Genomic DNA, 449931 nt, shown 5'->3' on the forward strand with positions numbered 1-449931 from the left:
CTTCTATCTGCATAATAAAAATTCAGGTACAATTTCAAAACTACACTTCAAATTCTTAAGATACATTTTGGTGAGATATATTAAGAACCTTTAAAAAGTGTATGACCTTTGATCCAATAATTGCCCTCTAGAAATCTATCCAAAGAAAACAGAAATTCAATCAAAGATTTTTATATAAAAGATGTTCACTGCAGTGTCATTTATAAGGACAAACATTGGAAAATCTAATCTAAATCAACCTTAATAAAATCCTTTAATGAATTGATGTATCAATTTATGGTTATTTTAAAATATAGTCATTTAAAATTTATGGGAGATTGGTTCAAGATGGCGGAGTAGAAGGATGTGTGCTCACTCCCTCTTGCAAGAGCACTGGAATCACAACTAACTGCTGAATAGTCATCGACAGGAAGACACTGGAACTCACCAAAAAAGATACCCCACATCCAAAGACAGAGGAGAAGCTGCAATGAGACAGTAGGAGGGGTGCAATTACAATAAAATCAAATCCCATAACCGCTGGGTGGGTGACTCACAAACTGGAGAACAATTATACCATATAGGTCCACCCACTGGAGTGAAGGTTCTGAGCCCCAAGTCAGGCTTCCCAACCTGGGGGTCCGGCAATGGAAGGAGGAATTCCCAGAGAATCAGACTTTGAAGGCTAGCGGGATTTGATTGCAGGACTTCGACAGGACTGGGGGAAATAGAGATTCCACTCTTGGAGGGCACACACAAAGTAGTGTGCACATCAGGACCCTGGGGGAAGGAGCAGGGACCTGCATAGGAGACTGAACCAGACCTACCTGCTAGTGTTGGAGGGTCTCCTGCAGAGGTGGGGAGTGGCTGTGGCTCACCACGGGGACAAGGACACTGAGAGCAGAAGTTCTGGGACATACTACTTGGTGTGAGCCCTTCCGGAATCCGCCATTAGCCCCACCAAGGAGCCTGTGGGCTCTGGTGCTGGGTCACCTCAGGCCAAACAACCAACAGGGAGGGAACTCAGCCCCACCCATCAGCAGACAAGCAGATTAAAGTTTTACTGAGCTCTGCCCATCAGAGGAACACCCAGTTCTACCCACCACCAGTCCCTCCCATCAGGAAGCTTGCACAAGCCTCTTAGATAGCCTCATCCACCAGAGGGCAGACAGCAGAAGCAAGAAGACTTACAATACTGCAGCCTGTGGAACGAAAACCACATTCACAGAAAGACAGACAAAATGAAAAGGCAGAGGACTATGTACCAGATGAAGGAACAAGATAAAACCCCAAAAAAACAACTAAATGAAGTGGAGATAGGCAACTTTCCAGAACACGAATTCAGAATAATGATGGTGAAGGTAATCCAGGACCTCAGAAAAAGAATGGAGGCAAAGATCGAGAAGATGCAAGAAATGTTTAACAAAGACCTAGAAGAATTAAAGAAAAAACAGCTAGAAGAATTAAAGAACAAACAAACAGAGATGCACAATAAAATAGCTGAAATGGAAAATACACTAGAAGGAATCAATAGCAGAATAACTGAGGCAGAAGAACGGATAAGTGACCTGGAAGACAGAATGGTGGAATTCACTGCTGCAGAACAGAATAAAGAAAAAAAGAATGAAGAGAAATGAAGACAGCCCAAGAGACCTCTGAGACAACATTAAATGCAGCAACATTTGCATTATAGGGGTTCCAGAAGGAGAAGAGAGGGAGAAAAGACCTGAGAAAATATTTGAAGGGATTATAGTTGAAAACTTCCCTAAATTGGGAACGGAAATGGCCACCCAAGTCCAGGAAACACAGAGAGTCCCAGGCAGGATAAACCCAAGGAGAAACACTCTGAGACTCATAGTAATCAAACTGACAAAAATTAAAGACAAAGAAAAATTATTAAAAGCAATAAGAGAAAAGCGACAAATAACATACAAGGGAACTGCCATAAGGTTAACAGCTGATTTCTCAGCAGAAACTCTACAAGCCAGCAGGGAGTGGCATGATATATTTAAAGTGATGAAAGGGAAGAACCTACAACCAAGATTACTCTACCCAGCAAGGATCTCATTCAGATTTGACAGAGAAATCAAAAGCTTTACAGACAAGCAAACGCTAAGAGAATTCAGCACCACCAAACCAGCTCTACAGCAAATGCTAAGGGAACTTCTCTAAGTGGGAAACACAAGAGAAGAAAAGGACCTACAAAAACAAACCCAAAACAATTAAGAAAATGGTCATAGGAACATACATATTGATAATTACTTTAAACATGAATGAATTAAATGCTCCAACCAAAAGACACAGGCTTGCTGAATGGATACAAAAACAAGACCCATATATATGCTGTCTACAAGAGACCCACTTCAGAGCTAGGGACACATACAGACTGAAAGTGAGGGGATGGAAAAAGATATTCCATGCAAATGGAAATCAAAAGAAAGCTGGAGTAGCAATACTCATATCAAATAAAACGGACTTTAAAATAAAGAATATTGCAAGAGACAAGGAAGGACACTACATAATGATCAAGGGATCAATCCTAGAAGAAGATATAACAATTATAAATATATATGCACCCAACATAGGAGCACCACAATACAGAAGGCAAATGCTAACAGCTATAAAACAGGAAATTAACAGTAACACAATAACAGTGGGGGACTTTAACACCTCACTTGCACCAATGGACAGATCAGCCAGACAGAAAATTAATAAGGAAACAGAAGCTTTAAATGACACAATAGACCAGATAGATTTAATTGATATTTACAGGACGTTCCATCCAAAAACAGCAGATTACAGTTTCTTCTCAAGTGTACATGGAAGATTCTCCAGGATAGATCACATCTTGGGTCACAAATCAAGACTTGGTAAATTTAAGAAAATTGAAATCATAACAAGCATCTTTTCCGACCACAACGCTATGAGATTAGAAATACATTACAGGGGGAAAAAAAGTAAAAAACACAAACACATGGAAGCTACACAATACATTATTAAATAAGCAAGAAATCAAAGAGGAAATCAAAAAATACCTAGAGACAAATGACAATGAAAACACGATGACCCAAAACCTATCAGATGCAGCAAAATCAGTTCTAAGAGGGAAGTTTATAGCAACACAATCCTACCTCAAGAAACAAGAAAAATCTCAAATAAACTATCTAACCTTACACTTAAAGGGACTAGAGAAAGAAGAAACAAAACCCAAAGTCAGTAGAAGGAAAGAAATCATAAAGACCAGAGCAGAAATAAATGAAAAAGAAAACAATAGTAAAGATCAATAAAACTAAAAGCTGGTTCTTTGAGAAGATAAACAAAATTGATAAACCTTTAGCTAGACTCATCAAGAAAAAGAGGGAGTGGACTCAAATCAATAAAATTAGAAATGAAAAAGGAGAAGTTACAGCAGACACCGCAGAAATACAAAGCATCATAAGAGACTACTACAAGCAACTCTATGCCAATAAAATGGACAACCTGGAAGAAATGGACAAATCCTTCCAGGTACAACCTTCCAAGACTGAACCAGGAAGAAATAGAAAATATGAACAGACCAATCACAAGTAATGAACTTGAAACTGTGATTAAAAATCTTCCAGCAAACAAAAGTCCAGGACCAGATGGCTTCACAGGTGAATTCTATCAAACATTTAGAGAAGAACTAACACCTATCCTTCTCAAACTCTTCCAAAAAATTACAGAGGAAGGAACACTCCCAGACTCATTCTATGAGGCCACCATCACCCTGATACCAAAACCAGACAGAGATACTACAAAAAAAGAAAATTACGGACCAATATCACTGATGAATATAGATGCAAAAATCCTCAACAAAATACTAGCAAACGGAATCCAACAACACATTAAAAAGATCATACACCATGATCAAGTGGGATTTATCCCAGGGATGCACGTATTCTTCAATATACGTAAATCAATCAATGTGATACACCATATTAACAAATTGAAGAATAAAAACCATATGATCATCTCAATAGATGCAGAAAAAGCTTTTGACAAAATTCAACACCCATTTATGATAAAAACCCTCCAGACAGTGGGCACAGAGGGAACCTACCTCAACATAATAAAGCCCATATATGACACATCTGCAGCAAACATCATTCTCAATGGTGAAAACCTGAAAGCATTTCCTCTAAGATAAGGAACAAGACAAGGATATCCACTCTCACCGCTCTTATTCAACATAGTTTTGGAAGTCCTAGCCACGGCAATCAGAGAAGAAAAAGAAATAAAAGGAATACAAATTGGAAAAGAAGAAGTAAAACTGTCACTGTTTGCAGATGACATGATACTATACATAGAGAATCCTGAAGATGCTACCAGAAAACTACTAGAGCTAATCAATGAATTTGGTAAAGTAAATGCACAGAAATCTCTTGCATTCCTATACACTAATGATGAAAAATCTGAAAGAGAAATTATGGAAACACTCCCATTTACCATTGCAACAAAAAGAATAAAATACCTAGGAATAAACCTACCTAGGGAGACAAAAGCCCTGTATGCAGAAAACTATAAGACACTGATGAAAGAAATTAAAGATGATACAAACAGATGGAGAGATATACCATGTTCTTGGATTGGAAGAATCAATATTGTGAAAATGACTATACTACCCAAAGCAATCTACAGATTCAACGCAATCCCTATCAAATTACCAGTGGCATTTTTTACAGAACTAGAACAAAAAAATCTTAAAATTTGTATGGAGACACAAAAGACCCCGAATAGCTAAAGCAGTCTTGAGGGAAAAAAACGGAGCTGGAGGCATCAGACTCCCTGACTTCAGACTATACTACAAAGCTACAGTAATGAAGACAATATGGTACTGGCACAAAAACAGAAATATAGATCAATGGAACAAGATAGAAAGCCCAGAGATAAACCCACGCACCTATGGTCAACTAATCTATGACAAAGGAGGCAAGGATATACAATGGAGACAAGACAGTCTCTTCAATAAGTGGTGCTGGGAAAACTGGACAGCCACATGTAAAAGAATGAAATTAAAACACTCCCTAACACCATACACAAAAATAAACTCAAAATGGATTAAAGATCTAAATGTAAGACTGGACACTATAAAACTCTTAGAGGAAAACATAGGCAGAACACTCTTTCACATAAATCACAGCAAGATCTTTTTTGACCCACCTCCTAGAGTAATGGAAATAAAAACAAAAATAAACAAATGGGACCTAATGAAACTTAAAAACTTTTGCACAGCAAAGGAAACTATAAACAAGAAGAAAAGACAACCCTCAGAATGGGAGAAAATATTTGCAAATGAATCAATGGACAAAGGGTTAATCTCCAAAATATATAAACAGCTCATTAAGCTCAATATTAAAAAAACAAACAACCCAATTAAGAAATGGGCAGAAGACCTAAATAGACATTTCTGCAAAGAAGACATACAGATGGCCAAGAGGCACATGCAAAGCTGCTCAACATTACTAATTATTAGAGAAATGCAAATCAAAACTACAATGAGGTATCACCTCACACCAGTTAGAATGGGCATCATCAGAAAATCTACAAACAACAAATGCTGGAGAGGGTGTGGAGAAAAGGGACCCCTCTTGTACTGTTGGTGGGAATGTAAATTGATACAGCCACTTTGGAGAACAGTATGGAGGTTCCTTAAAAAACTAAAAATAGAATTACCATATAATCCAGCAATCCCACTACTGGGCATATATCCAGAGAAAACCATAATTCAAAAAGACACATGCACCCCAATGTTCATTGCAGCACTATTTACAATAACCAGGTCATGGAAGCAACCTAAAATGCCCATCGACAGACGAATGGATAAAGAGTTGTGGTACATATATACAATGGAATATTACTCAGCTATAAAAAGGAACGAAATTGGGTCATTTGTTGAGACATGGATGGACCTAGAGACTGTCATACAGAGTAAAGTAAGTCAGAAAGAGAAAAACAAATATCATATATTAATGCATATATGTGGAATCTAGAAAAATGTACAGATGAACTGGTTTGCAAGGCAGAAATAGAGACAGAGATGTAGAGAACAAACATATGGACACCAAGGGGGAAAGTGTGGGTGGGGTGGGGTGGTGGTGGGATGAACTGGGAGATTGGGGTTGACATATATACACTAATATGTATAAAATAGATAACTAATAAGAACCTGCTGTATAAAAATAATAAAATTTTAAAAATAGAATAAAATTTATGGAAATTTTAGGGACTTCCCTGGTGGTGCAGTGGTTAAGAATCTGCCTGCTAAGGCAGGGGACACGGGTTCGAGCCCTGGTCCGGGAAGATCCCACATGCTGCAGAGCAACTAAGCTTGTGTCCCACAACTACTGAGCCTGCGCTCTAGAGCCCACATGCCACAACTACTGAGCCCGCGTGCCACAACTACTGAAGCCCACACGCCTAGAGCCTGTGCTCTGCAACAAGAGAAGCCACTGCAAAGAGAAGCCCGCACACCGCAACGAAGAGTAGCCCCCACTCGCTGCAACTAGAGAAAGCCTGCACACGGCAACGAAGACCCAATGCAGCCAAAAATAAATAAATAAATATGTAAAAAAATAAAATAAAATTTATGGAAATTTTAAAATGTGCTTCATTTTCATTTGATCATATAGAGTATCATCCCATCTTAGTAAAAATACATGTGTATGCATAGAAAAAAGACTAGAAGCAATTACATAAAAATGTTAACTGTGGTTATTGCTGAATAGTAGGATTATGAGCCATTTAAATTTTCTTTACACCTTTAATTTTTTTCATATTCTCTATAATATACATTATTTTTTTATTGTCAGGAAAATAAATGCTATTTTAAAAAATTCTTAGAGGGCTTAGTAAGTGCTTGACTTCTCAATTCATAACTAGTAGAATGAAATATTAGTGCTTATGCATGGGAAATAGCCCAGAAATAACCCTAAACAATGACTACTTTAGAAATCAATCAGTTTCACTCTGCCTCCTCCTTTCTTTCGTTCTTATCGTGAACTAGTTGTTTAAAATGTTTCCTATAGTTGAAAGCCTATTTCTACCAAATCAGAATAGTATAAAATGAATTAAGTCTAAAAGCTTACAGCTACATAAACCTAAAGTGTTAACATAATAAAAAGAGGTTAATAACAGAAGCCCCAAAACAAATGTTGTACATAATGACATATTTTCTTCTTTCCAAAAAAGCCAAAGAGCCATAGGCCCTGTGCCAAATACTTCAGAAGTGCCATAACTGGAGGTTTTTTCTACTAAAACAGTGATATATATATATATATATATATATATGTTTAAACATATCTAGGAAAAGGTCTGGAAAGCTACACCTTGATATCAAGATATCAAGTCTCTGGGTTGGTAGAATTATAAACGTTTTCAGACATTTTTGCACGTCAGTATCTTCAGATTGTTCTAGAATGTACAAACATAGCCTTTTGTAAAAAGAAAAAGGTGTTTTAATGTCATTTTGGAAAAAAAAAAAAGATACCACCGGGAGATGTCAGAATTAGTCTCTCTGAGACCTCCCTAACTTAAAATTAGGAACAAATTACCAATTACAGTATGGAGGGTTTTTTGTTTGCTTTTTGTTTTTGTTTTTTTAATTATTATTTTTTTTTACAGTAGGTCCTTTTTGGTTATCTATTTTAAATATAGCAGTGTGTACATGTCAATCCCAAACTCCCAATTTATCCCTCCCCCTCCCCTTTTCCCCCTGGTAACCATAAGTTCATTCTCTAAGTCTGTGAGTCTGTTTGCTTTGTAAATAAGTTCGTTTGCATCTTTTTTTTTTAGATTCCACTTATAAGCGATATCATATGATATTTGTCTTTCTCTGTGTGACTTATTTCACTTAGTGTGATAATCTCCATGTTGCTGCAAATGGCATTATTTCATTCTTTTTAATGGCTGAGTAATATTCCACTGTATATATGTACCACATCTTCTTTATCCATTCATCTGTCATTGGACATTTAGGTTGCTTCACAGTATGGAGTTTTCACAGGCTAAATAATATAGCTTTATATTTGGTATTTTCCTAATACTTGGGAGAAAAAAAAAAATAAGTCTTTTGAACTTATCTGTGAAGCAATTTAGGAAATTCTCTTGGAAAGTTCAGTTGTGCAACAGCTATTTAAATAGATTACACATCTTTCTTTGGCAGTTGTATCAATGGAGTTGTACATTGATAAAAATTTAAAACAAAACAGGTAGAAAATTAAACAAACAAAGCATCATGTGAAAACAGACACGTTTCCTAAAAGAACTGCAACAAGTTAATAATTGGTCATTAAATAAAGCATCTAGGACATTTTTGCATGTCAGAGGTTTTTGAGATGGACAATTATCAGTGGTTTGGTAACATGGCCCATTTTACAAAGTATATTAGCACAGTTTTTTACATGAAGTAGATGTTCAGAATCTTCTTATAAAAATTTATTTTGACTAAAACGTGTGCAATAGAAAATGATTCCAAGTTTATTTTACAAATTAATTTTTATTATTTACTATACAAAATACATGGTGCTAAGTTTTTTCCCTAAATTTGAGCATCTGGAGGAAAGACTTCAATTAATTTGAGTACACGTCTAAGCGAATGAAACAAAACCATCTGATTGAGGCACTCTGATACACTAAAAAGCACTTTGAACACTGCAGTGTACTCCCAACATTGCAGGTAACTAGCTTGTAACCTTGGGGTTCATTGTCTTCTACTGTTAAATAAAGTAATTAAACAGGATCATCTCTCGCCAAGATTTCTTCTGGGTTTAAAAGTCTAAGATCTGAAAACAAACATAGGAAGATTCTAAAAGGTAGAGAGAAGGTCGACCAACTGTGGACCTCGGGATCTAAGGCACAACACAGGGATGAGTCCTCTGGGTCATCTTTCTGCCTCATATATCCTAGACTCAGAGCTGAAGAAGCTGGCAACCAGCACAAATAAAGGAAAGCCCCAATAAAAGCCTACTCGCTTTAGCCAAAAGACCTGGAAAAGAGCAGCCTAACAGGGCAGAAGAACTTCAGGCAATAAGTGCTATACTCTAGCCAAGCATGACAAAAGAAAGCTGTGGCCCCAACCCCACCCAGACCAGAAGAAGCCAAGTGGCGATCTCAGACTTCCACTTTTGCCAGGCTGTAATGAAGTGCCCCAACCCTCTCCCCAGCTCTCCCTACCGCAAGTGTGGTGTCAGAGGAAGCCTAGTGGAGAGTCAGGACTTTGATGGCAACCTAGTAGTAATGAGGCCAGACACCATTCACCCTATGCCTGTGGTGTCAGTGGAGTCCACATGGGGAGAAGTATTAAATCCCTCTTACCCCTCCCTAGTAGGGAGGTATCAGTGGAGGTATAGTGAGAAGCTGGAACTCCTATCTCCACCTATAAGTAATGAAAATCAGCCACAGCTCAGGTGCCAACAGAGGCTGAGAAGAAGCTGAGAGAGTCCACTACCCATCTGGATTTTACCCCAACTGGCAATAATGAGGTAACCACTCCCAACCCCCGCTTCCTTCTGCTGCTGGAGCAGTGTCAGAGGAAAGCAGCTAAAACAGAAGGTTTAAATGAGACACATATGGTCTCCTTTGAAGCACAAAAGTTTTTAATTTTGATGAAGTCCAGTTTATCTATCTTTTCTTTTGTTGCTCATGCTTTTGGTGTCATATCTAAGAATCTTTTGTCAAATTCAAGGTCATGAAGATTTGACCCTATGTTTTCCTATAAGAGTTTTATAGTTTTAGCTCTTACATTTAGGTCTTTGATCCATTTTGAGCTAATTTTTTATATGGCGTAACATAAGGGTCAAACTTCATTCTTTTGCCTTTGGCTATCTACTTGTCCCAGCATTTGTTGGGAAAAAAAAAGATTGAATGGTCTTGGCAGTCTTGTCAAAAATCATTTGACCACAGATATATGAGTTTATTTCTGGGCTGTCAGTTCTACTCTATTGATCTATGTATCTGTCCTGGTGCCATTACCACACTGTCTTGATTAAGGTTGCTTTGTAGTAAGTTTTGAAATCAGGAAATGTGAGCCCTCCTACTTATTGTTTTACTTTTTCAAGATCAATTTGGTTATTCTGGATCCCTTGAAATTCCATATGAATTTTAGAATCAGATTGTAAATTTCTACAAAGAAGTCAGTGGGGATTCTGATAGGGATTAAGTTGAATCTGTAGGTCTGTTTCAAGAATATTGCATCTTAACAATGTTAAGTCTTCTGATCCAAGAACATGGATTTTTCCATTTCCTTAGATCTTTAAGTTCTTTCAACAATGTTTTATGATTTTCTGGGAAATTTTACCCTCCTTTGTTAAATTTATTCCTAAGCATTTTATTCTTTTTGATGCTATCATTAATGAAATTGTTTTCTTAACTTCATTTTTGGATTGTTCATTGCAATTGTATAAAACTACAATTAATTTTTGTAAATTAATCTTGTTGTCCTGTAACCTTGTGAAAATATTTCTAGTTCTAAAAGTTTTTTAGTGGATTCCTTAGGATTTTCTACATAAAAGATCATGTCATCGGTGAATAGATATAGTTTTACTTCTTCCTTTCCAATGGATTTCTTTTCTTTTTTATGTCTTATTACCTTGGCCAGAATCTCTAATACAGTGTTGAATAGAAATGGTAAGAGTGGACATCCTTGTCTTATTCTTGATCACAAGGGAAAAGCATCCAGTCTTTCACCATTAAGTATGATGTTAACTGTGGGTGTGTTGTAGGTATCTTTTATTGAGGAAGTTCTCTTCTGTTCCTAGTTTGTAGAGTATTTTTATCATGAAAGGGTGTTGGATTCTGTCAAATGCTTTTTCTGTGTCTTTTGAGATTGCCTTACTCTGCTTGGGCTGCCATAACAAAATACTGTAGATTGAGTGGTGTTAACAACAGAAATTTATTTTATCATAGTTTTAGAAGCTGGAAGTCTGAGATCAGGGGGCCAGCATGGGTAAGTTCTAGTGAGAGCTCTCTTCCTGGCTTGCAGACAGCCACTTTCTCATTGTATCCTTACATGGGGGAGAGAGAGAGACCAAATTCTCTGGTATCTCATCTTATAAGGGCACTAATCCCATCATGAGGGCACTTCCCTTATGACCTCATCTAAACCAAATTACCTCCAAAATGACCCATCTCCAGATACCACACATTGGGTATTAGGCCTTCAACATATGAATTTGGGTGGTACTCAATCCAATCCATAGAAGAGATCATCATGTAATTTTTGTTTTCTATTCTATTGAAATGATGTATTACATTAATTGATTTTCAGATGTTGAACCAACATTGCATTCAAAAATAAGTCAATGTTATCCACTATATAAACAGGCTAAAGAAGAAAAATTACATGATCATATCAATTAATGAAGGAGAGCATTTGACAAAATTCAACACTTTTATTATAAAAGCTGTCAGAAAACTAGCAACAGAGGGGAAATTTCTCAACTTGAGAAAGAGCATCTACCAGAAAAACACCATTAACATTATACCTAGGATTTCCCTGGCGGTCCAGTGGTTAAGATTCCATGCTTCCAATGCAGGGGGCATGGGTTCAGTCCCTGGTTGGGGGCCACATGCCACGTGGCATGGCCAAAAAAAAAAAAAATTATACCTAATAATGAAAAATTGAACGTTTTCCCCCTAGAATCCCAAACAAAGCAAGGTTGTTCAATACTATCACTCATTCAGCACAGTGCTAGAAGTCCTAGCCAATGCAATAAAGCAAAAAAAGAAAATAAAAAGCATACAGATCAGAAAGGAAGAAATAAAATTCTCCCTATTTGCAGATAACATGATTGTCTACATAGAAAATCCCAAGGAATCTACAAAAACAAAAACCCTCCTAGAACTAATAAGTGAGTTCAGCAAGTTCACAGGATATAAGATAAACACAAGAATCAGTTGCATTTCTATATGCTGGCAATGAATATGTAACCACCAAAATTTTAAATTCAATACTACTCATATTTGCTCCCCTAAAAATAAAATAAGGTGTAAGTCTAACAAAACATGTAGAGGATTTGTATGCTGAAAAGTATAAAACACTGATAAAAGAAATCAGGAATATCTAAATAAATGGAGAAATATACTGTGTTTATAGACTGGAATACTCAACAAAGTAAAAATGTCAGTTCTTTCCCAGATGGATATACAAGTTTAGTCCAAGTCCTATCAAAATCCCAGCAAGGTTTTTTTGTAAATAAAAAAGATTATTCCAAAATTTATATGAAAATGCAAAGGATCTAGAATTGCTAAAACAATTTTGAAAAAGAAAAATAAAATGGGAGGAACCGGTCTATTTCAAGACTTCATTATATAGCTATAACAGTCAATATCATGTGTCTATTTATACCTAGATCAATAGAACAGAATAGAGAACCCAGAAATAGACACACAAATATGTTCAACTGAATTTTGACAAAGGTGCAAAAGCAATTCAACTTAAAACAGCCTTTCCAACAAAGGCCGGAATAATTGTACATCCATAGGAAAAATAATAAATCTTTCCCTAAGTCTCACATATTATGAAAAATTAACTCAGAATGGATCTTGGACTTAAGTGTAATACATAAAACAATAAAGCTTTTAGAAAAAAATAGGAGAAAATGTTTGGGATCTAAGGTGAGGCATAGAGTTCTAAAGCCATTCCACGAAAGGAAAAATTGATAAATTGGATTTCATATGTTGAAAACTTTTTCTCTGCAAAAAACCCTGTGAAGATGGAAAGACAAGTTACAGACTGGGAGAAAATATTTGAAAACCACATATTCAGGATTAGTTTCTAAAATATTTAAAGAACTCTCAAACTCAACAACAAAAAATAAACACTCCAATTAGAATATGGGTAGAAGATATCAAGAAACCTTCTATCTAAGAGGATATAAAGATGGCAAATAATCACATGCTGGCAAGGGTGCAGAGAAACTGGATCACTCATTACATGATAGTGCAAATGTAAAATGGTACAGTCACTATGGAAAATAGTTTGTCAGTTTCTTAAAAAAACTAAACATGTAACCACCATAGGACACAGCAATAGCACTCCTGGGCATTTGTATCAGAAAAATGAAAATGGGTTCACCCGAAAATCTGTACACAAATGTTTATAGCAACTTTATTTATAATAGCCCTAAACTGGAAACAACCCAGATGTCCATCAATGGATAATGATTAAACAAACTGTGGTACATCCATCCCATGGAATACTACTCAGCAATAAAAAGGAACAGGCTATTAATACATGCAACAACCCCTGGATGAATCTCCAGAGGAGTGTGCTAAGTGAAAAAAGCTAATCCCCCCAAATTATATACTGTATGAGTCTACTTATATAATCTCGAAATGACAAAATTATAGAAATGCAGAGCATATTAGTGATTACAGGGATTAAGAAGGGGGTAGGGGCAGGAAGAAAGCACATGTGGCACCTTGAGGGATCCTTATGGTGATGGAAATGTTCTATATCTTGACTATCAGTATCGATATCCTGGTTCTCTAATTTTGCAAGATGTTAACATTGGAGGAAAGTGGGCAAAGGGTTCATGGGATCAATCTGTGTTATTTATTACGACTGCATATGGATCTACAGTGACCTAAAAAGTAAAAGTTTAATTTAAAAAAGTCTATGATCTGCCATGCAGATAAGTAAGAAAAGCTGACATTATAATATTGCTGTTGTTTAAAAAAATAATAACTGCACTTTTCTGGTTGGTGAAATTATGGTTGAGTTTTTTTCCTTTATACTCTTCTGTATTTATGATGTTTTCTTCATTGAGCATGCTTTATGTTTGAAATTAGGAAAAAAGAAGGAAGAATCAAGAAAAAAATTCTGTGTCCTATGAAACACATTGTTACCTGGAGAATTTGAAAAAGGAGATAGAGTATACATCAGAAACTGTCCTGAACTAGGGTTCTTAGAATAAAGGAAAACCTTTTTGATTTAACAAAATTCTATTGAGCCATTACTTGTGATAGTTCTGAAGCACAGATTCCTAAAAACACTATTTGCCACAAATTCTGTTTTCGCTATAGTTAGGAGGATCATATAATTTATTATTTAAATCAGAATACTTTTGAAAGTAAAGAGGAATGTTATTAATTATTCTTGAAAAAATGGGTGAAAACTAATACTCTCCCAAAACACCTGGTACATATGCTTATCCTTGCTTTTGATCATGCTTAATTCTTATAAATCTAGAATTTTTTATATTAAAATTCAGCGACTTTAATATATGGCATCATATCAAATTAATGTACATAGCAACAGTGTTAAATACACTGTTGTTAATCATTCTCTCCTTGAAGAGCTACTTTCTTTACTTGGGTTCCAGGACCACCCTCTTTTGATTCTCCTCCAGCTCCAGACTCTTAACTGTTGGAGTGTCCCAGGGTTCAGCTCTCAGCTCCCTTCTTGTCTCTTCCATAGCCACACTCCTTCTCTAGGTAACCTCATCCTACCTTGTGGTTTTCTATACCTCTGAAATGCTGTTGACTTCAAAACTGGATCTTCAACCCAGACCATTCCTCTGATTTATGTATAGGCTCTTATATCCAACTCCTACACAAACATCTCCACTTGAATATCTAATAAGAATCTCAACTCTAACATGTCCTGGGAAGAATTCTCAATTCCTGCGCCCCCTCCCCCACCAAAATGTGTTCCATTATTGGTAGTCTCCATTTCAGTAAGTGGCTTTAGGCCAAAAACTTAAACTCATCCTTGTTTCCTGGCTTTTACTCACAGCCCGCATCCAGGTCATCAGCAGGTCCTGTTGTTTGTACCTTCATAATCTATCGTGAATCTATCTTCACTTCCTCATCTCATCTTCCTTGTGTGAGCCACCATCATCTCTTTCCAATTACTGCACTGTCCAATGGTCTCCCTACTTTCATTTTTGGTTTTGCTCCCCACAGATTATTCTCCAAACAGCAGGCTGAATGCTCCTTTATATAAATATATTTTTTGTTATATACATTTGTTTTATTTTTTAGATTCCACATATCAGTAACAACACAGAATATTGTCTTTCTCTGTATGACTTATTTCACTAAGCAGAATATCCTCTAAGTCCATCCACATTGTTGCAAATGGCAGAATTTCATTCATTTTTATGGCGAGTAAAATTCCATTTTGTGTGTGTGTGTGTGTGTCTGTGTGTGTACACACACACACCACATCTTCTTTATCCATTCATCTGTTGCCGGACACTTAGGTTGCTTCCATGTCTTGGCTATCGTAAATAATGCTACTGTGAATATTGGAGGGCATGTATCTTTTCAAATTAGTGTTTTTGTTTTCTTCGGATATATACCCTGGAGTGGAATTGCTGGATCATATGGTTGAATGCTCCTTTTTAAATTTAAATCAGTCATGTAGCTCCCCTACTCTCAAGCCTGCAATGGGTTCCTAGTGCTGTTATTGTGGCCTACAAGGCCTTCACGATCTGCTCTCCTGCTTCCCCCCAACCTTTTCTCTAACCTCTTTTACCGAGAAGCTCCCTTTTACACTGTGTTGCATACTGGCTTCCTTGCTATTGTTTAAACACCGAGCACATTTTCATCTCAGAACCTTTGTACTTATTGTTCCCTCTGTCCAGAATACCCTTCCTCTAAATATCTACAGTTTCCTCTTGCTTTCAGGTCTCTGATAAAATGTGATGACTTCTGAGGGACCTGGTTACCAACTACCCTGCCAACGTAGTCATCCTCTAGCCCCTGACCCTTTCTATATAGCACTTACCACCACCATTACATATCTGTTTGCTTAGCATCTACCTCCTTCTCTAGAACACAAGCTCCATGAGGACAGGGACTTTGTACATTGCTGAATCCCTAGAGCCTAGGTCAGCATTTGGAACATAGAAAATGCTCAATAAATATTTGGTAAATGAATGAATTAAGATAATAGAGGAAATGGAACACTAGATTTTCCGTAGGGATTGCCAAGCAGAAAGATATAGTGAAAATAACATGAAGGAAAAGTCATACCAACAGGCACTGAATGTGCTCAAAGGGAGATGACTGCTGGCTGAGTATCAGAGTCTTGTTCTTGCCCTGCTGAAGATCTGGAATCGACAAGATAACAGCCTGGTAATATCTTTAATAGAAGTAAGACAATGTACAGAAGTAAGATAATTTTGTGAGATAAGAAAATTTTCTGTGTTCATGTTTTTAATAAGTATTTCTATGGAATTAAAAATAGAGAGGGATGGGGAAGAAGTTCATTTTGGGGTCTTATAATATGTAAGACAATTTGGGGTGATGGTTATGGCCATGGTGTGACATGAACTTTGGTCATGTTTTTCTGAGTAGCTTTGATTCCTTACTAAAGATTGTGAAAACAAGTTTGGCCTGATTTGGCCAAAGTGACACCAATTTCCTGAGACAGCAGTAAGCTGCCCACTTTATAACATATTTACACTAATTTCTAGACAGGTGGTTGTCTGTTGCTGGTGATTCTTGGTTTAGGATGTTTATTCCAGCTCAGAAGTACTGGACTACCTCACGGCCTTAATATTCAATGTTCAGTCAAGCAGTAAATGTCACAGAACCTGTGCATGGTAGATTCAGAGCCAACCTGGTTCTGGCCCAGCTCAGGAGTGTGGATGACACAGGTGGTTCAGCAGCATCTCTGTTTGGAAAGAGGAATTTAACCCTGCCCATATTAGATTATCCAACTCTCCTAACCTTCAGCAGTTCATTACTGATAGGGTAGAGTCTGAATTCCTCCAACATCAGGCTTGATTGTACCTATTGTACCTATGTTTGGTAGAATTCAGTAGTGAAGCCATCTGGGCCTGGGCTTTTCTTTGTGGGTAGTTTTTCTTTTTAATTACTAATTCAACCTATTCACTTGTTATAGATCTATTCAAATTGTCTATTTCCTCTTGAGTTAGTAATAGTAGTTTGTATCTTTGTAGGAATTTATCTGTTTCATCAAATTTATCTAATTTGTTGGCATACGATTGTTCATAGAATTCTCATCATTTGTGGCTTAGCTGAACTAAGTATTCCTAAACATGACCCATGCTTTCTTGCTCTTTCACTTTTGCACTTGGAATGCCCTCAACTTAATCTCTACCTATTGAATTGTATTGAATACCTACTGACACCAAAGCATTCTTCAGAATTCTCTAGGGAATACATGAACAAATGTATACAATAAGGTCATGGCATCAAAGAGCTTACTGTCTAATATAATATTTCCTAAAGTGTGTTCTTCAGAAGTCCTACAAATTTCAACTCAAAAATAAGGTTCTGGGGGCTTCCATGGTGGCGCAGTGGTTGAGAATCTGCCTGCCAATGCAGGGGACACGGGTTCGAGCCCTGGTCTGGGAAGATCCCACGTGCCGCGGAGCAACTGGGCCCGTGAGCCACAATTACTGAGCCTGCGCGTCTGGAGCCTGTGCTCCGCAACAAGAGAAGCCGTGATAGTGAGAGGCCCGCGCACTGCGATGAAGAGTGGCCCCCACTTGCCGCAACTAGAGAAAGCCCTCGCACAGAAACGAAGACCCAGCACAGCCATAAATAAAAAAATAAAAATAAAAATAAATAAGGTTCTGGGACTTCTCTGGTGGCGCAGTGGTTAAGAATCCACCTGCCAACGCAGGGGACACGGATTCAAGCCCTAGTCTGGAAAGATCCCACATGCCACAGAGCAACTAAGCCCGTGTGCCACAACTACTGAGCCCATGCTCTGCAACAAGAGAAGCCACTGCAATGAGAAGCCCACGCACCACAGCAAAGAGTAGCCCCCGCTCGCCGCAAGTAGAGAAAACCCATGCACAGCAACAAATACCCAACACAGCCAAAAATAAAAATAAATTAATTAAAAAAAATTTTTTTTAAAGTTCTATGCTCAAAGACATGAGGGAGACACATTCATTCTGTAGGTGATTCATAATTCTCATTGGCATGTTAATTGCTCTAAGAAGTACTGCCATGGAGAAGCCCAGTGTTTACCCCAGTGTTTTCCCGAAAGTATTTGACCACAGAACTCTTTCTTATGTAACATCTATTAACAACCTAAAGAACTTCTGTTCCATGGAACACATTTAGGAAACAGTGGTCTAGATAAAACATACACTCAAGTTTATGTGTAAACTTGGGTGTATGGTACAGTACAAGTTAGAATGTCATATTTGAGAGTGAGTCCTTAAAACATGAATAGGAAGGACTGGAGAAAAGAATGGAAGAAAGGCAGAGAAGGAAACATAATGAAGCATTCCAGGAAATAGAAAAGCAGAAGAAGTGAGGATAACAAGAGTTAAGCTAAAGAAATAGAGATCTGTCAACAATGTAAAGTGCTGCAGAGAGGTCAAAGAGACCAAGAAATGGCACTTGGATTTCACAGTCTTGAAATCAGTGTCAACATTCAGAAGAACAATTCCAGGACAATGGTGGAAGCAGATGAAAAGGAAATATGGGTAAGTAGAGTAAGCATGTGACCTCCAAGGAAGCAGGGTTTTTTGTCTGTTTTATTTACTGATGTTCCCCATCATGTAGAAGCGTCCTGGCATATTGAAAGTTTTCCATATATATTAGTTAAATAAGTGAATGAATTAATGTATGCATAAGTGGTGGTTGAAAAAAAAGGTCAGTGGGACTTCCCTGGCAGTCCAGTTGGACTCCACACTTCCACTGCATGGGGCACAGGTTCAATCCCAGGTTGTGGAACTAGGATCCCACATGCCGGGCAGTGAGGCCAAAAAAAAAAAAAAAAAAAAAGGTTGGGTCAGTGTGGGTAATATAGGAGAGACTATAATAATGGTGTGGTTGAGGAAAGGGGAAACTTGAACATGCTTTTAGGCAGAGAACTCCAGTGGAAAAGTGGAAATCAAAAGTTCGAAATAGGACTTCCCTGGTGGCGCAGTGGTTGGGAATCTGCCTGCCAATGCAGGGGACACGGGTTCGAGCCCTGGTCTGGGAGGATCCCACATGCCACAGAGCAGCTAGGCCTGTGTGCCACAACTACTGAGCCTGTGCTCTAGAGCCCGTGAGCCACAACTACTGAAGCCCGTGCGCCTAGAGCCCATGTTCCGCAACAAGAGAAGCCACTGCAATGAGAAGCCTATGCACCACAACGAAGAGTAGCCCCTGCTCGCCGCAACTAGAGAAAGCCCGTGCACAACAACGAACACCTAATGCAACCAAAAATAAAAATAAATAAAAATAAAAAAAAAAAGTTTGAAATAGAAGAGACCGATAGAACACTATCATAATTGAAGCAATTATGAGAATGAGAACAGAGTCATAAATAGAATAGAAGGAAGCAGGTCCCACTTAGCATGTAAAATGAACTCATTCACAACTCTCTTCAAAAAAGCTGTTCCTCATTATGGGTTCCATATTCCCATTAACTGTATGAAAATCCACTGAAGCACCCAAGCGAGAAACCCCAGTCTTCTTTATTACCTCCTTGTCTTCCATCTTCTTGCCTGCTTAAATGGATACCAAGTTACTTCATTTCTACTCCTGTAATGCTCCATGTATCCATTCCCATTTTTCATCCCCACTGGCACTACCGTAGGTAAGGCGTTCATCATTTTCTTGCCTGTAACATTTTAATGATTTTCTAACTATACTCTGAATTCAGTAGCTTTCTGCTCTCAGTCTTTTCTCCATAATGCCACCAGAACTATGGTCTTAAAGCCCAGATATGATCATACCATTTTTCTCTTCAAAAGAGCAGCAATACATCATTCCTATTTATTTCATGTCATTTATTGGGTGCCTCGTATGGCTAGGTGCAAGAGATGCACTGGTGAGTTATGATAAAGGGAGCATTTAAAATTAGGGGTGAGGGACTTCCCTGGTGGTCCAGCAGGTAAGACTCCATGCTGCCAATTCAGGGGGCCCGGGTTCGATCCCTGATCAGAGAACTAGATCCCATATGCATGCCACAACTAAGAGTCCACATGCTGCAACTAAGAAGTCCATGTGCCGCAACTAAGGATCCTGCATGCCACAATTAAAACATGCCACAATGCAGATCCCACGTGCCACAACTAAGACCCAGTGCAGCCAAAATAAATAAATAAATAAATAAATATTTTTAAAAATAATTTAAAAAATAAAATTAGGGGTGAAAAAAATCAAATGGCCAAAACAAAATGAAAAGATGCTCAAGAATGAAATGTTATTTTTCGCCTATGAGATCGGCAAAGATTAAAAAGAATGAAAATGCCCAATGTTGGCAAATATGTGGGAAAATAAGCAACCTCATCCCTTATTGGTGCAAGTATTAATAGATACAGACTTTTTGGAGGGCAATTTAGCAATACCTGTTAAAACTTTAATAATACCCATTTGCCCTAACGATGGTTCTCTCTGGGGTTGTGGAATTATGAGATACTAACTCTCTACTTTTCACAGTGTTTTTCACTACTTTTCACAATATTTAATGTTTATAATATATATATTTTTATGTTTCAATTTGAAAAAATGAAGACACAAAATGGAAAAAATTATCTTTCTTTGACAGATTCACACTTCTAGGTTAACCTTCAAGAATGCTCAAAATGAGTCCCTAGCCCAATTCCAGCCCCACATTCTGCCACTCCCATTCACCCAGGACTACCCCAGGTAGTGCTTTTCACTCCTGTCTGCCTCTGCTGTTCCTCTTTTTTTTTTAATTTATTTATTTTTTCATATTTTATTTATTTGGTTGTGCCGGGTCTTAGTTGCGGCAGGCTGGCTCCTTAGTTGTAGCATGCAAACTCTTAGTTGTGGCATGCATGTGGGATCTAATTCCCTGACCAGGGATCAAATCCAGGCTCCCCGCATTGGGAGCGTGGAGTCTTAACCACTGCGCCACCAGGGAAGTCCCTGCCTCTGATGTTCCTCTAACTGGAATGCCTCCCCTTCCTCTATTAATCAAAACAGTACTCATCTTCCTAAAAGAACTCAGAATCATTTGCCTTTCTTTGTGAAGCTTGTCCTCCCATCTGATTTACATTGCCCCTCCTTGGTGCTAAGAGGGGAGTTTGTTTATACCTCTAGCAGGACACATTGGCTTGCATTGTTGTTACTTGTGTCTGGTGTCTCCCTTACCATCATTTTATCTCCATTTCATCAGCCTTTTCTGTGAAATAAATGTTTATTTCAAAATATTTATTCAGAGTCTTGTATGTTCCATACCTAAATCCACTCTTAAACTATACATTTGTGAACAATTACCTTCAAGTCACAAAATGCTATTTTGTATTAATTTGTATTTGAAGAGAGTACAGGAATTAATTAAACATGTCTATAGATGCCTGGTGTTTATTCACTGACAATGAGCCGGAATTATTACCTCACTTTAAGCCTTTCTCTGGTGATTTGTTTACAGAGAGTTGTGCTAAATAGCTGAATTGTTGTCATGACCCTTTGCCTAGATCTTTTCAAAACAGTCATTAGACTTGAGTTTTACATAACAAAAACACACACACAAAATCTCATAACCAGGAGAGATACTGAAAACAATTCTTAGAATTTTAAGCTTGCACATGCTTTAAGATTGGGTTTACACTGATGGGCATAGCTCATGATTTTGTAACTCAACAGTAATTAAATCTGACCATTTGTAAGTGCTGAAGTGTGTATGGTTGCCAAATTGTGATAACGTGTAAAATAAATAACCTTAAATGAACTTGATCAATAGGGCTCCTTGCAGTAAATCAAAGAATTAACCACTTTTTGCTGTTTTGGTGACTACACAGTTTCAGGTCCCCAAGTGGGAGTAGCTCTTAAAGCTAAAGTGGCAGCCGCATTATCATTTGTAAATTTCCACTAACAAGCCAGGCTGGCAGCGGCTGCTGGCTGCAAGGGCTGTGACCTTTCTAACAGCATAGTATTAGTCATTGTTTTGTTTATGAGCATCTATATATGCCATGGAAGTTCTGGGGACAGAGTTTCAGAAAAAGAAAACTGAAACTAAGAAGGAAATCAAAAGCAAAATGCCTAAAACTACTTCTTTAGCCCTTTCTTTATGATCTCAGGACTTCAGGGACCTTGAAAGATTGATTTCCTCTCACTCAAGTTTCTTATAAAATTAGCTTTGGCTCATGCATCTGTAACACAGTAGTTAATTTTACAAGATAAGCAGTACAGGGGAAATGTATCTGAGGGGAAAATCCAGTGCTGGAAGCTCAAGAGACACTTATAAGGTCACAGAACAAAGCTGGTAAGTGAAGTGGTCCTACTAGAGACCTGCAAATAGCAAAGGATCTGCTTCAGGTTAATTTCAGTGTATCTTTCATCACACTTCACTTTTCTTCTCAGCCAGCATTAACTGTAAGTGGACCTTACTCAACCTGTCCTGTGAGAACCATTTGAATCACTCAGCCAAAGAGCAATTGTGGTTTAAGTCGTGAAGTTTGAACTTTGCATGTTAGCATCTACTTCCCTGTAATGGTCCTGGAGGCTGTAGTAGCCACGGCAATGACTATTAACCAGTTCTTCCTGTTCACAGCTACTTATGCCATTCCTAGAGACTAAATGTGCTTTCAGATAAGCACCATGGGCTATCTGAGCAGGAAGGTATATTACAATCTTTTAAATTCCATCTCTCACTTTATAGGAGGGGGTGCCTGAGGCTCAGCTCAGAAAGATCAAGCAGGTTCTTTGGGAGCAGAGCTGGAATTAGAACCATGTGTCTCAACTAATCTAGGTTCCTAATCTAGAGCTCTTTATACTCACAGTGACTCAACACCAGAATAATTTCTCACTTTTATAGTCAGAGAAAGACTCTGTGAATTAATTAATCTTTTTATTTGGATTTGTTAATCTTTTAAAATATGCAGAAGACTTATTTAACTTCAATACTGTATATGTCAGTACTGGGAAAATGCTTACAAAGAAGCATGTTGGAGATGTCTTCTAAAACAATTTGATGGGACTGGCCTGTAAAACTGCTCAATGATCCACAAGCTACGAATTTTCAAAAGAACATTAACTAGAACTATTAAATTTCCACCTGATTATCAAAGTGCTGTGGCACTCAACTTGCTTCAACAAAATTCCCTTCAAGTCAGTCAGATCACTAGGGTTTGTCTCTGTTGCACTCCAAGTGGGTGCAGCACCTCAACAGGAGAGTTCAGAGGGACACAGAATTCCTGTGGAACACACAGGACTACTTATGCTCACCTTCTCTTGATACTTTCTCCCTAATACATGGAACTGGCATTTCCCAAGTGAGTCCCTTAGAATGTTAACTTGGATTTGAAAAAATGGTTCCATGATCAAGTAAATTTAAGAAACGTAGTTCACTTGGTTTCTGTTATTATGCTAATTTGATTATTTATTCATTCAACAAATTTTTTTTTCAGTGTCTACTATGTTCAGGCACCGTTTGGGGGGCTTAGGATACAGGGGTGAACTATAAGGACACACATCTCTGCTCTCACGGAACTTAAAGACAATTCGGTGAATGTAGCTTTCTCCTTCTGTTGAATTAATTCTTAGGTTAATGCCCTCTTAAGAATTAATACTTAAGTTAAATTACCAGGAATGGAACAATGAATTACATAATTAATAATTTGCGATAATAATAAGCTCTATGAAGGAAAAACCCAAAGTGCTATGGGAAGATAAAAATAAGAGGATTTGTTAGGAACTTGGTACCAGAATCTCTTGTGGAGGGTTGCTCGCCTTGATGAGATTCTGAATCTGGCTGTGGGCAGGGAGAAGTTGGTATGTTGAAAGCCCCTCCTGATGCTTCCAGTCCCTTCCATTGCCCTCCCTTTCCTTCATGAGAACACTACACCACACCTCAGAGCTCCATTCCTGGGCAGAGCAAAAACCCAGCACAGCCAGCTGCTGTGGCCTCAGGCTCTTCCTCCCTCCCTAGGAGTTCTAGATGAGCAACAAGCAGCAATGGGCCCTGAAAGCAGAGCCAAGTGATGGAAATTTAGTCAGGAGGAAGTGACTCAAGGCTCTCACCATTAAAGACTGACATTTCCTTTAAAGTTGACAACTAACGAAACTTTTTCTGAAATGTAAAAAATACTTATTTTTGTGACAAAAACCATGAGTGTTCGTGATCTTTGATTCAGCAATCCCCCTCCTAGGAATTTAACTTAAGAATTAATTCAGGGGGGCTTCCCTGGTGGCGCAGTGGTTGAGAATCTGCCTGCCAATGCAGGGGACACAGGTTTGAGCCCTGGTCTGGGAAGATCCCACATACCGCAGAGCAACTAGGCCCGTGAGCCACAATTACTGAGCCTGCGCGTCTGGAGCCTGTGCTCCGCAACAAGAGAGGCAGCGATAGTGAGAGGCCCGTGCACCGCGATGAAGAGTGGCCCCAACTTGCCACAACTAGAGAAAGCCCTCGCACAGAAACGAAGACCCAACACAGCCATAAATAAATAAACAAATAAATTTAAAAAATAAAAAAAAAAAGAATTAATTCAGGGCTTCCCTGGTGGCACAGTGGTTGAGAACCCGCCTGCCAACACAGAGGACACGGGTTCAATCCCTGGTCCGGGAAGATCCCACATGCCACGGAGCAACTAAGCCCGTGCGCCACAACTACTGAGCCCACATGCCGCAACTACTGAAGCCCACACGCCGCATCTACTGAAGCCCACACGCCTAGAGCCCATGCTCCACAATAAGAGAAGCAAACACAATGAGAAGTCCACGCACCGCAAGGAAGAGTAGCCCCCACTCACCGCAACTAGAGAAAGCCTGCGTGCAGCAACAAAGACCCAACTCAGCCAAAAATAAATAAATAAAATGAATAAATTTATTTTAAAAAAAAAGAATTAATTCAACAGAAGAATAAAGCTACATACACCAAGTTGGTCGTTGTAATGTTAAATACAGTAACGGGGATAAAAGCAAACAATCTAAATATTCTACAGCTGGGAAACTGTTAGACTGTGATATATTAACTTAGAATTATTAACTTGTGGCCATTATGTCAACTGTAGAGAAATATGAAGTAACAGCAAGTAAAAGGCAGAATACAAAGTTGTACATTAAAGAATACAAGCTATATAAAAATGGGTATGCAAAACACAAATGACAAGATTAAATGGAAAAGTGGAATCAATTTGCTAAGGTGGTAGGAAAACAGGATAGAAACCCATCATGAACTGACTTAAGCAAAAAGGAAAAAAATTCACTGGCTCAAATAACCAAGTCTTGGGTAGAACAGGGCTGGCACTGGCCTTGCCAGTCTTGAAAGAGGGACAAAAATTGCCGTCAGGACTTTGTCTGCCTCTCTCCTCACTTCCCTCTGCAGCAAAGCCTCTTTTCTCTCAAACCTCTTCCCAAAATAAGGAGATCTTCATCTCCCTAAGATGAGTTTAGATCCCTCTACACACATTCTTAATATATTCCAACTAGGATGAAAGTGCTTGCTCAGCTCCAGTTTAAGAACAATTCTGGGGAAGAGTTGGGATTGGACTGGCTTCAGTCATGTGCCCATCCCTGGACCAACAATGGCTAAGCTACCATGATTAGTACCAACCTCTCAACCAGCCATGCGATCAAGGAATATGGATCACTTAAGAAGCTGGTAACTTCCATTAGGCTACTGTGTCTGGAGGAAGAGGAAAGCATTTCCCTGAAAGGAGAGAGGTGCTGCTCCGAGTGAAAATTAATTGGCCCATTGTTCAATCTAACATTTTAGAAAGATGTCTTATTCTCTTAGTACCACTCCCAATAATGTTGTGATTTCCTAATGCAACATGCTTTATTATAACGCCACATAGTACAGTAAAAAGAGCACTACATTGAATGCCAGGAAAATGGATTCTCCTAGCTCTACCATGAATCAGCTGTGTGTCCTTAAGCTAGTCCTTAAATCTCTCTGATTTCAGTTTCTTCATCCCTGCCAGAATACTGTCAACTCCATGAGGGCAGAAACCAAGTCTATCTGAAATGGAGATTTGCACTTGGGAAAAACTGTGGGGGCTTGGGTTAGGCAGAGGAAGAAGTTGAAGAAGTTGAACTATGATATGGTTGCCAAAAGGCCTCAGTTGGTCCTACAGGAAACTCTGGGCTTAGGATGGCCTTTCAGAGTAGTCACAGCTTCCAGTGAGTGGGTCTACTTCATACATCCGTATAGACTGGATGTGTGCTATCCCTAGGGATGGACAGTAAACTTGGGCAAGGCAGTTGCTTGAGTCTCAGGTAATTCCTGGAGATGGATTCAGCTAAGAGCTGTTGGCAGCCAACACCCCCAGCTCCTGGGAGAATGAGTGCCTTGGTCCTGAAGGATGGCAGCACAATACAGCATCCACTACAATCAACATATTCACAGCACCAATAGGTACAGTGCCTGGCACAGGGTAGGTGCTCATTAAATATTTGTAAAATGAATAAATTATATAACATAGAAGGTGTGGATTAGATAATCCCTTTTAGCGATATTGTGTACATCTATTTGTCTCCTGGAGGATATGTGGGAAAGGTGGTAAATCAAAATCCTCACAGTTTTTGTTATTATTGTTTTTAAATAAAGGAATGGAGATAGGAATAGGAGAAGAATATCTATTAAAATTAATGTTGACTGACCTGTTTAGCTAGAAAAGATAAAGCATTTTTTGTGATTGAGTTAATAGTAGAAAGCATTAAGGAAGCAATGACTATAGACATTACATAGAGTCAAACTGTGCCCTCCAGTACAGTAGCTGCTAGTCACTGGAGGATAATTTAAACAAATTAAAATTCAATGAAATTTAAAATTTGTTTCCTCAGTCACACTAGCCACATTTCAAGTGCTCAGTAGCCATCTGTGGCTATTGGCTACCACATTAAACAGTGGAGATACAAAGCATTTTCATCATCGTAGGAAGTTCTATTGAACAGCACTGGTCTACACTGAATAGTTGTGTTCTTTTCCTCCATTCAGAAAAATCTAATTTACTCTCATGAATTTTGCTGCTCATTATTGTGACAGTGCTGGAAAGGGAGCAAAATTTTTAAAGGCTTGAGTGAAAAAGGATTGCCCCATATCCAAGTTTCTTCTTGGAAATCCAAGTAGTACAGGACAATCCCCAAATGGAATAAATATTTGTTGTCATTTTATGCTGTTCCTGCCAGCTGGATCATCTGGGTGTAAGCAGGACAGAAGGCCCTGGGCTTCTGAAGTGAGCTTTGCTCCTGGCTCCCCACAGCCAGTGAGACACGACTGCTCTTTCAAGCCTCAAACTGTCAAGATTTAGACATTCAACAACCAGAGTTGTGTTCTTTTTAAAATGCCTGCTAGAATCTAGGCATTAGCCCAGATGTAATGTTGTCCCTTTCTTTATTAATTTTTTGACCTCTTATATTATTGAAAATTTTGAACATATACAAAAGTAGCAGATTCATGTAATGAATTCCCAAGTACCCACCAAACAGTTTTAATAATGATCAAATCAGAGCCTATCTTGTTTCATTTATATCCCTACTCCCTCTCTCCATCAGCATTAACTTGAAGCAAACTCCAGATACCATATCATTTCATCTGTAAATATTTTCCTATGTATCTCTAAAAGATAGGGATGCCTTTAAAAAATTATATTAACCACAATATCATTATAATGCCTAAAAAACCCTAATAATTCCTTAATATCTTCAAGTACGCAGTCATCCAAACAAGGTCCATACAATGCAATGGTTGAGGTATCCTTTTACATCTTTAAATCTGTAAGTGCTCTTCCATCTCTCTTTTCCTTTCTCACAACTTTATGTAGAGGAAATCAAGTCTTCTATCCTGTAAAGTCTTCCAGAGCCTGGACTTTGCTCATTGCATACCCATGGTATAATTTAATATGTTCCTCTTTCCCCTTTATTTCCTGTATATGGGTAGTTGGACCCAGAGGCTTGTAAGACATTTTTATACATTGTATTGTATCCTTCTATTTGGTTGAAGTATCAGATAATGATGTGATCAGTCATTGCTAATAATTGCCTAGAACCATTAATTCATTTTAGGCAATAAACCCATGATATTCTAATTCTATCATTTTCTTCATTTACTAGCTGGAATATATCCATTAAAAAAAGATACTACCTCTCATTAACTATTCAGTTTTCCATAGGTAAACATAACATAGGAAAGGCAGAATAAATGTTTGATTTTTTTTCTCTTTATTACCAATTTTCAAAAGAATGAGCTGACTCCTTACCATCCTCTAGGAGATTAACAGTGAGTTTTTATTTTTATTTTCTTAGTATCAGAAGAGGTAAACATATCTGATGTGTTTTAATCTATTGTAGTTATTTTTCTTACACAAATTGTTCCGTCTTTGGCCATTGGGAGCATCTTCAAGTTGGCTCTGGAGCCCTTTTGACATGACCTCAATAGTCTTTGATAATTTCTTTATTATCTAGTATAACAACATGTACCCACTTTCTAATCTGTTTGCTGTGATATTATCCCATATTCTCCTGCAAATACACCAGTCACTGATTGTGCAGTCTCAGAACCTGAGATATTTCTTATATAAGAACAAAGAGAGGCAATCGTTACATCTTTAATACATTTTGAATAATTTATATTCATTTATTTATCTAACAAGTAGTTATTGAGAACTGGCAATGTATTAGGCACTAGCATAATTCTCAATCCAGCAGGAAAGACTGACAATAAAATTCTGTAAATAGTTATATGTAAGTGTGCTATGGTGAAAAGGATTGTAAAAGAAAAGGAGAGTGTGTGATGAGGATATATAACACCTGGTCTAACGTGTTAGGGAAGGCTTTCCTGAGAAAGTCAGTGAGAAGTGCAAATTCAAAGAGTAAGTAGCATGATAGTAGCCTAGCAAAGGGGTAGAGACAGAGCAGCATGTGCAAAGTCTGAAGGGGGAAGATACTTATCACATTCAAGGAACTGAAAGGTCTCCGTGAGCAGGATGGTGGTAAGGAAGAGAAGGTACATGATGAAGCTGGAAATGCATGAGCGGAGGTCAAATCACGCAGGGCCCTGTGGGTCACATTCAGGATTTTAGGCTTTCTTCTAAAAGGGATGGGAAGCTACTGGAGAGTTTTAAGAGAGATACAACACAATCAGATTTTTATGTTTCAACTCTAGCTGTTGTGTGGAGAGTGAACTGGTCAGGGCAAGAATGAAAATGAAAATTGGGGGTTATTACAGGTGAAAAATCACAGTGTCTTGGACTAAGATGACAGTGGAAATAGAGGGAAGTAGACAGATTCCAGAGATTTATGGACAACAAAAAGCCAGCTTCACGCTCAATGGGGAAACAATGGAAGCATTCTCACTAGACACAGGAGCAAGACAAGATGTCCACTGTCACCACAGTTATCTAATATTGTTCTAGATGTGTTAGTCAATGCATTTGGCCAAGAAGAGGGAATTAGTGGTGTCAAAACTGGAAAGGAGGAGTTATAAAGTATCACTATTGATAAATATGATTATATATCTGGAAACCCCAAGAGCCCCAAATGGAAAATCCATGATAAACAAAACAAGATTGCAATTAATGTATACAAACCAATAGCTTTTATGTACACGAATAGCAATCAGTTAGGTATAGTGGAAAAAACACTATTTATAGTGGCAACAAAAACATAAAAATTCCCAGGAATAAGCTTACCAAGACATGCACAAGACCTATATGATGAAAACTTTAAAATGTTCCTCAGGAACACAAAAGAAGATTTGAACAGATGGAAAGGCCAGTAGTGTTCTTGGATAGGAAGTCAGAAGATTCAATCACAAGGTATCAATTCTCTCTACGTTAATCTCTACATTTAGAAACAGATACATCTTTTTTGTTGTTGTTGTTATTATTATTATTATTTTTTTGGCTGTGCTGGGTCTTCGCTGCTGCGCGCAGGCTTTCTCTAGTTGCAGTGAGCGGGTGCTACTCCTCGTTGCGGTGCGTGAGCTTCTCACTGTGGTGGCTTCTCTTGTTGTGGAGCACGGGCTCTAGGCGCGTGGGCCCCAGTAGTTGTGACTCACAAGCTCTAGAGTGCAAGCTCAGTAGTTGTGGCTCACAGGCTTAGTTGCTCCGCAGCATGTGGGATATTCCCAGACCAGGGCTCGAACCCGTGTCCCCTGCATTGGCAGGTGGATTCTTAACCACTGCGCCACCAGGGAAGCCCCTAGAAACAGATACATCTTTGATCACAACGGCAAACGTAGTTTGGGTCACTCTATATGTGAAAACAGAAACCAGGAGGTAGTGAGGGGCTGAAATGCAAAAGATAAGTAGATGATGTTAGCTTAGTGTCTTTTTTATGGGAATAGAGATGGAACAGCACATGCAAGGGTCTGGGGGCTCAAAATACCTGTAACATTCAAGAACAGAAAGACCTGCATGAGGTGGACTGTGGTAAGGGAGGATGAGAGGGTATGGGAAGAAGCTGGAAAGAGAGTGAGTCCAGAAGGGTGAATAGAGAGTGAGGCAGTAGAGACCGGGGAGGCAAGCAACTCTGTCAGGAAGACTAGCTGCTCAAGGGTGCTGGCTAGTGTTTCCTTCTTGAGGAAGGAAACCAGCCCCAACCTGGTTCCCTCTAAGTAAGAGGGTAGCACAGAGATTCTTCACTGCTACCTTCAGGGTAGTGCTGTACATAAATCAGACCTTCATGAATGCCTCCTGAGATCACTGGGCTGAGAGACTTGCTCCTTCCTCACTCCCAGGCTCTCAATGGAAGTCGGTGACTTAGCAGTGTATTTTTCAGCCCTTCACTATTATACTGTTCTTTTCACAAGACATCCCCATGCTTGACTTAATACCAGCAGAGGAGGAACTTGGCAGTCCAGGAATGGGACAGGGCTAGAACCTCCACTCTCTCCAGGCCCACCCTACCGTGGTGAGATCTGCTGAACATTGGCCGGAGAACCAGCTGATCATGGGGGTGCAGCTTGTGGTGAGGAATGTGGGGGAGCTAACCTGATATTTGAACAAGACCCTGTCCTCATTATCCAGTGTCCTGCCCAAGAGAGTTAATGAATGATGTGGCAGTACAGACCTAGGAAACACTATTTAACACACCTGCCTAATGCCTGATTTCCCAGAGAACTAATGTCCCAGAGAAGCTTGGGCCCTGGGAAGGTAACTTGAAGTCCATTTCCTGGAACAAAGGCCCATAGCAGTCCTGCTTCATGAGCTGCCAAGTAAAACTGTCAGAATCTATTTAAGAAAACCAGGCCAGTCTGGCTGTGTTTATTGAGAATAGCTACATGAGACAAAGGGGAAAAGAGTTTTCATTCCATTCATTCACAGATATTTACTGAGTGCCTACCATCTGCCAAGTCCTGTTCTAGGTGGTGGGCATACAGAAAAGAGCCAACTAGATGGAACACTCGTCCTCGAAAAGCTTACATTCTAATGGGAAGAGATAGACAATAAAGATAACAGAGCAAATATGTATATATTAGAAGGTGGTAAGTGCTACAGCTTCAATTCGTGTAGAAAAATGTCTACAGGACATTTTTAGAACACAAGTGGGTGCTGGTAGAGAGCATAGATAAGGTGGATATTAGTTATCATATTAGGTATTAGGTAGAATGGTTAGGGAAGAGCTTTCTGAGAAGGTGACATTTAAGCTGAATCCTAAAAGATGAGCCAGCCTTGTGAAGAGTGAGGGAGAGAGAGAAATGTTACAAAGGCCTGAGTTAGGCAAGAACTTGGAATGTTCAAAAAACAGAACTAACGTCCATTTCTTCAGTGTGCTAAGCTAGGGGAGAGATCCTAAACACAAGGCTGGGGAGGCAGGCATGCCTTGATAAGGGATGTGGGTTTCTCCTAACTCACTGTGCTCATTACAGCACAATTATCTATTCGACCGTGACTCTGCCCACTCAGAACTCACCGGCTAACTCTGCTGCCTGGCTTCGACTCAGAGAGGACATCTTAAGAAAGTCCCAGGAGTAGCCAAAACAGATGTAATAAAGGCTATGCTCTAAAGCTCACACACAACACCCTTCAGGGAGCTTCTGGGATTTTCTCTCAGGTCATTTACTTTCATGTTAAATACATTGAAATAAATTTCCTCATCGGGTTTCCAAGCCCATAGCAGATTACAAGCAGCAGATTAGAAGGGGGGGGGGGGGGAGGCAGGCACTCTGTTCAGCTGACATTTTAATCCAGTGAGTCATTTTGCTTGGAAACCACCTTTCCGTGTGACGGACTTCATCCTGTACTGTAAGGACTCCAGGACCCCTCGGAACGCATTTATTGTGTCATGATGTAGTGGCAAGAACACTGACAAACATCAGTCCTTGATGCACGCCCTGACCCCAGCTTTCATAATTCCATGTTCCCACTAGATGGGGAATGACTTAAGGACATCATGTCTTGGTCATCTCTGAGTTCACTCATAATCCATGCCCCTACTCCAAGCCAGGAGTAATGCTCATCATGTAATGGTGCTTGATAAATGGATCTTGAATGAATAAACGACAGTATGACCTTGGATAAATTACCCTCTCTGATCCTCAGTTGCCTCATCCATAGAAGGAAATAGCATCACCACCTCAAGGGCTTACTTGGAATGTTAAATAACAATGTAGAAAGCACGATGTACAGTGTAACACACAGTATACATGAAAGGTATTTTGCAACTTGGGGCTGAATCGGAGGTGTCCTTCAAAGGGTCAAGGGTACCTCTAGGTCCTTGTGTCTACGACTTGAAATAGTTGCCACTAGATGGCAATGTTTTCTTAAGGCACGTTGAACCATTTTTCAGTTTACCCTAACGGCCTTCAAACTGGGGGTTCTCATACCACTGGGAGTGCAAAATGCTTTCGGAGACGTGCTTAATTATGTATAGCTTTGAGGAAATCAACGTTCCCATCGTCAACTTCTATGTGTCCTCTTTCCTAAAACTAACCTGCTTAGGAAAGTACCTGTGTTCACGATAACTATTCTCCAACTTTTCAAAAAGAAAGGTATACCCATTATTCCTCCCAAATCTGATTTTTTGGCACCACCAGGTGAATAATATCGTCTAGGGCATCGAACAAAGAGGAAGTCTCCTTCAACGATTAACAAGGAACCAGTCTTTCCTTATCTTTTACATACTTCTGTGAAGCGTGAAACTTGGCTTTAGAAATGGAGTATTTTGGCTCATGCTGTTATGGTCTGAATAATATGTGGTATAGTGGGGTGGTGGAATTAAGCCTTCTTCTGTCCCCTAAGAATTATCAAAGAAAGCATTTACTTTAAGGAAAAGAAACACAGAGAGCATCTTTTCAAAAATACTAATCAATAGTTTCTCAAATACTTAAATATAATTATTTTTACCTATTCTCAATACTCATCCCAAAGTCAGGTCATTAGCAGGAAAGAAATATGTTGGAATCGCCAAAATAGTTGATCATTTTAGGTGTAACTATAATATTTTCCAGGGTCACCAAATTTTTCATGACACACTAGCTAAACAAACCAAGTTTTTACATGATTAAATTTCAAATTTGATGTGTTATTCAGTAAGATAGTTAAAAACTATTTTTATGAAATCATGTAATAAAATATTTATTCCAATTTTAATCAATTCTCATCTTTATTTCATCTTATTTATTTAATATTGCCTATTTCTCATTAACAAAAATACAATTGTATGTTACATGCCAGATCAATTAATTTTTACAGTCTATATCTTTCCATTTCATTAAATCATGGGAAAAGTTTTATCATAATGTCTAATGAAATAATGGCGCTATTTCTGATTTTTATATTTGAGACTTATTTATTGTCAGAAGCCGAACCTCAGAGTTTCAAACAGACATATAGATACATTTGACCAAAGAAATATCAGAACTGGTATCATATTCCCTGCTTTACAAATAGCTTATAATTTGGCTATTCATGACATTGCATTATTACAAATTAGGCAATGAAGAATAGCATATTGATTTATTACTTTGTTTTACTAACTTTAAAAATTGATTAATGAAAAAAAATAAATGAATTATATTAAATCTACCTTAAATTAATCTTGACCACTTTTAATCCTTACAACAACCCTTGAAATAGGTCCTATTATTTCCCCCACAGAGAGGTTAGGAATTTATCCACAGTCACAAAGGCAAAAAAAGGCTCCGAGTAAGCCAATATGAATGTCACCATAACCATGTAGTAAACCTTAGGCAAGTTATACTTTATATAGTCCAACTTAACACAATAAAATAAGCTTGATCATCTGATTTCCAACCTCACAGCAGAAAAGAAGAAAACTAGAGTGGGGAGCAGAATCTTGGAGGGACAAACATTTTGACACTAGTGAGAAGTGACAGTCAACAGTCACTTGGAAAGCAATCCTCAAGATGAAAACTGGAACTGTTTTAGTGAAGGTGCTAAAAATCCTACCCTATATTGCTATTTTTAATTAAATTAATGTGTAATGTCTACATTATGACTGTGTAAATATTTTTACTGAGTCACTTAGTGTACAGTTATTTAAGTTGGGCAACTTATTGTTTTCCCTGGAAGTAATAATTGCTTCATTTTCTCTATTACTTAGTTTTCCAGATACCTATTATTGATTAATTCTCAAACTCTGACATTACAGAAAAATGTCTGCTAATGTAGTCAAATTCTTCAGGTATATTTTTTCTTCTTGTTTTTTCTTTTTTTAAAAAATTTATTTATTTTTATTTATTTATTATTTTTGGCTGTGTTGGGTCTTTGTTGCTGTGCGCAGGCTTTCTCTAGTTGTGGCAAGCGGGGGCTACTCTTCGTTGCGGTACGCAGGCTTCTCTTGCTGCGGAGCACAGGCTTTAGAGCACTTGGGCTTCAGTAGATGTGGCGCGTGGGCTCAGTAGTTGTGGCTTGTGGGCTCTAGAGCGCAGGCTCAGTAGTTGTGGTGCACGGGCTTAGTTGCTCTGCGGCACGTGGGATCTTCCCTGAGCAGGGCTCTAACCTGTGTCCCCTGCATTGGCAGGCAGATTCTTAACCACTGCGCCACCAGGGAAGCCCAGGTACATTTTATCTTGAAGGCATCCTTCTGGAGCTTTTCATTCTTCTGCTTCAGTCTGGACAGGTTCTCTGTATGCCTGAGACTCATGTATCCTCCTAGAACTTCTCATCACTACTTTCCTATGTATTCTTTTATTTGTCTTCTGTGTTCAACCCCTTGCTTCTTCGATTCCTTCTCTTTCCTGGTTTAATCCCTCAGTTTGGTGGAACACATTCTCTAATAACTTCCTGAGAAATGATGAGCGGGAGATAATTTATTTGAACCTTTCTACATCTGAAAAAAGCTGTATTTTACCCTCAAGCTTGGTTAATAGTTTAGCTGACTATAAAATTCTTCAGAATTTTGATGGCCTTTCTCAATTGCCTTCCAGATTCCAGGAAAACTCTTGAAAAGTCAGATGCTGTCCTGATTCCCAAGCCTTTAGATGTTACCTGTTTTTCTCTATGGAAACCCCAGGGTTCTGAAGTTTCAGAATGATGGGTCTTGCTTTATTGGGATATAATTTATATATTATAAAATATACCCAATTTTAAGTATATAGTGAGATGAGTTTTGATACATGTATATAGTCATATCATCTCTGCCACATCATGATATAAAATATTTCCAGCACTCCAAAAATGTCCCCCCTTGCAATTAACCCCCTACTCCCAACCCCTGGTGCCTGGAAATCACTGATTAGCTTTCCCTCACTGTAGTTTTGCCCTTACTAGAATTCCGTGTAAATAAAATCATACCGTATGTAGTATTTGGTGTTTGGCTTCTTTCCCTTGGCATTAACTCTTTTGAGATTCATCCATTTTTTGGTGCACATCAGTAGTTTCTTTCCTTTTGTTGTTGAGTAGTATTCCATTATATCAAATATGACAATTTTTTTTATCCATTCACCAGAAGATGGACACTTGCGGTATATCCAACATTTGGCTATTATGAATAAAACTGCTATTAACGTTCATGTACAAATCTTTGTGTGAATCTGTTTTCATTTCTCTTGGATAAACTCCACCTAGGAGTAGAGTTTCTAGGTCTTTGATAAGTGTATATTTAACTTTATAAGAAATTGCCAAACTGTTTTCCAAAGTGGTTATACCATTTTGCATCCCAGGCAGCAATATGTGAGGGTTCCAGATGCTACACATCCTCACCAATATTTGATGTTGCAATCTTTTAAGTTTCAGCCATTCTAGTGGGTGTGTAGTGGTATCTCACTGTGGTTTTAATTTGCATTTCCCTAATTAACGCTGAGTAGCTTTTCATGAGCATATGTGTCATCTGTATATCTTCTTTGGTAAAGTGTTCAAATCTTTTTTACCCATTTTTTATTGGGTTGCTGGTCTTGTTATTATAGGATTGTAAGAGTTCTTTATATATTCTGGATATAAGTCCTTTGTTTTATAAATATGTTCTCCCAGTCTCTGGATTGCTTTTTGTCTTAAAAGTGTCTTTTGAAGAGCAAAAGTTTTAATTTTGTTGAGTTCCATGCAGGGGATTGAGTACTGTTCCCTCAAAATTTATGTCCACCCAGAACCTCAGAAAGTGATCTTATTTGGAAATGTAATCAAGGTAAGGATTGAGATGAGATCACACTGGATTAGGATAGGCCCTAAGTCCAATGATACTTATCCTTGTAAGAGACAGAAAACAGCACCAAAGACACAGAGAAGAAGGCCATGTGAAGATGAAGGCAGAGATTGTGATTATGCTGTAAATAGGTTCTGGTACCAATCCAGTGTGGGGGGGGGGGGGTTTCCGCACACCACCAATTCTCCCACCTCAGCTGGGTGTCCTGCAATTCAACTCAATTCTGACACTATCTACCCAGAGTTAGCATCAGATTCCACCGGTTAAGGGCTCAGTCCCATAAGGCTGCCTTCCATCTCAGATGCCAATGACAAGCCCAGGTATTTCTGATGACTGGCTTATAAATCATAGGCTCCCACAACCCCTGCCTTGGGTCTGATTAATTTGCTAGAGCAGCTCACAGAACTCAGAAAACCCATTTATTCACTAAATTACTGATTTATTGCAAAGGATATTAAGGATGCGGATCAACAGCCAGATGAAGAGATACATAGGGTGAAGTCCCAAATAAAGGAGTCTGGGGCACAGCACGGTGCATGTGGAGGCATTCTGGTTTTCCAACCTAGAAGCTCTCCTTTTGTTTTTTTATGGAGACTTTATTACATATACATGATTGATAAACTCATTGGCTATTGGAGATTGATTTAACCTCCAGCTGCTCTTCCCTGCCCAGAGGTCAGGCAAGTGGGACTGAAAGATCCAACCCTCAAATCACTGGTTCTCCTGGCAACCAGCCCCCTTTTTTGGGGTGGGGGGCATCCAAAACCCACCTCATTAACATAACAAAAGACACCTTTGTCACTCCCTCTATGCAGGAAATTCCAAGGATTTTAGGAGCTTCCTGCCAGAAACAGGAGAGAGACCAAATATATATTTCTTATTATAAATCACAATATCATATGCTGCCACAAGCCAAGGAACACCAGGAGCCACCAGAAGCTAGAAGAAGCAAGGAAGGATTCTCCTTTGGAGACTTCAAAGGGAGTGTGGCCCTTGCCACACCTTCATTTTGGACTTCCGGCCACCGGAAGTGTGAGAAAACACATTTCTGTTGTTTTAAGCCACCCTGTTTGGCACCTTAGAAATCTAATACAATCCAATTTATTATTTTTTTTCTTTTATAGTTACGCCTTTTTGGTTCTATTTAAGAAATATTTGCCTTATACGAAGTCACTAAGATTCTCTCTCTTTGTTCTTTTTCCTCCAAAAGTTTTATAGTTTTAGCTCTTACACTGAGGTCTATGATCAGTTTCACATTGATATTTTTTAGGCTATGAAGTAAGAATTGGGGTTAATTTTTTTTCATGTGGATATCCAATTATTTCAGCACCATTTGTTGAAAAAATTTATCCATTCGCCATTGAATTACCTAGGAATCTTGGTCAAAAATTAATTAGCCATGATTCTGTGGGCCTATTTCTGTACTCTTTATTCTGTACCATTGATCATCATTCTACTGATATCACAATGTCTTGATTTCACAACTTTAGAAAAGTCTTGAAAATAGATACTGTAAGTCCTCCAACTGTGTTCTTTTTCAAAATTGTTTTAGCTTTTCTAGGTCTTTTGCATTTTTTTCAGGATTTTAGAATCACCTTTGCTAATTTCTACAATTGGGATTTTGATCGGAATTGCATTGAATCATTGAGTTTCCTTTTTTTTTTAGTTATTATTTATTTATTTATTTGGTTGCGCTGGGTCTTAGTTGCGGCAGTCAGGCTCCTTAGTTGCAGTTCACAATCTCCTTAGTTGCAGCACGCCGGCTCCTTAGTTGTAGCATGCGAACTCTTAGTTGCGGCATGCATGTGGGATCTAGCTCCCTGACCAGGGATCGAACCTGGGCCCCCTACATTGGGAGCACAGAGTCCTATCCACTGCGCCACCAGGGAAGTCCCCATTGGGCCTTAACTGAAGCGATTTTATGCCCAAGACGATGTTAGGCAATGTCTGGAGACATTTTTGGTTGTCTCAACTAGGAGGTGCTATTGGAATCTAGTAGACAGAGGCCAGAGGTGCTACTAAACATCCTACAGTACACAGGACAGCCTCTTACAGCAAAGAATTATCTGGCCCAAATGTCAATTGTTCTGCTGCTAAGAAATCTTGCATTGAATATATAGGTCATTTTTAGGACAAATGACATCTTAAATGGAACCTTTTGACCCAAAAGACAGTATTTCTCTCTACTTACTTAAGTCTTTAATTTCTCTTAACAATATTTTGTAGTTTTTGGTGTACAAGTCACGCACATTTTTTGTTAAGTTTATCACAATCAACCATCACCACTATCTAATTACAGAACATTTTCATTATCCCAAAAGCTGTACCTATTAAACAATCACTCCCCATCTCCCTTCCTCCTGCCTCTAGTAACCACTAATCTGCTTTCTGTCCCTATGAATTTGCCTCTTCTGAATATTTTATATAATGGAATCATACAATATGTGACCTTTTGTGTCTGATCTCTTTCACTCAGCATAATGTTTTTAAAACTCATCCATGTTGTAGCATGTATCAGTACTTTATTCCTTTAAGGCTGAATTATATATATATATATACCACATTTTGTTTATCCATTCATCAGATGATGGACATTTGGGTTATTTCCACCTTTTGGTTATTGTGAATAGTGCTCTATGAACATTCATATATAAGTTTTTGTTTGAACACATGTTTTCCTTTTTTTTTTTTTGTCCACATCACATAGCTTGTGAGATTTTAGTTGCCAGACCAGGGACTGAATGGGAACTCTTGGCAGTGAGAGTGAGGAGTCCTAACCACTGGACCTCCAGGGAGTTCCTGAACACATGTTTTCAATTCTTTTGAGTATATACCCAGGAAGGGAATTGCTGGGTCACATGGTAATTCTATGTTTCACTTTTTTTTTTAATAGATAATATTTTTTAAAAATGTATTTTATTTATTATTATTTTTGGCCACGTTGGGTCTTTGTTGCTGTGTGCGGGCTTTCTCTAGTTGCAGTGAGCGGGGGCTACTCTTTGTTGGGGTGCACGGGCTTCTCATTGCAGTGGCTTCTCTTGTTGCGGAGCATGGGCTCGGTTCGTGGGCTTCAGTAGTTGTGGCGCGTGGGCTCAGTAGTCGTGGCTCGCGGGCTCTAGAGCACAGGCTCAGTAGTTGTGGCACATGGACTCAGTTGCTCCATGGCATGTGGGATCTTCCCAGACCAGAGCTCGAACCCATGTCCCCTGCATTGGCAGGCGGATTCTTAACCACTGCACCACCAGGGAAGCCCTGTGTTTCACTTCTTGAGGAACTGCCAAACTGTTTTCCACAGTGGCAGCACCATTTTACATTCCCACAAGCAATGTACAAAGATTCCATTTTCTCCACATCCTTGCCAACTCTTGTTAATTTCCTTTTTTTTTTTTTTTTTTAAATTGTCATCCTGGTGGATCTGAAGTGGTATCTCACTGGGATTTTGATTTACATTTGCCTAATGATTAATGATGTTGAATGTATTTTCATTTGCTTATTGGACATTTTTATACCTTTTTTGGAGAACTATCTAGTTAAGTCCTTTTCGCATTTTTAAATTGGGTTGTTTGTCTTTTTGTTGTTGAGTTGTATGTGTTCTTTGTACAATATATTCCAGACCCTTATCAGATATATGATTTATAAATAATTGCTTCCATTCTATGAATTGCATTTTCACTCTCTTGACAGTGTCCTTTGATGCATGAAAGTTTTTAATTTTAAGTCCCATTTATCTATTTTTTCTTTTGTTACTTGTGCTTTCAATGTCGTGTCTAAGAAACCATTGTTGAATCCATGGTCATGAAGATTTAACCCTATGTTTTCTTATAAGAATTTTATAGTTTACCTCTTATATTTAGGTCTTTGATTTATTTTGAGTTAGTTTTTGTCTATGACGTCAAGTAAGGGTCCAACTTCATTCTTTTGCATGTGGGTATCTAGTTGTCCCAGCACCATTTGTTGAGACTATTCTTTCCTCATTGAGTGGTATTAACACTCATGTTGAAAATCAATTGACCATAGTGTATGGGTTTATTTCTGAACTCTCAGTTCTATTCCATTGACCTAAATGTCTATCCTTATGCCAGTACCACACTGTTTTGATTACTGTAGCTTTGTAATAAGTTTTGAAATTGGGAAGTGTGAGTCCTCCTGCTTTGTTCTTTTTCAAGATTGTTTTGGCTATTCAGAATCTCTTGCAATTCTATATGAATTTAAGAATTAACTTTTCCATTTCTGCAGAAAAGGCCATTGGGATTTTGATAGGAATTGCATTGAATCTGTAGATTTCTTTGGGTAATATCGCCATCTTAACAATACTAAGTCTTCTAATCCATGAACTCAGGATGCCTTTCTATTCATGTATATTTTCTTTAATTTCTCTCAGCAAAATTTTATACTTTTCAGTGTACTAGTCTTGCACATTTTATATTAAATTTATTACCAAACAGTTCATTTTTGATGCTATTGTAAATTATATTTTTTAATTTTAATTTTTTGATTGTTTCTAGTAAATAGAAATATATAGCTTTTTGTACATTGACCTGTATCCTGTGAATTTGCTAAATTCATTTAGCTTTTTGTAGATTCTTTAAGATTTTATGTAGATTATGATGTCTTACATGAATAAAAAGAGTTTTACTTAGTGGAAGAGAAATTTTTTTTAATTTTTTTTTTAACCATGCTGCACTATCTAGGACCTCTAGCACAATGTTCAATAGAAATGGCTATAGTGGACATCCTTGCCTTGTTCTTAACCTTAGGGGGAAAGCATTCAATCTTACACCATTAAGCATGATGTTGGCTGTAGGTTAATCATAGATGCCCTTTATCAGATTGGGGAAGTTTCCTTCTATTCCTAGTTTGCTGAGAGTATTTAGCTAAATAGATGTTGAATCTGTGAAATGCTTTTATTTTTATCTATTAAGATGACCATGTGGTTTTTCTCCTTTAGTCTATCAGTGTGTTGAATTACGTATTTGATTTTTGACTATTAAGCCTTACATTCCTGGTAGAAATGCCACTTAGTCATAATACATTATCCATTCTATATATTATTGGATTCAATTCATTAATATTTCATTAACGATTTTACATCTATGTTTATGAGAGCTGTTGGTCTGTAGTTTTCTTTTCTTGTAATGTTCTTGATAGTTTTGGTATCAGGGAAATGCTGACTTCATAGAATGTGTTTAAAAATATTACTCTAACAGCAGAAACTAACAAAACATTGTAAAGCAATTATACTCCAATAAAGATATTTTAAAAAATTACTCTTCCTTCATTTTCTGGAAAACTTTGTGTAGAATTGGTATTATTTCTTCTTTAAATATTTGGTGGATTTCTCAGTGAAGCTGTCTGGGCCTAGCATTTTATTGTGGGAAGGTTTTCATCCCCCAAAAAATTTCTTTTGTAGAGATAAGGCTATTTAGGTTACATATTTCCTCTTGAATAAATTTTTTGTGTCTTCACTCTTTCTTTTCCCAATGAATTTGGCTCGAGGTTTGTCAATTTCGTTGACCCTCTCAAAGAACCAGGTTTTGGTTTCATGTTTTTCTCTATTATTTTCCTGTTTTCTATTTCATTGATCTCTGCTCTTATCTTTATTATTTCCTTTCTTTTGCATACTTTGGTTTTAATATGTGTTTCCTTTTCTAGTTTCTGAAGGTGGAAGTTAAGGTCATTGATTTGAGACCTTTCTTCTTTTCTAATACAGGTGTCTAGTGCTATAAATTTCCCTTGAAATGCTGCCTTAGTTGCATTCAAAATGTTGATATGTTGTTGTTTTCATTTTTATTTAGTTCAAAATACTTTCTAATTTCCCTTTTGCTTTCTTTTTTTTTTGACCCACAAGTTATATAGGGTATGTTATGTAGTTTCTTAGTATTTGGGAATATTCCAGAGATCTTTCTGTTATTTATTTCTAATTTAATTTTGTTTTGGTCAGAGAAAGTATTTTGTATGACTTGATTCCTTTTAAATTTATTAAGACTTGTCTGTGGCCCAGAAGATGGTTAGAAATATGGTCCACCTACTGAGAGAAATGCAATCATTATTATGCTTATACAAGGACTAAGGTCTGAGCAACAATATTTTCCTTATCGTATATTAAAGTTTGGATTTTATACATCAGTCTGATGAGTTCAGTAAATGTGTGTTTCCTCCTGAGAGAACAAGCTGCCTCTTAATGCTCTCTACACACAATGGCCAAGATTTTAATTGAAAACTGAACATTTGAATCTTCCAGGTATTTTCAAGTATCCATATGTTTGTATTCAGGTATTTGTTTTAGCTTTAGAACATGAATGAAGATCTTAGGTCTCTGAACAAATTGCCTTTTCTTGGATTACTTTGTTTCCCATCTGAGAATTAAAAATTAACTTGAATAAATTTAATTTACTATATTGATACACAGATGTATTCTGAGAGGAAATGTGGTTCATGTTGCTCAATATCACTGAATATAACAGTTTAAGTTGTCAGTAAATGTGTAGAATTTGAGCCTTCTTGGAATCAGCCCCAAAGTTCTGTTCATGAATATATTGAAATTAAATATTTTTAGAGCCATTAGATGGGGTGCACATACATTGTTGACTTGGAATATTTTTAATATGCTACTAGAGATCATAAATGCAATATCTGAATAAAATTACTGGCCTATTAAAAGTTGTCACCAGTGTCAAAAAGCAAAGCAAAACAAAACAAGACAAATGAAAAAAGTGACCTTCTTCTCCTCCTACAAAGCAGAGGGGAGTACTAGCTGGATGAAGCAAAACTCTATCCTTCCTTTCTATCCCCACAGCCAATATTTAATCTCTAATTTAGTGTGCCCTCTGTCCTTCAATGACTGGACATGTCATGTGGTAAAGAGGGTAGAATGACAATAGGATTTGCTTAAGTCATTAGGCCTTTGTGACAACTGTTTTCTCCCACAGGGCTATCTGGGAATTTCAAGCTCTAATTTTCAATATCTTCTCAATGTATGTATGTAGGGCCCACATGCCCCATACTAGGCATGGAGCCTTTCACTTGCAAACTCTAAAGCTATATAGAAAACTGAGTGTTATAGCACCAGATCTCAGGAAACAATCATCAGGTTCCCCCCTACCCCCTTCAGGGAACTTTTGTTCTAAAATAACCACAGGTCTGAATGCACAAGACTAAATTAACTTATAACTTATAACATCTCAATGATAATTCAACCCCTCTCATTTGGTAAGTGTTTTTCAACTAAACATTCTTGGCACACCTTGGTAAGTTTCATAAAAAAGAGAAAAAGAAAGTATTACTAAGTTCAGTCTTATATTTAAGGCAGAGAAATGAAAGAAATGTCCTTCATTTCTGCCACAAACCTATGACAAGGAAGGCAGCCAATCCACTCTGCAGAGGAATTTTTCCTGAAGTTTCTCAATAGCTTTTTAAAAAAATAATATATACCCTTGTTAGTGACTCCCTTCACATTCAGTAATGTCACTTTGTGGACATTATTCAATGTGAAAAGAAGAACTATATATATTATATAATTCAAGAAGAACCATATATACATAATTCAAGAAACTTGAGTTTTGTGGGAGGTAACGAAGTTAGGAACCAAGCCCCCACAAATGGAACACTCCAGAGCGTCACTAACTTTTCCCAGCCCTCACCCAAGGCTGAGTAAGAAAGATCACCTACTCATGCTGCAAGGAGGTAACACAGAGTTAAGAACATTGAAGAGGGAATCAGAAAACCCGAATGCTGGTCCTGGCTTTGTCACTCACTAACTTGTTGGTTGAGTTGGAATTAAACCCTTTGTTCTTTCTGATCTAGAGTTGCTCAGGTTTAAAGTTGGGAGACTGGATTAATAAACTCCAGCTTCCTATAGACTCCTCCCATCTGCTTCCATGTTTTCTATGGCTCTCCGCTCTCTGTGTTCTCCTCTATCTCTGGTGTCCCCTTCTCTGACAGTTCTTGGTCTTGTTGTCACATAAATGCAGGAGTCTCTCCAGTGAATTGTCCTTGGCTCCCTTTATGCTCTAATCCTCTCTTGCAATTTTAGTTATAATCCCTGCGGTAGATACTGGTTTATTGCCCAAATTCCCCCTTCTGTACTGAAGCTTTACTTTCCCCAGCTGCTGGGAAGTTTGGAAGATAACAGCTCTCAGCTGAGTTCTTCTCTGGGAATTGCCTTCATGCAAAGAGATCAACCTTACCCAAGCTCACATCCCCTCCCTGGGGAAAGCCCACATCCAGTGTTTCTTCAATGTGGGAATGAGAAGGGCCAGCCCCCTTGCCTCAAAGTGGGATAACTTTGAAGGGCCAGCCATACCTGCTCTGGAACTCCCCTGGTTTTTGTTGTGACTGTACTGCACTTCAATGCCTCCTTCTGCCCAGTTCTGCAGGTGTTGATCCCTGAGAGCATTCCTCAATAAACCACCTGCACAAAATCTTCATCTCAGAGTCTGTTTCCTGTAGAACCAACCTAAGACAGTTGGTACCAGGAGTGGTTCAAGGAAGTAGACTCTAAAATGAGATTTTGGAACTGGCCCACCCATCTGCCAGGTGGCAGTGAGGTCCCCATTGCCACCACTGGTGGCAGGAGGAGCACTGCAAGCTCCTGGCATTCAGTGTAACTGTTAAAACTTTAACTAGTGGTGAACATTAATATTCCACCCAAGTTCACCACTAGAAGGACCAGAGGGCCTCCATGGAACCATAGACAGAGACTCATCTCCTGCAGCCAGAGGGCAGAGAAAGCTTAAATTTGACCCTGGACTTAGTTATAGGAGTTGCACAACTCCAAAGAAGTTTGAATTCTTCAGTCAGCTGTGCCAAGTTAGGGCCCTGACTAGGAAGAAGTGAAATCTTGAGACTTGGGATAGGAACATTTGGATTGATGCACTCAAAAACCTTGGAACTGCAGATCCTTCTAAACCCTCTGGGCCAGCAGAAATGGCCCAGTGCTCCTGTTAAGGGCTAGTGTTCCCACTTGCTTGAAAATAATGCTGAGGCCTCTCAATCTAGACAAGAAATCAGAGAAGAATTTTCAAGAGCAGCCCTGCCAGCTGGTCAATACAACCCAGCAAACTTTATGGTATTGGAAGTATCAGTAGTAGGAAAGTATGCCATGTGGAACTTATGGTGACTTCCAGTAGAAGAATCATAATGTAGACCCCTAGGGTATTAGAACAAGTCTATGTCAACTTCAGTGAAGAATTTTCCACCATTTGAAAAATAGCTCCAGATGTGCCACTGCACTATGATAGAGACAGAAGAACTGATTATGGGACATCAAATGAACATGTGGCCAAGGTTACCTATTATGAGTTGGTTTCTCTCAAGCCCATCTGAATGGTTAGGTCATTCAAGATGGCTGTTCTCTTGCTCTCTGTATATTCCTCTCTTTGACAAGTCCCTGCTTCACTCACATGACATCAAATCCTCTTAATTATAGGGCTTTATTAGTTCCTGGGAACTGGTGAGCCCACCTGATGTCAATTCACCATATAAATGATAGCTTCTTTCTCCCCCAAGCAGCGAAGATTGCTGCCATACCCTGTCCACCATCTGCCATTAACGGTAGGGGTGTTGCTCCAGGACCTTTTGTGGAAGGTTCCCCGGTCCAATAAACCATTGCTGTCTCCAGCTCTTTCTTCAGTCTCAAGGCTGGGCAGCTACAAGGCTTACAGGCCTTCGGCGTGCAACCCAACACCAATCCATTACACAATGGAAGTGGTACCTCAGATCAGGTAAGAACAAGGTCAAAGGGCACAAGTAAGCTGCACAGGTAGGTGATCCAGACCCCCGTGTTTTCCCCCACTGTTACACTGATGTCTCTCCCTCAGTTTACACCTATGGCTTCAGTGGCATATTCAGTGATCCATTGGGGTCTTTCTTGGGAGTCCCTTGCTTAATTCTGAAGGTAAATGGACAAGTGCAGCAGCCACAGTCTAAGAAGGTTCTGGTCACCAGAGGCTCGCCCCTCAGGCTGTGATCATTTACTTTGTGTGGAAAGAGAAGTGGCCTGACACAAGAAGATATGGGCAGCCCTGAATAGCTTGTTAGTAAAGTGGTTCCGAACAAGCCTCCCAAAATGTGCCACTTTGGCGTGTGGATCACTTTGAGCTGAAGACAATGGAGGCCCAAAAGATTCAGGAAGAGCTTTTTATCTGCGCCCCCCCCCCCCACAACCACCTAAAAGAATTTAGATAGAGGGCCTGGTCCAGGAAGAGAGCTATCACCAGAGGTAATTACAAAGAGTATGGGCGGGTGTGGTAAGCTGGGGGAACCCTTTGTTTGTTCAAAGTTATCTCTGCGTCCCATTGTCGTTTACCAAACATTTGCTCTTCCCATCTTCTTGTGAATTGCCTTCTTTCTCTTTGAAACACCAGACTACTATCCCCTTCTCCTTAGCTCAGAATAGCGTAGAAGCCTCATTTGCCTGTCAGAGAGCCTCTCATAGTATTTGTGGGGCTCCCATACGTAGAAAATTACCTTTGTTTTTTTCCTGTTATTCTGTATTATGTCAATTTAATTAATAGATCAGCCAAAAGGACCTAGACAAGTAGAGGAAAATTTTTCCTCCCCTACAGGTTGGTCAGGGGTCAGAAAGGGGAAGGACTGAAAGATAGCAATGAAGGACTAGTTCACCCAGACCATGAAGGAAGCTGCCTAGACCAGCAGAGGCACTGGCCGAGGGTAAGGGGACTCTGGAACAGGTAGTGGAGGAGGGCAACTGTGAGTTTCACTTGCACCTGGAGACCAGCTGCCATGGCGAGGACTGAGTTCATCCCACTGATCTTCCTCTCGTAAGTTTCCCCCAGGAAAAGAGACCAACCCAAATTCTGGAGTAACTAAATTTATTATACGAAGCAAGTAGCTCTGAGTGGATAAGGGGTGGACTGTCATGGATGGTGTGGTATGCTGCCCTGTCCTCTGGTCTAGACCCAGGCACTCATTCTCTCAGAGGCTGGGCATGTTGGTTGCCGAAAACTCTCAGATGAGTTCTTCTCTAGGAACTGCCTTCAGCTGATGAGCACTGTCTCACCCAACATCATTTTCCCTGCCTTGGTATAAAGTCCAGGCCCCTTGCCTTAAGATGGGACATCTCCAGGGGCCCATCCTGCTCCAGAGCTCCCACTGGGTCAGCTGAGGCCTCAACTGCAACTGCACTGCAGTTCAGCTCCCTGGCTGCCCACTCCTCCTGCATTCACTCCCACATAGGTATTGATCCCAAGGGTACATCCCCAATAAAATCCGGCACACAGCAGGAACCGGGTGTTCATAGTTTTTTTTTTTTTTAAAGGAATTCCTTTATTTTTATTATTTATTTCTTTTTAGCTGTGTTGGGTCTTCGTTTCTGTGCAAGGGCTTTCTTCTAGTTGCGGCAAGTGGGGGCCGCTCTTCATCGCGGTGCGCGGGCCTCTCTCCATCGCGGCTTCTGTTGTTGCGGAGCACAGGCTCCAGACGCGCAGAGCTCAGCAGTTGTGGCTCACGGATCCAGTTGCTCCGCGGCATGTGGGATCTTCCCAGAGCAGGGATCGAACCAGCGTCCCCTGCATTGGCAAGCTGACGCTCAACCACTGCGCCACCAGGGAAGCCCGGAACCGGGTATTAGTGTTAAATAGGTAGAGTTACCGTTCAAGAAGATGAAAAAGTTCTGAAGGTAGATGGTGGGGATGGTCACACAATAATGTGAATGCATTTAATTCCACTGAACTGACTGTACAATTAAAAGCAGTTAAAATGGTAACATTTATATATTTTACCACAATAAGAAAAATAATCCTGCAAGTGAATCTCCCAGTCTTTTTTTCCTAGGGAATTTAAACTAACAGCCTCCGTGAGTATGGCAAAGATTGCTAGCTTCCACCAATATTCATTCTTTTTCTCCTTTATTATTGGAACTCAGCCTGAGACAGCAAGCTGTCTTGCAGCTGGCCATGGGATGTGAGACATGTGACTAAGTTTGGCCAATTGGATGCGAGAAGTGATATGTGTCACTTCCTGTTAATTCTCTTAAAGTAGTAGGCATGCCCTCCACTCATCTCTGCTTCCTTCTTGCTGGCTGGGATGCAGATGTGATGGCAGGAGCTGGAGCCAGAGAGGAAGCCATAGGTAGAGGATGACAGAGCCACCCTACCAACCCTAGACTATCTCTGGCTGTTATTTGAGATAGCAATAAATTCTATATTGTTTAAGCCACTGAATTTAAGGTATCTTTGTTATACCAGCTCAGTGTGTATCCTCACACTTTGGATGACTCCAAGATCCATTTCTCTAACCCTAACAACTTTCACAAGCAGTTCATGTTTCACATTTCCAGCTTTGAGATTTGGCATGCCCACACCATAATATATCCTAATGCTTTCTAAATCTTGTTTCTTATTTTTGATAATACCACAATTCTCCTACCTATGAAGAAAGAGCCCTAAACATTCACACAGTGGAATATCATTCAGCCGTTAAAAAAGGAAGAGGAAACCTAAGATACACTGATATGGAACAATCAGCAAGATCTACTGAGTGAAGAAAGCCAGAATTACAGTGTCTATAATATAACACTACTTATATTAGAAAAACAAAGTATATATACATATGTAAATTTTTGTATGTGCATAGAATATCTTGGGAAGGATAACCAAAGACTGAGTCGCTGCCTTAGATAGGACAGCCAGGAGACAAGGTGGCAGAGAAACTAATTTATTACTACATACCTGTTTGGACCTTTGAATTGTGTACTGTATGCAAAGGGCCAGTGGTTCACTATTCATATTCTAATCTGGGTAAATTGCACCCCTGGAGCTGTGCTGTGTGTGGCCTGGGCAGCTGTACACATCCATCCTGCTGTGCGTGTTTTATGTACTAAAAAAAAAAAAAGTTTAAGAAAATATACTTACTTTTGTTCTGTAGCTTGGACAGAACAGCTATTCTCTGAAACCATCTCAGTTAAAATATCCTAGGATTTCATAGATCTCTGTCTAGACTGTTATTTGCATCTCTGTTACCAACCATCAGAGCTTTTATGATCATTTTAAAAGATTATCCACTCTTCCTTAAGAACTTCCTTCAGTGCTGAAATGACCAGGCAGCTTTTGCTCCTAAGAATTCCACAGTGAGAGTGGGGAAGCCTCAACACTGAAACATGCCTAAGGATTTAACCCCCATCTTTGTGCTTCTCCTAGGATCTGTCAATTATCATTTAATATGGACTGAGAACCTGAAAAAGGTCCTTAACATTTGATCTTGCAAATTCTGCTTCTTGAATTTCCCACGTTATCCTGAGGAAAGCATCAGAGCTACACACCAAGATGTATGTACCAGAACGCTCACTGTGGCTTATTTCTCTTATCCAAAGACATGGTCACAAACTAAAGAGCCATGAATATGGAACTAGTGAAACCTAGTACAGTTCATTTAGGGAATGGAATTCCAAATCTTGGAAGAATAACAAAATGGGGAAATGATTACATTATATTGATAAATGAAAAAAGCAAGTTATGAAACAGTAGGTAAGGCATTATCCTTAGACTTTCCCAGTTTGGTTTTTAAAGAAAATTGAATATCTGTATCTGGAAAAGATATTCACCAATATGTTAATACCGCTTTTCTTTGGGAGTTGGGCTTATTATAGATTATTTTAATTTCCTTTTTTGTGTTTGCCTGTATTTTCCAAAGTTACTACAATTAACCTGTTTTCTCTTATGATTAAAAAGGTGTTACCCCCACCCAAAGTCAGTTTGGGGGGTTCTATGAGCACTTCAGTTTGCTCCTCATTAGTCCCTGATAGTACTCTGAGGCATGCATATGAATTTTAAATGAGAAACATCAATCTGGGTTATGTAGAGAATTCCTCCAATTTCTACAAGGAGGAGGTAAGAGGAGAAGGGTGGCAGATGGTAAGGGGAGGATAAAACAGCTTAAATAGCTTTGTTACCTTTGTTACAAGTTTTCCTTCCAGGAAGAGTCTTTTAATGGTTTTCTAGCTAAATGAGCTATTTTACATTTGTAGAGATGACAAACTTCACTATTCACCAGGACCATATGCTTTTTTGATATTCATAAAGGCTTTGAAGTCTAAAATATATGCTGTTTAGGAATGTTAGTCTAGACTAGAGAATAATAGCTCTCCCCTAAATAATACATAAGTACCTTTTTAAATTGGCCTTGGCGAGGGGAAACTTTAAAAATAGAAGATATGGGTCAGAATCAAGTTCTATAACTCAGTACAGTCCTTGTAAAAGATTTATGGATTTGGTTGAAGGGTTATTTTAGACACGTTTGTGCATAGCATAAATACAAATTATTTATAAATTTTTTTTAATAATGAAAAAGTGAGTCCTAAAAAGACCAGCAGGTGGCATAAATAATTTATTTAATCAAAACTGGCAAGATACATATTGTAAAAGATATCTTCCCTGACCTTTTGCCCATTAAAAAAATTCTTGAATATTGAGACCAAAACTCCCAATTAAAGCATCACTAAAGAAGACTTTACTTAGTTATAAATACAAAAATTGGAATTGCAGGAGAGATGGATCTCATAGATATCAATCCAAAACTACGTTATAAGCTGTATGCGCAGGCCTATCATTAAACTGAAACACAAAAGACAACATGTAATGAGAGCATCTAATCTCGATGCTCCACCCAGCATGCTTCAGCATCTCTGAGGTGGGAGGAGTGTGCTGACATCAGAGACTTAGGAAAATCATGTTGTCAAAAGCTATGTGGGTGTGTACCTGTCACAGTAGATTCTGCAACAGCAACAGGAAGCCTCTTCCTTCAAATGCAACTGGAAGATTGGTCTCAACATTCAGTCTTTACTGGGTCCTGGTAAGGCTCCAAGACACTAACCCATCAGATACCTGTTGGTTGCCTTGGATCTGAAATATTTTCCCCATTTACCAACATCTGATGAAACGGCCGACAGGAAGTGTGTGTCTTCACTTGCTTTGTACCTATTCCCGTGGAAATAGCTCCCATCAATAGATGTAGTCCTGCAGGTCTTGACTTCCAGCAGTGTGTAGTGCAGAGGCAGAAGTCTGTGAGACCAGACATATCACCCCTAAGATATCTAGAGCAGCATCCTGACCTGCAACCCTCAGTGGGAGAGCCAGGGACCACAGACTTCTCATCACGGGTTAGAATCCGGATACGTGTACTGACTAGAACAAACTGTACCAAGCTATTAGTAATAATTTCTCTGGAAGGTGAGTTTATAGGAGATTGTCTATTTTATGCTCACTAATATATCTTTAGTGCCTAGTCTTGGGTCTTATACATAGTAGTAGGTGGTAAATAAATACTTGTTGAATGAATACTCTAATGTTTAAATTTTTTGAAATGAGCCTGTTACTTTTGCCATCATAAGGAAAATAAAAGGTTTGCTGGCATTCTCACACTCAAAAGAGAATCATTCTTCTAGCGAATTTTTCCCTAAGTGAAAACCTAGTTATTTTTTCTTCCACAGTCTTTATTTGAATGAATTTAATTTTTGAGTGCAAATACATACAAGCTTGACAAAACCCACCTAACCTAAAGAGTGTCTAAATCAGCTAACCAATTATACAGATCACCAGTGACTCATTTCAGAGACTTTCCAGGTGTCTCCGCTACCTATTTCAATAAACACACACTCCACTATTACCTTACTGTTTGCTTTCCTGTGGGCGCCTTACACACAGCTGCATTTTGAAGCATCACCTCTCATGGTCCTGGTCCCTTTCCCAGGAAGCAATAATGAAAGTCAGCAGCTTTTTCCCAAGTGAGACACCCACTGTGTTGCTCTGTGCCTTGCAGGCAATTCTCAGCTTGCATCCCAGGTAGGCCACATATTAACTGGAAGGCAGTTGGGGTGGAGGGATGTAGAACAAAATTTTCTTTAAAACTATGTGACAAATAATGGCTGGTGCTCAAGTCTACCCCACAAAAGTTGGATTCACACATAATATAATTGAAACCATCCAAATTTTGGTGTATAGATATAGTACACACGTAATATGTATTTGTAGAATGAATGAATACTGATAGTGCTTCTTAGCAAGAGGAATTTATAGACTGAGACCCAATCTTACTCTGCACTGCCCAAGGAGGCACCTTCTCTGCTTCAGTCACCTGGCAGCTTACAAGTTGGCTGTTGGTATTATAACTTGGGAGATGCTGTTTGGTGTCTTAGACAAAGATCTTCTGGTTGAAAGTCACTTGAGGGGCCTTACTGTACGGGCTCCAGCCTGCTGGGGTTCACACCTTCTGGTGCGGCAGTTTTCAGAGAAGGAAGGTTGTGGGCTGGAAACAGAAGAGGTGTCTATCGTGTTTGGTGTTTTAGCTTAGATTCATTTAGTCGTAAGGAACTGAGATTCACTAAAGTTAAAGGGGATTTATTATAAGGCATGATAACAAGTCTCTAGCATTAGTCCCGAAGGAGTCATGCAGAGCTCATTCATATGCTATGAATACACATCTGCACTGTCCTAGCCTCCCTGCAAACTGGCAGGCTTACTGTATTGGGCAGTAGGGTAAGGTCATTGGTTAGCCTGAAGACTGACTAACCACCCTGGTGAGTGAGCTGTGGCCCAGAAGGACAAGATACAGAATCAGTGGGAACAGATCATAGCTGTCTAGCCATGAGGACTGTGAGGGCCCCTTAAATATGTTTAGTATATTTGGGTATCTGGTTTAAGAAACCTGGGTGCATTTCAGGCTACTATGGACTCAGGACTGACCCTGAATACTGTCTAAATGAGGAGAAATTTCTCCTTAGGCCGTAACACGCATATGCACACATATACACTCAGGAAAATATGATGCCTGGCGCATTAATGTTGCCCAAGACCCTGACACTAAAGTCCCACTCAGGTCTGCCTCTGTGTCAAAGTGCTCAGGATACAAATTATGTCATCATGACCTTAAAAATTGATGGCTATAATGAAGTTTCAGGCAATGTGACAAAGTAGCATTCTAAGTATGTAAAGCAGTGTAAAATAACCGGTTTGGGCACAGGGAGGGAGGCAGCAGCTAGAGAGAAAGTGTGTCAGGCCTTCTTTGCAACTGATGTCATACCACATCATCAACAATTCCCAGGAGGACTGGCCTCCCTGCCCCCTCCATTCAACTATCCTTGCCTTTCCTGTGAGCCTTTAGACTATTATCATTAACATAAAAAACTTTATATACATTGAATGAATATGCCTTAACTTGTTCAGCAGTATTAACGTTCATAATTCTGACTTCTTTAGCTGTAATTTTCACAGGGGATTGGTTGCATTCTGAAGAGGGAGTAAAGCTCTTGCCCTGGTCCCAGCTGTCCTCATTGAGTCCCTAATATTGGCTGAATCTGCCACCATTTAAGGAGTAGGTCGTCAGAAGGAGAACAGCCACATCCTATGTATAAGATGAGCTTAAAAAATCACATAGCACTTTCATTCATCCATTCACCAAAAGTCTTGGAATGGCTGCTATTGCCAGGCACCATGCCAGGCTCTGGGGGATATGGCAATGGGTAAATTAGACAGGGTTCCTGCACTCAGGGAGCTTGCAACCTGTGCGGGGGTGGAGGAAGCGGGAGATGAACATCAAACAAATAATTACAAATAATTACTTAAAACAAATTACACTGAGAGCTGGGCGACAAAGCACATACTGTAGTGGGCAAGAATTACGGGAGAATCAAATTCAGATGGGGAGGGGACTGTGGTCAGGAAGGGCTCTGAGGAAGCAACTTCTCAGCTGAAACTGAAGAAGCTGGAGTTAGCTAGGGGAAGAATAAGGGGGGAGAGCATTCCGGGTGGAGGGGACAGCAGGTGCCAAAGCCCTGGGACAGCAAAGGGCTGGACATAGTCAAGGAATTGAATGAAGACCATGTGTTGTGTACTGAGCAAGAGCAAGAGTGGTTCAGGATGAGGCAGTTACTCAATTCTTGTCTTTTATTTGAAAGTTTATTGTAAGGAATCTAATCTGTTGCTTTCCATGGGGACAAAGCAGGAGTGTGTTAAATGGCTCTAACCCTACACTATCCATATAGGCAGCCACTTATGGCTATAGAACATCTGGCTGATCCAAATTGAGATGGGCTGTAAGTATAAAACACACACTGGATTTCAAAGACTTGGTATCAATAATTTTTATATTGATTACATATTGAAACAGTATTTTTGATATATTGAGTTAAATATTTCACTAAAATTAATTTCACTTGTTTCTTTTTTGCTTTTTTAATACGGCTATTAGAAAATTTGTTATTACATATATGGCCTGCATTATATTCCTGTTGGACAGCACTGCTCTAAAGTGTTAACTTAGATATGAAGAAAAACTACTTGACTATAAGGGAGATTGGGTAATTTAGGAAGGGAGATTAAAGATTTCAGTCCCAGGAGATCTTTAAAAACAGGGCAGCTAGCCAATGACTTGAATTGAATGACTTGAATGACTTAGGACTTTCGTGGGTTTTTTTGGAAGCAGGGAAGAGAAGAAACCACAGAGGCTCTTATGGTGCCTTCCAAGGACAACAGAATCCACTTATTATCAAGTGTTAGTAGGCGAACAGAATCGTTGGAAGGGCTGGCGGAGCAGGTTCTAGGTGGAGCTTCTCGGAACAACCCTCAACCCCCAGCATCACGCTGCTTCTTCTGTGGTGGCGGGGAGAGTGCTGCTGCCACCACAGGAAACTGATGACCATTGAGCACACTGTCTCCTTGGCCACATCCATGCCAGAAATACATGACTCTCTCCTGATTTTACTGAATTCCAAATTCATAGTCTCACATGCAGGCAGCTGATTGGCAGAACATAAAGTGGCATCTAGCTGAAAGGAACTCCGGGAAGTGCAGTTTGTCGTGTTCCAGCTTTTGCAATAGATCATACCACACTAGAAGCAAGTTGCAGTGGGTATTGACTGAGCCAACCCACAGTACCTACCGTAAAGATGGGGGGAATATTTGCAAGGATGACGATGTGAGAAAGAGAGCTTGGCACGTCCAGCCAAGCTGGAGCACACCGCTTTGGTGAGGGAAATGGAGTAAGAGGAATGACTATGAACATAGATGAACCTTGAAAACATTATGCTAAGTGAAAGAAGCCACTCAAAAAGAACCAAATATTGTATGATTCCATTTATATTAAATGTCCAGAATGGACAAATATATAGAGACAGAAAGTAGATTAATGGTTGTCTAGGGCTGGGAAATGAACCTTTGATAGAACCTTTCAGAAGAACAAAAGCTTTGTAGAGATCTCAAAGGTGTGCCTTGATTATCATAGTCCCGGGGTATTCAAGTCATCCCCACCCCCACCCAGCATTGCAGTCTTCCCAGCTGAGGGCCCAGTTACCATGGAGCAGAGACAAGACATCTCTTTGAGGCCCTACCCACATTTAACCCACAGTGTCTGAGAGCAAAATAAAGGTTATGGTTTTAGACAACTAAATTTGGGGTAGTTTGGTATACAGCAATAGAAACCAGGATAGGAAGCATGACCCATTCAAAGAACCAAAAGAAGGTGGTTGGGCAGATAACTGTGGGCTACTTCCAAGCACTTGAAGTAACAATCATCTCTGTTGTTTCTACCATAAGAAATCAAAAGTCAGGTAAAGAAGAAAAAGGCAAGATTAACTGAGACGGGTGTGGTTGGGAAAATAATGGAAATGTGGCTTATACCTCTGTATAACCCCTAAACCAAACAGAGCACATTACTCATTTTCAGCCATTCCCATTTATTGTAGAGATAAATACAGAGGCCTCTGGCCCTAGCCAGGTTTGCATTACATCAGGCTTCCTTGCAGAGCAGGGCTGAACCAGGGTGGCTCTCACCCCACCCCAAGCAGCAACCCAGTAGACGACTAAGCTGGCCCCCCACATGTCCCTGCTCTGTTCCTTGCTGAAGCCAGGCAACAGCTGCAAACCCTGGGGTTGAGACTGGCCCATCCCACCTTCAGCAAAATCATCTTTCTATTCGTGGCCCTAGTTGTTTGATCACTGGGGGGAAAAAAAGCAAGAAATTCTATACAGTTTCTTTTGGCTCAGATATGATTCTCCTGTCCCCTGGACCATTCTCCTACAATGGGCATCAGTTTCAAGGACCCCCTGCCATGGCTTGCTCATCCTATATGAATTGTGTACCTTTGCATGAATTCTAAATCAGAAGGCATTCGATCTTTAGGTCATTTGTGCATGGTTTTCACTTTGGAATGCACTCAGGGTGCAGGACTAATGCCTGCTGACCCCATGTTTATTTTTTCAGCTGGTGATTGAAGTTCTGGTCCAGTTATAATAGATGGGAATGCTAATATCTTTTGTCCATTTTCAGCTTTATTGCAAATCTTGCATTGCATAGGGGTCATATTTCTACTCTCAGCATGTAAAGTAAATGTAATTTTCATGTCTGTGTTTCCAAAGTAAATATCATTGGGTTTGCCCCCCACTTTCACCCCATAGAACTATTTTAAAAAGAAAAGATATGAGTATGGATGAATAATGCTCCAAGCTTCTGGGGGAATGTTATTAATATATGAGGCTTTTTTAAGTTACAAAGGCTTTTAAAGAACATTCTATAATCTGTGACCACTATTCTGCCTATAATATCTTGCACCTCCTTAATGAATAACAGTACTCCTTTTTCTATGTATTTAATCAATCATTTAATAAATAGTGATTGAGTGCCCACTGAGAGCCAGATATTGGGGCTACAAGAGCAATCAAGAAAGACAAAATGAGGTTCTCACTTTCATGGCACCTATATTCAGGTTCAGGGAGACAGTAAACAGGTAAACAAATAGATAAGGTAATTTCACATTGAGAAGAATGCTTTGAAGAAAACAAGCAGGGGTAAGGAACAACTAAGAGAGGTCACTCTGGGTAGAGTGGTCAGCAAGGCCTCTCTCAGTAGAACCTATGAACTAGCCAGCCATGCAGAGGGCCCGGGAAAAGATGTATGGGCTGAGGGAACAGCAATGCAGAAGCCCAAGGACAGAAAGAGTTTGGAAGAAGTCAGAACGGAGCTGGAGAGGCAGACAAAAGGCCAGATCATGCAGGACCTTATGGGCCTCCCCACTGAGGTGATTTTTACCAAGGGAGTCACATGATCAGATTTATATTTTTAGAGTATCACAGCTTACTTTGGCTGACGTGAGGAATGGATGGGAGGTGGGTTGGGGGTCAAGATAGGAAGCCAGAGTCCAGTTAGAAGATTGCAACAGTTCATAAGAAGAGGCTGCTGCTCTTGTGCCAGCAGCAAAATATATGTTTTAAGTGTTTTTAAGGCAATGCTCACACATTTGCACTGGTTAATTCACATGCATTGTGATATAGTTGACTAGTAGGTACTCAGTAGATGTTACGTCCCTTCTCTTGACATCTTTGGTTCTGTATCTCACTAGCTGAATGAATCACCATCTTCAATCTCTGAAAATGCAATAAACATATTAATTCAATGCTACAAATGTTTTGAGCACCTGATATGTGTAAAGCACTGTGTTAAGACCTGAATGTTCAAAAATAGATGACACTTGGTCTCAACTCTCTAGGAAACTACAGTCTGAGAACAAGCAGGCAGCCTACCAGAGACAAGATGGTGCTGGGCTTTCCTTGTGAGAGTAGAATAAACCCCTCAGAGCCTTGGGAGCAGAATAATTCTACAGACCTCTGGATAGGATTGGGAGAGAAGAATCAGAACAACTTAGCTCATGTCAGAAATGAAAAGAGAATTTGTATCCTCAACTTCATTTCATCTATGTAGCCCTTCCTGGAGTGGAGCTCCTGCAACTGATTTGCTGGTATGATTTTCTTTTTACTTCCTGATATCTGGAATGGTGGAGGCCAGTGAGAAAAAGAGGTCCTCTGGCTTCAAGGAAGGTTAGAGTCAGCTCATTCATAAAAAGTGATTTCTTCAAGCAAACAAAATATTTCCCACAATACATGTCCTTCCCTTGCCAAGTAAAAACAACTTCCGCGGATCATGACATTTAAAAATTACTTTCTGGACTTCCCTGGTGGTGCAGTGGTTAGGAATCCGCCTGCCAATGCAGGGGACACGGGTTCAACCCCTTGTCCGGGAAGATGCCACATGCCACGGAGCAGCTAGGCCTGTGCGCCACAACTACTGAGCCTGCGCTCTAGAGCCCGTGAGCCACAACTATTGAGCCCATGTGCCACAACTACTGAAGCCTGCACACCTAGAGCCCGTGCTCCGCAACAAGAGAAGCCACCGCAATGAGAAGTCCGCTCACCGCAACAAAGAGTAGCCCCCGCTCGCCGCAGCTAGAGAAAAGCCTGCGTGCAGCAACGAAGACCCAACACAACGAAGACCCACAAATAAATAAATAAATACGAAGCAACAACGACCCAACGCAACGAAGACCCAAAAATAAATAAATAAATAAGTAATAAATAAAAAGACTGCAGACTGTAACTTAAATAAGAAACACTGCAGTTTTTTTAAAAAATTAAAATTACTTTCAATTTTAGGGGGTTCCCTGGTGGTCCAGTGGTTAGGACTAGGCACTTTCACTGCCCGTGGCTCGGGTTCAATCCCTGGTCGGGGAACTGAGATCCTGCAAGACACGTGGTGCGGCGAAAAAAAAACTTTCAATTTTAAAATGTTTGGAAAAGCTCCTTTAAAAGAGAGATGCCTCCCCAACACGACAGCAAGCTAGAAGCTGAGCTCAGCCATCCACTTCTGCTCAAAGCACTTCTATGTCCAAGTTTGTATGGCAAAATTGAGCCCTGCAGCAGTTCTCAACCCTGACCACACATTGGAATCACCCAAGGAGCTTCAAAATATATTGATGCCTGGATCCAGCTGCAGAAATTCTTTTTTCTTTTAATAAATTTATTTTATTTATTTATTTTTGGCTGCGTTGGGTCTTCGTTGCTGTGCACGGGCTTTCTCTAGTTGTGGTGAGGGGGGGGCTACTCTTCATCGCGGTGCACGGGCTTCTCATTGCGGTGCTTCTCGTTGCGGAGCACGGACTCTAGGTGCACGGGCTTCAGTAGTTGTGGCTCACGGGCTCTAGAGTGCGGGCTCAGTAGCTGTGGCGCATGGGCTTAGTTGCTCTGCGGCATGTGGGATCTTCCCGAACCAGGGCTCGAACACGTGTCCCCTGTATTGTCAGGTGGATTCTTTTTTTTTTTAATATAAATTTATTTATTTATTTATTTATTTTTAGCTGCATTGGGTCTTTGTTGCTGCGCATGGGCTTTCTCTAGTTGCAGTGAGCGGGGACTACTCTTTGTTGCGGTGCATGGGCTTCTCATTATGGTGGCTTCTCTTGTTGCGGAGCACAGGCTCTTGGTGCATGGGCTTCAGTAGTTGTGGGATTTGGGCTCAATAGTTGTGGCTCTTGGACTCTAGAGCACAGGCTCAGTAGTTGTGGTGCACGGGCTTAGTCGCTCCATGGCATGTGGGATCTTCCTGGACTGGGGCTCGAACCCGTGTGCCCTGCATTGGCAGGTGCATTCTTAACCACTGCACCACTAGAGGAGCCCAGAGATTCTTATTTAATTGGTCTGTGCTATGTCCTGGGCATCAGTATGTTTTTAAACTGCCTTCCAGGTTATTCTAATGTGCAGCCAGGATTGGGAGCTACTTGTCTGCTAGCCCATTAAAGAACTGCACTTGGGGTCAGGGACTGAAACCATAGACTCAAAATATGACAACTTGTTTCCACAGACTAGATCTGGTTCCCCAACCATGCACTCCTATAGCAACCTGTATTTTTCCTTCATGGGATTTAAATAGTTTGTTACTCTGTGTCTGTGTGTGTGTGTGTGTGTGTGTGTGTGTGTGTGTGTGTGTGTGTATGTGACAGAGAGAGAGAGAGAGAGAGAGAAATTGCTTGACTAATGTCAGTCTCCCTGTTGAAATATAAGCTTCTTGAGTGCAAGGCATCTGTGTATCAAGGCAGTATAGCACTGCGGTTAAAAACACAAGTCCTAAGGTCAATCTGCTTTGGAATCCCAATTTTATCACTTGCCAGCTGTGGGACCTTGGGTCAATTCCTTAATCATGTGTCTCAGTTTCCTCAGCTACAAAGTGGGTTTGTTGCAAAATTACGGTTGCTGTGAGATTACATGAGATGTGTGGTGGTTTTCAAATACGTCTGCAAATTCTTCAACACTTTTCCCTCCAAGATATGCAGCGGAAGTTCTCTTCCCTTGAGTATGGGCGACTTAATGACTATCAAATAGAATATGACAGAAGTGGTAGTGCCTTTGAGATTAGGACATAAAAGGCATTGTGGCTTTGGATCATTTGCTCTGGGGGAAGTCAGCTGCCTTGTAAAGACAATCAGCTGATGGAGAGGCCCCTGTGGTGAGGAACTGAGGCTTCCTGACAACAGCCCTGTGAGGGAGCCATCTTGGAAGTGCATCCTCTAGCCCCAGTCAAGCTTTCAGATGACGGCAGTCCCTGCCAACATCCTGACAGAAACCTCCTGAGAGACCCTGAACCAGAACCAACCTGCTAAACCACTCTGGAATTCCTTACCCACAGGAACTGAGATAATAAATTCTTGTTGTTTAAGCCATTACTTTTTAGGGCAGTTTGTTACCCAGCAATGGAGAACTAAGAGAAGATGATAATGTGAAAGCACTTAAAAGACACATAGTAAATACTCAGTAAATGTTAGTCACTGTTGTAACTGCTGTGTTCTCCTTTATGTCCTTAGCACCTATTAAGGGCCTGCTACACCTGCTACCTATTAAGGGCCCAATATACAGCATGTGAGTGAATGAATAAACAGACACAAAGTAAAATAAAGGGTTGAGGCAATCATCCATGGCAGTGGTTTCTGAAGTTATTTGAGCAAGAACATTTTCAAACAAAATCTTACCCCATGTTTTCAGTAAGGGTTGAGTCAGAAAAAAAAAAAAAAAAAAAAAAAAAGCCCAGGGGCTTCCCTGGTGGCGCAGTGGTTGAGAGTCTGCCTGCCAATGCAGGGGACACGGGTTCGAGCCCTGGTCTGGGAAGATCCCACATGCCGCGGAGCGACTAGGCCCGTGAGCCACAGTTGCTGAGCCTGTGCGTCTGGAGCCTGTGCTCCGCAACAAGAGAGGCCGCGATAATGAGAGGCCCGCGCACCGCGATGAAGAGTGGCCCCCACTTGCCGCAACTAGAGAAAGCCCTCGCACAGAAACAAAGACCCAACACAGCCCTAAATAAATAAATAAATAAATAAAATTAAAAAAAAAAAAAAACCCAGAAACTCCCTTAGGTATTTCAAACAGAGGGAAGCTAATACTGGGAATTGGTTACATAGGCAATGGAAGAGCTGAGAAGCCAAATAGGAAAGAGTGAGGTAACTTAGAGATTAGCCAGAGTAGGAAAAAAACTATATATATATATGAAGAGAGAGAGGGAAAATTATAAAGCGAATGTGGTAAATATTAACATATAGGGAATCTGGGAAAAGGGAATTGTTTGTACTATTCTTGCAGTGTTTATTTAAGTCTGGAACTATTTCAAAATAAAAAGTTAAATATAAATGAAAATATTTTTGTTTAAATTACATGTGAAGGAGTTGGGAAAGGTTTGGGAGGGAATGATAAATAAACTAAGAAAATAAACGAAAGACAAACTTTTGGCCGAATCTGGAAGTGGGCCCGCATGATATCTTTCCATCTCTGGCAAGCCACGCATTGTCTGTAACTTGCAGCTGATGGCTGGGGACATTCCTGCAGGTGCTGACATCTTCAGCTCTCCACCCACAAACCTCTGGAAGGTGAAGATGGAAAGCAACAGCCTGGCAGGATTTACAGAGGATTCCACTGCTATTAGCTTCCCTCCCTAGTGGCAAGTCTCAAAATGAAAGATTCCAGACCAGGAGAAGAATTTTGAGAATAAAGAATATTTGTAAATATAAGAAGATGAAGGACATATAATTCACTTGGCAAGTGGGGGTAAAAATAAACTTTCAATGATTTAGTAAATGTGTAAAAATGTGGGATGATGCTTAAAACTTCAGGACTACTCTTCATTGGATTTCAAAGAGGACATTAGCATATTATAAACTAAATTTCCTAAAAGATCATCTGGGATTAAAGGAGTACCCTATATGTGAACTTCATATAGGGGCAAAGAGATATAGATTTATGAGAACACTAATCCAGAAGTTTTCTCTAAAATCAAGATTTAGTATCTGAGAACAAGGCTCAAAAATTGTATCAAACACGATTTATCAGAAAATGACTGGCAGCCAGGGGAGGATGTAAAAAGAAAATGAATGGCGATTTACTAAGAAGAAATGCAAAACGCCAAAAAAGATACATATTTTTTAAACCTGCCTAATAATAAAAAGATGGATTTATGTAGCAATGAAATATTATTTTTATCTATCAAATTGGCAACTTACTTTTTTAAAACTCTGAATACCCATTGTTAGTAAAGGTGGGACAAAGGAATGTATGTATTTATTATACATATCAAGAAGGAGAGTAAATTGGTAATTTCTGGAGTTTAACAATCCATTTAAACAAACTTAAAAATACATATACTCTTTGACACAGAAATTCTAATTCTAGGAGTTTATCTTATGGAAATAATCATAGGTATCCCAAAAGATTTTGTCACAGGAATATTTATAAAATGGAAAAAATTAGGAACAACCATATTTCTACAACTGGCTAATTAAACCAAAGTATAGATGCATAACACGTAGTACTATGCAGCCATTAGAAATGACATAAAGGAAGAATAGTTTTAGGAAAAGGAGAAATATTCTCATTATATTAAGTAGGAAAAAGTGGGTTATAAAACAGTAATGTCACATTTTGAAAAAGCTTACGTGGGCCTAGTTACAAGACTGAAAGAATTGACACCGAAGTATTACTTTCGGTGATTGACAGGTGGTAAGATTGTGGGCAATTTTAATTTTCTTTCTCTTGATCATCGATATCTTGTAACTTTCTTCAATAAAAATTATTTATTTTTATTTATTTATTTATTTATTTATTTTTGCCTGTGTTGGGTCTTCGTTTCTGTGCGAGGGCTTTCTCTAGTTGCGGCAAGCGGGAACCACTCTTCATCGCGGCGCGCGGGCCTCTCACTGTCGCGGCCTCTCTTGTTGCGGAGCACAGGCTCCAGACGCGCAGGCTCAGTAGTTGTGGCTCACAGGCCTAGTTGCTCTGCGGCATATGGGATCTTCCCAGACCAGGGCTCGAATCCGTGTCCCCTGCATTAGCAGGCAGATTCTCAACCACTGTGCCACCAGGGAAGCCCAAAAATTATTTTTTTTAAGTAGTTGGAGTATTTGTTTTTAGTTAGTTACGCATGAAGCTTACAGAAAAAGTCATTGAAGACTGTCAGAACCATTAGGTCTCTACTCACTCTCATGCCTTTTCCCAAATAGAAAGAACTAGGATGCTCCTAGGTAGGTTTAGGAAGCACAGGAAGGGACCACTTGGGAAGCTGAGGTCCCCAGCCAATAAAAGGATGTAGGGGATGCAGGGTTTGGACAACTGGGGAAATTCTGAGGATTTAGTAATTGGTAGAATCAGGAAATGCAGTGATCATAGAAATCCTGGTGTGCTCCGTGATTTAGGAAAAGGAAATTCGGGTCTTGAGTTTTAAAAGTGAAATCAGAGAAGAAAGTACTCTTGATTATTCCTGATACAAAATCAGTGTTCAGATGTTCTCCTCTAAACTTCAGTTTAGTTAAACATATTTTCCCAAAATTATGTTGCTAAAGTCTGAAAATGAAGTTAAATGCTCTGAACCTAGGAGACTATTCACATGTTTAACCAAGGGATCATACATAAGAAAAAATATAGATTTTTTTTTTAAAGATTTATTTGAGTAAAATCAGACTTCAGGTAGTGCCTACTTACGGGGGCTTCTAAAGGACAGAGAGAAACACAATTCATTTGAGTTCAAAACACTTCTGTGGACCACTCATTCTCTGTCTGGGCCTTTGGGAGACCCTAATCCCTCAAATTCCAGACCCTCTCCAGAAGCCGTTCCTTCCCAGAGTACTCAGAGGCAGGATGCTGAAGGCAGGGCCCATCCGACCCTCAGAACTTAGCCCCAGTGCAAACCTCTGCTCAGAGTGAAAAATTCACATTCTAAGTTTGATAGAAAAATCTCCATTCATACTGAACTGTAGTCAGAAACTTAAGTTATTTCTACATTCTGGAAGAGATATTCCGAATTTCCCAAAGAAATGCTTAAAGAAATCAATTCCTCAAAACCGAAATCGTTACCCTCAATCTGGGAAATTTAATTTCATGCTTCCAAATGGATATTATGGGCACTGCTTTGTTTTTCAGGGCATACATAGCTCTAATTATATGGAAACTGTGCACCAAGGAACCACATGGCAACCATCATACAATTGGAGAGTAATTATCAGTTCTTTTCTGTTGTTTAAACCACAGCCGCACAATAAAATATTAAAATTGTAAATAATATAGTAGTTAATCTGTTAACTCTCTGGGCAGTGTAGTACTAGGTGTATATGCCTTGGGAGAGGGAAATGTTTAGTCATAAAAATTTCAAGCCTCAATTTTCCCAAACAAAAGGACTTCAAAACAAAAGGAAAAAAATGCTAAGACCCTACATAGCATCTAGCGTTTAAAAAAAGGCTGAACTGCCTGTTTTTGCCTTAAGAAAACTGTAAAGTATTAGATATCCAGCTTTGGGGACAATGGAGGCAGAATGTTAGTCAACCCTGTTAATTTTGCTAATTCATTCAAGATACAAAGGATCCCAACCTGTGAAATGGGATCAGTCAAAACTGATTTGACAATTGATGTGATTACCGTTTAAGCCTGCCTCAGGGGATTTCTCCCTAAATTACTTTCACAATCCTCCCAGCTCTCTAGATCTTTGTAATTCAATAAATATTTGTATTAAGATCTTACTAAAGTGTCAGGTAAGGAGATTCCCAGAGAATTTCTTTGATCCCTCCAATTGCCTGGTGCAGTGCTAAGCTCAGAATCAGAGTCCACAAATGCGTCATGACAGAAGATTCTAAGATCGCTGCCATAAGTTTCTTGACAGCTGTCCCAGGCTGATTGTATTAAGCAGTCAGGTTTCTACCCTCTGAATACCTACCCTGGCCAAGCACTGTGGACAGTTGAGCCAGTCGAGTTGGCATTAAGCCGCTCGGAATGTGGAGCTAAGAGAACTCCAATTTTGTGTTCTAGGCAGATAGCCTACATTTACAGGGTACCAAACTTTGTAGAAAGACCTGTACTACACACATACAGGAGAGTCAAGGGACTGAAAAACATAATTCCGATGCTCTAAGAGTTTACAGTTGACGGACTTCCCTGGTGTCACAGTGGTTAAGAATCCGCCTGCCAATGCAGGGGACACGGGTTCCATCCCTGTTCCGGGAAGATCCCACATGCCGCGGAGCAACTAAGCCCCTGTGCCACAACTACTGAGCATGTGCTCTAGAGCCCGCGTGCTGCAACTACTGAAGCCTGCGCGCCTAGAGCCTGTGCTCCGCAACAAGAGAAGCCACTGCAATGAGAAGCCCATGCACCGCCAACAAAGAGTAGCCCCTGCTCGTGACAACTAGAGAAAGCCCGTGCTCAGCAATGAAGACCCAACACAGCCAAAAAATAAATTAATTAATTTAATTAATTTTTTTAAAAAAAGAGTTTACAGTTGAGCTAGAGATAAGAATTTGGGTGTTGCTGTCAATTACATCTCAATAAGAATTTTTAAAAAAAAAGAATTTTGGTGCTAGAAAGAACTTTAGGGATAAAGAGATCAGAGTATTAGGATCTTAAATTCCCATGTATGCCCACCTCCCACCCCCTGCCAATCATAGAGAGTCTGCTTATACCCAAAAGGCTAAATAAATGTTTAATTCAGTTTTAAAATAAGTTATTCCATATTATTATTTAGGTAATGCGCATACTAATTTCTAAAGGCACAAAAAGGTATAGAGGAAAATGTTTCCCTATCACTCCTGGTCCCCAGCCATCCAGTACCCCACCTCAGAAGCAACACGTTACCACTTTCTTACATGTAATTGTGGAGACAGTCTGTGCATCTAGGAGCATGTATATGTGGAGAGAGATATGGATATAGATATATACAAAAGAGTGTTTGGGTTTTTTTTTGGCCGAACAGTGATGTCTTAGTTCCCCGACCAGGGATTGAACCCGGGCCGCGGCAGTGAAGGCACCGACTCCTAACCGCTGGAATGCCAGGGAATTCTCCAAAATAGTGTATTATGACTACGATTCTGCTCCTTGATTTTTTCACTTAATTTGGAGAATATAATCTTGGAGACTCTGTATCAATATATATGGGCCTTCCTCATTTTTAAATTTTAATTTTCTAGTAAGAAATTAGTCAAATATTTGAAAATTAATTTTAAAATAAATTAAAAGTTTCTCTCTTACCCATGTCTCCAATCACCAGTTCCTAACCTGTCCCTAAGAACTAACCTTTATTGTTTGTTCTTATGTAACTTTCCAGAATTTCTTTATGTTTATGCTTATAAGCCAATGCATATTCTTTTATTTCCCATATTTTTACACAAAGGCAGGTACTCTTCTGAACCTTCCTTTTTTTCATTTAATAATATGCCTTTGCAGAACTTTACAGGTTGTGGACAGTTCCTTCTTTTGTAACAGTTCAATAGTATTCGATTGCACTCTGAACCATGATTTATTTGCTCTTACAAGTTATGCTGTAAGTAACCTTGTACTTGTGTAATTTCCTACATGTGCTAGTATTCGTAGGTTAAATTCCCACACGAGAAATTGATGGATCAATGGATGGGTGCTTGTAATTTTGATTGACATTGTCAGATTGTCCTCTATATGGACTGTACCAATTCAAGCTCCTACCAATAATGTATGAGACCCTGTTTCCCCATTCTCTGACCAATACAGGTTTTTTTAACCAAATCCTTGGTCCTAATCTACCTTATAAATCGAATATAGTGATTTATTGAAGTTTTAATTTCCATTTCTCTTAAGAGTGAGGTTGAGCATCTTTTCTTTTCTGCAAGCATGATTTGTATTTCCTTTTCTGTGGGCTGTATTTTTATATTTTTGCCCATTTTCACACTGTGTTTTTGGTCTTTCGATGATGGTTTTGTGAGGGTTTTTTTTTTTTTTTGCATATGAATTTTTTTTTTTTTAAACATCTTTATTGGAGTATAATTGCTTTACAATGGTGTGTTAGTTTCTGCTTTATAACAAAGTGAATCAGTTATACATATACATATGTTCGCATATCTCTTCCCTCTTGCATCTCCCTCCCTCCCACCCTCCCTATCCCAGAGAGTTTTTACATATTGGAGAAATTAGCCTTCATGCCATGCATCGCACACCTTTTTTCTCAGTTTGTTGCTGGTCACTAACTCTTTTTATAATTTTTTTTCATGCAGAGTATTTTTATTTTCACATCATCAAATGCATTAACTTTTTTAGGGATTCTGGGTTTTATGTCTTCATTAGAAAGGCCTTCTTCCCAGGAGCATATACCAGAATATCTCATGTTTTCCTCTCGTACTTTTATGGTTTTATTTTTTATATTTAAATCTTTGATCCAACTAGAACTTATTCTGATATAAAAAAGTTAAATTGAGATTAAACTTTACTTTTTCTTGAGATACCCCAGTAGTCGTAAAATCATTATTGAGCAATCCATATTTTCCCCAACTGAAAAGTGTTACTTTAACATACACTAAATTTCTATATGTATTTGAGCCCATTTCTGTACTTTCTATGTTTATCCATTGATCTGTATGTACAGGCATCAGTGCTATAGTTTTGATTACTGAAGTCTTAAAATATGGTTTAACATCTACTAAGACCAGTCTCCTCTCAATATTCTTCCTGTTCAGAGTTTTCCTGGCTATTCTTGCTTGTTTATTTTCCCACATGAACTTTAGAATCAGCTTGTCAAGTTCCCAGGAAAATAATTCTCTTGGTATTTTTATTGGGATTGTGGTAAATATTTTTAGATTAACTTAGTGAGAATTGATATTTTTATGTTGAGCCCTTTGTTCCAAGAACATGGCAGGAGTATCTGTTTGTAAAGTCCTTTGATTCTCTCAAGAGTGTTTTAAAGTTTTATTCAAATAAGTCCTGTACATTTCTTGTTCAATTTTATCTTTTTTTCTTGGTGCAATTATAATGACTTATCTCCTTAAATACTGAATATTTAGGACATCTGCACATCTGGGTCAGTATTCTCTGATTTCAAATATCATATCATATTTCTGAGGCAATGTGACATCAATGCCAAAACACTCCAGGAATTCTCAAATTACAAAGTTTTCATAGTAAATAAGTTGTAATTGATTTTAATTTTTTAAAAATCCGCACACAAGGACACGTTGAGGATCTGGCTTTAAAACCTAGGATAAAAAACAACAACAAAAACCGCTCTAGGTTAAAAAAAAAAAGTAAAATCAATGAAAACTGTCTTTTTAAAAATGTTTCCACTACCATCCCTCCAGGCATCCCTAGAAGCAGGGATCTTCTTAAAATATACATTGAATCATCTGACTCCCATGCTTAAAATCATCAGTGGCTTCTGACTGCCCTGTAAATAAAATTGACAGCTAAACAGACCCTTCAATTTGGACCAAGATCAGCAGGGCGGGTCATCTCTGCTCCATGTGGCATAAGCTAGGCTGGCTCCACTGGGGGACTGGAGGGTACACATCAAGTTAGCAAGTTAATTCTGGCTGTCAGCTGGGGCTATGGGCAGGTTCAGCTCTGCTCCACGTCGGCCTCTCCACAGGCTGCTTGGACTTCTTCCCAACATTGTGACTTGGTTCAAGAGTGAATGTCTGAGACAGAAAGTAGAAGGTACCACCTTCTTAAGGTCTGGGTCAAGAAACTAGTATAGCATCACTTCTACCATGTTCTAATAGTTAAGATTCAGGGAAAAGGGGTATAATCTTACTTCTTGACAGGAGAATTGCCAAAGAATCCAGTACATGTTTTAAAACCATGGCATCGGGCTTCCCTGGTGGCGCAGTGGTTGAGAATCTGCCTGCCAATGCAGGGGACACGGGTTCGAGCCCTGGTCTGGGAATATCCCACATGCCGCGGAGCAACTAGGCCCGTGAGCCACACTACTGAGCCTGCGCGTCTGGAGCCTGTGTTCCGCAACAAGAGAGGCCGCGACCGTGAGAAGCCCGCGCACCGCGATGAAGAGTGGTCCCCGCTTGCCACAACTAGAGAAAGCCCTTGCACAGAAACGAAGACCCAACACAGCCAAAAATAAATAAATAAATAAATTTTAAAAAGAAAAAAAAAACAAACAAAAAAACCATGGCATCCATCTAGATAAAGTAAGTTCGCTCTCCACCCCCTTTGCAGCCAGTCTACCCGAAAGAGTGGTCTCCACCCACTATCTCTTCTTCCTTTCCAGCTAATCTCTTCTCCATCAAAAGCAATCCAGGGCTTCCCTGGTGGCACAGTGGTTGAGAATCTGCCTGCCAATGCAGGGGACACGGGTTCGAGCCCTGGTCTGGGAAGATCCCATATGCCGCAGAGCAACTAAGCCCGTGAGCCACAACTACTGAGCCTGCATGTCTAGAGCCCGTGCTCCACAACAAGAGAAGCCACGACAATGAGAAGCCCGCGCACCGCAATGAAGAGTAGCCCCCGCTCGCCGCAACTAGAGAAAGCCTGCACACAGAAACGAAGACCCAACACAGCCAAAAATAAATAAATAAATAAATATTTAAAAATAAATAAATTAAAAAAAAAAAAAAAAAAAAAAAGCAATCCAACTTCAGCCTCCACAATTGAACTTGCTCTCACCTAAGTCATCATGCTCATCCAGGGAACCTTCTAGTTCATGGACTAAGGAATTTAAACCAGACTGGGAATGCTTAACTTGAGGTCCAAAGACCTCTGAAATTGTACGTCTAATCATGCACACCGGTGCATTTTTCCCCCGGCAGGTGCCATCAAGAAGTAGGATCGGACTTCCCTGGTGGCGCAGTGGTTAAGAATCCGCCTGCCAATGCAGGGCACACGGGTTCGAGCCCTGGGCCGGGAAGATCCCACATGCCGCGGAAAAACTAAGCCCGTGAAACACAACTACTGAGCCCCCGTACCACAACTACTGAAGCCCGCGCGCCTAGAGCCCATGCTCCGCAACAAGAGAAGCCACCGCAATGAGAAGCCTGTGCACGGCAACGAAGAGTAGCCTCCGCTCGCCGCAACTAGAGAAAGCCCGCACACAGCAACGAAGACCCAACGCAGCCAAAAATAAATAAACAAATAAATAAATAATTAAAAAAAAAAAAAAAAGAAGTAGGATCATCCAGATTTCCTGGCGGTCCAGTGGTTGGGACTTGGCGCTTTCACTGCCATGACCTGGATTCAATCTCTGGTGGGGGAACTAAGATCCCACAAGCAACTCGGCATGACCAAAAAAAAAAAAATACTAGGATCATCTCAGCTTCTCAACAAGATCTGTGTTTCACAAAAGATTACTAGCCAGTCTGTGTTCTGCAGGACCTCTGAGCACCTTAGCTTACATTGCTAAGGAAGGACCATAGCACCTTAGCTAGGTCTGTTAATAACAATAGAGCCAGCATTTCTTTTGGAGCTTTCTAAGTGTCAGGTACTATTCTAAAACCTTTATGTTCATGATGTCATTTCATCCTCACAATTACTCTCTGATAGGTATTATTATTATCCCCATTTTACAGATGAGTAAACTGAAACACAGAGATGTTGCTATGGACTCAAAATGTTGAAACCCTCATCCCAATGAGATAGTATTTGGAGGCGGGGCCTTTGGGAGGTAATTAGATCATAAGGGTGGAGCTTTCATGAATGGGATTAGTGCCTTTTAAGAAGAGGCCAGAGAGCTAGCTAGATTTCTTTCCACCATGTGAGGATACAAGTTGGCAGTCTGCAATCTGGAAGAGGGCTTTCACGGGACCTGTACCCTGCTGATACCCTGATCTCGACTTCCAGCCTCCAGAACTGTAAGAAATAAATTTCTGTTGTTTGTAAGCCACCCAGTCCATAGTACTTTGTTACAGCAGCCCAAACTGACTAAGGGTCTAGCTCAGGGTTACACATCAGGTAAACAGCAACACCAGGAATCAACCCAGGCAACCTGGCTTTGGAATCTATATGCTTAACCCCTACTCTGCCTCTCAAAATACCTTGATCATTTTAATAGCTAAATAGTATTCCAGTGAGTTAATAGGCCACAATTTGGGTAACCAGTTCCCTATTATTTAAATCCCATTTTATACATGAGAAAGTTAGCTCTCAGAGATGTTAACTAACTTGTGCTTGTAGACTGGTGAAGAACGCAGCTCATAATAATAGCTACTGGCTGTCATTTATTAAGTGCCTTTTATATGCCTGGCCTTTATGCCCTTTGAATCCTTGCCCCTCTATGAGATTAGTGTTAGATATGAGGAAACAAAACCCAAAGGGATTAAATAATGCCTACGAGCACACAGCTGGCAAGCATCAGATCAAGGATTAAATTCCAGAACCTGTGCCCTTTTTCCTCTGATACACCATCTCCAGTTAATCACAGGCACTCTGCTTTTCAGTACTATGTGAAGGGCCCTCTCTCATACAATGCTGGTGAAAGTATATCAATAAACGGGTGCAATCACCATGGAGGGCAATTTGGCAATATTTGTCAAAATGATATATGTACATTCACAACAATGTAAATATACATAACTCTACTGAAGTGAACACTGAAAAATAGTTGAAATGGTAAATTTTATATGTGCTTTTTTACCATAGTAAAAAAAAAAAAGACATATGTGCATACCCTTTAACCCAACAATGTAACTAGAAATTTATCCTGTGGATATACACATTTGTGGAAAATGATGTATCCTCAAGAATATTTATTACAACATTGTTTGTATTAACAAAAGATTAGATGCAAGTGACCATTAGAGGGAGACCAGTAAAATAAATTATGGTCCACTATACAGTTGAGTACCATGCAGCCTTTAAAAAAGAACAGGGAGGGACTTCCCTGGTGGTCCAGTGGGTAAGACTCTGTGCTCCCAACATGGGGGTCTGGGTTCAACCCCTGGTTGGGGAACTAGATCCCACATGCATGCCACAACTAAGAGTCTGAATACCACAACTAAGAAGCTCACATGCCACAACTAAGAGCCAGCATGCTGCGATGAAGATCCCGTGTGCCAAAACTAAGACCTGGTACAGCCAAAATAAATAAATAAATATTTTTAAAAAAATTTTTAAAGAAATAAAAAGGAACAGGGAGATGTTTATACTGATGGGGAAAGATTGCCATGATATACTGTAAAGTGAAAAAGGTAAGCAATTGTGTAAAACACAGGTGGTGGGAGGTTAGGGGATAGGAGGGAATGGGAAGAAAATATACACATATTTGCTTATATACTGATAGACCTCTGTAAAGAAACACAAGAAACTTCTAACACTTGTTGCTTCTGAGATGGAGAACTGGTGGCTGGGGACAGGGGATGGAGACTTTTATACTTTCTGAATTTTGAAGTTTTGTGAACTCAAGAAATTAAATATGGGAGTTCCCTTGTGGTCTCGTGGTTAGGATTTGGCGCTTTAACTGCCGTGGCCTGGGTTCAATCCCTGGTGGGAGAACTGAGATCCTGCAAGCTGTGTGGTGCTGCCTGAAAGAAAGAAAGAAAGAAAGGGGGAAAAAAAATTAAATTTAAAATTCTATTTAAAAAAAATATATTTAGAGAATTGAGAACTGATGGAGACCTCAAGAAATCTAGCACTAGGTGTGCCCAAGACAGCATCTGAAGTATTTGCTAGGCTCGTGATGAGACTCTGTGTCTCACTTATTCACTGCTGTATACCCAAAGACAGCAGTTCTGGAACCCTTGGTGGTACACAGAAAAGTACTCTAAGGATGCTTGTTAGGTGAGTGAATGAATGAGTGAACAGATAGCTGGTGTTAACTATTTATTCTTGTACTTCTCTGTGTTGTAGGCTTTACATTCATAAGTTCAGACATTTTTAGAGTCAATAACATCCTTCTTAGGTTTAACAAAGACCTATTTCATCTTGTTGCATCCTTGATAGAAATGACCCACAATTGGTTAGAGATTTCATTTTAACCTTCTAAATGCTTAAAGTCATTTGTGACTTCTTGGACTTCCCTTTTACCAATTCAGTGGCTTCAGTTCTTAACCTTCTAGCAAATACCGATTTAGCACCTGTTCAATCATTCTGTCTTCTCTGAGCTCTCCAAATCTCTCTCTAGATGTAGTTTTTCAATTGGTTCATGATATTCTAGTAAGGATCAGACCTCTCAAATACTGTGGAAGGTTTATTAACCAGGTTTTCACATTCCCTTCCATTAACACTTGCCTGTGATATCTTTTGAAAGAAAATCTTTTTTTTTCCCCGGAGGCAGCGTGGTGTTGAGAAAAGAGAACCAGGTTTCAAGCCAGAAGATCTGACTTTTGAATCTGTACCTTCACCATGTACCGGCTGAGTGGCCTTTCATTCATTCATTTAACAAATATTTGTTGAGCCTACTCTGTGCATGGCACGGTTCTGGATACTGGGGACTGAGTAGTGGGCAAAACAAACAAAAACCTCCCTACTCTCATGGACTTCACATTCTAGTGGGGAAAGACCACCAAGAAACAAAATGAACAAGTAAAATATATGTCATTTTATTTTATTTTACTTTTTAACATCTTTATTGGAGTATAATTGCTTTACAATGTTGTGTTAGTTTCTGCTGTATAACAAAGTGAATCAGCTATATGTATACATATATCCCCATATCCCCTCCCTCTTGCGTTTCCCTCCCACCGTCCCCATCCCACCCCTCTAGGTGGTCACAAAGCACCGAGCTGATCTCCCTGTGCTATGCAGCTGCTTCCCACTAGGTATCTATTTTACATTTGGTAGTGTATATATATCCATGCCACTCTCTCACTTCGTCCCAGCTTACCCTTCCCCTTGATAAGTGCTATGGAGAAAAATAAAAACAGGAAAGCAGGATAGGGAGTATGGGGGGCAGGGGGTACAATTTTAAATTGAGTCAATAACATCTTTCTTGGCAAGGCCACACTGAGAAGGTGAGAATTGAGTCAAGACCCTACGACTGTGAGGGTGTGAGTCGTGTGGATTTCTAGAGGTAGAGGGACAGTTAGTGCAAAGGCTCTGAGGTGGTAAGTGGCTTGATGAAGAACAGCAAGGAAGGGAAGTGAATAGAGAGTGGGGTTCGGCCAGAGAGGAGGCTGTGAGGGGCTGGGCAGTGACCTGTGACTGAGTGAATTAATTTCTGACAATTATAACAATATCTATTCTCTGAGGTTTAAATAAAGTAACATACATGGGAGGCTTCCCTGGTGGCGCAGTGGTTAAGAATCCGCCTGCCAATGCAGGGGACACGGGTTCGAGCCCTGGTCCAGGAAGATCCCATATGCCACGGAGCAACTAAGCCCGTGCGCCACAACTACTGGGCCTGTGCTCTAGAGCCCGCGAGCCACAACTACTGAGCTCACACGCCAGAACTACTGAAGCCTGAGCGCCTACAGCCTGTGCTCTGCAACAAGAGAAGCCACCGCAATGAGAAGCCCACGCACCGCAACAAAGAGTAGCCCCCGCTCGCCGCAGCTAGAGAAAGCCCACGCGCAGCAACGAAGACCCAACGCAGCCAAAAATAAAACTAATAAATAAATAAATAAAGTACGTACATGAAAAGTGTCTGCCAGAGTACGACCTGAGCAGATTCAAGTAAGTTTAATTGTCTGCAATTCTTTGAGGCTGTTTCTCAGGTTGGGGAATTGTTTTTTTCTAATGATATACTCCCTGTGATTAGAGAGATGTCTGTGTTCTGAAACATCTTCTCAAAAACAAAAAAAACCCCACGTGGCTTATGTCAGTTAAAGTGTTGGCCCACATCCCAGAGTTGATGATTTTTGTATCTAAAAGATATGAGCAGATTACAAACCCACCCACCTGTGGCAGAGCAAAGGCTGACAGGACACCCTCCTTTAACAGAAGCCAAAGGTAAAGAGGTGAGAGAGGAATAGTGGCCTGAGGTCACTGGAGAATACAATCCAATTTAATTGATTCAGTGGAACATTTAGTCAGTGCGTGTATCTGATGGATTAATTCTCTCTGCAATGCAAGCTGAACACCTTATCTAAGACTAGACTTTCCAGACAACAGTATTGCCTAACCAAAATGGGTTTCTCTCTGCAGACCTTTCTGTTTCTTTACTGAGATCTCAAGATTTTAAAGAAGAGGGACAGAGGTAATGTGACACTTCAGTAGCCAATCAAGAGACAATTGTCTGAGAACAAAGGTGAAAGAAAACCAATGGAGTTGCCTGTCCCCAACTCCAGATTTAGAGACCACAACTACTATCAATTGCTTCTCGCAGAAGCCCTTGCTTTCTGGCCTGTAGAATAACCTTGCTGTTCTGTCAACAGATAGAAACCTAGGTGGATTGAATTAATTTTGCTATCATCAATCCATATCAATCTCAGGTCTGTTAACTATTAATACCTCAGGCCATGATGACCTCAGGTTCTCCAAGAGGTATCCAGGTAACACAGTTCAAGTACATCAGCAACTAGAACCAACCTAAGCACACACACACACAGAGTTATATTGACAGAGGATAAACTAATAGTTGTATTAGGGCAATAAAATTATTTTATCCTGTTTTTCAAAATAGTACTTTTGAAATTAAAAAAATACATATTGGGTTTTAGTAAATGTGGATTACTAAGTATTGTGTGATTAATTTGTGTCTTAAAACTCCGAACAACCTGTTTGATAGAGGAGATTGATTTTTTTTTAATTCAGTCCATCAATATAATATGCAGCCATTAAGCTATGTTGTAGAGGACCAGTGAGTGACCCAGAGAATGTTCAGGATATGTTGTGCAGTGAAAAAACAATGAGTACTGTACGACGGCATTGAATAAATATTTTTATACCTAAGGATAGAATGTATATGAAAATGACTAACGTATTAAGTGTTTACTTTCACAAGATAAAATCACAGGTGGTTTTGGTTTTTTTAAATTTTATTTATTTATTTATTTATTTTTGGCTGTGTTGGGTCTTCGTTTCTGTGCGAAGGCTTTCTCTAGTTGTGGCGAGCGGGGGCCACTCTTCATCGTGGTGCGCAGGCCCCTCACTGTCACGGCCTCTCTTGTTGCGGAGCACAAGCTCCAGACGTGCAGGCTCAGCAGTTGTGGCACATGGGCCCAGCTGCTCCGCGGCATGTGGGATCTTCCCAGACCAGGGCTCGAACCTGTGTCTCCTGCATTGGCAGGCAGGTTCTCAACCACTGCGCCACCAGGGAAGCCCTCACAGTTGGTTTTAATTTTCTTTGTGCTGATCTACATTTTCAAAAATTTCTACGACAAACATGTATTACTTTTGTAATAAGAAAAATTATTTCAGTTTCGTGTTAATTAAAATTCAGCTGCCCAACATTTCTAAAAGTTCAATTCATTTTCCAACTAGGAACACAGCTAAAGCAATCGAGATATCTACTTTCCTTGAGAAAATGGCTTGAAAAAAGGCATACAGTCATGAAGATTTGTGCCACTGCCATTTAATAACAGCAGCACTGATTCTGTGATAGGTAGTGTTGTCAGCGTTTTGCCTGTGTCACCTCACCTAATCTGCACAACCACCCGATGAAGAAGGTCCCATTAGGGAGCCCATTTTAGAGAGGAGGAAACAAGAGCAGAGAGGATAAGTAAGTTGCCCAAAACCAAAGTTAGGAAGAGGTACAGACCCGGGCAGTGTGGTTCCAAGCCTGAGTCCTCCCCACTGTTGGCTGCCTCACTACCGGTCTCTGCATCCAGGCAGCCCTGGTAACCTCCTCGTTTAGCGCCCTCAACAGTTGCGGCAAGTCTAACTCTCTCCTCAAAACCCCTGCTTCCCACCTCCCTTTTCACTTTCAGCAGCTGCCCTAATTTCAGAGAAAAGGAGCTTGCTGCATCCTCCTCTATTTAGTCTCTTTAAAATGGAGCAACTCTATATGATTGCAATATTTGGAACATACTTATACTAAAAAAAAGTATTCATTATTTATCTGAAATTCAAATTAACTGAGTGGCCTGTGTTTGGGGCAACCCTACTTAGAGAAGATTCTCAGCTATCTTTTATCCTAAGGAAAATATCAAAACAATCTTATTTCCTCATCCCTCTCCAACAACCAGTCACCAAGCCAGGAGATGCCTATCACGCCTTCCACACCCACCTCTCCTCCCGAGGTAAACTGTGTGACAACAAACCACATCTGCTGTTGCCCTTGACAGCCCGGTTTGAAGCTGTCAGGATCTGGCCTCTGTAGCTGACTAGAGGCTGGCCCGGGGGATTATTTCAACCTCCACTTCTGAACTCAGAGCCTGTCCACTGTTCTAACCAAATTCCAGCTGCCCTCCAGTTGTGGGAGTGTTGAAACAGGAGAGAAGGGGGCAGGGCACAACCTTTAAAAGAATGACATAGCCATAGGACATGATAAAAACTGGTTAGAACCAACTAGGTCCAAGATGGCAGGAGATTCGACTTCCCCTTGAGCCTCATTACACACTCATTGTAATACATTATCATGTTAAATAACACACCCACAGGTGCCATGACAGTGCTGAGGCTAACCATTAAAGGCCAAAAAGTGGGCAGTGGCCCAATTCTTGGAAATCCCCACCCTTTCCCCCAAAATAGCTGGAAAAATCCTCCCACTCATTAGCCTATGAAATTACTCAGCCCATTAAAACTAACCACACCATATTTCAGGGTCTCTCACCTTCTGGGATGGCCCACACTCTGTCTGTGGAGTTTCTCTCTAAATAAATCCACTTCTTACCTACCACTTTGTCTCTCACTGAATTCTTTTTGCAACGAGACATCAAGAACCTGAGTTTCATTAAGTCCTGAGATCAGGTGTGTGATCTCAACTAAAAGACCGTGGGTTCAAGTCCCAATCTGGGTTTTGGCCAGGTTTGAGTCCCGGCCCGTGGATTCAAGTCCCAATCTGAGTTGCGCAGTTTCAGTGTCAATACCTTAGGAGACCCCTGGTCATAGGTTGCCCTTGGTTACCCTCCGGATGTGTCAAATGCAGCCTTTGCCTGACTCAGCACTTCTCCCCCATAACCCTGACTTTATAGCCCCAAGAAAAAGGAAACTTGTTCTGGGCTTGTTGCCATGTCAGTGAGGTGGGGAGTGTAGAACCCCTTCAGGAAAGGAGTGGGGCATGGTAGATATTCCTGGAAAAATGGAGTCCATCTGGTACCTTAGGGAAAACAGTAATATACTTTATTTTCCACATCTACACTATACTTTCCTTGAGAGTAGGAGCTATAACTTTTATGTCCATGCTGAGAAGGATCACAAGGCCTGGATAAATCTTACCGTGAATGAATGAGTGAACCAATGAACAAAATAGCCTACAACAGGAATCACTAAGCAAACTGTGACACCTCAGCCACCTGCTATACTACATATCAACTTACAAGAAGAAGTATATATGCTATGTCAATACATAGAATTGTGTGTGTGAAACCAATTAAATTCAGAAGGTAGAACATTAGATCATTTGTAATCTGATTATAACTATGCTAAAATCTATATACAGATCACAATCAAGAGTGTCAGAACATTTGGAGTTGTAAATAGCTTAGAAACTAGTACTACTAAGGGATTTTTCTATAAATTTGCTCAATTTCAAAATAAATATTTTCTGATAGCTGAGAATCCAGAGGGACCTCAGCCCCTGAAGCACTGGAATAAATAAATATGCAGGTCTCAGAATTTGAGCTCCTATTAAAGTGGCTCAAGCTAAAAGATTTTCGTTTTTAGAGGATATTATTTGCTCTCGTGCTGCCCATACTCCAATGTGATAGAAGCAATATCTATTCAACACAGATTGAAGGGAACATCTAGCCATGACCTTGTTGGTTTGACCAGTAAAGACCAAAAGCATATATTTTCATTCTGCCAGATAATCCCTGTTGTCTCTTCGCATTTTATATTTGAATTCAGACTGTATTTAAGTGTTAGCCTAGCTCAAGAACTATAACTCTACAGATCCGTGTAAATCTCTCTCAAGACTATGTCTTCACCACGATCCTTCCCTAAAGCTCTCAGTGGTTCTTGGTTGCCTAATCCAAATTCCTCAGCCCAGAAGACGGCTACAGCAGCTGATTCCAATCTGCCCTTGCAGTCTTATCTTTCACTCTTCTGCTGTAACTGAATTTGCCTCTGGTATTTTACTTATAGAAATGCCTAATTCAAGCCCTAGATTCTATGTAAATTCCTCAGTTCTCCCCTATCAGAAGAGAGTTTTGGATCTCTTCTCCAAATTTCTCTGAATAGCATTTACTCTTTGCATTTTTCATTGGCCCTTACCATTTTTCTGGCTTATACTCTTAATATCCTTTATGTGTGCTCATTTGGTCTTCCCAAGTAGACAGTGTCATCATGGAAGGTGGAACAAACCAGCAAACTGATTTTCACAAGGTCGGTCGATGCACCATCAGGCAGGTAGAGAAATTCAGTTATGTACATCCTCATAACCCAAGAGTCATCTTAACAATTTCCAGAAATAATGCCACGCTCAAACTCTAGGAGACTGAATCATGCTAAGCAAAAGAGCCCAAAGATGATTTATAAGCCAGAATATCAACTTATTTTGCAATGAGAGTAGCCATTTGTATAGGCTCTTTTCCTTCTGATGAAAACCAAGTTACAGATGAGATAGTTCCTAGTAAGTAGAGGCAAGGGGAAAAAAGGGAATTGGCTCTATAACCATGTATTAGTTTTCTATTGCTGCTATAACAAATTACCACAAAATTAGTGGCTAACAGCAACATAAATTTACTACCTTATAGTTCTGTAGATTAGAAGTCTGACATGGGTCTCACTGGACTAAAATCAAGATGTCAGCAAGGCTCTATTCTTTATGGAGACCCTAAGGGAGAATGTTTCTTTGAGTTTCCTGGCTTCTAGAAGTGCCCACATCCCTTGGCTCATGGCTCCCTTCCTCCATCTTCTAAGCCAGTAATGTCAGGTCACTGAGCTCCTCTTCCACCTCCCTCTTCCACTTTGAAAACCTCTTGTGATTACACTGGACTCACCCAAATAATCCAGGATAATTTCCCCATCTCAATGTTCTTAATCACATCTGCAATGTCTCTTTGCCATATAAATTAACATATGTTGGGGATTAGGACATGGACATATTTGGGAGACCATTATTCTGCCTACTACAATCAAATTTCCAAAAAGATATTCGTGTGAAATTAATATATTAGGTATGACTCTTAACACATATGTAAAATAAGGAAATGTTACTTTTATTCCTAAATTTTCGCTCCCATCAGATTAAGGTGATGAGAAATTAACAATCATTGTTGAGGGCACTTTATGTGGTGTCTATAATGCCACAAAAGTCTTGGTCTCCTGATATACAATGGCACTCTGCTCCATGGGGTATGGGCATTTCTGCCCAAGCAGGACACCTCGGGGTCTAGTTATCCTGATACCCAAATCCACTCTGGGGTCTTGACCCCTCCCTGGGCCCCCAAACTAGTAATGAAATCCCTGGAAATCCAGGACCCTTCTCTGTCTGGGAGAATCTCCCCTCTTGTGCACCCCCATTTCATTACTCTTGCAGGCAGGTGCCCCTCTCTTTCTTCCATCTTCTTCATTGGGTTTACACTTTTACAAAAAAACCTGAAGAGCCATTGGCTCTAAACTGCTTTTGTCTTTCTCTCTTGCAAAAATTCCCAGGAATGAAATTACAAAAGACCTAGACACAAAGGACCTGTGTAGAGCAAGGTGGGGTGGGGTTGTGTGTAGGCTGAGAAATAATACAGTGAGCAGAACACATTGCTACAATTAATAAATTAACATCTCAAATACCAATCCTGTGGCATAAATATAGCCTACTATTTTATCTTTTTCCACCAGGATCTATTCCTATTTAAAATAGTTCTTGGTTCATCTTCCTCTTCTTTTTTTGTTTTTAACTGAAGTATAGTTGATTTACAATGTTGTATTAATTTCTGCTGTTCAGCAAAGTGATTCAGTTATACACATATATACATTCTTTTTTATGTTCTTTTCCATTATGGTTTATCCCAGGATATTGGATATAGTTCCTTGTGCTATACAGTAGGACCTTGTTGTTTATCCATTCTATATGTAATAGTTTGCATCTACTAACCCCAAACTCCCAGTCCACCCTCCCCCCACCCCACCGGCAACCATAGGTCTGTTCTCTATGTCTGTGAGTCTGTTTCTGTTTTGTAGATAGGTTCGTTTGTGTCATATTTTAGATTCCACATATAAGTGATATCATATGGTATTTGTCTTTCTCTTTCTGACTTATTTCACTTAGTATGATAATCTCTAGTTGCATCCATGTTGCTGCAAATGGCATTATTTCAGTCTTTTTTATGGCTGGTTAGTATTCCGTTGTATATGTGTACCACATCCTCATCCATTCATCTGTTTATGGACATTTAGGTTGTTTCCATGTCTTGGCTATTGTGAATAGTGCTGCTATGAACATAGGGGTGCATGTACCTTTTTGAATTATAGTTTTGTCTGGATATATGCCCAGGAGTGGGATTGCTGAATCATATGGTAGTTCTATTCTTAGTTTTTTGTTTGTTTGTTTGTTTAATTTATCTATTTTTATTTATTTATGTTTTTGGCTGTGTTGGGTCTTCGTTGCTGCACGCAGGCTTTCTCTAGTTGCGGCGAGCGGGGGCTACTCTTCGCTGCGATGCACGGGCTTCTCATTGCGGTGTCTTCTCTTGTTGCGGAGCACGGCTCTAGGAGCACAGGCTTCAGTAGTTGTGGCATGTGGGCTCAGTAGTTGTGGCTTGCGGGCTCTAGAGTTCAGGCTCAGTAGTTGTGGCGCACAGGCTTAGTTGGTCCATGGCATGTGGGATCTTCCCGGACCAGGGCTTGAACTCGTGTCCCCTGCATTGGCAGGCGGATTTTTAACCACTGCGCCACCAGGGAAGTCCTATTCTTAGTTTTTTGAGGAGCCTCCATACTGTTTTCCATAGTGGCTGAACCAACTTACATTCCCACCAACAGTGTAGAAGGGTTCCCTTTTCTCCACACCCTCTCCAGCATTTGTCATTTGTAGACTTTTTAATGATGGGCATTCTGACCAGTGTGAGGCGGTACCTCATTGTAGTTTTGATTTGCATTTCTCAAATAACTAGTGATGTTGAGCATCTTTTTTCTTTTTTTAAAATTTATTTATTTATTTATTTTTGGCTGCATTCAGTCTTCGTTGCTGCCTGTGGGCTTTCTCTAGTTGCAGCTAGTGGGGGCTATGCTTCCTTGCAGTGCACGCACTTCTCATTGCAGTTGCTTCTCTTTGTTGTGGAGCACAGGCTCTAGGCACATGGTCTTCAGTAGTTGTGGCATGCAGGCTCAGCAGTTGTGGCTCACGGGCTGTAGAGAGCAGGCTCAGTAGTTGTGGCTCACGGGCTTAGTTGCTCCATGGCATGTGGGATCTTCCCAGACCAGGGCTCAAACCCGTATCCCCCACATTGGCAGGCAGATTCTTAACCACTGCGCCACCAGGGAATTCCAAGCATCTTTTCATGTGCCTGTTGGCCATCTGTATGTCTTCTTTGGAAAAATGTCTGTTTAGGTCTTCTGCCCATTTTTCGATTGGGTTATTGTTTCTTTGTTGTTGAGTTGTATGAGCTGTTTGTATATTTTGGAAATTAAGCCCTTGTTGGTCGCATCATTTGCAAATAATTTCTCCCATTCCATAGGGTGTCTTTTTGTTTTGTTTATGGTTTCCTTTGCTGTGCAAAAGCTTATAAGTTTGATTAGGTCCCATTTGTTTATTTTTGCTTTCATTTCTATTGCTTTAGGAGACTGACCTAAGAAAACATTGGAACGATTTATGTCAGAGAATGTTTTGCCTATGTTCTCTTCTAGTTTTATGGTGTTATGTCTTATATTTAAGTCTTTAAGCCATTTTGAGTTTATTTTTGTGTATGGTGTGAGGGTGTGTTCTAACTTCATTGATTTACATACGGCTGTCCAACTTTTCCAACACCACTTGCTGAAGAGACTGTCTCTTTCCCATTGTATATTCTTTGTCAAAGATTAATTGACCGTAAGTGTGTGAGTTTACTTTTTTTTTTTAATTTTATTTTATTTATTTTTTTATACAGCACGTTCTTATTAGTTATCCTTTTATACATATTAGTGTATATATGTCAATCCCAGTCTCCCAATTCATCACAACACCACCACCCCCCCACCGCAACTTTATTTCTGAGCTCTTTATTCTGTTCCATTGATCCATATGTCTGTTTTTGTGCCAATACCACGCTGTTTTGATTACTGAAGCTTTGCAGTATTGTTTGAAGTCTGGAAGGGTTATGCCTCCAGCTTTTTTCTTTTTCCTCAGGATTGATTAAAATTTTAATATGAGCAAGTAGTTCTTCTGGTTTTTCCATGATTACTGACTTTAATTATTTAAGTCATAAAAGAATATATTTTCTTTGCAAAATATTCTAACAGTTCAGACATAGTAGAGGTGCTCTTGACCTCCCTCCACCCAGTCCCACCACCTTCCCAGGAGATCACCTCTGCTGGCAGTTTATTTGTATCCTTCTTTTATGATTTTTAAAAGTATATGTAAATCCCTTTGAGCTACTTGAATCTCTGTGTTTATTATTAGTTGTAAAAGTCCCCAGTGACCACAGAAATACTCATTATGGGGAAAGGGAAGTTTTAAAATAGGGAAGCGACAGTATTTGTCATAAACCAGTCCAGCAGCAGGGAAAACCCCAGGCCTTTTTTAGATCTCTGAGAGCTGGACAGGGATGGCTTAAGGTGACTGGCCAGAGGCTGGGAGTGGACAAAGAAAGGAAATCCAGAACAATAGGGTCCCTCCACCTCTGCCCTTCTGGAGGTGGGGCCACTGCAGTCAGTGTGGAGTCAGCCTATTTAACGTAATTTAGGGATTAGAAAGTCACCAGGGTTAAAATATTAAGTCATTACTTTGAATTCTAAGATAGAATATGATGAGAAGAGTGGAAAGGTCTGAGTGTCAGATGCTTCTTTAGGTCCAAACACAGCACTGGAGTTAGAAAGGGACACGGAAGATGGTGCCACTTAAGTTATTTTGCTGCTTACAATTGTAATAGGGATTAAAAAGAGATGGGCATTATAGAATCCTTTCATTAAGAAAGTTGCTTTCTGTGTCATTTTTGTATTATCAGGCTATTTTTCCAAAATATTATTTTATTCTCCTGATTGTAAGAAAAAAAAAAAAGTTACTGAATTTTACCCCATTCAGGCCAGGAAATATATCTAGAGAGTTGGGAAATTCCTAATCTGGGCCTCTGGTTTAATGGGAAAAGCCCGAGACTGGGACTCAGGTCTTCACTAACCTCTCTGTGATCTCTCACTTAATTGCTTAATGCTTCATTTGCCTCATCTGTAAAATGAGACTGTTGGTACAAATGATTTCTATCATCCTATTGGCTTGAAAATCTATTAGCTGAACCCATCTAGTTAATGTAAGACTGTCAGACTGAATCATACACTCAAAATGAAATGGAGAGTTGGATCAATTGTATGGATCATTCTGGAAAAAAATGAAAAGTAAATTGGACCTCAATTAGATATATTTCAGGCCAAATTGTTTATTCTGTTTTACTTTTCTGGGGCTGTGAGACCAGAATCCTACCTGATGGATCAAGACAACTGGCTTCTTTTCAGCTCGATTTCACCTAGGTGGGCCCCTCAGAGATTCAAGTACTCATACCTAAAAATGCCAGGCATAGTTTTGCTCTATAGGTGCTGGAAAAACAAAGATGTTCTTTCAAACTCAGTGCTAACTAGATCTCACACATAGTGTCTACCACCATTTAGCTAACCAGCCTCTCTCTTACTTTATAAAGTGCCTAAAGAGTCATCTGGGGACCTTTTAAAATGCAGATTCTGATTCAGTAGGTCTGGAGAGAGGCTCATGCATTTCTAACAAGCTCCGAGGTGATGCTGTTGCTGCTGGTCTGTGTTTCACACTTGAAGAAGCAAGGGACTAGGGACTTCCCTGGTGGCGCACTGGTTAAGAATCTGCCTGCCAATGCAGGGACACGGGTTTGATCCCTGGTCCAGGAAGATTCCCACATGCCGTGGAGCAACTAAGCCCATGCACCACAACGACTGAGCCTGTGCTCTAAAGTCCGCAAGCCACAACTACTGAGCCCACCCACCTAAAGTCCGTGCTCCACAACAAGAGAAGCCACCACGATGAGAAGCCCCCACAACACAACGTAGAGTAGCCCCTGCTCTCCGCAACTAGAGAAAGCCCACGTGCAGCAATGAAGACCCAACACAGCCAAATAAATAAATAAATATTAAAAAAATAAATTTAGAGAAGCAGGGGGCTAAACCACTAGTCTCTCACTGTCTTTCATAATCCTCTATTTCAAATGCAAGCTATTTTTGATGAAAAATAACTAAAGCTTTAACTGATAAAACTAATGCTGCTTTCTGATAACACTTGTGAAATAAAGCCAGAATTAAAGTCATTCCTAAAATAAATGTATTAGGTCTGGATGCCTAACATTTTGCTAATAGGTTAGGAAACTTACAAGTGTGTGCCTTTTTCTTTCAATCTATAGATAGACACTTTATACAGAGGCAAAGACTTATTAACATATATAAATCCCTTGATCCCAGAAAAGATTCAAGGTAGTAAGTTGTGAGGATTAATGAGATAACCTACGTGAAAACCCTTAGCCTCATATCTAGTACTTAAAGATACCTAACCAAAAGATACATAACCGAGCAAGACAAAAGATACAAAGGAGAGTTTCATAGAAGGGAAATCTTGAAAGGTAAATAAATATTTGAAAAGATGCACAACCTCATTAGTAATCAGAGAACTGAAAATTCAAACCACAATGAAACACCACTTTATAACCTTCAGGTTGGTAAAAAGAAAAAATATATATATAATAGCACATGCTAGTGAGGCTATGTTTGTTATACACTGCTCATGGAATTTAAATTGGTGCAATTACTTTGGAAACAATTGGGCATTACTTGAAAAAGCTGAAGAATATGAATATCCAACCATCTAGTGATTCAAATCATAGCTGGAAATCCTAGAGAAGTTCTTGCACTATATACCAGCGGACATGCACTGAGAGGCTCACGGTATCATTGCTCATAAGAGCAAAAAATGGAAACAAACCAAATGCTCATTTATACTAGAATGGATAGGTAGTTTTATCTTGATGTGATGGAATATTATATAACAGTGAAAATTAAGTACTGTAGTCACATATGTTAGTATGGATGACTCTCATAAGCAATGTTGGGGAATGTGAAACATGGAAAACACAATGAAAACATGAAGTATTTAAGAACATATATATGTGTCATAAAACTGAAGGAAAATAAGAGTGATAAGTACAAAAATCAGGGTAATGATTATATTGAGATAAGGAGAAGGACGAAACTGAGGTTGGGCACCATGAGGAGTTTCAAATATTGACAATGATTGATTTCTGTTTCTCAGCCCACTGCTGAAATGTCAGTTTTCCTCAAGGTTGTCTTGGCAAGATCTCATTCACTCCACAATTCAACTCTTAGGTTGAATGACTCCCAAATCTCTGACTCTATAGCACCTTTCTGTTGAAATCCAGATCCATTTGGCTTTTGCTTGTTTTTTTGTTTTTTTGTTTTTTTTTTAATTTTTTTTTATGGCTGTGTTGGGTCCTCGTTTCTGTGTGAGGGCTTCCTCTAGTTGTGGCAAGCGGGGGCCACTCTTCATCGCAGCGCTCGGGCCTCTCACCACCGCGGCCTCACTTGTTGCGGACCACAGGCTCCAGACGCGCAGGCTCGGCAACTGTGGCTCACGGGCCCAGCTGCTCTGCGGCATGTGGGATCTTCCCAGACCAGGGCTCGAACCCGTGTCCCCTGCATTGGCAGGCAGACTCTCAACCACAGCGCCACCAGGGAAGCCCTTGTTTTTTTTTTTTTTACTTCTTCCTATCTTCACCATCAAAGGCAACACGTACAATATTAAAGTTATTATCCTCACTTACCAATCTATATCCCTTTCCTGTTGTCCCAAGCTGGACACTTGGTCATTCAACCTCTGCCAACATCATGTCAGTTTCTTGTGTTACCGTCTCAGTTAAGGATGTCATTAATCCTATCACCCACACCAAAAATGTGAAGGTCATTTAAAATTCCTCATCCCTACCTCACCTATAACATCAGTGATCAAGTTCTCTCATCTAGACATTTCTCAGACCTCTGCCTTCAGATCCAACCTCATCACCACTAATATATGTTATGTGCTCAATCTCAGACTACTGGAATCACCTTCTCTTTTTCTTCCCATCTCTTATCTCTCTCTCCAATCTTCCCCTCTATCCTCTTCAGCCAATAATTTTTCTAAAATGAAATCCTATCTTGTTCCTCCCCTAGAAATCTTAAACAGCTCCCTGTTGTTTTCAGGATAAAAAGCATACCCTTTGTCATTGAAGAAGGCATTGCAACATTACAATCATTAATACTAATAACTAACATTTAGTCAGCACTTACTATGGGTCAAGCACCATTCAAAATGCTTTACATTTATTAACTTGTCCTCAAAACAACCCTATTAGGCAGGTATTATTATTATGTGCTTGGCCCATAGCGGGTGATCAATAAATACTGTTAAATGAATGCATTCTTCTTTTACAGATGGGGAAATGAGGCTGAGGCTTAGGATGTTGCGTCATCCAAGATTTCATAGCTAGCAAATGGTAAGTTAGTTACACAGGGCAATCTGACTCCAGGGCCTAAATGTTATCCATTATAATACCGCAAGTCTCTTTAAAATCGGAGCCTAACCTACTTTTCTGGCCTCATCTCTGGATACTTCCTAGTGTCCTTTTTCTATCCTAATGATTGTTCTCTGAATTTAGGAAGCAAATTCATACTTGTCCAACTTTATTCAGCTCTTGGCTCTAGAAAGCCTTTCTCTTTCCCCTCTTGGTCAGGGTAGCCCTTCTCAACCTTCAATATCCAACTTCTTCTGTTGGCCTCCTTTACCTGGAGGCTGAATTACTCCCTCTCCTTCTGCTCCTACAGCACTTTATTCATGCCTCTAATTACAGACACTCCAACACTATATTATGATTTATTTATGTGTCTGTACCTCACCAGGTTGTGTTCTCCTTCAAGGCAGGCACTGGGTTTCATTCATGTTTGTATCCCCAGCCTGCCATGTAATCAGGATTCAATAAATATTTGTTAAATGAATGAATAAATGGATGTCTTGGATTTGACTTTACAAAAGATACAGGAAATATTTCTTTGAAAGGACATTCCCTATAATCACCTTTCTATAGAAGCTAAGAGCGTAAGATTAAATTTTAATTTAGCAAGGGCCCTTGGCAGGAAACTATTTCAATATCAACAACGTATCTTGCTTTTTGACATTACTTAATACAAGGGTGTCAAGGAATAGTTACAAAGACAAATCATAAGTGCACTGTAATGGAGGGGGCTGAACAAATAAATGGGAATGATTTGCTGATACTTACAATCCAGGGAATGAAACCTAGGGAAACTTAAAAGCCAAACTAGCCTCAAATATTTTCACTTATTTTTTAAACTTTAGACAAAGGAGTTGGGAATAGAGAGAAAAAAATTACTGGGCACCCTGTGCTAAGTTTGTTTTTATGACTTCTAGTTCTAATGCCTTCTCAGAAACATTAAGGACATCTATTCCCTTATTCTGGATTATGTGTCATCTCTTCTTGGTCTATGAGATGTAGATAACAGCAAGTTCAGTTTCTGAGACCAGTCGTTTGGTAGGTTATTTGGATCCTTGGGTCTCTGAAAATTGTTAATTCCTGCCAAACTGTCTTACTAGCTTCAAGAGAGATGCATCTGACTCATCAATAGATCCAGAAGTTGGATCATCCTCTTCATTGTTATCCTGGTATAATACTTGACAATTATCCCAGTATTATTTTCAGTAACTAGGTTAAGTCTTTCCACCTTTTCCCTCCCCACCTTTCTCTGTGTAACCAAAAACATCAGTTAAAAAACTCTCAAAAGAACCTTCTCTTTATTCCATTCCACAAATATGACCCAAACCATCAATTCCATGATGATTTTTTAAAAAAAAAAAAAGCTCAAAAAGAACTATATGCATAGAGATTTCTTCTAGCTATTTGTCACTGCTTCTTTGGTAAACTTAAGCTTCTTGACAAAGGAGCCAGCATAACTAAAAGAACCCTTGGGTCCATGGGCATAGGAGCATCACAGAAGTGCCCACAAATAGACAGACAAGAGCTTTCATGGTGACTCAATCGAATTGTTGAGTTATAACTGACCAAGTGAAAGACTAGTGAGCCGGAGCGATGCAAGATTCAGAGGGAGAGGATGATTAATAGTGCAAAGCCCAAGAGAATGGGGGTGGGGTGTGTGATCCACAACATAGGTGGAAAAAATAGCCTTAATAGGTGGAAAGGAGGGGTGTTATTTTGGAGGCAGGAAGTCGGGGGAGTTCCCTTTAAAGCTTTCTGTTTTCGCTAAGTAGGAGGTGAGGTCATTCTTGGAGGGTGAGGTGGGAGGGTCAAAGATTTGTGGAGGTTTGAAAAGGCTGCTGTGGATAATGGGAAATCCTGCCTCGCCTGGCTGCCCTGAGGGTCCCTTTGCAGGTGGAACCACAAGAAGGCAAGAGAACTGGGGGTCAAAGTGAAGGACCAAGAGCTACAGACTGGAAAAGGAAGGAATGAAGGCATAAAGAACTGGGCCCAAAGGGAGGGAGTGAGAGAGGAGAGGAGGTCAAGGACCCAGGTCTGAGGAGAAACTGAAGATAGGGCAGGGTAGGGGAAAGACTTTGGTACAAGAGTGGGGTCCAAATCATCATTATTACTTAAAGTGTAAGAAACAGTATCATATTGAAACAAAATTAAATACACTGCAATTTTGTAATCCTGCATTTGAACATTGGTCTTACTTGTAGATTGCGGTTTTCAAACTTTTTTTTTTTTAATGAAATTTTATACAGACCCACTTGGTTGGATCCAGAGTGGATGATCTAGAGCCCACCTACCCTCTGCCAGCAGCCCCGCAGCAGCCCCTGGGGCGCTTTCGTTGTCTCCCCGGACTCCTCAGAACATGGTTTAAATATCACTGCTATTCAAGTTTTGAGGCTGAAGAAGTTTATATCAAATGAACACAATTCTGGGGCTTCCCTGGTGGCGCAGTGGTTAAGAATCTGCCTGCCAATGCCTGGGACACAGGTTCGAGACCTGGTCTGGAAGATCCCACATGCCGTGGAGCAAATAAGCCCGTGCCACAACTACTGAGCCTGTGCTCTAGAGCCCATGCGCCACAACTACTGAGCCCACGTGCCACAACTACTGAAGCCCACGCACCTAGAGCCTGTGCTCCGCAACAAGAGAAGCCACAGCAGTGAGAAGCCCACGCACCGCAACAAAGAGTAGCCCCCACTCGCCGCAACTAGAGAAAGCCCGCGCACAGCAACAAAGACCCAACGCAGCCAAAAATAAATTAAATAAATTAAAAAGAAGAAAATGAACACAATTCTGGTTTTGTTCTTGATAGGATGCTGGGTCACCTATTTACTGTCAAAGTCATGATATCATCTCAAGAGCCCGTTTCCATATTTTCCACAGTGAACATGTATTACACTTAGAGTTCATTCTAACTGGCGTCAGAAATGGATTCTGGATTTGATAATGCATCAAGACCCACCAAAAGAGTTACCACTTGGGAAATCCTCCCCAGGTATGGAAAACTTCCTCCTCAGCTGTGGGAAAGAAGCAGATAGAGCTAGTTTTCTGTACTATTAGGGCGAAAGTAAGTTTTCTGTCTGAACTATCTCCTTATTTAACATTTGTTAGAGAATAAGACTAGTCCTCTACCTCCTATATTCCAAATGCTAAAATATTTTTCACATAGATTAAAAAATTAAACATGAAAAGTTACAACATATAATTAGAAAAAAAAATGTGAACAAAAATTTATATAAACTTATGGCCAGAAAGGCCTAAACAACTCAGGAAAGTCAGAAGCCGGAAAAGAAAAAGACAGATATATGTGACTACAGAAAAGGATGAACAATAGCAATAATGAAAAAGTCCAAAAGCCATGATCAAAATCCTGCTAAAAATATTTGCAACCCATATGACAGCATTTTTGAACAATATTCTATCAATACCTATAAAAATTTTTAATTAACAATATTAAATACAAAGATATATGTATTTTATCTTCTAATTTTTTTATTTTAAAAATGATCAAGGGACTTTCCTGGTGACGCAGTGGTTAAGAATCCGCCTGCCAATGCAGGGGACATGGGTTTGCTCCCTAGTCCGGGAAGATCCCACATGCCGCGGAGCAACTAAGCCCGTGAGCCACAACTACTGAGCCCGTGTGCCGCAACTACTGAAGCCTGCACATCTAGAGCCCGTGCTGCGCAACAAGAGAAGCCACCGCAATGAGAAGCCCCCGCACTGCAATGAAGAGTAATCCCCGCTCGCCGCAACTAGAGAAAGCCTGTGTAGAAATGAAGACCCAATGCAGCCAAAAATAATTAATTAATTAATTAATTAATTAATTAATTTAAAAAATCACTTTTAAAATAAATTAAATGAATAAATAGGTAAAAATGATCAAATCTATAGAAAAGTTGCACAATTTCATTCCCAGCAAGATATTTGTTTTGCCCTTGAATTAGAACAACAAAAGAAGCAGCAGAGAGGTGGGGGAGCAGACAAGTAAACAAAGAACTGAGATGCTCTAATGGATTTAACCTAAACTAGGAAAGTATTATAAACACACAGAGGTGAAGAAGGTAAACCAGCTTGGTCAATAAGGAAAGGCTGCTCAAGGGAGGTAATATTTAGGGTGCTCTTTACAGATGAGTAGAAGTTAGGCAGATGAATGGCATTCCAGTCAGAGGAAGCAGCATTCATTCATTTATTCATTCATTCCAACAATTACAGGGCTTACTGTGTGCCGGTCAGTGGGCTCTGGAGATGGAGCAGTGAACAGAGAGTCAATTCTGTGCCCTCCTGGGGGGACTGATAATAGACAAGTACACAAATAAATGTATAAATGACAAAAAGGATGAAGGATGAGAGAGGGTTTAGGGTGGTATGAAAATTAATTAATTAATTTTTGACTGTGTTGGGTCTTCGTTGCTGCATGCGGGCTTTCTCTAGTTGCGGTGAGTGGGGGCTACTCTTCGTTGTGGTGCGCGGGCTTCTCATTGCGGTGGCTTCTCTTGTTGCGGAGCACAGGCTCTAGGTGCGCAGGCTTCAGTAGTTGTGGCACGCGGGCTCAGTACTTGTGGCTCACGGGCTCTAGAGCGCAGGCTCAGTAGTTGTGGCACATGGGCTTAGTTGCTCCATGGCATGTGGGATCTTCCTGGACCAGGGCTTGAACCCATGTCCCCTGCATTGGCAGGTGGATTCTTAACCACTGCGCCACCAGGGAAGCCTGGTATGGGCCATTTTAAATAAGATGGTGAAGAGAAGGACTCTCTAAGGAGATAACATTTGAGCAGAGACTTGAGTGAAGTAAGGGAGGAACTGTGGAAGGAGGACAACAGCAAGTGCAAAGGCCCTGAGGTAGGCAGTGGGGCCAGAACTGACTGAGTGAGTGGGAGAGATATACAGCAGGAGATTAAATTAGAGAAATATGCAGGAGGAGAGCCTAGCATTCATCAGCATGGGACTTTGATGGGATCACCAAGGAAATGAGTGTAGAGTTAGAAGTCTTAGAAGTGAGCTGGGAAATACTAATATTTAGAGGTGTGGAAAAAGAGAAAGATCCAGAAAAGGAAACTAAAATAAGAGGAAAACCAGGGATGAATGATGTTCTAGAAGTCTAGTGAGTGTTTTAAGATAAAGAAGTTATTTACTGTGCCAAAATGTAAGGAGTGAGAAAGCCTAGAATGTTCAGGGAGCAGGGAGCAGCTCAGGATAGAGGGAGCAGAATCTGGGTAGGGAATGGCACGAGAGGATGGTCACAAAGCAACTTTCTCAGTCACATACTTTGACAATAATATTGACAAGAGGCCTTAAACATAATACAAAACAAATGTAGAGCACAACTTTCTAAAATTACTTTTACATACACAGGCTCAGTTTTCCCTCTAAGCGACACTATGCAGGACAGCATTAATTCATAGATGAAGAATTTAGGGCTCAAAGTCGGGGGGAACATGACAGTTTAAAAGATACAATGACCAATGACACAGTTAGGTCACCCTTTCTCTGATTCCACTCCAGTGCTCTTTCTGCTACCTCTGCCTGCCTCCACTCAATGTTAAAAAATTCAGAGTAAGCGTAAACCTGATGAACAACTTATTTTTTCTCACAAAAGTTTCCTTAAAAAAACTATCATTAAGAAATCAAGAGTGAAATCAACCCGTAAGATTTCTGATATATGTAAAACTGAAAGAGATGAATCTGTCACCGTGAGGCTTTATTCATAGGGACTAGCTGGGATCAGAACCTAATGGATTCAGCACCTGGAGATTTCTGTCTCTCTGATGTGATGGAAGTCAAGTCATTCTTTTTCAGTGGGTCTTTGATCATGTATTTTACTGAGTTATTGAATGTTTTAGCAATCAGAGACTATATTTAGAGACTTTAAAAAAAACATAAATTTGGGAATTTCCTGGCAGTCCAGTGGTTAGGACTCCCACGCTTTCACTGCCAAGGGCAGGGGTTCAATCCCTGGTCGGGGAACTAAGCTCCCACAAGCTGCGTGGTACAGCCATAATTAATTAATTAATTAAAATTTAAAAATTTTAAAAACACATAAATATGATGTTCCTAAATATTCCCTTATTTATTGAAAATTCTATCCCACAACTGAATAAAAGTACTGAGTATCTTTTTTTTTTTTTTTTGAGTATCTTTTTTATCTCGTATTTTAACTAATGTCCAAACCCACACCTGAGGTCCTTAACAAAACCCTGAGTATGTTAGTGATGGGTTGGAGTTACTTTTCAGCTTTGTAAATGCCTTGCTGCATATTCTTGTTGGAAAGGTATAGTGGCAGGGGTGTGTGAGGAATATGTGTAGAAATTAAAAAATAAATGAAAATTGCTGATACATAGACTTTGTTTACTAAAATAGTTTATATATATATATATAGTTTACAAAAAAAGTTTACTTGCTCATTTCACTTTTCCTTTTTTGACGAGCTTTATTTAATTCTATTGTCCAAACAGCCTGCTGTTTTTAATAACTTTCATATGTCTGAGAATCTACATCCACACTGTCCCAAATTCTCCTAATTTACAGCATTTATCTTGTCCATTTTCACTCAATGCAAACCGTAGGAAATTAATAAATATGTTTTTAAGGAAGATAGATCATCAATCCTGAAAGAAGAAAGAATAGATATTATATTATTTCAACTGGATAAACAGGTGGGAAATAATTCATGCATAGTCAAAGATTATTTAAAATTCAAAATATCCCATTATTTTTTTCTTTAAATTATGAAAGGGTTTATAGTTGCAAAAGACTTCAAACAATACAAAAATGTAAAAGCAAAGCAAAAGAATTACATTAGAGAAGCTGTATGACGTTCTATAGCTAATTTTCTTTTTTTTTTTTTAATTTGAGCTTTTTATTTTTTTATTTTTTTAATTAATTAATTAATTATACTTATTTTTGGCTGCGTTGGGTCTTCGTTGCTACGCAGGTTTTCTCTAGTTGTGGCGAGCCGCGGCTACTCTTCGTTGCAGTGCGTGGGCTTCTCATTGCCGTGGCTTCTCTTGTTGCGGAGCCCGGGATCTAGGCACGTGGGCTTCAGTAGTTGCGGCATGCAGGCTCAGTAGTTGTGGCTCGCGGGCTCTAGAGCGCAGGCTCAGTAATTGTGGCGCACGGGCTTAATTGCTCCGCGGCATATGGGATCTTCCCAGACCAGGGCTCAAACCCGTGTCTCCTGCATTGGCAGGCGGATTCTTAACCACTGTGCCACCAGGGAAGTCCCAGATTTTCAAATATGCATTATTAAAGTATTTTTGCCTGTACTCTTACTTTTCACTTTTAATAAATTGGTAATTAGTTATCCTAATTACAAATGGTTAAGACCACAGACTCTGAAGCCAAATGTCTGGATTTCAGCCCTGCCCTGCCACTCTCTAGCTGTATCTATGACCTTGAAAAAGTGACTGACCCTCCTTGTGCCTCAGTTTCCTCATCAGTTAAGTAGCATCTATCTCATAGGACTGAAACAAGGATTAATTGAATTGATATACACGAGGAATTTAAAAGAATGTCAGGCAGAGAGTATACACTACCTAAGCATTAATTCTTATTAGAATTATAATTTTTCTTTCCCAGTTATGTTGTGTGCCTCTTGTTAGTATACAGTCAGCCCTCTGTATCTGTGGTTTCTGCATCTGTGGATATACCATTTTACATAAGGGACTTAAGCATCTGTGGGTTTTGGTATGGGTCCTGAAACCATTAATCCCCCAGAGGATACTGAAGGACGACTGTGTATCATCTTCCTGTTTACAGTTGGATACATTTTTGGACTACTGATTCATCTGTTTAATCTTGCCCTTATACCACACTGCTTTAATTATTATTGCTGTATAATATATGTTAACATCTGTTATAATATATGTTAACATCATGACTCCCCTTTTCAGAATTAAAACATATGTATATGTGTATATTTATTTTTCATTTTTTTACATGAAAACACTTTTTCAAATTTAAAATTATTTAGTTTAGTTTTGTTTTAATGGTATTAAACCTATAAGATAATTAAGTGACCTCTTTCAAATATGTAATTTCCTCATCGAATAACTTAGTCTGTGTTTTCAGTTATTCAAGTCTTCTTTTAATAAAGAAGACAAATAAAATTTTATATTTTTCTTCATATAGGTCATACTCTTTCTTTGCCAAAATTACTTCTAGGTACTTTATATTTTTTGTAGTTATTTTGAATTGTCTCTTTTTCATCATATTTTTATTATTCTTAGGATATAGGAATGGTATTAATGTGTGTATATTCTCTTATAGCTTCCCATTGGATCCAGCACTATTTTCAATTTCCTGTATCAGGAGGTAATCAAATAATTGTATTAATTTGAATCAATTTTTAAAGTTATCTAGCTATATGATCATGTTCAAATAATGATATAGTGCCTTCTCCTTTTGAATATTTTTACATCATATTTAATACATGTTCTTTTGCGTCAGTCAGAACTTCTAACACAATATTATAGGAAAGTGGCTACAACTTACATCATAGGCAGAAACTAATCTCCCTTATACAGAAAAAGCTTCTGACCCAGAGAAAAAGACCAACAAAAGAGAAACAGATAAAGGGTGTGAATAGACAGTTCAGAAAAAAGGAAATATAAGCTCTTAAACATTAAAAAAGAAAAAAAAAGCTCAACTTCACTTATAATAAGAAAAATGCCAAAAAATGGTGCCATTTTTTACCCATTAGACTGGCAAATAACCAGAACTTCATTAACACTGTGTGTTGAGAGGCCGTGGGAAAACAGGTGCCCTCACCCACTGCTGGTGGGAATGTAAATTGATTTAATCCCTACAGAGGGCAGTTTGGCAATATCTGTCAAAATTACACATGCCCTTTGACCCAGCAGTACCACTCCTAGGAATTTATCCTGCAGGTATACTTGCACACGTGCTAATTGACCTATGTACAAGGTTATTCATTGCAGCATTGTTTGTAATAGGAAAACACTGGAAACAATCCAAATGTCTATCAATAAGGAATCAGTCAAATAAATTGTAATATATCCCTGAAATGGAATACTATGCTGTCAAGAAAGAATGATGTGGTGATGATACAGAAAGATCTCCAAAATATATATCACTAACTGAAAAAAACAAGGTGTGGAACAGTGTGTATGGTATGCTACCTTTTGTGAGAAAAAAAGGGGCAAATATTTTATAATAACTATAAATGGAGTATAACCTTTAAAAATTGTGAATCACTATTTTGCACACTATAACTTATATAATACTGTACATTAACTATACTTCAATTTCTAAAAATTAGAAAATAAAATTTAGGTAATTTCTGGCGGTCCAGTGGTTAGGACGCTGCACTTGCACTGCAGGGGGCATGGGTTCGATCTCTGGTCGGGGAACTAAGATCCCACATGCTGCATGACACGGCCAAAAAAAATTTTTTTTTAAGTAAATAAATAAATAAAATAAAATTCTAAAAAATTTAAAGGCAAAATAAGAGTATATATTTTTATTTGTTTATTCATAAAGAAATTATGGAATAATGCATACAGTACTTATAACTGGGATTAGCTTTGGTAAACTGGGCTTGAGCTAATGGGAGACAGGAGTAGGAAACTTTTTTTTTAATTAAAGTATAGTTGATTTACAATGTTGTGTTAATTTCTGCTGTACAGCAAAGTGATTCAGTTATACATGTATATACATTCTTTTTTACATTCTTTTCCCATTATGGTTTATCACAGGATATTGAATATAGTTCCCTGTGCTATATAGTAGGATCTTGTTGTTTATCCATTCTATATATAATAATTTGCATCTGCTAATCCCAAACTCCCAATCCATCCCTCCCCCAACCCTCCTCCCCGTTGGCAACCACAAGTCTGTTCTCTATGTCTGTGAGTCTGTGTCTGTTTCATAGATAGGTTCATGTGTGTCATATTTTAGATTCCACATATAAGTGATATCATATGGTATTTGTCTTTTTCTTTCTGGCTTACCTTGCTTAGTACGATAATCTCTAGTTGCATCCATGTTGCTGCAAATGGCATTATTTTGTTCTTTTTTATGGCTGGTTAGTATTCCATTGTATATATGTACCACATCTTCTTTATCCATTCATCTGTCGATGGCCATTTAGGTTGTTCCATGTCTTGGCTATTGTGAATAGTGCTGCTATGAACATAGGGGTGCATGTATCTTTTTGAATTATAGTTTTGTCTGGATATGTGCCCAGGAGTGGGACTGCTGGGTCATATGGCAACTCTGTTTTTAGTTTTTTGCGGAACCGCCATACTGTTTTTCATAGTGGCTGTACCAACTTACATGGAGTGGGAAACTTTTAACTGAACCTGCTACTTTTTTGAAATGTTTGAACTGTGAGAATGCGTTGTCTATTCAGAAAAACATGTGGAAAAAACATGTGAATGTATTACATATTCAACATCTTTAAAATTTAAATCAATTTTTAAATTGTCTATTATGGCCCCCTTTTATATTGTTAACAGGGCATGGTGAAGTGGCTGGACATATTCCCAGGGACTCACTATGTCAACTGTTGTATATCTATGTGTAGCTTTCTGCTTTGAAGTTAGAAGACTTGGATAAGCTGAATTCAAATACTGGCTGTGGCCTTAGGCAAGCTCCTGAACCACCACACGGGGTTGTCATGAGAATTGACTGAGGGAGATAATGTTGTACAGGTTTTAGTTCAGAGCCCAGCATGTACTAAGTGGAAATGTTTGTTTTCATGTTTTCTGAGTGTTGGTGCTTTCTCCTCCCTCCACCCAAGGCACCTGGTACCCACATCCCTTAAAAGCACTTGTGCTCTGTGGTAACAGTGGCTTGTAAGTCTGATCCATTGAAGGCAGACACCCTGTTTTACTCAGCTCTGTCCCTGCAGTGCCCCACACATCACCTGGCAGGTAGTAGGCTGTAGTGAGCGTGTAATAAATGTGTTCCTTCTTTCAGCAAAGATCTGTTGAGCACCTACTATTTGGCGAGGTACTCTGCTTGCTGCTGAGCACTGAAGAGACCTGTGGTCCTGTTGACAGTCTAGCAGAGGAGACAGACATGAAACAGATACTGGATTGAAGTGGGGTGAGTGAGAAGAAGGGTTAGTACCTAAAGTATAAGGAGATCCTGAAGGGAGGGGCTGATCATGGAGAGTCTCCCTTAGAAACTGGCTTTTAAAGTAAGAATTGAAGATAAATGGAATTACTTTAGCCAAGATTACAGAATGTTTCAGGAGAAGGAACTGCCTTCTCAAAGAAAAGGGTTTTATGCCACTGGGAAACCAAAAGGCCAGCTGACCCTTAGGGAGTGAGGAGGAGAGAAACATCTGCAGTGGCTCTGGAGGTAGACTTGATAAGACTTGTTAACACTGGTGTCCTTGATACTAAGAACAATGGGTTTCCATTGAGGGTTTTAGGCAAGAGAAAGAATTGATTAGATATGCATTTCTTCAAATCTTTCTGGCTGCTCTAGAAAGATCAGGCAGCTTTTATAACTGTTGAGGATAATGATGGCGACTAAGTGTGTAAATGAATGAATAAATGAACCCCAAACAATAATTCATTGCCAATTATGTTCAAATAGACTATAATACAAATTCACTTGGTTTGCACATTCTTTTATATTTCACTGAGACCGTACCCTCTCTAGATCTAGGAATTCACAGATCTCTTTGACCTATAGATTATTAACCATTTCTAGAGTGGTTACTTCTATAGATAGATTCTATTACCTGTTGATATAAGTTTGCTGTAGAGGATAATCAAATCGTGAAACTCTGAGGCGACCTCTCCTTCTGCCCACATGTGGGTAGGCCAGACAGTCCTCATTCTACTCTACCCCAACACCTCCCCCTGCTAACACATCACACAGTTACTCTACTTAGGAGAAGCCTCAAAGAACTTTACAAGAAAAATAAACAAGTGTATAGTTCTGGCAGAGAAGCAAAAGCAAATATGGAAACTAAGGAATAGCAGAGTAAAGCCAGTTTCCCTCTTAATTGGTGTGATTTTTACAATAACTCTTAGGCTGCCTTAAGCATCTAGAAATCAATTTGGGTAACAGTTCAGGAAGTGGTATTCGGAATTACAATATCATTAAGGAGTTTCTAGTCTAACAGTAACTATCTAGTACACTTGGCCAAAGTTAATAGAATTAAAACGATGTAACAAAAGACCCTGTTTGTCTTATCAAAGTAAAAAAATAATACTAATACACAATTTTAAACTCTGGACTTACTTTTATTCTGTTATTCATCTTGTAAAGAATTTGATATTATTACTAATATAGATGCTAAGTAATAAAGTTCTGAATGTCTGTTTAGAAGATTATGACTTTAGGGGGAAATATATATTTTTTCTTCCTGTGACATTCTAAAAAAGGAAAAAGCCATTGTTTTATAATATAATTAATGGTGTAGATATCAATTGTGGTGCTTCAAGCTGTGTTAATCTGAAGGAGTGAAAATTCTATGGACAACGATCAAGATTTTAAATGTCTTGGACTTCCCTGGTGGCGCAGTGGTTAAGAATCTGCCTGCCAATGCAGGGGACACGGGTTCGAGCCCTGGTCTGGGATGATCCCACATGCCGCTGAGCAACTAAGTCCGTGCGCCACAACTACTGAGCCTACGCTCTAGAGCCCACGAACCACAACTACTGCGCCCGTGTGCCACAACTACTGAAGCCAGCGCACCTAGAGCCCATGCTCCGCAACAAGAGAAGCCACTGCAATGAGAAGCCCGTGCACCACAATGAAGAGTAGCCCCCGCTCGCCACAACTGGAGAAAGCCCACACTCAGCAACGAAGACCCAACGCAGCCAAAAATAAATAAATATATATTTTTTTAAGTCTATGAAAAAAAAAGATTTTTTAAATTTTATTTGTTTATTTATTTATTTTTGGCTGTGTTGGGTCTTCGTTTCTCTGAGAGGGCTTTCTCTAGTTGCGGCAAGTGGGGGCCACTCTTCATTGCGGTGCGCAGGCCTCTCACTATCGCAGCCTCTCTTGCTGCGGAGCACAGGCTCCAGACGCACAGGCTCAGCAATTGTGGCTCACGGGCCTAGTTGCTCCACAGCATGTGGGATCTTCCCAGACCAGGGCTCGAACCTGTGTCCCCTGCATTGGCAGGCAGATTCTCAACCACTGCGCCACCAGGGAAGCCCCCCCAAAAAAAAGGAAAAAAAAAAGATTTTAAATGTCTTATTACAACACATTTCCTCACCAGAGGGAGAGGCTGTAAACGCCATCTGAAAATGAATTTCAAACACTGGACTCTCCTTTCAGAGAGACTTGATGAGGTTGATAAGCACCCTCTGTGACAAAATTATTCTTTGGTTCTGAGGGGTAGTTATTTGGTAATTATATAGAACTTGAATTTTTTGTTTTTAAACCAGGGGAAACACGGTATTTTGATGAAGTGACAAGTACTTTATCTCACTAATATTTAAAAGCCAATTTGTCATCATTACAATTTATCAATCAAAGATGAGTCATGAGAACAGTGTGTCTTTGGAATGCCTGAGAATGCCTGGTATCATGGATTATACATAGACGTTTAGAAAACCCCCGGTGACTGGGTGACTGATAAATAATAAATAATAATAATAAGAAGAAGGGGTAGAATTGAATGTTTACCAAGTGGGAGGCACTTTTATCCAAGCTTACAAGTATCACGTGTATTGAAAACCATTTCTCACAATGAAGTAGATCCTGTTGTTAGCCTCATTTTACAGATGGGGAGGCTGGGTCAAAAGAGTATGGGAAAAAAAAAAAGAGTATGGGGAACTTGCACAAAATCACAGAGCTAGAAGGTAGTGGAGCTGGGATTCGAAATCAGACATCTGCCCCAAGAGTCTTTAATCATTATGCTGTTTCTAAAATATGGGGTGACTAAAGCTGAGGTTTTCAAGTAGCAGGCCATAGCCCACCACTTTAGCGAGTCTTTAAAACATAATTAGAATAGAACAGAAACTACCAGAGTACAACACAGTAATGTTTCGTAGAACTACTGTCCTGTTTCAGTCCTTTATGTGCAGTCATGTGGATTAGGTCATAATGTAAAATGTATTTCTTACTGTGGGTTGAGGTAAAAAAACTTTGCAAGCCCACTAACCTGAAACATAGTTGATGGTGTTTTGTTTTTTTTTAAATTATCAAATCAAAAGCATTGAATTAACTAGTCTCTTAAGTTCTCTTTACTAGTTATAAATTGTAAAAAAATTTGAGAAAGATCACTTAAATTTTATCTATCATTTAAAAACTTGACCAACTAGAAGTTTTTAAAAACCTAGATGTAAGAAAAAATTTAAGGCAATAAAATTAATAATTTGAGATCTCATATGGTGAAGCATCTATCTTTCAATTAAAATGTGAATATCGTAGTTCGAACTATCCTCATCTTTGGTCCTTTTTATGCTTTTCAATATTTTCAAGCAAGTAGAGTTGGACTGGTGTGTAGTTAGGTTTAATTGTGCAGATAAAATAAGATAACTGATATTTTCCCTTTTTGGAAAACTGATTCTGTTAGGTTCATATCTGTGATAATCAGGTATTGTGATGTACTTTTGCATTTGACACTTTTACATTTTAAAAAATAATCTAAGCTCCTTTCTCAGTTTATCACCAAGAGTATGCAAATGCAAAAGATGAATTAGTCTTTGTGACTTTGTTTCTTATTTGTGTGTATGACTAGTTGTGACCTTGCTTGAAAATGTTTTTAACAGGATATTGAACTTGGAAAGAAAATTTGTCATCATTTCTTTGATTGTGGAAATAATTAAGTAAGGTTGAAGAATGAATCAAAGCATTCATTTTGTAGGCTAAATGTGTTTATTATGTTAACTATTAAGATTGTTGCTGATTTCCAATAATGGGCTATTGATTAACTATAATGACATCCTCCATCACCTTCGACACATCTTTTTGTGAGCTGGTTTGCCCTATAACTTCTGGAATCATAGTTCAATATTTTATGAGTTAGAAGAATATTTCTGGAGGGAATATGAAATTCAGGATTTTTCTGTATGGAAAGCACAGAACATTTTTTCTGACATTTCTGACATATCTAAGTGACAAGATTTCTCCAAACAGACATAGCATATAATAGCATGCAATATACTTTCACATTGCTTGGACAAGGGATCTCTATGTAATATGATTCTAAGTGGCTAGTTGCACAGACTTTTCTCTTTGTACAAATTGAGTAAAATGAGATCCTTTTAATCATTTGCTTCAGAATAAGTCTCCTTCTTTCGAGGAATAATAGGGGTTTTTATAAATTGATTATATTTGTCTTTTTTGACAACAGAAACACTCCACCGAGCTAGCCTTTGTTTTTTTTTTTAATAAATTTATTTATGTATTTATTTATTGGCTGCGTTGGGTCTTCGTTGCTGTGCGCGGGTTTTCTCTAGTTGCGGCGAGCGGGGGCTACTCTTTGTTGCAGTGTTGCGGTGGCTTCTCTTTGTTGCGGAGCACGGGCTCTAGGCACGCAGGCTGCAATAGTTGTGGCACGTGGGCTCTAGAGCGTAGGGTCAGTAGTTGTGGCACATGGGCTTAGTTGCTCCGCGGCATGTGGGATCTTCCCAGACCAGGGCTCGAACCCGGGTCTCCTGCATTGGCAGGAGGATTCTTAACCACTGCGCCACCAGGGAAGTCCCCGAGCTAGCCTTTTCTGTTGTTTTACAGTCTTTTGTAAATCTAAGTTGTGTGAGTTATATGTTTGTTTTGTTTTGAAGAGTAAGGATTTATCAGCTTGAGCTTGTGTGTAGCTATAGTTTCATTCACTCATTCATCTATTAATTCAACAAATATTTATTGAACACTTAATCTATAGGTAGGCACCATAGGTAACTTAATGGAATACAAAGCCATATATTGCAGAGTTCCTGCACTTCAGAAGTTTAGCACTTGGTTGGGGAGGGAAGATGCACAACCAATGAACCACCAAGTTCTGCCAATTCTACCCCCTTAACATTTCTTGAATCTTTCCACCTCCTGCTATCCTCAAGGCTGCTAGATTAGTTCAGGCCATCATCAGCTCTTCCTTGGTCTTCTGCAATAGTCACTCTAACATATCTCCTCATCCCCAGTCTTGCTTCCTTCAAATCTATTCTTTACAAGGTTCTTTCTAAAACGCTAATCTAATTACTCCGGTTGTGGCTGGTTAGCTCAGTTGGTTAGAGCGTGGTGCTGATAACGCCGAGGTCGCAGGTTTGATCCCCGTACTGGCCACGGGTGCTTTTACTCCTTACCACCCAAGGTGGTTACACCTCTCTAGCTGAGACTTGGAAGGCTCAGGTTACTTAAAGAAAAAAAAAAAAAAATCAACACGTCTAATTACTCCTTTTCCTAAAACCCCTTAATGACTCACTATTGTCCTCAGGATGAAGTCCAAATTATCAAACTGGCTGCATCTGTCCTTGCTTCTCTCTTTTGTCCCATCTCTAGCCATTCATCTTCTTCAACTACATTTTCCAAACACTCTGAATTCCTTCCAGAGTCCCTAATGCACCATGCTTGTCTTCCCTCATGTTGTTCTCCCTGCTAGGAATGTCATCTGTAGATGTGTGCTCATTTATTCATATTCATTCAAAACTTTCATTATGGGTGTCTACGTGTCAGCCCTGTACACCATCCTGAAATTTCCCATTATGGTCAGGAGATGGATGTGTCAGTGGGCCGTTGTACTGTACTAGGTGAGTCCCAGGATGGATGTAGGCACAGGAACTGCGGGGGTCATAGATGAACCCAAGTCCAGGGAATAAGTGAAGTCACCAGAAGGAGGAAGCGGGTGAAGAGCCATCTAGACTTAGGGAGCAGCATGAGTAAAGGCCCAGAGCTGAGAGACTGTTGTTCTGGGAAATGGCACTCAGTGTGGCCAGAGTGGACCGTGTGCAAGCCTCAGAGCACAAGCAGGACTGGGGGAGGCAAGGTCCAGTCACCAAGGGCCTTGCCTGATGTGCTAGGGAGTTGGGGTTTCTTTTCTTGTGAGGTAAAGGGTAGACACTGAAGGATTTTTTAAATTTTTTTATTTTTATTAAAAAGAATATTTATTTATTTGGCTGTGTAGGGTCTTAATTGAGGTGCATGGGCAGAGTAGTTGCGGAGCCCAGACTCAGTTGGCCCTGCGGCATGTGGGATCTTAGTTCCCCAACCAGGGATCGAATCCGTGTCCCCTGCATTGGAAGGCAGATTCTTAACCACTGGACCACCAGGGAAGTCCCTGAAGGATTTTTTTTAAATTGGAAAGGAGGGAATGGGGAACTAGAGAGGAGAAGGAAGAGTGGCATGAGTGGCATGTGGCAAGAGTCACATTTATTTTTTAAAATCAACACACTGGCAGCATTGCTTGAAAAAGTGACAGTTTGTCACAAATTGTCTAAATAAGCAAACAGTCCTGAATTGAAAAAAAAAAAAAAAAAAAATCACCTGAAAAATTTCAGGGCCACCTTATGAAGCTGGGGCAATTGACTAGCATAACAAAGTTTAAACTGCATGAGCGGAAACTAGTTTAAATTTCTCATACTTTAATAGACGCAAGATTATGAATCTTTGAGGGCAGGGCCTCTACCTGACTTGTTTTTACCATATCCTCACCACCTATAGCAAATCTACCATGCAGTAATTTATCAATAAATACTTTTGACCAAGTGACTCTGAAATGTCTTCAAAGACTTTCTCTAAGATCATTCAATGAAAATAGCTCCCTGGTATTAAAAAAAAAAAAAAAAAGCCAACCATGCAACTAAATTAACCCCTACTTGTTAAGGATAATTTGTTCAAATTTATGAAACGATGTGTGATTACATAGAGGCTATTGTAGACCCAATTATAGGAAAAATCACATCTGAAGAAAACATTTTCATCATTAGGTCTTTTTCGGTCCAGGGAAGTGAAAGGTTTTTCTCATCATTGTATTCCCAGCCCCAGCACAGTATGTATCCCACGACAAGGACTCAAAATATTAGCTAAATGAATGAATGTCTGAACAAGTATAGGGAATGCTTCCTTAAGACACATATATTCATAAAATCCCTAATAAACTTTTTTTTTCTGCCCTTCTCTTTATCAGTTTTAATCTCTAAGAAGAAAGGAACACACAGAAGTTAGGGATTATCTTTAGGCCAGAAAGGACTTTAGGAACCTTTTAGCAGTTGGAATACTTCACAGACGGTGAAGAGCTCTGCCTGTCCATTACGAGTAGAATGGGGAGGAGAATTCAGCTCTCCTGATTCCAGACATTTTTCACTGTCCCATTTTGCAGTTCCAATTTTTAAAAATGCGGCAACATTTATAAAACTATTGATTGATCCTGTGAAACTCACTTTTTTGGTGCCGCTCAAACCTATCTCTCTCTGTTGCAGCTACTAGAAAGCCACGTATCTCCTGCAGGAGCAGAATTTGCAATATAGATGTGGAATTTATAAATGAAGGTGTTTTTGTCCCTCAGGCAAACCGCATATGTTTTCCTCTATGCCAGTTATTTCCACAGTATAAATTGTTGGGCTACAGTCTTCAACAACCAAGGAAGTTTATGTTGTTCACAAGACCTCGGGGATTTCATGTTCGCTGGAGAAAATAGAAGCAAATTCTCTCATGCCCTCCTACCAAGAATTTCATGATGACATTCTGCCGGTTGCCTTCTCAGATTTGCATGTGATTCTCCTTCCCTCTCTAGATTCCAGGATGAAGCCCCATTTACTCTGTCCTCCCTCATTGGGTCCCCTTTCTGTCCCTTTAGGTCCCCTTGGTGGTCCTCTTTTCTTCCCTTCGTCACCCTGATCTTATAAGAAGTATGTCTGCAGATCTCTCACTCCCACTAAAGCTTAAGTGCCTGAAACCACTCTCCCCACTCTCCCCACCCCACCCCACTCATTTGTGAGAAAAACTAGAAGGGAGAAATAACACCTGCCAGTTCTACGTCTCTAAAGGCAGGGACTAGAAGACAATTTTTCTAGGAGCCCCCGTGCTGGCCTTCGGGCTGCCTGCAGTCCTTTGGGTCCTCTCTGGAGAGGCCTCGGTGGAAAGGGAAGGAAAGGCCTGTCTTCTCCTCTTATTCCCTGTCTATGGAAGAGCACTTGCATCTCCTGCCTTGAGGGTGCAGCCAGAGGGCCCAGGTGATCCGGCTCCTTAACAGGAATAATAGGAGGCTGGGAGCGAAACAGGCTGTAGTCCACATTGTCAGTAAGGTGTAGGGGAGAGGTTAGCTCCTGATGGAAAGATGATCAGGAGCTGTGTGAACTTCCAACGGCCCCTTGTTTTTCTCTCATTGGCTTACTTCGTTCAAGGACTCGGTTTTGTTTTCATATTTTTCTCTAGCATTGGAGCTGACGCTACCATAAGACAAGACTGGACAAATTCTCCTGAAACAACTGAGTGACAAGCTCCATTGACTTGCCTCTAGTTTTTTCTAGCTGTACCAGTGGAAGCATGGACTCCTCAGAAAACTGAGGCCCTTTTGGACCACCGTGGATTTTGAAAATGCTATAACAGGTGCAGGGCCTTAGGGGCTCTCCAAAACCCTGACTAATCTGGTATAGCACGAATTTCTTGGTCTCCTGGCCCACTCTCTTTCTGATCAGAAAACTGAAACCTTTGCATGAAATAGGAAGATTTGTATCCTAGTGTTATAAGCAGCAGCTCAAACTGGGAATTCTCCGGTGGTCCAGCGGTTAAGACTCCGCCCTGGTCGGGGAACTAGGATCCTGCAAGCCAGGCAGCACAGCCAAAAAAAAAAAAAGCAGCTAAAACTGTTTACACCCATGTCATTCATAAGTCTCTCTCTTCCTTCTCCATAGTTTCCTTGGGTTGAGTCTCTTGATTTATTATCAAGAAGATGCTTCTGCCACCTGGGTAATTAAATCTGTGATCTTTACTGTCTCCTACCTCATTGCCTCTGAAGGCCAACCCGGCACTCTTTTCTATTTCCTCAGTCTGGCAAGGCTGGGGGCTTATTTTGACTCAGCCTCCTGGATGGCATAAGGTTCCTGCTAAGCCTGCACCTCCCAGCCTTCGACTGCACACCCCTAACGACTCCGCCAGCTGCTGCGGTGGTCCCCTTGTTCCAGCTTTGCCACCCTGCTTCAGCCTCCACTTCATGCACCTTTGTTCATTTCATTTGTTCACCCTGTGCTCGCCTTGTCTTCCCAAATCCACGGCAAAACCCTTGTTGGGGAATCCAACTGTTACCCAGTAAAGAAAGAAGTGTTGCTTGTGATGGTGCAAACGCAATCTGGAAAGAAAAGCTTTCGTCGTGCATTAGTGATGAGCACAGAATTTTTTTTTTTTTTTTTTTTGGCTGCGCTGGGTCTTAGTTGCAGCATGCGGGATCTTTGTTGCCTCATGCGGGATCTTTAGTTGCAGCATGTGAACTCTTAGTTGCGGCATGTGGGATCTAGTTCCCTGACCAGGGAGTGAACCCGGGCCACCTGCATTGGGAGCATGGAGTCTAAGCCACCGGACCAACAGGGAAGTCCTGAGCACAGAAATTATATTTAGGTTCTACACAAAACCTATAGATGAATTATCAGGCAAACTACTTTCAATGTGTCCTTTGGTATAATTTGACTTATGTAGGAAAGACAAATATTTTCAAATACTTCAGTTTTCATGGATCTCAGAATAGGTTAAAAACTTTTAAATATTAAAACACATTAAAATATTTTTTACAAAGTGTGTTCAGTAGGCTGGATCTCTACAGGCAAAAAAAAAAAGTGTGAAATAATTATCTGGATAAATCAGGAAAAAATTATTTTAGTTTGAATTTATACTGTGGTACATTTTCTGTGTTCATGGTGTTATGGCACAACCCAAATTTCACTGTATATAAAGATTTTTAAATTTTGCTTTTTAGTTTCTTAAACATTCAAACATTTAGAAATTTGAATTTACTTTGGCCTTATTTCCAACATTTATGACTGTCTACATATACAAAGCAACTGGCAAATAGCAGATACTGATAAATTGTCAATTTACCAAGGAATTTCCTTTCTCTCTCTTTTTTTTTTTTATTGAAGTATAGTTGATTTACAATGTTGTGTTAGTTTCTGGTGTACAGCAAAGTGGTTCAGTTTTGTATATATATATATTCTTTTTCAGATTCTTTTCCATTATAGTTTATTATAAGATATTGAATATAGTTCCCTGTGCTATCCAGTAAATCCTGTTGTTTATCTATTTTATATAGTAGTTTGTATCTGCTAATCCCCAAATCCTAATTTATTTCTCCCCCCCCCACCTTTGGTAAACATAAGTTTGTTTTCTATGTCTGCAAGTCTGTCTCTGTTTTGTAAATAAATTCATTTGTATTATTTTTGTAGATTCCACATATAAATGATATCACATGATATTTGTCTTTCTCCCTCTTACTTCCCTTAGTATGATGATCTCTAGGTCCATCTTTGTTGCTACAAATGGCGTTATTTCGTTCTTTTTTATGGCTGATTAATATTCCATTGTATAAATGTACCACATCTTCTTTACCCATTCATCTGTTGATGGACATTTAGGTTGCTTCCATGTCTTGGCTATTGTAAATAGCTGCTATGAACATTGAGGTATCTTTTCAAATTAGAGTTTTCTCCAGATATATGCCCAGGAGTGGGATTGCTGGATCATATGGTAACTCTGTTTTTAGCTTTTTAAGGAACCTCCATACTGTTTTCCATAGTGGCTGCACCAATTTACATTCCTGCCAATAGTGTAGGAGGGTCCTACCAGGGAATTTTCTTATAAACTGCTACTACTATTTGATTTCCAGTAAATTACTTTATCCAACTAGAAAAAATAGTAAGTGTGCCTAATATATAGCTGACTCTCAGTAAACAAATTGATGCATTAAGAAAAAAAAAAGAAAAAACAGTAAGTGTCGAAGTGTCAGAGCATTGTAATGAAGCCCCTTTGCAACCTCCAAATGTATATGGAGGTTTGTTTTTTTTTTTTTTTGAAATTGTTTTGAGTGAGAAGAGAATTTTCATTGGACATTTTCCATTCCATGAATCCCCTCCCCCTTTTCCTTTTTTCTCTCTCCAATTTTCTCAAAGTGTAAAGAACGAGGGAGAGGAGGAATGAATGTCTGTATATGCAAACAAAATATACTTTATATTTCCGTGCAATACAACAATTAGTATAAAAGGAACTGGTAGAGAAGGATATTATGATCTCATGCTTATACATATATATCGTTTTCCACATTTCTTAGATAAATGGCATAAGCCTCATCTATAGAGGATTAGAATTACTGAAATTACGACTATAATGGCCCATATAGTTCTGTAACATTTTTCACTTCATTTTCCAAGTGAAAAGTGGTTCAAATATTATTCATTTGAAAATCTTCAGAGTCTAGCTACATTACAAATAAAGAGTTGTATTGGCAAATCATGCTAGACTGTTCTTAAGAAAAGATTCCATGAATTGTGACAATTTTCAAAATGCCTGAGCAAATGTACCTGTTATTGAAATAAATTTAGAATGGTTAAATAAGTAAATAAATAACTTACAGGATTTTTAAAAATTTTATTGAAGTATAATTGATTTACAATGTTGTGTAGGATTTATACTAACTCTTTTTCTATGGGAATTTGACCATAGATCTAAAATAAATTTTAAGAGAATTTGAAAGTTTCTAAGTTAGTCAAATTAGAATCACGTTTTTTTGGTTTGTTTTGTTTTTGTTTTTTTTTAAGATCCCATTACATCTACATGTTCCAGTCCTTCCAGGTAATAGTATTTCTCTTTCTTTTCTTTCTTACAAGGTTTTGAAATTTACATCCAAATGGAAAGGAATAAGAACCTCTTTTGGTTCTTATTCTTCTAGGAAATAAGAAGAAATTTCGTACTTCATTCACTCATTTTTTTTTAATCAGGGTATCCTTGTATACTTTTCACTTTATTTTCAAATATCTTAACTTTCTGTGTTTACTTTCCCATCTTAAAATGGCAATAGTAATAGTTCCTACCTCACTGGGTTATTGTGAAAATTAAATGAATAAATAGCATGAAGTGCTTAGTGAAGTTCCTGGACATAGTAAGTGCTCAATAGATGTTAGCCATCATTATACCTGCTGTTTTTTTGTTTTGTTTTGTTTTTATGTGTAGTTGATTTACAATTTTTTTTTTTTTTTGGCCAAACCACGTGGCATGCGTGATCTTAGTTCCCCGACCAGGGATCAAACCCATGCCCCCTGCAGTGGAAGCACAAAGTCTAAACCACTGGACCGCCAGGGAAGGCCATGATTTACAATATTGTGTTAGTTTCAGGTGTATAGCAAAGAGATTCAGTTATATATTTTTTTTTTAATACAATTTTCCATCTTTTTTTTTTTTTTAAATTAATTAATTAATTAATTTATGGCTGTGTTGGGTCTTCGTTTCTGTGCGAGGGCTTTCTCCAGTTGCGGCAAGCGGGGGCCACTCTTCATCGCGATGCGCGGGCCTCTCACTATCGCGGCCTCTCTTGTTGCGGAGCACAGGCTCCAGACGCGCAGGCTCAGTAATTGTGGCTCACGGGCCCAGTTGCTCCGCGGCACGTGGGATCTTCCCAGACCAGGGCTCGAACCCGTGGTCCCCTGCATTGGCAGGCAGATTCTCAACCACTGCGCCACCAGGGAAGCCCCAGTTATATATTTTTTTCACACTTTTTTCCATTATAGGTTATTAGAAGATATCGAATATAGTTCCCTGTGCTATACAGTAAATCCTTGCTGTTTATCTATTTTATATATAGTAGTATGTATCTGTTAACCCCATACTCCTAATTTATCTCTCACCACCCCTTTTCCCCTTTGGTAATGATGAGTTTGTTTTCTATGTCTGTGAGTCTGTTTCTGTTTTGTAAAGAAGTTCACTTCTACTTTTTTTAAGATTCCATGTGTAAGTGGTCATATAACATTTGTCTTTGTCTGACTTACTTCACTTAGTGTTATAATCTCTAGGTCCATCCATGTTGCTGCAAATGGCAATATTTCATTCTTTTTTTATGGCTGAGTAGTATTCCATTGTATATATGTACCACATCTTCTTTATTCATTCATGTCGATGGACACTTAGGTTGCTTCCATGTCTTATTAGCAGTTATTGTAAATAGTGCTGCTATGAACATTGGGGTGCATATATCTTTTCGAATTAGAGTTTTTGTCTTTTCCAGATATATGCCCAGGAGTGAGATTGCAGGATCATACGGCAACTCTATTTTTAGTTTTTTAAGGAACCTCCATACTGTCCTCCATAGGGGCTGCTCCAAGTCACATTCCCATCAACATTATAGGAGGGTTCCCATTTCTCCACACCCTCTCCAGCATTTTTTATTTGTAGAATTTTCATTGATAGTCATTCTGACCATATGAGGTTATACTTGCTGTTCTTATTATTACTTTCCCCTTCTGATCTATTTGGGTTTATGATCTCTCAGCTGTTTAATTCTGACATTCTCAAGTATATAGAAATCAGCTTGAAATGGTTTAAAAATAGGCCACCTCACACTTGAGGTACTGAGATTTTTCTACTAACATTTATGAGGCTAATTTGATCTCCTCAGAGAAGAATTTCTTCTGCTCTAGAAATACACTTTAAAGCTTTGACCAGGAGGAAAGAATCGCAAAATACAGAGTACCCAAAAATAATGTATTTTTTATGAGCTGAGTAAAAACTTGCAAATACCATGCCCCAGACATTATTTTTTGGGACTTCTCAGTACAAATTCTTAAGGAATCCCTGTCCCCATCCCACTCCAAAAGACAGTACAGTGGCATAATCCAGTGCCTTGTTACTCAAACCAGGGACTCAGCATCAGCATCTCCAGGAAGTTTATTAGAAAAGGAATTTCAGGACCTGGCCCAGACCTACTGAATCATAATCTGTATTTCAAAAGGCACCCCAGGCGATTCATGTATACAGTGAAGTTTGAGAAAGACTGATGTAGTTGAGGTTCAGCTTTTTTTTTTTTTTCCTTTACTAGGCCAGGATAACTTCAAATATTTTATAACTAGATCACGGTTTCTCAACCTCTGGACTGTTGATATTTGGGGCTGAATAATTCTTTGTTGTGGGGATCTGTCCCGTGCATTGCAGGATGTTTAGCAGCATCCCTGGCCGCCACCCACTAGATGCTAGTAGCTCCCCAACAACCAACAACGCCTTCGTGTTATTATTATTATTATCACCTACACCTTCTGCTCTACCTGGACTTATAATGTGCTCTGTTTGGTTCTGACATTGGCTAACAATGTTTTTTTGGTGAGACAATGTTTGATTGCTAAATGTCTCCTTGGGGATTAAATTGCCCGCATTGAGAACCACAGAAATAGATCCACTAACTTTGCTATGTTCTTCTTTCCTTCTAAAGTCAGAGTATGTGATAGATCACTTTTTACTGTTGTTAGAATCTATTTTCAGTTTATTATAGGACAATAAGTTTTGAAACTTACTTTTGATTAAATGTTATCAAAATTTGATAATATATTACTATTCTTATCTGCTTTTTAAGTTTTCTGCTTCTGATCAGACAACTAAAGCACCAGGCAGGCAGAAAGATGCAGAGCAAAATGTCAGATAGACCTACTAAGTGGTGAGAATTAAAGGAAGGAAAGTGGACCTAGTTTGGAGTGGCATCTAGTAGCTTTTCTCCTTTTGTTCAGAGTCTTAGAGTCACAGAATTTCACATCTGGTAACATCTTCTCATCAACATTAATTTCCAGGACTTTGTTCAATTACAAAAGCCAAAAGAGATTAATTCATGAATTCAACAAATATTTCTTAAGCACAGCTAAGAACTTGGCACAAAGCCCCTGCCTTTAAGGATAGATGATAGGAAATTGAGATCCTAATTCAGCCCCATTCCCCTCGACCTGTGTCTCCTGAAGCCCATCTCAGAAAATGGAAACTACACCTTTCCAGTCACTGAAGCCAAAATCCATGGAGTCATCCTCAAATCCTCTCTCTCACACATCCCATCCAGTGGAAGTTCTTTTGACTCTACTTTCAGAATATATTTTGACTTTGAATACTTCCATGACTACCACTCTGGTCCAAGCCCCAATCTATCCCGGGATGAATGCAGTCTCCTAATAGATCTCTGTTTTTCTACTCTTGCTCCCCAGCCTAATCTTATCATAGCATCTAGATTGATCCTGTTAAAATTTGAAGTCAGGTCAAGTCATCACATCTGTATTCAAACACTTGGTTGGCTCCCAGTCTCACTGAGAAAACAAGTCAAAGCATTTACAACAGCCTAGAGTAAGGCCCTACATCATCTGGCCCCTTTGTTGCTTTAACTGACTTCCATGGTATAAATACTCCCTTTATGGCCAATTTCAAGCCACCAATGTGATGTCACAAATCATGGAGTTGTGAAGGTATTCGCAGTAGCACATCATTATATGGTATTTCCATCATGCAAATACCGTTGATGTAAATAATCTCAAGAGCATAGATAATAGTAAAATGAAATTACTTAATTAGGAAGTGATAAATTTTGAGTATTTATTACCTTTGTTTTAATATAATTTATTTACTTAATAGTAAGTTTATATAATTTAATTTTTTAATAATGGCTGTGTTTCACAACCAGCTTACAAAATTCTTGAAAATTTAACAGTTGGCTCCCAGGAGTCAGTTGAACTGGCTCTAACACACCAGTGTTAGAGCACCAAACATGCACCTGCCTCAGGGCCTTTATTTTTTCATCTGCCTGGAAAGCTCTTCTCCCAAATGCTTGCAAGGACTCCCTCGTTCATTTCTTTCAGGTCTTTTATTGAATATTACATTCTAGGTATCACCTTCCTCAGCCACCATGTCTAAAATTGTACCATCCCGATTCCCTATTCCAACAACCAGATTCATTTTTAACCTTAGCACTTATCACTATACAACATACCTTTTCTCTGACTTGTTATTTACTCCCAGTGTCCTCCATTAGACTCAAAGCTCAATAAAAGTAGAGATTTTTGTCGGATTTGCACCCTCTCAAACCCTAGCACTTAGATCTGTGACCAACAATTACTGGGCTCTCAATAAAATATTTGTTGAATGAATGGATCAGCATCACCTCTTCATTTCCTTTATTTTACTTCCTGCTCTGATTCTAATTGTCTAATAGTTAATGGTATGTTATATGTGAAAGAAATGGCATCTTTCCAACCCACATCTTTCCAAAGAAAAGGCATCTTACCTTCCCTGTTTCTTTGTTTATTTATTTGTTTTTACTTCTTATTTATGCAGACCCCAAACCCCAGCTCATTATTTTATTTTCGGCTTAGAAATACTTCAGCAAAAACAACTCTGTGGCTTCCCTTGTCCTGCCTGAGAATGATCCTAGTGAAATGATACTTCATATCTCACTTCTATATAAGAGAGTCTGGGACCCATTGTTGAAAATTACCTTATAGAACTGTATAAATTTCTCAGACTGTCAAACTATAACTCCTAGACTTAGCAGCCTTCTCAGATGCTTTTTTGCTATGTTCCCCAAAAGGCAGCAGCTCACTTTCAGACAATTGCTGATTCTGCTTCTGAATGATCTGAGGTGTCACAGACTCCATATAGATTATTCACTGAGGTCTCAGACACATAGGGAGTTTAGCTCCACTGACAGAATATTCATAATTTTCCATAAATATTCTCAACACTGTAAATTGGGTTTGATAGGAATAGGGTTGCAAACTGGACTATGCCCCCAGGGCATTTTTTTCTTGAAAAGAGTATCTCTTCTCTCCCACCTCCATGCTTCACCACCATACACAATTGTACTATTGTCCAAGTTACACTATAATGTTTTTGAAATCCAAGGACGTGATGTGATGTGATGTATTGTTTTATGAAGTATTCTTAAAAGCAAATAGAGAAACAATTTCCTTATAAGATATTTACAAAGAAATATTTCTCCCAGTGCTTCCTTTCAGGTCTTACTAAGTCACAAACGTGCCCTAAAGATTCATTGGAAGAAAAATCCCATGGAATTGTGAATTTGTGCCCAATACATGAATACACCCAGTGAGTCAGACTCATGGTATTTTCAGCCTAAGTGCCCGTTTCTTATGACTGGTAGGAAGAAGTGCATATTGGAAGGTCATTGTTATATCTCTGAGGTCAAAGTGATATCAATTTTCTCAAAAAGAGTGAAATGACCAATTCCATTATTAAGATAATATAGTTAATTCATACCTTACTTCAAATATTTTTTACTACATTATATGGGTATTTAATCTTATAATTTGTGTATTCCTTGAAGAGCTCACAGTCAGTAGAGACTGTCTTCAGAGGCAAAAGATCAAGTTAAAATGCAAAGATTTGACTCTGGTGTGACCTTAATAGCAAATATCTATGGTTTGATAGGGAATAAACAGGTACTGTTCACATGTTGTGGTGGGTGTGAAAACTGACACAATCATTTTAGGGGACACTTGGGCAGTTCCTATCACAATAACAAATATACATGGCCTTTGACACAGTAGTTCCACTTTTAGGATATGAACCTAGAGATATATTCACATTTGTGCCCAAAGATAAATGTACAGGGATATTCACTGAAGCATTATTTTTAAGAGAGAAAACCAGAAATAGCCTAACTGTCCTCAATAGGGGACTGGATGAGTAATTTATAGTACTGAGAAGATGGGGAAGACAATGGAGCTGTCAATAAGGATGAAGTGGATTTATACATTCTGACCTGTTAAGTAAAAAAAAAGCCACCAAATAATATGTATAGTATGTCATATATGCTGAACAAAACATAAAGCAAGTATATTTGTAAATGCATAGAAAATATCTCAAAACATACATATCACACCCTTAATGATGATTATCCCAGAGCAGAAAAAAGAACTGGGGGCTGGGGGGGGGAGGACATATGAAGAGGACTTTTATTTTTTACCATAGATACTTCATTCTCTATTGTTTGAGTTGTTAACCATGATCATGTATTACTTTTTAAATTAAAAAAATTTTTAATAGAAATCAGTAACAAGTAGTAAAAAGGAATTTATGAGTTTCTGTTTCTCTTTTTTCTGATGAATGTTGTTTTGTGAGACAATGTGAACTAGTAAAAAGAACACAAACATGGGTTCTAAGTTGACTCAGATCCTGTGGGGTGGTGTGTACCTGTGTGTATGTGTAAGTATGCGTGATAGAGGGTGCGGGGAAGCAAGAGTGGGACCAGGAAAAGAGTAATTACCTCACAGGGTTGCTATAAGAATTCAGTGAAATACTGTACAGAAAGGTCTCTAACAGCCTGCTAGATAGCAGGCAGGCACTCAATACAGTTTACTTACATTTCCTTATTCATATCCCACTCCAAGGTTTGAAGTCTGTTTGATTCCAACAAATGAAGGCAATGAGAAAAGGATTAGAAATATGTCAAACCTGTGTTCTGAATTTGATTCTGAAAATACAGTGATCAAACATAATTATCTGCTCCTGTCACTTCTTTTTGCACTTTTTGGCTAACTCTAGGCAAAAACAATGGGCTAAATATTTACATCTGATTCACTATGGTCTGACAGATAAGACCTCCTAAGGGATATGATTTAAAGATGACATGAAAAGAGCCAAAGAAGGGGTCAGCAAACTGAGACAATTCGGACTTTACAATCCACAAAGTGCTTTATGAGTCGCACTGCTCCTTCTCATCTGCTTCACCCTTATATGGATGAGACAGGCATGGGTGATATCAGCGTCATTAAAATGGGTGACAAGGAAACTGAGGCCCAAAGAGGTGAAATGACTTGCCCAAGGTCACATTCTGAGCAGAGCCAGGTCTTATGCCCAGTTTGTATTCCTATTACTCTGCCATCTAAAAAAACCAGTGGCCTGTTTCAAGAGCTGAAAATGCGGAAGGAAAAACTTTTTAAAAAACAGGACAGCCCCACTTTTCCGGTAATAGAATGTAAGTATTCCAAATGATCAGTGTATATATCATATATATTATATATTTTGGTTTGATATTGTTCGGTTAGGCAATGAATAAAAATCTTAGGTCTGAAAGTAATCCAATATCATTTTGGTAAATCTATTGGAGGGTGAGGGAGTTATGCTTTGGTGTAAGCCTTTGTCCACTGTAAGTGAGGATTTGCTGAAGAAAATTGTGTTGATTTAATAAATCATTTATCAACCTCTTGGTGGCACAATGGGCCTACTAAACTTTGGTGGGCTGCTTGGTGTTTCTTCAGCAAAGAACAATCAGTAAAGCTTACTTGGAGGGGCACTTGGGGGCAAGAGAGGCAACCATATGAAGGGCCAAATGCATGCGACTTTCAAAGAAAATACTATTTGGTGATGATGAAGTATGCGAAGGGCAGCTATGCTGAAAGGAAAAACCGAGGGTAGGGGAAGATCAAGGGCAGTTGGCATGTAAGCTCACCCAGAAAAAACAGACGATGTTAAACCAATTACAGGGATTATAGCGTCTTAATTTTTAGGAAGGATCGGTTGTTAAAGAAGCCAAATTCCACCCTAGGGAGAAACCGAGTTACAATTTGAAGGAGACTTGCCCAAGAACTAGCTAAGTATCTTTCCCATGTCTCCGAGAAAATCACGAGGCGCCAAGAGTGCGCGCCCCACACCTCACCCCAACCTCTCAACATCTTGGACCCAAACCCAGGCCTCTAGAATGGATTAGAGAGGTCCGGGGCCTACAATTAGTTGGCCTCCGTTGTGTTCTTTTCGCTCCTTTTTTCCACCCCACCCTTCCCCGATTAAAAAAACAATTCGCTGTGCCCTCCCTTTTAGTAGCGCAGCCCCCATCAGAGGGGCGGGTCCCGATCCCGGCAGGCTCAGGCCCCGCAGGTTGGCGGGAGCCGGCGGGGGCGGGCCAGCGCGGGTCCGGGAGAAGCCGAGCGAAAGCAGGCTACCGCGCGCCGCGCTCAAACTCGCGCCACCACCAGCTCACGAGCTGCGCCCCACCCTCTCCGTCACCAAAGGCGCCCAGCCAATGAGCGGGCCGGAAAGGCCGGGCCTGCGGGCTAAACACTGGGAGGGGGAGCGACGGGAGGGGGCGGGAAGTCGAGGGCGGGCTATGTTTGATTGACAGCTCGCTCGAACCAATCCTCCGCGCGGCTTCTCTTCGCTCTCCTCTCTGCAGGGCTCAGCTCTTCGTCCCACCTCCTCCTCCTCCACCCTCCTCCTAGCTCCTTTGCGACCCGCCCCTCTTCCCCTCCCCCACTCTGCGGGCAAATAGCTGCTGGAAAGAGGCGGGGGACGAAGCGGCGGGCTTGTGTGGAGCCTTGAGGTGGGATTGACGGGCGATCTGGCCAATAGAAGGTAGGCTGATGGCGCGGCTGTGGCTGGAACCGGCCAATGGGCGGGCGGGCTGGGGGCGGAGGCCCAGGTTCCAAACGCTCCGCGGCGCCATGGGCTGAAAACTCAACCGAGATGGAATCTCCCAGTCTGAACCGGTTTCAACCGGTTCCGAGTTTGAGGCACTAGGAGGAGGGGGAGAAGCGGCTGCAGCGGCCGCGGCAGGAGCAGCGGGAGCTACAGCATCAGCAAGAGCAACAGTAGCTACAGCCCCGGCGGCGGTGCCTGTTCCAGTCTTTGCTGCTGCAGTCCGTGCAACCACCCAGAGGGGGAGGGGGGAACCACCAGTCGCTGAGGAGCAGGAGAAGGGGGGAAAGTTTAGGCGAGCCTGGGTGGGGGGGGCCCAGCGCCGGAGCCGCGTGAGAGAGGGAGCCGTATTTTGGTAGGGGGGAGTCGGACTGCAACTGGCAGCAGAGCGTCCCCCGGCCGTGTGGACTCTACAGCCCCTACTCCTGCCGCTCCTGCTGCCGCCTGTAGCTGGAGGGTCTCCCTGGGGCAGAATCTTTGGGACTTGACCCTGTTCCCCTCCCCCTTCCCTCACTCCCTAGCCAGGCGGGAGCATTTATTCCACAGATTAATTCCCCTTCTTTTTTTGGGGGGGGCGGGTGTGTGTATCGGGGGGAGGTGTCCCTGAAATAGTAAATATTGTTGAGCTTTTTTTGCCCTTATCCTCTTCGTTTTTTTAATTTCCTTTTTTAAGGTGGGAAAACTGTGAAACCCACCTTGATTTCCTCCCCTCTCCCCCCCCCATCCTCCCTCGCCCTAATCCCCCGACAAGGAAGGAAGAAGCAGTTGGTTCAATCTCTGGGTAAGTCGACTGTGTCTTCGGGGTCGAGGGTCGGGCGGCCGGGCGGGAGAAGGCTGGCGTGGGGCGCGGCGGCGGCCGCGGGAGGCGAACCGGGGAGGCGGCGGCGGGCCCACAGCAGAGCCTGCGATTGAATGGAGCCGCTTCTGCCGCTGGGGGATGGAGGCGGGGAGGTTGCCGCGGGAGGGGAGCGCTTGCTGGGTCATTCGCGTGTGCGGGTAGCGGTCGAGGAAGGCAAGGAGCATGATAGTGAAGTGGGGCCCGGCGCGGGGGTGGAAGGGCTTCCCCAGCCCCTTGGGTTGCGGAGAAGTTGGGGTGATTGCAGGAACATTTCTGTAAATTATTAGGAGTGGAAGTTTCCAGAAATATTTAGTGCAGCAGCATTGAAACGTCCGCCTGCATCACGTGGCCCCTCGGTGGAGAGCTTGGGATCGCGGGAGGGAGGGGCTCTTAAGTCCTTGCTCCTCCTGCAGGGAAACTCAGAATCTCTGGTTTTTTACAGAGTAGAATTAGAAGTAGGAAAGGTTAGTTGATTTTTCAGGGAACTGCAGATGAGGTTCCGTGCTGTAGTTTGTTTGGGGGGACTTGGGTGTGTAAAGTGATCGACTCATTTACTGCTGGCATTGTACAGTGGGTAATACCCTGATTCTCTTTCATTCCCATGTCTGAGTTTGGGGTGGGTGGGAGGAAGTGGTGTACTGGGGGAAGCATGAGAGATTTGCCCAGCCCGGACCTCCTCTGACCACGCAGAGGCCATGCTGCATAGAGAATGGGGCGGTGAACTTCAGGCGGCTGGTCTAAATGCCTTCTCCGAGTATGGGCGGGGTGAGTGCGTGCTCCAGTATGCTATAGTTAGAAGTGCTGCACATCGGTTCGGGTGGGAAGAGAGGGGAGGGCGGGCCTTAGTGAGGTGTGTTTCTACTGAATGAAGCAGGCAATTGCCCACACAATCTAAAGTAGCAGTCTTTCTCCTTGCAGCGACTTGTTTTTTGACCTGCTATGTAGTTACCATTAAGCAACGGTTATGATTTTCTGGTTTTTGGATGGGAGCTGGCAGTGTGTAGTTGCCTGCCTATTCAGTTTGAAGTGGCAGTGAAGGTATTTTGGTAGTCACTTGTAGAGTCACCACGTGGCTGGATAATACCTTATATTTGCTATACAGTGAGTGGAGTTTAGGATTGAGTGTCCCAAGGAGAAGGAAAAGCTTTTGTGGTTTCTTTCACCTCTCCCGCTATGGCTGTTTGCTGTCTGCCTGATTGTGTATCTTAAGCGCGTGGGACACTGCTGTTAGTGGAAAGAATGTTTTGGAAGCTATTTGATTTGGGAGACTAAATGTGCTTGGCATTGACTAGAAAGCCGCCATTTCTGTACTACGTACGGTTAGAGAATAGGTAGGTCATTTCGAAGATAGCCGCTAGTTTTAAGGGTGGCATACCCTGCTGTATTTAATACAAGCTTCTATTCTAAAACTGAGTTTTTTCCACAGGAATTTGTCTCATTTTTGTAAGGACAGTGTGCTTGAAAATGAAACTTTTTAGAGTCACTTTATTCTTTCTCGTTTTGGCTATTAAATTATGATAGGACGAAATAGGATAAAAGTTCGTTCAATTTTTAACCCCCCCAATCGAAAACATTTGATATATAGATCTTGGTTCTTTGTGGACATTGCTTTTGAGCCTCAATTTTTAAGATTGTTCTGATCCTTTGAAATTGTATGGCACTTGAATGGGGTAAATTTACACTTCCATTTGTGAAATATATATTTTCTTTTTCATATTAGTATTTAGATCAAAGATTGTGTATGTCAGGTATTTTGCATTAAAAATACATTTAATAACTGCTGTAGAAATTTTTGAAATCTCACTAGTTTTTACTGTCAACAGTGGATGGACTTAAGAGGAATAAAAATCCTCGAACTCATAATTTTTCAGTTTTACATTATATCTAACCTAACTGATCCTTCAGACTTTTACTTTGTTGTAACTGACATTATCGTTAAATAAAACATTTGACTTGAAATTGAAATTGCTGCCATTATTAACGTTTTTCAGCTGTTATAAAATAGACAAGAAATAACGCCTTTTTCCTAACAAGCTGCTTTGTCCAAACATAATGTAATCAAGTTAGCCACCCATTTCCTGATCTTGGAAGGTTAAGAGAGGGAGAAGTAGAGATGACCATCTGACCTTGTTGGGTCTAAGTACAGTAAACTAGGGTTACTTAACTCAAGGTTTCATGCATGGCTTTCATGGTGTCCTGAATCGTCTGTAATTGTATACAAAGTTGTGAATTTTTTTAATTGGGCAACAGCTGTCCTGTTCCTCTGATTGTGAGGCATCTTAACCCAAAAAAGTTTGAGGAGTGCTGATTTAGCCAGTCAGACTTAAGTGGCACTGGCTTTGAAGAAAAAGCAAAAGGAAAGATTTTTATAAGGCTGGGCAACAAGAATGTGCATGTGTGCCAGCACCTTGGAGTAGAACCTCTTAAAGGGGTACCATTGCATATGAACCAGTAGGTTTTAGCCAGTACATTACTTGAGGTGAAGAAGCTCATTTTTCTGTTATGGTAGAATTTGGTCTTATTTGGGAAATGGCAAGATTTTACAGCCTTTTGTTTTGCCATTCAGTACCTGGAAATTAAAAAAAAAATCTTGTTTGACATATTACCATAGTTTTTTTTCTAGACCATATATTCAAGGAGTTTGTACGCTTGTAATTTAAATCTCCAAATTCATTCAGGGATGAAAGAAACAAATATAGATGGTTTAATTGAGTGCAAAAGCTTAAATTCTATAGAGGCTAAAGGTACCAGATTTGTTAGACTTGTTAGCTAATCATTGCTATATATAGGAAAACTTTTATACCACATTTAATTTTTAGCGTCTTCAGTATATCTTAAAAATTAAGGTAACATGAAATGAGGGAAAGTGAGCTTTTACTGAACTAGAAGACCCTACTTGGGGCGGGGGGCAGGGATCCATTTGAACTCCATCTGTATTTACAATTTTCGAGATCCAGATTTTAAATTGTATCAGGTCTTAGGGCCATAAATTCTTTTTTTTTTTTTTTTTTTTTTTTTTAGGGCCATAAATTCTTTAATAATCATTTTTTAAATGGGTTAGGGTAACTTTATATACATGTTAGTAGAAAGAACAGTATGATTTTTCTGGGGTCTAAAAATAAAGTGGACCCTGATGATTAATGCAGTTGTGGAGTACCTAAGTAACTTCAGCATTTATTTGCTTTTACTATCTCAGTTGTTTAGGTAAAATCTCTGAAATACAAAGTAAAATATTTGTAAGAACATGGTTGAAGTAAAATAACTTGAGTAGAAACTTTGACAATATCAAAACTTCATAGGCGCCTTAAATTCTTTTTCTTTATTTTCAGTAATCTATGCCAGCAATTATGACAATGTTAGCAGACCATGCAGCTCGCCAGCTGCTTGATTTCAGCCAAAAACTGGATATCAACCTTTTAGACAACGTGGTGAATTGCTTATACCACGGAGAAGGAGCCCAGGTAAAGTAGCTGATCAAAACATTATTGCAGTGTAATAAAGTTGTTGAGTTTAGAATAAAATTTTAAATTACCACCTTTTTAAAAAGTATCCCATAGTTTGTATTAAATTGGAATTATATATTAATTCGGAGAGGTGGTCTGGAGAAAGAAATTGCATTATATTTTGAAATGGTTTATTAGTGGGATATTTTGGAGTATTATTATTATACTTGTTCTGTTCTTCAGCAGCCTTTACCCTATTTAATAAAAGATACAGCCCAATGTATTAAATGTTTTGTAGATATTAAAAGGTTTTATGTCCCTTATATATTTAATGTATTTGGAGTTAATATGAGTCTTCTGTTTTTGAAACATTTAAATTGCAGAAGTACTTCACAGATAAAACTTCTTTTAAATATCCCACAATACCAAGTATCTTTACATTATTTGAATTTTAGCACTTGTAAAAGTGATACTGTTAAAATAGGAAATTATCTTACACTTAATCTATGTTTTGATCAGTTTAAGGTTTGGGGGTTTTTTTAAAAAAAACAGGAATGTTTGGAAATTTAAAAATTTTTTTATGGTACAAGAAACTGGACAATCTTGAATCTGCACCCTGCGGACCTAATAATGTAAAGTTTTAAACGAGTAAAAGTTTCTGTTCCTGGATTTTAAAAATCTTATAAGGTGACGTGACAGATATCTTACTAGTAAAATTTTTTTGCCAAAAAGTGCATTTCTGGTAGATAATGTATCTTGAAGCTATTAATTTATATCTGCATAGTTAAACCCTGGCTGCTTTCATACTTTTTAGAAACCTCTGAAAGGTGGATATAGTAGTATCTTTTATAGATAGTCCAAAAAAACATGATGTATAAATATTAGCAAGTGCATAAGTATTTCTATTCCCTTCTGAAATCTAACATTGGTTTCACTATAATAAAGAAAAAATTTAAAGGGAAAAAGGGCCATGAAAGTTGTATGAGTGGATAAAATTACAGTGATTTTGTAAGCTTGTTAGTACAGTTTTATATTCCTAGGCGCTTTCGATCAGTGTTCTTGTCTCCAAAAGCATTCCTGAAAAAGCATCCGTATTTACTACACATACCATACATTGAATATGGAGCTTTAAGCTCCATTTCATCCCAGCATGGATGTATGGAAAGCAGCTGCTTTTGGAAGAAAGTATGACAGTAAGGTTGAAATGCATGAGGTAGGGTTGGGCTCAACTTTGACTATATTAGAAGCATAAGTCTATAAGCCATTAGAAAGATTGGCATTTAATTTTATCACATCATTAAGCTGCCACTGCTCTTTAGTCTTCATTTTTAACCTGGTTCACAGCATCTGAAAGTATGATGACTAAATAGACTAGTGTTCTAGGCTTATAACAGAAGTAATTATGAAGACTATGTTGTAATACTGCTTTAGTAATGTTTCACAGTGTCGAGATTTAATGATTTGTTTTAAATTTGACTTTTGAATAAAGACTAGATTTAGAAAAGTGTTTACAGATATTTTCCATTTATGAAGACAAAGTTAACTTTCCCAAAACTAAGAATTTTATGTCTAGTTAGATTTCTCATGGGACAAGTCAATTGCATAAAGAATAATCAGTAAGTTGGTATTTGTTATAGATAAGGGAACAGGCTTAGAGCTTAAAGGCAGTTAAGAACCCCTTTTCTGAAAGTGATATCTTTACACTTCCTTGTTCAATTTTTTATATACCACTTCTTGGGGGTTTTATTTTGAATAAAAAGTTGAAGGTTGCAGTGGAAAACATGTTTTTAGTGTTAGATGTCTTAAATTTATTCCAGTAAGTTTTCTAGTCATTCCTCTAGAGTCTCATCTACGAAGTGTTACCTACCTTGCAAGAGACTGGAGGATTAGTGATGAGGTTTTGTAAAGCACCTGTTAGCGGTGACTGCTATTTAGGAGCCATTCTGTTTAAAGGGTACTTTGAAAGTATAATGAAGAAGATTTCACATATGTGATGTAAACTCATTGTTTTAAAATATGGTTTGGTGGGGAGTTTTTGTTTGGTTTTGGTCTGTCATAAAATATATACTTAAAATAGCAAGTAAAAATTATGCTAATTAAGCTTTCAAACTCACCTGTATGTAGCCTAACTTTTTTGAAAAGGATTACGTAACTTTGGAGAGGAAGGAATTATTAGAAGGGTGGCCTTTAATCTGTAGGTAGAACTTTTGCCTAGATGGGTAGTATAGTAGAATAATTAGCACTGTAATATTAGGACTACCTTCTGTTATAAACATTTTTCTATTTTTAGCCAAGTAGGACGCCAGGGAAACAAAAATGTTGGAGTTGGGTGTTTTCTCCAGTACTGTGTTAAGTGTCTTGAACTCTTTTATCTATTGCTTAGCAACTAAAATACTTTCACCATTCAGTTAGTAACACAGGGAGATGCCAGATTTTCTCTCTCTTTGGTTTCCCTTTGTGCCTTTTTTAACCCCTCCTGGGGTTTTAAGTTAATAAAAGAATATATTTTTTTAAAAAAGAAAAGGATATATTACGTAAGGACAGTGGGATTAAGACAAATTTTAAAAAGGATGCAAATACTAGCAATAACTTTAGAGAGTAAAATTACAACAAAAAGGATGACTGAAAAGGAAGAAACGTGATTTATGGGGAGATTGAAATGAATGGTGATAGTGTGGGAACTATTCATTTATGTGTAGAATGCTCATCACTTCAAAAAACCTGATAAAGTTGTATCTTGACCAAATAACTTTTACTAGGCATGGATCTTTGATGTACCTTATCCTCTTAATATTTGTTACTATTTTATATGCAAGTCTCTATCTAGTTAGATATTCTCAGGAAGAGAATCAAAACACTGCTAAAATGGGCTTTGGCGGTAAATAATTCACATCACCATTCTTTCTACCTTTTGTTGGTTGGTTATTATATGATACAATTACAACCCTTTAAAGAAGTAAAATAAAAAATGTGTAGTTGTATTTCAAGACTTCACACACTTGCTCTAATCCCAGGCCCTTAGGGTGGAACCCAGGCACCTTATTTTTCTTTCAAGTTCCAAAGTGTTTCTGGTCTTATTGTCAGGATACAGAACCATTACCTAATTTAGTGGGTGTGTATTTGTCAACTTTTTAAACAATAAGCAGTGTATAAAAGCCACAAGAGAAAAATGATTTTTTTTGTAAATTGGAATAAAAGCCAACTTAAAGATTATGAGGTGTCTGTGTCAGAGATGGTTTAAATAAGAATGCTTTTCTCCCCCCCTCCCTTTTGATGCCTCCTCGTTTATAACCCATAGAATCAAACACTTGATCAAGTAAATGATCTAACAGAAGGATAATTGCCGAATTTTAAAACCATAAAATTTTACTCTTTGGTTACAACATGTGATAGAAATAGGTAAAAGTTAATTAGGGAGGATCCAGTTGAGCTACAAAACAGCCTTTAAAGGTGAAAAAGATTAAGCGGTTGCTTCCTGAAAAGAATTAATAGACTTATCAGCCTTTGGTAAAATGTAGTGTTCATGTCGTATGAAAAACTAACAGTTAAAATGAAGAAACTAGGTAATGTCAACATGGCTAGATCTTTAAAACTGTCAATTGTCAATCATATCTCAGTGAAGCCGAGGGAAAGAAACTATGTCAAATGGAAAGAGCAAACTGCAGAAGAATTTCTACAGTATACTATTTATATAAAATTTAGTAACCACACAACTATATTTATGAAATTCATACACATGCTGTGAAATACAGACAGGAAAAGACACCAAAGTCATGAAAGTGATTATCTCTAAAGAAGGAACAAAGGAAGGAAATGGCGCTGAAGAAAGGTACAAAGTTCCATAAGTTTTAGATCTTATGTTTAAAAGAAAAACAGACAAGTGCAGCAAACTCTTAACATCTGTTAATTCTAGATGGTTTCATAGGTTTAAATATTCTGGGTTTGCATATTAGAAATACAAAAGCAAAAAAAAATTTTCAAAATAAGCTAGGATTTAATATATGAAATTAAAGGATTTTCAGAGACAAAGGTGTGTTTACAATAAACTGAAGATACTGCTTTAAAAGGGTCTTAATGTTTTATGTGTATCAACAGGTATTAGAGAGTTGTAGACTTACTTAGACCTAGCTTTTATCTGTCTCCCATGAAATATAATTTTATAGATAAAGTTTGTTAAAGATATCTTGGTGACTCTTATAAACCAGAGTATACCATTACATAACTTACCTAAGTAGATGTGAATTTTTATATGTTGCTTTTGGTTGATTGTGTGCTGAGAACCCCTTTATGTCGCAGTAGATAATTGATTGAATTTAAGTTCAGTTTTGAGAATACCAAATAAAGCAAATTAGGGGGGAAAAAACTTTTCTGTTTCAAAAGAATGTACCCATTCTTAATTGAAGTTGATAATGGACACATATTTATTTCTATAAGGACTAGTTTCTTGAGTATTTCTGAAAGTTGATAAAATCACTGTCATATTAGGATTTGTGCCTTACTCAATACCATTCGAAAGAACAAGTTAGCTTAAAACTCTTTTTGTATACTATTTTAGCAAAGAATGGCTCAAGAAGTACTGACACATTTAAAGGAGCATCCTGATGCATGGACAAGAGTCGACACAATTTTGGAATTTTCACAGAATATGAACACGAAAGTAAGCAAGTGGTGGTTTTTAAATCCATTATTTCTTCTTTTCTTCCAGTCATAAACTTTGAGGAAGGTATCTCATTTTTAGTATTAGCATTTGTTATCTCAAATCATTTAATAATGTTAACTTATTTCAAAATTTAGTCTTAAACATAGAATTAATTCTTGCAAATAGTCCTAAGAATTATAAATGAAGTTTTGAAATTGGGACTAGTATGCAAGGTGGCTTTTTTTTTTGTTGTTTGGGGGTTTTTTTTTGTTGTTTTTTTTTTCTTTTTTCTTTTTAGAATATGTGTACAGATCTCAGCATAAATTCTGAATGTTATTCAGAGATGAAACATAACATCAGAGGAATTATTTTGGGCAAGTAATCAATATAACACAGGCTAGGCACCTCCAAAACAAAGTTGTGTGGGCAGCGTAAAACCCTACTCCATGGTACCAATGCTTTTAATGGGACAGCACTCAGTTTTTATTTGCAATTGAAAATGTTATCATTTGGGTCCTTTTTTCTTAAGTTTGAACAGAAGGGTTGATCAAAATGTGTTTTGACTGTTTAGGCTTGATGATTCACACTTCTCTTTAAACTGCCTTAAAGTAGTAAAATACCATGCATGGCATTCTGTTTAAATACACACAAGGTTTCCACTTGGTATACATTGTGTTAAAACAGAAAGTAGCCATGTTCACCTCTGTTTCTGAAATCAGACTGTGTTAATTAACAGTTTTAAAATATTAACTAGTTTTGACATCTTATAAATTTTAGGGCAAAAATACAGTCCAGAACTTCCTCAAAGTGCTAACCTTAAGTAACATAACAGTGTTTGCCTGTTTGCTTGCCTGGTAAATTTTGCTTTTTATACTGACAGACATTACTAATGTTTAAGTTGATTTATCAACAGTATTTTTAAAAACTCAAATTTGTCTTGTGAAAAATGAGATGATTAGAGGAACAGAAAGAAAGCAACAGGTAAAGAATTCTTCCATTTACATAAATTACAAATGATTTGGTGCTAAATTTATGCACTATGACATTTGGCTTTTATGCAATCATTTTTTTTTCTTTAAAGATGTTAACACTACCTGATATTAATCATAATGTTCCATTATGTTGATTGCTTGTAATAGGAAGAAAAGGGGTGTCTTCCTGTGCAACTGACACAGCTAGGCTTTGACGGCAGGCCTCCACAAGGTCTACCCTTTTGATTCCCTTTAACTGAATTCTGTTCATCAATTGTTTTTGTTTCATGGGCGGTGGGAGGGGAAAGGGGAATTCAATGCGTAAAATAAGTATTTCTAAGGGCTCAGTAGAAATTTCTGCCATAGGGATCATTTCATGCATTTATTTTTTTCATTTAGTCTTTGCTGTTCTCTGTCCCTCATCTTCATAACTCAGCAGTGGATTTCTCAAGTCCTGAGGTGTAAAGCAGAAACTTAATACTTCAGAATGATATTTGGATTATTTATGTATATTTCCAAAGTAGTTATTTATCATTGGCCCTCAGATTTGGCTATCACTTCAGATTTTTTAATCAAAATACTCCTTTTCAAAGAAATGTGAATTCTCACCATGTGTAGAGTCTTAATGTCTAGGAGAGATTGGGTTTTAGGGTACTATGTTGGTGATCTGTGTATTCCTTTGAACTAATTAGTGAAAAGCTTTTATTGGGCTTCCTGCCTCAGACCTGTTTGCAGAAAGATGAAAAGATGAATTGTATCTTCAGCAAGCTTGTGCTACTTTTTTACAGTTGGAGAAAGGCCTAGAGGTTAGTAAATAGGTAATTTAGGTAACAGTATCAGATATAAAGGCAGAAGTAAATAAATGCAACAATGAAGGGGGGGATATCCTTCAATTAAAAAGGGTAGGCTGAAAATACATTGGCTAAATATGGTTATCATTAAGATTAGTACTTCTTAACTGGTGTATTTATGGTGGGTTTTGTGTCTTAGTTTCTTAAAGATCTTTGTAATTGGTTGAGAATTAGCAAGAGGGTATATACTCCATGTAGTAAGAAGTGCATTTGTTTTGACTTAGTAAAACTTTTGATACTCTGATTTCATGCCTTTAAAATTAATTTAAAGCAAGTTTAGGGCAGTATGTTTTTAAAAGTTAATTTAGAATTTTAGTCAATGAGAAACTTACCTTTTTTGTTTATTTACATTTGTCTGAAACTTAGATCTATAAAGAGAGGTAAATGAACAGGAAAGAAAGCTTCACCATTTACTGCTGATTATGAAACTTTTTAATGGCATCAAATTTATAATTTGTAATTTCAGAATTTTGCTTTGGCCTTGTTTTTATTTTTGAAGTCTTTTTAAGGAATGTTCTGCAAATGTAGGATTTGGGTTGAAATGGCAAATTTTTCCTAAAAAGTACGAAATGTTAAAAATGAAAGAAAACAGCAAAAACACTGTTTGAGCACAATGTAGTTTGGGACAGTCTATATTGTGCTTTGGATAAAGTGTGCATTCACATGATCCCTTTGGTTGAAATACTAATGCTCCTATTTTATTGTGTGATGACTAACCATTTTAAAGATGAACTCTTATTCTCAGCCAAAACTTGCAATCTGAGGTTATATATCTATATATGAATGAGTTTACCTTTCAGGTATTATAGCTGATTCTTCCCTAATTCAACCGGTTGAAGCATACCACAACAGTTTTGACCCTTTTCTTCCTCCTGTCTATCCACACTAATTGGTCATGGTAATGATTTTGGGTAGTAACTCCTGTAGCCTTGTAAATTGTTATAAATATTGTTGACTATTTAGAGTGAGTAATCAACAGGAGGGACAAAATGGCTTGAAAGTGGTATTTGTATTTATTAACTTTCTTACATTTTTAGTTATCATTTTTATAGTTGGAAGGAATACCTGAAAGGTAGATACAGATTGCAACATTCATTTGTGTATTATTTTGACTGTGCACAAAAGTTTATCTTTAAATTAGTAGAAATAGCAACTATAAGGGTGGGGTAAAAATTTAAAATTAAACCCGTGGGCTGTCTTGCTGCTCCTTAAGTAACACACCAGTGATGTTTGTAAACACTTTCTGTAGAAAGTATCTGTGACAATACTTTAATACTTGGCCAAGAGCTTACAACTCCTAGAAGATGGTAGGAAGCTTGAGAGCATCCAAGCTGCTAAATTCTTAGGAGCCTGGTCGTGTTAAAGTACGTGAGCCTATAAGCAGTCATTTATGCTGTGAATTCGTATCTGGCTGCTACTTTTCCTTCTACAGACTAAGCCCATTTGGCCGCTAAGGGCTTTTTATTTGGTTCTTCCTCCTGGTGTGAGCATGTATAAACAGCAGGACGTTAAATAGAGTAGTAAACAATAAAGTGAGGAAAATGCATGAAAACTCAGTATATGGGCAAATAGATCCTTGTTTAATATATGTAATTAAACTTGGTAGCATAATGTTTTTGAAACTTTAGATGTAAATGTGTGAATGTCTGTCCATTTGTGAATCCTGGAAATTGCCAGTCTTACAGCAATATATTCACATGCTTCTATTCTCCAATTTTCAGTATTATGGACTACAAATTTTGGAAAATGTGATAAAAACAAGGTGGAAGATTCTTCCAAGGAACCAATGTGAAGGTAGGAAAGTGTTTTTAAAGAATTGTAGATTCAGAATTTTATTACTCTTGGCATTTTTATTATAGTTGAGTATTGGACAGGAGGAATGTGTTGAATCTTTGGTAGTTTATTATGCTCTAATGGATTACTGCTTTCATCATGTTGCAAGGCAGGTTCTGTTTATATTTGGGGGCAGGGGAAGAATAAGGTTTTATCTTTGGGGGAAAGCAGAAACCAGACTGGTCAAACTTTCTACAGTAAATATTGTGGTGAAAAATTTGTATCAACTTATAGTTAATCTGGACCATGTTTGAAATGAATGAAATTTGAATATGTGCTCTTATGTATTGTTTTAAATTCATCACACAGTAACAAGTAATGAGTACTGTAATACAAGGAATAACATATAAATATAACAGCAAAGGAAAAAACAAGTTTTAAAAATCAAGACGTTAGCTTTTTAAATTCTGGGCATACCGTATAAGAGGTTGGCTTCTAAAATAAGGAAAGATCAAAAAATGAAGATGTGGTGATGCCTGGTATTAATATTTTTACTTTTTCCTTTGTCACTACCTCAATAAAAGTAGGCATGGTTTAAGAAACATGGGGCAAAGTTAGTCTCTTGGAATTCTTTAATGCAGTTCCTTCCAGTTTTCACATACTGCCTTATTATCTACTTTGTTACTTGTTTAATCTCTAAAAAATAAAGAGAGAAGTCTGGATTTTAAAATGGGGTTATACTACTTTTGGTAGCGTTTTTTCCTATTAAATTATGTCCCCTTTCTTTGACTGTTGCTCTTTAAGATTTGTCTTTACCTGCTTTCTCATGTCATCTTTATGGTGGAATAGCGAGCGACCTAGATTTACTCAGTCTGACTTAAATCTTGACATCTTTCTAGCACGTTTAGAGGTCAGTGGGACAATTTTTAATGGCAATATCCCTAATACACCATAAACTGTGAATTAAGAATGATAGTGTGGGAGGAAATAGTGCCCCCCCCTGCCCCCCACCCCCCGCAAAGAGGTTCCTGTTTCTTTAAATGTTTTTATTTTGGTTTGAAACCATTTTAGATCACATTCTGTGCCTTTCTCAGAAATTATTAAGTACAGTTTGACTCTGGCCCAAATAGATCCTTTGTACTTCATCACTACTTTTAGGGACCTTAGGTGCAGTCCTGGTTCCTTTACTACTGTTGTTTTATACTTGTGGTTTGAGCCTCAAATTTAACTTTGGCTGTGGCTTACCATACCAACAAAAAAGTGTGTAATATTTTACTTCAGTGCCATTTTACTATAGTAAGTCCCTCTTTAATTTCTAAACACATAGACCTCTGCTTCTTATTACATAAGGATTGTGCTAGATGATCCTCCCAAATTATTTTCCAGCTATAAAATTAAATGATTTAAAATTATACTAGCTTATCAGTCATGGTTGTATTTGTTACTGAAAAAATTAGAGGCTAAAGTTCTCCCTGAGGACTTGACAGTTTTTGCTTTCTGCATGAATGGGAGTGGCATGCTTTGGTTTTTATCATAAAGTCAAAAGCTTCCATATATTTCTATGTAAGTATCAAATATATACATATTCCAGGGCATATGTATATTTAATATATGCCCTGGAATATGTATATATTTAATTTTAATTTTGAAAGTCTTACCATCTTGTTTGGCAAAAACTGGTGGAGGCAGGGTGGTGATTATTCTCCCTGAGTCAAGAGAATTCTATTTTATTCATGTGTTCCTGTTCTGTATTAGTGAGATACTTCATTTCTCTGCAAGCAGTACTTAAAAGAACATCTATTAGAATCACCTTTCCCCTTGCATTTCCCCTTAACACTAGTGATAAGATTGAGTGGGATGTAAACTTTTTAAAAAGTACCTGAAGTTCCTATCACCACATATATGGTTTTCACTGTCAGTGAAGTCATTACATGGAGGGGAAAGTGTGATGTAATTTTTAGGGTCTTTCAGAGGCTCAATATTAGAAGAGCATGTAAAATGGCTCCCAGAGAATGTTAGTGAACTCTATCTATCTTTAGATATAAAGCAGCAACTTTGCATGATGCATTTAATGGTTTGTGTTTTTAAGGTAATTGATCTCATTTATAAAACACTGGGAAGTAAATTTATTCACTACTATATTTATAATTCTTTCCAACTTTGTCAATCCTAGGAGGCTTCTACAATCCTAATATTTTGTATCTCGCGAAGTATACTAACATTTCTGAATGTTAATTTTCCTTCATCTTTAAGTAACTTCGATATTGGAAATAAATTAGTATAACCCCCAAAATATTGTACATTCCTTTTGTTTATAATTGCCATATCTTTTTTTTTCTTTTTTAAAATATATTTATTTATTTATTTATTTTTAACTGCGTTGGGTCTTCGTTTCTGTGCGAGGGCTTTCTCTAGTTGCGGCGAGAGGGGGCCACTCTTCATTGTGGTGCGCGGGCCTCTCACTATCGTGGCCTCTCGTTGCGGAGCACAGGCTCCGGACGCGCAGGCTCAGTAGTTGTGGTTCACGGGCCCAGTTGCTCCGCGGCATGTGGGATCCTCCCAGACCAGGGCTCGAACCCGTGTCCCCTGCATTGGCAGGCAGACTCTCAACGACTGCGCCACCAGGGAAGCCCCTAATTGTCATATCTTTTAAGCTGTTGTCTCCACTTTAGCTAGTCTTTGTCCATTTTAGTACCATTAGGTATTAAGACTATACAAATATATTCCCTACGTCAGAGTATTACAGGTAGGAAGATAAAACATGTTAAAAATAATATCATTTTTTAAAAAAATATCATTAAATTAGGCGTATATGTAATGAGTGCTAACACATGCTAAAAGAGGGGAAAAATCAGGTTGGCACCTTTGGACAAGCTCATTCACGAAAATGGCAATGCTTGATGTATTTTAAAGGAAGGATAGGTTTGGTTATCAAACCTATCAAACAGCAAGCCAAGATAAGTTTTGTAACTTTTTTCCAATCCAGCATATATTTTATCAGCTTTCAGGTTCTTGTCCATAAGCGTACGTTAATTTTCACATGTTCTTTTAGTGGAATGGCATTTTCAACTTAGGGCATTATCTAAAGCAGTTTGCCAGGAAAATACCTGACAGTTCTGGACTGAGTTAGATGTCTCTTGCTCTGTGTTCCCTTAGTGTGTCCTGTACCAGCGGATCACAAATGAGTAAAATTTTAATGAGCAAAAGACAGATAATAGCCAAGTAAGGACATGTTAAAAAACATTTAATTAAAAGATATTTTAATAAAAATAGAGCAAGGGAGATATAACCTTCATAATCATTTTAATGAATTTAGATTTATGTAATACAAAATTAACTACATTGCTCTGATTTTTATCATTTTGCTTTAGGTCAGAAAAATGTTTCTTTTGGTCACCCCCATCCCCACCTGCGATAACCTTTATCCCACTTAGCTATCACTGTTTTTCTCACTCTTTACCTTATCCTCCCAAATACGAGCTTAACAGTATCAGGGATCAGAGAATGTCTTTATTGCATTCTTACTGCTTGGTATATAGGTGTTCAGTATATAATTGTTCAATTAATGAATTACTTATTATTGAAGTACTTCAGTGACTAGCACCACTCCCTATTTGGGATTCATTCGTCTATTTAAGAGCCTAATGACTTTCCCAGTATTTTTGCTTTTACATTTTTAAGTAAGTCAAGACAGTTTTTCATTTTAAGATATGGAGTGTAGTTCTCTGTGCTATACAGTAGGTCTTTGTTGTTTATTTTGTATATAGTAGTGTGTATATTTTAATCCCAAACTCCTAATTTATCCTTCTCCCAATTCCCTTTCCCCTTTGGTAACCATAAGTTTTTTTTCTATGTCTGTGACTGTATTTCTGTTTTGTAAATAAGTTCATTTGTATCATTTTTAAAGATTACACATATAAGCGATATCATATGATATTCGTCTTTGTCTGCTTTACTTCATTTAGTATGATAATCCCTAGGTCCATTCATGTTGCTGCAAATGGCACTGTTTCATTCTTTTTTATGCCTGAGTAATATTCGTGTGTGTGTGTCACATCTTTATCCAGTCTTCTGTCAATGGACATTTAGGTTGCTTCCATAGTTTTTAAGGAACCTCCATACTGTTCTCCATAGTGGCTGTACATATTTACATTCCTACCAACAGTGCAGGAGGGTTGCTTTTTCTCTACACCCTCTCCAGAATTTATTATTTGTAGACTTTTTGATGGTGGCTATTCTGGCTGGTGTGAGGTGATACCTCATTGTAGTTTTGATTTTCATTTCTGTAATAATTAGCGATGTTGAGCATCTTTTCATGTGCCTTTTGGCCATCTGTATGTCTTCTTTGGAGAAAATGTCTTTTTAGATCTTCTGCCCTTTTTTTTTTTTAACTGTTTTTTTAACTTATTTATTTATTTATTTATGGCTGTGTTGGGTCTTCGTTTCTGTGCGAGGGCTTTCTCCAGTTGCGGCCAGCAGGGGCCACTCTTCATCGCGGTGCGCGGGCCTCTCACTATCGCGGCCTCCTCTCTTGCTGTGGAGCACAGGCTCCAGACGCGCAGGCTCAGTAGTTGTGGCTCACGGGCCTAGTTGCTCCGCGGCATGTGGGATCTTCCCAGACCAGGGCTCGAACTCGTGTCCCCTGCATTGGCAGGCAGATTCTCAACCACTGCGCCACCAGGGAAGCCCTTCTGCCCATTTTTTGATTGCGTTGTTTGGGTTTTTTGGGGGGTTTTTTGTTTTTTTTTTTGTTTTTTTGAGCTGTGTGAGCTGTTTGTATATTTTGGAGGTTAATCCCTTGTCAGTTGCATCATTCGCAAGTATTTTCTCCCATTCTGTAGATTGTCTTTTTGTTTTGTTTATGGTTTCCTTTGCTATGCAAAAGCTTTGAAGTTTAATTAGGTCCCATTTGTTTGTTTTTAAGACAATATTTTTGACTCAAGAAAAAGAAGAAATTTTAATACATAAGTGGAATAATTTCCAAATAGGGAGTGGTTACTAGTCATTGAAGCAAAGGTACACTAGGACTGTCAGTGGTGTTGGTTCTTCTTTCTTGTCTGCAGTACACATCAGCTTTCATTATAACCCCTGTTCCTTTTGTAAAATTTTGGTGCTTGGTTTAGAAGATTCAAACCATAAAGAAGTGGGGGGAGGCCTCCTTTGTCTCTCCCTGAAAAAAATCTTTGTTAAGGAATCTCTATCATTTTAATTTAAACCAAAGGATTATATTTTAATCTGTTAAGGCACATGGCTTACAGATCATTACATTTCATGAGATATATACAAACTTGCTGACATTGAAAAGGGGAGTGGTGAATTTATGAGGAAAAGGTTCAAAGTGATAAAGCCATAGTATCTTGATTGTCTTGCATGGTTATTGGGATATGATATAAGAGGGTAATGTGTGTAAAGCCCTCTGCATATCTAGGTGCTGACTGGATAAACACAACGTGTATGTTGCCAGCCTTTTTCCATGAAAATACTCCCACTTCTCTCCGTTTCACCAAGTAATCATATACTAGTCTCAGGTTACGTTGCAATTTCTGCAATAGCATCCTAACTGGGCTCCTTAACACCCATTTATGTGTGTCCCTTGTAATATATTCACAACAAAGGATTTAGCATGATATTTTAAAAAACAGAACTAAATCAGGTCACTTCCATGCTTAAAGTCTCTCATTGTACTGAATATCACATGTTTAACTTGTTGCCTTTAAGCAATACTGGCTTTTAAAAATTGTTTGCTTTTTTAAGTTTTATTAAGGTATATTTAACATATACAATAGACTGTGTGTGTTAAAGTGTACAATTTGATACGTTTTGACTCATGCATATACCCGTGAAAGCACCACTGTTATCAAGACCTTCTTCTTTGTGATTGCCCTCTCCTTTACCTCCCCAGCCCCCAATCTGCTTTCTGTCACTCACTTGATTAGCTAGGAGTAGAATGGATAGATCATATGGTAGGTGTATGTTTTTAGCTGCCCAACTGTTTTCCAAAATGGTTGTATCACTTTACATTCTCAGTAGCAGTATGCTTCCCATCCTCACCAAAGCTTGGTATGGTCAGTGTTTTTAATTCTAGCCACTGTAGTACATATATAATGGCTTCTCACTGTGACTTCTGCTGTTGAGCATCCTTAACGTCTGTGTGTATGTCTACTTATTTTAAGTTGATAGTGTTACTCCCTGTTGAACAGAGATAGTTGTTTCCTTTGTTGGTCATTTTGAAAAGAAAATTTAAGTGTTTGGGCTCTTTAAGCCCTTGGTTCTTAAGCAAATCCATGAGAAACTCCTTTTTTCTCCTCATAGAATGTAATGTTTGAAATATCAGTCTAATGGCAGATGTGACAGGCACTCCTATTCGTGTATTTTTGCCAGTTTTATAACATGATGGGATAATAAAGCAAAGATAATATTGATTAAATTTACATTTTATCTAATAAAACAAGGCAGTATTTTTCAAGATGTTCTTTTGCATTTCAACATCATACAGACAGAAAGTATTTTCCCACCACTTCAGGTTAAGGTAACAATTTGATCCCCCCAAAGTTTCCTAATTCTGTGGAACTTCCATAAGAGGTCTTTACTTGAGACCTAACAATTCCTAATCCTTACATCCTTACATCCATGCAGGAGACAGGAACCACCTATAGATTTTATTAAAGGGGCGTGGATTTTATTATGATAGTTCTTTTGTTATAGGAAAAATTGTTGAATTTTTAATAAAATAAAAACTTGTTTTGTTGTGATTAAATATACATAATGTTTACCATTTTAAGTGTATAGTTTATTGTCAGTAAGTAAATACATAGTATTGTGCAACCATCATTACCAGTCATCTCCCGAATTTTTTCATCATCCCAGTTGAAACTACCGATTAAACATTAACTCGCCATTACACTCTCTCCCCAGGCCCTGTTAACCATTATTATGCTTTTTGTCTCTATGAATTTGCCTATATTAGGTAACTTATATGCGTACAATCGTACAGTATTTTGTGTCTGGTTTATTTCAGTAGCATATGTTGCCAGGGTTCATCCATGTTGCAGTATGTAACAATTTCATTCTGGATTGTTTCCAAATTTTGTCTATTGTAAATAGTGATGCTATGAACTTACTAAAATTTTAATTGCTGTATGTATTTTAGAGTTTAGTATCTGAGGCCGTAAGCCCTTTTAGAGTAATAAATAAAGAATAAAGATCCATTCCTCTTAAAACTACTAAACATATAGGCAATAAGTTATAGTCTAATTCTAGCCTATCTGTGGGAACCCTAGGTTAAGAACCCCTGCTTTTGAGGTTTTTTTAGCTGTTCATTTCTTGTTTTGCTGTTTATTCGCATGAGTATTTTATTGAGTGAGGAGTAGGAACATTATTCTGGATTCCTTTGGGCAATAAGGTAAAGAGGACAGATAGCTGTATTTTAGTGACTATCTTTCTGATGATCATTGGTGGTGGTTTAAATGGACAGATGTTTGTAATAACAGTATGACATGGGAAAAGAGCCTTTCTTGCCAACAGGCATGTGAAAAGATGCTCAGTATCACTAATTATTAGATAAATGAAAATCAAAGCTACAATGAGGTATTACTTCACACCAGTCAAAATGGCCATCATCAAAAAGTCTACAAATAATAAATGCTGGAGAGGGTGTGGAGAAAAAGGAACCCTCCTACACTGTTGGTGGGAATGTGAATTGGTAATCCACTATGGAGAAGAGTATGAAGTTTCCTAAAAAAAACTAAAAATAGAGTTAACCATATGATCCAGCAATTCCACTCCTGGGCATATATCCAGAAAAGATGAAAACTCTAATTCAAAAAGATACATGAAGCCCAGTGATCATAGTAGCAGTATTTACAATAGCTAAGACATAGAAGCAACCTAAACACCCATCAACAGATGAATGGATGAAGAAGATGTGGAGGGTGGGTGTGGGTGTGTGTATACACACAATGCACATACACACACAATGAAATACATCACTCAGCCATAAAAAGAATGAAATAATGCCACTTGCAGCAACGTGGATGGACCTACAGATTATCATACTGAGTGAAGTCAGTCAGACAGAGAAGGACAAGTATCATGATATCACATGTGGAATCTTTAAAATTGATACAAATGAACATATTTTAAAAACAGAAATACTCAGACATAGAAAACAAGTTTATGGTTACCAAAGGGAGAAGGGGGGGAGGGAGGGATAAATTTGGAGTATGAGATTAACATACACTACTATATATATAAAATAAACAAGGACCTACTGTATAGCACATATATTGTGCTGTATTGAATATCAATGTCTCATAATAAGGTATCATGGAAAGAATCTGAAAAAGAATGTGTGTATTATTTGTATATAACCGAATCACTTGCTGTACACCTGAAACTAACACATCATTGTAAAATATTTTAAAATGTGAAAGAAAAGTTTCGGTTATACATGGCTTTGATGGAAGGATGTGATTACAGAGTAAACAAATATTTAAAGTGAATTTGATCGGATAGTATTGCACAATGGTTGAGACTGGATTGAACTCAGTTTTGTCTGATTGTAGCTTTACTTTTGTAAGAGTGTATCAAGGCTTTCCATTTTCTGTGTTGTATGAAAATTAGCCACTATGAAAGCAAGAGATAGGAGTCTGCAACTTTTTTTTTTTTTTTGGCTGCTTTGGGTCTTCGTTGCGGTGTGCGGGCTTCTCATTGCGGTGACTTCTCTTGTTGTGGAGCACAGGCTCTAGGTGCACGGGCTTCAGAGCGCAGGCTCAGCAGTTGTGGCGCACAGGCTTAGTTGCTCCGCGACATGTGGAGTCTTCCTGGACCAGGGATCGAACCCGTATTCCCTGCATTGGCAGGTGGATTCTCAACCACTGGGCCACCAGGGAAGCCCCAGAGACTGCAACTTTTTAACTCATATTTTAGTTTGTTTAGGAATGCACTTTTCTCTTAATAGGTAGAATCTTGTATTTGGTTGAAAACTTAGTGCATGACAGTCTATATCACTGACTAGCTAAGAGGCTCATGAACAACTTTACAATTAAAATTTAGAAAGGGCTTTTGCCTCCATAAGAATATGGCACCATCAGTATGTTGTAGTCAGTAAGTTCTCATTTTAAAGGGTTTTAGTGAATCAAATTCTGTTATGCATTTCTTTTACCCTATCATTAAGTATCTAATATTTGCAAGATGTTCCTGGGGGATAAGATTGTTAATATTGCTGTGTAACTAACTTGCAAGATGATATATAACTTCTAAGTCAGGATGGGAGTTACTTAAATCTCAGCTTTTTAGCTAGCTAATGTTGGTACTATCAACCTACAGGATTGTGTAGGCTATTTGGTGTTGCTTTGTTTTTATTTGAAATGGGACTGTCAAAGAAATTTTTCTTGACTTTGAGAAAATAGAGTTGGATTATAAAAGATGCATGCATAAACTCTTGGATAAGGAGCATTCATGTGCCATAAGCTGCCTTCCAGTGAGTAGTTAGGCATTTTTATACTAGTGTACCTTGTTTTGAAGAAATTATACATGACTGGTCCTTTAAAAAAAAAAAAAGTATTCCTTTTCAATAAATAATTCAAAGGTTTACTTTAATAACTTTGGAGGTGAATTTTTTTGTTCATATTTAGAAGAACGGGATGGGGGGCTATGGATATAAGTATGCTAGATCATTGTAGGAGTCCTTTGAAAAACTTAGTAACCATATAAGAGCATAATTGTGTTTGTCAAAGGCATACAAACTATGTATGAGAACTCTTCAGTGAAATGTTCTTCAGTTTGTTTTTTTTAATATATATATATTTCAAGTTTTCTTTATTCCCAAGGAAGAGCTTAGAAGGCTGCTGGAAGGAATATCCTAGTCTCTTCACATACACTTTGTTTTTTGTTTTTTTTTTTTTAATAAATTTATTTATTTTATTTATTTATTTTTGGCTGCATTGGGTCTTCGTTGCTGCATCCGGGCTTTCTCTAGTTGCAGGAGGCGGGGGCCACTCTTCATCGCGGTGTACGGGCCTCTCGTTGCGGTGGCCTCTCTCGTTGCGGAGCACCGGCTCCAGGCGTGCGGGCTTCAGTAGTTGTGGCACGTGGGCTCAGTAGTTGTGGCTCGCGGGTTCTAGAGCACAGGCTCAGTAGTTGTGGCGCATGGGCCCAGCTGCTCCACGGCATGCGGGATCCTCGCAGACCAGGGCTCGAACCCGTGTCCCCTGCATTGGCAGGCGGACTCTCAACCACTGTGCCACCAGGGAAGCCCCGCATACACTTTCTGAATAATTGGGAATAGTTAATTTCTGATTAGTATGGTTTTTATTGGATATGAAATCTTGTAAAGGTAGTTCTTGTTTTAAGAAATTTGTTTTACATAAATGTCACTTTTGCAACTGGCAGACGACTGATTCTTTTGGTACAAAGAATAAATAGACACTGGGATTGAAGTATTTTCTGTTAAATCTTAGAAGCTGAGCTTTCTCTGCTACTTGTAAACATTTGACTTTTCTCCCTTGATACATGTGACACCTTTTTTTTTGGCTGTGCCGCGTGACTTGTGGATCTTAGTTCCCTGACCAGGGATTGAACCCAGGCCACGCAGTGAAAGCCCGGAATCCTAACCACTAGGCCACCAGGGAACTCCCACCATTTCTTTTTTAAAGGTTCAGTTCGCAATTGTAAAATTGTTCTTAATTGAACTGCTTTTATTTTTTTAATTCTGGGTAAACCATGGGAAGGAATTTGGGGAAAGGAGTTATGGTACTTAATCAGATAAGCTACATAGCAGTAGGAGATTCTAAACAGACACTTGTGTGCAGCAGTACTTGATCAAAAAGGTGTTGTTTACATATAGTTTCAATGCTTTGGATGGATGGAAGTACTGATCATTATAGAGTGACGTTAAATTAAGAGACTTTAAAGTCTTTTTAAAGTCTCAGAGACTTTATTGTCTGTGAGATCCTTGTAGTTTTTTGGGTTTTTTAAACTACTTATTTCACATTTTTCCTGCTTTCATCTTTTACTCTTTGCTCCATCTACAGGTGAATTTCAGAAGCCTCTATAAAAAAGGGAGAGAAGGTATTTAATTGATTTAATTGATAACAGAAGAGTGAAGGATCAGTTTGATCCTGTTTTCTTATTCTCGGAGGCTGAGAAAAGCCTCAAGACTCATACACATTTCAACCAGAGGCAGGAATTGTAGTTCTACTCTTGTTCCTTATGACAGATTTAGAAGAAAACTACTGAATCTCTTATTATTTGGTATTGTCAGTCATTTAATCTAAGAGAGTAGGCTGTATTTTTGGTTTTGTTTAAACCACGTTTTTGCCTATATTAGAGGTTTCAGAGGGGTGCTTTTTATTTGTTTATAATGGCCCTTTTCCTTAATTTTTTTTGAATTTTATTCTGTTTATTTTTTTATACAGCAGGTTCTTATTAGTTATCTATTTTACCCCAATCTCCCAATTCATCTCACCCCCCCGGCCACTTTCCCCCCTTGGTTCCTTAAGTTTTTAGGGGCCTTAATGACAGTAATTCATCTGTAAAGAACAGGAGGGTCAACAATATCAGAATTGTTTTGATTTGATCTAGTGGATATTAAGGACATGAGATTGTTGTGTGGGTTAACCTAACTAAATGGTATGATTTAGCACTCATTTTAAAATAAAACTTGTTCCTCTCGTCGGTTTGTTTGTTTAATCACCTTATTGAATCTAGATCTGATTTTATTTTGTGTGTCCACAAAGCCTCTTGTTTTTTTTAAAATAATTTTAGACAATAGAAACACTGACCCAAAAAGTACAGAATGTACTTACACCTCTTAGTTTATCCTTTTAACAACTTAGACAACCATAATAAAATTACCACAACCAAACATTTAACATTGGTTCAGTACTATTAACTGAATTATGGACCTTAATTCAAATTTCACAAGTTTTCTCTCTTGTCCTTTTCCTAGTCTACAATTTATTTAGTTGTGTCTCTAGTCTCCTTAATCTGTGACAGTTCTTAATTTCTGCTTGATATGTCTTTGACACTGAGGAGTTTTGGTCAGTTATTTTGTAGTGTATTTGAATTTAGGTTTGTCTGTTGTTTTCTCATGATTAGACTGGGGTTCAATATTTTGGGGCAAGAATACCACACAGGTGGTGTGTCCTCAGTCCACCAAACCAGGGGTACATGATGTCAATATGTTTAATTATTCATTTATTATTAATCTTTTATCAGTTATGTTGGTGCCCACTAGTTTTCTGTTTACAGGATTACTGTCTTCCACTTTGAAAGTGAAAAATATCTTGGGAAGATAATTTGACAGTATGCAGATAATGCATTTCTCCTGAAAGTGTTGCCCATTTGTTTTAGCATTCATTCATTGGTGGATCTTGTCTGCAACAATTAGTACTGTGGTCTTTGCCTAATGTAGAAATATTTAAAATGTCGATAACATAGTTTTCAGTAGATTGTATGTGTTTGTATATAACAGTTAAATTTTTGGCACCTGGCAGGCAGGTTTTTTAAATGATTCTTATATTGTGAACATTTTTAATACTTAACATTACATTTCAGTTGATGAATAACCCTTACTTTGTGGCTTTATTGTACTTATGAAATTTTTCTGCAATTAGGAAATTATTAATGTTTTTTGAAGGTTGTTTTAGCTCATGAAGATTACTATATAAAGGTAGTTTTACAATCAAATAAGCACTTTGTTGCCTTCAAGTTGACTAAATTTCTGGCTAACTCCTTATGGGTAAATTTCTTAGCATATTCCTTCTCAGTGGATATTGAGTCCAGTGTTGTAGATTTGTTAGATGAGACTTGGTACACACAGTTTAACAAAACCTTTATCTGTATTTTTGAAGTTCAGATAGCTTTGAAAATTCAAAAATCTTCATAAGTCATTTGGTGGCAAAACCTAAATTATTAAACAGATGTAAGAGTAGTCTTTATTCTTTGTAGTGGGAAAAAATAATTTGTTGGATTAGGGAATCTTTCAGACCCTTTGGGTATGTTAATGTGTAAGTGTACCACATTACTTTAAATTTTGAGGGGAGCTGTAGTAGATGCCAAGTAAATTCTGAATGATGCAAATTAAAATCAAAGGCATGAAGTCAACTGTTGAAAGAATAAAAGGCATGAAATCTTAACTGTTGAGGAACAGATTATACTATTAAGGTACCCTTAAGTAAAGAATACTACAAATAAAAACTTCCTCCTTAACTCTATTTTTTTCTACATTGTAGGACAAACAAGTTAAAATTACTTATAGGATTAGCTTAATGCTATAATTAAAATAAATCTGAAAAGGATTAACATCTGACCCTGATTTATAAATATTTACATAAACTTATTTATAGTGCTCACAGAGTTATGTCGTCAAGGTTTTTGTAGTTTTAACCCACAAAAATAATGTGTTTATTTAGATGAACAATACCTTAGTCCTTTATGGGGTTTTTTGTTTTGTTTCGTTTTTAATTTAAAAATCACAGCTTGGTATACTTGACTGTCTAACATTAAAGAATATCTTAGACTACAGTAGTTCGTAATTGTTAAACCAATATTTCGTAAAGTTTAACAAAAACTAAAAATTTAAAGGAGTAGTACACTAAACTAATTGGCATTTTTCAAAAATGCCATAATTGGCGATGGGATTCAGGTGTATCATCTGACTTTACTGTGCCCTCCCCCACCCCCAGTTTTTTTTGGTTCCTGAAGATTTATTAGCATGCTATGAAAGTGTTGAATAATTTTTTTTTAATAGGGATTAAAAAATATGTTGTTGGCCTCATTATCAAGACGTCATCTGACCCAACTTGTGTAGAGGTAAGAGCTTTTTTGCAGATTATTGTGAGAGTATAAAATCATTTAAATATTGGGTCTTCAACTTAAACCCACTTCTGTCACAGACATACAGACACATATATGCACAATCATTTACAGTAGATCTGCAATCATTTTTTTTTCTCTCTATGGGGGTGTGGGTTGCCTACATTTGTTATTTATGTATCTATTTTAAGTCCTCGTTTAATCTAAACTTTTTTCTTTTCTTAGAAGGAAAAGGTATATATCGGGAAATTAAATATGATTCTTGTTCAGGTAAGTTTTTAGTTGACACAGTTTCCCTGAGAAGGATTAAGTGCTTCAGTTCAGGCTGAGTGGTGGAACAAAATAGTCTAACCTGCTTTTATCGAATAACTAAACTAACATCTTGCAGAGTAGTGATAGTAATCTTCACAGTAATTACAATAGTTAGCCTGCCGTCTAGCATTTAAAATTGTTAATATGCTTTGGTAGGAAACATCAAATACGGTACTGTAAAACCTTCACTTCTTTGGCTCCAGTATGGATTGAACTGATTAAAAAATTTCTCATCTAATGCAAATGAAAACTACAATGAGGTATCAGCTCACACTGGTCAGAATGGCCATTATCAAAAAAATCTAGAAACAATAAATGCTGGAAAAGGTGTGGTGAAAAGGGAACCCTCCTGCACTGTTGGTGGGAATGTAAATTGTTACAACCACTATAGAAAACAGTATGGAGGTTCCTTAAAAAACTAAAAATAGAACTACCATATGACCCAGTAGTCCCACTACTGGGCATATACCCTGCAAAAACCATAATTCAAAGAGACATGTACCACAGTGTTCATTGCAGCACTGTTTACAATAGCCAGGATGTGGAACCAACCTAAATGTCCATCAACAGATGAATGGATAAAGAAGATGTGGCACATATATACAATGGAACATTACTCAGCCATAAAAAGAAACGAAATTCAGTTATTTGCAGTGAGGTGGCTGGACCTAGAGTCTGTCATACTTAAGTCAGAAAGAGAAAGACAAATACCGTATGCTAATGAATATATATGGAATCTTAAAAAAAAATGGTACTGATGAACCTAGTTGCAGGGCAGGAATAAAGATGTAGACATAGGGAATGGACTTGACAAAAGGTGGGAGGGGGAAGCTGGGGTGAAGTGAGAGTAGCATCGACATATATACACTACCGAATGTAAAATAGTTAGCTAGTGGGAAGCAGCAGCATAGCATAGGGAGATCAGCGCGGTGCTTTGGAATGACCTAGAGGGGTGGGATGGGGGGAGGCTCGAGGGAGGGGATATGGGGACATATGTATACATATGGCCGATTCACTTTGCTGTACAACAGAAACTAACACAATAAATAGTTACTCCAATAAAGATCTATTAAAATAAAAAAATTTTTTTCTCATCTGTCTCATACTGTGCATGTTTCCTTTCCATGTCCACTATCTCAGTCTTATTAATTCATTGAAAAAATTGGCTTTGAATTCAAGCATCCCTTTAATTGATCTCTATACTTAGCCTGTTTTTTAATCTTTCTATATGTGTAACTTTAGAAATTTTAAGTTTACCTACCTTTTATAATATGTCCAAAAAATTTCTTGAGAACATTAATTAGTATGTGAGGGAAAAAACAGGTTTTTTAAAATTTAGTAAGTTATAGAAACATTGGGTTTTCCTAAACACTTGGATTTTCACTAAGTTAAACTGGCTTAAAAAAAAAAAGTTAAACTGGCTTTTATTGAGGACTTTTTGTTGTTAACGTATCTCTGAATGGGAAGAGGGAGGAGTCCAAAGAGGTTAAGTTGCTTACCTCTTACTTAACAGGTGCTATTACAGAATATTGTTGGGAAATCCCTAGCATACAGAATCAACAGTACAGACCTTAAAATTGAATGCAGTCCATTAGGCTTTTGGTCAAAGATGATTCTTTCCCCAAATGTAATGCTTCTTTTCTTCCAAATTTGTATCTCCAAACCCTACCTATATTTCAAGGCCCAGATTCCAGCCAAAGAAAATATCTTTCCCTGCCCATCACCTTTTTATCATTTAGAGTTAGATCTTAGAGTCTCTTAGGATAATTTGCACATATCTGGCAAATATTGATATGCATACACATTAGAGCTAGATTAGATGAATCAGGTTAATTGAGAGGAGGAACAGGGCACTTGAGACACAGAACTTTGTGTTGTAGTTTCTACTCAGTACATTCTGTAGAGAGCAGCACATTTCCTGTCTTAATAAAGGGGAAGAAAATGAAAGGTGGTTGATATTTGCTCCTGCTTTTGGTATCACACAATTTCTATGAAGTTTGTTTTCTTTACCATTGACAAGTGAAATGAAATTAACATTTCCTATCTTATTTTAGATACTGAAACAAGAATGGCCAAAACATTGGCCAACTTTTATCAGTGACATTGTTGGAGCAAGTAGGACCAGTGAAAGTCTCTGTCAGAATAATATGGTGATTCTGAAACTCTTGAGTGAAGAAGTATTTGATTTCTCTAGTGGACAGATAACCCAAGTGAAAGCTAAGCATTTAAAAGACAGGCAAGTAATTGTTTTGGACATTTTAAGTAATTTCTCTAGCAATTTCAAGGAATTTGGAGGTAGATTGTAAATTTTTAAGGAACTATGATTATTAAAAGTTAATACACTTAATTCTTTTTGACTACAAATTTAAATAGTGCTAAAGTGGCCTAATATTCTAAATAATGGAGGCTTGAAAAATATGTATGACATTATAGCAAAATTAACTTCATGCATGTCATGTGGAAGGAATATAGGTTAAGAATTCCCAAAAAACTCTTTGGAATCTGTTTTATATGATGTCTAGTTAATCATAGGTCCAAGGATATGACTTGTGTCCAAATGTCTACTTTATTCTTAATGTTCCTACATTTTATCGGTTTCCGTATAGTTAACACCAGGAACATGCCAGATTTTATTTTCTTCAACATAGTAATAAAAATGTGTTTAGTCATTAGGGAACAGAAATAGAAATGTTTTAACCTTTATGTATTCAGACTAGCTTCAGAATTTAGGATTTTTTCTCTGGTTTGGTGTGTAAGCACATTTTAGGTTTGGGGATATATCGAACACTTCTCTCATTTTGGAGAGTTCTGTTTTGACTGTCTTGATTTAAAAGACTAGATTGAGGGACTTCCGTGGCCGTCTATTGGTTAAGACACCGCGCTTCCACTGCAGGGGGCGTGGGTTCGATACCTGGTTGGGGAACTAAGATCCCACATGCCATGCGGTGTGGCCGAATTTTAAAAAATAAATAAAAGATGAGATTGATTGAAATTATTCAAGTAGAGTAAGGATGACATGAAAACCAAACCTTCAAGAATGAAATTAAGTGCTATTTATAGGTGAGTTTTAAGAGTGATATTTACACATAGTTTTAATAGCTTTGTAACTTGCATGAAGTTATATCTATGTTTATAAATAGAAGTAACTCAAGTTTTCAATGGCTGCTGAAATGTTAGTATATAAATAATGACAGTATTCATTTCTATGTGTGTTCTGAACTGATCAATTTTTTTTTTTTAGCATGTGCAATGAATTCTCACAAATTTTTCAGCTTTGTCAGTTTGTGATGGTAAGTGCTTTTAATTTCATTTTTAAAAATAATTAATTATATAGGAAGATGATAATTTACAATCATGTTTTTGTTGTAGGAAAATTCCCAAAATGCTCCACTTGTACATGCAACTTTGGAAACGTTGCTCAGATTTCTTAACTGGATTCCGCTTGGATATATTTTTGAGACCAAGTTAATCAGCACATTAATTTATAAGGTATAGTGAATACATTTCAGTTATATTTATCACTGGATAGTGGTGTGTATTTTCTTAATTTGTAATGCTCTTTTGAATATTAAAACCATTCCACATTCACAGCCATAATCAACCTTGTTTCTGAGATGAAGAAATTGCTCAGAAGAACTTTTCTGTAGTTTCAGCTACTAATTCTTAAAAACAGTGTCAGAATTTTATGATTCTGCCACTCATACCAGGCAATCTCCCAAATTCTATGTGAACAACTAATAATGAATTTGGTTGCCTTTTAGTTACAGTAGCATGTAATACCTATGTAAAGTCTTATAATTGTTCATCCAGAGATAGTTACCAATTGGTTATATTTCCAGATGTTTTCTAATCAGATATAATGAGTAAATTATGTATTTAATCAAGACCTTATAAAAGCATACTATTATAACTTACGTTTGGGGCTTTGTAGTTGAGGGCTTGATATGGTCATATTCTAATCTGAATTTACTGTGTTAGAGCCACCATTTTATCCATAGACAGTTTATTTTAAATTGTTTGCCATTGTCAACAGTAGTGCAGGAAATATTGGACATTTATGCACTTGTCCAAATATTTACTTGGTATAAATTTTAATACGTGTAAGTATTGGATCAATAGGTATGTCCATTTTTAAGGCTTCTGATGCTTACCAAATTTCCATCCCCTAATGGGAGGCTATTTTTCTACCTTCTCAATAGTTAAATATGAAAGAGCCAGTTTTCCCACACCTTATTAATCCTAGGTACATTGTCCATCTCTTAAAATCCTAAACAATTATAATCTTTTTAGATTATACAGAAAACATGATGTCTTTAAAAGTCATGTAATAGATTGTGGGGAAAGTTTCTAAGCAACTTTGTGTTTTCCAAGTGTCTGAGGACACATCAGAAGAAAACACAGTATTCTCCTAAAGCATTTACTGTCTATTGGACGGATAACAAAATTTCCTTAAAATACATGTGCCAAAAAACCCTATCACCACCTATTTGCCTGATATTTTTCCTCTGTGTTCCTGATTTCTAAATCCTTTATTATTTTTTTAATTGTTAATTTTAAGTAAAGTGCTTCAGGCCATTTAACTTTATGCTTCCTTCCCCCCCACCCCCCACCCCACCCACTTTTTTTAAATTAAAATAGTTCCTGAATGTTCCAATGTTTCGAAATGTCTCTCTGAAGTGCCTCACTGAGATCGCTGGTGTGAGTGTAAGCCAGTATGAGGAACAATTTGTAACGCTATTTACGCTGACAATGATGCAGCTAAAACAGGTAATACAACACCCTTAAAAACTGACTAAACAATTTTAGTGCCTTAGAAAAAGTTGGGTTTGAGTTGAACCATTTCAGCACAGCTTACCATAAATAGATCAGCTGTAATGTGATTGTACATTTATTATACAAAATGAAGGGTAAGCTAGAAATTTTTATGAACATTTTGAAAATTCCTTGAAGTAAATGTTCTGGGAGTGTCATGGTAATTTATTTCTACAGAATTTAGAGGCTTGGTAACCTGGGGTTTAATATCAGTTCTGCCTTTGACCTTTCATCTCTTAAATGAAGGGATTAGCCAAGTGTTAGTTTGACTAGGTGTATATGAAATTATCTAGAAGGTTAATCATAAAACTACATTACTATATATGTTCGAGATCTGAATCAACTATTTTTACATTTTTAATAACACTAGGTGGGAAAACTCTGATGTAGGGAATATTTCAAAGCATAATCTTTGAGGAAATTTTACTACTTGCAACTTTTAAAAAAATCAAAAGCTAGGACAGAATGTTACAAAAATGGATATAATAGACCAAGGCATTCTAGGGAAGAATAAGCTGTTTAACTCCATATGGTTTTTTTGTTGTTTTTTTTAAAAAAATTTATTTATTTGGTTGCACCGGGTCTTAGTTGCGGCAGGCGGGCTCCTTAGTTGTGGCATGTGAACTCTTTATTGTGGCATACATGTCTAGTTCCCTGACCAGGGATCAAACCCGGGCCCCCTGCATTGGAAACTTGGAGTCTTATCCACTGCGCCACCAGGGAAGTCCCACTCCGTATTTTTTAAAATTAGTAAAAGGGTGGTGGAAATTTAGAACTTAAATGTGGTATCTTTGTTGTTTTTAAAATGAAGGGGTTATGATCCATATTTAAACTTGCAGATGCTTCCTTTAAATACCAATATTCGACTTGCATACTCGAATGGAAAGGATGATGAACAGAACTTTATTCAAAATCTCAGTTTGTTTCTCTGCACCTTTCTTAAAGAACATGGTCAACTTATAGAAAAAAGATTAAATCTCAGGGAAACACTCATGGAGGTAGGCTTTGTGGAGCCTTTGGCTTCTGAAATTAATAATAAAAACTTAAAGTACACCTTTGTTCTAAAAATTCCTATACCTTTTAACATATCTTCTTACCTGTTACTTGTCTGTGCAATATAAATATATGTTGTCAATTCTGAATTATAGTTGTTAAAAGCCAAGTGTCACGATTTTTGTGTTCTACTCAATACCAGATCAATACTTTATAATGAAAATTAAATTCCTGAAGCGTGTGCAGATTTGTCATTTCTAAGATGAAAAGTCTAAAGACCTTATTTTAAAATTGAGATGTAATTCACATAACATAAAACTATCCATTGTAAATTGTTTGATTCAGTGGCATTTAGTACATTCACAGTGTTGTCAACCATTTACCTATTCCAGAACATTTTCATCACCCACAAAGGATGATGTACCCATTGAAACAGTCACTCCCTCAATCCGCTCTACCCTCCAGTCCCTAGCAACCAGTAATTTGCTTTACATCTCAATGGATTTAACTATTCTGAACCTTTCATATAAATGGAATCATAACATACTGATTTTTGTCATTGGTTTCTTTCAGTTAGCATGTTACCATGTTACAGCACGTATCAGTACTTAATCCCTTTCATGGCTGAATAATACTCCTTTGTATGGATATACATTGAGTTTTGTGTCCATTCATCTGTTGAACATTTGGATTATTATTATTTTTTTTAATGATTCAGATTTTTCTTTTTAATTTATTTATTTTTGTTTGTGGTGGGTCTTCATTGCTGCACGTGGGCTTTTCTCTAGTTGCGGCGAGTGGGGGCCACTCTTCATTGCGGTGTGCAGGCCTCTCACCGTGGTGGCCTCTCTCATTGCAGAGCACGGGCTCCAGCCACGCAGGCTTCAGTAGTTGTGGCTCACGGGCTTTGTTGCTCCGCGGCATGTGGGATCCTCCCAGACCGGGGCTCTAACCCATGTACCCCACATTGGCAGGCAGACTGTCAACCACTGCGCTGCCAGGGAAGCCCCATTTGGATTATTTCTACCTTTTTGCTATTACCAAATGTCTTTTAATGTCCATACCTTTTTACAATCACGTAAGTTTCTTGACGCGTCCTAGGACATGTCAGAAGAAAGCACAATTGTTCCTAGAGAATTTCTGTTGTCTGTTTGATGAATAATGAAATGTCAGAGTTGTACAGAATGCAACATGAGTTTTTATTTCCCATCAACGTAGCAAATGGAAAGCAGTTTGAGGTTGGTTAGTAACGTCTAAGGATTGTTTTAATAGTTTTGGTCTCCTGTGTAGGCCCTTCATTATATGTTGTTGGTATCCGAAGTAGAGGAAACTGAAATCTTTAAGATTTGTCTTGAGTACTGGAATCACCTGGCAGCTGAACTCTATAGAGAGAGCCCATTCTCAACATCTGCCTCTCCATTGCTATCTGGAAGTCAACATTTTGATGTTCCTCCCAGGAGGCAGCTGTATTTGCCTGTGTTGTCCAAGGTAACAATAGTGGGTGGTTGAGTGTGCTTCCTGTGATTTGGGCGACCAAATGCAAATACTGGCTTTTATTTTTTGGCTAAATCTATCCAAGCACCACTTGTGAGTTTATTAGGAATGCAAATGAGATGCAAGAAAGTTAACAATTGATTTTTATCCATGTTACTTATTCTTTTATATTGTGGGAATAATTTTGTTTGGTATGTTGGTATTAAGTGGGAGTGGGGGTTACATTTGATGTGACTGATTTCAAAGATCTGACAGATTTGTTTCTCTTGTTTATTGTTGAATAGGTCCGTTTACTGATGGTTAGTCGAATGGCTAAACCAGAGGAAGTATTAGTTGTAGAAAATGATCAGGGAGAAGTTGTAAGAGAATTCATGAAGGATACAGATTCCATAAATTTGTATAAGAATATGAGAGAAACATTAGGTAAGTTAATAAATACTGTTAATTTAATCTTTATCTTTGTAATTCAATTTAGGGTGGAAATACTTTTTTAGGAAATGTGGCATGCTTAGGTTCTCAATCTGTTAATAGCCATCCTTAATTAATGTACTGTTAGTCTTAGTAAAAATCTTTTTGCTCATTAAGTTTTGCATTTTGAAACATTTGGAATTTTTTTCCTTCCTTGTAGTTTATCTTACTCATCTGGATTATGTAGATACAGAAAGAATAATGACTGAGAAGCTTCACAATCAAGTGAATGGTACGGAGTGGTCATGGAAAAATTTGAATACATTGTGTTGGGCGATAGGCTCCATTAGTGGAGCAATGCATGAAGAGGATGAAAAACGATTTCTTGTTACTGTTATAAAGGTATGTAAGAGATAGGTATGAACTGGAACTTCAGCTAAGTGTATTTTATTACAAATGACTGAAATTTGTCTTATTTTACAGGATCTACTAGGATTATGTGAACAGAAAAGAGGCAAAGATAATAAAGCTATTATTGCATCAAATATCATGTACATAGTAGGTCAATATCCACGATTTTTAAGAGCTCACTGGAAATTCTTGAAGACTGTAGTTAACAAGCTCTTTGAATTCATGCATGGTAAATCCTATTTGCTTAATATATTTTATTTAGTTACTTTTGCTGAATAAAAAATGGAAAATTTTTCTAGAAAATTTTTTTGATAATTGTTTTTGTTTTGTTAGAGACCCATGATGGAGTCCAGGACATGGCTTGTGATACTTTCATTAAAATAGCTCAAAAGTGCCGCAGGCATTTTGTTCAGGTTCAAGTTGGAGAAGTAATGCCATTTATTGATGAGATTTTGAACAACATTAACACTATAATTTGTGATCTTCAGCCTCAACAGGTATGTGGATCAGCAAGCATATTTTTCTTAGAAAGTAACTACTGTTTTAATGAGAATTTATTAATGGGAATAGAAAGAAAGCCACTCTTGAATTCAGTTCAAGTGTTTCTGTGGTTAGGTTTTTATAGTGAGGCAGAAATTCAACCAAAAGTTTGTTAGGCTGTTTTCCTACTTAATATAAATTATTTCTGACACTTTAACAAAATTAGTTTAAGTGTATATGTGGATTGTTTGTGTGTGGTTTTCCTTATTATGATGCATGCAAGTAAAATGTCTGCCTTTTAACATAGGTCCATACATTTTATGAAGCTGTGGGGTACATGATTGGTGCACAAACAGACCAAACAGTACAAGAACATTTGATAGAAAAATACATGCTACTTCCTAATCAGGTTTGGGATAGCATAATCCAGCAAGCAACCAAAGTAAGTTTTATTACTTTTTGTAAAAGTTCTAATGGAAATTGAGAAAATTATATTTACAGAAGTAGTAAATTTAGTACCTTTGACATGTATATCTGATCCATAAGTGCTTTTATGTGTACTTTTGCACATTGAAAAAATTGTAATATTTTTATTCTGTTTTGATGGAAAATTGGGAATATTTTGCTCTATTTTTAGTAATGAAGACTTTTACATTAGTTTCACCATTTAACATTATAAATGTGATGGTGCTTTGGAGTAATGTGGGTAATGTTTTTTGCTTTAGCTACAAGAATAATTCTCATATGTTAAATGGAGTTGTTTTTTGTCCTTCACAGAATGTGGATATACTTAAAGATCCTGAAACAGTCAAGCAACTTGGTAGCATATTGAAAACAAATGTGAGAGCCTGCAAAGCGGTTGGACACCCGTTTGTGATTCAGCTTGGGAGAATTTATTTAGATATGCTTAATGTATACAAGTGCCTCAGTGAAAATATTTCTGCAGCTATTCAAGCTAATGGTAAGCGATTCTGAATTCTTATGGAATGATGTATTAATAAGTCAGTTCTGCATTCACTGCCTTGGCATAAGCATTCAGCACTTCTCACAGATTTAAATTAATCCGTCCCATGTTTCAGGCAATCCTAGACAATTTTTTTAACCACTCACATGCCCCTTTCCCCTATAAAATTAGTCTTAGTTTATTTTCCCAGGAAATTCATCTGTGTACTCTTGTCTTTAAGTTTTCTAATGGTAAATGGGAACTAATAGTGTCTGAAGTACATGTAACTGCCAGTGTAGAATTTTAGTTGTTAAGTTGGATTCCACCTGATTGTATTTTTTAGGTGAGATGGTTACAAAGCAACCATTGATTAGAAGTATGCGAACAGTAAAAAGGGAAACTTTAAAGTTAATATCTGGTTGGGTGAGCCGGTCCAATGATCCGCAGATGGTAAGTGAGATGTGCTTTTTGTTTTTAAAGTTGATGCTGCATTCTCTGGAATGTGCATATATTCTGTATGCGTTTAGCTCTTTTAAAGGTAATTAGATGTTTACATCTGGCATTATTTTATAACATTCTATTTAGGGGAGTCCTTAAGTACATTAAAATAACAAGATATATACCATCTTCGAAAGAAATTGCTGTTAGTGGTGGGGGTGTTGGTGATGTAACAAGATAGCTGATGATTGGGTCGTTTTTATTTTTCCATGGATAGAGTTCAGATGAAATTTTTGTTTTCCTCATGGCTTTGAGAGCAATTTGCAAAACTGTCATTAGTTTGCCTCTTCAGTGGTGGGGGGAGTAAGCACTTTCCTAGTTGAAGGTTTAGTCTCTTTTGCTCTCTTATTCCTGTTAGTCTTAAATGGTTTTCAGAAACTAAACCAGCTCCATATGCCTCAACTTGGGGAAAATGAGATTTATGTTTAGTTATTGTATACCTTTCATTTTCTTGATCCTGGAAACATTACCAAAAATCCTATCCTGTTTATCACTATTGTGTGGAAGTAGCACTGACAACTGTGCTACTTACTTTCATAATTTTGAACTTTCAATATTGTTCCTATTGATATGGAAATTTTTTTCAGGAATTCTCAAGGTATCAAGCTTAAATACCGAAAGGTTTTAAACATGTATTATGTATGAGGTCAGAACTGTATTTAAAATTGGAAAGTAAAAAGGATGAATTGAAGGAATTGAGAAGTTCATAATTTACAACAACTTAGGCAGTAATTTCAGGAGTATCAGTGGTAATAAGAAGAAGGGTCTCATGTTTTACAACTAAGGTTTATGTTGAGGTTTGGGGCTGTGAATTCAAAGATAGTCAAACACTTCAGATCCAGTATATAGGAAAATAAATTATTTCAGTGTTAAGAGTAGAAATGTGAGGGTGGGGGAGGAAAAAATAAATGAGTCATGGGTATGAAATGTATAATGTGGGGAATATAGTCAATAACTCATATCTTTTTATGGTGACAGATCATAACTAGACTTAATGTGATCATTTTGAAATGTATAAAAATACCAAATCACTCACTATGCTGTGTAGCAGGAAGTAACATCGTGTTGTAGATCAACAGACATACAACGAACTCATAGAAAAAGATACCAGATTTGTGTTTACCAGAGGTGGGGGAATGAGGGGAGGGGAAATTGGATGAAGGCAGTCAAAAGATATAACGTTCAGTTTTAACATAAATAAGTACTAAGGATGTAATGTACAAGCATGATAAATACAGTTAACACTGCTGTATGTTATATAAGAAAGTTTGTTAAGAGTAAATCCTAAACGTTTTCATCACAGTTTTTTTTTCTATTTGTATCTATATGATGATGTTCACTAAACTTATTTTATAATCATTTCATGTATGTAAGTAAACTTAGCGCTATACATTAATCATGTCTCAATAAAACTTGAAGGAAGAAAAAGAAGTGAGACTCAGTTCTAGTTAAGAGAAACCAAGTAGGTAAAAGGAAAAATAATTTGGTGTTTATCCTTCAGATCTTAACTAGACTTGTTTTGTATAGTGGGACGCTACTAACTAGTAATCTTCAGGTAAATGAAGCATGGTTATATTTATTGTGTACATCTTAATGGAGAACCTATTAAAAGCATAGAAGTTACGCCTTACTAAGACTGTATTTATTGAGAATCTTGGAAACCCTCACACACAGTCTTTCTGGCATAGTCCAGTTCCTTTTTTGAGAGTAAGTGATGGTTATTATTTCTGATTATTAAAATATCAACTAACATTCATTAAATTAAAAAAAATCATTGAGTGGGTGTCTACTTTTGGTTAGATATGAGTACCTTGGTACAGTATTGGTGAGGAGGACTCTACTTTGAGGTTACCCATCGCATACACACAGTATTCCTAGAATCCTGGTCCTGCCACAATACTTAGAGCGTCAGGCCCCAGTTTTCTTTAGTAATTACAGATTTAAACTATGCAATGTCCATGGCCCTTCTCAGCCTATTGTGATTTCTCGCTTTCTCTTGGTAAAGTTTTAATATACAAAAATTTTTAAAGCACAGGAGTTTCCAGTTTTCAGCAGATGATCAACCTAGATTAAATCTTACAGATGACATTGACCTAGCTGCTTAATAAGAGTTAGCAAGTGCCTACATTAAAATTGAAAAGTTGTGGATTTTTTGTTTTTTTGTTTTTTTTAAACAGGTAGCTGAAAATTTTGTTCCTCCTCTGTTGGATGCAGTTCTCATTGATTATCAGAGAAATGTCCCAGCTGCTAGAGAACCAGAAGTGCTTAGTACTATGGCTATTATTGTCAACAAGTTAGGAGGACATATAACAGCTGAAATACCTCAAATATTTGATGCTGTTTTTGAATGCACATTGAATATGATAAATAAGGTATGTGATTTGCATTTCAGTTACATAACGGGAGGTTCTGCAGTATGTCCTTATCACTTTTAAAAGCATAAATGATGGCTGTCTATGAGTACAGCATAAACTTTAGGCTCTGATATTAAATATTTGAACTTCTAGATAAGAAAAATACTTGTTTTTTAAATTTACAAAAGTAAATTTGATAGATTGTTTATTCAAATAGCAGCTAGCATTTATTGAAAACTTGCTGCATTTTAGTCACTGGCTTTTTAAAGTGTAGTCTGTGCTTATAAGGAATGGGAAAATGTATTAATCAAAAAGAAAAAAATGTACATTTAAGTGTACACATTTACACAGTAGATAACAATTTTTCTAATCTGTATTAGTGATCTCAAAGTCACTTAAAAGTGGTAATAACAGCCTCAGAGTTAATAGAAAATATGACGGTCTTTATGTGGGTTTTGTTGAGTTCTCTTTATAATAAGGTGAACTTGTATTCCTTCACTTTGGTAATTCATTTGTCTAATAAATAGTAATTTTGTCTTCCCTGGCAGGTGAATTCTGTTATCTTTTGAGTTTGACTTTCACATCTTACGGGGTCCACTAACAACTCCAAACATTTATACTGAACTAGGGCTTGCTTTCGCCCTTCCATTTAACATAATTCAGGCATTGAAACTTTATTTTGTTCCCACTATTTGTTTTTAGGACTTTGAGGAATATCCTGAGCACAGAACGAACTTTTTCTTACTACTTCAGGCTGTCAATTCTCATTGTTTCCCAGCATTCCTGGCTATTCCACCTGCACAGTTTAAACTTGTTTTGGATTCCATCATTTGGGCTTTCAAACATACTATGAGGAATGTAGCAGATACAGGTAAATACATAGAAGCGATGTTCTTTTTTCATTTGCCTACCAACCCCACAGTCCGTGTACAGACACTTACAGGTAGGTGTATAGTGGTAGACAAGTAGGTATCACTTCACTTGTCATGGTTTTGTTTGAATGCATCAATTGCATAGATAGGTCTGAGTAAGTCCTATAAACAGTTTAATCAGATCCAGAGTGAGTTCATAGGCAGAATTGAGTTACGGGGAGATGGGCATAAGATTCAAGGCAGGGAGACCATCACTCACCCATATCCTCACCAGTGTTTCCTTTTCCCCATATGCTTTTCCTCTGTGGCACCGAGGGTCAACTAAGGATAAAACAAAAAGACTTTATAGTTGGAGGGTTTGTTTTCCTTCTAAATAGTAACTGTTTTATGTAATAGAAAAATCTACTCAGTTGCACTGCTTTTGGAGTGGATGTAGAGAGAATCAACTAAACCTTCAGAAATACTGGAAAGGTGGTAATGGTTAGATTATAGCCTGTAAGTTAGCAGACATTGATTCCAGTTTAACTCCATTACTGAGTCAAGATAATTTAGGCAAATAATTGTCATTAGCAAAAGAAGAGGGGCAAATGGACTTTGAATGAATTGTTTAATAGCTGAAACACTATCATGAATGTCAGTATGTAATAACGTTGTTGGCATTATATGTATTTTAGGCTTACAGATACTTTTTACACTCTTACAAAATGTTGCACAAGAAGAAGCTGCAGCTCAGAGTTTCTATCAAACTTATTTTTGTGATATTCTTCAGCATATCTTTTCTGTCGTGACAGACACCTCACATACTGCTGGTAAGAATTTAAAGCCATAAAAATATGTGTTCCGGTTGCTATTACATCTTGGAGTTAATGATGTCCTTCTTATCAACAGGTTTGACAATGCATGCATCTATCCTTGCATATATGTTTAATTTGGTTGAAGAAGGAAAAATAAGTACACCATTAAATCCTGGAAATCCGGTTAACAACCAAATGTTTATTCAGGAATATGTGGCTAATCTTCTTAAGTCTGCATTCCCTCATCTTCAGGAGTAAGTATAAATAGACTTTTTAATAAACTTAAATTTTTAAGTTTTTTTTTTAAAGCAATTAATTAATCATTGTGTTTTGACTTGCAGTGCTCAAGTAAAGCTCTTTGTGACAGGACTTTTCAGCTTAAATCAGGATATTCCTGCATTCAAGGAGCATCTTAGGGATTTCCTGGTACAGATAAAGGTATGTATTTTATTTGCAGTTGCAGAAGTATTGACTAAATACTGATTGAATTCTTGCATCCAGAATTGACCACTTTTTGTAATGCAAAATGAGTGGGTTTTAAAATACGTGTAGTCTTACTCTTTTGAGACTGATTACAGAAAGAAACACTTTCAAAGTGAAGGCCAGGAAGAGGAGATAGGTTTGAAATGTTCGGGGGAACTTTTTAATATAATTCATTTCAGAATATCTATTGCAACATTGTGATTGAATCCCATAGGTATTTTTAAAGGAGTGGAATGGGTGAAAGAAACACATTGGTAGTTCCTTTTGGGATTTTCCATTTTGTTAGGAAGGAATTCATTTTAGGGGGAACATGATAATTAGCAGATAACCAGCCTATTTTTACTGTTGTTACAATGCTCCATTTACTTATGGGAAGAGGGATTTTTCTTGTATCATCATGCTTTAAAGAAATACAAAAAGTACCATAAAACTCATGAGTAGTTGATGAGTTATCTGTTAAAGAATTGGTCACATAAGATATTTAGGGTTTTTTCCCTCCAAAATACAGAGGTTTTGTTGTTGGGTTTTGTTTTTTGTTTGTTTTTTTTTTTTACTGTAAATATAAAATTAGTAAAAAAACAAACAAACTAATTCATAAAGTAGAGAGTGTATAAAGGATGAAAATTGTCTGAAACACAGCTGTGAGGACAATTATAGTTAAACTTGCTCATTAGTCTTTCTTGGTATCATTGCTTATGGAGTATATTTTGTATATGGCATTATACTATCCCTCTTTTGAAATCTTTTTTCCCCCCAACTAACACCTTTGGTTTTTAATTCAATTGTGTAGAATTATAAAAATAATATACCATAATTTAAACTCAATAATTGATGGATAAATTATATTGCTTGTGTAAACTGGGAGGTGCTTATCTACACTTTTTTTTTCCCAAAGGCAAGTCATTTTCCGAATTGAGGTTTACTAAAGTATGTTGACATTTCAACTATCTGTTTCCACAGGAGTTTGCAGGTGAAGATACATCGGATCTCTTTTTGGAAGAAAGAGAAACAGCCCTTCGACAGGCTCAGGAAGAGAAACATAAACTTCAAATGTCTGTCCCTGGCATCCTTAATCCACATGAAATTCCAGAAGAAATGTGTGATTAAAGTCAGAAGTCATGCTGGGTTTTTTTTTTTTTTTTTTTCTCTTTTTCTGTTTCTTTTTTTTTTTTTTTTTTCCTCTGCAACTCTTGTTAGCAGATGAAAACAGCATCTGGATATTTGTCGACCAAAATGATGCCAATTTGTAAATTAAAATGTCACCTAGTGGCCCTTTTTCTTATGTGTTTTTTGTATAAGAAATTTTCTGTGAAATATCCTTCCATTGTTTAAGCTTTTGTTTGGTCATTATTTAGTTTGCATGAAGTTGGAAATTAAGGCATTTTTTAAAATTTTACTTCATGCCCATTTTGTGGCTGGGATGGGGGGAGGAGGCAAATTCAATTTGAACATATACTTGTAAATTCTAATGCAAAATTATACAATTTTTCCTGTAAACAATACCAATTTTTAATTAGGGAGCATTTTCTTTCTAGCCTGTATTTCAGTCTAGAAGAAAAGATAATGAGTAAGACAAATTGCGTTGTTAAAAGGATTATTATAGTGCTGCATTGTCTGAAATTAGCACCTCTTGGACTGAATTGTTTGTCTAGGCTACATGTATTACAAGTCTGTTTGGCAAGTTTGCAGCAGGATCATGTGCATATCATCCCATTGTAAAGCGACTTCAAAAAATATGGGAACACAGTTAGTTATTTTTACACAGTTCTTTTTGTTTGTGTGTGTGTGTGCTGTCGCTTGTCGACAACAGCTTTTTGTTTTCCTCAATGAGGAGTGTTGCTCATTTGTGAGCCTTCATTAACTCGAAGTGAAATGGTTAAAAATATTTATCCTGTTAGAATAGGCTGCATCTTTTTAACAACTCATTAAAAAACAAAACAAAACTCTGGCTTTTGAGATGACTTATACTAATTTACATTGTTTACCAAGCTGTAGTGCTTTAAGAACACTACTTAAAAAGCAAAATAAACTTGGTTTACATTTATTTTCCCTTTATTGGCTCAAACTTATTCCTATATTAATGAAAGTAGTTATTTGTGTTTAGGTATTAGGTAACATTTTTAAATCAAGTTTGAAACCTGTTGACTTCTAAATATTATTTCTAAGGTTATTAAGTAAAGGCAGCACTTGTATAAAATGAACATGCTCCTGAGATACCTTCTGCTCCCAAGAAACAAGTCCTTCCTGTGACAGCTTGGTGCACATTTTACCTTTATTTGCGGTTAAAAAGCATCTTCTTTATTCTGGTTAGGAGCTAGGGGTAACAAAGCTTAAAATTAGCCTTAATGAGAACCAAGGGGCAAAAAGCTACTGCACATATTCTTGATTAATTGCACTCTTGTAAAACAACCCTTGGAAGTAGTGCGTTTAAGAAAGGTGGGAGGAGAGGAAAAAATGTGTAGAGTGCCTACGAAATATGAAAAGGGAGTAGAAAAAGGAAACCAACTTGGGTGAAGCTGTTTCCAGAGGATTAAATTAGCCTTCTATAAACCTAGACTAAAACCTAAGCATTTGAAGTGCCTCACGTTCGTGGAGAATCAGCAACTTGGTATAATTGCTGTACTCCTAACTTTATAGGTCTTTGGCAAAAACTAGCATCATTTTAGTAGAATGTAATCATACATAAAATAGTCATATTTTAGAACAGATGGTAAGATTTTTAAATGTGTTCAAAGAGGAATATTGAAGGACTTTGTTTAAAACTTCAACTTTGTTAAAAGCTTGATTTGATCACTGGTATTTGCCTAAAAAGAGGTTTTCTTGGATCAGTCAAGACTTCAAGTCCAAATCGTTTGCTGTATTTGAAATCAGCTGTAAGTTCATGTTTGGTTTAGAACAGCTGTCACCATTTCCATCAGTGGTCACATGTAATTTTCTTACCCTATAGCCCCGTTGCCTACCTTGATATGTTCTGGATGTTTAAGAAACCAAGCTTTGACCAAAATGAGACTATGATAGCTATAGCAAATTAAATCTAGGGTGGGCATTTTTTGCTTAATTGACGAAAGTTAATCATATCAGGCCAGCCTCAAGGTATTTGACAGCAAAGCACACTGATAAACTGGCCATTCGAGACGTTTGGTTTAGTGCTGTTTAACTCTTGGAACAAGGCAATGTCTCAGTTACAAATTGTGAAAGAGAACTAGAATTGTCTCATAAGTGGGTCTGAATCCTGGTCTAGGCACCCATTAGAATCTTGGGCAAGTCATTTGAACTTTGAAGATGGGATCACAAAGCTAATTCCTGAGTCAGTTATGAGGATATCTCAACCAACAGTAGGATGCATTTTTTTCTTCACATTTTAGCATGTCTGGAAATCAGGGTGTATTTTATAAACAATGGCACCTGAAAATTACAGTGGCGAGGCAATACCACTGACATTTCCCTGCTTGTGCCTGTGTGAGCTTAGTTATAATGGTTTGTAAGCATTTATTTAATTGCTATTTAAAAGTGTGTTACAAAGGATTGCTCAGCAACAAAATAAAATGTTAACTTATATGCAAAATGGCAGAGGCAGCAGGACATAAACTAGATAATAAAGGGAGGAAATACTCATTGTTGGAAGGATAGTCACACTTCCATATTTTCTTGCAAAGTGGCAACCAGGTTTTTTGGGGGACCTAAGCAGGGGAGCTGCCCATAAGTTATAATGCAAAGAATTGTCCACCAAATGCCAAGCAGTGCAGTTTTATTCATAAGAAACATTGAAATTTCAAAAAGGCTGTTGTAAGCAGTTCATGTATTTTGTAGTAAGGACTATCACATTGTCATAGTTGAAATTGTTTTCTTGTTCTCGATGGTACATAAAATTAATGGTACATCTTGCAACTGATATCTTAGAATTGAAATAAAGCAGAAAGTAAAACAAGTGTGAGTTCAGTCTTCACAGGCTGTCAACTCCACACTGAGTCAAATCTATGAAAGACTGACTCGGGTGCAGATGTTTCATGATTTGATGCCAACAGATGCAAGGATGGAGTTGGAAAAAATACAGTATTAGAATACTGAGAAATTAATTGGTCTGATTTGCTGGTGTATGTATTGGATTTTCCTCCCAGAAAGTTTCCAGCAGAGTTCAGTCTGTAACGTGTGAAGACTTAGGTCTATGGAAAAGAGGTTCAAAAAGTTCTAAGTCATGTAGTCAACCAATTCTGGTGTTGTGATGAGAAGCTCAAGAACAAAATGGATTATTAAGTTACATAAAAGTATATTAATAAGTAGTACTTTGGTACTTAAGTACTGTTGTAAAGTTAACATAAGTACTGTTGTAGAGTTTCTTACTGCTTTTTGTGTTTTTCATCTCTGATACATTCTGGGTAAACTTAAAAAATTAACTGTAATTCCATAATATATGCAGTCCATGTTTAGATTTCCCCAGCAGTTCCTAAGAATTGTCTTTCATAGCTTTTGTTTTTCCAAATAGGTATCCAATTCAGGTTCATGCTTTTTATATTTGTAGTTTTTAATTTCAATGATCGTTGTTTACTTGAAAAATATTTGGTTACTATGCGAACCTGTTTTTTTAAATATCTTCTCTTTTTTCATGTTTATCTAAGCATAGTTTATATTCTATATTGTCTGTTGTCCCAATTGACAAAAGCCCTCCTCCGTACCCTACCCCCTTGCCTTTAGAGTCCACTTAACAATTTTATTTACAATTTTATTCTAGATGCCCTAGGGAGTAAAGTCTTACTAGCTTGCAAAGTGGTTATGTATTTAAGAATATTTTTATAAATGAACATTTTAAGGTTTTTTTTGCTCATGTAACAAGAAAGGTAGTAACAGTGACTTATTATAGTTTGTTTTGTTGTGCTTATATCAGTGACATCCAGAGAACCAATACAGAACTTGGGAAGTGCTGCTTTATGATATAAGGTTCTGGCGATTTAGGAATTTTTTTCTATCCCCAGCACTTGGATTATACCCCAAGGTCAAATATGGCTGTGGGAATTTCAGCTATTATACCTGCATTCTAGGCAGCAGGGAAGATAAAAGCTTCCCCTTTTAAGACTCAGAACAAGTTGCAGAACACTTTTGAATACATCTCCATAGCCCCACCCCATAAGAGAAGCTGAGAAATACAGTCTTAAAGCTGGATGTGTTACTACTCTGAACAGAATTGGCATTCTATTAATGAGGAAGGGGGAGAGTGAATTGAAAATAGCAGTCTTAACCACAAGTTCAGCAAAATTTAAGTGAAAGTAAAGGACAAAAGGCAGTTGACTCTGGGGAAAGTAAAATCTCTAAGCATTGAGGTACTGAAAATGCCAAAGTAATTGCTCTTCTTACAGTGGCAGCTGTCTTTGTCATTCACTGTACACAATTCAAAAAAATATCCATCTGTACAGGGTGGCAGACAAAACCATTTACTCCTTGTCTTTGTTACTAATTGCTGTGTGGTATCAATTTTCAAGATAAAAAGAAACTACTGAAACTAACATCCTGACATTACAAGAGGAAGACTTTAAAACCTAAAAGAGAGGAAGTGATACAGAAGTTGAGGGGGAAAGGCCATGTCTAAGAGCTGGGAAAGTTTATGTGTGGGAAACCTGTTGTTTCCGTTGTGAAAAAGGTCTTTTGAACAAATGGGTATCTAAACTTACAGAGTCCTTTTCTTGATCTACTCCTACGTGAGCTATCACTGCTCTCACCTCTGTCAAGACACCTGAGGAAATTACGTCTTTTCCCCAAAGTTTGCTGACTAAACTAGACCTTTTCTTTCCTGACATGGAAGTACCTTCTCCATTTTCAGAAATCTTCCTTTATCCGCTCACCATGTATTTCTTTGGAGCCTATTATAGATTAACTTGCATTTAATTTTTTACATCTCTTCTTCTCTTAGTCTGTTAGGATAAGACCAGAGCTTCATGCAAGCTGGGATACACTTTTTTGTGCTCCAGCAAGACATGCGTAAGAGATCCAGCCTGAACATTAATTCTCTGTACTTGATTCCCTAACTGAAGTTCCTAACCCAGAATGTCCTTTTCCTACAACTGTAACAGGAAAAGAAACTCCAGGCCTCCCACACTTTGATCTCAAAGTCCTGAGATCAGCCATTCAAAATGAGATCAGGCTTGTTCAACATGCCCCATCAGGTAAGAGCAAACCATTCTGAAGTTTATTTTACCTTTTTTATGATTCATCCGACTCTTAGGCACAGAAAGTAGTGATGTACTTTACACCTTGTTCAGACTATTGGTAATGGTCCACAAGAAATCCTTTTATTCCTGAGTCCACCTCAAATCTGGGTCTTCACAGACATTTAAAAAGGTAGAACCGAAACTTCTCTGGTGGCGCAATGGTTAAGAATCCGCCTGCCACTGCAGGGGACACGGGTTGGACCCCTGGTCCGGGAATATCCCACATGCCGCAGAGCAACTAAGCTCGCGAGCCACAACTACTGAAGCCCATGCACCTAGAGCCAGTGCTCCTTGGTAAGAGAAGCCACCGCAAAGAGAAGCCCGCGCACCACAACTAGAGAAAGGCTGCGTGCAGTAGCGAAGACCCAACACAGCCAAAAATAAATAAAATAAAAATAAATAAATAAAAAGGTAGAACCAATGTCCTGAGCTTTGAAGTTGATGAACCTGCCCTTTAGGTTCCCTTAAGCATTACAAATAGTGTGTTAACTGGCAGAAATAATTAACCAGTTAGTCTATGTTAGTCTATAGGAAGAAAAATTTCTGCTTCTGAAGGTGATTGCAGCTAATTCACAAGTGAGCTGTCAGGAGGCTACAGCGTTAAAAATAGAAAAGACCACATAACAATTGCTTAGATTCATCCATGCATAGCCACACACAAAAAAATCTTCCTGATATGGGACTTCCCTGGTGGTCCAGTGGCTAAGACTCCACACTCCCAATGCAGGGGGCCCGGGTTCAATCTCTGGTCAGGGAACTAGATCCCACATGCCGCAACTAAGATTCTGCATGCTGCAACGAAGATCCGTCACGCAGCAATGAAGATCCGTGTGCTGACCTGGCACAGCCAAATAAATAAATATTTTTTTAAAAAATCATTCTGATAGATTTTAGTAAGCTAGATTGCTCCCCTTTTTGGTCAGTAATCTTTGTTCCATGAGGTGATGTGCAATAAATTACACTTCCCCATAATATTTATGCATTTTGTGCTCCACAGAGTCTTAGCTGACTAGTTAAATTTCTTGTGCTGGACTAGACTCTGCTTGTCTTTTTTTTTTTTAATTCCCACTTTTTTTTTTTAAATGTCTATTATTTTAAATTTTTATTTATTTATTTATTTATTTCTGGCTGTGTTGGGTCTTCGTTTCTGTGCGAGGGCTTTCTCTAGTTGCGGCAAGTGGGGGCCACTCTTCATCGCGGTGCGGGGGCCTCTCATTATCGCGGCCTCTCTTGTTGCGGAGCACAGGCTCCAGTCGCACAGGCTCAGTAGTTGTGGCTCACGGGCCTAGTTGCTCTGCGGCATGTGGGATCTTCCCAGACCAGGGCTCGAACCCGTGTTCCCTGCATTGGCAGGCAGATTCTCAACCACTGCGCCACCAGGGAAGCCCCTCTGCTTGTCTCTTAATTTAAAATCTCTGCTTTCTGACCGCCAAGGTAAAGAAGAGAGGACTCTTTTAGAAACAATTAAAAAAAAAAAAAAAAAACAGCGTTCATTTTTTACCTCTCAGCAATTCAAGCTCTAACTCCAAAGCTTGTATTAATTTAAAATAAATTTTGTTTATATAACTGTATGAAGTTATAACACATATCTAGGGTAGAAAATAGTGTTAATTCATAAATTGTACCTGTTAATATTCACCCAAGTTGTAAACTAATGCACTAATTTGTTGTTGTGTTTGCTTCGACCTTAGTTCTTCAGGGTGACTTCTGATGCCATTTTGTTTTGTCATTTTGTCTCCATGAAGCAGCTGTGTGAAGCTTATATTAGTTAGTTAAAAGAGCTTCCAGAATTTTTCTGAATTCAGTCATCACAAAATATATAGATGATTAATATTAATGAATTTTCCTGGATTCAATGGAATCATAATCTTTGAATAGCTACAGAGTTACTTAATAGATATAAAGACACAACCTCAGGAAAGATTCATAGATTTTGGCAAGTCTGAACTATGCTATAAATTTCTCAGGCTGCCTTTGCAAAATAAATTTGAGAATGTGCCTGGATTGCTGGTCATCTACTCCATTAAGGTGACTCGTTTCAGAATATCTATGGAATTTTGGAGATAAGAGTTTCAGAATAATCTTGAAAAGTATGCATTCAAACACAGCATAGTCCAGCTGTGGTTCTGTGAAAGCATATTGTTTTTCATGAAACTTCTAAAATAGAAGCTGAAAGCTATAAGTTTGAAAAATACTATTTCTCCTCACTGATTCTTAGAAAAAGACTTTTTAAAAAAATTCCAATAATCATGCATTCAAATTTCAAAAACACATGTATTCCTCTGACAATTTTCTTGCTTCTCACTTTTGAATTCTAAGAAGGGGAAGAGAGAGACAGAGACAAAGACAGAGATGACAGGACAAAAAATCTTACCAAGAGCTTGTTACCAGCATCATAAAGCTACAGACCCCCTCTTCCAAAACGCTCTTTGCTTTGCCCACAAGGAACTTAGGAGCTATGCCTTCTGGAATTGTCCCTTGGAATTTTCACATTGTGAGGCAATAAATGAATGAGAGGTATGACTTTTTTTTGTAAAGTGGGAGATAGGATATTTGAAAGGGAAGTGAAGAGTTAAACTGGCAAATGGCTGAAACATTTTGGGGCAAATCACTGTTAACAAAGTTCGTACTGAAGTTGATTCCCTTAAAGGTACTTAAAGAGTACCCCGTGACAAACATTTGTGTACATAAAAGAAGCAAGTAGTCCAATGTGAAGACTTCTGGTCTTCAACATCCAGCATGATTCAGGCCATACCTGTTACCTTTTCAAGTTTGCCTCGCACTTAGAGGATAATTTAACATGAAGTTCATGAAGTTTAGACTTCAGGGCCCCTGTTTTGCAGGAGCTCCTTCCAAAGCCCTTAGCTATGTGTGACATTTGCAGTATTTGTCAGTTTTTGAAATTTGTGATTATTATGATTTCTGTTCTCACTCTGAGTATTCACTTTTGTACATAATTTTATATTTGCAGTTTTGTATTTTTCTTGAAGCAGTCCCCCCTAATTGTGTAAGCTTTTGGATAACACAGAACCTAGATCCACCCCTATTTGCACCATTTTGTACTTACTTGTTTTCCTTTAGTCCCACAGTTACTTTGAGGATGGGGTTACTATTCTGAAAACAGAAAAATTAAATGAACCTGTGCATCCTAGATGCTGTGATTCCTCGAGCCTTCTTTCCCTTCTTGGTTCCCAGGAAAACTAGTAGCTAGACCCTCAGGCTTCTGGCAGGAGACTGCAAGGACCTCCTCTGGGAATCTGTCCAGCTACGAAGGAAGGAACCAAAGGTACTGGCAGAAGTTCCAGTTGGACCTCTCTACAATGAAGGTCACAGTAGATGAGCCCCGCTCATGGGCATAGCCTTCCAGTTAATTTTTTTATTCTCGCACTTTAAGTATGAATGGACAACTAAGGATTATCAGGCATCTGAAGTCAGCCTCAATATGAAAGATAAAACAGAAAACGAACAGGAAAAAAAAAAAAAAAAAACTCGAAGAAAACAGAGACCATGCACAGGCAAGAAAAGTAAACAAACTATCACCAGTAACCTCGGAGAAGTTAAGATACGTTATAGCAACCAAGAAATAAGAGAATAATATATTAAAGGTAAATTTAGAGAACAAAAAGGAACTTTTGCAAGTTAGGTTGTTTATTTCTGCTATTCTTTGAGTTGAAGGATAAGTTGAGGAAATCTCCCCAGAATAGAGTAAAAAGACAAATTACACAAAATAGTGATTTGACATTGGCATACATTATGAAATGATTACCATCATAAGTCTAGTAACCATCTGTCCCCATACAAAGTTATTACAATATTATTGACTATACTCCTTATGCTATATATTACATCCTAGTAGCTTATTTATTTTGTAACAGGAGGATTGTACCTCTTAATCCCCTTCACCTATTTCATCCCACCCCTAAGCCCTCCTCTCTGGCAACCACCCAGAGTTCTCTGTATCTATGAGTCTGTTTCTGTTTTATGCTTGCTTGTTTTGCTTTTTAGATTCCACGTTTGTAATCATTTAAATCGTTGGCCCATCTGGAATTTTAGTGTTTTCGTGTAAGATGCTGTTATTTTACTGCATTTATTTCAGTCTTTTCTTGTTCATGTTTTTATACATAGATATAATCATAGTGTATATACAATTTATATTAAGCCTAAATGTTCTTTCTTAGCCTGGAGAGGCTTAACCATTTTGGGGGGAAATGTAATGAAATTTCAGACAAATGCATATATACTACAAATTTTGTATATAATTTCAGGTCTCTAATTAGATATAGTTTTTACACAAACAATAGCTTATTGCACACTGGGCTTTCTCACCTAGTGAGTCACATATCTTGCCTGTTGTCCCATATCAGTATGTAAAGAGCTTCCTCTTTATTATGGCTGCATTATATTCCATTAGATGAATATACCATAATTAATTTAACCATATAGTACTATGATGAACATAGTACAATATCATGTAGAGATTAAAGGAGTCTGGAGCTGTACTGCCTGGGTTTGAATTCCAGCTCCAGCACTTACTAGCTGTGTGACTTCTCCGAACCTCAATTTCCTTATCTATAAAATGGGAATAATACCTACCCATAAAGTACCCATCTGTAAAATGGGAATCATACCAACCACATTAGGTTATGAGGATTAAATGAGTTAATATATATAAAGCATTTAGAACAATGTTCGATCCAGAAGTAAGTGCTAATTTCTTGCTAATACTCTGGAGAAACTTATACATGTGTGAGTATATACAAATGATAAATTTCTAGCAGCAAAATAGCTGGACCAATGGGTTTGTGTGTTTGTAACTTTAATGGATTTAGATATGGGCTGAAATATGGCCTTAGTTGCTGCTATGTGAAAAAATTATTTAAATTCTACTAAAATGCATTAGTTCAAGCTAGTCATTCTAAGATACCATGATGATCATTGATAAATGGGTCTCCTGACATAGTGACATCTGAGAAACATTTGCAGCATTTCTACCAGTTCAGTTCATTTCACAACAGGAAACCTGCCCTTTAGAAGGATCTCTGTTTATCCTTATCCTTTATGTAGTTGCTACTACTCCTAAATAAAGTTTTTACTCTAGTTTTATTTTTATTGCAGTTTTTGATATTTATACATTGGGTACTTTATATCAAAATATTAAAAACAAACACCCAGGATTAAAAGACAGCAAAGTTGGAAAAATTTCCTAACAGTCTTTTAAAATATAAAGTTGAATCTGCTTAATCTGCTGGAGGACAAAAGGGAGGTAGTACTAGTGATGAATTGTAGCCTGAACTTGAAACACTGTATAAAATAAGAACAGTCCAGAATGTCTTTTGATACTGTAGAAGAATTGGCACAATAATAAAGCAATTAGTTATATTTCCAGAATGAAAAAACAGCTTTATTATTTCAACACTATATATGGGTGGCTTATTATTGCAGGTTACATAAATGTAGATACAATTTAAAATAGTTAAATGTAGTATTATTAAAGGTTGAAAGTGCTAATAACCACATATTCCATCTAAATCACAATTCTCTTATAGCTGATGAGTTTTAACAATTGCAATTATCAGTGGGGAAATTTTTTTTAATTAAAATAATATCATGTTATTATTCAGCAGTAAAAAAAGAAAAAATACTAGTTATACATGCAACAAAGTGGATACATCTCAAAAGCATTATGTAGATGAAAGAAGCCAGACACAAAGGAGTATATACGTACAATTGCATTTTAATAAAATTCATGAAAAAGCAAAACTAATGTGAGATAATAGAAAGTGATTATATGGGTATTATACATCTTTCAATACTCATCAAAATGAAGACCTAATATGTGTATTTTTTTATGTTAATTATACCTTAATTTAAAAATATGATAGCAGTTAAAATATAATAGCATGTTTCTGAGCATGCAGTCTGTATGTACAATAAACCATTAGAAATGATGATTCCCAAGGTTTTTAAAAATCAAGATGTTGATAAAAGCAAGAAAAATTGTATATATTTATATTATATATATTATGTAAAATATATTTAGACATATATAACATAACCATCAACTGATTTTAACTCTATAGTTAAAATAATTGAAACTGAACAGTTTCAGATATAAAATATTTTAAAAGACTTCCAAAAAGCAGCACACATATATAATATATTATTATGATCTAGATTAATGGTTCTGCTTTTTGCAAAACATACATCTACTGAAATGTGAAAACTTTTAGGAAAACATACATCAAACTGGTAACATTTCATCATTATTGATGAGATTTCAGGTGTTTTATATAAAAGTATTGTAATAATTTACTTAAAACAAATAGAGAAAAGTAATTTTAAATTTTAAATTATTTACTTATTGAGCTTCAAAGCTCCAAAGATAAGTTAGTGGTTTTTATTGATCTTATGGAGATGATAGAATCATCTGAAATAATAGATCAAAATTATTATTATTAATATATTAAAAATGGGTTCAATAAGAAATCTTACATAAAATTCAAATTGAATTTTGTACAGACTGAGTGAGGGTTAGAAAGAAAATCTGGACTTTCAGCCAAAAGTTTAGAAAATTTTCCAGATTATTTTTTTTTAATTTTTATTGGAGTATAGTTGATTTACAATGTTGTGTATGTTTCAGGTGTACAGCAAAGTGAATCAGTTATACATATACATATATCCACTCTTTTTTTTTTTTTTAGATTCTTTTCCCATATAGGCCATTATAGACTATTGAGTAGAGTTCCCTGTGCTATATAGCAGGTTCTTATTAGTTATCTATTTTATATATAGTAGTCTGTATATGTCAATCCCAATCTCCCAATTTATCCCTCCCACCTTATCCCCTGGTAACCATAAGCTTGTTTTCTACATCCATGACTCTACTTCTGTTTGCTAAGTAAGTTCATTTGTACCCTTTTTTTTTTTTTTAAATCAATTTTGTAAGTGAAATAGGGAGCATTTTCTTTTTTCTAATTTTATTTATTTATTTTATTTATGGCTGTGTTGGGTCTTCGTTTCTGTGCGAGGGCTTTCTCTAGTTGTGGCAAGCGGGGGCCACTCTTCATCGCGGTGCGCGGGCCTCTCACTGTCGTGGCCTCTCTTGTTGCGGAGCACAGGCTCCAGTCGCGCAGGCTCAGTACTTGTGGCTCACGGGCCTAGTTGCTCCGCGGTATGTGGGATCTTCCCAGACCAGGGCTCGAACCCATGCCCCCTGCATTGGCAGGCAGATTCTCAACCACTGCGCCACCAGGGAAGCCCCTCATTATAGTTTTGATTTGCAATTTTCTGGATATTTGAATTCAGCATAAATTGACTGTATTCAACTATCTCTGGATAACGTGATTTAAAAATGTAAATCAAATAAATCACTTTAAATAGTGTTGGGTAAGTTTGATTTTTCTATCACAAATCAAAAAAAATCAAATTATGTGGTTGAAAGGTAGGGAATTGAAATAATAATAATTGGAAGAATATTTGGATTTCCATGGGCAGCCTGTGATGCAAGAGCTGAAAAAGCAGTTTAGAAATTGAATCAAGCCTCATATATTTAGTTTAACAGAAGTTATGGGGAATTCCCTGGTGGTCCAGTGGTTAGGACTCCAAGTTCTCACTGCCGAGGGCCCTGGTTCAATCCCTGGTCCAGGAACTAAAATCCCACAAGCCGGGCGGTGCAGCCAAAAAAAGAAAAAAAGGAATTATGAAACTTGAGTAAGCCTTTGGAAAGTAAAATTTTCTTTAAAGATTCGGTTTTAATAAACAGTATTCTAACAGATGTCATTTTTTTTTTTGGCTTTACAAGAAGCCAGTTTCAGTTATTAAAGATGATAGATTAATTCATAATTGATTAAAATGATTAAATATATAAAACTAAAGTAAGGAAACTATGAAAGACAAATGAAAGATATAGAAATGAAGAAATATGAAATATAAAACAAAACAAAATGTAGGGGACTTCCCTGATGGCACAATGGTTTAAAAATCAGCCTACCAATGCAGGGGACACGGGTTCGAGCCCTCGTCTGGGAAGATCCCACATGCTGCAGAGCAACTAAGCCCGTGCACCACAACTACTGAGCCTGTGCTCTTGAGCCCACAAGCCACAACTGCTGAGCCCGCATGCCACAACTATTGAAGCCCATGTGCCGAGAGCCCGTGCTCCGCAACAAGAGAAGCCACCACAATGAGAAGCACATGCACCCCAACAAAGTGTAGCTCGCCACAACTAGAGAAAGCCTGTGTGCAGCAACAAAAACCCAATGCAGCCAAAAAATAAATAAATGAAATTTTTAAAAAGCAAAAGACAAAATGAAGATTCGATTCTAAAAGAATAATTAAATTATCAAAGAAATTATATGAATATGTGTTTATTGTTTGATCATTAAAGTGAAGTAAAAAAATACAATGAACTTTCAAGTTCTTTCAACATTGAATCCTAAATCTTGGCCAGATTATAATTAGATGTTCTGTGGATTGAAGCTGAATAAAAATTAATATTATTAAGCTAGGTAATTAGCTATGGGATTCCAATAAATATATGATTTAGTTGATAGTAGAGATATTAAACATACACAAATTTCAGTATTATAAAAGTCAGAAATTTTTCAAAGTAATTTTTAGTGTAGTTCAGCAGAAGCTGAGATATAAATTCTCAACTTTTTGAATACATCTACTGACTCTCAGTTTAATGGGGAAGTCATTGGAAGAGTCTGACAATTCCCTCTGTTAAATCACCGCAGGGCTGCATTTAGTTAGCTAAGTGACAGTTGTATCAAATAAAAGGTAACACCAACAATTTCTAAAAATCAACCAAAGACTTGGTAGTTATAAGAACAATTTCATGATTGTGCCCTAACTTGGTAGTGTCTATAATATATGTAGTTTTAGTTTATTTAAGGAGTAAAAAGGAATATGATTTAATTAAATTTATTAATTTTGAATATCATTCCTGACTTTCATAAATATCGCATTTTTTTCTTTTTTTTCCTTCACAAGCAATTTATGAGAATTCCTGTTTCTCTCTTTTTTTAAAAAAGTGTTTTGTTGGCCGGAATGTTTTGAGAATTTTCAAGGACAGAAGGTAAGTCCGATAAAGAATACAGATTACCTTCCTTTCATTTAGTGTTTTCCAGTTGACTTGGTTGCAAAGATAAATTATTTTCAAATAGTGCATTTTCATCTTTCATATGCTTCTTTGCTATTATTTCAGTTTGGTAAGGATCTTTCTAATCAGTTGAATATCTAATAGAGTGCACACATCAAAAGTGAATTCACAATGTCCTGTTTCTTCTAAACTTCTCTAATGGACTGCAAGTTGCTGTCATTCTCTACAACCCAAAAGTGGGTTGGTGGTCTTGTGGTTGTAGCCAGACCGCCGTAGCAACATTATGAGCCCCTGGAGGTAAAGTTCAGGTAAATGCTTGGCGAGTGAATGTTTTTCAGTTCTACAAATGCTAAGTCTACTTATGTGCTAGGTCCTGTTAGATACTGCAGTTGCAATGATGAGTAAAATATCTAGGGCCCTACCTAACACCAGAGATACAGAAAAAAAATTTCAAGTACTGAGTGCTACGAAAGGAGTGTGCACAAGTTGTGATAGGGTATGAAAGAGGGGTACCTAACCCAGAATTGACTGGGCATGTTGGGAAAGACAAGGGACACTGTTTTGAGTAGCCTTAAAGAACCAAGGAGTCAGCTCCGTGGAGAAGGCAGGAAGGGCAAAAGAAGCAGAGAAAACAGGAAGAGTGAATGGCCCAAAGCGTAGAGTGGTGTGATGTGTCTGCTAAGTGAACAGTTAGAGGCAGAGAGTGGCTCTTCTCTCCCACATTAGTAATCCTACTATGTACAAAGATAGGAGTTGTTAGGGATATGATGATGACTAATAATAAGCTGCTGTAACATTTAATCATCTCAAGAACCTTGTCGGATGCCAGATGAAGGAATCTGGGCAGGTCAAGTTTTCACTTGCCCCTGGTGACAGAATTAAGGAGTGACAGAGCAGCTAGGATGCAAATCCAGGCCTCCTGGCTCCATGTGTTCTTTCTACCATTGTTAGGAAGGCACAATGCAGTCCCGTGGAGGAGGACAGGGATGTGTAAGCATCGAACAGGAATACAAATACGATGTTAAAATAATGCTTTGATGTCAGAGGGAGAATTCTGTCTGAAAGTAATAGCATTAGGTCTTTTAAGAATGATCTGTTGCTCAATCTCAGTAGTAATCTTGAAAGTACAATTTAAAACAATGAGAGCATTTCACACAAAGATTAAAAAGGTCTGATAAGACCAAGTTTAATGAGGATGTGAAGAAACAGGAAATCTCATGCCTGCTGCTGAGAGTATAAATTAGCACATCCACTGTGGAGAACAGTTTAGCAATATCTAGAAAAGTTAAAGAGGTATATATCCTCAATCCAGCAATTCTCATTCTAGGTATATATTTCTGAGATTCTTTTTCACACATATCCAAGGAGATATACAAGAATGTTTATTCCACCATTGTTTCTAACACCAAAAACTGGAATTAAACTAAATGTCCAACAGGAGAATGGACAAACTGTGATATAGTCATACATTGGGATACCATGCATAGTTATAATGAATGGATTAAGGTAAATTTCAAAAATAACTTGAGTGAAAATCCCTATTTGCAAAATAGTATACCATCTACTTAAAGTTTGAAAAATATGCCAAATTGTGTTATATGTTTTAGTTCATGTAATCCTATGTATTAATAATATAAAGACATGTAGGTGTAGAAAAATGCCAAATTTAGATAAAAGGTTATGATTACTTGGGGGGGCGGTATGAAAGGGCTACTGGGAATAGGGAGGTTGATGTTTTATTTCTTTAAGAAAAATAAAGCAAATATGGATAAAGGATTTAATAGAGCAGAATAGTTGATAAATGGGTGTTTGTGTTATTGTCTATCACAATGTTTTACAAAATTTTTTGAAAAACAAGGAAACTGCCAGTTTAATTACCTGAAAAGTTAGGGTGTTGTTTTGTTAGTGTTTTTCAAAACACTGGTTTGTAACCCATTAGAAGGTTAAATCAATTTAGTATTTTTTTAAATGACTAATTTTTATTTTTTTATTACATGACATATAACAGTGTAAATTTAAGGTGTACACCATGTTGATTTGATACATTTGTATATTGTAATGTGATTGCCAGTCTAGTGATAGTTAGTACCTTTATCATATTACACAATTATCTTTTCTTTTTTGTGGTTGGAATAATTGAGATCTGGTCTCTTAGCAAGATGATTATAATACAATATCATTGTCTTTGTTCACTATACTGTGCATTAGATCTCCAGGACTTATTTACTACTAGTTGCAAGTTTGTACCCTTAAACAAATCTCTCCTGTTCCTCAACCTCCCAGGCCCTGGTAACCACCATTTTACTCCCTGTTTTTCTGAGGTTGACTTTTTTAGATTACACATATAAGCAGTACCATATGGTATCTGTCTTTCTCTGATTGACTTACCTCACTTAGCATAATGTCCTCAAGGTCTGTCCATGTTGCTGCAAATGGCATGATTTCCTTCTTTGTCATGGCTGCATAATATTGCATTGTATATATGTATGTGTGTGTGTATACTTCTATATGAATAATGCTGTGATAAACATGGGAGTGCATATATCTCCTTGACATCTTATTTTCATTTCCTTTGGGTATATACCCAGAAGTATCATAGGTAGATCTATTTTTAATTTTTTGTGGAATCCCATCCTGTTTTCCATAGCGGCTGAACCAATTTACGTTCCCACCAATAGTGTACAAAAGTTCCTTTTTCTCCACATCCTCACCAACACTTGTTATCACTTATCTTCTTTTTTTTTTTTAATAAATTTATTTATTTATTTATTTGGTTGCATTGGGTCTTTGCTGCTGCGCGCAGGCTTTCCTCTAGTTGCGGCGAGCGGTGGCTACTCTTCATTGTGGTGCGCGGGCTTCTCACTGCGGTGGCTCTTCTTGTTGCAGAGCACAGGCTCTAGGCGCATGGGCTTCAGTAATTGTGCACGTGGGCTCAGCAGTTGTGGCTCGCGGGCTCTAGAGCACACGCTCAGTAGTTGTGGCACATGGGCTTAGTTGCTCCATGGCATGTGGGATCTTCCCAGACCAGGGCTCAAACCCGTGTCCCCTGCATTGGCAGGCGGTTTCTTAACCACTGTGCCACCAGGGAAGTTGCTCGCTTATCTTGCGATAGCTGTTCTAAGAGGCGTGAGGTGTTACCTCATTGTGGTTTTGATTTGCATTTCCCTGGTGATTTGTGATGTTGAGCATCTCTTCATTTATCTGTTGGCAGTTTGGATGTCTTCTTTGGAAAAATGTCTGCTTAGTTCCTCTGCCCATTTTTTAAATTGGATGTTTAGTTTTTGTTATTGAGTTGAATGAGTTCTTTATATGTTTTGGATATTAATCCCTTATCCAATATATGGTTTCCAAAATTTTTCTCACATTCTGTATGTTGCCTTTTCGTTTCGTTGATTGTTTCTCTTGCTGAGCAGAAGCTTTTAAGTTTGCAATCCTACTTGCTGATTTTTCTTTTGTTGTTTGCGCTTTTGGTGTCATTTTAATGACTAATTCTTAAAATAAAATAGAAATATCAGCTGCATTGCATGTAGTAAGGATAAATATTATATCATGAAACTTTTATTTCAATTATTTATAGATTATAAACAGATGACCCCCAAATTACGATGGCTCCATTTACAATTTTTCAACTTTGTGGTAGTGTGAAAGTGATATGCATTCAGTAGCAACCAGACTCTGAATTTTAAATCTTGATCTTTTCTCGGGTTAGTGATATATGCTATGATTCTCTTTCATGGTTCTGGGCAACAGCAGCGAACCACAGCTCCCAGTCAGCCACATGAGCACGAGGGTAAACAATCAATACACTTACAACCATCCTGTACCCACACAATCATTCTGTTTTTCACTTTCAGCACAGCATTCAATAAATTACATGAGCTTTTCAACACTTTATTATAAAATAGGCTTTGTGGGGAATTCCCTGGCGGTCCAGTGGTTAGGACTCCATGCTTTCACTGCTGAGGGCACGGGTTCAATCCCTGGTTGGGGAACTAAGATCCCACAAGCTGTGTGGTGCAGCCAAAAAAAAAGAACAAAAGAAAAAAGAAAAAAAATAGGCTTTGTATTAAGATGAATTCGCCCAACTGTAGGCTAATGTAAGTGTTCTGAGCACATTTAATGTAGGCTGAGCTAAGCTAAGCTATGATGTTCACTAGGTTAGGTATATTAAGTGCATATTTGACTTATGATATTTTCAACTTACAGTGGGTTTATTGGGATGTAACCCCATCATAAGTAGAGGAAAATCTATACGTGTGTGTGTGTGTGTGTGTGTGTGTGTGTGTGTGTGTGTGTGTGTGTGTGTGTGTGTGATGTATGGGAGGGTAAGCGCATGTCCTGGTTTGTCTAGGAAAGTCCTAGTTTATGCCTGTTAACCCAGGGTAATTTTCAGTAGTGCTCCCTTTAAGTCTAAAAATGTCCTGGTTTAGGAAAATAAATTATATGGTCATCCTGGTTCTAGGTCTTGATATAACTTTACTATGGGTTGCAATTTTTTAAAAAGTATGAAAAATCCTGGCCTACATGATATCTGCAGCACCATTCTTTCCACACACCTATGGGATCTTAGCAGTATCCCATTGACCTAAATGCAGAGGAAGTCCCATATCAAAATGCTATCCAGGTGGTAAAAAAAAAAATGCTATCCAGTGAAATCTCCTATATAACCATGATTTATATTTACACACATTCATTATATGTATATTTTCTAACAGAATAGCTGCCATTTATTGAGCACTTACAATATGCTAATTATCATGCTAAGTTTTTTACATGTATTGTCTCACTTAATTCTCACAACTCCTGAAAGAGATGGATTCTATTATTATTCCCATTTTACAGATAAGGAAACTGACACAAATTGAATCACTTGCCTCAAATCATACAGATGGAGCTGTATGGAATTCCTACAGTATGTACCTGATTTTTACAATATTAACACAAAGAAGCTTAATAAAATATATTTGCTGTAAAATTTTGTTTTGGAATATAGTAGAGGGGATTTTCTTTTTTTAATTTTTTTTAAGGAATTTCTAATAAGTATTAGAAATTATCTTCCTTTGACATATTACAAGGACAACACTGCAAAAATTTACCCTCAAAATGCCCATCACCCTTACATGTTTGGTTATTGGTTGGAAATGTCCAAAAAGATTTGGTGAGATGCAGGTGGTGGAAGTGAGGCCACAGCTCTTGCTCTCTGAAAGCCATCTTGATTAGAGGTGATGAGAGACAAGGATTCCAGCTTGAACCCAGATAGAGCTATGTTCTTTATTAGTGTACTTGTGTACTAACAAGAACGTCTATTGTTTTAAAATTGTAATAGTAGGATATCTTTCACTGTAGAAAATGTGCCAAATCCAGATAAGCAAAAAGAAAATATTACCTGTAATCCCTCCAATAAATGTTAACTGTTAACCCATTGCTAACCCATTTTTTTCCCAGTCTTTTTATTTATTTTTAAAAATTTTAAAAGATTTTTCTTGATGTGGACCATTTTTAGAGTCTTTATTGGGACTTCCCTGGTGGTGCAGGGGTTAAGAATCCGCCTGCCAATGCAGGGGACACGGGTTCGAGCCCTGGTCTGGGAAGATCCCACATGTCGTGGAGCAACTAAGCCCGTGTGCCGCAACTACTGAGCCTGCGCTCTAGAGCCTGCGAGCCACAACTACTGAAGCCCGCACACCTAGAGCCAGTGATGCACAACAAGAGAAGCCACTGCAATGAGAAGCCCGCGCACCACAACGAAGAGTAGCCCCCGCTCGCCACGACTAGAGAAAGCCCGTGGGCAGCAACGAAGACTCAACTCAGCCATAAATAAATAAATAAATAAATAAAAATAAATTAATTAAAAATAAGAAGAAGAAAAAAACCCCATGGGGCTGGGTGTGATCTCCTAGAAAGTAAATGAGAAGAGGTCGAGACCTGAGCACTCCAGCGTTCAGAGATGAAAAGCAGCCAATAAAGGAAATAGAAAACAAACAGCCAGGACACAAAGGGTCTATTTGAAGATGGTCATACGCAATAACTCCATTTGTAAGAATTTATTCTAAGAAAATAAAAGAAACAGTACACAGAGATGTATGTATTAGGGTGTTTATTGTGGTGTTGCTTAAGACGAGAAATTTGGAGACAATTTAAATGTTTGTCCGCTGGGTCCAGTTTAATAAAATTATTGTGAATCTATTCAATGAAATGCTATACTAAGGACAATAAAAGCATTATGTATCTATACATGTTAATAAAAAAATACTTATTTAAACATTTTAGTCCCATTTTGATAAAAAAGATTTACATGCCTATTTAAAGAATGAAAGGAAATGTATTAAGATGTTGACAGTGCCTCTGATTGGGTATTAGATAATGGTCAATATTTAGTTTCTTCATATTTTCTGTAGCTTTTACAATGAGTAATATTACTTTTACAAAGAGAAAAAAGGTTACAATAATAAGAAATAATTGCAAAATATTGCAAGTAAGTTAAAAAAAAATTGCACAAATATAGGGAGAGATTTGGCAGCAGGAAATGTGAAAAAGACCTAAATATTTTAATTAACTGTAGTTTAGAGCCACCAAATATTGTCGCTAAATTAATTGGACTATGTGGTCTAGAGCAAAAGAGATCATAATTTTATGCTACTCTGTGCTGTCAGACTATATTTCTAGATACCATATTTTATGAAAACATTTCTATTCTCTAGACAAGGCTTACTTTCTTAATCAGAATCATGTACAGACCTGAAACCATATTACATGAGGAAGAGGTAAAAGAGCTCTGGATATTCGGGGCCAAAGAAAAGTCCGTCACAATGGAAACCAGACTTCCTGCTTTCAAAGATAGGCAGGAGTATGATGAATAAATGGGATTAAACCTGACTATAGTGTTTCAAATAGATAGGGTCAGACAAGAACCATCTGCATCAGAATTACCTGGAGTTCTTAATAAAATAGTTGATTTCTAGGGCTTCCCTGGTGGCGCAGTGGTTGAGAATCTGCCTGCCAATGCAGGGGACACGGGTTCGAGCCCTGGTCTGGGAAGATCCTACATGCCACGGAGCAACTGGGCCCGTGAGCCACAATTACTGAGCCTGCGCATCTGGAGCCTGTGCTCCGCAGCAAGAGAGGCCGCGATAGTGAGAGGCCCGCGCACCGTGATGAAGAGTGGCCCCTGCTTGCCACAACTAGAGAAAGCCCTCGCACAGAAACGAAGACACAACACAGCCATAAATAAATTAAAAAAAAAAAAAAAAAAAAAGTTGATTTCTGCCCCCCAACTCAGGCCAATAGAATAGGCAAGGAATATGCTTCGCCCCAAACAAAACAAAACAAAACAAACAAACAAAAACCAAGGCACTCTAAGAGCTCTTCTCATAAGAACCAAAGTTCAAGAATTACTGCAAATAATTTGAGAGTAACTTACCAGACAGCAAAAATTTTGTTGCAATTTTTTTTCCTCTCTCAAATAATAGATCATTTAATTCTGTGCTTAGTGTGAGTCAAACACTGTTCTACACATTTCATCTGCATTAATTCATTTAATCCTTACAACCCTGAGGTAGGTACTATCAATCCTCATTGTATAGCTAAACAGAAGCATGGAGAGATTAAGTAACATGATCAAGGACACATAGTGGCGGTTATACAAAAAATTCTTTAGATGGAATGAAACTCCTCTGGTTTGTAACATCAGGACTATAAGTTAAGGATCAAACACTGTGAATGTTTGGAGTCTTTATGCCTCAACTAGGCAACAATGCAGAGATTTCAGAGCAATGGTTTTCAGACTAGGGTACACATACTGAGTTATATGAACACTTTCCAAAGACCACAGGACGGAAAACTTTTAAGGCATCAATTTCTAGATTTTCAACTCTATGTTCATTACAATGAGGCATTGCCCCAATATGTAAAAACGTAGGGGTGTATGGGGAACAAAGTGACAATTCAAATTACTGGTTTTGGGAAAGTCTCCTTTAGGATTAGTTAAATGACTACATGCTTTTATAGGATCTTTTTTCCCTGTTATACATATTTTTTCATTAAAAAGTCAAGCACTGACCTATTATCAGGTAATATAGGCATACTTCATAGTTATTGTGGGTTGGGTCCCAGACTGCTGCAATAAACCAGATATTGTAATAAAATGAGTTACATGAATTGTTTGGTTTCCCAGTGCATCTAAAAGGTATATTTACGCTATACTGCAGTGTGCAAAAGCATTATGTCTAAAAAAGATGTACATACCTTAATTAGAAAATAGTTTATTGCTAAAAACAAAATGCTAACCATCAGTTGGGGCCTTCAGCAAGTGGTAATCTTTTTTCTGGTGAAAGTCTTGCCGTGATGTTGACGGCTGCTGATTGCTCTGTCAGGCTGGTGGTTGCTCCAGGTTGGGGTGCCTGTGGCAATTTCTTAATATAAGACACCAGTGAAGTTTGCCAAGTGGATGGACTTTTCATTTCATGAATGATTTCTCTGTAGCATGCAATGCTGTATGACAGCATTTTCCCCACAGTAGAACTTCTTTCAAAACTGGAGTCAGTCCTCTCAAACCTGGCTGCTGTTTTATCAACTAAGTTTACATAATATTCTAGTATTCTCAATACTCTAAATCCTTTGTCATTTCAACAATCAAGTCTGCCACCTTATATGGGTGCAGTTTGTGTCACCCCAAAACAATTAAAATAGTAACATCAAAGATCATTGATCACAGATCAGCATAACAAATGTAATAATACTAGTGAAAAAGTCTGGAATATTGCTAGAATTACCAAAGTGTGAGAGAGACATGAAGTGAGCAATTGGCATTGGGAAAATGGTGCCGTTAGACTTGCTTGATGCAGGGTTGCCACAGACCTTCAATTCGTAAAAAAGGCAGTTTCTGTGAGGCACAATAGAACTGAGGTATGCCTGCCTGTATGTCGATTGGGCTGGTCAGAGTGATTTGTGTCTTTCATTCCCAACAACTGTCAAAGAATGAATAGCTCTTGAGACAGCGACCTTGTAAGCAAAGAAAGCCTCAAACACAAAAATGGCTTTTCCTCATCCCACATTTAAAGGTAAATAATTTTTTTTCAGCTATTCAATTACTTATTTCTAAGACATACCATTTGCTGGAAGGAAAATCACATTTGAATAGCAGAAGCAGTATATTTACTGGTGATGGTGTTTCTTTTTAATTTGGGGAGGATTATTGGATACAATAAATAAAATCAAGATTAAAATATTTGGGGACTTCCCTGGTGGCGCAGTGGTTAAGAATCTGCCTGCCAATGCAGGGGACTCGGGTTCGAGCCCTGGTCTGGGAAGATCCCACATACCGCAGAGCAACTAAGCCCATGCGCCACAACTACTGAGCCTGCACTCTAGAGCCCGTGAGCCACAACTACTGAGCCTGTGTGCCACAACTACTGAAGCCCGCGCACCTAGAGCCCACGCTCCGCAACGAGAAGCCACTGCAATGAGAAGCCTGTGCACCTCAACAAAAACCCAACGCCTCCAATAAATAAATAAATTAATTTAAAAAAAAAAAAAGATTAAAATATTTTATAGAATTTCTTTCAGGTAAAGTATAAATAAGTCAAGAAGGCAATTACAACTTAGTTGTCAAATCATGTAACATCTTTGTTCAAATTATAGTCAATTCTTGTCTTATTTCATCTTATTAAATGCTTTATTTCCTACTCCCATTAACAAAAAATAAAATTATCGGCTAGTTACTGGGTCAATCAGAATTTAGCAACATATACTTCTGTTTCACTCAATACACAGGAAGAGTTTGACCATGAAAACTCTGATTTTTACATATATTCTTAATAGTCTGCAAAGTCCAATACCAAAATTTGATACATGCAAACATACACAGTAGTCTCCCCTTATCCACAGTTTCACTATCTGCAGTTTCAGTTACCTGAATTCAACTCTGGTCCAAAAATATTAAGTGTAAAATTCCAGAAATAAACAAATGATTTTGCCTTTTATTTCAGGAAAAACCCAAAAGTCATCTCATGGGAACTCCCTTAACTCCTGATCATCAAACGGACACACGTGGGTACCCATCCTTTCCTTCTTTCCCATTATCAAATGTCGATCTTTCCCTCTGTGCAATAATATTGATTCCGTCTCTTCTCACTGTCTTAGAAAACTTATAGCAACCACTCTGACTTTTCTGTCCTAGTATCATCACCCTCTGTCTCTGGGACAAGTTACTTAACCTCCCTGTGCCTTATTATTTTCTCTTAGGAAATAGAGGGAACAATAGAACATTCCACACAAGGTGGTTGTGAGAATTAAAGGAGTGCTGAAAACAGTGTCTGTTACACAGCATATACAAGGAAAGTTACCTATTATTTTCATGTTTCTATTAGCATTTATATATATCAGTCTTCTTCCTCATCTAGTTACCCCACCTTCTCTTTAGAGTCCAAAGTCTCAAAATAGTTTTCTATTTTAAAAGTTTCTATTATGAACAGTCTTCTGTTGGGGACTTCCCTGGAGGTCCAGTGGCTGGGACTCCGTGCTTGCACTGCAGAGGGCACGGGTACTATCCCTGCTCGAGGAGAGGACTAAGATCCGGCATGCCCCGTGGAGTGGCCAAATGAAACAAAACAAAACAAAAAACAAAACCAAAAAACCAAAACCAAAACAAAAAGGGTCTTCTGTCTACTGTAATGAGGCTTCAGTATCCAGAATTCCTCCTCCCATGACCTCCATGCACTAATCTAATGAATATTGGATAGATCTTATTTTAGCTGACTTCTCAGCACTCAACGAGTGTAATTTTCATCCTTTTTGAGTTCTATTCCCTTGACTTAAATGGTACCAAAACCCCTCCTCCTTCTCCCACCATATTCTTTAAACTCTTTGGGGGCATCCTCTCTTCCTCTACCCAAATTTTAGATGTTAAGAGTTCTTCAAGCCTCTCTCTTTGGTCCTTTTCTCTTCACTGTATTCCCTCTCCCTGTACGATCTCATGGCTTCATTTACCACTTGCAGCAGATACTGTAAATAAACTCAATACTCACTGCCAGCTAGCTTTTTCTTCTTCCACCATAGAGTCTGTAAAGTGAAATACTGGATTTCCAAGCTTTCTTTGAGGCTTAAAGGAGGCCATGTGACAGAGTTTGGGGTAATGAGACCAAATGTAAAGTTAGGATTTCTGGAAAGTCTTTGCTTTCCTGATAAGAGGACAGTTGAGGGAATTGGTTCTTTCCTCCTTCTTCATTCCTGGAACTTGTAATGCTAAACATTTAGCAGTTATCTTTTCCCCATAAGGCAAAGAGCTAACATACTAAGGATTGTTTTCATATTAACATTTCCAGTCCAGAACTTTCTTCTGTGCTTTAGATTCAAACAACTGCCTAATTAACAACTCCTTTTGGTTACCTCTCAGGTACCTCAAGCTGAGCACTTCTAAAATAGTACCTGTCACTATTGACTACATTTCCCTCTGGTCCTCCTTTAAATGATCCCTATCTTGGTGAATGGTACAGCACCACCATTTACCCACTTGTGCAAATCACAAATTTGGAGACAGCTCTAATACCATATTCTCTCCCCAAACCCATCAACCAAGTCTTGTGTTTGTTTTTTTTTCTACCTCTAAAATAATCTTAGAATGGACTCTCTCCTCCATTTCTTTCCTATTACCCTAGTCCAAGCTATCATCATCTTTCTGGATTAATACTAATAACTCTCAGTTGTCCCTATCTCCATTCTATTCTCTACAGATTAGTCAGAGTATTTTAAACTACAATCTGATTGTGTTGCTTCCACACTTAAAAGCTTTCCATTGCTTTTGGGATCTAGGCCAAAATCTTAGCATGATTTGCGGAGCTCTGCTGCCTGGCACAGGCCTTCTCCCCTAACCATGTTCTAGTCATACTGGCTTTATTTCTGTTCCTAGAAATAGCCATGGAATTTTGTGTCTCAGAGGTTTTGCATGTGCTTTTCCCTAGATCTGCATGCAGTTTATATTAAGTTTCTATTTCTACTGTAACAAATTACCACAAAATTTCTGGTAACAAACAAACATTATTTTATAGTTCTGTAAGTCAGAGGTCCCACATGGGTCTCATTGGGCTAAATCAAGGTGTCAGCAGGGCTGTGTTCCTTTCTGGAGACTAAAGGAGAGAATCTGCTCCCTTGTCCTTTTCAGCTTCTGGAGGCCCCACCTTTCTCGGCTCATCACCCCCTTCCTCCATCTTCAAAGCCAAGAATGTTGCATCTCTCCGACATTCTTGTGTAGTCGAAGCTCCCTCTAAACAAAGCTGGGGAAGATTCTCTAATTTTAAAGCCCCATGTAATTAATTGAGCCCACATGAGTAATTTAAAATAATCTCCCCATCTTAAGATCCTTATCTGCAAAGTCCCTTTTGCCATGTAAGGTACCACATTCTGGGGAATAGGACATGGACATCTTTGGGGGTGGGGAACATTATTCTGCCTACCACACATTTTTTTTGTTTTTTTCTGTTTTTCGGCTGCGTTGGGTCTTTGTTGTTGTGCGCGGGCTTTCTCTAGGTGTGGCGAGTGGGAGCTACTCTTCGTTGCGGTGCGTGGGCTTCTCATTGTGGTGGCTTCTCTTGTTGCAGAGCATGGGCTCTAGGTGCACGGGCTTCAGTAGTTCTGGTACACGGGCTTAGTTGCTCGGCGGCATGTGGGATCTTCCCAGACCAGGGCTCGAACCCGTGTCCCCTGCATTGGCAGGTGGATTCTTAACCACTGAGCCACCAGGGAAGTCCAACCACACAATTTTTAATGACTGCATTGCGCTACAAAAACTCCAGTAGTGGCTTTAGGGTTTTTTTTTTTTTTTTTTGTAAAGAAGGGAGTCATTATTTTTTAAAGTATTTATTTATTTATTTATGGCTGTGTTGGGCCTTCGTTTCTGTGCGAGGGCTTTCTCTAGTTGTGGCAAGTGGGGGCCACTCTTCATCGCGGTGCGTGGGCCTCTCACTATCGCGGCCTCTCTTGTTGCGGAGCACAGGCTCCAGACGCGCAGGCTCAGTAATTGTGGCTCACGGGCCCAGCTGCTCCACGGCACATGGGATCTTCCCAGACCAGGGCTCAAACCCGTGTCCCCTGCATTGGCAGGCAGATTCTCAACCACTGTGCCACCAGGGAAGCCCGTGCCTTTAGGGTTTTATTTTTTGTTAGATAACCAAACATATAGCAACAAGTAGGCAGTTGCTAGCACTGATTCAGCTGCTCAACAATGCCACCAGGAACTCAGACCTTTTCTCTTTCTACTCTGTCATCTTCAGTGCCTTGGCTTTTGCTTTTTGCCTATAGACTTATTGTTTCAAAATAAGTGGGAATTCCCTGGTGGCGCAGTGGTTAAGAATCCACCTGCCAATGCAGGGGACACGGGTTCGAGCCCTGGTCCAGGAAGATCCTACATGCCGCGGAGCAACTAAGCCCATGCACCACAACTACTGAGCCTGCGAGCCACAACTACTGAGCCCATGTGCCACAACTACTGAAACCCACGTGCCTAGAGCCCATGCTCTGCAGCAAGAGAAGCCACCGCAATGAGAAGCCGCACACTGAAACAAAGAGTAGCCCCTGCTCGCCGCAACTAGAGAAAGCCCACGTGCAACAATGAAGACCCAACGCAGCCAAAAATAAACAATAAAAAATATATATATAATTAATAAATTTATAAAAACAAAAAACAAAAAAAAACCCCCCAAAACAAAATCGCTGCTGCTTCTCCACATATCGTCTCTGTATTCAAGGCAGACAGAAGAGGGAAGTGGGGATTTATAAGATACTGTCAGTGCTCTGCCCATATTCCCTAGTTCTTATCACTTCATTGCACAGTGGCCAAACTTCCAACTGCTAGCACCTGCATTTCTATGTCTGAGGCTTTTCTCTGGCTACCTGAGCATAGCGAAGCCTGCTTTGCTGCCTACACCCCTCCCCCATAGAAACACTCAATGAATGACTAAAGGGAGAAGATATAAATACCCAGCTTCCTTGTCCCTCAGGTAGGAGAATTTTAAGGAACATGTTTTATACTGGTTTGTAGTTTCCCAATGGGATCAGGCTCCAGTCACCCTCAGGAGTAAAGGTCATTTACTGATTAATTAATCCTTTACTGATTAGCACCTCCCCCCCAATTTCCTATCTCACTTTTCCACTATCCTACCGTTGATTCTTGGGACGACAACAAAATAAACTATCTCCATTTGTGTCCTCGTCTCAGGGCCTGCTTTGGGGGGAATCCAACCCAAGACAGGCCATCACCACCTTTCCTTCTTCCTGTCTTTGAAACAGACAGTTGGTGCTGTCATGTAAAGTTGGTGCTATGGTGACTATCTTACAACTAGATGACAAGCCAATATATGGAGGCTAGAAAGAATCAGATAGCTTGGGTTCATATCCTTGAGCCATTGTACCAGCCCTGGACTGTTTACTGTCTGTCTGTTACAAGACAAAATTAAGCCCTATTTGTTTAAGCCTTTTTTTTTAAAAATTAATTTAATTAATTTATTTATTTTTGGCTGTGTTGGGTCTTCATTGCTGTGCGCGGGCTTCCTCTAGCTGGGGTGAGCTGGGGCTACTCTTCATTGCGGTGCACATGCTTCTCATTGCTGTGGATTCTCTTGTTGCAGAGCACAGGCTCTAGGCACGCGGGCTTCAGTAGTTGTGGCTCTTGGGCCCTGGAGTGCAGGCTCAGTAGTTGTGGCGCATGGGCTTAGTTGCTCTGTGGTATGTGGGATCTTCCCGGACCAGGGATCGAACCTGTGTCCCCTGCATTGGCAGGCGGATTCTTAACCACTGAGCCACCAGGGAAGTCCCTGTTTAAGCCATTCTCACTGAAAATTTTTTTACTTGCAGTCCACTGCATCCCTGATACAAATAAACATAGAAATAAAATAATTATAGGAAGACATATAGTGGAAATAAACAGAGTGCTGCGATAAAATATTAGAAGGGAGGGGAGTTGTTTTTTTTTTAAGGCAAGTCACTTCTTTTTTTATAAATCTTTTTTTGAATATTTATTTTATTTTTTATTATTTATTTATTTGGTTGCACTGGGTCTTAGTTGTGGCAGGCGGGCTCCTTTGTTGTGGCATGCTCTTAGTTGCAGCATGCATGTGGGATCTAGTTCTTTGACCAGGGATTGAACCCAGGCCCCCTGCATTGGGAGCTCAGAGTCTCAACCACTGCACCATCAGGGAAGTCCTGGGAGTTATTTTTTGAGATGATGTTTAAGTTGAAACTTCGAGGGTAGGAAGTTAGCCATTTCAAAATTAGAGAGCATGTGCTAGGAAGAAACAACATTCACCAAGACCCAGAGCAGGAAAAGCTTTTGTTAGAAAGCACACAAGTGTTGCTGGGATGTAACAACAGTCATGTTAAAAACAGGAGAGGTTGGGGAAGGCCCAAGTAGAGTGTATTCTAAATGTAACAGAAAATGCTGAAGGGATTTAAGCAGGGAAGTGATACAATCCAATTTATTATAGCAATTTAAGAACCAAACAGTAATTTGCTGAGTTTATGTACAAAGTATGAATGTGGTGTTATGGAGAGAATAAAACAGCATACCTGCCTTCTAATAATGGCCCTAAGTTTCACAAAACAATGAAAAGCCTAGGTGTGAGGGAGAAGAGTAAATTCTGCAGTAACTCTGGCTTCTAATAGTACACCAGTCTTTAACCCCAAACTCCAGAGACAAAAATCCTATGTTCAATTAGCTGCAATCAGAATGCTAAGAATAGCAAATAATTTCCATGGCAATATTAATTTTCCAAAGTTGTTTATGTGGGCTGGTTTTCACGCAAGTACCTAGGAATATACCACAAATGTACTACAAACTCCAGAATTAGAAATTTCAAAGTAGATTGTATAATTTTACTGAAAGCATAATTCTACCACTAGGTGGTGACATGAATACAAAATATTGAAAACTGTCACCTTTCCCTAGCTGTAGAGGGTATATGGTCATTGCTGATTACTGGCTTGAAAATCCAGATTTACACGAGGAATTTAGGGGATATTTTTACCAGAGATTCAGCTTTATTCTTTTGGAATTCACACCTTGTAAGTACACTCAGAGGTCTCCGTTGATACATATACCACGTCAGCACAGAAGAGTGAAGATTCTACAGTAAGGAGGCAGGCAACCTTGTTTTATTGGCTTTTTTTTTTTTTTTAAAGAATCTATTTTTATTTTAAATATTTATTTATTTGGCTGTGCCAGGTCTTAGTTGCAGCATGTGGGATCTACGTTGCCGCTTATAGGACCTTTAGTTGTGACATGCAGGATCTAGTTCCCTGACCAGGGATCAAACCCAGGCCCCCTGCATTGGAAGCACGGAGTCTTGACCACTGGACCGCCAGGGAAGTCCCTTTATTGGCGTCTATGCTTTTACCTCTTAAGCAGCTGAAGTGGATAAAGGGATGGTAAACTAGAGCCCACAGGCCAAGTCTGGCCAGTTTCACATTTTTTGTATGGCCTGTGGGCTAAGAATGGTTTTTACATTTTTAAATTGTTTGGAAAAAATAAAAAGAAAAATAGTATTTTGGGAGTATTGCAGGGGATACGGGTTCGAGTCCTGGTCTGGGAAGATCCCACATGCTGCGGAGCAACTAAGCCCTTGCACCTAGAGCCCATGCTCTGCAACAAAGAGAAGCCACTGCAATGAGAAGCCCACACACCCCAACGAAGAGTAGGCCCCATTTGCTGCAACTAGAGAAAGCCTGCGCACAGCAACGAAGACACAACGCAGCCAAAAAAAAAAAAAAAGATTTTGTAACACATGAAAATATGATTATCTTATTTCAATGTCTATAAATTTAAAAATTTATTGGAACACATCCATACTTATTCCATTATGTATCATCTATGGCTGCTTTTGTGCTAACAGAGTTGAGTAGTTGTAATGAGAGACTTGGACTGCAACGCCTAAAATATTTACTATCTGGCTCATCACAGAAAAAGTTTGTTGAGCCCTAAAGTGATGACAGAAGAGCCGTGATCATTCATGACAATAATTCTCTAGATTCTCAAAGCATTTTAAACTAAGCACCATTTCATGTAATTTTTTAACGTAAAAAAAATTAGGAGGCAAGCGCTTGTTAAGAAAATATTTCTTTAAAGATCAGTGTTTCTTCTGTACTTCCTAGTACTCCACATTTATGGTAGTAGTCCTCATTTTCAAGAACTGTTATGGGTTCTTTCTGGTCTTAAAAACATAGTTGACATATACTTACAAATACTTATTAAAAGAATGTCTGTATCAGTTAGAAATGTGTTTGGCTACAAGCAATGGAAATCTAAGAGTGGCTTAAGGAAAAAGGGATTTATTTTTCTTGCATAAACAGTCTAGGGGTAGAGAGCTGCTCAAGGATGCATCAGGGTCCTACACATTATTATCAGCTTTATGGTTGGCTTTTACCCTGCTGTGGTTTCATCGTTTAAAAAAAAAAAAAATCACAAACTGGATGCTGTATTACTTTGAGTATCAAGACCTGTTTTGGGCAGAAAGAAGAAAGCATTAAGGGGCATGTCTGCTGAATTTGTCCTTTTTTATTAGGAATGGGAAATCTTTCCCAAAGACCCACTCAGATTTCTGCTTACATTTCATTGGCAAGAACTCAAACAGTATGGCCAACCCTAGAGAAACCATAACATATATTTAAAAAATTTTTATTTTATACTGGAGTATAATTGATTAACAATGTTGTTAGTTTCAGGTGTACAGCAGAGTGATTCAATTATACACATACATGTATCTATTCTTTTTAAAATTCTTTTCCCGTATAGGTTATTACAGAGTATTGGGCAGAGTTCATAACATGATGTTTTAAACCAAACACAAATAGTCCTTGGGGCTTTCCTTTCGGAGACCAAGCTTCCCCAGTCTCAGGTCCACCTGAAAAACAAACTCGGGTTTGGCAAGTTTCCCTGCGGGAAAAGAAGAGGGGTGGGTGGGAATGCCGCTAGATGGACAATGGCTGCTACAGGATCCAAAGTCTGCAGAAACCCAAGTTCTGTGGGAGAGATGGGGAAAAGAGAAGATGATGGCACAACAGCTACAGCTCCTAAGAATCACCTGCTTGCATGGAACAACTTAAAACAGGTTTAGCAGACACTTTATAGCATCAACTTCAAGCAGCAGAAAGGCAAAGAATACCCGTAAGGTGGTCCTGGAGTGGAGGGATGGGGTGACCAAACCTCGACAAAACCTGTAAAAGAATTCCTACAAGGTCTCCATAGCTGCTCGGCTACAGATCTTAAAGATACCATGTACACTACTTTTGGACTTTTCAGTCGTATCTCTACATAGACGTAGTGGATATAGAAATCAGTGAGGAAGGGATCAATGCACTTGAGGAAAATTCTCCCCAAGCTAGCTAGTTGTTAGCACAACATCAAACTTCAGCTGGGTGTCCCCTTTGCTCCACCTGTTCTTCATTCTCCGCTCCCCGTCTAAATTCCCGTATTATTTGCTCTTCGCGGGGAAGCATACTACGCTATTTCAGGTGAAGACTCTTAGGGCCCTTCGAAGGGGGCCCTCTTGCGTAAAAAGGAGGAGACGCGGTGCGAACACTTTTCACTCCGCCATTTCTAGTCACATCAAGGTGTCTTACTGCTTGAGGACGGATGAGCCATACACGCTAGAGACTGGCGGAAAACACGCCTGCAGGTTAAGCCGGCCCCAGGCTGTTCCATTCTCACAAAAGCCCGCGGGGAGAGGGCCGCGAGCCCCCACCTGGGCTGCGGCGTCGCACCGACCAGCTCCCCTGAACTCTAGCCTCCCGCACCCCGAAGGCCTGAGCGCGGGGGAGGGGGACGGGACAAATTAGTACCAAGTCCCCCTCGGCGACCCGGAGTTAAAATGGCGAAGCGCAGGGGCGGAGGAAAGGGCGGCGCTCGCAACCCGGCGCTCGCTGGGCCTCCGGGCTCGCGGACTAGCCGCGGTGGGCGACGCCGCGCAACCGCGACCAGCTCTTTGCTCCGCCATCTTCTTCGAGTCACCCGGTCTCCCCCCACGGCCGCGCTGGCTTCGCGCTTCCCTTCCGGCCGCTGACAGAGATCCGGGCTGGGCGGGGAGGGCGAGCGCGCGGAGGGGGTGGACCGAGGGCGGGGAGGCTCGACGGAAGAGGAAAGGGAGGGCGGCGAGCTGGCCGCGGAGGGGTGTGGGGCGTGCAGCGTGTGTGCGGAGGGGGAGGTGGGAGGGCGGGAGGCGAAGAGAGGGAGGGAGGCGGAGGAATGAGAGCGCGAGGCGCTTCTCGTCGGCTCCTTCGCCCGGACGGAAAGAGCCGAACACAGCCCGAACGCTTTATTAAAATGGCGGCGGCGGCGGCGGTGGCCGCGGCGTCTGGTCGGTGAAGTGACTCTGCTGCTTCTCTCCCCACCCGCCCCCTCCCTCCCTCTCCCCTCCCCCCGTCCTTCCCCCCCTTCCCCGCCGCCGGCGCCTCAGCGCCCCTCCGGCCTGCGCACCTCCCCTCGCCCCCCTCCTCTCCCCCGCCCGCTTCGGGGACCGCCGGCCCCCTCCCCCATTCTCCTGCTCCCCGCCCCGTCCCCGCCGCCGCCCGCCCTCGTCGCCTCCCCGCCCCGCCGGCCGGCCGGCCCACTCCTCCGCCTCTCTCCCCTCCCCCCCGCCGGTCGGGATCAGTCAGTGCGATCCGAAGCGGGGGAGGGGGGGGGGCGGCGGCCGAACGATGTGCGAGAACTGCGCAGACCTGGTGGAGGTGTTAAATGAAAGTAAGTAGTCGCGGCGGCGGCCTGTCGGGGTGCACAGTTTGGGGTCCCCGCGCCGCTTTGCGGCCTCCCCGAGCTGCCGTGGCCTGCGGGAGGCGACGGCCGAGCCGGGCGGCGTGCGGGCCTAGCGCCCCGGGAAGGTGCGCGGTGGCGCGGCCGCCGCGGCGCCTCGGGCCCAGTCCGGCCCGGTTACCTGGGCGCCCGAGAGGGGGCCGTCGCGGAGCTCCGGCCAGGCCGGGCCTGAGCGGTCTCCGCTCTCGGAAAGTTTCCTCATTACAGGTGTCAATTAACGTAGGCACTAATGAGCCTTCGCCTCCTTCGCCCTGCCGGGAAGGTGAGGGGAGGTGGGGTCCGAGGACGAGGCTCTCCTCTGTAGTCCGAACCCTTCGACCGTCTGGGCGCCCTCTTTGATTTTCAGCGTGCTGCCTAGGCCTCTTACCTGCTAATTTTCATTAAACTCCCTGCGAGGTGGTTGGTGGTTTTCCCCTCTCTTGGGGGTGTGTGGGTTGTATTAAACCTTTCTCTCTGACCTTAAAAAGCTGAAAATGAGCTGTGATAGTGATGACTGGAACCTTTATACCTATTTAAAAAAATTAGTTAATGATGTTTCTTCTTAGTGTACCATTCGTCGTTTTAATGGTAAATTCTGTTCTCTTAAGGAGAGCACTGTACTACAGGTACCATCCCGGGATAGTCATGGCCTGTCTCCTGGAATGAAAGGCCTTATTCCGTATGCTTTTATTACAGAGCGTGCACTGCTCTTTTCTAGTTAGATTCCTTTCATTTATTTTACTCCAGACCCTTGTAAGACGGTATTTTAGCTTAAAGAAACAAGACGTATTGCAAATTAACTATTTCTGGGCCCAAAGGCCTAGTTGGAGGAGGTGAATTAGATAAAAGATTAATTTACAAAAAGTTGATTGTTGAGAAAATGCTCACTTACGAACACCTTTTGTGGGTTTTGGATTTGTGTTTTGTGTGTGGTATTTCGAAAGACTTCCAAATTGTCTATTTTCTAATACGATTCTTAAAAACAATTGATTATAAAGTGTATAGTCTTGTTTGTGTTTGAATTTTACTTTAATGACCAAAGGCAATAATAAAAGTGGAAGAGTTCTAGTTTACTTTCAACTCTGTATTTACTTCCTGACAGGTGGAAGCAGGCTTTTGCACAAATTCAAACTATACAGTATTTGTGTCATTCCAAATTTTCCTAGAATTTTAAGGTTATTTGTATTTATTTTGAGGTACTTTTATTTTTGGTGTAGGTGGTTTATGAAATGATGATAAACTTAATTCCTTAGTGTTTGTTTCAGTGAACTCTATTTTAAATGTCTCGGATGTCAGTTGTGTGATTATGGCTTGGTTTTTCTGAAACTGGAAAATGAATAGCTTTGCTATCTTATATAAGGAGAAAACTGCTTTTAATAGTTTTGTTGGTGTTTAAAAATTATTTTAAACCGAACTATGACAATTAATTTTAAACATAGTATCTAAAGAAACTAAAGTTTGTTAATCCTTATTACCTTTTGAAAAGAGACATAATGAAGGGTTCTATTGAAGGTTATTTGGGAAACCCCTAGAATTTTGTCTAAAAGCACTCAAAAATGCAATCGATTTATGGAGTTAGAAATTTAGCTTTTGTTACCTTTAATTAAATACGGTTAATTGAACCAGGTTCACAAAATCTGGCCATGCAGACCCTTTAAGAAACCTGTTTTAATGAGCAGATAAGAAGGATTTTCTGTTTGTGTATCAGCCAATGGTCTCGAAAAATACTTTGTTTCTTAATATTTCCTATAAAGCTCAGTTTAAAAATTTGCCCTTTAAACTCTAATCTGACAATGAAGCTTCCTTAAAAAGAAATTACTTCAGTAATTTTATTTGTAGGTTATACCAAGCTATGACTAGTTGCTTCTCCACTGCCCCCGCCCCCAGTTCTTTTACAGTTGTTTTCATTTTCCCTTTGTGTAGTTCCTGTATCTCAAACATAAGATGCTCAAGTTCCCTGAGAGCATTGGGTATTACTATACCTCATTATGGTAACACTTAATCCATGACTGGGTTGGAGCATAATGGCTGGAACTTGATAAAACTTGTTGAATTAAAGTAGGTTATAGATCTTTCTTGTAATCTCCCAATAATTCTATATTAAGTCTGTCCTTTTTTCCCCCAAAGGTTGTGCAAAGATGAGCATCAATTCATTCTTGATTAGAAATTCAGACTTAAAGTCCCAAAATAATGTGCTCAGTATTCATCTTTCAATATAACTCCCCATAACAATTTAACCAAGAGAAGAAATAAAATTAGTATATCTTTAGGTGGTGTGTTGGATAGAATTAAAATACCAAAAACTTATTTCTTGTCAAATTTACAAACACTGATCAAACCTAAAGAAGTCTTCCTGGACACACCAGTAAGTGTATAATCTAAAAATTTTGTGTTTTAAATGAAAAGGTAGACATGATGTGGATAGTATAGCTTTATATCTGATATGCTCAGAGTTTTGATAAGGTTAAGGACTTCCTATGAAACGTTTATTTTAAAATCTGGCAGAATGTAATGTAGTTAAACTAAAAATTGATGACAGAAGATAGTAAATAGCTTCCTTTGTCATCAGTTTTTGATGAGAATATTAATATTACCAGTTATACCTCTAGTCCTGCTGAGAATCTGAAGCTCTCAGCATAGAAACATATACAGGTATTCAGACACAGTACAGTATTGCCTGTAGGTTAAGGAAGGGCCCATTGAAGCGTGTCCATGGAACCAGGCTAAGGACTCGGTAGTAAGGACCTCCTTATACCCTTTTTTAGTAGTCTTGACGGGTATCTTAAAACTTGAAATTGCATTTGAAAATAGCATTTGGCTTTAGTGTTAGAATAATCAGTTTCAACAGTACTAACATATTTGAGTTTTCATATTTTTTTCAATGCTTTGTTTTTAATAAGGAAGATGTTTTAAAATGTGGAATGTATTGAGTGAACTTTGCGCCTATCAGTTTGTGGGGTTGCATTCAGTTTAGGAAATAATTTTAAGTTTATATTCCTTTGCTTGTGCTGTTGACTTTGTATATTTGCTACTTTTATAGCTTCCTTTGTGAGCTAGTTTACTAAATCTAAAAGCATTTCTGGATGTTGAGAAGCTGGAGACCTGAAATTATGCTTTGGGCCATCAGCGTAGCTAGCTCAACTAGTAAATTGAGGTCACTGTTTGCCTTGGTGGGGTAAATTTCTTGAGAGCAGAGTGAAAATGGCTTTAAATGTACATCCATCTTTTTTTTTTGATTTATTTATTTTTGGCTGTGTTGGGTGTTCGTTTCTGTGCGAGGGCTTTTTCTGCAGTTGCGGTGAGCGTGGGCCACTCTTCATCGCGGTGCACAGGCCTCTCACTGTCGCGGCCTCTCCTGTTGCGGAGCACAGGCTCCAGACGCGCAGGCTCAGTAGTTGTGGCTCACGGGCTTAGTTGCTCCGCGGCATGTGGGATCTTCCCAGACCAGGACCTGAACCCGTGTCCCCTGCATTGGCAGGCAGATTCTTAACCACTGCGCCACCAGGGAAGCCCTACATCTATCTTTTAAACCATTTGTCTGTTGTGGATTTTACTCTCTATGTTTAGTGAATTAACACTTTACCAAATGTTTTAAATGGGCAATTCATTTGTCGTTCCTAACTATCCTTTGTAATAGGCAGGAGCAAGTATTAGTATCTCTTTTTTTTTTTTTTTTTTGGCCTTGCTGTGCAGCTTGCGGGATCTTAGTTCCCCCGCCAGGAATTGAACCTGGACCAACCGCAGTGAAAGCGCAGGTTACTGGACCACCCGGAAATTCCCTAGTATCTCAATTTTAAATGTGAAAACATTGAACCTCAGAAATGCTAAGTGGTTTGCTAAAAATCACCTGTCACCTGCTTAGTTAGTAGTCAGATCTAAGCTAGAACTCAGGATACTCCATCAGTATTTGCATTTTTATTTTTAAAGTATACTTTATTGAGCCATTTGTGTTGGGAACTTTTTCCATTCTTTGAGGTAGGTACTTTATCACCTTTTTTAGATAAGAGAACCAAGGCTTAGCGTTTACGTAAGTTGCTTAGAGTCACATGACTTTATTTGGTGGAGTCAGGATTTGCACGGGACTTAATCTCACGTCTTCTAGAAGCCCATGCTCTTTAACCATTATGCTGTGCTGTATAAACTTTACGATGATCTATTCAAATGGAAGACATTATGAGTACACTGAATGGCAAAGTAAAAAATTACTAAATTTTTATGTGTTTTCACAAATTTGCGCATAATTCTGTGGTAATTGTAGAAAGAATTTAAAAGTGGTGGTAGAGACATTGCTTTGGGAAAGATCCCTGGTGTTCACCTTACTTGCTACAAGTAGTAAATTCTTCCTTCTCCTAAAAGAAAAAAAAAAATAATAATAAAAGTGGTGGTAAATGTAGCTGAATGGGAATGTCTTAATATATCTTAATGTTGTTAGCAATGAGCTCTTTAGTAAACTACACATTTCTGGGGTATTTAAAAATATAAGTATATAGGCATGAAATAATCATTAGTAACATAACATTTTCTGATAGACATTTAATTCTGAAATTTGAACTGATTCTTAAAATTGGAAATTTGATTTTACTACAAAGTACCAAATTTTTAATTTGGTAAATTAATCTTGCTAAGAATATATACTCTTAAAAGTTACTATTTGAAGTACTATTTTTCAAAGATCATAATACAATTTCAACTCATATCTTTATAAAGTAACTTATAAACCATAAAGCACTACAGTGTGTAGATTTTTTTTTTTAGTTTTTTTTTTTCACACGCACACACTGTATTTTATTTTTACAAGAGATAAATAGACTGACACCAAGCATTGTAGTAGATTTTTAATAGCAGACTGTTTGCATTGTCAGTGATAGCTATTGATAGCTAGGTTTAGCACTATATTCATGAAACGTGTTAATGTTTCTTATATGTTTAATAGTGGGACTTTCCTGGTGGCGCAGTGGTTAAGAATCCGCCTGCTATTGCAGGGGACACGGGTTCGAGCCCTGGTCTGGGAATATCCCACGTGCTGCGGAGCAACTAAGCCCATGTGCCACAACTACTGAGCCTGCGCTCTAGAGCCCATGAGCCACAATTACTGAAGCCTGTGCACCTAGAACCTGTGCTCTGCAACAAGAGAAGCCACCACAATGAGAAGCCCGCGCACAGCAACGGAGACCCACGGCAGCCAAACATAAATTAATTAATTAATTAAAAAAAAATAATACGTACTTAAGTTACAGACCATCCCCCCCCCCCTTTTTTTAAATAGACAACAGCCTCTCTTTCTGGATGCTGAATTCCGTAAAGTCAGGGGTCATATTTTGTTTCTTCTTTTCCCAGTACTAATATAGTGCCTCGTAGAGAGTAGGTGTCTAGTGAATATTTTAGTTAATGAAAAGTTTTTGTAGAAGAATATGAGTGCCTAGGCTCAGTGTTCTTGGGCCTATTGTCAGTACTGATTTAGATATGAGAGTTTGTGGGTGAATTATGCTGAAGGTGCAGATTATATTACATATATTGCTAATTCATAAATCAGTAGGTATGTACTTATAAAAAGTATCCACCCTAACCAACTGTGTTCTAATTTTTTTTTTATGAATTTATTTATTTATTTATGGTTGTGTTGGGTCTTCGTTGCTGCACGTGGGCTTTCTCTAGTTGCGGTGAGCGGGGGGTGGCTCTTCGTTGTGCTGCGCAGGCTTCTCATTGCGGTGGCTTCTCTTGTTGCGGAGCACGGGCTCTAGGCGCCTGGGCTTCAGTAGTTGTGGCATGTGGGCTCATTAATTGCGGCTCACGGACTCTAGAGCGCAGGCTTAAGTAGTCGTGGCGCATGGGCTTTGTTGCTCTGTGGCATGTGGGATCTTCCCGGATCAGGGCTCGAACGCGTGTCCCCTGCATTGGCAGGTGGATTCTTAACCACTGCACCACCAGGGAAGTCCATTATGTTCTAAATTAATAGATAATGCAAAAAGGCAAAAATTTTTCTATATAGGTGGTGAGATTTGAGTCTGTGGGATGAAATTTCACTAAATTACTTTATTTATTTATTTATTTATGGCTGTATTGGGTCTTCATTGTGCGCGGGCTTCTTGGAGCGGTGGCTTCTCTTGTTGTGGAGCACGGGCTCTAGGCCTGCGGGCTTCAGTAGTTGTGGCACGTGGGCTCAGTAGTGTGGCTTGTGGGCTCTAGAGCACAGGCTCAGTAGTTGTGGTGCACAGGCTTAGTTGCTCCACGGCATGTGGGATCTCCCCGGACCAGGGCTTGAACCTGTGTCCCCTGCATTGGCAGGTGGGTTCTTAAGCACTGTGCCACCAGGGAATCCCACTAAATTACTTTTATTTAAGACTTTATATACCAGGAAAATAATTAGACTTTTAACCTTTTAATGTGATTAACAACTGTTAATATTGTTTTTCTCTTAAATTCCATAGAAATTAAAAAGTGTCCAAACGTAGATTATTCAGTTAATTGAGAACTGATGTAGTATGCACCTTGCCTTCTCTTGCACCTTTTTTAAATAAATTTATTTATTTATTTTATTTATTTAATTTTGGCTGCGTTGGGTCTTCGTTGCTGTGCATGGACTTTCTCTAGTTGCGGTGAGCAGGGGCTACTCTTCGTTGCGGTGGGCTGGCTTCTCATTGCGGTGGCTTCTGTTGCGGAGCACGGGCTCTAGGCACGCGAGCTGCAGTAGGTGTGGCATGTGGGTTAGTAGTTGTGGCTCGCGGGCTCTAGAGCGCAGGTTCGGTAGTTTTGGCACGCGGGCTTAGTTGCTCCATGGCATGTGGGATCTTCCTGGACCGGGGCTCGAACCCGTGTCCCCTGCATTGGCAAGTGGATTCTTAACCACTGCGCCACCAGGGAAGCCCATCCTCTTGCACTTTTTTTTTTTTTTTTTTTTTTTTAACTGTGGAAGAGACAGGTTTCTCTTTGCCCTGGCTATAACCTCTTCTAGGGACCTTATCTAGTTTACATCCCCTGAAAGGCTCTTCTCCCTAACCATCGCTGATTGGATTCCAAATAGACTCCTGACCTGGTGGATTGGTGGGACTGTTGTCCATCAATCAGATTTTTTCCTGTCAGAATGTTTGAACTAAAGAGCCAGGTAAGGCTTCCCTGGTGGCGCAGTGGTTAAGAATCCGCCTGCCAACGCAGGGGACATGGGTTCGAGCCCTGGTCCAGGAAGATCCCAGATGCTGTGGAGCAACTAAGCCCGTGCGCCACAACTACTGAGCCTGTGCTCTAGAGCCCGTGTGCCACAACTACTGAAGCCTGCGCGCCTAGAGCCCGTGCTCCACAACAAGAGAAGCCACCACAATGAGAAGCCTGAGCACCTCAAGGAAGAGTAGCCCCGCTGGGCGCAACTAGAGAAAGCCCTCACACAGCAACGAAGACCCAACACAGCCAAAAATAAATAAATTAAAAAAAAAAAAAGACTCCCCACAGACAAAAGCAGATGACTGTAGAAACAAGGGAAAAAGAATGTAGACAGATGATGATAAAAAGTAAATAAATAAGTAAAAATAAAGAGCCAGGTAACTATGAGTAGCTGAACTAGAGTGAGTGCTTTGGCAAGCTGATGTGAAGGAGCAGAAACACGGAGCAAGTGGAGGAGACTATTTGCAGAAGAGAATTGGGGCAAATTTTTGGAAATAGTTGATATTGAAGCTCTATAAAGAGACAGAAGTTAATATCCTCTTGGCTTTCTTTTTTATTTATTTGGCTGCACCAGGTCTTAGTTGTGGCAGGCTCCTTAGTTGCGGCTCCGGGGCTCCTTTAGTTGTGGCATGCATGTGGGATCTAGTTCCCTGACCAGGGATCACACCCGGGCCCCCTACATTGGGAGTGCGGAGTCTTATCCACTGTGCCACCAGGGAAGTTCCCCTAGTGGCTTTCTAATACTGAAGCTAGTGCTCCTATTTAGCTGTCTCCCCTGTACATACCATTTGAGTTAATGTGCAACCAAAAGAGTTTTGATTCCAGTATTGCCCCATGATGAGCTCTCCTGTATTGGAAATTAGGTGTAATCTTTAGCTGTGAGTGTTTCATTATAATCTGGCTTACTTTCTTGGAACATGTTGGGCAGGTGTCATCTGTAGTGTTTGGTGGCAGGAAAAAACTTAAGAACCTCTATTGTTGCTTACTCATCTCTCTACCAGTGTGTTTAGTTTTTTTGAAGAGGATAAAAGCTTTGTTGTTTTTCATTCTAAAAAGGATACCTGCTTTTTTAGAAAAAAATCAAATAGTGCAGAAAATAATAAAGAAAATTAGGATAACCGAAACTCTGTTTACCAAAGAAATCGTTCATGTTTTGGTAAACATCTCTTAAGTCATTCTTTTCTCTCTTTCCTCAGATACACTATTTCGTGTAAATAAACTGATTACATGTTACTAATTATTATTTTTTAAAATAAATTTATTTATTTATTTTTTGGCTGAGTTGGGTCTTCGCTGCTGCCCGCGGGTTTTCTCTAGTTGTGGCGAGCAGGGGCCACTCTTCGTTGCATTGCGTGAGCTTCTCATTGCGGCGGCTTCTCTTGTTGTGGAGCACGGGCTCTAGGTGTGCAGGCTTCAGTAGTTGTGGCTCGCTCTGGAGTGCAGGCTTAGTAGTTGGGGTGCATGGGCTTATTAGTTGCTCCATGTCACGTGGGATCTTCCTGGACCAGGGCTTGAACCTTGTGTCCCCTGCGTTGGCAGGCGGATCCTTAACCACTGTGCCACCAGGGAAGTCCTTATATTATTTTTATTAATAAGATGTAGCTACCTTTCCATGTTAATATGCACTTACATTATCGTTTTTAATGGCTTTAGTGTAGTCTTCCATTACTTGGTCATACTGTAACTTAACCAGTCCTCTAATGATGGGCGTTTGGGTTGTTATATGACTTTGTAATTGTCTGATTATCACCTTGAATATAGCCTCTGAAATCACATTGCTGAGTAGTTCATACAGCATATCTGGAAGGAAATCTGGCAATATGATAAAACTTTTAAAAATTATCCTTCCAACATTAGAGCATGAGTGTAAAGCCTTAATAATCTTAAAGTGTTTATTTTGACTCTGAGGTCTGTGGAGCTGTTTTAGCAATGTATTGGTTCTAAACCACCATAAGACAAATTTGGAAGGGACTTTTTATTCTGGGTAACTTTGCTGCCAGACTCATGAAGTTTATTCTGATTATTGAGAAAGGCTCAGTAACCAATGATGAATGTAGAAGTATAAGAGCAGTAGTAAGAGCACTAACTCAGAATAAATTGAGACTTATGAAAATGCTTAAGACAATAGAGCTTTTGAAGTTGTGTTCAAAGTAAGATAAATAAGGGGATAGTGGACCCACTGCTTGGGTGGGTATAATAGAGGGTGGTGATCAGCAGAATGTTGTTTTACTCTAATAATTTGTTTCCATTTTCCCTTCTAAGAGGAATACACAAACCCTCAGGATAAATCATACATTAAGAGAGACTCTAACCTCTAGATTGGTAAGGAATAATGAGAGCCTTATTAGTAGTGATAAGAGTTAAAAATCTTCAGGAATGGCAGATTCTTTTCAGTGAAGGGGATAGAGCCATGGTTGTGTGTGATTATGAACCTTTAGCTTATTAAATTTCTAGAAAAGCAGAAATTGGCAAGTATTATTTTGGAAGCTATAAGAATCTTGCCACTATTAAATAATTAATTACTAAAGAGTGAAAGGATAGTAAAAAATTGATGTGACACTAGTAACTTACGTTAAACCAATCTTATTTTATTTTGATATAGAAGTAAATATGGTAAAACATGGAACTATCACTATAGATATGACATTTTGATTACATGAAGGCACTTGACAGAATCTGAAGCTATCCTTGTGAAAAAAATGAGTTTTTTTTTTTTTTTGGTCAACTTTGAGGGACATCACTGGTGGCAAGCCACAGAATCTTGTCCTTAATTCTTTCTTCTTCAAGATTTATAGTAATGAGCCTCAGTTTTTAAACTATTCCTTGGAGTGGCATTGTCCCTGTTTCAGGGGAGTGAGGGTGACTTTGGAATCTGTTTCAAGATGAAAAGCTCATTTTGATCTGTTTTGTAAATTGGGGCTCCATGTAAGGTTTTTTTGGTGGGGAGCAAAGGGTGTAGCTGCTTTATAAATAAGCTTGAAAACCATTAACAGTGTTGGTGCTGAAAAAGCCAGCACAATATGAAACTGTTTTCTTTTCAAGTATTATAGGTAGTAGTGCAGTGCTTATGCAGTTGGAATACTGTGTTGAATTATATACAATACAGTGACAATCAGCTTCTGAAGCTATTTGAATACTGTGCAGTTTCACATATCTTCATGGCACCTCATGAAAATCATGAGAAATAGAATGATTTGGCCAAGGTTACACAGCTAGTAAGTAGCAGAGCTAGGACTAGAATTTAGTTCTTATTCCTACTCAGTATACTTTTCTCTAACCGTGCTGTTTTGTTTTTGTTTTTGTTTTTTTAAAGAGGAACTTGACTTTGGGAGTTGGGAAACTCATGAAAAACAAAGGGACTATAGAGAGATTAATTCTGGCTAAAGTGGATTAGGCAAGGTTTCAAGGAAAGTGGAAGATGAACTGGGCCTTTAACTGGTTGGAATAGTTACTGGGAATGAGGGGAGTGGAATAGCTTACCACGATTTGTGCGACTCTGCATGACATAGGCAATGCTGACCTCATCCCCTTGCTTGCTTTGTTTTCTTTCAGTGATGTTCTTTACTGCCATTGAGCCTTTATTTTTCCCTGGAACTTCATCACCTTTCTATGCCTTTAATTTTTCAGAGAGGCCTTTATTGAACATCTGCTCTAAAGTAGTTCAAGTTCTTATCCTTCATAGCACTTAAAACAGTTTAAACTATTTTTATTTTTTATTTATTAATTTAATTTATTTATTTGGTTGTGCTGGCTCCTTAGTTGTGGCATGCGAACTCAGTTGTGGCATGCATGTGGGATCTAGTTCCCTGACCAGGGATCGAACCCGGGCCCCCTACATTGGGAGTGTGGAGTCTTAACCACTGCGCCACCAGGGAAGTCCCCACTTACCACAGTTTAGAATTATGTATTTATTTTTATATACTTGTTTAATGTCTTTTTATTTTTTATCTTTAATTTTTTTTGCTGCACCGCGTGGCTTGCGGGATCTTAGCTCCCTGATCAGGGATTGAACCCTCGACCTCAGCAGTGAACACGCAGAGTCCTAACCACTGGACCACCAGGGAATTCCCTTTAATGTCTTTTTATTATACAGGGTTACAAGTTCTGTGATTGCGACTAGCTTACATTAACTGAGTTTCACAGTGCCTACACGTACTAGGATCAATATGAATCTGTTAAAATATCTGAAAAATCTTAAGATCACTGGAGGTGGTTAATGGAAGATGAGGGTAGGCTGGATGTGGTAGTTTTTCCTGTTTTCTCAAATTTTGGGGACATTTCAAGTACTGTCAATCCTTTTGTGATGTCTTGCTCAGCACCCCCCTTCATAAAAAGGTGCTTCATTGATTAAAAAAAAAACAAAAAAACCCTCATTTTGTTAAGTTGTGTTTTGTTTTTTTCCCTGAATGTCCCTTGAGATTAACCCTTACGGATTAAAAATCTAAGATTGGGAATTAGTTTTCGAACCCAAGTTAGGACTCTGTTGCAAGAACCAGAAAGAACACCCCATTTGGCAGAAAGAAAAAGGAGTTTTTTAAAAGCCATAACTGAGCAGTGCAGGTGTGTGCTATGTTCTGGTGTGGTCTACTCTTTTTTTGTTTGTTTGATTTTGTCTTTTAATTGAAGTATAGTTGATTTACAGTGTTGTGTTAATTTCTGCTGTGCAGTGAAGTGATTCAGTTATACATGTATATACATTCTTTTTTATATTCTTTTCCCATTATGGTTTGTCACAGGATACTGAATATAGTCCCTTGTGCTATACAGTAGGACCTTGCTGTTTATTCATTCTATATATAATAGTTTGCATCTACTAACCCTGAACTCCCGGTCCATCCTTCCCCCACCCCCACCCCCCGACCTTGGTAACCACAAGTATGTTCTCTATGACTGTGAGTCTGTTTCTGTTCTGTAGGTAGGTTTATTTGTCTCATATTTTAGGTTTCACATATAAGCGATAATATATGGTATTTGTCTTTTTCTTTCTGACTTGTTTGGCTAAGTATGATGAGCCCTGGGTCCATCCATGTTGCTGCAAATGGCATTATTTCATTCTTTTTTATGGCTGAGGTGTATTCCATTGTATATGCATACCACATCTTCTTTATCTATTCATCTGTTGATGGACATTTACATTGTCCCATATCTTGGCTATTGCGAATAGCGCTGCTGTGAACATAAGGGTGCGTGTATCTTTTTGAATTAGTTTTGTCCGGATATATGCCCAGGATTGGGATTGCTGGATCATATGGTAGTTCTAGTTTTAGTTTTTTTTTTTTAATAAATTTATTTACTTTATTTATTTATTTTTGGCTGCATTGGGTCTTCGTTGCTGCACATGGGCTTTCTCTAGTTGTGGCGAGCGGGGGCTGCTCTTCGTTGTGGTATGTGGGCTTCTCATTGCGGTGGCTTCTCTTGTTGCGGAGCATGGGCTCTAGGCATGTGGGCTTCAGTAGTTGTGGCACGTGGGCTCAGTAGTTGTGGCTCGTGGGCTCTAGAGTGCAGGCTCAGTAGTTGTGGTGCACGGGCTTAGTTGCTTCGCGGCATGTGGGATCTTCCTGGACCAAGGCTCGCACCCGTGGCCCCTGCATTGGCGGGCGGATTCTTAACCACTGTGCCACCAGGGAAGCCCCTATTTTTAGTTTTTTGAGGAACCTCCATACTGTTTTCCATAGTGGCTGAACCAATTTACATTCCCACCAACAGTGGTCTACTCTTAATCTGCAGATTAAGACTCATAACATTATCAAGACTTCATTTCTCTGTGGCTTGCTCTGCTGTGCTTCCTTGGTTTTGACCTTAGTTTGGCCCTTCTCAGAGTAGCAGAAATGGCTACTGCACACCATCTTTATACCACACTGTTTGCAAATCACATATTTATACTACACAGAGCAAAAAAGAGAGAATCTCTTCTGAAACCTACTGTACAAGAACAAGGAAGCTGCTTTTTCCAAAACCTGGCTAGCAGATGGTGCTTCATAGATCATTGGCCCATGTTTTTATCATGGGCCTTATTCCTGAAGTAGAGTTCAAAGAGGATGGATTTTGGTTGGCTTAAACTGATGACCTATTCCTGAAGCTGATCCCACCAAACCTCATAGCTAAAAAACGGTAAGTGTTTCCCCAAAAGAAATTTGGCATGTTGTGATTATGAAGAAGGTGAAATTGTTTTTGGACAGCAAGCACACATATCTAGTACACTGTGCTATACTGAAAACCTTTTTTTTTTTTTGGCAGTTTTGTAACTTTTTTTGACAGTCAACGATTAGTTCTTATCCACATCAACTAAGTTTTTGAAAGTGGTGACAGGTACTTAGGTAACCAACGTATAGAGTTTGTTTATTTATTTTATAAGTGTATTTTTAAAAAATATTTATTTATTTGGGCTGCACTGGGTCTTAGTTGCGGCATGTGGGAGCTTAATTGTGGCATGTGGACTTCTTGATTGCGGCATGCATGTGGGATCTAGTTCCCTGACCAAGGATCGAACCTGGGCCCCCTGCATTGAGAGCGTGGAGTCTTACCAGGGAGGTCCCTAGAGTTTGTTTATTGAATCTTCATCCTCATTGTGTTTTCTGGATAACCACACATGGATACAGTATGGGACATTCCTAATTCTTTGGCTCATACTGTTTTGTTGAGTGTGGTGTCAGTGTGCACATCTGGAGATCCTGTTTTCTTAATGGCAGATTTCTGGATCTCTTTCAGTTCTTGAGGGGCACGCTTCTTGAAGCTGACTCTGGATGCACTTGTGAATGTTGATGGTATATTCTCTGGTTGCTAACCAGAATGGTTGAATGGCCTTCTTCTCTTCACCCTTCTTTGCAGGAGTCATTCATTCTGCTGGGTCCAGTTTGGAAAATTGAACCATTTCTTTTTGTTTGTTTGTTTGCTTGCTTGTTTACATTTTATTTATTTATTTATTTATTTTTGGCTCTTTGGGTCTTTGTTGCTGCTCGTGGGCTTTCTCTAGTTGTGGCGAGCAGGGGCTACTCTTTGTTGGGGTGCACAGGCTTCTCATTGCGGTGGGTTCCTTGTTGCGGAGTGCGGACTTTTAGGTGTGCGGGCTTCCGTAGTTGTGTCACGCGGGCTCAGTAGTTGTGGCTCGCGGGCTCTAGAGCGCATGCTCAGTAGTTGTGGCATATGGGCCTAGCTGCTCCACGGCATGTGAGATCTTCCTGAACCAGGGCTCGAACCCGTGTCCCCTGCATTGGCAGGCGGATTCTTAACCACTGCGCCACCACGGAAGTCCCAAAAACCATTTCTTTTTTTTTTTTCTTAACATCTTTATTGGAGTATAATTGCTTTACAATGGTGTGTTAGTTTCTGCTTTATAACAAAGTGAATCAGTTATACATATACACATGTCCCCATATCTCTTCCCTCTTGCATATCTCTCCCTCCCACCCTCCCTATCCCACCCCTCTAGGTGGTCACAAAGCACCGAGCTGATCTCCCTGTGCTATGCGGCTGCTTCCCACTAGCTATCTGTTTTACGTTTGGTAGTGTATATATGTCCATGCCACTCACTTTGTCCCAGCTTACCCTTCCCCCTCCCCATATCCTCAAGTCCATTCTCTAGTAGGTCTGCATCTTTTTCCAACAACCATTTCTTAACATTCTATTTACTGACTTGATTATTTTTTGTGTGTCTTACCTTTAACTCTTTATGTTTGAATACTGTTTTTCAATATATAAGAAATATATTGAATATTTTATACATGTAAAGCATTTGCTGTATGCTGTGGTAGATAGAGATACATTTAGATGTATATCTACCCTTAAGGAATGTTAGAGTACAATACAGATGAGGCAGTAGGATAATAGTTGAGTGACCTTTGATCTGACAGACCTGAGTTCGAGTCTTGTTCCTGTCATTTATTAGATCTCTGGTTTTGGTTGTGTTCCTTTATCTCTTAGTGCGTTCTTACTTACTTGAAAATGAGGATAATAACATCTTAAATAAATACAAGGATTTTGGGAGGATTAAATAAGATAATGCATATCAACACTTAACACAGTGCCAGCGTAAGAAATATACAAAAAACAATGGTATGAAAAGACAAATGGTAAATTCCATTAAAGTATATATAGCTGAAGTGCAGTGGGAGGAGTTTAGTTTTCTAAGACTGGAGAAGGCTTCATGGAATTGATAGAATTTAAGTTGATCTTTGAGTAATTTTCTTTTTAATGATTGGAATTGGAGAAATGGTTATTTCAGTAAAAAGAGTTTTGTTAAAACTTTGGTGTATATTATTCCAGCTAACTTTCTGTATTTATAAAAAATTGATTTTGTATGTACTATTTGCTTTTTTTAGTATTTTCTCACTTATGTATATCTGAGAACAGAATTTAATGGCAGCCTACTTTTAGTCTTTTGAATATAACACCTATTTAGCATTTTTCCTGTGAAGAAAAAAAAAATTAAAATATCCTTGCGCATAGAAATCTGGGTCATGTCCAGCATCAATAGGTAGAAACTTTTAAGGCTTCTGTTGCTAAATTGCCTACTAGAAGGGTTATACTAATTTATACCCCAACAATAGTATTTGAGAGTGCCTGTTTATTTGCATTAGATACTTTGAAAAATCCATATAGTAGAGGAAAAACAGATATAGTCACTATCCAAAACTACTTGGTTCCTGCAAGAGTTCAGATATTGAGGATTACTGCATTGTTTGTATTGACATATTTGGTTCCTGAGTTTTATTTATTAATTTTAAAGTTATTTATTTATTTATTTTTGGCTGCATTGGGTTTTTGTTGCAGCATGCGGGCTTTCTCTAGTTACGGTGAGTGGGGGCTACTCTTCCTTGCAGTGTGCGGGCTTCTCATTGGAGTGGCTTCTCTTGTTGCGGAGCACAGGCTCTAGGCGCATGGGCTTCAGTATTTGTGGTACGCGGGCTCAGTGGTTGTGGCTCGTGGGCTCTAGAGCGCAGGCTCAGTAGTTCTGGGACACGGGCTTAGTTTCTCTGCGGCATGTGGGATCTTCCCAGAGCAGGGCTTGAACCCGTGTTCCCAGCATTAGCAGGCGGATTCTTACCCACTGTGCCACCAGGGAAGTTCTGGTTCCTGAGTTTTAATAACGAGTAGTCTACTGTTATTTAGAAAAGCTTTTCCCACTTTGAGATCAGATATTCAGTTAAGCTTTTTTCTAGTTTTTATGAATTGTTTAATTTTTAATCCATCTGGAATTTATTTTGGTGTAAGTTATGAAGTGGATCTAATATTAGTTTTTCCAAACTATTACTCATTGATCTTAGCGTCCATCTAGTTTTTCACTGTTTTGATATGCCACCTCTGTGTTATACAGAAGTTTTAAGTATATTCCTGGAGGTCTATTTTTAAGCTTTTTATTGTTTAATTAATTGTTTGGTTTTACTTTAGTTGCTTCATGGTATATTTTAGTACCTGAAAATATTAAACCACATTGCTAGTGAAAAGTTATTTATTCCTTGAGATAAAACTTCAGAATTTTTTTGTTGTTGTGTTGCCCTCCTCCCCTCACATTCTGTTGGAATTTTTATTGTAATTGCATAATGTTTATAAATAGGAGCATGAGTTGACATCTTACAGTATTGATTTTGCCACTTCAGGAAGCATAATGTGCTTTCCCATTTATATAATCTTCGTGAAACTTTGTGGGGTTTTTCCTTTATGTAGATTCTGCACGTTTCCTTTATAATTATTCCTAGGTATTTTTATTTCTTGTTCTTGTAAATGGAATTTTCACACACCTTTATCATTAATTGTTTTGTTTTATTTTTGATAACAGTTTTATTGGGATACGTACCTTACATGTCACCCATTAAAACTGTACAACTCGGTGGCTTTCACTGTATTCACAGAATTATGCAGTCATCACCACAGTCAATTTTAGAGCACTTTCATCACCTTAGAAAGAAACCCCACACCGTTTAACTATCACTGTAAATCCTCCGTCCTCCCAGCCCTAAGCAACAATCTACTTTCCGTATGTATTTGCCTATTTTGAATCTTTCATATAAATGGAATTATAGTATATCTTGTGACTGACTTCTTTCACTTAGCATATTTTCAGGATTCATCCATGTTGGAGCATGTATCAGTTCTTCATTCCTTTCTGTGACTGAATAATACGACATTGTATGAATATAGTACATTTTTTTTTTCTTTTTTGGCCGCACCGTGTGGCATGCAGGATCTTCCCCTACCAGGGATCGAACCCATGCCTCCTGCAGTGGAAGCGTGGAGTCTTAACCAGTGGACCAGGAGGGAAGTCCCCACATTTTGTTAATCCATTCATCAGTTGATGGACATTTGGGTTGTTTCTACCTTTTGACTCTTATGAATAATGCTTTTGTGAACATTTGTGTAAAACGTTTTCCATGGACTTAGTTTTTACTTCTCACAGGTACTTGGGAGTGGAATTATTTGGTCAAACGGTAACTCAGTTTTACTTTTTGAAAAACTGCCAAACTGTTTTCCAAAATGCTGCAACATTTTATATTCCCTTCAGTAGTGTATGAGGGTTCCAGTTTCTCAACATCCTCATCAACACTTGTTACTTTGACTGTTTTATTCTAGCCATCCTAGTGAGCTTAAAGTGGTATCTCATTGTGTGTGTTTTTTTTTTTTAATGAGGAATCTTTAGTTGTGGCATGCGGGATCTTTTTTGTTGTTGTTGGCGGCATGCAGACTCTTAGTTGCGGCATGTGGGATGTAGTTCTCTGACCAGGGATTGAACCCAGGCCCCTTGCATTGGGAGCGTGGAGTCTTAGCCACTAGACCACCAGGCAAGTTCCTCTCATTGTGGTTTTGATTTGCCTTTCCCTGATGAATGATGATGATGAATATCTTTTTATATGCTTATTTGTCATTTGTATATCTCCTTTGGCAAAATGTCCATTCAGATCCTTTGCTCACTTTTTAATAGGGTTATTTTTTATTATTGGGTTGTCAGAGTTCATTAATATATATTCTAGACATGGGTCCCTTACCAGATGTATAATTTGCAAATTTTTTCTCCCATACTGTGGGTAGTCTTTTCGCTTTATCACTACTGTTCTTTGAAGCACAAAAGGTTTTAATGTTGATGTTCAGTTTATTTCTTTCTTTTGTTGCTTGTGCTTTTGGTTTCATGTCTATTGCCAGAATCCATTGCCAAATCCAAAGGCATGAATACTTACTCCTATGTTTTCTTGTAAGTTTAATAGTTTTGGTTCCTATATTTAGGTCTTTGATCCATTTTGAGTCAATTTTTTGTACATGGTAAGAGGTAAGGGTCCAACTTCATCCTTTTGTATGAGGCTGTCCAGTTGTTCTGGCACCATTTGTAGAAAGACACTTTCCATTGAGTGATCTTGGCAGTTTTGTTGAAAATCAGTTGACCGTGGATGCATGGGTTTGTTTTTGGACTCTCATTTCTGTTCCATTGATTTATATGTCTGTCCTTCCGCCTTGATTACTGTAGCTTTGCAGTAATATTTGAAATTGGAAAGTGTGAATCTTCTAACTTTGTTGTTTTTCAAAATTGTTTGGCTGTTCTGGGTCCTTTGAGTTTCCTTATGAGTTTTAGGATTAGCTTTTCAATTTTTACAAAGACGCCAGCTGGGATTCTGATAGAGTATGGTGAATATATAGATAAAGCTGAAGAGTATTACTATTTTAACAAAGTAAGTCTTTTGATCCATGAACATGGAATGTCTTTCTGTTACTTAGATTTCTTCAACTTTTTTTGACAGTGTTTTGTAGTTTTCAGAGTATAAGTTTTGCATTTCTTCTTATTATATTCCCAAGAATTTTATTTTATTTTTTTAAAGTCATGAGATGTCACATTAAAGTCTCCTTTTTAAAAAAATTATTTATTTATTTATTTAATTTATTTTTGGCTGTGTTGGGTCTTAGTTGCAGCACATGGGCTCTCTAGTTGAGGCGTGTGAGCTCAGTAGTTGTGGTGCGTGGGCTTAGATGCCCCGCAGCGTGTGGAATTGTAGTTCCCTGACCAGGGATCCAACCCACGTCCCCTGCATTGGAAGGCAGATTCTTTACCACTCGACCACCAGAGAAGTTCCGAATTTTATTCTTTTTGATGTTATTGTAAATGGAATTGTTTTGTACGTTTCATTAAAAAATTTTTTTTTTTTAATTTTTAGCTGCATTGGGTCTTCATTGCTGCGTGCAGGCTTTCTGTAGTTGCGGTGAGCGGGGGCTACTCTTCGTTGCGGTGCGCGGGCTTCTCATTGTGGTGGCTTCTCTTGTTGAGGAGTGCAGGCTTCCATAGTTGTGGCACGCAGGCTCAGTAGTTGTGGCTCACAGGGTCTAGAGCGCAGGCTCAGTAGTTGTGGCGCACGGGCTTAGTTGCTCCATGGCATGTGGAATCCTCTTGGACCAGGGCTCGAACCTGTGTCCCTTGCATTGGCAGCAGACTCTTAACCACTGTGCCACCAGGGAAGTCCCCTGTTTCATTTTTGCATTGCTTATTGCTAGTGTATAGAAATGCAATTGATTTTGTATCTTGCAATCTTGTTAAACTTGTTTATTAATTTTCTTTAGTGATTCCCTAAGACTTTCTTAGGATTTATACAAGATCATGTCATCTGTGACTAGAAACAGTTTTACTTCCTTCTTTTCAATTGGGATATGTTTTGTTTCATATAACCCTTTATTATTAAATCTGTATCTTCATTTGGTTCCATCATTGGTTCTCAAAGTTTGATGTGTGGACCCTGGGGGTCCCAGAGAGCCTTTCAAGGGGCCTGAGAGGTAAGTCATATTTGCCTTTTGGTTGATATTTTCACTGGTACTGCAAAGGCGTGGTGGATAAAACACATTGCAGGAAATAACACAGTGCACTAAGTAGTTAATGAAATCTTTGCTGCCAAGCACTTGCTGTTTAAAAAAAAATTTCACTTGATTCCTTTGATGAAGCAATGGATATTAATACTATTAAATCTCAAAAGCTTATGTGCATGTCTTTTAATATCCTGTGATGAAATGAGAAATGCATATAAAACATTTTTTCTGTGTACTGCAGTAAATATTTGTCTTAAGGAAGTGCCCTCATGTGATTGAGTCGTAAGCTGAACTAGCTGCTTTTTTCATGAAACACCATTTTTATTTGAAAGAATGATTGACTTAGAGGTTATCCAGATTTGGGTATATGGTGTGCATTTTCTGGAATGAATGAGGCAAGCATGTCACTTCAAACAAGACTGATGGTGTTAGTTGCCAGTGATAAAATTGAGCTTTCAAGAAAAAATTAAGATTTGGAAAACTTGTACCTGTCACTGTGAGTTTGACAGCTGCCCAAAACTTACGGATTTTTTTATGAGATTGATGGAACTATTAATGATACGATTTTTTGATATTGTGTAATGAAATATGTCAACAGTGGAAAGATCTACATAACTTAGTGAGCCAGTATTTTCCATATCACCAGTGCATGATGTTACAAAATCATTTATGGGCAAAAAGTCTATTCAGAGAGCAAGATAGATAAGTGGATTTTAATGTAACAGTACTGATAAGGTTTTAGATTTCACATTGCAACTTGTCTTTTAGAAATTAACACTTGGGGCTTCCCTGGTGGTACAGTGGTTAAGAATCCGCCTGCCAATGCAGGAGACACGGGTTTGAGCCCTGGTCCAGGAAGATCCCACATGCTGTGGAATAACTAAGCCCATGCGCCACAACTGCTGAGCCCGTGTGCCACAACTACTGAAGCCCGCGCGCCTAGAGCCTGTGCTCTGCGACAAGAGAAGCCACCGCAATGGGAAGCCTGCTCACCGCAACGAAGAGTAGCCCCCACTCCCCACAACTAGAGAAAGCCTGCACGCAGCAAGAAAGACCCGATGCAGCCAAAAATAAATAAGAATAAAAATAAATTAATTAAAAAAAAAAGAAATTAACAGTCATTGAGTTTTGGTGTAATATCAAAGAAGAATATCCAAAATTATCTGACAGGGCTGTTAAAATAGTCCTCTTATTTCCATGTTCAGATCTTTTAAGGATGGATCTTGTTTATTTGCTTTACCAAAACTATATGGCAGCACATAGAATGCAGAAGCAGTTAATGAGAATCCAGCTGTTTTCTATTAAGCCAGACTCTAAAGATATTTTCAAAAATTTAAAACAGCGCCACTTAAGTCACTGATTTTTTAAAAATGGAAAACAGGTAATGAATTTTTCGTTTATAAACTAATGAATAACTATTCCTAAATTTTAATTCAAAACACAATAAATATTAATAAATATAAATCACCTAAACATAAGTTCTTTTAAGTTTTCAGTCTTTAAGCATGTGAAGGAGCCCTGAAAACAAAGGTTGAGAACTGCTGGGCTGCATAATCTTAAAATTTTCCCTTTCCTTATTCAGGGTTTTGTTACTCGAATCCCTTCGGTATGGAGATTACTCAGGGTTTAGTCCTTTGCTGTGTATATTATGAAGAGGTTGAAGTAAGGATTCAGTCTACTCTCATGACTTCATTATCTTTCAGAGTATATTTCTAGCACTGACTGATTTTCCAAGTGTCAGACCAATATCCTTAACTTAGTGCTAGACATTTTTAAGTATCCTTCATCCTCAAATTCAACAGAATTGAAACTGAGTCCTTCATCTTGTACTCATATTTATTTTTTTGCTTGCTTCTTTACCTAAATCTTGCTTAACTATGAATTTCTCATACTGGAATTTATTTTAGTATTTGTTCTACCTTCCGTACTTTAGAATGATGCCTCTGGAACTTTAATGTACATATGATCACCTGGAGATTTTCTTAAAAAGGCAGATTAATTCAAGCAGTCTGGAATTTTGCCTGACTCTTCATTCTAAGAAAGCTTCTACATGATGCTGATGTTGTTGGTCTTTAGTACACACTTTGAGTAGCAAGGCCTTAGAATACGTTAATTCCATTTATTCTGCTCCTGTCTTTTATACTATTGTTGTAGTGTATTTTAATTATTATTATTATTTTTTTTAAAGAAATTCACGTTTTTATTTATTTATTTATTTATTTATTTATGACTGTTGGGTCTTCGTTTCTGTGCAAGGGCTTTTTTCTCTAGTTGTGGCAAGTGGGGACCACTCTTCATCGCGGTGCGCAGGCCTCTCACCATCGCGGCCTCTCTTGTTGCGGAGCACAGGCTCCAGACGCGCAGGCTCAGTAATTGTGGCTCACGGGCCCAGTTGCTCCGTGGCACGTGGGATCTTCCCAGACCAGGGCTCGAACCCGTGTCCCCTGCATTGGCAGGCAGATTCTCAACCACTGCGCCACCAGGGAAGCCCTTTAATTATATTTTTAAAGTTTAATAAGACGTTATTGTCAAGTCAGTATTCATTTAGATTTACCCACTTTTATCCTTTCTGTTGCTGTTCATTCTCTTTTGCATCTCTGGGCTTTCATCTGGGATCATTTTTCTTTTAGAATTTCCTTTAGTGTGGTTCTGCTGTGGATGATCTTTCCCATATTTGCTTGTCTTTTAAAATGAAGATAAAATATATTTTCAGACAAGCAAACACTGAAATAGGGTATTGAATTACAGATTTGTGGGTGCTGTTGCTTCTTTCAATAAGTCATTCCATTTAAAAAAATTTTTGGCTTAAATAGTTTATACTGAGAATTCAGCCATCAGTTTTACTATTGCTTCTTTAAAGGTAAGTTTTTTCATCTGTCTGATTTTAAGATTTTCTCATTGTCTTAGGTCTTCAGCAGTTTTACTGTGATGTGTCTACGTCTCTTTTTGTATTTATTTGCGAACGATTCATTCTTGAATCTGGTTTGAGTTTTGAAAAGTTAGTTTTGTAGCCATTATTTCTTCAAGTATATGTCCTGCCTCATGATTTCATCACTTTTTGGAATTCCAGTTACATAAATGCTATATGTTTTTCATCATCTTCCTTCACTCTTTTGCTCTTCTGTATTTTCCATCCTTTTGTCTTTTTTGTGTGTCTGTACTTCAGTCTAGATATTTATTTTTGACCTACTTTCCTTAAATTGTATGTAATCTAGTATTAAAGCCATGTATTGAGATCTTAATTCCAGTTATTGTATATTTTAATTCTAAAGCTTTTGATTCTGTTTTAATAGTTTTCAGAACTTCGCTGAAATTCTTCATCTTAATATCTACTATCTTGAACATATTGCTATTATAAAGTTCAGGTCTGATAACTAATTAATCTTATTTTTTTCTTACTTCCCTCCCCCCCCTCTGTTTTGATTATGTGGTTTATGGTCTTGTTTTTTGGTATGCTTGATAAATTTTTTTTAACTTTGTTATAGAAAAACTTAGTCGTGTAGAAGTAGGAAGGTTCATAGCAATGATATTTATGAATCTGTCACTCAATCAATAATTACTAGCTCATAGACAATTTTGTTTCATTTGTACCCTACTCATTCCCTTTCCCCCACCCACTGTATGATTTTCAAGCAAATCCAAGTATTATATGTTACGTGTATACATTTCAGTATAGTTCTCTAAAAGACAAATACTTTAAAAATACATAACCACAATATCATCATTACAACTAAAAAATTAAGAGTAATGTAATACAAAACATCTAGTGGTCAAATTTCTCTCATAATCTAAATTTTAAAAAGTTTTGTTTAATTTTTCCTTTAAAATTTGAATCAAGGTTCAGATGAAGTCTATTGTAGTCGCTGATTCTTTTTTTTGTCCTCCCCCGCTGCACAGCTTGCGGGATCTTAGCCCCCCGACCAGGGATTGAACCTGCACCCTCAGCAGTGAAAACATGGAGTCCTAACCACTGGACTGCCAGGGAATTCCCAAACTTATTCATCTTGTAACTACAAGTTTGTACCCTTTGACCAACATTGTCCCATTTCTTCCACCCCCCACTCTCCTGGCAACCACCATTCTACTCTCTTTTTCTGTGAGTTCAGCTTTTTAAGATTTCATGTATAAGTGAGACTATATAATGTTTGTCTTTCTCCGACTTATTTCACTCAGCATAATGCCTTAAAGGTCCATCCATGTTGTCACAGATGGCTGAATTTATTCCATTATATATATGTACCACAGCTTCCTTGTCCATTCATCCATCAGTGGACACGTAGGTTGCTTCCATTTCTTGGCTTTTTGTTGTGAATAATGCTGCATTGATCATGGGGGTATAGATATCTCTTTGAGATAGTAATCCATTTCCTTTGGATATGTACCCATTGGTGGGATTGCTAGATCATGTTCTATTTTTGCATTTTTTGAGGAACCTGCATACTGTTTTACACTGTGGCTGTACCAATTTACATTCCCACTTACAGTACACCAGGGTTCCCTTTTCTCCAAATCATCAAAAACACTTGTTATCATTTGTCTTTTTGATGATGGCCATTCTAACAGATGTGAGGTGATAGCTCATTGTAGTTGATTTGCATTTCCCTGATGATTTGTGATGTTGAACATCTTTTATGTACCTGTTGGCTATTTGTATGTTGTCTTTGGAAGACTGTCTATTCGGGTCATTTGCCGTTTCTTAATTGGTTATTTGATTTTTTTGCTATTGAGTTGTATGAGTTTCTTATATATATACTTTTTATTTTTTATTATTTTTAAAGATTTTTTGATGTGGACCATTTTTAAAGTCTTCATTGATTCTGTTACAGTATTGCTTCTGTTTTTTATGTTTTGGTGTTTTGGCTGTGAGGCATATGGGATCTTAGCTCCCCGACCAGGGATCGAACCTGCACCCCCTGCATTGGAAGGCGAAGTCTTAACCACTGGACTGCCAGGGAAGTCGCCTTTATATATTCTAGGTATTAACTGTTTGTAAGATAAATGGTTTGCAAGTATTTTCTCCCATTCTGTAGGTTGATTGTTTCTTTTGCTGTACAGAAACTTCTTAGTTTGATGTAGTCCTACTTGTTTATTTTGTTGTTGTTGCTTGTGCTTTTGGTTGTGATAGCCAAAAAAATTGTTACCAAGACCACTGTAGAATAACTTTTCCTCTCTGTTTTTGGTTTTAGGTCTTATATTTGAATCTTTAATCCATTTTGAGTTAATTTTTGTGTATGGTGTAAGATAAGGATCTGGTTTCATTCTGTTGTGTGTAGCTATTCAGTTTTCCCAACACCATGTATTGAAGACTGTTCTTTCCCCATTGAATATTCTTGTCTCACTTGCCAAATATTAGTCAACCATTTATGCATGGGTTTTTTTTTTCTTTTTCTTTTTTTTTTTTTTTAATTAATTTATTTATTTATGGCTGTGTTGGGTCTTCGTTTCCGTGAGAGGGCTTCCTCCAGTTGCGGCGAGCGGGGGCCACCCTTCATCATGGTGCGCGGGCCTCTCACTATCGCGGCCTCTCTTGTTGCGGAGCACAGGCTCCAGACGCGCAGGCTCAGTAGTTGTGGCTCACGGTCCCAGTTGCTCCACGGCATGTGGGATCTTCCCAGACCAGGGCTCGAACCCGTGTCCCCTGCATTGGCAGGCAGATTCTCAACCACTGCGCCACCAGGGAAGCCCTATGCATGGGTTTATTTCTGACCTTTTCATTCTGTTCCGTTGGTTTGTGCGTCTCTTTTTATTCCAGTACTGTTTAATCATAATTTTTTAAAGTTTTTAAAAAAATTATCATAATTTTGTAATATAATTTTTTAAAGTTTTTAAAAAATTATCATAATTTTGTAATATAATTTTTTAAAGTTTAAAAAAAATTATCATAATTTTGTAATATAATTTGAAATCAGGAAGTGTGATGCCTCTAGCTTTGTTCTTTCTTAGTATTGCTCTGACTGTTCGGAGTCTTTTGTTGTTTCATGTGAATTTTAGGATTTTTTTTCTCTTTTTCCTTGAAAAATTCCATTGAAAGTTTGAGGGATGTCATTGAACTTTTAAATGGTTTTGGGTAGTATGGACATTTTAACAATATTAATTCTTCTGCTTTGTGAACATAGGATATCTTTCCATTTATTTGTGTCTTCTTTAATTTCCTTCATTTTCTTATAGTTTTCACCTTCTTGCTTTAGTTTACTTCTAAGTATTTATTATATTTGATGCTATTGATATGGATTGTTTTCTTTCTTTTTCAGATAGTTCATTGTTAGTGTATTGAAATGTGATTGATTATGTTGATATTGTACTCTGCAACTTTACCGGATTTGTTTATTTAGTTTTTTGTTTGTTTTTGGTGGAGTCTTTAGGATTTTTTAGTATATGAGATCATGTCATCTACAAACATGATACTCATCTCAGGTATGAATCCCACTTGATGATGGTGTATAATCCTTTTAATGTGCTGTTGAATTTGGTTTGCTAGTATTTTGTTGAAGAATTTTTACATGTATGTTCATCAGGAATATTGATCAGGAATATTTTCTTTTCTTGTATCCTCATTGGGCTTTGGTATCAGGGTAATGCTGGCTTTCACTGTAAAATGAGTTTGGGAGTGTTCCTTCCTCTTCATTCTTTTGAAGGGTTTGAAAAGGATTGGTGTTAATTATTCTTTAAATGTTTGGTAGAGTTCACCTGTGAAATCATCTGGTCCTCGGCTTTTCTTTGTTGGAAGGTTTTGATTACTAATTCAGTTCCCTTAGTCATTATTGGTCTGTTCACATTTTCTATTTCTTCACGATTCAGTCTTTATAGGTTGTATGTTTGTAGATATTTATCCATTTTTCTAGGTTGTCTAATTTGTTGGCTTATAATTGTTTATAGTAGTCTCTTAAGATCCATCAGTTGTAATACCTCAGTTGTCTCCTCTTTCATTTCTGATTTTGAGTGCTTTCTCTTCTTAGTCTAGCTAAGGATTTGTCCTTTTTTTTTTTTTTTTAATCTTCTTAAAGAACCAGCTTTTACTTTAATGGATTTTTCCCCTATTTTTCAAGTTTCTATTTCCTTTATTTCTGCTCTGATGTTTGTTATTTTCTTCCTTCAGCTAACTTTGGGCTTAGTTTGTTCTTTTTCTGGGCTTAGTTTGTTCTTTTTCTAGTTTCTTGACGTGTAAAGTTAGGTAGTTTATTTGAGGGTTTTCCCCCCCCTTAACATAACGTTTATCTCTGTAAGTTTCCCTCTTAGAACTACGTTTGCTGCATTCCCTAAGTTTTGGTATGTTGCATTTCCACTTTTGTCTCAAGATGTTTTTTGATTTCCCTTTTGATTACTTTGACTCATTGGTTGTTCATACATATGTTGTATATTTTATTTTTTAAAAATATTTATTTATTTGGCTGTGCCAAATCTTGGTCACAGCACACGGGATCTTTAGTTGTGGCATGTGGGCTCCTTTTTTTTTTTTTTTTGCGGCATGTGGGATCTTTTTAGTTGTGTCATGTGGGATCTTTAGTTGCGGCATGCGAACTCTTAGTTGTGGCATGTGGGATCTAGTTCCCTGACCAAGGCTCAAACCTGGGCCCCTTGCATTGGAAGCGTGGAGTATTAGCCACTGGACCACCAGGGAAGTCCCTGTATGTTGTTTAATATCCACGTATTTGTGAATTTTCCAGCTTTCTTCCTGTTTCTCATCTCTATTTTATACCATTGTGGTTTGAAAAGATAATTGGTATGATTTCTATTTTCTTAAATTTGCTAAGACTTCTTTTTTGACCTAACGTATGACCTGGAGAATGTTCCATATGTGCTTGAGGAGAATGTGTGTTCTGCTGTTGGATGGAATGTTCTGTATATGTCTGTTAGGCTCATTTGTTGTAAAGTATAGTTCAAGTTCATTGTTTCCTTGTTGATCTTCTGTCTGATCTATCTATTGCTGAAAGTGGGATATTGAAATTTCTTACTATTTTTGTATTGATTATTTCCGTCTTCGGGTCTGTTAGTGTGTGCTTAATATATTTAGATACTCTGATGGGTACATATATATTTGCTGTTTTTGTATTCTCTTGATAAATTCACCTCTTCATCATCATATAATGACCTTCTTTGTCTTCTGTTACAGCCTTAGGCTTAAAGTGTATTTTGTGTGGTATAAATACAGCTATTCCTTCTTTCTTTTTGTTTCCATTTGCATGGAATATATTTTTCCATCTCTTCACTTTGAATCTATGTGTGTCCTTAAAGTTGTAGTGAGTCTCTTTCATGCCACATCTAGTTGGATCTTGTTTGTTTTTGTTTTTGTTTTTTTAATTTATTTATTTTATTTTTTGCTCCATTGGGTGTTCATTCCTGTATGCGGGATTTCTTTAGTTGTGGCGAGCAGGAGCTATTCTTTGTTGCGGTGTGCGTGCTTCTCATTGTGGTGGCTTCTCGTTGCACAGCACAGGCTCTAGGGCACATGGGCTTCAGTAGTTGTGGCATGTGGGCTCAGTAGTTGTGGCTTGTGGGCTCTAGAACGCAGGCTCAGTAGTTGTGGTGCATGGGCTTAGTTACACTGCAGCATGTGGGATCTTCCTGGACCAGGGATCGAACCTGTGTTCCCTGCATTGGCAGGCAGATTCTTAACCACTGCGCCACCAGGGAAGTCCCTTTTTTTTTTTTTTTAATCTGTGCAGCCGGACAGTGCCTTTTTTTCTTTTTTTGAATTTTATTTTATTTATTTTTTTATACAGTATGTTCTTATTAGTTATTTTTTTATACATATTAATGTATATATGTCAATCCCAATCTCCCAATTCATCACACCCCCCCACCCCCGCCACTTTCCCCCGGACAGTGCCTTTGACTGGAGAATTTATTTACATTTAAAGTGATTATTGATAGGTAAAAACTGACTGCTGCCATTTTATTGTTTTCTTGCTGTTTTATCATTTCGTTTTTCCTTTCTTCCTCTCACTGTCTTCCTTTCTGAACTGATGGTTTCCTTAGTGGTATGCTTTGATTTCTTTTTCCATCTTTTGAATACCTACTGTAGGTTTTTGCTTTGTGGTTACCATGAGACTTAAGTAAAACATTTTACAGATACAGTAGTGCATTTTAAGCTTATAACAGCTTTGCGTAGAAAAACTCTACTCTTTTAGTCTTGCTCCCAATTTTTTGTTTTTGATGTCACAATTTACATCTTTTTATATTGCGTGTCCATTAACAAATTATTTTAGCTATAGTTATTTTTAGTAGTTTTGCTGTTTAACCTTTATGCTAGAGTTAACTGATTGACATACCACTGTATTACAGTAAAAGCCTTCATTTCCAAAGGACAACTTTTCTGGGTATTCGTGGTTGGCAGTTTTTTTCTTTCAGCACTTTGAATATATCATCCCATTCTTACTGGACTTGTGAGATTTCTGCTGAGAAATCTACTGATAGCTTTATGGGGGTGCCTGTGTGAGGAAGTCTTTTTTTTCTTTTTCAGGTAGTTTGATTGTAATATGTATTGGAGAAGATCTTTTTGAGTTGAAATTTTTGGGAAACTATGAGCTTTATGAACTTGGATGTCCAAATATCTTTACAGATTTGGGAAGTTCTTAGCTATTATTTCTTTAAATAAACTGCTGTTCCTTTTCCCCTCTTTTTTTCTTTTGGGACTCCAGTAATGCATATATTGTTTCTCTTAATTGTATCCCAGTTTCTGTGGGCTTCCTTCACTCTTTCTCATTCTTTTTTCTTTGTTCTTCTCTGATTGGATAATTTCAGTTGACTTGTCTTCCACTTCACAGATTCTTTTTTCTTCTTCTTTTTTTTTTTAAAGATTACTCTTTTTTTAAAAATTATTTATTTATTTATTTATTTATGGCTGGGTTGGGTCTTCGTTTCTGTGCGAGGGGCTTCTCTAGTTGCGGCAAGCGGGGGCCACTCTTCATCGTGGTGCATGGGCCTCTCACTATCGCGGCCTGTCTTGTTGCGGAGCACAGGCTCTAGATGCGCAGGCTCAGTAGTTGTGGCTCACGGGCCTAGTTGCTCCGCGGCATGTGGGATCTTCCCAGACCAGGGCTTGAACCCGTGTCCCCTGCATTGGCAGGCAGATTCTCAACCACTGCGCCGCCAGGGAAGCCCTCTTTCTTCTTCTTGATCAAGTCTGCTGTTGATGCTTCTTGTCACATTTTTATTTCATTCATTGTACTATATTTTTTTAAGCCACATTCCTTTTTTTTTTTTAATTAAATAATTTATTTATCTTTGTCTGCATTGGGTCTTCGTTGCTGCGCACAGGCTTTCTCTAGTTGGGGTGAGCGGGAGCTACTGTTCATTGCGGTGTGCAGGCTTCTCATTGTGGTGGCTTCTCGTTGCGGAGCACAGGCTCTAGGCACGCGGGCTTCAGTAGTTGTGGCACACGGGCTCTGTAGTTGTGGCTCATGGGCTCTAGAGTGCAGACTCAGTAGTTGTGGTGCACGGGCTTAGTTGCTCTGCGGCATGTGGGATCTTCCTAGACCAGGGATTGAACCTGTGTCCCCTGCATTGGCAGGCGGATTCTTATCCACTCTGCCACCAGGGAAGTTCCCTCATTCATTGTATTTTTTAGTTCTGGAATTTCTGCTTGGTTCTGTTTTATAATTTCCCTTTTTTTAACTTCTCATTTTGTTTGTGTATTTTTCTGATTTCATTGAATTGTTTTTTTGTGTTTTTTTGTAGCTCACTGGTCTTCCTTAAAACGACTTCTTTGAATTATTATTATTTTTTGAATTATTTATTGGACAAATTGCAGATCTCCATTTTCTTGGAATTGGTTACTTGAAAATTATTGTGTTCCCTTAGTGGTTTAATGTCACCTTGATTTTTCATGTTCCATGATGTCTTGAATTGCTGTTTTTGCATGTGGAGAAGCAGTCATCTCCAGTTTTTACTGACTGGCTTTGGGAGAGACATATCTTCTGACAGCCCCGTTAAGAATTCTGAGCCTAGGGCTTCCCTGGTGGCGCAGTGGTTCAGAATCCATCTGCCAGTGCAGGGGACACACAGGTTCGAGCCCTGGTCTGGGAAGATTCCACATGCTGTGGAGCAACTAAGCCCGTGCGCCACAACTATTAAGCCTGCGCTCTAGAGCCCACGTGCCACAACTACTGAAGCCCGCGTGCCTAGAGCCCGTGTCCCACAACAAGAGAAGTCGCTGCAATGAGAAGCCCGTGCATTGCAACGAAGAGTAGCCCCCACTCAATGCAACTAAAGAAAGCCCGCACACAGCAACGAAGACCCAACGCAGCCATAAATAAATAAATGAACGAATGAATGAATTCTGAGTCTTTCTCAGACCTTTATTGATTGATTGATTGATTGACTGTGTTGAGTCTTCGTTACTGCGCTTGGGCTTTCTCTAATTACAGCGCGTTGCTGCGCTTGGGCTTTCTCTAATTACAGCGAGCAGGGACTATTCATTGTGTTGTGTGGGCTTCTCATTGTGGTGGCTTCTCTTGTTGCGGAGCATGGGCTCTAGGCGCACAGGCTTCAGTAGTTATGGCACGTGGGCTCATTAGTTGTGGCTCATGGGCTCTAGAGTGCAGGCTCAGTAGTTGTGGCGCACAGGCTTAGTTGCTCTGCAGCATGTGGGATCTTCCCAGACCAGGGCCTGCACCCGTGTCCCCTGCATTGACAGGCAGATTCTTAACCACTGTGCCACCAGGGAAGTCCATCTCAGACCTTTTTTAACAGATATGTCTGTTTCTCATTTCTTGTTTTCTTTTGGAGGGTAATTCTAAGATTGTTGCTGTCTCCTGATCATACAAAGCCAGGTTGAGTGCTGGCAGTCTCTCATGTGCTTTTCCTATAGCAGTGCTGAATTCTCAAAATTGTGTACTTTCTCCCATTTCTGCAGGGTCTGGACAGCTTTTTGCACATGCTGTTAATTGTCTGTGAAGGCTTGCTTTTGCTGCCCTTAGGGGTGCAGACAAGGAGCCAGCCACAGGGTGGGAGTGTGTGTGAGTGAGGTACATGGAGAGTTGGGGGTTCTTACGTGGGGTTGGGGGCATCCTCAGACAAGATCTTTCTTGGCACTGTGCTGTGCTGCCTTGGGAGAAGGGTGTCACAGGTAAAGTGAAACTGTTCCTCTCACTCTCTTCAGTGTGTCCAGTCTTGGATTTTATTTTATTTTATTTTTTGCGTTGGAAATTCTCTGCCGTACTCCCAGACTTCCACAAAGGCACTGTTGTCCATGGTGATTGTCAACATCAGTGTTCTTTGGGAGGAAGATGGTAGAAAACTTACACTTGCTATTTTGATGACATCACCCTCTGCTGATGTACTTTATATGACTAAAGCTTAGATTTGTTTTTTTGTATAACTTTATTAAAATGGAAATACACTTTATGTACTATGTGTATATGACATTTTTTTCATTTAGTATATCACTATAAGTTATCTGTGTTGCTTATTAGTGTATTAGAAGTCTTGCTTTTTATAGTTGAATTAGAAAGCTGTAATTTTTTTTAATCAGTCCACTCTTTGGACAGGTGGTTTGTTTCTAGTTTGAGGCTGCTTGAATAATTTGTTTTGTTTATTTTGCTTTTTGTTTTTGTTTGTTTTTTTTTGCTTGGTTGGTTATCTGCCTGGACTAATTCTATAGATTCTGGCTGCCCTGCTGTTTATAGTCACTGACATGTGTTTTTTTTTTTTTTAAATACATAATTCTTATCCTTTTTTGTTCTTGCTGTTTATCTGTTGAAGAAACTACTGATTCCATGGATCATTTAGCCCATAAAGGTTTTTTGTTTTGGATGTTGCTTATTGTATCCTTGTGGAATTATTGAACATGTTTTTCTGTATCTTCTATTTCTGTAATTTATTAGATTTAGAGGCTTGATCAGGTTTCGGTTAGATTTCTTGGCAAAACTTTTATAGAATGTGTTGTATTCTTCCATCAGAGGGCAAAAAATGTCACATTGTTGCTTTTTTTGTAATGCCAGCAACCATTGCCTAGATCTTTTATTTCATTTGTAGTTGCAAAATGGTGATATTCTAATCCTATCATTTTTCATCAGCTGATCTATTGCTATAAGGAGAAACTTCCTTTTATTACCCATTTAGTTACTTTGAATTACCATTAGTACAGGAAGGCAGGATAAATGTCTCATTTTCCCCTTTTATTTACCAGTTTTCAAACAGTGAGTTCTTTAAAATTTTAACATTTGATTGGTAATTGGTCCTTTTTTTGAGGATCATTATAAAATTATGTAATTAAAAATAATGTTTTTGCCTTTATTCACCTAACTTTTGGGGAATTATTTCAAATCAGTTTATAAAGAGCATTTTCCTCCACTTTTCTTTTCTGATGCATAGTTTTCCATTGTCAGGATGAATTTAACTTGTCTTCTGTTGATAGGCATTTAGGTTATTTCCAGTCTTCTGGTATTAAGAACAATGCTAAGTTGGATATCAATGAGTGTTATTTTGGATGAGAAAAAATGTGTAGAAAATGATGCTTAAAATAATACTCAGAGTATCAGTGCATTCTTTTATTTATTTGTTTGTTTTTGGCTATGTTGGGTCTTCATTGCTGCACACAGGCTTTCTCTAGTTGTGGCGAGTGGGGGCTACTCTTCGTTGCGGTGCACGGGCTTCTCATTGCAGTGGCTTCTCTTGTTGTAGAGCTCGGGCTCTAGGCGTGGGCATCAGTAGTTGTGGCACGCGGGCTCAGTAGTTGTGGCTCGCAGGCTCTAGAGCACAGGCTCAGCACAGGCTTAGTTGTTCCGCGGCATGTGGGATCTTCCCGGACCAGGGCTGGAACCCATGTACCCTGCATTAGCAGGCGGATTCTTAACCACTGTGCCACCAGGGAAACCCAGTGCATTTTTGATTTTGATAAATATTGTCAAATTGTTTTTACTGATGTATGAAAGCACTTGTTTTCTCGAGTTTATCAACACTAGGTATTTAAACTTTTTGCAAACGTGGTTAAGAAAAATATAGTGTTTCAGTGGTATGTTTGAACCCCATGTGTATCATTTTTTCTTTTTTTTAATCCCTTTTTTCTTCAGTTTTTCTTTTCCAATCTGTTTTTTGAACTCAGAGATTACTCTTTCGTAAAGACTTTTCCTGGCTTGTAGTTTCTTTGAAGTTTGCTTTTTTGTTGTTTTTATCTGTAATTAAACTTTTTATATGCTCAAACGTATCAATTTAGAACACTTTAAGAATGCCAGTCTTTGTTTCTGCCATCCTCTATGTCATTATCTAGTGTTTCAGTTGCCTTTAAAGACTCCCAGATTAGAGACAGCACCTGACTTATGACGGTTTGGCTTACAACTTTTCAACCTTCTGGTTGTGAGAAAGTGATATACATGCACTGGAAACTGTACTTTGAATTTTGAATTTTGGTCTTTTCCTGGGCTAGCGATATGGGTATGATACTCTTGGCTTAAGGATGGACAGCAGTAGTAAGCTGTAGCTCTCAGTCAGCTTTGCAGTCATGAGGGTAAATAGCTGATACACTTAGCCATTCTGTACCCATAGGTCCATTCTGTTTTTCCCTTTAAGTACAGTTTTTAATAAATTGCATGAGATATTCAACACTTTACTATAAAACAGGCTTTGTGTTAGATGATTTTATCCAGCTGTAGGCTGACGGAAGTGTTCTGAGTGTATTTAAGGTAGGCTAGGCTAAGCTGTGATGTTTGGTAGGTTAGGTGTAGTAAATGCATTTTCACAATTTATGGTATTTTCAACTTACAATGAGTTTATCGGGATGTAATTCCATTATAAGTTAAGAAATAGCTGTAATAAGTATTTTATTTTGTTAATTTTTTGTCAGTTTGCTTATTTAGGTTTACCCATGTATTTATTTCCTTCTTTACCATATTTTTCTTGCTTCTTGCTCTTAGATTCTTTGCCTTTTTCTTTTTTTTTCTTTTGAGGAACCTCTTAATCTTTTTAAAATCTGATTTTCTATTCATGGCTTATCAATGATAAGCATATCCATTTGTCCAAAGTTTTATTTCACCCTTCCTCTTGAGGTCTACCCTGGGTATCAAATTCTAGGTTGAGGTTTACTTGGGTGTAAAATTCTAGATTGGCCATTTTAACGTTTTGAAGATTTTATTCTATTCTTTCAGTCAGAAGTCTGCCTCTCAGAATCTGTATTATTGTTACTCTATGTAGTCTTTTTTTTCTTTGAAGCTTTTACTAAAACTTTCTATGACAAATTTCTAATATACGCAAAAGAATAATATACTTACGGTATTAAAAGGTGAAATTTGTCTGGCAGTAGTTCATCTAAATTCATAACCATGTAGTACCTTTCTTTAATTGGCTTATATTCACTTAATTGGCCCTTTGAATAGTCTTTTAAATGTGTTTGTAACTCTAGGTCAAGTAGTAGATCATTTAACATTTTACTTTCAAGACAACAGGTCTTAAAGTATTCATGATTTATCAATGTTGAAAGAATTTTCTGACAGCATCTTGTCACATTATTTAGTGAATCAAGCCTTAGATATATTAGCTGCTTCAACGGCTTTATTTTATTTTCCCATTCTCTTATTTAGCAGTTATTTAGTACACTATGTTTCTCTCTCTTAATTCTTCTTCTTCTGCACATGATGATCCTTCTGACTAGGATTCCATCCCCTGTGGGCTTCTTTGTCATTACCCCCTCCTTCCTATTCCTTTCCTGCTGTCCTTCTTGCTTCCCTTTTTACTAACTTCTGTCTTTCAGTTAGTTGTTATTTCTTTTAGGGAACTTTCCTTAGTCCTTTCCAAGACTGTGTTTCCATGTCCTACTTATTAGGTTAAAAAAAAAAAAAGAGTTGCAAAGAATTGATGCTGAGTTGTTTAAAAAAAATTCTCTTGAACTAGGTATTGTTCAAACAGATTGGGAAGTTTTTAAAAAGTCTAGAAAGTGTTCTGTATTTAGATTGCTCTGCAACTTGAGTAAGTGTTTAAATTACTGTAATAGAATGCTGGAATGGAAATGATAGCCAATGCACTGCTTTTGTTCCTTTTGAAATATACGGTGCAGAACTCCAGTCAGTGGACTGAAACCCTAAGAAAAAGCCCTATGTCAGAAGATTGGTGAATGTGTATTAGTAAGTTTTAAAATCAAGCATTAGTCTCGTAATTTCTGTATACCCAAGGAACAACTCAGGCTAGGAGTGCTGGCTAGTACTGGTCTCCTGGAGCTGTTTGTACTTACTTTAGCCATTTTACCCACCTAGGTGGGTCTCAGTGGCTAACCTTGGTGCTGGCCAGGGTTCTGGATAGGGCCCAGGTTCTTGTAATTCCTGTTCTTTTGGGACTTTGCTGATAAGAAGTTATGTGAGGTTGTGTTCAGCACCTTTGGCTTGGTGAGCGGTCATGAGTTTTTTCATCTGATGAGTTGTGAGATTGTATATGAGAATACTTACCCTTTACTTGGGGTAAGATCCGGGTCATGACTACTAATGGTTTCTCAGTAGACTCCTGGGTTATGCCTCCTGTCCTCTCTTGTTTCCTTTTGGGGTTATGCTTGCCATCATACTATCATACTGTTCATTTCTGATCTTGAAGTTTTTATGAGCATTTTCTTGTTTTTAAATTTAAGTGACAAGAACCCTTTACTTTTGACCCTATTTCTACCCTTCTACCTCACACATTGTGTCAGTTGGGTACATTTCTTTCAGTTATTGAATTTCCTTTTCTTGCTTTTGGGGGATGGCATCTCTGGCACCCAGGTATTACCCAGCCTTAATGTTTCCAATTCCACTTTGATATCTTCTCTTGGGCTGTATTTGGTATTCTTTAGATATATGTGACAATTCCTCCACCTTGCTCTTTTCCCAGTCCAGGTGGTTGGCCCTTTAGAGTTGGAATTACAGTTCCTCTTCTATAGGAAATAGGTGGAAAGATTTCTTGAACTTGCCTTCCTCCCTTCTTCCTTTATTTGTTTATAAATATTATACTGTGGACTTTAATGGATCTTTGATTTGTAAAGATCAGTGGCTTCTTTTAAACTGCAGTGTGGGCTACTCTATCTCCCTTTTTTTAAATTAATTGAACATTCTTAAAATTGTAAAAAACAACAAATTTTCTCATCTTCACCATCTTTTAAAATTACTGAAGTATAGTTCATTTACAGTGTTGTGTTAGTTCCTGGTGTACACAGAGTGATTCAGTTATACATATATATTCTTTTTCATATTCTTTTTCAGTATAGGTTATTACAAGATACTGAATACAGTTCCCTCTACTGTACAGTAGGACCTCATTTATCTCATCTTAACCATCTTTAAGTGTACAATTCAGTAGTGTTAAGAATATTCACATTGTTGGGACTTCCCTGGTGGTCCAGTGGGTAGGACTCTGTGCTCCCAATGCAGGGGGTGCGGGTTTGATCCCTGGTCGGGCAACTAGATCCTGCATGCATGCCACAACGAAGATCCCGCGTGCTGCAACTAAGACCCAGCGCAGCCAAAATAAATAAATATTTTACAAAAAGAATATTCACATTGTTATGCAACAGATCTTCAGAACTTTTTCATCTTGAAAACTAAAACTCTGTACCCATTAAACAACAACTCATTTCTCTCTCCCCCTGACAACCACCATTCTACTTTATTCCTGTGGATTTGATTACTCAAGATATCTAATTTAAGTAGAATCATACAGTATTTTGTCTTTTTGTGACTTACTTTTTGTGGCTTATTTACTTAACATGATGTTCTCAAGGTTCATTCATTTTGTAGCCTGTGATGGGATTTCCTTCCTTTTTAAGGCTGAATAACATTCCTCTGTATGTATACACCACTTTTTGTTTATTCATCTCTCTGTGTACATTTGGGTTACTTATGTCTCTTGCCGATTGTGAATAATGCTGCTGTGAACATAGGTGTACAGATATCTCTTTGAGGTTCTGCTTTCAATTCTTTTTTCATATATATACCCAAAAGTGGGATTGCTGAATCATATGGTAATTCGTTTTAAAATTTTTTGAGGAACTGCTGTATTCTTTTCAATACTAATTGCACCAATTATTATTCCCACCAACAGTGCTCAAGGGTTTCACTTTCTACATATCCTCATCTATACTTGTTATTTTATGATTTTTTTTAACAGTAGCCATCCTAAGGGGTGTGAAGTGATATCTCATTGTGGTTTTTGTTTGTGTACTTAGTTTTGAAATCATGAAATTTGAGTCTTCCAACTTTGTTCTTGTTTTTCAAGATTGTTTTGGTTATTTGGGGTCCCTTGAAATTCCATACAAGTTTAAGGGTAGAATTTCCCATTTCTGCAAAAACGTTGGGATTTTGGTAGAGATTGTATTGACTCTATAGATCAGTTCGGACATTATTGACGTTTAACGATGTTAAATGTTCCATGAATATGAGATTTGTTCCTATTTATTTGTACCTGATATCTTTCAGCAACTTTTTGTAGTTGTCAGTTTTCAAGTCTTTCGCCTCCCTGGTTTAGTTTATTCCTAAGTTTTTTATTCTTTTTGATACTTGTGTTCTTAATTTCCTTTTCAGATTGTTCATTGTTAGTATATAGAAATGCGGTGGAATTTTATGCGTTGACTTTGTGTCTTGTCACTTTACTGAAATCATTTATTCTAACAGTTGTGTGTGTGTGTTTGTGTGGACTATAGCATTTCCTACATATAAAATCATGCCACACATGAATAGAGGTAATTTTAGTACTTCCTTTGCAATTTCTTCTTCTTGCCTAATTGGTCTGAGTAGAACTTCCAATACTGTGTTGAATAGAAGTTGTGAAAGCAGCTACTTTGTCTTGATCCTGATCATAGAGGAGAAGCTTTCAGTCTTTCACTATTGAGTATGATGTTTGCTGTCTGTCTGGAGAGGTCTATTTTGTCTGGCTCTGATAAGATGTACTTCCCTTCCCTTTCTGGTTATGGGGTAGATATAATGAAATAGTAAGCTTATGTTGGTGAGCAGTTAGGTTGCCAGGTGGGCCTCATGTGGGGTACATGTTTCTCACCTCACATATGTGTTTCCCAGAATGTGTGCCATTTGTGTTTTGTGTTAGAGAAGGATATGATCCTTGCAACCACTCTGTTCCCTGTGTTTTCAGGCCGGGGAAGGAAAACTGTTACTGTGCACTGTGTTCTCTTCTTGTTGATGAAATCACACAAACCAAGAGCTTGCTTTTAGTAGTTACCTTATCTTATCCCCCACTACGTCTTACTCTGTCATGGTTGCTAGGTTTTGTTGTTGGGATCTTCTCCCTGATGGGCATTAGTGTCTTTGGCTTCCAGGGCCGCCTCAGGTGCTGTTTACCTTGTTACCCATTTGTTTGGCATATACTCTTGCCCTGTGATTTTTCCTTCTCTGCCAAGAGAATTTTTTTACCCGCCTTGGTCTAGTCAGTATTATCAGAGAGAAATCTTCCAACCTCCTACTTGGACTTCAAGCATTTCTGGAGCTGAGTAGGGGAAGAGTGCCGTAAGTCTCAACATTGAATATATAGTCTGATCTAGAACAAGGTGAGTTTTTTTTTAAAACGAAAATTAAGCTATATGCAGTTGGTAAATAGAGGGATGATATTAATATGATGGAACATCTTAATGGTTCATATGGGATTTCCCCCATCACATTAATGTTTTATAGTGATCATGCAAGCTTTCTTGTGATTAAAGAGAAGACCCTACTGGTATATGAGAAAACAGTAACAAAGCTGACATTCCTCAAAAATGCCTTCTTGTGCATACAGTGATTGGTTTATTGCCTTCAAGGACCCCTGTGTTTTCTGCTTTGTAGAGCTGGGTGGAGAAGGAAGTAGGTGCCAAGTCATTAAAATGATGGAGCCATGAGAATGGTTATATTTGATCTTTAATTTTTTTTTGGAAATGATCTTTATTAGAATTGAATGCCCTCAGGCACCTTCATATCAAAAGATGAAGCATGAACCTTATGGTTTAAAGTTGCAGAAGATTGATTGACAATGGTTAGTGCAGATACCAATAGAGATTTAACTGTGCTAGTATTTTTTTAAATTTTAAATCAGACTAGTTATTGGTTTTGTCAGTGTTCTGGTTATAAAGTTTCATAGGTTTTGAGTAGTCTGCTTCTAATATTTTATTGTTAGTCTCATTTTCTTTATTGCAAGATTTTATATCACATGAGGCTTCTCAGCAGTGCTTACGTGACACAGTAGGAAATGCCTGTACAGAGAGAGTAAATGTTTTCAGTATGATACCTCCTGGCTTTCAGCTACCTGATTGTGCAAAACCCAGCTCTCTCTGGTTCAACATCTCCAGAGAGGAAACATAGTCTTTTAGAGATCGTGTGTGTGTGTGTGTGTGTGTGTGTGTGTGTGTGTGTGTGTGTTGGGGGAGGTGAGGGGGGCAGGGAAGGGGGATGAGGGTTTGTCTAACTGCTTCTTAATAAGACTTTAATATTTTTTAGCCCCACTTGTATTCCTTCTTTTAGAAGTACTCAGTGTTTCTAATTCCTGAGTCTCTCTGAGACAAAGTTAGCATCAAATTGGTCAATAATTAACCAAGATTTATTTTCTTTAGTGAAAGCAAAAAAAAAAAAAATTATTGGAAATATTTGTATTTGTAAATCTAGCTTTTTTTTTAAGTGTTGGCTTTTTTTGTTTTTGTTTTGGCCGTGTCTTGTGGCACATGGGGATCTTAGTTCCCCGGCTGGGGATTGAACCCATGCCTCCTGCAGTGGAAGCGTGGAGTCTTAACCATTGGACCACCAGGGAAGTCCCTATTGGCTTTAATATTGGTTTGGCATTATTTATTCATAATTTAAAAGGTACTTTTTCTATTTTCTTTCAGTATCCGATATAGAAGGTGGTGATGGACTGCAGCTCAGAAAGGAACATACTCTCAAAATATTTGCTTATATCAATTCCTGGACACAGAGGTATGCATCTTTATGTATTTTGAAGAGTAACTTTGTCAGTTGTATTTTGTTTTATATTTTTATTTTTTGTTTTTGGCCGTGCCACACGGCTTGTGGGATCTTAGTTCCTTGACCAGGGTAGGAACCCGTGTCCCCTGCAGTGAAAGCATGGAGTCCTAACCACTGGACCGCCGGAGAATTCCCAGTTGTATTTTATTTTATTTTTTATTTATTTATTTTTGGCTCCGTTGGGTCTTCGTTGCTACACGCGGGTTTCCTCTAGTTGTGGCGAGTGGGGGCTACTTTTCGTTGCCGTGCACAGGCTTCTCATCGCGGTGGCTTCTCTTGTTGCAGAGCATGGGCTCTAGGCATGCGGGCTCAGTAGTTGTGGCACACAGGCTCAGTAGTTGTGGCTCACGGGCTCTAGAGCACAGGCTCAGTAGTGGTGACGCACGGGCTTAGTTGCTCCGCGGCATGTGGGATCTTCCCGGACCAGGGCTCGAACCTGTGTCCCCTGCACTGGCAGGCGGATTCTTAACCACTGCACCACCAGGGAGGCCCCCTCATTGTGTGTTCTTAAATGTAAGCGTATTCCACTCATATAGGCAGCATGTAACTCTACTTAGGTAATAAAGTCTTATCAGGCGGGTAATAACGGGAAAGACTGAGAAGAAAATAGGATAAGCTCAGATAGTGAAAGGTAATGTATGATATTGGTGTACAAATACAGTATGTACAGAGTTTAAAAAATAAAATGGTAGGAAAGGGCCTATAATATAAAAAGTCCATTGTCCCCTATCTCCTCAGCCCCATTTCTGTTTTCAACTTTTTTGAGATGTTGGTTTTGATATTAACTTTTATGTTCTGAAATAATAATATTATATTGCTGTTGCTTTATCTGTCAATTTTAGGTATAATCTGTGAACTTCCTTTTGTGATATATAAAGATTTCACCCATTTACCCTTCCCCATCCTCTCAATATAGTTACATCAGTTCTTGAGGTAGTTCTAAGAACAAAAATAATTGCTCAGTTATTAGCCAAAAAAGATTCTGTGGTTCATTTTATATTTTATAAGATATAAATTGTTTTTCTTTTGTTTTCATTCTTTGTTTCATAGAGTTTAATGTCTTGCTCTTCATTTGATTAATTTTCTAGGTGTGGATCACTAATTTTTCCCAAACTCTCCAGCCCTTCTTAGTACTAGTTTTTACATTTTTATACATCATTACGTGATCTGTTATTTTCTTACCTTCCCTCCATCTCTTTTGGCTTTTATCTTCCTACTCCAATCTGTATTGATTTCTCAGTAGTGTTACTGAAACAGCTATATTCTCTTCAGATCATCCTTGAAATTCTTTTGCTTTTCTATTATATTGGATCTCCCGTTTACTGGATTCTATGCCATCTTTATTGGTTTACTTCTTTGTTTTGTTAGGATGACATCTTTTCTGAGAAAAGGTACATGGGAGACAAATGGTTTTTAGACCTTTCTGGCCTAAAAGAATGTCTCTTCTACCGTTACTTTTATTGATAACTTTTGTTGGATACAGAATTGTAGATAGAAAATTATTTTCTCTCAGAATTTTGAAAGTGTTATTCCATTTTTTTTTTTTAATTATTAGCACCTTTAATTGTTATTTATTTATTTATTTATTTATTTGGCTGTGTTGGGTCTTCGTTTCTGTGCGAGGGCTTCCTCTAGTTGTGGCAAGCGGGGGCCACTCTTCATTGCGATGTGCGGGCCTCTCACTATCGCGGCCTCTCTTGTTGCGGAGCACAGGCTCCAGACGCGCAGGCTCAGTAGTTGTGGCTCACGGGCCTAGTTGCTCCGCAGCATGTGGGATCTTCCCAGACCAGGGCTCGAACCCGTGTCCCCTGCATTAGCAGGCAGATTCTCAACCACTGCGCCACCAGGGAAGCCCCCATTGTATTTCATCTTCCAATATTACTTAGGAGAAAGTATGAGCTGTTTTTTATTCCTGAGCTTTTTCTTGTCACTCTTTTAACTCTCCCTGAAAGCTTTTAGGATCTTTATCCCTCCTTGGCTTCAGAAATTTCATGATGGTATGTGTTTTAGTGGGTTTTCAGTTCTGAAAATTTTTTTTTTGTTTCATACTTTCCTCACCTCTGTATTTTTTTTTTTTTAATTTTATTTATTTATTTATTTATGGCTGTGTTGGGTCTTCGTTTCTGTGCGAGGGCTTTCTCTAGTTGTGGCAAGTGGGGGCCACTCTTCATCGCAGTGCGCGGGCCTCTCACTATCGGGGCCTCTCTTGCCGCGGAGCACAGGCTCCAGACGCGCAGGCTCAGTAATTGTGGCTCACAGGCCCAGCTGCTCTGCGGCGTGTGGGATCCTCCCAGACCAGGGCTCGAACCCGTGTCCCCTGCATTGGCAGGCGGACTCCCAACCACTGCGCCACCAGGGAAGCCCCTCACCTCTGTATTTTCTGCTGTCTTCTTGGAAATATTATTAGTCAGATATTGTACCTCTTTAATTGATGATTTGTTTTTCTTTTTCTTCCCATTATCTTTCTTTGTCTAGTCTACTTTCTGGGATATTTCTCCAGTTTTACCTCTGGACCTTCTACTGAATTTTACAAATTGCTGTAATTTTAATTGGTTTTAAAGTTGTGAATGATATATATGCAAAAACTATATATAATGCATATTTGTACACATTAAAGGGCTCTGTTTCGTAATTGGAATGCATTTTTTAATAGTATTCTGTTCTTGTTTCAGTGATCCAGTATCTTTCATGTCTCTGAGGATATAAATTAATTAAAACCTTTTTTCTTCCTGCATTTTATCTTCTTCCTCTAAATTTCTTTTTACTGTTTGCTTTGATCTGCCTTTAGTGATGCAGCTTTTCTTGAAAGTCTTATTATCCTTGGCTATCCTTTCATGGTTAAGAGAGGGCCCGTGAAAAATGGATTGCAAGTTCTGTGTGAATGGAGCATCTCAGATGTTGGCCTATACTGTATGATGGTAAAATGGTGAGCAGACTTTATTATAGGATAAATGGCCTTTTTCTCTTAGATTGTTCGTATTTTCCAAGTCTTTCCCCTTGAGGTACATTAATCTGGTGGTTGGGCAGGTTAAGGGTACTTGGGGAGGTTCACCATTCAGTCATAATTTTACTTAATTCTCTCACTTTCAGTTTCTTGTATCTCTGCCTTCTTCAGTATCTGATGTTCCTGAATTTATCTTGTTCATTTTATGTACAGAAAGAACTTATTATTTCCCTGGGTCAGGTAGGAATAGTATCCTTGCCATCTGGAATGGGAGCCTGCAGGTTTTAACAGTACCTTTCATTTAGTCCTGTTTTCTATTATGCTTCATTTCTGCCTTCAGAGGTATCTGAAGCTCTTTAATGTGCTTTTCCAGTGTTCTGTGGGGTGAATCTTTTTGCTGATATGTTCTTCTGTGACCCCTTCCAAGTTTGTTTATTCCACACTGTCACTTACTATTCCTCCCTTTTCTATCATCCACAATTTCTTGCTGTCATCTTTTCTTCTATTATCTCTTCTATGACTTTTTTTCCTTTAGTCTATTTGTAGTGTGATTTAGAACAGAAAAGAAATAAATTTGTTTGTAAAATCAGATTGGGCTTACCTGAAAGTGTTGTTTTTATTAAAAAAAAAATTATTTCCCCTCCTTGCATTGTGGGTGTGGATATAGAGAGAAATGCTATATTGAGGATTCAAATACCTAGACTTCTCAGAATTGAATATACAATAAAATGTGTAATTTACATAATATATAATTATTTTAACGATGTGTGTGTGTGTATGTGTGTCTTTACTTAGATTCTCAACTCTCCTTGAAGTTGTATGTTTGTGTCTGTAAGGACCTAGATCCAGTTTACCTGTTACTTTGTTCATATATCATTTTTGCCTTTGGCAGTACTGCATGGCTTGTGGGATTTTCGTTCCCCAACTAGGGATCGAACCCAGGCCCTCAGCAGTGAGAGCATGGAGTCCTAACTACTGGACCACCAGGGAATTCACTCATTTTTGTCTTTTAAGATTAGTTTCCTAGTCAGTTATCAAGCAGTTTAATACCCATTTCCTGACAGTGAATTATTATTTTATTTAAAACTTTTTATTTTATTTTAAAATTTTATTTTATTTTATCTTATTTTGTTATTATGTTTTAACTTAATTTTTTTTTATTTTGGAGGATAGTTGATTTACAATATTGTGTTAGTTTCAGGTGTATAGCAAAGTGATTAATTTATACACATATCCTTTCTTTTTTCAGATTCTTTTCCCATATAGGTTGTTACAGAGTATTGAGTAGAGTTCCCTGTGCTATACAGTAGGTCCTCATTGATTTTTTTTTTTAAGATTTTATTTATTTATTTATTTGGCTGTGTTGGGTCTTAGTTGCAGCATGCGGGATCTTTCGTTGCGGTGTGTGGGCTTCTCTAGCTGTGGCTCGCAGGCTCGGTAGCTGCGGTGCGTGGGCTTAGTTGCCCTGAGGTGTGTGGGATCTCAGTTCCCTGACCAGTGATCAAACCTGTGTCCCCTACATTGGAAGATGGATTCTTAACCACTGGACAACTAGGGAAGTCCCTATCTATTTTATATATAGTTGTATATATGTGTTAATCCCAAACTCCTAATTTATCCCTCACCCCACCTTTCCCCTTTGGTCCACCTTTCCCCTTTGGTAACCATAAATTTGTTTTCGAAGTCTGTGAGTCTTTTGTAAATAAGTTCATTTGTATCATTTTTTTAGATTCCACATATAAGTGATTATCATATGATATTTGTCTTTTTCTTACTTACTTCACTTAGTATGATAATCTCTAGATCCATCTCTGACAGTGCACTTTTATAGTAAATTTGACTAGCTCTTTGGCTTTCCTAATCCAAAATCTGACCTCAAGGTTGTTTTTTGAGGGGAAACTCAGATTTCATTTTCACTAAAGATAGTCAAATGTATGATCCTTCACTTTGAACTTGGTTTTTCCTAAACTTAAAGGAAGAAGCTACTCATCAGAAAAATGTTGAGTAATGTGTTTATTTTTCTTCTTGTAGAAATTGTGATATTATAGAATTTAAAACTGGAGGAGGCCTTAGAGATAAAATCCCTTTCATTTTGCCATGGAGAAAATAGTCCTGATGTATCATTTATGCATTTCTGTGTAACAAGGTACTCCAAAAGTAATGTTTAAAACAACAGTAAACATTTGTTATCCTCAGAGATATGTTTATTATCTCAATTATAAACATTTATCATCAATCATTTTATGGGTAGGAGTTTGGGAGTGGTTTAGTTGGTTGGTTCTGGCTTGGATTTCTTATAAGGTTGTAGTCAAGATTTGGCCAGGTTATGGTCATCTTTGGATGACCTTACGTGGGACTGGAAGATCTATTTCCAAGTTGACTCACTTCCATGTTTGGCAAGTTGGTGCTGGTTGTTAGTGGGAGGACTCAGTTTTTTCTCATGTGGCCCTTGCCATGGCCTCCTTGAGTGTTTTTCATGATAGCTGGCTTCCCCCAGAGTGAGTGACCCAAAAGAGAGCAAGCCAGAAGTGGTAATGTCTTTTATAACCTAGTCTCAGATGTCATACACTGTCATTTCTGCCACATCTATTTATTGGAAGCCAGTCATTAAGTCCGGTCCACATTCAAGGGGAGGAAAATTGGGCTTCACCTTTTAAAGGGAAGAGTAGTATTAAAGAATTTGTGGCCATACTTCAAATCTGCCACACCTGGAGAAATGAAGTTATTCTTACATGGTCATACAGGAAGTTGGTGATCTATTTGGTACAATAAGAGTTTTGATTTGTTTTGATAATATAACTAGGTGCAAATTTTAAGTGATAGTTGCTTGTCATCTGTTATTGGATACATTGTAACCTGGTACTGTGTATTATTTACTTACTGATTCACCAGACCCCTTTGATTATCCACAATATGCCAGGCATTGTGCTACTAACTGAACATGTCTAAGAGAACTAGATTTGTATGTAATAATTACTGACTCTTATTATTTTTATTTATTTTTGTTTTTTTTTACTGGAGCTGAAGTGAGAGAGAGAGAGAGTGTGTGTGTGTGTGTGTGTGTGTGTGTGTGTGTGTTGTGTGTGTGTTCTTTAAACACTTTTGATCTGTCAGATAGGATAGGAATGTCCCTCCTAAGTAGCCTTCAAGCGAATTATTATTATTATTATTATCAGCAGCACCGTGTGGTATGGCATGCAGGATCTTAGTTCCCCAATCAGGGATTGAACCCGTGCCCCCTGCAGTGGCAGTGTGGAGTCTTAACCACTGGACTGCCAGGGAAGTCCCAAGCAAATTATTTTTAAATGTAGCTTTTTATTAGTTGACAACAAAATCCCTTATGTAAAATAATGAGCTAGGTTTACTAATAAGGTATTTTATTATAGCCAGTTTCCTGATATTTATTAAACATGTATTGAGTACTTAGTACTTAGAGAAGCAAAGATATAGCCATAATTCTTGTTCTTAAATACTTCTTTGTCTAGAGGGACAGATAAATACGTACATAAAACTGAAGATGATAGCTGTCGACCTAATATGGTGACTTTTTACCAGTACCAGTTTTTGGTGTGATGCTATCTTTTTAAGTTATTATAGTGCTACTCTACCAGGAAGGAGGAAATTAAATTATTCAAAAGATATTTTAGTATTTGTTTTTTTATATTACTTTTTAGAAAGATATAATTGTTGCCTCTCTAGGAAGCATTGATTTATTGAAAATTTTTTTTTCTCTTATAGGCAATGTCTATGCTGCTTCAAAGAATATAAGCATTTGGAGATTTTTAACCAAGTAGTGTGTGCACTTATTAACTTAGTGATTGCCCAAGTTCAAGTGCTCCGGGACCAGCTTTGTAAACATTGTACTACTATTAACATAGATTCCACGTGGCAAGATGAGAGTAATCAAGCGGAAGAACCACTGAATATAGAAAGAGAGTGTAATGAAGGAAGTACAGAAAGACAAAAATCAATAGAAAAAAAATCAAACTCTACAAGAATTTGTAATTTGACTGAGGAGGAATCTTCAAAGAGCTCTGATCCTTTTAGTTTATGGAATACAGATGAGAAGGAAAAACTGTTACTATGTGTGGCAAAAATTTTTCAAATTCAGTTTCCCTTATATACTGCTTACAAACATAATACTCATCCTACTATAGAGGTATGTAAAAATAGGTATTGTGAATTTTAAGTAATGCCAAGTCATGGTTATGTTGGTAATTTCTCACGTATGAATAAATATGAAGCTAGTCATTATTGATGGAAAAAATTATAAAAATCACTATCATTATAAAAATTATTTCAGATTTCTTCAGACCATTTCTGTAGCAACTTGTGTTGAACATTTGCTCAGCATAGTTCTATTAAGGAAAGATTTATAAATTGAACTCATAAAATTAAACTGTCAGTGATAGACATTTTGCTGATGTAGATCTATGCTCTATTTACTGTGACTCTTTCAAAAAGTGGTAACTGAGGAAAAAGAAGCACGTAGAGTTTTGAATTTCATTCTTAGAAACATAGGTTAACAGAATTTGGAATTTCTTTTGTAAAGAAAAAATGCTTAACAAATTATCTGTAATTACTAGTTTTAAATAATAGTATTTTCTTTTGTATGTCAAAATGCTTTACTTATTTCACTAGTGATTTTTTCCCCTCCCTCCCTCCCTCCCCCCCCCCCTTTCCCTCCTTCCCTCCTCCACTAGTGATATTTATACAAGCCTTTCCAGGAGATCAGTAACCCATCTTAGGTATTTAGATAATGGCATTATTTCTACAGATAGCAGGAATTGAAACAGTTATGTGATAATGTATTATAATAATGGCTTAAAACAACAGTGATTAATTATTTCTCATGATTCTGTGTATTGCTTGGGCAATTTCTTTGCTGGTTTTGTATGGCCTTACTTACGCACTTGCATTTATTTTGGGAGTTGGATGGGTTTGAAAGTCCAAGATGGTCTCATTCACACATCTGATAGTGCTGGCTGCTCTTTAGGGCTCCTTGGATTTTTCTCTACATGGCCTCTGTACTAGGGTAGACTATCTTCCTTACATGGTAGTCTTAGCATTGATCCAGGAAGGCAAAAGTGGAAAGCTGTAAGGCCTCTTATGAAGGTCCAGCCTTTGAAACCACACAGTATCAACTTTACCACATCCGTGTTGGTTGAAGCAATTCACAAGGGCAGCTCAGATCAAAGGGGTGTGAAGTAGACTCCATCTCTGGATAGGAGGAGAGGTAAAGTTTCATTTTAAACTTTTAAGTACATTCTGTTTTTTGTGCATCCAGGAATGGGTAGAGTTGTGGCCATTAACAAATCTACCATATGCTTTTTGTTTTTTTAAGGCTGTCTATTTTCTCCAGCTTATTTTTTCTGTAACCTCCATTCTGACTTCTCTAAACTTCCTTCTTCATCTGGAAAAAAAATTGTCCTTTACTGAAAATTTTTCACATTGAATTGAGACTATTTAAAAACATAGCCCAGGAGGTGGGTATTTTCCCTATTAGAATTCTCCATAAGAATATTTTAAATCAGACTGTGCTCTTTCTTCTAGAATTCTTAGCCTATTATCTTCCCATGTAGAAACCTTTTAATAAATCTCTTATATGACATCAGATGTTTATTAATCATTCTAAAAAATGTCATCTTGGAATCCTTTTTCAACAAAAAGGGGATCCATTTGTGCAAAGCTGCAAAATTTAATCTTAGGAACACCACACGAATGTGTTTTTAATGCCTTAAATTGATAATTGGAAGATGCTAAAAATAGTTTGGTTAGGGTCGTAGATATGTAAAATTCATGCAGAGTGTCTTAGAAATATTTTTTTTCCAGTTAAAAATCTCTTGATAGAGTTACAGCAATACTGAATCTGCCATTTTGCTCTCAAAATCAATTTCCTCATCAGTTTTTTAAAAATGATTTTCAAAAATGATAATCTCCAAATGTAGGCATAGTCACACTCCTTGTGGAATAAAATGCCCCATTATTACTATTCTTGAGGATCATTCCATGTGACTACTTGGTTGAAAGCAGTGGCTTCATAATCTTTAGGTAAAATTCTAATAAAAACCACTTTTGGATATAATAAAGGAGGAGTCTCCTTATACAGAATTCTGTATTCTTATACAGAATTCTAATCTCCTTATACAGAATTTATATGTGCTTCTTTAATATTCTGTTCATAATAGCTGTTTCCCAAGTTTCTAATATCTTAGTAATGAGATGTTATAAATACTCTAAAATTTCTAGTTTCTGTCCTCTGGCCGTGTTATTAAATATGTTAAGGGCCAGCTGTTTCAAAGGGTCTCTGATCAAAACCTTGATGTAGCATACATATATATTATAAAATTATGTGTATGTGTCTATATACATACACACAGATATCTTAAGAAAACTTAATATTTATTATGCAGTGCTATGGAGTTTACTATAGAGATGTTTAATTCCACCTTTTTATAAGGAGGTAGTCCATCCAGTCTTCCCCTCATACTGTTATATGCATCCTTTCCTGATAAGGCCTTTTATTTTTGGTTTTATTTATTTTTTTTAAGAGGCACAAATTGACCAAGACTCTAGGAGAAGATTCAGGACACCTGTGACTTTAGAAGCTTAGTCAGTATCCTTATTTCATGTAAGAGGAAACTGACTTACAAAGTTTAAAAGTTTTGATCACATTTGCATAGCATATTGCTGAGAGAGTTCTAGAATTCAGGTCTTAATTCTACTGCATTGTTTCTCAAATGTTTCAGACTAATCACTAACTATTGTAATCCCTTGCCAATAGTGAATAAGATGGGAATTTGAAGCCTCTCCTCCTCCTCCCTTCCTCCCTCCATCCTTCTTTCCCTCCTATTGAAGTTGAAAATATTTTTAAAGATGTAGTAATTTAAAATAAATAATATTAATTCACATTAAAAGTTTTGTGGAGGCCAGTGGCATTCTCTTCCTAATTCTGAATAATATAGGTAATTCTATCAAATGAGGTATTGCTCTAGTGTTAAGTATTTTTCTTAGAGCGAGATGAGTATAAAAATTGTAGAGAGAAGAGAGATCATTGCCCTTCTGTTAAAGGTAGGTATAATATGCTCTGGCAGATTAAATACATATATTTTCCAAGTTTTTGAATCTAGGCTGGTTTTTTTTCTTGCCACTTTCTACTGACTTTTAATTCACCCTTTTTTTAAAAATAAAAAATTAAATGTTTTAAATTTACTCTTTTAAAGTATACACTTTAATAAGTAACCATCACTACTATCTAATTCCAACATCAATGACTTCTTTTTATGCAAATATTTTATTCCTAATCCTCTAGCCTTCAATTCTTTGTGGTTAGATCATAGAGCAGCATTTGCTTAATTAGGTATAGAATTACTTTCTAGTTACTCATTTATTTCTCTTTGTTTTAAAGTATCTTTTAAAGTAATAGGCATATTCCTCTGTTTAGCTCTAGAAAGAGAGTGCCATCATCTTATGTAATAAATGTGAGGTTTTGGGGGAAAAAACAAAAACTTAAAAAATTCTTGATAGGTTTCTTAACACCTTTTCAGGGATCCTCTATAATGAGAGCTTTTGAGAGAAGATTCAGCTTTTAGCAAGACTTCCTAGTGTTGCTCCTAGTATTGTTACCAACAGATCTATGTTAACTCTTAACATACTACTTAAAATGAGATTGTAATAACACCTTAGGGTAGTGGCTTCATGTATCCAGAGTAGAAATATGAAATGGTAAAACAGATCTTCTGAGTAGCTAAAATAGATATAACCAAGTCCATGAGTAACATTTTGCACATCAGAATAGAATTCTGTTAGGAGAATTTCTAGCTGTGTCCATGTTAGGCACTAGAAATCTTGACTCCAGTTTGATATTTCAGCATGGTTCATCTGGTCCATGAATCGTATTTAGTAATACCACAGGAGTTCTTATATTCTGGATTTTTTGAAGACAAAAGGTTTGCTAAGAATAACTTAAAACTTTAACTGTGGCCCTGGTAGTAGAGGCTTGAGAATACATTTAAGGAGGTTTAGTGCACTTAATTTGACAAGTGTTTTGACCTCTCTTAGGACAGTTTTTGATTATTCTGAAATGTTCTGAGAGTTTTATGTATGCTCTCAATCAGTTGTTTTCAAACTTTATTTCAGCAGTCAAACTTTATTTAAAACAGGTAACAGCAAAGAATGAATGGGTTCCTTTGGCAGCTAACTTTTCAGCTGAAAGTATCTAACTTTCTGATTATAAAAGTAACACTTTCAGTATGACTAAAAAAAATAGACTATACAAAATATAGAGTTTAAAAGGCCTTGAATCTTTCCTTTTTCTCCATTCTCTTGTCAAAAAAAATTGTTATGAAATTAGTTCAGATACTTTCAGACATTTAAAAATTTATGAAAATTAGATCATGTTCATAAATTCTGTTTTTAACAAATACAGGATATTACCTTTATATGCCTGTGCATATGGAATTCACCTTATTTATTTTTTTGATTCACCTTATTTTTAACAGCCCTTTAAAGGTATACTTTACATACCATAAAAATCACTTGCTTAAAGTATATATTATTTTCATAAATCTATGGATCCGTGCAACCATTACCGCATTTCAATTTGAGAACATTTTCATCATCCCAAAAAGATAATCCCTCATGCCGTTTCACCTTATTATTTTTGAAGGCCGCATAAGACCCTAGATGGTTATGTCACCATTTATTTAACCAGCCTATTGATGGATATTGAAGTTGTTTCTAATTTTGAGATGTTATAAATAGTTTCAGTGAGCATCATTATACATACATTTTCTAGCACTACTTTTACTAGTTGTTTAGGATAAATAACCAGAAGTTGAATTGCTGGGTCAAAGGGAAGGTACATTTTAAATGTTGATAGGTAACTGCCAAATTATCCTCCAACAAGGTCATACCAGCTTATATTCACACCAACAGTGGATGAGTATGCTTTTAGGTAGTTTAAATCTTATGTATGGAAAGCATGTTGTGGAACTTTTGAGTACCTCTAGCGAATTCCCGAGTACAGTTTCAAAACCACTTAACTAAGTCAAAAATTACCCCAATTATTTAAGGAAAGGTTTTTGTTTAAGAAGGCAAAATAATTTGTAGCACATAGTATAGAAAGATTTCTTTGGAGAAGAGTTAAAATATACTTTAGAACTGAATCATATTAGCTTCAGTTAGGAATACTGCTGTTCATGATGAGAAGCAATTGTACAATTGGTGAGTTTTTATAAAATCAGTCTTTAAAAAAATCATAGTTTTTAAAGATTGTCATGTAGTAGTGTGATGTAATTGTATTTACCTTTTTTTCTTTTTTTTTTTTTAAATCAGGATATATCAACCCAAGAAAGCAACATATTAGGGGCATTCTGTGATATGAATGTAAGTGTTTATCTCTTTTCATTCTTAGGTTTATGGAAAATTTTACTTTTTTGTTCATGTAAGTCTTTTTGAGTTTATGTCTGACCAGTATCTTTCCAGTACTGGTAATAAAATAAAAATTGTTCCTGATAAGTTTTAAAATAATAGATTTTCTTTTTTCTTCAGGATGTAGAAGTACCATTGCATTTACTTCGTTATGTATGTCTGTTTTGTGGGAAAAATGGCCTTTCTCTCATGAAGGACTGCTTTGAATATGGAACTCCTGAAACTCTGCCATTTCTTATAGCACATGCATTTATTACAGTTGTATCTAATGTAAGTATTGTTTGGAATTGGTTTTAATATTGGGATCAAAGTCTAGTATTTTAATAACATGAATTTTTATGTCCAGAAAAGGCAGGTTATGAGTGATTTGCATATACAATCCTGTTTTTTTGATTATACTTTGAAAAAATCGAGTACAGAAATCTTTTTTTAAAAAGTCTTTGTTATAATACAATTGGAATTTGTATCAGCGGTTAGGACTCGGTGCTTTCACTGCTGTGGCCTGGGTTCAATCCCTGGTTGGGGAACTAAGATCCCGCAAGCCGCACGGCACAGCCAAAAAAAAAAAAAAAAAGAAGAATTTAAGTTAACTAGGTAAATTTAGCCATCTACCTCTTGAGCCAGGGATTTTGTACTGGGAAATTTTCGAGTTTTTGGTTACTTAAATGATGGTTAGCCTAGCCTAGGGCACTACTACAGTGTGTCTGACTTCCCTGTATATTGCAAGTGAAGAACGAACATTTCTTTTTGCCTTTGTAAAGAAGATAATTCTTTCGAATGTTGTGAATGTCAGCTACTGTGAAGCACAATATGTGTGGAAGCAGAGAGAAATACATTTTACCACCTGTGTGTTAAAATTTAACCTAAAATAATCTTCTATTCTGGTCATCATTTAAAAAAATAGTGAAGCAAAACTTAAATCTAACTTTACCAAAGCCTGAATTCTTGTATTAACCGAATTACCTTAAGTAATAACTACTGTGAAATATTTCAAGTGTGTATATAAAATAAAAATACAGGGTGAAAAAAGACTGAACAAAATAACTTCGTTTCATCGTTTCCAGTGTAGAAATAACACTGGAGAGGACACTGGCTTTACTCAAATTTATTGAGTATCTGGAACTCCATGTTTCCTTATTTGAAATAATTAATTTGTATCAATGTCATTTTTAGTCCCCAAATTCCTTGGTTTCTGACAGGTTGAACATACTACATGTAATGGCAGTGTAGCATGGTAGGTTAAGAATATACACTTTGCAGTCACAATTGCATTTGAATTCTGAACCTGAGCTTCAACTTTTTAACTCGTAGAATGGGAATGATAAATATGGTGATCTGCCTTAAAAGATTGTTGTGAGGTTTTAAGATAGATTTTTAAGCTCTTATTAATAGCACCTGATACATAGTAAGCCCTTAGTGACTGGTGCTGCTATTTATTTTAGCTATTATTAACACTTACCTGATTCTGTTAGTCTGATTGACCTTGTTTGAAAGGAAGTTTTATTCAGTGTGGCTTCCTTTGGGAGAAAGAATAAAATACAGACTTTTGAGTGAACTTAAATCCTGTGTTGACCTTTTAATTTTAAACTGTCATAAATTTAGAGAGGGTAAATAACTGAGTTTGAAATCCAAAGTTCAAAAAATAATTTATCAACAGTTTTCCTTAATCAGGAATATTACCTGAATTATAATGTATTTCTTGAATTAATTTTACTAAATCTTGTTGTTAAAAGTCTATTATGGAAGCCTCGTTAAAGGCTTTAACTTATTGCTATCTCTTGAAAAGTAATCCTTTACTAAAGAAAAAGGTTTGGATTCTGTTTCATTTTTCTCTTCAGCCTTTTTGTGACTGCTAATTGGTGGGCTGTTGTCAATTTGCATAACTTTATCTTGTGACTCAACTGAGAACATTAAACCAAAGTTAAAAATTAGTCATACTGTTTAAATTAATAATTGTTTGGATACTATAATCTATGTTTGTTTTTTTCCTGAGAGTATAACATAATGTACTTTTTTTTTTTAACATCTTTATTGGAGTATAATTGCTTTACAATGGTGTGTTAGTTTCTGCTTTATAACAAAGTGACTCAGTTATACATATACATATGTTCCCATATCTCTTCCCTCTTGCGTCTCCCTCCCTCCCACCCTCCCTATCCCACCCCTCTAGGTGGTCACAAAGCACCGAGCTGATCTCCCTGTGCTATGCGGCTGCTTCCCACTAGCTATCTATTTTACATTTGGTAGTGTATATATGTCCATGCCACTCTCTCACCCTGTCACATCTTACCCCTCCCCCTCCCCATATCCTCAAGTCCATTCTCTAGTAGGTCTGTGTCTTTATTCCCGTCTTGCCACTAGGTTCTTCATGACCTTTTTTTTTTCCCCTTAGATTCCGTATATATGTGTTAGCATACTGTATTTGTTTTTCTCTTTCTGACTTATTTCACTCTGTATGACAGACTCTAACTCCATCCAGCTCACTACAAATACCTCCATTTCGTTTCTTTTTATGGCTGAGTAATATTTCATTGTATATATGTGCCACATCTTCTTTAGCCATTCTTCCGATGATGGACACTTAGGTTGCTTCCATGTCCTGGCTACATAATGTACTTTTTAAACAAAGGTTTTGTAACTTGATTGGGTAACTCTCATTTAGCATCTTTTCCTCATAAAAAAATATTTTTTGATTTTGCTTTCTTCATTCTAATTTTTTAAATATAGTTAATACTTTGGTGCAAAGTAAGAGCTTAAATTACAATTCTTTTTGTAATTAAGTTGTCTGCAGACCCTGTACTTTATTTTTTTCAGAGTTTGGAGTTTTTCTTAAGGGACTTGTGACATTTAAAGCAATATAAGTGTTGGCATGATTTCTCACCTTTTTTTTGGAGTTTTGACCACTCTGCCTGAAGTTTATATGAAAACACTTAGCAGCCACTTTAAACAATTGAAATAGACATCCTTTTGCATTTTGAGAAACTTTAAGGCCTGTAAATTTCAGACTTTTCTAGTCACATACAAATTGATCTAGAGCAGGGTAGTTTCCTTTAGTGGATCATTGTAAATTATAAACCCTGGTCGTTTCTGTATGTCTCATTTCTTTTCTTGAGAAATAGGCAGCTTGTTTAGCCATGTTGTTTCAGCTTTGGTAAGGCTGAAGGTCCCTTATTTGGGAATCTCTGATTTTCCAGGGGCTTTCATACAGGAACAAAAACGCCTACATTTAAATAATGAAAAAATTACTGGATTTTAGGGCAATCCTCTTCTTGAAAAGCAAAAAGTTCTGTGAATCATAAACTCTTTTTATGGTAAGGTAGGTAAGGCCTGACCTTATTGAGTACCTGTTTCTCCCACACTTGATTATAGTAAATCACACATTCAGAAGAAAACATGTTTATATCAGTTCCTGGGAACCAAACCATTCTGTTTGTTTTCTAGGGTCATTCCCTCACTCTTAATGAGGAAGGTGGTGTTATCTCCTAGAACCTTAGCTTGCAGCACAGGAAAACTCGCTTTGCCCTGAGTCTGAGTTATCAGCAAAGAAGGAAAACTCTTACTTTCATCAGTTAAGGTTCAAATCTGATAATAAGCTTAGGCCCATACATTTATTTCAGTCTCAAAAGTTTGCTTTAGCATTTCTAAAATAACACTGACTGTTGGGAGAGTTCTCAATTTTGCACAAGTACTACTCCACTCTTATAAGGATCTATTCTTAGTAATAATGACTGCAGCCTCAGGGAAAAAAACAAAATCTTTATATATGTAGTTTTCTTATTTTGTATTGGCCTTTAGATTTTCAGCAAAAGCAGTTAACCAATATTTAGCACAGCTTAGAGAAGTAGAATGTAGAGTCCTCATAGAAGTTTCCCCACTGAGATGCATGGTGAGTTATAGCTCATAGTGTGTATCCTGCCTCAGCCCTCAGCAAAGATGCCTGAGTTAGTCATCTCAGACATGACACCTTTTATTAATTACAAAATAACAAAGCCTAAGGGCTTTCCATAAAGAACTTAAGAGTCATGGGATTTATTTTATTAATATGAATGGAAAAGTACAAATGAGCCTTAATAAACCTCATGAATATATGCTTTATAAAACAGATATGACAAATTATTACCTAAGAGATGTTATCAGAGATGCAAACTTGTAGTAACACATCAGAAGACACAATAACAATTTCCAAACTGTCAGTTTCCTAAGACTGCTTTACAAAAAACACTAACAAGGACTATTTAATGTCAGAAGTTAGCCTGGGATTATACATTTTCATATATTTTCACACTAATCAGGAGAGTTCATTGACAGTTCAGTGAAGTTTTCATTTTGTCATTTTGTTAAAACTAGCTTTGTGATGCAGAATACTGCCTGCATTTATGCAGTTATAAGGGGATCAGACAATATTTTTTCCTATTCCTGAGATTTTTAACATGTACTTAGAAGGGCTACTAGAGCTTTGTTATCACCAAGATGGGGAAGCTCAAAACTTACAGTAAGGAAAGAAAAAGGACCTATATGATAAATAGCATATGGAATTTGATTCTTGTAATGTTATGCTTCATAGTAGTATTAAAGAATGTAGGTTTTACAGAGAAATAATCTTGGGCTTGTATTGTAGTTCTGTTATGTACTATCTAATTTTTTTGTTTGTTTTTGTTTGTTTTATTTAAAAATTTTTTATTGATGTACTATCTAATTTTGATTACATTATGTCTATAAGCCTCACTTTTTTCATCTATCAGAATGGAAGTATTAAGGTTCAGTAAATGGTAGCTCTTCTTTCTATTAAAAATTTCTTTCCAATGTTGACATTTTTTCCCTTGTCATTTTTATTTAAATTTTTGTTCGTTGGCATATTTGTTTATCCCCAAATAAAAGGTATCACTGTACCTATTTTCATTTTCTTCCTCTCTAATGTATCTTATATATAATTGAATCTGTTAACCTTTTTAAAAAATTTGAAATAAACATATAGAAAAGTGAACAGAATAAGATATGGCTCAGTGACTTAATGAAGTGACTATCCCATTTAACCACTACCCATGTCAAGAAACAAATCATTGTCAACTCCCCAGAAGCCTCCTTTATGATTCCTCTAAGTCACTGTCCCATCTCTTTGCCCTTAAAGGTGAACACAATTCATATTTTTATTTCTTGCTTTTCTTTGTTTTACTTAAGCTTATATCCCTAAATACTGTGATTTAGTTTTGTCTCTTGCTAACCGTATAAGTGGAATCACATAAAATGCATTCTTTCATGTATGGCTACTTTTAACATTGAGATTTATATTGCATGTAGTTCGAGTTGCTCATTTTGATTGTTGTATAATACTCCTTTAAAAATATACCAACATTGATCTCTTTTACTGGTGATGGACGTTTAGGTTATTACTGTTAATGTGGTGTCAGCATTCTCTTACATGTCTTTTGGTGCATATGTGCATGCATTGTATTTTCATATATATCTAGTAGTGGAATTTCTTTATCACAGGGTATACATATATTCAGTTTTACACATTAATGCTAAGATTTTCCGAAGTGATTGTATTAATTTACACTCTTACCAAGAATGAGAGTTCCCATTGCTCCATATCCTTGCAAACACGTAGTATTCTAACTCTTAGAGATTCCTGATGAACTAATAGTAGTATCTCATTGTGGTCTACTTTTGTGTTTTTAAATGACTAAAGAGATTGAGCACCATTGCATGGGCATATTAGCCATTTCAATATTTTTCGAGAAGTGTCAGTTCAAGTTTTTTTAATCCGTTTTAAAAATCAAATTGTTTGCCTTTTCCTTACGAATGTGTGGAGATTCCTTATATGTTTTGGATACAAGTCTTTTGCCTGACATTTATGTATTGCTAATATCTTCTTCAACTCTGGTTTTGCTTTTCATTCTCTTATGTCTTTTAAGAGTTATTTTTAATTTAACTATAGTTGATTTACAGTACTGTGTTAGTTTCAGGTGTACAGCTTCAGATTCTTTTTCATTATAGGTTAGTACAAGATACTGAATATAGTTCCATGTGCTATACAGTAAATCCTTGTTGTTTATTTTATATGTAGTAGTGTGTATCTATTAATCCCATACTCCCAGTTTATCCTTCCCTCTCCCCCTTCCCCTTTGGTAACCATAAGTTTGTTTCCTGTTTTGTACAGAAGTTGATTTGTATTATTTTTTTAGATGCCATGTATAAATGATACCTTATAGAATTTGTCTTTCTCTGCCTAACTTACTTTACTTAATATGCAAATCTTTAGGTCCATCCACGTTGCTGCAAATGGAAGGATTTCTTTTTTTTTTTTAATGGCTAGGTAATATTCTGTTGTGTATGTATACCACATCTTCTTTATCCATTCATCTGTCGATGGACATTTAGGTTGCTTTTATGTCTTGGCTATTGTGAATATTGCTGCTGTGAACATTGGGGGGTGCATGTACCTTTTTGAATTAGGGTTTTTGTCTTTTCAGAATATATGCCCAGGAGTGGATCATATGGTAACTCTATTTTTAGTTTTTAAAGGAATCTCCAGACTGTTTTCTATAGGGCTTCACCAATTTACGTTCCCACCAATAGTGTAGGAGGGTTCCCTTTTCTCCAAACCCTCTCTAGCATTTATTATTTCTGGACTTTTTGATGATGGCTATTCTGACTGGTGTGAGGTGTCGTTTTGATTTCATTAAGAGTTATTTTCTAACCAAACTTAATGGTGTATAATTTATAATAAATTTTTTTCTTTATGGTTAATGTTTTCATTAATGGATAAAAAATCTTTCTTATGAAGATATTTTTCTATGTTCTGCAATTTTTATTACGTTACTTTCACATTTTTATCTATAGTTCAGTTGGAATTGACTTTTGTGTGTGGTGTGTGAGGGATCAGGATTCATTTTCTTTTCTATATAGACAGAAGCTGGACCTATCACTATAGCAAAGACAGTCCTTTCCTATTTGTTCTGAAGTATCATTTTGTCATAAATCAGGTATCTTTATGTGTCTTCTTGTGCATGGGTCTGGGATTTCTAGTATATTCCATTAGTCTGTTTGATTAGTCTTGTGCTGTTTTGCATACCGTCTTAATTTCTGCTGCTTTATAAGAAGTCTTGCTATCTGGTAAAGCAAGTTCTACCTCCCTGTCATTTTTTTAAAAAATTTATTAAGGTGTAACTGACAGATAACATTAGTTTCAGGTGATTCAATATTTGTATATGTTACAAAATGATTACCACAGGAAGTCTAGTTAACGTCTGACACCATTCATAGTTAACAAATAGTTTTTTTATGAGAACTTTTAAGAACTATTAGCACTTTCAAATATGCAAAACAGTTTTTTTTTTAAAGCATACTATTTTCTTTTTAATTAATTAATTAATTAATTTATTTTTGCCTGTGTTGGGTCTTCGTTTCTGTGCGAGGGCTTTCTCTAGTTGCGGCAAGCGGGGGCCACTCTTCATCGCGGTGCGCAGGCCTCTCACTGTCGTGGCCTCTCTTGTTGCGGAGCACAGGCTCCAGACGCGCAGGCTCAGTAGTTGTGGCTCACGGGCCTAGTTGCTCCGCGGCATGTGGGATCTTCCCAGACCAGGGCCCGAACCCGTGTCCCCCGCATTGGCAGGCGGACTCTCAACCACTGCGCCACCAGGGAAGCCCGCAAAACAGTTTTATTAAGTATAGTCACCATGCATTATATCTCTACTCCCTGTCATTCTTAAAGAGTGTTTTGTCTCTTCTTGGACTTTTGCATTTGGAATCAGTGCCTGAAGTTCCACGTATAAACCTTTTTGGGTTGCATTGAATCTGTAAATCAATTTGCGGAGAACTGTCATCTCTGCAATATTGAGTCTTCTAATGTATAAATATGGTAAATGTGTTTTTATTTACATGCTTTAAGATTTGTCTCATAATTTTCTGTATTTATGTGGAGATGTTATATATCTTTGTTAGACAATTTCTAGGCACATGATATTTTTTGATGCTATTGTAAAGAGAATATTTTTGAAAATTTTATTATTTTTTTCTGGTATGTAAGATGTGTATATATGTATTATATATATGTAATATAGTATGTGTGTGTATGTATGTATATATATGTGTGTATATTAATTCATTACTTATATTAACTTTCTAAGCAGCAATCTTGCTAAACTAGTTAATTCCAAAAAGGTTTATCTGAAAATTATTTTGGATTTCTTACTTACATAATCACATCATCTCAGAGTAATATTGATTTTAATTCTTCCGTTTTAGTCTTATGCCTTTTATTCAGTTTCTTGTCTGTTGCACTGTCTAGGACCTTCAGTTTAAGTTGAATTAAAGATATTCTTGTCTTGTTCCTAGTCTCAGAGGGAAGAGTTTTAGCATTTCACCGTTAGTATTGTATTTGCTATAGGACTTATGTTTCATTAGATTAAAGTGAAGCCATGCAGTCTGTATTTACAAATTTGTTTTCAATTTGTATTACTTGCATGTGTTAAGGCTTAGTATTGTAGTTTCTTGTTTGATGATTTGCTTAGGATTTTTTTCTTATATGATATTAAAACCACGATTTATGAGAATAAAACTAATATAAGCACATTAGATTTAGAAATGGGCTGGAATATTATGCAGAAAAAATTAAGTGAACAGATTATTATAACTTTCATTATAACTTAGATTGGGATACTTACAGTAAGAGTTTAATTAAGCAAATAGTTGTTGATATTGTGATCAGTGTTTGACTCTATAAAATATATTTGTCTTAGATGGATATTGAAGTGACCAGATATCAGGTAATTTGATATTTTTTAGAAGGAAGGATGATTTATTAAAAAATTAACTTAGGGCTTCCCTGGTGGCACAGTGGTTGAGAATCTGCCTGCCAATGCAGGGGACACGGGTTCGAGCCCTGGTCTGGGAAGATCCCACATGCCGTGGAGCAGCTAGGCCCGTGAGCCACAACTACTGAGCCTGCGCATCTGGAGCTTGTGCTCTGCAACAAGAGAGGCCGCAACAGTGAGAGGCCCGCGCACCGCGGTGAAGAGTGGCCCTCGCTCGCCGCAACTAGAGAAAGCCCTCGCACAGAAACGAAGACCCAACACAGCCAAACATAAATAAATAAATAAATATAGCCATGTGTACCTGTCAATTCCAAACTCCCTAACTATCCCTTAAAAAAAAAAATTTAATTTAGTTCTATAGTATTTGGGTTGCTACCATACAAAGAGGTATAGAGTAGCAGGTAGTAAGATGTTACTTGGATAGATGGTTCTCCCTTTTCAGGAAGAAACTGATAGTAATTCTTCAGATTGATTTTAGGTATATGGATTAGAAATGTTTATAGGTTAAATTACTTACCTGATATGTGTGCAGTCGTATTTCTTAGTTTATCCTTTTCAAAATAGATGAAATATATTTAGTTTTTAGAGGCCGGAAAATACTAAATGTTCTTATTTTTAATTAAAGACATATGTATTTCACATATTCATTAATCATTAATATCATTTTTATGTTTCTTTATAGATTAGAATATGGCTACATATCCCTGCTGTCATGCAGCACATTATCCCTTTTAGGACATATGTTATCAGGTAAGTTTATAAAATCTTTCCCCCCTGGTTATCAGCGTAGTAATGTTTAAACTATTCATAACATAGTACAGAATTATATTGTTTGAAAGTCCTTTGTATTCACATCCTCCAGAGAAAATTTTTGACAATTTGATGTATTTTTTAATGCACCTATGTAGGTTTATATTTAATGTTTACTTTTAAGCAATTTATGTTGGAATTTTTTTTTATGTGAGTATAAAGAATTAAACAGATTAACAGTGGTTGCATGATATTCCACTATATTTATTCAGTCAACAGATGTATACTAAGTATTATGTTGTAGGCACTGGAGATACAGCAGAGAAGAAAATATTTCTGTTTTTGTGCAGGCTGTGTGCACAATAAGTAAATGATACAGTTCATCAGAAAGTCATGAGTATGGCGGAGAAAAATAGCAGCAAGGGTGGATTGAGAGTTCTAGAGGGCGGGTCACAATTATATCTATGGTATAGAGAAGGTCTCATTGGGGAAAGGGTGATATTTGAGTTCTGTAAGTCCCAACCTAAGAAGGAAACCTAAGACGAGGATAGAGATATTATCATATTGATTAGGCTTAGAGTGTAAACTGTTGGAGTTCTAAGATTGTATTTCTTGATAATATTTATGAGTTCTTTATAATTTTTATTCATTTGCAAAGATTTGAGTGCCTGCTATTTTCCGGTTACTGTTCAGGTTGTTGGAGAAAGTATCAGGAAAAGAATCAGATGGTGATGAATTCTATGCAAGTAAAGATAAGGTGATAGAGAATATGAGGCCTTTCTGAAAGGTGACATCTGAGGAACATGAATCTGCTAATCAGATGATAAGTAGAAGGACATATTTCAGGTAGAAGGAACATAAGGGCATAGGCTTTGAAGTTGGAAAGAATATGACATTAAAAAACTAGAAGTAGACTGGTGGAGCATAGTGTGTAAGGAGGTAAGATTATGATATGAGGTTGGATATAAACAGGGGCAGATTATTCAGGACCTTCAAGCCATTTTAAGGAGCTTGGATTTAATTTTAGCAGTGGGATCTATTGAAGGGTTTTAAGCAGATGAATCATGACGACGCTTTTTTTAAAAAATATTTTAAGCTGCTTAATTTGTAATCTCTTTTTAAAAAAATTTCTTTCTTTCTTTCTTTCTTTATTTTTGGCTGTGTTGGGTCTTTGTTGCTCCACGTGGGCTTTCTCTAGTTGTGGCGAGTGGGGGCTACTCCTCGTTGCGGTGCGCGGGCTTCTCATTGTGGTGGCTTCTCTTGTTGCAGAGCGTGGGCTCTAGGTAAACAGGCTTCAGTAGTTGTGGCACGCGGTCTTAGTAGTTGTGGCACACGGGTTAAGTTGCTCCGTGGCACGTGGGATCTTCCCGGACTAGGGCTCGAACCCGTGTCCCCTGCATTGGCAGGCATATTCTTAACCACTGCGCCACCAGGGAAGTCCTCATGATGGTTTTTAAAAGATCACTTTGGCCTTTAAGTGGCTCATAAATTACAGGAGTGTTGGAGGAGAAGCTAGGAGACCAATTGAAAAGTTAGTGGAGTAGTCCTGGAAAGAAGTGATGGTTACTTGTACAAGGATTGTTTATGGTGATTTGAAAATTGACTGGATATAGTTGAAAATGAAATCAATAAGGTTGGTGATTGTGGAGTTTAAGGAAAGGGGTAGCATAGTGGAAGACGCTTAGCTGCCCTCCCTTTGATTTCTCTTTTTGCTGTGAGTATCATTAACAGATGTGAAAGACTGGGAGAATTTAAAGACGTAATTTTCAGATGCCTATGGGACATTTAAGTGGCACTGGGAAATTGGGAATATAAGCCTGTAACTTAGAACAACAACGTTAATTTAGGAGTTGTCAGCATAAAGGTAGCACTTAAAAACCATGGGAATAGGACTTACCTGGTGGCACAGTGGTTAAGAATCCACCTGCCAGGGCTTCCTTGGTGGCGCAGTGGTTGAGAGTCTGCCTGCCAATGCAGGGGACACGGGTTCGATCCCCGGTCTGGGAGGATGCCACATGCTGTGGAGCAACTGGGCCCGTGAGCCACAATTACTGAGCCTGCGCATCTGGAGCCTGTGCTCCGCAACAAGAGAGGCCGCGATAGTGAGAGGCCTGCGCACCGTGATGAAGAGTGGCCCCCACTTGCCACAACTAGAGAGAAAGCCCTCGCAGGGAGGCGAAGACCCAACACAGCCATAAATGAATAGATAAATAAATAAGTAAAATTAAAAAAAAAAAAAGAATCCACCTGCCAGTGTAGGGGAGATGGGTTCAAGCCCTGGTCTGGGAAGATCCCACATGCCGTGGAGCAGCTAAGCCTGTGTGCCGCAACTACTGAGCCCATGTGCTGCAACTACTGAAGCCCGCATGCCTAGGGCCCGTGCTCTGCAACAAGAGAAGCCACCGCAATGAGAAGCCCTCGCACCGCAAAGAAGAGTAGCCCCCACTCGCCACAACTAGAGAAAGCCCGAGGGCAGCAATGAAGACCCATCACAGCCAAAAATAAATAAATAAATATTTTAAAAAACCTCATGGGAATAAATGAGGTCATCTGGGGAGAGAATGTAGAAAGAGAATAGAAGTGAATTGAGGGGACTTCCTTGGTGGTCCAGCGGGTAAAACTCCATGCTCCCAATGCAGGGGGCCCAGGTTCGATCCCTGGTCAGGGAACTAGATCCCACATGCATGCCGCAACTAAGAGTTTGCATGCCGCAACTGAGTCCACATGCTGCAACAAAGATCCCGCGTGCCGCAACTAAGACCTGGCGCGGGCTAAATTAAAACAAAAGAAGAATCTAGGATGGAGTGCTATATCAGTTTGCTTTTGCTGTGTGAGAAAACACCCAAAACTAGTAGCTTAAAATAACAGCCATTTATTATTTGTCACAGTTCTCTGGTTGGCTAGCTTTTCTGATCTGGGCTGACTTGGCTGGACCTGGGTGCTCTGTGATAGATAACCTCAGTCATTTGTCCTCTGGTTGGCAGGCTGATTGGTCTTGAGTGGTGAAGGTTGCTCACATGTATCTTGGCAGTTGGCTGGATGTCAGTTGGGGCATTAGCTGTCTCTCTCATCCAGCAGGCTGTCCTGAGTCCTTTTCTCAGTGGTGGAAGAGTTCCCAGCAAGAGAGGGCAAGCTCAAAGGCTTTTTAAGCTTCTGCTTATGTTACATCTCTTAATACCCCACTGGGCAAAGGAACCTTCATGGCAAAGCTCAGATGCAAGGAAGTAGAGGAATAAATGACACCTTTGATGGGAAGAGTGGTAAAGTCACATTGCAAAGACTATTATATAAAGTGATGGGAGGAATTTGGGGCCTTTCTGCAATCCATTACAAGCCCTGAGGAGCAATACTGTTGAAAGGTTGGGTACAGGAGGAGGAACCAACCAAATAGAATAGGTGGGGCCTGAGAGGAAAACCAGTGGTTTGTGATTTTTGAAAGCCAAAAAAGAATGATGTTTAAAATGTACACATTTTGAAGAATTTTGGCTGTGTTGGGGAGTAGATGTACTATTTATATGAAGTCAACTGAAATTTACTAAAACAGGAGCTGTATACATGACAGGTACTAGAGAATAGTAAAGTTTTACTGGAGGTGCAGGTGCAGAATCCGATGTTAAATGACTTGGCTCTATGCAGTTCCTCCCTCCCTTTCTCCCTCCCTCTTCCTCTCTCCCTCTTCCTCCCTCCCTCTTCCTCCCTCCCTCCCTTCCTCTCCTTCCCTGCTTTCCCCTCCCTCCCTTCCTTCCTTCCTTACATGTTGTGTTAGGCTTTGCAGTTCCTGATTCATGTTGGACTCTCAGCAAAGGACACATTGCCACAGGTCACAGTCCTTGAAGCATTACTTAGAAATAGTTTAAATTGGGAATATTAATCCCAGGATTCCAGGTTCTACTGTACTAAACAGTTTGGAGGTATGGAGCAAAGGAATATTATTGAATTATTGAGTGGTCTTCAGAAATAGTTTGCAAGTTTTTGTGTACGTTGTATTTCTGAATCATTTCAGGTATTTATGCAAGCTCTCTGATCAGGAGTTAAGACAGAGTGCGGCTCGCAACATGGCTGACTTAATGTGGAGCACAGTGAAAGAACCATTGGACACGACGTTATGCTTTGATAAAGAAAGCCTAGATCTTGCATTTAAGTACTTTATGTCACCTACTTTGACTATGAGGTTGGCTGGATTAAGTCAGATAACGGTAAGCTGTATTTGCTTTATTTTTGGTAATTTTTTGTTTGTCCTCTCAGACTATCATCATTATCATAATACCTAGTATTTATGGAGCCACTTATACCATGCTAGGCATTGTGCTAAGTACTTTACATGCATTACTTTGTGTGACCCGTACAAATAATTTCTATATGTTCTCTTTTTCTCTATTTTAAATATGAGGAGACTGAGGCTTAGATTTAGAAGGTTTTATACCTTAGGTCTTTTTGATTTCCTTCACTTTTTTTTTTTTTAAACTGTTCAGTTTTTTTGCATTTAGAAAGCAGTGTTTTCAGAGAGAAAAATAGTTGGAGATTATAAGTAGTTAATTAATTTTCCAGGCAGCAGCCACAGATTATTGGGCCATAGACCAAATTTGACTAACAGAAATGTTTGGTTTGCACAGTAGCAAGTAGTGTTTTAAATAGGGAGAAATACATGTTATTGGCTTCTCCTGGAGGGGTGGGGTGGGGAGAAAGACCTAGTGTCCTTGGGTCTGTCTTCTTGCATGACAACGATTTGCTAGAACTAAGTAGTTAGCTGCATTCTTTAGAATGGATATATTTTCTCTGGTTTACCAAGGTCTGCATTAGATTTACTCCTTTACATTTGGGGCCTGTTTTTGTAGTGTAGTTACTCTGAAGTAGCTAGATTGTACCCATGTATTGAATTTTGTGACCTAGATTTTACCATGTATTGGACTTTGTAAGTGTTGAAAACACTTAATGACAGTTTCCCAAATCAAATCTTAAAAATGTATGTCTGGAAGCCTTTCCTGAAATTTGGTTTGTAATGACATATTACTTGCTGCCTTGCATTAGATTTTTGTGTCTTTCCCTTGTTCAGCTTTTTCTCTAGCGTTCTTAGTGGAATAAAGCCTAAGTATTACTTGTGGAATGAATTAGTGTTTAAAAATGATAAAGGAAATAGCCAGACTAATTGGGAAGTATATATGTGTATCTGATTACCTATCTTATATTTTATACTTTTGATCTGGTTATTGATTATGATCTACATATATCAAACTGTGTTGGCAGTTGCTAACATATGCAAGAATAATTTTGGAAAAAATCTTTAATTTCTGTATTTATAGAATCAACTTCACACCTTCAATGATGTGTGCAATAATGAATCATTGGTATCAGACACAGAAACGTAAGTAGGAGCATTAAATTTATGCGTGAGTACACTATTTTAATGTGTAGCTGTTTATGTGGTAAATGTAATTGACTTTATTAGATTTGAAGTGTTTACTAGAAATTCTTTGCCTTGTGGCTTCATCTGTACAGTCTGTAACAAGCTTTCAGAGGAATATATTGCAATTCTTCTCTTTTTAAAAAAACATATAGTGTTATTTTTCACAAAATGCAAAGGGAGACTATTCATACAGGAGAATTTAATAGTAAAGAATATGGTACAGATAGTTTTCAGAAACCACACTTGATGCAGGAAAGGATCTCATTTAACACATTTTTCAGGGAAATAAACCAAGTTCATGATGCTCATGTATGAAAAGAAGTAGTTTTTACAGCTTAGGGCTTTTTAAAGTACTTAGAAATATTTATTTTTTCCAATATTTATTCCATTTAGTTGTCCATCCAGTATAGAAATCATTTTTTAAATCTTGGTAGTAATCTTTTATGCTTGAACAGGGTTACATAGTTTTTTGTTTGTTTGTTTTTGCTGCGCCGCTGTGCGGCTTGCAGGATCTTAGTTCTCTGACCAGGGATCAAACCCGTGCCCTCGGCAGTGAAAGCGCGGAATCTTAACCACTGGACCGCCAGGGAATTCCCCAGAGTTGCATAGTCTTAAGGTGTTAGAAAATTTGTAATTATATGAATGAGTCATATTTTTGCTTTACTGTAACTTTTATGCATTGATCTTAGTTTTGCTCTATGGAGCTAATCTCAGTTGAACCCAGCCCTTCATGAATTTGGAAACCAGAGACTATGTCTCTGCTTTTTCCCTCACATGTTATGGTTTTTAGATTTATCACCAGACAAGTCATTCACTTTTGGCAGCATTCTTTGTCAGTGGTCCCTTAAAATGTGTGCCCTAGAATTGGTAGTAGCATTATAAATTCTTGGTCATACTAGGAGGGCTATTTCACACAGTCAAGATATTATATAGATTATATCCAATGTATATAAAACTACAGCTCTGGATTTCCCATTTGACCCCTCAGTACCCACCCTCCCACCCCTTCAGACTGCCTCTAGGAGAATCTTAAAATTGCCAATGCAGTAATCACTCCCTATCCCTGCAAAAAGACAAACAAACAAAAAATCCTGGAATCACCAGTGCAGTAACCCCACATGTCCAGGTTAGGTCTCTGTGTTGCTGTGGATAGAGAAAAGAATGAATTCCATTCAAAAATGTGTAAGGTTTATACATACTAAAGATATGCTTAAGAGGGAGGAGAGTAAAAGTTTTGAGGAATAGTGGGTAGGACAGTTAAAGTTGGGAAGAGAAGGGTCCTGTACAGTGTGAAAAGATTGGAGCAGATACACAAAGTGATAAATATTGTTGAAGCCTGTGAATTGGGTCTCTCTTTTTAAGCAGTTTTACTAAGATATAGATACATATCATAAAACTCACCTGTTTTTATAATGAATTTTAGTAAATTTACACAGTTGTGCAACTGTCATCACAGCACAATTCTAGAACATTTACGTCACTTCAGAAAGGTCCCTTTTGCCCATTTGTAGTCAATCCCCATTCTCCCCACCACCCCCCACCCAGGGCCACACCGTGGCATGTGGCATCTTAATTCCCTGCCCAGGGATCAAACCCGTGCCCCCTGCAGTGGAAGCTCTGTCTTAACTGCTGGACCGCCAGGGAATTCCTTCAATCCTCATTCTTATCCCCAGCCCCACTAATCTTCTTTGTCTCTATAGATTTGCCCTTTTTGGGCATTTCCTATAAATGGAATCATATGACAGTGTTTTTTTCCATTGCCACCTTTCACTTATACTGTTTTTCTTGAGGTTCATTCATGTTGTGGTGTGAATCAGTACTTTGTTCCTTTTTATTGCTGAATAGTATTACATTATGTAGCTATATCACATTTTGTTTATCCTTTTACCAAAGTTGATGGATATTTTGAATGTTTCTACTTTTTGATTAGTATGAATAATGCTGCTTTAAACATTTGTGTACAAGTCTTTTTGTGGACATATGTTTTCATTTCTCTTGGTAGATACGTAGGAGTGCGATCACTGGTTTGTAAGGTCATTTTATGTTTAACTTTAAAAGAAACTGTCAAAATGTTTTCCAACATTTCTGTATTATTTTATATTCCCACTAGCAATGTATGAGGGTTCCAGTTTTTCCCCCAGTCTTGTCAGCACTTGTTTTTATCTTTTTGATTATAGCCATTATAGTGGGTATAAAGTGGCATTTCATTATGGTTTTAATTTACATTTGCCTAATTACTAAGGATGTTGAACATCTTTTTATATGGTTATTTGCCATTCTGTTTCTTCTTCACTGAATTGTTTGTTCACTTTTTGCCTAGCTTTTAGTTGGGTTATTTGTCTTGTTTTATGGATTAGCATATGATCTGTACCACAGAATATTCATATGTGCTTAAGAAGACTGTTTATTCAGCTGCTGTTGTATGGAGTGTTCAGTAGATGTCTTTTAGGTCTAATGAGTTTGTAATATTGTTTGTCTTCTGTATCCTTGTTGATTTTTTACCTACACTTGTTCTATTCCATTATCAAAAGTAGGGCATTGAAGTCTCCAACTTCAGTTTATCCTCATTTGTGGATTTTGTTTTTATGAATTTGCCTATTTGCTGCAATTTATTTGTAACCCCCAAATCAGTACTTTTGGTGCCCTCACAGTCATTTGCGGAATTGCACAGAGCAGTAAAAAATGAGTCTGCCAACGTGCACGTTTCCAACTGAAGTCATACAAGGTGATGCTCTGCGTTGTTTTAGCACTGGTACAGAAATGACCAGAGGAAGGAAGTGGTAAGAGGCAGTGCAGTATAGTGCAAGAAGCTCTGGCTGTGGGCTGGTTGAAGGGGATATGAATCCCAAGTCTAGCACATGGTATTGGGACAGCCTCAGTAAAGTCACCTCAACACACTTCTGAAGCTCATTTTCTCTTTTGTAAAATAGAGAAAATAGAATCTGATAAGAAGTTATTTTTAGGATTTAAGATTCAAGGGTTCAACATGAGTTAATTTAGTGTATAATTTTGTAGAACTCAGCTGCCATGAGTAACAAGAGTTGACTGTATTATTTGTTTTTTTGTCCTTTCAAATCTATGGTGAAATATTATATACAATGGAATTCTATTCAGCCATAAAAAAGAATGAAATCTTGCCATTTATGGTAACATGGATGGACCTTGAGTGCATTATACTAAGTGAAATAAGTCAGAGAAAGACATCGTATGATCTCATTTATATACGGACTTTAAAAACAAAAATGCTGAGATCAGCTCGGTGCTTTGTGACCACCTAGAGGGGTGGGATAGGGAGGGTGGGAGGGAGACGCAAGAGGGAGGGGATATGGGGATATATGTATACATATAGCTGATTCACTTTGTTATACAGCAGAAACTAACACAACATTGTAAAGCAATTACACTCCAATAAAGATGTTAAAAAAAAAAAAAAGAAAAAAAACCCCCAAAACCCTAAGCTTATAGACACAGAGAATAGATTGGTAGTTTCAGAGGCGTGGAGGTCAGAGGAGGGCAAAACAGGTGAAGGAGATCAAAAGGTACAAATTTTTAGTTATGAAATAAATAAGTCATGAGGATAGTAATGTATAGCATGGTGGCTATAGTTAATAATATAGTATTGCATATTTGAAAGTTGCTAGGAGAGTAGATCTTAAAAGCCCTCATCACAAGGGAAAAAATTTTTTTTCTAACTATATATGATGATGGGTGTTAACGACTTACTGTGGTGATCATTTAGCAATATATACAAATATTGAATCATTATGTTGTACACTTGAAACTAATATAATGTTATATGTCAGTTGTACCTCAATTATAAAAAGAGTTTTTAGAAAAAGAGGATCAAATAAAAGAAAGCAACATTGAGAGATCATTGTAATACCCAAATGAGAGCCACGTCTCTTTTTTCAGAGGGAATGGGGTAGGGGGAAGGATGTTGGTGGTCTATCTGTGATGGCATTTTTACATAAAGGGAAGAGCCTCCCTTGCATTGTTCTGACTGAAGTGGGAACTTCAAAACAAATCTTAGTTTTGTGAAACATCTTTCTTTAAAGGAGTTCTGCAAATGGATTGTAGAACAAATTGTGTACCTAAAGTTACTATATAAGATTTGCATTTAATCAAACCCTCTGTCTTCTTCCAGTCAGAGGCAAGCAGCAAGTCACATTATTGCACTGAGTCATTCTTTTAAAGAGAACCCACTCTAGGAAGCACTTGATGCTAATGACATGTTCTTTTTACCCATCAAAGCAGTGGGTGACAATAATTTAAAAAAATATTCAGGGGTTCAGTATTAGCTAACTCAGTGCAGTGACGTTATAGAATATAACTGCCAAGAGTAGTAAGAATTGGCTGTATTTCTTTTTCTCCCTTCAGTTTTGTTGTTTTTTGCTTCATGTATTTTAGGACATTTTGTTGGGTACATATATGTTTATAGTTGTTATGTTCCTGATAATTTCATCCTTTCATCATTATAAAATGTCCCTCTTTGTCTCTTTAAAACAATTTTTGGTTTAGTCTATTTTGTTTGATGTTAGCATAGCCACTGCAGCTTTATTATGTGTACTGTTTTCATGGTATATCTTTTTCCATCCTCTTACTTTCAACCTGTTTGTTTTTGGATCTAAAGTATGTCTCTTGGAGGTAGCATTTAGTTGGATTGAAAAAAAAAATCCACTCCTACCATCTCTCCCTTTTGATAGGAGTATTTAATCCAGTTACTCTTAATATTATTTATATAGTTGGATTTATGCCTGCCATTTTGCTGTTGGGTTTTTGTATGTCTTCCTTAAAAAATTTTTTTTTCTATTTCTCCTTTACTGCCTTATTTTGCAGTATGTCAGTATACGGTAGTACAGTTGTCCCTTGGTATATGCGGGGGATTGGTTCCAGGATCACCTGCGGATACCAAAATCTGCAGATGCTCAAGTCCCTTATATAAAGTCATGTAGTGTTTGCATATAAGCTGTACACATCCTCCTGTATACTTTAAATCATCTCTTGATTACTTACAATACCTAATACAATGTAGGTGTTATGTAAATAGTTGCAAGCATGTGGCAAATTCAAGTTTTGCCTTTTGGAACTTTCTGGAATTTTTTGAAGAAATATTTTTGATCCTCTGTTGGTTGCATCTGTGGATGCAGAACCCATGGATACAGAGGGAGTACTGTATACCATTTTAATTCCATTTTTTTATACTTTAAAAATTATTTTGCCAGTGGTTGCTTTATGGGTTATAATATGCATCTTAATTTAATACTGTCTATTTCACATTAATAACAATTCTAGTAAAATATAGGAACAGTGCTTCAGTATAGCTCTATTCCTTTGTTTCTGATAAGAAGTCAGCTGCGAATCTTATTGTGGTTCCTTTCTGTGTGCTTAGTTCTTTTTGTCTTGCTGCTTTTAAGATTTTTCTGTTGCTCTTTGGCTTTTAAGAGTTTGACTATGATGTCTCTGGGTGTTGATATCCTTGTGTTTATCTTAGTTGGCACTTGTTGTGATTCTTGGATGTGTAGATGAACATTTTTCATCAAATTTGGGATGTTTGACCATAGTTTCTTCAAATTTTCTTTGTGCTCCCCTTACTCCTTCTGGGAGTCCCAGTTTATACATGTTTCCAGATCCCTGAATGGTTGTTATTGATAACGTCCAATTTTATGCTTGCTCAGTTATAGTTACAGTTCTCAGCTGTTACAAAAGTCCCTGAGTCTCCTTCCAGTGTTTTTCAAGAAACTGAAAGAATGGGATTTATTTTTTTGAATTATTTTTACTTGTTGAATTGTCTTTTTGTATGTGAAAAATCATAGAGTTGATTCATGGATCATAGCTTCTGTTGGGCTACTCAGAAATAGGTAAAATATACCACTAGTAGTTTTATTTTAATGTTTTACCCTTTTAGGCCATATATCTAATTCATAGCTTCTTTTTTTAAATCTTTAGAATAATTTTAAAATTAAATATAATTCTTCTATGGATAAACAAGAAAAGAAATAGTTCAGTCCTTTCAGTTTTTCTGTGTATAATTTACATAGCTGAAAAAACTTGGGGTCTTTTCACTGCTCATCCTCTTTTGAAACTGTTTGTCACTACTTTTTTCATTAGCTGTTCTTCTGTAGTAGCCATTTAAAATTTTTTTAAAGAATTGCTCTGAAAGGGCCTGTATCAATTAAATAAATTGAATCAACAGTTAATGACCTTCCAAAACAAAGTACCAGGACCAGATGGGTTTATTGGTAAATTTTTTTTTTTAATCGATTAATTTATTTATTTATGGCTGTGTTGGGTCTTCGTTTCTGTGCGAGGGCTTTCTCTAGTTGTGGCAAGCGGAGGCCACTCTTCATCGCGGTGTGCGGGCCTCTCACTATCGCAGCCTCTCTTGTTACAGAGCACAGGCTCCAGATGCGCAGGCTCAGTAGTTGTGGCTCACGGGCCTAGTTGCTCCGCGGCATGTGGGATCTTCCCAGACCAGGGCTCGAACCTGTGTCCCCTGCATTGGCAGGCAGATTCTCAACCACTGCGCCACCGGGGAAGCCCTCATTGGTAAATTGAACCAAATATTTAAGGAAGAAATTATACCAATTCTCTATAGTCTTTTTCAGAAGATAGCAGAGGGAAGCCTTACTCATTGAGGTCAGCATTACCCTAATACCAAAACCAGACAAAGGCATTACAAGAGAACGATAGACCAGTACTTCCCATGAACATACATATAAAAATCCTCATAAAATATTAGCAGATTGAATCCAGCAAGGTATAAAAAGAAATGTACACCACAACCAAGTGAGATTTAGCTCAGGTATTCAAGGCTGGTTCAGCATTTCAAGATCAATTAATGTAAAGTCAAAATTTTGACAAGGTCAAATTTTATCGTTCATGATAAAAAAAACTCTCAGTAAACTAGGCATAGAGAGGAACTTCATCAGCATGATAAAGAACATCTACAAAACCTCCTACAGCTAACATCATACTTAATGATGTGAAGGTCAAAGCTTTTCCACTAAGGTCAGGAACAAGGAAAGGGTGTCCCCTCTCACCACTGCTTTTCAGCATTGTACTGGAAAGTCCTACCTGATGCAATAAGACAAGAAAAGGAAATAAAAGATATATAGATTCAGAAGGCAGAAGTAAAACTGTCTTTGATCACAGATGACCTGATCATCTATGTAGAAAATCTGAAAGAATTGACAGTCTCATGGAACTAATGAGCATTTATAGCAGGATTGCAGGATACAAAATTAATAATCAAAAGTCAGTCACTTTCCTATATATCAGCAGTGAACAAGTAGAATTTGACATTTAAAATACAATACCATTTACATTAGCACCACAAAAAATGAAATACTTAGGTATAAATCTAACAATATGAAAAAGTCTATATGAGGAAAATAAGAAAACTCTGATGAAAGATAGCAAAGAAGAGCTAAATAAATGGAGAGATATTCCATGTCTATGGATAGGAAGACTTAAAATTGTAAAGGTATCAGTTCTTTCCAACTTGATCTATAGATTCATTGCAGTCTCAGTCAAAATCCAAGTAAGTTATTTTGTGGATCTCGACAAACTGATTCTAACATTTGTTTAAACAGAGAGGCAAAAGACCCAGAATAGCCAACACAGTTTTGAAAGGAAAAAACAAAGTTGGAGGACCGACATTACCCACCTTCAAGAGTTACTATAAAATTACAGTGATCAAGACAGTGCAGTATTGGTGAAAGAACAGACAAATAGGTCAATGGGACAGAATACAGTGCTCAGAAATAGGCCCATATAAATATAGTCAGCTGATATTTGACAAAGGAGCAAAGACAGTAGTACAAAGCAGCAGAGATAGGGTTTTCAACAAATGGTGCTGAAACAATTGGACAACCACATGGGGGAAAAAAAATCTAGACACATCTCACACCCTTCACAAAAATTAATTCAAAATGGACCACACACCTAAACATAGGATGCAAAACTATAAAACTCCTAAAAGATAACATAGGAAAAAATCTAGATGACCTTGGGTATGGTGGTAACCTTTTGAGTTCAACACCATGATCCGTGAATTGGTAAGCTGGACTTCTTTAAAATTAAAAACTTCTGCTCTGCGAAAGGCAGTGTCAAGAGAATGAGAAGACAGCCATAGACAGGGGAAAATACTTGTAAAAGACACATCTGTTAAAGGACTGTTATCCAAAATACACAAAGAACTCTTAAAAATTTAACAGTAAGAAAATGAACAATCTGATTAAAAAATACACTGACTTTAGCAGACACTTCACCAAAGAAGACATACAGATGGCAAATGAGCACATGCAAAGATGCTCCTCTTTCATCAGGGAAATGCAAATCAAAACAACGGTGAGATTCCATTACATGCCTATTGGAATGGTCAAAATCCAGAACACTGATAACACCAAATGCTGACAAGGATGTGGAGCAACAGGAACTCTCATTCACCGCTGGTGGGAATGCAAGAAGGTACAGCCACTTCGGAAGACAGTTTCATAGTTTCTTAGAAAACTCAGCGTACTCTTACCATATGATCCAGCAGTCATGTTCCCTGGCATTTATCCAAAGGAGTTGAAAACATGTCCACACAAAAACCTGCACACGGGTGATGATAGCAACTTTATTCATAATTGCTCAAACCTGGAAGGAACCAATGGGCTAATGACAAATGAAACAAAATGGATAAATCTTAATGCTGAGTGAAAGAATCTAAATTTTATAAAAGAGTACATCCTGTATCTTTTTTTTACATGAAGTTCTAGAAAATGAAAACTATGTAATAACAAAGCAGATCATTGGTTGTCTGGGCAGTGGGTTGTGGGAGCTGAGAAAAAGAGGGATTAAAAAGGGGCATAAAGAAACTTTTTGGGTTGATGTGTTTGTTATCTTGGCAGTGCTGATGGATTCATAGATGTATATTTAAGTTGAAATTCATCGAACTATATAGTTTAAATATGTTCAGTTTACTATATTTCATACATATCTCAAAGCTGTAAAAGACAAATTAACTGATAAACTTACACTACCTTATTGGTAACATAATCGTTTAATTTTCTGTGGCAGTGATTTATTACTCTAAAAGAATTGATAGCTCTTTTTTAAAAATGAAGGATAATCTACAGCTGTTCAAAAATAAAAAGTTTACTTTTTGAAATGAAGGATGAGTTGTTCCTAAGTGTAACCAAGTGTTCTGAACAGTCAGTTGATAACTTTAGGGATCACATTAGCAGAACCTTCGTTAATATCAGGCAGGAAGGAGACTTGCCATTTGGCTTGGAGATTCTTCTTTTTTTCTTCCCCCACCCTTTTGGTAACCTACTTTTCTGATGTTATCTTACCATAGAGGACATATGGGGAAACCTTCCCTGAATGCCTCAGTGCCTACTATGGAGATTAAAAATGGGACGGCAAGGTTTTGAGTAAGAATATACATCACTTTTTAGGTGTTACCCTTGGTATTCTCACCTGTGTACCTGGTGTTAGTTATCCTAACTTTTCAGATTTTTTTTTTGCTTGTTTATAAATTAAGGTAGTATTACCATTTTTTGTATTTCTGTTTCAGTTATTCTTAATAGTACTATTAACAGTTAATTGTATATCATCACTTCTTTATAATTGGTATGTGAACAGTTTTAGATTTTCACCTGAGTCTGCTTTTAGACATGGGAAAGAATGATACTAATATTTTTTTAAATGTATTAACTATTTTTATTATTTGACTTTAGGTCCATTGCAAAAGAACTTGCAGACTGGCTTATAAGCAACAATGTGGTAGAGCATATATTTGGACCAAATTTACATATTGAGGTTTGTGGACTAATATGTGACTTATCTGCTCTATTAAGAGAGAAGAATGCTTTTAAAAATTAACTGTAATAAGTTTTTCTTTTCCAGATTATCAAACAGTGCCAAGTGATTTTGAATTTTTTGGCAGCGGAAGGGCGACTGAGTACTCAGCATATTGACTGCATTTGGGCTGCAGCACAGGTAATATCAACAGCTTAACATAAGTGCTTCTTTATTATACGTTCCGTTCTAAGTTCTTTACTCCCCTGTAAGGTACGTTCTATTATTATCCTCATTTTGTCGCTAAAGAAACCACGCCATGGGAAAAGTTGGGGATCAAATCTATGAAATCTGGCTTCAGAGTCCATGTCTTATCTTACTATACTACTGGTACAATCGAAGGAAATGAGAGTCAGTCAGTTAGAGGTTCTTGGTTTATTAAGAGACATTTTCCTATTATTTTAACTTATACAATCAATGCTTCTGTCCTGAACATTATATTCATATGTTTCTTTTCTATTATACTATTTTCTTCTTTAATTTAATTTTTTGAATAGGCACATATCCATATGGTTCAAATTTCAAAAAGTAGATACAAAAGGATATGCTATACATTTTCCCCCTCCTACCTATGTCTCCCGTGCATGCAGTTCCTAACCTCTCAGGTGCATCATAGATTTTCTATATAAATTGCCAATTGTAAACATTTCTCTTTCCCTGTCCTCTTTTCCACAGATGTATCATACTAAACGGATTTGGCTTTTTTTCACTAACAGTTTATCCTGGAGATAATTATTCCATATCAATATATAAAACACTTTTTTTTCTTTTTTAGGACTGCATAGTGTTTCATTATATGCATGAACCATAATTTATTTAACCAGTTCCTGTTCATAGGCACTATTTTTTCCAATCCTTTTTATTATAAACAATGCTACAATAAGTAACTTACAATAGTCAGCTAATCCATATGCAAAACTATTATGTAGGATAAATTCCTACTTATAAGTAGTATTGTCAGGTTAAAGCTTACGTGTGGTTTACTTGTGGTAGCTAATGGCGTGATAGTGCCACTTTCGCCTTATTCTCCTCAATAAACTTTCTTTTTAACATCTTTATTGGAGTATAATTGCTTTACAACATTGTGTTAGTTTATGCTGAATAACAGAGTGAATCAGCTATATGTATATATATATCCCCATATCCCCTTCCTCTTGCGTCTCCCTCCCACCCTCCCTATCCCATCCCTCTAGGTGGTCACAAAGCACCGAGCTGATCTCCCTGTGCGATGCAGCTGCTTCCCACTAGCTATCTATTTTATATTTGGTAGTGTATATATGTCAGTGCTGTCTCACTTCGTCCCAGCTTACCCTTACCCCTTCCCCGTGTCCTCAAGTCCATTCTCTACGTCTGCGTCTTTATTCCTGTCCTGCCCCTAGGTTCGTGAGAAACATTTTTTTTTTATAGATTCCATACATATGTGTTAGCATATGGTACTTGTTTTTCTCGTTCTGCCTTACTTCACTCTGTATGACACACTCCAGGTCCATCCAGCTCTCTACAAATAACTCAATTTTGTTTCTTTTTAAGGCTGAGTGTAATATTCCATTGTATATATGTGCCACATCTTCTTTATCCATTCATCTGTCGGTGGACACTTAGGTTGCTTCCATGTCCTGGCTATTGTAAATAGAGCTGCAGTGAGCATTGTGGTACATGACTCTTTTTGAATTATGTTTTTCTCAGGGTATATGCCCAATAGTGGGATTGCTGGGTCATATGGTAGTTATATTTTTAGTTTTTTAAGGAACCTCCATACTGTTCTCCATAGTTGCTATATCAATTTACATTCCCACCAACAGTGGAAGAGGGTTCCCTTTTCTCCAAACCCTCTCCAGCAGTTATTGTTTGTAGATTTTTTGATGGTGGCCATTCTGACCGGTGTGAGGTGATACCTCATTGTAGTTTTGATTTGCATTTCTCTAATGATTAGTGATGTTGAGCATCCTTTCATGTGTTTGTTGGCAATCTGTATATCTTCTTTGGAGAAATGTCTGTTTAGGTCATTTGCCCATTTTTGGATTGGGTTGTTTTTTTGATATTAAGCTGCATGAACTGTTTATATATTTTGGAGATTAATCCTTTGTCAGTTGCTTCGTTTGCAAATATTTTCTCCCATTCTGAGGGTTGTCTTTTCGTCTTGTTTATGTTTTCCTTTGCTGTGCAAAAGCTTTTAAGTTTCATTAGGTCCCATTTGTTTATTTTTGTTTTTATTTCCCTTTCTCTAGGAGGTGGGTCAAAAAGGATCTTGCTGTGATTTATGTCATAGAGTGTTCTGCCTATGTTTTCCTCTAGGAGTTATATAGTTTCTGGACTTACATTTAGGTCTTCAATCCATTTTGAGTTTAATTTTGTATACAGTGTTAGGGAGTGTTCTGATTTCATTCTTTTACATGTAGCTGCCCAGCTTTCCCACCACCACTTACTGAAGAGGCTGTCTTTTCTCCATTGTATAGTCTTGCCTCCTTTAACAAAGGTAAGGTTATCATACGTGCATGGGTTTATCTCGGGGCTTTCTGTCCTGTTCCATTGATCTTTATTTCTCTGTTTGTGCCAGTACCATACTGTCTTGATTACTGTAGCTTTGTAGTATAGCTACAAAGTCTGAAGTCTGAAGTCAGGGAGCCTGATTCCTCTAGCTCTGTTTTTCTTAAGATTGCTTTGGCTATTCAGGGTCTGTTGTGTTTCCATACAAATTGCGAAATTTTTTGTTCTAGTTCTGTGAAAGATGCCATTGGTAGTATGATAGGGATTGCACTGAATCTGTAGATTGCTTTGGGTAGTATAGTCATTTTCACAATGTTGATTCTTCCAATCCAAGAACATGGTATATCTCTCCATCTGTTTGTATCATCTTTAATTTCTTTCATCAGTGTCTTATAGTTTTCTGCATACAGGTCTTTTGTCTCCTTAGGTAGGTTTATTCCAAGTTATTTTATTCTTTTTGTTGCAGTGGTAAGTGTTTCCTTAATTTCTCTTTCAGATTTTTCATCATTATTGTATAGGAATGCAAGAGATTGCTGTGCATTAATTCTGTATCCTGCTACTTTACCAAATTCATTGCTTAGCTCTAGTAGTTTTCTGGTAGCATCTTTAGGACTCTCTATGTATAGTATCATGTCATCTGCAAACAGTGACAGTTTTACTTCTTCTTTTCCGATTTGGATTCCTTTTATTTCTTCTCTGATTGCTGTGGCTAAAACTTCGAAAACTATGTTGAATAATAGTGGTGAGCATGGGCAACTTTGTCTTGTTCCTGATCTTAGAGGAAATGGTTTCAGTTTTTCACCATTGAGAGCAATGTTGGCTGTGGGTTTGGAATATATGGCCTTTATTATGCTGAGGTAGGTTCCCTCTATGCCTACTTTCTGGAGAGTTTTTTTTATCATAAATGGGTGAATTTTGTTGAAAGCTTTTTCTGCATCTATTGAGATTATCGTATGGTTTTTATTCTTCAGTTTGTTAATATGGTGTATCACATTGATTGATTTGCGTATATTGAAGAATCCTTCCATTCCTGGGATAAACCCCACTTGATCATGGTGTATGATCCTTTTAATGTGCTGTTGGATTCTGTTTGCTAGTAGTTTGTTGAGGATTTTTGCATCTATGTTCATCAGTGATATTGGCCTTTCGTTTTCTTTTTTTGTAACATCTTTGTCTGGTTTTGGTATCAGGGTGTTAGCTCTTAACGTTTGATAGAATTCACCTGTGAAGCCATCTGGTCCAGGGCTTTTTGTTTGTTGGAAGATTTTTTTTCACAGTTTCAATTTCAGTGCTTGTGATTGGTCTGTTTATATTTTCGATTTCTTCCTGGTTCAGTCTTGGAAGGTTGTGCTTGTCTAAGAATTTGTCCATTTCTTCCAGGTTGTCCATTTTATTGGCATATAGTTGCTTGTAGAAATCTCTCATGATCCTTTGTATTTCTGCAGTGTCAGTTGTTACTTCTCCTTTTTCATTTCTAATTCTGTTGATTTGAGTCTTCTCCCTTTTTTTCTTGACGAGTCTGGCTAATGGTTTATCAATTTTATCTTCTCAAAGAACCAGCTTTTGGTTTTATTGATCTTTGTTATTGTTTCCTCCATTTCTTTTTCATTTATTTCTGATCTGATCTTTATGATTTCTTTCCTTCTGCTAACTTTGGGGTTTTTTTGTTCTTCTTTCTCTAATTTAGGTGTAAGTTTAGGTTGTTTATTTGAGATGTTTCTTGTTTCTTGAGGTAGGATTGTATTGCTATAAACTTCCCTCTTAGAACTGCTTTTGCTGCATCCCAAAGGTTTTGGGTTGTCTTGAGGTTTTGGGTCGTCTTGTTTTCATTGTTATTTGTTTCTAGGTATTTTTTGATTTCCTCTTAGATTTCCTCAGTGATCTCTTGGTTATTTAGTAGTGTATTGTATAGCCTCTATGTGTTTGTATTTTTTATAGTTTTTTCCAGTAATTGATATCTAGTCTCATAGCTTTGTGGTTGGAAAAGATACTTGATATGATTTCAGTTTTCTTAAATTTACCAAGGCTTGATTTGTGACTGAAGATATGATCTGTCCTGGAGAATGTTCCATGAGCACTTGAGAAGAAAGTACATTCTGTTGTTTTTGGATGGAATGTCCTGTTAATATCAGTTAAGTCCATCTTGTTTAATGTGTCATTTAAAGCTTGTGTTTCCTTATTTATTTTCATTTTGGATGATCTGTCCATTGGTGAAAGTGGGGTGTTAAAGTCCCCTATTATGATTGTGTTACTGATGATTTCCCCTTTTATGGCTGTTAGCATTTGCCTTATGTATTGAGGTGCTCCTATGTTGGGTGCATAAATATTTACAATTGTTATATCTTCTTGGATTGATCCCTTGATCACTATGTAGTATCCTTCTTTGTCTCTTGTAATAATCCTTATTTTAAAGTCAATTTTGTCTGATATGAGAATTGCTACTCCAACTTTCTTTTGATTTCCATTTGCACGGAATATCTTTTTCCATCACCTCACTTTCAGTCTGTATGTGTCCCTAGGTCTGAAGTGGGTCTCTTGTAGACAGCATATATACGGGTCTTGTTTTTGTATCCATTCAGCCAGTCTGTGTCTTGGTTGGAGCGTTTAATCCATTTACATTTAAGGTAATTATCGATATGTATGTTCCTGTTACCATTTTCTTAATTGTTTTGGGTTTGTTTTTGTAGGTCTTTTCCTTCTCTTGTGTTTTCTGCCTAGAGAAGTTCCTTTAGCATCTGTTGTAGAGCTGGTTTAGTGGTGCTGAATTCTCTTAACTTTCAGTTGTCTGTAAAGGTTTTAATTTCTCCACCAAATCTGAATGAGATCCTTGCTGGGTAGAGTAATCTTGGTTGTAGGTTTTTCCCTTTCATCACTTTAAATATGTCCTGCCACTCCCTTCTGGCTTGCAGAGTTTCTGCTGAAAGATCAGCTGTTAGCCTTATGGGGATTCCCTTGTATGTTATTTGTTGCTTTTCCCTCGCTGCTTTTAATATTTTTTCTTTGTAATTAATTTTTGATAGTTTGATTAATATGTGTCTTGGCATGTTTCTCCTTGGATTTATCCTGTATGGGACTCTGCTTCCTGGACTTGATTGACTATTTCCTTTCCTATGTTAGGGAAGTTTTTAACTAAAATCTCTTCAAATATTTTCTCAGACCCTTTCTTTTCCTCTTCTTCTTCTGGCACCCCTATAATTTGAATGTTGGTGCGTTTAATGTTGTCCTAGAGGTCTCTGAGACTGTCCTCAATTCTTCTCATTCTTTTTTATTCTGCTCTGCAGTAGTTATTTCCACTATTTTATCTTCCAGGTCACTTATCTGTTCTTTTGCCTCAGTTATTCTGCCAGTGATTCCTTCTAGAAAATTTTTAATTTAATTTATTGTGTTGTTCATCATTGTTTGTTTGCTCTTTAGTTCTTCTGGGTCCTCGTTAAACGTTTCTTGTATTTTCTCCATTGTATTTACGAGATTTTTGATCATCTTTACTGTCATTACTCTGAATCCTTTTTCAGGTAGACTGCCTATTTCCTCTTCATTTGTTTGGTCTGGTGGGTTTTTACCTTGCTCCTTCATCTGCTGCATATTTCTCTGTCTTCTCATTTTGCTTAACTTTCTGTGTTTGGGGTCTCCTTTTAACAGGCTGCAGGTTCGTAGTTCCTGTTGTTTTTGGTGTCTGCCCCCAGTGGGTGAGGTTGGTTCAGTGGCTTGTGTAGGCTTCATGGTGGAGGGGACTGGTGCCTGTGTTTTGGTGGGTGGGGCTGGATCTTGTCTTTCTGGTGGGCAGGGCTGCATCCGTTGGTGTGTTTTGGGTTGTCTGTGAACTTAGTATGATTTTAGGCAGCCTCTCTGCTAATGGGTGGGGTTGTGTTCCTGTCTTGCTAGTTGTTTGGCATGGGGCATCAAGCACTGGAGCTTGCTGGCCGTTGGGTGGAGCTGGGTTTTAGCGTTGAGATGAAGATCTCTGGGAGAGCTCTCGCCGATTGATGTTACGTAGGGCTGGGGTGTCTCTGGTGGTCCAGTGTCCTGAACTTGTCTCTCCCACCTCAGAGGCTCAGGCCTGACACCAGACTGGAGCACCAAGACCCTGTCAGCCACACGGCTTGTGGAAGGGGACCAGAGCCAGCTGGAGGGGAGAGTCCTGCAGAGAAGTGAACAGGCTGCTAGATCTTTTTTTTTTTTCTTTTTTTTTAAAAATCATGTTCTTAAACTTCTTTTTATTTGCTAAACTGATGGGTGAAAAGTGTTTTCATTGATATTTTAAATTTGGATTTCTTTTGTATGAATCAGGTTGAAAATCTTGTGCTTAACCACCCTTTTTGTTTCGTCTTCTGGTGATGTTTATATTCTTTGCCATTTATCAGTTGCTTTACTTATTTTCTTTTTTTGTAGGAGATCTTTATATATCAGTGAAATCAGACTTTTGTTTGTGTTGTGAGTTATGCCTACATTCTGCTTTGATGTATTCTTGCTGTTTTAGTTAAGGTGGTTTTTGCAGTTGAGTTTCAAGTTTGTGGTTTCGCACTTGTGGTTGAATTTTTCATGACCTGTGGCTTTTGTGTTATGGTTTGAAATGCATTTCAAGATTACAAGAAAATTCCCCTTTAGTTCTTTTCTGTACATTTTGTTTCAATTTTATATTTTAATCTTCAGTAGGAATTTATCATGGTTCAAAGGGTCATGTACATATCCAACATTTTCCCCCCATTTTTTGGTTATATAGTTGTCCCCATTCCATTTGTTTAGTAATTTTTCTTCTCACTGATTTGAGATACCAGTTTTATCTTGACTGGGTCAATTTCTGGACTTTGTAGACTGACCTATTGGTATATCTAGTCATGATCTATATATCAGAGATTGGTAAACTTATGACCTGTGGGCTGGCCACTTGATTTTGTAAATGGTTTTTTTGCAACTTAGCCTTGCCTATTCTTTTTCATATTTTTGTCTGTGGCTGCTTCCACACTGCAGTGGCAGAGTACAGTATTTGTAACAGAGACCATATCACCTGTAATCTTAAAATATTTACTCTCTGGCCCATCAAGAAGACATTTACTAGTCCTTGGTTTTATACTAATGTATTTTCTTTTTCCCCCTTTTGTCTATGTAATATTTCTTATTATCTGGCAAGGCTGATCCTTTCTCCTTATATTTTTTTAAAAGAATCTTTATGTCTCTTATTTTTCGATGTGAATTTTAGCATTGATTATTCTTTAAAAATATTGTTGTTTTTACTGTTATAATGATTATTTTGAGAGGTGAAGTTGTCTTCCTATCCAAAACACGATATGCCATTTGTTTCATTTTGTTTCATTTAGCATTTCAGAGTTATTTGTGTATAGATTTTATTTCATGTTAAGCTTATTCTTAAGGATTTTAATTTTATTTATTATTGCTATTAAAATAGCCATTTCTCCCCTTATATTACTTGCTTTCGTCCATTATACTTTATTTTTTCCATATACTTAATGATCACTGCATATATACTTTTTATATACTTAAGCATTTTCAAATTTTTGATTTTTAATAATTGTATGCCTTGAGACCTTATATTGGTTGTGGTAATTTTTCAATATAGTTTTTTTAACTTCTCATATTTAATATTGTCTATTTATACATGATTATCATTTTAACACATTAATGAAGCAGTTCATATTTCAGAGTAATCCTAAAATACTTAGGAAATTCTCTTTCATAACTTTCAGAAAATGTTCTTTTTAGTAGATTTTTAAATTTTATTTTGTTCATAGCAAGGCAAGCAAAATATGAGAACAGTGATATGGTAAGTAATATAGAATAAATAACTAGGAATAGTGAAGCACTGTTTATTGAAGCTGAAATTCATCAAATTTATAATTAATAATACGGTGTATTAAAACTTTTAGTGTTTTACCCTAGCAAGCGTTTCAAGTAACCTAATAAGGAAATGATTTAAAAATTCTGACATAATCTGTGATACAGTCTGAAACAACTTAAAATATTTGTAAAAGTTAGTTTAACAAGATTAAGTAAGTATATTTTAAAGGTTATTTTATTTGGGCTTTTCTGTGTTTTGTTACTGCTTTACTTTTGAATATACTACAGATTTAGAATTATCAGGAATTTTTACATTTTGAGATCTTTTTATTTGAGCACCAACTGTAACTGGCTTCCAAGTGTCCAGAGTTGGTTGGTTTCATACAGTCTTGCCTTAGTTTTTTTTCCTTCCCTCTGGAGTAAGTTTTTGAGGTCACTTTGCTCACTTGATACACACACTTAACCCAGTAATAATTGGATTGGCTGCTGGTTTTTTCATTGTTTGTGTCACAACTCTTATATTGGAATCCAAGGAGAAAAAAGACAAAGGTGATAAACGGGAAATTGATTGGAAAAAAAAAAGTGGTTTATAAATATTTGAAAAATGCTTATCTTTGATTATAATTAAACGTAAGTTCAGCTAACATAATAGCATTTTCATGTATTGGGTAATTCTCATTATGTTTAACAATACACTGTATTGACCACAGTGTGCTATAGCTTTAGGAGAACAATATAGCAGTTCTCTTTCTGGTAATTTATCCTCTAGATACATGTACATGAAGATGTTTGATACAACATTAACTACACTAGTAGATCACGAATGTCTGTCACTGTAGGGCTAGTTAAATAAGTTTTGGGACATCTGTTTAATAGAATGTTCTGTGGCCACGAGAAGGACTGAAGTTGCTGTATTATGCTCATGTGGAACAACCTCCAAGAAATATTTTTATTAAACACTATTTATTAAATATCTATTATTTTATCTAAAATAGTAGTTATTTTATTAAAACAGCAAGTACACAGTGTATTCTTTCACTGCATATTAAAACAGTTATAAAAAGGGGATGTACATACACGTATATGTACTCTTTGTACTTGTGACTGTATGAACTATTTTGGAAAAACAGACAAGAAAATTTCACAGGTTTGCTTTTGGGGAAGTGACCTGAGATAGGTGGGAGACTTTTATTGTCTACGTTTATGTAGACTGTGAAAATTTTACATGTGTTTATTAATTTTTCAGTACATATAAAAACTAGTATATAAAGTTACAGTAAACATTTAGACATTTAAATGACTTTGTCTGCCATTTAAAATTACTTATTATTCTGGTTTGACTGAGTTATACCTCTCTACATCTCCCTCTTCATACCCTTTCACCATAAAATCTTTTAGTCATAGGACATCAAAAAAATAAACTTCAGAATCTTTCCACTGTATTGGAATTTATTGTTAAATGCTTTCCATATTTGAAGAACTTATACATAAATTTATGTAACTTCCTGAGATAATAATCTTATCTTAAAATGCAGCTAATAGCTTTTTGGGAATAGATTTTCATGTCTCAATGACAGAAGTAAAATTCCCTAGGATTTAGAAGGAACTTAAATATCATCTGATTCAATTGTGCATTATGTATATTTTGAGGGGAAGTAGTTCATAATTTTCATCAGATTCTCAAAGGGTTTATGTGATGACTAATTTTAGAAATGCTGATATACACTCTGTTGGTTATTAGCTTCTGCATGTATATTTGTACACACATTTAGATTACTGCTTTATGAGACATTGCATACTGTTAGCATGTGAAGTTATGATTATACTTGAATTATAATCTGGCCACTGCAATATCTGCCTCTATGTTACATCTTATGATTTGAATTCTATTCATTCCTGCTTTTTTAGGAGCTGTTAATATGAATGATCATTCCTTCTTGTATTATGTATTCAAACCTCTTGTCTATACTGTATTCTTTCTTTTATGTTGTTGGGTCTTTCCATATGCCTTTGCTATCCATACTTAAGGAAGACGACTGGTAAGTGGCCTAGATGTTCTTGGGCGTTGTGAAATATTTTTCCATTACAGCTGTCAGATGGACTCCTGGGAATGGGAAACAGAGGAAGGAATGAGAAAACAGAGGATTTCATGTTCCTGTCTCACTCCTGCTGTCCATCAGATCTGGTACTCAGATGAGTTCAGAAATTTTCCCAGTTCCAGTGGGAAGATAGACCTATCTCCTCTGCAGCTCACTCACAAATTATTCTGAGCTACAGCTTTCTCTGCGTGTACATTTAAAAATGTATTCCCGGGGCTTCCCTGGTGGCGCAGTGGTTGGGAATCTGCCTGCCAATGCAGGGGACACGGGTTCGAGCCCTGGTCTGGGAAGATCCCACATGCCGCGGAGCAACTGGGCCCGTGAGCCACAATTACTGAGCCTGCGCATCTGGAGCCTCTGCTCCGCAACAAGAGAGGCCGCGATAGTGAGAGGCCCGCGCACCGTGATGAAGAGTGGCCCCTGCTCGCCGCCACTAGAGAAAGCCCTCGCACAGAAACGAAGACCCAAAACAGCCAAAAATAAATAAATAAATTTATAAAAAAAAATGTATTCCCATTCATTTCAGTCATTCAGAAATTTGTTGAAATCTCATATCTATCATTATTAATAGTAATTTTTTTTTTTGGCTGCACTCTGCGGCATACGGATCTTACAGTTCCTTGACCAGGGATCTAACCTGTGCCCCCTGCATTGGGAGCACGGAGTCTTAACCATTGTACCCCCAGGGAAGTCCCTCATACCTATTATTGATGCTCATTTTCTTTGTGGGTTTGTTTCTTTTCATTCTAAAATACAGTAATGATTGATTTTCCTCTGTGGAAGATGAGGAAATTCTCATCATTTTTCTCTTCTTATTTTCCACTTGCAGTTTTTATTATGTTATTTTTATTTTATCAAGCTATGTAACTTTTAAGTTCTATACTATAAACCATAATTTCCACAGTTGTTTAATATTAATTTTGTATTTAGGTATATAATTTACCACATATTCTTTTCCTTCATTCCTGTTTTTCTCATTCCTTTTTCCTTACTCTGAAGAGAAATTTATGGATATTTTGTTCTGGATTTCTACACACTTGAGATGTCTGATTTCTTTGTACTTGAAGAGTTTGATTGAATGTCATATTACTAGAGCCACTCTTTTGTTTTCCATCAGAACTGTGTAGTATACATGAAGAGTAGTCGTTTTCTGAACAAACAACTTTTATTTTTAATATTTTACAAAGATAATATCCTATCATTTTTTGTTGGTAGAATATTTCTCTCATGTTCAGGTGTTCATTAATCCCATGAGGGTTTTTCTTTTTAACTTGTTTTGAGTTTTTGGTTGATGGCCTTTAACATATATTTTTTCCTTTATTTAAAAATTTTTTATTGTGGTACAAATGTATACAACATAATTAACCAATAATTTACCATTTTAACCATTCGTAAGTGTACAGTTCAGTGGCATTAAATACATTCACAGTGTATTTTTAACCATCATTTATCTGTATCCAAAACTTTGACATCATCCCCAGTAAAAACTCTGTACCTGTTGAACAATAACTCTCCATTTCTCCTTCCCAGGGGGCTTCTGGTTTCCTCCATTCTACATGTGTCTGTATGAACTTGCCTATTCTAGGTACCTCATTTGATGGAATCATACAATATTTGTCTGTTTCTGGCTTATTTTACTAAACACGTTTTTTTTCAGGGTTCATCCATGTTATAGCATATATAAAAATTTTCTTTCTTTTTATGATAAATAATATTCCATTGTATGTATATACCACATTTAGATCCATTTATCCATCAATGGACATTTGAATCAATTCCACCTTTTGGGTGTTTATTGTAGATAATTACTTCTATGAACATGGATGTACAAATACATGTTTGAATCTCTGCTTTCAGTTCATCCGTATATGTACCTCAGGGTAGAACTTTTGGGTCATATGGTAAATCTAGGTTTAACCTTTTTAGAAACCACCAAACTTCTGTAGCAACTGCAGTATCTTACATCCCAGCAGCAATACAGGCAGGTTCTAATTACTTCACATCCTTGTCAACACTTTTTATGTCTTTTTTAAAAAATTTAGCCATCCTAGTAGCTGTGAAGTGGTATCTAATTGTGGTTATAATTTGCATTTATTTGCATTTTAATGACTAATGATGTTGAGCAGCCTTTCATGTGCTTATTGGCCATTTGTGCATCTTCGGAGAAATGGTTATCCTTTTTTTTAAAAAAAAAATTAATTTATTTTTGGCTGCATTGGGTCTTTGTTGCTGCACACGGGCTTTTCTCTAGTGGCGAGCAGGGGCTACTCTTCCTTGCGATGCGTGGGCTTCTCATTGCAGTGGCTTCTCTTGTTGCAGAGCACAGATTCTAGGCACGCGGGCTTCAATAGTTGTGGCACGTGGGCTCAGTAGTTGTGGCTTGTGGGCTCTAGAGCCCAGGCTCAGTAGTTATGGCATATGGGCTTAGTTACTCAGCAACTTGTGGAATCTTCCCAGCACGGGGCTCGAACCCGTGCCCCCTGCATTGGCAGGCGGATTCTTAACCACTTTGCCCCCAGGGAAGTCCCAGAAATGTTTATCCTTTGCCTGTTCTTGAATTGGGTGGTTTGAGAGTTTTTGTTAAGTTTTAGGAGTACTTTATATAGTCTGGATATTAATCTCTTATCAGATATGTAATCTGCATATATTTTCTCTAGCTCTGTAAGTTGTCTTTTGCTTTCTTGAAAGTATCCTTAGATGCACAAAAAAGTCTTAATTTGGGGACTTCCCTAGTGGTTCAGTGGTAAAGAATCTGCCTTGCAATGCAGGGGACGTGGGTTCAATCCCTTGTCAGGGAACTAAGATCCCACATGCTGCGGGACAGCCAAGCCTGCACGCTGCAACTATTGAGCTTGCCCGCCTCAGTGAGAGAGCCTGAGTGCCGCAAACTACGGAGCACATGCACTTTGGAGCCTATGCACCACAGCTGCAGAGCCCACATGCCCTGGAGCCTGCACATCATAACTAGAGAGAGAAAAAACCTGCACGCCACAACTAGAGAGAAGCCCGAGCGCTGCAACAAAGAAACCTTGCGCCGCAACGAAAGATTCTGCATGCCTCAATGAAGATCCCATGTGATACAACTAAGACCTGACCTGACACAGCCAAAAAAAAAAGTCTTAATTTTGATGAAGTCTGATTTATTATATATTTTTTCTTTTGTTGCCTGTTTTTGGTGTCATACAAGTGAAACCGTTGTCAAATCGAATGTTGTGAAGATTTTATCCAGTGTTTTCTTAAAAGAGTTTTATATATGTCCTGAGTTTAGCTCTTTGATCCATTTTGAGTTAATTTTTGTGTGTGGGATAAGGTAAAGGTCTATATTAACTCTTTTGCATGTGAGTATCCAGTTTTCTGAGCACCATTTTTTTTGAAAATACTGTCCTTTCTCCATTGAATGGTCTTGGCACTGTTGAAAAATCATTTGACCATTTATGTGAGGTTATATTTCTGAGTTCTCTATTCTACTCCATTGTTATATATGTTTGTCCTTACGTCATTGCCGCACTGTTTTAATTATTTTTGTTGTGTTTCAAAGTCTTCTTTTTGAAGATTGTTTTTGGCTTTTCAGAACTCCTTCCAATTCCATATGAATTTGAGCACTGGATTTTCCATTTCTGCCAAAAGGCTCTTGGAATTTTGATAGAGATTGTGATGAATCTGTAGATTGCTTTAGGTAGTATTAACAGTGTTAAGTCTTCCTATTCACGAACATAGGATGTCTTTCCATTTATTTAAATCTTTAATTTCTTTGAGTCGTGTTTTATAGTTTTCACTGTACAGGTCTTTCACCTACTTTGTTTCATTTCTAAGTATTTATTCTTTTTATGCTATTGTAAATGGAATTGCTATCTTAAATTTCTTGTCAGGTATTTCACTGCTGGTATATAGAAACAGCTGAATTTTGCTTGTTGAGCTTGTACTGTATAACTGTGAATTTGCTTATTAGCTCTACTAGCTTTCTGTGTATATAAAATCATGTCATTTATGAATAGTTTTACATCTTCCTTTCCAATTGATTTGCTCTTTATTTATTTATTTATTTTTGTGGTCTGATATCTCTGGCTAGAATTTCTATGTAGTGTTGAATGGCAGTGATGAATGCGAGCATCATTGTCTTGTTCCTGATCCTAGGGGAAATTTTTTCAGTCATTGGTTACTGAGTGTGATGTTAGCTGTGGAACTTTTCTTTATTCTTAAAGTTCTGAGAGTTTTTATCATGAAAAGCTGTTGGATTTTTGTCAGTTGCCTTTTCTGCATCAGTTGAGAAGATTATGTGGCTTTTTTCCTTCTTTCTATTAATAGGATGTATTACAGTAAGTGTTTTTCTTATTGAACTACCCTTGTATTCCTGGAGTAAATCTCACTTGGTCACAGTGAAAATTCCTTTAGTATGCAGTTGTATTTGATTTGCTAATATGCAGTTGTATTTGATTTGCTAACATTTTGTGGAGAACTTTAGTATCATTGAAAGATATTGCTCTGTGATTTTCTATTCTTATGAAGGCTTTGGTATCAGGTCAGTGCTAGTCTCATAGAATGAGTTAGGAAGTATTTCATTCTCTTCAGTTTGGGGGGAGGGTTTGAGAAGGATTGGCAATAATTTTTCTATAAATGTTTGGTAGAGTTCACTAGTTAAGACCATGTATTTTAGTACTTTGTTGGGAGGTTGATTACTGACTCAGTCTCTTGTTAAAGCTCTATTGACATTTCCTTTTTCTTCTTGAGTCAATTTAGGTAATTTGTAAGGAATTTTTTTTGGCATACAGTTGTTCATGGTATTTTCTTATAATTTTTTTTTTTTAACCTCTAAGTTTGGTAGTAATATCCCACTTTCATTTCTGATTTTAGCTATTTACATCTTCTCTCTCCTCTTCTAAAAATATTTTTTAGTCAGTCTAGCAAAAAGTTTGTTATTTTGTTAATCTTTAGAAGAACCAACTATTGGTTTTGTTAATTTTTAAAAATTGTTTTCCTAATCTGTTTTATTTATCTGTGTTCTCATCTTTATTATTTCCCTTCTTTTAGCTTTGGGTTTAGTTTATTATTTTTCTAGTTCCTTAAATGATAAAGTTAGGTTGTTGATAATTAGATCTTTTTAAATTTACATTTACATTTAATAAATTTCTGTGCAGTGCTTTTTTGCATCCCATGTATTTTGTTTTGTTGTTTTTTCAAGTCATTTGTTGCTAAATATTTTGATTTCCCTTGTCATTTTTTTCTTTGACCTATTGGTTGTTTAAGAATGTATTATTTAATTTCCACATATTTGTGAAATTTCTAGTTTTCCTTCTAGTATTGATTTCTTAACTTCATCCTTTTGTGGCCAGAGAAAACACTTTGTATGATATCTGTCTTTTTAAAATCTGTTGAGACTTGTTTTGTGGCCTAACATATGGTCTGTCCTGGAAAACTGTATTTTAGAGAAGAATACATTCTTTAGAAAAGAATGTTTTCTGCTGTTGTTGTGTGGAGTGTTCTCTCTATGTGTCTGTTGGGTTTAATTGGTTTATTGTGCTCTACGAGTTTTCTCTTTCCTTTCTTTTCTTCTGTCTAGTTGTTTTATCCATTATTGAAGTGGGTTATTGACATCTACAACTATTATTATAGAACTTTCTATTTCTCCCTTAATTTCTGTCAATTTTTGCTTCAGTGTTTATTATATATTCTTGCTATATGGAACCTTTTATTAATGAATGATGTTACCTTTTGTCTCTTTTAACCTTTTTTTAAAAAAATCTTTAACTGTGGTAGGGAAAAAACCCCCATGAAATTTACCCTCTGAACCATTTTAAAATTCTAATGATGTTAATTATATTCATATTGTTATGTAACAGATCTCTAGAACTTTTTCATCTTCCAAAACTGAAAGCCTGCACCCATTGAACAACAACTCCCCAATTCTCTTTCCTCATATCTCCTGGTATCCATCATTTGACTCTGCTTCCATCATTCTGTCTATATATTTCATATTAGTGGAATCCTGTAGTATTTGTCCTTTTGTGACTGGCTTATTTCACTCAGCATAATGTCCTCAAAGTTCACCCATGTTCACCATGTTCACCCATTGTTGTGGCATATGACAGGATTTCCTCCCCTTTTTGGCTGAATTATATTCTGTTGTATGTATGTGCCACATTGTATTTATACATTCATTTGTTGATGGGCATTTGTGCTGCTTTCACATCTTAGCTGCTGTAAGTAATGCTGTAGTGAACATGGGTGTGCAAATATCTCTTTGAAATCCCACTTTTAACTCTCTTGGATATATACCCAGGAGTGGGGTTGTTGGAGTATGTGATAATTCTTCTTTTTCTAGTAACTTTAAAAAAATTTAAACTACTTGATTTTAGTATGGTCAGCCCAGCTTTCTTTTGCTCATTATTTACATGGAATATCTTTTTCCATCCTCTCCAGTTTGTGTCTTTGGATGTAAAATGAATCTCTTGAGGACATCATATATTTGTATCATGTTTTTTAATCCATTCTGCTGTTCTTTGTCTTTTGAATGGAGTGTTTAAACCATTTATTTATTTTTAAAACATTTTTATTGAAATATAGTTGATTTACAGTGTTGTGTTAGTTTCAGCAAAGTGTACAGCAAAGTGATTCAGTTATACATATATATAAATATATATATTTTAAAATTCTCTTCCATTTTAGGTTATTATAAGATATTGAGTATAGTTCCCTGTGCGATACAGTAGGTCCTTTTTAATTATCTATTTTCTATATAGTACTGTGTATATTTCAATCCCCGAACTCCTAATTTATCTCTCTCCCCAAACCATTTATATTTAAAGTAATTACTCAAAGAGGAATTTCATTCTGCCATTTTTCTGTTTGTTTTTTATAGGTCTTTATAGTATTTTTGTCCATTATTTTCCTCCATTACTGCCTTCTTTTTTTAGTTGATTTTTTTGTGGTGAAATATTTTGATTACCTTCTCATTTCCTTTTGTGTGTATTTTATAGATATTTTGTGTATAAAGTGGTAATTACATTTGACATATTGAAGTTCTTACAATCTAATTTGAATTTATGCCAACTTAAATACCATACAAAAACTTTGTTTCTGTACAGCTCCATCCCCCTTATTTTGTTATTAATATCAAAGATTGCAGTTTTGTATAATTTGGCCCAATTGTGTAGAATAATAATAATTTTTCTTGTTTTTGTTCTTTAAATCATGTAGGAATTAAAAAATGGAGTTAGAAATGAAAACTATAATAATACTAGCTTTTTTTGTTGTTGTTGCTGTTCTATTCTGCCAGCACTTTTTTTTTTTTTTAACTTTTTTGGGTTATTTATTTATTTATTTATTTATGGCTGTGTTGGGTCTTCGTTTCTGTGCGAGGGCTTTCTCTAGTTGCGGCAAGTGGGGGCCACTCTTCATCGTGGTGCGCGGGCCTCTCACTATTGCGGCCTCTCTTGTTGCGGAGCACAGGCTCCAGACACGCAGGCTCAGTAATTGTGGCTCACAGGCCTAGTTGCTCTGTGGCATGTGGGATCTTCCCAGACCAGGGCTCGAACCCGTGTCCCCTGCATTGGCAGGCGGATTCTCAACCACTGTGCCACCAGGGAAGCCCCAATACTAGCTTTTAATTATCTATATATTTACCTTTATCAGAGATGTTTATTTCTTCACTCTTGTCTAGCTTCCTTTCATTTTATTCTGAAGGACTTCCTGTTGCATTTCTTGCAGGGCAGGTCTAGTTGTATGTCTAGTTTTGTTTATCTGGAAATGTATTAATTTCTCATTATTTAAGGACAGATTTTGCCAGTTGTAGAATTCTCAGTTGAAAGTTTTTTCTCTCACCCTTTAATATATCATCCTTCTTCCTCTGGCTTCCAAGGTTTGTAATTAGAAATTGGCTGATAGTCTTATTGAGTACCTGTTTTATGTGAATTGCTTATCTCTTCCTGCTTTCACGATTATTTTATTGTCTTTGGCTTTTAACAGTTCGATTATAATATCTCTTGGTATAACTCTCTGAGTTTATCCTACTGGGAGTGTGTTGAACTTTTTGGATTTGTAGACTTACGTCTTTCCTCAAGTTGAGAAGCTTTTGGCCATTATTTCTTTAAATATACTTTGTGTACCTTTCTTTTCCTCTGGGATTTCTACAACGAGTGTATTGGTAGACTGGGTGGTGTCCCACAGGTCCCTTAGACTCTCTTCACTTTTCTTCATTCTTTTTTCTTTCTCTTCCTTAGATTCAGTAATTTCAGTTGTCCTATTTTCTTCAGTTGTCCTGTTTTCAAGTTTGCTTATTCTTCTGCTTGCTCAGATCTGCCTTTGAGCCCCTGTAGTGTATTTTTTATTTCAGTTATTTTACTTTTCAGCATTTCTTTTTGGTTCCTTTTTATAATTTCTGTCTTTTTAATGATATTCTCATTTTGTTCATGCATTGTTTTCCTACCTTCGTCCTTTTCCTTTAGCTCTTTTAACATCTTTAAGGGTAGGTGTTTTAAGGTCTTTGTCTAGTAATTCCTATGGGTGAGCATTCTACAAATGATGGGTACATTTGTGTTGATTTATTTTATTTATTTGGATGGGCCATATTTTCCTGTTTCTTTTTATACTTTGTGTTGGTTTTCTTCTTCTTTTGGTTGAAAACATTGAATTTTATAATATGGTAACTTTGGAAAAGAGATTCTCTTCTTTTCTCAGAATTTGTTCTTTTTTAATTGATCCCTAGCCTAAAAATGATCTAATGTGAAAGCTCATGGTCTTTTCAGGTATTTTTCTGAGCTGTGTCTTTCCCTGGGAATGTGCAGTACCTTTCTAAATTCTTCTACATATTTGGTTGTTATTGAGTGTCTTAAAAAAACCCTGGTGTGGCTCCTTTAATTCCCCTAGTAGTCACTCTTGCTGATTTGGGTTGAAACAATGGCAGCTAACCTCTGTGCCTGCACCTCACCCATCAGATGTAGTAATCCAAATTCACAACACAGAAGTTTGTTATTTGGACATTATTATTTGGACAAGATCATTATTGCCCACCCATGGCTCCAACAGACTGTACCAGAGTCATATATTGCTGTCCCCACAGCTGCCTGCCATAGGGTCAAGGAGTAGGAAATGGGTAGCTGCTATCACACTGAAGGCTGAAATTGGCCAACATTAACAACAATTTACCAGCCAAGCTTTCCTTTGGGGAGCACAAGAGTTCAAATTGGCTATTCCAGAGTTTTAGAATAGTTACATCAGACAGTTTCTGCCAGTAGTACAGTTGCTTTCTAGGTACAGAGCTGGATTCCTGGCACTTCCTGCTCTGCCATCTTCTCTGACATTCTTTTCTTCTCTTTTCTTTTCAATAACTAGTTAAGAAGAGTCTGTGAACCAACTCCACACTGCCATTTTTACCAGGAACTAAAGCCATCAATCTTAATATTTTTTTCCTGACTTTTGGATGTGTCTTCATAAAGTGCATCTTGAAAAGAGCCTTATGTGTCTTTTGCCTCAGTTATAGGATTACATAGTTATCTTTTATGGGTCTTGTTACTTAAAAATAACCAAAATTATATCTATTATGAAAATCCCATTTTATTAATATTTATGCTGGTACAAATCAGGAATTTATCACACAGTATGTTTTAATCACATTTTCATTAGGAAAAGTGTAAATCTAATAGTTACTTCTTGACAAAAAGCAAGTATAAACTGTTAGTACAGTCCAATTATAATGTTAATTAATACTATATTAAAATATTCTTAGGTGAGATCTATAAAATCAGCAGACTTATAATTGATGATTCATTTCTCAAAATCAAATGATGTTTTTGGTCTTAAAGTACTGCAGTTGTGTAAAGAACACTGTTGAATTTAATAGTAGCATTGAAGTAAATAGTGTAGTTTATTAGAAGTTACCTCAACATAGAGGAATTCTTCCAGTGTTATTTTATTTTACCTTCTGTTTCAAAATTAGGTTGTGTATATTTATCCTGATAAGATGATGCAGTAGAAGAGAGTTTATATGATTTACACCTGAAAAATATAAAAGTCAGTGTTTTAGAATAGAAAAATCTACATTTTTTTATAGACTTTTTATGTATTGTAGATAAGTAGGATACATTTTACCTTTGGAGTCCTGAAATTGGGTATTTCTGACCAAGTGAGATTTGTTGCTGTATCTTGATTTAGCAGTTAGCACCTTTGTAGCTGTAAAAGATGCTTATTTTACATGACCTTGTAATATTTAGTAGTCATATCTTTGTAAATATTATATTTTCTCTCATATTTACATAATTTTGTTTAGTATAACAAAGGAGACTTTCCTAGTGTATATTATGTAGACCTTGATTATAAAGGAGTTTCTATCTTGTACTGTTTTTCAATTAATGACCATGTTATATAAATACTTTATAACCACTTAATGTGAGAAATATAATACAGTCAATCCTTGATCAACATGGGGATTAGGGACACCTGCTCTCTGCACAGTCGAAAATCCATGTGTAACTTTACAGTTAGCCTTCCGTATCCACAGTTCCATATCTGTGGATCATATAGTACTGTAGTATGTATTTAGTGGAAAAAAAAAAAAACTTGTATAAGTGGGTGCACACAATTCAAACCTATGTTGTTCAAGGGTCCACTGTACACTTAAAAAATAATATTTATTTGGTTTTCTCTCCTAATTGTAATTTATTTTATTTTTTATTGCCTACATTTTAATTAACTATTTAACTTGTTCTTATATTAGTGATATGTTCCTAAATTTAATTGGAATTCTTTTTTATACTTGGATTCCAGAAACTATTTATTGCAGGCTTCCTTCTTGAGGTTAAAAAATTATGCTTGTGGTTTGCTTGCATAAAGTGAAGTTCTGCTTAAGTGGAATTTTATTTTCACAATTTTATGTACTGCAATTTATGACATTTGGTAATTAACATTTTACTAATATATTAAAAAATATCAGTGTACTAGCCAGCTTCTTCACTTTTAAGCTTATATAACTTGTTTGGTGTCAGGTTATTTATTTATGTAGTGTGATTATTTTTGACTATTGTCTCTACTTTTATTTTCTAGCTGAAACACTGTAGTCGGTATATACATGACTTATTTCCTTCACTCATCAAGAATTTGGATCCAGTACCACTTAGACATCTTCTTAATCTGGTCTCAGCTCTTGAACCAAGTGTTCATACTGAACAGGTAATTCATTCAAAACATAATTTTTTTTTTTTTTTGGTAAAGTGAAAATTTATTTGTGATTCAGATCATTTAACTTGTAGTTTATTACTGTTGGCATTTCAGTTAGGCAAAAGGATATTAAATTTGTTACAGTATTTCCTAAAACCTCTAATTTCAACCTCTCCTCTTTTTTTTTTTTTTTTTTTTTTTTTTTTAAAGACACTGTACTTGGCATCGATGTTAATTAAAGCATTGTGGAATAATGCGCTAGCAGCTAAGGCCCAGCTATCTAAACAGAGTTCTTTTGCATCTTTACTAAACACTAATCTTCCCATTGGAAATAAGAAAGGTTAGTAAAGTATAATGTAATTTGAAGTAAGTTGTTCATAGCTTATAACTCAAATTTGAAGCAGTTTCTGCAAATTAGTTTCAGTTTAATCTCAATTTTGAAATAAGTTGGAAAGGGAGGTGTTGGTTTTCTTAAAACGTTAATAAATTGGGGTTAGCTCATGTTTTTGGTTTACTGTTCAAATAACAGCAATAACGTTTCAGTAGTTACTGGATCTTCTTCCATTAGTGTTCTTTTAAGAAAAAAAACAAAACTATCTCCTAAAAGCTTTAGAGCTTTTGGTTAGAAAACAGTCAACATGATTTCTTTTAGAAATAATTTTGAGAATAGAACATAATGATACATTTCTCTTTCTGTGTTTTCTACTTCAAAGTTTTCTGTCTTTTCAGGTATTTTATGTGTGCTTTTACATGTATAGCTTTCTAGGGTTTCCTAAAACTTTATCAGCTTTACCCCTCTTTTTGTTTCCTGACATCATATACTACCCTTTTCTTAGGCTTTCCTGTGCAGGCACCCACAAGTACTACGACACGTGGTGGGGACTTACATTATTGCAGGTTTCCCTACCTATATCTTGTTGATTATGTAATAAAAACAACTGATATGTGCCCCAAAGAAATTCAGTCACTTAGATTATTTCCATCCTGTTTTTTCCTTTTCCTTCAGAGGACGAAGAGCTCAGAAGAGCTGCACCATCACCTTGTAAGTTGAGTCTTAGAAATGTATGGCAAGATGACTTGTAGTTTTATTTTGATTATCATCTAGAGTTAATTAATTTTATATAATATATTTGTATCACAGTCATAAAGTTCATTTTGCATAGGAGATGTAAATCCTGACTACCTATCTATCTTACTTACCCTTTTTGCTTAAATCATTAGTATCCTGACTTTTAATTGAAATCATGTACATCTTCTTTAGAAATAATTGGCAAATGTTAACATATTTCCAGATTATATTTTTGGCTACTTAGCATGAAGCTTTGTTATATCAAAGAATCAAAGGATTATGACATTCTGATAGATCCATGTTAATACAAGTTAGAAGTAAAAAAACCCCATCATTTTAATATAGGGTCACCTGCAGCCAGTCCTCAAAGCAGTGATAACAGCGATACCCATCAAAGTGGAGGCAGTGACATTGAAATGGATGAGCAACTTATTAATAGAACCAAACATGTGCAGCAGCGACTTTCAGATACAGAGGTATGAAAATACTTTTTCCTCCCGCTTTAAAAGAAATTTTTTGATTTTTGGGTTTGTGCCATGTTTATCCTTTGAACTGGGAATATAAACATGATGCCAGTTGAGGCCTTTCCTATCTTTTAAGTATCATTGAGGTTCTTTACTTTTCTTTGAGTTTTTAATTCCATTTTGTATTGTTCAACGCAGTTTGTCAGGACTGTGGCAGCCTTTTAAAAAAGTACAGTGTGTTAATGTCATTTACTTTTTTCTTACTAGTTTAAATGTTTATTTAAATCTCTTTGTTTCTAAATATAGGAATCCATGCAGGGAAGTTCTGATGAAACTGCCAACAGTGGTGAAGATGGAAGCAGTGGTCCTGGTAGCAGTAGTGGACATAGTGATGGATCTAGCAATGAGGTGAATTCTAGCCATGCAAGCCAGTCAGCAGGGAGCCCTGGCAGTGAGGTACAGTCAGAAGACATTGCAGATATTGAAGCCCTTAAAGAAGAAGATGAAGATGACGATCATGGTCATAATCCTTCTAAAAGCAGTTGTGGTACAGATCATCGGAACAGGAAATTAGAAAGTCAAGCAGGCATTTGCTTAGGGGATTCCCAAGGTCCATCAGAAAGAAGTGGGACAAGCAATGGAACAGGAAAGGACCTGGTTTTTAACACTGAGTCAGTTCCATCAGTAGATAATCGAATACGAATGCTAGATGCCTGTTCACACTCTGAAGACCCAGAACATGATATTTCAGGGGAAATGAATGCTGCTCATATAGCACAAGCATCTCAGGAATCTTGTATTACACGCACTGGGGACTTTCTTGGGGAGACTATTGGGAATGAATTATTTAATTGTCGGCAGTTTATTGGTCCACAGCATCACCACCACCACCACCACCATCATCACCACCACGATGGGTAAGTCTACCTACAAATAAAACAGCTTACGTTTCCTTTAGGGAGTTAATTATAGTCTATATTTATTCAATTGCGATATATTCTAGATCAGTGCTGTCCAGTAGGAATATAATGTAAGCTACAAATGCATGCCATTAATGTAAGCTGCAAATGCATGCCATAAGTATGTAATTTTTAATTTTCATTAATTAGTTAATTTATTTTTGGCCACGCCCTGCAGTTTGCAGGATCTTAGTTCCCCAACCTGGGATTGAACCCATGCCCCACTGCAGTGGAGGCATGGAGTCTTAACCACTGGATCGCCAAGGAAAGTCCCAATTTTTAATTTCCTAATGGGTACATTTTAAAAAGCAAGATGAAACAGATAAGATTAATTTTAATTATAAATTTTATTTAAAGCAGTAATATCCAAAATATCATATATCCACATGTAATCCGTGTAAAATTTTTAATAAAATTTTTTTTTGTACTAGGTCTTCAATAATCTGTGTATATTTAATACTCCTAACATCTTCGTTTAGACCAGCCATTTTTTACATGTGCAGTGGCCACAGGTGGCTAGTGGCTGTTGTATTGGACAGCACAGATCTAGATCTTCAATTCCTTGTAATAATTGCCTAATAGTAGATAGTAAATTGCATGTGGAAACTTCCATTAAAGTGTGATCATGAAAAGGGAAATTTTATGCACATTCTAATTTTAGGATATTAGTAAGGATAAAGCCTCAGCATAAAGCTTTTTGATTATCTGTGAAATACACCTATGGTGTTTAATAGTAAGTGATTCTGTCATTTACTAGTGTTACAGTATTGGGCAAGGTACTTAGTTGTTCTTACTATCATTTTCTCATCTATAAAATAGGAACAGTAGTACCTATCTCATGGGCTTATTGTGATCATTTCATGGGCTGATACGATCGGCACATAATAAGAACTTAATAAATATTAGCTGCTATTTATTATTACTGTCATTGCAAGTAGTAATATTTGAGTTAATGATGAAATAGGGGTATGTAGTTTATCAGGATTTATCTTAGATCTGACTATTTGCCAGGCCTTTCAGAATTTAATATGGTTGTTTGGGAGAACTACACATCCATACATATTCCTACTTTATTTCCTTTGCCTTTTTCTTCTTATCATTAACCCATATGAGTTTACAGTAATGTTTCTTAGTCTTGGCAGTATTGATGTTTTGGGCCAGGTAATTCTGCGTTTTGGATTTACAGCAATGTGAATGCTGCCCTCTGCCTTGTAGGATGGATGTTTAGCAGCATCCCTAGCCTCTAGGCCTACATACTAGAGGAATCTCCCAAGTTGTGATAACCAAAAATTGTCTCTAGACATTGCCAGATGTCCCCTTGGCCTTCTGTTTGAGAACCACTGGCTTATGGTCTGACATTACAGAAATGCACATTCAGAGTTCTCCCCAGGACATACTGAAGACAAAGCAATTAGTTCATAAAACTGAGGAGGGTAATATGTTCAGTTTGGTACATTGTAAATCTCTTTTAGGGTTCACACCAACCCTCTACCTGAAAAGACCTAATGATTTAATTTTTTTATGTTAGCCATTTCCATATTCTCTGTGTATGGGTACCATTTGTGAGTCTCTAAATCAATCCTGAACTTTTCTTCTTCGTGTTATTTTTATCATTTTGTCTTTACATCCTTAGATCACCCCGTATGGTATGTTTTAGAAGCGAGGGCTTAATAGGTGTTTATTGAGTTAAAAGTCCCTCAGTTAATACTAACCACATCTAGATTGCAGCTGTAAATTGAAATTTTTTTCCTGGTTGTTGTCTGATTTGATTCTGCAGTTGGATGAACAAATGTAAATAAATTTTAAGGTTTCACTTTAAGATTTGAGTCTATAAAAAAATTAACAGTTAAGTTTACTGGGTTTTTTTTTCCTATAATTATTCTCTTTGAAGTTGTTTTAGTGAAGTGTGTTGATGGGCCAGATAATATGTAGGTATATTGTATAATTAATATATAGTGCTGACTTAGTGGGCTTTTTATTTTTTGTAAAGCTGTCAATATTCCATATTGTTAACAAACAAATGTAGCTTTATTCTTGAGTGGGTTGTAACTTGTGCCAAATGTTTTGAGAGATATTTTTTGTGATTCACAATGTGTGTTTAAATTTGTAATTGCTTACTTTGTACTCCTCTCTGTGTTACAGTCATATGGTTGATGATATGCTAAGTGCAGATGATGTCAGTTGCAGCAGCTCCCAGGTCAGTGCAAAATCAGAAAAAAATATGGCTGATTTTGATGGTGAAGAATCTGGGTGTGAAGAGGAGCTAGTTCAGATTAATTCACATGCAGAGCTAACATCTCATCTCCAACAACATCTTCCCAATTTAGCATCTATTTACCATGAACATCTTAGTCAAGGTAAGGTTCTGTAGTAAGTAAAATTATTCCTTTATTTAAAATAGGAATAATTTATATAACACATTGTTAAAAGGAATCAACAGTCAATGTTTTGTTACTTAATGTTTTTGCCAAATAATTTTCATATTATAGTTTTTTTCCCGAAGGAAATGAAATTATTATGAATACTCCATCATGAATATGAAGGCTGCAGTTCCATCAAGAGATATTTAACAAGGAAAAGAAATAAAAAATAATATGTATAAAAATTATAGCTTTGTATTTGAGAAAATATATGGCTGCATTAGATTTTATATTCAGGAATGTTAGGACTTAAAAGTAGGAGATTACACAGAATCACATGTTGTATGATTCCATTTATATAAAAGGACTAAGATAGGCAAATCTGTAGAGATAGAAAGTATAGATTAGTGGTTCCCTGTGGCTAGTGAGGATTGGGAGAAATAAGAGGAGGGGTGACTGCTAAAGGGTGAGGTGTTTCTTTCATCTGGGGTGATGAAAATGTTCAAAAAACGATGGCTCTGATCACTCTAAATCAGTCTTAAAAAGATGATAGGACATGACCAAACTCTAAAGAATAGAGGTTAGAAGAGGTTAAAGAATAGTAGGAGATAAAGGAGGAAAGGGAGAAAAATTAAGAGGGAAAACAGTTCTAGAATTGGCAATTTAAAGGTCCATATCCAACCTCTTGCTTGGTTACATACCATCAGCACTTGCTAGCCTAGGACATGGGTTTTGGGATGCCAGTAAATTATAAACTAAGTAAACCAGGTAGATTAGGTTTATGCTTTTAAAGCCACGATCAGACTTGGAGATGCAATTTGTGGATCTTGGCAACAACTTTCTGATTTCAAATGTTACTTGCGTATAATCTAGATAAGGTTATTTTGACTTTTTTTTCCCCCCTTGTTTTTGGCCGTGCTGCGTGGCTCGCGGGATCTCAGTTCCCCGACCAGGCACCGAACCCAGGCCCTCAGCAGTGAGAACGCGGAGACCTAACCACTGGACTGCCAGGGAATTCCCTATTTTGACATTTTTGTTGTTATTGTGGTTGTTGAGAAATGAATGGGTTAAGATTGAGGTCAATTTAATTTTATACCATATTTATTAAATTTTCACCATTCTTCTATTCTTAACCCATTTTCCTTTTATTCAGTATTGTACATATTTTTTTACTATACGAAGTTAGAAATTGAGCAAAATATTAGACGTATTAATGCTCTCCAAATCTACCTTGTATTACTGTGTATTTAATACTATAGAGAACTCTTCCAACACAGTAAGACAAACAATACAATTTAAAAATGGACAACAGGTATGAATAAATTTAGTTAATTCATAAATGAAGATATAAAAATGGTCAGTAAATACATGAAAAGATGTTCAATATCTACAGTCATCTGGGAAATTCAACTTAAAACTACAACTGGATATTTCTACTCATTTGGGATGGGTAAAAAATTAAGGACTTGATATCAAATGACGCTGAGGATGCAGAGCAACTACAACTCTCATACATTGCTGTGAAGGAGCTTAAAATAGTACAGGCAGTTTAGAGTACTGTTTTAGCAGTTTCTTTTAAAGTTAAACTTATACTTACCATATGACCCAGCAATTCCTATTCTAGGTATTTACCCAAGAGAAATGAAAACATACGTCCACAAAAAGATTTGTACCTGAATGTTCATAACTGCTTCATTTGTGAACCTCAGCTGGAATTAACTGGTAGATAAACAAATTGTTGTATATTCACAGTGGAATAAAAAGGAAAGAGCTACTGATACGTTCAACACCATGGCTGAATATCAAGAAACATTCTAAGCAAATGAAGCTAGACAGAAGAATACATACTGTATATCATTTATATGCACTTCTAAAATTTCCTAAAGTAATTTATAATGGTTGACATCTACTCAGTGATTGGTGGTGGGGATTGATTGTAAAGGGACACGAGAACTTTTTGGGGTGATAGAAATGTTCTGGATCTTGATTATGTATTTACATTGTATTTTAATAGAATTAACTTTAAAAAGTAAATACCAAAACAAATAAACCAAACAAACCCCAAACTTAAAAAGTCAAGCTACAAACTGGGAGAAATATTTGCAAATCATATATCTAATAAAAGGCTTGTATCCAGACCATATAAGAACTTTTACAACTCAGTAGTCAGACAACTTAATTAAAAATTGGGAATTGATTTATTTCACCAAAGAAGGTACACAAATGGCTAATAAGCACATGAAAAGATGCCTAGCATCATTAGTCATTAGGGAAATTAAAATTAAAGACCAGAATGAGATTCTACTGCATATCTACCAGAATGGCTAAAATTAAAAAGAGCGACTATACCTATGTGTTGGAAAACAGTTTGGCAGTTTCTTCCAATTTTAAACATACGTGTTTACCTCATGACCCAACAATTCCACTTCTAAGTATTTACCCTAAAGAAAAGAAAGCACATGTCTATACAAAGACTGGTTACATCAGTGTTATGGCAGCATTATTTATATTAGACAAAAACTGGAAACTATCCAAATTTTCAGTAATTGGTAGATATATAAACAATATTTTCATATAATGGAATATTATTCTGTATTTAAAAGGAACACACTACCAATAGGTGCTTCAACATGGATGAACCTCAGACATTTTGCTAAGTGAACAAAGTCACACATAAGAGTATACATATGTATTGTATGATTCCGTTTATATGAAATTTCTAGAAAAGGCTAATTTATGGGGATGGAAGAACAGACTAGGGCTCGAGAATGGGATCAGGGATTAAATGTAATTAGGTATGAGGGAATGCTTTAGGGTGGTGAAAGTGTTCTAAAATGGAATTATGGTGAAGGTTGCATAATTCTCATTTTAATGAAATCAAAGTACATGTACAGTTTAAGAGGGAAATTTCATGGTAAAGCTGTTAAAGACAAAGAAGCATTTTTGCTTAATATAACAGAGCTAGGGAGAATTTATAGTCTGGCAGTCAGAAAGTCTGAATTATTATAATAGACGCTTTGAATTTAATTGAATGTTTTGAGTAAATCATCTCAAAAAAATCTTTAGGTATAAGACACTTTACAGAAGGTCATTTAGAGGAACGTCCCTTGGCTATATAGTTAATTCAGTTAAATTTTCTTCTTAATGTTTAATGTTTAATTTGGGTTTCAAATATTTATATACAGTTCTCTTGACATGTGGAAAACATTAAATAATCATACTTATTAGTAATAGTGAGGAGACTATGAAATAGTGGAGAGGCTATGAAAACTTTTCTTATTTTACTTTAGTAGTATCAAACTCTAAACAGTACTATTCTGTCTCATTCATAAAGCAACTGTGTTAATCTTGTTTTTATCTTGTGATGTAAGAAGAGATTTATTGTTATACTTCACTTTGAATTTGTTAACTTTATGAATGCTGTAGTTCACTTCACAATTTCAGTCAACTGCATTCTCTATAGTGTGTTATATTTTGCCCCTTCAGGACCTACAGTTCATAAACATCAATTCAGCAGTAATGCTGTAACAGACATTAATTTGGATAACGTTTGCAAGAAAGGAAACACTTTGTTGTGGGATATAGTCCAAGATGATGATGCAGTAAGTTATTTAATAAAGCCAAAAGACTACAAAATTACAGCAAAATGCATTCAGTATAAACAGTAACTTTATGTATATACATTTTTTGTAGGTTAATCTTTCTGAAGGATTAATAAATGAAGCAGAGAAACTTCTCTGTTCCTTAGTATGTTGGTTTACGGATAGACAGATTCGAATGAGATTCATTGAAGGTTGCCTTGAAAATTTAGGAAACAACAGGTAAATAGGAATTTAAAATTTTTTATGCAATAATCATATTCATAATCAGTATTCTTATTGACCTAGATATGGTGGGTTCATAGCATTTAATGTGCCATTATCAACCTATTTATTTTAGTAATTGTGGTTTTTATATTAGTTCTAAACTGTTTTCCCCCACAGGGTTTATATGTTATCACACAGTCTTGCTTTTTTCATCACTTTTCGGCACTCTTGATTAGATCCCCTCCAACAGAGACAAAGGAATACTGTCTTCTTGATTCTGGGAACATGGTGGTGATTACTCTATTTTCAGATTACAGTTTAAATGTTCTTGAACTGTTATATATAAAGGAAGCTAAATACGATAAGTGAAGTTAAACTTAAGCTGAAATATAAACATTTTGTTAATGGCATTGTTCTTCCATCTGGGTGGATCTTTTGACTTCTGTAGTGCACAAAGAATTAGGTTAGTTGTGTTTTTTCCCTAGTTTGAATTCTGCTATATATTTATATACTTCTTATTGGGGCTAAAATAATTACCACAAGTTTCTTGATTTTCAGTTCTGTTCTGTTGATACAGTCTCCAGTTTCCCTTATACTGCTCTGATAATATTGTTCCATTCTCTGATGTAGTGAATTCAGTTACTAATTGAATTTTTTTTTTTTTTAATTTATTTTTTTGTTTATGATTTTTGGCTGTGTTGGGTCTTTGTTGCTGCGCGTGGACTTTCTCTAGTTGCGGCGAGCGGGGGCTGCTCTTTGTTGTGGTGCGTGGGCTTCTCATTGTGGTGGCTTCTCTTGTTGCAGAGCATGGGCTCTATAGTGCATGGTCTTCAGTAGATGCGGCGCGTGGGCTCAGTAGTTGTGGCTCGTGAGCTCTAGAGCGAAAGCTCAGTAGTTGTGGCGCACAGGCTTAGTTGCTCCGTGGCGTGTGGGATCTTCCTGGACCAGGGCTCCAACCCGTGTCTCCTGCATTGGCAGGCGGATTCTTAACCACTGCCACCAGGGAAGCCCCTAATTGAGTATATTATATTAATATTTTCAGCTTACCTCTGCCCAGGCTCAATATAAATGTCTAATTTTATTGAATATTTAACTGCTTCAAAAATCTTTTTTACCTAATTGAATTAGAAAAAGTAAGTGCAATATTTAGTTTTCTTCTTTTGATCTTTAAAGGGCTATAATTGGAACAATCACAATAGAAAAATTGCTTATTCATGCAGGTATAAGAAACCACTAATAGACCCCTGTTAGTGGATCAGTTGCCTCATTTGGCATATATTCTTTAAAAGGAATGCTTTTAATGGGTGGATGATATTTCATCATTTACATAGGTATTATAGAAATTAGTTTTAAAATGTTTTGTCTTTTAAATACTTTTTAAAATATTTATTTATTATTTATTTATTGTGGCTGCTCTGGGTCTTAGTTGCTATGTGCGGGATCTTCATTGCAGTACGTGAGATCTTTGTTGTGGCATGAGGACTCTTAGTTGCGGCACGCGAACTTAGTTGAGGCATGCACGCTGTATCTAGTTTCCCAACCAGGGATTGAACCTGGGCCCCCTACATTGGGAACGCAGAGTCTTACCCACTAGACCACCAGGGAAGTCCCTAAAATGTTAATTGTCTTTTAAAAGTCTTTGTGAAGCTAATGAACGCTTTTTTAAGTTGTATCAATTTTTATTCCCCAAAAGTGCATCTGCATATCCTGTGGCCCAGCAGTTCCACTGCTAAGTATGTGCCTTTTAATAATACATCCAGGTCACCAAAAGACACATTCAAGAATGTTCATAAAAGCATTATTCGAAATAACTATTCTTTGTACTGCTATTCAAATGACAAAAAAAGAATAGGAAGGAAAATTAAACTCTGGACTGTTTGTTGAATGAAATAGTATATATATAGTAGTAACAATGAAAGAACTACAACTGCATGGAATAGTGTGGTTGAATCTCACAGATATAATGTTGAGTGAAAGAAGCCAGATGTAAAAAAGTATATCTCTATTACTCTGTTTATATAGAGTTTAAAAACAGGAAAACTGGGACTTCCCTGGTGGCGCATTGGTTAAGAATCCGCCTGCCAATGCAGGGGACACGGGTTCGAGCCCTGGTCCGGGAGGATCCCACATGCTGCAGAGCAACTAAGCCCGTGCGCCACAACTGCTGAGCCTGCGCTGTAGAGCCCATGAGCCACAGCTACTGACCCCGCGTGCCACAACTACTGAAGCCCGCACACCTAGAGCCTGTGCTCCGCTACAAGAGAAGCCACCGCAATGAGAAGCTCGTGCACTGCAATGAAGAGTAGCCCCTGCTCGCCGCAACTAGAGAAAGCCTGCACACAGCAACGAAGATGCAATGCAGCCATAAATGAATAAATTAAAAAAGAAAATCAGGAGAACTATTGTATTTAATAGTCAGGATAATGGTTACTCTTGGGTTGTTAGTGACTGGAAAGGGGGCATATCCCAAGGCTTTTGGGATGCTGGTAATGATTTCTTTCTTGATGTTGGTGCATGTTACACAGGTATGTTCACCTCCTAATATTTTGAACTGTCACTTAGGTTTATACATGTTTTTTCATGTATGTTACTTAAATAAAAAGGAAAAAAGCTATGTGAAAGATGAAATATCATGTGGCCTTTAAGAGTCAAATGTTTTCAAAGATTATATAATGATATGGGCATATACTCATAGGCCCATTTGTTAAAAAGATTGCAAGCAATATGTGAGACTGTAGAATGGTTATTTCTGGGAGGAATCAGTTAATTTTTTCTTCTTTATGGTTTTCTATTTTCTAATTTTTCCATTATGAGCATATATTTTTCTAAGTAGTGTAGCTTAAAAGAGACAAAAGGAAAATTCTGTGTATAAAATGGAGAATCATCAATTTGGATTTTTATTAAGCTTTAATTTGTTCACTCCCAAATCACTTGAAGTTGAAGCATTTTTCATTTGTTGGAGGCAATCCTATACCTAATCATAGTTACTTAATGGTTTATTGATATATAGTAAACGTAACTATTATATTGATGTTAATTTTTGTTTTTGTTGCTGTATGTATTAAGCTAGGCCTATTATTTATTTATTTATTTATTTTTTTAATTTTATTTTTTGCTGCGTTGGGTCTTCGTTGGTGCGCGCGGGCTTTCTCTAGTTGTGGCGAGCGGGGGCTACTCTTCGTTGTGGTGCGCAGCCTTCTCATCATGGTGGCTTCTCTTGTTGCGGAGCACGGGCTCTAGGCTCACAGGCTTCTGTAGTTGTGGCTCACAGGCTCTAGAGCGCAGGCTCAGTAGTTGTGGCACGCGGGCTTAGTTGCTCCGTGGCATGTGGATCTTCCCGGACCAGGGCTCGAACCCGTGTCCCCTGCATTGGCAGGCGGATTCTTAACCACTGCGCCACCAGGAAAGCCCTAGGCCTATTATTAATTGGTCATATATGCCAGTACTTAGAGCATAGTGGCATTTTTTAGCCTGTGTCATATGCAACACATCCAGCGTATACCGGCTGAACTTACTGAAGTTATCATGCAAACTGAAAAATAATTAATTTTTTTAAACATTATTAGTTTTGGTTTCCTGATAAATTAGTGTTTTGTTTTTTTTAAACATCTTTATTGGAGTATAATTGCTTTACAATGTTGTGTTAGTTTCTGCTGTATAACAAAGTGAATCAGCTATATTTATACTTTTATCCCCATATCCCTTCCCTCTTGCATCTCCCTCCCACTCTCCCTATCCCACCCCTCTAGGTGGTCACAAAGCACCGAGCTGATCTCCCTGTGCTATGCAGCTGCTTCCCACTAGCTATCTATTTTACATTTAAACCAGTGGTTTTTAATGGGGGTGATTTTTTTCTCCCTAGGCAGTATCAGTGTCGAGATATTTTTGGTTGTCACATTAATGAGTGGAATTGGAGATGTTACTTGGGGCTAGGGATGCTACTAAACATCCCTCAGTGCAGAGGACAGCTTTTCACAACAGAATTGTGTGAAGTGTCAGTATTGATATCAGTGTTTGAGAAATCCTATCCTGAACATAAGAATCCTTTCTCCAAGGATTCCTCTCCCCCTGAGTTTGCCATCACAGTAGGAAAGGAATGTTGCGCAAGGGTGTTAATATTAATAGGAAAGCTCTTCCTTATGTTGAAACAAATGGGCCACTGAAATCTTAACTCATTTACCATTTTCCTGACATTTGACCGAAAAAAACCCACAGATGTCTGCTTCTTGATGATGTCAATTTTTTATGTAGTTTACACAGGTTTTATGTTTCTTTTTATTTTCTCTGTGTTGACTTTTTAATTTTCCTTCTAGTTCCTCACTTGCCATGGTTTATAGACCTGTCACCAATTTTTGTTTGTTTTTGCTGTTCTATGGTCTTATTACAGTTTATTTCACAAAATGAATTTAGCTTTCTTTTGAACAGTAATATGGGCTCATTACTTCTTGGGAAGCATAGAGATCTGAAAAAGGAAAAGTCTCCCATAAATCACCCATAATTCTGCCATTTATACGGAACCCACTGTTAACACTTTAAAACACTTTTTAAAGTTTTTAAAGTGTTTACACTTTAAAACACTTTAAACATGCAGCATGTGCCTTATGCACATTTAGCCTTAGGCAGATTGTTTTATAAGGCATATAACATTTCAGCGGTGCAGGAGGTTTAAAGTTACACACGGAAACACATAGTAGACTGGTTTGCAGAATGTTTTCGTAAAGTGAGAGCATGAGGTAGACAGTAGCTCCCACAGTGAAAAAATCCATTACTTTTCAGCTTGGTATTTGTTACCTTGGGTGAATGAGATAAGACTGCTGTCTAGTGAGTAGGGTGGAAGTAGGAGTTGGGTTGCAATTAGCCCCTTTGGTGTTCTGTGTTTACTAGAAGGCAGGTTCACATGCAGGTTCACATCCTGGGCTAGGTACCTCCTGAAATTCTGTGGCTTCTTGAGAATTGATTTGAGAATCTGTCTGGGAACCTATCCAGTATGCTATTTTTTTGCCATTCTTTATGCAGTAGGTAGTGTAACCCACGTGTGAAACTTTTTGCCTTTGAATACAAAAGAAAAAATGCTCACGTGTCAGGGATTCTGTTTACATAAATAAAGGTTCATATAATTAAGAAATGCATGGTACTATGTACTTTTTTTTGGTTTCGTTTTCCCTCTGTAAAGACTATATTATATACAGCATTTCTTGTCAACTCTTGGTATATACTATAGTTTAAAATGACTGAGGCACTTCCCTGGTGGTCCAGTGGCTAAGACTCCATGCTACCAATGCAGGGGGCCTGGGTTCGATCCCTGGTCAGGGAACTAGATCCCACATGCCGCAACTAAGAGTTTGCCTGCCGCAGCTAAGAGATCCGGCATGCTGCAACTAAAAAGATCCCGCACGCAGCAACAAAGATCCTGTGTGCCACAACTAAAACCCGATGCAGCCAAATAAGTAAATATTTTTAAATAAATAAATAAATAAATTGACAGTAGCATTTTGTAGAACACACCAGTCTTCTTCAAATATGGAGTCTAGGATTAGGAAAAAATTGTCCAAATGTAACTTTAATTGTGAAGACCACTAGCAAATGTGTTCATTCTACTAAAGCAATATAAAGTTGCATTGGTAATTCTTAGCGTCACACCACACTATTGTATAAGTAATAAGCTTCAACAAAGGTTGCAACAAAACCTTTGTATCAAGCAAAGAACCAGGGCAGTCTAAGGTAGTAATAGCATTTTTCTTGAGTCTAAAATTAGTGCAGTGATCCCTTTGTACCTGTGGGGGATTGGTTCCAGGATCCCCCTGCAGATACCAAAATCTTCAGGTGCTCAAGTCCTTTATATAAAATAGGGTAGGTAGGACAGTTAACTCTGTATCCACAGATGAGGAACCTGCATATGGGCTGACTGTATCGTGTTACTCTGGACCATTGAACCTTTTCATCTTAAACATATTGTTGCCTAGGGTTGTGTGGTTTGGTATTTGAAATTTTCACTCTTGGAAGAATTTGTGAATGTAAGTTTGAATATAACAGTAATTTTGATGTTTTTCATAAGCATATCAGCAGTCAAAACTATTTGGGCAAAAAAGTTGATAAGTCAAGGTGTAATATCTCATAGTTGTTATAGGAGAAGTGCTATGACATTATTTTTATTTTATTTTAAAAAAATTAAATTTTTTATTGGGTGTAGTTGATTTACAGTGTTGTGTTTCTGCTGTACACCATGATATAATTTTACTTGGAATAAGTTGGTATATGTGATCTTGTGAAGTTTCCTTTATTATTGGAATATAAATTATTATTGTCAACAAACAAATATATGATCTTACCCCGTTTGTAAATATTTTACTAATTTTCATTCTATAATCAGTACTTCATATCATTTTCCTTTCAAATTTATCAGTTTAAATAAAGTGTTCCAGAGTTTTGGGATCACTTTGATTCTGGATTTGGTCATTTCTTATATTCTTAAATTTATGGCACTTAAAATATGTCTCTTTTCTGTTCTTTGAAATCTTTTTTTGAGGAGAAAAATTTGGAGTTTTCCTGAATCTTCGGAAAAACTTGTAAAAACTGTTTTAGTCACGTAAGATGTAATTATTAATAATTCAGTGTTTTTATTATGAATTGTGGAGAAAAGCATTCCCCTTAGGTAGAAGTAGAGGTAAGACGAGTCCCATTTCTACAATCCTGTTTTGGGTTCTTTTACATGAACCACATCATTATTCACTCAACTCAACCAATACCCGCTCAATGCCTGGCATCCTATTCTCTAATGTCAAGCATCATGTGCTTGCTTCTACATTACATTTTATAAAATGAAAACATGTTTATTGTAGAAAATTTGGAGAGTAAATTTAAAGTCTAGACTCTTAACACCATTGACTGCAAAAGAGGTAATATAATAAGATTTTCAGAAAATATACAACTGCTGCACACTATAAGACTTGCTTTAGTGACATATGGTATCTCTAGTCTTTGTTTCTTTGGATTTTAAAAGTATTGTTGAAATTACACTAGGCAAACAATTTTGGAATTTGCTTTTGTGATTTTAGGTGAAATTTTTCTGTGTCCTTTTTTCTTTGTGATATCTCATTGATTTTATGCTTTTAAAGTCAAATTAATATACATATATTCATTCTAGTTTTTTATGTCTTAATTTTTAGGAAAAACTCTGCTAATGTTTCTGAAACTTTGACAAAGGATTTTAGATAAATAATCTAAAATTGAAATTGATTTCCCCGATCTATCTTGGTCTATCTTCCCAAGCACCACTTCTGTGCAACTTGTTGAAAAATATTAAATATTTTAATGTTTAAAAGTATACTAACAATTTAAATGTTTTAGAATATTTAAAGAATATTTACTTTGTAGTTACTGGATATCAGGCATTTACTGTCTTCGTTGCTTCACTATATACTTATTATTATCATTGGCCACACTGCGCAGCATGTGGAACTTCTCCCACCAGGATCAAACCCGTGCCCCCTGAAGTGGAAGCACGGAGTGTTAACCACTGGACCACGGGGGAAGTCCACTATATACTCTTTAATCTATACTAATGTCGTTTTGATCCTCTGACATTCTTCTAACATGCTGTTTCTTTTGTCTTCCAGTAGTATTTTTTCTGTCCTTTTCCTTCATAACTGTAATATAACATTTTACACTGTTGGTCTTCCTCCTTCCTTGAAAATCTTGCCTTTAAGTTCTTTGCTGGTTTGTTATTTAAGGAACTATATATACTCAGCATGCACCATATGCAGGAATTTTTAATGAATAAGACAGTCTTTGCTCACATCGAGCACATTCTAGTGGTAGACATATTAAATAAAGGAATATTCATTAGGTGATGATGAATGAACGAAAATTGGGAGGGAGTCAAGAATAATAGAGGTTCGTGGAGCAATGGAAGGGTGTTATTTAATATAGAGTTGTCAGGGTCATCCTTTCTGTTGACAGTTGAGGAGACCTTAATAAAGTGAGGGAAGGAGTCCTTCAGGTAGCTGTTTAGGTAAAGCGCATTCCAAGCAGAGGAAATAGCAAAGGCCCTGAGGCGGGAATGTGCTCGTGTGTTTTGAAGGAATAGCAAAAAGGAAGATGGGAAGGAAAATAGGTTAGACTGATAGAAGGAATGGGGACAGATCAGACAAGGCTTTGTAGTCAAATTTAAGTACTTTGGATTTCATTCAGAAACATAAAGTTTTGTAGTTTCTCCTACTCAGCATTCGCCACTGTTTTCCTCCCACTCAGAAGTGTAGCCCTGTATTCTAATATCCCTGGTACTCTTAAAAAGAGTAGGCATTTTTGAGGACTTATTTGTACTCCATACTTGTGGGTAGGGTGCCAACTTTTTCTCTTTTTAAAAATTCTTTCATGAAGCAATACTGGCTCGTAAGCTTAAAAATAAAAGAAATTCAGTAACTTTATTAGAGTGTGTCCTGCTTCTTTCAAGGCTCATGCAGGCAACCTTCTTGCCTACTAGGACTTCTGGGATTTGCATGTCAATATGTTCCCTGTACCCCCTTTTCTTCCAGAAGGTAGACATGCTCAGATCTTCTTGAGGTTTTAGAATGATTTCCTATTGCCTTTTGGCCCTTTTATACTTGAGGTATGTGGTGTGCTTCTATTATTAGCATGGCTCATAATGCAGTGATTCTCAATTTAGATGGAGATTATATTAAGTGAGAATTAGGGAGAAAGTGATAATTTATATAGTTTGAAAAATGTTCTCTACATTTATTGTTTGTAGTCCACAAACCAGCAGTTTGAGTATCACTTGTGAGCTTGTTAGAAATGCAATCCTGAACCTACCCAAGACCTACTGAATTAGAATTTGCATTTTAACAAAATCCCCCCAGCTGGATCAAGTGCACACTAAACTTTGAGAAGCCCTGCTCTAGATAATTTACCTAAGCTGCTGCTTCCTGTTTTCCTTGATTAAATCCTCAGAAGCACCTATGACTTGTTAAAGAATACTTTCATTAAAAAAAATTATATTTAAATGCTCTTCACTTGCTTTTATACTCAGATATTTATATAGCGTATTTTACTTTAAAAGTCTTGGATTGGATTTTTAAAACTTGGATCTCTTGCCCCAGTGTATAATAAGTTGATACTTTAGGAAAAAATTTTGTGTTTGCATAGAAATGTATGTGAAGTTCATTAACTCTTTTTGCATTTAAGATTTTAAATAGCTGAATTTCTGTTAAGATCTAGAATTGTTGATACTATTTAAAATTATTTTATTCTATAAATACCTGTTTTTGCTGTTTCAGATCAGTAGTAATTTCACTTCGTCTTCTTCCAAAACTGTTTGGTACTTTTCAGCAGTTTGGGAGCAGTTATGATACACATTGGATTACAATGTAAGTAAATAAAAGAAACAGAAGTATTCATGTTAAAGATTTTTTTCCCAGTCATAATTATCAAACAAGGTTTTGAGTAACTTACTAGCTTTTATTCTGCACCAGGAAAATTTGAATTTTGTGTAATTCAAATGTTTGCTTAGATTTCTGAGTGCTATCTCTGCCACTTAGCCCCATGGAGATTATGTATATCCCTGTCACCAGGAAGTCTGACCTTTGTACTCATTGTAGTTTGAGAAAAATATTGTAGCAATTAATGCTTTAATTTTAGGGTAAAGATTTTTAGTGTATCTGACCATGGCAAAGGACTGCTGAAGAAGATCCACACGTTAAACACTCTAGGATGCCTTTAATTTTCCATTACTAGGAGTTGGTTCTAGACATTACGTCACGTTAGGGATAATTTTGACACCACCCTATTACTCCTTTACATAGATAGAGAACTTATGATTAATGTTAAAGAATTCTTTCAAGGATAGTACTTTGATGTGATATTGATTTAATGTTTGAGAATATTCTAGAGAAAGTTGGCTATCACAGGCACTTCATTAACCTCTAAGAATGTATTATTTGCTTTATTCAAAATAGACTTTTTGGAGAGATTTCAGAGACTTTAAATTTTAGGAAAAATTAGACCTGTTGAAGGATTTATTTGTGAGGTCAAGTAGGATGGAGTTTTATCTAATTCCTTCTCAAATCTAAGATTAGTTGGTAGGAATACTTGCTTTCAAAATGAATATGATTTTAAAAATTCTTAGAAGTCTGTACTATAGTTCTAAATAAGATGAAGTTAGTTCTTCTGAGTTATAGCCCTTGCTGGTTTGTTTTCTTTTAATAGGGGATCTGTTTAACCTGAACCCCTATTACTGCTTTTTAAAAATCATCTTAGAAAGTCTCTTTCTTTGGTTAATATTTCAATGTGACCCTAGTGACAATTCTGTTTGTGACTGCAAGGAAGTTCTTTGAGATACTAAACAGAGGAGTAGGGGAAAGCATTTAGCATCCTTTAAGTACAAGAGTACCATGAGTTTTATTTCATTGACTCTCTTCCCATGGTTTTTAAATGGCTGAATTACAAAATTCAAAAGTATTAAAGTGATTCACTTGTAGCTTCCCTGGGCAAGTTGGTATTGTAGTCATGTGAGGAGGTTTGAATTAAGGAGTAACAAAAGATAACATTCCTATAGAAGTGCGAAGCTGTGAATATTCAGTTACTTATCAAGTATACCTGAACTTAAGTATATTGAGTTGAAACCCTTTTAGCTTGTTCCTTAAGTTAAATATAAATAAGCTCAGTTAATTCCAACATGAGACTGGTATCCTAAATCTTATCAAGTGGATCACTTAAAAGAACTGAGCTCTTATGGTTAGTTGGCATCAATAACAACAAAAACTTCCACTTGGTGTGAACCTATTATGTGCAGTAACACTCAGCATTTGGTACATACTGTCTCTTAAACTCTTACGGCCCATATTTTAAAATTGGAAATTATCTCTGATCATCTTAGTAAATCTTCAGGTAACCAGCAAACAGACTGGCAAGTGATTGGCAATGCAAGAGTAACTTATTTGGAAAAGAAGGCTGTAGCAAAAACATGATGTAAATTACATTTGAAGTTTTGGAATTTCAGTACTTCTACATGTTAGTAGTTATATTGCTAATAAGTATTGTGTGAGATTATGTTAGTTATGGACCCTGCCATCTCTAATTGTATTTATCACTATTTCTTTTTTTCTTCTATTATTTCTAGTTTATTTTAATACCTGAATATTTCTTTGATTAAAATAAGTTATTTTAAAAAATAAGCAATTATTGACAGTAAAAAAACACAAACTGATTGATTCATTTAGTTTATATTATATGTGTTCTGTATGCCAGGCACTCTGCTAAATAATGACCAAGGCACACAGTCCATCCTTAACATGGACTGTATTGTACTGTTTTTTAATATTAACTCATATTAGTCATTTATAATTAGCATTCTGCCAGACATTTTATCCCCTTCACAGAGATTGAGTATTTTGAGATTAAAACACTGTGGTGCTTTAACTTCATAAAAATTAAGGTGCACTGCTTTATATCTTTTCACAATTCAAATATAAACAGAACTTGTAAGTTTTTGATAATTGATAGATTTTGCTTTTGAAAATTTTTTACATACAATTTTTTTTCCTGTTCTAGAATAGATTTATTCTCTTACCCTGTGCCTCTAAAACTATTTCTTCTTTCAATTGGTCCAGGTGGGCAGAAAAAGAACTGAACATGATGAAGCTTTTCTTTGATAATTTGGTATACTATATTCAAGCTGTAAGAGAAGGAAGACAGAAACATGCACTGTAAGTATACCTTAACTACGTAAGTTACGTGTAAGTGTTGATTGTCTTTCCTGTGAAAGATAATTTTCCAGTGTTCCTACTCCTACTCCTTTTCTTTCATATAATAAATAAATGTAATGAAAATTTTAGTTATGAAATTTTTAAGAGAAAGTTTCTTTTTTAAGTTGAATTATATAAGGTTATTTCTATAATTCTTAACCTTAGGAAAATGTAGGTTATATAACTTTGGGGGTTGATTAATCTTCACTATTGAGTTCTGTTCATAAGTCACTGTTTTCAGGAATCAAAAGTAAATATTTTTTTCAGAAATCACCAGTATCCTTGTATTAATGTATTAGGGCATTGATTCTAAAACTTATAAATATTTACTTCTGAACAAGTATATTTATCATAGAGTTAATTTAAAACATTTTCCTTTATTATTATAATTGAATACTAGTATTAGAAAGTTTAGGACGTGTGAAAACGTTAAGAATTGTGATGTTATAGCTGGTTAATATTTCATCATTAAAATATCTGGATATATTGAAGTGAATTTGGATAAGAATTGGTAGAAGTTGGGGTGTTAGTGGTATAGCTATGTTTAAAGCTTCTTATAGGGAGATGCCTGCCTAGAAGGAAGCATGGAGAATTCAGAAAGTGTTTGCTTGTGAGTCAGTTGGTGGAAACTGATGGTCAAGTCTAGGAAACCAGCTAAGTGTCAGTATCAGCACATCAGTAAATAAGAGAAGTAGGCACAGTATTTATTGAGAAAATATCCTCATAGAAAACTTTCATGTAGATCAGAATTGATCAGATTGTAGAAGTGTTCAGAAAAGCCATAGGCCTTTAAAGCATACTTATTCACCTCCAAAAATGAAATCACATTTTCCCCCCACAAATCAGTTCTTTCTCCAGATTACTCTACCCTTCAGTGTACCACCCTCCTCCTAGTCACCTAAAACTTGGAGACTTGGGGCCTTTTTGTATACTTTTATTTCCAAACATGAATAATGATGTTAGTGGTGATAAAAATAGCCAGTATTTGTTGATGCTTACTATGTGCCAGATACCTTTTAAGTATTATTAACTTCAAGACACACAACTTATTTGAAGTAGGAATTCTCATTTTAAAAATGAGAATGGGACTTCCCTGGTGGCGCAGTGGTTGAGAATCTGCCTGCCAGTGCAGAGGACATGGGTTCGAGCCCTGGTCTGGGAAGATCCCACATGCTGCGGAGCACCTAGGCCCGTGAGCCACAACTACTGAGCCTGCGCGTCTGGAGCCTGTGCTCTGCAACAAGAGAGCCCATGATAGTGAGAGGCCCGCGCACCGCGATGAAGAGTGGCCCCCGCTTGCCGCAACCAGAGAAAGCCCTCGCACAGAAACGAAGACCCAACACAGCCAAAAAAAAAAAAAAGAGAATGTATAAGCTATGAGGTGATAAATAATTTGCCCAAGGTCACAGTTATAAATTTTTATAAATTTATAGATTTTGTAAGTAGTGGAGCTAGAATTTCTATAATTCATTTTATAAACACACATTTTATTAATAGTCAAGCAGTCTGTTTTCTGTAATTCATATTCTTGAGTGCCACATTATACTGTCATTAATCTCTAGTTATCTTAATGCTAAAATATATCCCATGTTTTTTTTTTCACAAGTTGGCATTCCCACAAACACTGTTCCAGTTCTTTAACCAACATTTGGATCAGTTTCCTTCCCTCAGCCTCCCCCATGCTTGTTAATTCCTTATCCTTATTAAATGAGGAAGGCATGAATGATATTGGTAGAAAGCACATGGGCTTGAGAATCATACAGATCTGCGTTTAGATTATGACTCTATTGTTTTGACCTTATTTCAGTTACTTACCGCTCTAATAAATCCCCATTATTTACCTCATGAGTTTTTTCCTGTTTGTTTTTATTTTTTTAATTAATTAATTTTTGGCTGCGTTGGGTCTTCATTGTTGTGCGTGGGCTTTCTCTAGTTGCGGCGAGCGGGGGCTACTCTTCCTTGCGGTGTGCAGTCTTCTCATTGCGGTGGCTTCTCTCGTTGTGGAGCATGGGCTCTAGGTGCATGGGCTTCAGTAGTTTTGGCACGTGAGCTCAGTAGTTGTGGCTCATGGGCTCCAGAGTGCAGACTCAGTAGTTCTGGCGCTGGGCTTAATTGCTCCGGGGCATGTGGGATCTTCCTGGACCAGGGCTCGAACCTGTGTCCCCTGCATTGGCAGGCGGATTCTTAACCACTGAGCCACCAGGGAAGCCCCCCTCATGAGTTTTTTTTAAGAATTAAATGCAATAATTTAGTAAGCTGTATCTGGCACACAGTAGGTTATGTATAAATTGTAGTTACTTGGCTAAAACAAACTATGGTATAAAATAAACAAGAAACTTGCCTCCTACCCCCATTTAGATTGCCTACTGCATAAAAAATAAATTCTGCTTTCTTCAGTCTAGTATTCTGGGCCCTCAAAAATCTGAACTCAACTAACCTTTCCTGTTTTATTGTTCAGTGATTTTTTTGACATTCTATTCTTCAAGCCTGTCAAATTATTTCTGGGATGTTTCCTTAAATTTACTCTGTTCCACAGCTTGGCTTACAAAGTTACCTCTATACAAGATGCATTCTCTTTAAATCCTTTGAAAATTCTAAGTGTTCTTCAGAGTCTGTTCTCCTTTAATTATTCTTCTTCAAGCAGTGGTGAGGATTAAAGCCTTCTGATTCTGTATCTCCATACATTCTCTATAAAAGCCTTAAGATCAACAAGGAACAGGAATAAAACCACACTGACCAGCATTATTAGGAGGCAGAATTCAAATTACATGTCAACAGAGAAATAAACACTGAAGTTGCAAAAGAGCTCCCACCAGAGCCACAGCCTGTGGGCTTGAAGAGCAGGGATGGGAACTTAAGAGAGGAGCATGGAAGACATAGATGAGTCATGCTCAAAAAGAGAAAGTCCAACATTCAGTGCCAAAAAATGTACACAGATCTGAGACTTGGTTGTTGACAGCATCGACAACAGGGAAGTTGCTCACTTTGTTAGTGGAGGCAGAGAGGCAGAGCCTCACAGAAGCATTCCTTCTTTTTTTTTAATTTAAAGAAGCATTGTTTCTGTGGTGAAAAAATTGTGGTGCTCTTTGGAGGTGAGTTTTATACTTTTCTAGGGTACACCAGAGTATCCTTCCAGTCCTCCAGTCTGCCTTGTTTCCTGACATTTTAGGAGAATAAAATCTTAGAACAGAGAGCTGTCCAGACTATTTTGTTATAATTCCCTTGATTATTCAGGCTAAAAACAGAGTTGTACATTTGCTGCTCTTTGTTAATGCATACTGATTTCATGAGTTTGTGGCACATTACTTTGCATTTGTTCAGTGGCGATTATAGTAGGCAAGTTCTAAGATTTTCACGTAGGACAAAAAGATTCTTGTGGCGTTAAAGATAACATTTCATTTCATAAATGGACATGTTACATATTTCTTGAATCCAGTTGCCTCTAGAGAAAATCCTCTGTTAACATTGAGACTATCAAGTGAATGATTTTTTTTAAGGTGTCAGTTTGTCACTAAAGTTTCATGCCCGTGGGGAGATTATTTTTGTCCTATATTTTCTGTAATGTCAGGAGCCATGGACAAGCCCACGAGAGTTTATCAGTATTGATAACACTTTTGATTTGCATCCCAAGATATTTCCTGGTTCGTGATTTCAGCAACCAATGGGATCCTGGCAGAGCAGGCAGAGTCCTTTGAAGTGTGGAGCCAATGGCACTACTCTGGAAGCCGAAGAAGGGAGGATAAAGGGACTGGATCCATGCCTTCTAGGGTTATAGGTCCCTTACTCTGAGATGCAAGTATAGGGGAAGGAAGTATTCAGGAAATAAAGGCACTTTGTAAAGGACGAGAAGACATCATTCCCCTTTTATGTCTGTGACCAACGTTCCCGATACTCAGGGCATATGATGTATGATAGATCTCATGTTTGAACCTGTACTCCAAGGTCTCTGCTACAAAAATCTCTGTCCTTTTAGTAAAAGGATGAAAACTATTAAGAGCAGGCCTTGAATTTTATCTGAATAGTGTTCTAGGCTGTGAGTTCCACCCCTACCCCCCACCCCCAGTTCCCAGCCACCTTGCCGTAAGTACTTTCCATCTTCATGAAGGGCACTGCAACAGTGACAAAGCAAAAGTTCATCTTTTCTTTTCCAACGTTAACATGAGACAGTAAAGAGAAGCAAAGATATATCCAGCAAACTCAACCTTTAGGAAACCTTAACTTGAAACTTCAATGACGAATCTAGTGTAATTTTTGAAACCAGCTAACTTTAGGAAGCTTTTAGAATTTTGCACTTACTTAAAGATGTTAAGAAATTGATTTAAGAGGCTCTTTGACTCTCTGCAAAATGGGATATTGATCATGGCCCAGACTGGCTGCTGCCTTTTGTTGGCAAGGTAATTTGGGCAGCTCCTCCACAGCCAGCCTTTTGATTTGTAACATAGAGATAAGAACTCATGATTGATTTAGTCTCATTGGGTACTCAGGTGCTTGTGGGAACTAGAATATTGTGATACCACAGTCACAGTTCAATATGCAGTTCATGGAGTTGCTAAAGGAATCCTAAAATGCAAACCTGATCATTACTACCTTTCTTTCCCCAACACCCTTCAGTGACTTCCTTATGTGTCCAGAACAGTATCAAACTCTTCTGAGATTCATGCTGGCAGTGATTTGGCCCCTGCTTACCTCTTTAGACCCATCTCCTACCCTTCTTCCACCACAGACCAACACTTGCTTCTTAAAATGCTGTTCCTTTGCAAATGCCTACTAACTGAATTCCCAGGGAACCACGTGAAATCACCTACTTAACAAGCTTTCGAAGCAACTCTTAAATTATCCATTGAATTTTGTACACATGAATTACAATTACTTAGATTTGAAATAACATTCAAAAATGCTCATTTTGTATCCACTGTTTTCTTTATGAATTAGATTTATGGAAATGATATTTTATTAACATTTTTTTGTTAAAGGAATATAGTATTATCCCTGGAGGGACAATGATAATGAAACATGCCATTTCTAGATGGAAATGTTTTTTATTAGCTATTCTAATTTATGTACATATTGCATAATTTTAAAATGACATTTCTTTTGTTCCACTGTTGAGTTCTTATCTACTTATCTAATTTGAAAGTATGTGTTCTAATAATTTGCAGATTTTTATAATATTAAATAACAAATCTCACATGTAACATTTGGCTTTGTGGCCATTTTTTTGTGTATAACCAAAGATATAATTAAAATATTTAATAATTATGAATGTTATTAAATGGAATTTTACTTATTTCGTGTAATTTAAGATTAGGACCATTAAATCTTTAAAAATAATTAAGAAATAGGATCTCTCAGTTAATTATTTTAATGACTTTTTAAATACAGGTACAGCCATAGTGCCGAAGTTCAAGTGCGGCTTCAGTTCTTAACTTGCGTGTTTTCAACTCTGGGATCTCCTGATCATTTCAGTAAGTTTTTAAATCAGTATTTTAATCAGTTTTTAGATCTTCCTTGGCTCTTGAAAGAGTCCAGTTAAATGTACTCACGCCTTTAGATTTCTGTGGTGATCAAATTATTCTCAGTACTGAATGTCTTCTCAGTATGTGTGGCAATGGGAACTCGCCACTGACACATTGTTGTTTCAGGCTCTGAAAGTGCCCGTTTCTTAATGAATAAATGACTCATTTCAGGAACAAAATATTTGGGATAGGAGAACATATCATGTTAGAGTGACTGTATTTTTTATTACCTTTGGTTATAGAATATTCCTTTCACTCCGGTTGGAAACAGCCACTGTCTGCATATTATTATCAGGGCTGATCTTATCCAAAATTGGTTGGCTTCATAGGTGATAGAGACTTAGAGACCCTAGTTTTATTTAGATGAATCTCAAACTCAATTTCATTAACAGTTAATCTTAAAAAAAAAAAAAGAAAAACCAGAGAGATTGGTCTGGTATATTCAGAGTGTGGACCATTTCCAAATCCACATGCTAGATATTCTCACAAGAAAGGAGGAAGCTTGATTTCTCTTGGCCAGAGCTCCTTTCCTCTTGCTAGACTGACTGTGTTTTCTTTCACGCTCCACACACTTCTTTTTCTGTGTGTTCCTGTCAACAAACCTCATTTGTTAGAAGGGCATTCTTTCTTTAGCTGTGGTTAATATAATCAAACTGGTGAGTGTTTTGCTAGCCTGAGAGATGTCTTCATGACTCTTAAGCCCATATATGCTTGAGATATGCCATGCATTTATTTTACTGTTTAAGTCTATAATTTCTTCTTTAAGTCAAGCTGTTTGTAATAAATGTCACTAACATTGTGATACCAATAGATATCAAAATGAAGACACCTGTTTTTGATAGGAAACTTTTGTTTCCTATTACTAGGTCATTTATTACACCCATTATGACTCATAATATACAAGAAACAAATAATATAAAATATTTTTAAAAATCTTATACATGGAGTAGTCAAGCCAAAACAAGTATTGTCAGCATAAATAATTTCACATGACCATTAAGTTTCATGTTTGTTGAGTATAAATTTTTATTGGAAAATGTTAATCACTCTTTTCAGTATTTGAGTAATGAATTACTTATTTTGCTGCTCCCATTCCAGTGAACACAGTATGTATTCATACACAGTATGTATGGGCTTTCAATAGCTACTGTACATATAGAATCATACTGAAAACTTCACTTATCACACATCATAATTGTACTTCTCTAACTGGCACAGTTCCTTTCAGGTATAATATGGTTACTCCAAAGTTATATTTGATAAGTTAATACAGGTTTTTAATATACCAATAACTGTATTCCTTTAAAAACTTAAAACAATAACGGCAGCTTATACATTGCCTATTGAATGTGAATTGGTGATATAGCCATTTATGAATACACTTTGGTTTTGTTTATTATAATTAACCTGGATGCTTTTTTTTAAGATTCTTACCTATTTTTACCTATCTTCACTTATCTCTCTTCTTAATTACTTAATGTGTTTAAGTTATAATATACACTAAAGGTTATTTCTAGTTTTTTTATGTTGGCTCCCAGGGGCAGAAATTCTTCTTAGAACAAGTAGTCCATACATTAACTGTTTTTGTGAGAAACTGATTGGATACATTTTTCTGATTAAACTCTTTAGACTGATATTGGTACTAGGTAAATATTGGGTTGGCCCAAAAGTTCTGTTCAGGTTTTTCCATAACATCTTATGGAATACTTTCTGAGGTGTTTTTCATATTCTGAATCTCATCTACTTTTTGCGGGGGGTGGTGGTTCTTACGATTCTATCTTCTATTCAAATGCCTTCTGATTCTGGGGAATAAGCCTAGGCTCTAGAATCCCTTATGATATACTTTAGAAATCCCCTGTTACGCTTTTATTCTACCCTTTTGGATTGTCTACCTTATCCATATTCAGACTTGTGATTGCCCTAATGCCTTCTCTTTGATTCTGAATAGTTCTTCTGATTCCTTCTGCCATACTTTGGAATTATCTAATACTTGGATCAAAGTACTATACAGATTTTGTCTCATTACATTGGCTTCTCAGCTAATTGTATCCCCTGATGTGTTGCTGTTCTGTTTTAGGCAGTCAGTTCCCTTTTGTTTTATTAATCATAAGGATCCCTTTTTTCATAGTTTTCAGAAATAATGCTTATTGGCATTTATTGTTTATCTCCTATGTGCATAGAATGAGCTTTGAACATGACATGGTATCCACTCTATTCTTAACCCTTAAACCTTAGAACTAACTGGACTTTGGGAATTACTTCCCTTTAATCATGTTTGCTGTAATACAATGATATGTTCATATTTTAGGGAAAATGATTTTCCAGAACAAATGACTCTTCTAGGATACTTACATAAGTCATGTGTTTTTAGATGATTTATATATGGAGTATATTTAACTATATTTGAAAGCATAAATTATATGAAATCTCTTATGAAATAATTTTTGTAGAATGCTATGAAATATCGCCTTTATATTTCTATATATATTGGTGCTTCTAGTATATTTAATTAGGATGAAAATGTTGTATGTACCAGGATTTAAAATTTGTAATTTTTATCTAGGGTTAAGTTTGGAGCAAGTTGATATTTTATGGCATTGTTTAGTAGAAGATTCTGAGTGTTATGATGATGCACTCCATTGGTTTTTAAATCAAGTTCGAAGTAAAGATCAACATGCTATGGGAATGGAAACCTACAAACATCTTTTCCTGGAGAAGGTAATTTTATTTCTTGACTGTTTGTATTGTTTGTCTATATTTCCTTTTTCTTTCTTGAAATGTAAACTATAATGTTCATTTTTTCCTGTTTGAAATACTTTTAAAAAAACTAGACAAATATACTGCTTTTCAACAGTCCTTATATAATTTTTGCCACTTAGATTTTGCTTTAATTTTGTCCTCTACAGTGTTTATATCTAAATGAATACTTAGTTTATATTTATAAAAATGTTATGTTCCTTAGCTCAAGTACTTAAACTGACAGTAATTAGAGTAACTCTTGGTAAACACTAATAAGAAATGTGGGGGCTTTTGGTGTGTATTTTAAAAAATCATGAGTAACATTGTAGTTCAATTTTTCAAGGGTGGTGCCCACCCCACTAGTGTGAGAGCAGTATTCTGAAGGTCTTTCCTTAAATGGTATGGTTTTAGCCAGTCTTCCCACAGATATAAGCCAATGTTCAGATTTGTAGATTTCTGGGAAGGCGTTTTTAGGAAGTGCTGTCATGATACTAAAGATACTCGTCTATCCAATTTTTGTTTTTATTTATCAGGTGCCACAGTTGGTTCAGGTGATAATTTTCCATTTGAATTTTAAAACATTTATGATAATAAAGCAATAGACTTTATTATTCCTGTGCTAATATTTGAGATTATAAAGGCTCTCTGGTAAGTCTCTGTGACAGAATTGAGTACATATGAATGAGTTTTGGTAATGTAAACTAAATCACTTAATAGATCCAAGACAAAGCTACAAAAAGACCTTCAGTTATCTTAATTTCAGGCTCTAACTTATACACAAACTGTACATGTGGCTATACATCTTATAACTGTGTGTAGTGTAGGCATACAATAAATAATAAAATTTAAAAATTTCCTTTGGTCGATGTACATCTCAAAAATTGAAACACGTATCAGACAGGTTTCACTTATGTCATGAATAAAATTTTCATTAAATTATTATCTATTTCTAAATTATCACTAAAAATCTCAGTTGATACGTTTTTTTCTGCAATGTTTTTTAGTAAAACTAGGTTTATTAACTTAAATCTGTTATGTTAAATCCAGTAAAATGAAATCTGCTAACTTAATTATCATACTAAACTTCCTTAAAAACTTTTTTGTTTTTAAGATGCCCCAGCTAAAACCTGAAACGATTAGCATGACTGGCTTAAACCTATTTCAGCATCTCTGTAACTTGGCTCGATTGGCTACCAGTGCCTATGATGGTGGTTCAAACTCTGAGGTATGGATTTAGGTTTGTCATTTTATTAGGTCAGCTTGTAGAAATTTTTTTTTTTGTTCCTCAAATTAGATCATTGAATTATATAGTCTACCAAGCACTGAATTTACTTACTATGCAGACTTTTATTCTAAGGTTTTAAAAAGTGTTATCTTTTGGTTTTAAAAAGTTTTATAAAGCAAAGTTGATAATTTTGCATTACTAAAGATAACCTTGGTTGTACATAATGAAAACTTGGGATACAAACTTCAAGCTATGAAATAAGTAAGTCACGAAGATGTAATGTACACATAGGGAATATAATCAATAATACTGTAACAACTTTGTATGGCGCTGGATGGTAATTGATCTTATTATTGCAGTGATCATTTCATAATGTATAAAAATATTGAATCACTATGCTGTACACCTGAAACTAATGTAATATTGTATGTTAACTATAACTCTATTAACATGACTTATTATACATTCCTTGATTAGTAAAGAATTTTGCTAAGTAGAAGGTTGATTTGTCTAAAATCTGTTTTTCATGCCATTTGTTGTGGCCAAGCTTTTCGTTGCTCTTGGGCAACTCCAGAGTTCCTATTGGTAACTTCTATTCTGGAATGGAGTCCACCTAAATCATTTCTGACCATGAGACTTGATGATGAGTTCATTAACTGAAGACTGTCACAAATTGCTAGTCTTATCTCTGGTTCTGAGTTCCATTTGCCTAGTTGGGTGGCTGCAAGATTTTGTTGAATGCATTATTCCTAAACTCACCTAACACAGATTGTTATTTGAAAGTCTTCCTTATTGGACATTTGTTTATTAATGATAGCTTTGATTTATGCAGTATCCACTAACATTTTTCATTAATTTTCTTTAGTGGTTGTTTATAATAGAAAACTGATGTTAATCTATGTGGTAAAAAATAATTTTAATTGTATTTAGAATGCTTTCATAGTATCTTCCTACCTTCTTTCCTGGTTTGAATAGTGTTCTGTTCTGTTTGTTTGTTTTTGTTTTTAATTTTTTGCTCCTAACTCTTACTTTGATAGCACTATGGTAAGTTTCAATTTGGTAATTTCAGATAACCAGACAGATCTGATTTACCCAAGTAGTCATACTCTAATTTTGAGATAATACTGCTTTTTAAGTAGATGATATGAACACTAAAGGTGTTCTGTCCCCTATCAGAAGGTTATCTTTCTTCACCGTGCTCAACTTTTGAGAACTTTCACTCTCCACTTTTTCTGTAATTTTCAGTGAAAACTTTTTTTCATCTCATGGTTAATGTCATAAATTTAAATGTCAGCTTCGGTTAGCGAATCTTTTTAATTTTCTGTGAATACCTGAAAGCAGTGACTTTTTCAGAATAAGTTGGATGAAAGCATTAACATGTTATGCTAATAATTATGTGTTGTTATTACTTTGTAGCATGTTTTGAGGACTTGAGTTTTTCCCACTATGTAGTCACAACTTTTGAGTTAAACATTATACACATACATAGTTAGATGATTTATAACTAAGTATTTTTACAAGTACAGGTATGTTTCAGTGACTGAAGAAATTTCCAAGGCTTTTATCCTTATTATTATTAAATATTAGTTAATAACACTAAGTAATTAGGAATTGCCTTTTAAATATTTTATAGGATATTAAAACTTTGATATTGAATGCCTTTTAAATTTGTAACTGCTCTTCTAATAATTTACATTGTTTGACAAATAATAACATTTATAGATGTCATATTTTTCTTTCTTAGCTTTGTGGTATGGACCAATTTTGGGGCATTGCTTTAAGAGCACAGTCTGGGGATGTCAGTCGAGCAGCTATCCAGTATATTAACTCCTATTATATTAATGGTGAGTGATTTGAAATATTGTCTGATAGGTAATTTTTTATGTAAGTATTTTTTGTTTAGCTATAATTTGTTTTCTTTAATATAGCTAAACAAGACTATAGGATTGATATACATATCTAAACATCTGATTTTCAGGTAAAACGGGTTTGGAGAAGGAGCAAGAATTTATTAGTAAGTGTATGGAGAGTCTTATGATAGCTTCTAGCAGTCTTGAACAGGAATCACACTCAAGTCTCACTGTTATAGAAAGAGGACTCCTTATGCTGAAGACACATCTGGAAGCATTTAGGAGAAGGTAATTTTTTAATACCACATTATTAGAATGAATTTTAGGCTTTTTTTTTTATGCTGATATGTCCAAAATATTCTTAAAATTAAACTAAAGGTTTTCTTGGGGGCAGGTAGAAAGCATAACTTACCAAAAGTGAAGGGTTAGTAATGGAAGTAATTTTTATTCATGATATGTACCATTTTGCTGTGGAATAGGCAATATAGGTTCCTGGTAAATACTGCAGAGCTTTAAAAATCATAAGACTGAGAAGATATGCATGAATAAGAATCTCTAGACAGAATTCCATCTCTGAGAAAGCATTACTATGATTGAAATGGCAGAATACCACTACCAAAAAAAGTTTCACTAAAACCCTCACCAAGAACATCAAATAATCTCTCATAGTTGAATCAAGTTGAGTCATTTGTTTCATTTGCTGTTTTTTTTTCTTCCTGGACTAGGAGACAGTATTTTAATTTTGAATTTCCATTTACCATGGAAACATGATCAAAAAATTCTGTGTTAATGAATATCTGTATAATTAATTTAGACATACCCTGTGTAATACAGAAATAAAGCAAATTAACATTTATGAATATATCGACTGAATTGAAAGGTGAGTAGATAGTTTTAATTAAGAAATTCTGTTTGTTAAAAATCATGAGTAAATGTAAAAGTACAAAGAACTGTTGGAAAAAATTGTTAAAATTAATAACTTCTTTCAACTTTAGAGCTCAGTTTGATAATGAAAAACTTATACAATTTGTATATATTGACCTTTTGTTTAAAATATCAGAGAATACTGAATAAAGATTTTCTACACATTCCTTATAAATAACATGGCTCCATGCTTTAAAACATTTAGGCATCGCAAAATTCTTTATTTTGATTATGATTATAATTTGTGGAAATTCTACTTAATTCCTTGTGTTTTTAAAGAATGTGTAAGGGAACGCTAGAGTTTTTCGCACAGAAACTTCACACTGCCTCATAATTTTGACCACTTTAAAAACTAAAAATAAAAAAGCAAATGTGGTGATATGTCTTACTCAAATTAATAAAAAATTAATACATACTCATAAAATTCAGATATTACACTAAGATAATACTAAAGAAAATCAAAGTCTCTATCTTTTCCTATCAGAGATATTTACTCTTAATGATATGATAGGTATTCTTCTAAAATTTTCTCTATGCTGCAGGGCCTACAAACAAACCAAAAAGGTCCTTTTGGTTCAAGCCCCTAGTCCTCATACAGTGTTACCAATGGTTTTAAAATAAGCACTTATTTTAAAAGTCTTTTTAAAAACAAATTTTTTCCTAAGATTCAATGGTGCGTTTTATAAGTTTAATGAATTTCAGTTCAAAAATTCCTTCTCAGATGTACAAACTTTTTTCTAACTCAAAAAAATTGATTATAGTATCCTTGATATAGAAGTCTTTGTATTTGTTTATATTTTACTCTAAAAGTTAATGTTGGTGTTAAATAATTTATATAAATACTATTTTGTGGATGGCAAGTAAAGAAACTAGGAAACAGAATTGAATATTCAAAAGCTAAGAGCTAGTTTTAAAAATTATCTAGGAATTTTCATGCAAATCCTTGTGTAGTATCATTGTACAGTTTCAGGTGCTTAATGTGCTTAGTGCTACCCATAATTTAAAATTGCCTTAACATTTATAAAATGAAAATATAAAGTAATTATTGTGTTTATGTATTCCTTATATTAAAAAAGTAAATAAAAATGTCTTTTTAAAAGGGTTGCTACTCCTAATTTAAAATTGCCTAACATTTATAAAATGAAAATATAAAGTAATTGTTGTGTTTATGTATTCCTAATATTAAAAGAGTAAATAAAAATGTCTTTTTAAAAGGGTATTCTTTAAAGGAAAAAAAAAGAGGTATTCTTTTCAAAAAGAGTTAAGGTTATAGTCTTAAACAGTGGTCTCAACCAGAAACGATTTTGTTTCCCAGGGTACATTAGATAATGCCTAAAGACATTTTTGATTATCACAGCTTAAGGGAGAAGGTGGTGCTGTTGGCATATAGTAGGTAAAGGACACTGCCAAACATCCTGCATTGCACCAGATAGACCCCTCATAACAAAAAATAATCAGGCCCAAAAAGATGACTGTTTTGCTCGTAGAAGCTGGACATTGGATCACTTCTAGGAAATCAAGTACATTTATTCCCTTACTTGCCCTCCTTCTATTCTAGAACTGCTGATTAGTTTTAGACATTGATAATTTTTTCTTAACTAAATTCAGGTACCCTGGATCCTGTCTTCAACAACTGAAAATAAGTTAGAAAATTAATATTTAGTGAGTGTCATGCTAGATGCCTGTTTCCTTTGAAATATTAATCTTTATAACTCATTTTATGATTTTAGCAGTCATGGAATCGGCTCTCAAGTTGTTAGGCTGGTTAACATATATTTACTACAATACAGTTCTGTCTTTGAAAAATATTTCCTAATACCTTTTTTCCTCTTTTGAAAATAGGAATGACAGCTTGCCATTTACTTACCGGATTAGTTTGTTTCTTTAAATTCCTCCTGCCTCTGCTACTCCCCTGTGTCCCCCCCGCCAACCTTTAAAAAAAAAAAAGTGTTCCTAATGGGTCCTTTTTTTTTTTCAGTAATTTTTGTTAGAAACTAATTTTTAAGGAGCTCTTAGCTATATTTACACATTTAAGTTTGATTCAATATGATGAATCCAAACTTAAACTTAATGTTGTAGAGTAAATTGGAATGTACTGGACCCTTTTGTGGGTGCTTTCATTTTGTAAAGTAGTAAAAATTTCTGTAACATTAAAATGGTTTATAATGATATCCTTCCTGTGTGTGGTTTTTGTGTGTTTTAGGTTTGCATATCATCTCAGACAGTGGCAAATTGAAGGCACGGGTATTAGTAGTCATTTGAAAGCACTGAGTGACAAACAGTCCCTGCCATTAAGGGTTGTATGCCAGCCAGCTGGACTCCCTGACAAGGTAGTTACATAGTTTTAGTTTCCAAATTGATAACATTTCCCAGTTCAAATATATGTTCTTTTTGTATTTTTAAATGGTTGCATCTCATATTTCAGATGACTATTGAAATGTATCCTAGTGACCAGGTAGCAGATCTTAGGGCTGAAGTAACTCATTGGTATGAAAATTTACAGAAAGAACAAATAAATCAACAAGCTCAGCTTCAGGAGTTTGGTCAAAGCAGCCGAAAGGGAGAATTTCCTGGTAAGTCCATCAGTTCAAATTTTCATATTTTCTAGGTTCTATTATATATCGACTTCACACCTTTACTTCTTTGAAGACTACCAACCATGTTCATGACTCTCCCTGCGCCCCTTCCCCCCCCCCCCGCCCCCCCGCCATGCCTTCCCATACCCTTGGTATGGTGCCATTGATTCTTAGACAAGAGTTAAGTTTTTTTTTTTTAAGATGTTATTTGCAAACACTTGTCCTCATTTTTCTCAAAAAAAATTCTACTTTTGGAGGTTATTTGATAAGCAGTGTGGGAACTAATAAGTTTAAGTGTCCATACACTACCTAGTACCCAATTTTACCCAATGAATTTTTTTTTCTATTTTGATATATTTTGTTGTTGTTTTGAAGCATATGAAAACAATACATCATTAAGTTCCATCTGTGCATCTCCCCTTACCTCCAAAAAAGTATCATATTAAGAAATTTTTCATGTGGGCCTGATAGGTATATTTGATTCTTCCCTTACTGTTAATCCAGTGGTGCATCTGTAGTGTCTTTCCATAGCACATAAAATAGGAGCTAAACAGAGGAACAACCAGGAAAGCTGTTGATTACAGTTTAAAGGTCTGACATTGTAACAGGCTAACTATATATTTAGGGGAAAAAGTCTTAAAGTTTTAAAAGCTTCTTTTTAGGACTTTTAACCTGCTTGTGTGCAGAATGATAATTCTTTGGCATGTTTTAGTAAGGAGCCAACAATATTGCTACACCATGCTTAAGATGAAAGTATATGTATGTGTCTTCTAAAGTATATCAGATCCTTTTTTAAAATTAATTAATTTATTTTTGGCTGTGTTGGGTTTTCATTGCTCTGCTCGGGCTTTTCTCTAGTTGCGGCGAGCGGGGTCTTCTCTTCGTTGTGGTGCGCGGGCTTCTCATTGCAGTGGCTTCTCTTGTTGCAGAGCACGGGCTCTAGGTGTGCAGGCTTCAATAGCTGTGGCTTGCGGGCTCTAGAGCGCAGGCTCAGTAGTTGTGGTGCACAGGCTTAGTTGCTCCACGACATGTGGGATCTTCCCAGACCAGGGCTTGAACCCGTGTCCCCTGCATTGGCAGGCAGATTCTTAACCACTGCACCACCAGGGAAGTCCCAGTATATCAGATCTTAAATTTTGTTCTTGAATAATTAATAAGTATTCTTGGTTAGAGGAATAGAGGTTGAAAAGTCTCCCTCCTACCCCTATCCCTGAGTCTCCCATTTCCCTTTCCTGAGGCAAATGTTCTTAGGTATTTTTCAAGAGATAATAAGATTATAATATAAGAATATTTGTATATATACAGTTGACCCTTGAATAATGTGGGGGTTAGGGACACCAACCCTCCACACAGTCAGAAGTTCATGTATAACTTGTAGTTGGCCCTTCATACCCGCAGTTCTTCCATATCCATAGTTCTGCATCTGTAGACTCAGCCACCTGAGAATCATGTAGTACTGTAGTATTTACTATTGAAAAAAATCTGCTTATAAATGGGTCTGCGCAGTTCAAACCTTTGTTGTTCAGGAGTCAGCTATATGCTTCAAACACAGATGGTAGCATTCCATTTATACTCTTGACCCCTTGTTTGTTGTGCTCATATTATCTTAGAGAACATTCCATATTAGTACATATAGAAACTTACCACATTCTTTTAAAGATCTGCATTGTCTGTAGTATGGTGGGTACCATGATTTATTTTACCTGTTCTCTATTAATGGACATTTGTTTCCTTTCTTTTGATATTATAGTGTTATAGATAGTATCCTTAATACATACATTATCTAATGCATGTTGGCTAAATACCTAGGTATGGAATTTTGAGATCAAAAAGTATGTTTTTGTTAACATTGAAATATATTGTACATAAAGAGAATATGAAATGAGTAATAATAAAATGAAAACCACCAATGTACCTACCACTCAGATTAAGGAGTAGAACATTATTAGAAGCTAGTTGTGTGTCCCTCCGTGATATCATCCTTTCCACTTCCCCATAACACTGTCTTGATTTGTTACTCTTTTTTGGTGTTCTTTATAGTTTTACCTCCAGTGTATATATTCCTAAACAATGTATTTAGTTCTGTGAAACAGATAAGTATGCACAAACTTGATGGATTAAGGAAAAGAGAGTACTGCCTTGTTAGGTCACAGAAGAACACAAGCTAAAGAGGGTGTACTTTCACCCTCTCTAAAGATTTGTGTAAAGCCTCATCTGAGGTTATCACTGAGAAAATTCTCAAGTTTAGGTCTTGGCACAGTGAAGACATATTTTAGTGCTGTAATGTTGACAAGATGCTGAAATACCAACAGAAATACAGTCACAGAGTCTCTTCTTTTTCTAATCTCTTCATGACCTACTTTAGCTCTCAGGAATAGATCAAAATAGAATTTCTTCTGTAAGGTAATATGAATGTCTTCTGCTGATTTAAGCAGTAGGACATGAAGGTGAGAGTAGAAATTTCACTGTCATATTCTGGTAGTGAACATGACTGGTAAAGACAGTCCGGGTTCAGATAAGAATCTGGGCCAGGTTCACTTGCCATTCTTTCCTTAGATAGAGAAGGTATTATGAAGGAAGCAGAGATTTTGGTCGTGTGGCCCTCAGTAATACATTTTTCTGGTCACAATGATCCTATTGACTATCCTTCACATCTGATGCACAGCAGTTGGATCTCCTTTATCATCCTCATAATTGTTTTTGTCTCTCTCCTATGTTGACTATTCTGTTTCCAGTATTCCGTACCTTCTTTATTGGTTCACTTTTTTATTTGGCTGGAATACAGTGCAATTGTCCAGTAGCTTCTTGAGAGAATGTTGATATGGGGTAAAGTTTGTGAGTCTTTGAATGATCAAAAATACATTTCTCTTACTTTAAATGGTGATTTGGCTGGGTATAGAATTCTAGATTGGAAATAATTTTGTTTCAGAATTTTAGAGATATTACTGCATTGTGTTTTGTGGTTCTGTTATTGCTGTTTAGAATTATGAAGTCATTCAGATTTCTGATATTTTTTTACACATCCAATTTTTTTTTTCCTCTTCTAGAGCTTAATGAATCTTCTTGTTCCTAATATTCTGAAATTTTACAATACTAGGCCTGAGTATGGATCTGTTTTCAACAATTGTAATGGGTACTTTAATATTTAGAGGTCTGTTTTAGTTTGGCAAGTTGTATCTTTAAGTTTGGGGAAATTTTCTTGAATTAGTCTTCTTGTGTTCTGTTTTATCATTTATCTCTAAATTCTTTATCTACATGTTTCATCTCTTGGACTATTCCTAATTTACTTATCTTTTCTTTCCTATGGTTCATTTCTTTGAGTGTTAACTTCCTGAGAGATGTTCTCAACTTTATTTTACAATTCTTTTGAGTTTTTCATTTTTGCTGTCATGCTTTTAATATCAGACATCTGTTTTGTGTCCTCAGGGTACTCCTGTTATCTTAGTTGAAATATTTTTTTGAGAATATTGGGGTTTTTCTTTCCTTAATTGTTGAATCTTTAAAAATCCAGACTGATGGTGCCCGCATTTCAATTAGAATGTTTAGCTAATTACCTAATTATTTTATGTTAATCTCATCTCCTCTTTAACCTTATATTTACCACTCTGGCATTCTTTATTCCTATGTATAGATTGAAAAGTTTCCATTTGCTTTTCTTTTTTCTTCCTCTTTCTAATGAATTTCCCTTAAAAATGTTTACATTGCAGATCTGGTGATGAATTATCTCAAGTTTTTTTTTTGTTTGAATAAAAAGTTTGTTTTGCCTTCAATTTTGAAAGAAATTTTCACTGGGTATAGAATTCTAGGTAAAGAAATTTTTTTCTTTCAGGACTTAATAAAAAAATTTCCCATTATCATTTGGCTTGCAAAGTTTCTGACGAAAAGTCTGTGGTTTTTCTTGTCTTTCATCCTTTGTATACAATGTGTCTTTTTAACTGTGCTTCATTTTAAAGATTTTTCTTTAACATTGATTTTCAGCAGTTTGATTTTTAATGTGCCCGGTGTTTTTGTGTTATGCAGCTTGGGTTTAGTTCAGCTTCTTGGGTCTGTTGTGTATTTGTAACATTTATCAAATTCGAAAAAGGTTTAGCAATTATATATTTTTTCAAATATTTTTTTTCTTTTTCCTTACCCCTCGCCATAATTTCTGGGCTTCTAATTAAATGTATCTTAGACTGTTTGTTAGTGTCTCATAGATCACTGAGGTGCTGTTCTTTTCCTTTATTCCTTTTCTCTTTCTCTTCTTCTTCTCTCTTTTTCTTTTCCTTCTCTTTCTACCCCTTCGATCCCTCTTCTCTTCCCCTCCTTTGTCAGGTGTTGATCTTGTTCCTGTGCCAAATCAGTATAAGTCAGATTATGGATTATAAATTTGTGTCTGGTTTAGGATTTATCTTTTTGAGGTCTTGATGGTTACTGTAAGTGCATTTGATTTCCAGCTTGCAAACTTGTTTGCTATTATCTGTTCCCTTTTTTTCCCTGTCAGATGTTTGTAAAATCTTTAAAATTTACTTTATTGCAGCTTCAGAGGATAAAAATTAGATATGTGTTGTTTAATATATCATCATAACTTAAGAAGTTTTAAGATTTCTTTTTCCTTTTCTTGTTTTGAAACATTCATTGCATTAATATATTAAATTTTGGGGGACTTCCTTGGAGGCACAGTGGTTAAGAATCTGCCTGCCAGTGCAGGGGACATGGATTCGAGCCTTGGTCCGGGGAGATCCCACATGCCGCGGAGCACCTAAGCCCGTGTGCCACAACTACTGAGCCTGCTCTGTAGAACCCGGGAGCCACAACTACTGAGCCCACGTGCCACAGCTGCTGAAGCCCGTGCACCCCTAGAGCCCATGCTCCGCAGCAAGAGAAGCCACTGCAGTGAGAAGCCCATGCACCGCAATGAAGAATAGCCCCTTCTCACCACAACTAGAGAAAGCCCGCACACAGCAATGAAGACCCAACGCAGCCAAAAAATAAATTAATTTAAAAACAAAAACGATATTAAATTTTTTAAAGATAGCAACTTTTTCGAGAACTGTTGAGGAATAAGCAATTCTTAGGTTAAAAAAGATCCTCTCAAAAGTAGCAGAAGATAGAAAGCTGCTCAGTTAACTGTAAAAACCAATTCAGCTGTTATAATTGAAAGTTGATATGTACACAATGTGTAGGCCTAATTCACATATCAAATAGAGTCCAAAATCCTAGGTAAACTGCTAGCCATCTTAGTTCTATTTTGTAACAAAGTTGTACATGCTTAGGGTCTCTAACAAACTGGGAAGCCAATCAACTCCATATTATCTTAGCAATACATCACGACTAAGCATATTTTATCTCACTATTGTAAAAAGATCAACAGTCATAGATTGTATTAGATTATCTCAATAACATAGAAAAGAAATTTTATTAATAAAAATCTACTGAAGTATTAGAAGTTTAATATAGAGTTTCTGTTCATCTAGTAGCACATGTTTTTCTTAAGCACTAATTTTAAATGATTTGGATAAAACATTACTGTCAGAAGAGGGAACTCAGTGATAATTTGAGGGTAATATAATGATGAATAGGAAACTAAAGAAATCAAGTGTTTTGTAGCAATTTAAAAACCATAGGATACTTTTCTGTTTGTTTGTTTTGCTGCACGTGGCTTGTGGGATCTTAGTTCCTGACCAGGGATTGAACACAGGGCAGTGTCAGTGAAAGCGGCGGAACCTAACCACTGGACCACCAGGGAAGTCCCTAGTTAGGGTACTCTTAATGTGACGTGTTTGTGGAATATATGAGAATAAAACTTTTTTGAGATATGTAAATAAATCAACACTTGAATAAGTGATTATACCTAGCATCTCTATATAAAATATTGTAGAGATGCCAAGTTAATTTCTTTCTTAATATATTTTACCTAAATCTGAATGAATTTTTACTTTGAATTGGATGAAACTACTCTGAATAATAAACTGTGTGAATAAACTAAACAATATCAGAAGTTCTGAGAGGAAAACCTGAAAGGATAATAGATGAATTTCAGTACTAGCTATTATACATTTAAAAACTACAATATTATCTCATAAAGAGTGTTAATTAAATCACAATAGATAGCAGAGAAATAGTCTTATGAGATGTTCGGTTTAGGGGCAGAAAGAAAAACCCTGTTTCTCTCTAATGTTCAGGATGAATTTAAAGTATTCTTTATACACACATGCGCATGCATACACACAGTAAACTCTAGGAAAATTCAGAAGATATAGGATTGAAAATTTATCAAACTTTTGGGAGGGCCAAGGTTTCTAGGCTTAGAAATAACAAGAAGGGAAAAAAACATAGGTTTAGCTACACAACAATTAGCAATTTTGCTACACAACAATTATACTTTTTTTTAATATATAATTTTATTTATTTATGCATGCTGAGCCGGGTCTTAGTTGCAGCATGCAGACTCTTAGTTGTGGCATGAAGACTCTTAGTTGCGGCATGCATGCGGGTTGTAGTTCCCCAACCAGGGATCAAACCGGGCCCTCTGCATTGGGAGCATGGAGTCTTGCCCACTGGACCACCAGGGAAGTCCCATACGCAACAGTTACATTTAAGGAAAAATACTGAAATGAATCTTACTGGAGGAACCCATTTTCCTTCCCTGTGTTTGAAATATTTTCAGGTAGAATTTTCTTACTTGAGTGGAGGGAAAACGTAATTGTAAAACGTTATGGGTCGTTGTGGAAAGCAGTAATCGTGCTTCACTCATTCCTGAAAATAGTTGGATAGTGCCTATCCAATGGAATTTTCCTACATTAAGTTAATAAAATTTAACAATATTTGAGTTTAATTATTCATCAGATATTTCATCATTTTGCTTAACTTTCTTCCTCTGTCAAGCATTTTCTTTAAAAAAAATTTTTTTTTCATGGATTAAACAATAATTAATTTGAATGCCTGCTGTTCTAATGCTGGGAATACATGTGTGCCTTTGTGCAACTGGGTTGGTTTTTTTTAGTGGGGGAGAGACAGATACTTAAATATAATATCAGATGCTAATAAGTGCTTTACAGAAAGATAAAGCAGAGTAAGGGATTAATAGCGAGATGAGGCTTTTTAGATTGAGTAGTTAGGAGGAAGGCCTTTTAGAGCTCACATTTGATGAAAGACTTGAACTGTGGGAATGATCCATATGCATTCCTGGGGAGGAGCATCTTAAACCTTTGAGATGGGAACATGCTTGATGCTTTCAAGAAAGAACATGCTTGGGTGGCTAAAGCATATTTTGGTAGGGACGATGGTGGGAAATGAAGTTGAAGCAAAGAGGACTTATGCATTCTAGAAATGAATTGCCTCAGTCTATTGAGTTCGTTGAGTTTACTGTAATCTAGAATGTTGTAGCTCATCTTTTTTCTCTTCTTGTCAGAACTTTTTTTCTGCCCTATAATCTATTTTGTGCTGATAGGTAGTAACAGGGAAGAGAAAACTCGATCATTATAAATACATGCTGGTTACTTGTGAACTAAGGCATTAATGAATCTGTTTCTCCTGCATGTATTGCTAAGGGGAAACGCTGTAGGTTCCCAGAAAGCACTGTAGTGTTCTTTACTTGTAAAAATTTTCATATTATTAAGCAAGCAGGAATTGATCTTATTAGAGTGGTGCTAAAGGAGGATTTTCTTGTAATTTTTACTGCCTAAGGCTAACATCAGACAACAGAAAATAATATAAGAAGTATGCTTGGCCCTGTTTGCACTGTGCTCAAGAATTCTGTTTAAGCTTAATGTCCAGTGGAATTAATTGCTATAACTGTGTATTCATGTTGGCAAGTAAGTTAACTCTTATAAGAAAGTTCACTTATGTTTTCTGTTTTTAAGGAGGCCTTATGGGACCAGTCAGGATGATTTCATCTGGACATGAATTAACAACAGATTATGATGAGAAAGCACTTCATGAGCTTGGTTTTAAGGATATGCAGGTACGCATAAATGTGGTTTGAGTTTTAATCATCTGTTGACTTACAGTCAATAGTTGTTTAGTTGAAGATACAGTTCAAAAACAGTTCTTACTGCTTTTGTTATATTAAAATTGTAAGGGAAGTTATTTTCCACTTCACAGGTTTATTAAACCAAAAACTTGATATGTCTAATTATGTGTTGATTTTTTTCCCCGTTTCTCCTGTTTTTATAGATGGTATTTGTATCTTTGGGTGCACCAAGGAGAGAACGGAAAGGGGAAGGTGTTCAGCTGCCAGCATCTTGCCTACCACCCCCTCAGAAGGACAACATTCCGATGCTTTTGCTTTTACAAGAACCTCATTTAACTACTCTTTTTGATTTATTAGAGATGCTCGCATCATTTAAACCACCCTCAGGAAGAATGGCAATTGAAGATAGTGAGGTGACTATATCATTTCATTTTCACGAAATCTTGTTTTGTCTTTCTGTTGAATGGAAAAAATTTTCTCAGTAATCTCTTAAAAGCAATAAAACCAAGGAATCCATTTATTAATTCATTAACTATTTAAGTGCCTAATATCCCAGGCGTGCTGTTTGCAAGGATCAAAGTAGACACAGTTTCAGCCTTCATTGAATCCAGTGGGGAAGACAGATAATTGACATGCCTAACAGATAGTTTCAAGTAAACTAACAGATAAATAGTTCAGGTAAAGATAGTTGCTACGACTTGCCATTATTAAGGACTGGTGATAGACAGACTGTTTATATTTTATTTGGTCAAAGAAGGTTTCTCTGAGGGAGACCATATAAATCTGAGCTTGCAGGATGAAAAGGAGCCTACTAAATGAAGTGGATGAGGAATGATCTGGATAGAGTAAACTGATTCCTGAAGCCCTTGATACAAGAAGAAGTTAGGCAGGTCTGGGAATTGTTTGGGAGCTGGTAAGTAGAGTGTGGAAGATAGTGGGAGAGTAAAATGAGGGGAATGAAATGAAAAGATAAAGAGTCAAACTGGCCATGGCAAGCTATTTCCAGTTCACTCAAAGTAAAGTGGACAGCATTGAAGTATTTTAAGCAGAGAGAGAGACATGTTTTGATTTTTGATTTACAGGTAATAGGTTTGTTTGGCAAGAATAGGAAAAGCAGTAAGGAACCTAATGTACTAGTCCAAGGAAGAATTGACTTTAAATAACATCTTTTTAGTGATAACTCACAAACTTAGTTCTGCAGACCAAACCTCTTCTCTGAGTTCCAAACTCATGTATCCAGTTGTTTACTTGATGCTTCCACTTGATGTCCCACAGGCATCCATTCTTCTTCATTCAAATGGAATCCACCCAGTTGCTCAAGCCAGAAACCTGGATGCCATCTCTGTTTTTCTTCTTCCTGAACCTGAGTCTATCCCTACTCCTAATCCAATCTACCACACGTAATGTTGTTTTGACCTGTTGTCCACTTAATTTATTTCCACTGCCGCCATTCTATTTCAGGGCACCATCTTTCTTGGAAGAATCATTATTTTGAGACTGAGTGGCAAATAAAATAGTGGTGCTTTTATGACTTTCCTTATGTTAGGCTAACTGTTCTTTCTTTCCCAACAATGTTATTAAGTGGCTTCTTTCTATGTTTCCAGAATGTGTTTGGTCATGAATGACCAAATTGAGTCATCTGTTCCCCATAACCTGGTTTCTTTTGTGGTGGCACACTCTTAAATTCCTGAGAAATCCCCTTTTTGTTCAAGCAGAATAATCAATAATAAATGTCCATAAACCTTCATTTCCTCACCTGTTAAATTTTATGCCATAAATACTTAATAACCTTTTACTTCATGTCAGCAGTGTATTGCCAGTTTAAAAGAGAGAAAGATAATTATAAGAATTTCCCAGTTTTCCAAGAGGGTGCTAGTGTTCTACACAGTGTGTTATGGGAACATAAGCAGGAAACAAAAATTTGGGGAAGATTTCTGCAAAAGAGGAGTTGTTTAAATTGGGTCCAACTGCTGATAAAGAAGGAAGAGAAGCATTACAGAGTCACAGAAAAGTGAATGGCATGATTGAAAAATTGGGAGTGTGAGTATGATGTAATTCAAATATAAGGACAGAAAGGGAGATTGTAACCTGTACCACAAAGGACCTTAAGAGGTTTTTATTCTTAGTAAAATAGATGGCTGTTATCATGGAAGATTTTAAAACAACAAAATGAGATCTTTTTTGGACTTTCAAAAACAAAGTTTTGGTGTTAGTGTGGAGGATTATAGTAGAGAAAACAAAGACCAGAGGTACAAGAGCCAGTTAATAGGTCATTGTAATTGTCCATGTGAGGCCTAAACCAGAGAGAAAGCATTTATTTTTAGGCAGTTATATTATTGAACTTGGTGACAAGTATGCCATTGGTGGTGTGGAGTTTCTTTGTTGTACAAGACTGGTTCAGTCTTGAAGAGGATTACCAGAAGAATAAAAGGATCTTCACTGTGTATGACCCATATTGTAGGGCCTTTCAGTCATAATGTAGAACATAGTCTTGTACACCTGGGAGATTTTCTTTTCCTTCAAATAATTTTTTGCACAGAGTTCAGTCCCTTCCTCCTTTCCTCCCTCTCTCCCCACCTTCTCTTTTTTAAACTGGATGTTTACAAAGGAATGAATTTTATTTTACTGAAGAACTCTCAGTGCCTTGTCCCCAAATAAACTAAAAGTGTTACTTGGGTTGCTTCGCTTTCTTCATCAGGCCGTGAAAAGCAAAGTTTACTTTGAAACTCTTGTCTCTAAAATTTTCTTGCCTTCAAAGTATATTAGCTTTATACCATTATACAGAAAGAACGAAATTACTTTTTGTAGATGTATAAGAAGATTCCTTTGGCATCTTTTATACTGTATAATACCTCAGAATCATTATGACGGCAGCTAGTAGTAGAATAATACTATACAAATTCATAGTCTGGAAAATTCCAAAACTTTTGCTGCTTTAGCTTTTGCTGCTTGTTTACCTCTTGGGGTTGTGCTTTAATTAAAAAAAAAAAAAAAAAAGAAACTTGCCTATTTCTTACATACCTTCTGTAATATTCTTTAGCTTACTGTTATCTCAGTAACTTAGAGAGTTCAAATTTAACAAACGATAATGGAAAAAAGTAGGTTCTTTAAAAATTGTTTGCTTTTCTCTTAATCTCTGCTTGTCTGAGACTGGAATATAAGGAAGGCATGGATTAGCGAAATAAGAGAAACAGGTGTACTCTTTTCCCAAATGTAAGGTCAGGGATTTAATTTACCAGGTCTTTGTCATTCTTAGAATAGTGACCTGCAGGGAAGAAATAGATGATAGTCTTATTGAAATGTACTTGGATGGCTTTATAAAACAGACATTTTCACTTGTGTTTGAAAAGTTTTTCTGAGGTAAGTGGCCAGACTTGCAGATCACTTTTTCCCAGGAAAGTGTTCAGTAACAAGTTGAAAAACCACTACTTTGACATAACTAAATTTATTGAATAAATTTATTTACTGTGTAACAAATGCTTTATTCTCACTTTTAAAGTAAGATTTAAAAATATTATCAAATATGATAATTAGTGATTTTATGCAGATCAAACTTAAGTTTAGATGTTGCAAAAAACTGATCTGTCTTGATAAGCAGTTGCTCTTATTTGTATAGAGCTTAAGATGTGAAGAACTTCATCTTCATGCAGAAAACCTCTCTAGGCGTGTATGGGAGCTACTGATGCTTCTTCCTACATGTCCTAACATGTTGATGGCATTCCAGAATATCTCAGATGAACAGGTAAGTCCACAGAATATTTTTACTTCCCTGGAGGATGGTACCAGTTTACATTCCTACTGGTAGTGTATGAGAGTGCTTGTTGACTGGTAACCTCAGTAAAATTTTGCCCATTTAATAGGTAAAAAGTGCCAGTTCATTTTAATGTTCATATATTTAATTATTAGTGAGATTGAATAATATGGGCTAAATACAAGGCAAGGATTTTCTCTAAAATTATCTTTAGAAAACAGTGAATTTGCCTTTATATTAGTGTTTTTTCGTATTACTTAATGTTCTGAATATTGCTTTGTTTTTGACAACAAAAAGTAATGTTTAGAGAAAATACCCTATGATTTAATGACATTGCTTCAGTGCTTGTTTTGGCTGCTTATACAAGTCAACTGGTAGAAATAGAGAAAAAAGGAGTCAAAGAAATTTAATACATATTAATATTCCCAGAGGCATGACCTCACATGTATTAAGTGTTATATATCTTTGTAAAGATATCTGTTCAAATTAAAGATTATTTTTAAAAGCTATATAATAAGGAGTTACTTAGTGGGGATACCAACAGAACACCTATAGGACTAATGGAAAAACAACGTCCTAATGTTATGCTAATGGTTATCTATGATTTGGGACGTTGTTATGTGATCTCTCAGGGTCTTGTATTTCAAATGACTTGGAAGTGAAGAAGATGGGCCTAGAAAATGGTGGTTGGTGACTCATTGTAGGTCTAATAATAATATCGTTGTCAAGGATGCACATAAGTGTGAATAACACTTTCATAAATTGCGAGTAGAAAAGAACAATATTTTAAAGTTTATGTGTTTGTATATGACTTTTTAAATGAGTAGGTGTCATAAATATTAAATACACACTGTACTGCTTTTGTATCCTTAAAAGTTCACACATTCAATTATGCTGCAATGTGTTTTTCATTGGGAAGATGGCAAATTACCTCAACTGTTGTGGAGGTTAACATATAGTTTTTTCCTATGCTGCTGTTGTGTATTAATTTTAACAAAATTTAATGAATAATTGGTGTTTTAAGCATATGATTAGTACCAATTATATAATTGGTCTTCACTTGTTTGAACATATTTCAATATATATGTAATATTTGAGTTTTTATATAGTGTCATTTTCTTTAGTTTTTTTTTGGGGGGGGTGTCTGTTAATAAGTTGGTTGGAGAAACCTGTGTTTCTTTTTTTAATTTAAGTGTAATGATGGACTTAATTGGAAAGAACTGCTCAAAATTAAGAGTGCTCACAAGCTATTATATGCCCTGGAAATTATTGAAGCACTGGGAAAACCTAACAGAAGAATAAGAAGAGAGTCAACGGTAATTGCTTTTCCATTATTATCATTAAATGTTTGTTTTCTCTTTGGAACAAAATTCTAGAGTACGTTATCTTTTAATTCTCCCGCCACCCTTCCTTATTTATTTATTTATTTTTGTCATTCCCACAGGGAAGTTATAGTGATCTTTATCCAGATTCAGATGATTCAAGTGAGGATCAAGTGGAAAATAGTAAAAATTCCTGGAGTTGCAAGGTTTGATCATATATGTTTTGCAGTGTATTGGTAAAAATAATTTATCTCTAATTTTCCACCAGAAGTTACCATAATTATTGTTTTAAACTAACTTACCATTTAAATAAAGCATAGTTTAAAAATTATGTATTACTCTAATCACAGTAATAAATAAACTGAGATTATTTAATGCTTTGGTGCTCCTATTTTTAGCACTTATTATTTTTTCTCCTTCATTGGAATACTGTGTTAGGACATCCCAGTGCCTGGGATTAAATGGTTAATGGAATACAAAGATATGTATATAGATATTTATAAGAATCTTTCTAAAAAATTCTTAAAAATTAGTTGTTTGCTATTACTTTATTGTATAGACGTTATATTGGTTATTTAATCAAAGAATAATTTCTTAAATGAAAGATATATAATATTTTACTTACACAGACATACACACACACCCAGTTACTGAATCAAAAAGCAGATCTTTACTATATTATGTAGCTCTTTCCTCTTAACCATTACTCTCATAATTGCTTACAGTTTGTTGCTGCTGGAGGGCTTCAACAGTTATTAGAAATTTTTAATTCTGGAATTCTAGAGCCAAAAGATCAGGAATCCTGGACTGTGGTAAGTGAAAATGCACATTTTCAACCAGTTACAGTAGTTAACCCCAGTGAGTCACTTCCATGAACCATTGGCAAGTGTAACTTTTGCTTCACACTTTATTGTAGTAAAGGAAAGTGTGGAGTACAGTAGAAATAAATTTAAGAAAAAATAAGGAATCTGATAAACTAATTTTGCAATAAGAGTTCTCCATGTCAACTCAGTTAAAAAAATTTAAGTGATAATATTAATGACTCTGAACTATAGGTAATTCATGAACATTTTTCCATTAGTTTGGTAAACTATATATTAAATTTATATAGTCTTAAAATTTGGATGCTTTTTAAGAAAAACTTGGTTTATGTCTTCAGTTTTTTGAAAACATCCTTTTTCTTTGTTTCATTTTGTTTTGACCATTTCTTCCTTTAAGCAACACTACTCAAAAATGTATTTCCAGAGCATTTGTGACTAGTCAGCAATGAAAAAGGTACAGAACTTGAGAGTAAGCCTTTAGAAATTTTTATAGCAATTGGACATTGCCGCAGTGTTTTTTTAATAGTATTTTACAAAATTTTTGATCCTTAACAAAATGGAAGTTTTAGAAAATGGTACTTTATCACTGTTAACTTGACAAAGCACTGTCCTATAACGTTAGGAAAATAAAATTGTGGAATATTTAAAAATTCATAATGCTGGACCAAACTGTGTAATCCAGTTTTGTATTAAATGGAAAGGCTGCTCATTTCCTGACCTCCAGCAAAGCAGAATAGCATTATCAAACATTGCATTCAAATTTTAATTTCTTAGTACTTGTTTTTTAGAATTACTTTAGAACCTAGGAGTCAGATGTTCTTAATTTACTGTCAAATGCTGGTACATCCAAGATATTAAAGAAAGAAAATACATTTAAGCATATTGCTATCTACCAAGATTTTGTTAATCTTACCATTGCTTTCAATACTTTTTGCCATTTTTATTTTTTATTTTTATTTTATTTTTTTTAAGAAATTCACGTTCTTTTATTTATTTATTTATTTATTTATGACTGTGTTGAGTCTTCGTTTCTGTGCGAGGGCTTTCTCTAGTTGCGGCAAGTGGGGACCACTCTTCATCGCGGTGCACGGACCTCTCACCATCGCGGCCTCTCTTGTTGCAGAGCACAGGCTCCAGACGCGCAGGCTCAGTAATTGTGGCTCACGGGCCCAGTTGCTCCGTGGCATGTGGGATCTTCCCAGGCCAGGGCTCGAACCCGTGTCCCCTGCGTTGGCAGGCAGATTCTCAACCACTGCGCCACCAGGGAAGCCCTGCCATTTTTATTTTATATATTTTGCTACAGATATTTTCCTTTTTAGAATAGATACCTCTACTACAGTAATTGTTTTCTGTCTCTTAGAACTGAAATGTCTGTTGTGTTTTATTGTTGTGTCTTTGTTGTCTCAGTGATCTCTCAGAATTATAAGGTGCCTTTTAGTTCTTTGGCAAAGTGGGAGAATTTAAAATCTTTAATGAGTAGTTGTGTGTCGTTTATAGGACTTTTGTTTATAAACTGCTCTAAGTTTAGCTTTGAATAAAGTTTACAGGTAATCATATGCTAAAGATCTTCTCTCTTTGTTTCCTTTAAAATTGTGGACACTTTTATGAAGTAGTAAGAAAAATTTACTGCTGTATGGGACACATTGTAGCCTGGCAATGCTTGAGATGCCCAGTTTGCTTGAGACACATATGGCTTTCAAGTCAACTGAGATCCCATATTTATAATGTGTATCTCTCGATATATTATAGGGTACTGTGGATACTCTTACATGATGAACAAAATTTCAAGATTTCCATAAAGTCCAATTTGTCTATTTTTTCTTTTGTTACCTAAGCCTTTGGTGTACTAACCAAGAAATCATTGCCAAATACAGTGTCAAGGCACTTTTGTTCTGTGTTTTCTTCCAAGAGTTTTATTGTTTTAGGTCTTATATTTGATTCATTTTGAGTTAATTGTTGTATATGGTGTTAGGTAAGGGTTCAACTTCATTCTTTTGCATGTGGAGATCCAGGTTTCCCAGCATATTTTCTTGAAAAGACTCCTTTCCCCACAGTGAATGGTCTTGGTACTCTTTTCAAAAAACATTTGAACATATTTGTGAGGGTTTATTTTCAGGCTCTCTATTCCATTCCTTTTATTTTTTTGTCTATCTTTATGCCAGTACTACACTGTATTGATTACTGTAGCTTTGTAGTAAGTTTTGAAATCAGAAAGTGTGAGTCTTCCAGTTTTGTTCTTTTCTTTTAAGATTGTCTATTTGGAGTCCCTTGAGATTCCTTGTGAACTTTAGAATGGATTTTTCTGTTTCTGAAAAAAACATCGTTAGGATTTTGTTAGGGATTGCATTGAATCTGTAGGTCACTTTGGGTAGTATTGATATTTTAATAAGTCATCCAGTCCGTGAACACGGGATGTGTTTCCATTTATTCGTCTTTAATTTCTTTGAGCAGTTTTTTGTGGCTTTCATTGTAGAAGTCTTTCAGCTCCTTGGTTAAGTTCATTCCTAAGTATTTTATTCTTTTTGATGCTATTGTAAATGGAATTGTTTTTGTAATTTCCCTTTCGTATTGTTCATTGTTCACATATAGAAATGCAACTGAATTCTGTATGTTGACTTTGTATCCTTCTACTTTGCTGAAATCATTTACTAGTTTTAAGAGCCTTTATATGGAGTCTTTAGGGTTTTCTACATCAAAAACAAACAGATAAATTTACTTCTTCCTTTCCAATTTTGATGCCTTTTATTTTTCTTGTGTATTGCTCAGGCCAAAACTTCCACTACTGTGTTGAATAGAAGTGGTGAAAGCAGGTGTCCTTGCCTTGTTCCTGATCTTAGAGGAAAAGCTTTCAGTCTTTCACCATTGAGTATGATTTTCACTATGGGTTTTTCATATATGGCTTTTATTATGTTGTGGTAGTTTCCTTCTGTTCCTATTTTGTTGAGTATTTTTATTATGAAAGTGTGTTGAATTTTGTCAAATGCTTTTTCTGCATTAATTGAGATGATGTAGTCTTTTCCTTCATTTTGTTAATCTGGAGTATTTACATTGATCATTGCTATGTGGAACCATCCTTGCATTCTAAGAATAAATCCCACTTGGTCATGGTGTATAATCCTTTTAATATGTTGCTGAATTCTGTTTGCTAATATTTTGTTGAGGACAGTGTCTTTTGTCTGGCTTTGGTATCAGGGCTAATGCTCACTTCATCGAATGAGTTAGGAAGTTCCCTCTTCTTCAGTTTTTTGGAAGAGTTTGAGGATCGTTGGTATTAGTTCTTCTTTAAACGTTTGTTAGAATTTACTAGTGAAGCTGTCAGGTCCAGAACTTTTCTTTTTTGGGAGATTTTTGATAACTGATTCAATCTTCTCACTAATTGTAAGTCTGTTCAGGTTTTCTATTTCTTTGTGATTGAGTCTTGGTAAGTTTTGTGTTTCTAGGAATTTGTTCATTTCATGTAAGGTATCCAGTTTTTGGACACACAACAGTTGTTCATAGTACTCTCTTACAATCCTTTTTATCTCTATAGAATTAGTTGAAATGTTCCCACTTTCATTTCTGATTATAGTAATTTGACTTTTATTTTTTCTTAGTCCTTCTAGCTAAAGGTTTGTCAGTTTTGTTGTTCTTTTCGAATAACCAGCTTTGATTTTCACTGATTTTTCTGTAGGTTTTTCTGTTCCCTGTTTTGTTTACCTCTGCTCTGATCTTTATTATTTCCTTCTTTCTATTACTAGCTTCAGGTTTAGTTTGTCTTCTTTTTCTAGTTCATTAAGCTATAAAGTTAGATTGTTGATAAGAATTTTTCTTTTTTTTTTAATGTAAACATTTACATTTATAAGTTTCCCCATTAACATTGCTTTCATTGTATTCCATAAGTTTCATATTGACCATGTTTTTTATCTTCTTCTGTGAAGTGTCTCTTTATATCCTGGGGGTTGTTGTTTTGCTTTGTTTGGGGTTTGCTTTCATTTTTGGGGGGGTTTTTTCTTTTTATTTATTTTATTTTTGGCTGCGTTGCTGTGTGTGGGCTTTCTCTAGTTGCGGCAAGCGGGGGCTACTGTTCGTTGCGGTGCACGGGCTTCTCATTGTGGTGGCTTCTCTTGTTGCGGAGCACGGGCTCTAGGCACGCGGGCTTCAGTAGTTGTGCACGCGGGCTCAGTACTTGTGGCACACGGGCTTAGTTGCTCTGTGGCATGTGGGATCTCTCCGGACCAGGGCTCGAACCCGTGTCCCCTGCATTGGCAGGCGGATTCTTAACAACTGTGCCACCAGGGAATCCCCCTGTTTTGTTTTTTCTTAGTAAAGAGCTATAAGACTTTTTTCCTTAATCAGTTTGGACAAGTTTTTTGGTCAGGTATATGTATTAGGAATATTTGCATTCAATCTGTAGCTTGCTTTTTCTTTATATTTACAGTGTCTTTTAAGCAGAGAAATTTTAAATTTTAACAAAATTTATATCCGAGCTAAGAAATCATTTTTCCAAGGTCACAGAGATTTTCTCCTGTGTGTTCTTCTGTAAGTTTTATAGTTATCTTTTACATTTAGGTCTGTGTTATATTTTGAGTTAACTTTTGTATATGTAGAGTGAGGTTGAGGTTTTATTTTATTTTTTCCATATGGCTATCCAATTTTTCTAGCACTGTTTGTTGAAAAGACTTTTTTTCTCACTGAAATTTCCTGGTACTTTTCTTGAAAATCAATTATATAGTATTGCTATGTTTCTTGGCATATTGGTATAGTTATAACACTTAGTAGTGGTATTAGGAAAAGAGGAGAACAAGGACCATTGAAGAGAAAGCTCTGAATCTCTCATACATAGGTGATATTCTTATTTATTTGAAGGAATTGCTTTATTTTAAAAATTTTAAAGTAGAGCTTTAAATCAGAAATTTTACTTTTCATACTAAACAGTATTTTACTGATGAAATGCTTGTTTTATTTTAAATATACATATGTAAAGTGCAGATTTTTCAGTTGAATAATTTTCTAGAATTATTGAGAATTGCTTTCACTCCCAAATAGTAGAGTATATGCCACTTAGGTGGAGAGACAACCTCCAGTATTTTTACTCTCAATGCTAATTTTGTAGGTAAATATCTTTATTAGCATTTTAATAATTTTTAAAATTGTAGTACATTGCGAGCAATATTTTTTTAAATCCTGTATATCTCTATTATATATATTTGTATGATTCTTTCATGAGAGAAATGCAAGTGTCATTTCCATTTCATTAAATATACATTCTAGTTATCTAGTGTCTTTATTTTTGTAAGATTGGATTGCTACTAACCATAATACATGAGCAGCAAAATTTCTTTACCACATGGATTAAGTACTAACTATAATTATTTTTATTTTCTAGGCCTTAATTTCAAGTTGTATAGTAGCCATATTAAATTAATGAAAATAGGGAAATGATATTTTCTTCTTATCCACAGTGGCAGCTAGACTGTCTTGCTTGCTTGCTGAAGTTAATATGCCAGTTTGCAGTAGATCCATCCGATTTGGATTTAGCTTATCATGATGTCTTTGCCTGGTCTGGTATAGCAGAAAGCCATAGGAAAAGAACATGGCCTGGCAAATCGAGAAAGGCTGCTGGTGATCATGCCAAGGGTCTTCATATACCAAGATTAACAGAGGTAAAGTACAAAAGTCATCATGTAGTAATAAATTTTGTCTTCTAAGAGAGCTTGTATATTTTTGTTTTTACAAAATGAATACTCTAATGTCTATGAAATGCTCTCCTACATTACCACAATATGACCTAACAGCAGAAGTAATGCCTTCATTTTAAAGCAGTAGAAATTACGAAGCAGTAAAACTTTTCAGTTCATCATCCAAAATGCAGGAGTGAATTAATTTTGTGCCATTTTAATGTTATCTAACTGTAGGATTGAGTTCATTAGTTGGTCTCAGTAATTTTTATACTGAGTGTATCAGGGTCCATTCAGGAAAACAAACCACACTAGGTATTTCAACAGAGTAAATTTAAAATTGAGAACTGGTTTTACACATATGTGTTGGAGGGCTAAAAATGAAAAAGAGAATGTTGAGGTAACGCGGGCAAGTGGCCATTCACCACCCCTAGGGTTTGAGGAATATATGTAAAAGGTTGTGGTTATCAGGAATGAGGCGCTTATAGGAGGGATCCTGTTGAACTGGAGTTTAGGCCTCCGAGGAAGTGGTTCTGTTACTGCTTCTGAAATCATTTGCCTCTTCTGGTTAAAATACTAATGGAACAATGTTAACAGAAAAAGCAGCGGAAATTCCCTGGCAGTCCAGTGGTTACGGCTCCACGCTTTCACTGCCAAGGGCCTGGGTTCAATCCCTGGTCAGGGACTAAGATCCCACGAGCCACATGGTGCGGCCAAAACAAACAAACAAAAAAGAAAGAAAGAAAAAGCAAGGAAGTAATCTCTCTAGTATCCCACGTTGACAAACCTAATAGAAAGCCAGCTGGCAGAGGAGGAATTTAGTTTATAATGTACCAGCACTAGTGTCACAGAGCGAGTATCAATACATAGTATGGTTGATTTAGAGCCAAACGAAAATGGCACAATAACCAGTGCATCCAGCAATAAAATTACAATTCTTTTTGGCTGTGGATTCTGTTGTTCATGTGATCAAATATTTGCCCTTCCAGTGTCTCTATTAGTGAACTGGGAACTGGGGAGAGATGAAGATGAGTTTTTACTTAATCTCTTCTTCATTTTGTAACCATTTGAGAACAGCAGCTTACCTCATACCTGCTCAAGAAACACCGGAGTAATTAGTTGTTACTGATAGAGAAATAAAATACACATACTCAATATATGGCATTTTTAAATAATTGGCTAGTTTTTTTTTTAACAAATTTATGCAAGTACATAATTACTGAAAACAATTTAGAATGTACAAGTGAGGGAATTCTTTGGCAGTCCAGTGGTTAGGGCTCTGTGCTTTCATTGCCGAGGGCCCAGGTTCGATCCCTGGTCAGGGAGCTAAGGTCCCGCAAGCTGTGATGTGGCCAAAAAGAAAAAAGAAAAAAAAAAGAATATACAAGTGAACCTTCCCCAAAGTCATATAGGTCACTACCATTAATAGCTCTATGTGTTAATCTTTTTATGTGCATATTTTTTCTTATGCATATGCCAATGTTACATTTTTATAGTTTAGAAAAAGAGCATACAATATATATTTTTTCATCTGTTTATCATAATATTTACTTAGAGCTTAGAAGGTAAATCGAAGATATTTGGGGGGAAATTTTTGTTACCCTAATTCTGGAGACGAAGTCATCCAATAGTAAGGAAGAACACTAATTATTTTAATAATTTACTATCATGCATTATTTCGTTTGTTCTCCTTTAATAGCCTTTTAGAAGGTTCAGAATCCAAACTGAACTTCCAATTCCAGCCTAAATATAGCTTTTCTTAAAACTCTTCTTATTTTGCCAGGCACAGGTTTAGTTGCTGCTCCCTTCTGTTGCTCATTTGGCACATTGCATATACTTGTGTTACAGTGCTTTCTATGTGTTCTGCTGCACTGGACTAACTTCCCCAGGATGGGAACAGTGCTTTTATAAAATTAGTGCCCAGAATGGGTTCTGACCTGCAGAAGGGATTCAGTAATTCTTTATTAAGTTAGCAAATATTTTTATCCACTATATAGATGAAGAACTAGAACCTAGAAATTCAGTATTTATTAGAGTCATACAGCTTGAAAGTTAGCAAACTAAATGTTGAACCTCAAGGTTTTTAATCTGGAATCCATGCTTGGTATCTATGGTATATTATATTGCTTTTCTATGTTTATTTCAGGGTGGTTGAGGAATGTTGCACTGCTTGACATTTTTTTTCTTATTTCAAAACTGAAAAAGGTTACTTCACCTACCGCCCAAAAAATCCACTGACGTGTGTAATACATAATATTTTTCTCACTCTGTTGGGTGACATGCAGATAATCTGTGGATCAAATAAAAAGGATTTGCCTGTGTATTTCTAAATTTTTAATATTTTCTTTTTAAAGTTGCTATTCTGAGGTTTCTTTATAAATATCTGGTTTTCTAATATTTAATATTTTTACAGTATTTTCCAATAACCGTTTTTAGAATATTCCTTATCCTTTTATAAATAAAAATCAAAGTAATTTGGAGTCTGGTTTAAAACGCAGTTTTGTGTTTTAGTATATTTATAGATTTTTTTTTTAATGTTTTTATTTTAAAGGTATTTCTTGTTCTTGTCCAAGGAACCAGTTTGATTCAGCGACTTATGTCTGTTGCTTATACGTATGATAATCTGGCTCCTAGGTATGAAGTTTTTACATAATTTATGATTGTATGTATTTAGAGTAAGAATACAGTGTTTTAAAATTTTAATTTGAAACCTAACAGAAAAATTGTTAGGGTGTTTTAGTGAACTCTCATATCATTCATGTAGATTTGCATATTGTTATCAACATTTTGCCAGTTTTTATCGAATGATCATGAGCACGCATTTTCTGTGGGTGTCCCCAAGCACACGTTTATTTACATATCCTGAATCTTGTAAGAGTTCAGACATTATGATCACTTACTGATAAATAGTTTGATGTGTATCTCCCAAGTCCAAGGACAATTTCCTAACAACTATAGTAAGATACTCAAATTTAGAAAATTTAACATTGATATAATATTATCTAACATATAGTCCATACTCAGATTGTCCCATTAATATTTTTATAGCAATTTTTTTCCTCTTCCAGGATCACATACTGCGTTTGGTAGTCATATTTCTTCCATTTCCTTTAATTGGGGATACTTTCTTAGGCTTTCTTTCATGATACAGACATTTCTGAGTATCGCAAGCCAATTCTTTTATAAAGCCTTTTAATTTAGGTTTTCCTGATTGTTCCTCACAATCAGATTCAGACTATACATTTTAGCAGGAATACTCCATAAGTAACGTATCTTTCCCAGTATATCCTGGTGATACCAGTTTGTCCTATTATTAGCGATATTAATTTTGATCAGTTAATCTGGTTTCCTCCAGGTTTCTCTACAATGAAGTTTCTGATTTTTCTAATTAAAAGTAACCTATGGGAAGATAATTTGCAACTGTTTAAATTTCCTGCTTCTCATAAAACTTACTCATTTACTTTTAGCATTCAGTGATGATTTTTGCCTGAATTAAATATTAGTATAATGTTTACAAACTAATGATTTTCTAACTCTTACCATTCATTTTATGTTTATTAGTTGACATTCTGTGGTGATGAAGAGCTTTCTCTTCTTCCTTTTATTTAGTTAGTATCAATTTGGATGTTTTTCATTCAATATAATTCATTACTATTACTATTCACTTTGCTCAAATTATACCTTAGTTGGCATCTTCAGGTTTGTTCATGTGTCCTTTGGCTATGTCCCCATTATTTGGGTGGAGGGGAGGAGTACTTTTTTTTTCCCCTGTCATTTTAAGATCTTCCGGGCTTTCAGTTTCCCTGCCTTAGTTGTGGAATCAGCATTTCTTTAAGAAGCCCTAGTTCCTTTTGGTGGGGAACCTGCAAAATATAGTATCATTGCTCCTAGTGTTTCCTTGCTTCTAGGCCCTCAGTAGATAAAGCTGGAAATATGTGTATTAGAATATAGTTTAAACGTGTAATATGATTTCATTTATTTGGGCTACATTGGAGACTTTTTTTTTAATGTTCAAAATTTTAATAATGTATAAATGATAATTGCTGATACATGAGGACCTGACTGTGTATGCCTCAAATAATCACATAAATTATGTTAAAGTGTGTAGAATTAATTTCCAGGTCCTGTATTCTGTAGGTGTTTATGTTGGGCTGAAGTTTGCCATCGTTAAATGATTTACAAAGCTAATACAAACACATTTCAAAGTGCTTAGCGTTATTTATGGCTAATAGTTACCTGTTTTTAGATGCTTTTAAAAGTCACCTTCATAAGCAATGGTTGCATATAAGTAGCATGATTATTTTAAGATTATTTCTTGTTTAATGTATCTTTCTTTACTGTCTGTCTCAGTTGAATTCACATTCATAACTCAATCAGTATCTGCTTTACCCCACTGGACATACAGTTCTATACGAACTATATCTGATTTTGCTCACCATTATATTATCAGTGCCAGTCACCTTACTTCATTATTTATAAAACTTATGAATGGATAATGTGGGGAAACAAAGAAAGTGCTATAACATGACCTTGGTTTGTATGATAAAATACATTTTATACGCCAAGTACCAGTGACTCTCCAGTTAAATAATTCTTAACTCTTCCTCCTTGTCCTCTAACACAGCAGTCCCCAACCTTTTTGGCACCAGGGACCGTTTTCATGGAAGACAATTTTTCTACAGACCGGTGTGCGGGGTTGGGGGGGGTGGTTCAGGCGGTAATGTGAGCAGTGGAGAGCCCCACATGAAGCTTTGCTCGCTCTCTGCTCACCTGCTGTGCGGCCCGGTTCCTAACAGGCTGCGGACTGGTATGGGTCTGCGGACCGGGGGTTGGGGACCCCTGTTCTAACACACATTCTATATACCTCACTATCCCACACGCCACAATATATTGATTAACAAGGCAGTTCAATGACTGCTTTTGTCTGCTTTTGTTTCTTTAGAATTAAGAAATGTTCACTTGACTCTTAACCTCACACAACGAAAAATACGCGAGTTTGATACCAGCTGCTGCTGTTCAAGCTGGTTCACTGTGACAGTTCTTATTTCTATTCTACCAGTTCCATTCTTAAAGATCTCATTACAGTCTTTGTAATGTGAGGGCCCCCTACCCCCCACCCCCAATCTTTGTGTTTTTTTGACTCCTGTTCCTACACCATTGTCTTTTCATAAGCCTCCACCTTCAGTTTATATGGTGCTGGGAGGTTTGTATCAATTAAGATAGCTAAAATGAACTTTTTGCCTGTTATCAAAATCTTCTAATGCTACATATTTGAAAGGTAGATTGGGGGGTTGCTCTTGGTAAAGTTAATTAAACCAATATGATAAAAGTTAAACATGAAATATGGCCAAACACTAGATTTATAAGTTTTAACTTTTTAGTACCTTTTACTTTAAATCAATAATACGGATGAGTCTTGCTCTTTCAGATTTTCATAGGTGTTTTGTTAATTATAACAATGTAGGTATCTAGAGATCAGTGCTTTTTTTTTTTTAAACAGTTTATTTGTAAGGTGAATACTAAATCCCTATATGCTGATTTTATTAAAATGAAAATTTTTAATGTTTAGTTTTCTTTAAATTGAGGTAATACATTTTCCATTGAAGTTACTAAAAGTATCAAGGGGAAAAAATAGAGGTGAAGTAATATAGAATTAATTTAGTTATTTTTCTCTACTTTTCAATAATTTGCTTTTAACCATTCCTGATGAAAGTTGACATTAACAATACAAAAGGAAGGGCATTTTATGTTATTGTATGATTTTTTTGTTTTTTTTTTGTGAGTCGTATCTTTCTATTAGAGTAGAATATAATGTCGTTATAGACGCTATAACATTTAGAGCCAGTAAGAATATTTCATATGCCACGGATTAAGATTAAACTCACGTTTCTAATAGTATGTGCTGACTGTTTTACTCAGCTAGCTCCTAGAATATATTTATGTCCTAACTTTTTTTATATTCATCTTATCTCCCCTGATAGGCTGTAAACTCCAGGAGGCCAAGGACTACTGCATAAGGGTGTTTTTTTTTTTTTTAGGAGTCTGAAGTTTAGAGTCTAAACCATTATAACCTTTCTCTTTGTAAGCCACATCACTTTAGTAACCAAATCTTTAAGCACTTTTTGAGAGTTCACTTAAGTCAATATGGGATTCACTCACATTTTGTTTATTACATTGAAACACTCATTTAATGTTTGTTACAATAAGATTTTGCCAGTGATTCTTTAAATTAAAAAATGAAGACCATAAGAAAATAAATTAGCAGCTTTCATAAAATCTAATCTTTTGGCGGGCAGGGAAAGTTAAAGGATATGTAGTAAGAAATTGAGTTATTTTTAGTTCATTGCTGAATTTAATTACTGGTGGTGGTGTGTTTTTACTTTGCAGAGTTTTGAAAGCTCAGTCTGATCACAGGTCTAGACATGAAGGTAAGGTTTCCACAAAGTTAATTTTTAATAAAGATTTGGATGACTGGTTACATCTATATATAATGTCTTTAATAATGAACATTTTGTTTTCATTATGCACAAGACTTTATAGTAATTTTTTTTTCCAATTTTTCTGTAGTTTCACATTATTCAATGTGGCTCTTGGTGAGTTGGGCTCATTGCTGTTCTTTAGTGAAATCTAGCCTTGCTGACAGTGATCATTTACAAGATTGGCTAAAGAAATTGACTCTCCTTATTCCTGAGGTAAGCTAAAGATTGAAGATTAGTACTACTCTTCATATTTTTTCTTATTATTAACATCGATGATAAAAAGCGCTAATGGAAACAAATGAACATGATTCCATAAATATATTCTGTTGCCTGGAAGGTACTTAATAATCCTTTAAGATCTAGAGTGTTTTGAACTATGTACACTTAAGTGTGAACATTAAATATTCTGTAGCATTCATATTTGTCTTTTTCTGCAATATTTGTTAACAGAGTGATTCTTTTGTTTTGGGTTTTTTTAATTGTTTTTTTTCCTGAAGGTTGAGAAGGATTTCAGCATTTATTTTTTGTAATTTACGTTTTAGAGAAGTTTCTTTTACTTTTTCTATTTGAGTGTATCCTTAGATGCAAGAGAGACATATATTTCCTTTTGATTTCAGTGTTGACACTGAAGTCAATATAATTTTCACCAATCGTATCTTGATGTAACTCACACCATATTCCTAAATGAAATAGTATAAACACACTGTTACTAATACACTTAGCCACGATATTCATATCTTTTTTAGAGAACATTTTCTAATATTATTAGCTTTGTATTGAATGCATATGTGTTCTTGTTCTGGCTCTGTCCCAGGTAACTATTGTGACACTTGGACAAGATTCTAAAATCTGTAAAATGTTCTGGGTTAAGTACTTTCCAAGTTGCTTCTAGTTCTGAAAATACTGGGTTGGCCAAAAAGTTTGTTCAGGTTTTTCCATAACATCTTACAGAAAAACCCAGATGAACTTTTTGGCCAACCCAGTATTTTTCCTGTTACTTAATCATGTAAATAAATTATTATGAATATCCTCTTCTCAATCCATTTTGTATTTGTCTGTTCTTGTATTTACTTGGTTTGTTTTTATGACCATATTGGGAATTTCTGAAATGTTTTTACATATTACTGTATACTTTGGGGTACTTCATTTGATCATGTATTATTTAGATGCATGAGTATGTGATCAGGACATTGCGTTTTAAAACATGTTACTAAAGAAGCCATCTAACATGTTATTTCTGCCAACATATTAACCTTAAGATTAACTTTTTAATACTAACTCAGACTGTCTTTGGAACTTTTTCATTTAGACTGCAGTCCGTCATGAATCTTGCAATGGTCTTTATAAGTTATCTCTGTCAGGGCTGGATGGAGGAGACTCAATCAATCGCTCTTTTCTGCTACTGGCTGCCTCAACATTGCTGAAATTTCTTCCAGATGCTCAAGCACTCAAACCTATTAGGGTAAGATTTTACTGTGTTCAGGAGCAATTTCTATTTCTGCTGTTTCATTTGCCCCAAGTTTATCGTTGTATTATCCTTGCAAGTAATTTTGAGTACCTGTTTACTATCTGTAGTTTTCACCAGGGGGATGGTCGTTACATGTAATAGTTCCTAAAGTGGCAGCATTGTGACATATTGTGTCCATGTTACACCTAGGGATAGATCCTGTGTCCTTGGGTTCAGCTCTGTGGGATCTCTCGTGGATATTGTTTTGGAAATAGCATTTGTCCTTACTAGGTTCTGAGCCTTGTGTTAATAAGTTGAATGATAGAAACATCATAAATGTAGCTTTCTTCTTATTCAGTCACAGTTGTTTTATTTTTATCTTTATGATACTCAGAATTTTCAATTTTCTTCCTTGTTCCCATGTATACGCTAACACTAGCCATATAAAAGCCTTCTACCCCATAATAAATATAGGGCCCATTAATAAGTAAATTTTACTAATCCCAGAAATATGATGCATTGTAGGATTTACGTTTTTCTTCTCCATATTTACCGTCTGTCATTGACTATGTAGGAAATGTAATGTGTTCTTTATTTTTCAACTTTCAAAACTATAATAGACCATTATATGTGGGTAGATTTATATATACTCATTTTCTGTAGGTTTCTTTTGTTTCCACATTTTCATTGAACTTTTAGTTGGCACTACATTATTTAGTATTATACATTATTCATATCTTTTCCAAGTAGGTTATAAGGAATTTCAGAGTACTGTTTTTTTTGAAAGTTCTCTTATTATTCACTAACATACATAGTTGTTCTAATTTTACAGACACTAGGAGTATTCTCTCCATTTTTGGGGGTTAAATTTTGAAAACTGTTTAGTTTGTAGGGATTTAATTGTTTGTATAAAGCTTGTAGTTTTTAAAATGTATTATAATTTTAAGTTATTTTCCCCTTTTAAACTATTTTCACAAAGTTTAAATTTTTTTTTAATAGATAGATGATTATGAAGAAGAACCAATGTTAAAACCTGGATGTAAAGAATATTTTTGGTTGTTGTGCAAATTAGTCGACAACATACATATAAAGGATGCTAGTCAGGTATGTTCAGAAAGTTATACATTAACTTGTTAATAGAGATGAATTATGCACTTGTATGTTCATGAATTTATAGGTCGTTATTATTAAGGACATTTTTATCAATCTGTAATGAGTTGAAAATCATAATTTTTCTACTGTATTCTTACCTTTTTGTTCTGCTCTAATTTCTTTCTTCTTTTTACTCTGACCTTAGTTGAAATGTCTTCATTTGGTACTTATAAGTAGTTTCCTGTGTCTTGTAAGATTTGTGGATATAAAATCTTATTTGGAATGTGAAATTTAGACTTTAAATATACAGCTTTCTATAGTAGCAAGTGGATTCTGAGAATGTAAAATAAAGTTGCAATTCAAACAGAAATTACTTTAAGCTAAAGAAACACTATCAGTTTGCTGATCTACTAATTTTCTTATATGAGACTAAAATGATACTTCTATCCAAAGAAATACTTAAAACAAGTTTATTTCAAAGACAAACTTGCTGCATAAAAACTTTTATTTTTTCTTTTTATAAATTTAGTAAGCTAAAATACATCTAATTGATCTCAGAAAAATGAGAAATGCTTGAAAAAGATACATTTAAATATTTAGGAAACCTTTTCTGTCAATTTTTTTTTTCAGGTATTTCCATCAAAGTCCAGTATATACACTTTATATTTTAAGAATCCTATCGTGTTTGAATGTCCTACTTTTAAGGAACAGTTTACATCTGAATTCTTATTCTAGTTTTCATTTAAGAAATAATTATAAAAATTAAAATTGAGCATGTTTTAATTTTTTCTGCCAGTTTTATTGAGTTATAATTGGCATACAGCACTGTGTAAGTTTAAGGTATATAGCATAATGACTTGACTTACACATATCATGAAATGATTACCACAATAAGTATAGTGAACATCATCTCATTGATATAAAATTAAAGAAATGGAAAAAAAAATATTTTTTCCTCATGATGAGCAGTTTACTCTCTCAACAACTTCTTTTTTTAATTAATTAATTAAGTTATTTATTTATTTTTTGGCTGTGTTGGGTCTTCGTTGCTGCGCATGAGCTTTCTCTGGTTGTGGCAAGCTGGGGCTACTCTTTGTTGTGGTGCACGTGCTTCTCATTGCAGTGGCTTCTCTTGTTGCGGAGCACGGGCTCTAGACTCCCGGGCTTCAGTAGTTGTGGCTTGCAGGCTCTAGAGCGCAGGCTCAGTAGTTGTGGCACGCAGGCTTAGTTGCTCCACAGCATGTGAGATCTTCCCGGACCAAGGCTCGAACCCATGTTCCCTGCATTAACAGGCGGATTCTTAACCACTGTGCCACCAGGGAAGTCCTCAATAACATATATATATATATATATATATATATATATATATATATATAAAACATACAGCAGTGTTAATTATATTTATCATGTTGTGCATTACATCCTTAGTACTTATGTATCTTATATCTTCTGACTACCAATACCAGTCCTCCCTCCCCGCCACGAACATGTCTTAATGTATTTGACTTTATCCATAAAACGTTGATTCCAGATAGACATTGATTTTTTTTTTAAACCTATGGTTGCCTATTTAAAGTATGAATCTAATATTCTTGCTTGCTAGTCAAAGTAATTTTCCTACTGAGTGATCTGAATTTCTTTGAGAATCCTCTTTTTTTTTTTTTTTTTTTTTTTGGCCACACCATGTGGCTTGTGGGAAGTTAGTTCCCCCACCAGGTATTGAGCTTGCACCCTTGGCGGTGGAAGCATGGAATCCTAACCACCACTGGACCGCCAGGGAATACACCGGAATCCTCTTAAATTAAGTTCTATTTTATGAAATCTGTTTTAATTTTGTTGCTCAGTTATAATGAGAATTAAAGCTCTCCGAAATGAACTGTGCATTTAAGTTTATTTCTAAAAGTGGTATTAGAAATGAAACTTGGTGAATTGTATGGTATGTTAATTACATCTCAGTCAAATTGTTAAAGAAGAAATAAGTCAAACATAGTGTCTTCTCGTTAAATTACTCTGACTCTCATAATTTATCACCAATATTTCATTGATTCTTTTTTGAAGGACTATCAGTGATGTGTTTATAAGTGTAATTTTATTGACATCATGTATAAGTAAAGAGTAGTTATATTATTTATAATTTAATTGGCATGTTAATGAATTCGGAGAACCAAATTCTTGTTACTTAAAAGGAAAGGATTTTTTGTTTTAATAATATCTGTAATAGTGAACATAAGAATCTGTGTTTGAATTTTGTATTTTCTCTTTGTATTAAGACAACACTCCTCGACCTGGATGCTTTGGCACGACATTTAGCTGACTGTATTCGAAGGTAAAATTTGATGTGAAATTGACAGTTATATTGTTGAGGAAAGATAAAGAACGTAATTTTATGAACTGTCTTGTTTTGCTTGTATTCTTTTTTGTAGCAGGGAGATCCTTGATCATCAAGATGGGAATATAGAAGATGATGGGCTTACAGGACTCCTAAGGCTTGCAACAAGTGTTATTAAACACAAACCACCCTTTAAATTTTCAAGGGAAGGACAGGTTGGTAGTAAGACATCCAAGTATTTATATGAAATAAGATTGAACTTTTTTATATTGTTTCCTTGTATGTGGATATGTTAAATTTCCTTAAACATGCAAACATGAAGTTTACCAGAACTTTATTACTGGCAGGAACAGTGAACTTTGAATAAGCTGAATCCTAGAAATATGAATCTTAGCCTTGTTTTTAGAGTGCAGAACAAGTTTTAATTACTATGACTGTGTATAGAGAGGCAGTCACTGCTTAATTGTAGATTTTTATAGAATTGAATATTTTGAATTAGTAACTTAACAATGGAATTAATAAGTAGTCATTTTAGAGTACTTGTTGGTTTCATTTCTTAAAGGCCCATTTGATATAAAATCTATAATTGACTATTTGATAACACCTAATAACTCTATACCAACAAATGTCTAATTTCTCTTTAGATTACGTTATTTACTGTCATTGGCACTTTTGTCATTGCCTTCATTAAGGGAAGTTAGTTATGGTTTGGAGGATTGTTTTCTTGAGGTTACTGATTGTGTTAGGAAACACAGGAATAACCAAAAGAATGGAAGATTGTCCCCATGAGCATAGGCTCAGGGATTCTTAAGATAAACTTAAGGTGACAGTCTTATCTGTCTTAAATCTGTGCTACTACCCTTATTTCACAAAGCCGTGTTTTGTGGGTTTTCTCCTGGATCTTTTAAAATTTTTCTGTTACACTCACTGGGAATAACTTGATTTATTTATAGTCTTGCTGGTTGAAGTCTTACATACGTTATATAAACCAATATGTAACTTTTATTCCAAAATATAAATGTATACTGATACTTTTTAAATTGGGGTTGTGTTAAATTTATGGATTGATGTAGAAAAATTGAAATTATATTAAATTGCCTATACAAGAACAGGATTTGTCTTCTTATTTATAGAAGACCAGTGTTGTGTTTTCCAATTTAATGTTTTCATTTAGAATTTGAATTTTAGGAATTTTTAAATAAGGTTATTCCTAGGGATTTTCTTTGTTAGGTATCATAAATGAACTCTTTTCTTCTGTTTTGTTTTCTGATGAGTTGTTTATGTGGAGTAAGGATTTTTGTATGTGAATTTGTTGCAGGCCACCTTAAGTTCACTTACTGTTTGTAGAATTTTTTTCTCAGTTATCTTTGTGTTTATCTTCAGTATTGTCTTTGATTTTTCATTTGTTTTTAGTTTATTGTCTTCAAGTAATTTTTTTACTCCTTCATTTTTAAGTCTTAACTCTCTCTGTTCTTTCACCTAATTTTGTCTAGAACCTCCAGAACAGTGTTAAATAATAGTTGTTTTTATTGTTTATTGTTTACTAATAGTTGTTTATTGAGAAGGTTTTAATGTTTGTGTAGTCAAAACTTTAGTTTCCCATTGTGTTTTTGGTGCGATCAGAAACCTTTAGAAGCTTTTTTGCAGGAGAGGTATGTGGTCTGAATTAACATTTTCAAAGCTTTACTCATGTTCTAGGGGGAGATCTAGACTACAGGTAGAGAACTAGGAGGGCAAGTGTGAGGGTTAGGGGTCCAGTTAAGAAGTTTTGCAGAGGGATGATGATGAAAAGTGGTTGGACTTAGGATATTTATTGAAGGTAGAGTTCACAAGACTTAAATTTTGAGAAGATTGTGAGGTGGGAGAGAGAGAAACTAATCAAGAATGACTTCTCAATTTTAAGCCTGAGAAACTAAGTGAATGATAATGCCATTTACTAAGAAAGGGAAAATTTAGGATAGAGAAGATTGGGGGTATGGGGTATCAAAATCAGTAGTTCTATTTTGGACATGTTAAATTTGAAATGTCAATTTGGTATCCAAGTGCAGGTGCTTAAGGCAGTTGGTATTGGTGTATTATTAAGAAGTTGTCCTTATCGCCAGTATACTAAAAATACCTGTTCTACTGTAATGATTTTACTTTATTATTTATTAATTTTTTAAAATTTCATCTAGAATTTATCGAGGAGTAACTGTTTTCCGTAAAGAGACTTACAGTAAACATTTTAGGCTTGCCAGGCCACATATGGTCTCCCTCACCACCACCATCACCACCGCTACTGCTGCTGCTGCTTCCTCCCCTTCCTCTCCTCTCCCACCTCCCTGCTTCCTCTTTCCTCTTCTTCCTCCCTTCTACTCCCTCCTCCCTTCTTCTGATTCCCCTTTAAGAGTATAAACCCCACTCTTATCTCTACTACCTTGTATAGTACCTAGCAAATACATGTTGAACAAATGGATGATTAAGACTCAGTCGTGATTCTTAAGAACTGACAATCTAATGGTTCATTTGTTCAGCAGGTAATTATTGAGAAGTCTGCCTTATGCAAAATTTGTATGTACCTTCACAAATAATATCATGACTGCTCATGATATTTGTAATTCATGGTAAAAAATAAGAGCCATTAAAGGGATACGATCAGAGGTATGGAAGATCAGATAGTATTGACGGGATTAGGAAAGGCTTTGAGGAAGATAAAGCTTTTGTAACTAGGATAAAGTCCTTAAGAAGAAAAGTAAGGGAAACATTTAAGTCACAGAAAAGAGTATGAATGAAAAATCAGTCCTAGGAAACCACTGAGTATGTGCAGGATATTGAATGATTAGTTCAATTTGGCTTGAGCTTGGGGAAATACAGAGGAGGTAATTTGGGGAAACTAGGTGGCCATCTGTTGTGGTCACAGGAGGTTATTTTTATATGTACAGTAAAATAAAAGCATTACTTTTATAATTTAAAAGGGGGGCCTTTCAAGTTTTTGATCAGTCAAATAATGTCAGAAATATGCTTTAACAGAATAAATCTGGTAATAGATTGAGAGGCAGCGTACTTTTTCAAACTCTTTTGAAGTGGTCTTCAAACATTTATTGCTCACATATTCTTTAAAGAATTTTGGAAAACCTAGGTGTCCTGTCACAGATTTTTTAATTTTAAGAAATTTCTAGATTTTTTTCAAGTTCAACTATTTTTTTAAATTGAAGTTGATGTACAATATATGTTACAGGTGAACATCATAGTGATTCACAATTTTTAAAAGTTATACTCCATTTAGAAAAGAAGAGAAAAGAAAAAAAAATTAAAATTTATTTGTTTTGGTTGAGAACAATGAGTCCAAAAAGATCTTTAAAATATAGCACTTACAGAAAAAAATAAATACATAAAAGTTATACTCCATTTATAGTCATTATAAAATATTGGCTACATTCCCTGCATTGTACAGTTTATCCTAGCTTTAAGTATTTTTAAAGGATATTATTTCCAGAGTATTGTTGAAATTGATAAAAATAGTTATTTCCTATGACTACATAATGTTGTCTTAAATTTCTTCAATATTTAATTATCATTACATGTATTTGGACATGGGCAATCAAAGCAATGTAAATAGACTTTGAATTTTTCCAAGTAAGTATGAAACATTAAAAATGAAATTTTACTGAAAATTATGCATTAACAAGAAGGGTATGTGGCTTTTAAAATTAATTCATATAGTTGTAGATGGATATTCCTTATTAAGCTAGAATGACCATGTATTCATTCTCTTCCTACTTTATATTTCTATAGATAAAAGTTGTGAGAAACCTTGTTTCACATTGTTTTACAGTGAGAAACCACAGTGAGGAACCGTGCTTACATACTGTTTACAGTAGGAATGTTCTGTTTTAACAGTGTTATTTAACTCTTTGAATTTCTTCTGAATTACATGTCAAAGATCACACTCTATCATCAGAAATTATTTTTAATATTCTATCAGGTATCAGTTTGAGGTTCTTCTTTCTGTGAAGTATACTAAAATGGCTGTACCATTATTTATCAAATGGATATGTTAATATATATGTTACTCTTTCACTTAAGGACACCTGCTTTCCTGGGAAACTCAGAGTGAGGAAAATAAAAATATTGTTCATTTCAGCATGCTTTTACCAACCCTAATGTTTCAATAAAATATTTTTATCACAGGCTTTAAATATATTTTGTCAAAACTTTGGAGATGTGGTTATTTAGCTCATTCAGTTTCTAGATCTAAACTGATTAGCAAAGATAGTTCATTGTTAAACTAGTTATTTGCTAATTCTGTTTCTGTTTGAGTGAGTGACCTTATTTTCCAGTTTATGTAAATATGTTACTCTGTGTCTCCAAGACAGTCATCTCACCTCTGAATTATAGAATAGACAAGACATAATCTTACTGTCAGTCTGTCAGCTATATAAAATAAGCCTCTATTCACCTTCAGTATTTCTTAGCCAAACGTACCTTTCTTTGCCAAGTCAGGAACTATGCACTGTACTTTCTTTGACAGTAGTGAGATGGAGGAGGTGAGGTCATTAATGGGAAAATATTCTGAATTGTCCTTCATTTGGTAACCTGTGTCAGAGGTTCCCTAGACCACTCCCAGATTCAGTGATTCACTAGAAGGACTCAAAGGACTCAGCGTGTAATTGTATTCATGACAAAGCTTTATTACAGCAAAATAATAGAAAATGAAATAAGCAAAAGAAAAAGCATGGGGCCAAGTGTGGTGGAAATGAGGTACACCCTTCTGAGAGTCCCCTCCCAGTGGAGTTGCATAGGACGTGCTTAATTCCCCCAGCAATGAGTGTGACAACATGTTTGAGGTGTTGTCTACCAGGGATGCTCTCTTCAGCCTAGGAGTCCAGGGGTTTTATCAGGGGGTGGGTCATGTAGGCACATAGTACCTGCATAACTGACCACAGTTAATGAAATACAGACTCCCAGATAGAAAGCAGGTATTCTGCATAAACGAAATACAAATTGGTACAGTGAGCCACTTTTATCACTTATGGAAAGTTTTATAACAGAGGAGGGAACTGTTGACCATTCAGGTGTTCAGGTGACAGCCAGGAGCCAACTTTACAATGCAGCCTTTCTAAGGATAGCAGGGTCTCGGTCTTAACAATATTACCTCTTTTCTATACAGTACCCCAGGAGGTTTTATACCCCAGAACAATGTACTGTTGTAGTACTTGCTAGTACTTGCGATTGAGATGGGTGAGGGAGATAACTTTCTTTGGAATAGTAACAAAGGACCAATTAAAGAACAAGTGGGAAAGGTGGCCCTTTCTCAGGCAGATTAAATTTAGGGAAAAGCATATCTAGAATGGTAAAGCCTTGCATCTCAGTTTGAACTTCACTGGTATTGAAGTTAAGAACTTGGTGTTTTAAATCCTTAGTATAGCACCTGCCAAATGTGACTCCAGGCGAGATGCTTAACCTTTTTTGTTTGTTTGTTTTGTTTTGAGACCTTTGCATAGTATCTGGCACTTCTAAGTGCTCATTATGGGTAAGTTGCTGCTTTGGCTGCTACTGCTATTTTAATTATTAGAGTGTAGTAAGGAGAAACTTAAGTAAATGCAGAGGCATTCAAGATAGGGAGTAATGAGTCCTGAGCTAACACGTTTGGTCACTGAATGGAGTGGAAAATAATAGCATTGTAGATGCGACTCTAAGAATGAGCTATAAGGTATCAAGAGGGAGAGAAGAGTGAAGGTGAAGCTCCTCCCCCCATTCCATTTCCCTAAGAGAAATGAACATTGGGAATACTTTCAGATGATGGTATATGATGCTCCTTTAAGTTTTTAAAGTCTTTTACTAAATTGTAGATTGTCATATAGTCCATTTTACTCTATGTAACTTATTAAATTTATTTGTAATATAGTTAATTTCCAAGTTTAGATAATATACTTGGTCTTCCTTTTTTTTTGCAGGAATTTTTAAGAGATATCTTCAATCTCCTGTTTTTGTTGCCTAGTCTAAAAGATAGACAACAGCCAAAGTGCAAATCACATTCTTCGAGAGCTGCTGCTTATGATTTGTTAGTGGAGATGGTAAAGGGATCTGTCGAAAACTACAGATTAATACATAACTGGGTTATGGCACAACACATGCAGTGTGAGCATTCTTCTTTTCCTTTAACCTTTCTAAATTTTGTTTGTAGAAATGAGATTTTGGAGGGCATGATTTAAAGAAAGAATTCACCATTCATACATTTTAACATTATAAACTGGTGTTGCTAGGACATACTGAAGTTAAAAAGTAAACATTAGTTTTTGGGGAAAAAACAGTTGTGATGGACTTTTTAGAGATATGTGAAATACTTTGGCACTTTTGAGTTAAATAATTTAGTGCCAAGTAAAGACAAGTTTTGGCAGTCCTTTGAATATTTACGAATGAGTTAGTTTTACTATGTGTTCTTACCAATTTTAAAAATTACCATATGTTTTATGAACTAAATAAGTAATAGATGTAGTGGCTGTTAATGAAAGCAGAACATATTATGTTTAATAGTTTGTTTGGGGGGGCATCCTTTCCTCCCTCTTTTTTCAGCAGCTCATGCACCTTATAAATGGGACTACTGGCCTCATGAAGATGTCCGTGCTGAGTGTAGATTTGTTGGCCTGACTAACCTTGGAGCTACTTGTTACTTGGCTTCTACTATTCAGCAACTTTACATGATACCCGAGGCAAGACAGGCTGTCTTCACTGCTAAGGTACAGTTTTCCTTACTTTAAAAATTAAAACTATAAGGACTTCCCTGGTGGTGCAGTGGTTAAGAATCCGCCTGCCAATGCAGGGGACACGGGTTCGATCCCTAGTCCAGGAAGATCCCACATGCCGTGGAGCAACTAAGCCTGTGTGCTGCAACTTCTGAGCGTGCGCTCTGGAGCCCGTGAGCCACAACTACTGAGCCCACATGCCACAACTACTGAAGCCCAAGTGCTCTAGGGCCTGCGTGCTGCAACTACTGAGCCCACGTGCTGCAGCTACTAAAGCCTGCGTGCCTAGAGCCCGTGCTCCACAACGAGAAAAGCCACCGCACTGAGAAGCCTGCGCACTGCAATGAAGAGTAGTCCCCACTCGCTGCAACTAGAGAAAGCACACATGCAGCAATGAAGACCCAACACAGCCCAAAAAAAAAAAAAAATTAAAACTATAAAACAAAATTTTAAAACTTTGTTGATGAATCTTGATTCAATTTAGTAAAATATTGTTTGAGAAAATAATTTGAGTTAAAATTGACAAACTTTGGGCTTCCCTGGTGGCGCAGTGGTTAAGAATCCACCTGCCATTGCAAGGGACACGGGTTCGAGCCCTGGTCCAGGAAGATCCCACATGCCGCAGAGCAACTAAGCCCTTGCGCCACAAATACTGAGCCTGTGCTCTAGAGCCCGTGTGCCACAACTACTGAAGCTCACACGCCTAGAGCCCATGCTCCGCCACAAGAGAAGTCACTGCAATTAGAAGCCCGCAGACCAAAACAAAGAGTAGTTCCCACTCACTGCAACTAGAGAAAGCCCACGCACAGCAGCAAAGACCCAATGCAGCCAAAAATAAATTAAAATAAAAATTTTTTTGGAAAAAATTTGATATTACTAGCTAACTTATGTATATTTTAATTATTTTTACATTCCAATTGATTACTCCAAACACTAGTATAATTTCTTTATTTATCAAAGGAAAACACAGTTGTAGAATATACACACTCAGTGTATCAAATGAACATGATATTTTCAGTAAAAATAAATGCAAATTTTAATTATGTAGAAAATAAGCAAAGCCTAAAGCAAAGTAGGAAATTAGTACCAGAATCACTGAACTTATTTATCCTAAAGTAAATTTGATTGTGGCCTAGTATATTTGAGTAGGCTCTGCTTATGTTTTGTTAACTTGTGCGTTGTAGTTTTCATTTTTTGTTTACCATGGGCTATTTTTTAGTTTGCCTTCTGCACTGCTTTTACAATTTTTTGGCAGCCTTTTTTTTTTTTTTAAATAAATTTATTTTATTTATTTATTTTTGTCTGCATTGGGTCTTCGTTGCTGCATGCGGGCTTTCTCTAGTTGCAGTGAGCCGGGGATACTCTTCGTTGCGATGCATGGGCTTCTCATCGCGGTGGCTTCTCTTGTTGCAGAGCACAGGCTGTAGGCGCGCGGGCTTCAGTAGTTGTGGCTCGCGGACTCTAGAGCACAGGCTCAGTAGTTGTGGCACACAGGCTTAGTTGCTCGGCGGCATATGGGATCTTCCCAGACCAGGGCTCGAACCCGTGTTCCCTGCATTGGCAGGCAGATTCTTAACCACTGTGCCACCAGGGAAGCCCTGGCAGACTTTCTTTATGCTTGCACTTGGGTTTTTATTTTCTTCCATCATGTCATCTGGATGTCCTTGCATTTTTTCCCCCTTACAAAGTATTGCAATTCTTTATTTATCTTCAGTGAATCCTTACTATGTTTATGCTTCAGGGTCTCTAAAGCATACTCAATATACTCAAGTGGGTTTGTTTTTTGGCTTTAGTTAAATTGATGTTTTTAAGTTTATCATCTAACTGACTATTAGAAATAGTTGAATAATTGATTTCATTTAGCATGTGGAAATTTTTGTGACTAAATTTGGTTGCCCCCATCTGTATAATTTTATAGAACCACTTATCAAAGAAGCATGTATTCAGTGATTTTCTGTTTTAGGTGGTGACTTGACCACAATTTGTAGTTTCTCTTCCTTATATTTAATGATCATCTTTTAGCCATTAGCACTGTCAGGAATTAGTGTGTAGCAACAGAAAAAAACAATCAGATGTGCTAACTGTGAATGAGTCTCAGAAATGGTATTTTTGGTTAAAAACTAAATTTAGACTTGTCTCTACATAAGGAATTCTTACAGAATAGAATTATTTTCTTTTCTGATTTTTTCACAGAGAGATTAAAGAAAACTGCATGTATTTTACTTGTGGTAGAATATACACAATGTAAAATTTATCCTATTAACCATGTATAAGTATACAGTTCTGCGGTATTAAGTATACTCAGATTGCAACCATCACCACCATCAATCTCCAGAATTCTTTCACCTCCCCCAGGTGAAACTGTACCCATTAGATACTTTACTCCCCATTCTCCCTTCACCCATACCCCTTGCAGCCATTATTCTACTTCCTGTCTCTATGAATTTGACTACTCTAGGTACCTCATATAAGTGGAATCATACAATATTAGCCCCTTTGTGACTGGCTTATTTCACTTAGCATAATGTCTTCAGGATTCATCCACTTCTTCAAAATTATGACAGATGTAATTTGTAATGACGATATTAACTATTTCATTGGTTATTTTAAAATTTTAATGAGATAGCGTATATCTAACAAGTGCCTGGCATGAATGTGAGACTCTCCTGTAAGGCTGGTGTTCAGGACCAAGTCTCTTGTGAATGAGTCTAGCCAGAATCCTGAATCTCAATTAATGTCCTTGAATATTTAGAGGACTTTCAAAGATCCTTGGCCAGTAGTACCTTGCAGTGTTAAGGATCTGCTGCTCTAGAAAAAAATAAAGATACGACTGGATGAGGGTGAGATGTCATTTGTTAATATAATATATTCTTTAATGTGTGGATTTATTTGTGGAAAAGGTGTTTTCTGTTCTTGCAAAATCGCCAACTTGTAAATGCTTCTATTCAGCATTGAACCAAAAAGTGCTGATCTGGAAAGCAGTTTTAAGATCTCTTTATTCAGTTTCCTTACATAAGAGTGATGGCCATATTTGTATAATGAACAAAATACTCCAATTTTTAAAATGCTAAAATTGTTAACGAAAAAATACTGTGTTTTTCCTACATATGGCTAAAAGAATGAAAACAGTGTTAAGCACATTGTAATACTTTCTTTTCTAGAATGTCTAATTTACCATCATCAGTATGTCTTAATGGAAAGTTTTTTCTTAATTTACAGTATTCTGAAGATATGAAGCACAAGACCACTCTCCTGGAGCTTCAAAAAATGTTTACATATTTAATGGTATGTTTGAGAATTGAGTATGGAAAACTAATTAGATATACCCGTTGACCAAAGGTGAAAACGTTAATTGGAGTTCATTTGTATTGGCCTGCCCTGACCATATACTCTTATTTTGCAAATTGACTTTGTCAGTTGCTGATGTTCTTTGTCATAGTGAATTTTAACTGTCATATTTCAGTCATCTACATTTTGTTAATTTATCCTTTGAAGAATTTCTTGTATCTGATCCATTTTTCATCAGAAGGTCACACCTCCCCCCTTAGTCTTAGGGTTTTCCAACTGATTTTTCTTTGTCCTTCTTAATTTCCACCCCCAAAACTATAAAAGTAATTAATCTTTAAAAAATAGCAAATCTTAATATATTACTCCCCTAGTTAAAACTCTTCAGTGGTTCTTTATTATGAAAAGAATAGTATTCAGGTTCAGTCAGGATGGCACACATCCCATGTGATTCTGCCCCTTCCCTTCAACCTCCTTTCTTATCCCTGCCCACATCCAGCCTCACCCTGTAGTAACTGTAAGCCTTTTGAAGCCCATCATGCTTTTGCTTCATCGCTTGTGCAGTTATTTACGCTGCTCCTACTGCCTGTGGCACTCTTCCAATAGTACTCTTCTCCATTCTCTTCCATTTCTCATCCTTCAGGAATCAACTTGGTTTTCTTGAGAAAGTCTGTCCTCTAAGAGACCAAAAATTCCACAGAGTATTTCCATGTCACCATAATTCTGTTGTACCAGCACTTGTATTGAAAGTTACTTGTCTCACCCATTAGAATTTGGAGGACAAAGATCTTACTGTATTTATTCCCATGTATTTCAGCTTGTGAGACTTAATAAATGAGATTTTTAACAAAATAAAAAGATTTGTTAGTTATCCCTTGAGTCCACTTATAATCTCCTTTTAACAGAGTTGGAACATGCTGTTTGAACTGGCAAAGCACTTTTACTGCTATTTTAAACTACTCCTAAACCAAGGTTCAGTTGATAGGAGAACTTATGCACCCTGCAAAGGCTTTGTATTTTATGCTTCACAATACAAACCTCCATCCTTTGAATCCCAAATTTCTTCCTAGAAATTCCTAGACTTAAAAAATAAAAATTTCTTAACTTACGGTCATTTAAGCATCTTCTGGCACCAAGACTATTAAACTGAAAATGCAATGAGAATCAAACAGAAATGAAATAGAGGAGAGCATTTTCATACTTTCTTTGTAGATTTACTACCTGTTTCTTTGTTGTTCATTCAATAACCTTGTGATAATTTTTATTTTTATTTGAGATCTAGATTTCTTTGATTGTTTTATAATCCTCCTCCTCACTGCCTGCCTCCCCCCCTACCCCCACCCCACGCCCACCTTTTCTTTCACAGGAGAGTGAATGCAAAGCATATAATCCTAGACCCTTTTGTAAAACATACACCATGGATAAGCAGCCTCTGAACACTGGAGAGCAGAAAGATATGACAGAGTTTTTTACTGATCTGATTACTAAAATTGAAGAAATGTCTCCAGAACTGGTTAGTACCAGAACACTCAAGTTTCTTTGAAATTTTTACAGATTTGCTCAATTTTAGATTACTGACTTTCGTTTGTATTTTTTTAAAGAAAAATACTGTCAAAAGTTTGTTTGGAGGTGTAATTACAAACAATGTTGTATCCTTGGTAAGTATTCTCCCTGTTCTGTGCTTTTTGGAAATCTTAATGTATATTTTAGCTTATTATGATAATTTACCAATTTTTGGCTATTGATTGACTAGGATTGTGAACATGTTAGTCAGACTGCTGAAGAGTTTTACACCGTGAGGTGCCAGGTGGCTGATATGAAGAACATTTATGTGAGTAATGTTGTATATATTTTTTAAATTGTTTTCTGCTTTTAACTATTGGTGTATAGCAGGCTTATGTTTGTTACCTTGAGAGAAAATTAACTTTCATGTTTTCACCTATATTCTTCTTGTGATGCTACTCAAATAAGAATTAAAGGTAGATCACAAAGCTGATTTTCCCAATCAAAATTTAAATACTTGAGTCTCTTAAAAATGTAGTAAGATTCAGAGCACCTTGTCAATATTTTTACTAAATTTAAGCGTTTGCTTTTTTTTTTTAATTTTTTTTAAAATTTATTTATTTTCGGCTGTGTTGGGTCTTCGTTTCTGTGCGAGGGCTTTCTCTAGTTGTGGCAAGCGGGGGCCACTCTTCATCACGGTGCGCGGGCCTCTCACTATCGCGGCCTCTCTTGCTGCGGAGCACAGGCTGCAGATGCGCAGGCTCAGTAGTTGTGGCTCACGGGCCCAGTTGCTCCGCGGCATGTGGGATCTTCCCAGACCAGGGCTCGAACCCGCGTCCCCTGCATTAGCAGGCAGACTCTCAACCACTGTGCCACCAGGGAAGCCCTAAGCGTTTGCTTTTTAAAAAAATGTTTTCCTGTGTGCATTCTGCCCAAATTGTAATTAATGCTTTTTGTATTTTTGCATGCTGTAAACAATAATGTGAAACTCTTAAGTGTGGTTTTATACACAGGAATCTCTTGATGAAGTTACTATTAAAGATACTTTAGAAGGTGACAACATGTATACTTGTTCTCATTGTGGGAAGAAAGTACGAGCTGAAAAAAGGTATGCTTTTTGAAACGTAATTTTCGTCATTTTGATAAATCATCAAATGGAAGTAAAACACAAACTTAGGATAAATTAATGTTAAACTTTTATGAAAATTATGTGATTAAGGTTATGGTCAGCTGCTTGGAACTCATTCTTATGCGGCAATTTTTCATTCAGTTATGCAAGTAAATTTTCAAGCACTCTTAAATCTTTTCAGATTTTTTTTTCCTTTTTATTAATCAGATACTTACCAAGGTCTATATGATTGCTTAGCTCTCTGCCGTGCACTCAGTGGGGCATGATAAAGAGTCTACTCATGAACTGAAGACCTCTGAATCTCTAAAGTGAGAGATTTTTTTTCTTAAGATCCAGCCATAAGATGGTTGGTTTAGGACAGAGTAGTTGGTTGGGTAAAGATGTTTCAGTCCTACCGATGAACATTGAAATTAGATTGAAAGAGCATCTTATGTAGTTCGTTACTAGGAACAAAGGCAGAGAAGTAATAATAACCTTGTAAGTACAAGAAGTCTGGGATTCTGCCAGCCTGCCTTAAGTAGAGGATCTGCATTTACTAGTAATAGAAAATAAGATTGGTAATATACAGTGACATCAAATGATTAACATCTAGATTTGAGGATTATCTGTGTAGGTGATTGATTGAAGTCATCAGAACATCTGTCTGAGAAAGAACTTAACCGTTGGCAAAGAACTCAGACCTAAGCCATCCTAAAAGTACAGAAGAAAAAGTGACAGAATCAAAGCCAGGAAAGAAAAAGAATCAGGACAGGATGGTAACCCAGAAAATGGGGAAGAAAATTTCAAGAAGAAGTTATTCATTCAATTGTCGTAGTCCACAGAGATGAGGAAGAAATAACAGCTGAGTAAAATCATTGGATTTTTCAAAAAGGTGGTTTAGTGATGTGTTTTTGCCAAGTTGTAGCAATAGAAGCAGGGTCATCAGAGTACATGGCATGAAGTATAGATCATTCATTTTAGCAGTTTGGCAATAAGTAACAGAAAGGAATGTGGAATCTAGAAAGAGCTTTGGGATCAAACAGGAGTTTTCTACATGAAATAGATCTGAGCATGTTTGAAGGCAGAAAATGAAAAGCCTTCTCTTAAAATTGCTTAATAGAAGATTTTTCCAGATAAATACGCATTTGAAAACAATGATACTCTTTTTCTCAATCTCCAGAAGTCACGTTGGTTGCAAGAGAGAAAAGTTGTAGATGGATGTACTCAAAAGAAAGCATAGCTAGCTGTGCAGGCAGTTACAAGTAGAAGACAAACTCATCCGACTAGAATTAGGTTAGGCTAAAAGTTAAGGACTTAAACAGACTTAAAAGTTTGTTACTGTGGAGTAATATAATGAGGAGTCAGAAAAGATCATTGAGAGGCTATGTTCTTTGGAGAATCTTTTTAGTTGGAATAAATAAACTTATTGAATAAATTTGTCATTCTTGATAACCTTTTACTTATGGAAGCATTACTTCATTTTGGCTAATATGATTCTACTGTTTTTTTGAAATACTGTCACGTCTCTCCCAGGCAAAGTATTATTCAGTCCTTTTGTACCCTTATCATACTTCTAGATGTCTATAATAACATAGTAAGTGTTCAACAGAAATGGGCCAAGGATCATACTCTGTTCTGTCTTTGAACTCTGGTTTTCTCAGTGTATTCATTCTTTCCTGAATAATTTTATCTACCACCATAACATAATCTCTGCTGACATGCTAATGATTCCCAAATCATTTTACCTAATTCAGACGGCTTTGCTTTGCTCTCCCAACTGTCTTACCTTGTATGTCTGGTTAGATTCAGGTCGTCTCTTCAGATCTGTTTATATCTTAATGCATGGTTTCACTGCCCTCCACAAGTCCTTTAGTGATTCTTAGCTGTCAGGATAAAGTTCATACTCTAACATTACACACAAGGCCCTTCATATCTTGACTTCTTTATACTTCGTAACCTCATCATTTACCAGTCTCCCAAATAAACAATAATGGTGAATTTTTAGACTTCTTATTCCATCTGCTTGTGACATCCTTCCCCTGCCTTCCTCGTCTCCCTAAATTTCCTATTTAAAAGAGAAACTAAGCCCTTGGTTTAAACAGATTTTGTTTTAAATCCTATATACACTGAAGAATTATTCCCTGAAATTCATATTTTTCATAAATCCAAGTTTTTAAGTATATTTTGTTTAAACTGAAAAAAAGTTTTTTTAAACCTGAACTAGCAGTAAGTCATACCATAAGATTTAGGTAACCAGTTAACTTGCTCTGCTGCTGCTGGTGCTGCTGCTGTTATTGTTGTGGCTGTAATATGAGGCAACGCTCATTAAACGCTGTTTGCCAGGCAGCATTCTAAAAGTAGTAGGGAGTAGGCACTTTAACTTCCATTTACAAATCAGGAATTAAGCTCTGAGAGGTTAAGTGACTTTTTTAGGGTCATATATCTAGTAAATGTTACAGTCAGGCTTTGCAATTCTGCTGTACAAAAATAAATGCTTATTTAAGGTGGAAAAGAAAACTGTGAACCAAAAACCTCCTTGCCTTTGAAATATGATGTGACTCCTTTTTATGCTTCCGTAGCACCTTTCATAGCTTCATCATGGCATATACCATAGTCCCCTGTAGGTTTTTTATTTGTTTTCCTATCTAGACACAGGAAAGTCCTTTCAGAATGGAAAAAGTCATGTAAAAGGGGGATAGATAGATAGATAGATGGATAGATAGGTTGAATGATTGATAGATTTAATAAGAGCGTGATTTAGAGTACTATTTATTATTTACTCTGAATTGAATATTGAAATAAGTGTAGTGTCAATGTAATTGATAATAGCTAGAGTACTTCTGAAAGATAATTTTTAACAAATTTTGTTCGTGTCTTTCAGAGCATGTTTTAAGAAATTGCCTCGGATTCTGAGTTTCAATACTATGAGGTATACATTTAATATGGTCACAATGATGAAAGAGAAAGTGAACACACACTTTTCCTTCCCATTACGTTTGGATATGACACCCTATACAGAAGATTTTCTTATGGGAAAGAGTGACAGGAAAGAAGGTAATGGAAAATCTTTCTCTTGCCTTTGTTTATTGTAAGTCTTCATGACAAGATAGTCATATTTATAAAGTTGTAATCAACTACACATTTAACAAAATCAAATTGAATCTTATAAAGGAGAATGTTTTTAAAGACAATATGGCATATTCAGTCAGTTGGCCAATAAACGTTTTGTATCTACTAGGAGTGTGTTCTAGGCACCTTTCCAAGTGAATGAGATAAACATGGTTCCTGCCCTTGAAGAACTTAAGTCTGTTGGGCATGGCATATATTAAACAAGGAATTATAAACATGAAGTGTTGTCAAATAGTGAATGTATCACAGATTGAGGGGAATCAGTGGGGGGGGCTTTCAGGAGAAGGTGACATTTAAGCAGAGCCAGCTAGAGAGAGAGGAGTGGAGAAACCGTAGTGGGGGGCATGGGGCTGATTAGGGGGTTGATGAGATAGGCAAAAGGGTGGCAGCCAGATCAGTTTTTTTGTAAGCCATGTTAATAATTTTGATCTTTATTTCAATGTGAAACCATCGGAAAATTTTAAGCAGGGAACTGAGATAACCAGGTGGGATCTTGGAAAAGGTTATTCTGACTATAACAATAGAAATGGACTAGAGGATGATAAGAGGAGTGTGGGGAGGCTGTTATGGTAAACCACAGTAATAGTAGCGCAGATGAGAAAGCATACCAACCAGTAGGGTTGGAGAGGAGCGCATGGCGATAGAGTTAGTAGAACTTGATGATTGAATGAATAAATGAATCGAACAAAGTTATTTAACATCTATCCACCAGTTAACTTGCTATTATAGTAATAGGAATATAGTGACAACAAAGAACAAGGTCTCTGCCCCTATGAAGCTTACAGTTTAGTCAGTCTACTACTAGAGGAAGGAGGAGAAGTCAAGAAAGGTTTCTGGCTTGATCAGTCAGGTGAATAGTGGGATCAGTATTTCAGGATCTCAAGAAGGAGGGAGTGTGGTCAGAAGTATTGAATACTAAAGAAAAGGAACAGTTCCAGTAAGACCATGAGGGAAAATTACCTAACATGTTGAAGATCTCTGGTTATCAGACCAATTTAATTTGGGTGTTGCAGTAGGAAGGTGGATTGCAGCGAATTTAAAATGGCACTTGGTTCGTAAGTAGTTACCTCCAAATTGCTATTATTACGTCCATAAGACCAGTGATTTTCAAACATCTGTGTATATGCCCCAAGGACCATGATGAGGAATGGGAATAGGTGAGAGGAGAGAAGAAAGCAGAATAGGGCCAGCTCTTACCTTTTCCATTCTTCTTTAGCCAAGAGAAGTTCCATTTTACATAAGAGTCCTGGCAACGTTTTGTTTGTATAGAAAGTTATGCTGATTTAAATTCTTAAGATTTGAAGAGCCACCATATTATAAGATTTAGGGAAGAGAGCCATATTTTAATCTTTATGCTGCATTGCCTGGCACTTAATGAGCATCCAGTAAATGTGTTACTCTCACTAAATGGGAGCTGAGAGGTATAAACAATGAGTGTGGGCTACTCTTTCAAGAGAAGAACATATCTTTCTTTGAAGAGAGAGGATGGCGACTGTGGCTGTGAGGTGATACAGGGTTAAGGGAGGGAACTTTAAAGTTAGAATTTGAGTATGTTTAGAAGTTGCAGGAAATGATGCAGAAGAGGTAAGTTTGAAAATAGAGACAAAGTTAAGAAGTTGGCATTGTATATATACATCCTACTTTTTAGGGCATTTTCAAACCATTTGTAAAATTATAGCAAGACTGCATAGTAACTGCTTCACTGTATTTTTCATAATGTCTCCATGTGTGGAAATAGCAAGAATTTATGCCAAGATAAAGGAATTTATTCGGCCACAAGTGATGCATTCAGAGTCAGATCCTAGTACATCCAAACTCCTCAGTCACTGCTCTGACCCTCTCAGCCATTTCTTCCTCTTCACCTAATTGTTGCTTCACTTTTCAGGTTAGACTGTGCACTCAGGTTAACCAAATCTGCTCTCACTTATTTGCTTCTGATTGTACCTTTCCTTTTGTGATGATGGAAATACAGATCGTAAATCATACATCTTCTGGAGTTTTTTCTTAATATCTCTTGTAATAACTTTTCAAATTGAAATCTCTGTGGGTGGGAAGTATATGTTTTGTTTATTTTGTTTCTGTCTACATAAAGCTCCTAATACACAGTGTTTTCTATTAACTGGTAAAACAGTTGGAAGCATGCTGCCAGTACAATGCTCCATTTTCCTTAGCATGAGACTAACAGGCATAAATATGTTAATACTTTTTAGATCTTGCGTTTGCCTGCTCCTAATAAAGATAATACAAAATGCTTCATTCAGGTTTATCTATTTCAAAAGGAAGAGCCAGATTAAGCAAAGAGAACATATTTTACATTTACATATTACATGGAGATTGTCCCTAGTTATGCACTGACACATGGTTGTTTTTCCAGTGATTTGTATAAATGTTCCTTAAAATTGTAGGCTATGAATGGTGAATGACTAGCATATAGGATTGTTTTGTACCTATTTGAATATATAAAGTATCTGTGCCTATTTCTGTGCATAAAGTATAGTATATAAAGTGATTCTAAGATGTCACTGTGTGTAGTTTTCAAAATTATTGCCATTATTTTATGTAAATCATTCCAGGTTTCAAGGAAGTCAGTGATCATTCAAAAGACGCAGAGAGCTATGAGTATGACTTGATAGGAGTGACTGTTCACACAGGAACAGCAGATGGTGGACACTATTACAGCTTCATTAGAGATATAGTCAATCCGCATGCTTATAAAAACAATAAATGGTGAGTTTTAAATATTTTATTCTTGGGATTTAAAAAAGTCTTTTTTTCTTCTGTTTTTAAAGTATAAGCTTATGATAGTTTTCTTCTTGAGATACGTTTTCAGATTTTAGTTTTCTAAAAACTTTATAGTTGGGAAAGGGAGCACATAAAATGTTTAAATGAAAGCAGCTTTCAAAAGACAACATGAATCTATCCTTAAACTTTATAGATCTCCAGACTCTTGAGAATTTGATAAATTCTCGCCTAAGAAAAATGAACACGGTCAAAGTTCTGCACACAACTTTAGATTCACAGACAATATTGCACCTTCCAAATCTTACCTACCTGTGTTCACTTATTCAAGAACTGTTTACTGAATGCCTTCTATAGGGTGGCCACAAAGTCCTTATGTATTCCAGTTAGAAATTACCTGCATACTCCATTTTCTTCACCTTACCTTTCCCTTCTGACACACATTCTTTTTATCATCTTTCATCAAGTTAATGGCTGGAAGTCATTCAATCAGTCCTTAATAGCTGGTTTTTGGTCCTCGGATGTTGTTGAGTAAAGTCTCATGTATAGAGACTATTGATGTGCTAGACATTGTTCTAAATATTGGGGATGTACATTGGTAAATTGATCTGCACTTAGCAGAATAGTTTCGTTCAAATATTTCTCACTCTTTATACCATCATATCCATGGTATCTTTACTTTTTTTTGTCCATTTGAATATAAATTTTGAAATGGCATCTTTATCGTTGTAAGTTTTCCAAGCTCTTGATGTTTTCTGTGTGATAGCTTTACATGTTAGAAAGTTATGCAGACTTTTTATCCTTGCTTTTATGAACTCTTTTGTTACTCCGAGGTTATAAATAGATCTATCAGATTTTAAGGTGGTTATGACTATGTTGTGAAATTATATTCCCAATTTCTAGTGGATTAGAATTGTCAAAACAAGAGCTTAGTTAGAATTTACCACATATTAATAAGTTTGATCATATTTGTAATATATTAGAATGTAATCTAAATATTTTAAAAAGAGGCACAATACAGATATATTACATATATACTTGATGAATACTATATGCTCTGCTTTAGGTATCTTTTTAATGATGCTGAGGTAAAACCTTTTGATTCTGCTCAACTTGCCTCTGAATGTTTTGGTGGAGAGATGACGGTAAGTTTTATTCAAAAGTTATAAATGGTTCATGACTTTCCAAGTGCTTTGCAGTATCATAAAATCCAATAGCAGAGTCATGTAACTTTCTTTTAATTCCTATAATTAAATCTAAAATGTATTTGTTTTTTGTTTAGTATAGTTTAGTATGTTTGGAGCATATACCAGACACTGGAAAATAGTTTTTTTTGAAAATATATTTTAAATTACTATTTCTTCAACTGATTAAGAGGGTCTGATTAAGAAGGGTTAAGACTTACAATTGAAAAATAATAGTATAGGAATTGAATTACATTTCCACAAGACATCATGATTAAATAAGTTGTTTACTTAAATGCTTTGGGATTAGAACAGAAAGAAATTACTCTTTATTGACTTACTATGAGAAATCTTTGACAAGGAAGTTGGCTTAAGCTAAACTTTAAAGATTGTTCCTTTAGTGCTTTCTATAACAGTAGCAGCAACCTGGTTATTACTAGTGACAGGATAGAAAAAGATTATCTGTTTTGTAATTATCAGTTAAGATATAAGAAAAGACAATTAGGTTGGAGTAGTGTTACAGTAATTTCACTTCTTCATATGCAGTTTACCCGAGTACCAATTTTCTGAAAACTTTAAAAATAGCCTGTTGATTCTCACAAGTCAAATATTAAAAAGTAATTTCTGTTTCATAAAGAAGCTCAGATAAAGTTATATTTCCCTTTAATAGCCCTGTTTATTGTGAAATAACTGGTCACATTCTGGATTTTAATGAAAAGCCTTTCTTAACTGCTCTTTGATGCTCTTACGTACTATTCTGAATAGAAAAGGAAAATTAGACAAATTCCTAACACTTGGAAAATGAGTAGAAGAAGGAAGGAAATAATGAGTTACTATTGAAGCCATAACTAAACCTATTGCATCTGTAGATGTTATTCCTAGAATATTTCCTCAAAAAAAAAGAAAGAAAAGATAAACAAGTAAACAGTGCAAAACTCTTCTTTTAAAAGGTAGTTTTTCAGATTGCATGCCCATTTTATTAAGTTTTATATATTTGAAGAGAAATTAAGGAAACAATCCCATTCACCATTGCAACAAAAAGAATAAAAATCCCTAGGAATAAACCTACCTAAGGAGGTAAAAGACCTGTACTCAGAAAACTGTAAGACACTGATGAAATAAATCAAAGATGACACAAACAGATGGAGAGATATACCATGTTCTTGGATTGGAAGAATCAATATTGTGAAAATGACTATACTACCCAAAACAGTCTGCAGATTCAATGCAATCCCTATCAAACTACCAATGGCATTCTTCACAGAATTAGAACAAAAAATCTTACAATTCGTATGGAAACACAAAAGACTCCGAATAGCCAAAGCAATCTTGAGAAAGAAAAACGGAGCTGGAGGAATCAGGCTCCCTGACTTCAAACTATACCAAAAGGTACAGTAATTAAGATAGTATGGTACTGGCACAAAAAACAGAAATATAGATCAATGGTACAGGATAGAATGCCCAGAGGTAAACCCAGGCACATATGGGCACCTAATTTACGACAGAGGAGGCAGGAACATACAATGGAGAAATGACAGCCTCTTCAATAAGTGGTGCTGGGAAAACTGGACAGCTACATGTAAAAGAATGAAATTAGAACACTACCTAACACCATACACAAAAATAAACTCCAAATGCATTAAAGACTTAAATGTAAGACCAGACACTATAAAACTTTTGGAGGAAAACGTAGGAAAAACACTCTTTGACATAAACCACAGCAAGATCTTTTTTGACCCACCTCCTAGAGTAACAGAAGTACAAACAAAAATAAACAAATGGGACTTAATTAAACTTAAAAGCTTTTGCACAGCAAAGGAAACCATAAACAAGACAAAAAGACAACCCTCAGAATGGGAGAAAATATTTGCAAGTGAACAACAGACAAAGGATTAATCTCCAAAATATACAAACAGCTCATGGAGCTCAATATCAAAAAAACAAACAATCCAGTTAGAAAATGGGCGGAAGACCTAAATAGACATTTCACCAAGGAAGACAGAGAGACAGCCAAGAGGCACATGAAAAGATGCTCAACATCGCTAATTATTAGAGAAATGCAAATCAAAACTACAATGAGGTATCACCTCACGCCGGTCAGAATGGCCATTATCAAAAAACCTAGAAACAGTAAATGCTGGAAAGGGTGTGGTGAAAAGGGAGCCCTCCTACACTGCTGGTGGGAATGTAAATTGATACAGCCACTATAGAAAACAGTATGGAGGTTCCTTAAAAAACTAAAAATAGAACTGCCATATGACCCAGCAATCCCACTACTGGGCATATACTCTAAGAAAACCATAATTCAATAAGAGACATGCACCACAGTGTTCATTGCAGCACTATTTACAATAGCCAGGACATGGAACCAACCTAAATGTCCATTGACAGATGAATGGATAAAGAAGATGTGGCACATATATACAATGGAATATTACTCAGCCATAAAAAGAAATGAAATTCAGTTATTTGTAGTGAGGTGGATGGACCTAGAGTCTGTCATACAGAATGAAGTAAGTCAGAAAGAGAAAAACAAATACCGTATGCTAACGCACATGTGTGGAATCTAAAAATAAAAAAAAAAATGGTACTGATGAACCTAGTTGCAGGGCAAGAATAACGGGGTAGGCATAGAGAATGGACTTGATGACATGGGGTGGGAGGGCGAAGCTGGGGCGAAGTGAGAGTAGCATCAACATATATACACTACCGAATGTAAAATAGTTGGCTGGTGGGAAGCAGCAGCATAGCACAGGGAGATCGGCTTGGTGCTTTGCGATGACCTAGATGGGTGGGATAGGGAGGATGGGAGGGAGGCTCAAGAGGGAGGGGATATGGGGACGTGTGTATGCATATGGCTGATTCACTTTGTTGTGCAACAGAAACTAACAGTATTGTGAAGCAATTATACTCCAATAAAGATCTATTGAAAAAAAAAGGTAGTTTTTCAGATTGCAAGTCCATTTTATTAAGCTTTGTATTATTGATGGTAAAGTACCTTAAAAATGTTTTGAATCTTTTTTTTAAAGTACATACTCCTAGCCAAAAACTTTTATCAAAGATTTTTCTGAATATAATGCTATTTGAGAACTATTTACAAAGTTGCTATAAAGTATAAAATAGCTATTTATGAAATATTTTATATATAAATATAGCTGAGTGTACCCATTTCTTAAAGAAGGAAAACTTTCATTTTTTTAAACAGACCAAGACCTATGATTCTGTTACAGATAAATTTATGGATTTCTCCTTTGAAAAGGTAACCATTTCTTTCATGTATAATTGTACATTGTTTTCTGACTTCCATGTTATCTACTTTTATAGTTATACTATGTCAAAATGAAAATATACTTTTTTTTCCCTCTTAAAGACACACAGTGCTTATATGCTGTTTTACAAACGCATGGAACCAGAGGAAGAAAATGGCAAAGAATACAAATTTGATGTTTCATCTGAATTACTAGAGGTATAAGTTAATTTAACTTTAGCAACAATTTAAAAACATGTTAAGTATTTATGCAAGTATTAGTTCTAGAATATAAAAGCAGGCTATATAAACAACATCATTAGTATCTGTAATCCGAGGTAAGCCTTAACCCTGTTTACAAATAGTCTCGGTAATACTGACATACAACAGGTGAATGTAAAGTGAAAGAGATTAAAGGGAGTGGAAAACAATTATTAGTAACATTGAAGAAAAATAAGAAAGGTAAAAATGGTTGATGGAATAAGCGCAAACTCACAATTAACTTGTATGGTTGGTGATGTTCTTGGATTGGGTGATAGGACTGTGAATGTTCCTTTTCTTACGCTTCATATTATACACAAGCGTACAGTGTATTTTAAATGCATTTAAAATATGTATTATTATTTTAATATGTGTCTCATTTGTAGTAATGAGCTCTCTTCGTTTCATAATGTAGTTAAGTGATAATGTTAGGGGTTTATACAAAGTGTGCACACTCAGTGTATGTTGTATCATTGTTGTAAACTGACTCTGCCAAAAGTACAAAAAAATAAATCTCCAGAAAGGTATACCTGATACAAGTGTACTCTTCCATGTAGACAATTAAACTTTTACTCTCTGACTGATTGATATTTGCACTATTGTGGTCAAGTCTTAAAACTGAGTGGATTTTGTTCCCCAAACACTTTTAATGGTATCTTGCCTACCTGTAATTTACAGATAAAGAGCCAAGAATATTATCTTCTTCCAAACCCTCTAAATTAGGTTTACCAGCAGAATTAGATGCTTCACTAGATGTCAAGCTATTAAACTCACCTGTTTATACAAAGATTTATTTCAACTGCTATCATAATAGCAAAATAAAATAGATTATAATCATCATGATGTGCAAGACTTTGTGTCCCCAGGGTATTCAGACAAATGTACACCATGTTCTAGATGAGGACCCAACAGTATTTAAAGATAGCCACCCACATGTGAAATAAAATGAGATTTTACATAAAACCTTAATGATGTACAGTTGGCATTTGAACAACACAGGCTTGAACTGCGAGGGTCCACTTACACATGTTTTTTTTTTTTTTCCAATAAATACAGGATCTATAAGTAAACATGAATTTCTTTTTCACATTGTTTTCTGTTTTTTTTTTTTAATTTTATTTATTTTTGGCCGCGTTGGGTCTTCGTTGCTGCGCGCAGGCTTTCTCTAGTTGCAGCGAGCGCGGGCTACTCTTCATTGCGGTATGCAGGCTTCTCATTGTGGTGGCTCCTCGTTGCGGAACACAGGCTCTAGGCGCATGGGCTTCAGTAGTTGTGGCTCGCAGGCTCTAGAGCACAGGCTCAGTAGTTATGGCGCACAGGCTTAGTTGCTCTGTGGCATGTGGAATCTTCCCAGACCAGGGCATGAACCTGTGTCCCCTGCATTGGCAGGCAGATTCTTAACCACTGTGCCACCACCAGGGAAGTCCCTTATTTTGCCAGTTTTTAAACATAAACCTTTCTCTCATAATCTGTTCTTACCAAAATATCAGTGTGCCATAGTTTTCATGTATGTTATCAACATTAACATAATTTTATTCATTATATATTTGCTCTTCAGACAGATGGGATTTCAGAGTTCTTACTTTTAAAATTTTAATAAATAAATTTAAAAAAAAAGAAACAGCGTGATCGCTTGAGGTAACCAGATAAGTAGTGATAAATAGGATCAGGTTTAGTAACTACTTCCATATTCCATTTACCTGGAAAAAAGTCAACATGAATTTTAAGTGCATGTATATTTTTTGGTTCTTCTAGAGCAAGTCTTATTTTGTCTAATAAAAATATTGGTAAAATGTTATGAAGCAAATGCTTTCTGATATCTAATGTTAACATTTTTTTCTTCAGTGGATTTGGCATGATAACATGCAGTTTCTTCAAGACAAAAACATTTTTGAACATACATATTTTGGGTAAGCTTGGCAGATTTAATAAGATTTTTTTGTTACACATTTTTTAAAAATCTTATTTTGTAAGAATTTTAACCTATTGTTTTCAATTTCTAGGTTTATGTGGCAGTTGTGTAGTTGTATTCCCAGTACATTACCAGATCCTAAAGCTGTGTCCTTAATGACAGCAAAGGTAATATATGTATAGACTTAGGTAATTTCTTCAAAATTGGTGACTTTAAAATAATTAAATCTTTTTTGCTTAATTTTATCTTTTCTTGCAGTTAAGCACTTCCTTTGTCCTAGAGACATTTATTCATTCAAAAGAAAAGGTATGTGTTTTACTTCGTAAACTTTTGTGCCATTCATGTCATTTATCAGATATCTTTTTTTTTTAATTTATTTTTTATTTTTGGCTGCGTTGGGTCTTCATTACTGTGTGGGCTTTCTGTAGTTGCAGTGAGCGGGGGCTACTCTTCATTGCAGTGCACAGCCTTCTCATTGTGGTGGCTTCTCTTGTTGTGGAGCATGGGCTTCAGTAGTTGTGGCTCGTAGGCTCTAGAGTGCAGGCTCAGTAGTTGGAGCGCATGGGCTTAGTTACTCCGTGGCATGTGGGATCTTCCTGGACCAGGGCCTGAACCCGGTCCCCTGCATTGACAGGCGGATTCTTAACCACTGCACCACCAGGGAAGCCCCAGATATCTCCTAATACCTTCAGTAACTTCTTTTTCTTTTATAGCCCACAATGCTTCAGTGGATTGAACTGTTGACCAAACAATTTAATAATAGTCAAGCAGCTTGTGAGGTGAGGTGAATAATTCAACAAACAATGCATAGCTTAAGATTCACTTTCTTGTTTTGTTTTCTTTTATTCTTAACTTAGATGCTATAACAAAATTGTTTTTATCTATTATAAATCATAGGGAGCCAGTGTAAGTTGTTCCTAAAATTACTTGATTGCCAAGAGAAATTTATAATTAATGTATCAAATTCATTACATTGATTAAATAATCGATTTTTAAGTTACTTAAAACTCCTTGGGTTCCCCCCACCATGTATTGGAAGGAAAAAGTATAGAAAATGCAGAACTCTACCAGATATTTCTTAACTACTTCTGCATGCTACCAGAAAATACTGAAAAATGCTTATCTCCCTTCCCCCTCTGAGAAAAAATGCATATATCCCAGTAGATCAGTTTATGTCCTATTTTATCTTTTCCCATATTACATTATAAGAGAAACATACATCCCTAAGGATAGTATGCACACAGGTAATAAACACGTAGCCATATTGCCATCTTACTATCGTTTATCATTTGTGATGATCTCCCAGAGTGGTGTGTACCTTTCTAGGAATGCAAGTCTTATAAATTCCCAAAAGTGGGAGACAGCAGCGTAGTGTACAATAGATGAAATTAGTTGAAGAGGTTTTTCATATGTAGAAGGTTTTTAGAAAGATTTTTTTTTAAATTTTTTTCAGTTGGTTTGTTTGAATTAGTATTCAAACAAGGTCCACATTTTGCTTTTGTCTTGTAAATCTCTTTTCATCTAAAATACAGTTGACCCTTGGACAACATGGGTTTGAACTGTGTGGGTCCACTCATACACAGATTTTTTCAATAAATATGTACAGTACCATACAATCTGTGGTTGGTTAAATCTGAGGATGCGGAGGAACCTAAGATACAGAAGGTCAACTATGGGACTTGAGTATCTGCAGATTTTTGTGTATGCTGGGGCTCCATACCAAGGAGCAACTGTAGTTACCTTCTGTTTTTTTTTTCCCCTCTGTACCACTTTCTCATTTGTTCTGCAGGATTTTCCACATGCTGGCTTTGATCTAGTGCATCCTTTGGGTGTTATTTAACATACTCCTCTCTCTATTCCTTTCCATCTTCATGATTTTTAAAAAACTGTTCGGTTAAAAAAAAAAAATTGTTCAGTAGATGCAGAAGCTTGATTAGGTCATAAATTTTTTTGTTTTTGTTGTTTTTTTTAATAAAGTTGCGACTTCAGTTTTTTCACTAAGGATTTGCCTCTGGAACTCTCTCAAGGAGTTAAAATTCTCTAGTTGTCAGTAATTATGTGTGTGCATAAATAGGCAGTACAGTTCAATAGAGGAGTTAAATATGTGATTAAGAGATATCTTGAAATTAATGGGAAATTGTCTTAGCTAAGCGTAAAGAAGAGTGTTTTTTGTTATCAACAGAACATAAATTGGTTTTAAACAGAAAGTTTATCATACTCAGATCGTATATTATTAATAGGAACAAAAAATTCGACAGTGTGACATTTAAGTCTAAGAGGAAAATAGTATTTGACTTTATTAAGAACTGCAGGTTGTCATCATGTAGGTTCTACACTATAATGTAAATGGCATCCATGGAATTCTGTATTGAGATGACCTTGATTATGACTTTAGACATTTTAGATTTTACACTTTCTACCAATTGAAGAATCTTTTTTGGTAAGAATTTAAAGGAATTCAAATGTCAACTAGAATTAAAATCTTTGTGTGATTTTTATCCCAATTGACAAGTATTGATTGAATGTTAAAATCACACTATTTACTTACAGTGGTTTTTGGACCGCATGGCTGATGATGATTGGTGGCCAATGCAGATACTAATTAAGTGCCCTAATCAAATTGTGAGACAGGTAAGAAAAAATTTATTTGAAAGTGGCTTTCAAGTTAATTGTTCTGAATTTGCCTGTGAATATATTTTAACCCAGCATTGAAAGTAGTTTGAAAAGATCGACCTCTTATTACAAAAGTCATTTTGCTCTTATTTTCACCAGCTTCTTTTGGCAAATCAGCTATAATTCCAGTCAAGTGATTAAAATCATTCACATTTCCTGGTTATAGGAAGATAGCTTATAACTGCCTATTTTCTCAGATCCTACTTTGATGTATGAGTTGTACTGATTCTTTTTCAGATCCTTAGATATTCTAACCATGGTAGGGTACTGTAATGGCCTTGAAAGTTAAATGAATAGTGTATAACTTATTTCTGTGACAGATTCTCAACTGTCACATGAATCAATTTGTTTTTCTTAAATCATTGGAAAAATTAACAAGGAAGAAAAATACATATGGATTTCTGACACAAAACCAAAAGTTTAATCTGAAATATGCTACTTTCAGTTATAATTGAGATACAATTCTTATATCATAAAATTTAGCAAAACTTTTCAAAGTGTAAAATTTAGTGGTTTTTAGTATATTCCCAAATATGTGACCATCATCTATCTAATTTTATAACACCCCCAAAAGAAATCCCATACTTATGAGCAATCACTTCCATTTTATCCTGTCCCTTCTCTTCAGCCCCTGGCCACCATTAATATACTTTCTGCCTCTGTGGGTTTGCCTATTCTCACCATTTCATTTGAATAGAATCACAGAGTATGTGGTCTTTTGTGACTGGCTTTTTTGATTTAACAATGTTTTCAAGGTTTACCCATGTTGTGACTTGTATCTGTACTTTATTTCTTCTTATTGCCAAATAATATTCTATATACCAAATTTTGTTTATCTCTTCAGCAGTTGATGAACACTAGTGATGTTTCCACTTTTTTGCTGTTTTGAATAACACTGCTATGAACATTTGTGTACAGATATTTGTGTGGACATGTGTTTTCAGTTATTTTGGATATATACATAGGAGTGTATTGCTGGGTTGTAACATTCTTAGGAACTACCAAACTTTTTTTCATGATGTCTGCACCAGTTTACATTCCCACCAGCAATCTGTGAAGGTTCCAGTTTTGCTACATCTTCTTCAACATTTGTTTATTGTCTTCTTGATTTTAGCCATTCTAATGGGTGTGAAGTAGTATCTCATTGTAGTTTTGGTTTGCATTTCCTTAATGATTAATGATAGTAAACATCTTTTCGTGTGCTTATTGGCCATTTATATATCTTAATCCATATTTTTTGGATAAAATTAAATCGCATTTCCTTCTCCTAGTCATTGAATTCTGATAAGCAGCTGTCCTGCCCCACTCCACTCTTCTGAAAGAGATGGATGCCAAGTTTTCTTTCCTCTATCTCCACTAGTAAAGGAGGTTTCATGAAGCTTTGTTATTTGGTAATCTCTATTACTGAAACCTATAGTTTGTTTTTGCTTTTTCCCTTATAAAATTGTTTTTCAAGCTAACTCTACCTTTTATCTTCAGTCTGTAGTTGAGACTCCAGGAAAGCTTTAGAATGTCAAAAGATAATCTGTGGGCAAGATATAAATGGGTAGCAGAATTTTTAATCATGTTCATTTTTCAGTGTCTTTGTTACCTGATGTGAGTTGACTCTTAGGTTGTCCTATCTTTTCATTTATAGATGTTTCAGCGTTTGTGTATCCATGTGATTCAGAGACTTAGACCTGTGCATGCTCATCTCTATCTACAGCCAGGAATGGAAGATGGGTAAGAAGTATACCTTTTGAACTGAACATTTTTTAAAAATTTATTTATTCATTTATTTATTCATTTATTTAACATATTTATTTATTTATTTGGCTGTGCCGGGTCTTAGTTTCATTGCGGCATGCGAACTCTTAGTTGCAGCATGCATGTGGGATCTAGTTCCCTGACCAGGGATCGAACCCGGGCCCCTGCATTGGGAGCACGGAGTCTTAGCCACCAGACCACCAGGGAAGTCCCTGAACATTTTATTTTTAAGTTTTTTGCTTATCTGCCTATGAAGTATTTTTAAATATCCACACTGAAATATTTAGGTTCTCCTATTTAAAAATAATCTGTAATAATATAAATCAAGAAGGAAAACTTTTGTTTTATTTTTATTTAATTGCATTTTCAAAATCCTCTACAAGTAACCTTGACTTAGTCTTTTTGTTTTGATTTCAGAGAGACATGATAACTGGAATCCAACTATTTGTATTATTGTAATTGGTATTCATTATTACAAAGATGAAAGAGATAAATTCAGGTTTTTAAAATATTTCTCCTCCCAAAATATCTATCCCCAGACTTCATACTTTCTCTAAGATATATAAAATTGTGTTTTCAGGTCTGATGATATGGATGCTTCAGTAGAAGATATAGGTGGTCGTTCATGTGTCACTCGATTTGTGAGAACTCTGTTATTAATCATGGAACATGGTGTAAAGCCTCACAGTAAACATCTTACAGAATATTTTGCCTTCCTTTATGAATTTGCCAAAATGGGTGAAGAAGAGGTGAGGCTATATCTTGTTTATTTCTGGTATTATGTACTTATTTTCAGTATTTAAAACTTAATTTGTTTTTATTTTATATTTTTAAATCAATATTTTTATTTTTAGAGCCAGTTTTTGCTTTCACTGCAAGCCATATCTACAATGGTACATTTTTACATGGGAACCAAAGGACCTGAAAATGTAAGTACAATTCTGTCTCATATCAGGGATTTAGAGGCCATGTTTTCAAGTTTGCATCATAGAAAGATACTAGATTCCTTTGAAGTCCCTTCTAGCCCTGATATTAAATGATTTTAAGGGTCTATGTTTGGTTGATATTTTTAATGGATATAGCAAGAGAAGAAACAGTCAAGTGATAGATTTCACTGGTATGGCCCCGGATCAAAGCAAATAAATTTAGGCAAAATGGCCATTACCTGCTTTAGGGTCTTATCAGTAGCATGTTGTGTTTTGGTGAACATTTTTGCTGGCCATATTTTTAAAGCCCTTTGCTATATTAAGTCTGTCAGTCTTCCAAAAATTCAATTCATAATATTAAAACTATTACATCAATTTTGTGTTGTCTGTAATGACCACATTGGATTGAATGCTCTCTTTGCTCTATCTTATTTAATCCTTGTTGCAACCCTAAGAGGTAAGTACTGTTGTTATCTCCATTTTACAGATGGGGAACTTGAGGCATAAAGAAGTTAACTTGTTTTAGATCACAGTGAGTTAGGCTTTGACCCTTGGTTAGATTCCTGAACGAAACTGTTAGCTACTGTGCTGTAATGGTTCTCCAAATATGTACTGTTATTATCTAATTTCAGCCTAGATGTCTGCTTACTTAGACTGCTTTTCTTTTGCTTTGTTAGATCATAAAATCTTTTCAGTGTTGCATTTCAAACCCCAAATGAATATCTCTTTGAAATACCTACTGTTTGGATTATCTGAAAACTGCAAATATGGATTCCTTAATTTGTGTAACTGGTATTTTTATTAAATATGAAATACCATTTTATCATACTCATATAAATTTTGTTCCTGATTTATCTTCCAAAGAGCTTGCCTATAAGAAAAAAAATTATTATTAAAGAATTTATATCTTTAGGTAGGGTAAATACAGTATTGGGAATTATTGTTCTTTACAGTTCTGCCTATTAAATCTAAAATTGTCCTGAATGTGGTTTAGACTTTTAAAGTTAAGGTTAGGCCTTTGAGTGGTTATTTTTCATGATACATGCTCCTGCCACTGTCTACCCTGCATTGTTATGTAAGACAATCAAGCTCTTTTCTCTCAACATAATGTTAAAAAATAATATTATATTAAAAATGAATTGTGTTATGTTCTAGCCTCAAGTTGAAGTGTTGTCAGAGGAAGAAGGGGAAGAAGAGGAGGAGGAAGAAGATATACTCTCTCTGGCAGAAGAAAAATACAGGCCAGCTGCTCTTGAAAAAATGATAGCTTTAGTTGCTCTTTTGGTTGAACAGTCTCGCTCAGAAAGGTGAAATGTTTCAACATTCAAAATGCTTAAAGCATGTTTGATTTTATTCTTTTTACGTAATTGTTTTACCATTATTAACTCAGTAGCTTTTGTTACTTAATTCCTTTTAAATAATAACAACACTTTCCATCAACTCTTGTAGCATAAGTATTTCAATCCTTTGTACCAAACTCTTACTTTGCCTGAGTCATGTTAGAAATATACATTGAAGAAATATACAGTAAAATATCTAGCAAAATTATATGTGCATTCATCCTTTGACCTAGCAACCCCACTTCTGGGATTCTGTTTCCAAAACACCAAAAGATGTATGTGCAGTGCTGTTTATTGAAGCAGTGTTTATAAACAGCAAAAGACGGAAAATGTCCACAAAGATGGTACAAGTTGAAGAAACAGAGCATCCACGTGATAGAGGACTCTGTAGCAGAAAGAAAACAGGCAGTATGGAATGTATGTGTACTACCATGGAGAGATCTTTAAGATACATATCACTGAGGTGAAAAAAAACAAGGTGGACAAAAGTATATATAGTATGCTACTTTTTTTTTCTTTTGGCTACGCAGCATGGCCTATGGGATCACTGAGTCCTAACCACTGGACCACCAGGGAATTCCCTATAGTATGCTACTTTTTAAGAAGGGGAGGCTGTGAGACACAAAGTGAGTGAGAGAGAGAGAGAGAGTGTGTTTGTGTGTGTGTGTGTGTGCGTGCAACCAAGCCTCATTATTCACGGATCTCCAATTTGTGAATTCTCCTACTTAAATTATTTGTAATCCCCAAATCAGTACTTGTGAAGCATTTACAGTGATTTGTGGATTACAGAATGTACAGAGTGGCAAAAAATTGGAGTTAACCTGACACACACTTCTCCAGCTGAGGTCAAACATGGTGACACTCTGCCTTCTTGTTTCGGTGCTCAAATTGTAAACAAATTTTTGTTTGCAATATATGCCACATTTTTCACATTTATGCGTTGTTGTTGGTGATTTGGCTGTTTAAAAATGGTCCCAAGCATAGTGCCAAGTGCTGTCTAGTGTGTTCCTAAGCTCAAGAAGGCCATAATATGCCTTAAGGAGAAAGTACACATTAGATAAGCTTCATTCAGGTTTGAGTTACAGTGCTGTTTGCTCTGTATTCAGTGCTAATGAGTCAACATTTAATCAGGTGTCTTTAAACAGAAACACACATTAAACAAGGTAACATATTGATCTATTGATGAAAATGTTATGACCAGAGGTTCAGAGGAACCTAAGTGTATGTTTTCCCTATGAGCAGTGATTCAGTGTTCACTAATTCAGTGTTCGCAGCTCTTTATAGAACGTAAGTACTACAAATAACAAGAATTGACTATTTTTCTAATTGAAGACTAAATTTTTAAAAATAAATTTTAAAAGTTTCCAGTGGTTGGGGGAGGGGAAAACAGGCTGGAGGGGACAGGAATGAAAGTTTGACTTCTTTGAATATAGTACACTGTTTTGTTTTTTAGACTTATCTTTGGAATCATGTAAATGTTTTCTATAATTATAAATAAATTAATAAAATGCAATCCCTAAAAATCAAAAGCAGACTGAAATAAATGAGCCTAAGTGTATATTGAGTTGGTGACATAGCCACTGGAGAGGAATTAAAGTGACTTTAGAACACATTGATTTAACTGTAATTTTTAGTGGGATGTACCTGAAGGACAAAAAGAATTGTAAAATTATTCTCAAGTGTCTTACTAATTATATTGTGAGTAGTAGTATAATTAGAATTATTATTCTGAAACTGTATTATAGAATAAAAGAAATAGATAATTGTTAATGTCATTAGAAACCAAGATTTTCAGGAAAAGAAAAGAGAAATACAAATATAAAATTGTAGGATGTTTACATAACTTCTTCAAAACTAAATTTGAATTTGGGAATATCAGTAGAGTTCATGGTATATTTTGTCTTAAGCAAACAAAAAATGTATTATGTATCTCCATTTTCTGAGAAGGCCTAGAAATCCTGTCCAACCCAAAAATCAGTGAGTGCCCCTGGCATCTAGATAACATTTCCCACTGAAAAAAATCAAGGTTCCTTGGGAAAATGGCTAATTCCAGGTCTTGGGCAAGAAATGAATGGGAAGCTTCGAACATTTTGTCATTTTGGAAAGCAAGGAGGCTGTCAAAGACTACTGAGGTCATGTTAAAAGGTCTCAAGAGTCAACTTAAGGAGGTTTCTACTGGTCACAGATTGGACAGCTTGAGCATCAGTAATAGTAATAACAACTGCAAGTGGACTAAAACACATCATGGATGTTTACATCCGTGAGTTCATAATGATACCTAAAAACAAAATTTTAAAAATTATTGACAACCTTTGGAGTATATTAAGAAACCAAGTAACAATTTTGGAAACTTATTAATAAAGGAACAATATCAAGTATTTATCTTACCTGCAAGACTTATACTTCATGGCAACCAAATGGTAAATGAGAGGGATGTTCATCGTCATAGAGGTATTTGAGCTAATAAATGAGCAAGTAATGCTGGAATTAGAATATCAATATTTTGCATCCCAAATGCAATAATGGATCTAGGAAATGATCATCATGGGCTGAAAACGTTACAAAAAGAGGTACAGCTTTTCACTGTGTGCCTCCTGATGAAAGTTCACACTACCGTTTATAAGGTATTCTTGATTAAAAAGTCAAACCTAGATCTGATCAAGTCTCTAGATCTAATAACTACCAGTTTACAGGAAATACGGGGACAGAGGAATATGTTAAAACAGCACACCAAGGATATAATCAGCAAAATGGAAATGTGGGAAATTCTACAGGTCAAACCACCTGCTTTCTTCAACAGATTAATTGCAAGATAAAAACAAAATCGGAGGGGAAACCAGTTGTCTAAAAGAGATTTAAAAGACATTTCAACCACTGTCAACAGAGGACTTTATTTGGATCCTGATTCAAACAAATTATAAAAAAATTTTTTTAGAAACTTGAGGAAATTGTACATTGACTGGATCTTGTATGATAATAAGAAATTGTTAATTTATTTTAGGTGTGAATAATGGTAGTGTTGTTTATGTTTTTGAAATTTATGTTTGAGATATGTATTGAAATTTATGGACTAAGTGATAAAATATCTGGAATTGCTTCAAAATAGTTCATATTTGAATGAGTAGGAGGTACAGATGAATCAAGACTGACCGTAAGGTGGTAATTTGCAACTGAGTGATGGGATGCTTATAGTATTCTATTTTTGTATGTGTTTGAAATTTTCTATAATAAGTTAAAGAAATATGCAGTAATTTTAAACTTGAAAGTGAAATTCTCTATTTCTTAGAAGTTCGTTTTGTTTTGAAGGTTCTCATGTCAAAAAAAAGCTCTCTAAATTAGACCCATCCTAGTGTTACAGTACACCAAAATATTGAGTTAATTAAATGGAAATAAAGTAGATTTGGACTTCTATGTACCAATCTTGGAATTTTGAAAAATTGTGTCTAGTGAGCAAGTCTAGCTAGCAGAAGTTCAAAAATCATTTTATGATGGTGGCTTGGTACACTTGTAATTGAATCAACAATTTTGTTATGTGTCATGATGCAAATGGCTATAAAGTAGTATAGAGGAAAGAAAAACTTATTTCCACTAATGTTTTCTTTCAGGCATTTGACATTATCACAGACTGACATGGCGGCATTAACAGGAGGAAAGGTAATACCGTCTCAATATTAGACCACTTGATAATCACAAAAATAACAACAAAATAGTTCTTAAATGAACAACTTTTGCTTTTAACAGGGATTTCCCTTCTTGTTTCAACATATTCGTGATGGCATCAATATAAGACAAACTTGTAATCTGATTTTCAGCCTTTGTCGATACAATAATCGACTTGCAGAACATGTAAGTGCTGAGAAACAGTCTTAAAGTTTTTTGATAATTTGTAGAAGAATATCCTGAAATTATCCCCTTTGTTTTGTTTTGTTTTGTTTTAGATTGTATCTATGCTTTTCACATCAATAGCAAAATTGACTCCTGAGGTATGTAGACATCTATTCATTCATGTTTTTCAAACTACTGTCAGCACTGACAATGCTTTCAAATGAACCTTTCTAATTGTTTCTGGGAAAAAAATGTATCAAGGCTTCCCTCATAATACAACAACCTATTTTAACTGTGTAACTTGAATAAACTGAATTACTTCTTCACATCTTGTCACAAATGTCATTTTCCCAATTAAATATAAATTTACATATAAGTTGAATATATCAGAGTGCCACCTAGATACTGAGCTTTAAAGTTGTTTGGTTTGAAGCTATATCATATTGTACCTTAGAAGAAAGTAGGCTAACCAGAATTCTGCCTAGGTGGAGAAGTATGTATTTTCATAAAATGAAAATGTTATAGCTACTTTGATAATACATGTCAAATATTAATATAAATTATACCTCAGAGAGCAAAGGTTGCTGTAGGAAACTTTTAATCTAAATTTTTCTATAAACATGGTTGTCTCATTAACAAGAGTTTTGATACTTTTTTTCCCAAATTGACATCCAGAAAAATAGATGTTTTCTGTTACATGTGGCTCCCACGCAATTGACACTGTATCCTGAGCTCACCCTTCTGCTTTATGAGAGTTCAGGTTCATATATATGAGTACTGAGCTCTCTAACCTAATACAGCAGATTTAAATGTGATCTGTAGAAGAGTTATACTTCTTTGTTTTCCGCTGGAAATGATGGGTTCAAACAGATCTAAATACACAGTCGTGTATGTGTCTTATAGGCAGCCAATCCTTTCTTTAAATTGTTGACTATGCTAATGGAGTTTGCTGGTGGACCTCCAGGAATGCCTCCCTTTGCATCTTACATTCTGCAGAGGATATGGGAGGTAAGTCTTGCAGCAGATGTTTTAGTGTTTATTTTTCCGAGGGCTTTATTTTTCTAACACAATCACTCACATTTTAAGTACTAGTTTCTTCTTGCTTGGGTAACTCAGAATGGTTTTAGTAAGTCACAGGTCAAGGGAAGAAGAGATGCTTTAGTCAGAAGATCTAGGGGAAAAAAGAGTTCTTCCCTAGTGTCTCAGATGTTTAAAGACTTTCTCGTAGAGTCATAAACAGTCTTCCGCCCATCTGAGGTCCTCATTCCCGTATCCTCAAAAAAGATTCTGTGAAGTGGTAGAAGCCCTAGAAATACAAACCAGGTGCTTTCAGCAGTTGATAGAAAATACAGAGGAAATACCAACCACTTCCTTTCTTCCAGAGTTACTGCTGAGGTTACAGAATTTCTTCTTAGTGAGTGTTGGAAATGCCCACTCTCTAGACCAGGGGCCTGGCAAACTTTTTCTCTTCATAGTCCAGATAGTAAATATTTTAGGCTTTGTGGGCCATATGGTCTCTGTTAGAACCATTCAACTGCTGTTTTACCATAAAACCAGCCATAGACAAAATGTAAATGAGTGGGCATGGTTGTGTTCCAATAAAAACTTAAAAACAGGCAAACCGCAGAAGCCATAATTTTGGCTCCTGAGAGCCATAATTTTCCAACCCCTACTCTAGATTCCTAGGATTTCCTTTTCCAATGAAAAAAATCTTCCCAGCAGTATAGTGAGCTAGTTTTCATTCTCACTTATAGAAGCAGATTGGGCAAACAGTAAGAAAAGTAAAGATGGAAACTATAGAGAATTAAAAGCCCTTTTAAATAACTTTGTAAACTTAAGACCTTAAAGGTCATTGAGTTCTCTTATTGGTCCTGTGTTAGAGTCCTTGGTTATTATAATTTTATTTTGTAAACTAATGACAAATTCTCCTTGAACATATTCCTGTTAATAAAAATAAGTGGCTTTAAAAATGGGAAAAAACATGGGTGTGAAACTTCTTTCAGGCTCTAGTTTTCAAAAAACTATTTAGCTTTAAAGTGTCTGATGCACATACCAAAAGTAAGTTTAAAAAAGTAACTGCTCATTCAGTTAGCCTTATATTCTGTTCTTGTCATTTTACTTGTAGGTAATTGAATACAATCCTTCTCAGTGTCTGGATTGGTTGGCAGTGCAGACACCCCGAAATAAACTGGCACACAGCTGGGTCCTACAGAATATGGAAAACTGGGTCGAGCGGTTTCTTTTGGCTCACAATTATCCTAGAGTCAGGACTTGTAAGTCAAGTATTCAGAATTTAAGAAACCATTTTGTTGTTGTTCCACGTTTTGTTTTGTTTTTTGTTTGTTTTAAGGTGATCATAATATGCCCATTGTATAATACAAAAAGGCTCTTAGAGATATTGTTTTAAACGCCAAAGTTATATTAGTATTTGAAAACCTATGGCGATGTTTTACAAATATCTATAGTGTTTTTGTTTTTTTAAGGCTAGGAAACTATGTCTTGTCTTGGGTGATATCACCACCACTATCATTTTTGTTTCCTTTCTTGATAGAATCACAAAGCATGATCGGCATTAGTGAAGAGAGTAGTGGGTCAGAAAATCCTGTCTTAAAAGTAACTTGAGAAGGCTAAGAGTAAAGTAGCAATAAAAACACAAAACAAGCTGAGAGAAAATATTCTCTGAAGTTATGGGAGTTAAATGATAAATATCTTTATTGTACCCAGGCCAGAAGGGAATAAACAAAGATCTTGGAAGACAGATGGACAAATACCAAAAATAGATACTTCACAGAATAGGTAACTGACTGTAAATAAACACAGAGTATGTTTTCTTTTGACAGTATTAAAAGAAATAAAAATCAAAGTAGTTAATTTTTTAAATTCTTTAATCATTCAATTTAATCATTAAGATCATATTTCCTAGTTTTCTGCTGAGAGGGCATACAATCAGTGACACTCCAGTAGCAGCAAGCACATGGAATACCCAGATCCATGTTTTTAAACATCATTTCCGATAAAATGAAACACAGCTCCTTGGAGAAATGGCTGATTGTAGGACTGGGGCAGGGAATATACAAGATGAGCCTGTAGCATCTTGTAGAACCAGAAAGTAAGGAAGTACTCCAAAAACAAAATGATGGGGGTATGTCAAAGGGACATAGAACCAACCTGAAAGAGCTCCCAATGCCCAAAGCTGGAACAATTTGAGAGAAAAAATAATTAACATAGCACTGAATTATAATCCAAAGTATAAAATATAAATACCCATGAGTCCATACTGATATAAATGAATGATTGAATAAACAAAGAAATGGAGAAGAGACAAATCTCCCATACAGAAGAATTCCAAAAAATTTATGTACATCTTCCCCCAAAAAAGGGAAACCCCCTTGAGTGTGAGCTTAGTGACTTGCTTTCAAAGAGTAGAGTATGAGGGATAGAGAATATAACTTTAAGAAACATGACAAACATTAAGTCAGGCAGATAATTAAGGTTAAAAATGTCACTGATAAGTCATGTTGATAGTATGTGCCCTTGGTATGGTGTGATGCACAGGGCACCTCATCATGTGGTCTTCCTCCCAGAATCCCATAACCTGAGTCTAACCATTATACACATCAGATAAACTCAATTTGAGGGACATTCTACAAAAATACCTGACCACTACTCCTCAAAACTGTCATGGTCTTCCAAAGAAAGCCTGAGAAAGTGTCACAGTCAAGAGGAGCTTAAGGAGACATGACATCTAAATCTCATGTATACTAAATGAGATCCTAGAAGCAGAAAAAGAGCATTAGGACAAAACTATTGAAATCTGAAGTGTGGAATTTAATTAATAGTAATTTGCCAGTGTTGGTTCCTTAGTCACAACAAATGTACCATGGCAATAATGTTAACAACAGGGGAAATGGGAGAAGGGTGTATAGGAACTGTTCTACCTCTTCTAAAGTAAAAGGTTTATTAGGGGAAAACATGTTTCAGTGGTGGGTACACATGGATTGGCAATGGTACTCTTCTCATAGGCTTTTTTTCCTGCCAGTTTAGGTAACCCCACAGTAATGGGATATTTGTAAGAGCTGACACATATGCTGGTTGGTATTTATGTCCTGACTCCTGGCCATAAAACAATTAAAAACTTTTGCTGAACCAAACAAACAAACAAAAAAAAACAAAACAAAAAGAAAAGCTTTTTAGCTAGCTGGTACACCTAACAGTCATAGTAGTGCTAAAGAAATAGCATTTTTATACACTGCAGCGACATTGTAAGTTAATATTACCCTTATGAAATGCAGTTTAGCAGTATGTACCAAGATCCTTAAATTTTTTTTCCCTTTTTCAACTCAGTAATACCATTGCAGGGATTCTGGTATAAGTAAGTCATCCAATATATGAATGTCCAACAGCATTATCTGTAAGTGTGAAAAATATAAAACTAGATGTTCGGATAGGAAATAAATTGTTATGCATCATTTAAAAATTATAATAGTGAAGACTATAGAAATACGAAAACATGCTTTTGAAATAATATAACTTGAAATAGGGCCCCAAATATTTAAATAGAATCAGTATAACTCCGTAAGAATTAGGGTAACATGTATAGAAGAAAAGCTACAGAGAAATATTTCTAAATCCTACAAAATAATTTTAAGGAATGACTGTTTAGAATGTTTAGCGAAAAGAAAATGGTGACATGATAGGTGTCTTAAAATAGTTGAGTTGCCATATAGAAATGGACGATTTGTTCTAAGTTCTCTAGACCCAGGAATTTTTAAGTTATAGCAAGGCAGTTTTTAGAAAGATGGTCTGTTCTTCTACATTGACTTCCCTGTTTGTTCTCAAAGATAAAAATAATTAAAAATTTGTGGGGTTTTTTTCCCTAACAGAACTTACTTTTTGTTTAAAAGCAAATAGTTTTTATAGAAATAAGTAGATGGTTAGGTATGTGATAAAGCAAAACAAAATGTTAATTGTAGAATTTATGTGGTAGGTCCATGGGTCGTTATTTAGTAGAATGTTTTCAACCTTTCACAGTGTTCAAAATTTTTTCAAAATAAAATGTTGGGGTAAAAGTATTTAACTTAAACTGAATAATTTTTTTAATCAAATTATTTTCTCAATTGCAGTTTTATACAAAATTGATCAAGATGACACCTACATGCCAAGTTTTTATATTTGAAACACATACCAAATTGAGCCTAACTGAAAACAGGCTAATCAGAGCAATATATAGGTGATGAAATATGTAGAAATGGAGTATTGTGCAAAAATAAAGTTTAATTTGACATAAATCCATAAAAGAGATTACAATTAACTTTAGAAACCCTAACTGTATTTGCTTTGGCAGTATGATGGAAGTTATCAAATTATAGGTAGAATAGTGGGAGACAGAATTAGTAGGTGTATTGAAAAGGGTTATACTAAGGCATTAGATGCCTTGAGGAGGCTCTGTAGTGAATGTTGTTAGGACGATTAACTCATGAGTCTGACAATCAAGGTTTGAATTCCAGCTCTGCCACTTGCTGTGGAAAATGGGGTAATCTTACTGTTTTAAGTCTGAGTAAAAGTGGAGATAATAAAACTAATACCAACTACATAAAGAATGCGTTAAATTTAAGCATTTGATAAATGTTAGCAGTTCTTGTTGTTGTTTGTATGTTACCATTATCATCGTCATCATCATCATCATCGTTTCTCGAGGTCAAGTCTGGGCTCCCCCTTTTTATCTGTGTGACCTTGGTCTTTGCTTCTCTAAGATTCAGATTTTCCAGTGTATCATCACCTACCTCCAGGATGATTGTGAGGGATTAAATGAGATAATAGTTACAAAGTACCTAGCTTAGTGCCTTGCTAACAGTAACTCCTTTTACAGATGGGTTCAACTAATGAGTCATTATCCTCTCAGAATTATACCATAGGCTTAATAACATTTTCCAGGTATGTTGAAGGAAGGGATTCTTTCTTTGCATGCAAGGTTAGCCTAGAAGACTCTCAGAGATTTTCCAAAGTTAATGTTCTATAATTGGCATATATATATATAATCTTTATAATACAAAAGGCTTTTAGATAGATCTCATTCTAGCTTTATAATGTAAGTTTACCATTATCTACAAAATAATACTGAATTATTTTGTAATAATTGATAAAGAAGAGGAAAAGTAAGACCCTAAATTAATGATTTGACATGTCAGATAGCATTATGTAGGTCTTCTGGCTCCAAATGCTGTGTTCTTCCTGTTAAACCATATTATTCCCTGAGAAGAAATAAAATGATAAAACAAGTGGGAAAATTCTACATCTTGGGAAAGCTAAACAAAAGAGGTTTAAAACTTTCTGTTTATGCGATTGTTGTCACCACTTAAAAAATAGCAGTGACAGAATGGAAGGCGTCTGTTTTTGTCATTCCTTGGGATATTTCTCTGGTACCAGTGGTAGAGCAGAAAGATATTAAAAGAGATGTTCATGTCCCTTAATTTTTATTCATTTTAATTTTTAAAGGGAAGAGTGACTTTGTGTTTAATGACTGCTCTTCAGTCTATTTTATATCTTGTAAGCATCTGACAGTTTTGTTTTACATTTTATAGCTGCAGCTTATCTTCTGGTGTCCCTTATACCAAGCAATTCATTCCGCCAGATGTTCCGGTCAACAAGGTCTTTGCACATCCCAACCCGTGACCTTCCACTCAGTCCAGACACAACAGTAGTCCTACATCAGGTCTACAACGTGCTCCTTGGTTTGCTCTCAAGAGCCAAACTTTATGTTGATGCTGCTGTTCATGGCACTACAAAGCTAGTGCCCTATTTTAGCTTTATGACTTACTGTTTAATTTCCAAAACTGAGAAGCTGATGTTTTCCACATATTTCATGGATTTGTGGAACCTTTTCCAGCCTAAACTTTCTGAGCCAGCAATAGCCACAAATCACAATAAACAGGCTTTGCTTTCATTTTGGTACAATGTGTGTGCTGACTGTCCAGAGAATATCCGCCTTATTGTTCAGAACCCAGTGGTAACCAAGAACATTGCCTTCAATTACATCCTTGCTGACCATGATGATCAGGATGTGGTGCTTTTTAACCGTGGGATGCTGCCTGCCTACTACGGCATTCTGAGGCTCTGCTGTGAACAGTCTCCTGCATTTACACGACAACTGGCTTCTCACCAGAACATTCAGTGGGCCTTTAAGAATCTTACACCACATGCCAGCCAATACCCTGGAGTGAGTAAAATGATAACTCTTGTATATGTATCCTCAAATTGATTGGAAATACCTGTTTTTCCTGTTGTGGGATGTAGTGACAAAATAAGGGAGTACAGTCTGACTTTAACTGTTCTTTCTTAAAGACTTAAGGTTTATTTTCTTGAATACATGTATAAAATGTTGTTATAAAATTGATAAGTGTGGATAATTTTTCTTAGGTTGATATTGAAATTTTATCTCTAACGGAACTTACCTATGTTAATTTGTGGTTTTGTTAATGAGTCTTTCATATATACCTAATGAAAAAATTCAGCTTTGTGGTACAGTTTTAAGGAAGTGAGTATTTACTGTTTAGGTATTATCAACATCTACATGCTATGCTAAGCTGTAGCTAGACAATATTTTATCTTAGCTGTAGTATTCCCTAGGGTTTTTTTGTTTGTTCACACTACGTTCAAGTGAATGAAATAGCTAAGAGGTGGGCCTATCAGAGTACAAATACATACCATCTAAATCTGATCCCTTTTTCTCTGCAGACTATAGGTTTTATTTTAAATTTTCCCCTCTCCATGTTAGGCTGTCATTCCTGGATATTCCTTATCATTGTCCTCTTACTCTTTGTTGTAAACTCAAGCTTACACCAAGAGGGTATACATCTGGGAAGGGGATTGGAAGCAGAGTGCAGAACGCTTTTTCAAGCTGTTGTCAACCCAGAGGCTAAAAACTGCTAATAAGAAAAATTGTTTGCTTATTTTAAGGAGAGTATAGGAGAAGGAACTTTTTCAAGACATTTTCAAGACATTCAGCATTTACTTAAGAGCTCAACCAAATGACTGCAATAAAGGGTATTTTTAGTATTGGTATCCTTGAATTGTGTGCTACACTTCTTTTTCCTGTTGAAGGAAGAAAGGACATTAACTGTCCTTTAGACATAATGTAGTGAATTGTTATTTCTCACCCAGAAAGAATAACCTTATTTCCTGTTAAGAAAGTTAGAATGCCTATAATAAAGGAAAGAAAGTGAGTATATTAAGTACCAAAAGAGGTTCAAAGCCAAGGTTATAAGAATACGGAAGGAGAATGAGAGTCTGCCGAACTTAGAAGGAGTTAAGACAGAATTTATTAAGATTCAGTGGATTTTTCTCTATCGCATTCACATAAATAATCTCCGATTTAGTTACTAAACATGACGTCTGTAAGTTAAATATACCTTTGATGAGTGCTGGGTGAGTTAGGATATTTATCCCCTAATGTTGTTAGGCATCAATGAAATGTAACATCTTTATTTTAGAACTTATCAGTTAGAGATTTTTCGTGAAAATGGTGCTTAAATCAATTTTTGCCAGGAAAAATATGAAGGTTGGGGGTTTCCGGTCTTTGATAAGTATATATTAGAAGAACAGCCCTTTCCTAACATGCCCATGAGTAAATGAGTTTATAAAACCACAGCTAGTGATTTTACTAAAATATTAGTTCCCACATTTCATCCATCTTGAGCTGGATCATCTGTCAGTCTAGAAAGATCATTCCAAATGTTGGCACAAAGGGTTTTCTCAAAAACAGTATTAATTCAGGTGTAATTGAGGGGTGTAAAATCTTTGTGACAAAGTAATAATTTCTCATTTACTATAGAAAAGGGGGGGGGCAAAGGATGGGCATACCATCTCTGGAACATACATTTGACATTATAAAACTAGTAATTTAAACAATTTTAAGACTAAAGTTGAACAAGTTGAATTTACTTGTAGTTTTTAATCTGGAAATTCTATTTTAAGATTATTTTCTTTTAGTGAATAATGTATTACATTTTAAAAATAGAATCCACTGCTAATTTTATAACTATTCTTGGATGGTACTGCAATCTAACTTAATTTGTATAATTTTAAGAACTGGCTAATGAGCATAACACTTAGAAATGAGAAGCAGATAGATCATCATAATGCTTATTTGCCCTTTTCAGGCAGTAGAAGAACTATTTAACCTGATGCAGCTGTTCATAGCTCAGAGGCCAGATATGAGAGAAGAAGAATTGGAAGATATAAAACAGTTTAAGAAAACAACCATAAGTTGTTACTTACGTTGCTTAGACGGCCGCTCCTGCTGGACTACTTTAATAAGGTAAAAAAGATATTTTCTGGTGTTTTTTGTTTGTTTTGTTTTTACAAGTGAAGGGATGGGGACCATCATCTTGACATTTAAAGAGGAATAATTTAAATTGTTTATAACTGAAAGTTTACCACTTCTTTAGGGTTATTGGGAAAGCATTTAAACCTTTAGACACCTTGGAGGAATTTATATTTTGAGAGTTAATTAGCTACTTTTGAATAGTTTTTATTTTGATTTGGTTTTGGATTATCTATGTGTGTTTTATCAGAATCATAGAATTTTAGGGTTGGAAGGAACCTTAATGTACCATCTTCCACCTAAAGCTTAAATCCTGCTCTCTGTGGCAATTCATTCTAACTTATGTTTGGACAGTTCAGTTCTAGAGGTCTCCAGAAATAGCTTACTCCATCTTTGGATAAGTTTCATTGTTAATATGTTTCTCATTTTAGTTAGCCCAGATCTATCTATCTTTTTCAACTATAGGAATTCGCCAAAATACCAAAATATGATCTTTACAGTTAATTGTTCAGAGCTACAGAAGTTATTGAATGACTATAAAGGAACTGCTACCAATTACATTTAATTTCCTTTAACTGTAGAAATTAAGTCTAGGTTAATTTCCGTATATTAAATCTAAGACTTGGGGCTGATGTCTTTTATTAGGCACACATTTTTTGGCAACACTTTCTTGAACACTTCAGTATCTTAAGCTAATCAACCCAAGATAAGGTTATTTAAGATGATCTTCTTCAGAAAACTTTAAAATTTGATTCTTTATTAGTATACAAAATGAAATTAACTGTGCTTTTGCCAGGACTCTTTAAAGGAACTCTTTTAAAATTTTGGCATTAATTTTGAAACACTGTTTTCCCAAGGTTTACTGCTTAAAGCTTATTTTCAAAAGAAGATTTGGAGCTTTCTTGATTATTTTTTTAAAAAATGAAAGAAAACATCTCATTAAAGTAGAAGGATTTCCAGTTGTACTGTATAATAGCAGTTTCCAGTACCTAATAATGAAATAAAGTCGATTAACAAGAGTAATGCAGCTACTTTTGGATGATTATTATGTAGATTATTTTCAAGGCCAACATAATGTTTTGGGGGTTTTTTTCCCCTCCTGTTGTTCTTCCCAGTAACTAGCTGATGAGTGCTTCAATAATACCAAGTGTATTTTATTGTTATCTGGAACTTAACATAATGTAGAAGATAAACCCATTATAAAAAGAAACATTGTTTCTACTGAAACTTTAAAAATATTGCTGTCGCACCTCTCTTCCACCATTGTGGATAATTAATAAGAGTTGACCAGTGTAATACTAGTAGACATACCTTTTCTCTAAGTTGCATTGAGGGTTTCTTATTTAATATTATCTTTTATTATATTACTAAGAACTAGATGTAGCTGTCTCTTTTTTGTAGGTAAGAAAGTAGAGAACCTAAATGACAATTTACTTCTGTTTTTTTTATCACCTAAGTGTTCTGTTCAGATTCAGAGTTCTCAAACTGGACTCTGTATTTTCTAGTGCCTTCAGAATACTATTAGAATCTGATGAAGACAGACTTCTTGTTGTATTTAATCGAGGGTTGATCCTGATGACTGAGGTAAATACTTTATTGCGTTTTACTATAGATTTATTTCAATTTAATGTTCTCACCCAAACTTCTTGTTTTGTGGATATTTAAAGTTTATTGTAAACTGTTTTACAGGTGTCTGGATTTTAAATATGCAGATCAGTAAATGCTAATTTACATTCCAAGAAGAATTAGGTCACAGTTTTGGGGTGCTGTTTTCTTTTTCCATAGTAATTACATACTTTTCCCCTCAGTTTGTACTTAGAATGCTTGAAATAGACTAGTTTTATTAAATTCATTTGTAAGACTAGAAATGGATGAAATCTGTAGGATTTAATTGAGGACACACATAATTTCTCAAGAGTGTGCTTATTTGACACAGTTCCTCATCAGAGGAAGCTAGTGAGATTGTTACAGGTGGTTACAATCAGCTGTTAATTTTTCCCATGATTATTGAACATCCACAACTGTGAGATGATTTTAAGTCCACAGAGGTGCATAGTACCCTTTAGTCTAATAATGGAGGTAAGATGAAAGTACATGCCAAGGGCACCATGAAAATTAAGAGGTAGGATAGTTTTTTCAGTTAATGGTATTATAGAATAGGAAATACAACATGTGAAACTGCACTTTGAAGAATTTGTACTTGCAGAGATAAGTGGGAAAACATTTAGATAAATGACTTAATCAGCACAAAGGCAAGAAGGTATTGGTTGTATTCGACAAATACCAAATATTTCTGTTTGGCTAAAACAAAAGTATGTGAAGAGGAGTAGTAAGAATTTCATTCTTTCATTCAACAGATGTTTGAATGTCTACTCTGTGCCAGGCATTGTGCTAGGCACTGGGGATACAGCAGTGAACAAGACAGACATGGTTCCTGTCCTCACAGCTTACAGGTTAAATGCCACACAAGTACATTGTTCAGATTACGTACTGCCACAGATTCTAGGTTATGAATTTTCAGCTGTGAATTGCGAACAGTACATAGGCCATGGGGGACTGATTTGAGAGGATTAGAAAGAAGATGCATTGGTGTAAAATGAAATAGGAAAAAAATAAGGATTTCATTAAGCTAGTACCGTTAAAGGAATCAAAAGATTTAACAAGCCAATATGATTAAAGGAATTCCTACCTTTTGGAGTTCTTTTACCTCTTTCAGACCTACTATTTTGAGTATGACTGACAGCTATTTCACCACCGTCTTTCATAGAAACCCTGGAAAGTTAGTTAAAGCAGTCACCTATTCTCCCCAGTCTTCCTGTTGTTGCTGCTGCTGCTTTGTAATCTCTAAAGCTTGCAGTCTTAGAGATATGTACTTAGAGCAAACAGTAACCAAAAAAAAAAAAAAAAAATCAGATTAAACAAATTATTCCTTCAAAGTAAAATGTAAACACAAAATATCACTGTGAAAGTGAGGACTATTTTGTATTTTAAAAGAGCTGAATGGGAGAATTTGACTTGTAGATAGAAAGCAGATACATTTGCTTTGTGCAGATATGCACACACATAGTCTTAGTCTGAAAACATCTGTCATAGAGGATGAGCAGTACCATTTTGTGGCTCAATAAAGTAAAAGTGAAATGAAGTTTTTCATTTTTTTAAATCACTTGTAGTCTTTCAACACACTGCACATGATGTATCATGAAGCCACAGCTTGCCACGTGACTGGAGACTTAGTAGAACTTCTGTCAATATTCCTTTCAGTTTTGAAGTCTACTCGCCCATATCTTCAGAGAAAAGGTTTGATTAATCCTACTTCGTATTTTTGTTAGTTTAACAATTAAAGAGTGAAGTAAGACTTTTAAACCACATGCCTCAGAGAATTTGTCTTCTTCTCTAATTTATGTACGGAAAACGGGGCTGATGTTAGCTAACCATTAGGAAAATGTTTATCATGACCTCCTGATGTAAAACTGGAATGTTCTTGTCTATTTTCTTTATCTCTGGCTGAAAAATGGGCAAGCATGCTATAAGTGTCAAGATTTAGGAGATTGGAAAATATTTCTAAGCACAGTAACAACATGAGTATTTGTGAAGTTCCTCCGGCTGGAAACTTCCATGGCTTAGGTTAAATCATTTATTTTCAAGAGAAATAACTATAAAACAAACATCTCTTGTGTCCCTATAAAGTAGTGTGAACTTTGAAATGCATATAAATGCCTAGAAAATGGGGCATATCATCACTTAAAATATGTGCTTTTAAGAAATACAGCAGGTTTAACAATAGTAGCCATCTCATGAAAATAATCACTTAGCTTTCACCAAAGATGTTTATGTAATTAATTTGGATTTCTTAGTGTAAGCATTCTGTAGTTTACAACAAAATAATTGTGAGGAAGTTTGATCTCAAATGGCATATTTACATATGCTTTTGTGTTTGCAGATGTGAAACAAGCATTAATCCAGTGGCAGGAGCGAATTGAATTTGCCCATAAACTGTTAACTCTTCTTAATTCCTATAGCCCTCCAGAACTTAGAAATGCCTGTATAGGTGAGTTACTTGGAACATATAGCTGTGTAAAAACCTAGTGGAAGAACATTTTTGTGGGATTGTTTGTGTATATGTAAGATGTAATGTTAGTTCTATAGTTTGGAAGACATTTGTACTTCTTATGTGTGACTTACACTGGCCAGCAGATCCTAAGAAAATCGAGTTCTGTTTCTTAACATATCAATAATTAAGTATGTCATTATAGGCAGGTCACTTTATATATGGGCTTGCTGACCTAAGGTTATCTCTAGATCTCTTACAGCTCTGAAGTCTTCTGTTCCTATTTAAACAAGGTAGAATCATGCAGATGTTTACAGATTAGAACTGACATTGTAAAGAGGTGGGGGTGATTATTTCCCTGTGAGTTCTTTTGCCTGAAGATACTTCCTAGTAGCTGTTCTTAGACTCCTGAGTATTTTATATTTTTACTGATTGCATATTTATAATGATAATTTGTGTCTGTTAAAGGGTCCCCTTGTTTTAAATTCATATTGAATTTTTTACTGCCTTAGAAGCCATTTAAATAATCTTTAGAGACTATAGCTACTTATTTACAATTTCTCAAAATGACATGTATAACTGTCATGTAGAAGCAGTCAGTCTTGGCAGGTGTTGGCCTGATGTTCTGTGGAATTACAGGCCTACACTTCTCCATTAAGAGGGGAAGGGTGTAGGACTTCCATGGCAGTCTAGTGGTGTTAAGACTCTGTGCTTCCACTGCAGGGGGCACGGGTTCGGTCCCTGGTCAGGGAACCAAGATCCCACAGGCTGTGCAGTGTGGCCAAAAAAAAAAAAAGAGGGGAGGGGTGCATAGCAGTAACCTCTAATTGCCAGAAACTCCGCCAGTAGCCTGTCATCATGAGCTTTACTCCTATGTAATTACAGGATGAGAATCAGTCCAGCTAGCATCATGAAACATTAAAAGTAGATGAAGGATTCTCAGATCCAAAGAATTTTGAACCTTAGATTTATAAGGTGCTTTGATTGATTTTATGAAGATACATATAATCAGTATGCATTAAATATTTCTCTCAGTGTACTTCTCCATGATGCTTCTCTTAATAGTTTTAAACTTTGGTTTCTAAATGATGCCCTCTTGTTGTTTAGTAACTCTGCTGATCCAGATTTGATTAAGCATCAGACAGAATTTCTCCCAGAGTTAAGTGCTAAAACAGTTTTAGACTCTAAAACTTTTTAGCTGCCACACTGTAGTCAGTCACCCCGATAGGATTTGTGAGTTTGAAAGTAGCAGGTAACATACTCCAGTTTTTTAATACCCAAATTGTGTTTTCATTTTCAGATGTCCTCAAGGAACTTGTGCTTTTGAGTCCCCATGACTTTCTTCATACTCTGGTTCCATTTCTACAACACAACCATTGTACTTACCATCACAGTAATATACCAAGTATGTATTCATCTAGCACGGTACTGAACATGGTTGGCATTTAATCTTTCTGCACACTGAAACATGGAGATTTATTTTTTCCATTTATTCTTATTGTACACTTTTAATGTCTTAGTGTCTCTTGGACCTTATTTCCCTTGTCGAGAAAATATCAAGCTAATAGGAGGGAAAAGCAATATTCGGCCTCCGCGCCCTGAACTCAATATGTGCCTCTTGCCCACAATGGTGGAAACCAGTAAGGTATGTTGGGATGCCAGGAAAACCATGTTTTTCTAGTACACAGTAATTTGAAATTCCCCTCTGGCAGTTATGGGTATATTAGACTTAAATGATCATTTTGTGGATCCTAAGATTAGACTCATTTGGACTTTTTCCTGCTCTGAAATGTTGGTTGAATATTTGCAAAATCAACAATAAGCACAAGTAGTAAGTTTTTTTCCCCCTCAAAAAATATCCTAACAGTCTCATTAGTATTTGTCACTAGGCTAAATTATAAATGGGTCATATATCTAAATCTGAAAGGTCAAGTTAGGTACTTACTATTGTTTATATTTCGCCATATAATCAATGACTTCTTTTACTGCCCTCTAATTATAATCCTTTGACCTAAGCCTAATTATCACTGATTGATAGATTTATCATCATTTGTAGCCTAATTCTTGTTCTCTAATACTTAACTCTAAAATAATGCTAATTCTAAGTTATAGAAGGTACATTGACACAGGATAATTTATCTCAGTTCCAACACTTTTCTAAACAATTTTTCCACTTTATCTTTCCTCACCCCACTTTATTCACATTCTCCCTTGCCCGCTGTCTTTAGATCTTAACTACATTTAAGAAGTTCTTATAAGATAAAATATTTAAAATAATTAACACTGTAGTAACCATTACAGAAATTATTTGGACTCTATTTCAAAAATCAAATTTAATTCGCTCTTCTTGATGATATGTCTATAGAGCTCAAGTGTCACATTTTAAAATCCTACAGTAATTTTACTTTATTAAAGTATATAGAAATAAGGGGTAATTTTAATTGAAGGCATTTGCACACTGAAAATAAACTTGTGACAATTAAGATCTTAATAACATTAACAGAAACTTGGAATTTAAAACTAGGTTCTTATAGAATTTAAATATTTAATCAGCTTTTTAGTTAAACTTATTACGTTTGCACAAAATATGCTCTTTAATTTATTATACAATTTAAGTGCAACCATTTTATCATCTTTAACCTTCAGGGCAAAGATGACGTTTATGATCGTATGCTGCTAGACTACTTCTTTTCTTATCATCAATTCATCCATCTATTATGCCGAGTTGCAATCAACTGTGAAAAATTTACTGAAACATTAGTTAAGCTGAGTAAGTATAAAAGATGAGCAGTAAATTCCACTGAATTATTTTAAGCCCCTAGCCATTCAGGAAGGGGAGGAAAAAAATGAGCCAATCCTTTTTTTTCTTTTTTAAAGTGAATGTTTAAAAATATTAATTATTCTCGGGAACATTTTTATGTTTATTAAGAAAACACCAACTTACTGGTTTCCATTGAATAGTTCTTCCCAGAGTTTCAGCTGGCTTATAAAGGAGTGTGGAGTAGGGCTGATCACTTTTGTACATAGAAGCCCAAGTCCTCCTCCATCTGCCCAGCAGAATTTAAAAACAAAAACCAAAAACTGCTCTGCTTAGGGAGGCAGGCTTAGAGATGGACTTCCCCAGCCCTGATCTGAGGGTAAGATGAGATCAGTAGTGCCAGCTGGCAACACCGGGAGCAAGCCGAGTGGACTTGCCAGGGTGAAGCAGAGGTGCATATATGAGTAAATTAGGAGGTAAGTCTCATAAAATAGAGGGGTGAGTGAGAAGGGAAATTTGAAAAGGAAGATATGAGAAATAGAAAAAACAATCAGTGAATTATGAAGGGGGGGAAACCTTGAATTATTTTTATGTAATATTGTCTCTCTGAGGATGTGCCTGAGAGCTCTTAGAGGACTGTTCCCTTTGGGTGACTTTTTCCAGCTGATAAGTCTTCAGAAGATAAGTAGCCCTCCAGATGTCCCTTATCTCGGGACCTCCAGAGTTCTCAGGCTCTGTGTGCCCTCTGAATCTGTTGTCTTTAGGGATGGCCCAGGATCCTCTCCAGTGTACTGTAGTTTTGTTTCAGAGCATGGGAAGTGAAATACTCATGGAACCACCACCCAGGTCAAGAAATACAATATTACCATATCCTAGAAGTTCCCCCTTGTGCTCCTTCTCAATCACAACCCCTTCCTTCCTGTGGAAAAGGTTTTGGTCCACTATAGATAGGGCGAAAGATGTGAACATACCTTAGGTTTTGTTATCCAAGAAGAATGAAGTGGTAACAACTGTCAGGGATAATTCCTCTTCAGAAAAACCATCTTATTGGTAAGTGATTAGAGTGTCTTCAGATTTGAAAGGGTGTTCCTTCCACCGGTTATCATTAGCTAGTTGCATATATATGTGGCTGAAGATTGCGGGGTGGGCGGGTGAGGATATGTTCAGATTGGCCATTTCATGATTATATAATTGGGTTGTGGCACTTGGTAAAAAGCTAAAACCTAGCAGTGGCAATGGTCAAGTGTGGGGAAATATCCAGGAGATCTAGTAACACATCCTTGCTCCCAGATAAGAAGGAAGACTTATAAAGATGCTGACCTTAAGAAAAGTTCTTAGTAATTGTGTTCATATGATTTATACCAAAAGTTACGTGAGGAGCTATTTTATCTACTTGAACAGCTCTGACCAAGTAATGAATGTTCTACCCTGTGTGGGACTGTCTTCCTCATCAACACAAATACCTAGTTTTGGGGAAATTAAACATGGGGAGGAGGAGGAGGAGGGAAAGAAAGGAAACACACTTAGCCATCCATATTAGCTGAATCAACTTCCATAATATTTTATGCTCTCATCACTTATACTCAGGAAGCACAGTTGTGCTGGCTCGTGGTGTTTGGTTCTCTACATAAGCACTATTCTTTAGAACTTTCTAGCAGGATGGAAATATTCTCCAGCTGCATCACCAGCCACAGTATGATAGCCACTGGCCATATGTGAGTGTTGAGAGCTTGAAATGTGATTAAGGAAGTGAATTTTTTATTTTAACCAAATTAATTTTAAATAGCCAGATGTGGCTGGTGGCTACTGTATTGCATAGGACAGCTTTAGGTATAAACCAAAACCTTAAAAAATTGAGCAGGAAAAAAATTTTTTCATGGCTATATCTTAGTTAATGTAGGAAATTGGACATTATTTTAGATATGAAGTAAAACAAAGACCTAAAAGCAGTGCTTATGCTTCTTACAAAGGGAAAAATTACGTCCCAGTGTTTGAAAGTAACTCCCTCTTCTAGCTGAAATGACTGTTTCCAAGGAGAGGCCACTAGGAAAGAGCTTGAGAAAGCAAAGCCCACATTAACGACTGTGATGGGAAGCAGAGAGTTGATAGGGAGTTTTAATTTGTATCGTTTCTTCAAGAAATTATATTTGGCAACAAGAGAGGAAAGGGTAAGTTTAAACTGGTTATGTCCTTAATCATTTGAGTCTTAAGGCTAGGTGGTCCAAGGGCCAGAATATCGTGACTATAGGTAGAATTGTCTCAAGACCTGTATTGGATTGCAAGCCATTCCAGATTTGATGAAAGGTCTTTATGGTAATTCTTACATGGGTAACTGAGTAGATTTTAAGATTTGTTAGGGGGATAAAAAGGAATTACACAACAATTATAGATTAGAATTACAGGGGATAGAGTTGCAGGTCCTAAATAGTAAAGGGAGCGTTGAAGTGCTCCTGAAGTGAGGACAGTCAGGCATAGGGTTAGGGGAGACAGAGAAAAAGTGGGAAGAGAATTTAGGGAATGTGAACAAAGCTACTGACTGCCTTGTGAAATACTAGTGTGTCTGAGACCGCAGTATTTTGATATTTAAAAAGAGCCAATTTTTAGCCAGAAAAATTCTGAAAAAGAAGAATAGTGCCAGATCACTGGCACTCTTGATTTCCAGAATACTTACTAAAGATAACAGTAATTTTAAAAAAATTTTTTTGGTATTTAATACATAGTTCACAATTCAAAGCAATATCAAAAAGGTATACATCACTGTTTCACTCACAGACATGCCCACCATCAACTTTATTTACTTTTTTGCATAAAAACAGCAAGTATTGGTTTATTTTCTCCCTTTCTTATGTAAATGTCCTCCATATTCTCGGAGGACCAACTATGGATTGAAATTTCCACTACAGTCATTGTATTACCATTTTATATAAGGATATACAGCATCAGGGGCTCCTGGAACCAATCCCCCATGAATACCCAGGGAATGACTGTAGACTCTAATGATTAAAACCACACGATGCAGATATGGAAGCACATAAGTAAAACAGTGGAAAAACAGCCCCAAAACAAACATAAGGATACACAAGGATTTGACAGATAACAAAGGTGACATATCAGAGTAGTGGAAAATGGGTAGTATTGAGATAATTGGCTAGCTGTCTGGGAAAGGAAAGGCAAGAGTAATATCTTCTTTGCTCCTTAGACCAAAATACATCCTAGGAGGATTAAATACTTAATTGTGAAAAATAAAATCCTAGAAATATTAAAGAAAAAACATAGGATCATATGGATACCACCTTGAGATTTGAAGGACTGTGTTAAGCAGGACACGAAACCCAGAAACAATAAAATAAATTAAAATTTTTGACTACATAAAAATTGAATGTACTGCATGTTGAAAATGCCATAAATTGAATTAAAATACATACAGCTAATGGGGAAAATATTTGCATTCTTAACAGATAAATGGCTAGTAGTACCAATGTACAGAGAGTCTTTAGGATTCAGCAAGATGGTAAAGAACATTAAAAAAAGCAAAGGACATGAACAAGGCAGTACATACACACACACACACACAAAATAAATGTTTGGTAACCATATGAGAAGTTGCCAATCCTTACTAATAAAGAAAGCAAACAACAATTATTTCTCTTTTTTTTCTCCCCCCAACTATGAGATGAAGTTTAGATGATTTGCATACTTACACAGTTTGGGGAAAGAGGAGATCTTATAATGGGGTCAATTTGGAGAGGCAGTTTAGATTGTTCGTGCCCTTTGCCCCAGCAGTACCAGATCTAGGAATCCACCCTAAATCTACTCATAAAAGTGTACAATAACATACAAAGGATGTTTATTTTCAATTGGTTTGTATTGGGTAAAACTGGAAACGACTGAAATGTCTGTCAATAGAAGCCTAATTAAGTAAAACATAGTTCATTTGTATTATATAGTCTTTAAAATAAAAAGATAGGAATTGACCTTGTTTCACATGAAAAAAGCAAATTGGAAAATATACAGAATATGACCACATTCTTATAAACAAGGGGAAAAAAATCAGTACATGTAAAAAAAAAATGGAGGATTATAATCTTAACTGTATAAGGATAAAATTATGGGATGCTTTTATTTTCTAGGTTAAATATCTAGAAGATTTAAATTATTTGTAATGTTCATGCATTGGTTTTATATTTGAGGAAAAAATTTTTTTTCAAAACATAGAAAATTGGTACTGCAAACCCTAATTGTACCAAATTTTTTAGGTTCCATAGTTCATGTACAGATTAACAAGATGTTCCAGTAAAATTAAACTAAATAACAAATCCCTAGATTTCATCATTTAATTTTCATTTTTAGAGACAAAACAAGAATATCACCTTTATTATTTGACATTAGTTTTTCTTTGTTTTTTGGGGTTTTTTTTATTTTTTGACATTAGTTTTTGAAAGTTTTCATAATGCATTAGTAAGTGAAAGATTTTTTTTTAAGATTTTTTTGCAAGTAACATTATGTACCTAGAAAATCCATAATCTTCAGAATCTCTATAATTAAATTAATATAGTTGATAGAAGTAAACAGATTAAAAATTCATATTATAAAAAGCACAGCTCTTGTTCATGTTTCAGCTTTTTGTGATATCAAGGTGGTACTGATTGGAGAAACAACTGGTTAGCTGTTTCCCAAAAGGCTTCTTAGGATGAATATACTTCAGACAACTGCCAATCATTCAGTACAGATAGGAAACCAGCTTTTACCCATCCACCAAGGGCAAATCCATTTATCCTAGGTTATACATGGTAATTACCTTTAATAGACATACATATAATTTAGGGGTTGGTTACCAGTTTGTTAATTTACAAAGAGGAACTGGCACAGGGATCTGAATGTTACATGGTAGGGCCAGCAGATTTTTTTCCAGTAACCTACATGGGAAGCTGAATAAACAGTAGGTTGCTTAGTGGGTATGAAGTCAGAAATAGGGGAATTAGAAGAATCAGATGTGATATTCTAAGGCCGAAGCTCTCACTTCCCATGGATAATGCTTGGATGGGATAAATACTCCTATAGAAAGCTGGACAAAGAATCATAACACAATTCAGATAGGAGAAGCCCTAACAAGTAAATATACATACGAAATATTTCATCCTCACAGCAATCATCTGAATTACCATTTTACCTACAAAAACAGTTTTTAAAAGATTTTTCTTTCAAAAACACACCCAGCAGCTTCTACAGTATAAGGTGCTTCTATTGAGGAAACCATATGTTTGGAACAGCTTTTCATTATTGCTTATTAGTTCCTTCATGGATGGGAACAGGGTGGGGTAAGGACCCTATTGTTAAGGATGCCTGAAGTCACAGGATGAAGAAAGATAAGTGATATAGGAGCTAGGATGTTTTAGGCGTGCTCATCCTGTTTACTGAGGTAAGGCTTGGAATTGTGCCTGCAAATGCTGGTGATTGCATCTCCCTGTGCTTTGCACCCAGTAAGTGAGACACCCCAGAAGGTATTGGAGGAGTGTGTGGAATAGGATGGCATTGGCCTCTACCTTAAGTCAACAGAGCCAACGTACTCCTTATCCTCAGTGCTTTGTGAAAATGCTGGAAAGAAACTGAAACTTCTACTCTGAAGGGATGGCCTTCCTTCTAAAGGAGGTGCAGCTCAGATAGGGAATAGGTAGGACTGTGAAAGAGGTGTCTTTAGCTCACCATGGGTGGCACAGTGTTTTCCAGAGTGTAGTGTACAAGATGGCCCAGGGAAAATAATTTTCATGTTAATAAATGTGAATAGATCTTACTTATTACAAAAATAAATAACTCGTACATCAAATGCATGATTTTCCTGGATGTTATGCTGCCGAAGACAAGGCTAATGTAGTATTAGCCTCTCTGAGTCAATCTAAAGAACAGTATCAAGTAAACAGTACAGGTGATGGACAGATATGAAAACAGTCATGAAAATGATATATGAAATGACTAAAGTTTGGGGAAACACTGATTATTGAAAAGATTATGGGCTTTAGAATCAGATAAATCTGGGGTAGATACAACTGTATCACTCACTGGCTTTTGGGATGAAATAGCAGATTATGTGATCTCTCTGAGCCTAATTTCCTCATCCAAAAAAGGGGGCTAAATGAGGAAAACGTAAGGCCTTCCAAATTTGATGAGAAAATTAAATGTGATTATCTGACGTACCTAGCACAATAGATATTAGTATGTTTATTTTGTTCTTCACTTGTAAAATAAAGATATTTGAATCAGATTATTACCTGAAAACAATCTTGAGATCATAGAAGGCCTCAGTGTTGTTTTGTTTGTTGTGGTAGTGCTAGCTTTTTAGTAGTTGTGGAAAATAGGCATAAAGATTGTTTTACTTTGAGGATAATGTCGGGGGTGGTGGTGGATAAAGTCTAGAGGATCTTAAATTGTAGTATGAAGCCTGCTTTCACATGAGAGGGTTTATGTCAGGGCAGCCCCTAGTTCAGGGGTTGGCAGACTATTTTTGCAGTGGGCTGTGGGCCATATTGCCAACCCCTGCTCTACTTTTATGGGTAATTATGCAGAGACATGGGAACATAGGAGCTTTCTTCCCTGTAGCCAACAGTGTTGATGACATGCCCTTGTTTGCTTATGTGTATTGTGATGTTATGATGGGTAAATGCCTCCAATCCAAACCAGATTAGGGTATTAGTTTCCTTGGGTCTTTACAAAGGAATTAATCTTGACAGGAAAATAAAGAAAAATAGGCTTTCCTGCAAAAGAGAGTCTAGGTATCCTTCGATGACGAAATTGGATGACTGATCTGATTTCCCTAAGATTTTCCCAAACCCATGGTCTAATATAGAGGCAAACAATAGCCTGCATGCTGCCTGTTTTTGTACAACCAATGAGCTACCTGCAAGTTAAGAAGAGTTTTTATAATTTTAAATGTTTTTTTTTAAAAACTACATTCTGAGTATTTTGTGATATACATGAATATTACATGAGATTCAACTTTCAGTTTTCTTAAAGAATGTTTTATTGAAAGACAGCCACACCCATTCATTTGGTGTTGTCTGTGGCGTAATTGCAACAGACTTAAACAGCCCGTAAAGTCTAAAATACAGGTACCTGCCAATTTTCAAAAGTTTGCTTTATGCCACTGCACTTTTATGACATACCTACATTAGTACCTCTTTTTGCTAACCAAAAGAAATCCAAAGAGGATTTTTGCTTTAATGGAAAAAGGTAATTGCTTTTTCACTTTATGCTGTTTCAGCTTATGAAAGGTTTCATAATCGGGGGAAACCTGTAATTACTATTTGGCCATTTACCAAAAAGGTTTGCCAATTTCAGGTGTTACTCATAATTTTTTTCTTAACTGGAAGAGGATAACTTGTATTATATTTCTCCTCCATGATTATACTTTCCCTGGGGGGTGGGAGTGTTGGAGGATGGAAAATTTACGTATAACTGACTGTGGCATTACAACTTCTGTGCTTTGAGAGAGCTAGAAGGGCAGAGGGTAGGCGAACAGATTTCTTAAGGACATACTTGACATCTGGAATAGTCAAGAAGAGGAAAGGTTGAAACCTTAGACGTTCCAAATAGGATGCTGACATATAGCAGCTAAGTATGATCCACCTGAAAGATCCTGGGGGCAAGGCTAGAAGCTGTTAGACTTAGAGCAGAATTTACCTAAATCTACTATAAAGGTAATTTGCTTTATCTTTGGAGAAATGAGACAAAAGAGGAAAGAATGATGTGTTTCCTAATTCTTCACATCCTCTGTTTGAACATGCACCCCGCTCCCCCACTGTAGTCTAGGTATTCCATGTAATATGATCTAAATATGCAGAGTGGTACCTTAATCCAAGAAAACTTTGGAGCCACTTGCAGTAACTTTTATTACATTGTCCCAGATAAAGTTCTAATTCTCAAAAAGCAGAATTGATTTAAGTTGTTGCAGGTCCTTCTGGGAGTGAGGTATGGGATATAAATAAAGTCAAAGTGTACTGCACTCTAAAATATTTCACTAGTTAAAACATTGAGATGAATTCTTCCCCTTTAAGTATTTTATGTATTTCTAAAACATAGAAAATATGCAGTTATGACTGGAAATAGCTATAATATTGTACCTGCAGAGTTTAATATCTCAGTAGTGTAATTTATAATTATAACCTATTCTGATTTCTTTTCAAATATTAGGTGTCCTAGTTGCCTATGAAGGCTTGCCACTTCATCTTGCACTGTTCCCCAAACTTTGGACTGAGCTATGCCAGACTCAGGTAAAGAAAATGAGTTTTAGATGACCTGGTCTTTCATCTCTTCCGACCACATGGTCGGTAATTTTAGGAACACTGGGTTGAAAACTGGCTGGAAATTGGGGATGTTTTCGAATCTTGGTAGGTAAAATACTATTAATGGAATTAAAACTATTAAGCAATTGGCATCGAGTTGCCCTTTGAATTTTTTTATATCTGTAATATTTGTATCACAAAGGGTATTTCAGACAAGCTGTTTATAGTAAAGTTTCTCATTTAAAGGCCAATATAAACAGTTGTGGTGAAAGTCTGGAACAGGGAGATATTAGGGCAAGAAGGCATAAGCCACTTCTTGCGCTCCCTTGCCTCCCCCATCTGTTTCTTCTCCCCTCCACCATTCCAACAGCTCTAGCAGAAACCATTTCAGCATTCTATCCTTTACCTCTCGCTTATCTGTTACCTCAGAGCAGTTTTTTAAGTCTGATGCGCTTATTTTCATATCAGCAACCTCATTGAGAACAGAAAACACTGTACCTTTCCTACCTTAAGTCCAAGAGCCAACCCCTTAAAATAAAGTGGGCACCTAAATAATGCTTGTTAAATTGGGGAGGGAGAATGGTGGGGAGAGGGGAAGAAATCAGGTTGATCCTAAGGTTTGGCTCATTCCTTGGATCAGGCATAAGGAATCCCCACTCTCTTCAGGCCCTGAAAAAACTAATGGTTTCTTGCCTGAGTGCATCTCCCCATTCCCAGAAGATGAGTTGATTAATTCCTTTGGCATAAACCTTTACCCACATTTAGCATCTGGAATACTTTTGAGTCTGGTCCAGTCTCCTGCCCAGGCAGTTGTGCTCTGGATATTCTCCTAATGGATGTGTGTCACATGATACTGTAATAGTTGCTTCTCTGCCTCCTTGTCCCAAACCATGAAATCCTCTGAGTCATCTCTATTCCTAAAGAAATTTCGTTTTGTTTTCTATACTAGGAATCTTTGATAGGCTAGTATACTTTAATCGTATGGTTTAGTACTTAGTAAACATTCAGAAAACAACTTGCTGGTTGACTTTTGAGCTGAGTGGTTTATTCAGTAATTTGCAACAAATCTCTTGCTCCCCCTTCCCCCCCCCCCTTGGCCACTTGCTGCTCTCTTTTCATTCTTCTTGCTTTTTGGTTGCTTTTTTTGGTTTCTGTACTCTGCCACTGCCTATTGCTTCCCTATTGCTTTATCTGCTTCTGCACTGTACTCTTGACTTTTTTCCCCACAGAATTCATCACCCCCAAAACTTCCCTTAAAGTCAAACCATCTAAGGCTTCCAATGCCCCTACCAGCCCTATAGAAGCGTCTGTGCTGTGCAAGAAATACAGGCAGCAGGCAGAGACTATGACCAGTAGAATAAGGCAGGTTTTCCTGACACCAAGGATCTGAAGACCTGGGTGTTGGTCCTACTTGACTCCTAATTTCTTGGGTGACCTTGAGCAGTTTACTTACCACAGTGCTTACTCTAATAAAATTATATGTATATAGATGTACATATTATCTAAACTTTGTCCTATTTTTAAAAATAGTCCATTTTTCTTCCATATAAATGATTATTAAAACACATATAAATAATCTAGGGAATATATTTACTCAAAGACATACTACTTGTGTTTAAGAGCCATGACCATTTGAAAACAGGAAAACCAAATTTTAGTACAATTTCCATATTTTGGGACCCACTAATTCTCTGTGTGAGATTATTACGAAGAGAGGTTTGCTGTTTACCTTTGTGATATTTATGGGGCGGAAGGGTATTTACCAAATTACTATTGTTAATGAGATTATACAGTGAAAGTTTTAACTCAATTTAGGGAGTAAATCTAATTCTTAAAATTTGTCTTTTCTCTGTGGGTCATTTGGTTATCTATTAATTTTCCCCGAAAACATCATCCTATTTGTTAGTCTTATTTGTCCAGTCCTTATTAACTCTTAATGCTAGATAATAAAGCTGCATTTCTTATAAAACATATTTGTTCAGTTTTGCCATTCAGACTTTTTACAAGTCTCTTCTTCTGTCACCCATTTAAGTCCAAGTTAGTAATATTTTAATTTATGGGGAGGACAGTTGCTGTGACTGAAAATTTAGTAGACTGAAGTAAAAGTGGCTTTTCTGGGAATTCCCTGGTGATCCAGCGGTTAGGACTCTGTACTTTCACTGCTGAGGGCCCAGGTCGGGGAACTAAAGATCCCGCAAACTGCAGCCAAAAAAAAAAAAAAAAAAAAAAAGTGGCTTTTCCAGTAGGATGTTAAATGACTTCGGATGAATATCATGAGCAGTGTATTTAAGATTTGCAGTTATTTCAGTGCTCAACCAATCAGTGCTTCTTTTCCCCACTTCAGTCGGCTATGTCAAAAAACTGCATCAAGCTTTTGTGTGAAGATCCCGTTTTTGCAGAATATATAAAATGTATCCTAATGGATGAAAGAACTTTCCTGAACAACAACATTGTCTACACATTCATGACACACTTTCTTCTAAAGGTATGTCACAAGTTGGAAACTCAGCGTGTTACTTCCAGTTAGTTAGTGATTGTGCTTTCATTGTATTGGTCTTTTGGAGATTTTTCTTAATCATCTTTTTCAGGTTCAAGGTCAGGTGTTTTCTGAAGCAAACTGTGCCAATTTGATCAGCACCCTTATTACAAACTTGATAAATCAGTATCAGAATCTGCAGTCTGATTTCACCAACAGAGTTGAAATTTCCAAAGCAAGTGCTGCTTTAAATGGGGTAAGAACTATGCAAGGGAATAGTCATGTACTTCAGAACTTTCCTTAAATCAACTCTAAATTTGGCCTTCGTATGATCTTACTATATACATAACTTTATTATTCAAACTCTGGAAGTCACATATGATGAAAAAACTAACCAAATAAAAATGTGTTCACTCTGCCTTTTATGTATGTAGCACACACTTTGTTACCTTAGAAGACATGAGCTAATGTCATTAAATGCTAAGGGCAGTGACCACTAAGGGGAGACATTCCCTTTACTTTCTCACATTTTTTGAAATGTTACCTGTGATGTTTCTGTTAGTGCCTGTGACTCATAAGTGACTGAAAGTCAGATTAGTAATCTGAATATAAAGCCAGTTAAAACTAGGGAATTGGTTGCCTTCTATAGACTCCCACAAAAGCCATGTCATAGAATAATGAAACACCCTGGAAACATGTGCTTGCACACGTCCAGCAGCAGCCTCCCAAGTAACAAAATGCTTAGATGCCAGAACGGATTACAGAGCTAAGTGAGGAAGAACTTATGACATCCACCAGAAACCAAGTAAAACTGATTCCTAGATTAATGAGACCTAAATTGCTCATGGATCATTCAGGGTTTGCTTTTAAAATTCCTGTGTAATTCTTTTCCCCCCTTTTCCATTTTCAGAAAACACTATTTGGGTCTTCAGTCGGACTTAATTAGTGGTGTGGTGCACAAAATAATGGTATTAGTGACCTAGAACCAATGAAATATAAATAGTAGTATCATAACACTGGCTTTCTAGTTTTAACATTCTTCTAAAAACACCAGAGGAACCAGGATGGATTCCTGGAAGAGTAAACATGTGCATTTAAACTTTAGTTAACGGTTGTAATGCTGGCTTTGGAATTTGAAGTGTTCCTATCTGGATTTCTGTAGGACTTGCGGGCACTTGCTTTGCTCCTGTCGGTACACACTCCCAAACAATTAAACCCAGCTCTAATTCCTACTCTGCAAGAGCTTTTAAGCAAATGCAGGACTTGTCTGCAGCAGAGAAACTCACTCCAAGAGCAAGAAGCCAAAGAAAGAAAAACTAAAGGTTAGCTTTATGGACTAATAAAATATTGACTTTAGGGTGGGAGAAGGGAAGAATACTGACTTTACAATAGCTGTGTGAGCCTCCTGAATATAAATGCTAAAAAACAGAATTTCCACAACCACCCCCAGTATGATCTTAATGACTCCTTTCAGAGAATTTGTTTTGATGTTCCTTTTCACAGATGATGAAGGGGCAACTCCTGTTAAAAGAAGGCGCGTTAGCAGTGACGAGGAGCACACTGTAGACAGCTGCATCAGTGACATGAAAACGGAGACCAGGGAGGTCCTGACCCCAACTAGCACTTCAGACAATGAGACAAGAGACTCCTCAATTATCGACCCAGGAACTGAGCAAGATCTTCCTTCCCCTGAAAATAGTTCTGTTAAAGAATACCGACTGGAAGTTCCATCTTCGTTTTCAGAAGACACGTCAAATATCAGGTCACAGCATGCGGAAGAACAGTCCAACAATGTTAGATTTGAAGACTGTAAAGAATTTAAAGACCTCCACTGTTCCAAGGATTCTACCCTTGCTGAGGAAGAATCCGAGTTCCCTTCGACTTCTCTCTCTGCAGTTCTGTCTGACTTAGCTGACTTGAGAAGCTGTGACGGTCAAGCTTTGCCCTCCCAGGACCCTGAGGCTGCTTTATCACTCAGTTGTGGCCATTCCAGAGGACTCTTTAGTCACATGCAGCAGCACGACATTTTAGATACCCTGTGCAGGACCATTGAGTCTACAATCCATGTGGTCACGAGGATATCATCTGGCAAAGGAAACCAAGCTGCTTCTTGACATTAGATGTAGCATGTCTACTTTTAAGGTCACCCCTCACCCCCAATGCTGTTTGTATAAGTTTTGCTTATTTCTGTTTTTGTGCTTCAGTTTGTCCAGTGCTCTCTGCTTGAATGGCAAGATAGATTTATAGGCTTAATTCTTGGTCAGGCAGAACTTCAGATGAAAAAATTTGCATCTTCAGTATACTTTCTAAAGGGCAATCAGATAATGAATATGTTTTATGTAATTAAGAGTTCACTGTAGTGGCTTTCATTTAATATAGCTGTCTGGGAGGAACAGGGTTCCCTGGCCCTGTACAATGTAATTTAAACTTAACAGCATTTTTACTGTGTATAATATGGTGTCCTCTGTGCCAGTTTTGTACCTTATAATAGAGGCAGATTGCCTCCGATCGCTGTGGTTCTTATTATCAAAATTAAGTTTACTTGTATACGGAACAACCACAAGAAATTTGATTCTGTAAAGAATCCTCTTTAGCTGTGGCCTGGCAGTATATAAATGGTGCTTTATTTAACAGAATACCTGTGGAGGAAATAAAGCACACTTGATGTAAAAATAATTGTTTTATTTTTATTGACATGACTGATTGCTATTCTGTGCACTTAATTAAACTGATTGTGATGACTTTTTATTTGTTTACATACCTTGCTTCAAGTCTTCTCAGATGAAAGTAATGAGAAAACTGAATGGGGGAACATACTTACTTACTTACTTACTTATCCATTATATTCTATTTCATTAGAAGTATAGTGGCAGTCCAAAAAGTACCTTTTTCCATAGACTTTTCAATCCTCACCACCCTGAAGTGCATAACTGCTGCAGGGAGAAGCATAACAATACAGCCAGCTCGCCCTCACTTCAGCATGCTTCTGAATGCAACATGCCACTGTTTCACGACCTAAGAGCTACACACCTTAAAAACCCTGAAGTAAAATAAAGGAATAGTATTAACATGCCATTTATTTTTTGTCTTCCTGAACTAAAATTACAGCTAACAGCAAGCTTGCTAGGACAAGCTTTAGCTTGGGACACGTCAACTATCTGTACTCAGGGACTCAGTGTATTCCCAGAGGAGCATCTATGGGAGGTAAAATACCTAATTTCACATTGCTTGCTTTTAACTCAGTGCAGAGTCTAGTCATCATAGTAAAGATTCAAACAGTGCTTTCAATTCTAAGTTCATGGATCTCATCCAATATAAATTAAGAGTATTTGTTTTCTTCTTTTTTTAAAGGAATGACAGAGGGAAGAGGTAAACGTTACACTTTTTCCGCTTACAAAAAGTAATGCCCTTATAAAATCTTCTAACTAACTCAACCATTTAGGGTGATCAGCTGCAGTAAACCTTGTATTTCTTCAAAATGCTGCTTCTGCCAACAGAATTTCATGTTCTCTTCTTCACAGACAGGAACTCCTTTACAGTCCAATTGTAATTCCGTGTGCCCTAGAGTAGGCACAAAATTCAGTGCAACTATTGCATAGTGTTCTGGAAGACAAAAAGGAAAGCTCATTACTGCATTATGAAAAGAAAAATGTATCCATACAGTACCACTAATTTGATTTTCATAGTAGGGGGAAAAAAAACGAGCGTTTTTGGACTTAAAACAAAAGGTGCTAATAACATACCTTCTGGCCAGTTCCTACATCTCCATTTCATGACGATCTTTTTATTTGTTAACTGAAAACAAAGGGGAAATTCCACTGAAAACATCTTTTAAAACTTCATACAATACTACAACAAACACCAAATCCTTTCATGAAAGCCCCTATGTACGAGAAGTAATCAATGAACAATGTACACTCCCATCTTCCAGTTTATATGCCAGCACCATTGAGAATTCATTGTCCCTAGTGCCAAAATGTAACGGCAGTAACATCAAGGACAGAAGCGTTACAACCAATGCAGAGCTGATGTCAACGGCAAGGCAACTGACATTTGGCAACACACACCCTAGTGGCAGAAACCTGAAACTTCTAGACCAAGAGTTGGGAGGAATTATACTTGTGTCTTCTAAAATCATAAACATTGCACAATTACTGTGAAACTAAAGCTTCAGCTTTTAGTATCTATAACATTTTTTATTTTCCCTGTAGCCAACTTTATAAAGTGGTCAAGTTTCTGTGAACTCAGATAAAAACCAAAGCACATTAAAAAAAAGAATGAATAAAGCAATATTAACAGAAGTCAGTCCCAGCTTAACTTTACTTTAACCTATAAGATTACTTACCAATTCTACATATTCACCAGTGATGTTCCCATCAAACATTTGGAATTTCCTTCCCTTTTCAGCTTCTAATACAGCAGGAGATTTAGAAAATTTTTGCACCAACTAACCAAGCAAAACATACAATAGACATGTTATTCCAGCATATGCTATCATGTTTTTAACCTAAGTGTAAAGTACTAATATAACAGTTACTGTGGTTTGTGTTTGTTTAATTGTGAATACATAGCTTTTAATTATAGCTTTCTCTTTCTCTCCCTCTCTTTCAGAGGAAGAACGCTCAGTAAATTGCTCCAAACACCTCAATGCTGATAAATTCCCCCCAAATGCCCATCTTTTCCCCCCCTCAAATCTTTAGGATAACTTCCCCGTCTCAAGCTATCCTAAAGATTTCTAGATCTCTTCAATCAGAAAAACACGGCCATGCAGGAAACCAAGAACCAGCTTCAGTTCTTAGTGGTGTAGTAGGTGTATTTTCTCCCAATGTCAGCATTTCAGATCCTAGCTTGAGATGTGACTTACATCTTTCACAGTGAAGATTCTGTACAGCTGCTCGATAGCTGTGTCAAACAGTTCCGTCATGTGCAGTGCCACAGTGGGAATCCTTACACCCAATGCCGCTGGAGAGGAGGCCTGAATCTCAAAAGAAAAGGTTCCAAAGCATAATTATTAGCATGACAAGAGATTCAAAAAATTCAGTCTTCCAGTCTTAGTAAAACACCAAAATGTCCCGCACACTATCCCTTCCACTAAAAGCCTTTTTAGCACCACCAATCCTACCTAGTCTTTATTTTGGAAACAGTTCAGTGCTCCTTAGCTCTGTTCCACTCCCAGGCTATGGCTTCACAGCCCAAATCCTACTTGGACATGTAAATATGACCCAGGGAGCATAAAGATAAGCAGGTGAAAGATAACAGCACTTAAGGGCAAAGGGCGTCAATTCCCCATCACCAGATTCCAAGAACAGGATCTAAAACCTCCCAATCCTCCAAAAGTCTGGAGAGAAGGTTCTTCCGTTGTGGTATGTGACCTCAAAGTCACCTGCTGTTATTTGTTGCCTACCGAAACAACACTGCCTTCACAACAGTCTTGAACTAAATTCAATATTTATCCCACAAAAAGGATCCCTTCCATCAAGGATGAAAGTCTCATTTCATCATTTCCCCCAAAACGGCAAGGGATGTAAGGGTGGATTAACTGGCCCTCCTCAATATCCTTCATAGTTCTCCATCATCACAAGGCTGTTTAGAGCTTTGAAGCCTTCTCATTAAGCACTTCCTTTCTCCCCCTCCCTACACATCTGCCACCAGAGATCATACCTGCAAGGTAGTCTCACTCAGTTTCCTTTTAACTGTCAATTCCTGGGTTGCCATAGCTTTGGTTGGTAAAATCATTCCCATTGTAAATTCTACAAAGAAAACATATGAGAAATGGTTTTAATAAAGAACTATTTCCTTTTCAGCACAAATAGTAAGGCAGAAAACTGAAAACAGTATATAAGAATATAAAGGAACTGATAATTTGTAAAAAGAATTCCTATAGCGTTTTGAGAATTTCAAGACCATTCTGTATTTTTTACATATAAAACTAATCATTAACCTGAGTTCCACGGCAACAATTGCCTTTTATCCTTTTCTTTTTATCAAATGCCTCACTTTTATCTAGTTCTTGATAAAATAGCATAATTTCCAAATGTTGTTTTCCAAAAAGCTCCATTTTATACACCTAACTACTAATAGCTTTATGGCCTTCACTTACTGTCAAAGCCAGACACTTGGCTTATTGCTTCACCATCACCTCACAAAGCTTGGCCTCACAGTATTCAAGCCTGTGGGCCAGCAGCGTGTGTGATCTCGTAGGAAAAGTGTAAACCCCAAACCCATCTATGTCAATGCCTAGATACTCAGCAGAGTTCAAGGATGAGATGCAGACATACAAGCCCTGCTGGCTATTTTACCTGGCAGGTAACTTCTCTAATTTAGGGAAGAAGACAATAACCTCAGTTCCACACAGTGAAGGGATTAAATAAGTCTCAACTACACCTGTAATACCTGCAGTCACTTTCATTCACTCATTCAACAAAAATTAAGCACCTACTACATGCCAGTCATTGTGCTAGATGCTGGAGATATAGCAGTGAACAAGACAGGCTCCTTCCATGCCTTCATGGAGCTTACAGTCTAGCAGAGAAGACAGACATTAAACAAATAATTATAAAAACAACTGACAAAATAATTATCATTCCAGAAAACTATCAACAATTCTGTAGGCAAAATGGTTCACGATGTGTAAAATACTGATAATCACTAATTATGGTCTAACCCATGACTAGCTCTCAACCTCCAGACTACAATTTATCCTGCAGCATACAGAATTGTTTCTAGAGCTTTGGAAATCAGCCTAACTTGGGAATCCAGACCACAGTGCAGAGCATTATTTGGGTAAATGGAAAAGGGACCCTCTAGTTCACAAGGGATGCCTTCTTTACCCGTCTTAAGAGCCTTCAGGTAATCTCCAAGGGCTTTCCTGACCTTGGCGGTGCCTGCAGTTTTCATAAGATCCTTCAGTATATTCCCATCTCCTTTCTTTTTACTCACGTTCACCTACAAATCAGAAAAATACAAACCTAAGAAAAATCTGGTTTGACGTAATCTTACAATACTGGGACATATGGATGAGGGATCTGTGATGGTGAGGAAAGGGAAAGAAGTGGATGTAAGAGACGTGACAGGTTTTCTTCATATAGTTTGAGAAGATGTAAGGGGTTTTTAATCAAGGGTCCATTGACCTGGTTAGTGGCCAAATCTTGAACGGACTTCGTAGAATGTGAACCCCCCAATTTGCATACGTTTTATGTGTATATATATATTATATTGATGATGTAGTCCATGGCTGTCACAGGGTCTAGAAATGCGCTGTCTAGTATGGTAGCCGCTTAGCCACATGTGGCTACTGAGCACTTGTAATGTGGCTGGTATGATTTGAGATGTGCTGTAAGTGTAAAATAATATACACCAGACTTTGAAGACTTAGTACCAAAAAAGAATGTAAAATAATCTCATTAATAACTTTGATACTAATTACATGTTAAAATGATATTTTTATATTTTGGGTAAAATAAAAAATATTAAAACTAATTTCATCTGTTTCTTTTAAATTTTTTAACATGGCTGCTAGAAAATTTTAAGTTCCTTATATGGCTTTCATTGTATTTCTATTGAACAGCGCTCATCTAGAACCCCAAAGCCAGTGTAATTAGGAAAACCAAGTTCCCAACATCCTGGTCTTGGGCTACATTTTTTTGTCAGGGAGGAGAGTTGGGAAAGGGAGAGGAGGAGGGAGAGGAAAGAAAAGAGGGAAGGATGGAAGGAATGGACAGGAGGAGAGAGGGGGAGACAGGGAGAGGGAAGCAACAAAATGCTGCTCTGGGGATGCCTCTGTAGTAGTCTCAGAACGAAGAGGTGTTGGTTTGAAATATCTAGAGTCCCTGTGATTCGGTTGAGTTGGGCCTGCTCCCAGGCCCCAGTTCTGATCTGAAGAGTTTGTTCTGTAATACTATTGTACCACAGGCTGAATCTAAAAGACCAGTTTAATATGCTGCTGAAACACTTCTCAGCTGATGGATCTGAATACAGCAAAGTGAAACCACAGCCCGAGGGCAGCAACCACACATCTGAAGGTATGTCCAAGACAGCCCCACTTTTACGGCCTTTTATAACCTTTAAGAAAGGCAACTCATAGTGGCTCAGTGTAACTTAGTTTTTATATCTTGAAGGCCTTCACACTGAATACGTTCACAAATCAAAAAAGACCCTGTATCAAACTGTCTTCATTTGGAAAATATAGCTGCTGTACAAATGGTCTCGCCCCAAAACCAAGCTTTTGGCTGAAAGAGGGCACTAACTGTAAACCAAGCATGGGAGTTACATAGGCTCTATCTCCCAAGACAACCAGAAGAGCCAGTCAAAAGCAACACACACTAATTTACTAAAAAACGTGGTATAACCAAGAGAGATCACAGCGAAAAGCTGAGAATTTTCACTATTGAAGGGAAGGAGCAACGATACAGAGGAGAAGCAGCAAGATCCCATTCACCAAGCTGTGCAAAATACCTGAGCACCTTCCAGTATGTACACTGTCACGTGTATCTGAAAGGTGAATTAACCCAGTGTCACAGATGAGGAGGCCACGGAGGGTGCAGTCACCTGCCTGGGCCCGACTCCTGGTCCACGGGGGTCTAGGGCTTCCCCAGCGTGCTCTTCCTCCTGCACCACTCTCCCACCCCACGCTGCCCCCAGGGTACAGCTATCCTCCTCGGCAAACGAGCCCTCACTGCTCACCAAAACTACCGCACAAGCACCACACAGTCCGATTAACAGTTTTTCAAATGCCCAACATGTCTAACAGAAACTTGATTTAAAAAAAAAAAAAGAATAGAAAGAAACTCCATCAGATACCTCACCTCAGTGTCATCTACTTCATTTTCTTCAGACAGGTTGGGTATTTCAATCAACCCCTTGTGCTTCGCACCAGATTGTTTAATTATACCTAAAATGAGCAAAATACGTTCCTCAATTACAAAGTAACAGCCAGTTTACATAAACCTGCCCTGCCTAACTGAACAGCCCACCCTCCTCACAGGGCACCGCCACCGTGGGGACGAGGCAGGGCCAAGCCTTCCCCACCACACACGCGCCCAAACCGACCCTGCTCCCCTGGCCCACATCACAGGTAAGCACCCTAGGAAGGCGGGGGTAAGAACCTGGCAAGTAAAGTGCACACACGATCAGGGGCCACGTGGAAGCACGGGACTGGAGTAAACGGCTCTGTTAACCAATGTTTCTTCTTTCATCCCCCAATATTCTTTACCAAGTCAAAGCAGGAGAAAGGGCTGTCTTGAAGAGGAGTCACAAAAGGGACAGGAAGGCAAAAAAGGACACTGAGTTCTGATCACAGAAAGAGTGGGGGAGGGAGGTGTGGCCTGGGGAAGTTTGTGTGGACTCTATGCAGCTGATTTCTTTCAAGACCAGAGTGTTGACTTCAATGACGACATCAAGGTGGTGACATAGGTTATTCCCGACTTCAGTCCCCCTCACAAAAAGACCAACCAGCTGCTATCCATGGACAAGACACCACTGTGAAAATCCCAAAACCCAGAGGTGAGGCTGCACGCTCTCCTGGACCAGAGGCAGAAAAGGACTGCATTAGAAGGGTATGAGGAGTGGTTTAACACTCTGACCAAACTGCCCCTGCGCCAGGCCAACACAGAACCACACTGAGAGGGCCCCACTGCAGTTTTTCCAGCAGGAAAAGAGGGCAGAAGGTGGACATGCAGGTCCCCCGGCACTGTTGGATGCTTCCTGGGAGGGCCGCTGGGGTCTCAACTCATGGAGACCACTGGGAATCAGACAGGGATGGAGAAGGGGGGCAGGGCTTTCAGCAACCAGTGCTCAAATCTGGATGGGCCATGTTCCTGCTTGCAGCAGTGCATGAGCTGAGCTCAGCTGGCAAGTCTGCCTGATTTGGGTCCCCAGGCAACAGGCCAAAGCCAGCTGTGGAGCCCATTCTACCGCCCTACAAATTCATAGCTCCACTCAACTGCTGAGTGTCGCTTCCCATCCTGTCCATCCAGGAAGCCCGACCAGAGAACGTGGGCAGCCTCGGAACCCAGCCTACAGCCCCGCCCAATTGCTTAACACAGCTTGTGGCCTTGTCCAGATGAAGAGCCCAGCAGAGACCCCACCCCACAGAGAACAGTCTCTAGCCTCCCCAACTGCGGGATACAGCTGGAAGCCCCTCCTGACCAGACAGCACAGCCTGCAACCTTGTTCAACAGCTGAGCATACTCAGCACCCTATGGATGGTGAAGCCAGGCCTGCAGACCTGCCCAACTTCAAGGCACAATCTGTGTCCCCAGCTGGTTACAGAACACAGCCTGAGGCAAGGTCCTACCATGAAACCCTGCCTGCAGCCCTGCCTGAACACAGAGTCCAGCCAGCAGCACCACCTGGTCAGGGAGCGTAGCCTGAGACCCCACTCAACCAGCAGCAATGGCAGAGCCCAGTCCATAACCCTGCCCAATCATAGAGTCCAACCAGTGGCACCACCCTGGCAGGGAACACAGCCAGGGTTCCACAGACTCTGCCTAACCAAGGGTAACTGCAGAGCCCAGCTAATGGCCCCACGTAACCATGGAGCACAGCCAGCAACCCTGCCCAGTCAGGGAGCTCACTCAGCAGCCCTGCTTAAACATGGAGCCCCGTCGACTCACCCAACCACAAAGCCCAGCTACTGGTAATCCCCTACCCTGACCTCAGAGCACACTCAACTGGAGACCCTGACAGCAAGCCCTGCCTGCCCATGGACACTACTAGTTGACACATCCAATAACCCAAGTTGAATGGTGAAGGTTTTTCCCTGCCAAAGCAAACCTGTAAAACATGGAAGAAGAGACCACTTACATATACACACAGATACCAGTGCAAGGAATCAAGGCTCAAGAAAAATCAGGTAAACATGACACCACCAAAAGAACCAAATAAAGCTCTAACAACTGACCCAAAGAAATGGAGATGTATGAACTATATGATCAGGAATTCAAAATAAACCTCTTAAAGAATTTAGTGAACTATAAGAACACACAGACAACTAAATGAAATTAGGAAAATAATGCATGAACAAAATAAGCTCAAAAAAGAAACAGAAATCATTAAAAAAACAAAGCCAGCAAAATTCCTGGAGCTAAAGAATACAATGACTGTACTGAAGAATTCAATAGAGAGCTTCAACAGCTAACCTGACCTAGTAGAAGAAAACAGTTAGTAAACTAGAAGATGGGTTATTTGAAATTGTCCAGTCAGAGAAACAAAAAAGAAAAAAGAATGAAAAAGAGTGAAGAAACAATATGGATCTCATGTGATACCATCAAATGAAATAACACATGCATTATGGAAGTCCCACAAGGAGAAGAGAAAAAAAGGGACAGAAAGTCTATTTAAAACAATAATGGTTGAAAACTTCCCAAACCTGAGAAGAGAAATGGACATCCAGATTCATAAGGCCCAAAGGACCCCCAAATAGGTTGAACTCAAAAAAGGCTGCACCAAGACACATTACAGTTAAATTGTCAAAAATCAAAAACAAAAAGAATTTTGAAAGCAGCAAGAGAAAAGCGACTCTTCACATAAAAGGGAGCTTCATAAGGCTACAGGTGGATTTCTCAACAGAAACTTGACAGGCCAGCAGTGGGATGATATACTCAAAATACTGAAAGAAACAATATGTCATCCAAGAATACTATACCCAGCAAAGCTGTCCTTCAGAAGTAAAAGAGAGATAGAGACATTCCCAAACAAACAAAACCTGAGGGGGCTCAATGTCACTAAACCTGCCTTATAAGAAATGCTAAAGGACATTCTTCAAGCTGAAATAAAAGGATGCTAGTTAGCATCATAAAAACATATGAATGTGTAAAACTCACTGGTAATGGTAAATACACAAAGTCAGATGATCTAATATTGCAATGGTGGTGTATAATTCTCTTACAACTCTACATTGAAAGTTAAAAAACAAATGAATTTAAAATAACCATAACTATGAGAATTTGTTATTGGATACACAATGTAAAAATATGTAAATTGTAACATCAATAACCTAACATGTGAGGGGGGGAAGAAGTATAAATTTCTGTATGCTATCAAATTTATCAGTTTAAATAGGGTGTTATAAATATATTTTATATACACCTCAGGTTAACCACAAAGGAAAAACCACAAAAGGTTATGATAAAGGAGTCAAAGCATACCAGCACAAAAAGGCAGCAAATGACTAAAGAGCTGGCAAGAGAGGAAGCAAAGAACATAGGATCTACAAAACAGTTAGGAAAGAATTAATGAAATGGCAATAGTAAGTCCTTACCTATCAATAGTTACTTTAAATATAAATGGATTAAATTCTCCAATCAAAAGGCACAGAATGGCTGACTGGATGAAAAAAAAACAAGACCCAACAACATGCTGCCTACAAAAGACTCACTTTAGCTTTAAGGATACACATAAACTGAGAGCAGAGGGATGGAAACAGATACTTCAAGGAAATATTAACCAAAAGAAAGCAGAAGTAGCTATACTTATATTAGACAAATAAGGCTTTAAGCTAAAAATGGTCAAAACAAACAAAGAAAGTCATTATATAATGCTAAAGGTGTCAATTCATCAAGATATAATAATTGTAAATATTTATGCACCTAATACTGCTGCACCTAAATATATAAAGCAATTACTAACAAAACTTATAAGGAGAAATAAACAGCAATACAATAATAGTTGGGGACTTTAATGCCCTACTCTCAACAATGGATATATCATCCAGACAGAAAACCAATAGGGAAATATCCGCTCTGAACAACACTATACATGAAATAGACCTAACAAACATATACTGAACATTCCATCAAAGAGCAACAGAATATGCATTTTTCTCAAGCACCCACAGAACATTTTCTAGGATAAATCATAAATTAGGCCACAAAACAAGTCTCAACAAATTCAAAAAGATGGAAATTATAATAAGTATCTTTTCCAACCACAAATGTTATGAAACTAGAAATCAGTAACAGAAGGAAAGCTGGAAAGTTCACAAATACATGGAAATTAAAATACTCCTGAACAACTAATGGCTCAAAGAAATCAAAGGGAAAATTTAAAAACATCTTGGTACAAATAAAAATGTAAACACAAACACTTATGAGATGCAGCAAAACCAGTTCTAAGAGGGAAGTTTGTAGCTATAAACTCATACAACAACAACAAAAAAGAAATATCTCATATAAAGAGCCTGACATTACACATCAAGGAACTAGAAAAAGAACAAACTAAGCCCAAAGTTAGCAGAAGAAAAGAAATAACGAGCAATCTACAGATTCAATGCAATGCCTGTTAAAATTCCATGGCATTTTTCACAGAAATAGAACAAACAATCCTAAAATTTGTATGCAACCACAAAAGACCCCAAACAGCCTAAGCAATCTTGAAAAAGAACAAAGCTGAAGGCATCATACTTCCTGATTTCAAACTGTATTATAAAGATATAGTAATCAAAAGAGTATGGTATTGGCATAAAAAACAGGTACACAGATCAATGGAAGAGAATAGAGAGCCCAAAAATAAACCCATGCATATGTGGTCAATTAAGCTTTGACAAAGGAGTCAAGAATATACAGTGAGGAAAGGACAGTCTCTTCAATAAATGATGTTGAGAAAACTGGCAGCCACAAGCACAACAGTGATACTGGACCACTATCTTACACCATACACAAAAAATTAACTCAAAGTGAACTAAAGACTTGAACCTAAGACCTGAAACCACAAAAGCCCTAGAAGAATACATAGGTGATAAGCTCCTTGACAATGGTCTTGGCAGTGATTTTTAGATTTAACACCAAAAGCAAATATAAACAAGCGGGACTAGTCAAACTAAAAAGCTTCTGCAAAGAAAACCCAACAAAATGAAAAGGCAACCCACTGAATGAGAAAAAATATTTGTAAATTATGTATATGATAAGGGGTTAATATCCAAAATATATAAGGAACTTATAAAACTCAATAGGGCTTCCCTGGTGGCGCAGTGGTTGAGAGTCTGCCTGCCAATGCAGGGGACATGGGTTCGAGCCCTGGTCTGGGAGGATCCCACATGCCGCGGAGCAGCAGGGCCCGTGAGCCACAGCTGCTGAGCCTGCGCGTCTGGAGCCTGTGCTCCGCAACAACAGAGGCTGCGACAGTGAGAGGCCCGTGCACCGCGATGAGGAGTGGCCCCCGCTTGCCACAACTAGGGAAAGCCCTCGCACAGAGGCGAAGACCCAACACAGCCATAAATAAATAAATAAATAAATTTAAAACTCAATAACAAAAAACAATCTGGTTAGAAAATAGGCAGAAAATCTGAAGAGACATTTTTCCAAAGAAGACATACAAATGGCCAACAGGTACATGAAATGGTGCTCAACATCACGGAATTATACATCAAAAGCACAATGCGATATCACCTCACACCTGTTACAGTGTCTTTTATTAACAACTTATTGACCAGAGATGTATTAATATGTCTTTTGTTACCTGAACGTTATTGACCGGAGACATATCAATACATTTTTAGAGAGTGATACAATTAACATCACCTTGCAAAGTTGTTAGAGCTTAAAATTGATCAAGGTTCGTTAATCAACTTATGATTGTCATTATCATTCACATTTTTCTCTGTTAGGTTTTTGTTCCAACCTTGTGTATATTATAAATGCAAGTTTATTAACCGTAAAATTTTCAAAAATGACACGTGAAATTTTGAGTGAAGAATTTTTTGGTCAATTTTATGCAGATACTTTCTCTGATTGTCTGAGCAACATATATACTAGTGTCTCAGAAGATGATAATTCTTCAGAATATAGTTGATTCAGACGATGTGAATATCAGACCAACAAAAAGACAAAAAACCTTAGTGATTGATTGATACAGAAAGTGAAAATGAAACTCATGGTGCTGGAGAATGCTCCTTTGCTTCTACAGAAGAGTGGATTGAAGACATTTCATGAAAATTAGAAGACTTTACAGGTGTGTCAGGTGTAACTACTGAATGTAATAACCCGCAAAGTGTTAGTGACATAACAGAATTAATTTTTTTTTTTTTGGCAATAACTTTTTCAAGTTGGTCGCTTCTCAAACAAACTTGTATCACCAACAGAATGAAAAATCATATGAAGAGTATGGGAAGGCTTTAAAATGGACTGATGTAACCAATAGTGACACGAAGAAGTTTCTTGGATTAATAATTTTGATGGGACAAATAAGAAAGTCACACTGGAAAGAATATTGGTTGACTGATCCCTTACTTGAAACACCTGTCTTTCCAAAGATTCTGACGAGAATAAGGTTCAAACAAATAATGACGGCTCTTCACTTTAATGATAACTCAGAAATTCCACTTCCTACAGACAGAATTTCAAAAGTTAAACCTCTTTTGGATTATTTTCTACTGAAATTTCAATCGATCTATATACAAACAAGAGCTATCACTTGATGAGGCAACGATAAAGTGGAGAGGACAACTAAGATTCAAAACCTATAATCCCAGAGAACTTACAAAATATGGAATTTTGGTCAGGATGGTTAGTGAAAGTGAAACTGGATATATATGCTACCTTGAGATTTACACAGGTGAAGGAAAGAAACTGCAAGAAACAATATTATCAGTCCTACAACCTTATCTTGGTTCACAGCACCATATGTACCAAGACAATTATTACAACAGTGTGTCCACATCTGAAATACTGTTGAAAACTAAAACCAGAGTGTTTGTGGGACTATAAGAGAGAATTGTGGTCTACCAAACCAATTAAAGGAGAAATCTAAAAATCTACAGGGAGAGAAATGACATTCTTATGGAAGGGAGACGTGATTCTTCTTATATGGAAAGACAAGAGGCTAGTCCGCATGGTGACAACTATTCATGATGCCTCCATAACATCTACAGGAAAGGAAGACAGGAGGACTGGCCATCAGATAACTAAGCCCACTTGTATATTACAGTATAATAAATATATGAGGGACTTCCCCAGTGGTACAGTGGATAAGACTCCATGTTCCCAATGCAGGGGGCCCGGGTTCGATCCCTGGTCAGGGAACTAGATCCCACATGCATGCTGCAACTAAGAGTTCCTATGCCACAACTAAGGAGCCCTGGAGCTGCAACTAAGGAAGCCGCCTGCCGCAACTGAGCCCACGTGCCGCAACTAAGGAGCTGGCAAGCCGCAACTAAGGAGCCCGCAAGCCGCAACTAAGGAGCCCACTTGCTGCAACTAAAACCTGGTGCAACCAAATAAGTAAATATTTTTAAAAAATAGAATCACATCAAAAACAAAACACAACAAAAATATATGAAAGGAGTTGATCGATTGATCAATATCTGGCAAACTTCAATATCCTCCAGAAAACTCGAAAATGGTATAAAAAAGTGGGTTTCTGTTTGAGTAATTACAGTTTATTCTATGCGTTTAAAGTTTATTGTAGCCTTAATGCACATAATAAAATGACTTAACAAGCAATTTTTGTTAGCAGTAGCTAGAGAATGGGTAACTGACCAGTCTGGTGAATGCAGTGGTAGTCCCGCACCTGGTGCTTCTTGTGGCATTTCTAAAAGAGCCCCTCCACAAAGATCCACCTTGTTGACTATCAGGTAAAATAAAAGAACATATTCTATATGAAATAATACCCACAGGACTAATAAAAAATGCCACCACAAAGTGTAGAATCTGCTCTTCCAGGAGAAAGCACAGTGAAAAGTTTATTTGTAATAGATGTTCTTTCCCCTGCACAGAGGTGCCTGCTTTACTGCCTATCACACTCTAACGAAATAATAGAATGCTTTAGTAAGACATGTACTAAGTTTCAAATAAATACATTAAGTGAAAAAAAGTTGTTGATATTTACTCAAACGCAGGTGTTTCAATATTCACTTACATAACAAATTGCCAGCCACAGGCGTTAGTTTCTGCAAAAATCCCCCAGTCAGTAATGTGTTACAAAGGGAAGAAATAATGAGCGTTGGCAAGGATGTGGAGAAAAAGAAACCCTTGTGCACTGCTGGTAGGAATGTAAATTGGTGCAACCACTATGGAAAACAGTATGAAGGTTCCTCCAAAAATTAAAAATAGAACTACCATATGATCCAGCAATTCCAGTTCTGGGTATACATCCAAAGGAAACAATAACACTAATTTGAAAAGATATATGCATCCACATGTTCACTGCAGAATTATTTACAATAGCTAAGACATGGAAGAAACCTAAGTGTCCATCAGTGGATGAACAGATAAAGAAAATGTAGTACATACAAACAATGGAATATTATTTAGCTATAAAAAAGAAAAAAACTCCTGCCAATAGTAGCCACCTGGATGGAACTTGAGGGCATTATGCTAAATAAAATAAGTCAGAAAGACAAATACTATTTGATCTCACTTATATGTGGAATCTAAAAGAAAAAAAGAAAAGAAAAAACCAAAGTCGGTGGGCTTCCCTGGTGGCGCAGTGGTTGAGAGTCTGCCTGCCGATGCAGGGGACACAGGTTCAAGCCCTGGTCTGGGAAGATACCACATGCCGCAGAGCAGCTGGGCCCGTGAGCCACAGTTACTGAGCCTGCGCGTCTGGAGCCTGTGCTCCACAACAAGTGAGGCCGCAGTGGTGAGAGGCCCGCGCACCGCAATGAAGAGTGGCCCCCGCTTGCCGCAACTAGAGAAAGCCCTCACACAGAAATGAGGACCCAACACAGCCATAAATAAATAAATAAAATAAATTAAAAAAAACAAAACAAAACAAAAACCAAAGTCGGACTTCCCTGGTGGCGCAGTGGTTAAGAATCCGCCTGTAAATGCAGGGGACACGGGTTTGAGCCCTGGTCCTGGAAGATCCCACATGCTGCAGAACAACTAAGCACATGCACCACAACTACTGAGCCTGCACTCTGGAGCCCGCGAGCCACAACTACTGAGCCCACACACCACTACTACTGAAGCCTGCGCACCTAGAGCCAGTGCTCCACAACAAAGAGAAGCCACTGCAATGAGAAGCCCGCGCACCACAACGAAGAGTAGCCCCCACTCGCCACAACTAGAGAAAGCCCACGTGCAGCAACGAAAGACCCAATGCAGCCAAAAATTAATTAATTTAAAAAAAAGAAGGTGCACGGATACAGCAATTAAAAAAAAAAAATCCAAAGTCATAGATACAGAAAACAGATTAGTGGTTGCCAGAGACGGGGTGGTGGAATGGGTAAAACGGGTGAAAGTGGTCAAAAGTACAAATTTCCAGTTATAAAAAATAAGTCATGGGGATGTAATACACAGTATGGTAACTATAATAATACTATATTGTATATTTGAAAGAAAGTAAACCTTAAAAATTCTCATCACAAGAAAAAAGAAAATCTTAAAACTGTATGGTGATGAATGTTAACTAGACTTATTGTGGTCACCATTTCTCGATGTGTACAAATATACAATCATTATAACGCAATATGAATATAATGTTATATGTCTATTATATCTCAATTTAAAAAAGGGATAAAGATTAGAGCAAAACTAAATGAAACATGGGACTTCCCTGGTGGTGCAGTGGTTAAGAATCTGCCTGCCAATGCAGGTGACACAGGTTCGATCCCTGGTCCGGGAAGATCCCACATGCTGTGGAACAACTAAGCCCATTCGCCACAACTATGGAGCCTGTGCTGTAGAGCCCGTGATCCACAACTACTGAGCCCACGTGCCACAACTCCTGAAACCCACACGCCTAGAGCCCATGCCCCACAACAAGAGAAGCCACCGCAATGAGAAGCCTGTGCACCACAATGAAGAGTAGCCCCCGCTCACTGCAACTAGAGAAAGCCCGTGTGCAGCAATGAAGACCTAATGCAGCCAAAAAAATAAATAAATAAAATAAAATAAATGAAACAGAGAATAGGAAAACAATAGAAAAGATTAATAAAACAAAGAGCTGGTTCTTTGAAAAGATAAACAATATTGACAAAACTTCAGCTAGACTAACCAAGGGAAAAAAAGAGGACCCAAATAAATAAAACTAAAAATGAAAGAGGAGACATTACAACCGATGCCACACAAATACAAAGGATAATAAGCAACTACTGTTAATAATTTTATGCTATAAAACTGAACAACCTAAAAGAAATGGATAAATTCCTAGAAACATATCACCTACCAAGCCTGAATCATTAAGGACTAGAAAGTCTGAACAGACCAATTATGATTAAGGAAACTGAATCAGTAATCAAAAAAACCTCCCAACAAAGAAAAGACCGGAATCAGATGATTTCACTGGGGAATTCTACCAAACATTTAAAGAATTAACATCAATCCTTTTCAAACTCTTCCCAAAAACTGAAAAGAGGGAACATTCCCAGACTCATTTTTAAGAGGCCAGCATTACCAGTATACCAAAGCCAGTTAAGGACACTACAAGAAAAAAATTACACGGTTACTCAGCCGTCCAGTGGTTAAGACTCTGCGCTTCCACTGCAGGAGGCCCAGGTTTGATCCCTGGTTGGGGAACTAAGATCCGCATGTCACACAGTGTGGCCAAAAAAACAAAAAGAAAAGAAAAAGAAAAAATTACAGACAAATATACCTGATGAATATAGATGCAAAAATTCTCAACAAAATACTGGCAAATTGAATTCAACAGCACATTAAAAGGATCAAATACTATGATCAAGTGGGATTAATCCCTGGGATGCACGGACGGTTTAATACCCAAGTCAAATGTGATGCATCACATTAATACAATGAAAAATAAAGATAATATGATCATCTCAATTCATGCAGAAAAAGCATTTGAGAAAATTCAACATCCACTGATAATAAAAACTCCCAACAAAGTGGGTATAATAGAAGCATATCTCAACATAATAAAGGCAATATATAGGACAACCCCACAACTGACATCGTACTCAACAGTGAAATGTTGGAAGCTTTTCCTCTAATAACAGGAACAAGATAAGGGTACCCACTCTCACCACTCCCATTCAACACAGTATTGGAAGTCCTAGCCAGAGCAATCAAGCAAGAAAAAGAAATAAAAGGCATCCAAATTGGAAAGGAAAAGGTAAAATTACCTCTATTTGCATAGCACATGATCATATATACAAAAATATCCAAGAGACTGTTAGAACTAATAAATAAATTCAGTAAAGTTTCAGGACAGAAAATCAACATACAAAAATCAGTTGCTTTTCAATACACTAACAATGAACTATCTGAAAAAGAAATAAAGAAAACATCCCATTTACAATAACAGCAAAAACGGTATATACTTAGGAATAAATTTGGCCTAAGAGGTAAAAGATCTGTAGATGGGAAACTATAAGACACTGATGAAAGATATCCCATGTTCATGTCTTGGAAGAATTAATATTGTTAAAATGTCCATACTACTTGGGAGATTGGGATTGACGTATATACACTAATATGTATAAGATAGATAACTAGTAAGAACCCGCTGCATAAAATAAATAAATAAATAAATAAATATAAATTTAAAAAAAAATGTCCATACTACACAAAGGCATCTATACATTCAATGCAATCCCTACCAAGATTCCAGTGGCATTTTTTTACAGAAGTAGAAAAAACAATCCCAAAATTCACATGGAACCACAAAACACTCTGATAGCCAAAGCAATCCCAAGAAAGAAGAACAAAGCTGGAGGCACCACAATTCCTGATTTCAAACTTTACTACAAAGCAAGAGTGATCAAAACAGTATGGTACTAGCATAAAAAAAAGACATGTACCAATGGAACAGAATCAAGAGCCCAGAAATAAACCCATGCATATATGGTCAACTAATATATGACAAGGGAAACAAAAATACTCCATGGGTAAAAGATACTACCTTCAATAAATGGTGCCGGGAAAACTGGATATTCACATGCAAAAGAATGAAAATGAATCTTACACTATACACAAAATATACACTATACACAAAAATTAACTTGAAATGGATTAAAAACTTAAATGTAAGACCTGAATCCATAAAACTCCTAGAGAAAAAAACAGGGAAAAAGCTCCTTGATGTTGGTCTAGGGACTACTCAAACTAAAAAGCTTCTGCACAGCAAAAGAAACAATCAACAAAATGAAAAGGCAACCTACAGAATAGGAGAAAATATTTGTAAACCACATCTGATGAGTTAATATCCAAAATATGTAAGGAATCATACAACTCAATAGCAAAAAAAAAAAAAAAAAATACCATTAAAAAGATAGGCAAAGGAACTGAATAGACATTTATGCAAAGAAAATATTCAAATGCCCAACAGGTACCTGAAAAGGTGTCCAACATCACTAATCATCAGGGAAATGTAAATCAAAACCATAAAGAGATAACACTGCACCCCTGTTAGAATGGCTACTGTCAAAAAGAGATAACAACTGCTGGTGAGGATGTGGAGAAAAGGGAACCCTCATGCACTATTGGTGGGAATGTAAACTGGTGCAGCCACTATGGAAAACTGTATAGAGGTTCCTCAAAAAACTAAAAATAGAATTACCACATGATGTAACAATTCCACTTCTGGATATATAGCCAAAGGAAAAATCACTATCTCAAAAACATATCTGCACCCCGATATTCAATACAGCATTATTTATGGTAGCCAAGACATGGAAACAACCTAAGCGTCCATCGATGGATGAATGAATAAAGAGAATGTGACATATTTACACAATGGAATATTATTCAGCCACAAAAAATAAGGGAAATCTTGCCATTTCTGACAACATGGATGAACCTTGAGGGCATTATGCTAAGTGAAATAAGTCAGAGAAAATCAAATAGTGTATGATCTCATTTATAAGTGTAATAAAAAAAAAACAACAAACTCACAGAAACAGAAAGTAGACTGGTGGTTGCAAGGTGGCAGAGGGAAGGGTGGTGAAGGTGGTCAAAAGACACAAAGGGCACATATAACTTCCACTTATATGATGAGTAAGTTCTGAGGATGTAATGTACAGCAGGGTAAGCAATACAGTATTATACACTTGAAAATTGCTAAGAGAGCAGATCTTAAAAGTTCTCAACATACACACAAAAAAATTGTAACTATATGAGGTGATGGATATTTTAACTAACCTTATTGTGGAAATCATTTTGCAATATACACATATATCCAATCAATCATCATGTTGTATACCTTTCACTCATACAATGTTATAAATCAATTATATCTCAATAAATCTGAAAAAGCTAAAATTAATATAATTAAAATTTAATTAAAAAAAAAAAAAAAAGGAAGATCAGAGTATTGTCTCCTCCCCAGCTGGTCCCACTAGCCACCTCTAGGACTAACTACTAGAGGAGAAAGCACACGGGGTCAGGGAAGCCCTGTTCCGTCTGCCCTCTGGTTGCTGCCTGGGAGTTGCTGGGTCTTATCCTACAAAGGAGCTGGTTGATGCTTTGAGCTAAGGGAGATGGAAGAGATACAAGACCATGAGTTTCCTTGGGGACCTCAGAGCCCCTGTCTTGGGGAGCTGGATGTGTAAGGAGCCAGACCCTGCTATGATCCAGCCAAGAACAGCCACTGAGGGAGCAACTGAGAGCAAACCCCCAGCCAGAAGGATTCAAGGCACAGTGGGACTGCTTTTGATGCTCGCTGAACATTCCCTGGGCTCTGGCCTGGCTCCAGTTAGCAAGACAGCCACTAGGACAGAGGCCCAAGGACAGCTCACCAGGCAGCTCTCTAACCCAAACTCTCAAGAAAGGAGCTGACACGAGCTGAGGCCCAAACACAGCACCATCCTCCAGAACCAGATCTTGCCCTCTCTCCTCCTTTTCCTTTTCCCTTTGTCTTCATATCCATGGTTATTTCAACAAATATTTATTGAGTATAGACTGTCCACCCAGCAAGGAGCCAGGCACCACGGGAGAAATTTATTCATTCAACAAACACAACGTTTCAGACAGTGATCTGGAAACAAAACCAATCAATCCCTGACCCAAAGACCCAAAGAATGAAAACAACCAAAATGTCTATGAACTGATGAACAGATAAACAAAATGTGCTACATCTACACAACAGAACGTTAGTCAACAATGAAAAAGAATGAAACATGCTACAAGACAGATGAACCTTGAAAACATTATGTCTAGTGAAAGAAGCTACTCAAAAAAGACCACATACTGTGTGATACCATTCATATGAAATGTCCAGAACAGGCAAATCCATGGAGACAGAAATTAGATTAGAGGTTGCAAGGACTGGGGGAGTGACTGCTAACAGGTACATGGTTTTGGGGGAGAGATGAAAATGTTCTATAATTGACTGTAGTGATGGCTGCACAACTCTGTGAATATACTGAAAACCAGGGAATTGTACACTTTAAATGGGCGAACTGTGTGGTATGTGAATTATATCTCAATAAAGGTGATATTTTTAAAAATCTCTGCCCTGATGAATGGGGAGGAAAGGGGAATCCAGAACAATAATAATGTAACCATATGTAGTGTGCCAAATATCAGTGCTTTGGGGAGAAATAAAGCAGGGGAGGGAAACAGTACAAGGAAGGGATCTGAAACTGTTAAGAGAATGGAGACAGATGGCTTTACTCAGGATGCAAACCTGAAAGAGCTGAAGGAGCCAGCAGGCACCTATCGAGGGGAAGAGTGCTCCAGGCAGCAGCTCCAGGAAACGCTAGTGCTCACAAGTGCCTGGCAGATTGAGTCCAGCTGACAGCTAAGAGCCCTAAAGAGCTCTGAGTGCTGGGAGAAAGGGAAGCCCACAGCTGGTTGGACAAGGAACTCCACGTGCAGTAAGGGCGTCCAGAACTCCAAACACCAATTCAGGGGCCCATAGCAGGAGTTCTAATATATCTGTTGAATGAATGGCTAAGGAATCAACCAACTCTGCCCCAACACAGCCCCCAGCCCCACCCGTACCTGGAGGACCCTGTTACCTTTCCAGCCCAGTTTGATGTTCCACTCATAGAAGAAAATCAGCTTTCCTTTGCGGCTGCTGCAGGAAGCCTCGCCTTCCACCTGCTTCAGCTCACTGATCTCGCAACGGCCAGTCTCATTCTCCACAGCGATGCCCACCAGGAGCTCGCGGAGCTTCCCCTTGGACCAGCTGGTGGCATCCCGCTCTGTCCTGCCGAGGGCCAGAAGAAGGGCAGAGCCGTGAATGGAAGCCCCCACTGGTGTCCACACGCCCACCCTGGGGAATCAGGGTAATGCCCTGGCCCAGTCCAGATCAGCCCAATTCCTCTCAAGCAGCTGTTGGGTGGTATTTTGTCTTAAAAACACTGGTTTATTTGGGGGAAAGGAGGTCTCGAAATCTCACCTGGTGGAAATGGAGGGGTAAAGCCTGGGCCACATGAAAAGGTAATTATAACTGAAATAACTTTTATCTTAATAAGACAAATTATCAAGTGTTTTCACACAGATACTATCTCATACAATCTTCCCAAATAATGTTCCCATTTTAAGGGGTGGAAATGAGCAGAGAGAAGTCCATTAAGTGTCCAAGGTGACAAGGCTGGGAAAGGAGAGGTCAGCTCTTCCCAGCCCCAAGCCAGGGAAGGATGCCCTCACAGGCTAAGGCTTTGCTCTGCCCTGGACCTGCCTCAGCATCACCTTGATGGCCTTGAGGTAGCACAGCCCTCAGAGAAGCAGAGCAGAGAACATCACTTCCTGAAGCTCTGACTGAAGAGGGAGGAGCAGAAATCAGCCCAAGCTCCAGATGAGATAGAAAAAGGATGGGTAACTAGTTAGAACTCCTAGAAGGCAGGGCTCACCAGAGACTCATCAAGTTAGATGTGGAGTTGAGATCCAAATTCCTGTTCTTTCCAATACATACGTACCACAAACACACACACACACACACACACACACACACACACACACACACTTTCTACCTTCATTTTAACTCCCCAAAACTTCAAGGGGCTGGGGGGGAGGGGCGGCGCGGGGAGAGCTTCTAAGGTCACAGACTGCCGAAGCTGAAGCGGTAAGTCAAGAATGACTTTTATTCCTGGGACCCAACCCAACTTTCAAAAAGAGGAAAGTGAAGTCCCAGAGCCGGTGCAGATAAGACCCCGGGTCTCCAGGATCCAAGGGCTCCGCAAGTCCTGAGGCTAAAGACGAGCATCTGCACCTGTGCAGCCCCCAACCCTCCCCACTTCCCCGGCCCGGGGCCCACCACGGCCCGGGAGGCGCCCCGAGACACCCGGCCGCCCCTGCACCCGGGGCACAGGGCGCCGGGCGCTCGCAGAGGGTCGCCCCCCGCCCCGCCCGCCGGCTCCAGAGGGAGGAGGCCCGGAAGCCGCGGCCCCGGCCCCTGCCCGGCCGCACCAATGCCAGTTGTTCACGTTGGTCCCGTCCTCCCGCTCCTCCACGATCCAGCGCGGGTCCCCCTGGCCCCACTTGGCCATGTCTGCGCGGCGGCGCGGCCTCAGCGGAGAACAAGGAAGGGCCGCGGAGGCGCTACGGCTCAGTCGCCGACGTTTCCGGCCTTCGAGCCCAAGATCAGAGCGTTCGCAGCGCCCAGAAAGTGCCAGAAATCCCCGCCCCCTGCGCCACCCGGCCCCGCCCACCCCGCTCGCCCCGCTGCGGAGCTCCGGGAGAGCGGGAGCGGGGCTTGTTCCGAGGGGCGGGGGCACGGGGCGGGGGCACGGGGCGGGGCCCGGAGGGTGGAGGGGGCGGGGGGCGTCTGGGCTCAGGAAGCCCGCCCCCGGGAGGGGGTTGGGCCCGAGGCGGGTGCGGGTCAGGAGGGGAGGGGTCGGGGCCCAGGAGACCCGAGGTGGGGGCGGCGGTGGGTAGGAGAAGGGTCCGAGCCACGGCGCTGGCGAGGGGGCGACCTGGGAGGCCGGGTGGGGTTTGCGGAGGCCCTGGGCCCCGCCGCGGGTCTCGCAAGTGCACGGGTTGGGGAAGGCCGGACGCCTCTCAATGGTTCGTTATTATTACTGCAGCGATGACCTTCAGTGCTGGCAAGCGGGGCGGTGAGTAAGGGGCGCCTGAGAGCGGCACCGGGGCTGCAGACAGGAAGCGGCCGTCGGGCTGCCACTGGCCGTGCTGACGGTGTTCGGTCCTCTCGAGGACACGACCCTCGCGAGCACTTGGTCACCCTGTTTGCTGTGCGACCGACTTGCTGAGGTCGGAGCGCGCCCACGATGCGAGGCGGAGGTGGTCTCGGCGGAGCGCGTCTTCTTTACACCGTATT

The 449931-nt window shown here is 37.2% G+C and overlaps 3 protein-coding genes and 3 long non-coding RNA genes across 24 annotated transcripts; 3 read left to right on the forward strand and 3 right to left on the reverse strand.

Annotated features, from left to right (window-relative positions):
* The first annotated feature begins 76046 nt into the window (after positions 1-76046).
* Positions 76047-91982, forward strand: LOC309643714. The gene is made up of 2 exons (XR_014254021.1): positions 76047-82776; positions 82813-91982. It is a non-coding gene; the product is annotated as an uncharacterized lncRNA (long non-coding RNA).
* A 27479-nt stretch (positions 91983-119461) lies between these two features.
* On the forward strand, positions 119462-162686 carry XPO1 (exportin 1). 3 transcript variants are annotated; one of them, XM_082426552.1, is made up of 25 exons: positions 119462-120236; positions 123623-123754; positions 128292-128393; positions 131919-131991; positions 145724-145785; positions 146014-146058; positions 148155-148336; positions 149342-149390; positions 149470-149589; positions 150739-150867; positions 151752-151910; positions 153196-153393; positions 153684-153822; positions 154028-154209; positions 154291-154447; positions 154552-154715; positions 155006-155140; positions 155476-155659; positions 155985-156091; positions 158317-158511; positions 159196-159364; positions 160040-160174; positions 160254-160413; positions 160501-160597; positions 161603-162686. In XM_082426552.1, exons 2-25 carry the CDS (start codon positions 123629-123631, stop codon positions 161747-161749), a joined length of 3216 nt encoding a protein of 1071 aa, XP_082282678.1. In that variant the 5' UTR covers positions 119462-120236; positions 123623-123628; the 3' UTR covers positions 161750-162686. The 3 variants fall into 3 exon arrangements, with proteins under 3 accessions (XP_082282678.1, XP_082282677.1, XP_082282679.1); XM_082426551.1 differs by lacking the exon at positions 119462-120236 and adding an exon at positions 121040-121058; XM_082426553.1 differs by lacking the exons at positions 119462-120236; positions 123623-123754 and adding an exon at positions 129515-129578.
* Positions 162687-195047: 32361 nt separating this feature from the next.
* Positions 195048-426562, forward strand: USP34 (ubiquitin specific peptidase 34). Of its 14 annotated transcripts, none has more exons than XM_082426525.1 (81): positions 195053-195665; positions 236398-236485; positions 243216-243636; positions 248814-248864; positions 249030-249179; positions 258408-258475; positions 262479-262671; positions 263776-263837; positions 273605-273686; positions 273774-273866; positions 295139-295264; positions 295463-295592; positions 296259-296294; positions 296667-296797; positions 297092-297702; positions 299887-300101; positions 303591-303706; positions 303798-303925; positions 313186-313275; positions 315517-315612; positions 321034-321116; positions 323731-323885; positions 325018-325131; positions 326876-326975; positions 327110-327269; positions 330109-330235; positions 330331-330478; positions 338326-338426; positions 338639-338848; positions 342052-342177; positions 343380-343502; positions 343631-343714; positions 344234-344320; positions 349771-349971; positions 352538-352620; positions 356374-356414; positions 356554-356678; positions 357775-357927; positions 358912-359016; positions 361275-361330; positions 361428-361548; positions 367270-367453; positions 367892-368052; positions 371278-371343; positions 372710-372856; positions 372945-373001; positions 373097-373174; positions 373860-373954; positions 376836-377008; positions 379657-379810; positions 380889-380967; positions 384212-384265; positions 384377-384472; positions 386360-386424; positions 386518-386593; positions 386685-386732; positions 387140-387205; positions 388977-389057; positions 390736-390821; positions 391426-391594; positions 391700-391774; positions 392927-393078; positions 396717-396765; positions 396853-396957; positions 397050-397094; positions 397840-397944; positions 399062-399209; positions 403518-404152; positions 406095-406252; positions 407716-407842; positions 408616-408711; positions 409429-409555; positions 410199-410306; positions 411607-411711; positions 411827-411951; positions 412953-413076; positions 421249-421328; positions 423685-423825; positions 423929-424072; positions 424979-425138; positions 425320-426562. In XM_082426525.1, the coding sequence occupies exons 1-81, from the start codon at positions 195623-195625 to the stop codon at positions 425928-425930; spliced, it is 10788 nt and encodes a 3595-aa protein (XP_082282651.1). In that variant the 5' UTR covers positions 195053-195622; the 3' UTR covers positions 425931-426562. The 14 variants fall into 14 exon arrangements, 13 of the variants coding, with proteins under 13 accessions (XP_082282653.1, XP_082282652.1, XP_082282662.1 ...); XM_082426531.1 differs by having other exon boundaries at positions 407764-407842; XM_082426532.1 differs by having other exon boundaries at positions 330409-330478.
* On the reverse strand, positions 208483-338308 carry LOC309643713. Its single transcript, XR_014254020.1, has 3 exons — positions 334086-338308; positions 289333-291697; positions 208483-208500 (listed from the first exon to the last, which is right to left on the reverse strand). It is a non-coding gene; the product is annotated as an uncharacterized lncRNA (long non-coding RNA).
* On the reverse strand, positions 238097-243208 carry LOC309643716. The gene is made up of 2 exons (XR_014254023.1): positions 238903-243208; positions 238097-238591 (listed from the first exon to the last, which is right to left on the reverse strand). It is a non-coding gene; the product is annotated as an uncharacterized lncRNA (long non-coding RNA).
* A 159-nt stretch (positions 426563-426721) lies between the features above and the next one.
* On the reverse strand, positions 426722-449368 carry LOC309643680 (activator of 90 kDa heat shock protein ATPase homolog 2). 4 transcript variants are annotated; one of them, XM_082426658.1, is made up of 10 exons: positions 449064-449367; positions 447671-447861; positions 432621-432706; positions 430647-430761; positions 429478-429566; positions 428681-428797; positions 428162-428263; positions 427560-427611; positions 427212-427419; positions 426722-426856 (listed from the first exon to the last, which is right to left on the reverse strand). In XM_082426658.1, the coding sequence occupies exons 1-9, from the start codon at positions 449141-449143 to the stop codon at positions 427247-427249; spliced, it is 1005 nt and encodes a 334-aa protein (XP_082282784.1). In that variant the 5' UTR covers positions 449144-449367; the 3' UTR covers positions 426722-426856; positions 427212-427246. The 4 variants fall into 4 exon arrangements, with proteins under 4 accessions (XP_082282784.1, XP_082282785.1, XP_082282783.1 ...); XM_082426659.1 differs by having other exon boundaries at positions 426722-427419; positions 428681-428791; XM_082426657.1 differs by having other exon boundaries at positions 426722-427419.
* Between the last annotated feature and the right edge of the window lie 563 nt (positions 449369-449931).

This window comes from Balaenoptera physalus (genome assembly GCF_965194825.1).
Source record: "Balaenoptera physalus genome assembly, chromosome: 15".
NCBI lineage: Eukaryota > Metazoa > Chordata > Mammalia > Artiodactyla > Balaenopteridae > Balaenoptera > Balaenoptera physalus.

Excerpts from the sequence above, each read along its gene's own strand:
- XPO1 (XM_082426552.1), top strand. The coding sequence starts at position 123,629 with ATGCCAGCAATTATGACAATGTTAGCAGACCATGCAGCTCGCCAGCTG. Across the intron at positions 153,394-153,683 it reads ATTTGCCTGTGTTGTCCAAG|GTCCGTTTACTGATGGTTAG; the intron begins GTAACAATAGTG and ends ATTGTTGAATAG. Across the intron at positions 154,448-154,551 it reads GCTCTTTGAATTCATGCATG|AGACCCATGATGGAGTCCAG; the intron begins GTAAATCCTATT and ends TTGTTTTGTTAG.
- USP34 (XM_082426525.1), top strand. The coding sequence starts at position 195,623 with ATGTGCGAGAACTGCGCAGACCTGGTGGAGGTGTTAAATGAAA. Across the intron at positions 303,926-313,185 it reads GAAAATTTAGGAAACAACAG|ATCAGTAGTAATTTCACTTC; the intron begins GTAAATAGGAAT and ends TTGCTGTTTCAG. Across the intron at positions 396,958-397,049 it reads ATAATCGACTTGCAGAACAT|ATTGTATCTATGCTTTTCAC; the intron begins GTAAGTGCTGAG and ends GTTTTGTTTTAG.
- LOC309643680 (XM_082426658.1), bottom strand. The coding sequence starts at position 449,143 with ATGGCCAAGTGGGGCCAGGGGGACCCGCGCTGGATCGTGGAGGAGCGG. Across the intron at positions 428,798-429,477 it reads TGAGTGAGACTACCTTGCAG|ATTCAGGCCTCCTCTCCAGC; the intron begins GTATGATCTCTG and ends TTTTCTTTTGAG. Across the intron at positions 427,612-428,161 it reads CTGGTGAATATGTAGAATTG|TTAACAAATAAAAAGATCGT; the intron begins GTAAGTAATCTT and ends CTTTGTTTTCAG.